Source organism: Bacidia gigantensis (genome assembly GCF_019456465.1).
Source record: "Bacidia gigantensis strain McMullin 20006 chromosome Unknown contig_180, whole genome shotgun sequence".
NCBI classification, from domain to species: domain Eukaryota; kingdom Fungi; phylum Ascomycota; class Lecanoromycetes; order Lecanorales; family Ramalinaceae; genus Bacidia; species Bacidia gigantensis.
This window is the reverse complement of record NW_025408596.1, coordinates 2079171-2634973: the sequence shown is the minus strand read 5'-3', so window position 1 is coordinate 2634973 and position 555803 is coordinate 2079171. Positions and strand designations below refer to the sequence as shown.

At 40.6% G+C, this 555803-nt stretch overlaps 161 protein-coding genes and 1 non-coding gene across 162 annotated transcripts in view; 84 read left to right on the top strand and 78 right to left on the bottom strand.

The window, feature by feature from the left end:
* Nucleotides 1-651, top strand: part of KY384_003727 (uncharacterized protein) — a gene marked incomplete at both ends in the record, with an annotated part of 2402 nt that extends 1751 nt beyond the window's left edge. The window contains one exon of the mRNA XM_044812240.1: nt 1-651. This exon is cut by the window's left edge and continues 477 nt beyond it. Within this exon, the coding sequence (XP_044671373.1) occupies nt 1-651 (651 nt within the window).
* Nucleotides 652-1309: 658 nt separating this feature from the next.
* Nucleotides 1310-1929, top strand: KY384_003726 (uncharacterized protein; the record flags this gene model as incomplete). Its single annotated transcript, XM_044812239.1, has 3 exons — nt 1310-1447; nt 1515-1685; nt 1753-1929. 3 exons carry the CDS (start codon nt 1310-1312, stop codon nt 1927-1929), a joined length of 486 nt encoding a protein of 161 aa, XP_044671372.1.
* Nucleotides 1930-3745: 1816 nt separating this feature from the next.
* MDR1 (GTPase-activating protein) lies at nt 3746-7777 on the top strand (the record flags this gene model as incomplete). The annotated part of the gene is made up of 1 exon (XM_044812238.1): nt 3746-7777. One exon carries the CDS (start codon nt 3746-3748, stop codon nt 7775-7777), a length of 4032 nt encoding a protein of 1343 aa, XP_044671371.1.
* Nucleotides 7778-9271: 1494 nt separating this feature from the next.
* On the top strand, nt 9272-10733 carry KY384_003724 (uncharacterized protein; the record flags this gene model as incomplete). The annotated part of the gene is made up of 3 exons (XM_044812237.1): nt 9272-9385; nt 9437-10360; nt 10410-10733. 3 exons carry the CDS (start codon nt 9272-9274, stop codon nt 10731-10733), a joined length of 1362 nt encoding a protein of 453 aa, XP_044671370.1.
* Nucleotides 10734-11006: 273 nt separating this feature from the next.
* On the top strand, nt 11007-11996 carry KY384_003723 (uncharacterized protein; the record flags this gene model as incomplete). Its single annotated transcript, XM_044812236.1, has 1 exon — nt 11007-11996. The coding sequence occupies one exon, from the start codon at nt 11007-11009 to the stop codon at nt 11994-11996; it is 990 nt and encodes a 329-aa protein (XP_044671369.1).
* Nucleotides 11997-13462: 1466 nt separating this feature from the next.
* KY384_003722 (uncharacterized protein) lies at nt 13463-14038 on the top strand (the record flags this gene model as incomplete). Its single annotated transcript, XM_044812235.1, has 2 exons — nt 13463-13832; nt 13941-14038. The coding sequence occupies 2 exons, from the start codon at nt 13463-13465 to the stop codon at nt 14036-14038; spliced, it is 468 nt and encodes a 155-aa protein (XP_044671368.1).
* Nucleotides 14039-14214: 176 nt separating this feature from the next.
* CBF5 (centromere/microtubule-binding protein cbf5) lies at nt 14215-15844 on the top strand (the record flags this gene model as incomplete). Its single annotated transcript, XM_044812234.1, has 4 exons — nt 14215-14489; nt 14542-15173; nt 15229-15455; nt 15503-15844. 4 exons carry the CDS (start codon nt 14215-14217, stop codon nt 15842-15844), a joined length of 1476 nt encoding a protein of 491 aa, XP_044671367.1.
* Nucleotides 15845-16151: 307 nt separating this feature from the next.
* KY384_003720 (uncharacterized protein) lies at nt 16152-17526 on the top strand (the record flags this gene model as incomplete). Its single annotated transcript, XM_044812233.1, has 4 exons — nt 16152-16205; nt 16268-16804; nt 16866-17048; nt 17098-17526. The coding sequence occupies 4 exons, from the start codon at nt 16152-16154 to the stop codon at nt 17524-17526; spliced, it is 1203 nt and encodes a 400-aa protein (XP_044671366.1).
* An 84-nt stretch (nt 17527-17610) lies between these two features.
* KY384_003719 (uncharacterized protein) lies at nt 17611-18435 on the bottom strand (the record flags this gene model as incomplete). The annotated part of the gene is made up of 1 exon (XM_044812232.1): nt 17611-18435. The coding sequence occupies one exon, from the start codon at nt 18433-18435 to the stop codon at nt 17611-17613; it is 825 nt and encodes a 274-aa protein (XP_044671365.1).
* Nucleotides 18436-18596: 161 nt separating this feature from the next.
* KY384_003718 (uncharacterized protein) lies at nt 18597-19487 on the top strand (the record flags this gene model as incomplete). Its single annotated transcript, XM_044812231.1, has 1 exon — nt 18597-19487. The coding sequence occupies one exon, from the start codon at nt 18597-18599 to the stop codon at nt 19485-19487; it is 891 nt and encodes a 296-aa protein (XP_044671364.1).
* A 178-nt stretch (nt 19488-19665) lies between these two features.
* On the bottom strand, nt 19666-21015 carry KY384_003717 (uncharacterized protein; the record flags this gene model as incomplete). Its single annotated transcript, XM_044812230.1, has 3 exons — nt 19666-19959; nt 20138-20885; nt 20936-21015. The coding sequence occupies 3 exons, from the start codon at nt 21013-21015 to the stop codon at nt 19666-19668; spliced, it is 1122 nt and encodes a 373-aa protein (XP_044671363.1).
* Nucleotides 21016-21385: 370 nt separating this feature from the next.
* On the bottom strand, nt 21386-22879 carry RBG2 (Ribosome-interacting GTPase 2; the record flags this gene model as incomplete). Its single annotated transcript, XM_044812229.1, has 7 exons — nt 21386-21758; nt 21805-21862; nt 21912-22057; nt 22108-22217; nt 22264-22585; nt 22758-22802; nt 22851-22879. The coding sequence occupies 7 exons, from the start codon at nt 22877-22879 to the stop codon at nt 21386-21388; spliced, it is 1083 nt and encodes a 360-aa protein (XP_044671362.1).
* Nucleotides 22880-23191: 312 nt separating this feature from the next.
* On the top strand, nt 23192-27880 carry KY384_003715 (uncharacterized protein; the record flags this gene model as incomplete). The annotated part of the gene is made up of 1 exon (XM_044812228.1): nt 23192-27880. The coding sequence occupies one exon, from the start codon at nt 23192-23194 to the stop codon at nt 27878-27880; it is 4689 nt and encodes a 1562-aa protein (XP_044671361.1).
* Nucleotides 27881-28022: 142 nt separating this feature from the next.
* KY384_003714 (uncharacterized protein) lies at nt 28023-29387 on the bottom strand (the record flags this gene model as incomplete). The annotated part of the gene is made up of 2 exons (XM_044812227.1): nt 28023-28748; nt 29070-29387. 2 exons carry the CDS (start codon nt 29385-29387, stop codon nt 28023-28025), a joined length of 1044 nt encoding a protein of 347 aa, XP_044671360.1.
* A 255-nt stretch (nt 29388-29642) lies between these two features.
* KY384_003713 (uncharacterized protein) lies at nt 29643-31761 on the top strand (the record flags this gene model as incomplete). Its single annotated transcript, XM_044812226.1, has 3 exons — nt 29643-29700; nt 29754-29884; nt 29905-31761. The coding sequence occupies 3 exons, from the start codon at nt 29643-29645 to the stop codon at nt 31759-31761; spliced, it is 2046 nt and encodes a 681-aa protein (XP_044671359.1).
* A 368-nt stretch (nt 31762-32129) lies between these two features.
* On the bottom strand, nt 32130-32902 carry KY384_003712 (uncharacterized protein; the record flags this gene model as incomplete). Its single annotated transcript, XM_044812225.1, has 2 exons — nt 32130-32762; nt 32849-32902. 2 exons carry the CDS (start codon nt 32900-32902, stop codon nt 32130-32132), a joined length of 687 nt encoding a protein of 228 aa, XP_044671358.1.
* Nucleotides 32903-33883: 981 nt separating this feature from the next.
* Nucleotides 33884-34655, bottom strand: KY384_003711 (uncharacterized protein; the record flags this gene model as incomplete). Its single annotated transcript, XM_044812224.1, has 2 exons — nt 33884-34452; nt 34622-34655. The coding sequence occupies 2 exons, from the start codon at nt 34653-34655 to the stop codon at nt 33884-33886; spliced, it is 603 nt and encodes a 200-aa protein (XP_044671357.1).
* A 2573-nt stretch (nt 34656-37228) lies between these two features.
* Nucleotides 37229-40371, top strand: KY384_003710 (uncharacterized protein; the record flags this gene model as incomplete). Its single annotated transcript, XM_044812223.1, has 3 exons — nt 37229-37685; nt 37753-39419; nt 39475-40371. The coding sequence occupies 3 exons, from the start codon at nt 37229-37231 to the stop codon at nt 40369-40371; spliced, it is 3021 nt and encodes a 1006-aa protein (XP_044671356.1).
* A 4113-nt stretch (nt 40372-44484) lies between these two features.
* Nucleotides 44485-46069, top strand: KY384_003709 (uncharacterized protein; the record flags this gene model as incomplete). The annotated part of the gene is made up of 2 exons (XM_044812222.1): nt 44485-45967; nt 46026-46069. 2 exons carry the CDS (start codon nt 44485-44487, stop codon nt 46067-46069), a joined length of 1527 nt encoding a protein of 508 aa, XP_044671355.1.
* Nucleotides 46070-47291: 1222 nt separating this feature from the next.
* KY384_003708 (uncharacterized protein) lies at nt 47292-47912 on the top strand (the record flags this gene model as incomplete). The annotated part of the gene is made up of 2 exons (XM_044812221.1): nt 47292-47548; nt 47600-47912. 2 exons carry the CDS (start codon nt 47292-47294, stop codon nt 47910-47912), a joined length of 570 nt encoding a protein of 189 aa, XP_044671354.1.
* Nucleotides 47913-48119: 207 nt separating this feature from the next.
* KY384_003707 (uncharacterized protein) lies at nt 48120-48485 on the bottom strand (the record flags this gene model as incomplete). Its single annotated transcript, XM_044812220.1, has 1 exon — nt 48120-48485. The coding sequence occupies one exon, from the start codon at nt 48483-48485 to the stop codon at nt 48120-48122; it is 366 nt and encodes a 121-aa protein (XP_044671353.1).
* A 454-nt stretch (nt 48486-48939) lies between these two features.
* Nucleotides 48940-51514, bottom strand: KY384_003706 (uncharacterized protein; the record flags this gene model as incomplete). The annotated part of the gene is made up of 3 exons (XM_044812219.1): nt 48940-49066; nt 49794-50295; nt 50350-51514. The coding sequence occupies 3 exons, from the start codon at nt 51512-51514 to the stop codon at nt 48940-48942; spliced, it is 1794 nt and encodes a 597-aa protein (XP_044671352.1).
* A 615-nt stretch (nt 51515-52129) lies between these two features.
* On the top strand, nt 52130-54850 carry KY384_003705 (uncharacterized protein; the record flags this gene model as incomplete). The annotated part of the gene is made up of 4 exons (XM_044812218.1): nt 52130-52214; nt 52269-52457; nt 52502-52811; nt 53155-54850. 4 exons carry the CDS (start codon nt 52130-52132, stop codon nt 54848-54850), a joined length of 2280 nt encoding a protein of 759 aa, XP_044671351.1.
* Nucleotides 54851-55131: 281 nt separating this feature from the next.
* KY384_003704 (uncharacterized protein) lies at nt 55132-55727 on the bottom strand (the record flags this gene model as incomplete). The annotated part of the gene is given in 2 exon segments (XM_044812217.1): nt 55132-55348; nt 55363-55727. The coding sequence occupies 2 exon segments, from the start codon at nt 55725-55727 to the stop codon at nt 55132-55134; spliced, it is 582 nt and encodes a 193-aa protein (XP_044671350.1).
* Nucleotides 55728-56374: 647 nt separating this feature from the next.
* Nucleotides 56375-57463, bottom strand: KY384_003703 (uncharacterized protein; the record flags this gene model as incomplete). Its single annotated transcript, XM_044812216.1, has 1 exon — nt 56375-57463. The coding sequence occupies one exon, from the start codon at nt 57461-57463 to the stop codon at nt 56375-56377; it is 1089 nt and encodes a 362-aa protein (XP_044671349.1).
* A 1991-nt stretch (nt 57464-59454) lies between these two features.
* KY384_003702 (uncharacterized protein) lies at nt 59455-60857 on the bottom strand (the record flags this gene model as incomplete). Its single annotated transcript, XM_044812215.1, has 3 exons — nt 59455-60177; nt 60292-60447; nt 60579-60857. The coding sequence occupies 3 exons, from the start codon at nt 60855-60857 to the stop codon at nt 59455-59457; spliced, it is 1158 nt and encodes a 385-aa protein (XP_044671348.1).
* Nucleotides 60858-62711: 1854 nt separating this feature from the next.
* On the bottom strand, nt 62712-66155 carry KY384_003701 (uncharacterized protein; the record flags this gene model as incomplete). Its single annotated transcript, XM_044812214.1, has 1 exon — nt 62712-66155. The coding sequence occupies one exon, from the start codon at nt 66153-66155 to the stop codon at nt 62712-62714; it is 3444 nt and encodes a 1147-aa protein (XP_044671347.1).
* A 258-nt stretch (nt 66156-66413) lies between these two features.
* Nucleotides 66414-67147, bottom strand: KY384_003700 (uncharacterized protein; the record flags this gene model as incomplete). Its single annotated transcript, XM_044812213.1, has 2 exons — nt 66414-66553; nt 66739-67147. The coding sequence occupies 2 exons, from the start codon at nt 67145-67147 to the stop codon at nt 66414-66416; spliced, it is 549 nt and encodes a 182-aa protein (XP_044671346.1).
* A 3500-nt stretch (nt 67148-70647) lies between these two features.
* On the bottom strand, nt 70648-73954 carry KY384_003699 (uncharacterized protein; the record flags this gene model as incomplete). Its single annotated transcript, XM_044812212.1, has 9 exons — nt 70648-70912; nt 71142-71321; nt 71368-71671; nt 71718-71800; nt 71854-73178; nt 73238-73408; nt 73466-73633; nt 73684-73826; nt 73885-73954. The coding sequence occupies 9 exons, from the start codon at nt 73952-73954 to the stop codon at nt 70648-70650; spliced, it is 2709 nt and encodes a 902-aa protein (XP_044671345.1).
* Nucleotides 73955-74403: 449 nt separating this feature from the next.
* KY384_003698 (uncharacterized protein) lies at nt 74404-78135 on the top strand (the record flags this gene model as incomplete). The annotated part of the gene is made up of 1 exon (XM_044812211.1): nt 74404-78135. One exon carries the CDS (start codon nt 74404-74406, stop codon nt 78133-78135), a length of 3732 nt encoding a protein of 1243 aa, XP_044671344.1.
* Nucleotides 78136-80138: 2003 nt separating this feature from the next.
* KY384_003697 (uncharacterized protein) lies at nt 80139-81617 on the bottom strand (the record flags this gene model as incomplete). Its single annotated transcript, XM_044812210.1, has 5 exons — nt 80139-80313; nt 80374-80498; nt 80555-80578; nt 80635-80729; nt 81269-81617. The coding sequence occupies 5 exons, from the start codon at nt 81615-81617 to the stop codon at nt 80139-80141; spliced, it is 768 nt and encodes a 255-aa protein (XP_044671343.1).
* Nucleotides 81618-81965: 348 nt separating this feature from the next.
* On the top strand, nt 81966-83896 carry KY384_003696 (uncharacterized protein; the record flags this gene model as incomplete). The annotated part of the gene is made up of 4 exons (XM_044812209.1): nt 81966-82079; nt 82132-82196; nt 82245-82375; nt 82428-83896. The coding sequence occupies 4 exons, from the start codon at nt 81966-81968 to the stop codon at nt 83894-83896; spliced, it is 1779 nt and encodes a 592-aa protein (XP_044671342.1).
* A 628-nt stretch (nt 83897-84524) lies between these two features.
* Nucleotides 84525-85693, top strand: KY384_003695 (uncharacterized protein; the record flags this gene model as incomplete). Its single annotated transcript, XM_044812208.1, has 3 exons — nt 84525-84787; nt 84842-85347; nt 85404-85693. 3 exons carry the CDS (start codon nt 84525-84527, stop codon nt 85691-85693), a joined length of 1059 nt encoding a protein of 352 aa, XP_044671341.1.
* A 545-nt stretch (nt 85694-86238) lies between these two features.
* On the bottom strand, nt 86239-89050 carry KY384_003694 (uncharacterized protein; the record flags this gene model as incomplete). The annotated part of the gene is made up of 7 exons (XM_044812207.1): nt 86239-87122; nt 87180-87361; nt 87417-88303; nt 88357-88624; nt 88676-88782; nt 88837-88931; nt 88981-89050. The coding sequence occupies 7 exons, from the start codon at nt 89048-89050 to the stop codon at nt 86239-86241; spliced, it is 2493 nt and encodes an 830-aa protein (XP_044671340.1).
* A 1382-nt stretch (nt 89051-90432) lies between these two features.
* Nucleotides 90433-91967, bottom strand: GSK1 (Glycogen synthase kinase 1; the record flags this gene model as incomplete). The annotated part of the gene is made up of 7 exons (XM_044812206.1): nt 90433-90566; nt 90618-90822; nt 90910-91103; nt 91158-91506; nt 91560-91643; nt 91694-91866; nt 91922-91967. The coding sequence occupies 7 exons, from the start codon at nt 91965-91967 to the stop codon at nt 90433-90435; spliced, it is 1185 nt and encodes a 394-aa protein (XP_044671339.1).
* Nucleotides 91968-95251: 3284 nt separating this feature from the next.
* On the bottom strand, nt 95252-96448 carry KY384_003692 (uncharacterized protein; the record flags this gene model as incomplete). The annotated part of the gene is made up of 3 exons (XM_044812205.1): nt 95252-95353; nt 95425-96075; nt 96131-96448. The coding sequence occupies 3 exons, from the start codon at nt 96446-96448 to the stop codon at nt 95252-95254; spliced, it is 1071 nt and encodes a 356-aa protein (XP_044671338.1).
* Nucleotides 96449-96982: 534 nt separating this feature from the next.
* KY384_003691 (uncharacterized protein) lies at nt 96983-97702 on the top strand (the record flags this gene model as incomplete). The annotated part of the gene is made up of 2 exons (XM_044812204.1): nt 96983-97329; nt 97387-97702. The coding sequence occupies 2 exons, from the start codon at nt 96983-96985 to the stop codon at nt 97700-97702; spliced, it is 663 nt and encodes a 220-aa protein (XP_044671337.1).
* A 347-nt stretch (nt 97703-98049) lies between these two features.
* On the bottom strand, nt 98050-99370 carry KY384_003690 (uncharacterized protein; the record flags this gene model as incomplete). The annotated part of the gene is made up of 4 exons (XM_044812203.1): nt 98050-98691; nt 98738-99113; nt 99159-99232; nt 99323-99370. 4 exons carry the CDS (start codon nt 99368-99370, stop codon nt 98050-98052), a joined length of 1140 nt encoding a protein of 379 aa, XP_044671336.1.
* A 2727-nt stretch (nt 99371-102097) lies between these two features.
* Nucleotides 102098-106891, top strand: KY384_003689 (uncharacterized protein; the record flags this gene model as incomplete). The annotated part of the gene is made up of 10 exons (XM_044812202.1): nt 102098-102221; nt 102381-102462; nt 102513-102967; nt 103045-103577; nt 103624-104085; nt 104139-104271; nt 104330-104405; nt 105166-106342; nt 106391-106602; nt 106663-106891. 10 exons carry the CDS (start codon nt 102098-102100, stop codon nt 106889-106891), a joined length of 3483 nt encoding a protein of 1160 aa, XP_044671335.1.
* A 261-nt stretch (nt 106892-107152) lies between these two features.
* KY384_003688 (uncharacterized protein) lies at nt 107153-107589 on the bottom strand (the record flags this gene model as incomplete). Its single annotated transcript, XM_044812201.1, has 2 exons — nt 107153-107489; nt 107537-107589. The coding sequence occupies 2 exons, from the start codon at nt 107587-107589 to the stop codon at nt 107153-107155; spliced, it is 390 nt and encodes a 129-aa protein (XP_044671334.1).
* A 395-nt stretch (nt 107590-107984) lies between these two features.
* On the top strand, nt 107985-110295 carry KY384_003687 (uncharacterized protein; the record flags this gene model as incomplete). The annotated part of the gene is made up of 2 exons (XM_044812200.1): nt 107985-108113; nt 108169-110295. 2 exons carry the CDS (start codon nt 107985-107987, stop codon nt 110293-110295), a joined length of 2256 nt encoding a protein of 751 aa, XP_044671333.1.
* A 1204-nt stretch (nt 110296-111499) lies between these two features.
* Nucleotides 111500-114248, top strand: KY384_003686 (uncharacterized protein; the record flags this gene model as incomplete). The annotated part of the gene is made up of 7 exons (XM_044812199.1): nt 111500-111529; nt 111584-111651; nt 111711-112342; nt 112790-113103; nt 113173-113253; nt 113311-113351; nt 113411-114248. 7 exons carry the CDS (start codon nt 111500-111502, stop codon nt 114246-114248), a joined length of 2004 nt encoding a protein of 667 aa, XP_044671332.1.
* A 1167-nt stretch (nt 114249-115415) lies between these two features.
* KY384_003685 (uncharacterized protein) lies at nt 115416-117908 on the bottom strand (the record flags this gene model as incomplete). Its single annotated transcript, XM_044812198.1, has 2 exons — nt 115416-117423; nt 117481-117908. 2 exons carry the CDS (start codon nt 117906-117908, stop codon nt 115416-115418), a joined length of 2436 nt encoding a protein of 811 aa, XP_044671331.1.
* Nucleotides 117909-118281: 373 nt separating this feature from the next.
* On the top strand, nt 118282-120255 carry KY384_003684 (uncharacterized protein; the record flags this gene model as incomplete). The annotated part of the gene is made up of 6 exons (XM_044812197.1): nt 118282-118348; nt 118407-118506; nt 118553-118761; nt 118985-119010; nt 119060-119723; nt 119774-120255. The coding sequence occupies 6 exons, from the start codon at nt 118282-118284 to the stop codon at nt 120253-120255; spliced, it is 1548 nt and encodes a 515-aa protein (XP_044671330.1).
* Nucleotides 120256-129208: 8953 nt separating this feature from the next.
* Nucleotides 129209-131167, bottom strand: KY384_003683 (uncharacterized protein; the record flags this gene model as incomplete). Its single annotated transcript, XM_044812196.1, has 1 exon — nt 129209-131167. The coding sequence occupies one exon, from the start codon at nt 131165-131167 to the stop codon at nt 129209-129211; it is 1959 nt and encodes a 652-aa protein (XP_044671329.1).
* An 881-nt stretch (nt 131168-132048) lies between these two features.
* KY384_003682 (uncharacterized protein) lies at nt 132049-133135 on the top strand (the record flags this gene model as incomplete). Its single annotated transcript, XM_044812195.1, has 2 exons — nt 132049-132097; nt 132147-133135. 2 exons carry the CDS (start codon nt 132049-132051, stop codon nt 133133-133135), a joined length of 1038 nt encoding a protein of 345 aa, XP_044671328.1.
* Nucleotides 133136-133263: 128 nt separating this feature from the next.
* Nucleotides 133264-134369, bottom strand: RFC4 (replication factor C subunit 4; the record flags this gene model as incomplete). Its single annotated transcript, XM_044812194.1, has 2 exons — nt 133264-134227; nt 134287-134369. The coding sequence occupies 2 exons, from the start codon at nt 134367-134369 to the stop codon at nt 133264-133266; spliced, it is 1047 nt and encodes a 348-aa protein (XP_044671327.1).
* A 946-nt stretch (nt 134370-135315) lies between these two features.
* On the top strand, nt 135316-136682 carry KY384_003680 (uncharacterized protein; the record flags this gene model as incomplete). Its single annotated transcript, XM_044812193.1, has 2 exons — nt 135316-136069; nt 136246-136682. The coding sequence occupies 2 exons, from the start codon at nt 135316-135318 to the stop codon at nt 136680-136682; spliced, it is 1191 nt and encodes a 396-aa protein (XP_044671326.1).
* Nucleotides 136683-137310: 628 nt separating this feature from the next.
* KY384_003679 (uncharacterized protein) lies at nt 137311-138519 on the top strand (the record flags this gene model as incomplete). The annotated part of the gene is made up of 4 exons (XM_044812192.1): nt 137311-137363; nt 137476-137693; nt 137755-137907; nt 137954-138519. 4 exons carry the CDS (start codon nt 137311-137313, stop codon nt 138517-138519), a joined length of 990 nt encoding a protein of 329 aa, XP_044671325.1.
* Nucleotides 138520-138621: 102 nt separating this feature from the next.
* On the bottom strand, nt 138622-139151 carry KY384_003678 (uncharacterized protein; the record flags this gene model as incomplete). The annotated part of the gene is made up of 2 exons (XM_044812191.1): nt 138622-138722; nt 138893-139151. The coding sequence occupies 2 exons, from the start codon at nt 139149-139151 to the stop codon at nt 138622-138624; spliced, it is 360 nt and encodes a 119-aa protein (XP_044671324.1).
* A 6421-nt stretch (nt 139152-145572) lies between these two features.
* RAI1 (decapping endonuclease targeting mRNA) lies at nt 145573-146447 on the top strand (the record flags this gene model as incomplete). The annotated part of the gene is made up of 4 exons (XM_044812190.1): nt 145573-145624; nt 145672-145842; nt 145898-146191; nt 146251-146447. 4 exons carry the CDS (start codon nt 145573-145575, stop codon nt 146445-146447), a joined length of 714 nt encoding a protein of 237 aa, XP_044671323.1.
* Nucleotides 146448-146517: 70 nt separating this feature from the next.
* Nucleotides 146518-147348, bottom strand: KY384_003676 (uncharacterized protein; the record flags this gene model as incomplete). The annotated part of the gene is made up of 1 exon (XM_044812189.1): nt 146518-147348. One exon carries the CDS (start codon nt 147346-147348, stop codon nt 146518-146520), a length of 831 nt encoding a protein of 276 aa, XP_044671322.1.
* A 29-nt stretch (nt 147349-147377) lies between these two features.
* KY384_003675 (uncharacterized protein) lies at nt 147378-147866 on the bottom strand (the record flags this gene model as incomplete). The annotated part of the gene is made up of 2 exons (XM_044812188.1): nt 147378-147752; nt 147798-147866. 2 exons carry the CDS (start codon nt 147864-147866, stop codon nt 147378-147380), a joined length of 444 nt encoding a protein of 147 aa, XP_044671321.1.
* Nucleotides 147867-148084: 218 nt separating this feature from the next.
* Nucleotides 148085-150174, top strand: KY384_003674 (uncharacterized protein; the record flags this gene model as incomplete). The annotated part of the gene is made up of 2 exons (XM_044812187.1): nt 148085-148200; nt 148251-150174. The coding sequence occupies 2 exons, from the start codon at nt 148085-148087 to the stop codon at nt 150172-150174; spliced, it is 2040 nt and encodes a 679-aa protein (XP_044671320.1).
* A 1466-nt stretch (nt 150175-151640) lies between these two features.
* On the top strand, nt 151641-152519 carry KY384_003673 (uncharacterized protein; the record flags this gene model as incomplete). Its single annotated transcript, XM_044812186.1, has 1 exon — nt 151641-152519. One exon carries the CDS (start codon nt 151641-151643, stop codon nt 152517-152519), a length of 879 nt encoding a protein of 292 aa, XP_044671319.1.
* Nucleotides 152520-153446: 927 nt separating this feature from the next.
* KY384_003672 lies at nt 153447-153522 on the bottom strand. The gene has a single exon. It is a non-coding gene; the product is annotated as a tRNA-Gly (tRNA).
* A 253-nt stretch (nt 153523-153775) lies between these two features.
* On the bottom strand, nt 153776-157669 carry KY384_003671 (uncharacterized protein; the record flags this gene model as incomplete). Its single annotated transcript, XM_044812185.1, has 1 exon — nt 153776-157669. One exon carries the CDS (start codon nt 157667-157669, stop codon nt 153776-153778), a length of 3894 nt encoding a protein of 1297 aa, XP_044671318.1.
* Nucleotides 157670-158126: 457 nt separating this feature from the next.
* KY384_003670 (uncharacterized protein) lies at nt 158127-163838 on the top strand (the record flags this gene model as incomplete). Its single annotated transcript, XM_044812184.1, has 1 exon — nt 158127-163838. The coding sequence occupies one exon, from the start codon at nt 158127-158129 to the stop codon at nt 163836-163838; it is 5712 nt and encodes a 1903-aa protein (XP_044671317.1).
* A 438-nt stretch (nt 163839-164276) lies between these two features.
* On the bottom strand, nt 164277-165298 carry KY384_003669 (uncharacterized protein; the record flags this gene model as incomplete). The annotated part of the gene is made up of 2 exons (XM_044812183.1): nt 164277-164291; nt 164660-165298. The coding sequence occupies 2 exons, from the start codon at nt 165296-165298 to the stop codon at nt 164277-164279; spliced, it is 654 nt and encodes a 217-aa protein (XP_044671316.1).
* A 342-nt stretch (nt 165299-165640) lies between these two features.
* On the top strand, nt 165641-166997 carry KY384_003668 (uncharacterized protein; the record flags this gene model as incomplete). The annotated part of the gene is made up of 8 exons (XM_044812182.1): nt 165641-165653; nt 165705-165736; nt 165788-165898; nt 165950-166037; nt 166087-166464; nt 166517-166601; nt 166657-166801; nt 166857-166997. 8 exons carry the CDS (start codon nt 165641-165643, stop codon nt 166995-166997), a joined length of 993 nt encoding a protein of 330 aa, XP_044671315.1.
* Nucleotides 166998-167336: 339 nt separating this feature from the next.
* On the bottom strand, nt 167337-167995 carry KY384_003667 (uncharacterized protein; the record flags this gene model as incomplete). The annotated part of the gene is made up of 4 exons (XM_044812181.1): nt 167337-167468; nt 167522-167611; nt 167669-167777; nt 167847-167995. The coding sequence occupies 4 exons, from the start codon at nt 167993-167995 to the stop codon at nt 167337-167339; spliced, it is 480 nt and encodes a 159-aa protein (XP_044671314.1).
* Nucleotides 167996-168593: 598 nt separating this feature from the next.
* KY384_003666 (uncharacterized protein) lies at nt 168594-170488 on the bottom strand (the record flags this gene model as incomplete). The annotated part of the gene is made up of 4 exons (XM_044812180.1): nt 168594-169798; nt 169867-169941; nt 169990-170205; nt 170341-170488. 4 exons carry the CDS (start codon nt 170486-170488, stop codon nt 168594-168596), a joined length of 1644 nt encoding a protein of 547 aa, XP_044671313.1.
* Nucleotides 170489-172540: 2052 nt separating this feature from the next.
* Nucleotides 172541-173387, top strand: LAS21 (major facilitator super transporter protein; the record flags this gene model as incomplete). Its single annotated transcript, XM_044812179.1, has 2 exons — nt 172541-172956; nt 173009-173387. 2 exons carry the CDS (start codon nt 172541-172543, stop codon nt 173385-173387), a joined length of 795 nt encoding a protein of 264 aa, XP_044671312.1.
* Nucleotides 173388-175222: 1835 nt separating this feature from the next.
* Nucleotides 175223-179024, bottom strand: KY384_003664 (uncharacterized protein; the record flags this gene model as incomplete). Its single annotated transcript, XM_044812178.1, has 9 exons — nt 175223-175512; nt 176383-176549; nt 176612-176660; nt 176715-177108; nt 177163-177198; nt 177249-177806; nt 177856-178293; nt 178342-178721; nt 178793-179024. The coding sequence occupies 9 exons, from the start codon at nt 179022-179024 to the stop codon at nt 175223-175225; spliced, it is 2544 nt and encodes an 847-aa protein (XP_044671311.1).
* Nucleotides 179025-180398: 1374 nt separating this feature from the next.
* On the top strand, nt 180399-182793 carry KY384_003663 (uncharacterized protein; the record flags this gene model as incomplete). Its single annotated transcript, XM_044812177.1, has 2 exons — nt 180399-180449; nt 180532-182793. The coding sequence occupies 2 exons, from the start codon at nt 180399-180401 to the stop codon at nt 182791-182793; spliced, it is 2313 nt and encodes a 770-aa protein (XP_044671310.1).
* Nucleotides 182794-183126: 333 nt separating this feature from the next.
* On the bottom strand, nt 183127-184389 carry KY384_003662 (uncharacterized protein; the record flags this gene model as incomplete). The annotated part of the gene is made up of 4 exons (XM_044812176.1): nt 183127-183258; nt 183334-184023; nt 184209-184222; nt 184311-184389. 4 exons carry the CDS (start codon nt 184387-184389, stop codon nt 183127-183129), a joined length of 915 nt encoding a protein of 304 aa, XP_044671309.1.
* A 1309-nt stretch (nt 184390-185698) lies between these two features.
* Nucleotides 185699-186611, top strand: KY384_003661 (uncharacterized protein; the record flags this gene model as incomplete). Its single annotated transcript, XM_044812175.1, has 3 exons — nt 185699-185808; nt 185859-186024; nt 186228-186611. 3 exons carry the CDS (start codon nt 185699-185701, stop codon nt 186609-186611), a joined length of 660 nt encoding a protein of 219 aa, XP_044671308.1.
* Nucleotides 186612-188466: 1855 nt separating this feature from the next.
* On the top strand, nt 188467-189112 carry KY384_003660 (uncharacterized protein; the record flags this gene model as incomplete). Its single annotated transcript, XM_044812174.1, has 2 exons — nt 188467-188484; nt 188507-189112. The coding sequence occupies 2 exons, from the start codon at nt 188467-188469 to the stop codon at nt 189110-189112; spliced, it is 624 nt and encodes a 207-aa protein (XP_044671307.1).
* A 1329-nt stretch (nt 189113-190441) lies between these two features.
* KY384_003659 (uncharacterized protein) lies at nt 190442-190891 on the top strand (the record flags this gene model as incomplete). Its single annotated transcript, XM_044812173.1, has 1 exon — nt 190442-190891. One exon carries the CDS (start codon nt 190442-190444, stop codon nt 190889-190891), a length of 450 nt encoding a protein of 149 aa, XP_044671306.1.
* Nucleotides 190892-317079: 126188 nt separating this feature from the next.
* On the bottom strand, nt 317080-318587 carry KY384_003658 (uncharacterized protein; the record flags this gene model as incomplete). Its single annotated transcript, XM_044812172.1, has 2 exons — nt 317080-317692; nt 317836-318587. The coding sequence occupies 2 exons, from the start codon at nt 318585-318587 to the stop codon at nt 317080-317082; spliced, it is 1365 nt and encodes a 454-aa protein (XP_044671305.1).
* Nucleotides 318588-319925: 1338 nt separating this feature from the next.
* On the top strand, nt 319926-320639 carry KY384_003657 (uncharacterized protein; the record flags this gene model as incomplete). The annotated part of the gene is made up of 1 exon (XM_044812171.1): nt 319926-320639. One exon carries the CDS (start codon nt 319926-319928, stop codon nt 320637-320639), a length of 714 nt encoding a protein of 237 aa, XP_044671304.1.
* An 882-nt stretch (nt 320640-321521) lies between these two features.
* URG1 (Uracil-regulated protein 1) lies at nt 321522-323261 on the bottom strand (the record flags this gene model as incomplete). The annotated part of the gene is made up of 5 exons (XM_044812170.1): nt 321522-321598; nt 321653-321774; nt 321832-321961; nt 322012-322386; nt 322586-323261. The coding sequence occupies 5 exons, from the start codon at nt 323259-323261 to the stop codon at nt 321522-321524; spliced, it is 1380 nt and encodes a 459-aa protein (XP_044671303.1).
* Nucleotides 323262-323729: 468 nt separating this feature from the next.
* RPS1 (ribosomal 40S subunit protein S1B) lies at nt 323730-324752 on the top strand (the record flags this gene model as incomplete). Its single annotated transcript, XM_044812169.1, has 5 exons — nt 323730-323743; nt 323824-323908; nt 323959-323984; nt 324035-324536; nt 324609-324752. 5 exons carry the CDS (start codon nt 323730-323732, stop codon nt 324750-324752), a joined length of 771 nt encoding a protein of 256 aa, XP_044671302.1.
* A 1592-nt stretch (nt 324753-326344) lies between these two features.
* KY384_003654 (uncharacterized protein) lies at nt 326345-326911 on the top strand (the record flags this gene model as incomplete). Its single annotated transcript, XM_044812168.1, has 4 exons — nt 326345-326347; nt 326407-326451; nt 326504-326642; nt 326691-326911. 4 exons carry the CDS (start codon nt 326345-326347, stop codon nt 326909-326911), a joined length of 408 nt encoding a protein of 135 aa, XP_044671301.1.
* A 256-nt stretch (nt 326912-327167) lies between these two features.
* Nucleotides 327168-327428, bottom strand: KY384_003653 (uncharacterized protein; the record flags this gene model as incomplete). Its single annotated transcript, XM_044812167.1, has 2 exons — nt 327168-327219; nt 327271-327428. The coding sequence occupies 2 exons, from the start codon at nt 327426-327428 to the stop codon at nt 327168-327170; spliced, it is 210 nt and encodes a 69-aa protein (XP_044671300.1).
* A 1208-nt stretch (nt 327429-328636) lies between these two features.
* KY384_003652 (uncharacterized protein) lies at nt 328637-331493 on the top strand (the record flags this gene model as incomplete). Its single annotated transcript, XM_044812166.1, has 2 exons — nt 328637-331177; nt 331224-331493. 2 exons carry the CDS (start codon nt 328637-328639, stop codon nt 331491-331493), a joined length of 2811 nt encoding a protein of 936 aa, XP_044671299.1.
* Nucleotides 331494-332129: 636 nt separating this feature from the next.
* On the top strand, nt 332130-332945 carry KY384_003651 (uncharacterized protein; the record flags this gene model as incomplete). The annotated part of the gene is made up of 3 exons (XM_044812165.1): nt 332130-332390; nt 332516-332644; nt 332706-332945. The coding sequence occupies 3 exons, from the start codon at nt 332130-332132 to the stop codon at nt 332943-332945; spliced, it is 630 nt and encodes a 209-aa protein (XP_044671298.1).
* A 479-nt stretch (nt 332946-333424) lies between these two features.
* On the top strand, nt 333425-335140 carry KY384_003650 (uncharacterized protein; the record flags this gene model as incomplete). The annotated part of the gene is made up of 6 exons (XM_044812164.1): nt 333425-333557; nt 333613-333683; nt 333743-333904; nt 334172-334386; nt 334437-334527; nt 334580-335140. The coding sequence occupies 6 exons, from the start codon at nt 333425-333427 to the stop codon at nt 335138-335140; spliced, it is 1233 nt and encodes a 410-aa protein (XP_044671297.1).
* Nucleotides 335141-335564: 424 nt separating this feature from the next.
* Nucleotides 335565-336540, top strand: KY384_003649 (uncharacterized protein; the record flags this gene model as incomplete). Its single annotated transcript, XM_044812163.1, has 2 exons — nt 335565-336119; nt 336172-336540. The coding sequence occupies 2 exons, from the start codon at nt 335565-335567 to the stop codon at nt 336538-336540; spliced, it is 924 nt and encodes a 307-aa protein (XP_044671296.1).
* A 1638-nt stretch (nt 336541-338178) lies between these two features.
* KY384_003648 (uncharacterized protein) lies at nt 338179-339201 on the bottom strand (the record flags this gene model as incomplete). The annotated part of the gene is made up of 1 exon (XM_044812162.1): nt 338179-339201. One exon carries the CDS (start codon nt 339199-339201, stop codon nt 338179-338181), a length of 1023 nt encoding a protein of 340 aa, XP_044671295.1.
* Nucleotides 339202-340161: 960 nt separating this feature from the next.
* KY384_003647 (uncharacterized protein) lies at nt 340162-340788 on the top strand (the record flags this gene model as incomplete). Its single annotated transcript, XM_044812161.1, has 2 exons — nt 340162-340347; nt 340405-340788. The coding sequence occupies 2 exons, from the start codon at nt 340162-340164 to the stop codon at nt 340786-340788; spliced, it is 570 nt and encodes a 189-aa protein (XP_044671294.1).
* Nucleotides 340789-340827: 39 nt separating this feature from the next.
* Nucleotides 340828-341612, bottom strand: KY384_003646 (uncharacterized protein; the record flags this gene model as incomplete). The annotated part of the gene is made up of 3 exons (XM_044812160.1): nt 340828-340955; nt 341166-341248; nt 341314-341612. 3 exons carry the CDS (start codon nt 341610-341612, stop codon nt 340828-340830), a joined length of 510 nt encoding a protein of 169 aa, XP_044671293.1.
* Nucleotides 341613-341946: 334 nt separating this feature from the next.
* On the bottom strand, nt 341947-343476 carry KY384_003645 (uncharacterized protein; the record flags this gene model as incomplete). The annotated part of the gene is made up of 1 exon (XM_044812159.1): nt 341947-343476. The coding sequence occupies one exon, from the start codon at nt 343474-343476 to the stop codon at nt 341947-341949; it is 1530 nt and encodes a 509-aa protein (XP_044671292.1).
* A 367-nt stretch (nt 343477-343843) lies between these two features.
* On the top strand, nt 343844-345212 carry KY384_003644 (uncharacterized protein; the record flags this gene model as incomplete). Its single annotated transcript, XM_044812158.1, has 2 exons — nt 343844-344668; nt 344979-345212. 2 exons carry the CDS (start codon nt 343844-343846, stop codon nt 345210-345212), a joined length of 1059 nt encoding a protein of 352 aa, XP_044671291.1.
* A 715-nt stretch (nt 345213-345927) lies between these two features.
* Nucleotides 345928-347319, top strand: KY384_003643 (uncharacterized protein; the record flags this gene model as incomplete). Its single annotated transcript, XM_044812157.1, has 3 exons — nt 345928-346264; nt 346322-346526; nt 346575-347319. 3 exons carry the CDS (start codon nt 345928-345930, stop codon nt 347317-347319), a joined length of 1287 nt encoding a protein of 428 aa, XP_044671290.1.
* A 2919-nt stretch (nt 347320-350238) lies between these two features.
* Nucleotides 350239-351423, bottom strand: KY384_003642 (uncharacterized protein; the record flags this gene model as incomplete). The annotated part of the gene is made up of 2 exons (XM_044812156.1): nt 350239-351166; nt 351221-351423. Coding segments are annotated over 2 exons (1131 nt in total), but the record flags the coding sequence as incomplete, so codon positions are not given.
* A 728-nt stretch (nt 351424-352151) lies between these two features.
* Nucleotides 352152-353645, top strand: SER33 (D-3-phosphoglycerate dehydrogenase 2; the record flags this gene model as incomplete). The annotated part of the gene is made up of 3 exons (XM_044812155.1): nt 352152-352254; nt 352303-352474; nt 352535-353645. 3 exons carry the CDS (start codon nt 352152-352154, stop codon nt 353643-353645), a joined length of 1386 nt encoding a protein of 461 aa, XP_044671288.1.
* Nucleotides 353646-354292: 647 nt separating this feature from the next.
* KY384_003640 (uncharacterized protein) lies at nt 354293-359354 on the top strand (the record flags this gene model as incomplete). Its single annotated transcript, XM_044812154.1, has 6 exons — nt 354293-354427; nt 354497-354629; nt 354679-354868; nt 354918-358770; nt 358823-358896; nt 358949-359354. The coding sequence occupies 6 exons, from the start codon at nt 354293-354295 to the stop codon at nt 359352-359354; spliced, it is 4791 nt and encodes a 1596-aa protein (XP_044671287.1).
* Nucleotides 359355-359847: 493 nt separating this feature from the next.
* Nucleotides 359848-360641, top strand: RPL23A (60S ribosomal protein L23A; the record flags this gene model as incomplete). The annotated part of the gene is made up of 4 exons (XM_044812153.1): nt 359848-359875; nt 360026-360084; nt 360161-360453; nt 360554-360641. The coding sequence occupies 4 exons, from the start codon at nt 359848-359850 to the stop codon at nt 360639-360641; spliced, it is 468 nt and encodes a 155-aa protein (XP_044671286.1).
* Nucleotides 360642-360957: 316 nt separating this feature from the next.
* Nucleotides 360958-361347, bottom strand: KY384_003638 (uncharacterized protein; the record flags this gene model as incomplete). The annotated part of the gene is made up of 2 exons (XM_044812152.1): nt 360958-361127; nt 361227-361347. The coding sequence occupies 2 exons, from the start codon at nt 361345-361347 to the stop codon at nt 360958-360960; spliced, it is 291 nt and encodes a 96-aa protein (XP_044671285.1).
* A 498-nt stretch (nt 361348-361845) lies between these two features.
* KY384_003637 (uncharacterized protein) lies at nt 361846-362353 on the bottom strand (the record flags this gene model as incomplete). The annotated part of the gene is made up of 2 exons (XM_044812151.1): nt 361846-361923; nt 361949-362353. 2 exons carry the CDS (start codon nt 362351-362353, stop codon nt 361846-361848), a joined length of 483 nt encoding a protein of 160 aa, XP_044671284.1.
* Nucleotides 362354-363945: 1592 nt separating this feature from the next.
* On the top strand, nt 363946-365397 carry KY384_003636 (uncharacterized protein; the record flags this gene model as incomplete). Its single annotated transcript, XM_044812150.1, has 1 exon — nt 363946-365397. The coding sequence occupies one exon, from the start codon at nt 363946-363948 to the stop codon at nt 365395-365397; it is 1452 nt and encodes a 483-aa protein (XP_044671283.1).
* Nucleotides 365398-365976: 579 nt separating this feature from the next.
* KY384_003635 (uncharacterized protein) lies at nt 365977-366591 on the bottom strand (the record flags this gene model as incomplete). The annotated part of the gene is made up of 1 exon (XM_044812149.1): nt 365977-366591. The coding sequence occupies one exon, from the start codon at nt 366589-366591 to the stop codon at nt 365977-365979; it is 615 nt and encodes a 204-aa protein (XP_044671282.1).
* Nucleotides 366592-367443: 852 nt separating this feature from the next.
* On the top strand, nt 367444-369872 carry KY384_003634 (uncharacterized protein; the record flags this gene model as incomplete). The annotated part of the gene is made up of 5 exons (XM_044812148.1): nt 367444-367548; nt 367599-367624; nt 367959-368589; nt 368724-369427; nt 369488-369872. 5 exons carry the CDS (start codon nt 367444-367446, stop codon nt 369870-369872), a joined length of 1851 nt encoding a protein of 616 aa, XP_044671281.1.
* A 1507-nt stretch (nt 369873-371379) lies between these two features.
* Nucleotides 371380-371650, bottom strand: KY384_003633 (uncharacterized protein; the record flags this gene model as incomplete). Its single annotated transcript, XM_044812147.1, has 2 exons — nt 371380-371466; nt 371516-371650. 2 exons carry the CDS (start codon nt 371648-371650, stop codon nt 371380-371382), a joined length of 222 nt encoding a protein of 73 aa, XP_044671280.1.
* A 503-nt stretch (nt 371651-372153) lies between these two features.
* KY384_003632 (uncharacterized protein) lies at nt 372154-373079 on the top strand (the record flags this gene model as incomplete). The annotated part of the gene is made up of 3 exons (XM_044812146.1): nt 372154-372191; nt 372248-372359; nt 372423-373079. The coding sequence occupies 3 exons, from the start codon at nt 372154-372156 to the stop codon at nt 373077-373079; spliced, it is 807 nt and encodes a 268-aa protein (XP_044671279.1).
* A 136-nt stretch (nt 373080-373215) lies between these two features.
* On the bottom strand, nt 373216-374110 carry KY384_003631 (uncharacterized protein; the record flags this gene model as incomplete). The annotated part of the gene is made up of 2 exons (XM_044812145.1): nt 373216-373304; nt 373357-374110. 2 exons carry the CDS (start codon nt 374108-374110, stop codon nt 373216-373218), a joined length of 843 nt encoding a protein of 280 aa, XP_044671278.1.
* A 398-nt stretch (nt 374111-374508) lies between these two features.
* On the bottom strand, nt 374509-376594 carry KY384_003630 (uncharacterized protein; the record flags this gene model as incomplete). Its single annotated transcript, XM_044812144.1, has 4 exons — nt 374509-374886; nt 374940-375605; nt 375665-376492; nt 376541-376594. The coding sequence occupies 4 exons, from the start codon at nt 376592-376594 to the stop codon at nt 374509-374511; spliced, it is 1926 nt and encodes a 641-aa protein (XP_044671277.1).
* A 324-nt stretch (nt 376595-376918) lies between these two features.
* Nucleotides 376919-377665, top strand: KY384_003629 (uncharacterized protein; the record flags this gene model as incomplete). Its single annotated transcript, XM_044812143.1, has 1 exon — nt 376919-377665. One exon carries the CDS (start codon nt 376919-376921, stop codon nt 377663-377665), a length of 747 nt encoding a protein of 248 aa, XP_044671276.1.
* A 151-nt stretch (nt 377666-377816) lies between these two features.
* Nucleotides 377817-378677, bottom strand: KY384_003628 (uncharacterized protein; the record flags this gene model as incomplete). Its single annotated transcript, XM_044812142.1, has 1 exon — nt 377817-378677. One exon carries the CDS (start codon nt 378675-378677, stop codon nt 377817-377819), a length of 861 nt encoding a protein of 286 aa, XP_044671275.1.
* Nucleotides 378678-379191: 514 nt separating this feature from the next.
* KY384_003627 (uncharacterized protein) lies at nt 379192-380157 on the top strand (the record flags this gene model as incomplete). The annotated part of the gene is made up of 1 exon (XM_044812141.1): nt 379192-380157. One exon carries the CDS (start codon nt 379192-379194, stop codon nt 380155-380157), a length of 966 nt encoding a protein of 321 aa, XP_044671274.1.
* Nucleotides 380158-380776: 619 nt separating this feature from the next.
* On the top strand, nt 380777-381952 carry KY384_003626 (uncharacterized protein; the record flags this gene model as incomplete). The annotated part of the gene is made up of 1 exon (XM_044812140.1): nt 380777-381952. The coding sequence occupies one exon, from the start codon at nt 380777-380779 to the stop codon at nt 381950-381952; it is 1176 nt and encodes a 391-aa protein (XP_044671273.1).
* Nucleotides 381953-382263: 311 nt separating this feature from the next.
* KY384_003625 (uncharacterized protein) lies at nt 382264-383048 on the bottom strand (the record flags this gene model as incomplete). Its single annotated transcript, XM_044812139.1, has 4 exons — nt 382264-382732; nt 382797-382906; nt 382954-382988; nt 383024-383048. The coding sequence occupies 4 exons, from the start codon at nt 383046-383048 to the stop codon at nt 382264-382266; spliced, it is 639 nt and encodes a 212-aa protein (XP_044671272.1).
* Nucleotides 383049-383383: 335 nt separating this feature from the next.
* KY384_003624 (uncharacterized protein) lies at nt 383384-384759 on the top strand (the record flags this gene model as incomplete). The annotated part of the gene is made up of 2 exons (XM_044812138.1): nt 383384-383524; nt 383572-384759. 2 exons carry the CDS (start codon nt 383384-383386, stop codon nt 384757-384759), a joined length of 1329 nt encoding a protein of 442 aa, XP_044671271.1.
* Nucleotides 384760-385317: 558 nt separating this feature from the next.
* KY384_003623 (uncharacterized protein) lies at nt 385318-387684 on the top strand (the record flags this gene model as incomplete). The annotated part of the gene is made up of 1 exon (XM_044812137.1): nt 385318-387684. The coding sequence occupies one exon, from the start codon at nt 385318-385320 to the stop codon at nt 387682-387684; it is 2367 nt and encodes a 788-aa protein (XP_044671270.1).
* A 1778-nt stretch (nt 387685-389462) lies between these two features.
* Nucleotides 389463-391001, bottom strand: KY384_003622 (uncharacterized protein; the record flags this gene model as incomplete). Its single annotated transcript, XM_044812136.1, has 2 exons — nt 389463-390800; nt 390882-391001. The coding sequence occupies 2 exons, from the start codon at nt 390999-391001 to the stop codon at nt 389463-389465; spliced, it is 1458 nt and encodes a 485-aa protein (XP_044671269.1).
* Nucleotides 391002-391619: 618 nt separating this feature from the next.
* Nucleotides 391620-394501, bottom strand: KY384_003621 (uncharacterized protein; the record flags this gene model as incomplete). Its single annotated transcript, XM_044812135.1, has 5 exons — nt 391620-391963; nt 392015-392570; nt 392620-392898; nt 392947-394286; nt 394339-394501. The coding sequence occupies 5 exons, from the start codon at nt 394499-394501 to the stop codon at nt 391620-391622; spliced, it is 2682 nt and encodes an 893-aa protein (XP_044671268.1).
* Nucleotides 394502-396792: 2291 nt separating this feature from the next.
* KY384_003620 (uncharacterized protein) lies at nt 396793-397332 on the top strand (the record flags this gene model as incomplete). The annotated part of the gene is made up of 1 exon (XM_044812134.1): nt 396793-397332. One exon carries the CDS (start codon nt 396793-396795, stop codon nt 397330-397332), a length of 540 nt encoding a protein of 179 aa, XP_044671267.1.
* Nucleotides 397333-397923: 591 nt separating this feature from the next.
* KY384_003619 (uncharacterized protein) lies at nt 397924-399121 on the top strand (the record flags this gene model as incomplete). Its single annotated transcript, XM_044812133.1, has 2 exons — nt 397924-397929; nt 398012-399121. 2 exons carry the CDS (start codon nt 397924-397926, stop codon nt 399119-399121), a joined length of 1116 nt encoding a protein of 371 aa, XP_044671266.1.
* Nucleotides 399122-399387: 266 nt separating this feature from the next.
* KY384_003618 (uncharacterized protein) lies at nt 399388-402168 on the bottom strand (the record flags this gene model as incomplete). Its single annotated transcript, XM_044812132.1, has 1 exon — nt 399388-402168. The coding sequence occupies one exon, from the start codon at nt 402166-402168 to the stop codon at nt 399388-399390; it is 2781 nt and encodes a 926-aa protein (XP_044671265.1).
* A 1029-nt stretch (nt 402169-403197) lies between these two features.
* Nucleotides 403198-403746, top strand: KY384_003617 (uncharacterized protein; the record flags this gene model as incomplete). The annotated part of the gene is made up of 1 exon (XM_044812131.1): nt 403198-403746. One exon carries the CDS (start codon nt 403198-403200, stop codon nt 403744-403746), a length of 549 nt encoding a protein of 182 aa, XP_044671264.1.
* A 5568-nt stretch (nt 403747-409314) lies between these two features.
* KY384_003616 (uncharacterized protein) lies at nt 409315-411332 on the bottom strand (the record flags this gene model as incomplete). Its single annotated transcript, XM_044812130.1, has 2 exons — nt 409315-410164; nt 410431-411332. The coding sequence occupies 2 exons, from the start codon at nt 411330-411332 to the stop codon at nt 409315-409317; spliced, it is 1752 nt and encodes a 583-aa protein (XP_044671263.1).
* Nucleotides 411333-411957: 625 nt separating this feature from the next.
* KY384_003615 (uncharacterized protein) lies at nt 411958-412874 on the top strand (the record flags this gene model as incomplete). The annotated part of the gene is made up of 2 exons (XM_044812129.1): nt 411958-411963; nt 412026-412874. The coding sequence occupies 2 exons, from the start codon at nt 411958-411960 to the stop codon at nt 412872-412874; spliced, it is 855 nt and encodes a 284-aa protein (XP_044671262.1).
* Nucleotides 412875-413420: 546 nt separating this feature from the next.
* KY384_003614 (uncharacterized protein) lies at nt 413421-416067 on the top strand (the record flags this gene model as incomplete). Its single annotated transcript, XM_044812128.1, has 4 exons — nt 413421-413576; nt 413629-415003; nt 415083-415664; nt 415712-416067. 4 exons carry the CDS (start codon nt 413421-413423, stop codon nt 416065-416067), a joined length of 2469 nt encoding a protein of 822 aa, XP_044671261.1.
* Nucleotides 416068-417187: 1120 nt separating this feature from the next.
* On the top strand, nt 417188-418354 carry KY384_003613 (uncharacterized protein; the record flags this gene model as incomplete). The annotated part of the gene is made up of 2 exons (XM_044812127.1): nt 417188-417586; nt 417737-418354. 2 exons carry the CDS (start codon nt 417188-417190, stop codon nt 418352-418354), a joined length of 1017 nt encoding a protein of 338 aa, XP_044671260.1.
* A 629-nt stretch (nt 418355-418983) lies between these two features.
* KY384_003612 (uncharacterized protein) lies at nt 418984-420743 on the bottom strand (the record flags this gene model as incomplete). Its single annotated transcript, XM_044812126.1, has 2 exons — nt 418984-420101; nt 420149-420743. The coding sequence occupies 2 exons, from the start codon at nt 420741-420743 to the stop codon at nt 418984-418986; spliced, it is 1713 nt and encodes a 570-aa protein (XP_044671259.1).
* Nucleotides 420744-421685: 942 nt separating this feature from the next.
* Nucleotides 421686-423214, top strand: KY384_003611 (uncharacterized protein; the record flags this gene model as incomplete). Its single annotated transcript, XM_044812125.1, has 3 exons — nt 421686-422705; nt 422766-423053; nt 423116-423214. The coding sequence occupies 3 exons, from the start codon at nt 421686-421688 to the stop codon at nt 423212-423214; spliced, it is 1407 nt and encodes a 468-aa protein (XP_044671258.1).
* A 130-nt stretch (nt 423215-423344) lies between these two features.
* On the bottom strand, nt 423345-424712 carry KY384_003610 (uncharacterized protein; the record flags this gene model as incomplete). Its single annotated transcript, XM_044812124.1, has 3 exons — nt 423345-423598; nt 423732-424437; nt 424524-424712. The coding sequence occupies 3 exons, from the start codon at nt 424710-424712 to the stop codon at nt 423345-423347; spliced, it is 1149 nt and encodes a 382-aa protein (XP_044671257.1).
* A 1581-nt stretch (nt 424713-426293) lies between these two features.
* KY384_003609 (uncharacterized protein) lies at nt 426294-426981 on the top strand (the record flags this gene model as incomplete). Its single annotated transcript, XM_044812123.1, has 3 exons — nt 426294-426546; nt 426596-426713; nt 426765-426981. 3 exons carry the CDS (start codon nt 426294-426296, stop codon nt 426979-426981), a joined length of 588 nt encoding a protein of 195 aa, XP_044671256.1.
* Nucleotides 426982-427597: 616 nt separating this feature from the next.
* On the top strand, nt 427598-430225 carry LYS4 (mitochondrial Homoaconitase; the record flags this gene model as incomplete). Its single annotated transcript, XM_044812122.1, has 3 exons — nt 427598-428202; nt 428399-429183; nt 429261-430225. 3 exons carry the CDS (start codon nt 427598-427600, stop codon nt 430223-430225), a joined length of 2355 nt encoding a protein of 784 aa, XP_044671255.1.
* A 3214-nt stretch (nt 430226-433439) lies between these two features.
* On the top strand, nt 433440-438369 carry KY384_003607 (uncharacterized protein; the record flags this gene model as incomplete). The annotated part of the gene is made up of 8 exons (XM_044812121.1): nt 433440-434326; nt 434395-434558; nt 434614-434711; nt 434762-435643; nt 435694-436018; nt 436067-436196; nt 436246-437058; nt 437709-438369. The coding sequence occupies 8 exons, from the start codon at nt 433440-433442 to the stop codon at nt 438367-438369; spliced, it is 3960 nt and encodes a 1319-aa protein (XP_044671254.1).
* Nucleotides 438370-438633: 264 nt separating this feature from the next.
* Nucleotides 438634-440044, bottom strand: KY384_003606 (uncharacterized protein; the record flags this gene model as incomplete). The annotated part of the gene is made up of 2 exons (XM_044812120.1): nt 438634-439129; nt 439749-440044. The coding sequence occupies 2 exons, from the start codon at nt 440042-440044 to the stop codon at nt 438634-438636; spliced, it is 792 nt and encodes a 263-aa protein (XP_044671253.1).
* A 295-nt stretch (nt 440045-440339) lies between these two features.
* Nucleotides 440340-441548, top strand: KY384_003605 (uncharacterized protein; the record flags this gene model as incomplete). The annotated part of the gene is made up of 2 exons (XM_044812119.1): nt 440340-440549; nt 441330-441548. The coding sequence occupies 2 exons, from the start codon at nt 440340-440342 to the stop codon at nt 441546-441548; spliced, it is 429 nt and encodes a 142-aa protein (XP_044671252.1).
* Nucleotides 441549-442201: 653 nt separating this feature from the next.
* On the bottom strand, nt 442202-442657 carry KY384_003604 (uncharacterized protein; the record flags this gene model as incomplete). The annotated part of the gene is made up of 2 exons (XM_044812118.1): nt 442202-442507; nt 442625-442657. The coding sequence occupies 2 exons, from the start codon at nt 442655-442657 to the stop codon at nt 442202-442204; spliced, it is 339 nt and encodes a 112-aa protein (XP_044671251.1).
* A 2206-nt stretch (nt 442658-444863) lies between these two features.
* KY384_003603 (uncharacterized protein) lies at nt 444864-446541 on the bottom strand (the record flags this gene model as incomplete). Its single annotated transcript, XM_044812117.1, has 3 exons — nt 444864-445139; nt 445324-446163; nt 446230-446541. The coding sequence occupies 3 exons, from the start codon at nt 446539-446541 to the stop codon at nt 444864-444866; spliced, it is 1428 nt and encodes a 475-aa protein (XP_044671250.1).
* An 825-nt stretch (nt 446542-447366) lies between these two features.
* KY384_003602 (uncharacterized protein) lies at nt 447367-448872 on the bottom strand (the record flags this gene model as incomplete). The annotated part of the gene is made up of 5 exons (XM_044812116.1): nt 447367-447974; nt 448052-448093; nt 448149-448489; nt 448538-448587; nt 448732-448872. 5 exons carry the CDS (start codon nt 448870-448872, stop codon nt 447367-447369), a joined length of 1182 nt encoding a protein of 393 aa, XP_044671249.1.
* Nucleotides 448873-450047: 1175 nt separating this feature from the next.
* Nucleotides 450048-451031, top strand: KY384_003601 (uncharacterized protein; the record flags this gene model as incomplete). Its single annotated transcript, XM_044812115.1, has 2 exons — nt 450048-450197; nt 450321-451031. The coding sequence occupies 2 exons, from the start codon at nt 450048-450050 to the stop codon at nt 451029-451031; spliced, it is 861 nt and encodes a 286-aa protein (XP_044671248.1).
* Nucleotides 451032-451066: 35 nt separating this feature from the next.
* On the bottom strand, nt 451067-452323 carry KY384_003600 (uncharacterized protein; the record flags this gene model as incomplete). The annotated part of the gene is made up of 1 exon (XM_044812114.1): nt 451067-452323. The coding sequence occupies one exon, from the start codon at nt 452321-452323 to the stop codon at nt 451067-451069; it is 1257 nt and encodes a 418-aa protein (XP_044671247.1).
* A 330-nt stretch (nt 452324-452653) lies between these two features.
* On the top strand, nt 452654-454495 carry KY384_003599 (uncharacterized protein; the record flags this gene model as incomplete). The annotated part of the gene is made up of 1 exon (XM_044812113.1): nt 452654-454495. The coding sequence occupies one exon, from the start codon at nt 452654-452656 to the stop codon at nt 454493-454495; it is 1842 nt and encodes a 613-aa protein (XP_044671246.1).
* Nucleotides 454496-454863: 368 nt separating this feature from the next.
* KY384_003598 (uncharacterized protein) lies at nt 454864-457058 on the bottom strand (the record flags this gene model as incomplete). Its single annotated transcript, XM_044812112.1, has 5 exons — nt 454864-455660; nt 456127-456384; nt 456446-456817; nt 456889-456971; nt 457021-457058. 5 exons carry the CDS (start codon nt 457056-457058, stop codon nt 454864-454866), a joined length of 1548 nt encoding a protein of 515 aa, XP_044671245.1.
* Nucleotides 457059-458232: 1174 nt separating this feature from the next.
* On the bottom strand, nt 458233-459249 carry KY384_003597 (uncharacterized protein; the record flags this gene model as incomplete). Its single annotated transcript, XM_044812111.1, has 3 exons — nt 458233-458804; nt 458858-459128; nt 459232-459249. The coding sequence occupies 3 exons, from the start codon at nt 459247-459249 to the stop codon at nt 458233-458235; spliced, it is 861 nt and encodes a 286-aa protein (XP_044671244.1).
* A 2488-nt stretch (nt 459250-461737) lies between these two features.
* On the top strand, nt 461738-462616 carry KY384_003596 (uncharacterized protein; the record flags this gene model as incomplete). Its single annotated transcript, XM_044812110.1, has 3 exons — nt 461738-461827; nt 461954-461969; nt 462174-462616. 3 exons carry the CDS (start codon nt 461738-461740, stop codon nt 462614-462616), a joined length of 549 nt encoding a protein of 182 aa, XP_044671243.1.
* An 81-nt stretch (nt 462617-462697) lies between these two features.
* On the top strand, nt 462698-463417 carry KY384_003595 (uncharacterized protein; the record flags this gene model as incomplete). Its single annotated transcript, XM_044812109.1, has 1 exon — nt 462698-463417. One exon carries the CDS (start codon nt 462698-462700, stop codon nt 463415-463417), a length of 720 nt encoding a protein of 239 aa, XP_044671242.1.
* A 672-nt stretch (nt 463418-464089) lies between these two features.
* KY384_003594 (uncharacterized protein) lies at nt 464090-465995 on the bottom strand (the record flags this gene model as incomplete). Its single annotated transcript, XM_044812108.1, has 2 exons — nt 464090-465880; nt 465948-465995. The coding sequence occupies 2 exons, from the start codon at nt 465993-465995 to the stop codon at nt 464090-464092; spliced, it is 1839 nt and encodes a 612-aa protein (XP_044671241.1).
* Nucleotides 465996-467592: 1597 nt separating this feature from the next.
* Nucleotides 467593-468819, top strand: KY384_003593 (uncharacterized protein; the record flags this gene model as incomplete). Its single annotated transcript, XM_044812107.1, has 1 exon — nt 467593-468819. The coding sequence occupies one exon, from the start codon at nt 467593-467595 to the stop codon at nt 468817-468819; it is 1227 nt and encodes a 408-aa protein (XP_044671240.1).
* Nucleotides 468820-471045: 2226 nt separating this feature from the next.
* Nucleotides 471046-473355, bottom strand: KY384_003592 (uncharacterized protein; the record flags this gene model as incomplete). Its single annotated transcript, XM_044812106.1, has 1 exon — nt 471046-473355. The coding sequence occupies one exon, from the start codon at nt 473353-473355 to the stop codon at nt 471046-471048; it is 2310 nt and encodes a 769-aa protein (XP_044671239.1).
* Nucleotides 473356-474220: 865 nt separating this feature from the next.
* Nucleotides 474221-475236, bottom strand: KY384_003591 (uncharacterized protein; the record flags this gene model as incomplete). Its single annotated transcript, XM_044812105.1, is given in 2 exon segments — nt 474221-474942; nt 474954-475236. The coding sequence occupies 2 exon segments, from the start codon at nt 475234-475236 to the stop codon at nt 474221-474223; spliced, it is 1005 nt and encodes a 334-aa protein (XP_044671238.1).
* A 1034-nt stretch (nt 475237-476270) lies between these two features.
* KY384_003590 (uncharacterized protein) lies at nt 476271-478127 on the top strand (the record flags this gene model as incomplete). The annotated part of the gene is made up of 1 exon (XM_044812104.1): nt 476271-478127. The coding sequence occupies one exon, from the start codon at nt 476271-476273 to the stop codon at nt 478125-478127; it is 1857 nt and encodes a 618-aa protein (XP_044671237.1).
* Nucleotides 478128-481411: 3284 nt separating this feature from the next.
* On the bottom strand, nt 481412-481924 carry KY384_003589 (uncharacterized protein; the record flags this gene model as incomplete). The annotated part of the gene is made up of 2 exons (XM_044812103.1): nt 481412-481808; nt 481881-481924. The coding sequence occupies 2 exons, from the start codon at nt 481922-481924 to the stop codon at nt 481412-481414; spliced, it is 441 nt and encodes a 146-aa protein (XP_044671236.1).
* Nucleotides 481925-482035: 111 nt separating this feature from the next.
* KY384_003588 (uncharacterized protein) lies at nt 482036-482462 on the top strand (the record flags this gene model as incomplete). The annotated part of the gene is made up of 2 exons (XM_044812102.1): nt 482036-482319; nt 482372-482462. 2 exons carry the CDS (start codon nt 482036-482038, stop codon nt 482460-482462), a joined length of 375 nt encoding a protein of 124 aa, XP_044671235.1.
* A 1205-nt stretch (nt 482463-483667) lies between these two features.
* Nucleotides 483668-485269, bottom strand: KY384_003587 (uncharacterized protein; the record flags this gene model as incomplete). The annotated part of the gene is made up of 1 exon (XM_044812101.1): nt 483668-485269. The coding sequence occupies one exon, from the start codon at nt 485267-485269 to the stop codon at nt 483668-483670; it is 1602 nt and encodes a 533-aa protein (XP_044671234.1).
* Nucleotides 485270-486015: 746 nt separating this feature from the next.
* On the top strand, nt 486016-487820 carry KY384_003586 (uncharacterized protein; the record flags this gene model as incomplete). Its single annotated transcript, XM_044812100.1, has 4 exons — nt 486016-486108; nt 486167-486317; nt 486369-486829; nt 486912-487820. The coding sequence occupies 4 exons, from the start codon at nt 486016-486018 to the stop codon at nt 487818-487820; spliced, it is 1614 nt and encodes a 537-aa protein (XP_044671233.1).
* Nucleotides 487821-488642: 822 nt separating this feature from the next.
* KY384_003585 (uncharacterized protein) lies at nt 488643-490768 on the top strand (the record flags this gene model as incomplete). Its single annotated transcript, XM_044812099.1, has 7 exons — nt 488643-488926; nt 488981-489114; nt 489176-489299; nt 489356-489562; nt 489618-489989; nt 490041-490408; nt 490455-490768. 7 exons carry the CDS (start codon nt 488643-488645, stop codon nt 490766-490768), a joined length of 1803 nt encoding a protein of 600 aa, XP_044671232.1.
* Nucleotides 490769-490782: 14 nt separating this feature from the next.
* On the bottom strand, nt 490783-491292 carry KY384_003584 (uncharacterized protein; the record flags this gene model as incomplete). The annotated part of the gene is made up of 1 exon (XM_044812098.1): nt 490783-491292. The coding sequence occupies one exon, from the start codon at nt 491290-491292 to the stop codon at nt 490783-490785; it is 510 nt and encodes a 169-aa protein (XP_044671231.1).
* Nucleotides 491293-492368: 1076 nt separating this feature from the next.
* On the top strand, nt 492369-500837 carry KY384_003583 (Type I Iterative PKS; the record flags this gene model as incomplete). Its single annotated transcript, XM_044812097.1, has 11 exons — nt 492369-492711; nt 492766-492927; nt 492987-493255; nt 493300-493645; nt 493691-493781; nt 493838-493994; nt 494075-494669; nt 494717-494876; nt 494925-499518; nt 499575-499898; nt 499953-500837. 11 exons carry the CDS (start codon nt 492369-492371, stop codon nt 500835-500837), a joined length of 7926 nt encoding a protein of 2641 aa, XP_044671230.1.
* Nucleotides 500838-501134: 297 nt separating this feature from the next.
* Nucleotides 501135-502662, bottom strand: KY384_003582 (uncharacterized protein; the record flags this gene model as incomplete). The annotated part of the gene is made up of 5 exons (XM_044812096.1): nt 501135-501493; nt 501562-502106; nt 502195-502370; nt 502438-502464; nt 502660-502662. 5 exons carry the CDS (start codon nt 502660-502662, stop codon nt 501135-501137), a joined length of 1110 nt encoding a protein of 369 aa, XP_044671229.1.
* Nucleotides 502663-503037: 375 nt separating this feature from the next.
* Nucleotides 503038-505853, bottom strand: KY384_003581 (uncharacterized protein; the record flags this gene model as incomplete). The annotated part of the gene is made up of 4 exons (XM_044812095.1): nt 503038-503060; nt 503296-504425; nt 504473-505535; nt 505616-505853. 4 exons carry the CDS (start codon nt 505851-505853, stop codon nt 503038-503040), a joined length of 2454 nt encoding a protein of 817 aa, XP_044671228.1.
* Nucleotides 505854-506242: 389 nt separating this feature from the next.
* Nucleotides 506243-509079, top strand: KY384_003580 (uncharacterized protein; the record flags this gene model as incomplete). Its single annotated transcript, XM_044812094.1, has 5 exons — nt 506243-506371; nt 506425-506757; nt 506811-506909; nt 506962-507411; nt 507469-509079. The coding sequence occupies 5 exons, from the start codon at nt 506243-506245 to the stop codon at nt 509077-509079; spliced, it is 2622 nt and encodes an 873-aa protein (XP_044671227.1).
* A 385-nt stretch (nt 509080-509464) lies between these two features.
* On the bottom strand, nt 509465-510563 carry KY384_003579 (uncharacterized protein; the record flags this gene model as incomplete). The annotated part of the gene is made up of 2 exons (XM_044812093.1): nt 509465-510437; nt 510502-510563. The coding sequence occupies 2 exons, from the start codon at nt 510561-510563 to the stop codon at nt 509465-509467; spliced, it is 1035 nt and encodes a 344-aa protein (XP_044671226.1).
* Nucleotides 510564-510839: 276 nt separating this feature from the next.
* On the top strand, nt 510840-511297 carry KY384_003578 (uncharacterized protein; the record flags this gene model as incomplete). Its single annotated transcript, XM_044812092.1, has 2 exons — nt 510840-511074; nt 511131-511297. 2 exons carry the CDS (start codon nt 510840-510842, stop codon nt 511295-511297), a joined length of 402 nt encoding a protein of 133 aa, XP_044671225.1.
* A 3498-nt stretch (nt 511298-514795) lies between these two features.
* KY384_003577 (uncharacterized protein) lies at nt 514796-515830 on the bottom strand (the record flags this gene model as incomplete). Its single annotated transcript, XM_044812091.1, has 1 exon — nt 514796-515830. One exon carries the CDS (start codon nt 515828-515830, stop codon nt 514796-514798), a length of 1035 nt encoding a protein of 344 aa, XP_044671224.1.
* Nucleotides 515831-516178: 348 nt separating this feature from the next.
* Nucleotides 516179-517819, bottom strand: KY384_003576 (uncharacterized protein; the record flags this gene model as incomplete). The annotated part of the gene is made up of 3 exons (XM_044812090.1): nt 516179-516494; nt 516827-517712; nt 517771-517819. 3 exons carry the CDS (start codon nt 517817-517819, stop codon nt 516179-516181), a joined length of 1251 nt encoding a protein of 416 aa, XP_044671223.1.
* Nucleotides 517820-519597: 1778 nt separating this feature from the next.
* KY384_003575 (uncharacterized protein) lies at nt 519598-524005 on the top strand (the record flags this gene model as incomplete). The annotated part of the gene is made up of 6 exons (XM_044812089.1): nt 519598-519669; nt 519721-520053; nt 520098-520278; nt 520331-520357; nt 520413-523250; nt 523299-524005. The coding sequence occupies 6 exons, from the start codon at nt 519598-519600 to the stop codon at nt 524003-524005; spliced, it is 4158 nt and encodes a 1385-aa protein (XP_044671222.1).
* A 411-nt stretch (nt 524006-524416) lies between these two features.
* On the bottom strand, nt 524417-526202 carry KY384_003574 (uncharacterized protein; the record flags this gene model as incomplete). The annotated part of the gene is made up of 3 exons (XM_044812088.1): nt 524417-525190; nt 525243-525866; nt 526152-526202. The coding sequence occupies 3 exons, from the start codon at nt 526200-526202 to the stop codon at nt 524417-524419; spliced, it is 1449 nt and encodes a 482-aa protein (XP_044671221.1).
* A 1228-nt stretch (nt 526203-527430) lies between these two features.
* On the bottom strand, nt 527431-528135 carry KY384_003573 (uncharacterized protein; the record flags this gene model as incomplete). Its single annotated transcript, XM_044812087.1, has 1 exon — nt 527431-528135. One exon carries the CDS (start codon nt 528133-528135, stop codon nt 527431-527433), a length of 705 nt encoding a protein of 234 aa, XP_044671220.1.
* Nucleotides 528136-530728: 2593 nt separating this feature from the next.
* KY384_003572 (uncharacterized protein) lies at nt 530729-531988 on the top strand (the record flags this gene model as incomplete). Its single annotated transcript, XM_044812086.1, has 1 exon — nt 530729-531988. The coding sequence occupies one exon, from the start codon at nt 530729-530731 to the stop codon at nt 531986-531988; it is 1260 nt and encodes a 419-aa protein (XP_044671219.1).
* Nucleotides 531989-532522: 534 nt separating this feature from the next.
* Nucleotides 532523-533943, top strand: KY384_003571 (uncharacterized protein; the record flags this gene model as incomplete). The annotated part of the gene is made up of 2 exons (XM_044812085.1): nt 532523-533278; nt 533350-533943. The coding sequence occupies 2 exons, from the start codon at nt 532523-532525 to the stop codon at nt 533941-533943; spliced, it is 1350 nt and encodes a 449-aa protein (XP_044671218.1).
* A 123-nt stretch (nt 533944-534066) lies between these two features.
* KY384_003570 (uncharacterized protein) lies at nt 534067-536391 on the bottom strand (the record flags this gene model as incomplete). Its single annotated transcript, XM_044812084.1, has 1 exon — nt 534067-536391. One exon carries the CDS (start codon nt 536389-536391, stop codon nt 534067-534069), a length of 2325 nt encoding a protein of 774 aa, XP_044671217.1.
* Nucleotides 536392-536999: 608 nt separating this feature from the next.
* Nucleotides 537000-540079, bottom strand: KY384_003569 (uncharacterized protein; the record flags this gene model as incomplete). Its single annotated transcript, XM_044812083.1, has 2 exons — nt 537000-539868; nt 539940-540079. The coding sequence occupies 2 exons, from the start codon at nt 540077-540079 to the stop codon at nt 537000-537002; spliced, it is 3009 nt and encodes a 1002-aa protein (XP_044671216.1).
* A 2804-nt stretch (nt 540080-542883) lies between these two features.
* KY384_003568 (uncharacterized protein) lies at nt 542884-544962 on the bottom strand (the record flags this gene model as incomplete). Its single annotated transcript, XM_044812082.1, has 1 exon — nt 542884-544962. The coding sequence occupies one exon, from the start codon at nt 544960-544962 to the stop codon at nt 542884-542886; it is 2079 nt and encodes a 692-aa protein (XP_044671215.1).
* Nucleotides 544963-545408: 446 nt separating this feature from the next.
* On the top strand, nt 545409-548114 carry KY384_003567 (uncharacterized protein; the record flags this gene model as incomplete). The annotated part of the gene is made up of 2 exons (XM_044812081.1): nt 545409-547355; nt 547779-548114. 2 exons carry the CDS (start codon nt 545409-545411, stop codon nt 548112-548114), a joined length of 2283 nt encoding a protein of 760 aa, XP_044671214.1.
* Nucleotides 548115-548767: 653 nt separating this feature from the next.
* KY384_003566 (uncharacterized protein) lies at nt 548768-554318 on the bottom strand (the record flags this gene model as incomplete). Its single annotated transcript, XM_044812080.1, has 2 exons — nt 548768-549580; nt 549633-554318. The coding sequence occupies 2 exons, from the start codon at nt 554316-554318 to the stop codon at nt 548768-548770; spliced, it is 5499 nt and encodes a 1832-aa protein (XP_044671213.1).
* Between the last annotated feature and the right edge of the window lie 1485 nt (nt 554319-555803).

Genomic DNA, 555803 nt, shown 5'->3' with positions numbered 1-555803 from the left:
ACTTGGTCAACACCAAAACGGCCAAGCGACCCAGGTTCGACGAATCTTAAGCGTGAGCTTGATGCAGAGCCAAGATCGCATCGTATCATCCACTCCGCCACTTTCCCCTTAAACCAACACCATGGCAAAGGCCACGCGCATGACCCCCTTGAAGATCATCTGTACCTGAATCTTGGACCTACGGCTTCTTCACGCCCACCCTCGCCACCAGCGGTCAGCGAGTCTCCACCAGCGGCGGATATCGACATCTACGAAACCGCTTATCGGAAGGAGGTTGAGCGCCTACGCGCGCAACAAGGTAGATCGGCAACGCTGTTCTTGACAAGGAGAGTGGAAAGGTTGGAGCATTCTCTGAAAGACCACGGTCTGATTTCAGGGGCCAGCCAATCTATTTCCAGGTCTCTGGGCGGCTTCACAAAGGTTATTGAAGCTGCTCAGTCAAAAGCCGCCGACGATGTTGCTGTTGCAGATGACGAAGAAAGCGAATTAGAGCAGGGCCTTCAGGATGTTGACCAAGTGACAAAAGGAGCTGCAGACAACGAGAGCGCACAGCCAGCCCCGGAAGGCAGAAAAGGGGGTGACTTTGGATCGCTATCAAAGTTGGTCAAACAAGTACGATCCAAAGGTGTTGGAACGAGTGGTCAGGATTAGCCTCAACGATGGTAGGCTGAATTGACATCGCATTGGGGTGGCAACCTGAGCTCAAGCACAAGCACAGGCCAATGGTATGATACAAGCATGGCATAGCAGCGTCGGAACAAAGTCATGAAGCGTGGCGTTATTGGAACAATTGGGCGCAAACTTTTCTAAGAAACAAAGTTCTTCAGCAAGCAAACAGAGGGGTGGGGCTTCCAGGAACCCTGCTATTATTATAGAAGACCCTATCTCGTTATCCATAGTTGACACTCAGTCCTACAGCTTACGTCTAAGCCGATGCGATGTGTACTACGGTAGAAGGTGCATCGTGTCCGATTTCACGTAGAACAAAGAGGCAGCAGGTGTGAAATAACAAGTGGAAGAATGTCGTGCCGGCTAGCGTCCAATGAAGACGGGAGGCTTTTGGTGGCGCTAGGACACTTCTGCCTTGTCCTAGTTGCCCTTGTTCACTTCCCACATCGATTGTAACACCTTGGATCTTTCCAATACTTAAGACCCCTCTCTTCTTCCGTCTACAACGCTTCTACCTCATCCACCATCCATCATCAATCATCCACCATCCACCAGAACTTTGAAAGTAGAACCATACAGTCCCTGCGAAACGCTCTCGACTTTCCCTTCAACACCCACCGTCTCGCTTTCAGCTTACATCATGTCTGCTGAACCTCAACAGATCAAGCTTCAGAGCTCTGATGGAATCGAACTTACCGTGGATCGTGTCGTTGCTGAACGCTCCGTTCTCATTAAAAACATGATGGAGGATATCGGCGATCAAGCCGTCGCCGAAGCCGTCCCCATTCCTAACGCAAGTACAACCTTGGCTCCGTGTCTTCCTAGCTTAGCTAACGCCTCTCAAGGTCAATGAAGCTGTGTTGAACAAGGTCATCGACTGGTGCAAGCATCACAAGGACGACCCCCCTGCCGCCAACGAGGATGAGAACGACTCGCGCAAGAAGTCAACGGACATCGATGAATGGGACCAAAAGTTCATGCAGGTTGATCAAGAGATGTTATTCGAGATCATTTTGGTATGTATTCTATCTTCTGTACGATTTTACCTTCCAAGTGTCATCGCTAACTAAAATGTGCCAAAAGGCCGCAAATTACCTCGATATCAAAGCACTACTCGACGTCGGCTGCAAGACGGTTGCCAACATGATCAAGGGCAAGTCACCTGAGGAGATCCGCAAGACATTCAACATCCAGAACGACTTCACGCCCGAGGAGGAGGACCAGATTCGCCGTGAGAATGAGTGGGCTGAGGATCGTTAAAGGGGCGGCATTGCTGTCCTCAACGAAGATCGTCATCCCCAGTCTTCTCACTTACAGTCCCTACATTCAGCTGCATGAGAATGGAGGCTATGATGCGGAGCTTTATGCATGGCGTTGGGCGAATTTGCGCGGAGAATGATGCAATTCAATCACAGACGGAGAACGAAGAACAACCTCAGGCGCATGCATGGAGATTGCAAATCAGAAGCTCAAGAAAGATCAAATGAATGCAAATCCATATTTTTCAATCCAAGGACTTTTCCGTGATTACGGAGCGGAATGGCAAGGTCATAGTGGGTTTTTCCATGCATTACTAACCTAACAACCCTGAAGCCATAGATTTGAACTTTTGACCCATTGCAAACTATAACGCGACTTTTCCATGAAATGATTCACAATAGGATTATAAATTGATTTTAAGCGGAGAGAGAGGGTAGAAAGATAGAAGGAAGAAAAGGCAGGACGGGGAGCAAGAGAAAGAGCAGGCCTTTTTGTTGATGATGAAATTCTGATGGCTATGATAATGCTTGTAGACGACCAGGTCTACCCCTTGGGTGAAGCCATCTGTTCTTCCCCTCGTCCATTTGCATGACGTCCCAAACATTCCAGATGCCCCATCAGAGTTCTTCGAGTTCGGCGTTCGACGTGGTCTCTACTCATCTTTCAATGCCCAAGCTCTATATTCCGATCCTAGTCTTCCTCCAGTGCCTTCGCTTCGCGTTGTACCTGCATAGAGAAAGGCCAAATTAGCCCGATTGCTTCAATCCTCATTTTCGTTCTCTGTGCCTAGACGATGACTCTCTCTCTCTCTCTCTCTCTAGAGCTCCCCGCAATGCTCAAACGCACCGTATAGTGTTGCCAGTCTTCAAGCGAATCCATTGTGGAATAGGACGGTTTTGCTTCTGTGCCTTGGCAAGCTTTTGCTTGGTCCGAAACGACTTGTGAGACTATCAAATTGCGTCAGTGATGGATCATCATAATCGTTTTCATTCCAGAAGTTTCTTACAGGCATTTTAATAACAAGTCGATCGTTCTCGCGTCCAAGGTGGCGGTGTGGTGTGGTGTGGGGAGGGGAGACCAAACTCGTCGTAATCGTGTAGCGAGCGATAGGGCTGAAAAAGGGCGCTAGTGGAAAAACGCTCCCTTGGCGTTCGGTTACGGCATTTACAATAAGGTACGCCTTAGTAGCTTGAGTAGGTAACATGCTGCGACAGGACCCTGGCAAGCAATTTGACTCAAAGAGTGCATACAAACCTCACCCCACGCGTACTTGCAAGACCGAACAAGACTCATTCTTAATTTTTCGCTGACAGTGTGCATAGAAATACGGGTACCCTGAGAACAGTCATGATTCGACTTCTCCAAGCTTGTTCAATATTTATCTCGAAAGCGATGGATTTGGCGAGCGGAGAGCTGGGTTCCGGGCACTATGCGCTCCCCGGGTTTAGCGCGAGTTTCTGCTCGAACGAATTAAACGAAGAACGACCCCTCGGGTAATTCGCATCCGCCATATGCGTGTACAGTAGGTGTCGTTCAGCATAATTCGTTCGCCTTGATGATTCAGTCATGTCCCACGCGTGCTTGCTCTCACACATGCGAGCTCTGTATCGACTCATCATCACCCAGCAACCACTCCTGCGTTCTGCTGACCATCCTCCGTGAATCACCTTTCCTTGTGCATCTTGTTTGGCATAATGCGCCTGCCTAAATCGTCTGCCCAACAGTAACAGGCTCCAAGTACCGTACCCTTGATGCCTAAATACCTGCCTTGCCTGCCCTTGTCAAAGATTCCCTACAGGAACTAAAGTCAATCACCATGGACAACAATGCAGCAGAACTGAACCGTGCTGGCAACACAATTGGCACCGAAATAGAGAAGAAGCTCTCTCGGCAAGAAAGCCGAAGTGCTCTTCACGATGGAAAGTACACCGAAAAGCCTCTCCAGGCTTCTTCGAGCGCTTCGGGCTCATCCTCCGAAGATGTCGTCGCCATGGAGAAGCTCGATTCGAAGATTGTCCACATCGGGGACGTCACGGAAGACGATCCGTATGCCCATCTCCCAGAACACGAGAGGCAGATCATCAAGAAGCAATTGGATATACCGGCAGTCAAGGTGACGTATAAAATGCTATACCGATACGCTACGTCTTGGGATTTGGTCATCGCCGGTCTCAGCGTCTTCATGGCTATTACGGCGGGAGCAGTGATGCCTTTAATGACCATCATCTTTGGCCAGCTCACCGGTATCTTTCAGGGCTTTTTTCAGGGGACTGTATCGGCGGATCGTTTTAATGACCGACTTGACCAATTCACGCTCTATTTTCTATATCTGGCTATAGGAGAGTTTTTGTCGGTCTACATCTGTACGGTAGGTTTCATCTATACTGGAGAACACATCACACAAAAGATTCGGGAGCAATATCTTGCAGCGATACTGCGCCAGAACATTGCCTTCTTCGACAAACTGGGTGCCGGCGAGATCACCACGCGAATAACAGCGGACACCAATTTAGTTCAAGACGGCATATCGGAAAAGGTGGCGCTTACCATTACCGGTATCTCGACCTTTGTGACAGCTTTTATCATCGCCTTCGTAAAATACTGGAAGCTCACACTCATTCTCACCTCCACGATCTTTTCCATCGTAGCCATAATGGCTGGTGGCTCGTCTTTCATCATTAGATACAACAAGCAGTCCTTGGAATCCTACGCTCTAGGCGGCTCGGTCGCAGAGGAGGTTATCTCCTCTATCCGAAATGCCACCGCATTCAGCACCCAAGAAAAGCTGGCCCGACAATACGACGAGCATCTGAAGAGAGCCGAGATTTGGGGGCTGAAGCTCAAAATTTCGCTGTCTCTGATGATTGGCGGCATGATGACCATAGTCTATCTTAATTACGGGCTCTCTTTCTGGCAAGGTTCGCGATTTTTAGTGGCAGGGGAAATGTCGCTGTCTGACGTGCTCACTATCATGCTTTGTATCATGATAGGTGCTTTCAGCCTCGGAAACGTTGCACCAAATGCTCAAGCCTTTACAACAAGCGTCGCAGCTGCTGCTAAAATATATAACACGATCGATAGAACGTCGCCATTAGATCCCACCGACCAGGTGGGCAAGAAGCTAGACCGCGTGCAGGGGACGATCGAATTGAAAAGCATCAAGCACATCTACCCCTCAAGGCCAGAGGTCGTTGTCATGGAAGACATCAATCTGAAGGTACCAGCTGGAAAGACTACAGCTCTAGTTGGTGCATCAGGCTCTGGAAAATCGACCGTGGTGGGCCTCGTCGAGCGCTTCTACGACCCAGTCGGCGGCAACGTTTACCTTGATGGCCACGATATCAGCACTTTAAATCTGCAATGGCTTCGATATCAAATCTCGCTGGTCAGTCAAGAGCCCGTACTTTTTGGGACGACGATATTTGGCAATATCGCTCACGGTCTTATCGGCACAGAACATGAACATGTGGGTGAAGCGAAACAAAGGGTACTTATCGAGGGCGCAGCAAGGATGGCAAATGCTCATGATTTCATCGCTAGTTTGCCGGAGGGTTATGAAACTAACGTAGGAGAGCGAGGATTTCTACTTTCAGGTGGTCAGAAGCAACGCATTGCGATCGCTCGAGCTATGGTCAGCGATCCAAAGATTCTGCTTCTTGACGAAGCGACTTCTGCTCTCGATACAAAGTCAGAGGGTGTAGTCCAGGCGGCGCTTGATGTCGCCGCCCAGGGTCGCACAACGATTGTCATAGCACATCGTCTTTCTACCATCAAGACAGCTGATAACATTGTCGTCATGTCTGGTGGCAGGATTGTTGAGCAAGGGACCCACAACGACCTTGTCGAACGTCAAGGCGCCTACTTCAATCTGGTGCAAGCTCAGCAAATCTCTGCCCAAAAGGAGGAAGAAGCTGCGCAAGAAAGCTCAGATCAGGAAAGCGTAGAGGAATCGCTTTCCAAGCTGCCGACGACTACCAAGAACCTGAGCTCTCCACAAATCTCTCGCCACCTCACAGAAAAATCCGTTTCGAGCATGATTTTGAAAGGCAAGGAGGCAGGCAAAGGAGACAATTATTCTCTTTGGACAGTGATTAAGTTCATTGCCGGGTTCAATAGGACTGAAGTATGGTTGATGACTACAGGTCTCTTTTGGTCCATCATTGCCGGAGGTGGGAATCCCACGCAGTCTGTCTTCTTCGCGAAGTCCATAGTAGCGCTTTCATTACCGCCAAGCAAGTTTGGGCAATTAAGGCACGATGCTAATTTCTGGTCATTAATGTACCTGATGTTGGCCATCACCCAATTTCTGGCTTATGGGATCTCCGGCGTGGTATTTGCTTACTGCTCAGAACGACTTGTTCATCGTGCCAGAGATCGAGCGTTCAGGGCCATGCTTCGACAAGATATTGCATGGTTTGACCGCGAAGAGAACTCGGCTGGAGCTCTGACCTCCTTCCTGTCTACGGAAACAACTCATTTGTCTGGTGTAAGTGGAGTGACCCTAGGCACCATCCTTCTCGTCAGTACCACGCTCATTGTCTCAATCATTATGGCGGTTGTCATTGGATGGAAGCTTGGTTTGGTGTGCTCTGCAACTATACCTCTTCTGTTGGTCTGTGGATACCTCAGATTCTACATGCTAAGCAAATTTGCGCAAAGGGCTAAGAAGGCTTACAAGAACTCTGCAGCCTATGCATGTGAGGCGACCGCTGCAATTCGCACTGTTGCATCTTTAACACGGGAGGGTGACGTGTGGGAGCACTACCACCAGGGTCTTGTTGAGCAAGGCAGGAAGAGCTTGACATCTATCTTGAGGTCATCCACACTTTATGCGTCATCCCAATCACTCATGTTTCTCTGCAACGCCTTAGCATTCTGGTACGGTGGGACGCTGATAGCGAGCAGAGAATACAGCGAGTTTCAATTCTTCTTGGTGTTCTCTGCGATCATTTTCGGCGCTCAATCAGCAGGAACGATTTTCTCCTTCGCACCAGACATGGGTAAAGCCAAACAAGCTGCACAAGAACTCAAAAAGCTATTCGATCGTGTGCCAGAGATTGACTCCTGGTCACCTGACGGTCAGCCGCTCAAGCACGTGGAGGGGACCATAGAGTTTCGGGACGTACATTTCAGATATCCCACCAGACCTGAACAGCCTGTATTGAAGGGTCTGAACTTGACAGTCAAACCCGGCCAATATGTAGCTCTTGTAGGAGCAAGCGGATGTGGAAAGAGTACAACTATCCAATTAATGGAACGGTTCTACGACCCGCTCTCTGGCGGCGTCTACATCGATGGACAAGAGATATCAAAGCTGAACCTAAACGAATATCGAGGCTTTCTCGCCCTCGTGAGTCAGGAGCCAACGCTATACCAGGGCTCCATTCGAGATAATATCTTGCTAGGAGCGGATAGAGAGGATATACCAGAGGAAGCAATCGTGCAGGCCTGTAAGGACGCCAACATCCACGATTTTATCACCTCTCTGCCTGAAGGGTTCTCCACCATTGTTGGCTCAAAGGGCAGCATGCTTTCTGGCGGGCAAAAACAACGGATAGCCATCGCACGCGCCCTATTACGGGATCCTAAGATCCTCCTCCTCGACGAGGCCACATCCGCATTGGACAGTGAGTCTGAAAAAGTAGTGCAAGCTGCCTTAGACGCTGCTGCGCAAGGGAGAACTACGATTGCGGTCGCGCATCGGTTGAGTACGATCCAGCAGGCAGATATGATTTATGTCATCGATGGGGGAAGGGTGGTGGAACATGGAACGCATAATGAGCTGTTGCGAGCTAGGGGAAAGTATTTTGAATTAGTAAATCTGCAGAGTTTAGAGAAGATGGTCTGAACCTTTTGGTTGAGGGTCACGGGCTTGGTTTTCATGCTTCTTTGTCTGTCTTGAGCGTATGCGTCTTGTGAAATTTCTGTAAGAAAAGGCATAGCGATGGTGTATGTCTCTTTCGATGGCTTCTACAAATACTCGACCATAGTGTAACGGACGTCTGAGCTCCTGAGTCTTATAATTGATGGAAATTTCGTTCTTCAGATCTTGCTTGTTTCGCTCTCAGAGGAAACTAGCAGACAAGGACTTTTGTTGAGTTGGCATTTCGAGATGCTGCACATATAATGACCGAACCTCAATCTCCGTTTCCCACGCCGAATTCTTCGTAAACATCTACCACTCTGACACCTCGCTGCTCGGCAATGATGCCCATTAGTCCCTGGCCTACGTCTCGAATCTCATTGTACTGGTGAAGTTGCTTAATGTGCCTGTCGACTAAGGCTCGAGGATCATTTGTTCTGCATCCCCATTGCAGATATCAATATTGCGGGAAAAACCAAGAAGAAGATGGCTGATTTGTTTGTGGTTGGGGAAGATAGGGGGTCTGCTCGAGTAAGAGCTTCAGGCAAGAAAAGAAGGTGTGAGAGAGACGCGATGAGGGTGGCTAAACCGGGAACGAGTAAGCCTACCTCAGCTTTGAAGTCACTTCAGCCTTTTGGGCTTCAGTTACGCGGATTCGTTGTTCGAGATGGGCAATTTTGTTCTTTAGCTGTGTCTGAGAAGAGATTTAGTCGGTCTTAGATTAATGACTTGTGTTAACAGGGTATTTCCTGACGTGGGAAGAAGTTTTGTGGGAAAATTACAATTTTGTGACTGAGAGAAGGACACATGAATGAAGAAGTGGTGGATACGAAAGAGGAAAGGAGAAGGAGAAGAAATATATGTGAAAGACGTACGATCTTCTTTGCTTCTGCTGGATCCAACTCGATTCCAAGTTTGGAGGTTGCAGGTGACGCATCCTGCGACGGGTATCCATTAATCCTGAGAGACTGTTCTGATATGTTAAGGGCGTTGTCAGGCTGAGAAGAGGTCATGTTGTCTGAAAAATAATTGCAGCAAAAGCGGAAACTTGTGGCTACTCGACAACGAAGGAAAAGGGAGTAGGCAATGGACGTGCAGCCACTTCTAAACGACTCTTTGACTCGACGTCAAATTGATCGTTAAGAATTGAAAACTACAAGCAAAGGTGACATTCGCTCACAGATCTTAGAATGTATATATTCAATAGATGAATGGAATTCAAGCCTCGTTCTTGGGAAAAGGGGCAAGTGCAAGCGGAGTGGCCGCGTCCGCTGACGGCATTCCGCCCACTCCCTTTCCCTCTTGCTTCTTTACAGGTAACTGGAATCTGCAACCCATCGTCAACTTGTGTGATTCTGTGACCACATGTTCTCGAAAGCCTCGGTCATGTCCGGATCCCATGTCTCTTTCAAGCAATCATTGTGAACATTTCCCAGCTGCGTCCGGCCGGCAGTGGTCAGCACCTTCCTGTAAATCGTTATGCTTCGACTTACCGTCCTCGCCATCCTCTCAACACTCGTTAAATTCGCATATACACATGAACATCATGAAGACGCAATACCAGAGGGCCAAGCTGTCTCGCCTGAACCTATCGTTCGCCTTCGCTGCCCTTTCGTGCCTCTTTCTTCTTGCTAACAGTCCCAGGACTCAATACTATGGGCTCACATCCTCATCCAGATCCTTGCCTTCGGCATCATCTTCCCCACCGGTATGGTCCTCGGTATCGTGCACTCGCACTGGCACGTCCCCCTCCAGACAATCGGCGCCGTCCTGGCGATCGTTGGATACTTTCTCGGTCACGCACATGGAGGCAGGCAATTCAAGCATAACATCCACGCATCTTTCGCTACCTGGCTGATGCTGCTCCTCATCGCGCAAATAGCCGTTGGGGTTTACCTGAGACTGCACTTGGAAAAGGGTGGGCACGCCAGAATCCGATGGGTTGTGGTGATTGTGCATGGGACGATGGGCAAGGCGATGCCCGTGGTCGCATGGGTACAGATGCTATTTGGTGGTATCACAGCGCTGGGTTTCTGCCGAGATGATCATCTAGGACAGTGTCTTGCGCATTTCATCATGGGCTCAGCTTTCATTGGGTACGGGATCATCCTGACGATACTGCTACTTGTGGGACAGCTGTGGCTTAAACGGACGGGGAGAAGTCAGGAATTCTTCGATTCGATAGTGATTGCTGCATGGGGCTGCGTCAACACCTTCACTGAGCACAGATGGGGCACCGCATGGGTCAAGAACGATATACAGCACACGAGCATGGGAATAGTCTGGTGGTGCGCAGGTCTACTGGGAGTCTGGCTCAGCAGGAAACGAGATGGACGACCAAAGAGGAACATCTTCCCCGCACTAGTCATATTTTTGACAGGATGGGGAATGGGGTCTCATCCGCAGGCATTAGAATTGAGCACACATGTTCATTCAATGTTTGGCTATACGCTTATGGCTGCGGGAGCCATGCGAATTATTGAAGTTGCGTTCGTACTGAGGGATAAGAATACTGTCGACGACAAGGACTTGGAAGAGGTCAACAGTTTTCAGTATCTTACGCCTTTCGTGAGTTAACTCCTAGGACTTTATTGACCAATTGCACTAACACACGAAGCTACTCTATGCGTCTGGCTTTCTCTTCATGGGTGCAACCGAGGAGCAGATGGCTATGCTCGCAACCGCTCACGTAACGCACGTCTCCTACATCCTACTACTCTACAGCATATCGTTCTTACTTTTCCTTTTCGTGGCCATGTTGCTAAACATGTACGCTTCGCATGTTTGGCCGATCGATCGCAATCCTGTCGTTCTACCTAAAGCAAATGGTCGGGCAAATGGTCATATCAGAGCGGATAGCCAGAGGCTTCGAGACGCCGAGGAGTTCGAGTTAGAAGGCCTCATGAGCGATGACGAGGTTGACACTAGCAGACCGCGATAATACGGGAGCGTGGGCAGGGATTCTAGGGTGGGTCATCCGGCATGTGTAGCATTTTGAACAAAACAATTGAAAATTCCAATCCAGACAGCCCCGTGCTGCTGCAAACTCTCACTTTCACTACCCGGCGATTTCCACGGTCTTCAGCCCTATTCCAGTCGTTGATGACTCAGCTTTCTTTGGCGCCAGTAGCTCTTTCGGTCTCTGGCAATTTTCGATACATATCCCGGTTTACTTGATAGACCCCAATCTGATTCAACTTTGCGGTGCATCAAGATGCCTAAAGCAGAAGTTGGAAGCACGAAGTATCTGAGCAATAAGCTCAAATCCAAAGGTCTACAGCGTTTGAGATGGTGGTGCGAACCGTGCCAAAAACAATGCCGTGATGCCAACGGCTTCAAATGCCATACACAATCAGAGGCACACGTACGACAGATGCAAGCCATTGGAAGCAACGCAAACCAAGTTATTTCCAGTTATTCGGCAGATTTCCAAAGAAATTTTCTTACGCAGCTGAGAACGGCTCATGGAACTAAGCAAGTCCTTATGAATAGATTCTACCAGGAGGTTATTGCAGAGAAAGAACATGTGCACATGAACAGTACAAGATGGTCTTCGTTGACAGAATTTGCGAAACACTTAGGACGGGAAGGCTTAGTACGGGTTGAGGAGAACGACAAAGGCTTACATATCACGTGGATCGACAATTCACCGGAAGCTTTGAGAAGAGCAGAGGCTATTAAAAAGAAGGAACGGCAAGATAAGGGCGATGAGGAACGAGAGCAGAGGTTGATACGAGAGCAAATAAGCAGAGCAAGGCTTGATGCAGAGGCTCGTGAGCGGGACGATGAACTACAAGAAGGAGAACTGAATCGGGCGCAAGGCGAGAAGATCACGCTCAACTTCGGCATAAAGCCTTTGCAGCAGAGGGATCTTGTGTTTCCTCTGACTGAACAAGAGGTTCTTGCAGCTGAAAGGGAGCATCACAATGCAACGCCAAAATCAGAATCCCCACCCACGGGAGTGCCCACTCCGCCACCAGAGAAAGTCAGCCTCAAGCTGAACGCAACGAGTAAGCCTAAAAACGTTTTTGCTGCAGTTTCCAAGAAGAAAGTCTTGAATAACGGGAAGGCTGCTGTGAAGGAAGCACCTAAACGACCTATGAGCGAAGCCGAGCGGATTATGAAGGAAGAGATAGAACAAAAACGAAAGCGAGAGTCACATGGTCGGCCTGGGTTGAACACTAAGCGGCCGAAGTTGTTTTGAAGATGTTGCCTGCGACGCGAATCAACACCACTTCAAACATAACCAAGCTGGAAATGAGTGGGCTCATGGCCCTTGAAGTTCTAATCTAACTAGACATCTCGTTTGTCGATAAACCCCATGAAAGAGGCTGACATGAGACTCACGTCCGTGATTTTCCTCCCGCCATGGATCTTTTGACCTGTGTGGTCCATTACAACTTCATGCCTCCGAAGCATCCTTGGTGCTGAACGGCTGTTCGTGATCATGACAAGTCTATGTGTCTAAGTAGAAGCGATGAGAAACGGATTTGGTCTAGATACCCCTTATAGTCTTGTCCATAGATTTGATGATGTTGTATTCTCATCAATCGATTCCTTACACGTTAACTCTGCTATCCCCAAGCCAATAGGCGGCTGCCAGATAGCATTGGCCTTTAAAGGGTAGATGCCGCAGATAAACAATACCTGCCAGTTCTCAGCCCTACGGCGAAAGCACAAATGCCACGATTCCTCAACTCCTTCCACATTGAAAACACCACTCGCTGCCAGAGCGGCTTCAATCAGTATCTCACTTCTATTTGACTTTCAAATGTCAGCAGTAGACGCTTTTTGGCAGGCCCCTCCTGTTTCCAGGTTCGTCATTTCAAAGCTTCGCAGACCCAGAGGACCCACGAAGTCAATTTTCTGACGAGGCTGATCCTCTAGAACTCTGACAGCGCTCACTCTCACCACCTCAGTGCTTGTGTATGGCGGTTTGCTCGCAGGATGGAGGGTGATTTTCCATCCCTCATTCATTTTGAAGTTCCCGAAGCCTGAAATATGGCGGTTCTTTACTCCGTTCTTTGTCACTGGACCAGATCTAAACATCTTGTTTGATACGCTCTTTTGTCAGTAGCTTCCCCTGCTGAAAAGGCAACCTCGGAGGACTAATGTCTGATCGTTATGCAGTGTGGCAATACTCAAAAGCCTTAGAACTTGACAATCCGAGATTTTCCCAACCTGGAGACTTTTTCGTTTATGTCCTGTTCCTAGGCATCTTCATCATAGTAGGTGGACAAACTTATCCTTGTTCTCTCATACATACTTGTGCTGTGTCTCTCTCTCACGGGTTTTCAAATGCAAAAAAAACCAACCTCGCCTTTCTGCCCGCTCAGCCTTTTCTAGCTGCAGCGGTTCCTGGTGAGCGAGGAAGATCGCCCTTGCATCTAGTGTAGTCTCGTCATTCGCATATCAATCCAAAAGGAGGCTACATGCGGTGTGAGCATGGTGGAAGTGTCAAATCAGAAGCCTACGTCTCCGCCAGCGAAGCGTCGGTATTTTGGCTGTCCTACATATCTTTGTATCGCAACTTGACGCTGCATTCTGTGCTTCCTTTTCAATACTTTCAGCACCCAATTGATTGTCCTTTCACGAAAGCTGACAAGGTAACAGGCTACGGCAGGAGGCTTGCTAGGTGGGAGCATTTTTACGCAAGGTCAATGCTCAAAAATGTGTTTGCCGAATCGTATGCTTACATTTGACCTAGCTCTAATTTTGGGCTTTGCCTATACATTCGCACAGGACAACAAATTCAAGAAAGTCTCCTTCTTCGTCATCAAATTTCAAGCAATCTGGCTACCATGGGCTATTCTTGGGCTTACACTCGTCCTCGGTGGACCTAATGCGGCAATGAGACAAGTCACTGGGCTTGTTGCCGCACATCTATATGACTTTCTAACCCGGATTTGGCCTGTGTATGGCGGTGGGAAGAACTATGTCGTGACTCCGACTTTTGTCAAACGGTGGTTTGGCGCTGACAAGCGCGGTTCAACAGTCAAGGCATATGGGACGGCGATCAGACCTCAGAGCCACACAGCAAGTCAGGGTTCTTCCTCTGGATTCAGCTTTGCAAATTCATGGGGCCAAAGAGGGACAGGCAGAAGATTGGGAGGCGACTAACGCCAAGCCACTGTGTGATATGCTGTAGAATTGTATGACGACAATATGTATAATGACTCGACTATGGACAGCGCACTTTTACAAAATGATATTGAAGTCCTCCTTGTCCTCCTTGTCCTGGACTAACCCAATCTATATTTGAGGCAAGCGTTAGCGCCGGCTAAACTTTCCTAAATGACTCGCACAAAATTTCCCAAGCTCTCTGCGATTTTCGAGCTTAATTACACGAGAAGCTTCAAAACATACCCATTGAAGAGAGTACGGCCCAATCTTTTGATTCGCCGCTTTAGCGGCAGTTGAAGATGGCTGCCGAAGGCGTAAAGAAGGAGGAGGACAAAGAATACAGCATCAAGCCCGAGAACATTGGCCCAGTTGCCGACACCAGCGATTGGCCACTGCTGCTCAAGAATTACGACAAGCTCCTTGTACGCACCGGACATTTCACACCTATCGCAGTTGGCTGCACGCCTTACAAACGCGACTTGAAGTCATACATCAGCTCCGGTGTCATCAACCTCGACAAACCTTCCAACCCTTCCAGCCATGAAGTTGTTGCGTGGATGAAGCGCATGCTACGGTGCGCGCGTGATCAGGTCTAATAGCTGTCATGCAAGCTGATCAGATTCTAGGGTTGAAAAGACAGGTCACAGTGGTACCCTAGATCCTAAAGTCACAGGCTGTCTCATTGTCTGTATTGATCGTGCAACTCGTCTGGTCAAATCACAGCAAGGCGCGGGGAAAGAGTATGTCTGTGTCGTACGAATGCACGACAAGTTGGCAGGCGGGGAAGCACAACTCTCAAGAGCTATACAGATGCTCACTGGGGCTCTGTTCCAACGACCGCCACTCATATCCGCCGTCAAAAGACAGTTGCGCATTCGAACCGTCTATGAGAGCAAGCTGTTAGAATTCGATAATGATAGACACTTGGCTGTCTTTTGGGTCAGTTGTGAGGCAGGGACGTACATTCGAACCTTGTGTGTGCATTTGGGATTGCTGCTAGGGGTAGGAGCGCATATGCAAGAATTGCGACGAGTCAGGAGCGGCGCGATGAATGAGCAAACCGATATGGTGACATTGCATGACGTACTGGATGCACAATGGACCCAGGATAACAATCGAGACGAGACATACTTACGGAAGGTCATCCACCCTCTCGAAACCCTGCTTGTCACATACAAGAGGCTCGTTGTGAAGGACAGTGCTGTCAATGCTGTTTGCTATGGAGCAAAATTGATGATACCCGGGTTGTTGAGATACGGTAGGCGAAGCTAAAATTCTATTAATTCATTTCAACCTAGCTTACGGTCAAATAGAGGACGGAATCGAGCTGCATGAGGAAGTAGTACTTATGACGACCAAAGGAGAGGCGATTGCCCTAGGGATAGCACAAATGTCAACCGTCGAATTGACTACCTGTGATCATGGAGTAGTTGCCAAGGTCAAAAGATGCATAATGGAGAGAGATCTTTATCCGAGGAGATGGGGCTTGGGGCCGACTGCTTTGGAGAAGAAGAAGCTAAAGTCCGATGGAAAGCTAGATGTAAGTTCCAGGCAGCGTGCAAATAGGTATTTGCTAACATAAGGTAGAAATTTGGCCGACCAAACGAGAGCACGCCCGCCAAGTGGAACGCAGAATATAAAGACTACGCACCGCCTGTCGAGGATGGATTCTCCAAACCCTCAAAGAAGGCTGAGGAACCTAAGGCACCTGATTCAAAGACCGATGATCAAGCTGTAGCTGGAGCAAATGCCGCATCACCCAACCAGAAAGCTGGTTCACAGCAAAACGAGAAGAAGGAGAAGAGGAAGCATCGTGAGGATGAGACACCAGAGCAGCGTGCTGATCGCAAACGCCGGAAGAAAGAGAAGAAGGAAAAGAAGGAGAAAAAAGGCGTAAAGGAAGAGCGTGCCGGTGATGAGAGTGATTAATCTTTAATCCTCCTGCATCAATGCGTTCGAGGAAGGGTGAATGGAACTTTACCATTGTATGATACATTGCATGGTGCTGCGGGATACATACCCAACAGTAGGCTGAATCAATAGAATTGATATGCACAACGGGTTTTCAGGAGCATCAGATCAATCATCTTCTAAATGCGTGAATCGTCGTTGCAAAGTGGGTTGCGGAGCTATTAATAGTTCGCTGGTGGGAGCTTTCAGACAGTTGCCATCTACAGCACAGATTCAATACACAGAACCATTAACATTTAGACACGATCACTTCCAGAGAGCCAGAATGGCTGCAGAACTTGCGAGTAGTCGGCTTGATCATGATAGCCATCTATTACTCGTAAGCCCACCAAATCTATCCCCCCACCTTCAATCACTTCTATACTGACCGGCCTATCTCAGGAACAACCCCTTCTCCGCCTCCCTCAAGAACTCCTCCGTAAGAATTTCAAGACGGCTCAGGGCCACCTTGAGCGCGAGAATAAACAAATCCTTCCTCTTCTCAAGTCAGCCGCCAACGCCTCCTTCCAGGGAGCTGACGATACCACCACCCTCAGTTCCCTTGATGGCATGATCACCCGGCTTAATACCCTCAAGCGCAAGATCGAAACGCTGCATGAAGAAGAGACGGGCCTGCATGTAGCTAGTAGACGACGCTTAGAGCATCTGAGCGATCTTTACAAGTTGGACAGTCTGTCGGATGTGAAATATGATGAATGGAGCCATGTCAGATTGAACCGCTTGCTAGTTGAGTATCTCGTGCGGCAAGGGTACTCTGATACAGCAAGAAGTCTGGCGAGGGAGAAGGGCATTGAAGACTTGGTGGATTTGGACGTCTTTGGGAGGTGTGAAAGGATTGCACATGAATTGAAGATGGGAAGCTTGGAGGAGGCTCTTGGATGGTGCGCGGAGCACAAGGTCATCATGAGGAGAAAGGATGTGAGTACCCCGCTCATGTTGGGTGGAGATACAATAGAAGGTACGTGGCTAATCATTGCAGAATAAATTGGAGTTTGAATTGCGGTTACAGCAGTACATCGAGCTTTGCCGGCAAAGAAAATTGGTTGAGGCACAACAGCACGGCAAAAAGCATTTTCCACCACATTTAGAGAGTCAGAGCCAGAAGATATATTTCGCTGCTGGTTTACTGGCGTTTCCCCCAGATCGACAGCATCAATATACAGTATGTTTTCTTTTCTGAAGCAGACTTTCGAGCTGACAATATATCACAGAGTTGGTATTCTCAAGCACGGTGGGACGAATTGGCTGCCCTTTTTACAGAAACTCACCATCACCTCTTCTCGCTTCCGTCACGACCACTTCTCCTGATCGCTCTCTCTGCCGGTCTCTCAGCGCTTAAGACCCCGTCTTGCCATTCAAAGCACACTAGCAGCGTAGCAAACGCCAGCTCTACGACAACTTCGCTCTGTCCAATCTGCTCGGCCGAGCTGAATGAGGTTGCGAGAAAGTTGCCCTATGCTCATCACACCAAGAGCTATGTCGAGGCTGATCCAGTCGTTTTGCCGAACGGAAGAGTATATGGTCGGGACCGATTGTCTGAGTATTGTAGGAAGATGGGCCTTCCCGAAGATGAGATCAAGGATCCAACCACATCCGAGTTGTTTCATGTGAATGAGTTGGTGAAGGTCTATATTACCTAAATTCATATTCTTTCAATCGATGTGTCACAGTGGTGCATCGTATAGCGTTAGCGAATGGCATAACAACATGATGCAACGAACGAGTCATTGGTCACTATCCGAATCACTTTCATCTCGTTTTCGTTTCGCAGACGGAGGTGCGCGATCTTGTCCCTCATGCGACTCAAAGACATACGTCCTCGCTGGTCTGTCTTCTCCCTTCCATCCGCCACTACCCTCAATATTCCCCAAAGTTCTCGCATGCTTATATCCAGGATAAGCTCCGGCTTGAAATCTAAAACTCCTCTGCACCTTTAACCCCACATGTCTTGCCAAATCCCTCACACTCCAAAGCTCATAGGGTTCGCCTTCAAAGATTGTCAAGATGATTTGACCATCATGTGCAAGCAGCGGTAGCGCAGCCCTAAAGAAGCCCACAACGAGCTCCTGGTTGGCTCTGACCTGCCGATTCACGTCCTTGGTCAACCCACCGACGTGCGGAAAGTTGAAAACAATGCGGTCCCAATTGCCTCTGCGTAGGATCTTGCTTCCGCTGCCAATATGCCCAGGGTGGCCAAGCTTCGTGGCGTCAATGTTGTATTCAACTTTGCAATTCTCAGCTTTTGCTATAGTGGTGATGGTGGCAGCCACTTGAGGGTACTTGGAAAGGCTGGATGATTGCGAGTCGAAACTCGTGGCGCACAGACACGTGCAGCTGTGATGATCGATGAGGGCGCGAGAAAAAGAGAAGTCGCCTTCGCCGATGAGGAGGATGCGATGATCAGGCGAGAAGGGGATGGTGGGGGGTTGTTTTAGCTCGCTGTTTTCGGGTTTCCTGCTTGGCGTCTTCTGAAATGGATCAGATTGCTTTGACTTGGTATGTGCCTTGGATGATTGCTTTTGGCGTTTTTGGCTTCTGTGTTTGCCCATGCTATAGATGGCGACGGCCTAATGTTCTAAACATTGTGGTCAAGGTCTCCGCAACAGCTCCGCATTTTAGCGCCTTATTTTTAACCGCTAGCGAATACAGTAGTGTGGACCGCAATGAACGACCATCGGTGATCAACCAAGTGACGAATTGAACATGATCCATGTCGGATGGCAACAAGAATCCATCTATTGAGGACCGGATCGAAAAGCTCCAGCAGGAGCTCGCTGATGCTCGAGCGCAGCTGAAATCGCAATCGTCGTCGTCAGATATCGTCAATGTTGAGAATGCCTTACTCAACAACGTAGGACCCTTCGATGTATCAAAATTTCCATCGCACCACCTGCTACACTTGACAGATACAGCACTTCCTCTCGGCTCTTTCGCATTCAGCAGTGGACTCGAGTCCTATCTTGGGCATCATCCACCCGCTCACAATGCCAAGCCCAATACACTCCCCCACTTCCTACATACGAGCCTGACCTCAGTAGCTTCCACCACCCTGCCGTATCTGATCGCCGCGTTCAGGCACCCTCAACGCTTGCAAGAGCTTGATGATTCACTCGACGCATGTATACTCTGCCCAGTCACCAAACGGGCCAGTGTGAGCCAAGGACGGGCACTGGTAACGATATGGGAGCGGTCGCTGAGGGCCGAAGCAGGGAATAGCGCGGCGAAACAGACGCTGCGAGATTTCAGTATAGCCTTAAAGGCGCCCACGGATGCTAAAAATAGGGAGGTCGAGTTGTATGCGCACTTTCCGCTCATCTATGCGGCTGTGTGTGCTGCGCAAGACTTGAGCTTGCATGAGACAGCATATACGTATCTGTTCAACCACGCTAAAGCGGTCATGAGTGCCGCGGTGAGGGCAAGCGTGCTGGGCCCGTATGCGGCGCAGAGCCTGCTTGCTTCGTTGTGGTTGAGAGGTGAGATTGAACAGGTAATGGCGAGAGAGTGGGGAAGAGAGGTGAAGGAGGCTGCACAAGCTGTTCCTGCGCTGGATGTCTGGGTCGGGAGGCATGAATTGCTTTATTCGCGGATCTTCAACTCGTGACATGGTTAGCTTTGAGGTGAAGCGTGCGATGGCTGCTTAGCTTAGAGTCTGGATCGTCATTGAATTGGTATCTAATATTCGTTGTGTTGCACGTCCTTGCCGGTTTCGTGGCTTCGCCGGCGCCCTACGCAATGCGATTTCGCTAGATGAATGCATGTTGATAGTACAAACCAATCGCTCATAATATTTCTTTCAACTGTGACTTCTGTGCTGCCGTGAGACTTGGGGGAAATTTGACCTTCACTTCCACGATCAAGTCTCCTCGTTCGCCTGGCTTCTTGCTTTTGGGCATACCCCGCTCAGGAAACGTTTCTCTAAAACCTGGTCCCGTTGGTCCACCGCCGGACACAGGTAGCTGCTTTCCATCGATGGTGGGGATTGTGCGTTTCCATCCCGTGAGAGCTTCCTTCAGCTCAAGTTCAATAGGAGCAATCAGATTGTCGCCTTCACGTCTGAACGTTGGATGATCTTTCTATAGAATCGTTAGCAGCTTGTTGTGAATGTGTTTACGAAGGCTTCAGGGCTGTGAAGTCGGAATATAGCCACGCAAAATCTGGCACCGGGCATCTAAGGTTATACCTGCCCCCATTTCGCCCCTACAAATTTGGCGTGGCCATGTTCCGACCAATCAACCCTCGGGCAATGCCTACCTCTGAGATGATGAAGTGTAGATCCTGTGTCCCTGCCTCGTCTTGATCCCCTACCCCTTTGAATTTGATCTTGGTGCCGGCTTTGTAGCCTGGCTTGATATCGACATCTAGAATCTTGTCCTCTACAGCCCTCCTCCCCGTTCTTGCATCGAAGTTCTTCCGTTTTATCTTCATCTTCTTATGCGTTCCCCTGTACAAATCCTCTAGGGACACTGGCAGCGTTTTCTCAACGGTGGTGACCTCAGGTGTAAGCGCCCGTCTCCTAGAACCTGCACCCCCATACGACTCCTTCCGTGACATTCTTGGTCCCCCACGACTGCCTCCACTAGAAGAAAATTGCGAAAAGATATCATCATCATCGCCCATGCCCGCACCGCCGCTTTTGAAGAAACTCGAGAAAATGTCGTCCGGATTGCTGAAACTGAAACCACCCGCGCCTGGCCCTCCGCCTGAGCTGAAGTGAAAGGATCGAGTTCCCCCTCCACCACCCGGCATGCCGCCGCCGAACATTTGCTCAAACCCTGCGGGTATGCCTCCTGGTCCAGCGCCTGTGCCGGGGCCTGCGCCTCCTCCACCCGGTGGTGCTTGCGCTCCACCCCCGAGAAGGAAGTCGAGGCCGTATTGATCGTACACTTTTCGTTTTTCGGGGTCTGACAAGAGCTCGTAAGCCTGTGAGACTTCTTTGAATTTCTCGCCAGCTTTCGGATCATCTGGATTCTTGTCTGGGTGGTGTTTTAAGGCCATTTTCCTGCCAAGTTCGTCAGATCATGCCAGGAAAGGCTGACGGGGTGAACGTACCGATATGCTTTCTTGATCTCATCTTGGGTCGCATCAGGCTTGACACCTAGTGAATCGTATAATTTAGTCTCGGACACCATGGTGGGCAGAATTAGAGGTAAAGATTAGACTGTGAGCAGCAGGAGGAACATAAGAATAAAATAGGTGATCAGTGGGTGCTGCGGGTGAGGAGGTACAGAATTGATTTTAATTGAGGTAGTATAGATACTCCACTGGGAGAACGCACTTGGCTTTCTCAACCAGAGTCCCGAAGAACTATTAGAATCATTGGAAGAGATTGAATTATTGCTTGTGAGCATTTCTCCTGCAGGCCCCCGAGCCTCGTTGGGTCGAGAGGCTCACCCGGCCGCGTTCTAGGTAGAAGGTTCTCGAAGGTTCTAAAGTCCTCGGGCTTGGTTCCCCTGAAGGGCCCCTTGGAGCAGCCCCTGACCTTGCCGGAATAGGGCTCGATTATTTCGCAACTATGGACACAACATCTTCGTCTGCCACAGGATGGCCGAGTCCAACCCGTTGAGGGACGTGTCTTGCACTTGCCCCCCATACTAAGGCATACTTGAATGTCTCCTTTAGTGTGCGATGAACTTGGTCGCAGACGTCGTCAATTGTAGACTTGTTGCGAACAATAAGCGCTTCGCTGAAGTCCGGCTCGTCGCCTTTCCTTTTGGTGTAGACTCGAATCAGTCGCAATTCTTCCCAGCATCGCTCGACAACATCTTGGATCCCCAGATCCAACTCGCAGCTCATGACGGCCGTGTTCGGCTCCCGAGCCAGCTTGTCCAAAAAGTCCATCGAGACGGAATCAATTTTGTTGTAGACGTAAAGGCTGAAAAGTCAATGGACGGTATCACTGATGCTAGCCAACAACATACCATTTGATGTATTTTCTGTAATCTTTCATGATGACGTCGATGAAGTCGTCGACCGTCGCTAGACTCTCTGAGCAGATTTTGATAACGTGCTAAGGCAATAAACCAACCGTTCTCATCCCTCACGAGCACCTCGCAATTGAGCATCTTGTAATCCCGCAAGATGTTGTAAAGCATTTTCTCATCGAGGTTCTTAGGAGGCGACTGAAACGTTATTTTCATACCTCCTGCCTTCTTTGCTTTGAGATAGATGTTGCTATTACTATATTCAGCAGCTGAAGTTTGAGACCACAAGTTCTCTCATACGGTGGTTCACGGTTCAAGCGAATCCCCACAGCCTCAAGTTCTTGCTCAAGTTGTGATCGCTGCTCTGCGCGTTTGGTCGCATCAAGAATCATCAAAATCAAATCGCTTGTCTGACAGGATCAGTACGAGTGATGCTGCCCAACGACTTATCAAAACCTTTGCTGCTGAGATTACCTGTCTACCACGTCCTTTACCTTCACTTGCACCTTCGATGATGCCAGGCAAATCCAAAACCTGTATCTCTGCGCCGCCATACTCAAGGACGCCAGGGATGGCCGTTAAAGTGGTGAAAGAATACGCAGCTACCTCACTCTTTGTCTTTGTGATTTTGGACAAAAAGGTGGACTTGCCCACAGAAGGAAATCCGACCAAGGCAATTCGAGCGTCTCCACTCTTGCTGACATCAAAACCACTGCCGGCCCCTGACCCAGCACCCGGTGCAGGCTCGAGTAGTTGGGCGCGAAGACGTGCAAGTTTCCTGGGATATATGAAGGGAGAATCTCAAGATAGAAGCAACGATGAAATACCCTTTGAGAAGACCCAGATGATATTCTTTCCAACATCAATGATTGAGGGAAGCATTGTATGCTGCATCACCTACCTGTAGCTTTATTCTCTGAGTATCGCTAATCAGTACATGCAGTACCTACGTGTACTCGTCCATACTTTGCGTTCTGCGCATCTCATCCTCGATTCTTTACTACTCAGCAAAATAGGATCAAATAAAGACATCATCATCTTACTCTTTGATTTTGTCCGTAATGTTCACCATTTTGATGATTCCAAGTCAGTGCTTCTCTAGCACAGCTATACTTTGCGTGGATGCAATGCCAGTGATTGAGAAAACCACCACACTGCAGAGAAGCGACTTTAGCGCGCTAAACGCAAACGCTCTCACTGCCACAACAGTCAACGGGCCATTTTTGATTTCCTTCAACATATTCTATGCATATGCCGAAATTGGGCTGGGTGAAGTCTCATGCGAATTATGGGGCATCCACACTGATGACCGAGGTCATCAAGTGAGATCGTCAGTGAGCCTAGGTGCGCCATGGTAAGTTGATGGAATCTATGTCGTGAAGGTATGGCCGGCTCCACCACAGATTATTCAGAAATTCAACGAGATGAGATTGAAGCCTTGCGCTCAATTTATCCAAATGATTTTGTCGAAGGTGAGACTAAAGTGGGAGCGTGGAAAAAATATTCGGATCCATCGTTTCGAATATCCTTGAGACCCAGTCTTAATGATCGTGAGAATTTTGCCATTACTCTTATTGTGTCATTGCCATCTACGTATCCTAAAACGCTCCCAAGACTAAGCTTAAAATATGAAGACAATGTCAATCAGCCAACTAGAAATGCTGCCGAGAAGGTCTTGAAAGATATACCAAAGACTCTAGTAGGCTCGGAAATGATGTATGACATTACGACGGGGTTGCAAGATATATTAGATAAATGTGCGCAGGTTGATACTGCGCAAATACCCACACTAGACGAGGAGAGAAACGCGAAACAAGAAAATGCAAAGATACGCCACGCAGAATTAGAAGCCGAAAGACAGTCGAAAGCTTTGGAGGTAGCTAATAAGGAAGCTGTAGATCAAGAGAGCCAGCTACTACATGAACTTGCGCAGCAACGGAAGGCCAAAGAAGAGCGACGGACTACCAGTCATCGAGATGTCTCAAAGGCTCTAATTGAGCTAGACGATGTCATAGATGGTCTAGCTTTCGAGAGACCGTCCGCCAAAGTGATAGATCCATCCGGTAAGACTTTGACCCTGACTGCGATCTTTCAAAAGACGCAATATCGACACCGTTTTACAAATCGGCTATTTCTAGTCAGGCCAAATCAAGCTCTCGAAAGCCCAGCTAGCGACCCATTTCTGTGTCTGAAAGAATGCAAATGCGCCGGAAATGATCCCTCCTTCAAACGAATGCTCCAAGAATTGGAGCTTCGACTTGAGGCTCAAATGCACCGTACATCGCATCCTAATGTAGTCACCACCTTGAATTTTCGCATACAACGCATTGAAAATGAGAACTCGAATCAATGGCTGATCAGTATCCTGACGGAATTCACGTCGAGGGGATCGTTGTACGATTTGCTTGACGTCGTAGAAGGTTTAGACCCGAAGAAAACCAAAGCCTGGTCGATCCAGCTGCTAGAAGGACTCCATCATTTTCATCAACAGGGTTCCGCGCATGGAGCCGCGCACACCTCCAATATCCTTTTGTGGAAAAGTGAGGCGCTGACAACAGTGGTCAAGTGGTCGGATGGTACTTACGCTCGCAGCTTGCGTCGACTAGCTAGTCACCCGCAGCTTGATATTCCCACAAGTTGGAGAGCGCCTGAAGATCTAGCCTCTGGATCTGACCATGAGGTAGCAGGAAGCACAGACGTGTGGTATTTCGGTCTATGTCTCATGCAAATGGCGTTTGGTTCGGACGTTCTCCGACAATACGAGACCCCAACAGTCGCTTTGAACGACTTGGAATTAACGCAGAGCCTGAAGTCTGTCCTACAAGGAATATTCCATCCAACCATCAAGAAAAGACCGTCCTGTTGGGACCTACTACATTTTGAGTTCTTCCGGAACGACGACCCGTTTCTAGTTGAGGAAGCGAGCACATACCTAGTGACGAGACCTCGAACACGACGCGAGTCAGAACCTCCAGCCGAAGCATCTGAATATGCCCGGAAATTTGTTGAAGAAGGGCGCCTAGGCCGTGGGGGGTTTGGTGAAGTCTTTCGCGCGAGGAATAGGATCGACGGCCAGCTATACGCTGTCAAGAAAATCAAAGCGAAATCTCGCGCAGCGCTCGATCCTGTTATAAGCGAGACAACAGTGCTGTCTCGTTTGAATAATCCTCATGTTGTCCGCTACTTTTCGTCCTGGATCGAAGAAGACGCGCTTATTAAGGCCCTGAATTCTTCCGATATCAACACTTCTCGTGAGACAGATACAGGATCACTCAGTAGCTTTGACTTCAGGTCCATCCTTCCGCCCAGTTCCCGTGGCCTTGATTTTATCAGTTCCAACCAAGTCCGTTTTGGTAATGCAGAAGAGTCTGATGGAGACTATGAGAGCGACGAAAGCGGCACTGAGTCCAGCGATAACCCTTCTGATCCAGCGCCCCGTGATGAACAGCATGCTGATCAGCTGTCAAACTTGAGCTCGACAGGGGACAGCAATCATGAGGTCGGAAGCAACAAAGAACAAGCGCATAGCGCCTGGACAATCTTGTACATTCAAATGGAGTACTGTAATCAAGAGACGCTGCGAAATCTCATCAACTCTGGCATTCAAACAGATAATGATGAGAGCTGGAGGCTGTTCCGGCAAATTGTGCAAGGACTAGCTCATATACATGCAGCATCCATTGTCCACCGTGATCTAAAGCCCGAAAACATTTTCGTTGATAGCCACGGAGATTTGCGTATCGGCGACTTTGGTTTGGCTCGTCCAGGTGAGCAGTACACTGCCGGATTGGCGAGGACTTCCAAAGCAATCACAAATTTCACCAAAGACATCGGAACAGCCTGGTACGTCGCCCCAGAAGTACGATCAAGCAGCGCCAGCAAGTACGATGAAAAGGCAGATTTGTACTCGTTGGGCATCATATTGCTCGAAATAAATGTAGCCTTTAACACTGGTATGGAGCGCGCTGAATCCCTGGAACCACTCGCGAAAGAAGATCATAAACTTCCACAGGCTCTTGCAGGGCCAGAGAAAATAACTCAAGCTCGTTTGCTGATGCGCCTCATTGCATTTGCGCCATCACAAAGGCCAAGTTGCGTGGAGTTGCTTAGTGAAATCCCTGTGCAAGGGGAAGATCAAACAAGTCAATTGCTTCGCCGTGAAGTCCGTGATCCCAACTCGAAATTGCGAACTGAATTGGTTGCCGGATTGTTTGCCGGAATTCCAAAAGCTGAAGTTCAAGTGCGAGAAACCCAGCTGGCATTAGATATGGGCCATAGAGTGAAATTGCTAGATGGGACATCTGCGATGTCGCAAAGCTTACCGGATCTAGAGCTCCAGATGAAAGTGAAAGATCGCTTAATGGCCATATTTCGTTGTCATGGTGCAGTCGAACGAACAGACAGTCCAGCGATGTTCCCCCAACACCCATACTATACGGCATCGGATGTTGTGCGCATTCTCGATCCTGCAGGGAAAATGCTACAACTGCCATATGATCTAGTCCTACCAAATACCATTCTGATTGCACGTTCTCCAAGGAAAGACTCAAAGACCTTTGCTTTTGGAGATGTGTACCGGCCAGACTTAAGGAAAGTCGATCCCAACATATATTCAGAAGCAGACTTCGACGTCATTGGATCAGATGCAACAAACTTGATTATGGACGAGGCGGAAACGATCAAAGTCGTTGATGAGATCGTCGACGAGTTTCCCAATCTGTCAAACAGTATCATGTGCTACCACATCAATCACTCAAGAATATTAGAGGAGATCCTCTCTTTTTGCGATATCCACTGTTCGAAATGGTTTCAAGTAAAGGAGACCTTAAGTAAATTGAACGTAGGCGACTGGACATGGCAGCGCATCAAATACGAATTGCGGACACCTCCTCTATCCATCGCCGCTACAAGCCTTGACGAGCTTGAAAGGTTCGACTTTCGCGACTCTGTTGAAAAAGCAATATCAAGCTTGCGTTCAATGCTCCCGAAGACCGCAGACCTTGAGGCCTCCCTCGTGCACATGCAAACACTTGTATCATATCTCTCTCGCATGAAAGTAAGGCGAAAGGTCTACCTTAGTCCTTTGAGCAGCTACAATGAGAAGTTTTATCGCAGCAACCTCCTGTTCCAATGCCTGTTCGATCGCAAACGAAGAGCTGTATTTGCGGCAGGCGGTCGCTACGATAGGCTCATTCGCGATCACCAAACACTATCCTCACGCGAATCATACGTGCACGGTGTCGGCTTCCAAATGACTTGGTCAGGCTTGTGCGCCGGCATGGCTTCCTATCTCAATACCCAGCAGAAGTCCAAAGCAAAGAGAAAGCCGCCAATTGACATTGCATCATGGATTACGCGACGGTGTGATGTCTTGATTGATTGTTATGATCCAGATCTTCTCGAAAATGTGGGCGTCCGGATCCTAAGCGAGCTCTGGGGCCATCAAATTAAGGCGGAGCTGGCGAGCGTGCAGGATGCTACTATCACTAACGCTGCATTCACGAAGGCGTCACCTCTGAAGGAAGATCCCAATTGGATTGTGCTCATCAAGTTCCCAGATGTTGTGAAGGTCAGGAACTCGTTTCGTCAGGAAGACACAGAAGTAAGAACAGTGGATTTGATCAATTATCTTCGAAGCGAGATTCGGGAGCGTGATCGTAATGAGTCACGGCATCCACCCAATTTGTATAGGAATGTCAGCCAGCAGGAAAGGCCCGCAAACGATCAAGAGCCCAACGTCAAGGTGCTCCTGTCACAAGCAAAGGGGAAGAAGACCAATAGAAAGATCATCGTGGAGGAAGCTCTAGCACAAGCACAAGAATGGCGCAAATCCCTGGTGGAGCATCCTATCATAGCCGTTGAGATTAAGGAGGAGATATTTCAAGGCATTCAGCAGGCCCGTCTCGATGACCCTGATGCGTGGAAAAAATTGATCCAGACCGCCCCTGCTGGTGACCGCCAATATCTGGGGCAAGTACAGACAATGCTCAGAGAACAGCAGAGTACGACTGCTGCTTTTTTGTACAATTTTCGAACGAAGGCGATCTTGTACTATCCAATAAGGAAGGATTAAAAATGTTGGACAGCTTGTTGGGTTCTATTACCATTCGGTAAAGACATCTCCTTTCGTAAGAAGTTGCAAGGCTATGTAAGGTAGCCGTGCTGTAGATAAATAGTCATGACGTTTGGCTAGCATCTTTAACTTCGAGACTTTATCAGTCACTATCATCATCGCTCCCGTAAGCAACGAGAGCTGGTTGACGGGTTTCTGGAAGAGGAATAGGACGAGCAGCTGCTACCTCTTGATTAGCATCGCGTTGTCGTAATGTGGCAATAGTTGAGCTCTTCAAGATGCCGTTCTCCTGCGCATTTACCGCTTGTTCCGGAGTTCCATTTTCGAGCATCTTCTTCCTTTCACCACCTTCGAGAAATGCCGTGCCTCGATCATCACTCTCCAAAGCTCTGTTCCTAGCATACCATACATCGTCAGGCGCTTCATACCCTTCCAAGCCGAATCCACCCTCCAGCTTTTTCCTCTTTCTGGCCTCCGGATCTCCTTCAATCTCCTTCACGAATTCCGCCGGGAGTGCTCGTCGCACAGCTTCGGCGGCCTGTTCCTCAATCGCTCTAGCCTCGCGTTTCTGCGCCTGAGGATTGGGATCGACAGTCGCCCATCGCACGTTCAGGATTTCCTCATGATCTAAGCTTTGATGTGCCATGGCCTCCTTCGCGAACTGCGAATTTGCTTCATTTGTATATGTCACAAATGCCACACCCCTTGCTGTAAGACATCGAACGCGATCGATCTGACCCCATTCCTGAAAGTTTCGTGCTACGATTTCTTCTATATCATCTGTAACATGGATCCGGCCAACGTAGAGCGTCCGATTCTGCCGCATAAAACTCCCAACGCCTCCCATATCGTCACGATAATCGCTGTGCTGTTTCTTTGCGTTAGTAGGATATATCTCTGTGGATGAAAGATAAACTTGTACATACCCGATCGCGCCCAAAGCAATCCATATTGGGTTGAAAAGTATCAAAAATCGTTGGCAGTCTATGAAGATATTCACAATCCTGGCCTCTCGGACATATTCCCCTAGCAAAGAACAAGCAGAAGTAACTCCCGACGACTTTGTCAGCACGTGTGTATCCGCTGTCGAGTTTCACATTGCAGCGGCCTGCTGCATGCGTTTTTGAAAGGTACTATTCACGTTCAATATCTGCTATTTGGAACATTGACTAGAAGTCTTGAAACTCACCTTGTCCTCACGATCTCCACCACTCCATTTGTTGAACCATATGTTGAATATAGTGCCAGTCTGCGGAGCTTCAGCAGCCAATGACTTCAGGGTAGCAGGATCGACTTGGGGTCTCGCGGGTCGCCGCTTCTTGCGTATTATCGTTTTGGTTTTCTTCATTCCATTATTAGGTTGAGATGCTTCTTTTGTGATTTCTGTCTCCTCATCATGATTTGCGACTTCTGTAGAGGTGGTTGAAGAAAGTATGCCTTCGGAGACGAAATCCGCGGATGGTAGCTCTGAGGGCAGATGTATAGGTAGGGAGTCAACTTCTGTCATGGTTGAGGTGTGTAAGTATTTCAACTTGGTGTAGAGGTCTTGCTGGCAGTGAGTGTTCTAAGCTTTCAAATCCGTGGGTAGGCTTGCTTGCAGATTGGCGGCGCTACTGGTATCTAGTGGCGGAGATAATGAGGCTTTGGATCTTGTCTCCGTCCCGAAGATCCCCCGAAATGTAAACACAAGGAGTGGCACCGTTCAAACAAGCTCAACTGGCCAAATCGCTACTCTACTATCTGGCTCCAGAAGTTCTCCAATATGCTTGACTGGTCTGCAGGCCCACTTCGCGCTGCCGATGCGCTTTCTGCTCCCCTCAGTGAGTCTGACCTGATGCGCCCGTTGAATGGGAATTAACAAGAATCCATACAGACGAGGGTGTGTCCTGCATTGATGAGCCCCCAGATACCCCGGCGCATGTGTTTGCGCTTCGTGCTTTTAAGACCGCCATCTTTGGGACCCCTCATCCTGAACAACAAGTGACCGTGGGAAAGCCCGAGATCGTCGCCAAGCGCAGTAACAGAAAAAAAACCCCGCAGCTCTCAAAGGGACAAACGCCTCCAAGCAAACGGGTGAAGTGCTGAACTTGACTGGTGAATCGAGGAGAGTGTCAGACGAACAAATCCCATCTCCGACGAAAGGAATTCTCTTGACACCCGGAATTGGGACCTCGCGCAGAAAGAATGTTTCATTCATGCATTTTCAAGAAGAAGTGGGCTCTTCCAATGTCGGAGATATTGAAGCCGAGGAGGTGGCCTCTAGCCAGGATAATTCACCAACCAGAAGGAGGCATAAGCGCGACATGCGACCACGGCCATCGAGTCTCACCAGGAAACTTGTTGGAATGTCGAAGCGAGAACCAATTGAGGCGGTAGAGATGGAGCAGAATCGCTTGCAGACCTTCGACTCGGCGGTCCAGTTAGAATTGGAAAACGATGTCGACCACGCAGTGCAAACGTCTCCTGACCATACACTTGACCTTTCGCAGCCGCGGTCACAGTCAGGCCAGCACTGGAAAACAGAGTACGATCAGTATCTGGGAAGATCGAGAAGTGAAATCAAGAGGGTCTTGCAGCACGGACAAAATGTCAAATCTTATGCAGTTCAAAAAGACGCTGAGGCAGCAATGCTTAGTGAGAGATTGCGGTTTGAGGAAGCGAAGGTTCGAGCTTTAGAGCGCAGGGTATCGAAATTGACAGACCAGTTGGATGTAGCCCAAACACAGGATCCCAAGGGCCAAGGTGAATACGCCAGACTGGTGAGCGAGCTAGCGCAGCAGACAGCTCTCGTTGCCAGGCACAAGAGGTCATTAGAGCGACATGAGGGATTGGCGTTTGAAGATTGCAGCTGCGATAGCAAGATTCCCGTTCCAAGAGCGCATGGCGAAAGCTTAGAAAAACAGCTGAGGAGCTTGCGCGAAGCAGCCCAAGAAGCTGGGCAGAGGGCTGAAAAAGCCGAAGCCGAAAACACGGCCCTAAAGCAATCCCTCGCCCGGGTCAAGGAAGAGATGATGGGCTACGAATCTAGACGGAAAACAAGAGAAGAGCGATTGAAAAACAAGGAAGGAAAGTTCAAAGCTGCGAAGGACCTTGCTGAAGATCAACTCTCCCATTTGAGGCAAGAGCATCAGAAGCTGTTAGAAAGTAGGAAAGAGCAGTACACTCCCTCAGCCGGACGAAGCTCAAGAATGGGGCAACGATCATCAAATGGCAACAAGTCTCAATTGCAAATTCAAGGGCAAAGGCACCAGATCTTGTCACCAAAGTTGCTCAAAGAAAATCAACGACCAGGAAAGTCAATCTCTCCTCGGAGGAGACGACAGCAAAACCCGGCTATTGATATCTGGACAATGAGCAGCCCCAGAGGAGACAACAAGCATGATAAGATAGCCAAGACACAGGAGATATCAGACCTACCACCTTCCAGCGTCAAACAGGATATACAGAAGGCGCTCAAAGAGATCAACCTCAACATCATCCCCCACCAGAGCTTTGGGATGTCGTCATATACAACTTCTGAGAAGCCGCTTGGAGTGAGTCCGGGTGCCATCGGCAAGAAGGAACCGCTTGGATACGAAGACGGTGTCCCCGTTTGGATGGAGACATCACCCACAATACCACAACACCTTGCCTCATCGCGTGCCAAGCTCCAACAGCAATCCGGAGGTTTTGACTCTGCTGAAACGCGAGAAACGTCGTATCCGACCATTGGCCGCTCGGCGTCCATGCTGTCCGGGTCCAGAATTGGACCTACAAGGATTGACTCGATAACTTCCACCAAGAGCAATAGAACGCCGATGACTGCTGAGGGTAAGGCTGCGGCGAGGGCGAGGTTGGCCGAGAAGAACGCTACGAAAAAGCAGCCTATCGAAGGAAATTGATCCTTTGTAAGAGAAGCGCAGGACTATAATTGATGTAGCGTTGAGTCGAGGTGTTTGTTGGATATACGACTTGGATGAGCGCCGCTGCTGAACACGGACACAAAATCAACTGGAAACCATCTCAGTATTTTGACTTCAAATTTGTCCACGCTTCACGTTGTGCCCTGGTAGTTAATTTAAGGGCATAACCTGCCCTGTTTCTCGTAAGCTGGGAAGCTGGTCCGCCATTCTAGAACGCCCATTGCCACAGGACAGTGAGATAGATCCGGCGCCTTCGCTATGCCCAGAGATGTACTGCATGCCATTTTGCCCCGCATGAAAACCTCCCGATGATGATCAAATCTTCCTCGAATGATACAGTTCGCTTTTCATTCGATGCCTCCATCCTCGTCATCCTCCATCTCCTCCTGTTCCTCTCCCTCCTCATCATCCTCTTCCATCTCGAATTCCTCGTCCGTATCACTTCCCCCAAATCCTCGATCGCTCTCGCCACTATCATTCCAGAAATCCGCATCATGTTCTGCCACCTCCTCTTTTGGTCTCTTCACTGTACTTTCATGTGTAGGCATCACAAATCCTTTCGGCACATCTTCTAGACTCTTCTCCACGTCCTCTTTTACTCGTTTCTTATAGCCCTCATAATCGCCCCTCAATAGGACCCCTGCGTCCACGTTTGCGGGACTCGAGCATTCTGCGTCGTCCAATAGCGAGACGATCGATAGTAGCACAGATTCCACCCGTTGGACCGGGGACCAGCGTTCCGCGGCTTTCTCGCCGGACTGCTCGTCATCGCCGGGCGGGTGCAGGATACTGATGCAGAGTTTGCCATCCGAATAGATGTTAGGGTGGTACAGTGGACGAGTGAACTGGAATGTTGGCGGGGAGTAAGGGTAATTCGAGGGAAAGGTCATAGTGGCTTTGAAGTAACCGCCGTAATAAAGGGATGCGGGGTTGATGACCATGAGGGCGATCGACCAGTCGGTTATGGAGTCATCTATTAGCTGTGGGGAGCAAAGATTATTTAATTGTCAAGTAAAAGGGAGAGACGGAAGAGGGGCAAAAGGAGGAGTTTTACTTCGACGTTCACCCACTTCTCTTGAGAGAGAGCCTTGAATTCGTTCAGGAGAATACGTTCTGCCATATTCTTCGTGATGCGTCAGTATTTCCGGATGAATCTTGCGAATGTTCAAGATTGGTTGAGCAAATGTTGCAACAAGAGGACAATTCGGCTGGAGTAACAAGGGTATCACAGTGTAGCTTTGTAATGTGGTGGTACTACTTGGAACGCAAGTGTCACCGGGGCCTAGCTTCACATGGTGAGGAAACGGCCATCGCATTACATCATTTGTCTGTCATCTTGACACACGGAGATATTCAGGGTGTCAGCAGGCGTAAGGCAACGCTCGCACTTCGGAGGACGATCTATCTTGACCGTTCCCTTCCCAACATCGCCTATCGATAAAGGGTTTCCCGCCCAAAACGGACAGGCGCTAGCATTTGGGTGAATTTGGATAGCAGATGTTCCACAGATAGTTGTCTCGGCAGAATCTTGTAGCCTATACTTTGCAGAACGTACTAATTGGAAAAGAACCAAAGTTTTTGGCAAATAATCATCAGAGTAAAAGTATTCCATGCGTCTGTCATATACTACCTAGACGACAACTACCCTAGAGTAAAGATTTTGATTTTAAGACATTCAATTTTGAAGGGAAAAAGAGCCCCTATGCCGTGTGTGTACAATGGTTCAAAAGAAGTCCCCATGAGGAGAGTGTCATGTCATAATGGTTGACAGGCTTAAATCGGCACTATCAGAGCGCATGTGTGAACTATTGAGGTGGCATTGTCATGCGTTGGTGGATGTCGTCGCCTCAGATCAGGAATTTATCCATGTAGTTCAGTGAAGTCAAAGTGATGACTGGTACAAGTAACACGTTGAGCCACCCATGGTCAAGTTCGTAAATGCGTAAAAGAATATTGCATCGTTGAGTTTTCTCTAAGAACATTTCATTAGTGTAAGACAATATCCGCCCTAGAATAATTTTCTCTCGCTTTATGCGTGGAAGATCATAAGCTAATCGTAAGTAAAGGATTTGCTGCTAAAGAATCATTTTCTGTCTGGTCTCTAGCTCATTGTTGCTTCTGGCGATTTCTGCGTCTCGTGGTCATAATTTGGCATCTCTCGTGGTTTTTGGCTTTGTTGCTCGCCCATGGTTGTCCCTTGTTGCAATGTCGCGCTGCTCTGAGCTGTCTCAAATTGTGTGGGAGCACTCAGAGGTGGTTCTTGGGCTGTACCGCTGTCTGAGCGTACGGCTTGCTCTTGCATGCCCCGCAGTAGGCTCTCTGAAGCTGCAAATTCAGAGGCTTGCGTTTCTGGAATGGTGCTTCGAGGAAGACGCTCGGGAGTGTCAATTTGCATCTGCTCTCCTAGGGCAGTACCTGCTGGTGGATGTGCACTGCCTTCTACGAGAGATTGAATGGGTGGTTCCATCGGCCCAGTTTCGACCTTCTGCTTCTTGACTTTTTTCCTTGGGCCCGAAGTCTCCCCAGCTTCTCCAGGTTGCTCCCCTTCGGTCGACGGTCTTGGAGTCTTTGGTTTCCTCTTTGTTGGCTGGTAGACTTCCCCCGTGATGCAGCTTCGGCCTCTCGTAGTTCCCTTTCGGCTTTGCTTGGTCGGCCCCGCTTCTTCCCTGCCTTATCCGGCGTTTCACCTGCTGGGTATTGTGTCGTCTGGAAGGCAGCAGGATTACTTGGCTCGTTGATTGGCGCAAATTGATAATGTTGAGGCTGTGAAAAGGTCACCCGTTAGTGAATTTGTCTCTACCTGCTGCGGCAGCCTTGCATAGTTGGCCTACATTGTGACCTGGAGGAATTGGTGCAAGGACACCTTGATTCATTCTCGTAAGCAGAGAGTACTGATTTCGGCATGCCGCAAGCGATCGGCCTACCACAAGCGTCAGTCAGCCAGGAAAGAGGAGAGCCCATCCGAGATATCGGGGCTCTATCACAAGTCCGTTGAGGAACATGACATAAGAAAGGATCGCAGTCGCACCGTTTGGCAAAGCAATGTGACTCCATTGTGGGGCGATGTTCCTCTCCAAGATAATTTGTACCAAATCTGCAGGTCTGATGGAAGAAGTCTTCAGGATCTCGGCCAAGAAGTAGCGCTAATGTAAGAAGAGTATGTAAGTAATTGTTTATCGAACCATGCACTCTGCACGGCTCAGCACTTGCATGCCGATGCAGCCTCACGATGGGCACAATCCTCACCAGCTCTTGGTCGTTGAAAGGCTGCTCCGGGGGTGGAGGCATCTCCTGATCTGGTTGGCCAGCCAGAACCGCAGCTTGAGTCACAGACGCGGCTGCTGGGGGTCACGCATCGAAAGTGCAGTGAAGCGAGTCGGGGGAGGGGGGTCAAATGTCGACAAAAGCAGCAAGTGGAAGATTAAAATCAAGTAAAAATCAAAGGAGCAGAAAAGAGAGACATGAATCATATGATCGCCATGGCGATGGTAAGAAAGGACGATATAAAGAACGACTGCACTTCTGAAATGGAGAAGTGAACTGGGGGAGGTTTGAAGATGATACTCGGAACGAACATTGGTGAGGGAAAGCTCCTTAGTACTTAGACCTATGCAAGTCGCGCGTCAAAAATCTCCCGTCGCTAGCTAATCTGTCGTGGGCCCCAGAGCGTGCATGAATAGCGAAGAACCAACTTTTCCTGCCCCAAGGAGCTGAGAGTAGAGCTTCTGTACCCTTCTTTTGCGGAAGGTGGTTGACGAAGAGCCGTGGTTCATGATAGAGAAAACTTGTCGAGCGATCAGGGATGTCGTCCAGCATCTGACTCCGATTTGTTCGATTTGCTCTCTCGCAGATGAAGCCTTTGCGACACCAGATTGGCCGAACTATCCCTGTCGTCAGATCCTCCTAGCGTCCCGTCCCTTTCGCCTCCTTAACAGGTCGAATCAGCTTTGCCCGCCCATCGCCGCCGGCCAGGAGCAGGGAGCCAGGCCAGGCCAGGCCATCTTTGCCTGGGATATGGCGAACATGCGGTTCGTGCCAGCGCCATGCTCATTTGTCTAGAGAATGGACAAGGTCACTCCAGCTGCTGCCCTGCCCTGCCCACACTGCCTCCAACCCGCAGCTGGTCGTACACCCGACGATCACGGTGGTGGTTGTAATGGAGGTAGGGACCTGGTTGGACTAAAGCACCAAGGCGTGTTTCATATTACCGTATGCATCATGGGATAAGTAAGCTGGGCACGGCATGCTGAAGTCCTCACTGCGTCTGTGGAGAGGCCTTTGATGAGGTTGAGCAGGAGGGAGCTGCTTCTGCAGATTTGTGGCCTTTATATCTTCTACAATTTCCTTTGCCGAATTGAATGGTGCCCAACGCTACCTAAAGACTACACCAACATTTGCCGCAAAAGGCCCGCCGTGTCTGCTGGGAACCTATGATTTGCCTCACCGCTGCTTTGGGGCAGACGACAGAGAGCTATCGAGTGTTGGAGCGATCCAAAATGGTAAAGATCGATGCCACTTGCAGCTCATTATACGAGCATTGTGAGGAGTAGTACAGGAGGGTTCTCTCTCTTCTCTCTCTCTGCATGGCTGATAAACCGTCGATCCGTGTCATTACCACATTCGGAAGTGGTTGGCGAGACTTACTCTCGATAAAAATGGTGCAATGGTACTCTTTTACACCATGTCATTGAGATAATACAGATGACGGAGACTGTATTTGCCCTACCTCTAAGCACCCGAAGACTATTTAAATCTTCAAAATTGTCGCACTGTTGTAGACAATCCATCCATAGCTTTATTTGTACATGAAGACTATTTGAATGAATGAGAAGTCTGTCAACTTAGGATGCTCTTGTGTTAGCTGTCTCTTCCCGAGAGGCGAAAGGTGTTCGGCGGTCCTTGCGGGTCCACATCCATACTTCACTTTCACATCGTTGCTACGCTTTGCCACTGCTGAGAACTTGATGCCACAAGGACTGAACGTAGGACGATGGGGAAAGAGCCGAGCAAAGGATGGGTTTCGCCGATGGACTGCGCTTAATGAGGTCGTCGTCTGTTTCTAGCTAGGGGTGAATTTGGCTCGATTATTTTTGTTCTTGCATTGCACTTCCAGTCATTGGTTCATCATCTGTTCTGTCATCAAGAAGATTTTCAAGGCTACATGAGAGTTGATCGCCTAGAGTCTCGACAGCTCAGGCGTTTCCCAGAGTCGGCCGTCCCGGCGTCAGAAACCGATTTTGCTAGAAATACCATCAGAGCTTAACAGTACCACCCACCTTACGTGCACTTTACACAATACGTTACAACTGACAATCTCGATTTTGTAATCTAGCCCTACTGATGTAGCAATGTGCTACAGCTTCCGCACTCCTTCTACATATCCGGTGCCGTGACCCAACCTCGTCTTTCATCAACCGAAAACCCCCATCGGTCCACATCACGCATGATGTCACATAACAAGCTCCTACGGCAAAGCGCTGTCATAGAATCAGAGCTTGTGGAGCTGAAACTCGAGAACGGCCTAAAGTCCAGAGAGAGGGACAGGTCGCGACCCAAGCCAAAAGCATCTTCACAATCCGCGAATACTGTAATGAAGTCTGCATCCCATTCACCAGTGAAAAAGGAAACCGGGTCACATTCATCCACGCCGACTGAAGAAAAACAGGAAGCTGTAGTAGGTGGCGATGTTACACTCAAGATGGAGCCAGGAGAGCCCCTCAAGTTGGCACGGACTGCATCGCAGAAAATAAAAAAAAGACCCCCGCATTTGTACAACGATGCAAAGGATAGGACTATGGAAGCACAAAAGCATTTTGATATGCTGCCGGAATGCACCTACTCAAACAAGTCTATTGGCTCTACGGAACATGGCTCTATGGACTGCGACTGCGAGGAGGAGTGGGGTAAGCTCTCCGATACTCAAGTGGCATTGTTTCAAGGACCGATGAGACTAATCACTCGTATCCGTAGATGGTGTTGCTAAGGTGAACGCAGCCTGTGGGGACAACTCTGACTGCATCAACCGTGCGACGAAGATGGAGTGTGTGGGGGATTGCGGGTGTGGGTCAGAGTGCCAGAACCAACGCTTTCAACAACGACAATTTGCCCCAGTCACTGTTTTCGAGACTGACAAGAAAGGCTACGGTCTACGGGCTGATGCTGACATGGATCCTGATGACTTTATATACGAGTACATTGGGGAGGTGATAGGAGAGACCCAATTCCGGAAACGCATGATCAATTATGACGAGGAGGGGATCAAGCACTTTTACTTTATGTCTCTCACACAGGGCGAGTTCGTTGATGCGACAAAGAAAGGTAACCTCGGACGTTTCTGCAACCATTCGTGCAATCCTAATTGCTTTGTGGATAAATGGGTGGTGGGGGAGAAGCTCCGTATGGGGATTTTCGCGGAACGGAAAATTAAAGCCGGGGAGGAACTCACATTTAATTACAACGTGGATCGCTATGGCGCCGATCCCCAACCATGTTACTGCGACGAGTCCAACTGCACTGGGTTCATCGGTGGTAAGACTCAAACAGAGCGCGCAACAAAATTGTCCCATACGACAATCGAGGCGCTTGGCATTGATGATGGAGACGGTTGGGACACGGCCGTGGCCAAGAAGCCTCGGAAAAAGAAAGCTGGAGAGGACGACGAAGAATATGTCAACAACGTTCAGCCCAAATCTCTGGATGAGCATGGTGTTACTAAGGTCATGGCTACCTTGATGCAGTGCAAGGAGAAATGGATCGCCGTCAAGCTTCTCAGCCGTGTACAAGGAGCCGAAGACGAGAAAGTTCGCGCGCGAGTCGTCAAAATGCACGGATACCAGATTCTAGGCTCTAATCTTGCATTGTGGAAAGAGGATGCAAATGTAGTTTTACAAATCTTCGATATACTGGACAACTTTCCTAGGATAACGCGCAACAAGATTGCCGACTCCAAGATTGAGGCGACGGTGGAGGGACTCAAAGGTAGCCAAAGCGAGAAAGTGGCCTCAAAAGCTGGCTACCTCCTCCGGGAATGGGCAACTTTGGAAGTCGCTTATCGTATTCCACGGAAGAAGCGAGAGATTGATACGGCTGCAACACCGGAAAAGCTAAATCGCTTCGCTCTACGGGGCAGCAGAGACGATCGCAAAGCTCGATCAAGATCTGGCTCTAAGGAAGGATCTAGATCAAGTTCCAAATCTATTGAGACTCCGAAGGGGCCATCAGCGCCCAGTGGTCCGAGGAATAATTTTCCCCAGCGACAGCCTGGCTTCCATGCAGCGCCTCGACCGCCATACCGCCCACGTCAATTCAACAGCGGCCTACCTGAAGGCTGGTTCGCACACCAGGATCCGGCTGGCAGAACGTATTATTTCAACCTACAAGGTACAACAACCTGGGAAAAGCCAAAAACGGCAGTTGCGGTCCCACCACCGCCAACCAAGCCAAAGTCTGCGAACCAGAAATTGGAGGACATAATCAGCGAGATTACTAATGCGAAGGGAAACACGCCAAAGGAAAAGGTGCCACAGTCAACTATAATGCAGCCTACAGCAAGCAACATTAAAGGCGACATTAGTTCCGGACGAGAAAAGTGGCGGGCTCTCCCTGAGGAGAAACAAATGAAGCTTTACGAAAACACGGTGAGTGACTTTCTTCATGTGAAAGTTTAGGTCTGCTTGCTAAAAGTCACCATAGATCTTTCCCCACGTCAAGTACGTTATGGATAAGTTCAAAGGTAAACTGCCCAAAGACGACCTTAAAAGATTCGCGAAAGAGATCTCGAAAAAGCTCGTTAGCTCGGACTTCAAGAATAAAAGAGTTGATGATCCAACGAAAATCAATTCGAAAAGGGAGAAGCAGGTCAGGAGTTACGTGAAGGAATATTTCGACAAAGCTGCCAAAAAGCACAAGGAGCGCGAGCATCGCCGAGCAGAGCGGAAAGTGAAACAGGCGATTGGGGTCAAGGAGACGACCTCAGCACCTACCGCCGAAATAATGACTGTAGAGACCCCCGGTGAAAATAGCGATGGTGACGAGGAGATGATGGTGTCTGATAAGGAGGACAATCCTAAGCAAAACCCGAAATCGACCACGCCGCTGACGCCTATGGATCCCGCTGCAATTGTGGAAAGTCTGAAAAGGAAAAGGAACGACCCATGCGAGGCAGACGGCGTGCTGGTGGATGATCCTGAGGCTACACCAAAGAAATTGTTGAAACCAGAGGCTCCTCCGCCCCCTCCGCCCCCGCCTCCAGAGGGGGAGGGATCCTTCCAGAGCCCGATCGGACCTCCTTTTGGGGTGACAAATGGATACCATGGGGCGTATGACTCGCCGATGTCTCTGGATCGTGAAGCGGCCTCGGAAGAGCCCCTTACAGGAGAGCAAACGGCGGACGATGCGCCCCCATCACCGACCTCGCCTGTGCTAGCGAGCGCCAGGGCGCGGCCCAACGGCGTCCAAGGGATTGGTGATGTTTTGTCTGACTCGGTCATTGAGAACGCAGCGAGCTCGATGATGGGTCGGTCACCTACGCACGAACCCTCTACAGACGACTTGGAGCACACTCACGAGCGACGAGCAATTGAGACTTAATGACAGCCAAGATCGAACGTGTAATGCGCGTATCGGAGCTCAATCTGTGACGACTTTGAGCTCCGTTGAGGGACCTGGGGGAGAAGCGAGGTCTGCTATTGGATTTCAGTCGATAGATTCTACAAGCGGCATTGCATTGGAGAAAAGCATGGGCTAAGCTTGATTGATACCCAGATTCTTCCATATATCTGTTAGTTGTAAATAATACGGGCGACCTTACCCTCTGACGGCATATTGACAATATTCTTAGGATCGCTCTCACTGAATGATTGATTGATTGATTGGTTCTTAGAATACCCAACCGGTCGTAAAGACCAGTTATGAAGCGTATCTAATTACTAATACATATCCTATCCAATCAGACATCTTTAATTATATCTATATACTATCTATCGTGGTAGAGGAGAGCCTCCTACCCTGGCTTTTTACTATAATAAGCTTTGTTAAATAGCTTTATTTTTATATAATCTTTAGTATTACTATCTAACCTATATCTACCTATATATTTAATTGTCTTTCTTGCTTAAGCTAGACTGCTCTTATTAGCAGTAGCCTATTAATACTCTTTTATAGTAAAGAGTTAAATTCTAGTATTTTATTTATTTTTAGCTATTAGTATTATAGCTTTTTTTTCTAAAAAGTAAGCTTTTCTATATATAATTTGCATAGAAAATACTCTAGCGGAAACAACTATTAAAAGCTAGTCTAGTATATTTTTATTTATTAGTATATCCTCTATATTAGCTAATAAAGTGGTTTATTATCTTTAAATACTTTATTGTCTACTAACTCTTTATTTAATAGTAATATATAAAAGCTCCTTTTCTTACTATTATAGATTATAATAATAGCGGATAGGGATATCCTAATTAGGCTTAGCTTAGCCCTACTTGGCTTGGCATAAGGCCCTACTTCTACTACAATCCTTAGATAGTTTAATAATCAATTTATTATTAACTAACTATATTGCATATATTGCTTATTAAGGCTTGTACTTAGTGCGTTTCCTTATAAATAGTAGCAATACTAAAAGATTAAGTATTGTTATTATCCTACTAAATATTAATGTCCGGAAACAGCCCTAGCATCTTAGTAGACTACTACTGAAAAATCGCCTTTTCCCCGACCCTTTTACTAGGCTAGTCGGTTTAAAAACAATAGAGAAAAACAGCTATCTTAGTATAGCTCCAAAACCAGTATAGGGAGCAATAATAATACGCTTATAGTAACTAGAAAACAACTAATTAGAAGCCTTTACAATAAATACCTAGCTTATAGCAATAATGAAAGCAATGATATTAGAATAGCTAGACGAATAGAAAGCAATAATATTAGAAAAGCTAAATAGATAGGAAGTAATAATGTTAGAAAGGCTAAATAAACAGCTTAGACTAATTAAAGACAAGCTATAAGAGTTGGATACATAGGCTTTAGAGCGTGGATTACGTGAGCTATTACTTGAATGTAATTCCTAGGGTCAAATAGGTTAAAAAGAGATAGAGAAAGCGGCTACAATTATTCCTCCAAGCTTATCGCTCTAAAATGCGTCTTCCTAAGACAAAATATACTAAAAAGAGATAGAGAAAATAGTTACATTATTATTATCCTTATTAGTAAACTGCTTCCGCTAATTAGATATTAGCTATTTTAACGGAAATAATTATAATAACGTATATAGCTTTATTAAACATATTAAAGTAGTAGTAAAAGTTAAAGGAACAAAAGTAATATTAGATTATATTATAATTTTATTCCTAGGTAAAGATCCTTTAATAAGTAGCTTAAATAAAGCTTATATTTAATAGTAATATAAGCTTACTAACGAATATAAACGCTAGGTTTTAAACGTAAACGACTTAAGTATTTTAGTTAAAAATTTATAAGAATATTTTAGGCAAACTAATAGTTAGCTTTTAAATAATTTACTAAAAAATCGCTATATAAAATAGGATACTACTAGCAACAAAGATGCTATTAAGTAGGCTAACTCTTTTATAGTTACTGCTAAGCGCTTTAAACTCTTAAATTATAATACTATTATAATAGCTTATAATCGTTTTAATAATAAGCTAAAAACTAGCCTCTAGCCTTTATATTCCTACGTAAACTATACTAATTTCCTAAAAAAGTTGGCTTATCTCTAGCCGATTTAGTACAACATTTACATATATAAGTAATAACGACGATCTAGGCCTAGTCCCCCTAGCAACCGACCTTTTTACTGTCTACTGTAGCAATAAAACCAGCTAATAAGAGCTCTTCCTGCTCCTCCTATTTATCTAAGTTTGTCTAATTAATCTTTAAATCATTTTCCCTAAAATTAAAATTTCTAACCTTAATATTAATAGTACTAATCGGCACTACTATTTCAATAAATATAGCTAGCTTACTATATAAATATAAAAGAAGGAATACTATTTGTAGCTATTTACTTTGTTGACAGATCTAAATAGGAGTAGGAATATAATTTAGTAATAGATACTTACGTCGGCGTAATTAGTCCTATAGCTTATAGTTTTAATTATACGCTACGCGATATAGGAAATATATATAATAATAAAGAATACATATCTATAAACGCCTAGTTTACTATAGAGAACAACTATTGCTATAATTATATAGGCTATATATATTATTATAATAATTAGGTTCTATAGTTTATATAGCTTTTAGTTTATTAATTGCTTTTCTACTAGTTCTAAACAATTTAAGCTATAATTTTTTAGCTATATAGTTATTCTACGATTTTGTATCTCTAATTTTTAAATTTGATTTCAAATAACCTCTAGTTTTTAATATTTTTTTCAACTAATTAGCTTCCGCTTATTATTGCTTTTTTTATACGTTAATATGCTCTTCCGATATAATCTTTAACCTAATTAGCTTAACTTTGCTGTCGCTGCAGCCCCTTATAAAATAGGCTTTTTCCCTAATATAATATAAGTAGTTTTTGCCTAAAACTCGACTAAATTAAATAGGAAGGATTCTCTATAAAAGCTAGAATATAAATAGATAAAGATAAAGCTATACTAATAATAAGGATATTATTTTTTATTATTTTTAGTAGTATACTATTACAGATTATAATAATAGTAGATAGGGATATCCTAATTAGGCTTAGCTTAGCCCTACCTAGCTTAGTATAAGGCTTTATTTCTACTATAATTTTTAAATAGTTTAATAATTAATTTATTATTAATTAATTATATTGTATATATTATTTATTAAGGCTTATACCTAGTGTGTTTCCTTACACTTATTTATAGCTTTACTTTTATATTAATAAGATTAAGTTATTTTATTTTACTAAAATATATTTATTATAGTTAAGTAATAGGCTTTATCCTTCCTTTATAAGGGCGGTTTTTATGTAGCTAAAAAGATATATAATAGTGTAATTGCTAATAAATAAAAATTAGCTATTAATATATTTAGAGCTTAAAGAAATATATTATTTATTTATTTACTTCCTAAACTATTTATCTTTATTTAAATAGAAATTATATAGTTAATAGCCTTAAAGCTACTAAAGGTTATAGTTATAAAAATTGTTGTTTAGCAAGTAGATAAAGCCTTTAAAGTTGTCGCTACTTACAAGGTTAATATAGTTAATATGCGTAGAAACCCCTATGTAGTGATCTTTTATTATGTAGATCAAACACTACAGTTACAAAGTGCAGTTTAACCTCTTGCCTAGGAGGTGGGTCTCACTGAATGATTCCTTTGGGTAATTTTGGTCCGTATATACGATCCCTCGGATGGTGAATAATCTCGACCCGCGGGCCTTATCGGCTAGTGCCTGCAGGGCGACGTCAGACCGTTGCCAAGCGAAAGGGCAATCGGCATGCCCCGCGCCCCGCAGTCTTATATGACATTTGTGCCACTCTCTTTTCCCTACACCAATCTGCCTCTCAGACGGTCGACACGAAAGACAGAGGACCGTAGATACCTTGAACATCTTCGTCACGACCGGAAAGCTCTGCTGCGCCTCTCTAAGCTTCAAGGTTGAAGCCGAGACTCACCTATTGTTGGAGCACTATTGTCCACCCTTTCATGAGCGCGACCACTCTACAGCCAATTTAATCCAGACAACAACCTCTGTCCAAGGCCGCTATGGCCTCTCTCCTTCGGGCCTCTTCTCGCCTTCATCCGTTCTCCCATTTCAATCCCATTCGCTACATCACATCAACCAGCAAGCAGGGCGCATCAGCAGCGGCTGCCAGCGTACAGGAGTCCAATGGCGAGCATGCCTTCTTCCCTGATGAGCCACAGCACCCAACTGTCCGCACAGCTATACCAGGACCGCAAAGCCAGAAAGCAATCGCAGAGCTGGACAAAGTCTTCGATACGCGAAGCTTGAATATGCTAGCCAATTATCGCAACAGTTTTGGGAACTACATTGCGGATCCGGATGGAAATGTGTTGTTGGACGTGTATGCACAGATAGCATCGATACCAGTGGGATACAGTAATCCGAATCTGCTTGTTGCTGCCCAATCGCCCGAGATGGCCAGCGCCATGATCAATCGACCTGCCTTGGGCAATTTTCCACAGCATGACTGGGCCAACATACTCGAGACAGGCATTTTACGAGTAGCACCAAAGGGTTTGGATCAAGTCTTCACTGCGATGGCAGGTTCGGACGCAAACGAAACCGCATACAAAGCAGCTTTCATGTGGAAGCGGCGGCAAGAGCGTGGAGGACCCGACGTCGATTTCTCAGCAGAGGAGATTTCTTCCTCGATGAACAATCAGAAACCCGGGTCGCCAGACATGTCTATTCTCTCTTTCCGCACCGCCTTCCATGGCCGGCTTTTCGCATCTCTCTCAACAACCCGCAGCAAACCGATCCACAAGCTCGACATCCCTGCCTTTGACTGGCCACAAGCCCCATTTCCCCACCTCAAATACCCCCTTGAGCAACACGCGCAAGAAAATGCAGAGGAAGAAGCTCGTTGCCTGGCAGAGACCGAAGATCTGATCCAAAACTACCACAATCCTGTCGCGGCTGTCATGGTCGAGCCCATCCAATCCGAGGGTGGTGACAACCATGCCTCCGCAGACTTCTTCAAGGGCCTACGTGCCATCACGAAGAAGCACAATGTTCTTTTGATCGTCGACGAGGTGCAGACAGGCGTCGGAGCAACCGGCAAGTTCTGGGCGCACGAGCATTGGAATATGGATGAGCCGCCGGACATGGTGACATTCTCCAAGAAAGCTCAGACCGCGGGGTACTATTATGGGAACCCGGAGTTGAGACCCAACAAGCCATACAGGCAGTTCAATACCTGGATGGGCGACCCAGCACGTGCGATCTTATTCCGAGCCATTATCCAGGAGATTGAGAGACTGGATCTCGTGGAGAATACGGCGCAGGTGGGTGAGTATTTGTACAACGGATTGGAGGGTTTGGCGAAGAGGTACCCAGATCAGGTGCAGAATCTAAGAGGAAAGGGGCAGGGGACATTCATTGCGTGGGATAGTCCGAGGAGAGAAGATTTCTTGAAGAGGGCGAAAACCTTGGGCGTGAATATTGGTGGCAGTGGGGGAAGAGCGATTAGGTTGAGACCTATGTTGATTTTCCAGAAACATCACGGTAAGTCGCTCGCACCTTTCCCACTTGCTTTCGGAAACTGACAATGCCGCTTGTGCAGCCGATATTTTGCTCGAAGCAACTGAGAAGCTGATCTCCACATGAGCTAATGAGACGAGTTCTTGTATGACGGTGGTGGACGGTACGAAGTCATAATAAGCTCTTGAACAATTGGATGCAAGTATAATTCTGCAATTTCATCTTTGCAATTACGTCCAGACTATTGTTTGTCTGTTCAGCGCGATGTGTCCTGACTAGCTAACCTCAGCTGTCGGCATATTTCGATTAGGCGTGATCTGCGCCGAGGGACATAACACGTTCAAATTGGCAAGAATTTGCGGAAACCATCTGTTTCAATCCGACGACGAGCACCAGGTTTCGACGCAAGCAAGCAGAACACCTCCGAACTCGAGCGGTAGCCGAAGCTGAGCATAAGTCAGGTCAGAAAATGACGAGGGAGTGTTGGTGAGCGCATAACAAAATCACTCAATTGACCAAGAGTTGCGCGAAAGCGACGACAGAGAGAAGGGCACCCAGCTTGCACAAAGCTACCTTTCTTAGTCCTTTTTGCTCTTGTTGCTCTTCTCGCGTGGTTTCACGAATCATTATCCGCTAAATCGCTCAAGCAGAGCATTGTGGTAGCCAGGAGGGATATCGTTCGAGCTTGGCGGCTGTAGCCAGTCGCCAGTTTTCAGAACCAACCAAAAATAATCCGAGACGCGGGAGCCGTTGGACATATCGCCCGACTGAGAGCCCAGCATGTTCAACTTTTCCATCCTCGTCTCACTGGGTTTGCCATGCTGTTTCAACTTGCAACGCCGTCGACAGTCGACTGCAGTTGCGCAAGTGGAAAAAGAAACATGCCAGCTGTGCCTTTCTATTTGCATTGCTATTTTCCGCCGCACATGCACTTCTTGAGAGCTGTCGTCCACACATGCCGTTCTTGTGGGTCTTGCTTTGCTCCATCAGCTCCGTCGCCGCTTCTCGTTCGCTTTCGCTAGGAAAATTTCTTCGGTGATATTTCCAGGTCTGAGCACGTGCTGGCCCAAGCAGCACAGATGGGGGATTTGAGGATTCGTAGGAAATATAGATCGCAAAAGCACGAACCTGAACGGCAGCTTTACATCTTCTTGCGCTCGGCCACACTGGTCTTCTCTGTCCTCACGCTGGTTTGCTTTGCGGTTTTGGTGACGTGGAATGCGAGGGAAACGCCGACTTATGAGGGATGGAGGTGGGGAAACTGGGACCTGCAGTGGTGTTTATTTGTTCCAGTGAGTGAGCCATCGTAACGCCGGGAGATGTTGTGGCTAGCACAGTGGCTGAACGAATGTCGCAGGGCAGTTTGTCGATTTTTTGGAGCGTGACCACTGTCGCCAAACTTCTCATAACGACAAGATTGATACATACCAAGGCAGACATCGGTATTGAGTTACTAATCGCAATCTTTGATGTGTTTGCAATTATATACCTTGCGTCAGTGAGTGGGCCAATGCAATGGTGGATCGATGGCCAGATCATTAGAAACTCTGTGACTTATGCTGGTGCTTGGGAAACGACGGGCGTTGTGGCATTGATACTGCACTTGTGAGTCACCAAGCTTGCGTCGATAGTTTAAGAGACTGATTGCTTTCCTAGCCTTTTACACCTCAGTCTCTTCGTGTGGGCATGGCGGCGCAAGTTCATCTCCTGCGAGATCACAAAAGACTCGTTGAGAGGACCAATTTCGTTCCGAAGGCACACAGTGAGTGGTAGTCTCAAAGACGTCCAGATTGAAACCCAGGAAATGGACTTTGGGAATTGGCTAGAAAAGTACGACAACTCGGCAAAGATCCCCACTGTGAGAGCGAAGGAAGCAGGATTTGAGCTACCACTGCACATGACTCAATCCATGCAGCATATCAATCGTTACGGCAACAGCTGGGAAGTTGCGTCCATCAATAAGTTTTGAATGACTTTGCTGGGTGAATTCCAGACAAGATGATGACAAGGAAGCCCTGTTTCTGAGTCTCGGCTTGCCGTTCAGTCTTCATTTGAGTTGTTGAAAGCAGCGCCTTCGTAGCTGTGCATTTATATCAATCTCGAAGTGCGAAAATGGTGGAAGGATCTCCCATTCTTCGCAAAATTACGAGCGAGCTTTCACCACGGCTCTTCTTCCTCACTCTTTCCAAGCAAGCTTTTCGAGTTCCTCAGCCACCTGCACCACTTCATTCGTGACTTCTTTCTTCTCCTGGCTCGTCATTTTTCTCAGCACATATGATGCGACATCGCCGCTCGCACGACTAGTCGGTCTTCCAATACCGACCCCGAGCCTCCAAAATTCTAGACCACCCAGACTACCCACACAGCTTTTAAGGCCATTGTGACCTCTCGCACTTCCCCCCTTTTTCACCCTAATCTTCCCCAAAGAGTTTTCCAGATCATCGTGCACGACCACCAGTCGCGCGAGCTTCTGCTCATCCACGTCCAGGTCACGGATAAATTGCCGCCATGCAGATGCTACAGCCGGACCCGAAACATTCATCAGAGTGGGTGACTGCCAAAGGAGAGCGTCTTTCCCTTGCGAGATGTAGCCGTTTCCGTGTAGGCGTGAGCGTGCAAAAGGGGGACATCCAAGGTGGGAGGCTAATGATGTGAGAAGAACGTGGCCGGCACTATGCAGCGTATTGGCATAGGAAGGACCTGGGTTGCCAAGGGAAGCTACAAGCAATGGACGCCAGGGCATTTGCGGGGAAGAAGTTGGTGAAGCAATCGGAGGTTCAGGATTCGGAATGAGGCTGCTAGCGTGCCTACGGACCTCGGCTTTTGGGTGGCCACAGGTGCCGGAGCCTTTGGTAGGCATATAATCTCCTACCTGGGATGTTTCTCACTGGAATGGAAAGATTATCTTGAATATGGACATGGATCGAATGATTGTAATGTAGGAAAGGTCGTTGTGGAGTAGATAGCAAGGCTGTGGTCGTGGGTTTTCGATTGAGTCATTGGGCTTGCCTTTCTGCTTTGTCATCGCATTTCCCTTTGTTATCCTTTGAAGGCATCAAATCCTCCCGGCCCATTGCTTCAAAAGTGATCCAACCGTCGCGGCGTAGGTTGAAGGTGAATGCCCTGGTTCTGTGGACACAGAGCGTCAATTGCCATGCCAGGAACCATTCCATATACTCTTCCATGCATCATTCAAGGTCCTTCCCTTGTTTCCGCATACTCCGTGGCAATTACCATATCCCAAAACAGCTAACAACTATTTGCATCTGGAATAGCCTGTAAAACCATTTGAGACTACGTCGATGTTCGTCAAGACGTAGAGCTTGCGGCTAGTAGTCAGCCATCTTTAACGTCGATTGACTCAAATGCTGTCTTCCTTCCCTTGCCTGGAAAGTTCCGAAGGCTTTTTGCTGCAGAAGGCTAGGCGGAAAGTGTTGTTAGCTTTCCTCAATCGAATCCCCAACGTCAAATATGTTGGGCTTGAGCATGGACCCGTTCCAAAAATCCAGTGAGGAAGGATGGTTGTAGACAGCAGGTCATTCTCGTCAAGCGTCTGAAGTATGTTTGCCTGACTTTGGCAACGAAAATTCAAGGTGTTCTGATGGCGCCGTACGTTAGTTGTCCTATCTCATGATCAGTAGTCCAAACCAAACTTTCGCGGTTCGAGGTACCGCTTGCCCTTCATGTCACAAGCATCCATGAAGCTACGAGGGCAGGTGCGGCTACAGCTAATACGACAGCGCTTCGAAGGGATGTTCCAGTATTATTGAGATCACGTCCTGGGAAGTTGCAGGCCCACTGGTCTGGCCCCAGGTTTCTTATTTTGCCGTATGTTTGGTTCAAGCCATACCGTTCCAGGGGACACGAGAAGCCCAACGCAGCCGGACAACTACGGACAAGATCATAGCAGAGATCCTGGCATGGCAAGAGCTCTTTGTATGTTCCTGGCTGGATCTTCTCGTCTATGAGCGGGTTGCGGCTACGGTTGATAGACAGTCGCTTCTCATCTCCCTGCTTGTACAAAGGACCGTCTAATCTGACACCGCGAGGTTGAAGATGTTCACCATCATTGGAGGAGTCTTCACAACGTGGAATTGTCACCGCACAAAGCCAATCTTTGTAGGCTCTTTTACAATCGTCGCAGGTCACGGCCAGCGAATATTGTGCAGATGCTGTGGTGTCACATGCTATCTGGGCCATGGATTTGACGAAATTTTCGTTGAGCGATCTAGCTTGGTCGTCATAGAATCTCGATAGACTCGCTAGATCTGAAATTGTATCTGGATTGTATGGCACCGCATATGCAACGTCAGAGCAAAACTCAAGACCAGTCAAGAGTGCGCAAGTATCAGCTGATTGGCATCCTGTTAGTTTGCTCACCTAGAAGCGTGGTTGACATGACTGACCACTTTTGGTTGTGAAGTTTCTCCAGCCCCACACAGTGCCGCCGCCGTTGATTTTGCCGCCGCCGATGGAGTCAGACTTTCCGCTTGTGCCTTCCAACGCTACGACTGCCAGATACGAAGTGCTAGCATTCAACGACTTGACGACGAATTGCTGCTTCAGGCCGCCGTCTTTGGTATTGATGATGCTCCGATCTACGTCTGTTGCCTCTGATACTAGGGCGTTGCTTTTCAAAGCGCACATCGACCTACTCAGACCCTGAAGCTGAGGGTCGTCCGGGGTTGACACAAAGATGCTGTACGGCGGCGGTCCGTCTTTCCAGAAACTGAACACTGCCGGATTCCCCGTCGCATTGCAGCTTGTAACATTGTTCGTATGAACGATCGCTCCGTGATTATCACCGTCTACGAATCTTGAAATTATCGCTTCGCTGGTTTTCGCATAGAGATCGTCAATTGAAGCTGTGATTTCGTAGTTGTAGTTCCCCGAAAAGCCGCTGCTGGAGGCCGGCGCGGCCACACCGATGTATACATCACCAGAGATTGATATTGGGTCATTAGGATTCGTGCTCCCATACCCGTCGCTTACAGAAACTTCATGATCATGGTTGTTTGCATCGGGTCTCTGATTCCCAGCAGAGGTCGAAATATAAAGCTGCAGCTGATCGGGGCCTGTACTCGCGGATGGCGAGGTAGGATTTGGCTGACCGCATGTGTTGATTGTGACGAACAATCCTTGTCTTTCTTGCCTCTTCTTGAGCTCTGGATGTTGGTCGACCCCTCCAGAGTTGCCTGATTGACATTGATCAAAGGTAGACGGCAACCTTGGGTTGGGAGGACCAGGTCGCCAAGCGGTCTTGGGGAACGTCCAGAATTGACTCTTGCCAGGATCAATGTTCAATCGTCCAGGTGCATTATTGGATAGACTCTGAATGTCGTCTGAAGCTCGTCCGATAATGCTTCGATCTGCTCCAAAGAAATCCGGCAGGTAACGTTCGATAAAAGAACTGTCCCCAGAGCTTGGGTCTTGCGTGTTGCTGAAGTCTTCTTTCGCTAACTCAAAGCCAACAACATGCAATGACAAGATCGTTAGAATAATGATAGTGTAGAGCTGGGCAAGGAAATAGCCATTCGGTGTGGGGGAGCCTGGTGCCCGAGACAGGCGCATGAGGAAACGATAGGGGCAACTCCGTTAGGAGTGATCATGCGGATTAGCTTCAAGGCACAAGTGCGTCAGACATCGAAAAGGCCAATATAATAAATCGTAAAAACTGTAGTCAAACGCTTAAGCCTGCCCTCGTGCATCAAGGTGAGAAAGTCGTGGCGAAAAGAGCGGGCCCTCGGGGCGTTTCCTCCGCCAGAACGCGCCGACACTCCATTTTCAAATATAGGCACTGGTGATCAGAGATGCGCAGTTTTCCCGCCGCAGGACTAGGAATTGGCGTAGTTGTCTGGGGGTTAATATTCGCTTAACTAATTTCTCTACTTTCGCATATATGCCATTCCTTTTTTCAATCTTCTGACTTCTCTTTTACTATTTCCAATAATACTTGAGGGTTGGCTACGCAGCAAAGTACTACTAACTCTGCCCTTTTCGAGACTCCCTCGGCTGGAAAGCACCCGAAAGCGTACAAGTTTTATTTTCACTATTGCGTACCATCCCCACTAGGGCCTGATATTTCGAGTTTGATATGAATTGGGAAGACCATTTGCGTTTTACTTTTGGCCTAATTTTATTTTCTCTCGTTGTAAAAGTCAATCTTTCATCAAACTTGTGTCAAGCATGACCGAGAGGTTAGTCATATTGTTGATTGGCAATGGAGGGAGAGAGGATGCTCTGGCCTGGAGACTGAGTCAATCAGCTCGTGGTATGGTATCAGATCACTTTCATCGCAACGTTTATCACTAAAATCCTCCCCAAGTCTCCCAAATATACGTAGCACCCGGCAACGGAGGTACTGCCCGAGGCCGTGACAAAGTCTCGAACATCTCAATCTCCTCTGATGATTTCCCCGCCCTTGTTCAATTCTCAAAAGATCAGGCAATCAACTTGGTGGTTCCAGGGTCTGAGGCTCCTCTGGTTGCCGGCGTGACCGATTATTTCAAGAATGGTAGAATTCCTCTGGGTGGTTGAGTGTCAACTAATATACGCCAGCAATACCCAACATACGTATCTTTGGTCCATCTAAAGCAGCTGCAGTCCTTGAAGGATCAAAGACCTTCTCAAAGAACTTCATGAAAAGATACAAGATTCCAACAGCACGTTATTCTAATTTTAGTGACTACGAGAAGGCTAGTAACCATATCGCAGATATCGACTATGATATTGTCATCAAAGCTACGGGGCTCGCAGCAGGAAAAGGTGTTATCATACCAGCCTTTAAGGAGGAAGCACAAGCAGCATTGAAGGGCATGATGCTGGATGAAAGATTCGGCGATGCAGGTAAAGAAGTAGTGATCGAGGAGTAAGTTACACGTTTGGAGTGATTTCGTCGTAGCAGAGACGCCAGGTCGAGCTTTTAGAAAGTCTCGATAATGCCTCGATTTCCTTACCCAAAAAAGCATTACTGACTCTAGACTCACCTTAGATTCCTGCGAGGCGACGAGCTCAGCTTTCTTTCTTTTTCAGACGGGTAAGATATCGATGCTGACGTCAAATGGGCATGTAATTGACAAATTTTTTAAAGTTATACAATCAAGTCGCTTCCAGCGGCCCAGGATCACAAGCCAGTCTTCGATGGAGACAAGGGACCTAAGTCAGTAATTGTGAAAATGTTGTTGAAACCCTTGACTGAACTTGAAATGCAGCACTGGAGGGATGGGAGCTTATTCCCCAGCGCCAATCGCTACCCCCGACTTAGTAGAAGAGATCCATCGTACAGCACTGCAACCTACCATTGATGCAATGCGGAAGAATGAGCACCAGCCATTTATCGGCCTTCTGTTCACAGGCTTCATGATCACCAAAGATGGACCAAGAGTTCTCGAGTACAATGTGCGCTTTGGGGACCCCGAAACGCAGACCCTTCTACCTCTCTTGGATCCAAATACTGACCTTGCCGAAATCATGGTTGCTTGCACTGATCGATGGCTGGATGGTGTTGATATTAAGATCAAAGACGGGTCCTCTGTAACCGTCGTTGCTGCGGCGGAGGGTTACCCCGGTTCTTATCAGAAAGGCGAAAAAATTACCATCAACCGTAAACTCAAGCTTAGAAATACTGATCACATCTTTCACGCTGGTACTTCTATGAACGATAGTACTCTAGAGACCGCTGGCGGCCGAGTCGTTGCTGCTACTTCCACGGCCGACTCGCTTGAGCAAGCTTTGAAACAGGCTTACAGCATTTTAGACTCGATTACGTGGCCAGGCAAGTACTTTCGTAAGGATATTGGTCATCGAGCACTTGCCACCAATTCGCCCTCGGAGTCTCAGGAAGGCTCTGCCATGACTTACGCCGGTGCTGGTGTCTCCATTTCCACTGGGAATGAGCTGGTCAAACGAATCAAGCCTTTGGTACAGTCAACAGCACGTCCAGGCACCTCGGCCGTGATAGGGGGTTTTGGTGGAACCTTTGATCTCTGTGAAGCCGGCTACGAGAAACCGCCGCGAACAGTCACATGTACCGATGGAGTAGGAACAAAGCTCATGATTGCGCAAGCGATCGGAAAGCACGATACTATTGGAATCGATCTGGTCGCCATGAATGCAAACGATGTGGTTGTCCAAGGCGCAGAACCCCTGAAATTCACAGATGTATACACCTGCGGACGGCTAGATGTTGATATTGCCGTCGACGTAATTAAAGGTGTTTGTGAAGGGTGCAAGCAGGCTAATTGTGCCTTGGTTGGAGGTGAGACGGCAGAAATGGCTGGTCTTTTACAGCCAGGGGCCTATGATATTAACGGTACCTGCGAAGGGGCTATACCGTGGGAAAGGAAAGAGTTGCCAAACAAGGCGGCCATGAAAGAAGGTGACATTCTGCTGGGTCTTGCAAGCAGTGGATGCCATTCTAATGGGTTCTCACTATATCGTAAAATAATTGAAAAAGTAGGGTTGCGATATACCGACGAAGCACCCTGGAATCTGCAGGAGGCAGTCGGCGAAAGTCTCTTGACACCAACTCGTATCTATGTCAAATCTCTGCTCAAGGCCGTCGACAAGGACCTGATCAAAGGCATGGCTCATATCACAGGTGGTGGACTCATCGAAAATGTTCCCCGCATGTTGCCATCAGAGCTTGCTGCACAACTGGATGCAAGGACCTGGGAATGCCCAGCTATACTACGGTGGCTGAAAAAGGCTGGGAATGTCAGCGATGAGGAGTTCTGCCGAGTTTTCAATACCGGTTTGGGTATGGTCTTGGTTGTGGACAGAGATGTAGCAGAGGAAGTCAGGCTGCTGCTTCGGCACTATGGGGAAAAAGTTTCCAACGTTGGCCTATTGAGCAAACGAGAAGGCCCTGGATGTGAGGTCGAAAATCAGCATGTATGGAATACCTAACGTTATGATGAGGCATCATACGCATCTGGAGAAATGAACCAAATTTGTCAGCATCTAAGTTGGAATCTCTGGCTCTTTGAAGAATGAACAGATTTAATAGGGCTACAAATAGCGAAATACTTGGAGGTCACGAAAAGGATTGAGCAAAAACAGCGGTGAAAGACCTAACCTTTACGAAATGTTGGCGACTTACTATTGAAGCGAAATTGACGACGATGCCCAGTGCATAGCCAGTCGCCGGCCATTGACCAGGTCGGCTCGTGCCCACCGTGACGAACATATCAAATTCGTTCCTCAGCAATTTTTCTCTCTCCCTCTTCATCTCCCTTCACCTCTCCTTCCCGTCCTGTTCCCTCCCAGTCCTCTTGCCGACCCTCCGCATCCTCATCACCAACCTCCCCACCTTCCCCTTCTTTTTTCTCCTCCGCCTCCTCTTCCCCCTCTCCATCAGCCAAAGCCTTATACTTCCTCCTTCTCTTCTTCGCCGCACTCCCCTTTCTTTTCCCCCTCACAGCCTCCCTAATGGCCTTCCGACTCCCCACCCCCTCTCCCGTTCCTCCAACTTCTCTTCCAACAACTTCCTCGCAATCTTCCGATTCTGCTCCCGCGACCTCGTAGCCTGAGATTTCACCACGATGCCAGTAGGGAGGTGCTTGAGTTGCACGGCGGATGAGGTCTTGTTGATTTTTTGCCCGCCCGGCCCGGAGCCTTTGAGGAAGGTCTCGGTGAAGTCGGCTTCTTTGACTGTGAGGCGAGGGGGAAGAGTCAGAGACTTTGAGGTCAGCAGACGGGGCGTGCTGAGGTGAAGGCAAGGGATTAAAGGGTGTGTGGTGAGAGCTGGTTTTGCGAGGCGGAGAGAGTGGACGGTAGACAGCATGTCTAAGAGCCTACTGGGCGCTACATGGCTAGCTGAGCTAGGTGAGGTGGACTAGCTGACACCCCTTGATGGCACACAGTTCGCTTTGCTTCTTCCATGCGTGACGCTGTTGCAATCGTCACAGAAAGGAGATGAAGAACGGGTTCAACTTTTGTCATGGCATGATCTTTGGCGCCGGGTAGCGGAGGGGGGGGATATTACGCCATCGATAGAAAACTTATGTATTTGACCCGATTTGTAACAAGAGACTTTTCGATCGAAATTTGGATGTAAGTCTTTGCTTCCCGTAAGAACTTCTCGAAAAAGCCCTAGGTGGAAAAGATGTTAGGCTTGTAGCTTTCTGTCAAGATGAAGGCTCTGGGGAAAGTTACGGTGATGTGTGTGGACAATATATAAAGCAAAACATCACAAACGCCTGATGGTGAGAAATTTCGATGTCTTGCGACCGCAATATAGATTCCTTTCTATGGTCATAACCTCTTTGCATACACTTAGTATTCAATAGAGAACAGACCCTCCCGGACAATATGAGCGTAATTGAGACACCTGCACTCCATCCTCTGGAAACCCACTCGTGCCAAAGGTGATCGTTGGCGGTCGGATGACAGCAAACGCGGCAACAGCTTGCAACTTCTGCCAAAATGATATCACCTTTCCAGTGGTGTGGGCTCCTGTAGACGTATGATGATCCCTTCGTCTTCGATGAAGAGACAGCCTCCAAACGCTGTTAGGCTTCGACTCAGTGATGGCTCCTTCTGTTTTTGTCTGCCACCATTTGCATGGATAGATATTTCAGTCTCCTCGAATAGGTACTTGACTCCTTCCAGATAATCCCATTGTCTTGCCGGAGAGTGCCATTTGCGTAGGCGTGTGTTCTCTTGTTTCTGATAGTCGCTATTCCCACCTTTGTCTTCTTCTCCTTTCTCCCATATGAAACTTCCTGGAAGGCACACTACATCCCAACCTTCTGCCATGATCTGTGCCGGCCCGTCGTCTACTGCTAGATAGCCGCCTTTTTCTACGACGATAGTCTTCTTAATAAAGTCAAGCCCCTGAACGCGAAGTAACCGGTCATGAGATTCTGACTCCAAATCATGATCTAGGTCGTAGCCTCCGAACTCGTCCTCGTCCCCATTGCGAAAGCCGTCTGGAATGATGAAGTTCATCTCGTCGACCGTTCGATCCTGCTCAAGTAGAGCACAGCCTCGCTGTATCGCCATCCTATCAAGATGACCTTCTTCTGGAATCTTCACCATATGCATTTTGGGCAAGTTCTTCGATCTGCCGTTCAAGTCCTTGTTGTCGGAATCTTTAACAGGCCATCGCATGTATATAGGTGCATGCACGTCCAGCTTGCGGATGCGTTGGCGGGCATGAGGTCCAATTGTAAGGAAAAAGCGAAGAAGGCCTTGCCATCCACTCCTTCCTGAGAATCTCCATCGGTTCTCCCCCCAGAACATTAGAGCTGCTTCTCTGTACATCTGGCTGCAGGTGCCTAAAAGTCCAACAGCCATCTCTTTTCGGACATGATTCAGGCCCTCTTGATGACGAACCTTGAGATTAAGTGGCGTAGGTTTAGAATCCTCTGCAGCGATGGGGATGGTCCATCTGTGAGGCCATAGATCGATTGGATCCTCACGAACTAAGGCGTAACGGTAGATTTTGTTTCGAAGCTCGGGAGGAAGTGAAAGAAAGGGTGACTGAAGCTGCTGCTTTGGTCGGCGAGGCCGTCCCATGTCTGTCGAATTTTAGTATCTGCTTCTAGTACTTTCAGTCAAATCATATCGTGGAGATTATGAAGCATGGGAACAGACCTGTTAGGGATTTAAGGTGTGCACGTGCTCCACCGACTCCCAATTATTGTAACATGATTGTGCACTTGAGTCGACGTTCATCAATCAAATCATATCTTTCAATGGTATTTTCAGGTTCAGTATTCGCGGAGAACATTCAAAGACTTGGTGTAGAAAGCAAGCATGTGGTGACCTTCCATTCAGGCGTTCACCGCTTCCCGAACGGTTGAGACAGGATAGCTCATTTCGTACGGATAGACCAGGAAGCAGCACAGGGAGAAGAGAGGAGAAGTGGGTAGAAAGTCGAGCCAACAATCAAGGTAGAGTCACATCGAATGGTCCAGAAAGGACGTTCAGCCTGGTGTGCTGGTGAGCTGGTGTCCTGATCTTTGTAAGAAAACTTCCTAGCGTTTCGCGGGTTTGGTGGGTGCTCCTTGGGTTTGGGTGGTCCCGTATCGGGCCCCTCGGGCGTCACTTTAGGCAGCGCTAGAGTAGAAAAGCTCGGGCCGCTTAGAGTAGACTGCCAAGACCTCAGTCATCCCTCCGCCCTTGGCTCGTGCTAAAAAAAAGGAATATTGGTGCAAAACAAGGCGTTGATCACCCTTTAAACATCTTATTTCCATAAATAATAGTACGATCAGTAATATAAGACTCGTTTATCTTATTGTGAGCTTTTAAAGAGTATGAGCTGCTTGTATGTGAAGTTATATCAGAAGGTCAAGTACGTCGATTTTGGTGGGGGACCGCCAAGGCAATATTCCTTTTTTTAGCACCCGAGGGCCGCCCAATAATCCACCATCAACCATCGACCATCGACTATCGACCAGCCACTTCCTATCTCCTCCACAAACGATCTAAACTCGACATTTTCGTAGCTTGGATATCCTCAGGCTGGTAATGCCCAGTACACCAAATCGCACCGCCTCTGAGATTTCCTCCGCAAACCGCGAAGCCCTCAAGGGCGGATCGTACGGAGCCGCAAAGTGGGGCCTGATTGGTCTTAGTCTGGGCTTTGCAGGCCATTTTCTCTCGCCCATCTATCGTGGCCTGACCCCCCAGTTCAAAGTCTACCTTCAATTATCCGCGATGACTTTGGGTGGGATGATCGGAGCGGAAAGGAGCGTTAGAAATTTCGAGTTTGCCCAATTGGCAGAGAGAAGGAGGAGGAAGAATGAGGAGGTTTGGCATCGCTATGACAGTTTGCTCGAAAGTGATCCACGGCAGAGTGTGGCGACGAAGGACAGGAAGGGGCAGGATTGACCAGCGTGCGACGTTAATGATTCGACCATTGTGTGATTATGAAGTAAACAGAAGACTAAGCAGGAGAGCTATTGCTGCGCTAAGGAGGACAGCTTGAGTACGCGGTAAGGAGCAAAAGAAATTTGGGCCTCGGGGTCTCAAAGCTGACTTGAACGGCCATGGAAGTAAGTGATCGACGCTTCTTGATCTTGCTCTTTCACAGCCTTTTGGTACCTTTCACCCCTGGCTCACGCAGTACTATTGCTCCGTGAAATTCACCATGGTGACAGCGCAAAGATTGAAGTCTGAGAGGGACATTGGTTATACTGTCGAGCGAAGAGCGATGAACAGGTTACGATGCTTGAGCTTAAGAACAGTCTCTCTTCATTCTGAGGAAAGTCTGGCAATTGTCGTTATAAGTAATTGTACATCGAAGTCCGTCCCATCACAGGACTGGAAGGTAAAGTACACGAGGCTCTTTGGAGTGAAAGCCCAAACCCAAGACAACGTCACGAAATTTGGTTTACTATAATGCAGGGTGTCATCCCTATGGCTGGCCCAAGTTCAGGAACGCCCTGTTTCCATTGCACAATATTGTTCACTCAGTCGTGACACCGTATTTTTTTCTTTTTTCTCATCTCCACGGTATTGATGGAGCTTCATGCAGCCGGCTATTTCGACGGCCGCCTCCCTCCCTACTTGATAACCACATCAAGCAAGAGTACATCTCCCTCACGCCGAAAGCCGGTCTTCCAACAGCTCGTACCGATCTTTCTTCCCCCCCTGAGCCTGAAGTAGGGTATCCGATGTACTGTGCGGCTGAGTAGCACATCAACACCGGAATAGGAGCCGCCTTTCCTCCTCTTTTCGCCCAGCAGCAGTACGCGGCCGTATATCCACCACATTGTCAAGCCTACGAAGCCTGCTATAAGAAATCCAGTAGCTGTCAGAAGCATCCAGTGTCTTCCCATCCAGAAAATCAGCCGCGCGTCCTTGCCATGCCATGAGCTACCTCCGTGCCACTTGAAGAAAGCCCACGGCTTCTGATTGTACTCATCCCCCATGAGAACCCTGACTCTTCCTGCTTCACTTCCATCCCATCTTCTGAGACCTTTGGCTACGTCTGCTCCACTACCAATGGCATTGCCTACTTGGGTGCCAAGCTCGGCCACATTCCTGCCCCTACCCTTCTTGTACTCCTGCCATATGACGGATAAGAAGAGTGGTCCGGTTGAATACATCACCGTAATGTAGGGGAACTTCCAATTTCGGTTGTACGGTATCAACGACTCGATGACAAGTGTGAAGAAGGGATGATGGGGTACGCTACCCATAGCGTCATTGGAGATGCCCGTCGGCTTGGTACGGCGGACCCAGGAAGGATACGAGAGAAGAGGGTCGAGACGACGATTACAGCCCTACCAGATAAGACGTCAGTCTCCTGCAGGATCAATGGATTGCGTAGCTGAAGCCAAAGACAAACACAAACCGAGGATGAACTACGGGGATCAGAATATTGGGGTACGACGTACATCATCAAGATCAATGTAGATCCCGCCGTAATGTGCAAGGACAAAGTATCTTATGGCATCTGCCCTCTGAATCGGCTGGTGGTAATCGTCAAAGGTGGAGAGGAACCAAGGATATTCAGTTGCGATCAATTCGCGGGACTTGGCATCGGTCCATAGCTAGAGGGCAGAAAGTCAGTGTCACCGTGAGAGGTACACCAAAAATGGGACTTGGCAGACATATGGCCGGCTCTACTTTGCAAAACCGCTTGCCTTGCGCTCATCCTAGTCCAAGGGGGTTACCGACGCACCTTGTATTCGTAGTCTTCGTGTAGATCCAAGCAACTTTTCTGTGCCTCGAGCCAATGGTCCGGAACACTTTCGTTCACATAAGTCTGATGTATTATTTTAGGTATCAGTTGCGGCCGTTTGTCTATCAGGGGCGAGTTCGGGGCGGGGATCTCTGCAGAGTGAATCGCATCGGCGGCGCCATCTTCGACAAGGAGCGTGAGGAGTGTGAAGACGGAATGAACCAAAAAGGTCACTAGTATAACGTTGATGGTGATGAATATTAATACAGCTCTCCGCATGCTGAGGATGGCAATTCGACGAAGTGGTTGTGTGTGAATGGGGCGCTGTGTAGCGGAAGGTTCTTTTGAGTGAAAGAGTAGAGGCGCGTCACTTTGGGGAATTGGATAGTGCCAACATGCGAGGCGACAGTGTGAGTATGGAGGAGGCCGAGGGATCAGGGCGGGAGAGAAGATGTCATTGAAGAGGTTATTGTTGTTCGCCGCAATAAGGAGGATTCTACCAGGGGGGTCCTTGGTAGTGCCTAGGGGAGGCCGAGCGTTGCTAGAATAGAGCCCTTGATCATGCGCATAGTATTAAAGTGGTCTAAGTTGGTAACATTCTGTAGAAAAAATGGGAACGTTGGGTCAAAGGAGTGTGGTATTAACAAAAGGGAAAAGCTAGTTAGTTAAAACAGGTGGAGATGTTCAGAGAGAGGAGAAGGCTTGGACGGTGGCGACCTCAGCGTTATAAGAGCGATTTTGCGCGTTCAGCTCAGCACGCATGCCCGTCATCCCGTCATCCCATGTACAGACAAGACAGCGTATTTTAGCGGCCCTAGCAGCAAGCAGGCGAATTCTGCGAGATTAATCGTTGCTTTCCAGCCTTCTCAGTGGGGGGTTATCCCGGCCAAAGAGACGACGAGAAGGCTTTACCTCGAACTAAAGCTGGCCAAGACTCCTAGCCCACTGAGCCCAGTAGTAGGAGGAGGAGGAGGCTATGGCTGCTAAACTTATCCTCCGTGCATCTTTCTATCTGCATTATTATTATTGCATCTTCATCGGGCTCCAAAGCCCGCGCCCCTGCATTTGCTGCCGAGGGTGCGTCTGTTTCCAAGATGCAACTGCTGCGGGCCCCAATCAGCTGCCATTCCGCGCCTTTCCAGAGCTGCCGCTAGAGCTGCTCAGCGCAACTGCCAAGCAATCGTGCTCGCGGCGGAGTTCTGGGCTCTGGCCAACCGATAGCAACCCGCTCCATGACGGACATTAATATTATTATTATCATGATTCCATCTTGACCATAGGCTCAATTGACTTTTCACTCGGAGTCTGAGCAAGCTGGGAGGATTCGTTTATGCTATAGCTCAAAGGGTCTCCATCTTGCGACGCCGCCAGTCAGCTGCCTGTCAGATCGTCTCATTAGAACAAGACTGGGGCTTGTCGCGAGCAACTGTTTTATCGCGAATCCTGATGCTGGGAGAGCTCGTCATGGTGCAGATCCTCGAGGTGTTAGGTGCATATGCTCCGGCACAACATACCCCGACCCTTTACACTCCCCTTACGAGGCCTTCACCTGAGTGACGCGTCGCTGACGGATGAGCCTCATCGTTGTTTTTGACCCTCCTTGATACCACGTCTTCAAAGTAGGGACAATGACACGAGTGCGAAGGAGTAGTCAGCAATGCAGAGTTACCGCACCAGTACATCATACCTGACTGCGCCGACTTTGGTCGAGTCACACTTGGTCGTCCGACCACGTCAGCTTGGTCTGGCAGCTCTGCGACCCTTCTCCGCTCTTACAGCCACTTGACCGTCCTGAAAGGGTCGACAAACTCATTCTGCCGATTGATGGTTATCTGTTGGAGCGCAACTATGCATTAGGATAGGAATCATCCTTGCTTTAACATGACTATTCTGCGCAAAGCCGACTACTTTACGGAACATCTGTCGTCTCCTGCAATCGATTTATCATCGCGAAGCTTGCTATTCTATCAGTACTTCTAAAATGGTGCTCTGCTGGTAGATACTTGATCACCCGTTTTTCGGAGCAGTGATGCCCTTGTCTCTCTATATTCAAACATCCTCGTAATCATCAATGACATGAGCCTTCGTCAAATAATCGGACATGAGGCCCTAACCGCCCTCTTCAACACTCTTTCATTGCTTCCGTAATTCAAGAGGGCTCTCTGCGTCTTCCGCATCGTCTTCAGATCCCTCGAACGGATCCCATTCTTTCCCATCCACCAATGGGGCCTCAAGTTGTCGATCGACTTCTGCCCTCGGCGTTTTCTCCATGCTGAAATCCCGTATGGCCGTCTCCAGACTGTCACTTGTGCCCGGCCTGTCAAAGTCAAGTGGCCCCGGTGACTTTAAGGGCAAGCCTTCCTTCAAGCTATAGTTCCTTGCCAAGTATTCCTGGAGACGCGCAATTTCCTTGTCCCATTGATCTGATAAGCTGCCCAACGCAGCTTGAAGATCAGCATGCGGTACTGAGCTGGAGGGAACTCGTTTATGGTCGGCCTTTTGCCCTGACAGTGTTTTACCCAATGTCCTCTTCACGGTCGCTTTTGTGGAGGACATGGCTCCTGACCCAGCTTTTGCGCTATCTTGCAAGCTTTCCGCTTCACGATCAACTTTTCTCAGTGCCCACGCTCGATCGATTTCCATGTCGGACAGATACATGAGCGTTTCGTTCCGTTCTAGACTATTGACGAGCACAGTGAAAGCCTGCAAAGTGATCTCGTTACTCTCGCAGTGAATCTCACTCAGGCTATGATTTTCCTCAAGGACAGAGGCAAGTGTACTGGCTCCTTGTAGGCCTAGTCTTTGATTCTCAATGCGAAGAACCTGGAGTGTGTTGTTGTGCTTTAAGCCAAGTAAGGCAGAGTTCAAGCCGATGCCCAAACTTGAAGCAACCAAATGCGTTTGCTCGCCACTGATGTCTAGGAAAGTCAGTGAATTGTTTGAGACAAAGAGGCGCCCCAGTGCTTCGCATGTGGCTATATTTGCGTCCGAAGGTAAAGTCACTTGAGAAATATCGAGGTAGCTTAAGCCGATGTTGACGGAGACAGCGTCTAGAAGTCGCTGGTAATTATGCTCATTTTGGTAGTCAATCATTCGTAATATTAGCTGTGAGGGACATTTACTATGATGGATAGCCTCGACCAACGCGTCGTGCCCATGTTCAAGCCGATTAGACGACAAATTCATACGCAAGTCTCGAGGAAAGCTTGACATCACCGAGGATTCAAGCAGTGTTGCAGCATCTTTCCCGGATAGTTGGCATTCGTCAAGGTCTATCGATCTCAAGGAGGCAGATTGTGAACTTTGCAGGTAAGCAGCGAGGGCGTCTACGCTCTCTTCATTCAGTGATGTTCTACTCAAACGAAGGTCTTCAAGTTTCCACTGAAGCAGGATTTCTAGAGACAGTATTGGTTCAGAATTCGACAATCTTGGAACATCTGACAGGTTGACTTTGCGTAGAAAAGTGAACGACCTAATTTCGGCACAAAGAATCTGAGGGTCAAGCCGCGCCGGGTTCCCTGAGAGATCGAGTGACTCCATAGTTGAAGATTGGTGGGAAAGTGCGTTCAATACCGTATTCATGCTACGATCGCCGAGAGCGCAGCACCCAACATCTATTGCGCGAAAATGGCATGAACGGTCGATCGCGGCCGAAAAAAAGTAATCCAGGTCTGTCTCGGAGAGTGTGGTACCGTTCAGAACAACCCAGTCGATATTGGTCGCATGGTTTGCGCACAGAGGGAACAGTGCTTCACATATACCGCACCCGAGGTCGTCCCTTAATCCCGCCACGGATGAAAGGTCGCCATTAAGGCAATAAGAGAAGTCTAGCCGGCGTAGAGAAGTACTGTTCAAAGCTAAGGCGCGCACTTCTTGTACTAGCAACGTCGTATTGCTCTCCTCTTCATGTTTCAGCTGTTCGCCAGAACGAGTCCTCCATGCAACATGTTCTGATCCAAACGGGTCTTTGAGTCTCTGCAGGTCATCAAGAGCAACGCCGGCAAATGACAACGTACCAAAAGATTCGTTGTACCGTAAAGCTCGTACAACAGCAATGAGCTCTAGTAAGGTGTATTTATTACCGTCTGCTCGTGGGGCGAGACAGAACGCTGGTCCATCTTCGCATTCAGTGTTGACCGTATAACGTACGAATGAGGCGTCCAAACCATATGCCGCACAATAAGCTGCTAAAGTACGGTTCAGAGCTTCATTTTCTTCATCGATTGGTGGGATCTCTAGAAAGTCTTCATCCATTACCTTTGGTACATTCCAAGTAAATGGCTGTTCGGGCCATTTGGGCCTAAAGAAATCTGTAGTCCTTCTAGTCGACAATGCAATATCATTTACGCACGAAGAAGCGAGGGAGAGCGAGAGGTTCTGACGCAGTGGAATGCGGAATTTAAGAAGAAAAGAGTCGTCATCTTGAGCGACCGTAAACTCTGTAAGCGCTGCCATACCGTGAGAGATTCCATTCAGATCGGAGAGCGAAGTGTTTGACAGGGTTCTTTGGCCCTTTGGTAGTGGAATAAGGTGCAGCTTGAAGACTCCGATGGCTAGTATACATACGCTTGACGTCAGTTTCGTAAGGTCATCAGAAGACGATCTTGTGGCTCCTGTTTTGCCAGCACGCTGGACCACCCGAAACATATGGAATTGATGCGGATCGTAGTCCATGTCTTGCTCTAAGACTCTGGCAGTGTACTCCACCAGCTGCTGTGAAAATTGTACAGGATCTTTGAGACGTGCATTCATTGCAGCACCCTGAATTGAGGATAGCCACAGATCATGATCTCTCGGATCATGAAGTTGAAGTACTACGCTTGAAGCTTGCATGGCCTCCTCGTCGAGGTACGAAACTTCAATGGAGAAGTAAGGTTTCCCATCGTCCAATCGGTAGATGGCTACTACTTGATTGAGAGGTACAGCTTGCAGTCCCTCTCCTTGAGCATGGAATTCATGGACCGATCCACTGCTAGAGAGCCGTGAATGTCGAACGCCGCTAGCACGGCCCATTGACGAAGGTATACAAGGGAAGATTTCGGCTGCCCGGCTCTGGCTTCTGAACTTGATCAAGTAGCTGTCCGTCAAGACGAGATACTGGCTTCTCTTGCGAAATACGCCACTGGCAGTTTGGACATCCCCATGTAGCAGCACTGGGCTAGCAGCCAGTCCTAAGAAAAACTCCGACTGAGAATGAATGGACGAAGGTTGGGAGGAAGTCCGTGACAACTCATTGTCATCCTCATCTTTGGGTGACAGCGCCCCTCCTCGAAAGGAACCAAATAGACTTGATGGGCGCCCTGATTTTTGTAAACTTCTCGGCCTCGCTTTTTGTACCAGTCTGTCAATACTGGACTTGTGCTTGATCTGTCGAGGCGCGGTAGAGCTGGGAGAAGGTACATCGTGGAGAGATGTTGGCGAAGATACGCCTGGAGAAGGTGGAGCGACCTTTGGGCTTATACGTTTCTTGAGCAATGAAACAGGCGATTGGCTTCCTGACGGCTCATTTATTGGCGTCAAAGGGCTCAAGGGCGGCTTTACGATACTGAGACTCTTCCTGCGACGCTTGTCCGACATGGCCCCACCCTTCAAGCTGCTATCTGTGATCACCTGCAGCAATCAGCAAGACCGGACAAGATACAATGCTGAAGGGTTGGTTCTATTGAGGAGCATGGTAGCGAGACAGCTGGCAGTGATCTCATCTTGCGTTGACGTAAAGGATACGTGGGGTGCTGATTTACTGAACAGGGCCTATTGGGCTGTTCTGCTCTCGAAATGCTTTGTGCCTGACAATTTAAGGTTTATGGAGGTGTGCGTCATTTATACACGTGATCATTACGCAAGGTGTTGTAGTCGATCTACGGCAATACGTGAATACGTGACAAATGACCGCGTAAATAAATACATGTCACGTAACAACAGTGCTGGCATTATATTTGTCACAGTCCTCTCCACGAGATCTACATCTGCGGGCTCTGGATTAAAAGCACTTTACAGTTGATCAGAGCAATGATGACACAGGCAGCAGAAACAGTGCTGAGCACCTCGCGAGCAGAACGACACGCTTTCGTTTGATCTAAGCATTCGAGCAGCAATTGTAACACCCCCCAGAGCCAACGCTCAACATGGAACTTCTAAGGGGGCAAAGCTTATAAAGCACCAAGCATCTCCAATACGTCCGACCCTGGTAGACCAGATCCTGGTCCTTTCGGTCTTCTTGCTTCCACGGCTGCCGGTGCTGTGCTAGCCACTGGTGCTCCTGTTGCTGACCCCCTCCGGGCGGCTGCTGCATCATCTCCAGCATAGTAAAACCAGGCCCTTCTGAAGACAGTCGTGACATGCTCGGGGAGATAGAGGGAGGCAGCAATGATTATCATCGAGAGGAAAAGAATGAGGAAGGAGTCTAGAGAATTGGTCAGCGAATGAAGCAACTGAGTCAACATAAGGAGAGTAGCTTGTATACTGAAAACAAATTTTTCGGTCGGCGTTAGCATGTACAAGGAGAAGGTGACTTCATATTGGTATTTCTTCCGTTGCAACCATTTGAAAAGGTCTGAAGCATATGCCATTGGTACGAAGCGCCTCGAAGGTGGCAGAGATCGTTGAGCTTTGGGCCGAAGGTGAATTTCAGAACGAGTTGCTTGCTATTAATGATCTTGAAATTACTTTCATCTGCAATGAACCAATTGCACATTGCTCTGCATTTCGTGCTTTTTGATCTTTCAAATAATTTCAATGGCCTGTCACTTCTGCTGGACTGATGTTGTTAATCAGCGGCTTAGCGAGGAAATGCCGGATCAGGGGCTTTTTAGGGTTAGGGGTAGGGCTCACACCTTATTGCTTACCTTATTGATGTTCACACTTCACATAATCACCATGAGATACAATCAGAGATGGTACCATTCAGCCACTTGGCGAGGCAGCCAGAACCCTTGACCCGGGCAAATGAGGTGACCATGATTCTTCCCTATACATTAAATTGGATCGGTCAGTAGGTCCCGCGAACGGATCTGTACAGGTCAGTACGACATTCTACTGTCGCCTGCGTACTTCGCAGGCTGAGCCTGTTACTGGACCGTCTGAACGTATATGGTAAGGAAATGGCTATACCTTGGATATGGTGGGAAGGCAAAGGCTAGCAGGAGATATGGATCTAGTAGGTCATCTAGGTCGCCAGTGGAAGATCCGACCACAATTTCGAGCAACACCTTTGGCCAGTCAAAGTATAGGTGCTCAGTGCGGCATCTCACACTTAACAAGATCAAAGCAAGTCCTTGTTGAAGATTCACTATCCTTGGAGGCATCGTCGACCTACCGTCCCCTTCCCCAAAAACGTTCTTTATTGGTGCGTTTTAATGACCAAAATGGCGCACCTTTTGTTGGACTTAAGCTGCATGAATTCGATGAACGTAGGTTGTGGGCATCTTCCTGCGTTTCACTTTGCTTTCCCACACGACAAGCGTGCACATCGCTCACATCTCCAAACCGCTGGTTGCTTAGTTCAAGGGTCTACCACTGTGTCGTTCGACCTAGAAGCTTGATTTCCTGGAGTGAATGCTAATCTACGCGGCCATCGACTAGAGCACCACTGCACCACTCGATTGTCTCGCGCGGCATGCGGCTATGGCTACCTTGCGCCAGCCTTTGCTCTCCATTTTGATGTCATTTCACTTGTCTTAGTGATAAGAGCGGGAGCAAGGTTGAAACGGATGGTGAGGGCTGTGCAAAGGCTTCTAATACTCGCAACAAGATGATCTTGGCATTATGCAGCAGCGTCGATTATCTATCGCTCCACTCGCCCATTGATAACAATCCAGCTATTCCTACTCACGTACAGATGTTGCTTGGCCTCTAGTCATATTATCATGTTGACGACTCTTACGACTGTTTTGGTTGTCCCTACTGATCCGGCTTTACCTCCTCCGCCAGGCATCCAACCAGACTTCCAAGATCCTTTCACGCTTAGCCCCTACCACATCATCTCGGCGTGGTTATCGTTTGGGATTGCCGGTAGTTTCATTGGCTTACGGCCATGATCCGTATTACTAAACAGGTCACATGGGAAGACTGTATGCATGAGAGAATCCTTGAGTGCATGTCTGTAGCTAAAATGCGAAAAGATACGTGCCTTCTTGGCTTCGTGTGTCTATACCAGATCATTTTTCTCAGTGGTCCCTGACACATGGACTAGGCTGGGTCAGCCACACTTAATGCCATTGAGTCCAAAGTCGTTGGTTCGGGTGAATCCCAGACCGCTTTTACTGGCTGTTGCAAACGCTCAACGCAATGAATACGATCTTCTGCATTATATACACCTACCTTCATTTCGATCTTTGCTTGCAATCCACGCCAAAACATATGGAGTCCTCGGGTTCCAGGAAAGTGCCTTAATGTATATGAACTTCATATTGCCTCTGCAGCTTTCAACGTGTGCTCAGATTTGGCAACGTTTTTCGTTCCGCTATGGCGGATATGGCATTTACCCATGCCTAGGGCTCGGAGATTGGACGTTTCTACAATCTTCTTTACCGGTGGTCTGTAAGTCCTGCCTTCACTTGCCCGTACTAATCCGCTATTTTTCAACAATTATACACTGCCTGTGAGTGGATCGCTAAGCTTCTCCTTGCGCAATCAATTCCAGTATTTGCTGCCTTGTGTCAGCAATTTTTCTCCTTTCGAGCCCCGATTATTCTTACGTAAAGCTTCGAAGTGCCATCGCCGTATACCCCGAGCTCTCTTTGGGTATCATCTGCAGCTGCCTCGTCGTCCTACCCCGCCTATACAGACACTTAGCCGCGATTCCGCCTTACGGAGAGGAGTTGCTCCCTAGCGATAGACATAGAATAAAGGCAATAATGATTGGTAGTGCCACGAAGCCGATGAAGACTGGTCGTAGAGTGGACGAATGGGATGTAGTGACTCATCGAGATATGGTCCACGGTAGGGATTATGGCTTTTGACGGACGGTAAAGGTGACAGCGATAGTTCTAGATCGACACCGACCGCATGGGAGAAGAGACGCAGAATTGACGCGATTGCATCTCGACGACATGCCTATACGCAAAGCAGCGCAGACTTGAAAATCCGAAAAAGGCCGTGATTGGGAATACAACGTGGGGTGGGTCTCACGGAAACCTGTCGGCGTATTTCAGTGAAATGCTGGGGGTCGCATTTGATGCGATGACTGTGAATAGCAAGTGTCAAATTTTGCTTGTTCGAATTGGCACAGGCAAGGCGTGTGACGACCTGATCGCTAAAGCTGTAAGAATTGGGTTTCAGCTTTTGGTCATGCATCTATGTCATCTTACTCTGCAGCTTTTTAAAAACGTGAACATTCAGGATATATGATCAATTGCAGGAGGGGCCTGTTAGCCGAAACCAGCAACTCTTCATGCGGTGACTTGCAGATGGTGGTTTTGATCCGCTCGAGGTCTTTCTCCAAGCAGGAAGCTTGCAAGCGTAACAAATTGCAGTCCAAATCCATCTTTATGAAGCCCCTCAACCATACAATCATCCAGAGCGGCTCATGAACTTGCCTACGGAAGCAGTCGAGAATGTCCCTACTTCAACGACGTGCCATTGGAAAGGTAGAGGACCTATGTACAAGGGGTTAAGAGCAGCAGATGCAGATCAGAATTGAATATATCATTTTCTACCCCTCTTCTCCTTGTTGTCCTTGTTTTCTACTCGCATGCGGCCGCATAGTTACCAGAACGGTCAGTGGTGGATCGAATGCTGTTAGTTGTGCGGACCCTTCCTTGCAGATTCACCACCACTCACTTCTATTGCACCACCTAAAAAGCTAAGACTGGTTGAGCCTGGAGTTTTCGGGTGCCATGCCTCATTTTTTAAGGACAAGCTAACTCGGCGCTTTGGACTGTTTTCATACTCGACCCTGCCGTGAGATCCTTGCATTCATAGTCGGCAACTCCAGATGAAATGCTCAATGCGTTTAAGAGACTTGACGGGGCATATTGACAAGTCACATATTGCGATCAGTCATTAGGTGCCATCTTTCCACCTTTCCCTGTCTTCAATGCCCCGAAGAATTTGACTTATAAAATTCTCCTCAATTCTGCAAGTAGACTGCAAATGCCGTGGCTACTTCCGCTGACAACCGTTCTCGTGCATTAGTTGAAATGGTACCGTTATGTCGCCTATCAGCAGCCTTTAGATATTCGCTGACCCACGCCTTTACATCACCTATCTCCGGCCATTGATCTCGGACAGGGCGTCTTATTGTTGTCAATTGAGTGAAGCCGACACCGAAGCTCATGTCTTCAGGATCCTGTTCAACGATAACATCATCTGATGTTGTAGGCACAGGGGGTTCTCTAGAAGCTTCAACAAGGCTTCACAGGTGTACGCCCAACCCTTTTTATATTTTCCCGCAAATGCAGAAGAATCGGTCAGAGTTTTTGTTAGTGATATGACAGCGGTCTTCCGATCAAGTGGTCGAAGGATTTTCTGTGTATCTGGTAGTATTATGTTAAGATACAGCGGCACGAAAACACTTGAACGTCGTTAGGAATACCCTCATTGACATGATAGTGGAAGACGTACTCAGCTTGGACTTGATCGGCTACACTGATGAAGAAGTCGGCACCAAGACCAGTGTCATCCTTGGCAGAGATGAAATGATAGAGCCGCACAAAACGGGTGGCAAAGGTATCAGTCCGAGAGCTCTGGAGCCTCGTGAGAAGAACTTGCAGTATGATGACATAGTATTGCTGCAGTGCAGATCTGCTGATCATTAGCGTGTGGGTCTCAGAGAAGGGTGAGTGCTCACTGTGGAATATAACTGATGATAGATTCTAACATATCAAAGCCGTATGTCTCATTGGTTTTTGTCGAGACTAGACGCTGAAAGATCCCTAGCAGTGTATCCAATTGGTTGTTTTGTACCATGACATTGGCACCTCGAGGAATGATGGCAGTCACCAGTCTTACCAAGGCTGGCACGTTGCCCTTTGACGACCACGGTGTGGGATTGAGGATTGGTGGGATGAGAGATTGATAGTATTCTGACAGGGAGCCCGAGGGATTGGCCTCAAGCAATGCAGCGAAAAGCTGAAAAACATATGGGACAAATTCTGTTCTGATAAGCAGATAATACCAAGTGAACGGGGTGAGACACACCTTGCACGTCATTTTGCAAGACTGTTGCGAACGGGCTATAAAGATCTGTTTCGAGTTTGTCGGGCAGTGTGGAAGCAGAATATCTAGGATAATCAGCTTGGGAACTGGCGCTCGTTATCTAGGAAAACTAGCTTACCGTATGAGCGCTCCAACCGCCTCAAAGAGGTAGTAGTTGAACTTTGGGTTGCTTGGGTTTTGACAGCTGACCTGAATAATTTTTATGAGGTGCAGAAGGATTGTCTCGACGCTTGGAAGCATGCCCTCTTTGATAACGATCAGGACTCTCATTATGCATCGCATCAGGAACTCATTTTCCTGCAATTTTGCTGGCTGCGAATCTCTCTCTATCAGTCCAAACAGATGCTCTAACAATTGAGGGGCAAGTCCCTCAACGTCGCTTCGGCCAATCACTGGCTGTTTTGAAACATTGCTCAACGCCATGGTGCGTTCAAGCGCAATGGCTGCATATGTGTATACAACGTATTCCGATGACCCAAGGTGTTTGACCAGGAGAGGGAACGCTTCTTGCCATTGGCCTGCGGTGATCTGGCCACGGAAGGTATAAAGGTACTTGATTGCATCAACTTTCAAAATCGAAGGAGTGCCCTGATCGGCTACCAACTCAGTCGCGATATTCCTTTGAAAGAAGTCCACAACATTGGCAAAGTCATGAATACTCGTGACTCCTTGGCTTGCAGTGATGGCCCCTTTGGCAGCGACTGCAGAGTACAAGTAGACAGCAGTGTCCTTCGACTTCCAATTGGAAGATCTGTCCTGATCATATTCAGACAGGTAATGATCTATGTATCGAAGAGCAACAACCCCAACTAAGGCCTCGAATTTCGCCATTAGCTGTCTCAGGAAGTTTATAGCGGATCTTCTTCGTGTATCACTGTCGGATCCTTCGAGATCCCTCCGAATGAACTCGATAGGTTCATCTTCAAATAACTCCACATCTGAATCCCGCAGGTTGAGGTTCGGTAGAATCACACCTTCGACGACTTGCCCAAGGGTGTTCTGGTTGTTGAAGGCTTGGGCATGTTCTGCACTGTGGGTAACGGCAGTCAAAAATTGTAGAGCTTTACTGACAAGGATATCCATTTTAACTTCAATGCCAACCGTGGTAAGCAGATTCCAAGAGCTTTCGATGAAAGGGGCTACGTGTTGGCCAAAAGCATCCTCATATTTCTGTACCCACATTTCCAACAACTCCAGTATGCTGGCCTTCACAAGCTGCAAAGGCCCAGCTTCAGTGTCATCATTCGTATCTAGAAGCTTATTCTCATACACCAAATACTTGTGCAGAAATGTTGTTACAGCCGCCAGATTATCTTCGAATATCGGAGGCAGATCCTGTACCGATAAATCGTAGAATACTTTGACAATGAGATTGAGAGTGGTAAAAAGCTCCCTCAATGTCTTCTGCTCATTCTGACTTTGCGAAATGAGGCGGTCTGTCGACTGAAAACCAAGGACTCACGTTAGCCTCCTCTTTGTAGGGACTCAGGGTCCGAACGTACTTCAATCAAGGATAAAAATGGAGTGCCAAATTTGCCAAGCACGTGATTGATCTCGATGAATAGAGGGTCAGAGCGATAAAGTGGCCTCCATCGCTTGAAAATAGAATGTGCGACTTGTAAAACACCGTTGTTCTGTTGTGAGTTATCAAGCGTGAGGCGCGAAGCCAGGTCCTGTGATGGATCAATATTGCCTCGAGTAGGTCGACATCAATATTCGCGGCCTCGTACATCAACTAGAGTATCCCATCTTTCCCAGAAATCACTATCCGCTATGACGCTGATAGCGTCACCAAGCTGGTTTTGAACATTTGGCGGTACGGATATCATAAGCCCAATAAGCTCGCTTTTGATGGCAATTACTTCATTCTGGGGAAGTTTGTGTTTCCCATTCTCATCCTAGAAAGCCTTAGTATGCTCTACGTCGATCTCGCGGAGTGTGAACCTACTACCCAACGCCTCTTGATCAGGTTTTTGAAATAGAGAGCGCTTGCAAGCCGAGCAGTATCACCGGATGTGCCTGTCGCGACGATTTGGAGGAGTGATAGGGCAAATTTGGGCTTTTTCTCTTCTTGTAGGAGCGCGATCTCAGCTGGATAAATCTTTAGCAGGTAGACAGAACAACCTAAAGACTGGGTAGATGAACAAACCTTGCTTGTTCTTAGTGGGATCTAAGCTAGCCTCCAGTGCCTTTGATAGTTGCTGAAGGTCCAGAGCCATATGAGCAAATGGTCCACTTCAAGGCCGGCAAAGATGTACAAGATAGCTTTTTTCGTCGTGATGCTGTAGAAAGTTAGAAAGCAAACAGCGGCGGGGTTCCGCTCCCGCTTTGGTCTCCCCAGCGGGCAGTGGGGGAGTTCCTTGATCTAATATATGGACGGCGTGTCGAGCCTCGGGCGAATGTGGTTATCTCGACAAAATAGGACGCCTAGATGGCGTGCTCTGACTCAACGTTTCACCTGTTTTGCGTGATTCGCGGCCTTCTTGTGTTGTACCGTGCTCCTCACTACATAGCGTGGTGACGTCCAGGCGTCTGCATTGATGAGAAATGCATCGCCGTCTCAGACGCTATTCTCTTTGAGCAGTATCCATGGGTAGCGCTAGATCAGAGAAGGACTCGCCTATGTTCCGACGAAAAGTCTTTCTCCGTTCGTACGTTTGGCGACCACATGGCACCAGACGATGCCAGAGCAAATGCTGCAGCAGCGTTATCCGGCTCTCATCATCATGAAGGCAACATCGACGCAACAGCAGAGCTATCTCAGCTCAACATGAATGTAGCCGGGCCGCAGAGTGACCGGTATACCGCCGCTAAGTGGAAAGTACGTTGTGAAACCGAGCTCAGCATGAGCGTTCCTTGGCTAGAGAGAATAAAGGCAGTACGGGTCATTGCAGACGAAGTGCGACCTTATTCCGAGGTGGAATCTTTGGCCCTTCTTGAGAATGTTCGTGATATGGCTGCTTCAAGTGCCGACCTCGAGGCCAGGCGTGTCGTCTTCTGGCTCTTCCAAGCGTTAGCCTCGATTCCCATTTCCCAACAGTTGCAAATACAGCTCTTCGATTTGATCACGATTCCTGTGGATGATACTCTGGCGTACGCTCAGATTTCTGCGCTTGGTCGACTGGCCGAACAAGAATCTCTGGCGGAAGACCTCCAGGCCAACATGGCCACTCATATTGTAGATCGCTTTAATAGCCTGTTCACACAAGGAGAAAAAGCTCGTCATATTCAGCATGTCAACCCGAATGCAATGTCTGAATCAGCAGACGGTGCAACGAGAAAACGTCCGGAGGAGGAAAAGGCGCTTCTGAAAGCTTTGACAATACTGAGTGGCATGATCAAGATTGGCGGTCAAGTACTAGACTTTCGTCGCGCGACGAGCCTCACTGCCATGATAAGTGACTTTTTGGGAAAGACAACAGGCAATGCGATAATGATAGGTCTTCTGCAGCTTTCTTCAGATTGCGTGGTCCATGTACAGATGCCGGCAAACAGTCTCCAACAATGCTTACACATACTGTGTGGTGTAGCTCGGGAGGAAAGGTACAAGTTTAGAGCAGAAGCTGATAAAACGCTCGCTGTGTTACTGAGATTCAGAAGACAAGAAGTTATACTCGCAGCCAACGATACCATTTTTCAACGACTGCTCCACTCGTTTCTCGATGTGATAAAGAGCGACCCCCCCAGATCAGGAGAAGAGACGGACCTTTGCCTGTCTTTTGCTGAGGGCGTGGTAGACATTTTCTTAGAGATATTCCAAGTCTCGGCTCGGCGAGCTGTCGCAGTCTATAATATTTGCGTTCAAATTGCGGCTGTTGCAAGATTACCAAATGTCAAGCTAGCCGTGATGAAGCTTCTCGTGAGGGTTCGCTGCGACTTAGATTATGGCGTGCGTGTAACCAGAGATACAGAGAGCGAGGACAATGCTGCAATCTTGCATCGAATCAAAATCGCAAATGTCCCTATTCACATGCCATCATTAAGTTCTGATCAAAAAGTAGCCTCAGACTCTACATCAACATCATCCACAGGCAGTCGATCTCGAAAATCAAACACTTATGGACAGTCCAGCTCTCGCTCTGCGGCAAGACCTCCCGGCAATCAGACTGGCTTCCTCAGAGCAGAAGAGAAACTTTGGGTGTATGAAGATGAATTTGCCTGTCCAACTGAGATACCAAGCCCGGTCCTTCTGCTGCAAAGTAATGCAAGTAATGAAGACGATACGAGTTATATTAATATCGGACGATGGTTGAAGATAGTGATTGATGAGATCAAAACATCCAGAGACTGGGAAATATACAGTTACATCTTAGTGCATTTACCATCCCAGCTTCGCAATTGTTCTTTATTTCAAGGTCAGGCAAAGCAAATCTCGGAGCTGCATGATCTACTCAACGAAATACTGAGCGACAACACTTTCCTCGAGCCCCCAGAAAGGACCGGAGTTCGCAGAGGAGATGTTGCACTTTGCCTGTATGACGCATTGATTACTTTACTGGGGTATCGGGATTTCATTGGACTCCGTCAGTGGAATCGTGCAGTTTCCACAATCAGAATAGGGATTGAGAAATGGGATCGAGTTGGGAAATTCGCTATGCAAGCCCTTACGATATGTTGCTATGAAATACCCAACATCATTGAGAATCATTTGACTATGATTGTTGAAATGATGCAGAAACGAATTACTCAGTCTGAGTTTGCCACAGACATACTCGAGTTTCTTGCGGCATTGGCACGACTGCCTGATGCATATGACAGATCTAACTTCAGCCTTCACCAGAAAATCTTTGGCATATGCATACGATACCTCCAGTATTCTCGTGAGCACCGAAAAGGCGGCTCCGCTAATAACACCGTCAACAAGACTCTAGGCAGCCGTACCAGCGGAAGTTCAGGCGAAGGTTTCAAGTATCACAAACAACCGCTGGTGCCGTTCGTGGAACGCAGGGTCTACGAATACGTCTTCACAATAGCCTATCAAACTATGATATTCTGGTTTCTGGCTCTAGATGTTCATGAACGCGCTCGACATGTCGCCTGGATCGCTCAAGAATTAGCGCTCAAAGTGGCGGGAGGGAAGGAGGAGATGGAGCAACAGAGTCTTGTCTTCCTTGATATGATGCATCGAACAACGTACTCTGATCTTGGAGAGACTTATTCTGCGCTTCAAACTGCTGATCCAAACCGGAATATCATTAGAGGAATGTGGTTATTGGGTTTAAGCGTTGTTGCCATTGAGGTCGTGTGCGACGAAGACACTGGCAAACCTAAAATTTCCCAATTCACCAAGCGTCAAGCCTCGGGAACAACTTATGCAGTCTACTATCATAACACAGAAGAGAGACCTGCACATCAAGTAGTGGAGACCAGTGGGGCGCTCTTTGATCAATACCCCAACCACCTAATGCTCCAAATGTTCTCCACCGTCTCGCCTATACCCACGCCCATGCAGCCAATACCACTACCTAGTGACGACGACATGACTAATCGGGTAATAAGACTATTCGATGCCACCGAGACCGTGGATGGCCATAAAGCTGCCGTCATATATGTAGATATCGGTCAGACCCAAGAAGGCGAAATTTTAGGCAACAGGCAGGGTAGCGAATCATTCGACGCATTCCTTTCAAAGCTTGGGTTCAGAGTTTCGCTCAAAAACGCAAAATTCAATACCCAAGGTCTAGATCGGCAGTATGGGAGCGACGGGACCCATACTTATGCGTGGCGAGATCGGGTTAGCGAGATAGTCTTTCACGTTCCCACCATAATGCCTGATGATCCCGATGACGAGGGGTATGCGAGGAAGAAGTCCCACGTGGGCAATGATCACGTAAAGATCATTTTCAACGATTCTGGCGTTTCATACAGGCCCGGCATTTTCCCCTCTGATTTCAACAGCGTGAGTATAGTAATAACTCCCGAGGCTCCGTCGAAGAAACGAGGTGTGTCTAGGATTAAGAAGCCGTCTATTTTGGACAAGTCCAACGACCGCGAATGTTCTGATACTGAAGAATACGGTTATTTCCACGTACAAACCCTCACATCCGAATCATATCCGCCGTTTTCACCAGCGACAAACACCAAGGTGGTCTCTGCCGGCGCCCTCCCGTCTCTCGTTCGTCAGTTGGCCATTACTGCTTCAGTTTTCTGCCAGGTCTGGCATCGCAATCTGGGCGAATACACGTCTTGTTGGCGTTTTCGATTGCAGCAGATTCTCAAACTCAGAGATAGATATGCGAATGCGAACGCTTCTGCGAATGTCGACTATCCTCAGGTGGCAGAAGCTGAACCCGCCACATATACTGAAGGGGGCACCTGGTCTGGCAACGTGGCTTTCGGCGGCATTGCGGAAGCGAACAAACTTGCATCTAGCTTGGATTTCACACGTTGGACAAAATAGATGTCTATCTTTTGGTCGCAGTTGTTCGACAAGGCTTGCAGCTTGGCCCGGAGGACACAAAAAAAGCAAGAGCATTGATTAAACCCACACCCTTTAGCGAGGCGTCTTAAAAGAGTTCCAGTATCTGCAATGTACCATGATCCATAAAAGTGATTTGAAAAGTTGGGCAAAAGTGTGTGCTAGACAGAGCTACTAGAAAGTGTTCACATCTGGGAATGTATGGACACTTCATGTCCCGTGATATACCTTCGATAGAATCAACGCAGCGATGCACTAATGCCTCCTCAGATCAAACCATTTGTGCCGTGAGCATAGCCTTAGAAAGGTAATCCCGTGCGTCAAGTCAGAGGAGGGACCTTTGTTTTTAGTATTTTCCTTTGTCAAATATTTTTCCAGCACGTGGGCAACGCGCTTTCATCTGGACCTACACGTTTGATGCAAACGGAACATAGTTTCAATTTATCATGAGCCCTGAGTTCCTAGCTGCGTGGTTCTCTCGTCTCTTTGACATCCTTCCATTTTGATTCCTTTCCAGCTTGATCCTAGCAGGAGCACGTTCCTTCACTACGTCAAAATGAATTTTCAAATCGCAGCCTTCTTGCTTGTCGCCTTCATAGCTGCTTCTGCACAGGCCTTGGGGAATGGAACGATATGTGATAAATATACACAGTCGCTTTTGGGAGAAAACAGCGGTGCCAATCAATACCGTACGTTTGGAAGTCCCGTACCTACGTGAAGATCATACATTCGATCATCCTCCTGGTCAGATCGTCAATGAATAACGACTCATTGACCGCTTGTTCTTCGATCTCTAGCAATGCTAATTCCAAAACCGAACGTCTAGAGTTAGTGAAGTCTGTTGTGAATACAGCGATTATTGGGAGCCACAATGAAACCCACGCAAAGACTGTCGGTATCACAGTCACTGGTATTCTATCTCCTGGAGAGTTCAATAAAACCAAGGTCGATCTCCTTCCGTATTTCACCGGCGGATTGAACTCGACCAATCGAGCCGGCAGGGCTGTCGCCATCAATTTCTTGGACGACGGAGGTGCAGCACCATTGATGCAAAACAAACCTGCGAAAGGCGAAGGGTCAGCGCAGTAGTACGTCGGGAAGGCCACCGGACTCCATTCCTTTTGCTTACAGTGACAGCAAACTCATCAGCAATCTCTACTCTTATTTTGGAGTCCTCCTAGGATGCTCAAATCTAGGCAAAGACGGGTTTCCAGCGTACCAGGGTGAAAGCAGCCAAACCAAGGTTCATCAGTGAGCTCATCCAATCGATGCTGAGCGACGCATTCCTCCCTGCTGACAGACGCTGACAGATTCATGGATCTCAACTCGGCGCAGATAGGCTACTTCGTTTCACAGGTCATGCTGTCGGCGAAGTCATACGGCGTCTCTTCGAAAGACATGGAAAGTGTGGTAGATAGACTTTCACAGGCCTTCGCATTCAAGTGTGCTGTGCCCACTGTCATTGATCAGACGCAGAGTCCGCAACTGCAGTCTATTTGCTTAGCGAATGAATGTCCAACAGCACCCAAGGGCAATTGTGAGCCCTATGGTGCAAATATTGGCCCACCGAAGAGGACAAACAGCACATCAATTGCTAACAGCACAGTCAAGGTCGGGGAACCAAAGGCAACAGAATCTCAGACTGGCAGGACGAAAGGCAAAAGCGTTGGAAGTGCACTGAGGACGGACCTTTGGTGGATGGCCTCGTTTGTGGCGCTCTCATGCTTTACCTCATTAATCTAAGCTGCTGGGAAATCGCGTTTGCAGAAAATAAAGAAAATAAAAGGATGACATTTAAGATATACAGCTTATTGATCGAGTTTGCTATGCTCCAGAGACTGCCTTAGAGGAGCTAGGGTTATATGAAATGGTTGCCGCCTCATCTTGAGCGAATGCAAGCATACCTAGATCGCTTCTTGTGCTGACGCACAAGCGCCCTCTGTCATGCCTTGGTAGGTGTAGAAAATACATCCCAGTAGCACTTCTCATGTGGTCTTTTCTTCCGACTTCTTTGCTTTTGGACCGCGCAGTTTGGGCTCGGGATTCTCCTTCTTTGGCCTTTGTGATTCTTTGATGGCACTTGCTCGGGCAACGACTTCTTGTCTCAAATCTGCTCTGTATCCTTGTTTCGCAGTATGATTGACTACCCCTTTATAGATCCTTAAACAAAGTTGTCAGTCTCTCACTGGGCCAGAAACACCTTCTTCTCTCGAGACTAACTTTGGTCCAGACGTATTCTCGGCCCACGTAATCTCATTCCTATTTGCGGCAGGACGATTGGGGTGTTTCGTTTTCTTAGTCACCAATTTGACACCTCCCTTCTCGGTAGGGTGGAGGCCGACAGCCTTGGCGAGTGACCAGTTAGTCTTCAGCATAGGCCGGCTGGTATTGGGGCGGTTACCTTGTTGTTCACAAATCCTGCGTACTACCACGGTCAATTAGCTCCATCAATGAAAACAGAAGTGCAGGCTCTATCTATACCTTTCGAGACTCCTTATTCATCAAATTAAGAGGGTCTCGTGAGAAGCGAGACCCACCGCCGGATTTGCGCTTGACCAGGTAGGAGTTGTTGTTTCCTGCTCCCATCAGCTTCTGACAATCATACACTATGAACATCGCTCACGGCATATCTCCCAAACGAGGTCTTGCGAGATATTTGAGGTGAGGTGGTGTTCTGCCATCTCCAGTAAATGTTGGCTGATGTCGTATGGTGGAATTGTTCTTGGTGCGGGCAGATGCCCTGAGAGGGCACTTGCGGGAGAACCCGCCCGCATCTTTGCCGAGCTTTTAAGCATTTGAACCCCGCACGGTGCTTCCGGAACTGCCTGACTACTCTACTCAGTACGTATTCTATCCGGCCTACTCAGGACGTTATGAAAAATGCTTGGAAAATGCTTTGAAAATGGCTGACAATTCAAATCATATGTTATCCAAGCGACATCCTTCTCATAATACTACGTTCAGCACCTATCCAAGGTAGCTTCGTTCGCTGGAATCAATATGCCAAGACCTTGCGTCTTGTATCCAACGTTGTAGACTGTTGATTTCTTCCATTATCATATCCGCAATCGGCGCATCTCCAGCAAATATCCAAGCCATGGCAGTCCTGCCATACCCAAAAACAAAGGACCCTGGGGAAAGCCTTCGCCGAATTCTGGATCAATGGCCAGAGCGCCCGGGTAGAGAATGCCACTGAGCGCAGTTGCGCCGTAGAGGCTTCCGAAGATTGCGGCCGTTCGTAAAGAAAATGCAGTAGCGGCGGTATAGGGCTGCCATGTGTAATAGATGGTCAAAAGACCAAGGCAGAGACCGGTCGACATTGTTTGCCCATTGTGAAATTTCGCGTGCGGGGGCCACTTGGGATTCTTCACGTGAGTCTTATTCCAATCTGCCACATAAGGCCCAATTGCGGTCGCGAGGCCGGTAAGGGTAAGGCAGATACGACCAGGGGTAATAGCAGGCATCATCAATTAGTCAACAGCCAATAGTGAAGCACAACAGCAATGGCGTGAAATGTGCCTCCTCAAGAGGTGTGCCAAAGAAATGACAAATGCGAGCGGACAGTGACGGAATATCGTATGGATACTAGAGTTGACCTAGTGACCGGGCAGATATACCTATAAGCGACCGGTCCCGAGGGTGCGCAGACTATATACTGATATCGCATATATTTAATACTAACTGGGGAAAGGGGGCTGAAATGGCGGGCCGGTGATGGCGTCGGCCCGTCAACCTCCAAATGGAACGTTCAGACTGGTGAGAGTCGCCGTTCTTTGCTTGGGACAAGTCACAGATGGTATGAAATAGGTGCAATGGATATCGTCGCAGCTGTGTCGGGTTATGTCTCCAAGATGGTCACCTCTGGCGATCATGCGTCAGGAGTTTCGTCGTCTAAGATGAAGATCCTTCTGCTTGACAGTGAGACAGTGCGAGTCTATACACTCAAGCTTGAGCGAGCTCTTACTAACGCGATCTCAGGTTCCAATTGTCTCGACCGCTATAACTCAGTCAGCCCTTCTCAATCATGAGGTCTATCTCGTCGAGTGAGAGGGTTCCTCTATTCAGCTCTGAAAGCACGCTAAGATCCAAAGCCGCCTCGACAATGCCTCTCGAGAGAAGATGCGACACCTACGTTGTATCTGTTTTGTAAGGCCCTCGCCAGACTCTGTTCAAGGCTTGATAGATGAGCTTCGAGAACCAAAATACGGCGAATATTCGATATGTGAGTACTGTGGGCGCAACCAATCCCCTAATTGTCTGATAAGGCTACGTAGATTTCAGCAATGTTATCAAAAAGTCCACGCTGGAGCGCATGGCTGAGGCTGATGGCAATGAAGTCGTCAAGACTGTACAAGAATATTTCGCGGACTATGTGACTGTGAACCCAGATCTGTTCTCTCTCGACCTTGGCTTTCCAAAGCAGCGCATTTGGAGCGGTAGCCCAGACACTTGGAATACTGACTCCTTGCAGCGGTGCAAGGAAGGCGTCATCGGCATTTTACTATCCTTGAAGAAAAAGCCGCTGATACGGTACGAGAGGAATAGCTTGCTGGCGAAGAAGCTAGCAACGGAGATCCGCTATACAATGACACAGGAGGAGCAACTATTTGACTTTAGGAAGACTGATACACCCCCAATACTGCTAGTACTTGACCGCCGAGACGACCCTATCACGCCTTTGTTGACTCAATGGACATATCAGGCGATGGTCCATGAGATGCTAGGCATCCACAACGGCAAAGTCGATCTCAAAGACGTTCCAGACATAAGGGCTGAGCTGAAAGAGGTCGTCTTATCCCAAGATCAAGATCCTTTTTTCAAGAAGAACATGTATCTGAATTTTGGAGACCTGGGAGGTAATATCAAGGAGTACGTCGAGCAGTACCAATCGAGGACGAAGAGCACAGCCAGCATCGAGTCTATCGCAGATATGAAACGCTTTGTGGAAGACTTCCCTGAATTTCGAAAGCTTTCGGGCAATGTTAGCAAGCATGTGACCTTAGTGGGTGAGCTGAGCCGACTCGTGGGTGCAGATGGACTGCTGGATGTAAGCGAACTCGAGCAGAGCTTGGCCTGCAACGACAATCATGGGACGGATCTCAAGAATGTTCAACGACTCATACAATCGACTCAGATACCCGCATCTAACAAGATCCGTCTTATTGCATTGTACGCTATCCGATATGAACGGCATCCCTCCAATGCCTTGCCAGTCCTCCTCGATTTGCTTGAGGCGGCTGCTGGTATTCCGTCCTGGCGGGTGGATATCGTACGTCAGCTTCTTGCCTACCATCAATCTCTCCAAGCTGCACCCGCTGCGGGCGGCTTTTCCGACTTGTTCGAGTCCTCATCGATATTCTCCGGCGCGAGAGATAGATTCAAAGGACTTAAAGGGGTGGAGAATGTCTACACGCAGCACTCTGCGCGACTGGAAGCAACGCTGCAGAATCTAATCAAAGCGAAATTGAAAGAGCAACAGTACCCATTTGTTGAGGGTGGCGGCTCGACACGGGATAAGCCACAGGACATCATCATCTTCATGATCGGGGGCGCAACCTACGAGGAGGCTAAGATGGTGACACAAGTAAACGCTAGTGTTCCTGGAATTCGAGTAGTCTTGGGAGGCACGACCATTCATAACAGTGCCACTTTCCTCGAAGAGATCGAGGATGCTGTTTCAACTTGGCCGGAGGGTCGACCTGCCACAGCGGCGGCAAGGCTGAGACGGGAGGCCGGGCGATAGTAGTGTTACGCCTTTGCTGACCTACGATGGCCAAATGGGTTTCGCATGACCCAACGCAAAGGGACTGACGTCCCGTAACACAGATTTCGAGATCAATTACCTGCGACCTGAATGAAGTGGACCCGATCTACCCAAGCAAACAACTTGGCCATGGAAGATATGTATCCGCAGAACTCAGACTTCCATTACCAGAGACAAGGGCTGTGAAGTCTGGACATTCTAGCTGCTTGCAAATATTGATTTGCGCAGGAAGTAGAAGATGCGCCTCGCGGATTGAGAACAGGGAAGGGAATATGAGCCTCACCGGGATAGGCAAGAGGCCTGAAGGCATAGAGGTTTGAAAGCAGCGAATTGAGGGCAAAGCCTTGTTAGAAGCGGTGTAAGAGCCGCCATTCCTCGTACATATGACGATTTTGAGCACATCGGTAGGAATTTCTTCAAGCTACGGGCTTGGCCTAATTCCGCCCCCCTGTCCCCTGTAATTCTCGTTATTTTTCGTAATATTTCCTTGACTGGTCAATGCGTACCAATCTAGTCCACATTGAGGAACAATGGGGGAAAGCACCAGGATGAGAATTTCTACTCTCTCGGCTCTCCTCTTCGTCCCTCGTTCTGCGACTCAATCATTATGGATATCGTTTTGGAGGTCTTTGATACGGTCTTCTTCGATAGATTCTGGGCCGCTGTCTATCCTGCGTCTTCGTTAGCAGCTTACAAGGAAAACCCTCAACATGCATCCACTCCAACCTTCTCGAGCATGCGCGAGATGCCTACTTCGATTCAGCCCGCCACCAAGTTCTTCCAGCTTGAACCGTCCCGATACGCCTACCTGAGCGAATGGCCGCGGGACAACATCTATCGGCAAGGAGCTTCTCTGTTTCTCATCACATGGTAATCCCCCGCCCAACCTGCCAATTTGAACGGTCACTTCTCACCCCCGCTCAGGATCTTCGGCCTCGTCCTGTACTTCATCTGCTCAACGCTGTCCTACTACCTCGTCTTCGATCATGACACCTTCACACATCCAAAATATCTCAAAAACCAGGTACGGAAGGAGATACGACAGACCATGCAGTCGATGCCGTTCATGTCTCTGTGCACTGCGCCGCTGTTCCTGCTTGAGGTCCGCGGATTTGGCAAGCTCTACGATGAACCCTCGGATGCTCCGTTCGCTCTCTACAACATCCTGCAATTCCCTCTCTTCATCTGCTTCACCGACTTTTTCATCTACTGTATACATCGATGCTTACATCACCCGCTGTTCTACAAGCGCTTGCATAAGAAGCATCACAAGTGGATCATGCCCACACCGTTCGCTAGCCATGCCTTCCACCCCTTAGATGGCTTCTCGCAAAGTATACCGTATCATGTCTTTCCCTTTCTCTTCCCTCTGCAGAAATTCGCCTATGTCGCTCTCTTTGTCTTCATCAACATTTGGACGGTCCTAATCCGTAAGATTCGCCTTCCCCATCAATTACAAGCTCAACACACTGACGCGATACTCTAGACGACGGTGAATACGTAGCAAATTCTTACGTCATAAACGGCGCGGCTTGTCACACCATGCATCATCTGTACTTCAACTACAACTACGGCCAATTCACGACCATTTGGGACAGGTTGGGTGGCAGCTATCGCCAGCCCAATGAGGAATTGTTCAGCAGAGAGAGCAAGATGAGCAAAGACGAATGGGAGCGTCAGACGCTAGAGATGGAGAAGTTACAGAAAGAGGTTGAAGGCGATGATGACCGAGATTACGGAGATGAAAGTCGAAGATTGCAGAAGAAGGTGCTGTGAGATGCACCGTGCTAGCAGATATCTGGGCGGCACTGCGGTCGTTGCGCGTGATTCGAAGACCTATTGTGGATGGCACAAGAGGATTAACTGGGGTCGCGCACACACCTATAAAGTCATTGCATGCTTGGATGACACTAATCTCTCGGCGCTGGACGCCACAGTATCAAGACTTGGTCTCGTTGAGGTGGAAGATCGATCACCAGTATGCATTAATGTTCACGGGAGCGTAATGTCTAAATGAGGATCGTATGGGCTTTCTAAAGATTCACATCTAGTCGAGGCTGGACTTTCATCATTGGCACACCTGCGCATGACGTGGAAGCGCATCTCTATATGCTATGTTCGAGAACCCTGTTAACGGACCTTGTAGAATTCAGAATGTAGCGATCGCGGTACTGTGCCATCATTTGCCCCATCGGGCCCAAATCCTGACTACCTATTTGACCAAAACCGCGATGGACCTTTTTGCCAGCCTCCGGCAGATGTAGAATACAGTCACGAAGAAAGGTTAACAGAGCACATCCCTCTTCTGAAGGACCAGGATATCACGTAATCTGGTCGAAATCCTCCACCCCATTCTGCTCTGGCAGTTGATCCTCCAAGTCATCACCATTCTGCTGCACGCCGTTAACAACACCATTCTCAACACCTTCCATCTGGCTCTGAGCTTGCTGTAGCAGCTCTATCACTGTGGCTTCCTCAACCGCTCTCTTTCTTCTTACAACCCTGAGCCACCTTTGGCCCCACTCTCTCATTAACTGCTCCTCCTCCATATCCTGATTGGCGCCCTCAGCCATAGCGTCGTTGCTACCTTCTGCAACGCCAACTAGAGCATCTTCAGTGAGCGCAAGTAGCTTGCTCATCTCCTCTCTTTCATTTGTTAAGGTCGTGTCCAGGATGGCACGCTGCTCGTCGGTGAGGTCAGGAGCGTTTCGTGCAATAAGGATCTGGCGGACGCGGCCGGTGACTTTTGCTAGTGTGGAAGCGATCATCTCGTAGACATGGGCCTTTGCTAGTATCTTGCCCTTGCCCAGCTGGTCGTGTAACGCCCATTGGACGACGCTTTGGGGGGTAAGGATTGTGTAGTTGAGTAGCTTATCTATGATGGAGACCCCAACACCAGGCTTGTCATGCCAATAATCCATGACACTGGTGATAATCTGCCGACGAGCGCTTTCCGATTGAGGGCCAATAGCGAGGAAGTGCTCCTTACAGCGCTCTATCTGGGAGAGGACATGCGAAAGAGACTTGCTGCCGAGGTAGCAGATCACAGTTGTGTACGCATCTGTTGAAGGCACAAGTGGGTCCTCAACCTTGAGCGAAGATGCCGTCTCTTGAATGCTGTCGAGTGCAGCTTGCACCTCATTGCCGGGTGCCTTCTTTTTGAGAAGCTGAAGCAGTTGGCGGCCTTGTTCAGCGTATGGCGTTTCTGAATGTTCTTCGTCAGTCATCGTCAATCTCATCACTCAAGCTTTCAATTGCTTACGATCATCTTGGTATTTAAAGGGAGGAGTGTCCTCTTCTTGAGCTTCGCTTATGAGAGGTCGATATGGCTCAGGCAAGGTACCACGAATGCGGGCAGCAAAACTCAAGCGGATCTCTTTTTCAAGAGCCCCTGTAATGAAAGCCTTCTTTGGATGCACAGCGGTAAGAGCCACATCATCCACCCTAATAGCGCATAAGTCTCATCCTGCCATCGGAAAGACCACGGAAAGGGGCTTACCATTCCGTCCATTTCCACGTGAAGCCGAAGTTACTGAGGTGATGAGAGAACCAGTCCATAAAGCGATACACTAATTCGAGGTCTAAGAAATCCACGTTTTGGTAGAGCCATCGTATAGCCCGTCCGAGACTCGGAGCAATAGCAGCGGGAGCAATTTTGCAAGCCTCGGTAAGAACAGAATGATAATACACAAGCTTGTGCTCTGATGATGGAAGCTGGAGCAGTTGCGAGAAAACAGCGTCAACCACCACATCTTCAGGTTTCCATGTCGTACTGCCTTGATCCAAGTTGCGTAACTTGTCGAACTGCGTGGCTCGTTTGACAAACGTATCGGGAGCGAAGTAGCAATCGACGTCAATCAGAAATTTAGCTGTGGCGTTGCGGTTGAAGTCCACGATATTTATGGTGTCTATGAGAGAATCACGGACGAGGGTTGAGGCTATATCGGAGACTGGCGCCACGGTCTCAATCTCCTGATCGGAATAGACAGAAAAGTAAATCTCAGGTAATCTAGGACGTGTGCCAGCCGTGACAGGCGATGGTATCATAATGTCAGGTAGCTTATGTTTTGCGACGGACTCGTCACCCGTGTTGAAGCCTTCCATTGGAACGTAGGGTCTGGGAATACAAGCCAGCTTCCATCCCTGGTCAGCCTCCGCTTGTAGTTGCTTTTGTAATAAAGCAATGAAGCTTAGTGGTTCTGAACTCTCTCCACTACTGGTCACCGCGATTGGGTTGACGAGCGTGTAAAGAACGTGAGGGGTGGACGCGATCACCTCAGTCTTGTCTAGAATTGCGAGTGCTTGATCTTTTGATGAGTTCGGGTTAATTGCCATAACACATGGCAGTGCTAAGAGAATGATTTTGACTAGCTCTAACCCGAGGCTCTAGATTCACCAAGATGAGTATATTATCGCAGAACGTCGAAAGCCATACTTACGTCTTCCGATGAGGCCGTCTGCAAATCCACGGCTCGCGCGAAGAGTTCCTCAAATACTGGAAATATACCATCTCCCTCGAGGATCCGCTGGAGGCATCCTAGGAATCTAAGCAGATGCTTGACTTCCCGCCAGGCACCTGCGTTGAGGTACTCCTGCAGTCTCGAAGTTGCTCTTTCAAGAATTTTCTGGGACAAGTCTGGCTTTTGTTGGTCTGTTGCAAGGGTAAGACCGGCAATAAAAGGGATTTTCAAAGGTTGCTCCAGAACACTAGGCTCTCTGTTAGGTCAATTTTTGCGGAGGCTCAGGAGGTACATGTACAGTTGAATGCTTAGATCAAGGTATACAGATTTAATTTGCTCATCTTCGTGATTTTCGACGATGATTTTGGCGATACTAGCAATCTCCTCATCATTTCTCTTGAGTGGCTAAGGCCTAGGTCAGGCGCGATCGATAGGAGGATCCAATTCTTGAGGCCTTACCGACTCAGCAATGCTTAAAAGCTGTTTTCGAATCTTTACGTGTAATGGCTCTTCGTATCTCCGACGCTGTGGCCTGCGATCATAGTCATCATCGCCTTGTCAATGTCAGCCGCAGGACAGTCATTCTTGCTCGCAAAGTCGAACCCCTAAATCGCCGCTTGCGATTATTGTAGCCCCCATGGTGTCCACTGGGCCGTCGCTCGTAGTCTGCCATAGCTGCAGATACCGCAAACAGATTCGTCTGATAAAAGGAATTAGGGGTTTTGGCCGAAGGCTGGCAGGTGTAGAGCTAATATGAGAGGTGATTGTACAAGAAGCCTCGCAGGCGCGCGCTTCAGAATTGCGGCGCTGTGATTGGCTTAGCGCATCAGCTGTGGACCACCATGAGTCTTTGCTCTGCCTTGAACCGCAATGACTCTGCAACAATGCAGCTGGTTTAAAATCGTGCTCTTGTAATCGTTGCTATAAAATACTCCCGTAAGTTGCTAGTTTGGTTGTATATCATCTGGTTGTTTGGTTGTTTGATTATACAAAACTTTTTCCACTCAAAAAGCAAGAACTTTTTTGTAATATCAAGGGTATGTAGGAATTCATTTTAGGATGCCAGGTAATACTTGAGTTGAGCCAATAATACCTTTCAAACACTATCCTTAAGGCAATAAATGAAAATAAGGAGATAACTCGAATTCTATACTCGGCAGACCCAGAGATTTTCCAGACCCTCCAGATTCTAAGGCCGAATTCAACCAACAAGAAGGCAGTTTGGACGACGAGTCTGACGATGATCTAGATTCAGCTGAAGACGTCCCGATAGCTAACGCCTGAAAGGCTTTCGATCGCGCATAGTATGACCTCCAGGAGCTAAGAGCATCGGGCTTTCAATTCTCCATCAGGAAAGGCGCAAGAAATATGGTCGTAAGAACGCCCACCGGCCAATGATGTGGTATACATCATTCTCAGGGTTGTAGTGCTGATCGAATATGAATCTGGGCTAAAATCTTAGTGGGGCCTACAACGTTCGCTATAAAGCCTTTGGCTCCTCATAACTTATTTGATCACAATTTTCAGTAATTTCGCTTCGTAATCATCAATCAATGGTATGTTTATAATGTTATTCTTAAAGCATTCTAGTTGCAAAAGTGGAAGAAAGGTAACAAATCTTCTGGTGTTTATTCAAACGTGGTCTCTGGAGGTTTTTCTCATTGCCACGTATCTCAGTCCGCCCATTCAGTAACCCTCCCCTGATAAGAAGAAGTTTTCTGCAACTCGTGTCGGCGGCATTTATTCTTGCTCAAAATCCATGAACTAACTTGTTGACTGATGACCTAGCCTTCATCCCTGATCCCATACTTTTAGCCGCTGCCGAATTCGTAAGTAAGAGAAATAAAGGCACTCGTTTCATACAGTAGTGTTTCCGAGTCATGCCGTACTTTTCTGTGCTTTCTGCTTGCAACACGCACAGGCGGAGAAGACCTAGACGGTTTCTTCGCTAAGCCAGGGCGGGATAGTGTTGGGAACGATGAAATGCGACCATCGCCCGATCTCGATAAGATCTCCATAACATCGTAATCCGTTTCCTCTCATCGTATGCCAAACTCAATCTAACTGAGCTCTCATTTCGTCTCGACTCATTGGCATGAAATTGTCAGTGTCCAGGCCACGGGACAAAAGCTCCTTGCGAGCATGTAATGGAACGAGTTTCGTGTTCTTTTCCGGAGCAATGGACAATTCTGGGCCACAATCAGCAAATTGAGCATCATCGACTTCAAGACGCGACGTACCTTGGCGAGAGAAGTCGAACAGGGGAGGCAATTCTCGAGGCGCGCCTCCAGGGTGACGAGAGTCAGGAAAGCGACAGCTTGGATCTCGAAGTTCGTCAAAGAATGGATGTACCATGGCGTCAATTGCAGAAAGGCGCTGGGCTGGGGTGTATTCCAGCAGTAGCGAGATTAAGTCGATGGCGTCTGTGCTGGCTTTACGAAAAACCTAAGAGGAAATAAGCGGGCTATCCTGAATTTGACTAAAGGGGGACATTTCGTGGACACAAGTATGAAAGACAATGACATGACTGACCTTGCCAAATGGATGCGGCTTGATTTGAGGAAACTTGTGCTCCATATAATTTGGATTCATTGTGCGTATTTGCTCCCTGGTTGGAGTTCCTAGGACTTTAATGATTTCAACCAGTTGGTCGATACCTGACTCGCCTGGAAACAGGGGTTGGCCAAGCATGAGCTCCGCCATGACGCAGCCGGTTGACCAGACGTCTAAATAGTATGGTTAGGATAGATTCGGTCGGTCATTCAAAAGAGAAGGCTTACCAATTTTAGTGGTATAATTTGTTGCTCCGAAGATCAACTCGGGCGCACGATAATATCGGGAGCAAATATACGACACGTTTGGTTCATTTTCGACGAGTATCTTTGCACTGCCGAAATCGCAGAGCTTGAGAACCCCAGTATTGGGGTCAAGGAGAAGGTTTTGTGGTTTGATGTCTCGGTGACAAATTCCCATGGAATGTATGTACGCAAGCGATCGGAATAGTTGATAGATGTAGATCTTGATTTCTAGTATCGGCATCGTCGTTTTCATTTTGTTAAAGAAGCGGGAAGCGCGGTAGACGGTCTCAGGGACAAATTCGAGGACGAGATTAAGATAGACTTCCTCCTTCTGATATCGTTAGCATCGCCAGCCGTAAGTGGGAAAGACACATGGCAGGGTACCCGATCTCCGTTGGAATAATAAAAAGCTTTGAGCTCCACAATGTTCGGATGGCGTACAATACGCATGATTTGAAGCTCCCGATTCTGTACCATGTCAATACCTGGCTATATCATAGATCTTGCATCCGACGAACCTTGAATCTCTTATCTTGGAGCACACGTTTAATCGCCGCATCTTCATTGCTTGGAGCGAGTTTGGTTTGGAAAACAACGCCAAAGGAGCCGTTTCCGACAATCTTGCACTGGGTGTACTGCATTTCCTTCGTCTCTCCCGTCAAGCCATCCTGGACTTTTTCTCTTATGACCTCTGGAATCCTCATCAGTCTCGGCCACAACCATTTCCCATGTCATAAGGAACTCACCACCCATGCGAAGATTGTTGAGACCCATCCCGCGATTCTGTGACATTGTTGTAGACTCGCCGTTATTGCACTATCTAGGAGAGGAGGGGTCCCGAGTCTGGAAGAAACGGCTGAAACCCAGTGAGCTTTGTTTGGGGATGCGTAGTGGGCGAAGGAAGCTCGCAAAGAATATCGGGTGGGGGTGGTGGTGGTGTTGGTAGGACGCGAGGCTGACGATGTGGAGGATGGTGAATGACAGTACCGGGCCGAAAGTGAATAGTGGTGGCTGTGCAATGCCGACGTCAATAGGCGGTCTCGAAAGATCAACTGCTCTGTGTGTTGATCCGGGAGTGTTAGGAGTGAAGGGGGCGCTGCGCTGAAGCGGCGGAGGGTATTTGGGAGACAGTACAGCTCTCGTGGGTAGAGGATCGACTTACACTGGCCTGTCCGACCAGAGTATGGCTCGAGGAATCGATGAGCGAGGTATGATAAATAGGGTCGTTGGAGAAAGTGACGAGAGGTTTGGATGCAATTTCGTCTGGAGCCTTTGCCCGTTGCAGATGGGTCAGGCGACTACGATTGACTTCGCGCCACCCTTCGGATCTGGCTCACTGTGGCTGCTCTGACCGAGTTGAGACGGGAGGCCACTGCGCAGGAAAGGGTGGTACAATTGTTGGCTGTTGTTGAAGAAGCAAACTGGTAAGGAGCGTGCAGACTGTAGGTTGATTTTTGACTATAGGATGATGCCAGAGTGCACTGGGTAGATTTCCCAGGCCGTTGGATCTCGGATCGCTAGGCGAATTTGACTACCTTAGGAACAAGAGGGGGGAGTGTGACCTGGACCAGCCACAAGCGGGGGAGGATCTGGGCAGTGGGGACAGGAAAATAGGATTATTTATTATTAAATGGGCGGGTGGATGGCCATAAGATGAGGCTGCCTGCCTGCCTGCCTGCTGCTGCTGCTTGCTTGTGCGCGTGCGTCTGGCCTGAGACAAGGAGCAAAACGCAATGCGCCGTGAAGAATAATGGGGATTGTGGATGGTTGGTTGGTCGCTGTCACTGGCGTTCAAAGCATACGCATGGTGGGTTCCTGATTGAGTCGGGGGTTTTATGATCACGTGCGTTCCAAGGGAAGAGTCTCAGGGTGTCGTGGTGCAGGTCATTCATCAATCATGAATAATTGACAATAATGACACCAAGGTCTGGGGATTCATCAGGATTAAAGTACCGCTGGCAGCTATGCTCGTTAGCACTTAGCAGCAGCCAGCTTACGGGCGGCATTTGGAGGGGGAGGGACGTGGGCTTGCGGGTCCGCTAGCAAGGTCTTTCGAGGTCATGGGACTGACTAGTCTCCACTGAAAGCATGCCCGCTCCTATTGGCTTGCTTGCTATTCCTGTGCAGAAGCAGTCACTTGTAGACATAATAATAAACAAACAGCCAGAGTAATTATGCTATGCCCTAGCCAGCGAATGCAGCACCGATACCACCTTCCAAACACCACGCTGCCTATCCTCCTCCGCATTACCCGTCTCAACCAGAGCAGCCTGTACTTCCCAGCCCCAGCTGGTACCTGGATGGTGTCCAATGGCAACGTGCGTCTCCCTAGCCCGATGAGAGCAATCGTCAGGGACCACCGCCACAACAGCAGATCACGAGAGTAGCTCTGCTTGCCCCTGAGCATGACGAATGAGTTCCATCTGAAGAGCTTTCCGCAGCAGCACGAAGAAGCGGTCGATTTGCCTCCGTCAAGCTGCAACTCTCCGGCCTGAGCTTAGGTCGTGTGTATGGGTGTGTGATCAGAACCCCTGTCCAACAAGTATTTAAGCTTACCAGTCAGAGCCTTGAAGACGCCTCCGAAGCATTGATACACCGGCCAATGGTAGAGGGAGCCCGCCCGGGTAAAGGCATCTCACTTTCAGGTACCACCATCATAATATTATTAACGAGTATCCTCGAGAGCAGTATTGTAATTTGGGTTGAAGATATGTCGTGCATTTGCCCCCCCCTTCCCGGCCGGCTATCTGTGGGCTGTGGCTCTTGCCGACCTCCACAGGTGGCTTGTGCGCCAGATCACTGTTTGAGACGTTGTTGTCACCGGCACTCAAGACTGACCTTGTGGTCGTGACTCCAGCAGACTTCATCGTGCAGGCCCTACTAGCCGCTTCCCCATACGTCAGTGTAGGAAGGATGGGGTGGACCATCAGCGATCTTGCATGGCCGACCAATTGGACGAGCCAAGCGGAGCGGGAATTGCACCCGTGGCACTGGCATGCATTAGGCATTATTCAGTCATGTATTGTCGCTGTCTAGTAGTAGCGAAAGCACCGGCAAAAGCTTGCAGCTGGGAAAGTCATAGTGCTTATCCAAGCATCTGGGCAGGAGGGTCCCAGGCTCCGAGCAATGCGGATGCAGCTAAGATTCATCGCTTCCCCCGCCCATCCCGGAAAACGATCTGGTGTACTTCTACTCTACTACTGCAACTGGGCCTGCAGCTTAGTTCCCGGGAAACGTCATGGAAGCAGCTGCGTTACTCTTGAGCCCTGTAACATGCGATGCTGCGCTGCCGCCGCATCATCTGATGTGTAAATCGGGCTAGCCATCCTCTTCATCCTCTACCCGGTTCCATTATTCAGCTGCAGCAGCACCAGTACCTGAAGCAAACGTGCTCTAGGAATTCCTGGTTCCTGAGTTAGGGCAAATTGTGGACTGCTGGAAGAGTCTGCGTGTTCCATTGGTGTTTACAACAGTAATCCATCCGCGTTCGCAGAATCAATAATGATGAAGAAGGGCCATCGGAACTTTCCCGTACGTTGGCGGACTGTCCAAGCTTCTTCCAGTCCCATTTTGCCTTGAACAACAGTCTGGACATGCGTGGCGCCTTGTAAGCCTCGAGATTTTTCTGAAGAAAACAAATCCTGAGGTAAGTTTCAACGAGAGCGGGATCTCTGAAGACCATTTGTAGTATTGAGTATGAGTGTGTATAGGAAGCATGTTTGAAAGACCAGACGTACCCCAACTCAGGGATGTGCTGTCATATGAAAATTATGTTTGATTCATTTGATAAGGTAGTGTCTCATGGAAAGTGCGCCCTTTTGTACATACGCAATCGCTTAAGCCGCTGATTTATCTACAAACCTGTCATGTGACCCGAAGTGGTGTATCGTGCCAGTTAGAAGACCATCGCAACCCGGGAAGTTTCTAAAGACTCCGGTCGTAAATGCTGGAGGTACATGCGAATCTCCAAGGAAAGTCGAGGGGAGTATTGATAGGCTAGGAGTCTACCGTGAGGATTCAAGGTTGCAGCGCACACTTGAACCAGAAGGCTGGTTCGAAGTTTGCATGCAGTCAAATTAGAACAGTACAGAGGGTTCCGATGCGCTCGGTCCTGCCTGGGTCTGAATAGCTTCAGAAGCCACCTCGAGAGAAACAGCCATTCCAATCTTTGCCGTTGACTGGACAAGTGTCAGTATTGCGGTCAAGAAAGACGACAAACGTCTTGAAATGGTCCTAGAAGAATTCCTACCTTGAAGTGATCTATTTCTCCAGCGAAAGATATCTGCACTGGGGGAAGTACTCTTCTCTCCAGTAGACAACTCAACTTCCCCGTACTATCAAGTTGAGCTTTGAAGGACGAGGTCCTAAAATCGTACTTGGCGCCGACAGTAGTGGTCCCGACTTTACTTGCTCCAGCACCCATCAGACCTCCACCTCCCAAGCCTGGTGCGAATTGAAGATTGAGTTCTGTGCCTGCCTCGACCTTGTCCGATAATCTTCGCCAGTAAGATGTACTCAACATCCCCTGGCCCGTTAATTGGGCGGTACCTATCCAATCCTGGCCTTTGTATCTTGCACAGTAAGTGAGTATTGTTTCTGGGCCTTGGTTCATTCCAAAACGCTGCCACACGGCTTCCGCACCCAAGGCAAGGCCAGGGGTGACAGATTGGAGATAGCCACCGACAAAAGCACCACTTAGACCACCGTCAAGGATAGATGGATTCATTGATTTGATAGACGCCGTGAAATCTTTCCCTGAATAATCTCCGTCCAATTGGACTACGCTTGCCTGGCCTGGGGTCATCGATGCCTGGCTCTTGGTCACAAAAGACTTCGTCCAGCTCTTATTGAGTACGGCCATTAGTTGGCCATCGTTGTCAAGATTGCCTTGCATTAGCATCTGTAAGCCGTTAGTCCACGCATTGTGCCATTTAGGGGATTTTTTCGAGGCGCACGCTAGGTGTTCCGTATATGGCAGAAAATCCATACGGAGGGTTCTGCTGCGACCCCAAAGCAAATGCATGTGAGAACTGAAATAGGGGTGATATGCTCAAAGGTTTGTTAAGCTCCCCTTTGAGGCCTGTGAACATGAACTTGGTGAGAAAAACGTCGGTGTCGACCTCTCGCTTTATTTTATCAAATGGTCCTGGATTCGAGAGACCCAAAGCTTCCCTTCGCTTTGAGAAAGCTGTATATGTGTTACGGAACAAATTGATCAAGCCGTTGTCGGAAAGAAAAGGGGGAAGCACGCCGTTGCCCTTTGTATCACCCATACTCTCAGGGAGACAGCGCACGGCCGTCAGCCAGGATAAAAACGAAGGTCAGAATGGCGCGTGCAGATACAGGTTCATGAGGTGGGCGGTTAGGGAGAAACGTTTGTGTTCATAAATAGCCAAAGCTCAGTAACCGGAATATTTGAATGAAGCGCGCAGGTTGTAAAGCTCGTCCTGAACCCTTAGAGGTGTAATTAACATTTTCCACATGCACTAGGCCATTTCAGGAGTGCGTTATCGATAACGACATCCATGTCTCGAACTTATACTCGAGGAAGTCGAGGTCTATATCGGCAGATCTTAAGTACTTGTATAGGGCTCGCTGTTGCCAACCAATTATATCAAGTGCCAATGTCTACAGTCGCTGAAGCTCCCTCAAAGCATCTGCCCTCAGTTGTTACCTCAGACCTCTCGTACTCTTTTCCAGGCGGCTTAGGGCTTCGCAACTTGACGTTCTCCTTGCCACCTCGTAGTCGGACGCTTCTTGTTGGCGGTACCCATCTTCCTTTCACGAATCAATCTTTTTGGACCCCTATGCTAACAAGTGGATACCATACAGCTAATGGATCGGGCAAGACCACGCTCCTCCGTCTGCTGTCGGGCAAACACATGGCACCGAATTCTACCGTATCCGTCGCGGGCCTTGATCCATTTAAAGAAGGTCTAGAAGGCGTATGCTACCTCGGCACCGAATTTGTAAATAATCCAATAGTTCGTACCGATATGGACGTACCAACTCTCTTGGCCTCAATTGGCGGCGACTTTTATAAAGATCGACGGGACGAGCTCATCGAAATCTTGGACATTGATGTTGGATGGCGAATGCATGCAGTCAGCGATGGTGAAAGACGCCGGGTGCAACTTGCAATGGGGTTAATCCGGTGATTTGCGATGACAACCCCTTGTGGTGGAAATCATGCTCATACGTTCTTGCCCAGACCATGGACCGTGTTGCTCTTGGATGAAGTAACCGTAGATCTCGACCTACTCAGTCGAAGTGACTTCTTGTCGTTCTTGAAACGAGAAACGGAACTGAGGCCGTGCACAATAGTGTATGCGACTCATATATTTGATCACCTGGCGGATTGGCCGACGCACTTAGTGCATTTACATTTAGGGAAAATCAAGGATTGGGGCGAGACGGAGATGTTCGATATCGGCGGCATGCGGAAAAGCGAAAACAGCCAGCTGGGAGAGCTCATCTTGAGCTGGCTAAGAGAAGATCAGCGGGAAAGAGGACCAAGGAATGCTTAGACAGACATTGACGTCACATCCGGCAAGATATGAGGATTGTAATGCAAACTTGGTGGCAACTTTTGCCCGACTAGCTGTAGCTCACATAACCTCCTGGTTCTTGAAACCTTGTCGAGTAGACCTTCGAATACAGAGCAGACGCGCAGTCTGCCAGAACAAGGGTTCTCGATTCGAAGATCATAAAGTCTAAATCCAACAATCACCTCTTTGATTCTGAGCTTTCTCGAGTTACCTGATCATCAACCAGTTCATTGTACGCATTTATAGTTAGGTGACACCATTAAATGACCAGCGAGTATTTTCTTCTGTCAATGTCCTCGGATTTTTTGTGATAGATTGCGACGCTATCATCGTATAGTCCCATAGGCAGAATGCTGTTGGTATCCCGGCGGCATGCCAGGAGCACCGCGACTTGCTTGAGCCAGTCCCGGTGGCGGAGCGAACCCAGGAGGAGGTGCACCACCAGCAGCTGGAAAAGCTGGCTGTGGTTGTGCATTGTTAAAGCCTGGTGGTAGGAAGCCTTGAGGTGGCCCACCGTAGCCAGCTTGGGAGGGGGGCGGTCTGGCTGGAAGCCCAGAAGGCGGCGCAGGTAACGGCTGGGATGGCGGCGGAGGACGTTGCTGCTGTGGAGGATGAATATTCTGAAAGCCGTTTGGTATCCCTGCTACAGAGAGGCTTCCCGGTCGGTTTAGATCGCTGTTGAGCACCGCCGTAGGTCCTGTTGGAGTGCTACCGGTAAAAAGTCCTGCTGGCAGAGGCTGTACAGTGGGCTGTACACCATGCTTCGTTGCTTGTGCAGCCAGCGTACGCTCGGCTTGATCGCCATGGCGCTCGCCTTTTCCATCTTTTTTGTATGCATACTGAACCGATATTTCCTTGTTCATTAGATATTGTCCATTCATGTTGGCGACAGCATCATCCGAGGCGTCAAAGCTGGCGTATGAAATGAAGCCATAGCCTTTAGATAGATTGGCATCGTCCCGAGCAACCTATCAGATTTAGCATCGTAGGCCGTGCATTAACCCAAGAGCGCACCTTTGGGGCTGTCACTAGAGTGCCAAATCGGCCGAAAGTATCGTAAAGCGTCTGTTCAGAGACCATCGGATCGAGATTGCCCACGAATAGCTCTGCGCCCACCTCTACTGTTTTTTGTTTGTCGGCGGATGCTTTGTTGACCCTGATGGGCTTGCCATAGAGCCTAACCTGGTTCATTATTCTTGCAGCATATTCTGCGTCCTCCTCGCTGATGAACTCAACGAAGCCATAGCCTTGATGAGTCTGTGTGACGCGGTCTTTGGGCAAATGTACATTGACAATACGACCGGCTTGCAGCATCAGCTCCCAAACTAAGCTATCTGTGACTCGCTCGTCGAGATTGCCAATGTATACAGTCGCTTCTTTGTCCTGTTCCCTGCCCAAGTTAGTATGATAAACAATCGGAGGCAGCATAGCATACCAGTGACGCGCGCCAGACATCTCGGATTTTCGTATCAACCACGTTGGTTCAGGGAATAACGAAGCAGGCGGAATCTCGAAAAAGACATGTAATTAAAACCGTAGCGCAAGACAAAAAATTACGACGATCGAAAAGTATGCAGTCTTCATCATATAGAATCTCACCTTACTAGGATCCTTTCTAAGTTCCAACAGAAGTTCAACGTGAGTCATGAGCATGTGGCAACTCTCGGAGGACAGCAAAGTATTCTATACCCCTGGCATTGCGCCCCAACAAAGACTGATCACATCTGCAGGAAAGAATATCAAGAACTCTGGAAGTGGCGAGAGTTGCGGTGCATTAGTATGTACTCTACAGCAAGCCCATCTTTCTGTGCCTTCCATTTAACAAGAAATAGTGGCTATCTGCCGTTGATCATGTATATCGGTGTGCCTCCATCGCGACGCTGAAAATCATCCTAGCTAACAGCGAAAAGGATATACCTGGAGTAGCCCGAAACCGTCATTGTTCCAGTGATTATGACCAAATTCATATAATTAAAGCAAACACTGACTCGAGCCAAAGACTCATATCTCCGTTTGAATGAGCCAAGCAAGGGATCGAAAGACGTGTTGAGTCCTGGCCATGAGCGTCAGGGTCAAGCATGTGGAGCCTGGCTTTGTCTCTTCTGCAGACTCAAATTCGTGGAATGGAGCGAAGTACGGGGCGCTGGTCGAATAGATAATCTCGCCATTCAATTGTAGCTTTTGCGTCATGTTCTGGTGTACATAGTTTTCACACGTGTATATAAAATCTCTTTCCCGCCTCAATACCTAGTTCTTCCTCACCTCGCCAAATGACATGAATGATGCATCACCACGGCTATCTCAATCCTTCGTTGAGTCGATTGCGGGCTTCGCGGCTGGGGTCTTCTCGACATTGGTAAATGGCGTGGAAAGCTGCAAGGACTTACTGATCAGAGCTAGGTTGCGCATCCTCTAGACATCGTTAAGACTCGACTGCAGGGTGCGTATGACCAATTCAGCCCCAGAGTCGTGGACACTTATAAGATGTCATAGTTGAAACAAGAACATCTGCACGGCTAGGAAGCTCCTTTCGGATCCTGCGCCAAATTGTTCGAGATGAACGAAGCATCACGGCATTCTACCGAGGCCTCACGCCGAACCTCATCGGTAACTCGGCCAGTTGGGCACTTTATTTTGTGTGCTACGATAGAATAAAGATGGGTATGGTTGCAAATCGCGGTACGGGAGACTTGTCCTACTACGACTATTTCCTGGCATCAGGCGCCGCGGGTACGTGTCAAATTGGGCGAGAAGAACTTGCTTATGAGCTTACAGCATCTGGCAGGAGCTCTCACAGCGCTATGTACAAATCCCGTCTGGGTTCTCAAAACGCGCATGCTATCGACGTCATCGTCACACCCCGGTGCATATCGATCAATGCTGGATGGCGCTCGACAAATTTACCGGGGTGAAGGTATCATGGGCTTCTATCGGGGCTTACTCCCTTCTATGTTTGGCGTTTCCCACGGCGCTTTGCAGTTCATGGCATACGAGCAACTCAAGAAACGCCGTGCAGAGTATCGTCAGCTTGAAACCTTTGACTATCTCCTGCTCAGCGGCCTTGCTAAGATCTTTGCGGGAAGTGCCACTTACCCATATCAGGTTGTTCGATCGAGGCTGCAGATGTACAACGCAGACAGTACGTACAAGGGCGCAAACGATGTGGTGCGTCAGGTCTGGGCACGAGAAGGCATGGCTGGACTTTACAAAGGATTGGGACCAAATCTGCTGAGAGTGATGCCTAGCACGTGGATCACATTTGTAGTGTATGAGAAAACAAGAGCCTATCTGCAACAGATTGCCGTATAGAAGTGTCGCTAAGGTCACTTTAGACTCGTCATTGCATGAGATCGATAGACTTAAAATATCATCCACGCTTATGGCTCGTACACGATGCGTCCAAGCCCAAAGTGCATGCACCATCACACTGGATGCTTGACCACGAAAGGGCTTGAGCACGGCGACAGATCAGACTTCTCGTGAAGGTTGAGGTCTATTTTCAAGAGAAACGACGACAGCAATTGTCCATTGGCGTTTCAGACCTTTCCATTCTAGCCTTCCTAACGCCCGATATAGAATTGGGCATATTGGTCCAAGCGGCGTGTGGGCCATCAACTTGGGAAGAATACGCGACCGCGCGCCGAAGGAAAATAGAAAGCGAGAGATAGAACCCCTTCCTTGGCCAGCTGTTCCGATTGTGGTGCTCTATCAAAGGGTTTGCATTCTGTGTTTGCAAGCACGCTTCTTGCGCTCATGTTGTTATCGGCTCAACATGATATCCAGAAGGGTCTCGCTAAGATAGTTAGATGTGTGCCAGTCCTCTCTAGGTCTAGCTGCGGATGTGGCCGCTCTAGGGGCCGAGCAGCCCACCTCAAGCTCGCCGTGTCAATCTCTCTTAAAGTAGCGTGGCTCCGTCGTCAACTCCAACAATCTTCTCCCTGCCACTTACCTCAGGTTCACGATCATTCGGCCTCATCAGTTCAACCCACCATTGATCTGTATTTTATTCACTTTCGGATTCACTGACTTCGACAGGCTGCTTTCAGTCCAGCTCACTTGCGGCTAGCCTTTGGAGCATCACGTCTGCGGCCTGGGGTCCTCTCAGCCTCGCATTGACTGATCATCCAAGTTGAACAACCACTTCTCGTCAGATAGCGATCGTCAGAGCAGACTCGTCCCCTACGCGCCTGTAACGTGCATCGATAATTCTCCGATCGCCTGAGCGTCACGTCTGCGGCTTTTGTTTGCGACAAGTATCCAACCCTACATTAGCTTTACCCTTTTCTCCGGGACGTGGAGTCATCCCGCGTATCTGCTTTCCCCTTAATATTGGGCAGGCCAGTCCATTTGGAAGAAGCATAACATCTAGCCAACATGTATAATGCGCATCGAGGGATGGCACAGCCTGCGCCTAATCAGCGCCTGGAGGAATGCTTAGTGGGCATTAGAGAAGAGTTCGCAAATGCAACAAGCAGTGCTGGTGAAAGTGATCAGAGGAGTGAGTTCCCGTTTCTCCCTTTCTCGGAGGCGGGAGTGGGCTCTTTGCTCGCTGCCTTGGAGCCTGAAGGCTTCTCGACCTGTTATGCACTTTGAGCCCCTGCCTGCACGTTGGATCACCAATTTAGATTGATCGACTGACTCACTTATGTCACTGTAGTGCAAGCCCAATTGCAAGAGATGGAAATGGTTAGACAAAGGGTCTTTGAACTCGAGCGCAATCAACAACTCATCAAGCAGAAGTTTGTTCTCCACACCGACCCTCTAGATCCCTGGCTTACGTTGGAATCAGATATGAGGAAGACATTGCGCGCTTACGTCACGAGCTCGAAGCGCGTGGTGGACCACCTTCGCACCTAGGAGTGAGTGGTCTACCCGGTCATGGCACCGCCCATGGAGGACCAGCACCTCCAAATATTGGTCACGGCCCAAGCAATCTGTTTGGTGGAATCATGTCAAATCAGAGCGGACAAGGCCAACCTGGTTTGGCGCCTTTGACCCAAGATCAGCAGCAACAACAGCAGCAGCAGCAGCAGCAACAACAACAACAGCAGCAGCAGCAGCAGCAACAACAGCAGCAGCAGCAGCAGCAGCAGCAGCAGCAGCAGCAGCAGCAACAGCAGCAACAACAACAGCAACAGCAGCAGCAAGGTCCCCCACCACACCAGATGCCCCAGCCACCACAGCCACTGCAGCAACAACAGGGGCCGTACCAGAGCAGCTATCCCCACCAACCGCTAGTCAATGGTAAGCAAAATCTCCTTTCCGCCCGCAAATTCTCTCGAAGCATGCTACGATCCAGGTGTTGATATGCATTTTGTCAGGCTATAATTCTCAGAATCAATTGGCATCTCCTGGGGCGGGCAAACCACCTCGCAATACAATCGGACCGCGCGGTCACGCAAGTACACCTCAACAGAACCAGCCTCTACCTTATGGAGGTCTGTCCCCTCCTCCTATGAGTCGTCCAAGTCCTCCTCCTGGCCCACAGTATCCTAGCGTGGGCAACGTACTCGCAGATCTGAATCCCGACGAGCTGAGACCCGATCAAAAGCGTGAGGGGCCGGACTGGTACGCAGTCTTCAACCCTGCTATCCGACGACAATTGGATATTGATTTGGTCTGTAATCTTGCCCACGAAAGTGTCGTTTGCTGCGTGAGGTTCAGTCATGATGGTACCAGAGTGGCGACCGGATGCAATCGATCTGCGCAGATCTTCGATGTAGCGACTGGGAACAAGCTGACTACTTTGCAAGACGACACTGTCGATAAAGATGGTGATCTTTACATTCGGAGTGTATGCTTCAGCCCTGATGGTGCATTTCTCGCGACCGGCGCAGAAGACAAACAAATTCGAGTTTGTGAAACCCGGGCCTCAATCTGACTCTAGCTAATTTTCTCAGGTCTGGGATATTCAAAGCCGCACTATCCGACACACATTCGCTGGTCATGAGCAAGACATTTATTCGCTGGATTTCGCACGCAATGGTCGCCTCATCGCTTCAGGCAGCGGTGATCACACTGTTCGGGTTTGGGACATTCAGCGTGGCGGCGAAGTGCTCACCCTCACTATTGAAGACGGCGTTACTACCGTGGCCATTTCTCCTAGTGGAGAGTATGTAGCCGCCGGCTCACTTGATAAAAGTGTGCGAGTGTGGGATATCAATACTGGCACTGTCATGGGTAGACTTGATGGACCCGACGGTCACACAGACAGCGTCTACAGCGTCGCATTCTCACCCGATGGTGAATGTTTGGTAAGTGGAAGCTTGGACAAGACGATTAAGATGTGGCAATTGGCACCTGACAACAGAGGCTTGGCTTCGCGAGGTGGTCGGTGCATCAGAACGTTCGAGGGGCACAAGGTATGCTTTTATACCCTAACCACTGAAACGCGACTTGGCTGACCATCTTTAAGGACTTCGTGCTCTCCGTGGCTTTGACTCCGGACAACGAATGGGTACTTAGCGGGTCCAAAGACCGAGGGGTACAGTTTTGGAACTCGAGAACCGGTGATACCCAATTAATGCTACAAGGCCACAAGAATTCTGGTTTGTTCTCCATGCATTTCAAGTTGAAATCGTCGAATCTAACAGTGCACACTATCAGTCATCTCCGTTGCTCCAAGCCCAATTGGTGAGCTGTTTGCCACTGGTAGTGGCGACATGCGTGCAAGGATTTGGAGGTATGTTTGTTGTGAGCTAGAAGCAGCGATTTCTGCTAAGACTACCGACACAGGTTCTCGCCATACCGAGGGTAATTTCTAACATGTATATACGCTGCACACGCGAGCTTCGACGCACAATCCGGAGAAAGGTCTCTACCTGTGCATATCAGAAGTAATGTTTGGGTTTGAAGTTGGTGTCTGGTGGGAAAGTGGTCGAGGCAGACCACTCGTCAAGAGGCTCATTGTATATTGCCAACCACAGATGTATTCGACATCATTATTCAAGACGCTAGAGATCTCATCCGCACAGCGCACAGGGATCTCTCCATTCCTGATTCAATAGAAATGTTTGCTACGAACGGTCACTATCCCAAGTAACAGTGACAGGCAGTCTATTTCATCTGGCTTATATAGCTTCCAGCGGTGCCGGGCAGAAGATGTGCCGAAACGGAGAAGCGGCGCACCCGGCGAAGGCTTATCTTATCGGCCATCCGATCTCTAGAGGATGTTGATGACCGACGGGAGGCAGCGGGGATTCAGGCATGGACTCCGATGGACAGCTTATATATCCTCTCAATGCATCTTATACCCTTTGAGATGGAGAACATCCTCCCCACTCGTTCTCGTTATCTTTTATCACTATGAATACTAGTTTGCATCGATAGCTACAAAGCATGGATACACTACTGTTAGCTTCCCTACCAGCAAACTTGGCCTTGCGCACCTATCCGCTCTCCGCTGTACTTCCATGATAAGTGCTAATAGATGCACCAAATAGCACCGCCGATGTCGCCGCAAACAACCCTCGCTATCGACGGAAGTCGAGCACTTTCGTTGATGCCATCCACGACATGCCCGAGACTGGAGAGTTAGCCCCGGCGCAGCTCTACAGCACAGAATCCGGACGTCTCTTCCATTCTGGGAGGATTGTGATAGTCACGGTAGGCCTGCCTGCAAGAGGGAAGACCCACCTCAGCGTTGCGCTCGCGAGATATCTCAGATGGCTTGGCGTGAAGACACAAGTCTTCCACCTTGGTGATTACAGAAGAGCTCATGTTGGGCCTGGCAAGGATGTTCCTGAAGACTATTTTCATGTCAATGCAAGTCCAACCTCGGTGCTCATGAGGCAAAAAATCCTGAAGAAGTGTCGGGACGACATCTATCATTTCTTGAACAATGAGAATGGTCAGGTCGCTATATACGATGCTGTCAACCCCCTAGCGGCTGGGAGACGGAGTCTAGCTAAGGAGTTCTCGAAACATGAGGCTCAGACGCTTTTCATTGAAAGTGCATGCGATGATGAGAGGATCATTGAGGAAAACGTGAGAAGCGTCAAGATATCTAGCCCTGATTATGTGGGGTGGGATGAGGATGAAGCGGTCAAGCATTACCTAGCCAGAATGAAAGCGAAAATACCTCATTTTGAGACTATGGATGAATCTGAATTGAATTACATCAAAATGATAAATGCAGGGGAACGAATCTCCGTGAACAATTGCAGCTTCGGGTATGTAAGCCATCGCATCGTATTTTACCTCCTCAACCTGCACATCAAGTCGAGGCACACATATTTTGCTCGCGCAGGCACGTCGAATGAGGAAGACTCTTACAAGGTCGACGCATGTTTGTCGCAACAAGGATTAGATTATGCGAAGAAGATGAGTGAGACATTGCTCGCTCATCGTGAGACGGAACGGCAAGCTTTGATCGACAACGGAGGCCCAGACATACCACTCAAACCACTTACTGTTTGGGCATCGACGAGGCGAAGAACCGTAGAAACGAGCCAATTTTTGTTTGAAAAAGGGTATCGAGTGCGACAAAGGAGTCAGCTTAGCCAACTGAACCCAGGTGTTTGCGAGAAAAAAAGTGAAAGACGAATCAGGATTGAGTACCCTGAGGAAGTAGCAAAGCACGGGCAAGATCCTTACCATCACCGTTATCCAAGGGCAGAGGTATGTATGACAAAAATCGTCTGTGCATGGACGAACTGATGAAGGCAGTCTTACCATGATCTTGCTGTTCGACTAGAACCAATCATTCTCGAACTCGAGCGAGAACAGAATGATCTCTTGATTATTGCACATGAAAGTGTTTTACGGGTTCTATACGGCTATCTTATGGCCTGCAATGCCACAGACATACCTTCGCTCTCTTTCCCCAGGGATGAGATCATCGAAATCATCCCGGCGTCCTACAACAACGAAGCCTCTCGGTAAAACCACCTTCAGCGAAAATCGCTTAGCGGACATTGCTGACTCCAAGGTCTTCTCAGTATCAAGGTGCCGGATCAACCACAAGAACTTATCCCACCGTCACCGGAGGATATCAGAATCCCCGTTCCTCCAAGCGGATCTATCACGCCCATGAAGCTTGACACGCCACCAAAATCGGGAGTCAATTCTCCACGTGTGAACATCGGTTCATCCTCAAACGGGAGTCTAACGCCGCTCGAGTCGGGAGTAGGCCAGCATTTGCTGGTGGAAAGGGTGAAGAGGAATTAGTACCTAGCTTGTACATGCACGAGAACCATCAAATATTCTTACGCGAGCGACGCCGCTTGAAATAATCCATAGACCAAGAAAGCCTTAGGTGCTCGGACAGATTGACTATGACATGGCCCATGGTGTTTTACTGTACTTGCTTGAAGTAAATGCCAAAGCCATCTAGTGCTGTAGCTACACGGCTTGTTGGTGGAAATGGGGTGAGCTGCTGGTTTGACAGTGCAGTGGATAAGGAAAGGACTTCTCCACAGGGGATGAAGATCAGCCTCCATGCAAGGTCGAAACAAAGAAAATATTATCGTTGTGTTGTATTTCATACTGTTCACCGCCATCAAGTTCCCAGTCGGCATCGTTGATGAGAACCAGAATTCCAGGCCTCCTACGACACACTGGGTTACCATCAAAAGGATTTACCTCGTTAAGATTGACGTACACAGTACCGTCCAACACAAACATCTCTTTTCGGGGATCTCTCATCAAGTTGTCGCACAGGTAGTGGACAAGGAAAGCGATGTTCACTGGTTTGCCGTTTTTCTGGACCTTCGGGACGGAAAGGGTATGTTTCCTAATATTTGAGAACAGTATTTCAAGGCCACCGCTGGTGAAATTGAGCGAGTCCGTTAATGAACTTGGCAAGAAACACACCTGAATTCTACAATGACCGGCAGATGGTCGATTCTCTCATGGTCGATTTCCATACTGAACTTCCGTTGGAGTTATGTGGTATGTAAGGCTTGATGATCAGGAGGGTGCTATCTGGTGTACCTTATCAAAAGTTCTCGACTCCTTTACTTGAGCTTTAGAAACCCAGTACAAGATATACTCGTCCGTGACTCCCCTACCCCGCCACACCCTTCAACTGGCCAATATGTAGGCTGACTAGAAGTGATTAGAAATGCGCATCTCCACAGCTGCGTATATCTAATCATTAATGCATATCATTTGGACTAGCCGGTTGGAGACTGTGGCTTAGATAATTGCCACATCCAAAAGTCACCACTTTTTCCACACATACGACCACAGTATGCTTCAAGCACGGCAAAACTTAATCCACGCTTAGCTTCGAAAATTTTCCACACGATTGATTGCTTTTATGTCTGAATTCAAGGCAGCCTACTTTGCCGCTGGTGGTAACAGGCATCCTTCAGCAGCTGATTGGGACTGTCGATCCGGACTACTAGCATTCGGAGCTGATCAAAACGTAGCAATTTGGAGCCCGTTAGTAAGTAAAGACCCTGGATAGTGTCATTATTCAACGAGACTTAGTATGCAGCCAGTCAAGAGACCATAAATCCGTAAAATGTCTTTTGGCTGGCCACAAAAACACCGTCAATGCTGTCAAATTCTTCCCCACGCTTCAGGGATGCTCTCCAATTATCGTCAGCGGCTCTACCGACAAGACAATCCGGATATGGAGGATGTCGGAAAGTGAAGGCCAAGTGATTCGAATCCTCGACGATCATGCTTCATCCGTTAATTGCATATCTGTAAATTCGCATCCGAATCTAGTCGTGTCTGGCTCAGCAGACTCGATAATCAAAATCTGGCATCTAGACTTAGAGGGCCCGGTTGTGGAAACAACTTTACTACAGACAATTGATCTTGCTCCACGATTTTTACCTCTTACTACAGCACTGCACTCTTTGAATCAAAATCGAGATCTTGTTCTGGCCGTCGCTGGCACAAGCAGCACCGCTCATGTCTACGTTAAGTTGAAAGGGGGAATCTTCGAGCATCAAGCCTCCTTGACTGGCCATGAAGGCTGGATAAGATCCCTCTCGATCAGTGAAGAGTTCCAATGTCCGCAAAGCGATTTAGTCCTCGCTTCTGCAAGTCAAGATAAGTATATCCGCCTCTGGCGTATTGCTAGAACGGTACCGACTGTTCCGTCTCATCAAGTCGATTTGGTTGATGCTTTCGAAGAATCGCTTTCTAACAAGAGGCACAAGCTGCAAAGCTCATCGGGACATCATATGCTTACGTTCGAAGCGTTGTTGCTCGGCCATGAAGATTGGATTTATACAGTTTCGTGGCACCTACAGCAAGGTAAATTGCAGCTTCTCTCTGCGTCTGCAGATAACTCTCTTGCTATTTGGCAGCCAGAAGCTTCCTCTGGCATCTGGATACCAGTGACAAGACTTGGAGAGATTAGTCTCCAGAAGGGCTCGACAACGGCAAGTGGCAGCACAGGAGGCTTCTGGGTTGGGCTCTGGTCTCCGGATGGAACGAGTGTGGTCAGTCTTGGAAGGACTGGTAGCTGGAGATTGTGGATGTATAATGAAAAGGAAGATCGCTGGTTGCAACATTCCGGTATTAGTGGCCACACAAAATCGATTACTGACATAGCTTGGTCCAAAGACGGAAACTATTTATTATCTACCAGCTCTGATCAAACAACTAGGTTGAACGCTGAGTCGATCAAAGACGGTCTGGCATCATGGCAGGAATTGGCACGGCCTCAGATCCACGGCTACGATCTCAACTGTATTGACTCTATCAGCTCGACTCAATTCATTTCTGGAGCGGACGAAAAGCTCCTTCGGGTCTTTGACGAGCCTCGGCAAACCGCGGAGCTATTGCGACGACTATGTGGCATACACAGCGCGGAAGAGCACAAACTTACAGACTCAGCAAGCATGCCTGTCCTTGGTTTATCCAACAAAGCCGGTACAGAGCCAGACGATGAGCGGAATACCATGAAAGGGACCGTGGGAAACGGAGGGATGATGGAGAATAAGCAGATAGATACTGCTGCCATGACCATGCCAACGGAAGATCAATTAGCGAGGCATACTCTATGGCCTGAGCGAGAAAAGCTTTACGGTCACGGCTACGAGATATCAGCAGTAGCAGCCTCTCATGACGGCACGCTCGTCGCAACAAGTTGCAAAGCTAGCTCGCTGTCTCACGCTGTCATAAGGCTGTACACTACCAAAGACTGGCGGGAGGTCAAGCCCGCGCTGAAGGCGCATTCGTTGACGGTCACGGCCCTTGCATTTGCGAATGATGACAAATATCTCCTTAGCACTGGTAGAGATAGACAATGGGCTGTCTTCGAGAGAGATAGCACAAATGCCTCCAACTACATAGTCAAGCATGCCAATCCAAAGGGCCACTCGAGGATGATTCTCGATGCTTGTTGGTCCGCAGAGACTATGGGAAGAGTGTTTGCGACCGCTGGGCGTGACAAGGCGGTTAAAATTTGGCTCATGGGCAATGGGCAGGTTGGTTTAGTATCGAACACGTTGTACCCCTCTGCAGTTAGCGCGCTTGACTTTGGGCCCGAGCTATTCAAGGGACGTCGTCTGTTGGCCGTGGGCACAGAATCTGGCGATCTCATTCTGCAAGAGGTCATTTTCGGATCATGGGAGACTTCGGCGATGGTAAGGATAAAGGAATCGTGAGTTCTGATGTTCCTCACTGGGAGTATGAGGCTAACGAGTCAAGTTTGCGGCCCTCGAAAGCTATTACCAGACTTAAGTGGCGGCCGAGGAGGGACGAAGGGGAGAATGCGCGTGTGGAACTTGCCATTGCCAGTGATGACAGCTCACTGAGGATCCTCCGTGCAGTTGAGGATGGGAGGAAGATCTAACATCAGCATTCCCTAAAATACTCTTCAGGCGTCGACAGTCAGAAAGGCCAACAAAAGAGCAGGACCCTTGGAAGTGATATCGATTATCGCCAAGATATCTCCGTGCTTAGTCATTGTACGCGTTTTCCCCCTTCCCCGAGCCGTAGTGGGAGCCAAGCTCAGACAAATGCCAAGACATTAGTTTCGGGCGATGAACGGAGATGAAACAGCCAACCCTAAAAAATACACAGCCCTATGGACTAGCGAATCCTTTCAGGACTGCGCAATCTCAGCCTTGCTCACTCTCACTCCCTCCCCCCCCCGACCAGCAACAGCCAACAGCATTATTGCGGATGTTACATGACACTGGTCTGAAGATCGCACGAAGGATTTCCCGTGATTACCATTTACCATAGCTGTCTGACTGAGCGGCTACCTCTGGGGCACGATGCCAATTGACAAATCACAAGGCCCCTCAGTCTGGCATAATTGGTCAATCCATCGTCTAGTTCCGTCTATCACACTTCAATCTGACTACTGCCTTCGCTTAGCTGCACATTTAATCCGATCATTCGTACCTGTCTTTGACGTGGCTGCCGGGCCCAACAAGTTCTGTGCACCCCTCATCCCGGTAGGTGCCTGCATTGCCTTTCAGCGTGACTCTGCTATCATGTCACTCATGTTGGGTCGCTCTCTCTGAATCTCACTGTGTAACCACAACGAGAACAAGTCTCAATGGATTGAAGAAGCTGCTGTGCTATCCTAAATTTGTCGGATTTTGCTGGTCATACCATGTTGCCGTCCGCTTGCATCGGGCATCGAGCTAGCTGTTAGACGGATTCCCTAACGGTATTTGGCCCCTTCATGCTGATCTAGCTGCATGTTAGCTGCTTTTAACCACCCGCACAAGCTTGCCTCAATCTATTCGCAGTTCTGTTCAAAAGCTCAGCCTCACAGGACTCCACTTCCCCAGGTGGCTACTTGCTTCTGTGAGGTGCCACTTCTCCTACCTCTTCAGGTCCACTAACCAGCTCGCAATGGGCTCACCAAACAGTGAAAAACTCCAGGTCAGTATCTACCATGAGCCACCGCCTGTGGCGACAATGTGCTGATTCCTCCAGCCTATCGCTGGGTATCGCGAGATCCATCATGATGCCAGCGGCAGGCTCGAAGACAATTTCGATGGACGGTAAGTCGAGAATATAGGCGGCGGACAGTTCAAGTATCTGCTGAAACCAAGCGCAACAGAATCATCAATCCTATCGCGCATTACAACGATGATGAGCTGTCTCGCGATGTTGAAGACTTTTACAGGCATGAGATCCTCCGTCAATCGCCCGAGCATCGTATCCAGGATCCTATAGACAGGAGTAGACTCGGTCTCTTTCAAAAAGCTGCGCGAATCGCCCGAAATCCTCAGAACACGAACAACATTACCGAACTCACGGAAGAAGACAAAGCCGCGTTGAGGCAGGAGAAAGAACACATCCTCAGACAACCCTGGAAACTCTGGCTTACACTTATTACATGTTCCTGTGGAGCTCTTGTTCAAGGATGGAGTCAGACTGGCATCAATGGCGCCAACACCGCCTGGGGAGACGACCTACAGCTTACGAAAGAAAAGACCGCCCGTGATTGGCTTTTTGGATTGGTGAACGCTGCTCCATATCTTGCGGCTGGCTTGATTGGATGTCTGTTCATTGACCCACTCAACGACGGCTTGAAGCTGGGTAGGAGGGGCACGATCTTTGTGGCCGCAATATTCTCTCTTTTTGCGGCCATTGGCTGTGCCGTATCGCAGATATGGTATCAGCTACTTGTTTCGAGACTATTGCTCGGTATTGGTATGGGTCTGAAAGCCAGCACAATTCCAATCTTTGGTAGGTCCAGGCTTTTCTTTCGACTTAATGCCTCGGGGCATTGTGCGTACACACTATGAAATCGCTGCTAAATTGAATTTTCATCACAGCGGCTGAGATAAGTCCCACAAGAATCAGAGGTAGTATCGTCATGTTTTGGCAGGTACGTTGATCGTCGTCAAATGGTAGCGCAGTGGCTAAATTAATCTCTCTGTCTTAGCTCTTTGACGCATTTGGCATCCTACTGTAATTATTGACCGCCAGCTATACGACACTGAGGCCCACTGACATCAATTCAGGGGCTACTGTGGGAATTTAATCGTTCTCAAGTCTAGCATTGCTTGGCGCCTCCAAGCAGGGTCGTCCTTCATTCCAGCGGTCCCTCTACTCTTTTTGATATACCTCTGTCCAGGTGAGCCTCTACCACTGCCGTAGTTTCCCAGACGTGATGTGTTAACTTTATCTCAGAGTCGCCGCGCTGGTACATCAAACATGGACAACTCCTTTCCGCCTTTCAATCCGCCCACGCACTGAGGGGAAATGAGCTATTGGCAGCTCGGGACATTTATCTGCTCTTTAAACAAATACAGGTCGAAGAAGACTACCTTATTCGATACCAGAACAGCGGCCTACGATATAACCTAGAGGGTAGCCAAGTTGTGGTCCGCAAGTCGAGTTATTTCCGCCGCGTCAGTGAACTCATCACCCTTGGCCGTATCCGGCGAGCAACTCTAGCTTCAGTTATCGTAATGCTGTCACAGCAACTCTGTGGGATCAACATTGTAGGACTGCCCGTTCATTCCTTCGCTTTCTTCTTTTCCCTCCGGAACAAATTCTGATGGTTAAACTAGATCAGTTTCTACAGCTCCAACTTCTTCCTAGCCGTGACGGTCAAGGACAAAAATGCTCCAGCCTTTGCAGAACTGAGGAAGGTAAGCAATATCGCCTCCAGCTCTTCCTGGATTTCTTGAGATATTAATTCTACTCAGGCCCTCCTCTTCTCCTTCGGGACAGGTCTCACCAATTTCATGTAATTACCCCTTAAATCAGCCGACAAGTCTTTTCATAGTAAGCTTACACTCTATCAAGCTTCACCTTTCCTGCGATCCGCACCATCGACAAGCTCGGTCGCCGTAAACTCCTTCTCTACACGTTTCCAAATATGGCCTGGCTCCTCCTCGCCATCGGCTTTTCCTACGAATCCAAAGGCGGACGTTCACTTCCTCTCGTAGGAACTTTCACCATCATTTTCGTCGCCGTCTACTCCCTTGGTGGAGGCCCCGTGCCATTCACGTACAGCGCTGAAGCCTTCCCGCTCAGTCATCGTGAAGTCGGTATGGGTGCCGCCGTCGCTACAAATCTATTCTTCGCCGGCTTATTAGGGCTCATGTACCCTCGCATGAACACGAAGCTCGGATCGGCGAAGACATTAGGAATATTCTGCGCACTGTGTATGATAGCCTTCTTTCTAGTATTTTTCTTCGTGCCCGAGACCTCGCAATGCTCGCTTGAGGATCTGGACTTTAGGTTTGGAGTCTTGACCAAGAAACACGTACGCCATCAGAAAGACACCATCCAATGGTATTCGAAGTCCAAAGTCAAGCGGGGCGAGAAACCGAGTTTGTACTTCATGGACCAGCCTATCCATGTCGTTGAATCTGGCAATTGGGACATGGGCGGAGGAAGTGGGTATGATCCTCGGGGTGTGGAAGGCTTACAGGATGATGTGAGTGGGCGGGGCAGCATGAGTTCCCAAAGGGTATACGAAGCTGGTGGGTACGCCAACGGGCCCCCAGATGATGTATCGCGCACGAGCTCGGTGCATGAAATAGTGTATGAGATTGGCGAGGGGCGGCCAGCAGATCAATCCGCAGATTGGTACATCCGGCCTGGCGAGATCGGGGAGTCGAAAGGCTTGAAGATCTGACGGCAAAACCCATTTAGTCAACGGCAGTAAGAATCGAGTAGTCTTCAGCCGGGTAATTATTAATGGTGAATGATATGAGAGGTCAAGATTCGAGCCCGATTTCCAAGTCTCATGGTACCTCACAACCTGACATATAAAACCTCATAATCGCTCCGTTCGAATATTCAAATAGTGAGACCAACGCGGCTTTGTTCTTTTGCAAGGGTATCTCATCGCCGCATAGCGTTGATATCATAATCATACTTCCTGTATACAAATTGTCAAGTCCTGATAACGCCAAAATCCCCAATGTCGCCTCTGCCATGCTGAAACTCATTGCCAAGGGATACAATTTCTAGCTTGGCACATGTCTCTCGAGATCTTCACCCTTGACTCCACAGCAAGGCCTCCAGCAGGCCATTGCTATTATTGTATCGACATAGATACTTCCGACCACTAAATGTTCATCAGATATTTGCAGAATGAATTCCTCGGCCACCACGGCGATGCAAGTCAAATAGACCGAGAAGAATCATCCACTTTCCGCGGCCACACTCGCGGCTCCCAGACAGTCTAAGAATGCAGCAAGCCATTAGACATGACAAAAGCAGTTTGAGGGACAGAAGTAGATGGGTTTAAATGGCCTCGCTCAACTCTAGCCAACCAGAAGTACGCGGATTCTTAAAGGATCTGGCCCTCATTTTATGCAGCAGACTTGACTGCTTTTGAACTAAAGTCTGCAAGCCTTTCGACCTAGCGCTTTCTAAGGAATCGGGCCAATTATTTTCTTAAAACTTTGGTTTCTGGCTCGGTCGTCTTCTCCTGGACCAAGGTTCGCCGCTATGTTGGGGAGGTAGATCGCCATTGCTGTGACTCAAGCCAGAACTTAGGAGAAAGCCAGCAGACAAAGTTCGCATTCATAGGACCCAACTCTCCTGAGCTCTTCCGGCCATTTGCTATGAGCTATAGGACCTTATCTATATATCTGGCTTTCATACAGCAGATATCCTTAGTAATATCGAGTGGCTATGACTCCCTGCCAGTGGTGACAGCTAGGCCTTCTTATATCTGGAGACGATGTAGTGTGACTTGACGACTTCATAGATAGAAATCGGGATGAAGTACGGCCAGGTCTGCTGTCTTAGCTGGCAAGGTAGATATGGAACCCTGCTTTGAATTATGCCTATATTATACTTTTGTGTCTAGATGATGTTTTGCCTTCCATTTAGCGGAGAAAAAGCCTAAACTTTTCTCCGTCGAGGAAGATGACACGGTGCCACTCCGCTCTATGGGACTTAGAGGCAGCGGCTTATCGCGATATGTGTGAGATGATGTCCGGCCTGGACTAGGAGGTGCTAGGGTGGTCCATGAACGTTGCGGGACCAGTGTCGTTGTCGACGGACGATGACTGTGCTGAGGTGAGGTAACTGTAGAAGCATTCGAAGATGCATGAGATAGGAGATGATACAGTCGAGAGTTCTTGCCCTTGGCCTTCGCCGCCTCGATGGCTGTGCGGCCTTCACGGTTACGAAGTGATAAGTCTGGTGGGGGTCTATGGTTGAGCAATTGTGTAATGAGATCGATGGCATCATTGTATACAGCTGTGTGCAGTGGCGTTCGCCAGTCGTTGTCCTGTACATTGACATTGGCCCTTCTATTGAGTAGCCACGTTACTAATTTCTTAGATTTGCGTTCGACTGCGCAATGAAGCGGCGTGGTGCCAAATCCATCTGCGAAGTGAATCAATTCCGCGTCGTAGTCGTACAATCGTTGAGCCAGGGAGGTGGAGTCTTTGTCCATTGCAACGTGGAGAGCTGTCCTTCCACGCACGTCAGGTATACGAGTGTCAGGTCTTGCATTGAGAAGAAATTTTACGGCCCCTTCATTCTTACACCTAACAGCCCACATGATTGGAGTCATTTGCAAGTCTTTGTCACCATCTGGAATGTTGATGGAAGCTCCGTCATCCACAAGCCGACGTAGCATTTCAATCCCACTTGGGTCGCTGGATTGAATAAGAGTAATGATCGGCGTCATTTTGGTTTTCATGTGAAGTCGGTCTTTATAATCTCGAGGGCCAATTCCGAACCCCTGATGGAGTAGCCAATGCATCTCAGGGGATAGCTCAAGCTGTCTTTCAACCGAACTGCCAGAGACGTTTCTTACAGGCTCTTGTTGACGCCGAGCTTCTGGTGATGGGCTAGAGACTAGATAGTCGCTGTAACTAGCTCTCAACGCGAAGGCCATCGACGCAGAATCGGTATCATTCTGCTTCTCATAGAAGTCAATCAGAAATGCGGCAGATTCTTGTATCAGTGCTGCGGGCGGACCAGGCAGATTCTCCCGTTGATCGAGCGCAATACCGGCATGTAGTTCAGCATACTTCCAGTCTTTCTTACCGTCATAAACGACAGCTAGCATTTGATGCAGCGCACTAGTTACCTCCATATTATCAGTTGCTATGTCTGCCAACAATCGCTTAAGTATATTCGCGGCCTCCTCATAGCTCCCAAGTGTGTCATCTTGCATGTAGAGCTGGGCTAGTTTCTTTACATATGGGACCTTCTCCTCAAATTTGACATTGTGACTTGCTTCTAGCTCCTCGAGTAGATTGATTGATTTGATTTGATTCTCGCGCGCGTCATCAAATGCTCCAGCTGCTGCCTGCCTAGTAACTTCTTTCTGAAAGAGATCTACCCTTTTACGTATGAAATTAGGATTGCGCGAAAAGCTGACAGATATATCTGCCTTGACTTCTTGAATTGGCGGCAAAGAACTACGAATGCTCTGAGGTGGAGTCCTCAAATCGCTTGCCCCGCCAGGAATTGCTTCTGTTGCCACTTCAGCTCTCCACTGGGCAATTGTGCCCGGCTGAGAGCCAGTATCAGACCCATAGGCAGTCTGAGCTTTAATCTTCATCTGTTCCTCAAATTGACGACCTGAGTCGAGCATGTGCCTGGCATACTTAGCGAGATACTGCTCGTGCCTGAGTCTAAAATCTTCAGGCCCTCTCGAGGTTTCAATCAACGTCCTGTCTTCGCTGTCATCATCGTCGCCGGAGATGTGCTTCTCGATCGTGGCTAATTTAAACTGCACGGCTCGTAGGATTGGTTCTAGCTTTTGGATTTCCTTCTCCGTCCGCGCCTGTGACTCTTCAATGTGGTCTTGCGTACCTGAGATGTGGAAAGTCTTCACGCTGCGACATCATCATATGAGCTTCATGCATAGCATTGCACCAGGTAATTGGACTTACATAGCTATCCTCTGGAGCTGTAGCGTAAGGATCTGGGCAACCATCTGCATGTGGGCGCGTGAAGCCACGAATGCGTCCTTCTTCACGACCAGCCGAAGTCGCTGCAACAGTGACACATGAGGGTCGTACTCATTGGGCTCGGGGAATTGGTGTTTGGCCCGAATCAGATAGTCGCTGCAATTTTCCAACAGCTTCTTAATCGGTAAAAGCTGCTCTTGGGCCTTCTCGGACTTCTCTTCATCGTCAAGTAGGATGCCTTCTATTTGGCTGAGAAGTTCCTTAAATTGGAACAGCTCTTGGCGAAAGTCGGTCAAAATTTGGGGTGCATCCTTCGCCTCGTGCACAAGGCGAAAGATGGTGAGGGCAAGCTGAGCAGCAGAGGAGCTCACGGCGACGATCGTACCGAGTATTGAAGCTGAATCGGCCATGTCGGTGGTACATCATGGGACAGCCAGATCGGGAGATGTTCGTGAAGCACGAGGTGCGCGATAAAGTGACACGGGAAGAGCTGATAATAACTAAATGGGCACTTGTAGGAATAATTATTATTAGGCAGGCTGGGGCTGGGCCAGACCAACTGGTGCAACAGCAGAGCTCCTGGCTCTGGCCCTGGGGATGCTCTATCAATCATCATACGCGCTGTAGATAGCATAGCCTTACGGCTGCCCTATAATAATCAAGGACATTTGTTTTAGCCTGAAAATGTCATGCTTTTTGGCTTTCTTACAATCCTAATGAGGCAATATCAATGTCAACTGACGTGAGCTCAATGTAATCCTCAACCTCCACCTCCTGCGAACCATGCTCCCCTCTATCAATCTACCTTTTATCAAGTTAGCTGCCTCCTTAGGGGCTTCCGTGGACGAGCGTGAGATTCCTACCCTTCGCTGCTTCCAAGCTCCATGGCCAGAACTTAATCACACCAGTCAAGCTTATTGCCTCCTTTCTGTTCTCTTACCCTCTCGCGGCGGTTCTCAAACGTTTGCCGGACAACAAGCCATGGCAGAAGAATGCCTTTAGCATCGCGTACGCACAATATAATACACGCTTGAACACCTTTGACACCAGCTAGCGTCTCCTTATTCTACCTCGTCGGCCTATTTGACTTGTGGGCAGGTCTAAGGACCGTGCTCATAAGCTCAGCCGGAGCATACCTGATTGCATCCAAAGTAGCAGGCCCATGGATGCCATGGCTTGGGTTCGTCTTCTTGATGGGCCATATGTCAGTGAGCCACATATATCGGCAATTTGTCAACGACCCTAGCCTTGTCGATATCACGGGTATGTTGGTATCAATTGCTGTCTCCGAAAGCCAAGTTTGACGATCCCAAAAGGAGTCCAGATGGTCCTCATCATGAAGGTTGAAAACACTATTGCTCGTCAATATGACAAAAGCTAAAATGCTTTGTAGCTTACCGCATTCTGTTGGAATGTGCATGACGGACGTCTACCCGAAAGAGATCTTGCCGAATTCCAAAAAGAGGGGCGCTACATCAGCTTCCAGGTTTATTGGATTTTGCGGGATATGTTGTGAGTCACGAAACCATATCATCCCGGCCTATTCGCTGAGACGCTCTAGCTCTTCTTCCCGTCCCTCTTTGCAGGACCTGCATTTGACTACGTTGATTACCGTCAGTGGATAGAAGCTACCATGTTCGATGTGCCACCAGGCACAGACCCAGCTCATTATCCCAAGACGCGGAAAAAGAGGAAGATCCCTCGCAGCGGTACACCAGCCGCGATCAAAGCAGTGATCGGACTGTTTTGGATATTAGCGTTCCTCCAATTCTCGAGTTGGTACAACGCTAGTCTTGTCTTGGGTGACTCCTACATGCAACATGGCTTTCTTCGAAGAGTATGGCTTCTAGAAGCTTTAGGCCTGACAACAAGGATGAAATATTACGGCGTCTGGGCTCTCACTGAAGGAGCATGCATACTCTCGGGTATGGGATATAAAGGCATCAATCCAAAGACTGGCAAGATCGATTGGAACAGATTGCAAAATGTGAATCCTTGGGGCATCGAGACTGCACAAAACTCGCGGGCTTATCTCGAAAACTGGAACATGAATACGAACAATTGGTTGCGGTACTACATGTATCTGCGAGTGACTCCGAAAGGGAAGAAACCGGGTTTTCGAGCCAGCTTAGCAACCTTTGTGACAAGCGCTTTTTGGCATGGCTTCTATCCTGGATATTATTTGTCCTTTGTTTTGGCCGCTTTCTTGCAGACAATCGCAAAAAGTTTGTATCGACCCCCTGACCCTCATGAAACCGCTCTAAATGACATCCAGACTTTCGCCGCCACGTGCGGCCATTTTTCTTGACGACAGACGGGCAACAGCCGACAAAGTACAAGGTGTATTACGACTTGATGTCGTATATTGCTACGCAAACTGCCTTTTGCTTCACGACTGCTCCGTTTGTGCTACTTACGCTTCCCGACTCCATACTAGTTTGGGCGCGTGTGTATTTCTACACTGTGATTGGGGTCATCCTGTCGACGGCGTTCTTTGCCTCGCCCGGGAAATTGTGGCTCATCAAGAGGCTCAAAGCAAGAAATCAGAGCGCCGTACCAAAAGCTCAGAAAGAAAAGATCCATCAACAGCAATTATTAGGGCTTCCCGAAGATCCCGGTGCAGATATCGGAGAAGTAGTCGCTGAGATAAAATCAGAAGTTGAAGCTAGACAACGACGAGGAAGCAAGATAGAAATGCCAACAGCCGAAGAGATGAGGAAGATTATCGGTGAAAAGACGGGTAAAAAACTTGATTGATCCAAAAAGCTTAGACTTTCCAGCCAGCTTGGACCCAGTCTACCAGTCTGAAGTGGATACGACGATAAAACATACGTCAAACTCAGAATATAGACCTTCATTTATTCATCAAACCCTCATTCGGAATCGCTTGAACGCATCAGAAATTACCCGAAACTATCTTACATGCAATTGCACCCAGGATTCCAAGCCTATAGTCTCCTCCTGCGTCCAGTTTGAACAGATCGGGCACCTGTAATTTTGGCCAAATTGTATACCAGGGTCGCGTCCTCACCTTTCTTCACAGTAGACATCACCAAGCTCCCACCGTCTCTTTAGCCGCTCACGAAAAGCTCACAAACTTGGGATCTCTCGGTCTGCCATCCTCGCCGATGCCCTCATCCCTAAACCTTCTCTGCATATACAGCCGTCTGGCCTCGTCAAAGCCGACCTTCATCCTCTTCATGATCTTCCCCACTTCTCTCTTGCCCACTTGATCTAGACCCTGTCTCTGATCAGTGCCTTCAACATTCTGTTGGAGGTTAAAGTCGGCAGAGGTGAAGCCATTCTCGATATCGTTCTGGAATGAAGAGGGGAGGCGTGTATAAATGTAGTCAGGAATTGGAAGGTATGGGAGCCAGTGAGTACGGGTGAGGTAGAGTGCTAGAGAGTGCGAACGGTTAGTCGCAGTGTGTAAGCCGCCGGGGAGGAAGGAGTGAACTGGGCTCTACGTACCTAGGAACAGGGCGAAGAAGGCGAAGGTAAGGTAGTAGAGAAGATATCCCATGGCTATACGTGCATGGTCTGTGGGCTGCGAAGTTGTCTCAAAGGAGCGAAATGTTTGGTAGATGGATGTGGGAGGCTTGTTGTCCAATGTTGAAACCGTGGCCACCTAAGGCTGGGTGAAGGATTTGGTGCTGGCTGGTCCAACTTGCTCAGCCTGATGAGCGGCTGAAATGGGATGAGGTTGGAATTATGTAAGCTTGCACAAGATATTTCACAAAAATGTGCAGAAGTCTCGGCATCAAATTGCCGTTTAGCCCCAACTGGACACCTCGATCGAACCTATTTTCAGATCTGACTGCTCAACAACTACAATAACAATTATTATCAGTATAGCTGCATCTTAACTAGCTTATTATAAGCATTTAAATAATACCTACTTTAGGGCCTAGCCTATTATAGTTGCTTTTCGCTAGCTTAATAAGCAGAAATTATTATAGGATAGCTAGCCGGCTATTATAAAAACAGTAACTATAATAATAATAATAGCTAATAACAATAAGCCTATAAAGTTCAACCTAGCTTAATAGATTATTAATATTATATAAAAGTATTTAGAAAATAGGGCTTTAAAGAACTTATATATATATTAAAAAACTATAAAAAAGATTATTACTTTTACTAGTTAAATAGCTAATACCTACAGCGTATTTAATATACTTAATAATATTGAATTTTTATTATAGTTTTTAATTATTAAAGCTTCCTTTTAATAAAAGGCATAATATATTAAAACTATTAAATATATTAATAAACTATAAGCTATAAAAATATAAGCTATAATTGCTACTACAGCTATTATACTGCCTATTCTTTTTTTATTTATATATATAACTATTATAGCTAAATCCCCTCTAATATAAGTATAGTAGCTATAGCTTCCTTTAAAAAGTGCTACTAAAAGTAGGAAATTATAATTAATATAAAAAACTTTATAAACTAATTAGTAAGTTCTGCCTATAAAAAACTTAATTATATATATAAATAAAAGTATATTAAGTGCCTAGAAAAGAAAACTAGCATTAATATCTATATAGAAGAATATTTATTAAAAAATAAGCTAAAATATATACTTAGCTTAGCTATAGTTTAGATATTAATATTAGTCGATTTTAAGCTAGTTAAGCTGCTTTTTAGCGGCGATATATGCTTAACAATATATACTACTAAGGATAGCGAAATTATAAAGAAGAATATAAAGTAGCTAAAAGCCCTTATACCTAAGGGTAAGGCTATAATTATAGTCCCTATATATAATATAATTATTAATAGAATCTATATTAAAAGCGTAGATATAGATAACCTTATAATTATAATTAAAAAGCTATAGCGCTAGAATATAGTTATTTTAAGAGGATAATAGATCTAAAGAATCTACTAGCTCTAGAAGCTTTAAAAGCTATAGATATATATACTTTTAATACTTAAATTTATATCCCCTATAGACTATAATGCAGTAATTAATACTTATAATATATTTTAAAATAACTAAAGCTGCAGGGTATATCGATATATTAGCTAATATATAATAAACTAATATTATAAATACTATAAATATAGATATAAAGCTACTTTATATAGGAACTTAATTAAATATAATATATATTTAAAAAATTATTTTTCAAAAGATTATTTTTATTTAAAAGATATTTCTAAGTTTAAATATATATAGTATAAAAAATTATATAAGTCTTAGTCTAGTAACTATAAATAACAAAAAAAAAGATAAAATATATTAAGTAGAAAGTTATTACTATAGAAAAGTTTTAACTAAAGCTTATATTAGCTAAATTAATTAGCCTAAGGCTTTTATCTACTTTTATATTTACTTTTAGTAAGTTAGCCTTAAAAAAGGCTATAAAAAAAAAACAACTATAGCTTTTAAGCTAAAAACTAATAATTAGCTAAATATAATAAAGAAAAATAGGGCAAAAGAACTATTAACTAAATAGAAACTAATTAATAGGCTTACTATTAACTTTGCTTATAAAGAACTTAAAACTAATAAGGAAAATAAAGTTAATAATAAAAAAAAGGCTTAAATCTATTTTTTAATAGCTTAGAGCTATAGCGATTAAGCTATACTCTAAAGAAGCTTTAGCTTTTTACTAAAAAGCAGATTTATAAAAACTTAGCTATATAAAAATAAATTATACCTAATACCTATTAATACTATAGTATAATATAAGGAAAAATAAAACTAAAGTTATAGCTAAAGTACTTAGGGATAAATAAGTACTAGCCTACTATATTATTTATATATTAAAGCCTTAAAGCAATCTATTTTAAATAACTACCTATTATTTATAGAAATAAAAATATTACTTTTTTTAGCTTATAAATAAAGTTCCTAATAAAATAGGCTGAAAGCTAGCTTAAATCTATATATATATAAGCAAGAATATCGACTTTAGCTCTATATAAATTATTAACTACTCTAGTATATTCTAAATACTAATTTTAAGATTTTTAAATAAAAAAAAAAGATTATATTATTATCTATAACGTTTATTTAGCTTTATTTAATATAGCTAAAAAAATAATAACTAATAGCAATACTTTAGTACTAGTTGAAAAGAAACTATCCCTCTATAGCAATTACTAATAGCTTATTATAAAAAACTTTAATATTTAATATTTAGACTAGTTTAAAAAACTAACTATAATTAAAAGATAAACCTAATACTTCTAGGAAATTATAATAATATATAATCTCTAGCTAATTATATTGCTTAGAATAGTAATAAGATTTTTAAATAATTTTAATTTAAAAAAATCTATAATTAACCTAGCTTAAGCTACTTAAAATATAGTATAATATATCTTTTATTATAAGTCTTTAGAATAGCTTATTTTTAGATCTAATTATAACTTAATTAGAATAGTACTTAGGTATAAAACTTTAATAATAGTAGTACCTAACTATTAGAACTTTAAAAAAATAAATATAGAAAAATTTTTAAACTATTTAACTAATGCTATTTAAAACTAAAAAACCCTTAGGATATAGGCTAACCTAGATAATACTATTAAATACTTAATTAAATCTATTACCTAAGTTTTAAAAGCTTTTACTTTAAAGATTAAATAGTTTATAAAAATAAAGTTAAGCTAGAATAAAAATTGTATAAAAGCTATTAATAACTAAAAGAAAGCTAAGTATAAATATATAATTATATATAATTTTAAAAACTAAGTAATAAAAAAAATAACTAATAGCTAAAAAAAAAAAATTATTTAAAAGGCCTAAGCTAATAATTATAAATAAAAAGTTTTTAAAGCTATTAATATAAATTAACTATTCGTTTTAAATAGATAGCTAAAGATACAAGGAGCCCCCTACTTTACTTTTCTTCTATAGATTAAAAGCTAAAATAAAACTTTATAGATAAATAATATAAAGAAAGCTAAAGCTTTCTAAGTTTCTTTCTTTTTAAAGCTATTACTAACAGATTTCTCTAATATATATTATAGCCTAGAATGCTTTTTATAGCTACTTTTTTTCTAGATATTATAGAATAAAAAGTTATTAAAGCTATTAAAAAGTCTAAAGCTAATAATATTCCTAAGCTAGATATAATTATTAATTAAATTTTAAAAACAGCTCTTTTAGTAATTAATAACCTTTTTACTAATATATTTAATACAAGTCTTAGGCTATAATACTAGCTAGTAATATTAAAGGAAGCTATAGTAATAGTAATTTATAAACCTATAAAGAAAAACTATTTAGATCTAAAATTTTATAGGCTAATCTCTTTACTAAAAATATTAAGTAAAATAATAGAATATATTTTAGCTAAAAGAATCTTAGCTATAGTAGAAATTAATTACCTATTCTTAATTATTTATTATAAAGGAAAAAAAGCTACCTCCTATAAATATATTATTTATTTATTTATAAAATAAGTTTATATAGCTTAAAAAAGCAAAAATAAATCAGTAGCAAGCCTAATACTCTTAGATATATTAGGGGTATTTAATAATATTAATTATAAATAACTTTTTTAAAATATCTATAAATTTAGATTTAACCCTAACTTAATAGGCTAGTTATAAAGCTTTTTAATAAGCTAATTTAGCTAAATTAAAATTATAGAGGGGCTTATATTTTCCTTTAATATAGAGATTAAAATTCTTTAAAAATTATTATTATTATTAATTTTTTAGCTATTCTATAATTATAAAATTCTTAAGGTAGCTAAAAGTAAAAGCCTATTAATAGGATATATAGATAATATATATATACTAGTTATTAGAAAAAATACTAAAAAAACCTATTAAAAGCTAGCTAATATTTATATTAAATTCAAAATATAGATAGATAAATATAACCTAATTTATTTTTTTTAGTAACTAAAATAAATAAAAGAAAAGGAATAAAAGAAGCTAGTAAAGCTAGAACTTTAAAAAAGAATATATACTTAGGAAATTTACCTTTTTAAAAGTATTTGCTATTTAAAAGTTTAGTTTAACTTAATATTAAATAAACGATTATACCTAGAAATTGCTTTAAAAAAAACTAAAGCTTATAAAGAGGCTCTAAAAAGTTTAACTTAAATAGCATAAAAAGTTGCTTTGCTAGGAATAATAAAGCTATTCTAAGCTACTGTCTTTTTAAAGCTATTTTATAGCTACTTAATATAAGTCCTACTCTAGCGTAGATAAAGCTATAAAAGCTACTATTAAAAGATTATTTAAAGATTTAGAGCTTTCTAAAAAGAAGCTATTATAGCAGCTATAAAAGCTTTTAAGTATATTACTAGTACTATACTAAATATAGAAATAAATACTAAACCTATAGATCTATAATTAATAAAAATAATTTATTATATAGTAAATAGAATTTACTACTTATTAATCTATTAAAAGATCTTTTAACTATATAAAAAAGCTAATATTAAAAGCTAAAAAAACTAAGACAGTCCCTTATATAAGATTAAAAATATTTTTAACAGCTAAACTAAAAACGAAAATATATTAATTAAAAGAAATATTCCTTTTATAATCTACCTTTAATAGGTTTTACTAATAGTAAATATAGCTAAAAATAATAATTTAAAGATTGCAACCTATAATAAGATTTTAGAAGAAGCAAAAAAAAAATTTAAAAAGTAAATTATTTACTACTTTAATAGTAGTAATATTAATGAAAGAATTAGGGCAGTAGCAGCCTTAATTAATCCAACATACTACTAAAAGCTTATTACCTATAATACTTATTTAGGCTTAAACTTTATTAATATTGTTCCTGCAGCTAAAATAATTAAAATTATTTAATTACTAATTCTTATGCTATTGAATACTCCTAAGCGATAAATAGTACTATTTATTAATAATTAAAAAGCTTTTTAAATATTCTAAAATCCTAAAAACAAATCTAGCTAATATTATATATAAAATATAATAAGACTTTTTAATTAGCTTAAAAGTATAAGAACTATAATTAAGCTTTATTAGATACTAAGCTATAAAAAGATCTATAAAAATAAGCTAGTTAATAACTTAGCTAAAAAAGCTACTAGCTAGATAGGCAATAATAAACTACTTAAAATTACTGCTTTTTATTACCTATTAATCTATAAGCTTAGATTAGCTGCAAATTAAAAGACAAAAGATATAGTTTTAAAAATATAGAAAAATAACTAAAAGCATTTACCGATAAACTGTAATCTTTATAAACTAGTAAAAAAACCTTTTAAAAAAAACATTTTTAAGTATATAAATAAGTTATAAATTATAATATCGATTATAATCAAAGCTAAAATAGGGGCTATTAAGCTTTATAGCTATTTATATTTAAAGAAATTAGCCGACTTAGCTATATATAACTATAAATAAAGCTAAAAAACAGTTAAATACTTAATACTTAATTATCTACTATATACTAATTTAAAAAAAAAATACTAGGGCTAAAATATTTTAGCTATAAACATTAATAACTAGCTAAAAAATATTTAAAAAGCTATAATAGTTATATAATTTTTATTTTAAACTAAAACTTTTAAGTATTTAGGAAAAGCAAAGCTATAGATAAAGGTTAATTTCTATTTTAAATAGAAGGTTATAAAGCTAAATAACTTTTTAGATTAATATAAATATAGTCGGCAGCAAAAAACAAATATTTATAACCTATAATACTATATATTATAAGAAAAAAAGGAATATAGGGGCTTATTTTATATTAGTTTATTAAAAAGGTAATAGTTGTTAAAACTATTAATAGTTTTAGTAATTTAAGATTGCAGCATTTTAATTAAATTTTTAATTTTTAATACTTATTCTTTAATTTAATTATTTTAATTGTCTAAGGAGTTAGTAAGTATCTTCTATTGATATAAAGTAGCTCGTCTGCGTAGATAGCACCCGGCATAGCCCATAAGGCTGAAACGGCGTAGGATTTTAAAAAAAAATAAAAAATAAAAAAAAAGCCGTTTAGCCCGCACTCAAGGCCGTTCGCAATGCTTATCGTTTCTTTCTTTGGACAAAGCAAGAGGCAAGCAACTTCAAGCGCTGACGTGCAACAATGATTCTCCGACATCTGTGGGACTCTGAATTACTCGTCTGACCTATGACCCGCCACTCGATATCGGAGGATACTGCCTCCAAATGAGCCTTACGTCCGCTGACAACAACATTTCATCCGCTTCGTCTGCTGCTCAGCATTCTTTCCTTGAAGACAGCTGTGCAAACAATACTATGGGTTGAAGAAGTCGTCACAACCATCTTCTCTAAGTCGTCATTCTTGCCCCATCTATATCTTTGCCTACTTTCAAATCTATTGAACCATTCGAGATGCCAGGACTCTCAGACACCTTCACCTACCAGAATTTTTCCTGGAACGGTGACGATCGATGGGCGAAGACCTCCAAGTTCACGCGACAAGCTCCCACCGTTGTCTCCATCCTCTGCTTCATCAGCATGATCCTGGTAGCACTGGGCTCGACCTGGCTCGTTCAAATGCACCATGTAACCTTGTTAGCCTTCCCCAATCTTCCGCATTGTGTGTGAGCTTACAGTTGAATGTTCAGTCCCAAGATCTTCCAAACCCTCTTCATTCCCGGCTTGTCGTTTTTCAATACTCTCCCAAGCCTACACGCCCACCTGCTCATCCGTCGCAACCCCCCATGTCAGCGTTCACCCTCGGCATCTGCTTCGTCATCATGATGTTGCTCTCCCCAATTCTCATGCTTGGTTCCTGCGTCAATTCGCCTTCCGCCTCAGCCTCCCTACGACAAGCAGAATGCTATGCAGGCACACCTGGGAAGGGCGGGGATTCCGGAGTTAGTCTGTCAATATGGGCTTTAATCATTCTGTTCAGTTTTCTAAGCGCAATCGGGTATGCCATCCATGCCGTGATGGCCTGGCAGGTGCGAAAAAACCTCAAGTGGAGGAAGACAGAGGGGATCACGGAAGCGCCAGATCCAGAGGAAGAAGAGAGGAGGAAGCAGAAAAGTCATGAGCTATGGGTCAAGATGACAAGTATGGAGGGGCTATAATTATGAGCTATGATTGCATGAAGATTTCTGCTTACATGCTGCGGCATGCGCTACTTGTGCTACATAGGTGCTGATCGAGGATGCATATACCGGAGGCTATAATTGCATAACGTGCGTTGTATTAAGTAGGCATTTACATCTACCCGCATCAAAGGCGGCGCATATAAAATCAAAGTCATGGCAGCTGTCAATGATCGTCAATTATTACTGCTTTTTACGAGACTCGAAGGTCGTTCGTGAAGTTGGGTCTGTGCCCTTCGTCCAACAAATTTCTGAAGGCCATGCCTGATAAAAACGCCACAGAATGGAGGCAGGGCTTGTTATGAAAAGTAATTGGATTAGCTGAAGATTATTTCAGTTCTCATAATACATATTTAATCTAGATAGCAATACATAACACGATCCTCGGACTTAAAAGCGTCGTCATATTTGTTCATGTGTTCCAAATAGCAACGTGAAACTGACAATTCCCATACGTGACATTATCGCTCGCTCGCTAAATCGTAATGAGCCTGGCTATGTGCCAAAGAATCGTTATAAAAGATGACGACAGTGTTGTAAATTCTGTCATCGAGCATTCTCTATGATCGTAAAAATATCGTCATCGTGGAAGCATATAGAATGAAAATTCGGAGCAGAATCCTAGGTGGCCGTTACAGCAGCTATGATGATCTACCATCAATCAGCGGAATTCAATGCGTGGCATATCTATGACTTACAACAATCAATATCACAACCACCCCAGTGACGCACATGATGCGATTGATTTTCCGCCACCACCTTGCATTCTCGTATCGCGCCCAATCCGTGGGGCCTAGTTGTTTTTCAAGGTCTTGGGAGATCTGTGTATCACGGACGGCGCTCTTGCCTTTGTCCGACATGAAGACAGGCTTTGGGGGCAAAGGTAGGAAAGCAGCCAGAAACCAGGCCAGGGGAAAGATAAATCCTACAGCGAACAGAATGATTTGGTTATTGCGTTTGTTCATAACGTTCCCTTCTGCCGCTTCGTCTATGCTTGGGGCTTTGAAGATGCTTCTTCGGCGGCCCAAGGACATTCGATCGTGCCATAGGTGAGGTGACCATCGCGGAGACATGCCTTGCGGCCTGCGTGTTCCGACCACGGGCATCTCGTCTGGCCTGGTTGGGTGCATATTAAGCCCGCTTATACGGCGATCGGGCCTATGATTGTTCCCTTGTGTTCTAGTCCTTGGGCGAAAGACACTGATAGAGATATTGTCTGTTGCCGTAGAATCCCTCTGACCGGACGAAGAACTTGATGACATTGGCCGTGCATAGTAAGATCTAGCCCATGCTGGGATACTATCTCGAAAAAAGCTCGCTCGGGAGCTTGGCCGCGTCACCACAGCAGACATTCGGTTTCCAGGCACAGCAGGTTCCATATTGGTAGAGTCTCTCGAACCAGGGATGGTGTATGGGATATCCAGCCTAGAGGGCGCTTCCTCCTCCACCACTCTAATTGTCGAACCCGAAAAATCTCTTGGGCGAACAGGTGGTGGGCTTACTGACCCAGAGGTAATGGCCTCATTGTCTGAGTCTGATTCCAGCCTAAGGGTATTGATAGGAGCACTTGGTGGTCGTTCGGCACTTGGCCGAGGACTGAGTAGCTTTGACGATGCTTTGCTGGCACGTGAGGAGTCAGAAAGCCAAATTCCCTGGCTGGTCCGCTCTGCTGAAACGGAGCTTCTTCCTTCGGAAGGAACCGTTGAGAGATGAGGGTTCCAGCACTGCTGGGCCCGTTCCGCCGCTCTTGGAGGTACCTGAGGTGGTCCATGTGATGACTCGGCCCACGACCCCGAAACAGAAGGGGGTTTAATTACCGGATACTGCAGTCTTGTCTGATTTGCTTGGCTAGGCGCGGTATGATTAACAGAAGCAGTCGACACCTTGCGCTCTTTTGCGAAACCCGTTGGAGAGTCTGGAGTATCTGGGGAGCCAGTAGATTTCAGAGAGCTTTGTTCCTCTGGTATTCTCGGACTTGACCTCTGAGACGAGGGTGTTGATAGGTTTGATCGAGAAGAGCTCGGACGACCAGTGTATGGGAATGCAGAATATGAAGCACGCTTTTTCCCATCTCTGGGTTTCCTTACTACGACAGTACCAGTAGTATTTGTCGAGGATAGCGAATTATCGGAATCTTTATTGGAAGGCTGACGATCTGACGATGCAGCAGATTTATGGAGGTCCGACAGTGCCTCATCCTCTGTTACCCTCCTGATCGTCGCTGCTGGGGGATTTAGGGCTAAAGCGCTTTCACTTCTTCCTGCATTAGGAGTGGCGTAAGCGGTCGACTCCCGTTTCGATGCTGTATCAACCGTAACATCTGAAAGGTGTGACTGAGTAAAGGAGCCTGTATCACTCCCGTGCCGGCTTCCTGCTAAGTTCCACTTGCTTATTTGGTCTCCCTCTTCTAGATTGGCGGCATCTGCCAAAAATGCTGGTGCGGAGAACTGCCCATTGGGCCTCAAGATCTGCGACGGCCTCGATGGATAAGGGCTTTCCTCAAAATACTTAGCCTGTGGCTCCACGAATGATCGTGGTCTGGGCGAGCCCCTCTCGTTTGCTTGCGAGTCGCTGCGTTCGTGAAGCGCTCTACGAGGAGAGCCCCTGGATTGACGAGGCGGTGAAGGCATTGTTGGGCAGGTCTGTCATTGCTTTGACTGAGGAAGGAAGAGGCTGCCCACGGGCCTTGGTTCTTCCATGTGCTTTGATTGGCAATTGGTAGGCCTAATGTGGATTAGAGTGTCCTATCGAGCAATCCTCGCACAAGATGTGTGGACTTCTTGAGGCTAAAAAAGGTAGAGAAAATTGTAAGAAAAAGGTGCAAATACAGGACAAAGGAGCGTCGTGACTGTTCCCAATGCTTATAAAAGAGTGACTGGAGATATCAAAAACAAGAAAGAAAGAGACTGTGTTTCAAGAAGAGAAGAAACGAAAAAACGAAGAAACGAAGAAACGAGATCAGGGGAATTACGGAATAGAGCTAAGCCGTGGGCTGTCTTGGACGCTAATGCAGGTACGACACCAATGGTGCCAATGGCCTTCCCAACTGCGACTCTTCGTTCAGATATTACGATTGCGAGTAAAATGAGAAGATGGGGAGAGAGCGAGGTTCTATATCAGATATCAGATGCGATGTTGCCCAGTCTGATGGACCATCACCTTCTCGTGCTGCAGGCCTTCCTTCGTCGTTTTCCCTCCAATTCCAGACCTAGCGCTGCGGGAGGGAAGGTATCGATTGGCCCTTGACAGGAATAGAGTCAAGAGAGTCTGACTTCGGGCCTGCAAGACTACGCGATCTGCCGTGGACGATGCAGAAATGGCTTGGATCAGTCTAGTGTGGAGTACTACCTTGGGTTTCACGTATGCTGGAAATCTGTAGATGCCAATCAAGCCAGGTATAACCCCTTGCTTCGGGATGGAAGCCTCCTTCGCAATCGATCGTTGTTCGCCTCCATCGCCGCCCTGAAGGCTGTAGAGAGGGAATCGGCAAATCGCGAACCGCACCTTCATGATGCCTCCGACATTGTACAACAGGCTGTCAAGCATTGTCAAGAAACAAGGTTCGTCGGCCGCGTACCCAATCCATCCCATCGCTCATCCTCCTCACAGAAGAGGTAGAAGCGCCCATGCTCTCGACCACGTTGGTCGTGGCCCTCTCCGTTGCCTATACCGCCCTTTTTGTCCTTCCGTTCTATCTCTCTCCAACCACACGGCCTTCGCCAACCCTATCTAGAGATGCGCCGAGCGTCATACGCGAGCGCATTCGATTCGTCACTGCATCAATCACGGTGTCGACATGTATTACAAGCTATATGCTATCGACGCGCAGTGATGACACTATCTCCACCATCGCTCACTCGTTGGGCCTCTATCCTATCAATCTTTTTAGCATACTCAAGACCCTCTTCTTGACCGCCCTTTTGTTCGCCGGTCCACTCTTCGAAAAGGGTGTTGCTGAAGGCGGCCATCGCGAATGGCTCAACGGACGACTCTTGCAAGAGACCCTGAGTAGCTGGATTGGGTGGCGGAATTATATCGCAGGACCATTTACAGAAGAGCTTCTATTTCGCTCTAACATTGTCTCCCTGCACACCCATGCGAGACCCCTTCTACCAGCCGCCACTCTCACATTCGCAACCCCTCTGTACTTCGGGATCGCCCATGTTCATCATTTCTATGAATACAAACTCACACATCCGTACACCCCTTGGCTACCCGCATTACTCAGATCCGTCATACAATTTGGATATACGACAGTATTCGGTTGGTACGCTACCTTTATATTTCTAAGGACCGGTAGCTTGTGGGCTGTTGTACTCATCCATGCTCAGTGCAATTGGATGGGTCTACCTAGAATATGGGGTCGCGTTGGCGGACTTGAGGTTCAAGGTGGCGTAGTGGGAGGGCCAACAAGAGGTAAAGAGGATAGTGGCACGAATCAAAATGCCGAGGAGGAGCGACTGGGATTTGTCTGGACGGTGATGTATTATAGCATTCTTGTTGTGGGTGCTTTTGCGTGGTGGCAATGCTTATGGATTCTGACCGAGAGCGACACCGCACTGGCTGACATCAAGCCGCCATTACCGCAAGCCCGATAACGAACCCGTTGCATCTCAGCTGTTGCCGTCTTGCTCTCTTCAGGGCAGCCGTCCATTTGTACTGGTACGAAACAGACGCTTGACGTCCTTGCCGGCAATTATTCGCAGACCTGCCAAGTCCTAGTATCTTAAGGCGGAACGAACAGTTCAGGCTTCATGTTGATCTTACAAAGTCTTGCCACGACACCACTCAGCTGAACCAATGTCTGCACGCCTTCTAGGATCCTCATGTGGCAGAACCCGATTTCTCTTATGAACTCCAGTCGGGCATGCTCGCTCAATCCTGGCATTGTTTTTGTGACACGGAACATGGTGGATATGATATCATGGCAGCTGTAGCCAAGAGTCCACAGCTCTTGTAGTCCTTCAACGGCTTGCTCGATCTTCGTCTCCCAGCAAGCTTTTAACATTGCCTGCACTTTGACCGGGTGGGGTGAGTCAACAACACGGAACACATTCTCCCCGCTAAGGAAGCCGAAACCTGCCCAGGTGCTTTGCAAATTGTTGATTGCCTGACGCATATCGCCTTCTGCTGAGAATACAAGCGCTGCGAGCCCATCATCTGCATATTCGACCTTCTCCGCCTCACAGATCTGCAAGAGCCGCTGCACTACTTGAGCGTCTGTCAACCTGCCGTATCTCAAGATCGCGCATCTGCTCTGTAGGGGCTCAATTATTTTATTAGAGGCATTGCAGGCAAAAGCGAAACGTGTGGTTGACGAGTAGATCTCCATTGTTCTTCGCAGGGCTTGCTGTGCACCCGAAGTCATACTGTCAGCTTCATCGAGGATGACGAGCTTGTGTCTGCCTTGAGGAAGGGTGACTTTCTTCTGAGCGAAGCCTTTGATGCGATTGCGGACGACGTCGATACCGCGCTCGTCGCTGGCATTCAGTTCGAGGACCGCTTCTTTGTAGGCGTCGCCCAATAGCTGGCGCGCAAGGCACAATATTGAGGTGGTTTTCCCGATTCCAGGCATGCCAGAGATGATGATATGGGGGAGGTTGCCATCCTTTGCGATTATTTTGAGTCGCTCAATTGTCTCGATGTTGCCGACTACGTCGTCGAGATAGACCGGTCTGTATTTCTCGACCCTGTTTCAAGGTTAAGACGCGTCGAAGGAAATAGAGTGGATGTGATGGGACCTCTATACCAGGGTAGATCGGGGGTAGCTGCATTGGCATGTGACTTAATGCCATTGGTAGCAGCTGCCTTGGAAGACTCGGCTTTAGCCATTGTTTCGCAGGTCTTTCCCGCCAGTGAGTGAAGATGTAGTGATCACCATCGATAGCAGGAAGCCGCACAAGACGCGCTAAATGTAATGAGCCTAGTCCTATTCCGTAGCTAGGGCTTAGCTCAATCCACCCACCTTATGTCTAGCTCTTCGCAAACCGTCGATCAGCCTGCACACGACAGAGGGTGGCGACAACAGCAACATAGCTCGCACAAGCTTCTTAGTGGGGTGCATACGTGGAGCTTGCTTGATGAGCTCACAGCTCGCCAGACTAGATCGCATTCTGTTCGCCAGGCCACCTTCCTTTTCCGTCCAGTGTGCTCAATATTCTGGGTCAAGACCGGTCATTTGTCCCGGCATAGCCACAGCCTACAAGGCACTAGGATCTGAAAGGTTTCGGGTCGGCTTGTAATCGTCCTTTCCATTCTCCACCTCTAAACGCATGAAGCACCCGCCTGGCACAAACACCCATGAAACATTTTGAGCACAGTTTGTCTACCAACCGAATGAGCTTCAACATTCAAAAACAAGAGTGGCGCATCAGCAGCGTCTGTACCCTGATTTGTGTCACCAAATTCCATCGAAAGCGCTGTATTTCAGACGCTTTTCCTGCATCCTATCTTCGGCAGTATCCTTGCCGAAGAGTACGTCAGCTCAATGGACACTGACATACAATCATCAGAGCTTGGCCCTCTCGCCACCCAGCACCGCTTTCTGCCTATGCCCTATTGTGGAGTGGGTCCTTCCTTACATTTCCCCCTCCCGTCCTCTCCTTCGGCCTCTAGAAAGTGTAAGGATTGATATTATCTGTTCGCCTCACTGCCGCGTCACCCTTCTTGACATGCTGAGTTGAACAAGAAGTCCCATTTCCTATGTCAATGTCCGTAATTCCCTTTCTCCTCAACCTCATCGCCTTCTGCACTACCTGTAATCTCATCATTACAAGACATGTCCCATTCCTTCAGGACCGCCCTGGTGGCGGCTTTAATGGTATTTGAATGCGCTGCTCTGAATTTCATCCCTTCTCGTGATGTGCCACCCGCCGTCTTTGGCTTGAAAATTGAAAGATCAGGACCAAGACACCTCAATGCTCTCCGACGAAGAGACTCTGTGACCGTTGGTCTGGACAATCAAGTGAGCGTAACGTCTGTCCGGCGCTTGAAGGAGGTGCTGACTACTACTTCCCTTCAGATCAACTCATACTCTGCCAATCTTAGCTTAGGGACTCAGGAGCTGCGCGTCAGGATAGACACCGGCAGCAGCGATTTGTGGGTGAACACAAAATCTTCTCGAGTGTGTTCGCTCGGATCAGACCCCTGCTCCGAGTCAGGCACATACAATGCAAACTCCTCCAGCTCTTACAAATTTCTTTCCGACGACTTCAACGTAACTTATGCCGACGGGTCCGCAGCTCTTGGAGACTACGCAACGGACACTCTGAGTATTGGTGATAAGAACTTAGACGAATTTCAGTTCGGCATTGGCTACCAGTCTAGCACAACATCAGGAATTCTTGGTTTAGGATACACCGCGAATGAAGCTCAGGTCAATCGCAACAACAAAAAGCCGTATCCGAACCTGCCACAGGCTTTAGTTGACGCCAAGCTCATAAATTCAAATGCCTACTCTTTATGGCTTGATGATCTCCAATCTAGCACTGGGTCGATCCTGTTCGGTGGTGTAGACACCGATAAGTATACGGGTAAGTCAACCACAATTTTCTCTTATTCATTCAGTTTGTTTCATAGTCTGAGCCCGTTGCCTCGAGTTCGGGTCCTGCCGTTGATATCATTTGAGACCTCTTGGACGGCCAGAGAGGACGACATCACAAAGTACAGTGAACATAAAGAAGCAAGACTGATTCTGGTGTCTCTTCAGGATCGTTGCAGACGTTGCCTATTCAAAAGGTACAAGGAGAATTTGCGGAGCTACTCCTTTCTATTAGCGGCCTGAGCATCTCCCAAAGTGGCAACAATCAGAGTACCACTTCCGATCTTCCAACTGCCGCAATATTAGATAGTGGGAGTACTATGACTTATCTACCGGACGACCTAACGAGCGAAATCTACAACGCGTTAAACGTCCAATTCAGTCAACGCCAAGGCAGCGGCTTTTGTAGCTGTGACCTTGCAAATGAAAACATTACAGTCGGTTTCACCTTCACGTCACCGACAATTTCGGTGCCTATCAGCGAATTGGTGATCAATCCCAACGAGGACATATCACAAGACCGTCTCGAGCTCGAAAAACGCCAGGGATTATCCAACCAGGACTCGCTTTGTATCTTTGGTATTGCACCCACAGGGGGGATATAGCTGTGCTTGGTGATACCTTTCTGCGGTCGGCTTATGTGGTCTATGACTTGGCGAACAACGAAATCTCGCTGGCGCAAACTAATTTCAATTCAACTCAAAACAATGTCAGGGAAATCGGTACAGGCTCTAGTAGTGTTCCTGACGCATCAGCTGTGCAAGATCCAATCGAGGCGACCGCGTCTCGTACAGGAGGTGCTAGAATTGGCAACCCAACAAGTACAAGCACCTCTGGGGCGGGGAGTGACTCAGAATCTGGAGCCAGTGGAAACTCTTCTTTGTTCTCACTACATTTAGCTGTCACTGGATTACTGGGAGGTGTCGCGCTTTTCTTCAGTATATAATTTATAGATATTACTAAGGACGAGTCCACGAGGCATGAAGCGTATTGCACAGGGGCGCGGCAGCTATCATTTTAAATTTCATTCGTGTATATAATTTGGCATCATAATTAAGAAGTCAACTTGTTCTAATATTTCTCTCAAACCGCCCTTAGAGCCTGACAGCACAAATCAGATGTTGTTGCCCGTGCTATAGTGGACAACACTCTTAGCGTCAAATCACCTACCTGTTGGCCTCATCTTCCTTCTCTAGTCATTATTCTTCGCCTCAATGACCATTATTCTATGCAATGACGTCTAAAACTAAGAAGATTCAAAAGACTATAGAGCGGCAGCAAGAGCGGTACGTATCTTGCTTCTCGCAAATTGAAAGCCTCAATCTCTTCTCTCACTTCCCCTTGAGACTTAAATCTAAGAAGCGTTGCTTAGCTCTTACTGACCCACCAAATTTCTAGAATAGCAGCCGGAGACTACTATGAAGCGCACCAGCAACTCAGAACCATCTCAGCTCGCTATGTGAAAAGTCAGGATTGGGATAGCGCTCTCGATGTTTTACACGGTGGAGCATTAGCACTTCTCAAGGCTGGGCAGGGTGGAAGTGGCGGCGATTTAACGAGAGCGCTCGTCGATGTGCTAGAAAAGAGTGAGAAGACCGCGGATAGCACGAACAAAGGTCGGGCTCAAACCTGTGGATGTACACCCGATTGTGAGCTGATGGAGTTGGGATCAAACAGAAAAGCTGTTGTCATTGCTACGGGCATTTCCGCCAAACGAGCCTACGAAAAAGCAATTCGTGACGGAGATGATACAATGGAGTGCAAAGGTTGGAGAGTATCCAGCAGGGGACCCAGAGCTACATCACGTTGCTGGTCTGTTGTATGCTGAAGGTATGTCTCATCTACCACAGTGACACGGTGATTGACAGTAATACAGAAGCGGAGCCATATGATGCGGAACGACATCTTGCCCTCGGCACTAGAGACTCCCCTGAAGTCCTCGCTCGCGTCGAATATGACTGGTACACACAAGACGACTCTCACACAGCCGCCCTTTACTGTGCGCGTTGCATCTTTCCCTATCTCCTGACTAGCAACCTTCGCTCTGCAAACAAAGCATACCTCATCTTTACATCCCGCCTCTCCTCCTCAAATAAAGCACTCATGGTGCAAGAAGTTTCAAGCACATCCTCCGACATGCGAGTCTACCCCTCCTTACCCCTCCTGAACTTTCTAGGCTTGCTACTCCTCGCAGTCCAGCGAGGAAGCGCCGATCTTTTCAAGCAACTAGCAAAACACTATACGTCATATGTGAAGGAAGTGGCAGGTTGGAATGACGCGCTTGCACAAATTGGCGAGATGTATTTTGGGATCAAGATCCCGAGGCAGGGCAATCCATTATTTGATATGATGGGGAGCATGATGGGTTTTGGAGGCAGTTCGAAACCACAGGCAAAGAAGCGGGAACCTGTACAGCTGCCCCCAACTGAAGGGTTGGATTGACATCTCGGCTTCACCGGAGGTCGTCTTGAAGGTGGTGTTTTGTTTAGGCTGTAGACGAGTCGGAAATATGTTCGGAGATGCATATGGTGTGTCAGCCTTGATTCATCCGTCTTGTGACGGCTGCTCTGCTTCGAATATCCAATTGTCATCATCTAGCGAGGCTACTTTGCGTTTGAGGGTAGCTTGCACTGCTGCAAGAAGTTCTATAGATATCAAGTGTCAGTTTTGCTGGCATAGATCCAAATATCAGCCAGTACCTACCGGTTGGATCTCCAGGCTGCAAGCTTCGATCTTTGTATAGCTCTAACATCTTCGCTTCGAGCTCTGTTCGTGCTCAGCTTGCGACCGTTCTAAGCAAGACATTTAAACTCACTGTCCCTCTCGTTGCCCAGCTCCTCTTCTTGGGCTTGTTCATCTTCTAGGGGAGGCAACTTAAGGACACGAAGGCGAAAATTGCCGTCGCTATCCTTTGCGACGATATCATCGGCATCGTCTCGCTTTGTGTTTAAAATTGTGGTCGACGATGTGGACGCAGTCGACGCGTTAGTTGGACGTCTGCTGAGATGATGATGAAAAAGCTTGCGACTGACGCCGGCTGAATTGGTACGTGAAGGAGGGGCTTTGGATGCCATGTTGCCATGACTGGTTGTCAAAGGCTCTGAAGTCTGTTTTGTTGCAACTATGCGATACGGAGCGGAATAACCATTGTCCGGGGCAACTCATGAATCTTCATATATTAAAGGAATAACTATTAACTAACAACAACCAGTTTATATATATATAGCTTAATATACCTTATAGATATATAGCTAATTAATTTTTAGTAGTTATTATTAAATTTTATATCTATATAATAGCAATTTATTTTAATAATAAATTAATAATAAAATATACTAGCTATTTATTACTAAGGCCTAGATTATATAATTATAATATTCTTTTTTAAAACTATTCCTTAAATAATAGGTAAAAAGTTTAATTTTAATTATAAATACTTAAAGTAGTTTTTATTTAATAGCTTAATATATATATCTATAAGCTAGTCCTTTATATTAATATACTCTACCTTTAAAAAGCCTTCCTATATATATTTATAAATATAATAATACTAGACAGTAATATACTTTATTTTTTAGTAGAATTTAAAGTTTTTAATAAAAGTAATATTCTTAGAATTATTATTTTTTAATAAAATAGGATATTTTTTATTTAAAATTAATTCTATTAAACTATTATAAAGCTTATATATTAAATTTATTTCTTTTATAAAGTATTATATATTTAGCTTTAATTATTAATATAGCTATTATATATTATTTTTAAATATACTATATATATAATATACTATAATAAGTTATTATATAGCTATAAGTTAATTATTTATCTATATAATTATTTATATATAAAGTATTTATATAATAAGTAGTAATAGAGTTTTATAATAAAAATATAATTACTAAATTAGGAACTTTTTTTAAATATTTAAAAACTTTTATTAATAAGTTTATATATTATACTATAAGATTATAATAGAACTAACTAAGCTTTAATATTACTAAAGTAATATTTAAATATATTATATTACTAGCGTATATTAGCTTTCCTATTAAATATTAATACTTATATTAATTATATTGCTTTTTATTTAACTAAGCTTATATAATACCTTTATAACTATTTATAAAAATATTTATAAATTAAGCGATAGTAAGACTATATTACTTAATTAGTCTTTTAATATAGGAAGTTTAATCTATTATAATATAATTATTATAATATATTATCTATAATTTTAAGACTTTTATTAATAGTTTAGAATCTATAATTTTAAAATAATATTCTAGAAACTTTTTAATTTTAATATAAATTAATTTCTATTTATAAATAATAATAATATTATTAATACAAAGTATAATTAAATATATTTATCTATTATCTATTGTCTTTTTAAAGATATAGCTATTTATAAATATAAGTAAAAATTTAAATTTACTTATAACTTTATAAAATTTAATTACTTAGATTTAAACTAATTACTTTAGTTTATATAAGCTTTTTTAAGCTTTAAAACTTTTCTTTTTAATCGCTTATTATTTAGTATACCTTCTAATAAAAGTATAAAAATCTTAGCATTAAAGTTATTATTTAAGTAAGCTATTATAATATTAATAAAGAATTTTTATAACTTATATTTTACTATTAAACTAATAAGTAAGTAAAGAGATTTAAATCTAAGTATTAGTATAAATATTTTATTATAATTAATCCCTTCTTTTTAAGTAAATCTATAAGCTACTAGTCTAGTTTTATATTTATTTATTATACTAAATAATAGGAATTTTTTTTTAAAATTTATTTATAATTTATAAGTTTTTAGCTAGCTAGTTTATTAATAATCTCCTAAATATTATTTAATATAAAAAAGTTAAGCTTATTCTAAATAGCTTTATTCTAGTAAAATAAGTTTATAGAGTTAATTACTTGCTTATAAATAATTAAGTCCTTTTCTATAAAAACTAAAAGTATTATATTAAATTACTATTTTCTAAATATATTATTAAAAATATAAAAATTATAGGTTCCCCTATTATATATAGAATAATAAAATTACTATTTACTATAATTACTACTAATATTAAAATTAATATTAATATTAATATTTATTTTTTTATTAATATTATTTTTAGTTTAACTTTCTAATATAAGAATAAATATTAATAGTAGAAAGTTAATTTAGTTTTACTTTATATACTTATATAAATTAGACTTAAATATACTTACAGAATTACTTTTTTTTCTAATAATCCTTTAATTTAAAAAGATTAAAAAAATTATAAAAAAATTATTTTTATTCTTTTTCTAAAGAAGAGACTATTTATATATAGCGTTATTATTAGCAATAATTTATATATATTTTAATATTATTAATTTATTTATAATAATAATAAAAATAATATTATTATTACTATTTTTAATATTTAAATTAACTTTACTTATTTATTAAAAAGTAAATAATATAATAAAAGCTAAAAAATATATTATAGATACTTTTTCTTTTATATAGTAATAATTTTTATTATTAATAAAGACTAATAGTTCTATAATACTTATTAGCACTTTACTAATCTCTACTAGTAAGTATATTATATACTTAGTATTAAAAACTTTTATTTTAATAAATATAATTATTTATTATTTATATAATAAATAAACTTTAGCTTAAATAATAAAAACTACTCTAAAATATATATTATCTTTAGCTAGGCTATTAAGCTTAAATTACCTTTTTTTTAATATACTATATTTATATAATATTCTAAATATATATTTAGACTTAATTAATAGTTTCTAACTTATTTAGCTATATATAAAATAAAGTTTTTCTATTAATAGAATATAATTTCTAAGGTAATTTATATAATTTATTATATAAAGCTAAAATCTATCTAGTAAACTAGTATATTATATTATATATTTTATTATTATTATAATTATTCTATTAAACTATTTAGCAATACTATTTTACTTAGATATATAGTCTATAATATATTTTATTTATATACTTTACTATTTAAAACTTTTAATAATAATAAAAATTCTTTTATATTATTAAAATATATAAATTATATAATAATTTTTTAGCTATTATATTTTTAGTAATTATAATAATTTACTATTTTTATAATAAGCTTTTATACATATTTCCTATTTATTATTAGAAATAGTTTTATATAGCTATATACTTTATTAATAATAAATATAAAATATAGTTTTACCTTAATCCTAGGAATTACTATTTATACTTTATATAGTTTTTAAATATTATAAAATAAATATACTTCTACTTTTATTTACTTTTTATATTTATATTTTCTTATATATTTTATATATTTATTATTTTTATATATATTATAGAAAAAGTCCTTAAGGATTTTAAGTTTTTATAGGCTATATATTATATTATATAACTTTTTTATATATATAATACTAGGATATTTAAGTTAGTTATATAGTTATTTAAACTTATTTTTTTTAACTACAATAGCGTTATTTTTAATCGATTTTATATTATTAACTACTTTTAGATTTTTAATATTTTCTATATTTTTAGAATTTCTTTTAAAACTAAAGTAGCTTATATTAATATATTAGCTAGTAAGTATAAATTATTTACTTTATACCCTACTATAATTAATATATTTTTCTATATAATCTCTACTACTTTTTACTAGAATTATATTAAAAATCTAAAATATTTTAAAGCTAAAATTAATAATAAGTTATATTTTAACTTAGGTATATATAAAATATTTTTAATAATATATTTTTTACTATTTACTATTATTTTAATTTTTTTTAACTAGGTAATATTAGTATTTATTTACCGTTAATTCAAATAGTGGCTAAGACTTTATTATATATAATAAAGTTAATTCTTAAGGTTATTATATATTTAAATACTCCTAAATTAATTATTTATTTTATAGATAAAATTAAACTAATAAATATAAATTTATTTTTAATTTCTATAGCTAAAATATAATTAATTTACTATAATTCTATATTAAGTTTTATATAACTTAATATTAATTTATAATCTTTTTTCTTATAATTAAAGTAATTAATATTTATATATTTTAGTAATAAAAGTATTTAATTATAACTTAAAGCTTACTCTTTAGCAACTTTAGTATTTTCTATAGAAGATTTATTATTATTAGTATTATTAGCTATAGCTATATATAACTTTTTTAGTATTAATTTTTTAAGTTTTTTTTATTACTTTTTTTATTTAGTTTTTTCTAGTTACTAGTTTAAATATTTTTTTATTTATTAGTAGGTTTATTATATTCCCGCTAAGTATTTAAAATATTATTTAAATTATTATTATAATTATAATTATATATTATATATAGTTTATTATATTACTAATATTTAATATTCTTTTTAAGCTTATAATTTAATTTTTTTTATTTAATATAAGTAATATTATATTTATAAGTTATAGTATTTACTTCTATAGCTTTAAATTATTAAATAATTATTTTTATATTAAGCTTATAGGAAATATAAAAGTAATAGATTACTATTTTATAATTCTTATTATATTTAAATATTTTAATAATAGTGATTTTAATTATAGTAGTACTTTATTTATTTTTTAAGCTAGTTTCTTTAATTTAGTTATTTAATTATCTAATTTTAAATACTCCTATATTTATAGATTCCTTAGGTTTAGCTTTTATTACTAGTATTTATTATATTAATAAGATAAATCTAGTTATTGCTAATAAATTATAGACTTTATATTATATATATTAGATTATTTTTAGTAAAGCGTTAATAAGGAGATATAATTTCTATAAAAACTTTATAGTATTTTTAGGAATAACTTTATAAAAGTATTATATTTTTTTTAATTAATATACTCGATATTAAATACTAGCTTTTATATATATTTAAGTATATAGTTTTATAATTATTTAAATATTAAAAAGTCTTTTATTTCTATTAATTACTTTAATTAATTAATAGCATTTAGTTTTATTATTTTATAAAGTACTTTATTTATTATATCTTTATTAAAAACTTTAAAATTAAGAGTATCTATAGATTACTTTTAAGCTTACTATTTAAAAACTAAATTAATAGCAGATAAAAGATCCTTTAATAAGTTTATATAAATAACTATACTAAAGCTTATCTACTTTCATTATTATATAGTATAGATATTATTATCTATAGCGATATTTTTATAGTTACTAGATATAGTTAGTAAAATAAAGAAAGTAAAGCTAGCTTATCTAAGCTTATAATTTATTATAACTATATAATATAAAGCGAAATAACTATTGTTTAAAATAACTTATAAATTTTTATATATTAAAAGAATAACTATTAACTAATAATAACTAATTTATATATATATAGCTTAATATACTTTATAGATATATAGCTAACTAATCTTTAGTAATTATTACTAAGCTTTATATCCGTATAATAGCGATTTGCTTTAGTGGCAAACTAGTGGCAAAGTACGCTAGCTGCTTATTGCCGAGGCCCAGATTGCACGATCGCAACATGTTTACCTAGGAATTTCACAAGCAAGCCATTCTCAATATTACGCGCTTATGACGATAAATACTGAAAGGCTGGAAAGGTGACTGCCATCACAAATACGTAATTGTTGAAAGGGCGGGCTCCCAGTCAACTCTTCTCACTTAATCTATAAGGAGCTCTCATCCATTTCCACTGACAACGTTTCGTCTTCGCAGGATTCCGATGCTTTGATGAAAAGAATGAAAGACGGAAGACAGGTTCCTAAGAAGTAGTTGATTACCATTGAGTATGAATCAATTTCAAATTCATCCTTTGAAAAGATTTGCTCCTGAAAGTGGTCTGAGTGCTGCAATTCGAAGGCCAAAGGTGTTGTATTTCATGTAGGGAAAATGGTAGATCTAATATTTTCCTCAGGAAATTGCATACTTCTCTTACGACGATGAGCACCATTTCCACCTTGACGACAGATCTCTCCGTCATTACTATACGCCTAGGATAGGGGCCAACCTATCTCAAGGCTTCGAAACTTTTCGGCAACTTGATGATAGTCAAGATGACCATCTCGATAGTTTACTTCACACTATTGCCGATCTCGAAGCGAAGACTGGCTCGCAATGTGCCGCAGATATCATCACTTGGAGAGGGATGATGACAAAGGTGAATCTCCATGCAAACTGAATAGCCGCAGCTGACGGAATATTGTAGATAATGGCAACGCCGTATGACAATCTGAGCGGGTAGATTGAACGTCATCCCCAATTCGGTTTCAGTCTTCTGATGATTGTCAGCTTTGAGATGAATGCGACTAGGTTTCAGGTAGGATAATCCGAAGCATATTCATCATTTTCAGATGATTGACCGTTTAACCATCCTCAAGGAAACAATGTAGAGTTCCCTTTACGAAGAACTGACTTGCCTTCGCATTGAACTTATCTTCTTAGATATATTGAAGAGAATCACGCACACAAACTCGAGTCTCGGATGGCACAACATATGCAACCAAGCCGACCAGGTGCCCCGTCCCAGGACCTGATGAGTTTTTGGGGTGAGTCATCGAAGACAGCAATGGACAAATTGTACTGAATTTTGAAGGCTACAAATTCGAAACTCTTTCACTCTTACCTGATCGGTGGGATCCAACGTCACGGGATTTCATCGAGAATCGCGAGAACTTAATCGTGAACAACTGTGCTCAATATTGCTCAATAGTCAAGACCGGCATCGGCAAGACGAAATTGATCCTTGGTGGTGAAGTTGACGCTCGTAAGTCTGCAGAGTCGTGCCTGAGAAACTCAACATGGCTACTAAAATACTGTAGTCTGGGATTGTAGACCTGTAACCCCAGAAGCACCAGTCAATTGGGTAGAGTTGAAGACCACAGCCGAAATCAAGATGCCCAAGGATAGAACCAAATTTCAACGCAAACTCCTCAAATTCTGGATACAGTCATTTCTTCTCGGTGTTCCAAAAATAATCGTTGGCTTTCGAAACGAGCTTGGCACATTGCAGCGTCTGCAAGAATTTCAGACCCAGGACATACCTGGAATGGTGAAGGAGACAGGCGGTTGGGATGGATTTGTTTGCATCAATTTTACGGCAGCATTCCTTGAATGTATGTACGAGCTTTTCACCCAAAAGATTGTCTGTCATCATAGACTTACTCTTCCTCAGGGTTGAAAGAAGTAGTTTCGAGCGATGGGATTTGGCGCATCCGGAGACAGGAACGGTCGCAGGTAATCGAGGTATTCAAGTTAGAAGAGTCTGGGAACGGGGACATCTTGTCACGGCATTTCGTTGACTGGAGGACGAAGGCGCAGGATATCAAATCCGCAAAGGCAAGTCTATTGGCTGCCACCAACACTGGTTAATCCGCACTGCGAAAAAATCTCAGCCATCGTGGAGGTGAAGTGGTTTTTGATTCCGGCAGGACACCCAGTTCTATGGATCACCGACTTTAAGGAATTGGCTATGATGGCTATTTCTTGGTTGCGTTGCTTTTCGATGGCCTCTACCCTTCAGATGTTGAGTCCATTCAGCCTCACACATCAAGGTTTTGTCGCAAGCTTCGCAGTACTGCGCCAACATCGCTGGCTTCTCCTCTACCACGAGAGATTCCCGCGCGAGTTGAGACAACGAATCTGGCATTGGTAGACGGCGACCATCAAGAAACTTTCGCAAGATGTCAATAGCTAGTGCCTCCACCGTTGATGACCAGGTTGAAGGATCGGAGGCGTCGAGCAAGAACAGAAATCCATCCTTTCGCACTTGTCTCAAGGCTGGGAGCATTCTCAGCCGCATCCATCGGGACTGCCGCTTAGCATACTGCCTCGTCGATAACTTTATACGCTCAACACACTGTACTTTATCGGTAGTTGAAGGTTTTGGATGTGAAAGGAAGGGTAGCAATTCCTTGTAACCAATAGCGATCCAGATACCACGTCCTTGATCAACTGTGAGTCCTTGGGTGCGACTTTCCTGTGAAAACTCATGCATGGACTTTACTTCCTCGACAAGTCCCCTTGATATCATCTCATCCACACGTCTATCGAGTCTAGGATGCAATTCTCTAGCAGACGCATGAGTCCAAAAAACCAGATGATCGTCCAATACAGATGATTCAAAATGCTCCGCTGGTGGAAAAGAATCATCCTGCGAAGTCGTTTTGAGCTGTTCCTGGTATACATGAGATGCCGGCTTCCCAGTCTGTAACCAAATTTCGAGGCTACGGCGGATCTTACGGCGGTCTTTTGGATGCCACCGATCAGCCATGGCAGGATCTACGCGACGAAGCTCATCGATCATCTTTTGCGTTGGAGCCTCCAATATAGGCCACCTAGCGGCCTGTTCCTGGGGGTGAGAAATCGCGACTGGCTGTCTTCAACAACTGCATTTGGAACCAAAAGAGACTGAACGTAATATTGCGTCCCACCAACAACAATTGGGAGCTTGCCTTTCAATCTGATGGCTTCGATTGCATCCTGCGCTTTCTTCAAGAACTGCTTTACCGTCCACGGCTCCTCTTCTAATCCAATGCTTCCCAGAAGATGATGTGGAATGCCTTCCTGCTCACTTTCTGATATCTTATTTGTCGTGATCGGTAGACCTTTGTAAATTTGTAGTGCATCGCCGTTGATGATTTCACCGTTGTAATGCCTGGCAAGCGAGACGGCAAGCTATCATGATCAGCCTAATTATAATAAGGACACGGGAGGACATACTTGAGACTTGCCAGACCCAGTGGGACCGACAATCACAACCAGCGGCCGCATCGGTCTCGATGCTGACATTGTCAGCCATTTGCCAAGCTGCCGTAGCATACAGTGTAACACCACCTTTGTGATACACCATGAGGCAGTGAATCGACCATAGCACCCTCGACCGTTGAACGGGACGGCCCTCGAGTGACAGCAACGGCTTTTCTTGGCGACCAATGGCTTGGCGACAAATCGAAGCCGAACCTGCGATGCTCTCTGAATCATGTTTGTCATCTTTGACCTGGCGCTCAATGTTGCAGAATCTTTCGAGGTTCTCAAGCTTCGTCTTATGGGGCCATGGCCCTTGCGTACGGTCATTTGCACATCAACAAAGTAGGCTATTCGCCACCGTTAACGAAACATTAAGGTGAGCTATTCCAGCTGGCCTTTTACACATCTTGAGAGCTAATTTACTAGGACCTATGATGTGGTGGTCATTGGAGGTGGTCATGCGGGGACCGAGGCATCAGCAGCATCTGCCCGTTCTGGAGCACGCACCGCAATAGTCACGCCTTCAGTTTCTGACCTTGGCGTATGCTCGTGTAACCCCTCGTTTGGTGGCATTGGCAAGGGGACGATGATACGAGAAATTGATGCATTGGATGGGATTTGTGGTCGTATCATTGACAAAGCCGGTGTGATGTTTCGTGTCCTGAATCGCAAGAAGGGTCCTGCGGTTTGGGGTCCTCGAGCTCAGATTGACAGGGACTTATACAAGAAAGAAATGAGAGCAGAGCTTCAGTCCACGCCGGGACTTGGGCTCATTGAAGGCAAGGTCGCTGACATTGTTTTGAAACCAGATGTCGAGGGGCATAGAATCAAGATCGCAGGGGTTAAGCTTGAGTCAGGAGAAGTACTGGATTGTGAGAAAGTCGTGATTACGACAGGCACATTCCTTGGCGGCGAGATACATATCGGCCTGGAAGTCTATCCTAGCGGGAGAATTGGTGAAGCAGCCACCTTTGGACTCAGCAAGTCCCTTAAAGATGCTGGCTTTCAACTTGGCAGGCTGAAGACCGGCACGCCTCCGCGCCTTGACAAGCATACCATTGACTTTTCGCAACTGGAGGTCCAACCGGGCGATCATCCTCCAATGCCCTTCTCATATCTCAACGAGACTGTGGCAGTGCAAGAACAGCTTCCCTGCTATGGAACTAACACGAACTCTGCTACCCACGAGATCATCCAAGCGAACCTAGACAAGACTATACATATTAGAGAGACCGTGAGGGGACCGCGATACTGTCCATCCATCGAATCCAAGATCCTACGTTTCGGACATAGAGAGAGCCATAAAGTGTGGCTGGAGCCGGAAGGCTTTGACAGCGATGTAATCTATCCGAACGGCATTTCCATGACAGTACCTGCAGAGGCCCAGGAGAAAATGTTACGTACGATTAAGGGACTGGAGAAAGTCAAGATGCTGCAGCCAGGATACGGAGTTGAATACGATTACGTGGATCCTCGCAATCTGCGTTCTACTTTGGAAACCAAACGCATAGCCGGCTTGTACCTGGCGGGCCAGATTAACGGGACCACTGGGTACGAGGAAGCTGCCGCGCAAGGCATTGTCGCAGGCATCAACGCAGGCCTTGCAGCACAAAGCAAAGATCCGCTAGTAATCGGCAGGGGTGATGGCTACATTGGGATTTTGATCGACGATCTTATTACTAAAGGAGTGACCGAGCCGTACCGCATGTTCACATCCCGCAGTGAATACCGTATGAGTTCCCGCGCGGACAATGCGGACCTGCGTCTGACAGCTAAGGGCAGAAGCGTGGGTGTGGTGGGTGAGAAACGGTGGGACAGCCATAAGATCTTGACATCGGAGATGCACAATTTAGAACAGCTCCTTCAAAACATGCGAATGAGCTCTTCTACGTGGGTTTCCAAGGGTTTCCAAATTCACGCTAATCCGACCACCAAAACTGCTTATGAGCTCCTACAGCATGTGGGCGTCTCTATGGATACCCTTGACATTTTGATACCTCAGATTGCTTCGTATTCACCCATGGTTCGGACTCGTGTGATGATCGGAAGCACATATGCTCCGTACGTGGAAAAACAGAGGATCTCAATCAACAACCTACAACGCGACGAACAACTAAAATTGCCGGAAGACCTCAATTATAATAACGTCTCTGGGCTCAGTATGGATGAGCTGCAAGCGCTCGAGATTGCACGACCTGAAAACATCGGGATGGCCGGGCGAGTTGAAGGTGTCACGCCAGCTGGCACTCTGAGGCTGTTGGCCTTTGTAAAAGGAGCAAAGGACCAAGAGCGACGTGGCGCAGTCTGGGAAGGAATTCAATCGCGCAAAGAGCGATATGCAAAGCTCTGACCTGAGCTCTGTCATCCAGCACCTCATTTCATCTTTCTTCAAAAGCTGACATAGCTTTTGTGCACCAAGGTCACCAATATGTCGCTCAGAATATACTGTGAGACACATAAAAGCCATGCGCTGCCGCCGTGATGGCCATTCAGACACGACCACGTGCCGATCGAGACGCCCAGACCATGCTCTAACAGCTGCGCAAGTAAGAGCCTCAGAGCTTCAGGTCGCCAAAACTGCGTGTCCAAGCGCAAGCCTCTCCTGCCTCAACTCGCGAGTAGGTCGAGGTATCACACAACGGTCCTCACGCCAGCAGTCCGAGGTATGGAGGCAATGACGTACGGCGTATCCTGTCCTGAAATCTGCACGGTCGCGTCCGTGTGATGGCGTTGCACCAAGATGCCCCTCGAAGCTTGCAGTCGCAGTCAAATAAGGGGGTTCAGAGCCACGACGTTGTACTGTCTCACATCCCCAGGTTCAGAAAGCGGACCTAAGGCACCCGAACGTTTGTGTGGGGAAAAGCTTTATCCAACGTCTATACTTTATATTCTCTCAGTCAGGGCCAATCTAACGCTGTCAATGTGTGCTCTAACCCTTTCTGGGCGGTGGTAGGAGCCCGTCCCGCGGCGTCGCCCCTTTCCCTAGGGACTCATGCACCCCGCAGTCGGCTATCGCATCCGACCCCAGATTACCCTAGAGCACCCTAGAGCCCCCTGGACCACCCTAGCCTAAGTTGCCCGCCCCAGTCTCTGTAGGGCCAAGCTCCCGCGGCAATGCTCAGCCGGCCCTCTAAGAAAAGTTTCTGGAGTTTCTGTTGGCAAAGCGCTTTCTCTCGCTCCTCCCAGAAGCTCCTTCTCTTATGTAACGCGGTAACACCATTACCCTTTCAAATTTGCATACTCACTCTGCGGCTGAGGATTGAAGTCTAAACTGTTTGCTAAGTCAAGCAACTCCAGCCTTGATTTGTCTCTGCCTGCGCTCGGCCTGAGCTTGACTTTGATGCTGGATCACGTTCGCCGTCCTCGGCCGCAGACTCGACGTCAATTGCAGTCAATTAGCCAATGCATCGGCCGTCGCGACAGAGCAATCTGCCCACCGTCGTCCAGGACTAGGAAGGGCGGAATGACCTGCAGCGAGCGGTCACGAGGATGATATTTCGATCATAATAAGCACTTGGTCCCTGGGTCCTGCTCAACTCAAATGCCTCTTCTTCCCGAGAGATGCTTTCCACTTTGGACCAGATGTCACTTTGCCGAGCACTGACTTTTGGCTCTTTTCATACAACCCTAAAGTCTCAGTTTCACTGCTCCCAAGCTGATATGCTGTTATTCCCCTAACCATCCTCGTCCATTCTCACACACGCAATTTCTACCCTCATCCGACCCACTTACCGACGCGCTCTATACAGTATTCACTATTGTTGGACCCATCACTAATCCAGTTCGGGCCCAACAGCGCTTTGACTCGAGCTCGTCATGGACAGAAGACCAGTCTATAGCATCTTTCCAGCGCCTCCTACTTCGCATGCAACCCAGCAGAGGAACCGCCCATCCACCGACAGCCGAGCGCGCCCTTCCCTAGAGCAGCCTCCCTACCCTCCACCTTCTACACCACTTCCTCCGATACCAAAGCAGCATCCTGCATCTGACCAGGCTTCAGCCTCGCCTCATCAGCCGCTACCACCAACGCCAGACTCCTTGAGGTCGACTCGCCCTCCGTCACGGCGGAAAGCTTCCCCCAGTCGCGAGTTTGCAGATTTCCAGAGGGAGCTCGCGCAGCCCTCGCGCAGTCAGGCCTCCTCAGTACGTGGCAGACCAAGCTCGCCCCGTCAACGATCCAATTCACGACAAAGCAACTTTGCCCCATCCACAGGTAGTCGGCCTAAGCCTCTTTTGGGGCCCCCAGAAGATCCAATGCAAACTTCCACCCTCTCTACATCGTCGACCTCGTCTCTTTCCCTCTCCAAGCCACCGATTCTGTCCCCTAGCACTACTGTTGCCCCAACTCCTCCGCCCGTATTACCGAATCGAACATCTCGACCTAATACCGTTTACTTCCACGGCAGCATCGGCGGCGCGGGCAACTACCGCAAAGTCATTCGTGAAAGTAATCGAGCTCCTCGAGCCTACGCTGAGAACGCTGAGCCAGTTCGGCGGTCGAGCCCGACCCGGTTCCTTTCCAGTATATTTGGAAGCCAAAAGGGCAGAGGCAACGGTGGGGGGGCGGTCAATGCTTACGACGAAAGAGCGAGTGGCAGCGAGGACAGCGTCCGAGAGGAGGTAGACCTGGGAGCTGCAGAGGCCTTACGGCGGAAGATGATGGGGGCCGGACGACGGAAAAGAGGGGGTTCGTGACGAGCCTTTATTGCCTTACAGCTTCCTTGAGCTCATGGACTGATGGATTGTTCTCTCTGCAGGTAATCTGGAGGAAGGTCTGTACATGTGGATGGACTGTTTGAAAAGTTTATACGAAAAGTTTCGCGTTTCTCAGCGGCATTGAGCACCCAAGCGGAGTTTGCTTTGGGAATCGACTGGGAGGCATTTGATTGTGTAGTGTATGAGACGAAGATACCATAGCTAATCAGATTGCACATGACTTATTCATACCCTCATGTTGTGCGGATAGATGGCCATACTGCTACACTTACTGTCTAAGACGCATCACCCATTGCTCATCTTCAGCCGACACTGGGCCTACAGGTTCGGTTGTCAGCCCACATGACTGCGCCGAACTGCCTCCACCTCAGCTCCATCACATTTCTTCCCTCTCACATCTCCCCAATGACATACTCACACCCTTCCTCCCCGATCCAAACCTCATGCACCCGTCCCTTCTCCACATCCACCCTCGCCCCAACACCGAACGTCTCTTTGCTTACATCTACCTCCTTGGGATATAGGACAGTCATTTCACCGCGCAGTATCAGGTGCGTTGTCAGCATCGAGTGAGAATGGGGGGCATAATGAGCATTTCTATTGAAAAGGATGTTGGAATCTCTTTAAATGGGAAAAGGTAGCATGCGAGTGTACATACGGTCCGTCAATCCATGTGAAGACACGAGAGAAACCAAAGGATCGGACGAGAGATGCTGACTCGAGGCGGGAAGGTAAGGCCATTCTCTTAGAAAACCAAAGAGAGATTAGGCAACGTCACTTAGTTGTTCGAATATAAGAGATGAAAACATAGAACTTCGAAAAAAAATTGGTGGAAGATCAAAGTAGAAGACCGTGGATGCGACTAGAAACGCGTGAGAATGAATTACGCCAATGTAATTTCTAAGACGCCACTTACCAACTGGGACTCGAACCCAGCCCTCGAGCATGGGAAGCTCGAATTCTACCCCTGAACTATTGTCGCGTGAAAAACCACGTTCTAGTATGTTATATATACTCTGTTCATTAAGCTCTCGATTCTTTAGGTTATGTCCGCAATCTCCCTCGCCAATGTCCTGGCAGTACGAGAATTGCAGGTCTAACAATAGCAAATTGATGGAGCACGTTCAGCATTGATATCAAAGTTATAAAATTACAATCAATCGTACTTCTATGATACTACTCTATCGGGTTCCCTGTCCCCAGCGCCAAGCTAAGTACCATAACCTAAAACAGATTCACATGCCTTGCACCTTCCGATAATTTGGTGGATGTAATGTCCGCCTCAACAGCTTGATGCTGTAGGGAGGTATCAGGCTCAAGGCGCTAATAGCAGCAACTCTCCACGCAAATTGCCAGCCCCACACAAATTCCAAGTCAAAATAATCGCCCAAGAATGGTATGCTTCCGACGTAAATCATTGCCGTGCCGAGGATGCTCACATACATGATCCAGTGCCATGTCACGACTTCAAATGCTACCATTACAAGCTCGTTGACCACAAGGACCGTAAAACTGACACTGACCATGCGGTCCGAGTCTCGGTCTACCAGGAGTTGGCTACAGCCCTGGATGATTCCGCCTTGATACACAGAGACGGCTACCCAAATGAAAAACGTTTTGTAGCTTAAAGACTTGCCCAGCGTGAGTTCTTTATAAAGTTCGGGGTAGAGATTTGCAAGACCTTCGTCAACATCCTTGTCGAGGACCAGACTGAATACAGGTGCCATCGTATAGACAGTTGCATAGCCTACAAGTAGCCAGTCCCGATAAAGGGCGTGAGGCTGCAGCTCAGTAGCTACGCTATAGAATGTTTGGCAGACAGAGATGATCAGTCCCCGATGGATGACGAATTGGGCGAGCTTCGCCGAGCGTTTGTACGAATTTCGGCCATGCCAGACTAAGAGCTTAGTCAAGTGATGGAAAGACGTGATGGAGAAATCGGCTGCTAACGAAGCTTGCCGTCCTTCTTTGCCGACGATACCCACACCAATATCGGCTGCTTGTATCATGGAGACATCGTTGCCTCCATCCCCGATACAGGCGACACGTTTCTTGGTGAATTGTCGGATCAAATAGGCGACATCTGCTTTCTGGGTTGGAGAACACCGGCAAGCTATCACGGCTGGTAATTGTACCGCGAGAGATATGAAGTCGTTTCGATGATTGATGAGGAAATAGGATAGGGAGTCGCCGTCAATCAACAATGCTGTTGAGTCTGGTTTGGAACGGATGATCGAAAGAGCGTCTTGCGCCGCTGAGCCGCCTGATGCGGAGGAGATCTGGGTCACTGTGTGAATGTACTGTGTTCGAGAGACAAGCTTAGCAGAGACCGCAACGCATTTAGCAGTCTCGACTTTGTCGCCTGTTAACATCCATATCTTGACTCCGGCATTTCGGAGGAGCTCAAGTGATGGCCTGACGTCTCTTTGCAATTTGTCTTCGACCCCTGTAACACCGAGAAGTTCCAGATCATGTTCAAGAAACTCCCTCACAGCCGTAGACATGCCCGCATCTCGATCATATAAAGACAATGATGCTTGCCTGTATTTTGTGGCAAAATCACGATACTGTTGCATGGACAACTTTTTCCTTCCTACTACCAAAGTTCTAAGACCTTCTCTCGCCATATTCGCCGTTTCTTCATCCAACCAGTCGTTTGCTGCAACAATAGCACCCATGACAGTGTCAGCACCCTTTTGGTAAAACCATATCTCTTCGAGGCCGTCCGCCATGGATACAGTAGACAAGTCTCCTTTGAGAAACTGCAGAATGATGCCCATTCGTTTACCAGCAGAGGTGAATGGGAAAACCTCCATTATCTTTACGCGCACCACAACTTTGGCAGTATCAACTGACTGCAGACTGATATAGTGCCTGTCTCGATGGACCAAGCGAAGTCCCACGCTCTCAGCCCACTGCACAATCGCGATCTCATCTGGAGACGAGGCCTGGTAAGTGGTAATTGTTTTGCCTTCAATCTCTTCCGATGTGGGAGTGACGTTGTGGCAGAGCGCAAGAGCGAGAACGAGATCACGAACTCGTGAGCTAATTTCCCGCCGGCTCCTAGTATTTGAAGCTCCAGCTAATGTAGATTCGGGAGCCGATGAAGGGGTCACCAGTGCCGAGCTTTGAAGCGCGTCAGATGTGGTACTGGTAGAGTACATCTGGCGTATATAGGAGCGAACTTCATCCATGGCTTCGTTTGCGTAGGATACTGTCCCAACGTGGATCTTTCTCAAATCCATTTCGTTTTGGGTGAGTGTCCCGGTTTTGTCACTAAGGAGATACTCAATCCGCCCAAGCTCCTCGGGAATAGTACTTGTCCTCACCACTGTGTCAGGAATGCCTTGGTCTCTCTCGATGAATCGAGCGTAAACTGTCTTTCCCATATCTAAGTTGACGCGCAAACTGATAGGCACGATGGTTGAAAAAAGGACCAAGAACTTCAGGACAGCGACGTACCACTGCTCACCAGGCCGACCTTCTGCACCTCGTACGGCCACCAGAGCGATCGAAAGTGTTAGCGTTAATGCACACAATATTTTCGTCAAGTTGTTGATTTCATGCTCAAGGAGCCCTGATTTAGAGCGTGAAGCAGACGTAGAAAGTGCTTGTCGAGTTTGAGCACCAGTGTATACAATTACAGCCAGGACTGTTGCGTTGGAAGCCAGAACTGTATTCGCCCAGGCGGTATTGTCAATCGTCAGTGGGGTTGACAACACCTCTTGTTGCAGTTGGACGTCTCCAACCATCCTTAACTTCGCGCGCGGCGTGTACTCGAGGGTGCCCACGAAGTCATGGACATTGCGATCTGGCTTACCTGCAATGATTCGGAGCCTCATGAATTCTTTAGGGTCTAGTTGCTGAGTGATTGGAGGTGCTAGACGAAGTTTCCAATCGGTCTCTCCGTCGAGCTGGTCGGTCCGAATGAATGCTTCCCCAACATCACCTGCTTGGCCAGGCTTGTGTGAATCGCTGTCGAGCTGTGCCTGCCGGGCCACTGCGTCCATAGAAGCGCCAAGAGAACCAACTTCATTGTCAACATCCTCAACCAAGAGGCTAGGAACACTCGACTCAACCTTCTTCATAGCGGCTGCAACAGGATTAGCAATCGTTGTGTCACTTGTATAGCTCTTTAGAATGACGAGATCCGCTGGCACTCTCTGGTCCTTTCCGAGCTCCACGACATCACCGACTTTGAGATCTCGAGACCGAACTAATTTTTTTTCAATAGTGATATTAGAGCGCTCGGTCTCCGTATCCCCCTCCAAATCTTCTTCCTCCTCTTCGATCGAGTCTAAGCGCGTGTACTGGGATACTTGCCTTGCTCCTAAAGCTCGACTTCGCATACGCAGCTTGCTGTTTTGTCTTCCTTTATCTGCATCTGTACATGCCTCGGGTCGTAGTTGAAGTATTGTATATTCTTCCTTGTTAGCCTCGGCGTCCCGCCTACGCCGTGCTATGTCATCCGATGCCTCCTTTCCCAACGTCACTGCCAGAACAAATACTAGGGGCGCTATGTATGTTGAGAGATATCCGATTCTCAAAGAGGGAATGATTTGTGAGAACGCTACTAATAGGAAGTACATGTTGAAGAAGAAAGAGAACTCATTGTACAGGGTGCGGGGAAGGAAGCTCCAGGGTGTATACTTTGCATTTGAGATTGCATTTGGAGGAAATCTTGGTGGTGGAATTTGACCTATGGTGATGTTGCGTGAGGTTTCCGTGCGCGCTGATGTCCCTTTCGACCGTACGAGCATGTCCTGGCTTCTGTTGCCGAGTCTATCACTTTCTCCAAGCAGAGGTACAGCATCCTGGGTAGCACTCGAACTTTCTCCGAAGCCTCTGTCATCAATATCGTCTTGACTAGCATCTCTCAAGGGCTGCTGCCACGGCCCCTCGCCCTGGTCTTCTTGTCTTGCAGTTCGAAACGACCCGGGACGGCCGACGTTGAGCTCTCGAAGGGGAATCTGACGACTTGAACTAGACTGCTCTCTGATTGCAGGATGCCCACTTGAGTCTTTATACCCTGGATCTAAGTCGTCCAGATCCAGCTCAGATCCGAATTCTGGACCGCCAACATGCAAGTCAGGCGCTCTCGGCCGATGATATTGATAAGCTCTGGACATAACTTCATTTACAATCTTGATGTGTCTTCATGAACGACGGGCACAAGTAAGTCAACAGAGATACCACGTACTCTTGAGAACACTGAGCGGTTAGCATCTTCAAATAAACTTATTGAAAAGACTGGTAGGTAGTTCTAGGACAACAGCACCCTCGGCAGGCTTCCAATTCAACGTGCGGAACTCTCCCGCTTCCGAAAAATGACATTTAAGCAAATCATTCTTCGGCAGTGGAAGAATAGTCCCTTTCTTATACTTGAACGACCCTAGAGACCCTACGATGGGAGGTATAACAGACTATTTCTGGTAAAAGTGGCCTCGTGAAATGAAACCATGATCAAAGACATGTTGATGCCAATCGCGCATTGCGAAGTACTGCTTACCCATCCCTGGTTGTCTTTGAACCGATTGTGCGAAGCTGACTTCTAAGGCTTTAGCAACGTAACGGTGAACTTGCATAATGGACATGAAAGCTTCTTGGAATCCTGCCCTGCGACCCGATTCTGAGCATATAGTCCAGGATCTCGCTCCAAACAACACATCTAGGATTGAACAGGAGAGGAACGCCACCTTGTCAGGGTTCAGTGAACCCTCTCGAAATCCCCCACAGGATCTATGCGGGGAAAAGGTATCAAAGCTCGGCGTCGAAGAAAGAGATCTGCCCAAGGCAGAGGCCTTGAGCTTGGAAAACTTGGCAGGGACTGTAGTGCAAAATGGGAACCGTTTTGGCGAAGTTTTCGAGGCCTCGGTAGGAAGCAGAAGGGCTTCCAAAACCAGTCGTGAAATGGATCGAGCCTTTGGGTCAGAATCGCGGGAGGCGAAAGTGCCGCTCACAAATGGATCTACTCGAACAGACTACTTTCCTGATATACCCCAAAGCTCACAGCTAGCAACTGTAATTCCAGATTCATTGCCGAGGTCTCAGGCTGAAAAGATTCTAGAGGAAGAAGAGCTTGTGAGCGCACTGCAGGAGCCTGCACCAGTCATGGCCACGACCAAAGAAAGCCTAGACGACCGGGAGCCTTCTTTCGGCGATGATGGTCGGACAATGGCGGGTGTTTCCTCCGTAGGGCTCGAGGACAAGCTATCCCCAGCCCACGTCTTGAGCCTAAAGAGCGAACAGATTCGGTTTGAGGAAGGGCTACCACTAGTCGCCCAAACGTATCAATACCATACGCCGTCAGTGAGTCAGTCGGATGATGTCGCCGGGGAACGTGACCCCGTGGAAGAGGATGATTCCTTCTTCGACAGATCAGACAATTCCCTTATTCCAAAATTGTCCACTCAAGTACCATCGCTCAACCGCAAGTCCACGGACCAAGTTTTGAGCTCAATGAATCTTGCATCCCATGACGCGGATCACGCTGCTGCTGAGCCCGAAGTCAGACTGATGCTCTCAACATCATCCATTGGCGAAGCCAATCCAGCCATGTTCGATGTTGTAGAGTCTCAGATACAATCCGAGCAACAGCGCGAGGATACAGAGTTAAAGCTCCAAGACGAGGATCTCTCGGAATTATGGAAAGCTGCGTTAGCTGATGAAGGTCTTCTCGATGAGAGCGATCAGACTGTTGATCCTTCATCGTTTTTCGTGGACGACGGGGAAGATTTCCTTGAAGATGACGTTATTGTGAATGACTACGCGAAACAGTCTCTACCATCCACGTCGTCCAGCTATCCACAGCTAATCCATCATCCTGCCAAATCGATACAAAAGCATACTAACCCGTATGCGCCTGCTGCTAGCTCTTCACAACACCGCCCGGCACTTTCATCTTATTACACCAATCAACCTGACGATTCATCTAGCTCTACGCATCCAAGCCGCCTTTTGAGCACCTTCCAGCAAGAAAGACAAATCTTGGCTACAAATCCTTCACCCGCTCGGCCCCAACTACCAGAACCTGCTCAAAGCTTTGTTGACAAGTCAAAGGGTGGCTACAAATCTCCTTACGACCTTCCAATGGATGTGACTCGATCGAGGAGGCGCGCACCTCTTCCAACAGTGCCTCAAAGTCCTGGCTTTCCGCCTCCGGACCGCCAGCCGCCACCACCAAGAAGCAGCAGTATGACATCTGGCACGATGCCGCTTCATAGTACATATCATCATGATCTCAATCCCTCCAGTGGACGGTCTCCGCCCGCAATAGAACAGTCAGCTGCTTCAGTCTTGGCTGCCAAACCAAGCTTGGGTAGTTTCTTCGAAGATCTGCCCGATACTAAAGCGCGACCTCCGAATACCATGGGGAGAGCTTCTATACCTACAGCTGTGTCGATGCCTACGTCTCAAACACAGGAAATCCGTCTAGCCCCATTTGCTGGTCAACAACAGCGAAGCAGCTACAATGCCTCTTCGCATGCGGCCAGCTATGAGCTTTTGCCACCAGAGAAGCTCAATCTTTTTAGTGACACATCTCCCCCGCATCAGCCAAAGCCTGCAATCCCTATTATGAATTCCAAGTATTCCCCAATCCCTAGCCATACTTCCAGTGTCCCTCCGCCCGCAACTCGCTACGCTTCTTCGCCTGCACCGGCCCCTCGTCCACCATCCACTCAAGCGTTACCCCATCAGCCGCGAATGTCAAGTCCTCTGACGCAAAGCGATCTGCTCGGGCTCGAAGGCGGACATCAACAGCGTCTTGCATCTGATTCAGCACCTTATCCCGCCTTACGCAGTCACACAAACCCAAAGCCTGCGGATCTAGCCCAATACCGTTCTCCCACCAGGCCAGAGCAGTCTCAAAATGAAGGTGGCAACGCTCAAAGCCAGGCGGGCACAGTCTCGCAGAGCCAGGTCCAGGCACGGGTGAATGATTCTTCTCCGTTTCCTTTACAGCCAGTTCCACCCAGTAGCTCTACTTCAGCATCGTCACATCCTATATATACTCCAGGGGCAGATCAGCCGTCTCCGAATTCTCCCCAAGAGGATCCTCATGATCAAGGCGACATAAGCAGAGGTCCGCCCAAGAGATCCCAAACACAGTCACCCGGGGCTCGTCGGCCAGTCGTGGCTTCTGCAGGATCAAGAGCTCCTTATCACAGGCCTGCGTCTGTAAGCAACTATGGCCTTCAATCGTCGTTTCAAGACATAAGCCGTAAGGTATTTTCACATGACCGCCCTGCCCAGGTTTCATCTTCGGCTATCAACTATATCATACCAACGGATGGCCGCGAACTAGACCAACTTGAAAGGTGGAAGGGCTGCCCAATCTTTTCTTTTGGATTCGGAGGGCGAATGGTAAAGATGTTTCCCCGGCAGATTCCTCGCTACGCAACGGGACAAAAACTTCCATTGATCAAATGTAGTCCTGGCGAGGTCATGATCGATCAAGGCACCACTTTTTCGCTTCCTGAATCCGTGAAAGCATTCCCAGGGCCCCTCAAGGCTAAAGCCAAGAAGAAAGAAGTTATCGACTGGTTGCATCGAAAGCTCCGTGACATGGAGACTAATGCTTTTCCCCCTAGGATCGGTGAAATGACCCTCCTAGATCCAACGAACAATCGTGAAGAGAGAATTCTACTATGGAAGATCATGGAAATTTTCGTGGAATACGATGGGTTGATCGAAGGTAACGCACTTGCTGAGAAGGCTGTGAGAACCCTTCTTTCGCCTGAGCTGAATGATGGCGACGCAACTTCTCTTCCTCAAAATAACTTTACTGCGCCGCCAACCGGGATCACAAGACAGAGCAACATCACTAATGTGCATAATTCTCCAGAGCCCGATGCATTAGAAGGGATACGGAAGCAACTACTTCGTGGCGAGCGAGAGCAGGCCGCGTGGCATGCGGTGGACCATAGAATGTGGGCTCATGCAATGTTGATTGCTTCCACTCTAGACAAGACCATCACTAAACAGATCACTCAAGAATTCGTTCGTCAGGAAGTAAAAACTTTTGGCGAGAATACAGAGTCGTTGTCTGTTTTATATCAAGTCTTCGCCGGTAATTGGGAGGAAAGTGTTGACGAGCTTGTCCCACCATCGGCTCGGGCAGGTTTGCAACTGGTCAGTAAAAAGGACAATGCAGGACCAACCAGAAACGCGTTGGATGGCCTAGACAGGTGGCGAGAAACCTTGACTTTGATCCTAGGCAATCGAACTGCTGATGACGGAAAGGCTCTCCTTTCGCTCGGGCAATTACTGGCAGGTTATGGTAGGACCGAAGCAGCTCATATTTGTTATATCTTTGCATCAACACCAGGATTATTTGGCGGTCCGGATGATCCCCAAGTAAATGTTCACCTCCTAGGGGTAGATCATCTACGCCGACCATTCGATTATGGTCGCGACTTTGATAGCATCTTGCTTACTGAAGTATATGACTTTGCTCGCACGGTATTGTCAGGGACATCTGTTTCTACCCTCTCCCCGCATTTGCAACCATACAAACTTTACCACGCAATGGTTTTAGCAGAGTATGGTTTGAAGCCGGAGGCTCAGCAATACTGCGAAGCTATATTCAATACTCTGAAGTCAACAACAAGGCCGTCGCCATACTATCATGCCCTGCTGGCTGGGTCCCTAGAAACCCTTCAAGATCGGCTACGACAAGCACCTCGAGATGCCTCTGGGTCTTGGATTTCTAAACCAAGCATGGACAAAGTTTCGGGCTCCATATGGGCGAAATTCAATTCATATGTAGCTGGAGACGAAGATGACGCCGCATCTTCGAAGTCCGGAAAAACTCACGATCCAGCGTCAGGCCCATTCGCGGGTGTCTCGGGTGAATCGCCATCTCCCAGTCGAGCAACGTCCTCATCTGATCTGTACAATTCATACCAGGCCGGCGTTGTATCTGCCCCAACTGCCCCAGCCGCTAACGCTCGCTACACACCCGGAAGTGTATATACGCCTAGATCCTCGCTTGAGCAATCGAGACTGCCCTTCCCTGACCCTCCGAAGCACCCGAATAATGAGACCTTTCACGCCACTCTTGCACCTCCACAATACTCCTCACGACCCACCTCTTCATCTAATTTGAGCCAGGATCCCTATACTTACTCTGCACAGCCGTCACCACTCACAGTTCAATCCCAGAGCTATCTCCCAACACCGCCACTTCCTTCTGACCACAATGTCTCTGAATCTCTTTCTCCAGCACCACAGTATCAGTACCAAAGCTATACCCCATCTCCTCCAAACCCAGACTCTCCACAAGAGCATGCCCAGACTCTCCCACAAGCGGCGGTATCTAAAATTGCTGATCCATATTCTGCACATCAACACTCCACGAACTCATCGTATGGGCGTTCGCAATTATCCCGGGAAGCGCCATCGCCTACTCGAGTGTCAAATCTTCCCCAGCAAGCACCTTCAACTTACCAGCCTACCATGGCATCCTACGAAGCCAATTCTTCTGCTTATCAACCGCAGAGTTCTTACGAGCCTCCATCCTATTTTCCTGATGTCCCTCCTACAGAAGTATCGCCCAGGAGAGAAATTTCAAGCGAAATAGGCGCGGATCTTGATGAGGACGACGATTTCGAAGCCCGAGCGAAGGTTTCACGCCAAAAAGAAAGGGACCGTAAAGATCGTGAGGCAGACGAAGCTTTCAGGAAAGCTGCTGAGGCCGATGCACAACGAAACAACGCTCCAAGGCTTAATAGTAAGAAGTCTGGCTGGTTCGGCGGCAGCTGGTTTGGCGGCAGCAAGGAGGAGTCTAATGACAGCGGCAATCTGAATGCGCCAATCAAAGTCAAGCTTGGAGAGGAAAGCTCTTTCTACTTTGACAAGGAACTCGGGAAGTGGGTAAACAAGAAGGGTGGAAACACCGAAACGATATCAGCAGCGACACCACCGCCGCCCAAAGGACCCCCTTCCAGATCTGTCAGTGCGGCAGGTGTACCACCTTTAAGATCTACGCCCATTCCACCTGTCCCACCTATTCCAAAGAATCTAGGCTCTGATATGTACTCCCCGAGGGCTGTAAGTGGGCCAGCTCCATCTTTGGCACCGGGCCCTAGCCCATTAGCACGGACAGTTTCGCCAGCGACACAAACAGACGATGAGACTGCTTCAGGGCCACCTTCAGCTCCTCCGTCAAGGCCTGCTACCAGTCAGGGAGGCGCAAATAATATTGACGATTTGCTTGGGCTGCCACAAGCGAGAAAAGGCGGAACTATGAAAAAAGGGAGGAAAGGTAGAGGTTATGTTGATGTCATGGCCAAGTGATGATGTGAAGCAATGTGAGCTTTTCGGTTCAATGGATGTATTAGATTGTACGGCTATTGATCGGCGAAACCAAGCATGAGCGTTTCAGGGAGATATTCTGGGCCAAGGAAGGGTCCCCTTCCTCGCATGGCGTCGGTGCGATGCATTATTGATGCATTAGAACTAATTTTCCTGTTTGTCAGACTAGCTACAGCTAATTATTTTTAATGTCGACGAGCTTATGCAAACGATGCATGGGGTATATCGCTGATCAATCGAGACTTTGAACCCAGAAAATCCGTAGACGAGTGTTCAATCTCCTGTCAAATCCACCCACTCAGGCTCTCGGCCACTCTGACGAACTCGTTTGCGAGATCGCTCGGCACTATTCCCTTGCTGTTCACGCTTGATGCGAGAACCTGTCGTAGACTCCGATTTCAGGGGATTCGTTTCTTCAATTCACGCAAGGCGAGCCTTTTACAGTATCAGCAAGCATCGCATCTCAGAGGCTCCATTCTACGAATGCAATCATAAGGGTGCAAAGAGAACCTACTCTTAGTTCTCTGAGCTCGTCTCTCAGCTGGGGTTCCGGCGTTGGAGAGCGTGGAATTACTCCCAGAACCTGCAAGTTGTCTGGTTTCAACATTCAGTGATGCTCTGCTACACGCCGAAAGCGGCAGAAGGTTTCGCCAGACTTACGACGCGATTGATAGTGAAAAGTGTAGGAAAGACAGGATCCAAGAGGTCTGACGTTGTAAATATGTTGCTTTTCTCTCTCACATACCTGCGTATGGGCGAGTCTGGCGGCAGTCAGCGAAGAGGTTGTGTGATGTCTGATATACCATGATATACTTGACGATATTAGACACAGCCTTGCCTTTCAACGCTTTCTCTGGCAGCTCCTCACAACGATTTTGGTGGCCGTCACGTGACTCTTGATATCTGCCTGTTGCCTGCCTATTGATTCGTTGGATAGTGATTCGAATGCTCCCTAAGCCCTTTATATCTTCTGGCTTGATCTGTTTGTCATTGCTCTCCTCTGAAACCGAATCAGGATGTGTTTCTGTATCCTCAAGACCGGTATGCCACTTACTTGTGAGCAGTGCCCCAAAGCTCAGATCCCCTTTGAGCCACTTTCCCGTGTTCAGATCTTTCATGTGGATCTGTGTGATTTCCCGATAGGCAGGCTGTCCAGACGCGCGACACCGATCAATGTAGGATCTCTCAAAGTCGAGACACCAGCCTAGATTGTCATCGTCGAAGTAAAAGCAGGTCCTCACGACATCATCATGCTTCAGCAGGTGGATGTTGAAGGTAGGGTGCAGGATGACTTTCAATCTGAACGTGGATTCCGTGACGGCCTCAATATATTTACTGTGCTCATGGCTGCCGAGCTCGTGGTCTGGCTCTGGATCATCGTATTGTGTCAGGACTGAAGCATCTGACAGTACTTGTACAGAGAAATCCCTCGAAGAGACCATGATCGCTCATGAAGCGTGTCATGGGTTTGTCAATTTTAGGGCTGCTACGCGCCAAAACACGACGGAAGAGTCTAGGCCCTCCAAGGCCCGAAGCCCCCGTGCTTCCCGGGCGGGTGCCGTAGGCCCCGCCGCACCACAAAAGAAATAATAATGTCCGTGGTGGCTGATGGTGGGGCACCACAACGTCAGCGAATGATACTCTACGACTAGGCGATTTGGCATTCCATTTCAATTGAACTATATTCCTTCTCCATAGTACCTATCGTCTCTCTTTCGTACATAGCTCCTCTGACTGTCAGTCGCTCAAGCTACCCAGCATAGCAAGCATTTCTACACCTCAGGATGGTCAAAGCAGGTTCGCTCGCCGGCAATTACGACGTGGATTCACCCTTCTAATGCATCATAGTCGTTCTCGGGGCCTCCGGAGGCATTGGCCAAGTAAGTTCCTCTCAAACATCATGGTGCAGCACCCTGAAATTAGAATGACAGCCATTGTCGTTGCTTCTCAAAGCAAGCCCTCTGATCGACGAGCTTTCGCTCTATGATGTCGTCAATACACCAGGTGTCACCGCCGACCTATCTCACATATCTTCCGTCGCAGTATGTCAATTGTTCCATGCCCAATATCTGGCATACATTAAGAAGTGATAGAAAATTACCGGCTACTTGCCCGCAGATGACGGATTGAAAAAGGCTTTGACCGGGGCTGATGTCGTAGTCATTCCCGCTGGCATTCCTCGTACGTATCTTCAACGGTAGCTCCGGAACTAGGCATTCACACATTCTAGGCAAACCTGGAATGACTCGCGATGACCTGTTCAAGATCAACGCCGGTATCGTCCGTGACCTGGTCAAGGGTATTGCAGAGTCCTGCCCAAAAGCCTTCATTTTGGTCATCTCCAACCCTGTCAATTCTACGGTCCCAATCGCAGCCGAGGTCTTGAAGCAAGCGAATGTCTACGACCCCAAACGACTTTTCGGTGTGACTACTCTCGACGTCGTCCGAGCCGAAACTTTCGTACAGGATATCACCGGGGAGAAAGAGCCTTCCAAGACTGTCATCCCTGTCATCGGAGGGCATTCTGGCGAGACGATTGTGCCCCTCTTCAGTCTGGCCAAGCCCGCGGTGAATGTCCCTGCTGACAAATATCCTGCTCTGATCAAGCGTAAGTTATGTACCATGAGTGCACCTCTAGTTTCTTGTCTGATCCACTCTAGGTGTGCAATTTGGTGGTGATGAGGTCGTTGAAGCAAAGGGAGGAGCGGGATCTGCAACTCTCTCAATGGCATACGCTGGGTTTCGGTACGCATCGGTCACCAGAAATACGGGAAGTTTGTATTGCTCACATGACATGTAGCTTTGCCGAGCAAGTCATCAAAGCAAGCAAGGGCGAGAAGGGTATTGTCGAGCCCACCTTCATCGATCTGAATGGTGTTTCTGGCGGAGATGCCATCGCTAAAGAGACTGGAGTGGACTTTTTCTCTGTACCAGTGGAGCTCGGGGTATGCTCGCATTCTGATATTTCTTTCTAAAAGTCTTTTGCTAATGCAAGATCAGCCATCCGGCGCCGAAAAAGCCAACAATATCCTGGGCAGCTTAAGTGAGGATGAGAAGAAGTTGCTAGAACCTGCAAAGACGGGCTTGAAAGGCAATATCGCAAAGGGCATCGATTTTGTGCACAACCCACCACCGAAGTGATTCACCCATTCATCGCCGTTTGTTCAATCATTTGCAAGCAGAGCTGCATTGCTACTCCAGAATTCACGCTCTGGATCTCAAAAAGCGTGGCAACTACCATACCTAGATCAGATTTCTAAATAGAGCCATTCACTGACTCCTCTGTTCTTACTTACAGGCTCTAATATCTTCTCCTCTACTTTCTACTCTCGGGATGGGTGTCGTCTCTAGCAGCAAAAAGGATTTCAAGCATGCACGTGAAGCTTGACAGTCTCTGCTCATATGATACCGTGGCATTGTAAGGTCCTTCGTATGCATGAGTAGAATCGCGGAAATCTGGGATGGGTGACCTTTTGCATTTTATGATCTCGCAGAGTTCGTTTTGATTTGAAAGGTAGCGGCTGGAAGTTCTGACGTCTCCGCTTGAACAGTGGCAACAATTCCCATACTTGCAAGACTCCCTCGCACTATGCCACATGGAAACCATAGATGCTACGAGGGTCAGAAGGGATCATACTCTGTACAGTAAAGCGATAGAAGATTACCGGCTGGGCTTTTGCGAGAGCTTCAGACGATGTGGCCATGCTCATACGCGCGAAGGGTTTGAAGCTGTTGTCTGTAAGAACGTAAACACCCTTGACAGCAATCAATAAGCCATTGCACTATTGGAAAATATAGAGCTTCGACCTCACTCGGTGGTTGGTTTTAAGATTGTCGATTTGCTTCCTGAAAACGAGTGTCCACATGTCTTTGCACAGAAACTTGATCACATCGAGCGGATCCGTGAAGCGTGGCCTATCCCTAGAGAATCTACGCATGTTTTGCGATTAACAATCAATGGCGGAGCAAGCCCCTAAGGAGTATGCGAACCTCTCAGCAAGACCTTGTCCAACTCTGTATCCTAGTGACTCAAGCCGCCGATATGCTGCCTCCTTTTGCTCATCTTCGTCGGTCTCTTTGTCGCCTTTCAAGTTTAGAGGACGCAGCTCGGCAGCTAGACGGTACGCAGTAGGTACCATCTCTAAGAGCAATAATTCAATGCATGATGCATTGACAAATGAAGCGTAAGGATCCGAGGAAACCGAAGAAGGGTTGGAACTTTCGGCAGACATGAGGTTGAATGTGAGATGAAGGCAGCGTCCAGATGGGTCATTGGGTTTCCCAGCATTTCGGTTGTTGGCCGTTCATTGCTATCTTAGACAAGCGAATTTGTTCCGGGTTTAGACGGATGATACTTGACATTAGGCCATCTTTGGATTTGGATGTGCAACTTTCAGGATCCACGCCGCTTGATAGGATGATAGGAAACGAAAAAATACAGTCCCTTCGGGCATAGCACTAACGAAAATACGGGCTCTAGAGGCCGCATCAGCAGCAATGATATCAACTAAGCATTTGTATCTAAGATCGTAGAGGTTAACCAAAGAGTCACCATCGCCTTTGTGGATCCCTTTTATCATTATAAGATATCTATTCCTATCGGACCCCAGCAGAGAACCTCCATGTCAGGGGTATCGTCGCGCCTCAACGTAATGAGGATAATCACAGTCTCCGGAACGCCATGCTATTCATTTGTAATGTCGTTATAAGATGCTGCAAAGGCCAGTAAATGCTATTTCAGTAGCTTGAGGGCTGGTCGTAAGGTCGTGGATAACCTGTGGGCGGGTATTGATTTCGTGGAGGGTAGAAGTTGGAGGAATATGACGGGTGCTTCGGTGGGTATGGTGAGGCTGCACCATCAGTGAACTGTATTTCGTCAGAAGTATTGCTGCTAGGCGCGCCGTTTGTTAAGGGTGCCGTCTGCCGCCGCTTTGGCGTCCTTACAGGCTCTCCATCTTCGGAGTCAGTACAAAGATCAATGACATCTGCTGCGTATGGTGCTGGGCGTTTGTTGCCACCAAAGGATTGTTTTCCTGTTGATGTTGAGGGCTCCCGCGACGATACTGGAGGCGTACTTAGCATGTTTGGTTGCTGACTATATTCGCTTTTGACTGTCTTTCCACATGGCGGTTCGTCAATCTCCACCAGGTCTTTATCGGACTCATAACTAGTTTGTCTCTTGCTTGAGCTTAATAGGGGTTTCTCCTCACCTTTGATGCTCCAATGTCCGCTTGGCTCAATGGTAACTTGGTCTACTGAGCGTGGCGTTGACTTCAGTATATCCTCCACATATTGGTCAACCTGTAAGTTGCTAAATTTAACGTTCTCGTGGCAGACAGGGCAACTCCATGTCGGTGCCTGCTCCTGTAGTTGCAGGAAAGAAGTCGCATCAAAACACTGATTGTGTTTACAAACCGTTGAGCGACATGGAACATCGATTCTCATATACGATAACGGGCACTTTAAAGAAAGGACTGATGATGTAGCGACAATGTCTTGGTCCTCCGCCCGGCTTTGCATTTCACGCAAGACTCTATCTTTTGAGATCAGCTTGCCTTGTTTGAGTTCCAACACGAGGCTTTCGACGGGAATTTGCTTGACTAGATTCACCACCAAGTTAAAGCGATTTTTCGTCAGCGCATAGGTGATAAGAAGTTCGTTGTTATAGCCCGCACGTTTCCTTAAAAGTCCGGTAATATCTGCGGGGCGTGTAGTACCAGGTTTGTTTTTCAGCCCCCTAAGATTCGCCTTGACATCATCTCCGTTGACTTTCAGCTCGACTTGTTGAGGGAATGCTACGTCCAATAGGGTGAAAGGTGATGGTCCAACGTCTGCCGCACAGTATACCATTACCCTTGTGTTATTGTCGTCGTTGAGCATCGTGACAACATCTTGAGTCAAGTTCAAGGGATCTCTAAAAGTGTCTCGCGTAGCTTCGCGAGCTACGTCTCGGTTAGACAAGTACGTGTAGAGGCATGGAAATCACTCAAGAATGAATATAATGGCTCACCTTCCAGCTTGTGCACCTTTGACAATACCGTTATGTGCCTTGTGAATGGACTCTCTTTGAAATTAAGCTGGGACCCTGGTTAGGATTAGCTCTGACCTTGCTCGTGTGACAGCGCTTGCATACTCTGTGCAGATGCGCCCAGCGGTTGAGCTGTTCCATACGATATCGGGGTGACACCAAAAGAGTTAGGGAGATGACGCTGCGGGGTTGCCATAGGGTTGTGAGGCATGGTTCTTGCAGAGCTGAGGGGTATTGACTGATCTAAAGTTGGATTAAAGACGAGGCTTTTGAGTCTATGGAAGGCCTCATAGTCGTTCTGTGAAAGATAGTATTGGAGCTCTGGACGATCAAGGTCAGATTCAGTGGGTAGAATGAAGATAGGGATAAGCGAGTCATGATGAAGCACCAGAAGGTGTCGTAGAGACTGAAGGATTTCCTCCTCAAGAAGGTGGGGGAATAAGGAGCATGACATACGCGAGATGATTCTAGATTGCAACGCAGCTTTTGCGCCTGAGACTGGTAGGCTTGCTCCTTTGCAGACTTGTTTGAGTTGCGCAGCAATGAGTCTTTTCACTTGAGCAGAAGCAGAGTCCATACTCATTGCAGAAGTAGGAGCTGCCATTTTATTGATGCTGAAAGGTCGTCACGCTGGGTTTTGAGGCGCAAGATCGAGGGTCCTATTAGAGCCTTCCATTTGGAAACGCCGAGATTCTACGGTTTGACCTTGATCAAGGGTTTTCCTGAGCAGCTCGAGGGACAAGCCCAGAGAATTGCTGACCTCACGAGAACCTGAAGGCCTTTGATACTGCCACAACAATCTACGCTGTGACCACATGCCTCTAGCGCCACTTGGATTCTTGGCCCTAGAAGTGTTTCACCCCAGCTTGCGCACTTTCTCAGACCGGATATTTCTGGCCGTAAGATATGAATGAACGGCCGCAGCTTCAATACTATCATCGTGATCATTAGAGTGTCAAATCTAATAGTGTGTCCGACTTGGGGGTGAAGACTCCTAAGGCTGTTCGTCGCTTCAGAGCACTTCAAAGCACTCAACAAGCAAACGGCAAACAACTTGTCCACAGGCTCAGACAAATTGCAAGGGATTTAATTGTCTCTCATACTTGAGGGAAGCCTGAGAGTTCTACATTCCTAGTGGTTCGGCATACTTCCTCACTGCCATGGCGAAGGGGCTTCGATCAAGTGCCAAAAAGGTGAATAAAGCCAAGTTGCGCCGTAGGATCTTCGAACCAGCTGAGCTGTCAAGAAAAAAGCGTCTGTCTGCAAGGCTCCATGAAGTTGCATCCCAACCGCAGAAGCAGGCCTTCAATGAAGCGCAAAGTGCAACTCGAGGTCAGTCCATCAGCACAACGTTATGATAACACCTTTTGTGAGCCCATTCATGACCCTTAGTAGAGAATGAATCCGAGGATCTAGTGGAGGAGAGAACAAATGATGCCGGCGGAACTGAAGGTATTGAAAACCCTGGTCTCCTATGCTGTGGAAACATGTTCTTAATATCACGTCATCTAGCAGTCATGGATATTGAGCGAAGGGATGAGGCTTCAGATTTGCAAACACGTGCAATTAGAGGCCGGAAGTGGCTAAAGAAAGGCCGAACGAAGAACAAAGCCGCCATGGTCTTTCCCGCCTTGATCAAGCGTCGAGAGGCTGAAAAGATTCGCGCAAGGCAGCGAAGACGTTAATGAGGAGGGAGCATTCAAGATTTTTGAAGGTATTAGTGATTGATTCAGAGTCCAACGATCGCCTTTGCCCGCCAACTTTGACTGCATTAGACACCTTCGAAAATCCATGTGCATCGTTCTCCATGTTTCTGTAAACCTGCACGCTTTCACACCATACACTTCTTCCTCGTACAAGTATGTTTCTGCCTTCAGGGCACTCTTCCAGCATTGAGTAAGCTGCTAGTGAGACCGAGCTATCCTTGAACAAATCAAATCTCTCTCTCCCAGATTCCTAATTGAAGCGGCTTTTGAGACACCTACGCTCCTATAGTTGTGTTTCCATATCTCCTCGCAGGACTTGTGAGGCTTTCCAAAATTTTGAGGCTCGAGGGGGCTTTCCAAGACTCGGGAGATCTCCAGTGCTTGAGGTGGGCAGCCTTGGGCAGCCTTGGCAGCCACTGGCTGAGGCCAGTAGTGGGTACCTACCTTATTTATCAATCTACTCGTACACGCTTAATTTCCTTCCACCATGATGCCATCGAAATCTCACCAGCTTCAGTAGAGAATGACCCTCAGGGCCCCCAATGGCCAATATCTCCAATTACTCGATATTGACATTCGCCAATTTAATATTGATCATAGCTCTCGCAGTCTTTGCCGCTGGATTCTTCCCATTTAAACCGTTCATTGCCGGTAGAGCTCACTTTAGACACGGCCCACATGGAACCGCCACTGTACCTGCGCCATTTGATAAGGTGGTTTTTATGGTCGTAGATGCCCTACGGAGGTACGGAGTCAGTGTGTCGAGAATTGAATCCTACACTAAAGTACATAGTGATTTCGTATATTCTCAAGAATCTAGCTTTACTTTTGTTCAGAGGTGAGCCACTAATCAAATCAGTCTGGCCCGCAGACTTACGTCTATTCACAGTCTCATACGAGATGGCTCCGCTATCCCTTTCACAGCCCACGCTACCTCCCCCACAATTACTATGCCTCGCCTCAAGGCAATCACGACTGGATCCATACCGTCCTTTTTGGATGTCATCCTCAATTTTGCAGAGTCGGACACTAGCTCCAGCCTAACAAATCAGGACACCTGGCTATCGCAATTGAGGAGCAAGCCTGGCGGAAACTTGGTCATGTATGGGGACGACACATGGCTGAAGCTGTTTCCGGAGACTTTCGGGCGCAGAGATGGCACGTCGAGTTTCTTTGTTTCGGTTCGTTTTGACTCCCATAGAAAGCACCTGCAAGGCCTAACCAATCGTTCTGCAAAGGACTTCTCTGAGGTTGATAACAACGTCACCCGGCATGTTTCTTGGGAGCTCGAACAACAGGATTGGAATGGTTTCATAATGCACTACTTAGGTCTTGATCACATAGGGCATAAATCTGGTCCTCGAAGGTAATAACGTGCTCTTAGGTGTTGTTGTCCACGGATTTTAACATCAAGGCAGCCCAAACATGAAGCCCAAGCAATCAGAAATGGATTCAGTCGTACGAGAGATATACGAAGCCATAGAAATAAAACCTCATCTTCGATCAACACTTCTTGTGCTATGCGGCGATCATGGCATGAATGAAGGAGGTAATCACGGGGGGTCTGGTGAAGGCGAGACTTCTCCAGCTTTAGTTTTCATGTCGCCTAAGCTCAAAGCTATTTCCAAGGGGTATCAAAGTCCAGTTGCTTCGTCCAACAACGGATTTCAGTACTACACAAAGATCGAGCAGTCAGACATCGCCCCTACATTGGCGGGTCTGCTTGGCTTTCCAGTGCCATTGAACAACCTAGGCGTCTTCGTACCTGAACTCCTCTCACTTTGGCGAGAAGGTTAATAGCACTCCATTCGAATCAACCATATTCCGTTGACAGGCAGCAGATGATCAGCAGCGCCTTGTGGTTCAGAATGCTATGCAAATTCTTAAAATTGCGAGCAGTACATACCCCTGGCCCAATCTTGACCAAAACCGAAGTGTCGCAGACTGTGATGGGTTAGTTCCGGATAGCATCGCCCTGGGCTGTATGTGGAAGGAAGTGGATTCCTTATTGACCACTATACCTCAGTCACACCGCGAGGTGATTAGCGTTTCTCAAAAGGTGAGCAAAATCGTAGATGAAGTCACAGGGTTGACGATCCACAGTTCAGTCGGCGTGCTCAGAAAGTCTTGAGTAGCGTCGCCAGTGATTACGATCTTCTGAAACTTGGCATTGGCATTAGTCTTACATGTATGTCCCTTGCCCTAAGCATAGGGATTCAGGTTCGGCTCAGCTCCTCAATAAGGATTGGAAATTCAATGATTCCAATGATGACCCTTATGTACGGCTCAATGATGTTCGCAAGCAGCTATGTTGAGGAGGAGCAGCACTTTTGGTATTGGGCTTCCTCGGCCTGGTTTGGCTTGTTATTTGCGAAACAGTAAGACCACGATGCCCACATTTGCCAAAATTGCTAATGTAAATTGCAGACGGCGACGCATCTGCTTGACTCGACTTTCTAGCGCTCTTTGGGGGTTAGCCTTACTTATCACGTCCAGGGTCCTCCGTAGATGGAATCAAAGCGGTCAGAAACACACAGGTGAACCAGATATCGCAAGATTCCTGCTTCCTAAACACAATATGGTGCTATGGGCTCTCACTATCGCCACCTACGTAGACCTTATGTCGAGAATTTCCCATAGCGCTGTACCGTGGGCTCCTCGTCGGGTTGCTTCTGCGCTCGCACTGCCACTTGGCGTTACCGCAATTGCGTTCAAGGTGGTGTTCACCAAGGCCGACGCCCCAGAGCTTTTGAATGGGCTTGAGTTCTTGATCCCCCCACAGCTAGGAAAACCATCCCTCGTCGCTCAAGCAAGGGCGGTTTTCGTAAGCTCTGGTTTCATGGCTCTTATGACAGTGACGCCAGTCTTGATCAATCTTCGCTCGCGGTCGATTTCTTCACGAGGTCCTCGGCTTTCACATCTACAATTCCATTCAAAGGCTAATTCTGCTTGCAGACATTGCACAATCATTCCACGATCTGCTAACTCTTTTCCTCGTTACACAAACTCGAACAGCAAACGTCCCTATATTCCTGCTGTTTCAGATTCAACGAACCGCACTCGAACAGGCTGATCTGTCACTCAGCGCAATTTCGATAACGACGATCCTTTTTCGGTATTCAACCTTCTTCATTCTTGGTGGATCTAACGCAATCTCCTCCATTGATCTCTCCAATGCATACAACGGCGTAAGTGGATACAACGTCGCCGCTGTTGGGATCTTGACATTTGTCAGCAACTGGGCCGGATCAATATGGTGGACGTCTGCAGCGTCTCTGCTGCTCACCAGGGACAAATCGCATCGTTTGGATTCGACGTGGCTTCAACATACAACGCTGTTGACGCTAACAAACTGCGGGGGTGTCCTTGCTGTTATGCTAGCCTGCACTTTATTGAGGACGCACCTTTTTATATGGACGGTATTTTCGCCAAAATATCTGTATAGTATTGCCTGGAGTGTGGGTCAGCATATATGTGTAAACCTCTGCTTTGGTAGTACAATGTACTGGGCTAGCTCACGAAACCCCGGGTTTGACGGACGAAATCAGTAGATTATGGATAGGTTGAAGTAAATATAGGAACTTGAGCGTTCTAATGTGTCTAATTTGGGGTTTCCTCATGCAAATTGAAAACTAATCGATGCGCGTGAAAAGCTCATCGATGGCGTTTCGTGGCTTTCTATCGTTTCGCCTCAGGCCCAATTTTCGATCATTCTTGCCAACACTATCCTGAGCCCCCAGTAGTATTTCATTCTTGTTAGCTGTTGTAAATATATCTGAAACCCTCATTTTATCTGTGAGAGAATGAGCCCACTCGCCATCTACACCATTGCCCGTGTATTCACGGCAGCCGGGTATCTTTATAACTTTGTCGATGCCCCAGGTGACATCCACAAACGAGCATTCTCTTCTCAATCCCTCAACTATCGATTGCGCCTGTGCAAGTGCCGCGAGAAGCGTCAATCCCAGGGAAGAGAATTGGGAATCGGACATCAATTGACTGAAAGCTCTGAGGAACCAATAAGCCTCTAGCTAATGAGCCACCACTTTTGAGGGTCTGGCAAACCTGTGACATTTTGGAAAGATATGGCATCCAATATAGATGACGTTACATCGAATGTCATGATCGTGTGCCTGCTGACAAGCAAGAAGCAATTTGGCAAAGTTTCGCTTCAATATGCGAACCCACCTAAACCAAGGACTTCTACGATGTTGGTTCCTGTTGTGGTGGTCCAGCAGATGTAATACTTGTATGATCTTTGCCTGCTTGTCCGTTATCGGGCTAAGTGATTCGGGCATGAGTGAATCGGAATGCGAAAGGAGATGACTGCAGCCGAATTGGTGTAGGTAGATGAGTACGCCCGAGACTGGCTTTTGAGGGAACCCCGTATCATACATTAATGCTTGGCACACGAAAGTTCATTTGAGGCTCAAGGTTCAAATCAAGTAGCTGCCTACGTCTTACGGAGATTATGATCCTTTGTCAATACTTCTATTAGCTCGCTGATACTTTCACCAAGACGTCACCATTGGACACTTGTGTTTATAAGCGAACTTAGCAATCTTAAGCCCACATAGCCTTCAACATAACGAAAGCCCTCACACGTACGCTACAACCACATACACCAACGCAACAATAGCTAATTAGGTGTCCCACGTAGTTTTGCATTTGCACATTGCACCCCAATTGATTATCCACTGCCACAGATTGAATCTCGACTACTCTTTCATCTCTTCTACTCCATTGCAATGCCTGTGAGCCCAAGTGCTGTCCCGTCAGTAGTATGGCATACCGTAGCTCGCAGCCTGGTAGCTTGGAGGAAATTGATCAGAGAACATGCCAAAAGGACGAGGGGAGCGAGATCGTTGCGCGATAGCCGGCATTTTGAGACCGTCCAATTCGTAATTGGAGTCTTCCAATTCTGCAAGACGTGTGCCACGATCGTATTGCGAGCGCCGACTACAAACACACAATCTCAGCGCTTCTGCTTGCCTGCTTTCTCAGAGGCGATGCAAGCTTACCGACGTTGTTCATCTCGGAAATTCTGTCCAGCACGAGGTGCGAAAAGACCTAAATACTATCTTAGCATACTTCACGCGAGATATTCAGCACAAGAGAACCTACCAATATGTTCAGCATTCTCAACGCTGCGCCGCATCTTTGAGGGATTGTCTGGACCTGGAAAGGTTTCTTCTGATCCCACCAGAGGACCGGTACCAGTGCGGTAGAGTTTCGGGCGAAACGATGGATGCTCCAGCATGACAGAGCTGTTCCGGAATTTCTGAATTAAGCAGTCGCGACCTTGAATGGTGGCGTAGGATACCTCGGCAACTTTATCGCTGTTAAAACGATTCCAGCGGTGGCCAGCTCTGGCGTTGACGAAATCCACGATCCAGATAGGATCTTCAAAATTTATGAAAGCATAACCAACATTGCAGTTATTCGCAAAGTCGATACGAAGGTACATGAAGTCGTATTTGCCAAGACTAGTTTCATCAACTATGTCTTTGAGCATAGCCTAGTATAATTTAAGCGTTTTCGCTTGCTTTGAGAAGTACAGGTGTGGACGAACCTGATCAATCTTATTGGGGATATTCCGTAACATGATCTGGGAGACTGATTAGTTACCTTGGCTTGACCTCAAGATGCGAACTCTACCGTAGTTCGAACGTCTAGTCCGGCTCGAATGCGGTCCATATCTACCACATTGTGATGCCCTGGGGCATAATCTGGTTGCTGCCGGCCGCTAGACCTTGTGAGTGCCTTTGGTTGCGACGGGTGAGCATTTCGATAATCCCCAGGAAGTGAGGGTGAGCCTCGCTCTTGGCCAATAGCGCCGGGACTATACTGAGACCAAAGAGGCGATGTCATGCCGTAACCAGCATAAGTGTTGCAAGAGGTTGTCCATGTGGGACTGTACATTGGCCCCGGACCACCGTAGCTCGGAGCAAGGCTGTTTAGTGGTGAAGGTATATGTTGGCCTCCGGCGACCTTGCGGCCCGTAAAGGAGTCCTCTGTTGAGTTTGATTGGTACAGAGATTGGCGCGGCGTGTGAAGTAGCGTACTCTCGCGATAGCTGTCTAAAGTCATCTTTGAAAGGGCTTGGTCTAGTCTAGAATCGTCTTGACCGATGATTATTGGACCAGGAGTCTTAGCCGGAGTCTGTAGCTTTGGACCGACTTCTGGCTCATAGCGGCCAATACTCACGGAGCATGTCTCCTCATTGTTAGCATCAGTCAATGGACATGGCTACGCACACGCTTACCTTGAGTTTGATACCATCGGAGTGTAACATAACGTCATTGGCAGAGTTGATGTTATAGTATTCGACACGGAAAACAAGTTTGCGTGTCTCTGGAAGTGTGACACTGAAAGCCATTATCTGTCCAAAATCCTCGAGTGCTTCTTTAAGATCGTATGCGATTTGGTCTTTGTCAGGCTGCTGTGAAGTCCCGATGTATCGGGCAGTAACGCTGATCTGTCCTTCGTGATTCGACGTCTGGGCTTTCCCCACACTTTCGGCGCGATACTTCCAGGAGAACGTGGCTGGACTGATGTGCTGGACTTTCCAGCCCAGTAAGTGGCTTTGGACAAAAGAAAAGGCCTTGTCAGCGTCGCGAATATCACAAAATTTGACGTAGATAATACCGCGAACGGTGACATCAGAGGTGACAATAGCTAATAATGACGGATACATGGTGGTCTAGTGTACACGTGAGTAATAAGTCGAATCACACGAGTGTTGTCTTACATTGAGATGTTTATTCAGCTGGTCAGATCCACTTTCAGGACCAAGCTGCATCATCAGTGCTCTCGACGTGCCGTCGTCTGAAGAAAAAGGCCCAAATGTTTTTGACGCGTGCTCTAGTCCCAGAGTTACGGAAAAGGATTTGTGGGGGGATGTCTTTAGTGTAGACCTCGCTGTGGAGCCCAGCAGTTCATCTTGTGGACCAGACTGGGACGTCTTGAACACGGGAGAGCCAACGTCGGCCCTGAGCTCTACAGTGGCTTGACCATTCTCTTTTAGAGAGGATGATGAACCAGTGCTATTGTAATGCTCAAGGCCAGATGGGCTGTGATGTGAACTGGCAGGCGTAAAAGAGGTTGCGGCTGGAGACAGCTTCGATACATCTGCGGAGCTTTTCGTAGTCGCCGATCCTAAGGAGCTGCTGGTCACGAAAGGATCGTGGTAAGTGAAAGACGATGCATTCTCCTGCGAAGAACCATTACGACGGCCGGCAGTGGAGATGGTGAGGTCGAAGGCCGGGGGATCTTCGCCCTGACTATGCCACGACTGCCGGCACTAGAGAGTTCGTGGGTTTCTTCGGGTGAGAAGGTTGACACTTTAGTTGCTGGAGTTGCATGTTGAGATTCAATTTCCTCAGAGGAGTTGGGGCTCGGAGCAGAGCTTGAGTGACGAGCCATGCCTGCCATCTGCTCGGATCTATGGTATGGTGATGACAATGATGCTGTAATTTTTTCTGTGATCGAAAGAACGAATGAATATGGCAAGGGAGAGATGGACCGATGTGCACCAATAAGAGCTTGCTATTACGATGAATGAGGGTTGATAGTGGCCAACAGCACTGCGTTCCAAGTGCAGCTCGTCCGTCAAAAGAGCGAGATATGAACGAGGTATTGAAAAAGAAGGAACGGAGGTTAGGAACATCACCTGAAAGGTGAAGAAAGGAAGGCCGGCGCAAGTATAAGATTAAACGACGACTGCGTGTGATGGTAGGAATATTCGACTGGGCTGGGGGGCTAAGATAGCCCTTTCCTAAAGCGACCAGGGCCACGCCGGACGTGTGGAAGATGGAAATTTGGAGGTTATTCCAAATACCCGGGTCAGGCAGCCCTATCAGATCGCACTGCATCTAAATCTATCACCAAGAACTGACCATTCACGGCGCGCTGGCGACGGCCCGGCACCAATCTGACCTCGGGGACAACACGACACAACATCATGGACACCATCATCTCCATCGACAATCCGTGTTGTACAGCTCGAACCCAGACTATTCTCTGCTATTGCCCGCTGTCTGGAGATGGTGAGGGTATCGGGCAGAAAGTGAAGGGTGGGGCCAATACTCACGGTGCCATGGACGGTGATTGCCGTCCCATCTCCAGCAGAGTGGCGACACCATCACGATTTGAAGATCCCCCGAGCGACATCTCATCGTTAGATCGCGTCTTGCAGGTTGCCACTCTGAATTCGTGCAGAGCCGAACGTTTCAACGTGGATGTGCTTATATGCAGCTTCTCACGTGGAGATCGAGCGGATATGCAAACATGCAAAGGGCGCACAGACCTGAACTCTATTCATATGCACAACGAGCGTTTTCCCGTGACTTCGCGCCACCATCACAGTGTGAGGGGACAGGGCAGGCTATACACAAGTTGCGAAGACCGTTAACTAGATCGAGCGGTGTTGAGTGTCGGTTGAAACCCTATTCTCTAGCTCCCGCCGCTATCTCTTGGCCGTCCGCTCTCGCTCTCAAGGTTGCGCCGCTGGGTGGGGACCTTAACTTACTAGCTCGGTTATCCTTACCCTTCATTACCGGTCCCTGCCTTGACCGATTAGTGCTAGATCGGGACAGGTCGATGAAGCTTCGATCTTGGTCTGCTCGACTTGCTCTGATACAAGGACGGAGCGCATTTCCCCTCGAACGCCACAGCACTGTAAGCAGACGAGCTTCTCGACAAGAACATCGTTTGCGATGCTGCAGCCACGTCCCTGAAGGGGACTCTTGGTTTAGCACTCACTAGCCTATACCTCTACACAGAGCCGTCGCCGTGCAAGCTACCAGGATGCCTGCAGCCGTGAGCGCTTGGCCCGAATTAGGCTATGCAGCACAGCAGGTGTGTTGCAGAATTTCAACCTCGTCTAACACAATCACGCCTTCCTTTGGAAAACTTGGCCCGTCACTGACATCTCAGCAAGGTAGTGCAAGCACCGTCCGACGGCGAGTATCTCAACCATTTGTTGCGTGCAATTCAAGATGCGAGAAAGGGAGGCCAGAGCCAGCAGCTCTTGTCGTCCCTTACCCGTTACTCCACGGATAGGGAAGCAGAGATTGAACGTATCTGTATCTCGAATCACCAAGGCTTCGTCACCTCTGTCAACCAGCTTTTGCATGTTAGGGATGGGACAGGCCACCTGGCCTCTGACATATTGTCTCTAAATCAGTCCATGCAGTCCAGCACAGAGAAGCTGGCGGAGCAAAAAAAGGCTTTAGTCGATTCGAGAGGAGTACGGCAAAATATTGATGAAGCGACAGAGGCACTACGCGACTGCCTGGAGGTTCTGCGCCTAGCCAATCAAGTCCATGACCTCCTAGGAAGGAAAAGCCATTACTCGGCCCTCAGAGCTTTAGACGAGTTGCAAAACGTGCATCTCAAAGAGATCAGTCAGTACAAGATTGCAGACATGATCCAAAGGTCCGTGCCAGCTACAAAGAAGCTCATCGCTGAGGCGGTCATGAGCGATCTCAATACATGGCTCTTCCGGATTCGAGAGACCGAAGCTTTCTTGGGCCAAGTCGCGTTCTACCATACTGAACAACGGAGGGCTAGGCAGAAAGACCGTGCAGAAAGGTCCCAGTACTTGGCTAATTTCAAGTTGAATACTGCCATTGAGCTTGTTTCTGATGAGACTGACGAATTTGACGTGCTCGACAACGAGGATGTACAGGTGGATTTCACACCTCTTTATGAGTGTCTTCACATCCACAACGCCCTAGGCCAGACAGAAAAGTTTCGTGCTGAGTACGCAATGACCCGACGTCAACAAAAGGATTTGCTGATGCCTGTCTCAATAACGCTCAAAGAGGACGATGAGGGTGTCTCGCTCAACGAATTGCTCGAGGGTATGGCCGGCTTTGCGGTCGTGGAGCGCGCGACGATGACGAAAGCTCCGGAAGCTCGATCTACGTCTGATGTAGATGAGCTGTGGGACTCGATGTGCCAGCAAGCAATCTCTCTTACCTCTAGCGCTTTACAAGAAGTCAACAACGCTGAGCTAATCCTGAAAATCAAAACAGTTTTTGCCTTATTTATCCAGACTATGGAATCTTGGAATTACTCCGTTGCCACTCTCGATGGCTTTCTGCTGCAACTATTTGAAAAATACGCCGAGCTTCTGAAACGAAGGTTTAGCGATGATTTCCAGGAGATAGTCTCGACTGATGACTACATGCCGATGCCGATTAACAAACTAGAGGAATACGACAAAGTTGTCAGTGTCAGCTGGTATACACCGGATAAGCCACGGGTAGAGATTCAATTTCCCTGCGTTTTGCCATTTTCCCAAATGTATCCTCTTTGCTGCATAGATATTAGGAATTTCCTTAATCAATTCTGGTTTTTCCCCGACGACCATTTTCTCCAGTCCAAAATGACAGACGAAACCTTGAGGGGCTCACTTGATGAATTGCTATCTAATAGCGTCTGCCGCCTACTTATCGAACGGCTCAACTCACAATATCTGGGTCAGATCGTACAAATACTTATCAACCTCGAACACTTCGAAGTTGCCTGTCAAGAGCTTGAGATCGCTCTGGCGGAAGGGAGGCGTGGTGCTTCCGCACAGGGTCAAGTGATTCTAGGCGCTACCGAAGAATTCAGAAGCAACAAGAAAACAGCAGAGAAGCGAATTTTTGAGCTTGTCAACTCAAAAATAGACGATCTGATAGGCACGGCCGAATATGATTGGATGGCTCTCATTGTTGAGAAAGAACCTAGCAGCTATATGCAGACACTGACTCGCTACCTCTCTAACATCATGAACTCGGTATTACTTGGCTTACCGGCTGAGATTAAGGAGTTGATATATTTTGATGCTTTGAGCCATGCAGCAACAATGATATTAAATCTGCCTTTATCTTCGGAGGTGAAAAGGATCAATCCAAATGGAGTCGCTGCTCTTGCTAAAGATGTTCAATATCTTACCGAATTTGTGGATACATTGGGCAATCCTGTGTTGAGTGAGAATCTAGACGAACTACAACAAACAATTTCCCTTATGCAAGCGGATAATTCAGATGACTTTTATGATATTTCTACGCGAAACAAGAAATATGGCAGGGTCGACGCACTCCACGGCCCTGTATTACTCGAGAAGCTGACGCACACCGTGCAGTCTGCGTCCAGTATCAGATCAGACAAATTTCAAGCTCTATCGTCTCGCTTTGGGATGAAGTCTTGAAAGCACCTAATTACCTTCAAGGAATTCCTTCACTAGAGCACGCTGTTCAAATGGCGGCGGGCATGATCGAAGTAATCTTTTAAATTTGGCCGATCTTTACATGCTTAATCCCCAATGGCCCACCTCGGACACTAATATCTAGAGTCCTCGGCAAAATGGGCAAATGGGACGTTGGGGGAGATTACATGGCTCAGAAATTATACGCCACTCGTGATTATCATCTTGTTTTCACTTGCTAGGCTTAATATAGACATGAATTGCTGTAAGCCCCAAACCCGCGAAGTGCAAAACAGTTCGAAGACTTCTGGTCGCCCTCTTCATGATATTGTATTTCTAGCCAACTTCGTAATCCCTCTCGCCCTCTGCATCTGCATCACCTTCAGCCCCACCGTCATGTCTCTGATATTGATGTGTCGGTCCCTCACCGGCAGATGGATCTTGTGGCCTTTGACCGACCCCGTACATCTATGTTGGCAGTCAGCAAAAGGAACGACTCTTGAACGATTCAAGTCGCTATGAGGGCTGACCCGGCGAACGTACCTGCTGCTGCTGCTGCTGCGCAGCCATCGGATTATAGCCATATACATTTTGCTCAAACATTTGTTGTTGCGGATATTGGTTGGGATCCTGGGGCATCTGAGGAGGATACATGGTAGGCGGTGCCCGATACCCTTGATCTGGCATCTGATTATTCTGCATTTGGTAATCGGAAGGATTCATGTGATGTTGTGGATCTTGCGGCGGTTGACCACTCTGTGGCGGCTGAGCGACATTATTTGGTGTGGGCATCTGGCCGGGCATGCCCGCTTGAGTTTGTTGTGGGGCCGACCCTGCATTTGCAGCACTTTGCCCACCTTGTGACCTTTTGCTACCATGGCTAGCTGCCTCTTCCCGAGGGACAATGTCGATCAGGAAATCAAACATGTCAGATTTGGCTAATGCAGAAGCAATATCGGATCTTTGAAGTGTTCGTCTTTTGTTCTCCTCTGCATGTATCCACGCTCGCATTGTGAGCTCCGTTATGAAGATGTCGCATCCCTTTGCGAAAAGGATAGGGGCTTCGGCAGATATCATTTTTACATCTGGGTCTGCCTTCATCACCTTCTTGATCCGAGCCAAGGGCAGTTGGTGTATTTTGTAATCATGGTTTTCATTTTCGAGTTGGTGGATTGTTTGTTGCCAGTAGGTTGTAAGGATATCACGGTATTGATCCGTAAGTCCCTGGCTAACCTATGGAATCGGTCAGACTACCCAAGTCGACAAGTGATAAAAGAGATGGAGCACATTAGCCCATGTGCCTGAGTACAATTCGGGTCCAATGTAACCTCGTCTTGCGGCAGCCTTGAGTGATCATTGTCAATTTCATGGATCATCTTCTCCCAAAAAGATAGGCCAACATTGGGCCAAACACGTACTTGAGCGCTTGCACCTAGAGTCAGATGCGATTAGCATTCCATTCATGAGAGTACGTGTGCCTTCAGGCACACGTAGAGCAATGATCACTGCGGAGGACGTACCGTAATGACCACCGACGCTTGTGTCGTACATGGCGGCACCTGGCTGCTGCTGGCCTGGCCGGTGCGGGTCCTGATCCATTTGTTTTTCGATGAGTGGGACCAAGCCTTTTGAGTAAATTATGGCCCGTTCTACAGTTTTGTACTACAGGGTGGTAGTTTTCGAGAACGTAGGTAGTGGTGGAGGCAGGTCTCAAGGCGCTTGATTGCGGGTCTTGCCTGCGTCGGGTGAAGCGCCTGCAATATCGATAGTAGAACTATATGACGCGCCGACAATGATGGATCTCGAAAAAAACACAGAGTATTTATCGAGTCTCGAATGAAGGATCTCCAGTAATTAAGTACAGTGTGCCGTCCTTGGTCTCCGACTTCTGAGATGATGCCACTATTTGGGCATCATCCTCACGGTCGACGACAGTATTCTTGCCGCAATTTTGCAATTATGCCCAACGGCCTGGGCATTCAACAGAGCGTTCAGAATGGGCCGGCTGAGGATTCGACACAGTGTACAGACTGCGCTCATCGGGGTCCAATAACCCACGTACTAAACGCTTTCAAATAATCAGAAACAGGGAGATAGCCCCTGGAGCCAGTGCCTAACCCACACTTGTGACCCTTGGCACCCGTCCACATCGTTGCCACAAGCTAATTCTTTGTGCATTGATGGGGGTTGCTTGATACACTCAGGGATGGAGGTGTCTCAAATTTCGATAGCGTTAAGGTTGGGAGCAACTGTTCCTCGGTGAAGAGGTTAGTCAAAGATTGACCCTTCCGGACCCTCAAGTCCCTCTATTATTATTCAAGATTTGAGATTGCCTTGCTTGAGCTTCCGGGAGTCGGGAAAACCCTAAATCCTTAATAATGGCAGAGACTATATATACACCCCTAAATGCTACCTTCACACCCCTAGAATGCTACATCTACACCTCTCCTTAGAATATCTTATATAGGGTATAGCTCTAAGGGGAAAGCCTTTTAAGCTAAGTTTTTAATATTATAATATGTTTATATATTAAAGTAACTTTTTATAAATAATTATTTTAAATAATATAATAGCTTATTAAAATTGCTAAGTATTTTTATATATTTTATATAATTCTTTATTTTTTCTTTTTAATTCTCTCCTATATTTATATATATATTAAAAAAATATATAAATAATATAGCCCTAGCTCCAAATATAAGCCCCCTTTGAAATACCCCCTAGAACACCCCCTAGACACCCTCCGGAGAGGGGTATAGATGTAGTATTTTAGGGGTGTGGAGGTAGCATTTAGGGGTGTATATGTAGTCTCTGCCTTAATTTAATAACACTACCAGTTGCCGGTACTCCCTGTACCGGAGGCGTACAGGTTGAACGTATATGCACTATCAGTCTGAAACGGTTGCTCATGGCCGAAGAGAACTACTGCAGCGAGGAGATTAAGATTCTTTTACAGCAAGCTGAGACTCGATTGAGCACATCAGAGCTGCGCCAACATGCTAGTCCACTTGTGCAAAGGTACGCACACATGCCTAATATTGGCCTGGTAATTTATTGAGGGTTTCTAGGGTCCCAAAGCTCACCCAACACATGCTCGCCGACCCATACATTCGATCAGACGAGGATTTAGCCCTTGCAGATTCAACACGTCTTCTTGAAGAGCATGAGAAACGAGCTGCCGGCCAGATTCGAAGAGTCGAAGATCCAGCGACTATCAGGGAGCGACTTGTAGAGGTACGTACTGCCACCCACCCTTGATTACTTGTAGCCTATGAGGACAAAATCTTCCCAAAATATCTTGATGCAGTATCAGGTGCCGTTATGGCGATGACCTGCCCCAATGACGGACTTTTCTTTACATAGTTACTCTGAGGCTTCATTTTATTGATTTTTCGTGATGGTCATGATTTGGCAAGCTATTGCTGATATCCATACAGAATGAAAGGGTCTCGACAGTTGAACAGTGGTTCAATCTACCACGAACAGAGCTTACGCCCACTTCCAAAAGAGATCTGCGCCTCATGAAGATGCGTGGGGTGCTTGATCCTAAACGTCATTACAAACAGGACAGTTCGAAGGATATAGCTCCTACTTTCTCTCAAATTGCTACCGTCATTCAGGGACCAACGGAATTCTTCAACGCTCGATTATCCCAGAAAGACCGGAAGTCTACCTTTGTGGAAGAGGTCTTGGCTGCAGAATCGGCTACGGGACGAGTCAGGAAAAAGTATGGTGATATCCAGGCTACGAAAACGAATGGTAAAAAGGCTTTCTACAAGAAGCTGAAGGAGCGAAGAGCTAGCAAAACACGCAGAGCCTAATTTCATAAGCGAACTTGATAATTGAATTTCACAGCCAGCACTCACGCCTGGTCATTCAAATCGAACAGCACTGAGTTTGTAAACATCGACCACAGGAGGAGCTAGCAACTGGGTCAGAATACAAAGCAGGATGATGGATTTAGACTTACTTGGATGTCTGCTGCCGCCTTGTGGCTCGCATCTAGGATTCTAGGGCCTCTTCATGATCAGCTCTGCCCTTTTCCATGATTTGATTCTGCCGATCTAGTGCTTGCAAAGGAGCGTCATCGCCGTAAGGCCCCGGTTGCAAGACCGCATTATTCGTGACGAGACTAAGCGCGAGTACTCGCATTCCGCAATGTCTCGCGACGACGATCTCTGGAACGGTTGACGTGCCTACTAGGTTGGTATTCCAGGCCCGCAACATTCGGCATTCGGCTCTCGTCTCGTAATTCAAGGATATTTATGAGCTTGCACGTCAGACTGGGTCCTCGATGGTATCACCTTTGGGCCTATCACAATGCATAGACACCTTCTCGCAGTCTTGGTGATTTTGGATCTTCAGACTCTCCCACTCGTTGCCAAGTCCTGTGAGCGAGTCAGCGAAGGTCCAATTCATAGGTATCTGACATGGCGCAAAATCTCGGCCCAACGTCGCTCGCGTTGGGTCCACGAAGTGGGTGATTACCCGCCAAGCCTACAATGTGGATGTGCTAAAAAGTATCAGATTAAACTTCATTACGACGGATAAGAGCGCACATCTTACAGCACAACCATGTCGCCGATTGCATGGTCAGGATTCAAACTACCTGCCGCATTAGTGACTGTTTCAAGGACCAATTCGGCGGTCGTAAAAGTCATAAAGTGTCCTACCACGCAGTACATTAACACCCAAGGATTTCAAGATACTGATTGGCATGCCGAGCTCGCTGATGGAGTTGCCTTCATAATAGCTATACGCAACGCCAATGATTAGCAAAGATGAGGCGATCTAATCCTTCGACAAAGCTGACTGCGCTCCACCCACCATCAAAGCAACTGGCCATGCCGGTGCCTTTGTCGTTGCAGGATGGTCGAGGAATCCGAAACGGAGTTTGTTATCGTGACCTTCAACCAGACTTTATTAGTTTTGATTGTATCTGTTGGTTGACATAGTATACCTGAACACCACGGCATTTTGGGAAGTAAGGCTTCGGCTGAAGTCGATTTCGTAACGCGGCGCGGGTAGGAGTACACTCGCTAGACGACCAAGATCAGAGCCACAGATGATTCCAAGCCTTGGCCGTCTTACTGATTGGCCAATGTTTTGCTCGATGAATTTCGTAGCCGTTGAAACGCAGAAAGAGACGGAAGTCCGTAGATCTGCGTCAGATGCGCTGGAGAGGGGAGGAGATTCATTCGGCATATCGGTATCGCAGATTGGAAGACAGTCCCGCAACGAAGGGCTTTTAGGGCGTGGTGAAAGCTCAATTGGGGGCTACTAGCGAACCGAAGGATAAGATACTAGTGCGTCGTAATATACTTTGGAATAGGTACCCTTAGCCGTACGCTCTCAATCAATCGAATCATCTATTGATGAAGTGGTCGCTACATCACCGCTCGCTCTTTCCAGCTAGAAACAAGCTCTGTCGTCCTCTCCATACCTCAGGGCTGCCTATAAAAAGCATAGGAAACGTTCCTGCAAATTTCCCAGCGTGGGCCCATTTCAAAGTCGGTATCCACACCGCAAAATCAGAACGTTTCGAGACAAGACAGAATGATCTAGCAGATGCGTGAGATACCCGTATTGAGCTTTCTTCCGAATACACGGCTAAACTTTGCAAATCAAGATCGGAATGTGCCCCAACTATTGAACCTTCCAATATTTCCTCGAGGTATGGGCCCTATACGTCCGGTGTGCGTTGCAGCCCTGATAGGTGTTCAGCTTTGCCACGAAGTCAGCAGGAAGCCCTGAGCTAGATTTCGTGCGCCGCCATGAGCTCAACGTCAAGCCGAAAACGCCTGTCGCTGCAAATCTCGAGCCAGACAGGTCAGCCCCAAATTCAGGTCAGCCCAGAAGATTTCGAAGCCTACAAGCAATCTACTTAAAGCCACTCAAACGACAAGCACCGCATGGTGTCAGAACGTGTGATCTACAGTTGCGATCATACAGCGTCCGCAATGTCGAGTTCTTTGCGGACTTTGCTCTACGAGTGGCGTATTATCTAGGGTTGCCTGCTTCAGGACCTGTTCCCTTACCGAGAATTGTTGAGCGGTGGACGGTACCGCGCAGCAATTTCATTTTCAAAAAGAGTCAGGAGAATTTCGAACGGATCACCTTGCGGCGACTAATCCAGATCAAAGACGGCCAACCCGAGGTTATGGAATTGTGGCTGGCGTACTTGAGGAAACACCAGTACTATGGGGTAGGGATGAAGGCTAATGTATGGCAATTCGATTCGTTGGGTATGTCTACTCTGACTGTGACCGCACATCCTAGCGACGATGCTGACCAGCTCAGGGATTGGTCAGGCTATGGGTGATGGGCAAGTCGAAGCAACTCTGGCTTTGGAGACATGAGCACCTGATGCCGGGTAGAGCGAATCTTTTGGGCCACCGGGAAGAGCTCTAGTGCGATTACAGGGAGTTTACTGCGAAGAAGCAAGTGTTCCAACGCAGTCAATAATTTGAAAACGCCAAACCTTGGGCGTTGTGCATTGGGAAATTTCTTAGGCTGAACCCAGAACTTAGGTCAATACGTAGCGTTTTTCTGCTTCAGGAGAATGTCAAGCTCTCCACATAACAAGCGGCAAATCTTCTCACAAGCGCTATTCGTCTTTACCAAAAAAACACGCAAATTTACATTACATAATACAAGGTCTCGTTTTTATTTATTTGGCAACTACCTCAGAATTTTTCTTCGAGTAATGCCCGCTAACAACTATGCCCCATGGCCCACGTAGCACACATCTATTTAGCGGATGGCACAAGGTAGGCTGGATAGGACAGCCTTTTTGGAGGTTGAGAAGGCTGTCCATACGAGGACTTCACGGACATACTTCAGCGAATGCCCCCAAACAAGTGGTGCTCTCCGGTATACAGCCCACAGGGGTTCCTCACCTAGGTAATTATCTAGGTGCCTTGCGACAATGGCGGGCGCTCCAGACTGAGTTGCCGCTTTCCACGCGGTTTCTCTTCTGTGTAGTAGATCTTCATGCAATCACTGTACGCCAAGATCCAACCGAGCTGCGGCGATGCAAGCGGGAGACAGTTGCTGCCCTGCTGGCCGTAGGAATAAATCCTGAGCGTTGCACCATATTCTACCAATCAGCCGTATGCCTCGAAGAGAATTGCAAAGTTTAGTCATTCTGAAGAAGCAACAGATTGCCGAACACGCAGAGCTGATGTGGATCCTAAGCTGTACAGCATCAGTCGGACAGCTTTCGCGGATGACACAGTGGAAGGTAATAGTCCTGGATTGATCGCAGATGCACAAGTTGACTATTTCTACGCAGAGCAAGCTGTCGTTGTCAAATGATCTCCCAATTTCCAGGGGCGATACCTTTGGAAGACACCTTGAACTGGGCCTTTTTTCCTATCCTGTTCTGCAGGCCGCCGACATATTACTTTACGGGTCATACTGCGTCATCACTCTACGGAGGCAGAGCTGATATATCGTAGAACTACCCACGTACCCGTCGGACAAGATCAAGTCCAACATCTAGAATTTACCAGAGATTGTGCGGATACTTTCAACGCTCGCTATGGAACTGTTTTTACTAAGCCTGTTACTTTGTTGTGTAAGGCCTAAAAGATTCGAGTCCTTAGTGACCCCTGGCTAAATGAGCAACACAGCTCCAGCAAAACGGATCATGTCTTTGAAGTCGCCGGATTTGAAAATGTCCAAGTCTCACATGGACGATTTATCAAAAATCTACATCAACGATACTTCGGAGCAAATTTCAAACAAGATCAGGCTGGCTCTTACAGACTCAATCCCGGGGATTTCATATGATCCCAAATTGCGACCCGGTGTATCGAATCTGCTAGAGCTTCTGTCCCATTTTGATACGCGATCAAGGGCTATTGGGGATTTGGTTCGTGATTGTGGTGATCTATCTATGCGGGAATTCAAATTACTTGTTGCCTCTTCGGTCGACAAGGGCCTTGTAACGATTCGAGACAGATTCACTGAACTCCTTGAACCTCGGAATCAGGAATCCCTTGAAGCCTTAGCGCACGACGGCGCCTTAAAGGCCCGAGAAATAGCTCGAGGAACAATTAGCCGCGTAAAAGACATCATAGGTCTCTCTATTATCTAGTTTATATTAGGTGTCTATCTCGTTTATAGCTTTCTAGGGCCCTATATAATAAAAATAATTAAAATAAAAAAGAAACTCTATCTTAAGTAATAATTACTTTTTAAATAATAAGTAATAAGTATTTTTATCTTTATATTTATATAAAGAATTATAATATTTATTTAGTTTTTATATTAATAAATTTATATTATTAATTATAAAGTTTTATATTAAATTAGTTTATATTTTAATAAGTTTATATTTCTATTAAAATTATATTATTATTAAATTTTAAGAAAATTAAAATTATTATAAAATAATTTATTTTTAAAAACTATTATAATATTATAATATTTTTAAAATTTATAAACTTTTATTATTATTATTCTATATATAGCTAGGGCTCTTATTTTAAGAATATTATTAATTTTTAAGAAATAAGATATTTCTATAGCTAAACCTTATTTAAATTAATTAAAACTTATAACCTAAATTATATATACTTAGAAAAGTACTTTTTAAAATTTTTATAATTTATTTATTATTTTTAGACTAAAATTTAATATATTTTAAAATTAAAATTTATTAAGAAAAAAATACTTTTTTTTTAAATCTTAGATAAAATAATAAAAAGTAAATTAAAAGTACTAAAAATTATATATAATAGTATTACTTAAATATATTTTAAGAAAAAAAAGTTTTAAAAAAATTAATATAAATTAAATATTTTAATAATTAATTTATTTTTTAAGTAAACTTTTAAAATTAATTATTAATTTATATAATTATTTTTAGTTATAAGTTATTAAATTATATATTAAAAGTATTTTTAATAAAATAATAGTTTTCTATAAAAATATTAATATTTTTATTATTTTTATAAATTTATAAAATTTAATTATTTTAAAGACTTTTAATTAATAAATATATATTATATATCTTATATATATTAGTTTATATATTATATTATAATAATATAAGTAGCTTAGCGCAAGGGAAACTAAGTTATATATTATTATTTATCTTTTAAAATAAAGATTAAAATTTTAAAATTTTAAACTTTTAAAATAATATTATTATACTTTTTTATATTTAAAGAATATATAATTTTAATTTTATTATAATTAGTATATTATTTATTAACTTATAAAGAATTTTAGATAAGGGATTAAGATTTTAAACTTAAGAGCCTTAGCTATATATAAGATAATATAGTTCTTAAGTATATAATTTAATTAATTTAAAAAATTTAAATAAGTTTAATAAAAGTAATTATAAAATTAATTAATTATTATTTTAAAAATTTATTTTTTTAGAAAATATAAAGTATTTATATTTATTATAATTTTATTATTATTTTTATATTATTTTTAATTAAATACTTACTTTATTTATATAATAGCTTTAAGCTTAACTTAATATAAATATTTACTTAGAGTAGGCACTAAGCCTAATTAGGCTTAGTATATATACTTATTTATACTTTTATTTAATTCTTAAATAAACTTTTATTTATAGTTAAAATTTTATTAATTGTTTAAATTATTATTTTAAAACTTTAATATAATTCTAATTATTTTTAATATAAAAGACTTAATATTTTTATTTATAATAATAATAATAAAAATTATTATATTATAGTTTACTATATATATAAAAGTATAAATTAGTAGTATAATCTAGATATTCCTTAAGTAGATATAAGAAGCTTAGATTTTCTATATATAGTAAAAGCTACTTTTTAAGATATAGTCTTATCTATATTATAGTGTAGTCCTATATTTATTAAGCTTATTTTTAAAGCTTACTTCTAATTATATTAAATTACTTAGAATAAAAAATACTAGTAGTATTTATATTACTATATTATATATATAAGTTCTATTTAATACTTTATTATTATAAATACTTAAAACTTAAAGTCTAGAATAATTAATTATAATTAAAGTTTTAGTATTAATAAAATTTTTTACTAGTCTAGATTAATTATAATTAAAGTTCTAATACTAATAAACTTATTTATAGGTTTAGAGTAATTAATTATAATTAAAGTTTTAATACTAATAAAAATTTTTACTAATTTAAATTAATTATAATTAAAGTTCTAATATTAATAAAATTATTTATAAGTCTAGAGTAATTAATTATAATTAAAGTTCTAATATTAATAAAATTTTCTACTAGTCTAAATTAATAATAATTAAAGTTCTAATATTAATATATTTATTTATATTAATATATACTAAATTAAGGACTTTAATTATTTTTAACTAGAATTAATAGTATTAGAATTAGTATCTTATTATATAGGTTTAAAAATAGGTCTAAATATAGTTTTAGTTATATTATAGTTAATATTAAATAAATTTTCTATTTATTAGAGAGGGCTAGTTAGTATATTAATTAATTAATTTTTTTTATAATTTAAAATAGTCTTATATATTACTATAATAGCTTTTTTATAATCTTTAAAATTAATTAAATATTATAGCTTTTATAAAGATATATTAGAGCTTAATTTTCTACTTAGAAGTAAACTAATTTATAATAATAATTATATAAATATTTATTAGTTATTTATACTACTAAAATAGTATTATAAGCTATTATTCTAGTAATTATTTTATTTAGAAGTATTTTAGATTTCAAGCTATTAAGCTTTAATAGGAGCAAGTTAAGAGCTTTATTTAGTATAAAACCTATAGCTACTTTATTTAGTATAATACTTTTAAATACTAAAGAAAGAGAATTATTTAATATCGCTTATAAGTATAGTAATATATATAGCTATATAGAAGGCTTACTTAATATAATAATATAGAAGTATAAAATAATCTTAGTTATTTAGTTTATCTACTTACTAATTCTATTTATTTATAGGTAATAAGCTATAGAATATAGTAGTTTAATATTAAAGTATTTAAAAAAAAATTAAAGTTTTAATAAAAACTTTTAATTCTAATTTAAGATTAATACTTTAAATATACTTTAATCTATATTATTTAGATAGTTTATTAATATTAGAGCCTACTATAATATAGTCTATATTTTCTTTTTTAAAATAAATATTATTTTTTTTAATATTTTATTTAATATTAATATTATTAAATTTAGCCTTTTTTTAGTAGTAAGTAAAGTAAAAATAAAGTTAATTACTAGAATATAATATAGTGTTGCTAAAGTAATAATTAGTTATAGTAAGCTATATAAGTAATAGTACTTAATCTAAAATAATAAATATTTTAAATAATATTATATATAAGCTTAGAAATAAGTTAATAAACTATTAATATAATATAATAATAAAATAATTAAAAATTTTTTCCTATAACTTAGATAAGTATTTTTACTATATATTATAGCGAAAATATTTAAAAGAATTAATAAGGGAATATAAAACTTTTAAATATTTATAATTTAATTAATATAAAATAATAAATTATTAAATAATATTTATATATACTATATTAGTATTATAAAATAAACTTATTAATTAACTAGTAGTATTAAAATATATACTAGTATAAGCGTAATTAAATTTTTATTTTTTAAAAGTAAAACTTCCTATAATAAATAAATTATTTATTTATTTAAAAAGGTAATTTTAGATAAAATAAAGACTTTTTTAAGTATTTATTACTTCAGCTATAATTATAAATAAGTTATAAAAAAAAATTTTAAGTATAGTAAAAAGTATAGATTTAAATCTATAGCTAGATAGTTTTTACTTTTAATAAAAAAAGTATTATAGAATTTTTATTTAGTGTATTATTATTATTAATCTACTTACTTATTTATTATTAAAATTTATTTATTTAATAGCTATTAAGAATCTATTAATAGAAGGCTAAAGATATTTATATTAAAATTATTATAAAAAAGATTTTAAATTTAATATATAAGGAATCTAGTTTTAAGAAATCTTTAGTTAGTATATTTATATTTAATTTTATTTATTTAAGTTTAGAAAAGGTATTTAAAATAATATATTCTTTACCTAGTTTATACTATACCTAAAATTAGTAATACTATAGATATTAAGATATATAAATAAGTTTTATATTTATTTTTATTATTAATATAATTATAATAATAAGTTTTTAGTTTATAATATTATATAAAGCTAAATAATCTATCTATGCAATAATAAAGTACTTTAAAGATTTAATTAAATATTTTATTTTTTTTATAATTTAAATAAACTTAGCTATTTCTAACTCTATAAGCTAATAGTTTTTTTCTATACTAATTAGTATATATAAGAAATAAAGTATTAAAAGAATTAAAGTCTTTATTAGCTACTTATTTAAAATATAGTTATTTTTAATATAAAATAGTATTACTTTAAAGCCCTAGTCTTTAAAAGTATTTAAATTAATTTATAAGTTCTAATCTAAGTTAAAATAGCTTAAAATTAATAAGTTTAATAATAATTTTTAAATAAAAGAAAACAATTCTTATTTTAATATTAAAGGTTTATTAAAATAGTATTTAAAAGAATAAGTTTTTTTTAATTTCCTTAGAAAAGGCTTTCTTTAAAAAGTAATATTTTAAGCTTTTTTAATAGATTAAATCACTAGGAATAGAATAGGATATAATATTATAAATAGCTTATAAGCCCTAGCTAATATCTTAACTTTAATAATATTATAAAATATTTAAGCTTAGAAATTACTTTTAGTTTTTTTTATACTATTATTATATTAAGTAAAAAAACTTTTTTTTAAGTAATAATATACTAAGATATTTAAAAAAGACTTTCTTTAGACTAATAAAGATCTTATATTTTAATAAGAGTAAAAAAAGCTTATAAAAATAGTTAATATATTTTTAAAGTAACCTATTACTATAAATAATATTATCTATATATACTTTAATAAAATATTTAATTTTTTATATAATATAATTAATTTAATATTAAATATATATAATTAAATTTATATAGTCTATAATTAAAATATAAAAAGTTTCCTAGCTATAGTAGGAAATAATAATAAATATAAAATAATAGTTAAAATAAATATATTATTAATAAAAAAAAGATATTATATTAAGGACTAATATATAAGTATAGCCCTATAAAAGTATAAAGATATTTAATTATAAAGGGACTAAATAAGTATTATAAATAAAAAGGTTATTTAAAGCTTATATATTAATAATAAAGTAGCTTTTATCTTTTAATTTATTAAATATATTTTTCTAAATAATAAAAATAAAATAACTAAAAAGTATTAATAATTTTATTTACTTTAGCTGTCCCTATTTATATAACTTGTTAAAAACTTAGTTAATAATAGCTTTATCCTTAATACCTAATAGGTAAATTTTTACTTTATTTAATATATAACTTTACTAGTCCTCCCTTAAAAGGAATTTTATTTACTTATTTTCTAGAAAATTAATAAAGCTATTATTTTCCTATAAATTTAGGAATTTATAAATAAAGTTAGTTAACAACCTTTATATATTATTATTATTATATATTATAATAATATTTAGTAAATAAATTTTATTTAGTTCTAACTTAATAAATAATATATTAAATAAAAGAATTAAAGATTTTATTTCTTTTAGAATATTATTAATAATATAAAATACTATTACTATATATATAAAAGCTATTACTACTTACTTAAACTAACTTTAGACTAGTAAGCCTATAAGTAGTTTTTTAAAAACTATATAGTTTATATTTAACTAGTAATAGTATTTAGTATTAAGTTCTTTAATTATACTAAAGTACTAATAATAAGGGACTTTAATAACTTAGTTAGTTTTATTTTACATTAAAATACTTTTAACGTAGTAATTAACTATATAAGAAAATAATATAAAATTTATTTATAATAATAGCTTAAAAAAAATCTTAATTTAATAGTAAATTATAAGAAGCTATATTAAAAAGTACTTTACTATAAGGTAGAATAAGTACTTTATTTTCTATATAAAGCTTACACTAGACTATTTATCTATATTTTTATAATTTATAATTTATAGAAACTTTATAAAAGCTAATAAATACTTTATTATTAATAATATTAGTTTTAATCTATTCAAAACTAATAATATTATTATTAATTAGAACTTTAGCTTATAAACTATTTATAAAATAGTATTTATATATAAATAATACTAAAACCTTATTTTAATCTTTATTTATACTTTGTAAATAGATTAGAATAGTAATATATTTATTTAAAAGACTTTTTCTATCTTCTATACTTTATATATAAATTAAAAAAAATATATAATAACTTTTAATACTTAGTAATAATTTTAGAAGCTATTTTTTATTTATAAAACTAACTTTATAACTTAAGTCTAAATATACCTATATATTTATATTTTTTAGTATTAGTTTAATTTTAACTTAAGTATAGTTTTAAAATTTAAAACTAAAACCTTAGCTTAAATTAGTTAATAAAGCTAAAAACTAAATAATATTAAGGTCCTTAATTATTTTTTAATTATTTTTAACTTTAAAATTATTAGTTAATATACTTATTTTAAAGTATATATTTTTTAAATATTAATAGAACTTAATATAAAATAAAAAACTTTTTTTATAATATTAATAAGTAGTTTCAATTTTAATAAAATTTATTAGTATATTTTTATTAAATAGGAATATATCTTCTATTATTTTATTAATATAAAGATTATTTTTTATAATATTATTTTAGCTTATAAAATAGTAATTATTATTTAATTACTCTTTTTACTTTTTAGATATTAGTAATTTATTTTTATAATTATCTTCTATTAAAGCTTAATATACTATTATCTTAAGATAAAAATTTATATTATTTTATTTTTAAAATCTTTAGTTTTAACTTTAATAGTTTTAACTTTAATAGTTTTAACTTTAATAGTTTTAACTTTAATAGTTTTAACTTTAATAGTTTTAACTTTAATAGTTTTAACTTTAATAGTTTTAACTTTAATAGTTTTAACTTTAATAGTTTTAACTTTAATAGTTTTAACTTTAATAGTTTTAACTTTAATAGTTTTAACTTTAATAGTTTTAACTTTAATTTAAGTGTTTTTAACTATTCTAGCCTAATATTAATAAAATAGATATATTTATATTTAATAGAATAGTAATCTAGAATAGTTGCCTTAAAGGAAGTAGTTAATTTTATTTAGAATAAAAAATTTAATTTTAATATTATAGTTAGTTATTACTAGAATTCTATATTTAATTATAAGTATTATTTTAATAAAAGTAATTATTATTTTAATAAAAAGAATTATAAAGTAGTATTTACTAAGCTTTAAAATATATTAATATTTAAGGTTTTATTAGCTATTAATAGTTTAAATAATTACTATAAAAAGCTAATTTATATTTACTATATAATAGCTACTATTATAGTTTTAAAATATATTACTTTATAAGGTAGTATATATTTTAAGTTATATATTTTTTTTTATTTTTAATATTTAAATAAAAATAAAAATAAAAATTATATTACTAAGTAAATTAATAAATTTTTTAAATTCTATAATAATACTTTAATAAGTAAAACTAAATTAATTTTTTATATTATTAATATTTATTAATTTTATATAATAAATCATAGCTTAAATATAAATAGAAAGCTTATATCTAGAATAAGTATCTTAGAAAGTATATTTTTTAGATATAAGTTATAATAGTATAATATTTATTAGCTTTTTAAAGTATAAAAAAAGTATATTATACTACTTTTAAATATTATTTTTATTAGCCCTTAAACTAATATACTATAAGTTAAAAAGTTTTATTATATATTATAAGAGAATATTCTTATATAAGCTAAAATTAATATTTAACCTAATAATTAGTGCGCTTTTAATTAAAATAAAGTCTTTAATCTTATTAATAAAGAAATAAATACTTTAATAATAAATATTTTTATTAATAGTAATAATATTATTTTTTCTATAATTTTTATTAAAATATAAATTAAAATAACTTAAGTTTACTATATTTTATTAAAAGTTAAAACTTATAGTTATTAAATATAATATAATTTTATTTATTATTTATTATAGTAAATTTAAATTCTAAATAGCTATAGTAACTATAATATTAATTATTTACTATAATTATTTTTAACTTATTAAACTAGTTATATTAAAAGGCTATAGTTTTAGTAAATTATTATAAATAATTTTTTCTATTAATATTATTATAAAAAGTTATTAATTAATATTAGTTAATATATTAATTAACTATAGATATAATCTAATAATAATAAATAGTATATTAAAAACTTAATTTAATATATTTTTAGTAATATAGTAGAATATTATTTTAATAAGTTAAATTTTAATAAACAATTAATTAGGTAATAACTAAAATAATATATAAACTTATTAAAGTTTTTAATCTACTTTTTTAATATACTTTTATTACCTATTTAATTCCTAAATTAAAGTAATTTATTACTTATAAAAGTATTTAGTTACCTAAAAAATAACTATATATAAAGAGATAATACTATTTATTTTTAATTAATAAATATAAATATAAGATTTAAATCTAATTCTATTAGTTAAATATTATATAATATTAAGTAGAAGATAACTTCTTATTAAATAAAACTATTTTTAAATAAAAAAGGATATTAATATTCTATTAAAATAAAATTTTTAAATTAAAATATAAAAATAATTACTACTTTATTAATTTTTAAAATATTTAGATTAGCTAGAATAAAAAGTATAAATAATTATTAAAATTTTAAACTAGAATAAAAGAGTATAATTAATTATTAGAATTTTTTAACTAGAATAAAAAAGTAGTTAAAACTTTTAATATATAAATAAGGACTTTAATTAGTCTTTTTTTTTAGATTATCTTTAGATAATTATTACTCTAAGTAATTATTACTTTAGGTGATTTAGAGAAACGTAAAATATTACTATTCTAGTAATATAATATACTAGTAATCTAATATTCTAGCAATTAAAGCTTTAGTATATAAATTCTTTTAAAGGTATAGTAAATAAGTGTATAATAGAAGTAATATAAGGAAATTTTAGTTAATAGTTAATAGCTATTTAATAAAAAGTATATTTAGCTAATTAATTAATATATTATTAGTATTAAGATTTAAAAAAGAATTTCCTAGTCTAATAATATTAGTAGTCTATAGTATTAAAAACTAAAATAGTTAGTATTAATTTAATATAATTTAGATATTTCTTAAATAGATATAAAAAGCTTAGATTTTCTATATATAGTAAAAGCTACTTTCTAAGATATAGTCCTACCTATATTGCGGCGTAGTTCTATATCTAATAAGCCTATTCCTAAAGCCTACTCCTAATTATATTAATTAGTAATCTAGTTTATTAAAAAGTAAAGAAATATTTTAAAAACCTATTACTAGAGATAGAGGAACTTATATTAAATAATAAGAATTTTTACTTTTTTATAATAAGAGTTAGTTCTTTTTTATTATATATATAAGTGTATATATATATATATTGTGATCTTACTATAATTAAGTAATAGGAGATAGTTAATAAATTAATATTTAACCTACTCTAAGAATTGCTTATAATATTGAAGCTAAGACGTTAGGCCGCTTATAGCCTAGCGGCTTGGCGGAGATTATCTTTATAATTGTAGCTAGTTATATTGTAATTAATTAAATTATTTACCTACTTTTAAAAAGTTATAAGCCTAGCTGTGCTAGCGCTATATTTATAATTATTAAGTAATTATATTTAATTATTACTAACTATATATATAGACTTACTATATTATAGATACTTAAGCGCCTTATAGTCGTTTTTTATTATATATATTATACTAGAAAATTAGTAGCTAAAAGCGCTAAAGCTTACTAAAATCTAGCAGCTAAGAGCTAGAAATCTTTCTATTATAAACTTAGTTCTAAGGGGACTATATTTTTAATATATTATAATTGTTTAAAGCTTTATTTTTTAAACTTATTTAGTAGTAGATACCTTAAATCTATTATAAACTAACTTTAGTTCAGCTTATTAAAAACTTTAAATAATATTAATTTAAGGTATAATATCTAAGTATACTTACTTTAAATTTTTATAATTAAGTTCTTAGCTAGTTTTTAAGCTAAGGCTTACAACCTTTAGCTAGCTTAATAGTTAACTAGTTTTAAAGATTTATATTAAACTAGCTTTTTAGTATTTAAACTAAAGAGATTAATATTTAAACTAATTATAGCTAATAAGTTAATTATAATATTTAAACCATTAATAAAATAGAAATATTTATCTATAAAGCTAGTTAGCTACTAGAAACTAGTAGTAGGCTAGCTATTAATATAAAAATAAATAAATCTCTAGTAGATAAATACTTTTAGAAAATTATATTATAAATTTTACTTTTTTTATAATTAAAAAATACTTTTTTTATTTATATTTATAAGCGATGTTCTACCTGCTTTACGTTATAAAAACACTAAAAGTATATTGCTTTTAAGCCTCTTTAAAGTAAGTTTATTTTAAAGTAAGAACAAGTATACTATTGCTAGTTAAAAGATATTTTTTAATATTTTTAAGCTTTTCTTTAATATAATTATACCTTAAAAAGTACTATTAAATGCGAGTATACTCTACTATTAAGTATACTTTTTACTTTAAAGTTTTAACTCCTAGATTATATTTCTATTTTTTTATTAATTAGTAATACTAATCTATTTAGTTTAAAAGCGCAAATACCGCTTAAATAAAGATTATTTTTAAGCTTTTTTTTAGGAACTTCTATATCTTTTAAAGTTTTTTTAAAGTTTTAATTATAGTAGACTTTAAATCCCTTAGTTTAACTTTAAAAAAAGTTGAAAAGCTTTTTTCAAATAGTAAGAACTATGTTCCCTAGGTTAAATTAGTTAAAAATAAGCTCCTTATACTAGAGCTTTAATAATATATTGATAGCCCTAAGACTATATAGCTTATTAATTAAAATCCGCTACTCCCTAATAATTTATTAGCTAAATAAAAGAAATAGAACTTTTATAATAATATAATCTATATTAAGCTTTAAGAAATTATCAACTTTTACCTAGCTAATTAAATCGAAGATAAGCCTATAATTAGAAAGGCCTAGCTTATAATTAAGTCTTTAACTATTTAAAAGAGGAGAGCCTTCCTAAAAGAAACCTTTACTAAGTAAAACAATTTAGTAATAAAAAAGTACAACTCTTTAAAAAAGTACTATAAATAGTTCTATAATCTCTATAGGGTTTTTTTTAAAAATTATAAAATATTAATCCTATTAAATAATAATTATTTTATCTATAAGCTTTATAATAGTTTTAAGCCTAAATATAAGTATTATTTTAATTTATTTAATAAAAACTATAATCCCTTTACCAAAGTAATGCTTATAAAAGTTAAGTATAACTTACTTTATATAATTACCTACTTTTTAGCCTATAAAGCTTTGGATTCAACCTCTATATAGACTTTTATATTTGCTATAAAAGTAAAAGCTTTTATGATTTAACTACTTAATCCTAGCAAACTAATTTAGGTTAGGCTTTAACTTAACTTGAAAAATAAGCAAATAGTAAATATCCTTAAACTTATAAAGTTCTATAAGAAAGTAGGGTATTTAAATCCCTACTTTTATAATATAGTAGCTTGTATTTAAAAAGTTAAATAACTTTTCTAAAGTAAAGGCTAAAACAATAGCTAAAAAGATAAAAAACTTTAGCTAAATAATAATAAAAAAAAAAAAAAAAATAACTACTAAAGTAGTTTAAAAAATACTATTAAACCCTTTACTAATATTATTTTTATTAATACTAATAAGAATTTATTAGCTTAAACATTTATAGCTAGTTTAGTCTCTAAAGTAAAGCTTATATAGTTCTTTAACTATAGCGCTTTTTACTATATTATTAATAATCTCTTAGTCTTTATTAAAATTAAATATTTTATTTAATTTATTTTCATTATAAGCTAAGCTAGTAGTAGATATATAACTGCTTATAAAACTATTTAATTCCTATTAATAGGTTAGAATAGTATATTCCTACTTATTATTAATAATATCCTCTATATATTAAATAACTTTTTTAATTTAATCTTTTCTTCGTAGCTCTAGTAGTTAAGCTATTTATTAGAATTTATACTTAAAAATATTAAAATTAGCTATAATAGTATTCTAGTATATTTTATAGATTATAATCTTTATTATTTTAAGTTAAATTAACTAATTAATTTATACTTAAAATCATTTTTTATTTAACTAAAAAATATTAATAAAAAGAGTATAGCTTTTTAGTACAAGCTTATAGGCTATATAAAAAAATAGAATATTATTTACTTACTAAGTATAATAGACAATATTAATTTAATTAAGCTTTTTATACCTTAAGATTGTTATTATATTATTTATATTAAAATATAGATAAAGAATTTATTTTATAAAAGTTATATTTTATTTAGCGAGTACTAAAATAAATTTATTTATATAAATATTTTTAAACTAATTACAAAAGTACTTTCTAAGCAAAAGTACCTTTATATATTTATTAAAGATATAATTAAAAATATAGAAATCTATATTATAAAAGATAAGTTTAAGCTAACTCTTTAGTAGACTTTTACTAGCTATAAGAAAAAAATTAAAGTTAATTTAAATATACTTATTAAATATTTATATAACAATTTTAATATTTATAATAATAATTTATTTAATAATTATTATATTAAATATAATATTATCTAAAAACTTACTATTCTAAATAACCCCTAAATAAATAGAATAGCTAAAAGAAATAATTAAACTATTATAATATATGCCTACACCTTGTTTAAAAGTAATAGGCTTTTTAAAACTATAATTATAAAAGCTATTTATACTATAGTCTATATCTAAAACTGTTGCCTAGTTAATAAACTAGATATAATACCCTATAAAGCTGCTAGAGGAGGTTAATTAAACTTTAGTTTACTTAGGAAACTCAATATTTATAATATATACTAAAATCGAAATTTAGCTAATAAGAACTAAATTAAGTTCAAAGCTAAAGCTACTTAAGGGAGGTTTATTAGCTTTAAAAGCAATAATTTCTATTATATACTAATACCTAATAGTCTTATTTAATACTACTATTATATAGAATAGCTTCCTAATAAAAAAAGACTAGCTAAAAATAAAGAAGAAAATTTTTTTTCTTTTATATCTCTACTATAAATAGGGAGACTTTCTATAATATTATTAATATTAAAATAGCGTTATTTAAAGGACTTTAACGCTAAATATATTGATTTTATCTACTATAATAATATTAATTAAAAAAATCTTTTCTTTCTACTTACTAGAAGTAATATATTACTAATTAGGTTTAATTATTTAACTTCAAATATAAATACCTTAAAATTAAAGCACTTAATTTTTAACTTATTTATACTTACAAAATTAAACTATATACCTATAGAATTAAATTATATTTAAACGTTTTTTTTTACTATTTTAGTAGGAAATATTTAACTTAATTATTATCTTTACCTATATAGGCTTTCTAAATTACTAGATCTGCTTACTAGTATTATATTTACTATAATTGCCTATAAAAAAGCTAAGCCTTTATATAAGCAATTTTTTACTTAAGCAATAGTATACTTTATAGTATTTAATCGCCTAGAATTAAAAGATTTTAAAATATATAATAAAGCTATAGCTAATACCTACTAAAAAATAGACTAGTAGTTTACTATAGAAAAGAAGCTTAATTCCTTTATAAAAAATAATATTTAAAACTTAATTAACCCTTTAAAAAAAGTTAATATACTAGATAGTTGCTAGGTTTATACTTTTAAAAAAAAGCTTACTAGTAAAGTTATTTAGTATAAAGCTTACTAGGTTATAAAAGGCTTTTAATAATATAAAAGTATTAATTTTTATAATATTTTCGTTATAGTTGTTAAACTAATAAGCTATAGAGCGCTTTTCGCTATCGCTATAGCTTATAATCTTAAACTTAAATAAATAAATATTAAAACTATTTTTTTATAGCGATATTATTAAAAATATCTATATTAAATAGCTTAAAAACTTTAAAGATAAGATAGAAAAGGTTTATAAACTCTATAAAGTTTTATATAGCTTAAAATAATTGCTATAGATTTAATATTAGTATTTATTTAACTTCTTTATAGAGTTGGGGTATTATTCGTTTATTAAAATCTATAGTATATTCTTATACCTAAAGCTAAATACTATTATTACTATATATATAAATAATCTTATTATTATTAGCTTAAATATAAAAACTATTTTATAGCTAAAAGCTTAACTAAATAAAAAGTTTAATATAAAAGACTTAAACCCCCTTAATTATTGCCTAAATATAAGTTTAGTCTATAATCACTTAAATTATATTATTTATCTAAGCTAAAAAAACTATTTTTATAATATCTTTAAGCAGTTTAATATACTTAACCTTAATATAAAAGAAAAAGGTATAAGTACTCTAATAGAGATTACTTAGCTTTAGCTAGCTATAAATAATTATATTACTATAGTAATATTTATATAAATATACTAGTTTATTATTAGCTCTTTTATATATTTAATATTAAATACTTACCTTAATATTATATATATAATTTCTGTTGTTAGCTATTATTTATAAAATTTAAATAAATTTTATTAAAAGGCTATAAAGTATATTCTCTAGTATTTACGTAGTACTATAACTTTTAAACTCGTTTTTAAAGGGCTATTAAACCCCTTATCTAGTTTCTTTAATATAGACTATAATAAAGATTTTTCTACTTATTATTTAATATTAAATTTTATATTTAATTTAAAGAGTACTGCTATTAGCTAGTCCTTTAAACAATAGCCTATAATAGTTTTATCTACCTACGAAGCTAAATATATTAGCTAGGTTAATATAATTAAAAAGGCTATTTAGCTAGAATATTTACTTAGCTAGCTAACTAAAATTATACCTAATTTTATTATCTTATTTAATATTAATCTAGAAGATATTACTTTTAATTATATACTCCTAATTAAATAAAAGCTTATTAAAAATATTTTCGCTTTTATAATAATTATATTTTATAATAATTAGGGTATTATCGCTTTTATAAAGGACTTTATAAGCTATAGCAAAACTAAGTATATATATATTAAATATATATTCCTTAGGGAATATATTAATAATAAATAAATCGAGCTAAAGTACTATCTAACTATAGATATAGTTACTAATAGCCTTATAAAGCTACTATTTTAAAATATATTTAAGACTTTCTATTGTAATTTAAGCTTAAAATAGTATCTTTAGCGCTTTATTACCTAACTTTATTAAGTAATAATAGGTTAATATTATATATTTCTAAATACTTTTTAAAGAGGTTTATTAATAGGACTTATTTTAATATTATAAAAACTATAGTTTTATAATTTAATACTTAATTATTTTAATATTAAAACTACTTTAAAAATAGCTTTATTATCGTTAGTAAGAAGCTTGCTTTGCTTTTATATTATAGCTATTATATAAAATATAGTCTTTTAATTTATTGCTTAAGTACTTAGATAGTTTGCTTTATAAAGTTTAGCTTTTTTATTACTTATAAAAAGTTTACTTTATTTATTACTTTATTATTAATAAGGAATACCTAAGTATAATCTTACTTAAAATTTTTAAATTAGATTAAGACTTAGCTTTATAGCCTTTTTACTATTATATTTTTTATAATATAACTTATCTAGATAATATTTATATATAGTTTTAGTAGGAGCTTTTAGCTTAAATAATTTTAAATATATTTAGCTTTAGTAGTTGCTAGACTTACTTTTACTTTTATTAATTTTGCTAATTCTTACCTACTTTAAGGGAAGCTAGGCTTGTAGGCTACTTATAATTACCTTATCTATAATAAAAGTTTATCCCCCTAACATTTAGCTGCCTAAATTATATATTTTAATTCTAAAACTAACCTATATCTTAAGATAAAATAAGCTTATTTTAAGTTAAATTATTTTACTTTTAAAAGCTATAAAAGCTATAAAAAGCTTAATTCTAAATTAAACCCTCTAAAGCTACCTATACCCTATATAAAGTACCTAAATATATTTTAATATAAAAAGTATATATATATACTAAGCTATAAAAAAAAATTTAAAAAATTATATTTTAATAAAAAATAATATTTGCTTTTATAAAGTGTAGGACCAATTCTATATATATAGGGGGATATAATAATAACTTAAATTATATTTCTAATTACTTTAAATATAAATAATATAATAAGTTATAATATATATAGCGATTAAATAAAAGTATTAAAGTTAAAACGCTAAGCTGCTTATAGCCTAGTAGCTTAGCGGAGATTATCTTTGTAATTGTAGCTAGTTATATTATAATTAACTAAGTTACTTACCTACTTTTAAAATATAATATCTAGTAGTAATATGCTTAGAATATATTAGTTATTTAAATAATTATATAAAAATAGGAATATTTATTAGTAGTTTTCTTCCTTCTATATAGGGTGTCTATTAGTAGTTATCTATTATATTTATAATATTATATTAGTATCTAATAGTAGTTTTACTAGGTAATTAATAATAATATTTAATAGCTAATATAAATACTAAATTTAATATTAATTAATTATTACCTTAGCTATTAATCTATAATAATATATAATTAATATTGCTATTCTAACTAAGTAATAGTTAGACGCTTAACTACTTAATAATAAATAATTAAGTTATTATATATAATTAAATAATTACTAAATATTAATTACTAATTATTATTAATCCTAGATATTAATTATACTAACTTTATATTTCTATAACTATATTATTATAATTATTTATATTACTTTATAAATAATAAGTATTAGTTTTTCTTAAATAAGCAGTAAATAATTGTATAGTAACGCAATTGTATAGCTAATAAGTAGTATACCTTCCTAATAGGAACTAGATTTTATAAGGTGGAAAAAAGCTTAAATTTCTAAGTGTAGCGAGAGCCACTTTCTAAGATGTAGTCCTATGCATATTAATATAATATCCTACCTATATTAAGCCGTACTCTAATCCTTATCCTTAACAATATACTTTAAATAAAAAATGCTAATACTTTTATCACTAAGGATATATATATAATTGTGTTTAAAATAGTTCTAATTAAAGTACTTTCTAAGACTAATCCTTCTTAAGACTAATCCTTTTTAAGACTAATCCTAAGACTAATTCTATATATACCTGCTTCTCTAAATATAGCTATATTAGTTATTATCCTCTCTTACTACTCTATTCTTCTATATTATTTTTAATCGTTTTTTAAAATTTTTAATTAAATCTAGAATATTAATAAGGTTTTTAATATTATATTAGATATTCTATTTATTTCTATATCTAGTTTACTTAACTAGGTACTAGATTTTATTTTAAATAAAATATTTTCTAAATAGCTATTTAATTTTATATTCTTTATTATTATTCTATATTTAAATAGGGAGAAGCGCTTATATATCTAAATAATTATATAAGTTATTTTCTTCTAGTATTAGTTCTAGCTATATAATAGATATAATTAAATAGATTACTATAGTTAATAGGAGCTTAAGTTAGTATATAAGTTTATTAACCTTTTATTTTACTTTAAAAGGACTAATATATTAGAAAGTTAATTAAGAATTTAAAAAGCTTAAAATAAAGTATTTATTATATAAATATAAGAAGACTTTCTAACTAAGGCTAATTAGTTTATACTTTTAATTATAATAGTACTTAGCTATAGTATTAGCTTAAGTGATTACCTCTATAGTTTAGTCTCGATTTATATATTATTATATTATAATATTAATATTTAGTATTTTAGAAAGAAGGTATAATAAATTATTTATTTTAAAGCCTAAGGTAATTTTATTTAAAGTAAGTTCTACTATAATAAAAGTAGCGTTATTAAGTACTAATTATATAAATAGTAGTATATTAATAAAAGAGTAATTTAGATTAGCTATAAAGTAGAAATATAATATAATCTTAACTATTTAGTTAGTATATTCTAATTAACTATTAGTTTAAAAGTAGTAAGCTAATATTATAAGTATTTTTATTCCTAGTATATTAAAAATTATTTTCTATAGTTTTAATATAAATTTTTAATTTTAATTACTAACTATTAATCTAAGTAATCCCTAGTTATAGGGAAAAAAAGCTTTAATAAGAATAATAGCTTAGTTTACAGTAGAGTATACATTTTAACTTAAAATAAGTAAAACCTTTTTAAAGAACTTATATATATAAGTTAAGAGTATATTAAATCCTTTTAAAAATAATAGAAATATTATAATAAAATTAAGAGTTATTATATAATATAGGATTAATAAAGTCTATATTAGCTTAAAAGAGCTATAAAGGTAATAGTATTTTATTTAATTTATTTAATAAGAATAGTAATATAAAATATAGCTTTTAAGCTAGCGACTAAGCTTTTATATATAAATAAAAGATCTTAAATAATTATAAATATAATAAAAACTGCTATAAGCTTATTAATTATATACTAGCTTAAAAACTTCTTTAACTATTGCTTATAGAATATATAAATATTCCTAATTATTTTTATTATTAATATAGTAGAGAAGGTTATTCTATAGGCGAAAATAGAGCTTTTTTAGTATAAGTTAATTATTTTTATTTTTATCTAGAATAAAGTCCTTATTACTTATAATATTAAATATTTTCTTCTAGTATTTATTTTTATTATATACTTTTTAAAATTATTTTTTAAAGTTATTTAATATTCCTATTAGTATAATATAGTAAATTAGCAATATTTTATTTAAAGTATTAAAAGTTTTTTCTAATAGATAGTTTATTCTTTAAAAGGAACTAAGTAAGTAGGATAAAATATTAAAAACAATATATAATTTTCTTATTTTATAATAAATATTAATATTAAATTATAATAAATATATTAATGCCCTAGTTAGTTATAAATTTAACTTATTACTAGAGCTAATTATTAATTTCATCTAGTATATAATACTTAGGGTAGTTATATAATTAATATAAATTATAATTTAAAGACAATAGTTAGAAATTCTAGTTTTATTAGAATTTATAGCTTTATCTCTTATATATATAAAATAATAAATTTTCTTAATTATTTATATAACACTAGTAGTCTTTAGTTTTATAGGCCAATAATAGGATTTAGCTAAAGTAAGATAATAGCTTAAAAATATAATAAATTTAATATTATATTTATTAAAAGTACTTTTATCCCTTTTAATATAGTATATAATTACTCTAAAGCTAAAGCATTTTAATATATTAATATTAATATATAATAGTTATTTAAAGCTAGTATAAGTAAGGAATATTAACCTACTAAAGGTAGCCTATAGTATATTAAAAGACTAAAACTTATCTTTAGACTTTTTACTAATAGATACTATATTATTAAAGGTCTTTTTAATATTTCTTTTTTTTAAAGTAAATTTAAGTATAAGTATTTTCTATTTCTATAATAGCTTAATAATTTATATATAGTAGGGTATAAAATTATAAAACTATTTAGTTAAATTTAAATATATTTTAATATCTTATAGCATTTTAGGAAAATATAAAGAGGAAATTACTTTTAGCTTATCTACTACTATAGTAAGGTTAAAGCTATTAACTTTTTAACTTAATAAAGTAATAGTTAAATATCTTAAGTAAGTTTTAAATAGTTTAATTACTATATTTATATAGATAAAAAGCTTAAAAATAGCGCTAAAGTACTATATATATTCTTTTAATATATAGTTAAAAATAATAATATTATTAATATAGGCTTTTATAAACTAATAATAAAAAACTATTAATTTAATGCTATATATATATTAGATTATTATAGTATCCTATAATAGTAATATTTTAGTATTTATTTCTATAATAACTTAAAACTATAAACTTATATTAATTTTTAAAATATATTATTTATTAGTAGAAAAATTTAATATAATCTATAATACTAATAAATTTTACTTTTTATACTATAAAAGTAATATCTAACTAAAGCAATAATAAATAAAAATTTAAAATTATAATCTTATTAAGCCTTTAAATATTAACTATAATATAGCTTTTTTTAATTAATTTTTTATTAAATAAATAGATTATTTACTAAACTATAAAAATAGAAAAGCTAAAAGGTATAAGCTTTTTTATTTAAAATATTTTACTAGTATAGTATAGCTTATTAAATTCTTTATCAATTACTTTATAATTTTAAATACTAATAAAGTAGACTTTTAATGCCTTAACCTTAGTATTTTCAACTATTAAAATTAATATTTATTATTTTTTTAGAATATTAGTAATACCTCCTAAATTATACTAAATACTTAAATAAGTACCTATAATCTACTATAATTATTAAATAATATTGTTAATTTTATAAATAGTAATTCTATTATCTATAACTAATTCTTAAGCTAGTATAGAAATATTAAAGTCCTTATTTCCTATAGAGATAGTATTAATACTGCTAAAGGCTATAAGGCTAGCGATAGCTAGCTTAGCTATCTTGCGGAACTATCTACTACTAGATAGTTTAATAGCTAAAGTACTTTCTTTTATTTTAGCTTAATAATATTTTTCTTTATTTAAATTATATAAATATCTAATGTTAAAGTTCTTTAGAATAATAATAAGATTATTAATAGTGTTTTTAACCTAAATAGAAGTTATATTAGTGTTAGTAATATAAGTATAAAACCTGTTTTTAACGCTTAGAAATAAAAAAAAGTTAGTTTTTAAATAGAAAAAATAGTTTTAATTATATAGAATTAGTTTTCTTTTTATTTTAATTAGTATTATTTTTTTTAACCTAGGCAATATTATATTTTTTCTGCGGAATAAAGTATTTAATTAATATATTATCTCTTAGATATAATTTGCAATAAAGCAATAATACTATAGCTTTTAATATAAAGCTATTAATATACTATATTAATAATTATTTCTTTAAAGCTAATAATATTTATATTAATTAAAAATTTAACTTTAAAATTATTAATTAAATATACTTTATAATAGAAATAACTAAGCTATTTAATACGATTTTTATTTTTTCTAAAAATAAAGATATTTAAAAGGATATACTTATTATATTTATATAAATAATTACTAATACTTTTAATTAAAATATTTAATTTTATTTAGTAGATTAGTTAATTAGTAGCTTTAGCTTTAAAATATTTTTAATTAATTAGTAATATTATATACCTGCTATCTATATAAAATTTATTAAGATCTTAAGTTATAAAAAGGGTAGCTTTAATTATAGTATAATATTATTAATAGAAAGTAAAATTATAAATTATCTATAAGTTAGTAGACGATTTAATAATTAGTATTTCCTTAAATATAATAAAATTTAATAAAAAGGATTCTAGAGTATAAATAAAGCTCTTAATATAAAATTTTAATTTATTATTAAATAGAAAAATACTTTTATAATATATATATTTAAATAGTTTAAGCTAGACATTAACTACCTCTTTAATAGTCTTAAAGAATACTAAAGGCAATCTAGTATTATCTTTATATAATAGATAATCTATTCCTCCCCCTAGTTTATTTAGTCTAATATAATAGTTTTTATACACTGACTTATCTAGTAGTTTATTCTTAGAATTCTTAAAGGATTATTATTTTTTAATGTTTTTGCTTTTATATCTATAATCCTTTTTAATATTATTTTAATAAGTAGCTTAAAGGCAATTTATTTAAAAAAAAGGTTATTTCTATATTTTTAATAGTTATTAATTTATTAAGGTTGATTATTAGAATTTAATATATTTTGCAGGTTAAATAGAGTATTTATTAGTATATATAGTTAAAGAGGACTAGGTAATTAAAGCTTATTTTATTAATTATTTTTAAATTTTTTTAAAAGCTATTAGTACTAATTAATTTAATATAATAAATAATATAGATAGTAAAAATAGTTATTTTACTAATATAAATATTTTAGTTAAAAAAGTTATTAAAATAGCTAATTAGCTTTAAAACTTTATTTATTACTACTTTAATAAAAATTATTTTAATAAAAATTAATATTATACTAACTTTAAAAATATATAGATCTATTATTTAAAGTATATTATTTTTATATTAAATTGCTACTATAACTATAATAGATATTTTATTATATATTTTTTTTAATTTAATTATATATAAAAATAATAATAAGTTTATCTATTCTATAGGTTCTAGAATATTCTTTTTTAGTTTTAGATTTAGGTTTTTTTAAGCTTAAATAACTTACTAAAAAGTACTTTTAAAGTTAGTGTCCTTAATATAATTAGTTATTTATTAAATATAACTAAATAGTTTTCTCTTATTATATATATTTAAAAATAAAAACTATTCCAATATAAGTAAGTTAAAAGCTTTAAAAATAAAATAGCTTAAAACGTTTTATAAGCTAGTTAATCTATTCTTTAATACTAAATTAATAAAAGGTAGAATATTCTAGTTCTAAAAGTTTTAATATATATTAGATTAAGGTGCTACTATATAAATAAGTATTAAAGTTAATTTTAATAATCTTTTTTCTTTTAATATAAATAAGGTTTTTAATTCACTTTATAAAGAAATAGATATTCTAGTAGTAAATATTTTTATTCTTATATATTATAAGTCCTAGGCTATAAGATATAAGGAATTTATTATTAAAAAACTTTATATTTTCTAGTTTCTAATAACTAAAACTAGTATTGTTAGCTATACTAGCTAGTCTTTAATTACTAGGTAGTTTAAGCGGTCTTAGAAGTCTAAGAGGACTTTGTTTTCTTATTTTAGCTAATATTATTTATAGCTCTGCCCGCTAAATATTTATGAATCCTTAAGCTATATTAGTTAAAGGATTTAACTAATTATTTAAATAGTTCTATAGTTTTATTAGTTCTTTATAAATTTTTTTATTAGTAATAGTTATTAATAATAAATATTTTTTAGTTAACAATAAACTTAATTCTAGTAAAAATAATTATAATATATTTAGTAGTATATTTCCTATAAATAGATAATCTATTATTTAGAATAATTAATAGAAAGCTTTAGTTTAGTTTTAAAAGTATTTTTTATTTTTATAAAAAATATTTTTATTAATTACCTATATAGATAGCTAAAGTTTATTCCTATTATTAAGGTTAAAAAAAACTAATCTTAATTAAAAGTAATTTTCTTAATATACTAGATTTATAATTAATATTAGTATAAGTAAGCGTAGTAAGTATAGTTTTCTATTAGTAACATATTAGATAATACTAAGAGTAGTTAAGTTAAAAGTATCTATATAGCAGTATCCTATATTTAAGAAATCCTTAATCTAAAACGCTAATTATATAGTCTTTTTACTAATAAAAGCTAGAATAGAAATAGCTAGTAAACTTTAAAATAAATTATAACCTAGGAGTAATAAAAAAGTTAAATTTAATAAAGTTAGAAATGCTAAAAAATAATAGTTCCTACTAATTAGTATAGAAGAAGCAAGGCATTACTAAGCGACTTTTATTGCTTTAATAATTCTATTGTGTTATAGTTCTAGTACTTTTAAAAAGTACTAATATAGCTTAGTTAAATACTATTATAAATGTAGGCTAGATAATAATAAAGAATAAATGCTATATTCTAGTCCTAAGTATAATAATATAGTAGATAAATATCTCTTTTTATTAAGGTTTTTAATTAATTAGTTTTATTTAGCTAAAAAAGCATTCTAAAGGTTTAAATAGTAGAAGCTAGAATTTAACAAAAGTAATTAATTAGTAAAGATCGATTCCATCGATATAAAAGCTAATTAATATATATTAATAAAGTATATATTAGGCGTTTTAAAGGTTTAGAAAGCTGTCTAGTGTACTAGAATATAGTAGGTATATACTATTATTTAATAGGAACTAGATTTTATAAGATGGAAAAAAGCTTAAATTTCTAAGTACAGCAAGAGCCGCTTTCTAAAACACAGTCCTATATATATTAATATAATATCCTACCTATATTAAGCTATACTCTAATCCTTATCCTTAATACTTCCTATTTTAGAATATAATATTATAAATATAATTCCTATTTTTAAAATTAATATAATCTTTACTAAGCTTTTATATTCAATTAGATATATTAATAAAATTAATTACGTAAAAGAAAATACTAAATAACTATAGCTATAATAGAAATAAGTAAAGTAGTATTTATATAATCTAGAAAAAAACTATTATAAAAATCTTTTACTAATCTATTAAATAATATTATAAAAATTAATAAACTAGCTATTATTAATTAAGGGGATAAAGAAAATATAGTTAAATATATTTTAAAAAAGATTAATATAATAAAAAAAAAAAATTACTAAATACTAGATATATAAAAAGTACTTATTAATAGGATATAGTATATATCCTTCTATTAATAAGATAAACTTAAAATAGGATATTACTAGTTATTTACTAGGTTAGAGATTATATTATTTAAATAAATATAAATATAATATATCTACTATATTAACTCTAGTTAAAGGCAAAATAAAAGAGCCTATAAAAAAAGATAAAAATAGATTTTCTTTAACTAGAGAATACTATTTATATTTTTGAAATAGAAATTACTTTTAATAAGTAGCTTAATTACTTTAAATTAAGCCTAGATATTTAAGTAAGTGATTTAGAAATAAATCTAAATATAATATTTTAAATAAAAATATTATTAGTTTATTAAATATAGAATAATTTCTTAGCTATAATTAGAATGTTTTTTAATTAGTTCTAGCTTAAATAATACTATTATATTAGCTACTACTAAAAATTAGGGCTCTATTAGCTTTTACTTAAAAAAGGAATATAAACTTTAACTTTCCTAAACTATAGAAACCTTTTCTTTATACTAAATAATAAAAATAATAAAATCTCTTAAATATAAAAAGAAATAAGATTAAGAACGCTAACCCTCTTATATCTAAATACTAAAATACTAAGCTAGAAAAAGTAGAAAAGCTATTTAAAGATATAGAACTTACTAGTAAGTAAAATATAAGTGTTCTACTCTTCTAAGATAAAGAATAATCTTATAGTCCTTACTATTAAAGCCCGTGGCTATAGAGCTTATATAATCGCCTATATAATTGCCTATATAATTGTAGTCCTCTTTAATATAAGCTTGTAAACGCTATACTATTATAGATATGCTATACTTATGTTTATCTAGAACTTTTTAATAATCGCCTAGTATTAGCTTTATTAAAGAGCAAATTTACAATATTAGCTAGGAGAAATAAGCGCAGAAATATACTAACTATATAATAATTATAGAATAATACTATAATATATTAAAATATATTTATATAAAAATGTTTATAACTTTATAAATATATTTTAAAAATTTTATTAAATAAAAATAATATTAAATATTAATAATTAATATACTAGATATACTTTATATAAGTATATAAATAACGCTTATATACTTTTACTTCCCTAGTAGAATAACTAAATATATAATAAATATAAGCTTTTAAATAAAAGAAATAGAAAATTACTAGAAAAATAGCTATAACTATAAATATAAGTCTATATATTATAGCTATTAAATATTATATTATAAGATCTAAATAATAAAAAAAATAAAAGTATAGTATTTTTTATATATTAATTTAAATATATTACTAAGATTAAAAGTAAAATAATAGTATTATATATTTTATTAATCTATTTATACTTATTAGATAGTATTAAGTGAAAACTAAATTCAAGCTTAGCATCCTAAAAAAATAAACTATTATAAAAATATAAACTAAACTAGTTTAATTCTTTTTAAATAGTTAAAAAGTTATATTTTAGTTTTAATAAAATAAATATATCTTTAAATAAATATCTCTTTATAGAAACTAATTACTTATTAAATATAAAGATTATAAATAAATATATAGTAGTTAGCAATTTATAATAAGAATTAAAAGAATAATTAGTATTAGTAATACTATTAAAGAAAAATCTTAATATAATTAAGAATTTTAATTAAAAAATAAAAAATAATAAAACTACTATAAAATAAGTATATAAAAATACTAAAAAAGCTTTAAAAGCTATAAATAATAATATAAATACTAATTAATTATATATTATAGCAAATTACCTATATATACCTTAAGTAAAACCCTAATACTAGTAAAGTATAGTTACTACTAAGGAAACTTAGGAGATAAAAAATAGTACTATTTAGAATAAGAAAAAGTAAATTTTTAAAAAAAACTAAGTTTAAAAGAAAATAATTTAAAAAGTATATTAAGTATTAGCTTGAAATATTCCGCTATTAAAATAATCCCCTTTTTACCTTTATTAATATTATAAAAGTAATTATTAAAATTAAAATTATTTAGCAAATAATAAAAAAAATTTTAAAGCTAATCTATAAAATAAAGATAAAAAAATACTAAGTAAGGATAATAATATTATTATTAATCCTTATAATCCTAATATATATTAAATTTTTTAAATTAAGATATTTAAAAAAAATCTAAAAAAATACTAATAAAATATATAACTAATATAGTACTTATAAAAATAAGTATTAGCAATAAAGAAAATATATTTATATTGCCTATTTATATGTTTAATACTATATTAATTAATTAGTTAAATATTAAATATAATAATATTAATAAAGTATTAAAACTAGGATTAAGTTTTTAAAAATTTATAAATATTTTTTATTAATATTATATAAATAATAATAAAATAATAAATTTTATCCTAAATACTAATTCTCTAGTATTACTTATATTTAAAGCTTATTATAATACCTTTTTCTTAATTGTAAATTCTTATATAATAATAAATAGCTATTGTTTTAAATATAAAAGAATAGTAAAAAGTAATATTATATTATTGCTTTATATTAGACTAACAATTATTATAGAAATATTAAATAAAATATTAATTTTAATTAAAAGTAAAATATATATTATCTTATTATTATTTTATAACTTATTATTAAATATAGATATTTTAAAGCTAAATAATATATATATTATTTAAGATATTAAATAAAATATAATATAAATTAAGGGCTTAGAAGTTTTTATTAAAATAATAGCTCTAGAATTGGGGGTAACTATTCCCTTAATAAAAATATCTACTTTTATAATTAAAAACGTTATAACGCTACCTATTAAGCTATATATATATATAAAACAGAAACGAAAAAAGGTTAGCCTTTATATATTAGCTAATATATTTTTTCTAGCTAGATATAGTATTAATATTCTAATAAAATATTGCTTTTTAGCTTAGATAAATATATATTACTTACTTCCTAAACTAAAACTAAATCTAGTATTAAAAACGTTTTATTCTATAGTTTAAAGTATAGTTATAGATAATCTAAATAGAATTCTAGTAGTAAATTTTAATTACTATAATATTAAAATTTTCAAAAAATAAAGTCTTAAAATAGTTTTACTTTTAAAAAGGTTAAACTATATAATAGTAAATATTAACTTTACTTATATATTTATAAAAAAGTTTAAAAATAAAGCTAAAAAACTTTATATTATTAATTATCTAGAAAAAATAATAGTAAAAAAGGCTAATATTTCCTAGTATTAAAGACTTAAATATATAGAAAAGATTTTAAAAGTACTATAGCTTTATAAAAAGCTATTTTAACTAGGTCTAAAGAAATTTAACAACAGTATTAAAATATGAATACTATTCTATAATAAAAATAATTTAAATAAATTAAAATAAAATACTTTTAATTTATCCTATTAAGATAAAAAAGTAATAAATTTAATTTTAAACCTTTTTATTAAATAGAAATATATTAAATATAACCTTTTTAAAATATTATTTCTAGCTTTTTCATTAGTATTTATAGTTTAGAAAAATAGAAAACTATATATATTATTAACTTATATAAAACTAATATAAAGCTTTACTTAAATACTTACTTTTTACTAAAGTAAAACACTATTTTAAGTGCTTTTAGTAAATTAATAGTATTTTTATTAATAGATTTTATAAAAAAAATTTTTTAATAATTAATTAAAAAGTTAAACTAATAAAAAACAATATTTATAATATTATATTATAGGCAGGAATAGCTTATAGTCTCAATAATAAGTTTAGTAAATATACTTAGATTTTTTTAATATTATATAAAAAATTTACTTAGTTTATATTTTTAGTAATTTATTCTAATATATATTAATAATATTATTATTTTTTTATTTTCTTTAAATAACTATATAAAATATTTAGATTAAGTGCTTAAGATTTTAAAATAAAGCGGAGTTATACTATTAGTTAATAAGTATTATTTTATATATTTTAGTATTATAGCTTTAAATTATTATATTTCTTAATTAGGCTTAAGTAGAAGCTATTTATAAAATATAACTTCTTTTAAATTTATATTAACTTACAATAAGTTTAAGCTTCTTTAAGTATTATTAGAAGTTTATTTACTATTATACTTTTATTACTTAGCTATTAATATAGCTAAAAATATAAGGCTTTAAGTATATAATAATTAAAAGTAATAAGTAATATTATTATACTATATAAATAACTATTTATAAAGTTTTAATCCCTAAGTTAAAAGGACTATTACTATAAAAATAATTATTAAATATAAAATTAGACTAAAAAATATTAAATACTACTTTAAAATACTTTTAAATATAGGAAATACTAAAAAATAAATTATATAATATTTTAACTTTAATGTTTCTAAATTTTAATTTGTTATTTATTTTTTATATAAATAGTAGTAAAAAAAAAGCTATAGTATTGCCTTTTACTAAATTAATTTAAATAAAATAGAATAGCTAATACTTTATTTATCTTATAATCTAATAAAAATAAAAATATAGTATTAAGTAATAGAATTAGAAGCTAGCGCTCTAGTATAAATATTATTAAAATTACTATAATACTTTAACTTAAGCAATTTTATTATAATAATAAACTATATAATATTAAAGTTAGTATTATAAAATAAAACTATAGGAAAGTAATTAGTATATTTAAATAAATAAGCTTTTTATTTATTATTATTTAAACTAAAAATAAATATTATATATTAAGTAGAAAAAGTATATAGTAATATAAATAGCTTATTATATATTCTGTTAATTAAACTATTAATAGTAATTAAAGATCTACTATTAAATATAGTTTTATAAGTTTTTCCTATAATAATAATATAATTAAATAATAACTTTTTTAAAACTATTATATAAAAGATTAAAATTAACTTTAAATTTATAAAAATCTATAAAAAGTTATTAAAAATTAAAAAATTATTAAAAAATAATAAGTAAGGAATATAGATACTATATTATTTTTATTAACTAAATTTAGAAATAAGTTTATTTTATTATATTAATATTAATACTAATTACCTATATATATTAATAAAGCTTATATATATTATTTTTAAATATAAGTATAACTTTTATACTTATAAAGGGATTAAATATATATATAAATAATTAAAATAATTTATATATTTTCTAAGAATATAGAAATAAATTAAAAGCTATATAGAAATATACTTTACTTACTAACTATTAAAAGTATTTTAAAAACTTTTTTATAATAAATTATACTTTTTAAATAAAACTATAGCTCTCTTTAAAGTTATTTTACTAGATTTTATTATTATATTTTTACTAACTTTTAATAAGTATAATTTTTTATTTTTTATTATAGAAAAAATAATAAAGTTTATATAATTAGTTCTTAGAAATAAGAAATAAATAGCTAAGAAATAGGTAGAGCAATATTAATATTATATATATTATATATAGGGATAGCTATTAAAAATAATTTTAAATTAAAATTTTAAATTTATATTTAATTTCTAGAAAACTTTATTTATAAAATATAAAGTAAAATTAAAAATAATTACCTCCTATTATTCTTTAGTAAATAGGTAAGCTAAATAAATAAACTAAATAATAGAAATAGTTTTAAAATATTTATTAATTAATAAATATAAAAATTACTAAAATAAAATATTATTTAAAATTAAATATATACTTAATATATTACTAAACGCCTTTACTAAAGTAATATTATTTAAAGTATTATATAATATTTTACTTAGAAACCTATTATTATTAATAGTAGATATAGGATTAAAATATAACTAGTTAGCTAAAGAGTTTTATAAGAAATAATAATAAATTTATTTAAATATAAGTAATATAATCCACTTAGCTTAAATATATATAGTAATTAATTTCAATTAAAAGTATTACCTACTTTAATTCTAAAGATTAGTTTATTTAAAACTAGTGAAAACTAGTATATTAGGATATTATTTACTAAAAATATTAAATATTTTAAGTAAAAAAGTTAGCTTTTTTAAGATTATTAAAAAAATAAAAAACTTAGTTTATTATTTAAAGCTACTGCTAGCTATAAGTAAAATATATCCTATAATATTAGTTATTTATTTAAAATAAATAAATATAAATCTTTATAAGTAGTTAATTCCTCTATTTTCTTTAATTATTATTAATAGGGCAAAGTATTATATTATAAAAAAAATTCTATAAAAAAAAAGATAAAAATAATTATAAAGCTATTATATAAAATAGAAAAATTATAAAGAAATAATATTTAAGCTAATATAGTAATTTTAATAAAATATTCCTTAAGTAGTAGAATAGTTTAAAAAATATAGATAAAGTATATAAATATAATATACTATTTTTTTTATTAAAATAAATTTTTTAAAATTTTTTTTAATAGATTTAATTCCGCTTATTTAATATTTTATTTTAATATTATTTATTAATTTAATATCTATAATAAATAACTATTTACTATTATTAACTATATTTAATATAAATAATAATACTTTATATAAGAAAAATAAAGTTAAATAAGCTATAAATCCTCTTTATTAAATTATAAAAAAGTAAATACTTTATAGAAAACTATTAAATATATAAGAAAACTATATATACTACTTAAGTAAAATTATTAATATAATAATATAATAATATAAAAAGCTAAGCTATAGTAATTATTTAATAAATATCAATTTAAATAAATTAATAAAATAGGAGTAATTAGCTTACTTACTGGACTTATAATACTTATTAATAATATAAATAAATAATTTAAAATATTATAACTTTAAGTTTCTAAATAAATATTTAGCTATTAATATTAATTATTAAAATAATTTAAAATTAAGCTTAAATAATACTAAGGAATTAGTTTAAACACTATATATATATAATATTTTATACTTTATTTTAAATATATTTTATTTATATAAAATAATTTAAAATATTTTTAATAAAACTAGTTAGCTATATATTCTATAAATAATTAATTTAGATAATAAAATAATATATAAAATAAAGTTTTTTTATAGAAGTAATTTATCTAATATAAATAAATTTATAGATTCTCTAAAGGTATATATTAATACTTTTAACTTTTATTTTATAGTTAAAGATAATAAATAATATTATAATATTCTTATTAATATAAAAATAAAATAATATAATATATATTATTAAGTCTATATAAGTAAATTTAATATAAAAAAGCATTATAATGGAAGTAGAAAATAAAATAGTTATAAAATATTATTTTAGTATTTCTAACTATTTCTAACTTTTTAATAAGTAATAATATAATTTAAACTTAAAAAAATTAATTAAACTTTATAAAAAGGAAAGAAACTATAATTTTAATTTATTTATAAATCTAGAATTTATATTAAAAGAAATAATAATTAATTTAGAAAAATTAATTAAATATAATTAATCTTAAATATATTATAATAAAAAAGAAGTTAGTAAAATAGATATTAAAAATAAAATAGCTTTAATTAATAATAACTAAGTTCTAAGATATAATAGTTATAGCTATTCTATAAAACTATATTATAATTTATATAAAAATAAATATAATATAGTAATTTATAACTTTAAAAGAAAATATAAGTTTTATTTTATAAATATTTAGCTAAAAAATATATTTTAAAATATATAATATTATAATATTAATTATAAAAATACTAGGATTTATACTTTACTAAAGGTAAAAAATATATAAATATAATAATAGTAGTAGTAAAAAAGAAATAAAAACTAAATATATTAAAATTTATATAATAATTACTTATTTTATTTTAATTAATTAATCTTTTTAATAAATTTATAATATACTTGGAAAATATTTTCTTAAATAACTAATAAATATAATAGATTAATTATTTTAAAAAAATAGAAAAACTTAAATAATAAGTAAAATATTAATTATACTTTATAAATAAAAATAATTTAATTAAAAATATAATTATTAGTATAAAATATATTATTTAAAAATTTAATAAAAAGATAAAAAAGTAGTATTTTCTATACTATAGAAAAAAATAATATAATAGTAATTTAATAAAATAGTTTAATATTAATAAAAATTTTCTTATATTAAATAATTATAGGGAAGATACTTAATACTTAAGGAATAAATTATTTATATAATATTATATATTATTAATATTATAAATACTATATAATATATATAATATAAATTATTTATATAAAAGGAAATTAGCCTTAAAAGTTACTTAAAAATTGAAAAAGTATTTATTATCTATTATTAATTTAATATTAATAACTAAGAAAAAGTAGAAAAAATTTATAAATTAAAAAAAGAAAAAACAACCTTTTTTTTAATTAAAATTAATAGTTAAAAAACTTAAAAAAAAACTAGTAAAAGTAAAGATATTTAGTTACTAAGTCCTAAATAACCTTAGTATAGAAAAAGAAATAAATTTTTATATTAAGAAAAAAATTATTTTATTAAAAATAGTAAAAGTATAAGCGATTATAAAGTTAATATAACTTTTATATAAAGTAAAAGAATTATGATAATTAATAGAAATAAATATAGTTAAAAAGCTTTATTAAAAGCTTAAAGTAATAAATACTAAGCTATTAATATTAAATAATAATTATAAGATAGTAAAAGCTATAATAAATACTATAATTATAAATATAATAAAGTTCTTAAATAAAGGAATATAAATAATATATAATAAATTGTTTAAAAAGCTTAAAACAGCTTAGGGGGACTTATATAAAGTAAATAAGGAGCTACTTAAATTTAATAAATTAAGTATTAACTCTAATAATTATATACTAGTTAATAAAGCTAATAATATAAAAAAGAATAAAAAGCTATTATTAATTACTTTATATTAATAAATAATACCCTTTAAATAAAAAATAATATTATATTATAAAGCTTATAGTAAGTATAATTTGTATAGACAAAGCTTTATATAGAATATAAATACCTATTAAAGGTAGTAGAATCCTTAAAAGAGCTAATAAATTAAACCTAGATAATAATAGAATATTGTATATTAATAGTCTCTAAGCTATTAATAGAATTCTATAATAATAATATAATATCTATTAATAGTCTATAAGTAATAAAAGCTAAAGCAAACAAGGTTTATAAGTATTTATTATAAATAAATAATTGATAAAATAAAATCTATAAGTAATAAAACTTCTATAGATATTAATTAATATCTATAAGTAAGTAATCTCTTATATAGTAATTATTAAAGCTTAATATCTATAAAAATAATATTTTAGCTTTAAATAATATAGATTAATATTTATAATTAATTACTTAATTATAAGCTATAGATAATTAGCCTATATTTATTCTTTATATTATTTATTAATAATTATAATTAAGTAGCTATAAGTAGCTACTATCTATAGGTAATTATAGATAATTACTTTCTTTTATTATAGGGAATCTATTATATATATAAGTATATATATATATATATATATATTGCAATCTTACTATAATTAAGTAATAGGAGATAGTTCATAAATTAATATTTAACCTACTCTAAGAATCGCTTATAATATTTTTTTATAGTTTTTTAAAAATATTTGTAAAATTAAATACTTATAAAAAACTTATTAAAATCTAGTAAAAACTTTTTTTAATTATATTTCTAATATTAATTTATATTATATATTTAAGTTTTAATAGTTTTAATTCCTCCTTATTTTATATAATTTAAAATAAGTTAGAATATAACTTTAAATATATAAAATTAAATAATAGCTATAGTATATATACTAACTATTAATATAATCCCTATATAAAAATATATATAAAATATAAATAATATATTATAATAATAATTATTATATTATTTAAAGCTAGTAGTTTATTTTAAAATATTATAATAAAAATATAAAATATTTATATATAAAGTAATAGTTTTTTAATAGATTTTTAAAAAAGTTTTAATAAAAAATTTTAACTTTTTTAAATAATTTAAATATTAATAATATTTAATAAAATATTAAAAATAAAATAAAATATTAAAAATAAAATTAAATAGCTTATATTATAGATTATAATAAGAGTAGGATAGGGATATCCTAATTAGGCTTAGCTTAGCCCTACCTAGCTTAGTATAAGGCCTTACTTCTATTATATTTCTTAGATAGCTTAATAATTAATCTATTATTAACTAACTATATTGTATATATTACTTATTAAGGCTTGTACCTAGTGCGTTTCCTTATAGCTTAATTAAGATATTATACAATATAAATAATAAGTTAAATTAGAATAAATATATAGATAAAATATATTAGCTTATAATTATATTAATAAAAATAGATTTTTATATTATAGTTAATTATTATTATTTATAAGTATAAAATAAGTAAATATAAAGATTTTAATTATAATACTTATAATATTTAAAAAATAAGCTTTTAATTAAAAGATTTTTCCTAGTCTTTAGTTTATTTAAATAAAATCTTCTTATTATTATAAACTTAAGTTAACTAACTACTTATTATATAAAAATAATTTTATAATAAAGTAATATAAATAATAAGTATATAAATATAATAATTAGTTTAAAATAGTTAAAATTAATTTTAATAATATTAGAAAAGTTTATTAAAATTATTTAACTTTTTAAAGTAAAGCTTTAATAGTATATATAAAGTATAAAAAAATATATAAAAATAATATAATATAAGAAGAATTTTATAACTATTTTTTAAACCTATATTTTATTAATTTTAATTAAATAGATAAAGCTTTAAATTAGTATTTAATTATTTCCTAAAAACTTAATTAATTTATATTAAATCATAACTTTTATAAAAAGAAATTAAAAACTTTTATAAAAAACTTTTTAATAAAGAAATTTAAAGCTTAAAAATAAAAAAACTTTTATATATATTTTATTATTAAATTTAAAAATAATTTCTAAAAAAATTTAAAAAAAATAGCTAGAAATAGTATTAAACTTAATAAATATTAATCTTTTTAATAAAAACTAGCTAAGTTCTTTTAATTTAAATTTATAAAAAGTAATTTAAAAATTTTAAAATAATTCTAGCCTATTAAACTTAAAGAAGTATAAATTTAATATTTTAATTTTTTTAAGATTTTAATAAATATTTAATAAAAAACCTATAAAAAAGGAATAATAAATTATAATATATATATTAAAATTATAAAAAACTTAAGTATTTATTAATAGAATATAAAAAACTTAAGAATATAATTAAAGTTAAGATTATATAAGCTATAGTTAAAAATAAAGCTAATAAAGTTTTAAAGAAATTAAAAAAAATAAAAAAATAAAGAAGTAATTTTATTATTAAAGTTTTATTCTTATATTAAAATTATTAAAAGGATTAAATTAATTATTAAAATAGTAATAAAAATAAAATATAAAAATAATAATATATACTAAAATTTTAAATTAAAGTTAAACTTTATTTTAAATATATTTATATTTAAACTTAATTTTATAAAAACTAAGAACTTTTAACTATTTTTAATAATAAGCTTTATATTATAACCTTGCAGAATAGGTGTAACTAGGTAACTACTATAGGATAGAGACTATAGCTATACTAAGTTATAAGAAAATTAACTAAAAGAAGAAAAGGATAGCTAAAGTACTTAAGTGTATTTAAGCGCTAAGAATATTAAGTAACTTTTAAATTAAATAAGCTTAAAGTAATTAAAGGTTAAGTATTATTAAGTAGATTAAATAAAATTATATTTATAAAATCCCTTATTTTACTTTTTAAATAGATTTCTTTATATTTAATATAAGTTTTATTTTTTATTATAAAATTTAAAATAGTTATAACTTATTTTTTAACTATTATTTATATTTTAGAAAAACTAACTTACTAATTTATAGTTAAATTAATTAATATTATTTATTAATTTAAATATTAAAGTTATAATATATTAAATACTTTTAAGATAAATATAATTAAATCTATTATAAATAAGTAATACTCCTAATAAAAGTATATAATATATTAACTAATTATTATTAAAAAAGATAAAACTAAACTTTTAAAACTTAACCTCTTTTATAAAAAAAGGAATAAACTTAATAATTAGTTATTTTAATTATATTTCTATTTTAAATTAATATTTAATATTAAAGGTAAAATTAAAATAACTTTTATAGTAATATATATAAGAGGCAAAGTATTATTATAAATTAATTTAAACTTTAGAAAGTATATAAATAGAACTACTAATATAAAAATCTATAAATAAATTAAAGATTATTTTAAATTTAAAAATTTAAAAAATAAATTTAAAAAATAAATTTAAAAAATAAATTTAAAAAATAAATTTAAAAAATAAATTTAAAAAATAAATTTAAAAAATAAATTTAAAAAATAAATTTAAAAAATAAATTTAAAAAATAAATTTAAAAAATAAATTTAACAAATAAATTTAAAAAATAAATTTAAAAAATATTTAAACCTATTAATAAAAAATAATATATTAAATTAGTAATATAATAACTATAATAAACTAAAGGAGTGACTAATTATATAACTATTTTCTAGTATTATATAATAATAATAGAATAGAATAATAAAGCTTAAATATTTAAGATAAGTTTATATATTATAATAAAAAAATTAAAAATACTAATAATTTTATAAAAATAATAATTAAAAATAATAATAAGCTATATTAATAATATATAAAATAAAATAAATAATAAAAATAATATATAGAATAAATTATTATAGAATAAATTATTATAGAATATAATAATAATATAATAAGATATTAAAGACACTATAACTATAAAGTAAAATAACTAAAAAATACTAATTTATAAAGTAACTTTATAAAGCTAAATATATTAATATTATAATATAATAATAAAGTAATTATAGAAAGCTTAACTAAAGGAAGTATTATAAATATAATAAAATAGGATATATTCTATATAATTATTAATTAAAGAATTAAATATAAAAATAATTAAATATTTTATAAAGACTTTTATTATTATATTTATTATTAATTAATAATAGGGAAACTAAAGGCTTAATAAATAATATAAACTTAAATATATTATTTTTTATAATAATAAATAATAATACTTAAAAATAAATATTAATTAAATATAAAAAATAAGAATAAATTAATATATTAAATAATATTTTATAAAATATAAAAAAAGTATTTAAACTATTTAATATAAATTTTAATAAAATAATAAAATAAAGATAATAAACATAATAAATATATAAATAATATAATTATAAATAAAAATATTTTAAAAATAAACTATAAAATCTTTTTAATAAACTAAGATAATATAAAAATATAAAATTAAGAAATAGTAATAAACAACTCTTTAAGAGGATATTGTACCTTTATATTAACTTCTAGTTTAAATATTAAGTACATAGTATTATATATATAATAGAAGATAGAATCCTTAAAATAATAATAAGTATAATAAATTATTTATTAAAAACCTTATAAAAGAACTATATAGACTAATTATATAATTAATTAATATATATTTTATTTAATTAATAAATATAAGAAAAAGTTTTTTCTAAAATATAAAGATAAGTAATATAAATTATATTACTAATTTTTAATAAAGGAATTAAAAAATAAAATATACTTACTATATATTCTATAATAATAAAACCTTATATAATAATATTATAAGAGTATATTATATAAAATATATTAAAGTAAAAAACTATAATAAAGAATATTATTTAAAGTAATAATTAATAATTTTAATAAGGTATAAAATATTAAAAGATATAACTTATATATTATAATAAATATATAACTTAATAATATATTAATAACTATACTTATAAATATAAAAATAAAAAGAAATTATATCTTAAAATAGAAGGTATAAAAAGTATAGATTAAAATATAAGTAATAAATAAACAATATATAATTATAATAGCTATAGAAAATATAATAAAAATTAATTAAATTATAAAAGAAATTATATAAATAATAATAACTATTTAATAATATAATAAAAGTATAATATTTAATATACTTAAAAAAGCTATTTATAATATTATATTAAAAATACCTTAGTTAAAAAAATAGAACCTAATTATTAATTAGCTATTTAAAAAATTAAGGTTTAAAGATAAACTTATTATTAAAGTTTAGAAACTTAAGTAGTTTATAATTATAACCTTAAATAAAAGAATTTAATAAAATATTATAAATACTTATATATCTTAAATTTTAAAAAATAAATAGTTAAGTAATATACTAACTTTAGTAAATATAAAAGAAAAATTAACTAATTATAAAGTTAGAAAAAAGAATATTAATAAAGCTTTTATATTATTAAAATATAAAAAATAAATATATTTTTTAAAAAAAATAAAAAGAAGAAGTATTATTATTATATTAACCTTAGGATTATTAGATTAAATTAATTAATAATAAGTAACTAATATTTAAACTTATATATTAACTATTAAAAATAGAACTTAAAACTTTAAATAAATATTTAAAAAAAAACTTTATAAAGAGATTTATAAAGCTATTATTTTTTTAACTAAATATTTAATTTATTTTATTTTATTAAAGAATAGTAAATTATAACTATATATAAATTATAGGAAACTTAATAAAATTATAATAAAAAATTAATATTTATTATTAAATATAAAAAAACTTAGAGATTAACTATTTAAGAGTAAAATAGTTTTTAAAACTTAATATATATAAAGTATATAACCTAATATAAATAGCTAAAAGCTATAAATAGAAAATAGCTTTTAAAATAAAATATAAATTATATAAATATATAGTTATACTTTTTAAGTTAATTAATATATTAATATTATATTAGAAACTAGTTAATAATATTTTAAAGAACTTATTAGACTAATATATTATTATATATTTAAATAATATAATAATATTCTTAAAGATAATATAATAATATATAGAAGATATTAAAAAAATATTTATATATTTAATAAAAATAAACCTTAAGCTTAAATTAGAAAAATATAAGTAATACTAGATTAGCTAAAACTAATAATAATTAAAGAATTATAATTATTCTTTAAAATAATTAACTTTAAAAAAAATTTTATATAAAAGTTTTTATAAATTATATTACTTTTAATAAAGCTAATAAGAAAAAATATAGAATATAATTAAACTAAAGAATAATAATAAGTATTTAATTAATTAAAAAAGAAATATATAAGAACTTTAATACTAAGAACTTTTTAATTAAGAAAAATAAACTAAATTAAAACTAATATATTAAATATAATAATAAAGATATATTTATAATAAAAAATAAATAATAAATAGTATCCTATAGTATACTATTTATATAAAATAATAAATATAAAATAAAACTATAATATCTATTATAAAGAACTAATAGTAATAGTTAATATATTTTAATAGTAAAAAATATATATAGAAGGAGTAGAAAATATTAAAATATTTATAGACTATAAAAACTTAGTATACTTTATAATAATAAATTAAATAAATAGAATTATTAATATAATATAAATTTCAAATTAATTATATACTAAGAAAAAATATTATTATTATTAATAAACTTAGTAGATAGCTAAATTTATACTAATAGAAATATAACTATTTAGTAGTAATATTTTTAGTATAAGTAAATATACTAATAAAAGACAGTTTTATTAGCTAAGTATAAAGGTTATATTAAAATAATAAAATAGCTTAGAAATAGATTAAATTAAGATAGAAAGAGCTACTAAAATATTAATAATAATATTATATATTAAAAGAACTCTTATAAAAGTTAGTATAAAGTATTATAATAATTTAAAATATAAATGTTTAAAGATAACTAGAGTATATAGCCTATATTATTTACTAGAGCTATATATTATTATTTTTAAAAATAATAATTAGAAAAGAATTTTATATAGTTTTAAAGTTAAAAATAAAAGAATATAACTATTATTATATTTAAAATAAAAATAACTATTTTAACCTAATTATTAAAAAAAAATATTAAAATAATATAATATAATACCTTATTAATATAAATTTTATTATATTATAAAAAAATAATTTAAAGAGTATCATTATAATATATTTTTTTTAAAAAATATTTTTTCTTTTTTTAAGCTTAATTATTTCTTTTACTTCTTATTTTACTTAATATTTTAAGAAATATTTACTTTTTTATTAAAAATTTTTACTTTTAATTTAGTATTTATATAAGTTAATTTTAATTTTTTTATTATAGCTATATAGCTATACTTATAATAATAATATTTAAACAAAATTCTTTTCTTATAATTTTTTGCTTTTTTTTTTACTTTTATAGATTTTTTCTAGAAATAGAAATTAGTATTATACTCTTTTAATTTAAAATAAAAAAGATACTATTAACTAAAGAAGTTAATAGCTTACGCTAGTTTTATTTAGAGCTAAATCTACTTAACTAGTTTTTTATTTATTTATAGATATATAAAGCTTATTACCTTTTTTTAAAAATATTTAATATTATATATTTCTTTTAAAAAAATACCCTAGAATTAAATATTTTTTTAATATATTAATAAGAGTATTTTAGCTTTTACTTTATACTATTTATATAAAGTAAATTAATCTATTTACTATAATTTTAAATTATATTTCCTCTTTAATAATAGCATCTATATTAATATAAATTCTTTAATAAGTATTAAATATTAAATTATTATTATTAATAATAATATTATTATTTTTATTTCTAAATACTTTAATGGGATAATAATAAAATACTAGGATAATATTAATCTTATATAAAAAAGTTTAAAGAATAATTAAAATAATATTTATAAAGTTATTTAAATATAGGATATATAAGTTTAACTTTTTTTAAGCTAATTTTACTTATAATAAAATAATTTTAATTTTTAAATTATTTTTATTAAATTTTATAAATATATTAAATAATAAAGTAGTATACTTAAAATTAGTTAAAGTCTTAAGTAATACTATAAATATAAAAAAACTGCTTTTTATAGCGGCGCTTACTATAGCTTATAATAGTAACTTCTTTAAAAAATATATTTTTTATTTGTTATTTTTACTACTTTAGCAAGCAAGTACCTAATAATAGTAATATAATATAAGTATTATTACTATATTATTTAAACTATAATATATAAACAATATGTCTATAATAAATATATTAATATTTAAAGCTATTAAAGAATATATAAATTAAAAAAAAGTAAGTTAACTTTTTTTATATTATTAAAATTTTTACTAAGCTAGAAGAGATCTAGTTACAAAATTTTTACTTAGCTATTATTTACTAATATAGTAATAGTTGCTTTAAAGTATTTTTTTTTATTTTAAAACATTTACTTAGTATTATTTAATTATTATAAGTATTTTGTTACTTTACTTATATAAGATTATATATAAATAAAGATATTATTTAATTACTTCTTCTATACTAAGAAAAGCTTTTTAAAAGTTTTAATTAAAGATTATAAAAATATTAATACCTATTTTATTATCTATATTAAATATAATTTTATAAAATAGAAATTTAATTAAAATTATTATATTTACTAAAGTAAATAAATTTAATATAAAATTAACTTAGATAAGTATAATAAAGCTTTAAAAAAAGTAGAAAACTAGAATTTAAATTAATATATAAAAATTAATTAAATATAAATTTAATTAAAAAGTTTTTTAATAATATAAAATAGAAATATAAATTTTAAAGTAAAAATTAAAAATAAAATAAAAGGTTTAATTTAGTATTAAAATAAAAATTATAAATAAAATTTTAAAAAAAAGTAAAATTTATAAATTATTTTTTATATAATAATAAACTTTATTTATATAATTAAGCTATAGCTATATTTTTACTAATTTTTTATAAGTAGAAATTTATAGTAGAAAGTAATTAATAAACTATACTTAAAAAAATATTAAATATAAAAATAAAAGGTTTTATAAAATTAAATAAAATAATTTCTTTAATAGTACTATATTTATTAATAAATAAAGTAATAATTTTATAGAATTAGTAAATATACTTTTCTTTATAAAAATATATTTATAGTAAGTAAAAATCTTAAATTTAGAAATAATAAAAGGAAGTAGCTAATAATATTACTTATAATAATATTAATATATATTAATATAATTGTATTATAGATTTAAATTTTTAGATTTTTAGATTAAAAAACATTTATATAATTTATTTCTCTATATTATAGAATAATAAAAATATTTTAAAGGTAATATATTATAAATAATAATTATATTTAAAACTATAACTTATAATAGTTTTAAATTTATAACTAATTATATTTAAAGCTTTTACTATTATAAAGTAGATTATCTTTTTTTTATAAATATATTAAAAGCTTTAAATACTATATTAAAAGTTAATAATTATAAATATTTATAATTGCTTTTATAGTTTAAATAAATTTTATAGGAAAATAATATAGTTAAAAAATAGTTTCTATTAAAATTATTTTTAAATATTAAAAGTAGCTTAACTACTTATATAAAATATTATTAATTAAAATATACTATATTTTATATAATAAAGTTTAATAGTAACTATTTTTATAATATAATTCTATTTTCTAATACCTTAGTTAGTAAATTAATTTAAAATTAATTAAGAAAATAGTATAAAATAATACTTATAGAGGACTAAATAAGTAATATAAGCTAATAATATAACTTAAATAATCCTAGGAAAAAATAGTATAAAACTAAGCTTAATAAATACTAGATAAGTAATATCTTCTAGTAGCAAAGTAACTTAAAAGTATTTAAAAGGAGTAGTATAAGACTAAGCTTAATAAGTACTAGATAAGTAATATATTCTAGCCTTTATTATAGCGGCTAGTAAAGCAACTTAAAAACATTTAAGAAAAATAATATAAAACTAAGCTTAATAAATACTAAATAAGTAATATATTCTAGCTTTTATTATAATAGCTAGTAAAGCGACTTAAAAATATTTATAATAAGTAGTATAAAACTAAGCTTAATAAGTATTAAATAAATAATATAATTAAGCTTAGAGTATTTCTATTATTTAAGTAACTTAAAACTATTTATAATTATAGTCTAAATAGCTTAGACTATATTACTACTCTATAAGTAGTTTCTAAAAATAAAATTTAAGAATTTAAGATACTTATTTATAGAGTATAAAAAGTAATAATTTCTATTATAGTAGTATATATAGCTAGTATAATATAATTAATTATTTATAATATATTATATATTATATAAGTTATAAATTTTTAATTTTAGTAAAATAAAGTTAATTAACTTAATTAAAAAGGTAATTAAGGTTTTTATACTATATTTATTCTTAATACTATATTTAGTCTATATTTATTATTAAATACTTTACTTAATAATATTATAGTAAATTTATTATTTAAAAAATATTATTTAAGTTTATTTTATTAACTATAAAAGCTAATATAAATATAGTGAAGCTACCCTTTTTTTATATATTATTTAAAAAAGATATATTATTTCCTAGTTTTACTTTAATTAAATATTATTCTTCTTAGACTATATTCTAATATTATTCTAATATTAATAAAATTTTAGGGATTTATATTGCTACTTTTTATAAATTATATTCTACCTTTTTTTAATATAAAATCTTCTTAATATTAAATAACAAAAGTATAATTAACTATAAAAAGGAATTATAATATTAAAGTATATTACTCTTAAATTTAAAACTTTTATTTAAATTTTTAAATTTTTTTTGTTTTTTTCTTAGCTAATATATAATATATAAAGCTTATCCTTAAAAATAGATTTGACTTTTTTAAAATTATAATTATTAGCTTTATTTATATCTTTATAAGAATACTTATTATTTATAACTTTTTTAGATTTTAAATAAAATAAAAATATAAAAACTTACTATTTTTAAATCTAGTAAAATATATAGTTTCCTTTAAACTAGAAGTATAAAATTAGTCTAAGTATAATAAATATAGGTAAATTAAATTTACATCTGCAAAAGGTTTTGGGCGCGAAAGCCGCGAAATACGCGGATTAGTAGTAGGTTTTTTCTTAGTGAAATATAAAGATTAATTACTTAATAACTAAGCTATTTTAAGTAGTTTTTAAAACTTTAAACTATATTAAGCTTATTTCTAATAAGGTTTAATAGATTTAAATTTTAAAACTTTAAATATAGCTATATTTAAAGCTTATTAAGTAATTTAAGAAATTTATTTTTTAAAAAACTTATTTTTTACTTAAGTTTCTTAAATAGTTAAGTATTTTAAGTATTTAAACTTAAAATATTTAAAGTTTTAAAGCTTTTATATAATAAACCTTAATATAAATAAGCTAAATATAGGCTTAAAGTTTAAAATTTTTAATTAAAAAGTTTATTTTTTTAAAAAATAGCTATTAGGAGTTAAATTATCTTATATATTTATTATATAGCTATATAAATAGGTTTTCGCATGTATTCGCGTGTATTCGCGTGTATTTAGCAAGTTTCGCGGGTTAAAACCTTTTGCAGATATACTGCTTCTCTTATAATTTTTTAAGTCGCTTTACTAGCTATAGTAGTAAAGGAGGTAGAAGTTAAATTATTGCTTATCTAGTACTTATTAAGCTTAGTCTTATACTGCTCTTACTATGATTTAAGTTGCTTTGCTAGCTATAGTAATAGGGGAAATAGAAGCTAGATTATTACTTATTTAATATTTATTAAGCTTAGTTTTATACTGTTTTTACTACGATTTAAATCGATTTACTAGCTAGAAAGACTAGAGCTAAATTATTATTTATCTAATACTTATTAAGCTTTATTTTCTATTATTTTATTAAGAACCTCTAAGTTATATTACTAGCTAGTATACTAAAAAGTGGAATTAGGTTATAAATATAGAATTTATTAATATTTATTATATATAATATAAAATATATAAATCAATAAATTTAATTAATTAGTAAAGCTATTTTTAATATTTAAATATAATATTTATTAATATTATTTTTTAACTATACTTTTTTACTTTAAAATATATTTAAATTAAAAAAGTAATTATAAATATTTATAGTTATTAACCTTTAATATAATATCTAAAGCTTTAATATATTTATATAAAAGTAATAATCTACTTTATACTAATAAGATTAATAGATAATATTAAAGTTTTAGAACTATAGTTATTAAAAATTATAGCTTATAATATAATATAGATATACTAATTATTTTTATATTTTTTAATAAAAAAATTTAAAAATTTAGTTCTATAATATACTTATATTAATATATATTATTATTATTATAAATAGTATTACTTTTTATCTTTTTTTATATTTTTTAATTTTAATATATTTATTTAATATAAGTTTATTTATATTAAAAAAGTTATATTTATTATATCTATAAGGTTATAACTTTTATTATTTATAAATATAATACTATTAATAATACTATCTTTTTTAAAAAGCTTTAATTTTTATAATTAAAATTTCTTTTAATTATTATTTATTAAGAGTAGACTCTTATAGTATAAGTTTTTAATATATTAGATTAATTATATAGTAAGCTATCTAAGAATATAATTGTAGAAGGAGAGCTATACTAAGCCGAGTAGAGCTAAGCTAGGCCTAATTAGGTAATTAAACTAATTTAAGCTCCTAGAGGCTATACTAATAGTTTACCTTTCTTTAAAAAATACTTATACCCTATAAGCTAATTTAACTATTTATTTCTTATTAATATAGTTTTTAGCGTTTTTAGACAATTGGGGGGCTATAGGAGCACTTAGGCAAGTAAACTATACTATTATTAAGATTAAAATTAAGACCTATAATCTATTACTATTCTAACTCCTAGCTATAACAATATATAAGTTAATATAGATAGCGTCTATAGCTTATAAATATAGGCGTAATATATATAAATGTATTTATATAGCTTATTATTTAATTAGAAGCTTATATAATAGTATTTATAAACTATTAATTAAGTAGCTTAAATAGGCTAAATAAGGTTAATAAAGATTATATTATTATTATTATCTTTGTTATTAAATCTATAGATATTTATATAGAACGCTAGGTTATTATTATCCTCCTCTTTAATTAGCTTATCTATTTTATAAGGCCTTAGATTATAAGGTCTCCTCTAATTCTCTTTTTCTTTATATTTTTTAGGCTACTATTTAGGCTAGGAAGGAAGGGGGAGGAAAGATCTTTTTAATTTTACTATTATTTTAAAGGATTTAATTAGCTTAATTTAAACTAGTATATATTAAATTACATAGGCTTAGCGGAAGTAATCTAAGCTATAAAATCTAAAAATATTATTATTATAGAGGGCTAGGTTAGGGTAATATATAGGCAAGCTTCTATATAGTTAAAAGCGAGTAAAATCGCTAATTTACTACTAAAGCCTATATACTTTATTAAAGCTATAACTTGTTTTATATATTTTTTAAGATCTTTATATAGTTTAATATTTAATACTATATATTTTAATAATTTTAGCTTCACTAGGGCAATAGAAAGTAATTCCTTAAATCTATTTTTAAGTTTATTATACTATAGGGTTCTACTTATTTATAGGCTAGCTTATAATATATCTATAATCTTATTAATAAACTAATACTTAGCTTTGCTTAGTAAATATTAATTAAAATTAAAAGCTAAATTATTAATCTCTTCTTTGACTTAAACTTATTTTATAAAGGAATAAATATTATAGTATATAGTTTTACTATCTAACTACTTAATAAGTTTATAATTATTATTTAAATTAAAGAAACTAATATTTTAAGGTTAAATTTTGCTAGCTAGGGGCTTTAATTAGCTAGATTTTAAGTAAAAGAAGGGATAATAATATAAAATAATAGCTCCTAGAACTACTTATTGCTTATAGTAATGTTCTCCAAGGGAGCTATAGTACTAGCTAAAGTAATAGCTTAATAGAAAAAATTACTAGTAGGCAAAGTACTTAGTGTTACAATAGTAATTACTTATTAACTTAAAATAAGTTAATTATGTAATTAAGCTAAAAAACATAAATATATATAATAAGATATATATTGTATAAGCTTAGTAATTAAAACTATTAATAAATGTATTTGGAATTAAATTGCCACTATAGCAAACTAGTAATAAAACTAATTTTAAATATAAATATAAGCCTTAAATCTAATATAAGATTATAAGCTTTTATTATAAATCCCTTAGATTTATAATGTAAGCTTATAGTAATATTAGTAATTATATTTATAATCTATAATTAGAAATATAAAGATTATAAATCCTTAGATAGTTTTTTATCTATAAATAAGGAGGTTCTCCCTCTTTAAAAATTAATTAATTTAATTTTACTTAATTGTCTTTTAATATAATCGTCTAAGATTTCAAATATATACTCTATACCAACAATCTCTCCTATAATATAAGTTCTAGACTATATATCTTAATTAGGCTAGCTTTAACATTTTTCTAAAACTTAATTTTATTAAAAAACCTTAATTCCTTTTGTTTAAACGTAATCTGTCCTCTAATACTTAGTAAAGATAATTCTAATATAGAAAGCTAGTGCTATAAAGCTAGTAGATTAGTTTTTTAAGTGTTGCTACTAAATTAAGAGTAGACTCTTACAGTATAGGTTTTTAATATATTAAATTAATTATATAATAAGTTATCTAAGAACATAATTATAGAAGGAGAGCTATACTAAGCCGGGTAGGGCTAAGCTAGGCCTAATTAGGTAATTAGACTAATCTAAGCTCCTAGAGGCTATATTAATATTTATTAATTATTTTCTTTTATATATTTCTACTTATATAAAGATTAGTAAAAGTATAGCTATAGTATAATAATATAAATAAGGTTTATTAATATATAAAGAATAATTTATAAATTTTTTTCTTTTTTAATACTTTATTTATAACTTTTATTTTAATATTAAATTAAGCTTTTTATTTTATTTCTAATTTTATTATTAAAAGAAATCTCCATAAATTTATATTTAATTAATATTTATTTTCTAATTCTAAATTTTATTTTTCTTTATTTTATTTTAAAGCTTTATTATATTTATTTAATTTAATATTTTATTAAATTTATTTACCTTAATAAATATAGTAGTTTTAATTAAATCTTTTTTTTTTAAAATTATATTTACTATAAATAATAGAATAGATATTAGCGTTTTTATAATATTTAATTAAAACCTTTTAAAGGCTTTTCTTATTATAGAAAAAGTAATAAAATAATATTTATACTTATATATAATTTTATATAAGTAGGGTAATAAGATACTTATTATTAGTAGTATATATAGTTAGGAATACCTAGTATGTATAGGATAGGCTTAATAGACATAGGATATATAAGTCTTTTAAAAGTTCCTACATTTAGATAATAATTAATTTTATATTTTACTTTAACTTAACCCTTATAGTTAGTAGTAATACTAGTATTGTGATTTAAAGCCTTTATTATTTTTATTAGTTATTTACTTATTTAATACTATTAAAGGCTTTATTACTAAACAAATAAGAGCCTATACTAGCCTTATTAGAATTTAAATCTATAGTATATACGCTTTTTCAAAAGTGCTTTTTAGCTATATAAACGATCTACTAAATAATACATAATATATTATATTCTAGGTTTTTTATTTAATTAATTATATAACAACTACGATATTACTATATTTATATATTAGTTTTCGCTAGTGTTCTTGCTATAAGCAATTAAAATAAGTTTATTTTAATAATATTATAGGAAAAAGTATTCTCAATAGTTATTTACCTTAATCGCTCTAATCATTCTTTTTTATTATCTTAATATTAATTCGATTGAATTACTTTTTTATAATACTATAACGTCTTAGCTCCTAAAACGTTTATCTCTATTAAAAAAGAATATATTATTGCTTTTGTTTTTCATTTTTTAGAATTTATTAGCATAGATTATTAATATACTTATAAGTTTAATTTTTAAGCAATTAATTTTGTTTTAAAAGTTATTAAAAATCGATTTAAACGATATTATTTATATACTTCTACTAAAAGTATTTTATTATTTAAACCTATATACTTATAAGAATAAGCTATTAATAAACTATTATTTAATCTTATAATTAGGACTTTATAACTTAATATTAAAAAACTATACTTTGTTTTAAAAGAAGAAAAGAGGCTTTTACCTCTATTTATATTACTTTAGTCGACATAGTTAACTGCAGTTATATAATTTACTATTACTATTGAAAATATTTTTAATGCTAGTATTAATTAAACTTTTATTTTAATTAATTAAATAGCTTATTTTAGTTTTAAAGCTAATATATTATCTATTAAAAACTTTACCTTATTATAATAAGGTTTTATATTTATAATATTAATTATATTATAGTAGATAGTCTTTTTAGCCAATTAATTCCATTAGCTATTAAACTTACTACATCCTTAGCAATAGCTAACTTTTTAGCCCTCTACTTTTATATAATAAGAATATTTTAAGGCTAAAGATATTAGCTATTTTAATTTTTTCAATAATATTCCTCCTATTAAAGCTTTTAAAAGCAAAACGACTTATTATAATATATTCTTATTTATATTTAAACTTTATATTAAAGCAATAAATAATAATACTACTTCAATAATATATAATTTTAATTAATACTTCTTTAGTAAAGTAGAATAATAATATATAAAAGAACTTGTTAGAGGACAGATTATATTCAAACGGAAGGAGTTAAGGTTTTTTAACAAAATTAAGTTTTAGAAAAATGTTGGAGCTAGCCTAATCGGGATATATAGTCTAGGACTTATATCGTAGGTAGGGGTAATGGTTTAAGGCGTATATTTGAAATCTTAGACAATTGTATTAAAAGACAATTGAGTAAAATTAGATTAATTAATTTTTAAGGAGGGAGAACCTCCTTATTTATAGATAAAAAACTATCTAAGGATTTGTAATCTTTATATTTCTAATTATAGATTATAAATATGATTACTGATATTACTATAAGCTTATGTTATAAATCTAAAGGATTTATAATAAAAGCTTATAATCTTATGTTAGATTTAAGGCTTATGCTTATATTTGAAATTAGTTTTGCTACTAGTTTGCTACGGTAGTAATTTAATTCCAAATACATTTATTAATAGTTTTAATTACTAAGCTTATATAATATATATCTTATTATATATATTTATGTTTTTTAGCTTAATTACATAATCAACTTGTTTTAAGTTAATAAGTAATTACTATTTTAATAATATATAATACTTAAAACTATAGACTAAACTATTCTAACTAATTATTATATCTATATATTATATACCCTAGGCTAAAAATACTTTTATTAGGACTAGTGTAGTCTACTACGTCCTCTTATAGCTATAGTTATTAAAGGATATAGAGTTATATTTGTCTATAAAGTCTTTTATTCTATTAATAAGATTATCCTAATAATATTAAATATTATATTTATATTTATATATCTTCTATTCTATAAGATAACTTAGCTTACTATAATATATTTTCTATTCTAAAAGCTTTTCAATCTCGTACTAGTTGTTACTTTTAAGTTCTTTAACTTTAATCGCTAGTACTTTTTTCTAATAGATATAGTTATAAGGGTTTTCCTACTAAATCGTAGCTAGTTCTAGCTAAGTAATTAAAATAATAAATTAAATCAATATTATAGAGGGGAGTTTTAGTTAATATACTATTTTTCTAACTTTATTAAAAACTTTAAAAAGTTTAACCTTCTACTATCCTAGCTTATAATTATAAAGACTTAGAATTATATATTTCTTATAAAAAATAAAATAAATATTATTACTAGGGCAGAAGTCAATATTTTTATACCTTTAATTATATTAAACCTTAATTATAATATTAGTAAAAGTAAGAATATTATTAACTTCCTCTCTTTTAATAAATCATAGCTATTTAAAGTCTTTTACTAGAAGACTATCTAGTAGATTTATAGTATTATAAACTTTAAAGCTATAAATAATTTTATTAAAAGTAAAATTAGTTATAGAATATATAAAGTTATTAAATAAAGCGCTAATAGAAAGTAAGACTTCAACTTAATTATTATAATTAAACTATAAGTAATAAAAATATAGGGCGATTTCAATTATTTAGTTTATATACTTTAATTAACTATTTATTTAAAAATAATAAGTAATAGAAGTAAAAAGCTTTACTTTAAGCTTTTAAAATATTGTCCTCTAGAATAATAATATAAATTGAAAATTACAGTCTAAAATAAATATACTAGGTATGCCCTAGTTTCTAGTAATAAGTTTTTATAAAATAATATTAGCCTATTATTTTACTAACTAAATTTTTTTTTTATAATTAGTATTATTTTCTTTAAAAATTTATATATTAGATATTAGAGTATTCTACTATATATATACATATTAGCTACCCGCCTTTTGGCTCGCCTGTTAGCTAGGCTAGGGGCTAGCCCTATTAGGCTAGTGCTATCTTGGCGCGTTACGCCTTAGGGTACGCATCTTCTAGATTAATAAATAATTATTATATATTATAAATAAATACTTATAATTTAGTAGTAATATAGCTATACGATTTTAAAGACTATTATTATATTTATATTTCGTTTTTTAAACAATATACTAGCTATTAAAGCTTTAATTAAAAAGAAAATTACTTCTTTACTATTAAACTAAAAAAGCTTTTTAGCTTCTATACTAAAATATTATATTATTATAATACTTATATATATTTTTATTATAGCTTCTATATATCTAAAAAGCAAGACTAGTATATATCTATGTTTCTTAAGCTTAGAAAACAATATCTTAGCTCTAGCTTATTTTATCGCAATCCCACTATAATTCGGAAAAATTTAATTATACTTTAGTACTTCCCTTTAAACTTCCGCTATAGCTTTTTTTTAAAGAAGGGGAACCTATTATAATATATATTATAATCTGTTACGATTTATTTTTTTCTACTTAGTTGTTTCTTCTTAAGATTTCAGATTTTAAGATTTTAAGACTTCTTAATTTCAGAGTAGCGTACCTACCTTTTTCAAAATTAAAATAAAATAACAGTTAAGTAGTAACAACAGTTACCCCGCGCAACTATAATATATAGTAAGAACGCCCTGCGCTATATATATATTTGATTTTTATTTTTATTTTTTACTTTCTAAAAAAGTTCTTTACTTTTAGAATCTGCCACTTTCTCTAACTTTACTTTTCCTAGCTATTAGCTTTTTATTATAATTTTCTTTTATAACTATAAATATATTAGGATTTTAACCTTTTTAATCTAGAAAAGAAGATTAAAATATTAGTATTTTTAAAAGTTAAATATATTATTCTTTTAGCTTTTAATCTTTAGGATTTTATATCTTTAGAATATTTTTTTAAGATAAAAGTTAATAATAATACTAAAGATTTAATCATATAAGTTATTAAGAAATAAAGCTTTAGACTACTTTGCTTTTATAAATCTTAAGTAGGAATTCTTTTTTTCTAGCCTTCTTGTATAGAAGCTTAAAGTATAAATAGATTTAATTTTAATTTTGCTATTAAGATATTTAAACTTAGTATTGAATTTTTACCCCAATTTTTACTTATATTATTACTAAATTCCGGGTAATAAGCTTCGATTCTAGCTAATAGGAATTTCGCCTCTAAAGTTAGCTAAATTTAAATTAGTTCTAAAGGAACTAATATCTAGAATATAGAAGAAAAAGCTTATACTTCTTTTTTATACTAGCTTTTAATTCCTAAGCAATAAGCTTTAGGAATAACTATAATATAAACTCCTTCTATAATTATACTTTTTATTATAGGAAATTAAAGACTTTTAAACTAAATAATTTTTATTAATAATTAATTCTAATAACTTTTAGTATTATTCTAACCTATACTTCTTAAGTATTTTACTCCTTTTCTAAGTTTCTAAAGATTTAGTTGATTTTATATTTATAATATTAATTTATTCAAGCTTATAAATAATATTTTTCTTATAGAGTTATTAGATAGGAAAACTATATATTATAATATTTTCTTTTTTACTTTAAAAATAAAAGTTAAAACTATAAGTAATAATATGGCGACAATTGCTTAAAACTTAGATTAATATTTTTAAAGAAAAGCTAAAAAATAGTATATTAAAGAATTATTAAATATAGCTTATACTAGTTTACAGATTTTTATAAAATTCTAATACTTTAAACTAAAGAAACAATTTCGTAATTTTCCTAATATTATATTTGCTTGCTTAGAATTAGTAAAATATATAATTACTAATATTTAAAATTATAAAAATCTAGAGGATTATATTTAATAAGTTATTTTTAATAGTAAAAATTCTAGAATAATAACTTTGGAATATACTTAAATTATAATAGTATATAATTATATAAATATATAGCTGCAGATCCTACTACCGTAGTAGCTAATATTTACCTTTATAATTTCTAACTTATTTTAATAGATTTAATTAGTAAAAGCTAACTAGTTTAATCTCTATTATAATTTATAGCGAAAACAATATAGTGTTACAAATATAAAGTATTATCGAAAGCTATAAGTCTCTATTTAAAAACGTAGGATGTTAGGCTAGAGTTCCTTAAGAATAACAAATAAAAATTCCTTTTATTAATAATTAATAAAAGATTTATAAGCTAAGTTAAGCTCGAATTTTTTAGCTTAGAAGAAATAATTAAAAAATTATTAATTCTACTTTTAATAAACTTTATAAGTAGAATTATTTAAAATAAATAAAAACTTATATTTTATTCTTACTTTTATACTTTATTATATAAAAAAATATACTAAATAGCTGTAAAAGCCAAGTAGTAATTAATATTAAAGCTCTAAATTAAATTACAGTTTTTAATACTTACTTTATACCTATATAATTAAATATTTTTATAATAGTTTCTAGATATAAATATATTTTAATAGTAAATTATATTAATTTTTTTTACTAGTTTTCTATTAAAAAAATTATTAATTTAAATTTATAGTCTTGTTTTATTATAAGCAAGAAACTTTTAGATACTTTTTTTTAAATATAGAAATTCGTTAGCTTATACTTAACGTATAATTAACTATATACTATATATTTATTATATATATATTAAAGCTTATATAAATAATATTATAATATTTTCTAATTTTTTAAAGGAATATAAAAATTATTTCTAAAACATTTTTAAAGAATTATTAAATTTTAATATTTTATTATTAGCTAAGAAGTTTTTCTTTAGATACTTATTTATATAACTACTAAGTTAATATACAAATGCTTTTAGCTTCGCCTCTAATAAAAATAAGTTGGCTATAATTATAAAAATCGCGTTTTTAAAAACTTTTTATTATTTAGATTACTATTTAAAACTAACTAGATATTTATATTAATATATTCTATTTTATACTAGTATTATAATACTTTGTTAAAATTGGAAAGCAAAACTATATCAAGTTTTATATAAAAAACGTATATAAAGTAATGCTAAGAAAAAAAAAGTAAAAAGAACTTAAATATTTAAACTAACGAAATCGGAGTTTAACTTATTTAAAATTCTATAAAAACTATTTATACGTTTAGAAATTCTTATATATTTTAATCTTTATAGAATTTTATTTATCGATGTTAACGTATTATTAGAAGCTAGTTTTAGCATTCTTATTTATTATATTAAAGACTTTAATCCTTGCGAGAAAGTAACTATTATTAAGTAAAAATCGCTAGAACCTATTATATTTTTTTCTAAACTATTAACTTAAGTTGAATTAAAATATTAGCTAACAGAATTGGAAATTATATATTTAATATAAATAGTTAAAAAGTTGTAACATTTAATCGAAATATTGCATTAACTTATTATTATTTTTATAGATTATTAGGTAATAATAAATATAGTAAAATAAAGTTTTTTAAATAAAATTTCCGTTATAAGATTAAATCTATATTATATTTAGTTATTAGAGTATTTTATACGTTTTTATTTTAATATTTAGTATAAAATAGGAAAGGCAAACATTATCCTTAATATACTATTAAGATTACTTATTATTAACGATATATATAGTTATTTAGAAATAAATTTAAGCAGATATTCAAGGTATATTCTATTATAGTTATTGAAATATCTTTAGAATTTAAAACTTAAATTAAAGCTAATTATTAAAATAATATAAAATATATTTGTATTCTAGACTTTTTAAAAACAAATAATACTAAAAATTAAAATATAGTACATCTTCTATTTAAACTTTTAGACAATTTTATCTATAATAATAATAGGATTAGAAAACTTTATTTTATTTTATTTTTAAATCTAGAACAAGAAATCTTTAAAGTAGTATATAATAATTAAAGGTATTTAAGTTTTAATTATATATATAAAAATATTATGAAAAAATTTTATTTCTTTAATATAGCTAAGTATTTAAAAAAATACTTATCTTATTATATTTTATATTTAAATAATAAAACGCTATGTTACGCTTTTTTTAGAGCTTTATAATTTATTTTTTTACTTTTTTGTTTTTTTAATACTTTAACTATTAATTTTATTTTTACTTTGCTTATATTAGTACTAGATAATTTTAATTATATAATATTAGTTATAAATAAATTTTTAAAAACAATTATAATAATAGCTAAAAAAATTTTATAGATAGGTAAGTAATAAGTTATTATATTTATTAAAAAGTTATATTTTATTTTATAAAGTATCCTACTTATAATTATTTTAAATTAGGATAGAAAATTTATTACAAGTTTTTAAAAAGTTATTATATTTTAGCTAAAAGTTAAATTTATATTTATTACCGCTTAGTACTTTTAAGCTAATAGTTAATTAAAACAATTTAATTAAATAATAAAAATTGTTCTTTAATATATAATTACTTCTTTAAAAATTATTAGATTATAGCTTTTTATTCTTAGCTAGCTTTCTATTTTAGTTTGTAATTTTACTTCTTAAATAACATAAATTATATTAACTTAAATTTTATTTAGTTATTATATTTATAAAATACTAGATTTAGTATAAGCTTTACCTCCTTTTTAAATAACTAAAATTAAAAATTTAAATTTAGTTATAATTCTAGCTTTTCTACTTTCTGCTAAAGAAAGATCTTATTATTATTATATATATATAGATATATAAGACGCTATTACTTTCGCTATAATAATAATAAAAAAGTAATATAATAATTATTATATTTAAAATTTTTTTAAAGTAAGCAACTAAGTATTATTATATTTACATTATAGTTATAAACTATTTAATTTAAAAAGTTAAAATATAAAAATTGAATAATAGTTCGCTAGCTTTTACAAAATAATTAAAAAAATTAATCTAGTTTCTTATTATTTATAGTTTTTATTTTCTTTAAATTAAGCTTATCTAGTAATCTTTATTATATATCTAGAGCTAGCTCTACTTTTAGTATTTAATCTATATTACTAGAATTTTATAATACTTATTTTAATAGTAAAAAGAAATCTTGCGTATTGGCTATTAACTATTTTATAAAAATAGGTATAATACCGCTATAGCGGCGGGTCCTTTATTTAATATTTTATATAATCTAAAAAATTAAAAAGCAGCTATAATTAATAGTTTTATTTAAAAAATATACTAAAATCGTTAAAACTATAATTTAACTTAGCTTATAATAAAAATAAAATTATTAAAATATAATAAGATTTAATATAGGATTTCTTTAAAAGTATTTTTTATTTCTACTCTAGCTTTTAAAAAACAGTTATCTACCCCTTTAAGATTATATTAAATTAAACTAAATTATTATAAGATTTTATTAAGATTTTTCAAAATATAGCTTTTTTTCTTTCTTAATTTTCGCTTAGGATTATACTTTTCCCTCCCCTTCCTATAGGAGTAATATAATTATAAGTTATATTATATTATAATTTAGGTATATTATATATAAAAATAGGATAGAAATCTTAGTATTATAATTTAAAAATAATTTAAAGTATAGGTTTAAGCTTTAGCTTAGGCTATACCTTTTTAGTAAGCAGAGTTTCTATATATATAATACTTAATATTGGCTTTCTTTTACTTCTAAGTAAAGTAAGCCCTTATAAATATAAGTATTTTCTTAAGAGTAGCAAATTGTTAGAATATTTTACTATATATATATATATTAGTTACTTGCTTTTTAGCTCGCCTATTAGCTAGGCTAGGGGCTAGCCCTATTAGGCTAGCGCTATCTTAGCGCGTCGCGCCTTAGGGCGCGCATCTTCTAGATTAATAAATAATTATTATATACTATAAATAGATACTTATATTAGAGTTAGTAATATATTAAGCTTTTTTTACTTATATTTAAATAAGTTAGTAATAAAATCTATAGTTATAGTAAAAAATAAGATCGCTAGCAATTCTATTAGCTATAGCCTACTATATAGTATATAATGTTTTGTCTAGTAAAGCTAATATTCTAGACAATAAAATAGATAGCTCTTTAAGCGTTTATATAACTAGTATATATAAAAAAATAATAAGACTTTATTATAAATATAGTAAAGACTACTATAGCTAAATAAATTATAAGTATAATGAAATACATTTTACTTTAATAAGTAAAGAATATAAAGTTACTCTTTATTTTTAATACTAGTCTTATAGATTAAGTTACTATATAGCTTATATTTAACTACAACCTTTTATACTTTTTTATTTTAATTAAAGTCCCTATTTATCTTAAGTAGTGTCCTAATTTTCTTTTAACCTTTATTATACTTATATATATTTTTAATCTATTTTTTAAATTTATTAAATGATTTTATTAAAGATATATAAAAGATATAAAGTCCTTTAATAGATACTTTGTTCTAGTCCTAATTAAAGTCCTTATTTATATTAGTATAAAGCGCTTCTAGCTTTCTAACACTATTACTTATAGATTTAAAAGTATTTTTATTTAGACTTTTTAGCTATAATAGTATATTAAAAATTATATTTATTTTTTTTAGCTTATAGTAAATATTAATATTAAAATTAAATAAATACTATAATACTTTTACTAGCTTAAGATTAAGTTTATTAGTACTTAAACTTATTTAATAGGCAATATTAATTATAATTACATAATTAATATAAATAACTATAGGTTTTTAGAGCGCTAATTCTACTATAAAATATATTTTTCTTAATACTTATATAATTCTAGCTATTTTAAGCTTAATTAGCTAATAACATTTTTTAGCTTTATTTAAGTATTTGCTAAGAAATATAATAAACTAAATTAAAATATATAAAAAAAACTTTTAAAGTCTAAAGGTATCTTTAATATAGTAAAAAATAATAGTAAAACCCTAAACTTTAAATAAGTTAATATTAATATAGAATTGTTTAAAAAAGCTGTATTAAATAAAAAAGGTTAATTCCTTAAAAGTATTTTTAAAAAGATAGAATAACTTTAATTCTTAAGGAATTAGAATTATAATTTATATTCTAATACTTTATTGTTTTCGCTAAGTACCCTTAGTTTTTAATTAATATATTAATATTATCTTTTTATTTTAAAATAGTTAAGCTTTTTAGGAATAACTATATATTAATGTTCTTAATTAGCCTATTAGGTTTAAATAATACTTTAAGTTTTTTAATATTTTTAGAAATTTTAGCTATTAAATAGTTTTAATTTTATTGGCGGCAGTAGCGAGACTAAAATAGTCAATATATTGGCTTAGTATAATAAGAGATAGATATTTTAAATGTGGTTTTCTAAAGCTAAGCGTAACTTTTAACTAGTATAAATAGGAAAAATATTTATTTAAAATTTTTAAGAATATAATAATATTATCTATATATACTTTAATAAAATTATATAGTTCCTTAAACAATTTATTTATCTATTTTTATATATAAGGTAAAGACTTTTTATAGCTTATTAAATATATATTAAAGTATTTCTATCTATAATATAAAATAATTATAAACTTATAATAATTTTTAAATTATATTAAAAATTAGTAGAACTATACTAGAGTATTAATAATATTTATATATAAGTAACTAGTAACAAGGTTAATAATATTTAATTATAATAAAAGTAAATATATATCTAATATTAAAATCTTATTTAAGCTATAAATATTTATAACAACTTTTCTTTTAAAACCTTAAGCTATATTACGTTAGACTATAAAGATAAGGTAGCTAAATTTTATTAGCTAATCTAACTATTTTTTTTAGGTATAAAGCTTATTATAAGTTTTATTTATAATCTTCTTATTTTAAAGACTTAGTAAATAAAAATATTAAAGCTTTAGGTTAGCGTTTAAAACTAGTATATATTCCTTTTCTAGAATATTAATTATTTAGCTTTAGTTAACTTAAATATTTAGAAATTCTAAAGCTACTTTAGATAATATTTCTAGAAAACTATAAACTTTAATATTATTAAATAAAATATTATTTAAGTTAGGATTAATTAAAGTTTTTATTTCTAATAATAATATATTATTTATTATAAAGTTAGAAGATTTTAATAGAAAGTTAGAAAGTACTTTTAGAAATAATACTATTAATACTAATACTTTAATAGCTAGCTTTAATTTCTAACTACTTAGCTTTTTTAATAGCTATAAATAAGTGGCAAGTAAGGCTGCAAACGCTTTAATTATATAATATCTATTTTAAATATATTCTATAACCGCTCTAAGCAATATCTGCCTAGAGATAGTTATGCTTTTAAATATAAAATTCTTTATCTATATAAATAAAAGAAATAAGTTAATTATATATATATAGATTCTATTGTTATAGCCTAAGTCTCTTTTATATAAAAGTTTAAATAAGAAGTTTTAATTATTAAGAAAATCTTTATATTAAACTAGAATTAAGGTAGTTAAATTTAAAAAAAAAATTTATTTTAACTTTAGCTTTAGTACTATGTTAAATAGCTAGTAACCTTAGTATAGTACTAATTAATATTATTATTTCTTAATATATACTAATAATAAGTATTCTATCTATAAAACTAATTCTTATTTTCTATAAAATAATAATATTATTATTAATTAAAATATTTATATTTAGCTTATTTGCTAAGTAGATTTCTATATTTATTTATATTTAAATAAATTTACTATTTAAAGTATTATTAATATAAAGTATAATATTATTTATTTATTTCTTTATTATATCCTATATAGAGGGTACTATACTAAGGAGGCTATCTAGAAGTGTGTATATAGTAGCGCTTCTAATTTATCTATCTTTAAAGTAAGGGTTTATTACTGTTAGTATACCCTAAAACATTATAAGTTAAACTTTCGCCTAAGCTTGCTATTATAACCTATTTAGCTTTGCGGCTTTATTTAATTATAATCTAATATATATATAATATCCTTTATTTATTAAAGAACCCTTAAAATATACCTACTAAAAGAAAAATAATATCTTTTAATAATTTATTTATTAGTAAGTAGATATCTTGCCCTACTAGGCGCTACGCTTAATATTATTATATTAAATAAATAATACTCTTTAATCGCGAAAGTAATTACTTATTTAGAATTCTATTTAAAGGAAATTATACTTTATATTAATAACCCTAGAACCTACTAATAATATTCTATTATTTAACTGCTTTTTCTCTTTATAGCAAATCTTTTTTTATTATATTTTTACTGCTTTTTTTAGTTATAAGTTTTAGCGCTAAACTAACGCTTATACTTAAAGATAAAAAAGAAATTATAATTAAAAAAAAGGCTACTATAAGGAGGAGACATAGTTTAAAAGTAATTATACTTTATATTAATTGCCTTAGAACCTTTTAATTATATTTATAGTAAATATTAAATAGTATTACTTTAAATTAAATTTAAAAAAAAAGAAAGTAAAATAGTAATAAGTAATAAATATTATAAAGAAATAAGTTAAAATTTTTTATATATTTAAAGCTACTAAGTTAATAATAATACTTTATTAACGCATTTCTATTAAAGCTAGTTACACTAAGTATATAACTTAATTATAAATTATTTATAATTAAGTTATTTAGTTAAAAGTTACCCTTAGTAAGTTCTATACCCTAAAATACTTAAAAAACTTTATATTTAATAATAAATTTTATAGCTCTTTATATTAAGGCTAGCTTAATAAGAATATCTTTTATATTAAGAAGCCTTAGGCCCTATACCCTTAGCTTTTCTTTATTATAGTTAGGGTATATCCTTAAAATATACGTATTCTTTTATTTAAATACTCTTATTATATTAGTAATAAGGTGTAGTTTCCTTTCTATACTTATATAAAAAGTTTTTAAAGGCTATTTTAATATATAGTTAAATAATTATTAAATTAATTACCTTAGGTCCTTTATAAAATAGGTACATTACTTTGTTAAGTTTTAGTTAAAAGGTCTTTAAGCCTAAACTTTTATTTATATACTCCTAAATATATATTTAAATTCTCTTAATACTTATATAAATTTGCTACTTAGCTGCTAATAGTAAGTAAATTTCTTAGCCGCACTTCTTAAAGATTAAGTTTTTAATAAGCTTATCTATTATTTTATTCTTATTATTACTTTTATAGGTTTTAACTTAATAAAACTTAATTAATATACCTACTGCTCGCAGATTATTAATCTTATATATAATATATTTAAAAATATATTGTCTTAACTACTAGCAAGGTTCTAAAATTACTTATAATATTATTTAATTATTTATAAAAATATTAACTATAAAGGGGGAAATATTAAAAGCGATTTAGTAGGCTATATTAATACTTTTAAGCTCTTTTATATAAACTATATAATTAAATATACTTTTTAAATAGTATTATTAAAATGCTTTAAACTAAAGTAAATAAGCTATAACTCTTATTTTATCTTAATATTTACTCTTATTTATGTCGAAGCTAAGACGCTAGGCTGCTTACGGCCTAGCGGCTTGGCAGAGATTGTCTTTGCGATTGTAGCTAGTTATATTATAATCAATAAAGTTATTTACCTACTTTTAAAAAGTTATAAGCCTAGCTGCGCTAGCGCTATATTTATAATTATTAAATAATCGTATTTAATTATTATTAACTATATATATAAACTTACTATATTATAGATACTTAAATACTTTATAGTTGCTTTTTATTATATATATTATGCTAGAAAATTAATAGCTAAAGGCGCTAAAGCCTACTAAAATCTAGTAGCTAAAAGCTAGAAATTTTTCTACTATAGATTTAGTTCTAAAGGGACTACACTTTTAATATACTATAATTATTTAAAGTTTTATCCTTTAAACTTATTTAAGAAAAGATACTTTAAATGTATTATAAACTAACTCTAGTTTAGCCTATTAAAAGCTTTAAATAATATTAATTTAAAGTATAATATTTAAGTATATTTATTCTAAATTTTTATAATTAAGCTCCTAGTCAGTTTCTAAGTTAGAGCTTATAACTTTTAGCTAGCTTAATAGCTAACTAGTCTTGAAGATTTATACTAGGCTAGCTCTTTAGTACTTAAATTAAAAAGATTGATATTTAAACTAACTATAGTTAATAAGTTAATTATAATATTTAAACTATTAATAAAATAAAAATATTTATTTATAAGGCTAGCTAGCTATTAGAAACTAGTAGTAAGCTAGCTATTAATATAAAAATAAATAAATCTCTAAGGGATAAATACCCCTAGAAAATTATATTATAAATTTTATTTTTTTTATAATTAAAAAATATTTTTTTTATTTATATTTATAAGCAATATTCTACCCGCTTTACTTTGCGAAAATACTAGAAGTATATTGCTTTTAAGCCTTTTTAAAGTAAGCTTACTCTAAAGTAAGAATAAGTATACTATTACTAGTTAAAAGATACTTTTTAATATTTTTAAGCTTTTTTTTAATATAATTATATTTTAAAAAGTATTATTAATTGTAAGTACACTTTACTATTAAATATATTTTCTACCCTAGAGTTTTAACTCCCGGATTATATTTCTATTTTTTTATTAATTAATAATACTAATCTATTTAGTTTAAAAGCATAGATACTATTTAAATAAAAATTATCTTTTAACTCTTTTTTAGAGTTTCTATATTTTTTAAAGTCTCTTTAAAGCTTTAATTATAGCAAACTTAAGAACTTTAGTTTAACCCTAGAGAAAGTTAAAAAAACTTTTTTAAATAGTGAGAACTATATTCCCTAGGCTAAATCAATTAAAAATAAGCTCTTTATACTAAAGCTTTAATAATATATTAATAGCCCTAAAACTATATAGCTTATTAATTAAGATTTACTACTCCTTAATAATTTATTAGCTAAATAAAAGAAATAGGACCTTTATAATAATATTATTTATACTAAGTTCTAAGAAATTATTAACTTTTACTTAGCTAATTAAATTAAAAATAAGCTTATAGCTAAAAAGGCCTAGTTTATAATTAAGTCTTTAACTATTTAAAAAGGGAGAGTTTTTTTAAAAGAAACTTTTATTAAATAGGACAATTTAATAATAGAGAAATATAGCTTTTTAAAAGAGTATTATAAGTAGTTTTATAATTTCTATAGGGTTCTTTTTAAAAATTATAAAATATTAATCCTATTAAATAATAATTATTTTATCTATAGGCTTTATAGTAGTTTTAAGCCTAAATATAGGTATTATTTTAACTTATTTAATAAGGATTATAATCTTTTTATTAAAGTAATACCTATAAAAGCTAGGTATAATTTACTTTATATAATTACCTACTTCCTAGCCACAAAGCCTTGGATTTAACTTATATATAAACTTTTATATTTGGTATAAAAGTAGAAGCTCTTATAGTTTAATTACTTAATTTTAGTAAACTAATCTAGGTTAGGCCCTAACTTAATTTAAAGAATAAGTAAGTAGTAGATATCCTTAAACTTATAAAGTTCTATAAGAAAATAGGGTACTTAAATCCTTACTTTTATAATATAGTAGCTTATACTTAAAAAGCTAAATAACTTTTCTAAAATAAAGGCTAAGGTAATAACTAGGGGGATAAGAAATTTTAGTTAAATAATAATAAAAAGGAAAATAGAAAGGATAACTATTAAAATAGTTTAAAGGATATTATTAAACCCTTTACTAGTATTGCTTTCGCTAATACTAGTAAAAATATATTAGCTTAAGCGTTTATAGCTAGCTCTATTTTTAGAATAAAGCTTATATAGCTTTTTAACTATAGTGCCTCTTACTATATTATTAGTAATTTCTTAGTTTTTATTAAAATTAAATACTTTATTTAGCTTATTTTAATTATAAGCTAAGCTAGTAGCAAATATATAATTGCCTATAGAACTATTTAATTTTTATTAATAGGTTAAAATAGTATATTCCTGCTTATTATTAATAATATTCCTTATATACTAAATAACCTTTTTAATTTAATTTCCTTTTTATAGCTTTAGCAATTAAACTATCTATTAAAGTTTATACTTAAAGGTATTAAAATTAGCTATAATAATATACTAATATATTTTATAGACTAAAATCTTTATTACTTTAAGTTAAACTATCTAAAGGTTAATTTATATATAAAAGCGTTTTTTACTTAATTAAAAGATACTAATAAAAAAAGTATAGCCCTTTAGTACAAGCTTATAAGCTATATAGGGGAGTAGAATATTGCCTGCCTACTAAGTATAGTAGATAGTATTAACTTAACTAAGCTTCTTGCGCTTTAAAACTACTATTATATTATTTATACTAAAATATAAATAAAGAATTTACTTTATAAAAGCTATATTTTACCTAGCTAATACTAAAATAAACTTATTTATATAGATATTTTTGAACTAATTATAAAAGTACCTCTTAAATAAAAGTACTTTTATATATTTATTAAAGATATAATTAAGAATATAAAGATTTATATTATAGGGGATAAGTCTAGGCTAATTTTTTAATAAACTTTTACTAGCTATAAGAAGAAAATTAAAGTTAATTTAAATATATTTATTAAATACTTATATAGTAATTTTAATACTTATAGTAGCAATTTATTTAATAATTATTATATTAAATATAGTATTATTTAAAAACCTACTATTCTAAATAATTTTTAAATAAATAGAATAGCTAAAAGAAATAGCTACACTATTATAATATATACCTATACTTTACTTAAAAGCAGTAAACTTCTTAGAATAATAATTATAAAAGCTATTAGCGCCACGGTCTATATTTAAAACTATTACCTAGTTAATAGACTAGATATAATACTTTATAAAACCGCTAAAGGAGGTTAACTAGATTTTAATTTATTTAGGAAACTTAGTATTTATAATATATACTAGAACTATAATATAGCTAATAAAAACTAAACTAAGTTTAAAGCTAAAGCTACTTAAAAGAGGCTTATTAGCTTTAAAAGTAATAATTTTTATTATATATTAATATTTAATAGTTTTATTTAGTACTATTATTATATAAAATAGCTTTTTAATAAGAAAAGACTAGTTAAAGATAAGGAGGAAATCTTCTTTTCTTCTATATCTTTATTGCGAATAGGGGGACTTTCTATAATATTATTAGCACTAAAGTAGCATTATTTAAAGGACTTTAATACTAAATATATTGATTTTATTTATTATAATAATATCAACTAAAAAAATCTTTCCTCTTTATTTATTAAAGATAATATAGTAATAGCTAGATTTAACTAATTAACTTTATATTATTTAACTTTAAATATAAGCACTTTAGGATTAAAGCACTTAACTCCTAACCTATTTATATCTATAGAATTAGACTACGTTTAAATATTTCCTCCTACTACTTTAGTAGGAAATATTTAACTTAATTATTACCCTTATTTATATAAGCTTTCTAAACTATTAAATCTACTTACTAGCGCTATATTCGCTGCAATTACTTATAAAAAAGCTAAACCCTTATATAAGTATTTCTTTACTTAAGTAATAATATACTTTATAATATTTAATTACTTAGAATTAAAAGATCTTAAAATATATAATAAAGCTATAGCTAATACTTATTAAAAGATAAACTAATAATTTACTATAAAAGAAAAGCTTAATTCCTTTATAAAAAGTAATACTTAGGACTTAATTAACCCTTTAAAAAGAATTAATATTTTAAGTAATTGCTAGGTTTATATCTTTAAAAAAAAGCTTACTAGTAAAGTTATTTAGTATAAAGCTTACTAAGTTATAAAAGGCTTTTAATAATATAAAAGCATTAATTTCTATAATACTTTTACTATAGTTATTAAATTAATAAACTATAAAGTGCTTTTTACTATTACTATGGCTTATAATTTTAAACTTAAATAAATAGATATTAAAACTGTTTTCTTCTATAGTGATATTATTAAAAATATCTATATTAAATAGCTTAAAAGCTTTAAAAATAGGATAAAAAGAGTCTATAAGCTTTATAAAGCCTTATATAGCTTAAAACAATTACTATAAATCTAGTATTAATATCTATTTAACTTCTTTATAGAGTTAGGGTACTATTTGCTTATTAAAAATTATAATATATTTTTATATTTAAAGCTAAATATTATTATTACTATATATATAAATAATTTCACTATTGTTAGCCTAAATATAAAAACTATTTTATAGCTAAAGGCTTAACTAAATAAAAAGTTTAATATAAAAAACTTAAGCTTTTTTAATTATTATTTAAGTATAAGTTTAATTTATAATTACTTAAATTATATTATTTACTTAAGCTAAGAAAACTATTTTTATAATATTTTTAAGTAGTTTAATATACTTAACTTTAATATAAAAAAAAGGTATAAGTACTTTAATAAAAACTACTTAGCTTTAGCTAGCTATAAACAATTATATAGCTACTATAATATTTATATAAATATACTAGTCTACTGTTAGCTCCTTTATATACCTAATACTAGGTACTTACTTTAATATTATATATATAATTTCTATTATTAGCTATTATTTATTAAATTTAAATAAATTTTATTAAAAAGCTATAAAATATATCCTCTAATATTTATATAGTATTATAACTTTTAAACTTGTTTTTAGGGGGCTATTAAACCTTTTATTTAGTTTTTTTAATATAAATTATACTAGAGATCTTTTTATTTACTATTTAATATTAAATTTTATATTTAATTTAAAAAGTATTACTATTAGCTAGTTTTTTAAATAATAGCCTATAGTAGCTTTATCTATTTATAAAGCTAAATATATTAGCTAAGTTAATATAATTAAAGAGGCTATTTAGCTAAAATACTTACTTTATTTAGTTAGTTAACTAAAATTATATTTAACTTTATTATTCTATTTAATATTAATCTAGAAGATATTGCTTTTAATTATATATTCCTAGTAGAGTAAAAATTTATTAAAAATATTTTTACTTTTATAATAATTATTTTTTATAATAATTAAAACGCTATCGCTTTTGTAAAAGACCTTATAAGCTATAGTAAAACTAAGTATATATATATTAAATATATATTTTTTAAAAAGTATATTAATAATAAATAGGTTAAGCTAAAATACTACCTAATTACAGATATAATTACTAATAACCTTATAAAGCTATTACCCTAGGATGCTTTTAAAACTTTCTATTGCAACTTAGGCTTAAAATAGTATCTTTAGTACCTTATTACCTAATTTTATTAAGTAGTAATAGGTTAGTATTATATATTTCTAAGTATTTTTTAGAGAAGTTTATTAATAGGACTTATTTTAGTATTATAAAAACTATAGTTTTACAATTTAATACCTAATTACTTTAATATTAAAACTGCTTTAAAGATAGCTCTATTATTATTAGTAAAAGGTTTGCTTTGCTCCTCTATTATAGCTATTATATAAAATATAGTTTTTTAATTTATTACCTAAGTACTTAAATAGTTTACTTTATAAAGTTTAGCTTTTTTATTACTTATAAAAGGTTTACTTTACTTATTACTTTATTATTAATAGGGAGTACTTAAGTATAATTTTACTTAAAATTTTTAAATTAAATTAAAATTTAGCTTTATAGCCCTTTTATTATTATACCTACTTTAATATAATTTACCTAGATAGCATTTATATATAGTTTTAATAAAAGCCTTTAGCTTAAATAGTTTTAAATATATCTAGCTTTAGTAATTGCTAAACTTACTTTTACTTTTACTATCTCTACTAACTCTTATCTATTTTAAAAAAAGCTAAGCTTATAGGCTATTTATAATTATTTTATCTATAGTAGGAGCTTATCCCCCTAATATCTAGCTGTTTAAATTATATATTTTAGCTTTAAAACTAGTTTATATTTTAAAATAAAATAAGCTTACCTTAAATTAAATTACTTTATTTTTAGGGGCTATAAAGGCTATAAAAGGCTTAGCTCTAAGCTAAATACTCTAAAGCTGCCTATACCCTATATAGGATACTTAAATATATTTTAATATAAAAAGTATATATATATACTAAGCTATAAAAAATTTTTTTAAAAACTATATTAAAAAAAAAAACATTTGCTCCTATAAAGTGCAAAACCAATTCTGCGTATATAAGGGGACATAGTAATAACTTAAATTATATTTTTAATTACTTTAAGTATAAATAATATAATAAGTTATAATATATATAGCAATTAAGTAGGAGTATTAAAGCTAAGACACTAGACTGCTTATAGCCTAGTAGCTTAGTAGAAATTATCTTTACAATTATTATAGCTAGTTATATTATAATTAATAAAGTTATTTACCTACTTTTGAAAATTTATATTAATATAAAGCTTATTCTTATTTACTATAACTATGTTATAGTATTTTTAAATATCCTTCTTTAAGGCTTTAATAGTAATACTTAGTAATATTTATTATAATAGAACTATATAAGGGATTTTTTTTAATTACTTTATTTATAATTTAGGTTATAAATTTATTAATTAACTCTAAAGGGCTTTTAAATTATTATATTTTATATAGGATTTCTACTACTTAATAGAATCTTATAGTAAAGTAATATATTAATATAATAAATAAGTTTTTATTTAAACTACTTAGTTATAAACCGATTTTTTAAATACTTATATCGCTAAAAGCAAATTATATTCTATATCTAGAGTTGCTTTTAATATATTCTTAAATCTATTAAATATAATATAAGCTATTTTTTTCTAAATTACCTTTAGGGTTTTCTAGATCTTTATCCTTTTTATTTTATACTTTTTTATATTAGGAGTAAACTAAGCTATATAGCTAAAAAGTAATATTAATAGTATTATACTCCTATAAAAAGTATAGAGTCCTTTATATAGTACACCTTATATAGAGCTTATATATATTACTAAGCTATTTAGTTTAAATATTATTTAAGCTTCAATACTTTATAAATAGTCTTTCTAATTAAGCTCTAAGTTAATAAGTAATCTTATAGAGCAAATAAAGTAAATAGTATAAGTTCCTAGTACTAGTAGTATTTATAGGTTATTAGTTCTAGGTATTTTTATTACTTAGGTTACTAAGGGCTAAAAATAAATAAAGTTATATTTTTTAATTTTAAATTCTAATATATAAATAGTTAACTATTATTATAAGTTATTATAAATAATTTTTAAATTTTTATAGTTAGTTTATACTATAGGGCTATATATTAATATACTAATATTATTAATTTATAAAAATAATATAAGGCTTAAAGCCTTATAAACATTAATTATATTAGTATTATAAAATAAGTATAAAATAGGGGAAATAAGTAATTTTTATAAGATATTAATAATAATAAAATATATTTTAAACTCCTCTTTAAAGAATATAATTTAGGTTATTTAGTTATTTAGGAAACTACTAATTTAGGCTATTAATTTAAAGTATATTCACCTTTTTTATAAGTTATATAATAGCCTAGGGTATAAGATATTATTAAAAACTCTTTTAATATTTAATATTAATAATAAAGTAACTTAGTCCTCCTTGGATTTCTAGGCGCTATAGATTTTTTCTAGTATTATATAGATTATTATTTTTAATAGATATAAGCTTCCTCCCGCTAGTATATTAATAGGGGAGAAGCTAGTAAGCCTCTATTATATAACTAATTCTTATAACTATAATTTTTTTAAGTCTTTTACTTAGTATATTTATTAAAGCAATTAGGCAATATAATTTAAATACTATATAGTCCTCCTTACTAAGCTTTCTTAATATTATAGTGTTTATATATTAGAATTACTTTAAACTATATCCTAGATTAAAATAAACCTTATAGATTTAAAGTATTTAAGTTTCTATATAAAGTAATATTAATTATTATATTTTAAATATTAATTTATCTTCGCTAGGAGCTTTATTAAAGTAGCTAGAATTAATTACTCTTTATACTTCCCCTTATATAATAATAAGAAATTCTATTAATAAAGGGTATTAATACCTTTTAATATTAGATAATTTAGCTTCTTTAAATATAAAGAAAAAAGTTTCCTTAAATATATTTATTTTACTAATTAGCTTAACTATTATTATATTTTATAATATTTAGATTTTAAAGGTAAATATAGTAAGGTGTACTTAGTTGCTCTTTACTTTTTTATTTAAACTTTATAATTAAATATCTATTTTATAGTCTATTACCTATTTATAGTAATTATCCCTTTTTTTAATTTTAAATAGTCTATTATTATAATTCTTTATTTAGTTTTTCTAAGCTTTATCTTTAGGTAGTCTTATTTTCTTTTATTTATATTATCTTTTTCTTATTTTTTTAATTACTTTTTTATATTTAAAGTTAAAGCTTAGTTTAGCTTTAAAGTAATATATTCTTTCTAGTATAGCCTTTTTAATAGCTTCTATTACTATAGTAATTAGCTTATTTAATTAGTATTCTAATTAGGGGATTATAGTAATTAAAGAGATATATTTTAAAGTAACTTTATATATTTTTTTTAAAAACTTTCCTTATTTATTATTTTCTAATTCCTTATTATTTTAAGTATAGTTTAGTTTAAACTTTATTTAATCTTAATAAGTATAGGCTAATATTTTATTTATTATAATTAAAGTAACTAATATTAAATTAATTATAATAACTTTAATATTAGCTTTTTATAGTTTAAATATTAATAGTCTCTTTAAAGTTAATATAACTAGAAAATAATTATCTATTATATCTAATAAGTTTACTACCTTTTTATATTAATACCTTCTAAAGCTAATCTATATAAAGTAATATAAGTTAAAGTTTTTTATTATTAAATATTTATTATTTAAATATTTAGCAATTATAGCTTATAGTATATCTAGTGAGAAGATTAAACTATATTCCTTTATAGATTATTTTAATTTATTCTTTGTCTTCTTCTAGGTTAAGGCTAACTTAAAAAATTATAAAAATAATATATTATAAACATTATATATATAAAGAAATTTTTATCCCTTCTACTATAGCTTAAAAGTTAATATTAATAAGTTCTTACTATATTTCATAGTATATTATTATTTTATTAGTAGCTTTAAGCTAATAAAGAAATATAATTTTATCGTTTTATTTATAATTTTAGAGAATATTAAATAGAATTCCCTTTAGTTTAAGTAATAAGTTTAATTTTTATAAAAGCTAATCTATAGTTTAGTAATTATAATTAAATTAATAAGACTTATATATATTATATTATAAAATTCTTAATTAGTCTTTTATTAAAGCAAATTAATAATTTAATTTTAATTATCTAAATATAATTTAATAAATTTTATTTAATAGCTAATAGTTTTAGCTAAAAGCTAATTAAGCTATAGCTATTTATTTTAAATAATAATTTATTTTTAAACTTTTTTTCTTAACTTTAGATTTGGCTTTAGCTTTAGCTTAAAGTTTATATTATATTTTAATTATTTAAAGCTCTATTATTAAAAACTTTAATATAATTAGCTATTGCTATATTATTAGTATAAATACTAGGGATATTTATTTTATTACTTTTATCTACTAAGAAAAAGAACTAATTAGCTTATACTAGTTATATTATTTAAAATTAAGTAAGTATTAATATTTATATTTTAAACTAGCTAAAAAAGTTCTTAATTTTATAACTATAAATCTTTATTAGCGTTTCTTTATAAGTATTTATAAATAGTTTTATTTATTTACTAAATTAGTTGCTTTAGCTACCTCTCCTAATAGTCTCTATTATATTTAGTTCTAATTCTTAATCTAAGTAGCCTACTCTACTAATATTTTAAAGCTCTACTTTACTTTTTATATATTCCTATTTATTTATTTTAATAGAAATAGTTTTAAGCTTTTTAGTTCTTCTTTTGTTTTTTATTAAAGTTTCTAACCTAATTATAATTTAGTTATATAGCTTTACCTTTTCTTAAGGCTATAGTAAAATAGTAACCTCTTTTATAGCTTTAGTTATAGTATTTTTATAAACTATTATTAGGGTTACTTTTTACTTTTAACTTTTTTATATAGTTATAGTAAAGCTATTAATCTTATTAGAACTTAGTTTATATTTTTATTAAGTTTATAATAGTGCCTCTGCTTAAATTAGGTTTAATGCCCTTAATTTCTTTAATATTAATACTATCTAACTTAGCGTCTTAATTGGGAATAAAGGGCTATCCCCTTTCTTTACTTTTATAATTTCCATAATAGCTTTAATCTTTTTATAGACTAAGGAATCTACTATATAGGGGCTTTAATAATTTATATAAGTCAAAGTAAATCTTAGCTTAGCGTACTCTTTATATTAATAAAAATTATAGTTTTTAATATAATACTTATATTATAAAGTTAGAACTTTATAATTTATAATAATATATCTAGGTTATTAGTAGCTAAAGTATTTAATAATTTTATTTTTTAATATATATTTTTTATATTTATAGTATATTACTTTTATTATAATTTTATTAATAATTATTTTATTTATATTTTCTTTTTTTAGGAAGCTAACTACTATTATTATTATCTTAGTTTTTAAGTTATTTACTTTTACTTTATATAATTAATAAATATTAGTAACTATTATTTTAAGTTTATTAATATAAGTAAAGCTTTTATTTAAATTTTTTTAGGACTAAAATATTATAGGGTAGTTAGTTAGTAGTTAAGATTTTATATATTATTACTTAATATATAAAAATAATAAGCTAAGTTTTACTCCTATAAAATTAAATCTACTTCTAAACTTTTTTAGCATTTTTTAAAATATTAGTATCTTTTTAATATTTTATTAAAATTTTAAAGTCTTTAAATTTAAGTTATTTAAATACTTAAAGTTATATTTATTATATCATAAAATATTTTATTAAAACTTATACTTTAATATTTAATAGTTATTTAGTATTTTTATTATTATAGTTTATAGCGCTTTCTTTATTAGGGAATTTAATAGTAATTTAGTATTCTATTATTTAGTAGTTAACTAAAGCTAGTTAAAATAAGTTAGAATTTTATAATATTATTATAATTATAATAGTTATTTAAAAAAGTAGATACCTATCTTCTTAGCATTAATAACTAGTTTTTTAAAGCTTAATATAAATATTATTAAATTAAAGCTTAAGTAGCTTTTATATTAGTAATATTAGTTAATTTATTAAGTATATTTTATTAGAGTAATATTGCTTTTAAGGTGCTAAATAATATTAATAACAGTATATAAAAGGCTTTTAAGCCTATTGTTTCTTAGTTAGCTTATTATCTTTTTATAAGTAAAGGTTAAAAGTTATAAAGTATTAATAATAATCCTTAATAAAATATTTTTATAGTATTTACCTTTTTTTTTATTTTTAATATACTTAAGTAAAATCTTTTAATATTTAATAATAAGTATTTAAAGCTTATATATAACATAAACCTTATATACCTCTAAAGCCTTTAGCTATTTCAACTATTTATTAGTACTTATAGTAATATAATATTAATAGTAATAAAAGGTTCTAGAAGAGTTAAAATATTATATAAAAGGTATTTATTAAGTTAATTATATATCTATTTATATTTATTTACATAATAATAATAATAGTAATAGTATTATATATATAAGCGCATATACGCGCATATTGCAATCTTATTATAATTGATTAATAGGTATATAAACAATTAATTAATATTTAACCTACTCTAAAAATCGCTTATAATAATATCTAGTAGCAATACGCCTAAAACATATTAGTTATTTAGATAATTATATAAAAATAAGAATATCTATTAGCGGTTTTCCTCCCTTTGTATAGGGCGTCTATTAATAGCTATCTATTATATTTACAATATTATATTAGTATTTATTAGTAGCTCTGCTAAGCAATTAAAGCTAATACTTAGCAGCTAATATAAGAAATACTAAATCTAATATCGATTAATTACTACCTTAGCTACTAATCTATAATTATATACAATTAATATTGCTATAACCCTAACTAATAGTTAAATGCTTAATAACCCGAGTTAGACGCCTAATTACTTAACAATAAACAATTAAGTTATTATATATAATTAAATAATTACTAGATATTAATTACTAACTATTATTAATTTTAAATATCAATTGCACTAACTTTACATTTTTATAACTATATTATCGCAATTATTTATATTGCTTTATAAATAACAAATATTAGTCCTTCCTAAACAAGTAGTAATATAATTATATAGTAATATAATTATATAGTAATATAATTATATAGTAATATAATTATATAGTAATATAATTATATAGTAATATAATTATATAACTAATAAGTAGTATACTTTTTTATTTCTAAATATAATATTATAAATATAATTCCTATTTTTAAAATTAATATAATTTTTACTAAGCTTCTATATTTAATTAAACATATTAATAAAATCAATTAAGTAAAAAAAAATACTAAATAACTATAACTATAATAGAGATAAGTAAAGCGGTATTTATATAACTTAAAAAAAAACTATTATAAAAACCCCCTACTAATCTACTAAACAATATTATAGAGATTAATAAACTAGCTATTACTAATCGAAAAAATAAAGAAAATATAGTTAAATATATTTTAAAAAAAATCGATATAATAAAAAAAAAGACTACTAAATATAGGATATACTAAAAAGGCTTATTAATAGGATATAGTATATATTCTTTTATTAATAAAATAAACCTAAAATAAAACGCTGCTAGTCAACTACTAGGTTAAAGATTATTTTACTTAAATAAATATAAATACAGTACATTTATTATATTAACTCTAGTTAGAGGTAAAATAGAAAAACTTATAAAAAAAAGCAGAAATAAACTTTCTCTAGCTAGAGAATAGTATTTATATTCTTAAGATAGAAATTATTTTTAGCGAATAGCTTAATTGCTTTAGATTAAGCTTAGATACTTAGGTAGGCAATTTAAAAGTAAATTTAGATATAATATTTTAAATAAAAATATTGCTAGCTTATTAAATATAGAATAATTTCTTAGCTATAAATTAGAATTTTTTTAATTAGTTCTAATTTAAATAATACTACTACGCTAGCTATTACTAGAAATTAAAGCTCTACTAGCCTCTATTTAATAAAGGAATATAAACTTTAACCCTCCTAAATTATAAAAGTCTTCTATTTATATTAAGCAACAAATATAATAAAACCTCTTAAAAAAATAAAATTAAGAACACTAACTTTCTTATATCTAAATATTAGAACACTAAGCTAGAAAAAATAGAAAAGCTATTTAAAAATATAGAACTTATTAGGGAGCGAAATATAGGTGTTCTGCTCTTCTAAGATAAAGAATAACCTTATAGTTTTTATTATTAAAGCCTATAGCTATAAAGCTTATATAATTACTTATATAATTATTTTTATAATCGCTTATATAATTGCAGTTTTCTTCAATATAAATTCATAAATACTATATTATTATAAATATACTACACTTATATCTATCTAGAATCTTTTAATAATCGCTTAGTATTAGCTTTACTATGGAGTAAATTTAATACTTTATAATATTAACTAAAAAAGATAAGTGTAGAAATACGCTAACTATATAATAATTATAAAATAATACTATATTATATTAAAATACATTTATATAAAAATATTTATAATATAGTAAATATATTTTAGGAATTCTATTAAATATTAGTAATTAAAATACTAAATATACTTTATATAAGTATATAAATAACGTTTATATATCTTTACCTCCCTAGCAAAACAATTAATTATATAATAAATATAAGCCTTTAAATAGGAGAAGTAAAAAACTGCTAAAAAAAAGCTATAACTATAAATATAAGTCTATATATTATAGCTATTAAATATTATACTATAAAATCTAAATAATAAAAAAAATAAAAATATAATATTTTTTATATATTAATTTAAGTATATTACTAAGATTAAAAATAAAATAATAATATTATATATTTTATTAATTTATTTATAAAAAAATATAATTATATAGTATAACTACTTATTAGACAATATTAAGTAAAAGCTAAATTTAAACTTAGTATCTTAAGAGGATAAACTACTATAAAAATATAAACTAAACTAGTTTAATTTTCTTTAAGTAGCTAAAAAGTTATATTTTAGTTTTAATAAATTAAATATCTTTTTAAATAAATATCTTTTTATTAAAATTAATTATTTACTAAATATAGGGATTATAGACAAATATATAGTAGTTAGCTATTTATAGTAAAGATTAAAAAAACAATTAATATTAGCAACGCTATTAAGAGAAGATTTTAATATAATTAAAAATTTTAATTAATAAGTAAAAAATAATAAAGCTATTATAAAATAAATATATAAAAATATAAAAAAAGCTTTAAAAGCTATTAATAATAATACAAATTCTAATTAATTATATATTATAGTAAATTGACTATATATACCTTAAATTAAACTTTAATACTAGTAAAGTATAGTTATTACTAAGGAAACTTAAAAAATAAAAAGTAGTACTATTTAGAACAAGAAAAAGGACGCTTTTAAGAAGAAGTAAATTTTTAAAAAAACTAAGTTTAAAAGAAAATAACTTAAAAAGTATATTAAATACTAGCTTAGGATATTCTACTATTAAAGTAATCTTTTTTTTATTCTTATTAATATTATAAAAATAATTATTAAAATTGAAATTATTTAGTAGATAATAAAAAAGTTTTTAAAGCTAATCTATAGAATAAAGATAAAGAAATATTAAATAAAAATAATAATATTATTATTAATCTTTATAACTTTAATATATATAAAATATTTTAAATTAAAGTATTTAAAGAAAATCTAAGGGAATATTAGCAGGATATATAGTTAATATAGTACCTGCAAAAACAAGCATTAGTAATAAAAAAGATATATTTATATTACTTATTAATATATTTAATACTATATTAATTTATTAATTAAATATTAAATATAATAATATTAATAAAATATTGGAGCTAGGATTAAGCTTTTAAAAATTTATAAATATTTTTTATTAATATTATATAAATAATAGTAAAGTAGTAAATTTTATTATAAATACTAGCTCTCTAGTATTATTTATATTTAAAACTTATTATAATACTTTTTTTTAACTTTAAATTCTTATATAATAGCGAATAGCTATTGCTTTAAATATAAGGGAATAGTAAAAGATAATATTATATTATTACTTTATACTAAACTAATAATTATTATAAAAGTATTAAATAATATATTAATTTTAGTTGAAAATAAAATATATATTATTTTATTATTATTTTATAGCTTATTATTAAGTATAAATATCTTAAAGCTAAATAGTATATATATTATTTAAAATATTAAATAAGATATAATATAAATTAAAAGCTTAGAAATCCCTATTAGAATAATAATTCTGGAATTAAAAGTAATTATTCCCTTAATAAAAATATTTACCTTTATAATTAAAAATATTATAACAACTCTACTTATTAAGCTATATATATATATAAAACTAAAGCGAAAAAAGGTTAGCTTTTATATATTAGCTAATATTCTTTTTCCGGCTAGATATAGCACTAATATCCTAGTAAAATATTTACTTTTAGCCTAGACAAATATATATTACTTATTTCCTAAATTAAAACTTAACTTAGTATTAAAAACGTTCTATTTTATAGTTTAAAATATAGTTATAGATAATTTAAGTAAAGTTCTAGTAGCGAATTTTAGTCGCTATAATATTAAAATTTTTAAAAAATAAAGACTTAAAATAATTATACTTTTAAAAAAGTTGAACTATATAATAATAAATATTAACTTTATTTATATATTTATAAAAAAATTTAAAAACCAGGCTAAAATACTTTATATTATTAATTATCTAGAGGAAATAATAATAGAAAAAGCTAATATTTCTTAGTATTAAGGACTTAAATATATAGAAAAAATCTTAAAAGTACTATAGCTTTATAAAAAGCTATTTTAACTAGGTCTAAAAAGTTTTAATAATAATATTAAAATACTAATACTATTCTGCAATAAAAATAATTTAAATAAGTTAAAATAAAATACTTTTAATTTATCTTATTAGGATAAAAAAATAATAAATTTAATTTTAAATTCTTTTATTAAATAGAAATATATTAAATATATCTTTTTTAAAATACTATTTTTAGTTTCTTTACTAATGTTCATAATTTAGAAAAATAGAAAACTATATATTATTATTGACTTATATAAAATTAATACTAAGTTTTATTTAAATACTTACCTTTTACTTAAATAAAATACTATTTTAAACGCTTTTAGTAAATCAATAGTATTTTTATTAGTAGATTTTATAAAAGAATTTTTTTAACAACTAACTAAGGAATCCAACTAGTAGAAAATAATATTTATAATATTATATTATAAATAAAAATAGTTTACTATTTTGATAATAAATTTAATAAATATACTAAGTTTCTTCTAATATTAAATAGAAAACTTACTTAGTCTATATTTTTAGCAATTTATTCTAGTATATATTAATAATATTATTATTTTTTTATTTTCTTTAAATAATTATATAAAGTATTTAAATTAGGTGCTTAGGATTTTAGAATAAAGCAGAGTTATACTATTAGTTTATAAGTATTATTTTATATATTTTAGTATTATAGCTTTAAGTTATTATGTTTTTCAACTAAGCTTAAGTATAATAGAAAAAAAAATAGAAGCTATTTATAAAATAGAATTCCTTTAAAATTTATACTAACTTAAAATAAGCTTAAGCTTCTTTAAATATTATTAGAAATTTATTTATTATTATACTTTTATCGCTTAGCTATTAATATTACTAAAAATATAAAGCTTTAAATATATAATAATTAAAAGTAGTAAGCAATACTACTATATTAAATAAATAATTATTTATAAAGTTTTTATCTTTAAAATAAAAAAACTATTACTATAAAAGTAATTACCTAATATAAAGTTAAACAAAATAATATTAAATACTACTTTAAAGTATTTTCAAGCATAGGAGACACTAAAGGACAAATTATATAATATTTTAACCTTAGCGTTTCTAAATTTCAACTTACTATTTATTTTCTATATAAATAATAGTAAAAAGAAAAACTATAATATTGCCTTTTATTAAATTAGTTTAAATAGAATAAAATAATTAGTTCTTTATTTATCCTATAATTTAATAAAAGCGGAAATATAGTATTAAGCAATAGAATTAAAAGCTAGCGCTTTAGTATAAGTATTATTAAAATTGCTATAATACTTTAACTTAAGCAATTTTATTATAATAATAGATTATATAATATTGAAATTAGTATTATAAAATAAAACTATAAAAAGGCAATTAGTATATTTAAATAAGTAAATATTTTATTTATTATCTTTTAAACTAAGAATAAATATTATATATTAAGTAGGAAAGGTATATAGTAATATAAATAGTTTATTATATATTCTATTAATTAAACTATTAATAATAATTAAAAATCCGCTATTAGATATAGTTTTATAAGTTTTCCTTATAGTAATAATATAATCTAATAATAACTTTTTTAAAATTATTATAAAGGAAACAAAAATTAATTTTAGATTTGCTAAAATTTATAAAAAGTTGCTAGAAATTAAGGAATTATTAAAAAACAATAAGTAGGGAATATAAATACTATATTAATATTAATACTACTTACCTATATATACTAGTAAAACTTATATATATTGTCCTTAAATATAGGTATAATTTTTATACTTATAAAGGGATTAATTATATATATAAATAATTAAAATAATTAATATACTTTTTAAGAATATAAAATTAAATTAAAAGCTATATAGAGGCTTACTTTACTTACTAACTATTGAAAACGTTTTGAAAACCTCTTTATAGCGAATTATATTTTTTAAATAAAGCTATAACTCCCTTTAAAGTCGTTTTACTAAATTTTGTTGTTGTACTTCTACTAACTTCTAAAAAATATAATACTTTACTTCCTATTATAAAAAAATTAATAAAATCTATATAATTAGTTCTTAGAAATAAGAAGTAGATAGCTAAATAATAAATAGGGCAATATTAGTATTATATATACTATATATAAAAATAGCTATTAAAGATAATTTTAAATTAAGACTTTAAGTTTATATTTAATTTCTAGAAAGCTTTATTTATAAAATATAAAATAAAATTAGGAATAATTGCTTTTTATTACCTTTTAGCGGATAAGTAAGCTAAATAAATAAACTAAATTATAGAAATAACTTTAAAATATTTACTAATTAATAAATATAAAAAATAATAAAATAAAATACTATTTAAAATCAAATATACCCTAAATATATTGCTAAATACTTTTATTAATATAATATTATTTAAAGTATTTTATAGCGTTTTGCCTAAGGATTTACTATTTTTAATAATAGATATAGAAATAAAATATAATTAGCTAACTAAAGACTTTTATAAAAAGTAATAATAAATTTACTTAAATATAAATAATATAATTTACTTAGCTTAGATATATATAGCAATTAATTTCAATTAAAAATATTGCTTACTTTAACTTTAAAAATTAGTTTATTTAAAACTAGTAAAAACTAATATATTAAAATATTATTTACTAAAAATATTAAGTATTTTAAGTAAAAAGGTTAGCTTTTTGAAAATTATTAAAAAAATAAAAAATTTAGCTTATTAGTTAAAGCTACTATAAGCTATAAATAAAATACATCTTATAATATTAATTATCTATTTAAAATAAATAAATATAAATCTTTATAAATAGTTAATCTTTTTACTTTTTTTAATTATTAATAATAAAACAAAGTATTATATTATAGAAAAGATTCTATAAAAAAAAAATTTAACTATAAAGCTATTATATAAAATAGAAAAATTATAAAAAAACAATATTTAAGCTAGTATAGCAATTTTAATAAAATGTTCCCTAAATAGTAAAATAGTTTAAAAAATATAAATAAAGTATATAAACGCGAAATACTATTTTTTTCACTAAAATAAATTTTTTTAAAATTTTCTTTTTTAGCGGATTTAATTCCGCTTATTTAATATTTTACTTTAATATTATTTATTAATTTAATATCTATAATAAATAACTATTTATTATTATTAACTATATCTAAAATAAATAGTAATACTTTATATAAAAAAAATAAAACTAAATAAGCTATAAATTTTCTTTATTAAATTATAGAAAAGCAAATATTTTATAAAAAACTATTAAATATATAAGAAAACTATATATACTACTTAGGTAAAATTATTAATATAATAATATAATAATATAAAAAGCTAAGCTATAATAATCATCTAGTAAATATTAATTTAAATAAATTAATAAAGTAAAAACAATTAGCTTACTTATTAGATTTATAGTATTTATTAATAATATAAGCAAATAACTTAAAGTACTATAACCTTAAGTTCTTAAATAAATATTTAACTACTAATAATAACTATTGAAATAATTTAAAATTAAGCTTAAATAATATTAAAAAATTAATTTAAATACTATATATATATATAATATTTTATATTTTATTTTAAATATATTTTATTTATATAAAATAGTTTAAAACGTTTTTAACGAAACTAGTTAGCTATATATCCTACGAATAATTAATTTAAATAATAAAATAATATATAAAATAAAGTTTTTTTATAGAAATAATTTATTTAATATAAATAAATCTATAAATTCTCTAAAAGTATATATTAGTACTTTTAACTTTTATTTTATAATTAAAGATAGTAAACAATATTATAGTATTTTTATAAATATAAAAATAAACTAATATAATATATACTATTAAATCTATATAGGCAAATTTAATAAAGAAAATATTTTAATAGAAATAGAAAATAAAATAGTTATAAAATATTTTTTTAATATTTTTAACTATTTCTAGCTCTTTAATAAATAATAGTATAACTTAGACTTAAAAAGAATAATTAAATTCTATAAAAAAAAAAACTATAATTTTAATTTATTTATAAATTTAAAATCTACGCTAGGAGAAATAATAACTAACTTAGAAAAATTAATTAAATATAATTAACCTTAAGTATATTATAATAAAAAAGAAGTTAGCGAAATAGGTATTAAAGGCAAAGTAGCTTTAATTAATAATAATTAAATTTTAAAATATAATAGTTATAACTATTTAATAAAACTATACTATAATTTATGTAAAAATAAGTATAATATAATAATTTATAATTTTAAAAAAAAATATAGGTTTTATCCTATAAATATTTAGCTAAAAAATATACTTTAAAATATATAATACTATAATATTAGTTATAAAGGATATTAAAATCTATACTTTACTAGGGGCAAAAAACGTATAAATACAGTAATAGTAATAGTAAAAAAGAAATAAAAACTAAATATATTAAAATTTATATAATAACTACTTATTTTATTCTAGCTAGTTAATTTTTTTAATAAATTTATAAAATACTTAGAAAATATTTTCCTAAATAATTAATAAATATAGCAAATTAATTATTTTAAAAAAATAGAAAAACTTAAATAATAGGTAAGATATTAATTACATTTTATAGGTAAAAACAATTTAATTAAAAATATAATTATTAGTATAAAATATGCCGCTTAAAAATTTAATAAAAAAATGAAAAAATAGTATTTTCTATACTATAGAAGGAAATAATATAATAATAATCTAATAAAATAGTTTAGTATTAGCGAGGATTTTTTTATACTAAATAACTATAAAGAAAATACTTAGTACTTAAAGGATAAATCGCTTATATAGTATTATGCGTTACTAATACCATAAATACTATATAGCGTATATAATATAAATTATTTATATAGGGGGAAATTAGCTTTAAAAGTTGCTTAAAAATTAAAGAAGTATTTATTATCTATTACTAATTTAATATTAATAACTAAAAAAAAGTAAAAAAAGTTTATAAATAAGGGAGGAAAAAACAACTTTCCTTCTTAATTAAAATTAAAAGTTAAAAGACTTAAGAAAAAACTAGTAGAAGCGAAAATATTTAGTTACTAAATCCTAAGTAACCTTATTATAGAAAAAAAAAATATTTCTATATTAAGAAAAAGCTTAGTTTATTTAAAAATAGCAAAAGTATAAGCGATTATAGAATTAATATAACTTTTATATAAAATAAAAGAATTGTAATAATTAATAAAAATAGATATAATTAAAAAGCTCCGCTAAAAGCTTAAAGTAATAAATACTAAGCTATAATAAATATTATAACTATAAATATAATAAAATTTATAGATAAGGAAATATAATTAATATATAATAAACTATTTAAAAAACTTAAAATAGCCTAGGAAGACTTATATAAAATAAATAAAAAACTACTTAAGTTTAGTAAGTTAAGTATTAACCCCAATAATTATATACTAGTTAGTAAAGCTAATAATATAAAAAAAAAACAAAAAACTACTATTAATTACTTTATATTAATAAATAATACCCTTTAAATAGAAAATAGTATTATACTATAAAGCCTATAGCAGGTATAATCTATATAAATAAAACTTTATATAAAATATAAATACTTATTAAAGGCAGTAGAATTTTTAAAAAAGCTAATAAATTAAACCTAAATAATAATAGAATTCTATAATAATAATATAATATTTATTAATAGTTTACAAGTAATAAAAACTAAAATAAGTAAAGTCTATAAACATTTAAATAAATAATTAATAAAATAATACTATAAGTAATAGAACTTTTATAAGCGTTAATTAATATTTATAAGTAAGTAATCTCTAGTATAGCAATTAATAAATATACTTAATATTTATAAAAATAATATTTTAGCTATAAATAATTAACCTATAAACAATTAGCTTATATTTATTCTTTATATTATTTATTAATAATTATAATTAAGTAGGTTATAAATATTAAGTAGCTATAAATAGCTATTATTTATAGGCAATTATAGATAATTACTTTCTTTTATTATAGGAAATTTATTATATATGTAAACGTATATATATATATATTGCGATCCTACTATAATTAATTAATAGGTATATAGACAATTAATTAATATTCAACCTACTCTAAGAATTACTTATAATAAATAGTGTATAAGTAAAGTAATTAAAAGATATAAAATATAATATTAAAGTATTCCTAAAATTTATATATATTATTACTAATTCTATAAATTAGAATTATTAATAATAAAAGCTTAATCTTAGCCTTTAATAGAAAATAGTAAAAAAAGTCTTTATTAATAATAGTAATATTATAGCTTAAATTAAAGTAGGTATTAAAAGTATTTTTACTAATAAATATATTTAACTTAATATATATATAGCTATAGAATAAATAGCTTAGTATAGAAGTAAATAGAAGTACTATTAATTAAAATATAACTTTTTTTTTTAGATATTCTAGTTTATAATATATTAATATAATTAATTTTTAAAGATACTAATTTTAATTAATTATTATTTTTAATTTAAAAGTTTTAACATTTTATTCTATATAGTAGCTAAATATCCTATCTATTATAGAAATACTAAAATAATATATTTCTTATCTTAAAATATTATAAGTAATATTAGTAATTACTGCCTATTAATAAAAAGTTTATAAAAAGTACTAACACTTTATAATTATTTATATTAATATTAGTATTTTTATTTATAATATTTTATCCTTTATTATAACAAAATTCTTTATTTTAAGTTATTTAAAGATTTATATTATACTAGTATAAGCTTTAACTTTTATTATATTTTATATTAAGATTATATTACTTTTAACTATTTTTATTATAATTACTATAATAAACCTTAAAACTAAAGTTTAACCTATTTTAACTAAAATAAGAACTTTAATATTTTTAATTCTAATTATACCCTATAATAGTATTAGTATTTTTATAAAAAAACTAAGAACCTAATAGATTTATAAGAGTATTAATAAGTAATAGATAATTTATTAGTATTAGAAGTAAATATTATTAAGGCAAGGTATTTAAAAGCTAATTTAATCCTTAACCTTAATAATAATTTCCTTATATTTAGTATAAAAAACTTTATTTATAAGGTTTCTTATACTAATTAAAGTAAGTATTGTTCTATAATCTAGGATAAAAGTTCTAATTTAAAAAAATATAAAAAGGCTATTAATAAAGCTAATTAAAAGCTAATAGCTATCCTATATAATATTAACTAAGCTAATAATTCCTTATATTCTTAATCCCTTAAAAGTATAGTTAATTAGTAAGCTAATTACTTTTAGTTATATAAAATACTTTACTTTATTAATTATATTTAAGCTTATTTATATTAATTAAATATACCTCTAAACTTATATTATTTTTAAGCTAATAAAGATTAATATAAAGCTTTATATTAATATTATTATAAATAATATTTAGTTAATTTTTAATATTATTAAATTTCGTATCCTTTACTATATAGAAAATATATTATATATATTTTTAAGGTTCTTAATTAGCTATAATATTGCGGAGTATATATTATTTTTTAAAAAGTCTATTTATAGTAATATTAATTAGTTTATAAAAATAGTTAATTAAAGTCTAATTTTATTTATTAATTCTTTTACTTAAGTAAATAAAATACTTAATATTATTATTTATCTCCGCTAACTACTATAATAATATTTCCCTTTTTAAATAAGTCTAAAGGTTAGTTTTAACTAGTTTTAATTTTTTATACTAATAATATTATTAGCGTGTTCTAGGAATAAGTAAATGTCTTAGAAATATATTTTTTTACTTATATACTTTATTAGAGCTGCTTTATTTTCAACAGTTTTATTATTATAATAGGGGTTGAAAAATCCTATATTTATAGTATTCTAATACTTATTATAATAATAATTATTTCCTCTTAGACCTAGTAGGCTAAAAGGCCCTAAAATGCCCTAAGGGGCTTAGAATACCCCTAGAGTAGTTTATAAAAAGTTATTAACTATTTAATATATTTAAGCCTAGGTAGTTTTATTTATCTTAAAAGTACTTTCTAGAATAGATAGTAAGTGTTTTAAATTAATTAGTTGAATATAAATTCTTTCTTTAGCTAAAATCTAACTATATATTAATAATTAATAAGAAATATTAAAAATAAACTTATTATAGTTAGAACTTATTAATATTGATAAAATAGTTAGTATAGGAAGTAATTAAGTTAAAAGATTGCAAAGATTCTATATTTATTATATAAAAGTTTAAAGCGTTTTTCGAAATTCTAATTTATTAATAGCCTAGTCTAAAAGCTATAATAGTTCTAGCTTAAGAAATTTAGAACAAACTCTTTAATTCTAAGCTACTAATAATAACAATAATATAGTTTACTACTCTCTTAGTGGCTATAGAGTGTTAGCGCTAATATATTCAAGGATAGCATTTATAATATTATTAAATTCTAATAGGCGACTACTATATTATTAGAAGTTTATTATTTAAAATATAAAACTAATAATATTCTAGTTTATATATAAATTTAAAAGCGTATTAGAAGCTAGCTTATAAAGAGTAGTAAAAGTACTTTTAAATAAATGACTTAGTTAATTACTAATAATAGAGAAAGATAAATAAAAGAAATAAAATCCTTAATTTAATAATAGAATTAATTGTTCTAAGATATTTATTACTAAATAATACTTTTAGTACTAAATAATAATATTCTAGCTTAAGAAGGAATATTCTCTTATTACATTAGTATAAAGCGATTAGCATCTATATTAATAATTAATGTAAAATATATTATATAATAGACGCTCTAATCTCTTACTTATTTAAGGGTGTTTTCTTTGCTAGTCTTTTAATTTATAAGGTAATTTAGTAGTAGCGCTTTCGGCTAGTAAGTACTTAGTTTAGCGTGCTAATACGCTAGCTATATTAGACTACTACCTAGTTTAAAGGGGAGGAAGAGTAATAGATAATACCCCTCCTACTTAGATAAACTAGGTATTACTACTATTAATATAATGTAGCAGCATAAAAAGGGACGTAATCTAGTGTTTTTTATCTAAAGTAATCTTATTAGTTAAAGGAAGACTAGATCTATAGATCTAGTTAAATCTAGCTAAGGGTAGAATATTCCGCTAGCTAAAATATCTAGAATACTATATTAAGTATACCCTAGTAGCCTTTAAGTATTATAGATATTTACTTTAATTTTAATACTTATTATAGCTTAAATATCTTTAATTAAACTAAGGTAAGTATTAATAATAAATAAAATATATTTCTTAATATATTATTAATAGTAATTTATAGTAAGGGCTTTTAGGGAGTAATTAGTACTTGCTATTAAAGTAGTTAGAAAAGCTATTATTAATAAAAAATATTAATATTATAGTTCTAATTATATAAATAGAAAGGCTATTATTAATATTAGTTATCCTATTAATATAATTATTTATATTAATTATAAAAAATATATAATATAGTTGCTATAGTTAGAAAAGAAATAATTACTAATATTTATTTTAATTTAAAAATATTAGTTTTTTAATATCTAAACATAGAACTTAATATTAGTATACTAGCTTAAATTAAATATTTATTTTTAAATTAACTTTATTAAAAAACTAACTTAATATTATTAATATTATTAATTTATTAATATTATAATAGAACTTAATAGCTAGGTTATTCTAAGTAATTAAAAACTAATTATATATAAATATTATTTTAACTAATTTTATAAAATAAAAGATATATTAAATATAAGTATAAAAAGAATAATAAGTTTAAATATTAACTATAGTATATTACTTAGTTTATAAATATAAAAAAGTAATAAAAGTTTTTTCCTTAAATTAGTATATTAAAGTATAGTACTAGATATTAAGAAACCTTTCTTTTAAAAAGTTTTTCTTAAACTTTATTAACTATAATAAATATTAGATAAAAAATCTACTATAGAAGTAAATAATTAATACTAGTTTAACCTTAGTTTCTCTATAAGTAGTAATAAGGTTTTTAATATAATTAATAAATATTATAATATTATAATTAAAAATATAATAGTTAATATTAATTAAAGATATATTTCCTATATCTTTAAGCTTAGGATTAAAATAATTAATATTATTAGGCTTTAAAATACTTTTTAATCCTATATTTAGAAAAGTACTAGGAAGGCTAATTCCTAGTCTTAGTCTTATAGAAAGTTAATTCCTTTAAGCTAATAGCCTTTATAAGGCTATTTATTACTATTAATTAAAACTAGTATTATTCTAATTATTAATATTATTATTATTTCTACTATAATTAAATATATTAGTTAGTTCTCTAAAGAACTATTTAATTATTAGCTCTATAGCTATAATAGTATTAATAGTATAAGATAGCTAATATAAATTAATTTTAGTTTTAATTATAAAGTCTAGAGTAAGTAATAGTAATATAAAAGTTAAAAGCCTTATTAAGATTAAAAAATAAGGGAGTATATTCTTAGTAAATAGTAGTTTATAAAGCTTTTTAATATAAGTTACTTAAACTAGAAAATATTTAACTACTTTTTAAATAGTAAATTTATTAAATATTTAATTAAATAAATAATAAGTTATTTAAAATAAAGTTTATTTACTAAAAGCTATCACTTCTACTAGTATAATTAATAAAAGAAACTTAAAGCAATTCTTAATTATAAGTATTAAAAAGTTTAATATTTAAATATTAATAATATTAATATAAAAGAAATTAATATTTTAGAAATTATAAAGCTAGAACACTAAAACTAGTAAGTTATATTTAATTAGAAACGCTAGTATAAAAAATATTTTTATAAAAACTAGTAATAAATAAATAGTTTATTATAAGCTTAGTTATTAATATAAAATATAAAGTATTAATAAAAAAATAAAGTTTATTATAAAAGTAGATTTTAATATCTTCTATTTTTATTACTATCTAAGTAAATAAAGTAATAGGAGCTAGTAAGTATAATAATAATAACTATATAATAGGAGATAATTAAGGAATAAAAACCTTATCTAATATATACTAATGTTGCGGATTTAAATAGCCCTAATTAGTCCGCGACAAACAGCTTTAATTAGTTGAAAAAGATTTGCAATAACCTAATTAGCTCCTAATTTTAGCTCTTAGCGGTATTCAACTACTAAATCTTAATAGTTTTATAATACTTTTAATACTACTTATATTAGCTTAAAACTTTTAATACTTTATAGTAAAGCCCTATTAAGCTTATATATAAATTTATATATAATTCCGACTATTTGTTACTGATTAGTAGGTAGAGTTATCTTTTAGTAGCCTGTAGTAGGCGCTAAGCAGCGTGGAATTAAAGCTGCTATTATTATTTTTATTTAAGCTCCTCCTCTTATTTTTCCTCTTACTCTTCCTACTCCTACTTTTACTTTTATATAAGTAAGCCTACTAATTATATATAGTTGCTAATAAGTCTAAATAGCTTTTTAGCTAATTAGAAAAAAGCTTAAATATATTAAAAACAGCCTTACAAATAGTTTATAGAAAAGCTTATAGATAGCTTATAAAATATACTTTTCTTAGCTAATTTTAAGCCTAATTTAGCCTAAGAAATAGGCTTACAAACAGCTTATAGTAATATATACTTATATAGCTCTTTCTCTATTGTTTTTAGGCTTAATTTAGCTAGAGAAACTGCTTTGCAACTAGCTTATAGTGCTATATACTTGTATAGCTCTTTCCTCACTATTTTTAAGCCTAATCTAGCTTAATCTAGCCTAAGAAATAGGCTTGTAAATAGCTTATAGTAATATATAATTGTATAGCTTTTTCCCTACTATTTTTAGGCCTAATCTAAGCTTAATTTAGCTAGAGAAATTGCTTTACAATTAGCTTATATTGTTAGCTATTTGCATAGCTCTTTCCCTACTGTTTTTAAGCCTAATTTAAGCCTAATTTAGCTAGAGAAACTGCTTTGCAAGCAGCTTACAGTACTATATACTTATATAGCTCCCTCCCCACCGTTTTTAGGCCTAATCTAAGCCTAATTTGGCTAGAGAAACTATTTTACAATTAGCTTATATTGCTAGCTATTTGTATAGCTTCCTCCCCACTATTTTTAAGCCTAATCTGGCCTAAAAAACAAGCTTGCAAATAGTTTACATTGCTAGCTAGCTATATAGCTCCTTCCCCACCGTTTTTAAGCTTGATTTAAGCTTAATTTAGCTGGGGAAACTGCTTTGCAAGCAGTTTATAATACTGTATACTTGCATAGCTCCTTCCCCACTGTTTTTAAGCCTAATTTGGCTTGAACAATAGGCTTACAAATAGCTTGCACTGCTACACAGCTGCATGCTCCCTTTCTCCGCTGTTTCACCACTGTTTTTGAGCGGTTTTACTTAGGAATATTTTTTAAGCCTCTTCCCCCTTCGCTACCTAGCTTTCAAGATATCTCTTTTAAAACTAAAGCTTTTATGCTATATATAGCGTAGCGATCTCCTAGTTATAGTATATTTATCTCTTTTATAATTAATTAATTAATAGTAAGAGTAGTTAATATACTAGAAGGCTAGTTACTACTAGTATAGCTAATTATATTTACTTATAGCTTTACTAATTTAAATTAATTAATAATAATAATAATAAAAAAACTTATAAAAATATATTAAATAGACTATTAAAGCTTTATATTAGTATATTACTACTAAGTTATTATACAAGTAAGTAAGAGATAAAAGTAAAAAATAGAATTAATAATATATATAAATTATATCTAAGAACTATAATCTATTATAAGTAATATATACTCTACTATATAGCACTAGTAGCTAACTATATAGCGCTAGTAACTATATTATAATACTAAGGAATAATAAATTCTTATTAATATTTATATTTTAATTACCTAGTTTATTAACTTACTTAAGCTTTTCTAGCTTTATTAATAAAAAAGTATCTCTTTTTTAAAGCTATTAAATTATATAACTAATAAGAATTAATATATTATTATAAACTATTCTATTTATTATAGTTTTTTATATAATAAAATATAGAAAGTAATATTTATAACTACTATTCTTAGTAATAAAACTAACTTTATAAAACTTTATTAAAAGTATATTACTTAACTATTAAATAGATACTAAACTATTATTACCTTCTAACTTTATTAAAGAAACTTTTTTTAATTCTCTTTAAAGTTTACTTTAAATTCTATATTTAACTTTTTTAAAAAATTTAACTTATTTTATAAAATTAATAATATTTTTAATAGATTTTAGCTTAATTTTTTATAATTAAGGTATTAAAATAATATATTTATTAAATTTATTTTTCTTAATTTATAAAAAATTTTAAAATTTAAAGTAATTAACTTTATAACCTAATAATATTATTATTTATTAAGTTCTTTAACTTTTATAAAACTTTTAAAATTATTATAATTAAAGTATACTTTTATTAAATAAAAAGTACTTTTAAAATAATAATACTATTATTTAAAATATTTAATAATTATAAATAGTTTTTAATTATATATTTTATAATTTTACTTAATATTAATTATTTTCTAAAACTAAAAAGCTATAGGTTTTTAATAATTTTTATTTTTTATTATAATATAATTATAGCTATTCTATAACTAGAAATATTAATTTTTATTTTAATTTTTTTATATATAGAAATACTATATAAGTAGTACTTTTATAAAAGTATTTTTTTTATTATTTATTTATTATAATAGCTTAAGCTTTTTATTATCTTTATTACTTTTTAATAAATCTATTAATAAGGCTAACTTTCTAGAATATACTTTAATAAAGTAGTAATAAAAGTTTATAAAGTTTAAAAATATTAAAATATTATAATAGCTTTTAGGGATAAACTACTCTATAATAGTTTTTATCTTTTTAAAATCTATTAATATCTTTTTAATAAAGATAATAAATTTTAAAAATTTTAAATAATGAATTATAAACTTATATTTATTTAAGTTTATAAATAAAAAGTATTTATAAAAATATTTTAATACTTTTTTAATATAAGTAGTTTTAATATTATTTTTAAAATTTAGAATATATTTATAGTAGTTATACTATTATAAAATAAAAAGACTAAAAGTAAAAATAAACTATATTAAAAGTAGTTCTTTATATTATTATTATATTATTTTAAGGAAAGTTTCTTAAAAATCTACTCTAAGTTAAGATTACTTTTATTATATAATAGTTTATTCCTATTAGGCAAGATTATATTATCCTTAGTAATTATATATTATTTTTAATAATATTTACTATTAATTATAATAATATATATCCTTGCGCTTATTTGTTTTTAAGTAGCTTTTTTAAGTTATTCTTTTTTATTAAAACTTCTATATACTAGATATACTATATCTTCTTTATTAAAACTATTTAAAATATTTATAGCTTAAATCCTATACTTAGTAGTTAGTTCTATACCTAGATTAAGCTAATTTTCTATAGCTATAATTTCCCTTATTATTAAAAGTAATATCTTAGAAGCGCTAGCCTAGTTTATATTTTTAAATAAATTTAGGCTATAGAATATACTAATTAGTAGGTTTAATAGTATTATCTCTTTTTTTATTTAGTATTTTATTATATTATTTAAATTCGCCTAAAGCTTAGGTTTATATAATATTAATTTTATTTAAAACTTAAAGTTTAGCTTAAGCTTTTTTATTACTATTAGCTTATTTATTTACTTACTTATATCTATTAGTCTCTTTAATATACTCTAGCTTTTATTATTTTTAATAGCTAAATAAAAAGCTAATATTCTTTATTAATATTTAAAATTTCTTATTATAAGCCTTTATTCTTTATCTATTTTATTATTTATATTATTTACTATTATTTTTTATTTTTATTTAATTTATTTCCTAACTAAAGTATCTTTTTTATTAATTTATTTTTACTTTTTATTAGGGATTATTACTCTTAATATTAAAAGTTATAAAATAAATATTATAATATTAAATTATAAGCCTAATTTCAATAGTATATCTTTTAATAATAAATTTTAAAAACTAAAGTATAGTATATTTTTAGCTAATAATATTAATATTTTTTACTTAAAACTATTAATATATATTTTAAAACTTTTACTTTTTCTATTTAAATAATATTTAACTTTAAGTTAATAAATTATTAAAAATTCTTTAAGCTAAGCGCTAGTAAAGCTAAGCTTATTTTAAATAAAATTTTTTATTTTTTTTTAATTTAAAAGCTAAATAATACTTTTTAAGTTTTATTATTTATTTTCTTATTATTATTTAAATTTTTTATTTTTTTTTAATTTAAAAGCTAAATAATACTTTTTAAGTTTTATTATTTATTTTCTTATTATTATTTAAATTTTTTATTTTTTTAAAATATTATAAAATTAATTTATTTTTATATTTAATTTTTTCTTAAGCTACTTATTTCTTATTTTTTATTATAAATAATCTTTTTAATTATAAAATATATTTAAATATTATTATTTTTTATTAGTTAATTATATTATAAAGTACTTTTATTTTATATTTAATTACTTAGTTATTAGTTATTAGTAATTTACTTATATAAAGTAGCTTTTATTAACTTATTTTATATTTTCTATAAAGATTTTTTTTTTAAAAAAACTTTATTTTAATTATAAGCTTTATTTTAGCTTTTAATTTAATATTTTTATATACTTTTAAACTCTTTATTAATTAAGATTAAAAGACTAAAAATACTATTATTCTATAATAGATTTTTTAACTACTATATTATTAACTAAATATATATATTTTTTAAGTTCTTATTTTAGTTTAAGTTAATTATTTCTCCCTTACTATTTAGAACTTTATAGTTAAGTTAAAAGCTAATAAAGTTTCTATATTATTATTAAACTTTTATTAAATTTTATATTATATTAAAATTTATATAAATAATATTAAATACCTTTACTAGGTATATAAACTAGTTTTTAACTATTATAATAAATATTATTAGTAGATATTTCTTTTATTCCTTTTTATTTATTTATAAGAATAAATAGACTATAATATAATTAGCTTTAAATAAATTTATTTAAAGAAACTAATCCTTAATTCTAGTAATAAATTCCAATTAATATAGGTTTAAAAATAATATCTTCTTCATTAAACTTTAATTAATCTTTTATAAAAGTAATAATAATTCTTTTTTAAAAGCCATAAAAGCTATATCTTTACTACTTTTATTTATTTTTATTATAAATAATAATATTTCTCTTTTAAAAGCTAAATTTACTATAGGTATATCCTTTATAAATAGATTTACTTTTATTATTATTTTTATAGTAATATTCTTAGATATAGATTTTTCTATCTTATTTTATTTACTATTTAATTTAGTTCTAATATCTACTAGTAACTTTACTTTCTTTCTCTTATCTACTTTTAGTTTATATATATTTATTTATAAAGTAGTATTATAAATATTATATACTAGGTTATTCTTACTATTTGAAATAATAAAAATATTTATTAATACCTTAGCTATATAATCTATATTATTTTTATAATCTTAAACCTTGTTTACTTTAGCTTTAATAAAATTATATAGACTATATTTCTTAAAGACTTTAGGTCTTTAGCTAAGGATATACTTAGTATTTTAATTTTTAATTTTTATTAAGAAAAGGATATTAAAGGTAAACTTTTTATATAAAGCTTTATATATTATATATATACTATTTATTATTATAAACTTTATTAGTTTGCCCCCTATTATTTAAGTAAAACTTTAATTATAAAAATAGTAATAAGCTTTTAGCCTTTTTTTTATTTAAAAATTATTAAATACTAATTAAAAAAATTTATTTTATTAATATTATTTATTTAAAAAACTATTATCTATTATAATAAAAGGTAAAAGCCTTTAAAAAACTATATATTTTTATTTCCTAGGTTAAAGCTAAAGATAGTATTATTCTAATATTATAAAACTTACTTTAATAAGTTTTTATTAAATATTAAATTATTTAAGTTTATTTCTATTTTATTACTTTTTAAGTAATACCTTATAAGTAAGTTATTTATATAATATAAATATTATTTAATAATACTTTAAACTATATTTAAATATTAATATAATTCTTTTTTTATATTTTAATTATTAGTTAAACCTTTATTAATAAGCTATTTTAAGTTTTTATTATTTAGGTTTATAAAGAATATAAAAGTAATATTAATATTCTTAACTATAGAAAATCTAGTTTAAAAAGTATTTACTATTTATAATATATTATTTATTACTATTAAAGGCTAATAAGTTATAAGATAAAGTAATATTTTAACTATAATATATAAAGTATTATAAAATAGAAATTTTATTAACTTTTATAAAAATTAAATAATATTATTATTAATAAATAAATTTTTTTTTTAAATAACTTATACTAACTTATTAAATATTAATAAATAGAAGCTAGATTAATAATATTAAAATAAATAAATATTTATTTATAATTTTAAATTTAATTATAAAAGCTAATTTTTAATAGCTAACCTAAGGTTAGTTTTAAATTTTAATTATAATTATTTATTAAATTTTTAAATATAATTATTAATAAAATTTCTTATATTCCCTAGGTTACTTTTATTATATTATATATTATATATAAAGCTAAACTTTTTCTATTTTATAAGGTACTATATATATTTTTTATTTTTACCTTTTTAGCTTTTAAATTTTATAACTTTTTAATTTAAAAAAACTTTAATTTTGTCCTCTTTATTATTATTCTTATATTATATTAAAGGTAGAAACTCTTTTTAAGTTTATTTAAATAAGTTTTTACTTAAGGGCACTAGCTCTAGTATTATTATTAAAATAACTAAGTATATTTCTTAAGTTAGAAATAGCTTTAATTTATAAGTATTTTTACTTATAATTTAAATAATTTTAAATAATTTTACTTACTAATTAATAAATTTTTTATTTTTAATTCCTTTAAAATTATATTTAAAATATAACTTAATAGAGGCTTTATTATTAATATTTATTTAAAGTAGTTTATAATTTTTATTATAGTAAAGCTTAATTTATATAGCTATAAATATAATTATATTTATTATTTTTCTATATATTCTAGATCTAGTATTTATAATATTAGTTTAAAGTATATTATTATTTTTAATTTATAACCCTTTATTAAGTTTTATATTATAAATAATTTTATTTAAAAGTTTTTTTATTATAGCGCTTAAAAGGTTATTAATTAAACTAATTATTAGTTTATAGTTTTAATCCTATTTAATATTAAAATTAATAGTTAAATAATAATATAAAGCTATTTTCAATATTTAATTTATTTATTTAAACTAGCTATTTATTTATAAATAATAGCTAATTAAAATAAATATTTTTATACCTAGGATTTTAAAAGTTAATTTCTAAAATATAATTATAAATTTAGGATTATAGTCAAATATTATAATAACTAGTATTCCTTAGTCTATAAAAAATAAAAGTAGTACTTTTATCTATTTTTTTATTATTTAAATATTTTTTCTAAGTATATTTTTTATTATTTTTATAAATTTATAGGTTATAAATAAAAGTTAATTAAAATTATTTAAGAAAATTATTAACTTTTATATAAAATTAAATATAATTATATAAAATATTTATAATTATGTTAATATAGGCTATAATTTACTATATAGTATATACCTTTTAGTCTAATTTAATTAATATTAAAAGTAATATATAATATATAGTTTTAGCTATTATAAGAAATATTTAATATAATAAGTTTTAATAATTTACTTATAATTATAAGTAAACTTATAATAATATTATTAATTATAAGCCTGATTAAACATTTTTTTTAAACCTTAAAGAATATAGAATCTTAATTTATTATTATTTAGGTCTTAGTAATAAATTAAATCCTTTTTTATTTAAAATTATAATAATTTTTTTTTAAGTTTTTTATTTTTTTCTAATTTAAAAGAATTATATATTTTACTTTAGGCTAAGTCTTTCTTATATACTTTAATTAATTTAGTTTTAAACTTTAGAGCTATTTCTATATAAATTATTATATAAATAAAAATATTATTTAGAATTCTACTTACTTTATTATTTTTAAATATTAAACTCTTATTTTATACTAAGTATAAAAGTAAATTTAAAATAATATTTAATTTATATTATCTAATATATTGCCTAGCTTTTATAAAGTAAAAATTAAATTTATTTATAAATAATAAAATTAAAATAATTATTTAATAAATTTCTAATATAGCTATATAATTTATATAAATAATAGGGAGCTTATTTTTATTTTATTTTATAATATAATTAATCTTTCTTAGTATCTATATTAGATAAGTGACTTTAAGTTCTATAGGCTAGTATTACTTTTCTATTTTATTAAAAAGCTTAAATAAAAATAATATAAATTAAAAATTAGCTTTAGTAAAATCTTTACTATTTAGGTTATTTTTTATATAATCTAATATTATTATAAATTTATATTATTTTAATATATTAATATTTATATATAATTTTTATATTATAAATATTTTTTTAAAGTTATAGCTTATTCTAATATTTTAAATAAAACTTATTTTCTCTTTATACTCTAGTATTTTATTTTTTTTAAATAAGCTTTTTTTTACCCCTTTTTATAAAGTATTTTTTAAGTTAATTTAATTTTATATTTAATAAGTAGTTTTACTATTTTAAAAAACTATATAATATTCTAATATAAGAAATTAATAAAACTATAATATAATTGAAGTAATTTTAAAATATTAAAAAAAGTTATATTTTTAATAACTTTAATATATTCTTTTATTATATATAAATTAAAACTATTAATTAATAGTTTTAGAAATATTATAAAAAAGTATTTAATAAAAGATTTCTTAAGATTAAGAAATATATATAGCTTAATAAATAAGAAAAATATTAATTTAAAATATTTTAAATATTTTAATAAAGTTTTTAAGAAAATAATAATATTATTAATATAATATTTTATAAAATCTTATTATAATTATAGCTAATTAAATTTTTTTTTAAATATATAAAATAAATTTTTTATAACTTATAAAAACTATATTAAAATACTTTAATCTTTTATAGAAAATTATTATTATTTTATATTATTTAGAAATTTTAAATTAAAATAAATAAAATATACTATTATTATTTACTATAATAATATATTAATAACTTTAAAGTAAATATATAATTTCTTCTTATTATAAAAGAAGATAATTATTAATAAAAATAATCTTATTAAGCTTTTAAATATTTATAATAATTTTACCTTTCTAAATTAGCTTCTTTTCTAGCTTTTTATAAATTATCTTCTATACTATAAAGACTAAGGAGCTAAAAAGTATAAGATATTTAATTTAAAATATTTTATTTTATTAATATATTTTATTATATTTTTTATTAATTAAAGCCTTAGACTTTATATTCTATAGATAAACTTTATAGCTTATTTTAACTAATAATACTTTTTAATCTTTAATAAAAGGTATTTTTATTTATTTATCTTCTAAAATATTAATAATATTATTTATATTTTTAAAAATATATAAAAACTTTTTGATTATTACTAATAACTATATAGTAATATTACCATTTTTATAAATAATAATACTATTATTTAATTTTATTCTAAGCTTAATATTTACTTTATTTTTTATAATATTATTTTTTAAAATATTATAATTATTTTTTTACTTTTTATATTATTTTAAACTTGTTCTTCTAAGGTTTCCTTATTAACTAAGTATACTTTCTAATCTTTATTCTTAATTATATATTAAACCCTTCTTTAGATAAAAATAATTATAAGTTTATTTATATTATTATATACTATAATAAAGTTTATTTCTAAATTTATAAAATAATAGAAAGCTTTTTATATTATAGGTTTAAAGAGAAAATCTTAATCTAAGAAAATAGCTTTCTTTATTAAAGCTATTAAAATATAACTTATAATATATAAAAAAATAATTTATTTTTATTTTAAATATAAGGTTATATATACTTTAATATTATTATAAGCTATAGAATATATATTTATTATTATTTCTTAATAAGTATTAAAAGTAATATATTATTCTAGTACTTTAATTATAGCTTATTTAGGACTTAGGAAATTTATTTCTAAAAGTATATTTATTTTAAAATTATCTATTAAATAAAAAATCTTTAAAAATTTAATATAAACTTTATTCCCTTCTAGTATTCTTTTAATAAAGAATAAAAATAAAATATAATTATTTATAAAATAGTAATTAAAATTAATATTTTTTAAAGTTACTAAATACTTATACTTTAAAACTTTTAAATTAAGTATATAAAGTTTAATAAAATAGTAATTTATTAAGTTTATTTTATAGTTTATTTTAATATAAATTTAGTTACTACTTTTATTAAAAGTAAAATAAATAATAGCTATAAAGTAGTATTAGGTTCTAAAAGTTAATTTATTATTATAAATTTAAGAGGCTATAGACCTTATAATTTTTAGAACTTAGTTAGAATTTATTTCTTTTTATCCCTTTTTTATAAGAATTATTTATAGCTAAGCTTTAATTTCCTTTAAATCTTAATTTTTTATTTTTATAGGGCTTAAACTAGATCTAAATTTCTTAATATATTTAATTTTATATTAATACTTTTTATCTTTAATATAGATATATAAAGTATTATTAGACTTAAACTTAAAATTATATTATTTATATCTTAGTTTATGTTTAAATTTATTTATAAAAATATAACCGTTAATTACTATATCTTTAAAATATATCCCTACTTTTAATCTTTAATTAAAGCTAAAAACTTTTTTATTTTTTTAATTATATTATTATATAAATTTTTTTTTAATATTTTTATAATTTACTATAGCTTAAAACTAATTTTTATTTATATTTACTTTAGTATTTATTTAATATAAGTCTAGCGCTATAAAATATATAGCTTCTTATATAGTATAATTAATTTAAAAACTATTAAAGTAAGTTTTTTAAGTTTAAAGCTATTAAGGTTAATAGTTTATATTTTTACTTTAATAATTTATATTTTAATAGTATTAAATTTTATAATTATATTAATAGTTCTACTAATATAAAAAGCTATTTTATTAATTACTTATATAGCTACTATAATTTTAATTAAGCTAAATATTCTTAGCTATAATTATAAACAATAATTTATTTATTAATAGCTCTTTTTTTATTAACTATAGCTATTATAAAGTAGGGTTTAATATTTACTATAATAGGGCTAGTATTAATAAAAATAGCTAAAATCTACTTTAAACTTAGAAGTTTAGATATAAGTAAGCTAATAGTATATTTAGATAAGAAAAATAAAAGTTATTATTATAAAAGATTAGGTAGTAGTTTATTATAATAGTAAGGCTTTATTAATATATTTTTATTTCTATAATAAAGTAGCCTTAAATTAAACTATCTATTAAAAGTAGTTATATTCTTTAGCGCCTATTACAAGTAAGATAATTAAGATAAACTTTATATAAAATATTTATTATATTATAGTTCTTTTTCTTTTTTTTTCTTATAATTATTCTTTTAATATTCTTTTTATTATAAGTTATATACTTTTTTATATTCTTACTAACATACTATTATAATATAATTAAGTAATTCTTTCTTATTATTAAATTCGCTAATAAAAACTTTAATATTTAAATTACTCTTTAATAAAGGAATTATTACTTAAAGCTTAACTATTTTATTAGTTTAAGTATAAGTATATTAAATAGATTTATTTATTATATTAGCTTATTCTACAAATTTAGAACCTAATTATATATATAATATAGCTTTTTTTTATTTTAATATATTTTCCAAAGTATAGTATTACTTTTATAATTTTATAAGTATTAATAAAATAGCTAGTTTAAATTTCTTTTATAGTTTTATAAAGAATTATATTAATTTTAAAAGTAGTTATATAAATTTTATATATTTGTTTTTAAATAAGATATTAAGTTAAAAATTAAGTACTAAGCTTTAAAAATATAAAGCTATATTTTCTTTAATTAAATCTTTACTTTTAATTTAAGCTTTATTTTTAATATAATATAATTAAGTATAAATATCTTAGTATATTAGTTTTTTATAAGTATAGATAATATTTTTATTACTATAAACTTCTTTATAATTAAGTTAAAGTAAGCTTATATTAACTACTTTAAATAGTCTTTTAAAAGCTTTAATTATAGGCGCTTTAGCTATAGAATTAAATTCTTTTTTATTATTACTTTCCTTATAAATATTTATATTAATTATATATTAATTTATAATATATTTAACCTAGTTTATTATTAAAATATTTTAGTAAACTTATATTATAGTATAGTTAATTACTTTTTTTAAAGTTTTATTAAATATAGTTAAAACCTCTAGTTATATATTTTAGCTTATAGGCTTTTAAGTATTAGTATTTTAGCTAAAGAATATTATTCTCTAAATATTTTATTAATTTTAATTAAATATTTTTAAATTAATATTTAATTATATATTACTAAATAATACTATTAGATTATTTAGTTATTTAAATAAAAAGTTATATAAAGATAACCTAATATTATTATTTAATATTTTAATAATATAGTTTTCTTTTATTTATATTAAATTTTATTTTTAAAAATAAATTTCTATAAATTAAAAAGATTTTGATTAGGTAATAGTATATTTTTATTATAAAGCTTTAGGCTATTTAAGCTATAAGTAATATATATTTTTATTAAATAACTTAGGTATCTTTAATATTAATCTTTTAAAATAATTTATTATAGACTTTTAACTAAGTTTTTTTAAAGTTATAAGCTAATTATTAAGTTTAAAGATATAAAAATAATTTTTAAATAACTAATTTTAAAAGAAAATTATTTATAAAAATAGTATAATTATCTTTTTATAATTAAAAACTACTTAAAGTAATAATAATCTTATAAAGTCTTTTAGAAATTAACTTTATAGAAAAGTAATAAGTTTTTAAGTCTACTTACTTAAGAGAGATACTTTCTTTAATATTAAAGTAGAAATAAACTTTATTTAATATATTAATAATTAAATAGCTTTAAGAATTTTTTTAAAAGTAGGTAGGCTAAGACTAATAATTCTATAATTATATAAAGATATAAAGTAACTTTTATTTAAAACTATTTATAACTATAATATTTTAAACTATTAAATTAATAAGAAAGTTTTATTGCCTTTTAAAGTAGTTCTAGTCTTTTAATATTTAGAGATAATTTTAGTTTTATTATTAAAAGATAATAGATATAATTCTTAAAATAAGTAAAATAGAGGTAATTATTATTAAAAAAAAGTAGATAATAAGTATAGTGCTCTTTCCTTATATCTATAGATATAAGCTATATAGTAACTTAGGCCTATTTAAGCTATATATATATAAAGTAACAATAAAGTATATTTACTTAAAAATATTAAAAGTCTTAATTTAAGAAATATAAACTATATTAAACCTAGTTATATATAGTTCCTAGTTCTTTTTAATAGAAAGTATTATTATTTATAATATAATATTAATATTTGCTAATTTATAGCTTATTTTTATACTTTAATTTCATATTAATCTTAAAAAGTAGGTAAAAGATATATAATTACTTTTAATAATTATAGCTAAAAATTATAATATTTATTATATAATTAATTTAGTAAAATATTAGTAAATACTCCTAGTATAGAAGAATTAATTTAATATTAATAAGCTTTAAAAGAAATAAATTTAAGTTTTTAAAGAGGCTAGTATACTAGTAAAAACTAAGTATTACTACTAAATATAGTAGTTATACTATTATAAAATAAAAAGACTAAAAGTAAAAATAGACTATATTAAAAGTAGTTCTTTATATTATTATTATATTATCTTAAGAAAAGTCTCTTAAAAATCTATCTTAGGTAAAGATTACCTTTATTATATAATAATATTAAAATATTATTAAAATATATTATATAAAAAATATTTATTAAACTAGTTAAAGCTTAATTAATATAAGTTTAAAAAATAGTTAAAATATTAGCTAAACTAAATAATATAATTATATATTTATTATTTTAAAAAAGAATTTTATATTACTTAGTTAATTAAAAGTTTTTATTATTAATAATAAAAGATATTAATTCTTAATAATAATTTTATTTAATTTATAATAATTTATATAAAAATATAACTTTTTATTTTTTTTTAAATATAAAAAGAATAAAAACTTTATTAAAAGAAACTAAATATTTAATTTATTTTTAATTAAAAGTATTATTAATATACTAATATAATTTAACTAGTTTATTATTTAATAAATTATAAATAAGCTTATATAAAAGATTTTATTTTTCTGAATTAATAATATAATTACTTATTTTAAATTTAAAAAGTTTTTTTTTAAAGAAAATATTTTTATATTTTTGAATCTATAATAATAAAGTAGTTAAATAAAGTCTTTTTTATTTTATTATCTTAACTAGTATTAAAATAAAAATATATAACTTTATTTTTAAACTTTTAATAAAAGCTTTAAGTTTTTAAATATAGCTTTTTTATATATTTATACTTTAATTAAAATATTATTTTAAATATTTTATATTAAAGATAATAGCTAATAAATATCTAACTAATAGTTTAATAAATAAGTTTTATTTAAACTTAGTTAAAATATAGAAATAATTCTTATAATATTTCTAATAATTTTATATATTAGTAGTAGCTTAAAAAATATTATATATAATATTATAATATATATATTTTTTATTAAAGTGTTATGACTCTAGTATTTAAACTAGTAAATAGTATTAGCTAATTTAACTATAGATTAGTAGGTTAGTTCTCCTAAAATATAAATAGTAATTAGAAAATAAATAAAAGTAGAATAGCGAAATAAAATTAAGTTATAACTATTTTAAATCTTATAATAAAGTATAAAACTTATATTAAATATAAGGAAATCTATCTAAAAAATAAAATAAAAGGTTTTATATATATAACTTTACTTAATTTATTTAATAGTACTTAACTTTTAATTATTTTAAACTTATTTAATCTAGAAGTTATTTAATACTTTTAATATTTAAGTATATTAAAAAATTTTAGCTATCCTTTCTTTTTTTTAATTAATTTTTTTTTATAACTTAGTATAATTATAGTTTCTATCCTATAATAATTACTTAATTATACTTATTATATAAGGTTATAATATTATTTCTTTTTTTAATATAACTATCCTTAGTTACTAATTTTCTTTATTATATAACTTTCTTAATTATATTATATAATTTTTTAATAATAATACTTAATACTATTATTATATTTTCAAGAAAAAGAAACATTATAATTATTATAATTATTATATTATTATATATTATTATAAAAACTATATCTCTTAAAGTTTCAAGTATATAAAAACTAATTAATCAATTTATTATATTAAATATAATAAATATAATTAAAAATATAATTTAACTCCTTTTAAGAAAAAGATAAATAAATAATATAATATTCTTAATAACTTAAATAAATAAGAGACTTAAGAGCTAGCTACTTATTCTAAGTTATTATAGATTTATAAAATAAGATAATATTATTTTAAAAAACTAGATTAACTAAGTAATCTTAATATAAAAAATATTTTAGAAATAGAAGAGGATAAGTATTATAAGAAAGAGTAAGAATAATAATTTAATAATATATATCTATTAACTTTAGCTTTTAGATTAAATTTAGTAATTAATAATCCCTTTTTCTTTAATAATCCTAACTTTTCTTTTCTTAATTAGTTTAATAAATAAATAGAAACTTTATTTACTTTTATTACTACTATTAGTAGAAGCGCTAAAGCTTCTTTATATAATTAAGTAGTAAGTATTCTTTTAATTCCTATATATTTTCTTCTTCTAAATAGTTCTTCTATTTAATAAAATATTAATTATATTATTTTTTTAATATTTCTTTATCTTTAAAAGTATTATTTTCTTTAGGTTTATATTTAAATAATATTAATATTAGTTTAATATCTTTTATTTTTTTAAGAAATAATATATAGAATATTAAGTATATTTTAGTATTATTTAGTAGTTTTAATTTATAGTTAATAAATCTTTTCTATTTCTATATTTTAAATAAGTTAATTTATAAATAATTTAATTTTTTATTTAATTATTTTATTTTAAGATTTTTTATATAAAGCTATACTTTATCTCCCTTTTTAGCTAAGATCTGTTTATTTTATATTTATTTTCTTATTTTTCTATTTTAATTTATACCTTTTCTAAAAAAATTATAATATTTTTATATACCTTTTTAAATTTTAATAGATATTTAATACCTTTTTAAATTTTAATAGATATTTAATACCTTTTTAAATTTTAATATATATTTAATAGCTTTTTATAATTTTAATAATTCTTTTAATATATTATTTATATTTAAGTTTCTTTTATAATTTATATAAAATAATATTATCTTTATAATATTTAATATTAAGTTATTAAGTATTAGCTTTACTATAAGTAAAAGCTTTATTTAATTATTCTAGTTCTAGTTAATATAATATTATAAATATATTTTTAGTATTTAATTTATTCTTTTTATTTAACTATCTATTTTTAGGTAACATACTATAAAAAGCTTTAGTTTTATTTTAATTTTTATTATAATTATTTTTTAAAATAAAAATATAAATAATTTATTTTTATTTAAGATTATTTTCTTAAAAAATCCTTTAATTCTAATTACTTTCTTTAATAATATATATATTAATTATATTACATTAGATATTTTATTAAATAATATTATATATCTTCTTAATTCCTAGGCCCTATAATAATAATAGCTTTATTATAAAATCTATTATAATATATTACTATAGAAATTTTAATAAGTATATCTTCTATAAATAATTATATTTCTTATAGTTTTTAGCTTTATTTCTTTTATATAAAAAGTATTTTTTAATATATTTATTAATAGCTATTTTTATATTTAATAAAGATTAATTTTATTTAAAAATTTATATATTCTAATTAATATAGTATAAGATTTATTTCCCCCTATAAGGTGTAATAAATCTATCCTTTAATCCAATCTAGATATATATACCTTTAACTACTAATAGCTAGAAAGACTTTTAAACCCTACTTAAGGCTAAAAGGTATTTTAGTATATAAGTTAAACTATACTTAAGGTATAGATTAAAAAGTAATTTTATTTATATATAATATTACTTAATAATATAACTATAGCTATTATAGTGGTCGGAATAATAATAATAGCTATAGTAGTTATTAATAGCTATTATTATTACTATTATTAATATTAATAAACTTTTATATATTACCTCTCTTTTTTTTATTTTAAGTTCTAAATAAACTAATTATTATATAGATTTAAATATATATATATTATCCCTTTTTTTATTAAATCTTTTTATTATATTATAACTTTTTATTTAATTATCTTATATATTTTCTTAATATTTTATTAAATATACTTTTCTTAATAAAGTTAATACTATTTAATTACTTAGATTTCCGTTTTTTACTATTTTATTTATATTTTTAAGTTTTTATTTTTTTCCCTTCTTTTAAGTAAAAAAGAAATATTATTTATATTTTTTTTTATAATTGCCTTTATAAATTTTAAATAGATATATAATTAGGCTATTAAGTTTATTACTATTATATTTTATAATAATTATAAAAATAAATATTATATAATTATATACTATTAGAAAAATATTAACTTTATAAATAATATATTTAAGATTAGAAGTATCTACTAGCTTTATAATTATATACTATATAAAGATCCTAGGTATTTTTAAGTATTTTATTAACTTTTTTTAATATTTAATTTTTAATAATATTTTTATAACTATATCTTATTACTATTTTACTACTTTTAATTATAAGTATTAATAAATTACTTAGTAGAGTAATATTAATATATACAATAATAATAATAAAAATATAGCTTTAAGAAATTACTTTTAAATTTTCTAATAACTACTCTATTTTAAGTATTAAGATTTTTATTTAAATAGTTATTTAAGATTTTAGTTTTAAAAAAATTAAAAAAAAAGGGAATAGATTATTAATACCTTGCAATACTTTTACTTCTTTATTATAGTTAATTATAATTACCTATTTAATATTATATTATATTAATATGTAAAATAAATACTAGTTTTTTTTAAGAAAAATTTTATATTATAATTATATAGCTTAAAGCTAATATAGTTATAGATATTATATTTACCTTAGCTTTATAAAAAAAGGATTCTAATATAATTAATAAAGTATCTAATTAAGTAAAATAACTTTTAAAGTTATAAGCTACTAATATATATATTAATTTATAAAGTATTATTTTAACTTATATTTTTAAAGCTAGATATTTAATAAAGCTTTATCTTTAATATAATAAGTCTTATATCTATATAAATATTTTTTTTATTAATATAGTATTAGCTAATAATTAGCTTTATAGCTTTATTTATATTTTTAACTACCTTGCTAGTATTTATTCTTTTTAATAACTTATCTAGTTAGTAAGTTCTATTAAACTTATTTTTTTTAATATTATTTACTATATTAATATTTACTTTTTTAAGTAGTTTATTTAGTTAACAAGTTTTATTAAATTTATCCTTTTTAATATTATAGTTAATTCTAGTACTAATATATAATATATCTAGCGCTAGGTTAGTATTATCGCTTTTAATAATTATTATATATATCTTTAGAAAATAATAGCTTTTTAGTACTAAAAAAAAGTTTAATATTTTTAAAAAGTACTCTATTTATTAATAAAAATAATAATTTTTTTAATTTTAATAATAATATTAATATCTTATAGAAAAAAAAAATTATTAATAGATATACTAATACTTAAGATATTTAAGTTAAGGTTTAGCTAATAAGGTAAAAAAAATAATTATTATATATAAAGGTAAGGTTACTAGTATAGTTTATATTAGTTTTATTAATTAATACTTATAGTTTATACTAGTTTTATTTTTTATACTTTAGCTTTTTATATAATATTTATTAATATAATTATAATATCTTCTTATAATATATAGTTTAATTCTTTTATTTATATTAATTAGTTATATAGTTATTAAAATTCTTTTTTATTAAAGACTACTTTTAAAAAATAGCTTATATACTAGCACTATATATATATTAGAACTACTTATATAATTATTATTTAGAACTTAGCTCCTTAAATATAAATTTATTCTTTAATATTAGCTTTACTTTACTTATTAAGTCTAGACTTATAGTTATAAAGTTATAGATAATAAGAGTAGTATTTTTAATTTATTTTAAATTAAATCTAATATTACTAATACTAAAAGTATTAAAGCAATCTTTTAATAGTAGATCTATTATAATAACTATATAATTAATATTTTATTTATATTATAAGCTTAACTTACTATAAGTACTATATTTATTAGAATTAAGTTCTATATTTTTATTTTTATTATAATTAGATATTTTTTTACTAAGACTATTTATTTTAGTACTTTTAAAGCTATAAATAAGAAAATATAAATATTAATACTATTAATTTTATCTTAATTATAAAGGTAAATAGTATTGCTATTTTTTAGGATCCTATACTAAGCTATATTTTAAAACTTATAAAATATAATTTTTAGTTTTTTAAATAATATAAAATATTTTATAGTAAGTATAACTATATTATTTTTAAAATATTTTATTTATCTTATATTATATTATTATTATTTTATCTTATAATTTAGATAAAAGATATAGTATTATAGCTATATTTAATAGAATTGGAACTTAAAATACTTATAGCTAGGCGAGTTTTTTTTAATAGGAGAAATAATATTACTTTTTATAAAAAATATTTTAATAGTTAAAAGTAATTGTTATTTTTTATAAGTATATTACTAATAAAATCAAATAATATTCTATAATATTTTAAAATATTCTTTTCTTTATTAATATTATAAACTAGCTTAAAGAGGATATAAAAAAGTAAAAAGTTATAGCAGCTATATAATACTTATAAGATAATAATAAGTAAATTAGAAATTATTATTTTTAAAAGAATAAAATTACTATATATATTACTTTATAGTACTTAATAGTAGTTAATAGTAGTAGTTATTTTAAATTAATATTTTTTAAAAACTATAAATATAATAAAGAACCTATATATATAGGCTATATATACCAGTATACTAAGGGCATATTTAGCTTTATTTAAAAAGGTATTTAATATAAACTATAATAAAATATTATTTCTTTATATAAGTTAGTAGCTAAATAAGTATAATTTATTTATATATTAATATATTGAAAAGCTTAAAAAATATAATATTAATAATAGTTTTTTAATTATATTTTTCTTTAACTTTGCTTGCAACGCTTCTAATAATTACCTTAATATTATTATTAACTTAAGCTTTATATATTTAGAAATATATAATAAAAACTTCGCTTTTAGCTACTTCCTAAAAGTAAATATTATAATAGAACTTTATAATTAGTTAATAAAAAACTACTTAGATCTAAAAGTTCTCTTTTTTCTATAGCTTTACCTATATAATATAAACTAATAGTAATAGCTTATAAATAATAGGATATAATAATAGAAATTATTAATAATAGTAATAAATATATAATTAAAGTTTAGTTTAATAATATTATAATTTCGAAATAACTATTACTAGCTATGATAAATATACCTTTAGATTAAAGCTTATTAAATTTTTTAAAATATAAATTAAATAATATTTAGCTAAAAGCTTTATACTTTTTATAAATAAATAATAGTAAGTAAACTAATTTACTATAGTATATATAAATTATAATTAATAATTAATAAAGATATTATAATATTAGTCTTAATATAAATTAAAATTAATAAAATATACTTTATTTAGGCTAAATTAAGAATTAATATTATAATAAATACTATTAGCCTTTTATAATTATTTATTATTATTATATTTTTTAAAAGCTAGGAGTTATATATAAAGTTTTTATACTAGATTAGTAAATATATAAGTATTCTAAGTAACTACTTTTAAGAGGCAGTATAGTATTATTATAAGTAGTAGTATTTTATTAAAGTATATTTCCTATATAAACCTAAAGTAAATAGGTTTAAAAAACTTATAAATATAGTAAAATAATATAAATTCTAGAACTAAGGTATTATTTATATATATTTACTACTTTAAGTTAAAAAATTAATTAATAAAATAATTAAAAAAGACTTTATATATACTAATATTCTTAATTCTATATATAAGCTAGAGCTCTATACCTTAGTATTTTAATTTTAAGTATATATTTACTAGAGAGATTTATATTATAAAAGACTATTATAATATAAAAGTATTTACTAGAAAAGCTTTTTAGCTATAATATTTAATTATATATTTAGAGATAAAAATCATAAATATTATATATATTATTATATAAAGGCTAAAAACACTTAGGTTATACTATATTCTCCGCGATTACTATTTATTTAATAAACATATTATTAAAATTAAGTTAAAAAGCTTTTTTTAGTATTAATTTCTAAATATTTTATAAAAGTACCTTATTAAGTAGTAGATAGGATTTATAAAGGTTATAATATTTTTTTTAGCTATTATATATTCTAGTATAGTTATAAGTACTTTTACTTTAATATTAATATTCTTAATAAATATATTATATAAGTTAAGCTATTGTAATTACTTAAGGAAAAGCATAATATTAATATAAATATAAATTTTTTCTATTAATATAATATTATATAGTACTTTAAACGTTTTTAAAACTTTGTCTTCAACTATTTAATATATTTTTAATACTTTACTAACTTCAACTTTAAATATTGAAATTAAAAGGCTATAATAAGAAATATAAATAGAAAAAGTATTATTAAATATTAAATAGTATATAATAGCTTTAATTTTTTAAAAATAATAATCTTAGTACTTTATATTTTACTTTATTATTACTAATTGTAACTTACTTAAGTTTATTTTAATTAGGTTACTATACTAATACTTTATTAATAAAAAAGTTTTTTTTTATATTAAACTTTTATAGGAATTCGCTTAGCGATTAGAAAATAAATTAAAAATAGTTAAAAAAAAGAGGATAGTTGCTTTTATTAAGAGTAATATTTATAGCTTACTTTAAAGAAGTATATAAAGCTAATAAATTAAAATATATAGTAATAATATATTTATATATATAATATTTATATAGCTTATTTAAAAACTATAGAGTAGTTAGCTAATAAAACCTAGATAAATATTATTAAAGTTATTTAAAAATAATTAAAAGCTATATAATAAGCTTTTAAGCTAAGTATTATAGTTATAGCAGTTTTATAGCTAGAAAGTAATTAGTATAACTATTTTTATATTATAATATAAATATTTAGTTTTTTATATATATAGGGGTAATTTAGAGTTTAATTTTTTATTACTAGTTTTAGAGCTACTAGTAAGTTTTTTATCTTAGGGCTACTTATTATATAGCTTATTATATATTAAATAGTATTTTTTAAAATAGTATTAACTAGAATTACTATAAATACTATTAATATAAAAATAATTTATTTTATTTTAAAAATAATTTATATTAGCGGCTTACAATTATTAAGTATAGTAATAAATATTTTTAATATAAAAGAAATAATAATATATTTTTATAAAGTTTAAGTATTAATTATAGATAAGATTTCTATAGTTAGTATAGAACTTTTTATAATAATTTCTATAATTTTTAACTATTTTTATAGTAATATATTATTATTTAATAAAATATATATAATAGCTTTTAATAATTTAATATAATTACCCCTATTTATAGTTTATAAATATTTAAAATAGTAGTATAAAAAGTATTTTATTTAATTTTTTTAATTATATTAAAATAATATAAAAAGGATAATAAATTTATATAACTTTATAAAGCTTTTTAAATAAGTTAATTTTAAGATAAATATTATAATATATTACTAGTATAATTATATTAATTTTATTAAAAAGTATTACTTTTTAATAAACTATTTTAATATTATTATATATAAAAGTAAAAAAATTAAATTAACTAATTTTAGAAAAGTATTATAATTTTAATAATATTAAATTTATAGTAATTAATAGGGAATAAAAGCAAATTCTCTATTAATATTAAAGGTATAAAGATTTTAAGTATAAGATAAACCTCTTTAATATTATAATATACGTCCTTAGGGCATATATTATATATTTTAATAATTGTTTTTTTATTAAGAGAATCTTAAATAGTTTATATAAGTTAACTATTAATATTAACTTTTAAAGTCTACTAGAAGTCGCTTTTCTAATAAAAAGAAGTATTAAGGTAAGTTTTTATTTAATATTTAAAGTTAAATTATTTAAATATATATTTATATTTAAATAATTACTAACTACTTTATAATTAATAAGATACTTTACTTAAAAACTTAACTTTTATTATAAAATATATTTGTTTTAATAGTCTATAAAACTCAAAAACTAATTTTAAATTATATTATAATTAATTTCAATTTATTTATATTTGCTCCTAGTTATATTTATATAGTAATTAGCTATACTTATTAATAAAAAAATATTAATATTATTATATTAAATATATAAGCTTTTTATGTAAATCTAGAGGCAATTATAAAATATTTATAGCTATAGGAATATATAAGGCTAATATTATAAGTTATTTTATAGTTTTAAAGTTATTAAAAATATATTTTATTAAATATTAAATTAGCTTTTATATTTAGGACTACTAACTCTAAGCCTATTATTATTTAAGTTAATACTTATAGAAATAGCTATTTTTACTTATATTTATATAAATTATATAAAATATTTATAAATTAATTATTTATAAAAAAGTTATTAGCCTTTTTTTTATATTTATTTTAATAATTATACTTATATTATAACTAGCTTAGCCTAAAAACAGTATAGTTTTAAAATATAATATTATTATAAACTAATATTTTTTAAAAAAGCTATTAAATAATTATAGGATAAGCTTATTTTATATATTAAATAGTATTATTTTTAAAGTTAAAAACATTTAATTATAAAACTAAAGTTAGTACTTTAATAGATTTATAAATATTATTTAGTTTTTATATTACTATTACTTTAGCTTTATAAAAAATAAACTATAGGTAATTTTCCCTATTTATATTATATTTTTTATAAAGAAAGCTTTAGTAGGATATCTTTAATGATTATAAATATAAGATTATTTTACTTTTATTTCTAGTATTTAAATACAAAACTATAACTTTATATTATAAGTAATATAAAATGTAATTAAGCTTTTAAATTTTAATCCTATAATAGCTTTTTAGATATTAAATAAAGTTATATATTATTTTTATTTTTATATTTTTACTAGTATATCTTTTAACTTTTTTTATAATCCTCTTTTTATTATATATACTTTTTATTAATTTCTTTAACTTAATAATTAATTTATTTAACTTATAATACTACTATTAATACTTAACTTAAAAAACTCTAATAGAAAATTTCTAACTAACTATAATTTTAGCTTTAAAACTAAATTTTAAATTTAAAGCTTTACTATTAAAAATCTTTTTTTATTTATAATATAAATATTTTTAACCTTTATATTAATCTTTTTTATAGCTTGTCGAGAATACTAATAATATTAAAAACTATATAGCTATATTATATAGATTTTAATATAGTTTAGTACCTTTATAGTATTAAATATAATCACTATAACTATTATTACTTATGTTTTTCCTAAGGAAATTTCTTAGTAATATAGTAAAAACTATTATATAATAAAATAGTTATACTTTTATATATAATTTTTATTTTTTATAGTTAAATTCTTAATTAATTATAATAATTATTTAGTTTTATTTTATACTTACTTTAATTTAATATATACTTAAAAGTAAGTATTTTTATATTCTTTCTACTTAATACTAATCCTATATAGATTAAGTATTTATAAATAAAAATTTAAATATAATATTTACTATATATATAGTTCTTAATTTAATATTTTTAATAAAAAAATATTATTTAATTTATATAAGCTAGGATAGAATTATAAATAACTAAATATAATTTAATATTACTATAAATAATATTATTTATTTTATATATATATATATTAAAAAGAAAGTTGTCTAGTATTTTATTAGCTAAAGCTATATTATTTTTAATAATATTATTATTAAAATTTTATTAAAAATTAAATTCTTTAAAGGAAATAGTTTTAAACTAATTAATAATTGACTTAAAATATATTAAAAGTTATTATAATATTAAAAGAAAGCTAATAAAGAAAAATTTAATATTTTTAATAGTTAATTTATAATTAATAATAAATAGTAGTAAGTATACTAAAGCTAAAAAGTAATATAGGTATAAGGAGTATTCCTATAATATTAATTATACTTAGAATAGTAATATTAATATTAGGTTAGCTATAAGTTTCTCCTTTAATATATTTCTTTATAACTTAATATATATAAAGATATATAGTAATTTTACTATTTATTATTACTTTTTAATTATATAAATTATTTAATTAAAGCAGTATTATAAAGCTAGTTTTATTCTAAATATAAAGTTTAAAGTATTTAAGTATATTTATAGGCTTAGGTACATTAGTATATTTAATTAATATAGCTATTAGATCTACTATTGCTTTAAAGACTTGTATTTCTAAATAATATTTTTTATTATTACTCTAAAGTATTATATATTTTTTATTAACTTTACTTTACTCTATATTCTATTATTTACTTACTAATATTAAAGTAAATTTATAATAATAATATTTATATTACTTTCTAATATATATATTATATTGAATATTACTAAATTAGTAATTAGACTAATATTATATTAGTTCTTATTTATTTCTTTTTTACTAGGCTTACTTATTTCTATTACTTATTTTACTTTAGTTTTAGTTATATAACTATAATTTTATAATACTATTAGTAAAAAAGCTAACCTTATTATATATAGTAATTAAGAACTCTATTCTTTTTATAAAGCTACTTTACTATATTTTTAAATTAAATATTTCTTTATTATTTTACTTAATTTTATTAGCTATCTTTTTAGTTCTTAATATTCTTAACTTTTATATTATTTAAACTAAAGCAAAGTTATAGCTATTAATATTTTAATTTAAAATTTAAAATTTCCTTATTTAACTTCCTTTAATAATATTTATTCCTATTATTATTATATACTAAAGGGTAGGATTTCCTTTATTATAATTTTAAGTATAAATTAAAACTTTTATTTAAACTTTTTAATATTTAAATTTTAAATTATCTTTATATAATACTTTTTAATTATAGCTTTATTACTTATTATATAATAAAGGATTTTAATCTAAAATACCTAGATAATAACTTTAATCCTTTTACTATTATAAATTAAAATTTCAATAATTAATAGATTATATCCTTTAAATATATACTTAATAATATATATAAATTAAATCTAATATTATAATTCTTGCTAAAAAAAGTTAAATATACTTTTAAAATATTATTAATAATAATAAGTCGAAATTAAGTATATAAAATAGTTATTAACTATAAACTATAATACTTTATATAAAATTTAAATATATAATATTTAATAGCGCTTTAATAAAGTCTTAACTAGGTTAATATTTAATTATTAAGCTTATATATTTACTTATTTTTTTTAGTATTTTACTTAAAATTATATAATATTTTTTATTAACTATTATAAAAATATTAAATAGTTAGCTTTAGTACTCCTAAATTAGTTAGCTATATTTTTTAATAGAAATATAAATAAAACTAATAAAATACTTAGAATTTATTTTTTAATATTTATAATATATATTTTTAGCTAATATTAAAGCTTTCTTTTTAAGCTAAATTTAATAAGAAAGTATTAAAGTCTTTAATATATCTACAAAAGGTTTTGACCCGCGAAACTTGCCAAATACACGCGAATACACGCGAATACATACGAAAACCTATTTATATAGCTATGTAATAAATATATAAGATATTTTAACTCCTAATAGCTATTTTTTAAAAAAATAAACTTTTTAATTAAAAAATTTAAACTTTAAGCCTATATTTAGCTTATTTATATTAAGGTTTATTATATATAAGCTTTAAAACTTTAAATACTTTAAGTTTAAATACTTAAAATACTTAACTATTTAAGAAACTTAAGTAAAAAATAAGTTTTTTAAAAAATAAATTTCTTAAATTACTTAATAAGCTTTAAATATAGCTATGTTTAAAGTTTTAAAATTTAAATCTATTAAACCTTATTATAAATAAGCTTAATATAGTTTAAAGTTTTAAAAACTACTTAAAATAGCTTAGTTATTAAGTAATTAATCTTTATATTTCACTAAGAAAAAACCTACTACTAATCCGCGTATTTCGCGGCTTTCAGGCAAAAACCTTTTGTAGATGTAGAAAATAGATATCTTAATAGTAATATTTTTAAGATTAAAGCTTTTATTAACTATTAAATTATACTTATTAGTATTATCTAGTATCTAGTTAAATAGAAAATATATAAATATAAAGATAATCTATAGTATAGATAAGAGTAGCTTTTAGAATCTAAAATTTTTATTAATGTTTATAACCTACACTACTTATTATTAAAAGCGAAAATAAAATATATTATTACTTAGGAGGAGTAATAATATATATTATATTCCTAGGACAATTTTATTAAAAGTAATCCTAGCCCTTAACAAAATAATAAAAACCTAATTAAAATTAAAAAGTTAGCTTAGGTCGCTAGTAGCTTTAGTTAATTTATACTTAAAAAATCTTAATAGTCTAATTAGTTATATATTTAAAGTTAGGAGGTTATAGTAAGCTAATTACTATAGGCTATTTTAGTTAAAAGTATTAATTAATATTAGTAAATAACAATTATAATATATAATATAATAGAATACCCCTATATTAGTAATATAAAAAGCGAGGACGCTCTTTTTTTTCTCTTTTAATAGGTATTATTAAGGGAGTATAGTGGAGCTAAGGCTTAGCAACCTTATATATAACTTTTATATAGATAAGAGGAGATTTTCCTCTCACCTATACAACTTACTATAGAATTAAGGAATATCTCCTCTACTAAGTGTATCTCCTCTCTTAGTTGTTGCTTTTCACTATATATACTAAGACTTTTATTTCCTATATCCTATATTTATATTAATATAAATAATAGAAAAATAAAAATAATATCCTTATTACTATATATATATAATACTATATAATTATATTATATTAAAAGTAAAGATTATTTATAATTATATATAATTACTTAAACTATAATAAGTATTTTATTTATAACTTATTATATATTAATAGCTTTCTATAGCTTATTATGCTTTTAAAAGGCAATTATAAGAGGAGCTAATAGTAGAAATAATATTAATTCTATTTAAATAAATAGTGTTTTTAATTTTATCTTAGCTTAATAAAAAGGAATTCTTTTAGTCTTAGCTTCTATAAAGGGATATTACTTATTATAAGTATTAATAAGGTCTTTAAACTTATATAATTTTTCTATATTATATTATAAATTATCTTTATATCTATAGGTTTTTTATTTAATAAAGTATCTTAAAAGCCTTTATAAGGATACCTACCTATTAACTATTAATTCTACTTTATAAATTAGGCTATTTAGATACTCTTTATCTTTTTATATAATAGGAGGCTAGTATATATTAAATATATAACTAAATAGATCCTCTATTATAAGAAAAGGCTCTAGCTAAGTAATAAATATAATTAAGTATATATATATATATTATATAGGAGTTTAAAGTAATAAGCTAGATTTTTAATCTTTTTAATAATAAGGAAAAGGCTAATATATTAAAGGCTAATCTTATAATTAAAAAGGCTTAGTATAATATAACCTTAATATAAAATAAAGTATATCTTATCTCCTTTCTTTATATTAATTTTTATATAATATTTATTATATTATAGTTTTAATATTATAATAGTAAAAGCTATAGCTTTTTTAGCCTTTTTATACTTAATTAAATATAGTTCTTAGAAATTCTTTATTAAAAGATCCTATAATATAATTAAGTTATTATAAACTTAAAAGCTATATAGAATTTTATTTAATATTAGATTTATAATAAGGTTTATAAAATTATTAATAATAATATTAATAAATAAAATAATTAATAACTAGTTCTTAGCTAATAGCTAGCTAATATAATAGTATAAAGTAATTTTAATACTTTTATTTATTTATTTAAACTACTTATTAATCTAAAGATTATAGGTAGTAGAAGTAAGTATAATAATATTAAGCTTTTTAAAAATAGCTTTCTAGAATTTTAATATAAATTTAAAATTATAGTCTAATATAAATAATTAGAGAATCTCTTAATCTTATTCTATAAAGAGTATTAATATTTTATTCGCTTATTCCCTAGCTCCTTATATAGTTTTATTAAATTTTTAAGTATTCTTTTTTAAAAACCTTATAAATAAGTATAGCTAGAATACTAAAGTTATTAATATTAAATAACTTAATAATAAAATCTTTATTAAAAACTTTATTCTCTTCTAATTAACTAGCTTCTAATTAATTAGCTTTTAGCTATAAAAGATTAAATATATATCTCTAGTAGCTATCCTCTTAATATATAACCTTAAAATAGTTTTTAAAATTATTTAATATTTCTATGAATATAATATAATAAATTAATAAAATATTACCTATAATAAATAGTATATTAAGGTTATATATCTTAAAAAAGAAGATATTTAAAATACTTAAATTATTACTAATAATATTACTTTTAATTCCTATTAAATAGGATAAAGTATTAAGAATAGTATTTAACTTCTTAACTTTATATTAAATATTAAGCTTATAATAGAAGAGGTATTATAATATTTTAACTAGTTATAAGTTAAGCTTATTAATACTAGAGATTAATAGAGTTATTTACTTAGAGATAAAGATAATAATAAAATAATTTATATAAATAATAATAATATACTTAGCTAATTTAATTATATATTTTATTTTTTTAAATAATTTATATAATACTAGCTACTTTAAGCTTAATAAGCTAATAGTTATATTTTATATTATTAAATAACTTGCTAAGAAATATAATAAGTTAAACTATAGAATAAGTAAGGCTATCTTATTTATTATTTTATTATTAAAGTAATAAAGTATTGCTATAAAGCTTTATATTTTTAAAAGTATTTAAATCTATATAAAACTTCTATATAATATTAAAATATATAAAGTATATAAGACTAGAAAATACTTTCCAGAAAAAATAATAAGAATTAAACTCCTTATTTATAAGATTCTTTAAAGTAATTATAATTAAATATCTCTTATAAGTATTTCTTTTTATATCTTTAATATTTTTAATTAAGTTAATTTTATATTTCTATAAAAGCTTTATAAGCTATATATATTAACAAATTATTTTATATAACTACTTAATAAAGCTTAAATAGATTTTAAAATCTTTAAAATTTTAAGGAAAATATAAGTTTTAAATAACTATAATCTTCTTTTTTATAATAATAAAGTTAAATTAATTAATATATTACCTTAGTAGTTTTATAAAAAAAATAGCTAATAAATAATCTAATAGTTAAAAATATTATATATTTTAATTAAAATAGACTAAATATTAATTATAAATAAAAAATATATTTAAGAAGCATTTTTAAGAAAATAATAATATTATTTATAAATATATAAGCAAAATTATAATATAGGCAAAATAGCTTATTAATTTATTTCTATATATAATAGAAAGAGCCTTTATAGCCTATTAATATTATATTTAATTATTCTTATCTATAATATAATATTATAATAAGCTTATTCTTATCTTTAACTTTTATTATAAACTAGTAGAAATATATTTATATATTAATAATATAAATATAAATATAGTTAGCTATTATTTTAATAATATTTATTTATAAAAGAAGTAAATATATATTATTAATAAAAACTTTATTAAAAGCTTTAATATTAACTATAATATATTTTTTTAATTCTCCTTTAAGAAGTATTTTCTAAATAATAAAATAAAAGTATAAATATAATATTAGTTAGTTAAACTATATTATCTTTTCTTATAAATATAGTTTATTTTAAAATATATTATTAATAATCTTTTAATTCTTTAGGCTAATAAAATAGACTTAAGCTAATTTTAAGTTTATATCTAATTTTAAAGGAATTAGTATCTATTTTAATTCTAGTAAATTTATAATATTTTTTAATTAGTTTAAATAATATAAAATTCTTTAATTATATTTATAAGTTAATTTAATATATATTACTATAAACTATAATACTACTAAGTAGTTAGCATTCTAAGCTAATATTAATTATTATAAAACTAGTAATAGAAAATAAAATACTAGGAGCTACTATTATAATAAATATAATAAGGCTTTTAATTAATTTATTTTTCTACTCTTTTTAGTAAATAGAGTTTATTATAATATATAATATATCTTTAAGTATAATAAGGTAATAAAAGTCTTAATTAAACTTTATAACTATTCTTAGTTTTATTTTCTTATTAATTATAATTAGTTCTAAGGAAGTATTTATTATTTATATAAATAATAATAATATATTAGTAAGATAAGAGAGAATACCTCTTTTAAAGCCTAGATTTAATTAATATTTTAATTTAAAAAATAAGTTTTATTTTAAAAGCCTTTTAGTAAAAAAGATTAAAATATTTATAAAAGAATAAGAAAATATTATAATAAGTTTATAGAAATAAATTATTTATTTAATAAAATTAGGTAATTACTTAATAATATTAAAATTAATATTAATATCTTAATATAAATTAATAATAAAAGATTACTTTATAGGATATATTATTATATTTTTAAATATAATAATATTTTAATTAATAAAAAGATTAGCTTTAAGATTATCTATAAAATAGATCTTTATAATTAATTTTATAATAGTAAAGGTATTATTAAAGAATATCTCTTTAAACAATAATAAAACAATAATAAATTTAAAACTTTAATATAATATATTATTAACTCTTTAAATAGGTATTAATAAGCTAAGTTTAGAAACTTTAATATTTAATATTACTTTTAAAAGTTTACCTTTATTTATAAAGGTTATAGTATAACTAATATTAAAATAACTAGAAAAAGTACTATTATTATTAATATTAATATTAATAGTAGTATAGTAATATTTAATAAAGCTATATTTTAATAAAGTTAAAGTTTATTTATTAATAAACTAAATAATAGTTTTAATATTTTTTTTTTTTTAATAAAGGGCAATAAATAAATTAATTATCTTATTTTAAATAATAATATATTTACTACCTTTAAGATATTATAATATAAAGTAACCTTCTTATTAGTAATAATAATAAAGAGCATTCTATTCTATAGATTATTTATAATATTTCTAGTAATTATAAGTTATAATTAGATTTATAAAATAATTATCTTAATTACCTTTATAAGTATTACTATGTTAACTATTAAAGTCTTTATTTTTATCTAGTTTTACTAAAAGCTCTTATAATCCTTAGTTCTTATTAAAGTTATTTAATAAATTAGGTTAAATGTTTTTTTATCTTTAATATAAACTTTATTATAATAAGCTTTAACTTATAAGTACTATAGAGATTAGGGATAATTATTATTATAATAATTACTATAGTTATTATAAAAATAATTTTAGCTAAACTATAAGTAATTAGGATTATTTTAGCTAAAGTACTTAGTATTATTAAAAGTACTTAGACTAGGCTAAAAACTTAATTTATTACCTTTTATTATAAAGAGGTATTAAGGAAGGGGAGTTATAATTTATTACTAAGTACTTAAAAGCGAATTTCCTATTTTTAACTAATATATGTTAAGAATAATATTCCTATAATATTAATTTTAATTTAAATAAGCTAAGTATATTCTACTACTAGCTAAGGATAAGGTATATAATATAATATTTATTAGAATTAAGGCTAGTTAACTTATAAGAAAGTATAATACTTTTTATATTTCTAATTAATTAATAGCCTATTATAATAGCTAGGTAACTTTTAATTTTAATAAGTAAACTTAAACTCTATTATCTCTATTAAAAGGCTAAGATTAAGGCTAAAGAAGCTATAATATTTACTATATAGTTTAATTAAACTTCTTAATAATATTAATATTAAAGTCTTTAATATAGTTATAACTTAAATTATAGAAATTATAAAGCTAGAAAGTAAATATAATTCTTTTTTAATTAAATTAAAATAGAAATAATATAAATATTAATAATACTAGCTTAAATAAAGATTAATATTAAGGACTTTATTTCTAAAAATAGGAATAAAGGTTATATTAATAAAGTAAGATTAACTAAGTAAGTTAATAAGGCACTAATAATAAATAACTATTTATAGAAAAAGTATTTAAATAATTAAGTAATTATCAACTAAGCTAGAAGTAAGATTAATATAAGTATAATAAATAAATAGCCTCTTACTAATAATTTATATTAATTTATATTATAAAAATAATAATAAATAAGAGTAATATAATAAGTAAATACTTATAATAAATTAATAATTAATAAAGGGAAGCTAGTAAGCTTACTACTCTAGTAGAGAACTAGTAAATTAATTAAAGGGGTTAATAGTCCTTAGTAAAGGTAGTTTTTTAATATAAACTAGGTATTACTACTATTAATATAAAAGTAAGTACTAGAGTGTAGTTATAGAAAAGACATTCCTTAATTATATAGTAATTAGTATAATAATTATAAGGAATTTCTCTTACCTTATATATAAAATTATATACTTATACTAAGACTCTTATTTCCTATTTCCTATATTTATATTAATATTAAAAGAATTAATAAAATTATAAAAAGCTATTAAATATATATTAGAACTTAAATAATTATATAAAGATATTATAAACTCTTTAGAAAAAGTATAAATTAAAATAGAAAAATAAGAAAATAAATATAGAATAAATAAATCTTAACTAAAAAAGGAAAATAAAGTATAGCTTTATATAAAAAATTTTAAAATAAAAAGACTAAATAAGAAGCTAAATTATTTATAAATTAACTTATTTAAAATATAAAGATAAAAAAGTCTTATTAATTATAAATTAAAATTACTAAATAATATTAAAATATATTTAATATTCTATACATTATTTTTTAAAAAAGTAAGAAATATTAAACTAACTTTAATATTATTTAAATATAAACTTAAAAATTTTTTTTTAAAGTTAAAGAAATACTAAAGAAATAATATAATTAATATTTTATTAAATAAAAAAACTATTTAAAAAAAGAAAATATATAGAAACTAAAAAAATATTTATTACTTAACTATATAGGGAAGCTTTAGCGCTTCTATTATTAATAATAATAGGAATAAATAAAGCTTCTACTTATTTATTAAATTAATTAAAAAAAATCTATAAATTTTTAAAAAAAAGAGATTATTAATTATTGAATTTAATTTAAAAGTTAAAGTTAATAAATATATATTATTAGATTACTATTCTTACTTTTCTTTATATTATTTATTTTCTTTTATCTTTAAAATATTTTTTATATTAAAATTACTTAATTACTTTACTTTTTTTAAAATAAAATAATTTTATTTTATAAATATATAATAACTTAGAATAAATAGCTAGCTCTTATTTATCTTAGTTATTAAAAATATTATATTATTTATTTATCTTTTTCTTAAGAAGAGTTAAATTATATTTTTAATTATATTTATTATATTTAATATAATACCTAAACTAATTATTTAATTTTTATATACTTAGAAATATAATTCTTATAGTAATATATAATAATATAACAACTATAATATTTCCTTTTCTTAGAAGTATAATAATAATATTAAATACTATTATTAAAGAATTATATAATAAAGGAAATTAGTAACTAAGGATAATTATATTAAGAAGAGAAATAATATTACAACTTTATATAATAAGTATAATAAGATAATTATTATAGGATAGAAACTATAACTATACTAGATTATAAAAAAATAACTAAGAAAAAGTAAAAATAGCTAGAATACTTAAATATACTTAAGTACTAAGAATATTAAATAAGTTAAATAAAATTATATATATAAAATTTTTTATTCCTTTTTTTAAATAAATTTCTTTATATTTAATATAAGTTTTATTCCTTATTATAAAGTTTAAGATAATTATAACTTAATTCTATTTTACTATCTTATTTTTACTTATCTTCTAGAAAAACTAATTTATATATTTAAGGTTAAATTAATTAATACTACTTACTAGTTTAAATACTAGGGTTATAATAAAAAGCTAAAATATTAAAATAAAAACTAATTAATTAATTATAAATATTAATACTAACTTATTTATTTAAAATATAATAATTTAAAATAATAATTAAATTATAAAAATATTAATTTTAAAAATAAGTAATATTAACTTTACTTTTTTTAAAATAAAGATTACTAGGGTATTCTTAATTAAAAGATATTTTTATTATTATAATAAAAGTACTTTTTCTTAATTTAATAATAAAGAGAATTAATTAAAAGTAAATAGTCTTTAGTAGTAAAGCTAATAATATAGTTAATTAATATTTTTAATTAATAATAAATTTTAATAAATAAAAACCTTTTAAATTTTTTTAACTAGAATATAAAAAACTAGTAAAGAATTATAAAACTAAGCTAGTTTAATAAACTAGATTATAAAAATTATATAATATCTTATAAAGAATATTTTAATACTAAGTAAATATTATTATTAATTATTAAACTAATAAAATAAAAGATTAAAATATAATTATATTAATTAAAAATAGAAATTACTTCTATATATAATAGCTTAAATATAAGATACTATCCTATATATATTAAGATAAAGTCCTACTCTTATTAAGTATTAATTCTAATAATATCTTAAGCTAATTAACTTAATAATAAGCTTTTTTAAAGACTTTTTCTAGAAAATCTTACCCCTTTACTAAGAATCTCTAAGGTAATTTATAGTTAATTATTAAAGATAATTTAAATAAAAATTATATTAAACTTTGTTTAAAAGTTTTCTTAAATAAGTTTTATATTTCTATATAGGTTTTTTAAAGTATTTTATATAAATAGTTTCTACTTTTAAATATTATTAATATTATTAATTTATAAATATTAATAGGTTTTCTTTATAATTAATTTAATAATAATATTTCTCTTAATACTTATTAAATATTTTAAGAAGGCTATAGATGTAATAATAGGCTTAAAATATTCTTTGTGTTAACCTCTTATAATTCACCGTTAGTTGGCTCTCGCGTGGCGAAGCCGGCATTTCGTAAGGCGATAAATCATAAGCTGGATCCTTTACGGTGGGCATCTCTAATGGTGGATGATGATCGGTCGACAGCTCCGGCTTTTCAAACATGGAGCCCTTCTCTCGCTCACCGGCTTGAGCCTTCGCTACTCCATGTATCTTGGAAACTCGCTCCAAAAGGCATCTTTTATTGCGTCGCCTTCTTACAAGGAAACCCAGGGCCGCCGTCATGAGGGCAAGACCTACCAAGCCGCCTATGACAGCCCCACCAATCGTCCCTTTCGGCGTACGATGTAAAGATGTCGTACCATGAGAAGGAGTTGCACTGGGGATGACAATTGGGCTGTCGTTGCACTTTTGGGGACCAAGAGCAACTAAATCCTGCGTCGCGTTTGGCTGTGCTTGCCAGAGCGTAAATTCTTGACGATCATTGTCGGCTAGGACGTAGGCGGAGCTAAGAAACGGCTTGCCGAAACGAGGTATGTCGTTTTGATTAACGCCTTGGAGGCTGAGGATTAAGACTTCGCGATTTGTCGAGTTCTTGACGTACTGCTGGCCGTAACTGTTAATGTCATATTCGGGAATGATGAATTGGTGATTTGGTATTCGAATTTTCTAGATTCGGATAGATAGTGATGGTCAGATCGCCGTCATAACTACCGAAAGTTTTAGAAGACGAATTGGGTAGCACAAGCGGATACTCACGCTCCTGTAGCCGTAATGAGCATGCTGTAGAAATTCAGTAATGAATAGGATCGATCGACATAAGTGGAACCAGACACGTTGAGGAAGCTGGACCATACATCCTCAGGTAAAGACATATATGTTGCAGCAGGCTCTATACAAGCCTTCAAAGCTGATCCCTGGGAGGTGCCCAGAATGCTTGGAGACGAACCATTCTTCAAGTTCATCTTGATATCCGTGATAGTCATTACTAGACCTTGCTGGCAGTTTGGTGCGGATTGCATCGAAGTAGTCACGTTGGGACCTGTGAATTTCGCCTTATCGTAGCCACCAAAAACTAAGCTACCTTCGGTTTGTTGGTCGGTCTCCGCACCGGCCCAGCCTAGGAACAAAGACCAAGTTTTTGATGTAATAGCGCTCGCATGCTCTAACGCATTCATAATGGTGGAATTGATTCCCACACCAAGGGGATGTAGGCCCTTGCCATTCGAGATTTCGCCATCCCCTCGGTCTATTCCAACTGGGAACGTGTTGAGATTCAAGATATCACTCAGTTTGAAGATGTCAGTACCCGAACTGTCGTGGGCACTTTTATCAGTATCGCTAAACCCGTAGAGACCGGGGGCCGTAAGGTTTTGGTAAGGCTCCCAAGTCGATGAGCTGCGTTCATCGAAGAGCCCACCGAAGCGGACCGAGCACAATTCTCTGGATGCATTACTATCGCAAGCAGCTGCAGTATCATAGAGGTAAGTATTATTATTACTAGCAAGCATTAGCTATGGTGTTGCAGCCAGACGCTTCCGGAGGTGACGACAAACGGAGAGACCTCGAAGGCAAGAGGTTGTGGAGGCGTTCCGACCGAGACGTCTACACCTCGCACCAGAGCACCATTACCCAAAGTGATGTTTCGAATAAGAATTCGTACTGGAATTCCGGCATTTGTGACACAAGCGGGTTGCTCCGGACTCCAAAAAGTGCCTATGCAATTTGCGAGCTCGAGGGAATACAGGAAAAGTACCAAAAATCGTCGCTCAGTGCTAAACGACAGCATTGTGGGACAGAATGATATTGAGGCCTTCCTTGTTCGAGGTAGAGAAAATCAAGGGAGGCGAACAAAAATCAGACAACACGCCAGGGAGTAGTTGAGCATATCGGGCAAATATAATCAGCAGGACTCATAATCGTCTCCCATGCGATGCCTGCTTGCTTGACTGGGGATAATGAAACATGTTGCCATAGCTGGAACACCACTTGCTTGATACGCAGCACCAAAAGCGAGCTCCTCCTCGAACTGCGCGGATACAGATCATTGCACAGCTCGACTTGATGAGACTGCAGCAGGGCAAGGCCTTGTTGGTCCTACCAATTGGAAAGCTTCCCAGCCATCTTTGGAACGCGATGGTGCAGCAGAAGTACATCAGGAACGATGCGTGTCAGGAAATGGAAGGGGACTGGCTGAGGCTGAGATACGAGTAACCGCGATTGGACGACGAGCTTAGTTAACAATGTTTACGCCATGTTTTATTATAAAACCGCTGTTTCGGCCGACGCCGCAAACGCTAAGGCAGGCTGTAGCCGCCTAGGGAGTCGGGACTTCCTCAATTACGGAGTAGACCCATCCTTGGCCTTCCCATTAGGCTATTACAACAAGGGGCCTCAAAATAGTGGCAATGTGCTGCCCTGCACCAACCTTCGCAGCGCGTCAGACAATTTTAGTGCTCAGCCATCATTATCGAAGAAGAAGACACAATCTGTGATATACATATTTATATGCCAAACGGTCCTGCTCTCCGTGGCTGTAACCGTGCTAATGTCTTCAGCAGCACAAGAGTGAGGGCTGTTGTCGTATCCTCCTGGACTACACCCCGTCGTGGCTCTTTGCCACGATGATTCGACTTGGCACCCACCATGCAGGACGGCATCCGGTTCGAACATTAGGGGCAGTCTCCGTCTGCGTCCTATATTTGTCTGTTGTCTTCCAAGTATTCCCACGCTCTCCAGCGCCTACTGTACCCCTACTGGAGGACCCCATACCTCATAAGATTTGGCAAATATTCTTCGGTTACTCCAGTATCGATGACCTGCGCAGTCTCGTCCAATCTTGGCCGACCATGAACCAAGACTACGACTATAAACTCGTGAGCAGCGAAGGCGCGGATCACTTTGTCCGCAAGTATTATTCAAATCGCCCGGATATTCTGACCCTATTTCTCAACCTTAAATTCCCCGTCCTTCGCTCGGATCTCCTGCGCTACCTCATCCTTGAATCGGAGGGAGGTGTGTACAGCGATCTTGACACTGCTGCTCTCAAGCCTTTCAACGAGTGGATTCCGTCACACATGAAAGAGAAGGTCCGTGCTGTCGTCGGCATCGAGTACGATCAAGGGGATGATGAGCCATATGTTGGCATGAACGAGCCGCTTCAGTTCTGCCAATGGACGATGGCTTCCAGCCCTGGCCATCCAATAATGAAAAAGGTCGTCTCTTCTGTCGTTAGATCGCTACAAGAATTGGCATTGAAGAATCAAACTACCATTGAGGCCTTGAGTCCCTCCGACGGCGAGGTCATCACAGTGACTGGTCCCAAGGTCTGGACAGATGCGGTCTTTCAGAGTTTATCTGAAGCAATGGCTTCAAGCATGAGCCACGTCAACATCACAGGTATGAGGGAGCCAACATTATTCGGTGATATCCTCATACTCCCGATCGACGGTTTTGGCTCTGGTCAACCACATTCTGGCTCGTGGAGAGGAGAAGGGAATGCTCCCACAGCTACGGTGAGGCATATGTGGAAGGGCTCCTGGAAACACGGATGGTCGAACTGATCGAGAGTGCTTGACCGACGCACTCAAAGGATAGTTCCGAAATCATTGGCGCACAGGAAGTGTTGCAGAAGGAGCAAGGAAGTACGTTGTCATAGCTGGGCCCCGCAACCGGGTGAAACGGTATTACGAGTCGGCAGCAGTCGAGAAAGCCCATCGGATTTGCTCCGCCGAACCTTGAACAAAAGGCATTCGGCCGCATCCGTTAGTGATGCTGGCTATCAGTCACCAGCCAAGACAACATCCTCTGCTATCATCAAGCTTGCTCTCAGGCCTCGAAAGTCGCCTCAAAATACCACAGTCGAGCATAACAGTCAAGGGAAGCATTGGCGTTGGCACCAGTAACAGCCTTGAGTTGGTCATTATTATCTCAGCAACCGCTTCGCCACTAGGGAAGGGGAGATGGACGGTCGTTAGCAGAGGACGATCGCTTAAATGGCCAAGAGTCATGTAGACACGAGAGAAGTCCAATATATTAAAAGGAGCGACTGTCGTCAAAAGACTTGAACTTATTACCTGATAGTATCAGCAGGGTATCATAGATGTATGTACACTTCACTTTGCAGCTTACTTCTATATTCAGTAAGATACTTATCTATTTGGCGTACTAGTATCTAGCCTTTAATTAACCATGGAATATTACTTCAAGGAAGAAGAGTTAAAGCGGCGCCCAGCCTTGGGCCTTCTTCCCACAGAGGACTACAAGGACTAGCTAGGAGAGCTTTGATGAGAAAAGAGACCCCATGCATCATTTGTATCCTTGTGTTCACTCGAATTGGAATGCAGGACGACGTCCTGATTGTGTCCCCAGGACGCCCTACACACTTTACAGGATTGATCGAAACATCCTCTCTTAAGCGTTAATAAATGGGTATACTGCGAACGTCAGTGGACAACATCGTCCCATGCTCTGCCGTGGACCTCGCCCAACTCTTGGTCTGTCATTATTTTCCCAGTCGTAACTAGTCAGAATTTAGTAAATGAAGCAGCCCGTACGCGGCGGTATAGAGACTTACAATAACCCGCGTGAATTTTTGCGTCGATTTCTACTTGGCTATCTTCTGGAATCAATTCGTCAGGTAAAGGAATCCTCTCGTTTATTGGGATTCCTTGTTCAACAATTGCGTCGTGTTTCATGCTGTACCGATTGTGTCAGTCAAACCTCTTAGACAGGGTTGACAAGATAACGTAATACTTTGACATGCTTAGCATTTTGTCGATTTTGCTGATACCCAGCCAGTGAAGTATATCAGGCATTAAGGATTGAAATCGCATATCCTTCACCCCAGCAACATCTTCTGTCCGTTTGAAATATTCGCTTGCACCTAGGTGCATCTAATGAGCCAAGCGCTCAAACGGCATTTCTGCGACTTACGATCCGTGCCCCTCTTCCGAGCATTGTAAACAAGGTATTTTGTGACTTCACCCAGAGCGCGGCCTTCCTTGCGAAAGTATATTACTACACCGCTGCCTCCACGCTGGGCCTCTTTCACAGCTTCTTCAACTCCAAAGATCAAGTAGGGCCGACACGTACATATGTCACTGCCAAATACGTCGCTACCATTGCATTCATCGTGGATTCGGAGGGCAAGTTTCGAATGATGGTTAGACATGTTTGACGGATCTCCGAAACAATAGACTGTTAAACCCCCAATCGGAGGTAGGAATACCTTGATGTCGCCTCGAGTGATCAGCTCAGGGAAACTGCCCCCGGTGTTCTCGAAGAGAGCCCGGCGAAGTATGCCTTCATCTAGACAAGGATAAGCTCGCGACTCAAGTCACATGTCGCTTCTTGAGCCATATAAGCCATCGAAAGATGGTCGAGAGATGAGCTCGCTTCTCTCTTTTACGCATAGCAGGATTCGGACTTCTTCCACCTGCGACAAGTTTTCACTTGGCATTTACTGAAACAGTCGAAAAGCATATCGATATAACGAAGGATGACTCACCAATCCCGAATCGTTCTGCGACTCCAGGTAGGTACCATACTGGCTCGACTGCGAACTTGGTGACAGCTAGCTCTCCTTTTTCACTGAGGCAGATCTTGCCATCTGGGACCAAACGCCCTGACTTCACGCTGTTCTCAAGCTCAGGCAATATCATATGCGCTTTGGTAATTGCAATGGTTGGTCTGATATCGACTCGCTCTTTCAGCGACAGATTTGAGTATAGTTTGGGTGCTAGGTGCCCCCAGGGATCCATCGAGACAATCTTCCTCGGATCTGACCATTGCTGGAAGGGACCTATATCAACCGCAGGCTCAGTGTTCGTAAAATCTGGCTTATGATTCACATCTAAACTTTTACTGGCCACTGCGAGCGCGTAGTAAATCGCATAGGATCCCCCATGGGCTCCGATAGCGTTGCGACGCCTGAATGTACTCTTACCCCTCGAGACAACTACGGGCCCGCGTTGGCGAGGATCAACATGACCCCAAGACATCTGCATAGGGTCCATGCCAGGCTGCCCAGGATATGTCGTGAGAATAATCTTCGAGCTGAAGGCATTGGAAGAATGCTTGTGGGGCGACATCTTCCTCTCATTCACTTCACCTTGACTGGATCCTGAGCTTCCAGGGCGCGAAGACTTATCGGGCGAAATTTCATTTTCTTGATTACCAGACATGAGCGCAACCGTTGAGTTGGTAATTGCTGCCAATCACTGCTCCGGTATAACCTCGAGGACTTTCTGTAAGCCTGTGGGAAATCTAAGTGAATCTCGAAAACCTATACAGAGAAAAGAGATAAACAGGCGCGGTAAATCACATAGGCTCGATTGCACAAATTGCGAGACTTCATCTTGGCCTATGCTGGCATACTCTTTGATGGAAGTAGTTTTGGGCTGTTGAATGGTTATACATACAACCAAAGCCGCATCTGGATCTTTGAAATCAGGAATGAATATGATGCTTCGACTCTGCAAATGGCTAATATTACCTGGTAGAAGGCTGGGCCGACGTCACGGTTAGACTAGGGCTGCAGGGGGCCGACAGCCCTAATTCCGGATCTAGCGTATTCTCGCTAAGCCGGCGCTAATATAGAAGGATTACCGCAGCCCACTACTCAAAATTCATGTAATCAGCAAATTGTGAACATGGCTGTTGGCAAGTACGAAACCCTTTCAAAGTCCACGAGACTCATCAGCTTATTGGATTCGCTGCATCATGTGAAGCTGACGGAAAATATAGGAACAAACGCCTATCCAAGGGTAAGAAGGGCTTGAAAAAACGAACCCAGGACCCTTTCACGCGAAAGGACTGGTATTCAGTGAAGGTAATGACAAATGATACCAATTGTAATCACCTTGCTGAGAGAAAGCATAGGCCCCGTCAACGTTTCAAGTCCGAGAGTATGTCACCTCCTTGGAAATTGTGATCGCTGCGCCGCTGACTGCAATAGTGTTGGGAAAACCTTGGTGAACAGGACAACAGGTCTGAAGAATGCGAACGATGCATTGAAAGGGAGGATTTTCGAAATATCACTGGCCGATCTACAAAAGGATGAGGACCATGCGTTCCGAAAGGTAAAACTAAGGGTGGACGAGGTCCAGGGCAAAAACTGCTTAACGAACTTTCACGGACTTGATTTTACTTCAGACAAGCTGCGGTCATTGGTGAGGAAGTGGCAAACCCTTATTGAAGCCAACGTAGTAGTCAAAACAACAGACGACTACCTCCTGCGCCTTTTCGCCATTGCCTTCACCAAGCGAAGACCCAACCAAGTGAAAAAGACAACATACGCGCGGTCTTCACAGATCAGAGCTATACGCAAAAAAATGATGGAAATAATACAGCGTGAAGCTTCCAGCTGCACGCTCTCACAGCTGACCACCAAGTTGATACCGGAAGTCATTGGTCGGGAGATCGAAAAGGCGACCCAGGGCATATACCCACTACAGAATGTTCGTAGCTCATCTTCATTTGATCCGGCAACTGGCTTGTTTGTTCCTCGTGTAGTCTGCTTACTTGAGTAGGTCCACATTCGCAAGGTAAAGCTTCTAAAATCACCGAAATTCGATCTTGGTGCTTTGTTGAATCTACACGGCGAATCGACGACAGATGAGCAGGGACAGAAAGTCGAGCGGGAATTCAAAGAGCAGGTTCTAGAAAATGTGTAGGAAGCTTTGGAATGGTGGGGCCTAGCCATAGTTGATTGCAGCATTCAAGCTTTCTGAGCTGCACTGGCTTGTGCGTTGGGCCGAAGAGTGTGCAAATAACTCGAGCATTTCTTACGTCTCTTAGCCGAACGACGAACATTAAATCATTACTCGTTATAGGGCAGAGATCCCGCGACGCCGGCTTTAGTTTGTAAAGCTCTTGTACCGCCTTTTCCTCAAAAGACCCTTGCGCAGAGAAACATTCAATGCCTCCTCACGCCTCCCCACAATCAACACTTGAAAGAAACTCACGAACAACTAATCAATCAGCAAGAATGCATACAAATCATCTTCTTGGACAATTCTTACCTCGTAAAAAAGCTTCCGGTTTCTCTGTTATGACCCAATGTCCGCTGTCGATATCTTGCACTCTAAAACTTGGAAAGAACCGTCCTATCAGAGGAAGAGCCTCGTCTGGAACATAGCTACTCTTCGATCCCCTGATAATCAAAGTTGGGCCGTCGAAATGCGCCTCCTCAGGACACTTGAAAGGAAAATCTCCCATCTGATCGAGAGCCAATCCTATTATCTTGATAGGTATTCTCAATCTCAGGTCGTCTTCTTCGGAGCGCACTAGATTTGTTAACAGGAACTGACGGATTGGGAGTGCCTGTCGAGTCGTTTAGCAGAGTTGGCAGATGTGAAGGGCAGGAGCAAACCTTGCCTCCTCATATTTTTGGAGTATTATGTCCGCTTCTACCTGATTTCTGGGCCGTTCCTGTTCAATTTCGCGTAGACCTTGAACATATTGGTGGAAATCGCTCTTCAGATTGGCGTCGATTGGGGCATTGTCAACAGGAACAACAGCACGGAGAAGACTTGGAGAGCGAAGAGCGACCGTCATGGCCACTTTGGCGCCCCTGTAGATGGTCAGCATCCTGTGTCGTGCTCGCGTCCTCTTTTCCAACCCACATAGAATGGCCAATCAATGCTGTGTTTGACAATCTGTGATCTTGCAAAAACTCTTCCACATCATCTGCCATGGTCGAATATGTGTGTAAAGCATCGTGAGGGGAGTTTCCGTGGTTACGTAAATCCTGTGACCGTCAAGTATAAGCTGCATATGGCTGGCTGCACGAAGTCACGAACGAGAGCATAGACACTGGCCCTCAGGTCACGAGCTAGCACCCTAAATGCCTCAGTGCGACTGACACCGCGGTAATTAGGGATAGCTTACTTACTGATGCTCCGATGATTTCGGGCGGAGCCAAAGAGACCGTGGAGAATGACGACGGGGGGTCTGGAGACCCCCCACCTGGGGGCTCATACAAGTGGTGCGCTAAAGTCAAAGGACGCTTGCTTTGTGTTGAACCGTTCGAGCGCCACGAGTAGAAGACCCCGCGAAACATTGAGTCACCAGCGAACGTGGAACCCGCGTTCTTGCGGCGTCTTTTTTCCTTATAGTGCCTTTAGTAACGATGAAGGCCACTCCTCGGCCACTAGTCCTCGATTAGTTAGCGCTAATCTGCCGCGCAACCTTAATATAACCGGCTGGGGCGCAAGAGTTTACCTATCCCTTCACCAGATCGCAAGCATAGAAATGACACATTGAGATGGTAGATTCCTAAAGCTCTTGGGGCCTTTTGTGCTAGTATGTGCTGACATTTCCTTCAAGGGGAAACGGAAGAAATCATCGAGGAAACCTCAAGGTCCTAAAAAGGTTCCTCCATCACAAGCCTTACATCGCGCAAAAGCTCATACTACCTCTACAGAAGGAACCCTTACCAACGAATTTCCCATGTCTCTTTTGCAACCACGAGAAATCCGTGTCAGTAAAAATCGACAAGAAAGGCGGTGTTGGTGAACTCTCTTGTAAGGTTTGCGGACAGCAATTTCAAACGGGAATCAATTGTTCGTAGCTTGCATTGAAGTCCCGGAGCTACCGCTAAACTGCACAAGATCTCTCACAAGCGGTTGATGTGTATTCAGATTGGATTGACGCTTGTGATGCTGTTGCAAAAGAAACGAACAACGCCCAAACTGTCGATGACGGTTTCAACTCATACTCCGATTTGGCCGCAGGCAATGAGCGACGGAATTCGGAGATGAATATTGATCGTCACCTGGTCTCTGCCGTAGACGGTAATGAATATGGTGGAGACTTCATTGACGATGACTAGACTCTTCCATTGCAGCCACAGCAAAGGCTCGGCAGGCGCTTCATTTCTGTTGGGCATTGAGACGCCGTGACGCTAATTGGCATGAAGCTTCGCCCAAGGGATAGTTGAAATATGTAGACTAGATGCAGAGAATAGGAGTGATCGTACGCTCTGAATGGTCATCAACCATGACAAAATTGGAAACATTTGCTCCCCCGGTCTGAGTACACGTGTGACTGCTTTGCTTCGATCATATCTTAAGGATCTAGCCTCACCATCAGAGCGTGTAAAAGCGGTCTCCAAAATCGCCTAATCCGGGCACTATGTATCTAAGGTTTCGTCAACGCAATCCTGCGAAAGAAAGATAGATGCGTACTCACTTCTTACCGTTCAAACCCTGGTCAACAAAAGATGTGACAACTCGCAATCTAGGAAAGTGCTGCGCGAAACGTGAGATACCTTCGGGGCTCGCAATAACATTCAAAAAGAATATCCGATCCTCTGGAACCCCTTTCGATTTCAAGACCTCCACTGCCATGATTGCTGATCCTCCTAGAATCCATCTTAAGACGATAGCATGATTTTACAGGTCGTTATCTTACCTGTTGCAAACATTGGGTCAAGCAAGAGAACCCATCGATTTGCGATATCCTCGGGTAACTTCTCATAAAATAATCTCGGCTTCGTAGTCTCTTCGTCCCTTTGAATCAATATCTTTCCAATACGCACAGACCGACAGCAGTCCCGGAGGCCTTGCTCCATGGCCTCCCCCGCTCGCATAACGGAGACTCCACAAATCTTTCCTTGAAATTTGACGCCAGCATACTGTTTTCCTACGGGGGTCGTGATTGTGTGTTCCACAACAGGTAAATGATTTAGTCCTTCTTCGACAAGCAGCCGAATGATGCGATTGGAATAAAACACGAAATCAGCCCTCTCAGTATTGCGGTCCCGAATGATGCTGACGATGGCTTGTTAGAAACCTCTCGCGGTCGGAAGTCAGAAATACATACGTAAGTAATGCAATCAATTGTGGAGTCTGCGGTAGAATATGGACATTATCGTACGTGATTTCTGTAGAGATGGTGGCAGTGGGCTTTTGTGCTTTGGGGCGGTACGAGGGGCCTAACGGTTGTGCTGGAGCGACGATCTCTATTGCTGAAGCCATACATGAAGTGGATGACGTTGATACGCATCGATGTCCTCTGATGAGCAGATAGTCGTTGGTGAAATGGTAGACGCGAGGTGGAACTTGCTGCTTTAGTTATCTGGCACCTTAACTGCGACGACGTGAATGTTTAGACAACCAATGGCCTGCAGAGACACTTGATACCATCTCGAAGTCAAGCCGAGAGCCTAGTGCAAAGGCAGGAAAGCCGTAGTAATGACTGTTTGACTTGGGGGTAAGAGTCGACATCAGTGACAGCCCTAGTGATTGGATGATAACATGAGGTGAGGCACGCCAAGCGCGGCCCGCCGACCGAGAGCGTCCTCAATGACGAGAGAGAGGAAGAGTGAATATCAATCTCCTTTACCAGCAGGTCTGGGAAAAGCCAGAAGCAGCGTTCGACCATACGTACTTTCTGGTCGTGACTGCAACCACTCATCCATCACGTTGCAAGAATGTATTCCCTTTGCCGATAATTGCGTCGTGCGACTTTCCGGATCGTTCTACCTTGAAGGCGTTATGTTCTTCCCATCAAGACTCAATTCTTGCTCGATGATCTAAGATCGGTAGCTCTGTACATGGCTGCTGTTACTCAGAGGCACAAGGCCGCAAAGTACGGCAAAGCGCATCGCAAGGCCTTGGTGGACGCCGCTTTCGGGGGTTTAGATGAACTTTCACAGACACCGTGGGATACTGCGTGCTACTCTAACATACAGCGCACCGACCAAGAAGCTACGCCCCAAAACAATGCAGCGATCCCCAATCATCCGTTGCGATCCTCGAACCACCACCACCACCATACTAGTCGTAGCTCCTCTACGTCCTCTCAATCTCGCGAAGACGAATTGTACGGATCTCCACCGTCAGATGACGAAGTTCAAAAGAAACAAAGTGTCGCAATTAGGAAACGGCGGAAGCTGTCGCCACCTGCTGAAGCAAAGCAGAACGCTCCTCTGCGCTTTGATGACGCTGGAAAGCAGAAAGCGAAGGCCAAACAGATGCTTCAGAAAGGAAAGGCTCACCTTTCAGCACCTGTTGCAAGCGCTGAAACTTCCCTGCCCAGCACTACAGGACAGAAGACTATCAGCGAGGGACAAAGACGTTCGAAGAATGTGCCGATCGCTAGGAAGCCTACACAGAAGAAGCTCAACTCTCTATCTGAAACTGTTCAAAAGAGATACAAAGTAGTCGCCGCCCCCAAAATTACTTCAAAGCAGGCGCGGTACAGTATCCGACCACGAGAAGGATCTTCTTCTACATCGAACGAACGGTTACGAGATTCTGCTGCACCACAGACTCCTCCTCCAGGTCTCGGAGATCCGCCCGTCACGCCACCAAGGTCAAGCCCCATCCCGCATGGGTATTCTACGACCCCACGCCAGCAAGATCTCTGGGATCGATTGCTTGCCTCAGAAAGCCAGTATGCCAGTCCCAGTCAGCTTAGTATGTCGGGTTTCGACATCTCGGATGGGGCAAAGGCCTCTGCGCAATCTTGCCCTAAATCTTCTGGCCCGCCAAGTTATAAACAGTGCACCTCTACAAGGCTGATCGATGCCTTGAAAAGCCCACAAAAGCGGTCAAGATCTCAAGATTCAGATTCCAGCACCGACTCACAATTCTCCGCCAAAAGCACGGCGAGCAACTTCCGGCCCCTGATTGCAGAAGAACAGATTCCAGGTGTTACCGATACTGTCAACTTCGAGCTAGCCGGTGGCGCAAACAACCATGTCAATGGAATGGGCGAACATGATTTGTACCTTGGCGAAACGTCGATTGCTCAACCAATCGTCCCGTCTCGTGGGCTGAAAGTTACCTACGCACAACAAAGGTCATATCTGACTGATCAGACAGAAAGTCAGAAAGTGAGTTTTGACTTCTCGCCCCAAATAGCAGTGCCGAGACCTCAGCAACCTCAAAAGTACGCCCCCACAGGGACCGCATCTAGATCCAATTCAATCGATGAATATGAGTTTGAGCTAGACGAGCCTCAAAATCCACAGGTCGGAGCTATGAGAAGCATTCATGAGCTACGGGAAGCTGGTGGTAGTGTACGATCGGTGGGTGAATTGGAGGCCCTCCTCGATGAACTTGATGGGAGTCAAGACCAGGTTACTGTTACGCGAAGGATACTCATCGCGTTCGCGACTAAATTTGAGGAGCCGTCGAATTCCCGCCTCTTCGTAGACAAAGGCTTTGAGCTGCGCCTATTTTCGAAGGCTGTCGATATCCGCGATACAATAGTGATGTCACTACATGCAATGTCGATGCTGCGACTTCTTTTGAATTGCAACTCTCCGACGCTTAGAGTTTTTCTGACTGACAAGAAGATAATGCCTTTCCTTATGCAACTTCTCACATCTGATCAGAACCTAGTTGTCCTAGCCAAACAACGAGAGACGAATCTGTCAAAGCTCGCACAGCAAGAATATGTTGCACTATGTAACAGACTACTGGCGCCTGTGCTATGGAGGAAAGGCCGTCCAACCCTCGTCTCCTGCCGATTGCTTTCTTTACAATGCCTCGAGCACCTCTACAGTCTGCAAATAGACCAAAACCCCTTCGCTCAGCCATTGACAGCAGAAAACGCCCAGCAGCTAATAGAGACCTCAATTCCCAAGCAATCCGATCTTTGGGCTTCTAATCAAACACAACGCGTTAGCGTCCATCTTTCAGTATCTATTCTCGAAACCTACATTATCGGAGGTGGTGCAGCGATTCAGGCCCTACAAACACCTGAGATTCTGGATCGTATCGTACAGGTTTTGCCTAGCATATCGGCATATCATAAGGACTCTGAAGCGCTCCAGGTCCAAACACTTCGCTTGTATCTCAACATGACAAATAACGTGCCTGGAATCTCAGAAGCTTTTGCGCACCCAGATGTTGTGACAACCATTTTCGATTTCGTAACATCATACTTTACACAAGCGGGTGAGGAGGACGCCGAGAACAAGTTAGCCAAGTTGGACAAAGGCATCCTCTCATTGGGGTGTCTAACAAACATCGCAGAAGTCTCAGAGGGAATGAGATGCCAATTCCTCCGGCGGACGGGAGAGCAACCTGCAATGTTAGATGCGCTCATGCAGCTCTTCCTGACCAACAATCGCAAAGCTTCCGAGGTGAGAGCGGTCCTGAGAGCACGAAGCCAAAAGCTGATTATCGCAGGTTTACTCGCAAGAAGAAAGCATTAGCAATGTTGCCTTTGGATACGTCTCAGTCCTGATCTGCTATCTCTGCCTGAGTGAGCCCGTGAGGGTTCAAGTGCCCTCATTGCTGCCCGAGAAATCCCTCCAAACTGTCTTTGAAGCAGTCGCAGAGTTCCTCGAATACCATCGCATGATCGATGACAAGACCGGAAATAATCAGAATACAGATGGCCGAATAGGCTTCGTAGAGCGTGTACAGGGGGTCTTGAACGATCTCGGGTCGCGATGAACATCAATGCCACATAGTGAATGTGGCACTGAGGCGGATGCTTGTGCTGTTGGGTGGATTATATGTTAGCGATACGTATGTATAAACTTCATGAGATTTGTGAATGTGTTGTTACGGCTCCGAAGGACGAGCGAGGATGGCAGTCGGGTGCCGACTACGAGATAGGTATTCGGACACGTGGTAGTTGCAGGATAAACCCTTGTAATTATTGTAGGGTCTGTGCTGCAGGTGCGGCAGTAGCAAGCCATGACATGCGCTCTTGAGCGATCTCAATTTATACTCGATTGAAACATGACTTGCGATATGAGATATCAATGCGTTTACTCGATCCTCTGCGCAGGCAAGGAGATAGAAAAGTCATGAGTGCCGCAGCGCCAGCAACAGATGCTTCATTGAAAAATCGATGGTGATCGGTGTCAGGCACTCGATATTTGCGTTGGGTGTCAAGGTGACATCTAGGACGAAAAAGCTGGGTATCGATGTCTATGACTACCTGGCGCGTCATTATCGGGCGGTGTGATCCTCTCTCAACACTGAGATTAAATACCCGCCATGTCTCGATGCTCTCCTTCGCACGGCTGTTGCTCAACTTAGGCTCAGCGAACGATCCCGAGGAAAAGCTCTTTTGCTGCAGCAATGCCAGCTCCAAAGCAGAGGAAGCTCGCTGTTGTTGGGAGCCGGGCGGTCGGTAAGTCGCAGGTGCTCGCCCCTGCTCTCTATCCTGGGCTGAAGTGGCTCCCTAACAGCGAATTTGCAGGCAAATCATCTCTCAGCGTACGCTTCTGCGCAGAACGGTTTGTGGATAGTTATTACCCAACGATCGAGAATACCTTCAGCAAGATCATCAAATACAAGGGACATGATTTCGCGACAGAAATCGTAGACACTGCAGGAACGGTAAGCGTCTGATCCCCCGTGGGTGCCACGGCCTTGCAAGTCCGTTCCTGAGCTTCCACGCCCACCAGAGGCGCGGCTTCTTGCAGCGATCGCCGATTGGACTAATGCGATCACGGTCAATTTAGGATGAGTACAGCATCCTCTCGTCCAAGCACTTCATTGGCATACATGGCTACATGCTCGTCTACTCGATCGCTTCTCGACAATCGTTCGAGCAAGTCAAGATACTACGGGACAAGATATTGGACCATTTGGTTCGTCTGGTCTTGAACCCTTTCGCCACAGGCCTAAAGTTCACTGACCAAGTACTTGCAGGGTACCGAGACCGCTCCAATGGCTATCGTGGCGAATAAATTGGATCTCAAGCCTGGACAACGGCAGGTGAGCCTAAAAGAAGGGCAGGAATTGGCGGCAGAGTTCAAGTGTAGCTTCACGGAGGCGAGTGCAAGATCAAACATCAATGTCAGCACTGCATTCGAACACGTGATCGGGGAGATCGAGAAATCCCAAAACCCCGAGCAGCCTGCTGGGGGATCTAAGTGTTCTGTGATGTAGACGGAGTCACGCCGAGTAGGAAGCGCAGGTATAGAGAGAGGATAGCGCATGTGGTCGTTCGAATATAGATCGGCATCGGTTTTACCATGCCATGATAGACAGATAGAAGGGCTCGGAGTTGGAGTTCGATTGTTATGGGCATGGGAAGAACAGCAATTTGCTGGTGATAGAATTTCGGTCAGTTCAGGTCTGAAGATATCAAGTCTCAGCTTTTCTCAACTTCAATTACAATATGCCAATCGCTATGAAAGGAACTATAGCTTCTGGCCTTGGTTTGAATAAAAGTTCAGTAGACCCTCCAAGAATGATCTGGGTTAGATCCGCAAACGCTGGTGGCCCCACCTGAACGCGGGAACGCGGGCCCTAGAAATAAGGGTAAATATGAGTGTGCCTAAATACTGACCTAGCAGCATGACGGAGGTCGTTCATACAACAACTTCGTTGTATGTAGGAAGAAATCGGATCTCGACTCTATCAACATGCTTGACGTCTTCGACTTTTTGGAAGATAAAGGTGGTGATACAAAGAAGCTGAAAGAAAGTCAGCGGCGGCGGTATGCGCCTGAAGTGGCCGTGGAGGAGATCCAGGCTTTGTATGAGGATGACAAAACAAGTACGTGCTTGATCAATTCTTGGTAGAATCCTGGTCTAAGCGATGTATTCTACAGCGAAATATGCAGCAGCACAGACGAAACAGAAAATTAACGCTCTACAGAGAGCCATTGGGGCTAAAATGAAAGTGAGTTGAACACGCTTAAAGCACAGCCTTGATTCATAGCTGACGAGTCTTTTCATCAGGCCCGAGAGAATGCAGACGGCTTGCTCCACCAAAAGAGTGAACTAGAGAAGGAACTGAAGGTCCACGAAAACCAAGTAGGACCAAAAGAAGCTGCACTCCAGAAAAAGCTGAACACGGTCGGGAACTACGTGCATGAAGATGTACCTATCGGCAAAAACGAGGTATAACTAAAGCTCCTGCTTTACACGTTAATGCTGATACGCCTGGCTCTAGGATAAAAACCAGAAGATACGAGCATGGACGCCGAAAGGAACACATCTGGAGGGGAGAGAGTGTCTATCGCACCATGAAGTTCTCACCAGGATAGACGGATATGATCCAGAACGGGGACAAAAGATTGTTGGACATCGGGGCTATTGCCTTACTGGCTATGGCGTCTTTCTCAACGACGCTCTGTCAAACTATGGAAAACAATTTTTACATAAGAGGGGTTACAAAGCCATCCAACCCCCTACTTTATGTTTCGGGATCAAATGGCGAAGACTGCGCAACTAGAACAATTCGACGAGGAACTCTACAAGGTCGTTGAGGACGAAAATAATAAGGACAGCGACAAATACCTCATTGCGACTTCAGAGCAGCCAATCTCAGCACTACATGCTGGTGAATGGATGCAAGCAAAAGACCTCGACCCACCTATCAAGTCAGTCCACTTCTGAATAACGATGATGAGCGTTGTGTTGACGCCAATAGGTATGCGGGATTCAGCACTTGCTTTAGGAAAGAGGCTGGCGCCCACGGAAAGGATGCCTGGGGTATCTTTAGGGTCCATCAATTCGAGAAGGTCTAGACAGCCTCACCAGTATGCAAAGACTCACAGCTAACCATTCACTTAGATCGAGCAATTTCTTTTTACGAAGCCTGAAGAATCATGGCAGGCATTCCACGACATGATGGCAATCTCCGAAGAATTCTATCAATCGTTGGGGCTCCCTTATCAGATCGTGGCAATAGTTTCTGGAGCACTTAACAATGCAGCGTCCATGAAGTACGATCTAGAAGCCTGGTTTCCTTTCCAGTCGGAGTTCAAGGAGCTTGTATCCTGTTCGAATTGCACAGATTATCAAGCACGCGCTCTTGACATCCGATACGGACCTAAGCAGATAACAGAAGCGCGAAAAAAGTACGTTCACGCACTCAACGCAACGTTATGTGCGACCGAGCGTGCACTATGTTGTATCCTAGAGAATTACCAAACTGAGGATGGCCTTCGAGTGCCAGAGGTGTTACGTAAGTGGATGCCCGATGAGATTGACTTCATTCCATTCACAAAAGAGCTTCCGAAAGATTCGACTTCTTTGAAGGCGAAGGGAAAAGCACTAGGTGCAAAACCAAATGTCCCCGTCTCCGTTGAGGGCACGGTGGATAAGCTGAAGAAGATGCAGGTAGACTCGTAGCAATAAGACGCTTGCAAAGACACGAAGGGCGATATGTAGATGGTGTCATCCTTCCACATCTCATTTGAGCACAGTCGTGTTAAGCATAATGAGCCAAAGCCTCGTCAACGTTTCATAACGGCCGTGAGATCTCCATATTTGCAAATCATACATAGTCTCTTGGCAATACCACAGGCCTTACCGACCGCAACTGTTGGCACAACGTATTATGCTCATAGAGAATAATACAGATGGGATGCATAGCAAAACGATGTCTTATGTTGCAAGCCATCGTGCTCTGTATTTGTCGGCCACACCTGCACCAGTCCTTGGGAATGCGCATCTACAACGGACTTGATTAGGATGCGAGAAGTGCCACCAGTACCTGCATTGCTTGAATTTACGCCATTGGCATTCATTTGTTCACATCGTATACGCACAAATAATGTCGAAAACGAAATTATTATACTGTCCGTTCTGCAATTTTGTGGAAAGCGATCCTAATTTCCTTCAACAACATGTGAATCTGATACATCCAGAGGACGATGATGCGCCGTATCTCGTCCATGACCCGCCGGCACCGAGGTGCCAGTCTTTGTCCAGGGCAACAACAGCATTGGAAGGCGCTTCCGACTGGGTTGCTTGTGACTGTGGAGAAGTCGTACTCTTGATCGAGTACAACGCGCATTTAGACTTACACGAAGAGGAGAATGCATATTTTGATGGTATATCTACCAGAGCAGAATTAGCTAATGACACGATGGCCGACTCTCATACAATGTCATCACCCAGAGGTGCCTCCTTTCGATCTTCTTTTCCGTTGTCAAAGCCTCTTCATAACCCTACCAACCAATATAGCTCATCTCAGTATCCAGAAATTGTGAAATATGGTGAACCCTCATTTCTTGGACGTCAGAAATCGTGCAATCCCCCCAAAGCGGGTCAATCGTCGATCATGGGACCTTTGAAAACGTCAACAGCGAATATAGCTCGGCTAGGTGTCAGTATATTTGTTGCTGTATTTGAAGCGACTCGTTAAGAACTTTGTGCAGGCCGCGGAACTTGGTCCATACTACAACGAAGTCCAAATGCCCCCCCGCCTCCGGCAATTGTTAGAGAAGGGAGCTAAAATGACCATCACCAACCAGATCACTCGTGATGGGCGGCTGCTTCGTATTGAGAATGTAGCAAACGAAATGCGGGGCATCGTACCAGTCCTGGCCAAACTGTGTGCTCAGGATGCACTTGTAACGAGAGCCTATCTTTGTCATCCAGATGTAACCAACATCTTCAAGATGTCAAAAGAGGGCGGTTTCTGTGGGTTTGTAGCATTTCCCCTAGGATTGATCCCCCTAGCTTATGGTGAAAAGCTATCGAAACATTCAAATGATGATGTCTTACATCCAGAAGACACAGTCTGAGGGATACGAACGACTTCGCGGGAGGTTGCCGTCGATCTTCGAGTTGCAAGATATGATTGAGCATGCATGGGACCAAGGCTTCAATCGGAGAGGTCGTGACGAGACGGGGGGCATCCGTGGTACAAGAAAGTATATCGGAACACCCGAGGCAAGTGTCAGTGAGCTGAAGATATATTAGCAACAATGACGAGTTTTGCAGGCACAGGCATTGTTTCTAAGCCTTGACATTCGGTTTGCTTCTGCATAGAGCCGAAGAAGCGAGATGCATGCACTTCTGACTACGATCTAGCTGCGACACGAAATCCTTCATGACCCATCATCTGCGGTCGAAGGACCCCGGTAAGCCAGCGTGGCTGCAGCTTGTAGAGGCAATCGAACGGTATTTCCTAAGTGACGATCCAAATCTCCTAGAGACAGTGTGTCGGACTTCTTTGCCACCGATATACTTTCAGCATCGAGGTATCATGAGTTGACTCTCCCCTCTGAGCCGTAAACTGATCTGAGACAGGACATTCAATGACGATTGTCGGGGTTGAGCGGCGCAAGGACGGACAAAGTAACGTCTTGGTCCTTGACCCAATGTACAGACCATCGATAGGCATAAAAAGCTTGACAGATGCCCACTTTCGTGTTGCTCAACCGGCTAAATTGCTTAAGGCGTATCGAAGGGACGATGTATATTTACACAGGTTTGATGTTTTCGAGATATTAACGTGAGTGCCCTTTCTTTTTCCATAGGTTGGCAGAAGCAGACTCTTACCATATCAGGTTGACCGCACGTGTTGCGCCCAAAACTGGCTGGCACGGCTCATAGTTGTTTTTTTTTTTAATTTGTTGATGGGCCTAGCCGTAGTATGAGAAGAAGTGACTTACGAGGTTATGGCTGGCAGCGTCTGTTGGGAATTTACTTCAAGGCGACGCTACTAGCTAGCAAAGCGGCTACAAGCGTGGCGCATGAAAGCAATGGAACATATTGATCTCAATCAGAGAAATTTCTCCGGGCTATTTTCACTCTATACTTCCCTGCGGGCTGACTGATTGGGGAATCAGATGTTGGTCTTGGTTCGTGCCAGGCTTTCGATCGATCAGGAGAAATATCCCAAAAGGTAAGGATACCTGCAACGCTCGATAAAACACTGCTTTTTACGATTTCTCGAGTTGTGCTGTGAGGTGGACCAATAGGACTATAGGCAAATGCAGAATTACCATCATCGCTCTTGGTAAGCGGACCTTCTCCAATAACATACATTCCAGCCTTCATCAGTGTATCGCTGGATTCAGGTCCCGCTGTCTTTTGAGAGTTCCTGTATGGTAAGGAGAAAGCTTCCACTACCTGTGCAATTTGTAACGACAAAAAGTAATCATCAGCGACATCGTCGAAAACTTTGTTCAAAGCTGGGCATGAGGTGGCGAGTCCCGGTCCATAAATATTGATTAAAGGCTGTGCTGAGATTGCTCCAACCCTAGGTCCAGGAATCATTTTAACGTGAGGTGTACACTCATGTCTAATCCAATCCAATAGATCCGAGGTGTTCAATATGTGGATGAGCATCCAACTTACTAAGGCGGTATATGTGACATTAAGGCTAACAAATGATTAGCGATCTAGAGGGTGGTCGTGCCAGCAATTTTCTCAACCTACTCCCATATGAATTCTAGATCAGCGGCAACACGCAGAGATTTTGGCACCCCTTGGTTACGCCAAAAGGCACTTCTCGCTTTCACAACGGGACTAACATCACTGAGATCTCGCCACTGACTCGGCAGTGGCTCACTGCTGGCTTCGGCATGGAGAGCATCATAGAAAGAGCTTATGACTTTTGTGAGCGTTCTCCGCGCAATATATGCCTTAGTCAGAGGCGGAATGGGAAGCCAAGGTGATACACGAATGAGCAGATATTTCCATCCGTGCTCAAAATCCGAAATGTCCTTCAACGCAGAAGGACATGTGTCTGAGAAATCACTCCCAACCAATGACGTTAGATGAATAGCTCCAGTGAAGCTCCTCAGTAATGCCAAAAGATCAATCTCAACAGCGGGACGTAACCTCATGCCATATGTCTGCTCCGTGAGGGTTGCATTCGCCAAGCGTTCCCACTCATACTGGTCAATGGCGCTTTCACTAAACGAGACCAGATCTGGCAGGTGGCTTTCTAAAGAGGCGTTGATGCGTAACGTGAGATCGGAGGCGAGTTCTTCATTTCCGTAGTAAGAAGGCGCCTGGTTAACTTTCATGAAAGATTCCCAAAGTTTCGCGTCAGCACCGTACACATTGGCTAGCATATGCCAATGGAGAGTGTTCTGATTGAGGGATGACGCTTGTCGCTCGAATACTTTTTTGCTAAGGTCTGGCTTGAGAATAATAGCACACCTTTGTCCAAGTACCTGGATAGTGACAAGGCTCTGGACGGCTGAAGTCATCTTAGCCCGACGGAAAAAGCCTTGCCAGTTATACCAGAGGTGGAAGAAATGACCGAAATAAGGGAGCCAGTAAGGGATAATGAAAGAGTCTTTGGATGGACTCGCTGACGCGCCCAGTGAGCCTTTTCTGTTCACGATAACGACGGAAGCACTGCAAGCTAGAACAAGTAGGGCAATTAGTAGCGAGACCTTCAATTGTGCGTAGGACTCGGTCATAGACCAGTCTTCCGCTTCAGACATCTGGCAAGTGCTTCTACAGGGCGTCGAGCTTGAGATCAATCAGAGAGCGAATGATAGAGCATCTATATACTCTTTAAACAAGGACAGCAAATGACTTCGGGACATTCATCTCATTCGTACGTCAGTGCAGCACGTAGATATGGTTTTCGAGCCTCATCCCTTTGATCTTCAGGGGCAGCCGGGGGTTCGGCGCGTCCCGCCTAGCAATCTGTTACACCTTACACACATATGCAAAATTACCTAGAAAAACGCGCGCCTTTTTCCGCGCGAGGGATAAAACCATCAAAAACTTTTTCACGTCTACCTCTATCAATATTAATCTGAACCTTATGATTAAAGACTTTTTTTGAAAGCGCTTGAAAAGAGCTTTTTAGTAAAATAAAAATTTTGAAATTTAGATAAATACTTAGAAAGTTATAAAATTAAGTATTTTTTTTACAATTCTTATATTATAAGCTTTAGCTTAGGAAAATTACTTTTTTTTAATATTATTCTATAAGTATATATTTAAATAGAATAATTTTTAATTTTTATAAAAAACTAAACTCTTATAATATTAGGAAGTATATAGATTACTATATTTTAAAGCTTACTAATTATATAGCTTATTAATTTATAGTTCTTAAGCCCTAAAAAGTAGAGAGCTTTATTAAAAGACAAAAAAGACTCCTTATATCTTTATAAATAATTGACCAAAACTTACAACTAAAATCTCATTTTAAAGCTCTTTTCACGCGCTTTTAAATAAGTCTTTAATTATAAGTTTTAGATTAATATTGATGGAGGGAGAAGTAAAAGGATTTTTGGCGGTTCTGTACCATGCGCGCCAAAATCGCAAGCGTTTCTTCTAGGTAACTTTGCATATAGGGGTAAGGTACCCTCGGTACCTTACTTGATGTTCCATTTCTATGGGCATCGAGAGATGTATTTTAAATTGCCAGTCATATTCTTTCTACCGCAATGTCGAGGACTCGCCCCAACATAATTATCACCGGCACCCCTGCCGTTGGCAAGACCAGCCATTGTGAGCTGCTAGCAGAGAACAGTGGCTTACAGCACCTCCCGGTCAACCAGATTGTGAAGGAGAAACGTTGTCACGAGGGTTGGAACGACGAATACAAGAGCTGGATAGTGGATGAGGACAAGGTTGTTCTATCTACCGTGCCATTGTGATTCAACATTGTAGTAACCTGTCACTAACAGCTTCTTGACACCCTCGAAGAAGACCACGCCGTTTCTGCCCAGGGCGGCTTCCTCATCGACTGGCACGCCTGCGATCTCTTCCCCGAGTCCTGGATCGATCTCGTCGTGGTGCTGCGCACTGACTCACAGAAGCTTTACGATAGATTGAAGGCTAGAGGTTATGGAGAGAAAAAGCTACAGGAGAACCTGGACAGTGAGATCATGGGGATTCTGAGCGAGGAAGCTATAGAGGGGTTTGAGGGGAAAATCGTAGTTGAATTGAAAAGTGACACAGAAGGGGACGTGACGGCGAACGTGGGGAGGGTGGAGGAGTGGATCAGGGATTGGAGCAAAGAGAGAGCGAAGGGAGATCGGCTAGAGAATGATCAAGAGAATATTGGGTGAGAGAAAGTAGTTGGTGGAAGAGTAATGGATTGAATGAGGCTATGTCTGCGTTTGCAACCAGGCTTTGAGTTTGGCGAGAGCCAGAGCCCGATGGGACAAGCCATTCTTCTTATCCTTGGCCATTTCGGCATATGTCTCGCCTTGATATTCGAAAATGGGGTCCCAACCTGCCGGGATCAGTTGAGGAGCCTTCAAAGCTATAACTTAAAGGGTGTGGTGACACACCGAAGTTGGTTGATCCACGGGCCGGAACAATCCTTCCCTTGTTGGTGGTCAGCGACCTGGGAAAGATCGAGTCAGGGACGGGCACCGAACATGGACTCTCCCTTGGAAAATAATGGGCTCACACTTTGGCCCCTCACAGTAGGCAAATGTACAGACAGCTTCGGCGCTTTTGTCTGGATATGCAAGAAGCATGTTGTTAAGACCTTCATGGCCGAGTGCTTGGAGGAACCATTTGCTGAAAGAGCCCGTGAGTCAAATGAAAGCTTGAGTTTTGCTGGAGTGGGCTTTCAAGTTTCATACATGTAGGGTCCCGGCAAGTCCTTGAGGGCTTTGAAACATAGACAAGTATCTTCCGTCAAAACGGGGCCTCCCACCTGTATTGGAATTAAATCAGTAGAATGCAATGCTTGCCGTGTTCTGCCTTCTACCTCGTCTGCGGCTCTACGGCATTTGTCCTTTGAAATATCCTCTATAGTACCTTGCGTCTCTACAAGAACTAGTGATTGGCTTTTCAGAGGTACCACGTCGCCAAGAATGGATTGCACTTCCGCCAATTTGTTTTTGTTGCCTGTGATGAAGTGCAGTTCCTTGATCACCATCGTGCAATTTCCTGAATAGTGTAAAATGGTAGAATCTCGTCCTGTAGCTAACCTCACTTGGCCTCGGTAGCGCTTCCGGAAAAGGGTCTGAGTAAAATGGGAACAATCGTGCGTAAGCATCAGGTTCGCAAGCCAACGGAATCAAATCCATTCAATGCTGATGTGATGTACACAAATCGCTTACTATACATATATGACCCTGTAAAACCCAAGATTGAATGAAGATCGCCACTCCAACGACCGCAAGGCATCATGTCCAACGCACGGAGATACTCCTTTTTCCAAATTTGCCGGACGTTCAGTATTTACTGGCAATCCCTGGATTATGAGCACTTCAGGTTTCAACTCTCCAAAACAATTCCAACAGTCCATCTACGCCGCCGTCAAGACCTTGATGGTAATACGACTGTCTCAAACCACCATCCACGACCTTCGACTGAATAAGTCTATGTTGAGCCTTTCCTTCATTTGGGGATAACTTCGGCCTTGTTGGCCCTAATGAATGGTCGAGGCCGGCGTTGTTGGATGCTTCATGAGTAGCAACATCGTCCATTGTGTGCTCCATGCGATCAAGTCTTATATCTTTGAGAAAGTCCTTACGATAGCGTGATATTGAGTAGCCGTTGGTAAGAATTATATCGTCGTTAAATCGCCACCTTTGCAGAAAGCACTCCTGACAAATATCTGCAATCTGGTGCGCGAGCGGCAAATCATAAATATCTTTCGACGTGGACGTAGGCTTCCAATTATGGAGAGAGGTGGGCAAGCGCCCACTCTCGAAGAAGCCGGAGAGGTCTCCAGTAAGATTGAGCGGATACAGACTGCGCTCATAAGCCAATTTTATCTCCGAGAGTTCGTTTATGCATTCCATTATCTTCCGTTGTTCGATACTGTTTTGCGTCACTTGAGTGCAATGTTCGTAACTGTTCGCCATCGTTTGCGCCAAAGGCATAGAGATGAAAACACCCGCACCAATATGACCTGCTAATCCGTAGTGCATGACATCCCTGAAGCCTTCAGGAAGACCGCCTATGTAATGTTTCTCTTCTGGGTTCCGCCGCGAGAGTATTGATACCAAAGCAGAGACGGAAGGAAAGAACGTGTCGTCATCAATCAAGCCCATCCATTGCGCGTTGTTGCGGTTTTCATACAAAGTCTTGACGAGTGAAAGGGAATCCACACGCGAGCTGCTGCTAAAGTCGGAGGCTTCAAGGATTCGCACGTTCATGCCAAGCTCTTGCATATGGGAATGTAGGTGCGCTACTTTGTCTGCTTCTGCGGAAGAGGTTCTATGTGTGCCATTGTGCTCTTCTTCAGTCAAGATAGCAAGCAATTGACCATCTAGTTTTGAGAGCCAGCGCCGGAGTTGTGGGATTGCTATCTCGAGGTTAGGCAGGGTAGTAAGAAGGCCGAAGAGGATGTTGGAAGCGTTGTTGCTGCGACTCGAAGTAGGTACCTCAAGAAGTAGAGGAGATTTACAATGTTTCAATGCGACAGCGGCGTTATCGATGATGTCTATGCTCTGTACACGAGGAAACAATTTTTGGTGGATCCTGGTGATGCTGTCTCTTTTCGCATTGGGAGTAGGCCTCACAAGAATGTCACGTCGAGCATAGGCGATGGGATACGTGATATCAAGCTCATTAAGCCAGTCAATATTTTCTGGGCAGTAGGTCCGCGAATGTCCTTTGAGACGTTGAATCCATTCTGACGATGTGTCTCTTGAGCCAGGAAAGATGTGGAAGATGAGGATGGCAGAAAATAATAACAATACCGCAGTGCCTATTGCCAGGCTCTTGCGACCGAGAAGCATCGTACGCAAAATGCGAAGCACGTGTAATCGTTGATATACATGGTCGCGCATGGAAAGACTGCATACATTGTTCTTTGCGCCTTATTCGAGAGTGTTGCGGCTCATGGTGATTGAGAATTAGGTTCAGGCGATACGAAGCTGGATCCTGTTCCTGTCGTAAGCTTTGATGGCTGCGTTAAGTCGTCAGGAATTTTTGACGATCCTGCATCCTTGTTTGTCGTGCGAGAAAACCTAAGTAAGCGTTCTTATTCACTTCAGATGTACAAAATGAGGCTGTCCTATCCGAACGGAAGAAGCGGAATTAATTGCCTCCTAAGTCCTAAGTCGTGCTAGTCCCCAGGCTAGGCAAGCTAGCGCGATGATAGCACCTCAGGGTTAGGGTTATAGAGACGAGGAAGTAGTTACGGCGGCTGTCAAGATGGTCAGGAAGAGGAAAGCGAGACTTCTTTCTTCGACTCGACCAAAAGCGATCGAGCAGTGCCCAAAGCTTTCTAGTCCTGGTAGACGCTTCGTGGTTAAGCAACATCATTTGCTTCGCAAACAGATGAGAAGAGCGGTGACCCATGGCGACATTCAAACAATTGATGAAATCAAAGCTCAGTCAGGCGCAGATGGAGCTTTACGTTCATACCAATCGGCGAGTATTCAGGGCCAGTCCGCTGAACGTGGGGGTGACTCGAGCAAGATACTTGTCGAGTGGTTCAAAGGGATGGAAGTCTCCACCAGCGCAAGTGCTGAAGCTCACGGAAGACTCAAATTGTTGGAAGTTGGAGCTCTCAGAACTGATAACGCGTGCGCACGAAGCAAGATATTCGACGTGGAAAGACTAGATCTACATTCTCAACATCGCTTGATCAAGAAACAAGACTTTATGAAAAGACCTATACCAACTCCAAATATGCTTCATGAAATGGGGTTTGATGTTGTCAGTCTTAGCCTAGTTCTCAATTTCACTGAAGATGCCAAAGAGAGGGGCACGATGCTGAAACGTGCCACCAGCTTTCTGAGAGAGCCGAATGACAATGCTAGCGAGTATGGTGCAACTCTTCCGTGCCTCTTTCTGGTACTTCCCGCTGCCTGTGTGACTAATTCTAGGTATCTGGATTCAGTCCAGCTGGAGAAGATAATGCAGGTTCTAGGTTACAGCAAAGTAAGGGAAAAGATCAGTGCCAAACTTGTCTATTATCTCTGGAAATACGAGAGCATTGATGTGCCGGCAACAGATATTCACAAGAAGCGGGAGGTAAGATCCGGAGGTTCGAGAAATAATTTTGCTATCCTTCTGCTGTAGTGGACGCATTCCTCTTTCGCCCCGAGTGGAAGGCATGATATGCTCTACATCTTCAACTTTGAGACGTCATTCTTTGATTTCATCCTTGCGAAAACTTCCAGGGATTTCCGGCATCCAATCCTCTCGCCTCCGTCAGAAGAATTCAACCTTGGGTGGAAAAACACCAGGATTATCTAAACATGATATAGCGAAAATGTCTGCACATGGTGAATGCAACGATCCTCGGGAAGGAGAACCTTGTTACTCCTTGCCCAACCTCTAGGATGCCGCTTCCGCATTGGGCACAGAATTCTCGGTGAAGCAACGTACCGCTACCATTGTCGGCCTAATGGATGGCGGGCTTCTTGCTCTCCTCGGTGTACTTGAAGGCCAAAATGGGAACTTTGGTTGTCAAGCCAAAAGCGCCCTCCAAAAATTTCCGAACTACCATCAGCTCGATACTACCGTTGACCTGATCTGGTACGCGGACTTCATTGTTGTTGCAATGGCAGAGTGATGTACGAGCATCTTGGCGATACAGCAATGGTATTACTTGAGCTCTACTCAGTAGCAGCCGCGGTGATGCACCATGTTTGCGATGATGCGAGCTTTGGCACGTTCGGAACGTCATCAGGGAGCTCTCTGAAGCCAAGGTTGCGTCATGACGCTTGTCGTTAGTGGGTCTGAGCGAGCGTCAGTCCTGGGCAGAGTACGATCCATTGCCTTTACTATTTCACCTTTCAAAGTCTACCCCCCGAAGTGGTTACGTTGCTGCCATGATATTGCCCTACTCAGTTGTTTGAAGTCTGGCGCTTTCCGTGATAGCTGTTCGGAAGTATGCTGCCGGCGGATAGCTTTCCCCAGACTCCCGCATTGGTGGCATGTGAGCATCCGAGGCCCAAGCCTGTCCGTCCCTAAGGTACCTTACCTTACTGACGTTTTAGCGGCATCTTCCCGGCGTTGATAGGCGCGATTGGTAGCTTGACCCTTACCAAGGCGCGGTAATTGCTCCCTTATCAGGTCGGCCAGGAACTCGCCGGTGCCTTTCCCACCCTTCTGATAGTGACCTTCCTATTTGGCCCTGGAAACGGATCCTGCATTCACGGAATTGCCTGTACCAACGCAGGATCTGCCCTTGACAGATCGGCCATGGCCGAATCATATAAGACCCTGTCTGCCTTGCTCAGGTACCCGTTAATCCATCTTTCTGGGCTCACCCATATCAGAGCAAAATGCATTGTGTCTGCATTGTCCAACAGCTGCTGGCGGTAGTAACTCTGCTCCCTATCGTCATTGCTAAGCCTGTTCGTGAGAATGTACGTCGGTGGGGTACGAAGATTGCTCCCAAGGTCTTCATCATCTCAATGGTACATACCCTTGCTCCCTCGGCCGTGGGAGCTACTGAGCTGATCTTGATCAAGTTTGATCCTGAGGCCGAGGTCTGGTACGGCATCGGCGAGTTCAATGTACTAGAGCAAAACATTACTGTACCTGGACTATCTCCATTGTATCAAGATGTACATTGTACTGGCAACCATGACGTCTGTCAAATCACGATCGGCGAGAGCGGTGTGTAGCTCCTTGGTCCAGGAAATGAAGGTCACTTTGCTAAACGTTATTCCCAAGAAATTAATGCTGCCACGAGCGTTACTGCTTTAACATTCTCGTCTCTTTTCGATCTCACTAAAACCTACTTCTTGGTTGCGGGCATCGCTGGTATCAACCCTAAGGAGGCCACACTTGGCTCAGTAACTTTTGCGAAGTATGCAGTTCAGGTTGCGCTGCAGTACGAATTTGATGCCCGATCCATACCAGATAATTTTACCACCGGGTAAGTGAAAGGGCATCATTTGTCCAAAGCCACCATTGATATTCTTAGTTACGTACCATTGGGGAGCGAAAACCCCACACAGTACCCACAAAGCATTTATGGCACCGAGGTTTTCGAGGTGAACGAGGACCTGCAGCAGCTGGCGGTCGGCTTTGCAAAGGCCGCTGCACTCAATGATTCTGACGACGCGAAAGCTTACCGAGCAAATTACGCACAGACCAATGCGTATGAAGCTGGCAGTCAGGTGCCCAGTGTGGTCGCCTGCGATGTTGCGACTTCAGACGTGTATTACAGCGGTACCTTGCTCAGCGAGGCTTTCGAGAACACCACCAAACACTTCACTAATGGCAGTGGGACATATTGCTCTACGGCGCAGGAAGATAACGCTACGCTTGAAGCTCTTCTCCGCGGAGACATCTTCAACGTGACGGATTACAGCCGCATTATCGTTATGCGGACGGCATCGGACTTCGATCGACCCTACGCTGGTGAACCTGACACGGTCAATCTCTTCTACGCGGAGCAAGGAGGTTTTGAGCCGGCGATTGCAAATATTTATCTGGCAGGTATCAAGGTCGTAGAAGGCATTCTCAACGGCTGGGGCAGTACATTTGAGAAGGGTATTCCCGCCAGTAATTACCTCGGGGATATCTTTGGCTCCTTAGGAGGATCGCCCGACTTCGGTCCCGGATCGATGTTTAACAACAATCCAGTCACGAAGAGGAGCGAGTGGAAACGCACTGTCAAGAAGAGCAAGCGTGGCAATGCCGTCGGACGTGATTCTACAAGCTAAGAGCATGGTGCATAGGTAAGGATCATGATCGGTGGTACTAACGCCCAAGGAACGACCTGCAAATCGGCGGCTATAAGTGGGGCGGGCGAGTCATGCTCGATCTGAATGTTCTTAAGCTTTCCTATAGAGTGCTGGAATGATCTACCCCACCCGCTGCCAGTCTCAGGTCCCAAACGGCTGAGGTGCTACTCTCTGTGGGGGTTGTGGTCTTAAGATGACCAATATGGCGTCTGCCTCTGTTGTATATTTTCATGCGCCTGACTGGGACTGTTTCTAAAATTTTCATTCGATGTTGAAGCGCTCACTTCAAGTATGCTGCTAACAGGCAGGCGCTCTTTTCCTTTTTGCAAGACTGACTTCATTTTAGAAACCAGCGCGCCATGGTCTAAATTAAGTCGTTGCTGTGTAAGCAAAGTCTTGCTTTCTTGCATTGTTCCCTTTTCGACGTACTAGCGGGGTCATATGACGAGAGAATCTTAGATTTTGCTTCACGTGCGCCACTGCAGATATTTGTTCATGGTAACATACGGCAGGTTCGTCGTTTCTGGCCTTTAGTCGCTCCCTTGATCCTTTGAAAATCATCCCTATTGCGCTTCAAATATGCTCAATCAGCTCCCTGTATGAAGTACTAGATGCCATGGAACGCTCTCCCCGACAAAACCTTCCGAACTTCGTGCAGATAGACTGTGGCAAGCAACATGTTCATCACGCGTGGTCCGCCTCATCACCCCATTCTCAGATCAGGCGGAATCTCAGCCCACCGATTCCGCTTTATCCACAGCCCTCCTAGAAACGTCCTACTGGTGCGGTCTTGGTGCCCGTGCTTCAAGTGATATGGTGAGATGGCAATAAGTGCTGAATCGGACAGCGGTTTAAAACGGACTCTGGAATCAAGCGGCTGTTGGACGAGGGGCTTGAAGAGAGTGAGGGTTGTGAATGCGAGGAAAAGGGGAAGAGGATGGTGAACATGCATTGTATGGTTCAACAGCGCGGTGACGAGCAGGCTTAGGACGTCTACAGCTTGAATGATTCTTGCTCTAGTGTCAGAAAGTTTGAGGTGGAGTATATATATATCAGCAGAGATGGCGTGAGGTCTTCTCCCCACGCTAATAATCCATCACGTGCTGAATTCGGTCGAGTCTCACGGCGTTCACGCAGGCGAGTCGTTCGGAGAGCGAGTCAGGCATCAAGCCCATCCTGGAGCATGCGGGTTGAAACCATTAGCACACACCCATTTAGAATGACCTAATGTGATGCAATGACCCACCTTAGTAGCAAACAGTTTGTGTAGTCATGTGGTGAGAAACATGTTAAGCTTGCATGGGTCTCTTGAACATGCGTGTGCAAAATTGGAGTGGGAAGATGAGAATGGAATACTGCCGATTAGTTCTCCATACGCCGCATATGTGAAGCATTGCCTGTTCCTTAAGCGCTACCATGAATGAACATTTAAGTGACACAAACAGGAACGGCTCACGATGCTTGGCATTGCTTGATCATCGAGCCAATCGAAATCCTTAATGAGATTGGAGGCTAGAAGAAAAGTCAAGAAAACACCGCGGCGCCTCCACAGTCAAATCGTCGATAGACCCTGGCCCTTGATTTGGGAGTTCGAGTACGAGTGGTAAAGAGAACAAAGAATGTATGAGGCAGATAAGGCAGAAAGAAAAACGCTCAGTGACACGGACTCGGGAGGCAGAGCTCGAAATATCTAAATTCTAAAGACAATGAAAATGCCGGGAGGGGGAGAAATAATTCTTTCTGTAAATCTGCAATGGCTTCAGAAATAAAACCTTCCTACATGAACATTAAATGCCTAACCATACGCAATCTCATACATTCAGTCCATCCATCCATTGCCGTACATGCTTTGGCAAGAATACCCAAACGGTCCCAATAGTCGCCAAGAATGAACAAACAAGGACAAGCATCCAATCAAATGCTTTTTCGGTCTTGCTTAGCTGTTCCCCGAAAAGCTTCAGATGGAATGCTGCCGGAAGAACAATGCAAATGCTGAACGCCATCGCTGAGCCCATGAGTCCCATTACAACGTCGAAAGATGGAACTAGAATTGCTAGTAAAACAATGAGTACAATGATTGAGAACCTGATGATAGCGCGGAAAAAATTGTGGACGTATTTTGACGTCAAAGGTAGCTCGGAGGTTGTTCGGTGAGTTGAAAGTGAAAAATAGTCCTCGAAGATGACCACAATAGGGCGGGCACTGTGGTGTAGACATCAACATAAGTTCTAGTGAGATCAGAGTGATCTCAGCTACTTACTTCAATGGCACTTTCGTGATGGGGATGATCGCGATAAAGACAACGATGCAGATAGAAATTGCGTGCGGGTAGTCACTGATCCGGAGAATGTTGGACGTCACCTCGTCTAGAATATGTCTTCCGAACATAAGGTAGCCGGCCACTGCTATAGCAACATCTATTAGATACGTGAATATGTACGTGACATTGACAGCCTTTGGGTATCTGGCAGGATGCCGCATGTCTCGGTAGATACTAGGGAATACACTGTGGCCGCCCTGCACAATAATTCTGGGGTCAGCCGTACTCTTCAAGGAGGGTAGTAGAAGGATGACAGCACGTCTCTAATGCTCAAGCCCCAAAGACATGCCTGACCAATCCCCTCATGAGCGCGACAGAGACAATGATTGGAAATGACGAACCCATGGAGACATCAGGATACCGAGACTTAGAGGCAGGTCAGACCAGCGTACGGGAAATAGAGTCATAGAAGATGTTGCGGGTTCTCGTAGCGAGCCAGGTGAGTGGGGCTTAGTAAAGCCATCGAAAAATATTAGAGTCACGATACCAAGGCAGCTTAAGATTCCCAGAACGCTAGTGAAGCTGAGGAATCGTAGGGGTACGAAGCTTAATGGCAACAGTATCAAACCGCAAACAACCTTCCACCCAACTATTTGCCATCCAGGTATGAGAGCATTGAGGCTGTCTGCGAAGAGTACCACCAAAGCCACACAAGCAGCTAACAACTCAACGGAAAAGAGCAAGCCCACGGCGATCCGGGCTTTTGATCCGAATGCCTTCCATGCTATGTCTGAAAAGGTAACCAGGGAATGATCCAGATCCAGGCATTTAGCCAGGAGGCGGGCGGTGTGTCTTGTTACAAGCGCAGCAAGCATGAGAAAGATCATTCCAATGAGCCAACCGGATTGCTTGAGACCAAGGGGTAGACTCAGAAGGCCGACGCCTATCAAGACGTTGACAGAATTGAAGACTGTTTGCGGTAGGGTAGACTGGCCCACCACAATCTGGATTCTTTTACCGTCTTTGTGTTCTAGGATTTTTATGAGAAGGGGTTCCTGCTCTTGCTCTAACATTTTACTTTCATCCTCAGGCTGATCGTAGTGATTTATTAGAGACCGACGAATCAAGGACTCATTTGAACGTGAAGGAAGAGACCCGTACACCCCTCCGTGGCTCGACGAGAAGGGGGATATCAGATGAGGTGTTCGCTCTAGAAAATTGTTACTCCTGAGGGAAGAATGGCTGACTGAGAGCGGCGTGTTCGTCTCGTCCCCTTGCTTGAGGGGTGCGGATGCCTCGTCAATGGCGGACTCGGAAACATTGCCTTGTTGTTGCTCTAGCTGCTGCCGTAGCAACGATCTCGACTCCGCGGGTGAAGGGAGTTTTCCTGATCTCTTGGACCCCAGTGACTCCTCCTCGTCTTCAGATACAACGAATGATGGTTTCCTCTGCGGTATCTCCGCAAACCCAGCCGCTCGTGACCAAGACCGCGCAAAATTTTCAAAGCTGTTGACTCCTCCCGCATGGGTCAAGGAGTTGAATCTCGTCGAAATGGAGGATCTTGAGCTGAGAACTTGTCAGTAGCCTGCAAGGTGTATGAAAGTCCAAAGCACAACGCACGTTTGACGCCGCAGCCCATCTGCAGACTGTGCACCACCGTGGCTCGGTCTCTCAGGGTTCAAGAAGTCATGCGGGCCTGCTCCCGTTGGGGTAGTATCAAATTGTACGTGACTTCCCATCGAGCCCGTTGATCCTTGTCGAGGGGACCGTCCATATTCATACTCCTCCCAGTTAGTTGGAATCCCTGGGCGTGGTTTCGCCATGGTAGCTTGCACTATCGGGCTTGGCTCCTGATGGACAGGACGGATCTTCCTGAAGCCATACCAAAGATTCCAGGTAGTAAACAGCAAACAGCCCGGGATCAAGAGAGCCAAACTGAATCTGGAGCGACAGAGAAAGAGAAAACCCGGTGATGCTCTACAGCCTCAAAGACTGAAGCGAGCGACGGCGCAAACACCAACGAGTCCGATCGGACAATTCTTGCTTTGATATGGGGAGAGTCATTGTCGAGCGAGATGTCAATGTCATTGATGGTGTGAAAGTTCCACGCATCTGAATGGTGTATAAGCTAGGAGAAAGCCCCCCTTCCCCTCTCCTACACTTTCTGCGGGTTGATAAGCTTCCAGCCAATCATGGCGGTAGACGGCTGAAGCTTTGGCTTGACACCCTTTCGTGTGCGCGCAAGCTAGAAAAGGCACAAAACTGCTGTGACTTCCTTCATGTAAAATCCAATTGTGGTCTACAGAGAGGGGAGTAGTCAAGATTGTCGATGAGTCTTGAGAATCCCCTCCCCGAGTTCCTCTTACCTAAGCGGCTTTTGGGCCTCACTAGCTCCAAACGTCATTTTGCCCGGCGTCAAAAGTTTGGTGGGGGTGATTGGGAGACGAGGGAGAGTCACCGAGAAAGCATTCATATATTACTCGCGCTCTCGTTCTGCGGTGTATGACTCACTCCGGTCCTCCCAACTACCAGGAGCACGAAGTAGCACATCATGGACTCAGCAGCCGACGATCACGGTCTTGACATCGATCCCCCCATCGTAGAGCTTGCAAGGCGTGTCTCTTCCAGCCTCGACCTGTCGTCTTCGCCTCAAAGTACATTTCAATCACATTCCTGGTCAAGAACTGGGGGCTTCTCAAGAGCTTCCACCATGGCTTCCATCAAGCAGCTCAAGCCTTTTAATACAGAAGATATCAAGATCTTGCTCCTTGAAAACGTGAATACGACCGGGGTGGATTTATTGAAGGAACAAGGCTACCAAGTTACGACGATGAAATCTTCGCTCGGTGAAGACGACCTAATCGAGAAGATACGGTGGGGTAACGCAACAGGCCTTCGTTCCTCCTATGCTCTCAACTGACCTGTGTTGTGTAGCGATGTTCACGTCATAGGCATTCGATCGAAGACGAGGCTCACACCGAGAGTCCTCCGTGAAGCAAAGAACTTGATCGTTGTTGGCTGTTTCTGTATTGGTACAAACCAGGTTGATTTAAAAGCAGCGGCTGAACACGGCATCGCGGTCTTCAACTCGCCTTTCAGCAACTCTCGAAGTGTTGCGGAGCTTGTAATTGGAGAGATCATCGCACTTGCAAGACAGCTTGGTGACCGCTCGAACGAGCTTCATAGAGGTCAATGGAACAAAGTCAGCGCTGGGTGCTGGGAGATACGAGGCAAGACATTGGGCATAATTGGATATGGTCACATTGGAAGTCAGCTTTCTGTACTTGCCGAAGCGATGGGCATGACGGTCATCTATTATGATGCCATCAATCTCATGTCGCTTGGGAAAGCCAAGCAGGTCTCGACGCTATCGGAACTTCTCAAAGAGGCGGACTTCGTAACGTGTCACGTTCCCGAACTTGAAGAAACCAAGAACATGATCGGTCAAGAGCAATTTAACGAAATGAAGAAGGGAAGCTATCTGATAAATGCCAGCCGGGGCCTTGTCGTTGATATACCCGCGCTGATTGACGCAATGCGAGCTGGCCAAATTGCTGGTGCTGCACTAGATGTCTATCCTTCCGAGCCAGGAGGGAATGGTGACTACTTTGTGAATGACCTGAATTCTTGGGCTGAAGACCTCAGAAGTCTGAAGAATCTCATACTCACGCCACACATTGGAGGAAGCACAGAAGAAGCCCAAAGCGCGATTGGTATCGAGGTAGCACAGGCCTTAATCAGGTACATCAACGAAGGCGCCACGCTAGGCGCCGTCAACCTGCCTGAGGTTGGCCTTCGTTCTCTTACAATTGATGAGCCCGATCACTGCCGAGTAATCTATATACATCGCAATGTGCCGGGTGTCCTTCGGACCGTGAACGAAATCTTGTCGGCACACAATGTCGACAAACAAATAACAGACAGCACCGGTGATGTTGCATACCTGATGGCAGATATCAGTAAAGTGAACAGCACTATTATTAAAGATCTTTATCAGAGATTGGAGAGTGTCAATTCCCGCATCAGGACGCGAGTCCTGTACTGAGAGCTTTGGTTTGCTTCAACGTTATTTGGACCTACCGGAGGTTACTGGTATCACTGACGCCTGAGTCTAGATGATGAGTGAGTGAGTGAATGCAAAGACGCCTTCAACCCTTCAAAAAAGTAATCATCTGGGATTTGACCATATTTACACTATTAAGACTATTCAACGAGTTTTATGATGGCGATGATGCATGGATGAGGCCTATGCACAGCGAGAGTGGGTCCTCAAGTCTCAAGAGTCATCGATATAAATATCATCCTCGTAATCTTTATATAGGAGTCTTCAAATTGTCTCTGTAAACTTGTCAAAAATTGCAAATCACTTGCATTTGATCTGAAAGTTTTTAGAAGTAGAGTGAATTACCCCCGGTCGGAACCACTCCCGCCATTTGGTGCCCCTTTGGCCTAGTGCCACTTTTTCCCAAACGGCCGCTACAAACCTCCTGGCTGCCCTGAGGACGATAACAATCGACTATCCATTTCGCATTCCTATGCTTTACACGAAAATGGCTCAATGTCCCTTATCACTGCAGCGTTGCCTCCACTGAACGCTTTCCCGCAACCTCCCACCCAAACCACCTCCACGTTGCTGTCGACTCGGTCGTCTTTTAGCAGGCTGGCGGAGGAACACAGTCCACACGTCGTCCCATGGCACATAGTTACGATGTGGGGACAAGGGCATGGCAGCCCGATCCTACAGAGGGTTGGGTGGCCTCTGAAGTGGAATCGAAGAAAGTTCAGGGGGACAAGGTGACCCTATTGTTCCAGCTCGCAAATGGCGAGGTGAGATTTTTGGATCATCCCCTGGCGCTCGTGATCTTCTTTGAGGCTGATGAACCTGCAATTCAATAGTCGAAAAGCATTCAAACTACCTTGGCCGCCCTACAGGAGGACAGCAATGCAAATCTTCCCCCTCTCATGAATCCCGCTATACTCGAAGCTAGCGACGATCTGACGAACCTATCACATCTTAATGAGCCAGCGGGCATGTTTCATTAATTGCTAGTGAGATTCGAAAGCTGACATCTAGACAGTGTTGCAAGCCATACGGCTTCGCTATTCACAGAAAGAAATTTATACATATAGCGGCATAGTCCTAATCGCTACGAATCCGTTCGCACGAGTCGACTCCCTCTACGTACCTGGAATGGTGCAAGTATATGCTGGGAAGCAAAGAACATCTCAAGCACCGCATCTATTCGCTATTGCCGAAGAGGCTTTCACGTATGGTTCCTTCCGCTTCTGCGGTCCCAGAACGCTGACACAAATTCAGAGATATGCTACGAGACAATAAAAATCAGACAATAGTTGTCTCTGGCGAGTCAGGAGCAGGAAAGACTGTTAGCGCGAAATACATAATGAGATACTTTGCAACAAGAGAATCTCCAGACCAACCCGGAAAGCGCGCGAAGGGAATAGCGGACACAATGAGCGAGACAGAAGAGCAAATATTAGCAACTAATCCGGTAATGGAAGCTTTCGGTAATGCAAAAACCACCAGAAACGACAACTCCTCTCGATTTGGGAAATATATTGAAATATTGTTCGACAACAAGACGGAGATTATTGGTGCTCGCATACGTACATATCTTCTTGAACGGTCAAGACTGGTCTTTCAACCCTTGAAGGAGAGAAACTATCATATCTTCCATCAACTAGTGGCTGGTGCCACAGACGCAGAAAGGCAACATTGGGGTTTGTTGCCGGTAGAACATTTTGACTACCTGAATCAGGGTGGCGCTCCCGTGATAGAGGGTTTCGATGATAAAACGGAATTTGATGCTACGAGGAAATCTCTGAGCACTATTGGTGTCACGGAAGATCGACAGGCGCAAATCTTTGCACTTCTGAGTGCTCTGCTTCATTTGGGCAATGTCAAGATTACCGCTACAAGAACGGACTCCGTCTTGTCCTCAAGCGAGTCATCACTGGTGAAAGCATGCCAGATGCTTGGCGTTGCTGCCGAAGACTTTTCCAAGTGGACCGTTAAGAAGCAACTGATTACACGAGGTGAGAGGATCATGTCGAATTTGACTCAACAACAAGCCCTAGTCGTTCGGGACTCTGTCGCCAAATTCATTTACTCCAGCCTGTTTGACTGGCTTGTTGATAGCATCAACTCAAGCTTAGCAACTGAAGAAGTATACAGCCGTGCAGAGACGTTCATTGGCGTGCTTGACATATACGGTTTTGAGCATTTCGCTAAGAATTCTTTCGAGCAATTTTGTATTAATTACGCAAACGAGAAACTCCAGCAAGAGTTCAATCAGCACGTCTTCAAACTCGAGCAAGAAGAGTATGTGAAGGAGGAGATCGACTGGACTTTTATAGATTTCTCCGATAACCAACCGTGTATTGACCTGATTGAAGCCAAGCTTGGAGTACTCTCCTTACTCGATGAGGAGTCACGTCTACCGATGGGATCCGACGACCAATTTGTGACCAAGCTTCATCATAACTTCGCTAACGATAAATCGAAGTTCTACAAAAAGCCTCGATTTGGCAAGTCCGCTTTCACAGTTTGCCATTATGCAATCGACGTGACATATGAATCCGATGGCTTCATCGAAAAGAACCGAGACACAGTTCCGGACGAGCAGATGGAAGTCTTAAGATCCACATCAAACTTCTTCCTCAAAGAGGTTCTTGACGTTGCGTCAGCTGTCCGGGAGAAGGATACTGCTTCAGTGGCCAATACCAAAGCGGCTTCCGCAGCACCTACGAAGCGCTCGGGAGTAGCAGCGAACAGAAAGCCAACGCTTGGAGGTATCTTTAAATCCTCCCTCATTGAACTAATGAGCACCATAAATTCTACGAATGTCCATTACATTCGCTGCATCAAACCCAACGAAGGCAAAGAATCTTGGAAGTTCGAAGGCCCTATGGTACTGAGTCAACTCAGAGCTTGCGGTGTTCTTGAGACAGTACGAATCAGCTGTGCGGGATATCCCACGCGATGGACTTACGAAGACTTTGCTTTGCGCTATTACATGCTCGTGCCTTCCCAGGGCTGGACATCGCAAGTCAAAGAGATGGCAAATGCTATCCTGAAAAAGGCTCTTGGCCAAGGCGCTCAGAGAGGATTAGACAAGTATCAATTAGGGCTAACTAAGATATTTTTCCGAGCGGGTATGTTGGCTTTTCTAGAAGGTTTGCGGACGAGCAGGTTGAACGAATGTGCCATAATGATTCAGAAAAATCTCAAATGCAAGTATCAGCGGAGGAAATACCTCGAAGCGCGAGGCTCAATACTTCTCCTCCAAGCTTTGGCACGAGGTTATCGAGCTCGACAAATTGCCGAGGAAGACCGCCAGACTAAGGCTGCAACCAGTGTACAAAGGTTGTGGCGTGGTTTCAAGGTTCGCAGAGATTACATATCAGTCATACGGAATGTTATTATGGTCGAAGCTGTCATGAAAGGGTTTTTGTGTCGCAGGAGTCTCATGGAAAGGAGAGTTGGCGACGCTGCTATAGTGATCCAGAGATCTTGGCGTCAACGAAGGCAACTACGCGACTGGAGACAATACCGCCGAAAGATCGTCATCATACAAAATCTATGGCGTGGCAAGCAGGCTCGTCATGGATACAAGAAGATGCGTGAAGAGGCTAGAGACTTGAAACAAATATCGTACAAGCTCGAGAACAAGGTTGTTGAACTCACGCAAGCATTGGGTTCAATGAAAAGAGAAAATAAATCTCTAGTCGAACGATGTGAAGGCTATGAAAACCAACTGAAGTCATTCCGATCACGCAACACGGCGCTCGAATCCCGTGCCCAGGAGCTGCAAGCTGAAGCAAATCAAGCTGGGAGGTCGGCCGCTCGTCTTGTAGCAATGGAAGAAGATATGAAGAAATTGCAACAGACTCTGGATGAGTCAACTGCGAACACTAAGCGGTTACAAGACGAGGGGAGAAGTCTCAAAGATTCCCTCAAGACTACCAACTTAGATCTTGACAAAGCTAGACAGGATGGGATAAATCATGAGAGCGAAAAAGTGTCTCTTCGGCAGCAGCTTGCTGATCTTCAAGATCAATTGGAATTCGCTAAGAGAGCAATGCCCCTTAATGGTGACATACCAAATGGACACGCGATTCAGCCTCAAGCGAGCGGCCTCATCAACTTGGTGAGCTCGAAGAAGCCAAAACGTCGGAGCGCTGGCCCAGAAAGAATTGATCCGGATCGCTTCAGCTCCACCTATAACCCTCGCCCCAGTTCTATGGCTATCACGGGCGTTAACACCCATCGGCAGAATAATTCAGGATCTACATTCAGCCCCGTGCTTGATCAGGTGGAGGACGAGCTCGAGAACATCCTCTCTGACGAGGATGCTTTGAACGAAGAAGTCACCATTGGCCTCATCAGGAACCTCAAGATTCCGGCACCAAGTTCCACACCCACTCCTACCGACAAAGAGGTTCTGTTCCCAGCTTATCTTATTAATCTAGTTACATCCGAGATGTGGAACAATGGGTTCGTGAAAGAGTCTGAGCGATTTTTAGCAAGTATCATGCAGTCAGTGCAACAGGAAGTAACGCAGCATGACGGTGATGATGCCATCAACCCAGGCGCTTTCTGGCTATCGAACGTGCATGAAATGCTGTCATTTGTGTTCCTTGCTGAAGATTGGTACGAGGCGCAAAAGACCGACAATTACGAGTATGACCGGTTACTCGAAATCGTCAAGCATGATCTGGAGAGCCTTGAATTCAACATCTATCATACCTGGATGAAAGTATTGAAGAAGAAACTTCAGAAGATGATCGTACCGGCGATCATAGAATCACAATCACTCCCAGGTTTTGTCACCAACGAGAGCAACAGGTTCCTGGGAAAGCTTCTCCAGAGTAGTAACACTCCTGCATACAGCATGGACAATCTGCTCAGTCTTCTTAACAACGTCTTTAAAGCCATGAAAGCTTATTACCTGGAAGACTCCATCATCACACAGTGCTTGACTGAGCTTCTAAAACTTGTTGGTGTCACTGCATTCAACGATCTACTAATGCGGCGTAATTTCTTGTCATGGAAACGCGGTCTTCAGATCAACTATAACATCACTCGAATCGAGGAATGGTGTAAAAGTCATGACATGCCAGAAGGTACCTTACAGCTTGAACATCTCATGGTAAGTAGACGACGCTATTGGTGTAAGACTTCGTTCGCTCACAATTCTCTAGCAAGCAACTAAGTTATTGCAACTGAAAAAGGCCACCTTAAACGACATCGAGATCATTCAGGACATTTGTTGGATGTAGGTTGAGGCTGCTTGTGATCATAATTCTTCTGCTAATCATAAATGATAGGCTCTCACCAAATCAGATACAAAAGCTATTGAATCAGTATTTAGTCGCTGACTACGAGCAACCCATCAATGGTGATATTATGAAAGCGGTTGCGTCTCGAGTCACGGAAAAAGGCGATGTACTTCTTCTCACTGCTGTTGACATGGAGGATAGTGGCCCATACGAGATTGCCGAACCAAGAGTAATTACTGCTTTGGAGACATATACTCCTTCCTGGCTTCAGACGCCGCGCTTGAAGCGATTGGCAGAAATCGTCTCGGCCCAAGCTGTTGCCCAGCAAGAGAAACTAGGTTTGGATCTGCCGGAACGAACGAATGGAGAGAATGGAGACGCATATCCAGAACCTAACAATCTTGATGATCCAACGCCTCCCTACCAATCTATCGATGGGCTGGAGCGTGGATGAGTTGCTGAAACGACGTTGTTGTATTCTTAAGGACACTGGCGGCATTGGATTTACGAGCGGATGAGCCACTGCTTCGCATATGTGCATTTTGGCCTTCTTGATTGCGAATGGAAATGGTTGGCAACATTGATTTTCCATACCATAATTACTTGAAAACAGAAGCGATGGCGATGGCGCCTGGGTCTACGAAGCTCTATGGGTTGTTTTGTAGCATCGGCGTCTGAAAATATGGCGGCGATGCTGCTAGGACAGCGATACCGCTTTGACGAAGCATGTACAAGACAGGGCATATAATTATGTAGATTTCTGACATGACTTGTTAACTTTCTTTATCGAGTCTTAACAGTCCCCCCAGGAAATATGGCTGTTCGACAATGGCCCCTGCAAAAAGCTTAGCCTAAGGGCATGAGTCTTGGCGCTCGTGGCCCACAAATATGCAATCAATTCGTGAGAACTTTTGGTGACGATCGACGAGCCTTCAAAAACCACAGCAATGGCGCCCAAAGCGGCTACGAAGAAGGGTGAGTCTTCATCTTTTTCGTTGACTTCATGTAGAGCCGCCTCAGCCTCGTGTTTTGAGGATTCCAAAGTTGTGACAATAGCAGCTCTAAGGATGGAGGCCGCACATACGCAGGTTTCCCATAACGTAGACTGATATTCTTTCATTATAGCGCCTATCGGAGGCAAACATAATAAAGCGGCCTCAGCATCCAAAGCCGCCCTTAAGGGCGTAAGCTCCTACCCTTTAAGCACCTCTCCATCTACCTCGCTCCTCCCCGTGACCAAACCCAGATTAATTTCTCCAGGTTCATGCAAACAAAGCACGCAAAATCCGATTTACAACCACCTTTCACCGTCCAAAGACCCTTCGTCATGCCCGCGATCCTAAATATCCTCGAAAATCCATCCCACACGAGCCGCGACTTGACCACCACAAAGTTCTCATTCACCCGCTAAATACGGAGAGCGCGATGAAAAAGATTGAGGAGAATAACACATTGGTATTCATTGTGGATGTCAAGGCAAATAAGCGGCAGATCAAGACGGCGCTGAAGAGTCTCTATGATATCGATGTTGTGAAGATTAATACGCTAGTGAGGTACGTCGTCGCTCCTTTTCTCGTGTGCATTGGATGGCAAGGGAAGGGAGAAAAGCAACTGGCAAGGAAGACTTAGGTGCTGACGAGGATTCGACTTCAGGCCGGACGGAACAAAGAAAGCATATGCGAGGTTGACGACCGACGTGGATGCGCTGGATGTTGCTGCTACGAAGCTGAATATCGTGTGAAGGATTGTAAGCGACATATTCCGAGAGACGCAGATCGTCAATTAGACACAAGTCTTGCGAGCGCTGGCTGTGTCTATCCTTTCAACTGAAATTGTCCATTGCTGCCATCCTCAGGCCGCTTTGGGGTTGAGCGTTCTGTCACCCTTCCACCACATCCTCCTGTCGCAGCTGGATACGCGGATTTCCTGCGCCTCCGCCGCAAATTCCACGCACATCTTATACCAGCTTCTGCATCTGTAATTTACAGACCTTAGCTTGTTCACGCCTACACAACGTATGTACAGCCTGCTTTTCTCTCCCTAATCAAGAAAGATCCTCACATCTTCCCCTGCAACCTCTGCAAATGCCCAATCACAGTTTCGTTTGCATCCATAAATCTTTGCACGCAATTCTCCGTACATGACGTTTCGGTCTTGTCTAACTGTCCGGTTTTGATGCTGCCTGTAATGCACTTTTTCCAGCAGAGATCTGTAAGGTTGTGGATGTCTGGCCGTTGTGAGCGTTAGCAAGGTGCTATGGTACTGAGAATGGTGGAAAGAGGTTAAGAGAGATGGGAGTAACTCGGGCAAACGATGGTGAGCGTACTTTCTTGCATCTTCGCTTTCTCGAACTCATGTGTAAGAGTTTGCGACAGCTCTTTCTTCTCGAAATCACTGAGCTGGGAGATGTCGACCTGGGGAGAGCCCTGACCAAATGATGAGTCCATTTTGTGCTGATACGTAATAGTGAACGGGGATTCTGCGTCAGAAAATGATGCGTGATGCCAAGCTTTTCCTGATGAAGCCATTCGGTATGAACGCAACCTGGTCGTGCTCGTACGTACAGCGGGCGAGATTTAGCATCCTAATTTACTATCATATGAAAGTGAATACTCTTCCTGCGTACATGTTGAAAGATTGTGAAAGATTGTGGATCCTTGGATTACGTGAATACTTCTTAAAAATTGTCCTTCTCTCAAGTACGCTTTGCATTGCGATCCCATTAGTCCGAAAAACGGCGTTCTTTCATGACTTATGTTATCAGATACCAATTGCTTTGCCCCGTCTGTAACATTCTTTTGTCATCCACTTCCCTGTGACTATCTCGGATATGACATCGTATTTTGGGAGACTTCGTGTGAACGCAAGGAACGACCCGAACGTACTATATTAGACTCGACTGCGGAGTTTGAGCGGTCTATCAATGGATCGTATTTTAATGCCGATCAATATTGAGAACCAAGCGCCATGGACCATGTGAAAAGATGCGCGAAGACAATGATGAAATCAATTTTGCCATGAGCCTATGTGCTTATACCATTCTGTTACATGGCCTAAAGCTTTTAGTGCGGTCTCAATTTCCGATTCAGTTCCATCAGCAGACACTTCAAATTCGAACTCTACAAGAAAAATGTAATGCCATGGTCTCTGACGACTCGGTCTACTATTGATACTGGTAAGATTCAGATTATGTTGTTTGAAAATATCGAGTGCCTTGGCCAGTGATCCAGGTGATTCATGGTTGATGCTGAAAGATAAAAGTGCTTTGCACCTGTCGTCTTTAACAAAACGGTCATTGGGAGGGTGCAATCTACTATTCTTAAGGATGAGAAAGCGAGTCGAGTTGTCTTTTTGATCTTGAATGTTCGTGGCGAAAAGGTCTAGGTCGTATACCTCAGATGCTAATTTGCTTGATATAGCGACTGCGGTATTCGAGTCGCTCTTGGCCACCATTGAGGCTGCTTCAGAAGTCGAAGCTACCTCATGATGATCTGCTTTTTTCAGATTTTCCGAGAGATAGGATTGACACTGACCGAAGGCTTGAGGGTGACTATACACATCAGTAATGTGGCGCAGATTCCGGGACGAGTCTCGCATAGGAACCAGTTCAGTCGATGAATGTGAGGGCCTTTGGCCAGCTGCTGGGCTGGGACTGGAATTGTGACCGAGGAGACAGTGATTGATATCCATATAGACCTCGCTCAAGACACCAATATCCTGGTATTCGAGGGTCCTGTCGACGAGACAATCGAGCGTTGTATCGACCGGACCGTTTGAGGAGTTCTCAAACGGGACCACACCACAGCTAGCCACTGACGTTTGGACTGCTTTGAAAACCCCTTCGGCCTGTTGTCAGCACGAAGGGCGTGACTCGATTTGGAGAACAAACCGGGTATAGTTCTTTTCGATTTCAAATCATATTGATCAGTCGCAAAACGCTTGAGAGCTGCCTAGTCAGCAGTCAATGGCAGTTTATATAATGGTCATATTCAAGCGATGCCCTTACTTGGTGTGTATGGGACGCTGGCGGGCCAAGAAAAGCTACGCATTGGGGTTTGGAGGGGGTTGACATGCTGCAATCGCAAGAACAATGCGTGCGAACGATCGTGGGCGTTCAATAGGGCTCAGTCTATTTTGAACTTGCAGGCAAATTCTGGAGATTGTGTGAATCGCTCGTATAGACTGTAGATCAAGCTCAAAGGGGAAAGTCAGAAAAGGGTCAATTATAGTTCCCACATCGGTGGCCTGTCACGACATTAGCCTGCTGTAGGTACTGCAGGGCAGCGCAGGGTACCTGAGGCGCATTGCTGAGGCGAGTCAATCATGATTGTAGGATTAGTCTGCATATGTGTATAGGGGGAGAAACAATAGGCGACCGGTTCAGCGAGCTACGAGAGCTACGAGACCCGAACGCGCCAGGGCACGGAAGCTTGTTCTCATTGATTTTTGGCTGGTCCCTTGATTAGCTGATTAATACACCAGATCGTTGCTGATTAGCCTGAATTAGTTGATGATTTCTCCCTGCTGGATTTTTGGCTTTACGCGGTGCGGACAAAAGCAGGGGCGATAAATTTAGACCCGCGAGAAGGGGCTTCCTTTCATCTTATTCCTGCTGCCATCATCGTCACCGTCGTCACAGTGCTCAGTGCTCACCGGACCCATCGCTTACAATCATCCACAATAACTCTTCACCAATTTATCACTTACTCGCCTTTACTTGATGCTGCATTCCCAAAGTCTGCCGCATGATCTTCAACGCGCCATTGTTTAGAGCAGCTGGATGCTCCCTTACCCCGTCTTCCGCGGCGCAAATACAATACAATCACGCTCAATATGCCTTTGTAAGACTTGTGACTTTCTATCCGAGGCGCGAACATCTGCTGACACACTTGGTTGGCAGTTTTGGAGGTGCGATCAAATCCTTCTGGCATGCGATGACCTCAAATGACCGCCATGCTTCTCATAACTCTCCTTATCGTACCGGACAGCACGTGCCTCTAAATCAAAGTCGACATGCTCCCCTGACCTCCGTCGCAACGAGTGCCATGGAATCACGCCCTGAACTCAATTCCCATTACAACGAAGACTCATCGGCGCAGTTTACGCCCGCACTACAAAACGGCAGCATCCCCGCGCCTGGAACTCCCGGTGCAGGCAACATTGCTCTGCCAGCGTCTCCATATTCTCCTGGAATGCGCTCCAATATGGCGCTACAAAGGAGGCAGTCGAATGAGCCAAATCCTTTTGACAATGTGAGTGCGGGGGAGATACAGATGCAGAGTTTTCAAGAAGGTCTTCCCCCACCGCCGCCCGCACAACATTCATGGAAAAAGATCAATCGCTGGGCGGAGGAGAACTACGAGGAGCTTCATGATCAATTATCAGAAGGAGCTACACAAAATGATGTCAACGAATTGGAACATGAGCTTGATATTTCGCTACCTGTGGAAGTAAGAGAGTCGCTACAGACACATGACGGTCAGGAAAGAGGAGGTCGGCCAACAGGCATCATTTTCGGCTGCATGTTGCTGGACTGCGAGGAGATTGTTCAGGAGTGGCAGAATTGGAAAGTAGTGAACGAAGCGTACCTCTCTCCTCCATCCAGTAGTCACGGAATGCCACTACCAAAAGCATTTGCGGGCCCGTCCTCGTCATCCTTCAATTCATTGTCCCAACAACAATCCGCGAATCCACTTTGGCGACAGCAGCTAGTCGAACGTCAGGATTCGCAACCGCCTAGAGCAGTACAGAAAGCTTATGCTCATCCCGGATGGATTCCGCTTGCGAGGGACTGGGGTGGGAACAATCTTGCTGTGGACCTCGCACCAGGCGCTGCTGGCACGTGGGGCCAAGTCATTATCTTCGGTCGCGATTACGATTGCAAGTATGTGGTCGCCCGGTCATGGTCTGCTTTCTTGGCTATGGTGGCAGACGACCTACAGAGTGGCAGATGGTTTGTCGAGGAAGAGACTCAGGAGCTTAAGCTTAGAGAATTCAAGACTACCAATGTGGAACCCGGATACCTCGACATTCTAAGGTGGAGGATGGACCAAAAATACGGTAGACGAAACAATCGACGAAGGGGTCCCGGACCCGGTTCGCCCAGACATTCAAATGCCAGTGGGTCTCCCTACGGTAGCCCTACAGATGAACGAGGTCGTTCGCCCCAACGGTTTCCCACTCGAGGGCCTCAAGGCTCGGTCACGAGTCCAACCCAGGTTGGAAAGCCAAGTCCATTAGGAATCGTCAGTGAAGAAAACAATCTGCCTAAGCTGGACACGGACGTCAGATCGAAGAAGGAATTCACGCGTCAAGATAGCAACCTGATGGAATTGAATACACCCACAATCGATGATGCCCAGAAACATAAGTCCTTTGTCGATAAAATCCCATCGGATACCTTGAGCAATGCTACAAATGGCTCAAAACGTCCGGCATCCAAAATCACTGGTCTTGGGGTTGACGGTGTTGATGACATGAAGAGCGTCGACATATGATGTAGGTCCAACTTAGTAACAGGGCGTCCACGGAAATAGTATCCATTGGCAAAGTGCTTGTCACCGGATTTGTCATCCACGAACATGCTCTACGATTGTCGAGCGTTTACGGCCGGCGTTCTTTGCGAGACTCAAGAGATTCATTGGGGCTTCTCAAACAGGAAGGTCGATTTTTGAATACATGTGACAAAGCGTGAGCTGGTCACTTTGTACTATTATTACGTACACATGGCTTTCAACGAAAGCATGCATTCTGACTGTAACGGTTATAGTGGCTCAAGCTCCAAAAGCTTGAGCGGGATTAGAAAGAATACCAATTGCAACATCTCTATCAAAGTCCCCATATTGTGCTTGCTGATTACACCCTCACTGACTCGACGGGCTAGTCAGTCGCCACATCTTGCGACTGTCTGTGATGGTAAATCATGTAGCCAGTGTTATCCCTTATGCTTAAGGGCGTGGTGGGTAGTGATTTGATGTCGTGTCTCACCGGGCAAGCTCGGAGCACGTTATCTATTTTCCCATTTGACTTTGGTCTTTGGGTGGAAGCGTCTCGAGCGACACCGCCTCCCGAGCAATTCAATCCCAGTCATCGTCATCTTCATCCCCACCCACATTTCTCCCTGACTGCTTTCTCTCTCCGTGTCCTCCGCTTCCCATACCTAGTCCTTCGACCTCCGTCTTTCTCTCCAATACCCCCACATCGACGAACTTCTCCTCCAGCACTTCAGTCCTGAAATCATCACCCCCACCGAGGCCTTCAAATCCCACGACCCTCTCCGCGCTCACACCACCTACAAATCCAATCACACACGGCAGCACTCTCACCCCCAGCCTGCCCACCAGAAACGGCGCGTCCTCAACCTCCACCCTCAAGAACCTTGCCTCTAGATGCTTCTCTGCCAGCTTTCCTAGATGCCCATCCATGATCCTGCACCTATTGAAATCATCCTTGTAGAAATGAACGATACATTTGTCGTATGTGGGAGAAGTGGTGATCTCGAGAAGGGACTTCTCGGTCGTGATGCGGCAATAGGTGCCGAAGCCCTCTGTGCGGAGGGATTTTTGGTGGGAGAGAGCGGAGGAGAGGGCCTGGATGCGCTTTTCGCGTAGGGCGGAGAGAGTAGGATCGTTCTCGGAGGTAGCTTCGAGAGAAGCGATGAGGGCGTCTTCGTCGTCTGAAGATGCTGACATGGTGATAGTAGGGTGGAAACAGACACAGTGGGGGAGGTGGTAGTTTGAATGCGGCCGAGGGGCACGTTGATGTCGCGGAAAGGAGTTTTGGGCATTGTGTTCGGAGGGCTGCCGTAAAAGCCTCCGCTCCCAAATACGGGTTGGCGTAAGACCTGACTTCAATCAAGACTGAAGGAATGCAATTTTCGGCAAAAGGCATCGAACGTATGGGCCCGTATAGCTGCTGCGATCTGCTTTGTTGACTTACATAAGGACCTGTGTTGACTTTAAACTTTCATAGCTCTGTTTTGTCTAATTTTTTGGTACTGATGTTTGACTTTCCTGGATTCCTGGTACACTTTCAATGAACAATGTCTCGTTGGGCGGCCGTAACTTCTTCTCTGATCCTTTCAACACCAAGTCAACTTATTTTCTATGTCCTTTCGATCATACATCTCAGTTCCTCTGATATAAACAAAGCTTCCCCTTTTTGTACCCTATGTCATACCAACTTACTTGACCGTATTACTAAAATTTGGATCCGACGCATGCCAAAATGTCAGTTGGTGGTGAATTGAGCTGAAGCGAAGTCTGAACTTCAGTAAGACTTTGAATTTTTGCCCTCTTTGTCATGCCTCACTTTCAACATCTTCCCATATGTTCCTCATACCTTGATACACGTTACCAGCCTCACCTACTGTCACGTATGATCATTGATTTGTTTTTCCTGTGACAAGACACTGGACGTCGCTTCATTGCTTTCTGAACATTGTCATTTGGTTTTATCAACAATCATTTCCGGTTTACAATCGCGACTATTCAGCTCCACTCCTGCCCCTAAGCAGATACTGGATTTGACAGTGGCTTTGTATCATGAACGCGAAAGCAAAACCAGGTGCTCTTACTGATCCTGAGCTTCTGGAAAAAATTGACAAGCTTTTCGAACTAAATGTTGGCGAATATGTCCATCTTCCTCAGGTATATGTCTCTCAAATCATGACAAAGGACCAAGTCTGACTGTGACTTAGCTCTTGGTTGTTGGGGACCAATCGAGGTAAGTGGAGTAGCTATCTTGATAGACTATCAACACTAAGCCTAGTAATAGTGGGAAGAGTTTCGTTCTTGAGGGGTTGACTAAAATTCCGTTCCCACGAGACAGTACATTGTGTACGAGATTTGCGACTCAAATCACATTCAGGAGAGCTTCGGAAGACAACATACTTATGTCGGCGATCCCAGGTCAAGACGCATCAGCCGATCATGCGGAAAAGATAAGATCTTGGAAGGTGGATGGACTACAATCACTTGACCGCGAAACTTTCCTTACAATATTACAGCAGGTAAGGAATCGGAGTGCAGTCGTTGATCGCTGCACAAAATTATGAAAGGCAGCCACTGAAGAGAACGCAGGCTGAAGAGATTATGGACCTGCATGAAAGCCTTGGAAGTGGCGCAAAGAGGAGCTTCTCAAACGACATTCTCAAGATTGAGGTATCAGGTCCAAAGGAAGAGCATTTCAGCGTGATAGATGTACCGGGAATATTTAAGCGAGCTACTTCTGGAGTCACAACAAAGGAGGACATTGCTATGGTGGATAAAATGGTGGACGGATACATGGAAAATCAACGCTCAATAATTCTCGCTGTGGTTCCAGCTAATGTCGACGCTGCAACACAAGACATCTTACAACGGGCTGAGGAATGTGATCTAGACGGGCGGCGGACCTTAGGCATCTTAACCAAGCCCGACCTGGTCGATCCAGGTGCAGAGCAGAATATCATGGACATCATCGAGGGGACGAAACAGCGTTTGAAGCTTGGGTGGTGTCTAGTCAAAAATCCCGGTCAAGCCGACTTAGCGAAAGACGACGAGAACTTCGATAGGCACGGCTCCGAGAAAGATTTTTTCAGTACTCGGGAACCATGGTCAAGACTTCCTCGGGATCGGGTTGGGGTGGCCGCATTGCGTACTCGTCTGATGCAGATATTGGGTGAAATGATACACCGGGAGTTCCCCCAGGTTTGTTCTTTAAACTGTCGCAGTATACGTATAAGTTGACGATGAAACAGGTGCGCACGGAGCTGACACGAAGGCTGGGTTCCTGTAAGACGCAGCTCTCTGATCTTGGTCCTCCACGTGTGACGTAAACAGAGCAGTACAAGTATCTGACTAGCCTCGCGTCTAAATATCAGCAAGTTTTGCAGCACGCACTGTCTGCGCATGATCCTGACGACAGTTTGGTCACCTTTTCCGATGAATTACGGCTCATCACGCACTTTGTTAATCGCAATATGGTATTTGCAGATGACATGGCAGCCTGTGGCCAGTCTCTCTTATTCAAAGATGACAAGCCTGAAGTCAGTAATGAGCATGGCAGCAAGATAAACGGACCACAGACTACGCCTGGTGTCATTCAGACACGCCGATGTAAGCGGAAGTTCGATGATCTTGATGACATTCTAAGCCCAGACCGACGTATATCGGAGCCAGATGGGACTAAGAGTATTGATGCATGGCTCGCCGAGGTTCACTACTGCACAAGAGGATTGGAGCTCGGCACTTTCGACTACAAACTTCTAGCCAAAGTATTCCGCCACCAATCCGCGAATTGGGAGAATATAGCATTCGGCTATATTAGCGATATCATTGCTACAGTCCACAGCTTCATCAATGACTTGTTGCAGAAACTTTGCCATGATGATGATAGAATTAGGAAGGGGATTCTAACCACATTAAAGGAGGAGCTTGTCAAGAGATATAAGGATGCTATTCATCACACGGAATCATTGCTGAAAAGTGAGCGAAAGGGTTCTCCAATCACCATGGATCCTTTCTTTTCGGAGCACCTCGATAAAAGGTGAATTGAGACCTGTTCGAAGAAGAGATCAAGCTGACAGCTGTAAAGTCGTCAAGATAGATATCGTGAGCAAATCGAGAAAAATGCTTTCTGGTCTAACAGTCACAACGGCAATGTCGTCAAGATTGACTCACTAGTTCAAATAGCAGCACCAAAAACGAGCAATACAGAGCACGCGATTGCCGACCTCCACGATATCTTGAAGTCATACTACATGGTAGCTCTAAAGCGTTTTGTAGACTCTGTTGTCAAGCAGGCTGCAGATCTTTACTTGATTACAGGAGAGGATACACCTTCCAAGCTATTCTCTTGCAGCTTCGTCGGCGAGCTATCTCCAGACGAAGTAGATGCGATTGCTGGTGAAGAGTCAGCAACGCAGCGGAAACGGTGCAAGTTGAAACGCGACATGGAGAACCTGCAGAAAGGATATGACGTCTTGAAGTGAGGCGATATATCTTGGCTTGAAGAGGTGAAAAAGCGTTGAAACTTGAGAGGCAAAACGTCCACTGATCGGACAAGGGTGGCTTTTGCATGAACATTTTTGATCGTCGTATCTATATTTGTGACTGTTTGCAACGGACTGAAAGGGGTTGGAGATAATATATAATGAGGAAAGTGGTGACGAGCAATTTTTGTGAATAAAGAGGTCCGGATTTTCGCATCAGGGTGTGCTTTACATAACGCCATAATATCACTTACGAGATCTAGCCAGAAGTATGCTACAATAACGCAATCCAACTAATGAACGACGTTGCAACAAAACTGCATATGAAATCCTTATTTTTTAGCGTGTCTCGCGGTTGGCGCGTCTGGGGCTGCACCCTTGGCAGCTTCTCTACCATGAACAGCTTGGCCAAAACTCATTATCTGTTCAGTCGTGACCTAAATGGCGGACGAGCTCCTCAAACAGGCGCAGGATCTCTTCGAAGGCCAAATTGTAGGCTCCTTCTCTTCAACATCAATGCGACCTCCCGTAAACCATCTGATGCTAATCTTCGCAGGACTTCGAAGGCCAGAAGAAAGTCGAGCTCCTATCTACCACCCTACTCATAGTCTCTGGCGTGCGTTTCATCCCTCCACCTTCTGAAGTCCCCCTTTAATGTCCGCTGCTCCCGAATCCTGGCAACTAATAGTAAGAGAACAGGTCATAGCGTTCGCATCTGGCCTCATTCTCCAAAACATCCATGTCACCCTCTGGGTTGGACTCGCAGGCACTGCCCTCACTTTCTTGGTCGTCGTACCACCGTATCCATTCTACAACAGCGCACCGCTGAATTGGTTGCCCGGTGGGGGCGTGGCGAGCAGCTTGTATGAATCGGGAGGAGGTGGAGGGGTGGAGGTTGATGGGCGGACAGTGAGGTAGCACGACAGCGGGATTGGGGGGATATACATTGGGATGAGTGGTCAGGTTTGAAGACGAAGGGAAGAAGTCGAGGAGTGAAATGACATATGGCATGATTTCCTCTATCTGTGCTATGCTTGATTCATGAAGATCGTTTTGATCATGACCTCTTCGAATCATCCTTCTGATGATATTCTCCCCTGTACCAGACCCTCGTGTCGTCCCATTTTGCTCATTGCGAGCAGATGACGCTGGCCTGTCGTCACATCTTCTAAGCAAATACATTTTCATCCGAAATCAGATCTCATCCGTATCACGACAACTTGCGTCTACCGGCCATATCGCTGAAATTCCCAATCACGGTTGTCGAGTGGACAGACTTGACGTGTCTTCAGCCAGCGCGAGATGCAGTGAAAATGAAAGGCGTGCTATACGAAGGCAAAGTGTTAGTGAAATCCAAGCCCAGTACAACGTTGAAGAAAGAGAATGGCACGTACATTGCAGATTCCCCAAGCGACCGTACACTCTTCACTTGCCGCGGATGCCTGATTTGCTTGACATTCTATGCCTTTGCTTCCGTCAGCGACTTCCAGTAACAGAGTATGAGTCATTACTCACATAGGTCCATGATGTGGTTTCGGCAAATAGCGCAGTTGTCCACCACGATATCCCATGCCCATAGAGCTACTGCATTCCACTGAAGACGTCAGATCATGTAATATGTGGATGGTTGGCATGATGCATACCTTTTTCACCTCAAATCTCTTCTTGCCTTCTGCGCTCATATCTGCCCCACCTGACTTTGCAACCTTGGTTCCTGCTGCTTTTGCCTTTGCCGGAGCTGAGGGGCCCGCTGCGTCTGTCATTTCGACGTCTGCCATTTTGTAAAACTCAAGATTTTAGGGAGCTTTATAGTGGAGTATAAGCCTGAAGAATGGTGGGAAAGGCACGATTAGTCGGGTTGTAACAAAGTCTTATGTGGTCTTGAGGTGTTTCTTAGTCCACTTCTGGGTTTGTTCCTCGTGACCTACGCCCCTTGTCTTCGTTCTGGGTGAGTTCGAACAATGCAGCTCCTCCCGATAGATGAGTGCTGTTTTGGCTTGTAAGTTTGAAGGATGAAGACTGGTGAGAGCTTCAATGTTCACGTCAAGGGAGCAATGACACCATCTTCAAGGCTGCCGAAGACGTACAAGATCTCGGGTAGAGTTCCGCGATAAGATTAGCAACCTCAGTTTCAGCGCCAGAGATCTGGCACCTCACCGTAGGGCTTCGCATTATGGATCTGCCTGTAAGAAGAAGAGCTTGATGTTTCTTTATTGCAAGCTCTTTAATTCCTCCGCTTTGAGCACCCTACATTCTCTCCCGATTGCTTTTATAAGCTAAGATGTTCAGAAATAACTATGACAACGATGCGGTGACATTGTAAGAGAACATCTCCGCCCCATGGTAATAGAAGCTCCTAATTGATCCTTTGACAGCTCCCCACAAGGCCGCATTTTCCAAGTTGAATATGCCTCGGAAGCTGTGAAGCAAGGCTCCGTCGTGGTCGGCATAGCTAGTAAAACTCACATCGTCCTCACCGCCCTAAAGGTCCGTAACGCTTCATAGGCTCAATGTTTAAGCTGGGAGAAACCTCACTAACGAGCTACACAGAGAAACGCAGAAGAACTTTCCTCCTACCAAAGAAAGATTATCCCATTAGATACACATTTCGGACTCGCCCTCGCCGGTCTCGCCTCTGATGCCCGCGTCCTCTCCAATTTCATGAAGCGCCAAGCTATGGCCTCGAAAATGACTTATGGCCGCCCCATTCCTCTCGAACGTATCGTCGAACAAATCGGTGACCGCGCTCAGACGTCTACGCAAGTGTATACGAAGCGACCGTATGGTGTCGGGCTATTGATTGCGGGTGTTGATGAGACAGGCCCGCATCTCTTCGAGTTCCAGCCGAGTGGGATGACGCAGGAGATGGTGGCTTGTGCAATAGGTGCGAGGAGTCAGATGGCGAGAACCTATTTGGAGCGGCATTTGGCGGAATTCGAGGGGGCGGGAAGGGAAGAATTGATTAAGCATGGACTCAGGGCGTTGAAGGAGAGTTTGAGTCAGGATAAGGAATTGACAGTGGACAATACCAGTGTCGGAGTTACGGGGCTAGTGACGAGCGAGGGGGGACAGAAGAAGCTGGAGGGATTCAAGCTGTACGATGGGTCAGAGGTTGGGCCACTGTTGGAGGCGGCGATGGAGGGCGAGGGCAACCCGACAGAACAACAGGAACAGGGGGGTGGGGAGACCATGGAGGTAGATACGTAGAAGAAAGGTGAATGGAATGGAGAATTGTTCAATTTGGTCCGTCCGTGATATAAATGCTAAATGTCTATGTGCACCACAGCTATGCATTCGTATTACCTGTCGCAGTGTTTGCCAGCACAAGATGCTAATCTGCTCCTCAGCGCCGGTGATGATGCTTTTCTCGAAAGACGTCCCGCAGAGTTTCCTTATCGAAGCCTCCGATCTGCTCCAGCAATGCGCGGAAATCTGCTTTAGTTCAACCAACAATGTCGTTTCCCACAGCAAGGGCAACTCCCACCATGCTTCCGTTCCCATTCATCCTCCAATTCGTCACTCGTCGTCATCTCGCCCTCGCCCGAGCCATCACCAGTCCTGATCTTCATCCCCGTCCTGACCGAGCTCCAATCCTCTAGTTCCTTAGCTTCATGATTGACGCGTTTAATCCGCGCTTCGATCTCGTCCATCCACTGGTCAAGTCGGAAATTAATGTCGCTGTCCGGATCGGGGTCTAACTCGGCAGCATAATTTCCGAGCTTGATCCAGAATTGCACCATCCGCTCACTGACCTCGTTGTGGTGAGTGTAAGCTTTCTCACCTCTCTCGTCACAAGCTTTCTTGACATCCTTGGCAGCGTTCACTTTGTCAAAGACAACGCCACACCGAGCGGTCGCTGCGCGGCCGACTTTGTTCATGGCGGCGAGTAAGCTTGTGGCGTGAAGTAATTGATATGCACATGTTGCATAGCTCAATAATTCTACGTCATCCATTTCCCGGCGTTTGTGGTGTGCCCGGATCTCGGGGTTCATCGATGTTAAACGGCGGGATAGTCGCTTGACGTATCGATCGTGGGCCTTGCACGTCTCTGAGCGAACTGACAATCGGTCGGAATGCTCATTCCGGCGTCGCATCAATGGCACGAGGGTGCTCTCCGAAGCAATGAACGCAGCTTTCGCTTTTTTGGCAGCTAAAATGCTTGCGTCGTGTGCACGAGACAGACTGGCGTATTCTCCAACGAGCGACTCGTAGCTTAGCTTTGATGACGTGGACGGCATTGTGGAGTTAGGTTGTGTGGTGTTAGATTAGAAGCGTTTATCGTACGACCAGAACAGAGGTCGCAGCCGGGATAATTAGAAGACAAAGGAGAAAGGCTGAAGCATGAAACGATTTGAATAGTGTTCAATCAGTTGAAGGATTGTTAATGAAGTTAATGTGTCAGGCGTAAGGAAGAGTGAAGGGGATGTGTGTGAGAAGGTTCAGTTACAACACCTGCACGGTGAATACCATCGGTAACAGAAATCGGAACGAGTAGATGCTGGCGGCCGCACTGATCTGTTGTTACTTGATGGGAGGTTAGATGCAAAGGACCGTGCAGGCATAGGTCGACGCGTTGCGGCGATGGGGTAATTCACGTCGACGAGAAAAATGTTCAATAAGGTAAGTCTCATCTCGGTCACTTCCGCTTCTTGGCGGAGCCGCTCCCTCTTTCTGCCCCCGTAGTCCCTGCAAGCTCTGACTTACCCAAATTCTTACCGTTCGCCTCCTTCTCATCAATTGTACTACCCTTTGCACTTGGGGGAGCTGTCAATGCTTTGTCCGCCAATTTGTCTTCGACCGTCTCGTCGTCGCCACCCTGGCCAAATTCATTGACTCGCCCGTAGTCAACCTTGTACGCATAGCTCTGGTACAGATAGAAGAAGAAAATCACATCGTCTCGCAACGTGGCAAGACGATGTAAGGTAGGCATCTTGATGGTGAATGCAAACAAGTCGTCGATGAATGTATTCAGAAATTTGTATGTCATCGCTCGAGCTGGCATGTGTGCGACGCTCTGAAACATGGTGTCAGCAAGGAGACTTGGTGTACTGGCATGGGAGTGCGTACCTTTAACCGATAGTTGATATACAAGCTCGGCACCATCATGAGAAAGCCGTAAGCGTACACGCTCCCGACCAGAGTCGTAATCACAAAGCTATACCAACTTCGGTGGGTGTCATAAATTACACTGTACACTGCATAGGCTCCCAAGAGTGGAACGGCAATCATGTAAAGGTATCTGAAGGCAATCTCGTCATACTCCTTTGTCTTCTCCTCTGTTTCTGACAATTTGTGCTTGTCTTCAAATGCCACCGTGTACGGAAGCCATGAATTGGGTGCCGAAGGTCTCACGCGAACATTGACAGTCTTTGTGATCTTCCAAGCCTCAATGAGAATGCTCATGCCTTGGCCAAGAAGAATCATCCAGGATGTCCCTTCACTATTGTCCATCAAATAAAGGAAAATAATGGTTTGCATAAAGACGTTGGCCAAGATGGTGCGCACTGAGATGCCGACATTATCCTTCTTCTTCCGCCAATGGGAGACGTCGCTTTTGAAGGCCAACATCTCGAAGACCATGTGAAGCACCGTAACTATTCCGGTGGTGGCTAGTAGGTAGATATTCGTATCCAAGAGAACCCTTTTGAATTCCTCGAATTCGCTTCCATCTCCTCCGGCTGGCATCAGTCCTTCGGACGCTTTTTTTGGTTTTCTTTCATTCCAAGATCCATGCTGGCATACAGTGACATCTTCCAGTTCTTCATTTGATTCAGGGTGATGTGCAATGGTACCTCTTTGACGGTGGAGTTAAGCTCAGTCATGTGATCCCTCAATTGCCAGAACGTATTGAAGAACAGGATAGGGTAATACCAGCCGTTTTGACCAGACGTATCTCTCGCACCCGAGCTCTCGAGATGAATCTGCTGTCGGACCGCAGGGTGCATACTGCTGTAGGACTGCGTGCCGGAATCGGGAATGATAGCGACCGTAAGGTTGGGGTGATAGAATGAACCTCGTCGTGGAGTATCCAACGCTTCCTCCACGCCGCTCGTACTGTTTTGAGAGCCAGCAAGCAGGTTCTTCGTTTTTCTCACCTTCTTTTTCGGCAAGATTTCGTTCAACGGTCGAGCAAAATAGTGAGCTTGAGAGGGATCATAGCCGCGAGACTCCGGATCCAAGTCTTTGCCGTTTAATGCCATATAGACATGCATCCACCAGGTTCCATTGTCCTGAACTTCACGCGGAACTTGCAGGGTGGTGTCGATCTGGCGGCTATCCTCAAAATCACCCAAAGAGATATTTTTCTCATTCAGAACTAGGTCTTTTCGGGAGGCTATACTCAGCGAGCCGACCACTACCGAGGACGAGATGTATATGGCGACATCTAAGCTGCTGTTTACCGGCCATATTGGTGCGATTACTTGAGGAGTCGGATTGTAATTTTCTGGAAACTCCGAGGGCCGGTCTTCCCAGGCTGGTACTGTGGACGGGACTGCAACTTTGACTGGTTGTGCACCTTGTTCCACTGTCTTATTTCCACCTTTTCCAAAGAATTGGGTGAATAAGAATTGTACGAAGAAAAAGATAGCGACAGATTGGAGACCGGTCTGAAGTTTCGCCTATATCAACGTCAGTGAAGGGTTGCCACAAGAGCATGTGAGTCACACTGAAAGGCCGTTATCTTGCTCGCCACCTCTTCCTTGTAGGTTCTGTTCTGGCATCTTGGGGCGATTGACTTCAATGCAAGGGCTGGAAAATCCGTCATGCGTTTTTCATATGCCGTCCTCTCCGAAATGCACGATGCCACTAGCCTTCGTTGACCCGACGTCATTTATACGCAAAAGTCAACCTACTTTGTGGTAAATACATCACAATACTTCCGACTTTCCTTGCTCTGAAATCGCGTCAACCTCGCTGCCGTATTATGTCCCAACGAAATTCACTGTGCGGCCATGACTTGACCATTGCTACGCCTTCTACATAGTCTGTTCGCCCTTCTTCCGCCGCAGCACACTTCTTCAAAGCCGCAAACACTTTACCCTACGATGTCTAGTGCTGAGGTTGATGATGGAGGATCTTTAGCACATATAACATCTATATCTCGCCCTCACAGCCCTTCGAAAGATTCCCCGCCTGTAGTCTGCGTCTTCTGTGGCTCTTCTCCTGGCACAAACCCTCAGCACATCGCAGCCGCAAAGTCCCTAGGTGAAGCTCTTCACGCACATGGGATCAATTTAGTCTATGGTGGTGGAACTACAGGCCTGATGGGTGAGGTAGCGCGGACTGTCGTCGCGCTTTCCGGTCCAGGAGCCGTTCACGGTGTCATTCCAGACGCACTTATTCAATTCGAGCAACAGGGCCGGCCGGAGCACAAGGATGTCCTTACAAAAGAAAGTGGGACCTCAGCACTTGACGAGAAGATCTACGGTAGAACGACAGTTGTGCCGGATATGCACACAAGAAAGCAATTAATGGCAAAGAAGGTCATTGAAGGGGGCCCGGGCAGCGGTTTTGTCGCTTTGAGTGGCGGGTTCGGAACAATGGAAGAACTGATGGAAGTCACGACATGGAATCTATTAAGAATACACGACAAGCCTGTTGTCATGTTGAACGTGGACGGGTACTACGACGGACTTATCACCTGGGTCAAGCGAGCGGTGACTGATGGTTTCGTCGCGCCGGGAAATGCAGGGATCCTTGTGGAAGCGCTGAGCGTCGATGAATGTTTGCAAGCATTGAGGGAATATAAGGTCTGTGAGGGACGATTAAAGCTGGATTGGACTCAAAAATGAAATGACAGATTGGGAAATGAAGGTTGCACGTGCCTCAATTGTATGAGGTGGAAAGGCGTCTCTGGTAAATGAAGCATTAGATTTGATCCCAGCAGCTAGACAGCTGATAGTTTCATCAGGACATATATATATATATATATCTACGCCACAGCTAGACGACACGAACACCAAACCGGAAGACCGGCTTCTTCGCATCATTCCAACACCATCCGTCGCATTGCTTGCAAATCAGAGGGCCAAGGCCGTCTTTTGCAACATTCATCGTCTTTTCGATCTTCAAGCTCCCATAATATTCACGACCCCATCTCTCTTCTTCTTGCAAAATGTGCTTAATTGCTGCCTCTGTGATGTTCGCCCTCCGCTTGACGACCTGTAATTCCTCATTGTAGTCTTTCAGGTTGACGTACACGTTGCGCCAACGTACAACTTCATCCCTCTTCATCTTCAAATCTTTGGAAGACTGACCTTTCTTAGCGGCCGCGGCCTCGAGTTGCTTGAGCTCGAGGTGTTCGCGATAGGCAGCCCCTACGGCTCCAGTTAATTGGGGTAGGGCACTGACCTTGCGTCCATTGAACGTATTCAGGACTTTGTTGTAAAGCTTTTTGCGCATGGGCATCTGTCCATGAACAGCGTGCTTCTGATCGACGAATTCCACTAGGTCATCGGTAAGTATCTCAGCAGTCTTCCGGAAGTTGTGCTCAGCCTTATGCATCGTCTTTTCGGCTACCTCGAGATCGCCTGCGACGGCGAGGCATTGTTCGGCAATGACAGTGTGGACCTTTTCGATCTCGTGAAGCGGCTCCCAGTAACTTTCCAAGGTCTGCTCGTGCTCACACAAGCAGCCGGATTCGATGTACTTCTTGTGGGCTTTGTGGAAGCTCGGAGCCCATAGCTTCAGCATCTTCGTATTGGTGGCCTGTACGCTCTTTATATAGGAGACGTGCAATGGCGAGACGTGACAGAATTCGAGACGGTTCTTTTGATTGGACGACGCCTGCTTGAAGAAGAACATGATTGATTAATTTTGGCGGAATGAGATGATGGGTGCAAATGGTTATTCAGGGGAAAAAGGCCAACATTCACTCTTAACATGATACAGGCAAACAATACCGAGGGATCTTAATCAAAATAGTCAACCAAAAACAATCAATGAACAAAGACGGAAGCCGAGTTCTTTATCACAAGTTTGGAACAAAGCCTGTATCGCTTTCTGATTCCTTGTCGATCTTCTGTGGCGTATAGGTATACTTGAGAGAAAGAGTCGGCAAGAACGCCAGAGTGTATGTAAATGAAGATTCCTTCAAGTGCTGCGCACGAACACTGGAAAGTATTTGTCTTCTTAATCAGTCGTTCTGGGGGTTTTGGTATCACGATTCAAGCAATGATTCACACACAATGCTTTTGTTCTCGGATAACGCAACAAACAATGCCTATATCTTCCATACAGGAGCTTAAGAACGGAGATCTGCTGAGTTACATGTTTCATCGAGAGTCGCGAGTGCTGTAATCCACTGAGCCTGCCAACAATGCCAGCTACAGAGACCATGGGTACGCGATCGAAGAGTAAGATCATCTCGGAGTCAGGATATGAGATAAAGCTTCCTGCAAGCATCTACACCTTGAACGGCACGAAACCTCGCGGGCTAGCTCACATTGAAGAGCTTCTTGATTCAGTGGGCCCAATCATCGAGGGTCTGAAACTAATTGAAAACAACGCAAAAATCATGGAATGTGAGTGCCTGCTTTCCAAGCTCGAGGAAGCAATCTCAACATACTCCGGCGAACTCAATGCGCTTTCCCAGTGGAATACGGACCGCCAGCGCGTGGACCGAGCAGCGGATGAGCATTGGCAACGTGTTGCTGCGCTGTTGAGCCCCCACCTAAAGCTGAAACGGGAGCTCAGATTACATATAAAGATTATTGAGAATGTGCTTGAGAAGCAGGGAGAGCACTTGGATGTCCTGAAACACCTTTCAGGAGATGTGGGCATTCTGAATAACCTCGGGGCAACACTCAGTTCTGTTCTAGGAAATTTCATCGGCGGCGGCGGCGACGACCAGGAATTTCAATGTTTTGCGTGCGGCAAAGGATGCGCTTCAGATGACGATGAGATGCTGACGGACAAGGATGATTCCTCTCCATCGACCTCGGGGAATAACGTTGCGAACAATGAAGGAGAGCAAGAGAAGCCAGGCACGCCAGCGACCGATGCTAACGCGTCAAGTAGTAAGATCGTTACGCTCAAGCTTCAACAGCGGTCGGTTTCCTCAGAGGGGGAAGCAGGATTACCTACTGACCAGACAGGCTGGATTCATTCAGAGACAGTTGACGAGATGCAGACAAAGCTCACCAATGGTAAACCCATTCCTCCCAAGCCTCGGCAACCATCACTTCGAAGGATCAAGGGATCTATGTCTCTAAATTTATCAATTCCTCGAAGTGCATCTGTTCTTCGTGCAACATCCATCTCTCGACAGGAATTGCCAGAGTAAGAGTGTGGCGACATCATTGCTGCTCAAGAGCTGACTCTTCATCAAGCAGCATTTCAGAAAATCGGGCTCTAGACCTGAGCGCTGTAAAGATTGCAGTCTGGTTCGAACTACGATTCAGCGGAGTGAGGTAGAGATTGAGCGCGGTTCTTGTGCCATTTGTCTCCCTATGCCTTATCTTAAATAGTTACTTACTTTTTTTGAATGAAATTGACGCATTTGTAGCCTCTTTTCATCCTGAAGGAATCTTTCGGGTGACTAGACTTCTTGTGATACGTGTTGCCGACAGCAGACATCTATGAAAGCATGCTTTACAACGCTTGTCAACAGATATCAGTCGAAATAGGAAACCTTTTCGAGGCTCGATGAGTTCGCAGAGAGACATTGAAAGAAGTGTTTTACTTAGAAGTTGGTGGTAGAGTGAGAACATCTGATAAATGCCGCCTCACATTGTCGCCTTTCGAAGTAGGTACGATCTGTGTTATGTTCATTCATTGAGATCGTATATTCCTTACTTGTGCATTGTTCGTGTGAATGCCTCTTATTGTCTCACATCATTCTTTCAAAGTGTACTTCTATATTCTTCTCAGAACGCGAGCGTCTCTCGTCCCCGACAAACATCATGGCAACAACCAATTTGGTCACGCTGAGGCAGCTCTGCGAGAATATCCTAACAGATCTGAACACCGCGAAGAAGACAGCAGATCCTGGCAAGCCTGTAAATACTGACAGGCATATGAATCTAAACGGCTTGGAGGGGTCAGCGCGAAGTGTGCCAGATACTCAAAGCCGTCACGATTTAGAGTGTTGGAAGTCCGGAGATGCTATTTGCGACACAATTTTCAATATAGCACAGACTATGATTTCGTCATCGAACGGCGTTATTGACGCAATGCACATATGTGGCGACGCCGAGCAAGAAGTCAGGGCTTGTCTGAAAAGGCACAAGCATAATCGCGTCAAAAGACTACACGAACTTCAAGATGCCATCCCGGTTCACAGGCGATACATTACATTCCTGGCGCAATCGCTGGATCCAGCAATAAATGGTGGTCTCCCTGAGCTTCAAGGCTGGGAAACACCGCCGACTACTGCAGAAGCCGACCGTGACCCGCTCCTCCATCTTCGTTTTCTCATGGGGAGGATGACTCTGCAGCTAATGGAAAAGGAAGCTGCCAGACTTTCCAAACCGCCAGCGCCAGGCAGGCGACCGCCCAAGCAACTGCGTCTGAAATATACGTCGTTTTATAAGGTTGATGCCATTTGGAAATACAAAATGGAGCTCCACCGCCGTCTTCACAGCGTCTGCATTGATTTAGTATCTAAAATTGAGAATTTCGGCGCTTCAACGGTCACAAACGACATTATGCAAGCCGTCGGAAACCTGAAGAGCTCCTTGAGCGTGTTGGAGAAGCCATTTATGGAGCTCAAAATCGAACTTCACGGCACCTTTGTCCTTCAAGCGAAAGCTAAGACGCCTCACAAAGCTGCAGGCCCCTTTGAGATCGACATTTTTGAAGGCGATATAGTTGAGATTGCCCGATGGTGTGCTCAGAATTCTGTTGAGTGGTGGAATATTCGAAAAGCGGACGGTCAAGAAGGGCTAGCGCCATCATCCTGCTTGAGGATGTTGTCTACTGACGAGGAAGTCACGGCTGAAGTGAGCCGCCTTTCGGGCCATCTTGATTCGCCGAAGGAGGAGGAGAAGAAGAAGAAGAAGAAGAAGCAGCGTCCGGCTTCCCTTGCGAACATGTCAAAGATATCTTTGCCCACGCAGGAGGACCGAGCGATGGGGTAGTAAAGCTCTCATGCGGTTACGCAACTTCTTGATTGCCCCAAACTCGGGCGGCTTCAATATCCACTGAGCATATTTTGACGTAGAAAACAACATAAGCAAGGCTTTGGATTAAATGGTAATTGATCTTCCTGGTGGGTAGGATGTTGGAATTGGAGTCTCAATATTCTGATTCTTGCAGAACCATCTGTGAGGCTGGAGGCTCATCAGCAATGTTTGAGGGAGGGATATGGCGCTTCAACGCACCTCAGCAAGTGACCCAGTCCATAAGGCAGCTCATAATCACTTAGAGCAACTTAAATTAAGACGCAACACTAGAAAAACCGCCACCATACTAAGACTATCATAAGTATTCCAAGAGCTCCAAATGGTCCGTACTGCTTTAGTAAGAGCTCCCAATTGATTCTGACCGCAGCGCGCTTGTACTTCTTACTATCTTCGCGTAATCTTTGGGACATGTCTCCCATTTTCTCCAGGCTATCTCCACGATACAATAGATCCTCGATATTCTTTGTCATGACCTTCGTAACGTCTTTAAGCTCGTCATTCAATTTATCGAGATTTGCTGAAGCGCGGCTGTCCTGGTATGTTTTCTTCGTCTTTTGTATGAAAGTGTCGAATTCGACGAAAGCGTACGGCCGGCATGATGGCGAGAGATATTGTTGAGACGAGTACGTCGTTGTGAATTCAGTAGCTAGATCCTGTAGGTACGTAAAGGCTAGCTTGCGAGGGTAGGATCTATCGCAGATCGTGATGAAGCAGATTTGGTCCTGTACGAGGTAGCTGTTCATGGCAATCGATCAGATGTTCGGTATGTCTTTGGAGCACATGCTTGGGAAGAGCTTACTGTATGGTAAATCTGTCGGCTTCAATGCTCGCTCGAGACTCCGAGTTGCGGTTTAATCGCCTCACTATCATCTTGACGTTTTGTTTCGTCTGTGAAAGTTCTGATTCTGTCTGCGGCCTCATTAGCATTTAGAATTATGACACTAATAGATACTGACCATCTCATCGTCCACAGATGCCGCAAGCATCAAACCTACATTCCAGTCAGAAGCAATCAAGAAAAGATACGAGATACTTGCCGTCGATACGGCATATTTGCGTTGACTTGACCATTGGCTCTGGTAAGAGTAATTGACGATTCTTATGGCTGTGACATGCGTTGTTGATTCGGGGATACGACACTTGCGAAGTAACGGATACCTAGTTACAAGCAGAAGTGAATACCGCAACAAAGGGAGCTGTCGTGTCAAATATGGCCTTAACGCGCGTTTGGCGCGAACGTCAGAAAAGGTGTTCAGTGTAGACAGCCGCATCACTTGACACACATGAACACCTTCAAAATGTGAGCAATCCCTTTTTGGATGTGCAACATCCAGCTCAAAAATTACTGAATGCCTCAACCGCTCTACAGAGCGGGCCCCCAACACCATGGCTGGCAAAAAGCGCGCTGGGAAGAAGTCACTCGGGGAACCGCCAGCTAAACGACCTGCAAGAGGTGCAAGGAAGAATGACGACCCCATCTGGAGCACCACCAACCCAAAGTCTTCTTTAGTCAATGAAGACCTCCACGTTCGTCCTCTATCCCTAAACTACATGCTCCTAACTAAGGAATCAAGGGCAAATTCGCTGATCCGAAGGCCTATGAAAATTGGACAAAAGGAGATTGGGAAGAAGCAAGGGCAAATTGCCTGCCTGAGGATGCACCCGTAGCTGAAGATGGATATTCTGTACCTATGCAATATTTCAAATATGATCTGAATTGGCGACGCTTTGTTAGGGAGTTCCAAGAGGATTTGGGGGCTGGACGTTATGATCCTCAATGGCTGAAGGAAGCTACGCAAGCAATGGAGGAACGATCTCAAGGAAGATTTGATAGGTGGAAGGCTAATGAATACGAAGAATTTTGGGGTCAGAAACAAAGGACGCCTTGGAGAGACTTGGCCGGCGAGTCAGCAAACATTAAATTGGAGGAGCTTGCCAAACACAACTTTGTGAGACAAGGTGACATCTTCAGCTATGCAAGAGTCTTTGGAAGAGGTAAAGACAGAATTTTGATCGAGAAGGATATAAGAATAGCGAAGATTGAAGGATCTCTCATGACTGTAGCGGTCCCACCGGGACAGCTAAAATATGCACGACATCTTCTAGCCCCCCACCGAACACCTACAAAGGTACTACAAAAACCTTCCCTCCCGACTGAGAAGCAGGTATCACTGGACGAAACGGACACAACAAATCACACGCCTTTGAAGGATTTGCCAAGTCACTCGATCCAAGCAAAACGGGAACATGAGCAGAGCACTCATTCCAATGCCCGTGAGCATAGTACTGGCAATGGAGAAGCCTATCCTTCGCCTGAGAAAGAGGCTTCTTATCCAGATGCCTTCCACGATGCCCCAGAACCAACATCACCGCCGCCATCGGCGACCGAACCTCAAATACAGCTTGATACTATGCGTCGAACAGAAATTGAAAAGGCTACAGCTGCAGGAAATGATTTGCAAGAACCGGCATCCCCTCCATCACCGTTCCAATCGCCGGTGGAAGACGCCATCCTTACGCCCATCTCCACTCTTGCTGAATTGGAGAAACGCATCATTGAAATTGACGGGCGCGTTGATAAGTCAACCAGGATTGTTAATTCTTGGAAAGCTATGCGTGGAAAGAGGAATAACCAGGATCTGGGCTCTCTTTTTGAGATGCGAGAGGAATTCTATGTGCGGCAGAGCCCGAAAATCGTCAAGACGCCCCAAACGACGAGGAGTGGAAGGGACAGCAAGAAGAAGGTGCGTTATGGCGAATGATGATTCAATGGACGAAGACGCATAATGTTCCTCCTTAAGCATGCATTCGCAAAGTGCATTTGGACGAAGCATTAGCGAGGGAGCGGGTGAGCATAATGAGTGACATGGTTGAAGAGATATGCACGATCTTGACACAATTGAATGATCACCTCCATGTGCCATTTGAATCATAATCCAAGCCCATATCTTGAGATGATCCTTGAAAATTAGAGCGCGAGCGTTCCTCTGAGAAATGCGCAGTTAAAATTGAAAATACGTAGTGCCTCCCCTGCGGTAGGATTTGCCGGAAAATCCAATTTAGGGTGAACCTTGAAGTCTTCCATGAGTACATCTGATATCTTATCAATCTTGCCATTTTCAAACCCCGAGTAACGGTGTCACATGAAAAGATTCATTATCCTTGCTTTTGCCACATCCACCTGCTGCAAAGATGTTTGACCCTACACCACATTGTAAATCAGAGTTTTATTGTTGGAGCAAATCTTCCTTGATCATGCCATCTCAACTTGTATTCCCTGTTTCCATACCATCCAGAACCACGAGGGGAAAGTGGGGATAATGGAGGCCCACTCCCACCGAGTCCTCTATATCGATGCTTATGACTCTTTTTCTAATAATATTGTTGCACTGCTTCAAACCAAGTTAAATGTAGATGTCACCGTCATCAAAATCGACACTGCGATAGACCATTTAGAAGAATTCCTGGCACCTTTTTCTGGCATTATTCTTGGACCTGGGCCCGGAACACCTCACAAACCCGAGGATATTGGACTGCACACCAGAATTTGGGGGCTAGATGCAAACAGGCTTGTGCCAATCCTGGGTATTTGTCTAGGATTTCAGAGCCTTGTTTTCGCTTTTGGAGGAGCAATCCACCGACTTCCACGACCGCGCCATGGCATAGTCCGAAAAGTGAGACATAGGGGCGAAGCTATCTTCGACAATCTGCCTCCCCAAGTTGACGTTGTGCAGTACCATTCTCTGCATGCAAGTCTTGATTCAGCAGAGGCAGAGAACGGCGAGTTAATTCCGTTGGCTTGGGACTTGAAGGCCGACAACACAGCGACTGAGGAATGGACTGACAATCTGAATCCGGATGCAATTCTTATGGCTGTGAAACACAAGCATCGACCTTACTACGGCGTCCAGTTCCACCCGGAGTCCATCTGTTCAAGTGATCAAGCTCAGCGGATCATTCTCAATTGGTGGCAACAGGCATACAGCTGGCGTAAAGATCTGACAACTCATTGTGCAAGGCCAACTTTGCCGACCACGGCAGGAGATGTGGAGAGCAGCGTCGATGACTACCCTAGTGGTTGTTCCGAGAGGTCTGGTATCAAAGTAAAAGAAGAGAGCCCGCTAGTTCACACAAAAGTCTTGCCATTGTCTAACATCACAATATCGAGAATAAGTTCTGTGCTTGGCCTTGTGGATGATGAAATTGTCGTCCTCGACTCGGAAAACCATCAGCGTCCGGATCTTGGCTGTTTCAGCATCATAGGTCTTGTGACCCCATATACTCCGCGTTTTGAGTACCAGGCTGGCTCTGATCATATTCGCCGGATCCAGGATGGCAAGGTTGAGCGCATTGACCTTGTGAGAAGCCATCGTCGTGACGTTCTTAGTTTCTTAAAATCATACGTTCAGGCTCTCTCTTTCACAAGCAAACACGAAGAGATCCCTTTCTGGGGAGGTCTAGTTGGCTACATCAGCTATGAGGCAGGTCTGGAAACCATTGGGGCTTATGGTGGAGCCGATCGCCAAGACCAAAACAGTTCGGATCTTAGCTTTGCATTCATCGAGCGTAGCATTGTCATCTCACATCTGACCGAGAAATTGTATATCCAGTCCCTACTTTCCGCCGACAACTGGGTGAATGACGTTGCTTATGTTCTTACTAATACTCCACCACCATCACCTGGTCCCGAAACATCACTCTATCTAGATGCTCATATCTCGATACCTGATGAAGCTGGCTATAAATCTGCCATTCGCGAATGTCAATCCTTCATTGGCCAGGGTGAATCATACGAGCTTTGCTTCACCGGTCGTACCACCGTCACTACAGCTCCACAAAGCAATCCTTGGGCATTGTATAGCCGTCTAAGGCAGCTCAATCCTGCACCTTTTGCAGCTTACATCCGGATCGGAGGCTTGACATTGCTTTCTAGTTCCCCAGAGCGCTTCTTGTCCTGGACAAGACCTCAAGCGCATTCTGAAAGCGGCGGGAATGAATCAGTATGTCAATTCAGGCCTATCAAAGGAACACTCAACCGTCAACCTGATCCAAATCAGCCTCCCCTAACGTTTGCGCAAGCTGAGCGCCTTCTAGCAACCCCTAAAGAGATTGCCGAGAATCTTATGATTGTCGACCTAATCCGCCACGATGTTCATGGCGTAGCCGGAGCGAATAACGTATTCGTGCCGAAGTTGATGGTCGTTGAGGAATACGAAACGCTCTTTCAACTCGTCAGTGTAATCGAAGGCACTCTTCGCGTTCCTCGAGGTGTTAGCCAATTCGATACGCACATCAGCCCCAAGGAACCGTCACCTGTCATTCAGAACAAAGGAAAGTCAGGAATCGATGTCCTTGCTGCCTCGCTTCCGCCCGGATCTATGACCGGGGCCCCCAAGCTACGGTCTTGTCAATTGCTCAAATTTCTGGAAGCCCGGCCTCGTGGGATCTATTCAGGCGTGGTAGGCTACCTGGACGTTGGGGGCGGAGGTGATTTCAGCGTTGTCATTAGGAGCGCTTTCCGGTGGGATGATCCTCACTCCGAGCGAGATACCTGGACCATCGGTGCGGGAGGCGCAATCACTACATTGAGTACTGAAGAAGGAGAATATGAGGAGATGATGGCAAAGCTAAAGAGCACCTTACGCCTATTCGAGCACGACAAGACGACCTACGGGACGGTTGCTTGAGAGTTTGCTTAGGCCCCCGCGCCGAAATGCCGATATCGATGAGTTAAATGGCGAAGCCTACTACACGCACCGTATCGTCAGAGATTGTTCTCGCTATTTGAGGACTTGGTAAGCTTTGACGAGAAGTTGCAAGCTTGAATGACACTAGTTGCATCGTTACGCCTAGAGGAGAGTGCTCTCATATCAAGTACTTGCTTTCAATAGCCTTCTCAACCTCAAACCGATATTTTAAAAACCAAAAACAATAGAGCCCACAGCATTAGTGCAATAATGTGTGACTTTCTCTTTGAAGCAGCATCAAAACCCATCTCTCAGGGTAGACAAGCGGTCGAGGAGAAAGCTAAATTGAAGTCACGTGTTTTCGTGACTCACCCGCGATGCCCCTTTTCCTTCCTTTCCCTACCCAATAAATGTCGCTGTGCACAATTTTTCCCACGGGAAAAAGATCTTACAAGGAGGTTAAGGAAAGGCCTGCTACGGTGAAAATTGAGCCTCAATCTTCAAGATGTAGTGAACTGTTCCTGCCGCCATCTCATTGGTGAACATAATGCTCGTGCCCACTCCTGAAGGCGGCTCAATTGGTCAACCCTATTCGAGAATAGGCTTCTGGTATGCTAGCAACTAGAAGAATTCAAAGATTCAGTTCAAAAGGAGAGTCGCTCATAGCTAAGAACGAATGCTTGCTCCGACGAGGACTCGAAACCGAGCTTCAGAATGACAACTGCAACATCCCAGCCGCCCTATTCGTTTGATCACGAAGACCATGCACACTCCCGAAGGCAGCCTAATTAGAGTGTACTGTTACGCTTTGGTCCTGGTATGCTAGACATTGCACCACCAGAGCTTCTTGATTGTTGGAAGAACGAAAAAAGTCAATATGTAGAATGTGGAGACCTTGTCATGTTGTTCGAGCAAGCAAGTTCGCGCTCGACAGAGATGGAATAGCTGGGGCACATAATTGTGAAAAGGCACCTTCAAAGCATTCGTGAGCACTTAAGAAGACCATGAATTGCAGACCTAGCTCCTGATCCAACAAAACTCGTTACAGGCTGCTATACAGAGAGTCGTGTAGTAGATAGGGATTTTGAACCTTTTAATGGTCATCGAAAGTGCAAACTAATGATTGTAATGCCAACATGTCGCCCACGCCCTCCCGATCGAAAATTTTAGAAAGACCTATTCTCCATGCTCTAATTATATCCCAGCCTGGCTTTTCCCATACTCCTCGGGGGAAGGAGAGTAGCAACTGTGCTCGGAAACTCCCTGCCCTCCATGGATTTATTGCTATTTCCGGGGACATGAGGCCGGAGGGAACTCAGTGTTGCAATTTAGCTATGAAATAGCTTCCTTGATCACTTTAAAACCAGGTCAAAATGGCTGATGCGATTTCATGGACAATTCTCCCAGGACGAGGACCGTATGTTTCGTGGTGAAAAGTTAGCTATAAATCACAGCATACATAAAGTACAGGCCAGTGAACAAAGACACTCAGCGTGCTTTTACCATGTTGCACATCACATCGAATGTTTGGTGACTGCGACCTAAAAGACGCGAGAAAGAGTATTTGCGTGGCAAACGCGAGTTTGGCTCGAGGGTCAAAGACTCTGCGTTGGTTAGGTATTTTGGAATCGAGATCGCTTCGGCATTGCTTTGTGAGTCATTATGACATCCTACCAGAGACTATTGTTGCATTTGTATGGTCTTCACAAACGTCGATCAAGTGAATGAGGCCAGAGTCCAGTGAAGACTAGTTCCGTGTAACGTCAAGACGAACAACCTCAGCCGTGTTCGTTTTCTTTTTGATTCTCCAGATGGTAGTCTTCAACATCCTCCATCTTGATATCCTCATCTCCATCCCCATCTGCATCCGCGTCCTCTTCTCCCTCACCGTCTTCCAGGGCCCTGTCTTTCATATCTTTACCCCTTTTCGTAGAATCTCTTCTTCCTTCTTTGGCCTCGCCATCTCCTTCTCCAAAATTTAGCCCTCTCCAATCTTCGATCTCTTCAGTCAAACCTCTCATGCGTTCTCTCACGGACTCAACCGCAAATGCACCTAGTAGGAGCCTAAGGGGAGGGTACCTACATTGTCCTAGCTGCCATACTAGTTCCGCAGCTTTAACAGCGCTTGTTGGCTGCTTCTCACCTAGCCACTGCAGAACTCTTTTTGCATGATGCGCAGGGCTAGTTGGAGACGCATAGGCCGAGGACGATGGGGGCTGAAGAATCGAAAAATGTCCAAACGGTGGAGGATCAGCACTAGATTTCTCTTTCGAACTCCTTTTCTTCGCACTGGGTACCAATTCTACCCCAGCATTGTCCGAAATTCCAATGCCATTGACGACCCCTCCAGTGTCATCTCGCCTGACATGTCCAGGCTCGACCAATGTAGCTCTGATGTCAAAATTTGACGTCTCATAAAGTAAGCTCTCCACCAGCCCCTCGACAGCATACTTCGTAGCACAATAAGGTCCTAGCCCCGGAACCCCCAGCGCCCCACTCGTAGAGCTGAAAATCAGATATCTTCCTCCATAATCATCATCTCCATCTCCATCAGCTCCCGCACCCTGTCTGTGATGTTCATTGAGCCCTGGAGACTGAGGGGCGTCCCTCTCTTTTTGTCCTCTTCCTCGGAAGTAAGGCAGACTCGATTGAACGATGTTCATAACCCCCCAGAAGTTCACCTCAAACTGATTCCTGATTTCCCATTCGTCTTGGTCTTCGCAAGCCCCAATGACACCATATCCTGCGCAATTGGCCACTATATCGTATCTACCCCAATGCTCTAGGCTCCTCTGGAAGATGACATCGACACTGGAGCGTACGCGCACATCGCAGAGCAGAAACAGGCAACTATTTCCACTGTCGATCTTGACTTTCTCTTGGGAATGATCTTCACTCTTGGTGATGTTGGGCGTTGGAGTGAACGGCTGAGTCAGGGTGGAGAAGGATGGTAGATTTGAGGAGATGGCAGCATAGCTTGGTTGGTACGGCCGAATTGCCTTATTTAGGGAGTCTAACGTATCTTCATTCGTTTTGCCCACTGCAGTCGCCAAGTCACCATGCGCGAGAACGGCTCTGACGATAGAGCGACCGATGTGGCCGCTTGCTCCAAAGACCTTGTCGGTAGGTATTAGCTTGAGACGTTGAAAAGCGTAGAAGGATATTCATTAATGACTTAGTCGAACTGGAGTACATACGACCCAGACGCGTTGTTGAGGGGGATTCTGCTCTGACGGGGGATCGCAGCTCAATGGGAGCGTGAGCTTCGAATCTTGGGAGGCGTGTGCAGTGATTGGAGATAAAGCTTTTAGAGGCATTTTAGAGCTGGCGTAGTTGGTGCTGGAACCCTGCTACAGGGCATTGGGCGCGCATCATTCTATAAGATAGGTGGGTGGGCGAGGATGGCAAGAGCGCTGTCGAGAACTCACGGCCCCTGGCGTCATTGTAGAGCATAAATGCGAGCTACGTTTCTCGAGTCGAGACTAACTGCCTTGTGCCATCGCGCAGATTGGAAATCCCCCACCCATTATATTATGTCTGACATAAACATCATCCATATGTACACAAGTCATCTATGTCTCTATGCATTGGTACCAGCACATGCCTCCTCCCATCCGTCCACGAAAAGCCGAAATGACTATGTGCAAACGGTATTCGGTGCTGGAGCCACTCTGAAGCCAATGACAGAATCCTATCCTTTTTGTTTCCGTATTTGCTTGGTCATTGAAGACTACAGGCTATTTTAAGCTGTCCTCAAATTTGTAACGCCGTTCGCTTATGAAAAGAAAACAGAGTCCGATGTGCGTGAAGTGATCGCGTTGTACGTTTCATGATCTGTGTTCGTATTTAGACATCAAATAAAGTAAAAAGCAATGGAAAAACCGAGACTGCCGCTCTCGGAGCTGAACAGGGTATCTGTGTATATGTGTAATCATTCATGTCGATGTAGGCGTAAAAGCGCCAGGAGATTCACCACTCGATTTCCGTGAGGTAAGACGAGTATCTACCGAATTTGGGTGGGTGCTTGGCTGTGAACTGCTCTGCGGTGATTGAGATTCCTCAGACACAAGGGGAGGAGTCGGGGCAGCTGATGTATTTAGAGATGACGGGAATAGGCCGGCAGTTTGATGGTGCGGAGCTTGTCTCATGTAGAGAAGCTTTTCAACTGAAGTGATCTGCTTGCCGGGATACATGATCTTCTTAAGCAGGGCAACTTGTAGCTTTACAGGCTCCGCAAAATCGCTCCATGCTTGGCTCTGGAGCTGGGTGAGCAGCTTTTCTACAACGTTGGTCAGCAAGTCTCAAGAAGATCCATGCGACCTTTACTCACGAACTACATAATTCCCGTACTGATCCCGGATCAGGGTCTGGACAGGACTTTCACCTCTTTCATTTGTGGCGGTGAGCTTTTGGACGATCCGTGATCTTTCTTCGGGGGAGCCAAATTGAATGCTAGTCTCAACCACATTACTTGCGAATTTGTGTTTGGAGAAGTTGACCAGGTTGTTGATGACAATGTCGATGACTCTTCCACGGTCCTCGGGTCGGCCATGCTCGATCACGTGTTGCGTGACATAGTTGCCATACTGGTCGCTGATCAAGGTAAGAGCGCATAAATGCAACTCTTTTAAAACAACAGCCTTGGTAGATTCATCGCAATGCTCCAGCATACGCTGTATGACGCGACAGCCATACGGATGTGTTGCATTCTCTCCCACTTTGCCTGAAAAGGCGTTGAGAATAAATTGAATGTGCTCAGCAGGCACTCGTTCGATGGCTTTTTGTATGACGTGGTTGCCATTCTGGTCCCTAACACAGGGCATAACTTCATGTTCCAATTCTTTCATGAGTGTTGCTTGTTGATCGACGAGAACGTGCTCGAGAGCCTAAGAATGTTTAGCAATAACTTTGTAGATAAGGAATAGACATGATCACCTTCTGTACAACGCGGCAGCCATACATTCCTGTTGAAAGATGGTAGACGCGACCTTTCATTTTGCTTGCAAGCGTCTTTTTCTGCGCTTGATTACCATGCTCAAAGAATTTTTGGATCACGTAGTTACCAAACACATCAGTCATGAGTTGAAAAGCATTGGGAATGATCTCTCGAAAGACTTGGTCCTTTTCGTCGCTATTGGCAGTCTCCAGCTTCTGCTGGATGAAACGAGAGCCATGCTGGTCGCCGCTAAACTCGACGATATTGTCGTAGATATCCTGTCATATTGTCAGCACTACTAATCAGGCCCGGTCTAAAACAAATACCTTGAGTTCATATCTTTTGTTCGTTTTACTATTATTCCTGAAGTCTTCTAAGAGCTGGCTGCGCTCCGGCTGCGAAGGATCGCGTTCTCTAGCGGGCCCACGAGGTACATTAGAACTCGTCAAGACATTCGGTGCTGGCTGCACCGGATAATACGTGTTTAGCTGATTCATATGGAATGACTGCTGAGCATTGACATCGTAGGGATATGCAGACGGATTTCGCATGGGATTGGGAAAGCTTTGCTGCTGTTGTAAATTGCGTAACCTTTGATTGAGAATGGCAGGTTGAGCGGCCGAATGTCCAGAGTGGCTATTGCGGCCCAAACTACTTTGCTGACTGAATGTAGGTGGTGTTCCGGTGGAGGGATAAAACGGGCTGTGATGGCTAAGATGAGGATCGCTCTCTCCTGGCGAATGGGAAAGTTGGCCATTGAGATTAGCACGGTAGGTGTTCTGTTGAGAGAAAGCAGACGTGCTCCCTGTTGGTGAAAGTTGGTCGCTGTTCACCATGTCGTAGCTTGGCATGGTGGCTCGAAGACTAGGGAAATGATCTGAAGTCGAATTCGGAGAATGTTGCGAAGACGCATATGACGGTCTCCTTTGGTTAGCTACGCTCATCTGATCAAATTGACTTGTCAACTTCTCAAGGCGACTAATATTCTGTTGTTCCGTCAGGCCATGTCCCAGAGATCCGCCGTTCAGGGGCGAAGGGTGATTTGCCAGAGCATTGAGGCGTTGAGCATTCACATTTGCGCCATATCTCGTGAATTGCAGACTCTGAGCATCGTGGCGACGTGACGTAACTTGTTCAATGTCGCCTCGAGAAGGAGGAAGGCTACCATTTCGGGAGCCGACACTGCTATTATACCCAGAGAGATTTGAGCTCCTAGGGGTACGATCAGGTATGGCATAGCTGGGCTCTGCCATACCGTAAGAATTTTTGTTGCCCGTAAAATGTAATTCGTCGTCACTGTCTTGCCGAGACCACTGCGCATGGCTGTTAGAGCGCACCATATCTGACATAACGAAATCTTGGCTCGTTGGATCGAGAAACTTCTGAGACGATCTATGGGAGAGAGTGGTGGTGGAGAGACTGTTGGGAAAGTATGGATCAGGACCACCATTTTCGGCAAATACAGGGTGAGCATGATGAGTGCTTTTCTGTCGCCTCTCCGGCGAAGCCCGTGAGTGGGAGGTTTGTACCGAAGCGAAGTCCGGAGACGTTCCATCCATCGATTTCCAGGGCGCATGGCGGCTGATGGGATTGTCTAATTCAGAGGACGGAAGTAAAGATCTTGAGCCAGTGATTGTGCCTCGACTTGAGGTTTCAAAAGGGTCAGCTAGTGGTCAAATGTCAGCAGAAGCCCGTGTTTGCGCATGGCGAGAGCAAACCTTGTGGTCGATTAGTATCTTGCGCGCCAACTTTCGTGCTGCCTCCAAAACTATTGTTACCCCAAATGTTCGAAGTCCAGGTATTCGAACCATTTCCGAGACCGCCTCCGAGCCCTTTGTTGCCGGCCCGACCCTGTTCGCTGTGCTGTGTTCCAGATGCCATGCCGAATCCGCCGACGTGCGTTCGAGTCTGATAGCGGACGTTAGCTTTCGTAGAATCTCGGGTAGATGAGCTGCAGTTCTTACGGCAGAAGTCATGCTTGGGATTCGAAATATAGGCAGTCAATGACTCAAGATATATATGAGACAATATTTCCAAGGTATTCAAGATGATGTGAGGGTGCGCGGAGGGTATATACGAAGGTAATGGTATGTAAGCTAGTATTAATGTATTACTGATTCCACCGTTAGCGAAGAGCTGTTCCTGCGCAGACAGGTAGGCGACGGCGGATACATACACAATAAGCTAGGTTGATGTGGACAGGCAGGTCTCCACATACGGGAGGATGGCCTTGTATATAACGAGGGCAGGCCAAGGCGTAATGAAGTATGTGACGCAAGGTTCTGGCAAGGCATCGACTCCTTGAGAAAGTGTGGGTTTCCTGGGGGAATTGTTCAATTAAGCAGGCAGCCGATCGATAATCAATCGGAGAGAAAGCGGCGAAGGTTCCCCGCATAAAGCGAGCAATAAGTACGGCGGCTTGTCCCCCACATCGAGAACACTGGAATGGCGTTGGCTGTTTTCTTTGTTGTCTTGTTTGTGCTGAGGTGCGGGGAGACGGTGCAAGGGGTCCGCTGCAATGGCGTCTGGAATGTTGCTGGGTGAAATCACATTGGCACTCGATAAGGGCCAAGTTCCTCTATTGAGTCCAATCAGGAGGCCGATCGAGCTGCATTCGCACGAGAGGAGGGAGAAGTAGCATCTGACGTTGAAGTGGGAGGAACAAAGAAAATGATAATTCGTAAAGTTCCTTACAGCGGGATGCGCAAATCGCAGATGGGCTTAGAATTAGGTGGAGAGACTAATAAGGGATGGCCCGGGATTTTCAGCGGAAGCCACTTTGATGGTTCGCCCTTAAGTCCCTAAGCAAATGACATGGTAAGGTACGAACGCCTCGGGGGCAAAACGGCTTTCGTTCAATATTCCGTAGTAAAAAGACTCTCGCAGGGAGAGCAATTGATAAAGCATGGTCGATAGCACAGCGACATCGGTTCGAATGGGCACGAATCAGACAAGGCCGGATACGGGGCGGTGCCGCTGGCAAAAGCTGATAGACATATGCACATCTATCGCAGACAGATGAGATGCATGGATGCAGAGATGCTCTGGACGATAGGGAGAGGCAGCTGCTGTAGCCTGTAGAAGCGACTGAGAGTTGACTGGTACGACCGTTGTTGCCAACTGGCTAGCTCAGCCTTAAATCGAGGGTCAAGGGACCCTGGAGGCGATCTTCAAAGGAGACACCGGAGGAGTCAGTAGTACATGGTCAGATAGTATTGTTGTGCCCCGCCAGCGCACCTGGACAAGCATGAATTAGATCACCCAAAATCCGGGGTTCGGATGCGATGCGATGCGTTCGGAAAATATCCAGATGCTGCCTCTTGTGGGGAAGATTTGGTACGGGAGAACGAGATAAAGGATTGCCACTGCGGATATTCCACCTTTTTCGCCTCTTTCCGCAATGGCCTCATGCGAGAACGACCGAATCAGCAAGTTCGTGCACGCTTCAGGTAATATTGAGTCGAAAGCTTAGAGTGCGCTTCAAAGAGATGCCGGTGCCATGGTTTGAAGCTTTGTCATGCGCATATCCTCTGCCAGCCGAGACATCTGTGTTGTCAATTGATAATTGACTCGAGCAGCATCGCAATTCGAATCTCGATATGTCCGAGAGAATTGGAGACTTGCCCCGTAAGAGTTTGGCTCCCCTGATCCTGCAAGTAATCTTTTGATCGAACATCAGCCCAAGAAACACCGATGATGATTGGCCGTCATTTGATTATCGTCGCCCGCCTCTTGGCAAGCCGATGTCGTTATTGGCGCTTAGGGGTTTAGGAGGAAATTGCTGGATGAATTGCTCTCTCTATGAATCTGTCGCCATCTCAACACCAACATCTTCAGTTGCTCCTTTTTCCTTCTCTCTCGTCTTCTTCAACTTAGGGGTAGCAGCTTCACTCCTTTAGCTGCGCCTTTACCTGTTCCTTCCTTCCTGGGTTCTATTTTCACCCCTTTGTTGACTCGCCCTTCACCTATTGTCTGTCAACCATTGACCGCCAGCAACACCCAATGATACCGCAAAATCTCTCCTCGACGTTGCTCTCCACCTAAGATCATCCTTTTCGCCAGCTGGAAAACCTGCCAGTAACTCGTTTTCGCCTCTACACTCTTTAGACTGGGCGTTCGCCCATTACATTCCTTACCAGCGCCACGGAGCCACGGCTTCTTGACCCACAAAAATGCCAGCTCTTCAGCACCTCCGCCCCCGCTCTGGAAGCTCAGACATGAAAGCCACCGTGACTCCCGCCATCATGAAACTCCTAATCGCCCTCGTCGTTCTCCTAGCCTTCAGTTTCCTTTGCGTCGGTATCCTATTGCTCCTCCGCTCTCGCCGTAACAGCCAGAAACCCCTACAAGGCGAGGAGAAATTGCCTCAACGATCAAGTTCAAGGATCTCCCACCGTCGTCACGGTGCCAACACTGCCCCGATCGATACCTATCGCAGCGAAAAGGAAATGTTAGTCGAGAAGGACGAGTCTGCCACTCCCGACAGTCCTGTGCCGGAGATTCGAATTACTTTTCCCGACGAGGTAGATGAGAAGGATGGACGGACCAGTTCTGGGAGGGTTGTTAAGGTGACAATGAGTGAGAAGGGAGGAGTAGGGCTGGAACCTTACCAGGAGGAACAGTTGCCACCCTATGAGCCGTCTGAAGGAAGATTGCAATCTGTGGATTTAGAGCGGATAGGAGGGTTGAAGGAGAAAGAGGCGAAGGCTTGACCCACAAACCGGACCGCTACTGTAATCGATCCCCATAATTTCGCCATTCTCCTGAAGGCAGGTGTCGCTTCTGCGCCATGGCCTGAGAGACATTCATCCATTCGTCGACAGGAGCTGATCGATCATATATGCAACAATATCCAATGACAAGACTCTCAACACATGACAGCTGATACAACCATATCGTGACCAAGAGAATGATATGGCCCCAATATAGACGCAAACATCCGGGTCTGTATCTTAGACTTAATGTATGTATTTAATTAGAGATATCATGACCTTTTCCGACAAGTCAAGTTGCATCTCAGACATCACTATTTCACGCAAACGCCGCTCATGCGGCAAAACCTCAACCCTGTACGAATACCCTCACACCTTTTCACGTCACCAAAATTATGAGGTTCAAAGCCTCCATCAGAAATGTTCATACCTTCACTCGTACGCAGCCCATGCCGCATTCTCATTTGTAGACCACTCAGACTGTTCTCAAGGGTTGACGGCATCCCTCTCTTCGTTGGGCAGGGATGTTTGGCTGCAGCTTAATGACAACCAATTGCGCTTCACGGTTGTTCCTGAGCAAGGAAGCCAAGTATGGGCGTAAGCTCTCCCACTCGCTGTCACAGCTACAACAGATTCTGACATGAGTCCAGCATTCTCGCGATTGTAACACCTACCACAGGACTTCTGTGCCGAAGTACTAAGACGAGCGCAGGACGCAATCTTCGAGACCTACACCGTCCAATCCGCCTCCACAGACAATGTCATCAATCTACGGGTGCCCCTCTCCCACCTCCACCGTGCGCTCCGCTCCGCACTGTCCGCAACCAGTGCCTCCATCCGCCTCACGAAGAAAGACAACATCCCCCTCCTAAGCCTGACCATCACGACCTCCAACTTCGCCACCGCACGCGCCCTGAACAATATTACCACTACCACCATCGACCCTCCCTCTCAATCGCTCGACCCTACTAACGACAACCAAAACAATGCCAACCCTGCTCCCAATCCACGACCAGACGCCCCTACCGACGACGACAGCCTCCAAACCAATGCCCCGACCTCCTTCGACAGAGAAACCACCATAACACAGGAAATCCCCATCATGGTCCTCCCGGCAGCAGAAGTATCCCACCTCCACGAGCCCGTGTGCCCACAACCCGACATCCACATCCTTCTCCCCCCACTTGCACAGATAAAATCCGTCTCAGAGCGCTTCACAAAACTCGCCCTCTCCTCCCACCAACTCACCACGCACTCGGCCTCTTCCTCCCGCCGGGGAGGAGCAACCCAAGGCCCCTCCACCGCCGACGCCCCATCCTCAGCATCCCGCCTAACGCTCTCAGCAAACGCAAACGGCGAGTTTAAGATCGCCGTCGAAACGCCCAGCCTGAAGATTGAGAGTAAATGGCAGAACCTCACGAACCCAGAGCTCGACCCGGCGCAGATTGAGGGAGGGGAAGACGGCGTAGCGGGGCACGCGAGCACGGTGATGAAAGAGAGGGCGGCCCGGGGGGAAGATTCGTGGGCGAGCGTGAGGGTGGAGGGGAGGGACTGGGGGCGCGTTCTGAGTATTGGACGGATGGGCGGGGGGAGTAGGGTCGTGGCGTGTTTTTGTGATGGGCATGCGCTGGTGCTTTATGTGTATTTGGAGGATCAGGAGGCCTTTGGGGGCGGGGGTGTTGGGGAGGCGGAAGGGGGGAGTGTTTTGACGGTGAGTAAGCGTTGGGTGAGGGAGATGGGGCTGTTGCTGACCATGAAGCAGTATTATATTGCTAGCTACAGCGCTTGATCGCCTGGGCTGTGCGGATGATGGACCTGGCTCGCAGTCTGAAGTTGGAAAGGGGGCACGTGCTCATACCGGAAGAACAATTCTTGAAAGAAATACAATATCAACATCAAATTTCATCTGGACTTCGCATGCAATTTTGCACCCTCTGAACTCACTACTTTCATCAAACGCCAAACCAATCCAAGCACCTCAAAACCCAGGGGTATCATTCGCAATCCTAGTATGCCATTGCACCTTCCTTCAACGCCTTCCCCAGTGCCTCCACCTCAACTGGGACCCGAAGCCGTCCTGCCCGCCTTCCTAAGAAAAACCTTGCTCGTAGACCCCGCCCTACCCAACCAACCCAACCCTTTCTTTTCCGCAATGGCAATCTCCTCGTTCGACTTCTCAGTTCGTCCCCAAACGGTGGCTTGCTCCAGCATATCATCGACCCAAGCCTGATGACTCGGTTCGATCGCAACGTCTTTGCCCTTGGGACCCGCAAGCCCTAGACCGTGCGGTGGACAAGGCGAAGGCGCGTCACCAGCGTCAGCCCATGAAGACCGTGACGAAGGGCGGCTCTTTGGCGTTCCTGGTGCTGGTGATGGGGTCATCGCATTCTGCTGACTCATCTGTCCATTGTAGTCTGAAATGGAGCGCTGTGTGCTTCCGTGGTGAAGGGCGTACTCTTTCAGGTATTCGCCGAGGTCGGCCCAGCCGCCGCCGACTCGGACCATGACTCGCTCGCCAGACTCACCCACGAGGCGTACATAGAGCTTGACCGGCGTGGATTCCTTTACACCTGGTTGTTGAAGATGGTATACTTTAATTCCAGAGTCGTCACATCCTTTGTCATGACCTGAGCTCGCAGGAGCGAGCGTGAGCGCAGGGGCAGATGTAGGCGTCTTTGGACGGGACTTAGGTGTGACGGAGCGCTTCAAAAGCCCTTTCTGATTTGGAGTATGTAGAGCCGTAGATGGTGGGGGCGTTTTTGCCCCACTGGACTTCAACCGGATGTCAGCTGGTATGCTGTGTAAAATTGTACTAATGCGAGCTTCGAGCTTGTCCTTGGGTCTTGGTGGGCTTAATTCCGTCGGAGTGGGCGGTCTGTTGACTTCAGGCTTTGCCAGTCGTGTTTTTTGAAGCTTCAAAGGCATTGAAGCAGTTGAGAAGTCTTCATATGTCTCAAAGCGGCTCCGTGGTCTTGCTGATGAAATCGAGTTGCCATTTTCGTCCCTTGGTAAGCCGGCATAGAGCTTTGTAGAATCTCTACTAATTCTCCTGTCCCGGACAGACTTTGTGTGTGCCAATGGGGTAGATGAGGCCACGCCGCTTGAAAAATATGAGTCATCATTGTCTTCGAATTTCATCCTACGAGGCGATAATGGAGTCGTCACTCTTATTGGGGAACCTGGATTGGCAGCGATGGACGCGTTCATAATTTCAGGGCTTGATGTACCAGAGGAAGCGCCAGAAATCAACGATCCTTGGGAAGACGGAGATTCCTCATGACCCGGATCTTGGAAGGCTGGATCTCGTGGGGTTGGCACCATCCCTATTGGGTCGAACCGTCCATTTGGAAAGGAGTCAATCCCACGACTCAATTCTGGCGCAGACACGACGCCTAGGAGTTCCTCTCCCTCGTCAAATTGAGACGCTGCACCCTGACCGTCCTGCAGAGACGGTGGAATATCTTTCGATGGCACCGGGTCTCCTACATCCTGAGTGGTATCATCATTTCTGGTCTGGCCGCCGATTGGTGTTTCCTTCAGCCCATCATTGTTGGAAAGCCCAGGTGTAGGAGGCACACTGTCGGCGCCATCGAAGAGGCGGCTTGTCGTGAGCTCCGACTTGGCCCGTGTGCTTGTCTCTAAGTCCGATTCCTGTGAGGACTCTGTCTCTCGCACCGGTGTGCGGGGTTTTTGCTCCGCGGTGTTGGCTTCCTGCTCTATCCCACCAATGCTCCGTTCCGGAGTATGCTCGTTCTGCTCGGGTGCGTCCGCTATTGGTTCGGGCGTGCTCGTTTCTAGGGTTGTCACGCTAGCCTTTGATTCTCTTAGGTTCCTCTCCGGTGCCTCCAAGACAGGGTTGTCATCAATTGGATTACTCTTCTGTTCAGTAGGAATCGGATGCTGGAACGAGGCCGCCAACTCATTGTTGAGCACCAATTCCTCAGCTTTCACAACCCATGAGCTGTAATCATTCTCGACTTTGTCCACGGCATCAATCCAGTCATCGGGAAGAGTATCCTGACTTCCCTCCAGAACGTCCAGCATACCGTCAATATTAGTCCCCAAGTGTGTCGTCTGATCTTGCAGGATGGCTTGAATTTCCATGAAAGCCCTTCGGTTGAAGTCTGGCTTTGCAATTGGCAAGTCTGCGTTATTTTGTCCAATTGCTAAGCAAGCTGAGACGATGGATTCTTGACAACCATGCAACTCATTCAGGAATGGGGGAGAGCGTCTCAGTACTATCAAGCGAAGAGACCAAGTGTTGAGGAGACTGTGTAGCTGGGCAAGTGGGGGTAAGCTCTGCACGATGGTTGCCGTGATGATGGCTGTGAAATCTTCAAGCTTTTCGTAGTCTCTCGTAGTGGCTTCGGGTCGAACATGAACTTGACGGACATGCTCCTTCAACTCTTCGACTTGCATTGTCTTCATGTCATCGCGGATGATTTCTACGCGGGATGTATAACCTTGTATGATTTTCTCGTCCCGTGGTCTCTCGAACCCATTGAGCTGAGGATCGTTCCCCTTCTTCCACGGCCATTCGAGAAGCTCATCTCGCCATTCACGAATCTTCTTGCCAGCAAGAGCGGCGCGAATGCCCCAGGCCCTTTCAGACTCTGTCACATTGGCTACGCTAGCTTCAACAAAAGATCGGCTTCTATCTCTGGCTTTGGAAACCGCACTCGTGGATATCAGGGCGTCTAGGGTGGAGGATGGAGACAGGTCGGAAAGTAATGGATCGACCTCATCGTTTGTGAATTGTTGGCGTCGCGAGTGGGCGCGGGTAATAGGGGGCGCGTTAGGGCGTTGTAGGTCGGTTTCACTGATACCCGGAGCCATGATGGAGGAATCAAGTTAGTACATGCATTGGAAGCAACTTTGGGTGGTCTGCATCGTATCATGAGTATATATCGACTTGAAAGGACCCTACGATCGTGCCAGGGGTGTTATACCGGGGAAACATAGGGCTTTGATTGGGTTCCGGTAAGACAAAGCGAAGAAGCGGCAAAGTGTGAGCAAAGAAGTGGTTAACACGACACTCTGAACGATGACGAGAACAATGAAGCTTCCATCCGGTTTTTGCGGAGCAATCAGTGGATGATGGGTCGATTGCCAATTTAGGCACTTGGTTGGCTGCGCTAATGCAAGGGGGACAGATCGTCCGCTGCGAGAGATAGAACTACCCCCAGATCTACCCAGGGCTTTTTTTTGGTAAAGAGCTATACCGGCCCTTCCAGAACGAGCCGATCAGTCGTGCATTGTTCACTTTGTTTGTATCTCTGAATGGCCAGTGTGACGAGTCCTCCTACTTTCTGACTCAGCCAGACATTGAAGGCTCTGACTGTAGAACTATTCTGTCGATGTTGACCCCTACTGCTATCGCGTATCCACACAACGGCCTCATACTTTAGCAAGATTGCACCCCGATAGGTAAGGCGTAAACCAGCACCGAGCTTTTCCAGCGTTGCGAACGCACATATAGGCGAGATCTAGGGATTCGTCTGCATAATCTGGCAGCTCTGGGACTCTATGCGAGAGGACATTCCCCGCATGTTCATTGTAAGTCATTTTGCAGAATATCGGAGGGGGAATCCACATTTCTCGCAGAGAAGATTGATGTATGCTGGTCGCAATGGGCATTCCGTCGTGGTCTGCTATGCTTGCAGGCATTGCCATCAGCACCGTCTTGACCGCAAGCTGGTGACAGAGATCAACAGATCGGCACGCTTGACCCACCATGAGCATGCATGAGATTGGTCATCCTATGCTTAGACCTCACTCTCGACTTTTCCCTTTGCAGAATTTCACCACTTCTCCTTCAAGTCCTCTTTCTTTCCTATTCGAAGAATTCCTCCGCACACTCTGAGTATGGCCCTACCGCCGTCAGACCCCGCTTCCCACCCCGACTTTCCCATTCACGGCTCCTGCGCCTGTTCACACATCCCTTACACTGTGCATGCTCCACCACTAAACGTTCAGTGCTGCCATTGTATTGAATGCCAACGCGAGACCGGTTCCGCTTTCGCCACCAATGCCCAAATTGAATCCGAGCTTTTGACTCATGATGGGCCGGAGCCTGAGATTATCAACACGCCTACCCCCTCCGGCGCCGGCCAACTCATCGCTCGCTGTCCGGTCTGCAAGGTTGCCCTTTGGTCAAACTATTTCCCCAGCGGGACCGGAATGCGTTTTCTCAGAGTAGGGACACTGGATGCTAGAGCACAGAAGATTGTGGGCGGACCAAGAGCGCATATCTTTCTGGAAGAAAAGTCTCCATGGATTGATGTGACGGGGTTTGGGGAAGGAGTAAAGCAGTATCAGGGATATTATGATGATAAGGCGGAATTCTGGGGGGAGGATGGGTTGAGGCGACTGAAGATCTTCGAGGAGAAAGAGAAAAAGAAGCGGGATGATTAGAAAGCGAGATAAGAGGTAACCGACGTGGATTCGTGAGACTAGTCGTTGGTGTTCTCCAGACTTGATCGAGCCGCTTGTGTATTTCTACTCTGTCCCTGAAAACAAAATGCAGCCATGGAGATTTCGAATGACTATAATCAATGTCAGTGTTGAAATTTCGGTAGCCAAAGCTTGGAATAAGTCGTGCTTCGAGTCATGATATCGGCAATACTAAACACTAAGATAATATTCTATCAATACCTTCAACAATGTTGATGGTACATTTATATAGAAGGAATTGGTCTCGTAGGGAGATATCTCGGCAAACCCGTTACCTGACGATTATATGGTGCTCGAGCCTTATTCATAACAGGGCTTTAGTGTCAGGAGATAATGGCTTGTAACACCCTGTGGTTGTAGGTCGTGACACGCTGATTTCGTCCACTCAACACGCTTGCTATCCAATTATTTTCTTTTACTAGATTCCTTCAAAGTGTTGAGACACGCTTACTCAATTCGCGCACAACAAGTTACATAACGGCCTACGATTATATTGTCACGTTGCATCATGGAGCGAGCACTAGAGAACGGAAGGGACCATGCTCATAGTGAGGTACAGTCAAGTCCACTGTTCAGGCTTCCCCCGGAGTTGCGACTCATCATTTACAAATTGCTCGCTGGTTCTATGCCACTGCCCAACCGAGGAGTCTCTGGGAGAACTTACTCCTGCAGTCCAGTGCACGTACTCCGCATATGCAAGGCGATTACTCAGGAGGCTATCCATATCATTTTCCACCTTCACGTCTTCACATTCAAATTATACTCGGTCCTGAATCTCAATAGCGGGCGTATTCCAAGGCTTCAGCCATACCACTTGCGCAATCTTCGCATACTGGAACTCTCGATCGTTGGATTGAAAATCGATACCATTTCGATGCACAAGTTGAGCGACCTCATTGAAGGGCTGTATCAACCAAAATCAGCACGAATAACACTGGAGCCCGGAAATACTATTATCTGGTTATACGGAGAGACCCTGAAGACCAATTTTTCCAGAATCTTGGGCCGCACGTTCATCAAATTTGAGGATCTAACGATTTCTTATCTGGACAAAGACCGATGGGGCCCCTCAATGCCAGGCAGATTGATGGAAGAGCTTGACTCGATACTGAGCAGCACTTATGGGCCATGTCATTGGCGGAAAGACGTTGATCGGACAGGCCGAAAAGTCAAGACATTGATAACGCTAGAGTATCATCCAGCCAAGGCTCAGGAGTGACTTGATGATGCTTAAGGCTTGGATAGCCTGGAGGGTTCTTGACGAGGAGAATGTCTGTGCTGAGAATGTTTCGGTAGGAAAGGGACAAATTTGAAAAGCGTGAAATAAAACAAGCGAAGACATTGCCTTCCTGCTACGGGCGTAACAATAAGTTCGATACTTCAACATGTGAAAAGGCTCAACAGCAAAAACTTGACCAAAAACAATTTCACCTTTCTTGGTCTGAAGAGATTAATGTCGCTCCGTGCACAAGGTTAGCCTGCACTGACATTTCCGAAGTCGCTTGAGCGTCCATTGACTTGCAAACATCGTCTAGACATCCCTTGAATGTGAAATATCATCTTGCATTCAATCAGACCCAGCTCATCATTGTGGTAGAGGTCCGTACGTGCTCCTACACCTTCAGTCAGCACTCCATGTCCATCCCATTGCCGTTTCTGACGAATAATGAGAAAGTAGTGGCTCACATAAAGGCCACAGCCCCCGCGACCATTCCAATCCAAACACCCCAAGTTGCCCCTTTTCCCACCATACCCCAAAATCTTCCCTTCTCCCACCTCCCCCTGGCCAACCTTCTCCAAACCATCCTCTTCCTAGCCCGCTGAATATCCGAGCTGTTCTTCACATGCGCCCAACACACCATACCCGTCGCCCAAATCATGACCTCGACAACGCAGAATGCACAGCTACACAAGACACCGATATAGGCCCAGTCGATATCCAGCAAGAGTGACAGGCCAATAGTGTAGAGGATATTGCCGAGACTTAGGATGAAGATCAGAGCGATCAGGAGGCGGAAGGAAAGCAGATTGTAATAATCCTGTTCGTGCGGTGGGGATGGGGGTGGAGGCGTGCGCCGTGGGGATGCATGCGGGGAGAAAGTCATCCTGCTTTGGAGGCGGGCGCTCGTGGGAGTCATGTTTGACGCTGTGGTTGGGGTTGTTGCCACTGCGGTAGACGCTGATGCTGATGCTGACGAGCGGCCGGTCACAGTGGTGATCCCCTCTTTGGCTTCGTCGGTATTGCCACCAGCTTCGAGGTCCCTGCGTGTACGGCACCGCCTGAGGTCGGATAGCGGAATGGTGTCGGCGACAGAACTACAGTTTCTGGTGGCGTCATTATAAAGGGTGACCTTTTTGAATTCTCTCCTATGTTCTGTTGATGGATAAGCCCGTTTCTGTGCGTTTTAATGTGGCCAAAAGAATTGGACGAACCGAAGAATGCTTCTCCAGTGTGTAGAATTGGCAGAAACAGGAGGATGACCTCGAAGACTTGAGCGAAGGTCCAATCATTGTCATCCTCATGATGTGGGATCTGTTCGTAAATTGCAGTCTGCCAGCGTATCTTCCACAAATTCTGCGTTCGACCAAGAAAGAGGTGGACACTACCCCAGAGAAGCGCGGTCAGAAGCCAGATTATCTGATTCGGTGTCAATGGTATCTGTGCAGCAAGAAGGCTAAACGGACAGCACATACTTCCCATAGCATAGACTCATAAGCGTCTAGAGACGCCCTTCCAGTCACGAGGCAGATTTCCAGCGCTACATATGGTACGAACCACAATTTGGAAGCGCCTGGGTCCGTGATATGGCAATGTATTACATCTAGCCTCCTCTTAAGGACACTGCCCGGTTTCTCTCGCATCCAGCGGCGCATGAAACTGGATGCCGAAGCAGAAAGCTTCAAAATCCGCGTCACGTAGCCGAAGAACAGGATCAAGACCGATATCAGCATTGTCAAGCCTGAATTATTTAGCAAAGAAAAGTTGCCTTGATGGCCTAGTCTGTGATAATGGCAAAGGGCAGGTACGCCGCCAATAAAGTGACCAGCATTGTCCACCATCCAGTATGTATCGCCTGTGGGTATAAGGGCAACACTAAGCATGACGGCCATGAGAACCATAAAAGTAGCACGCCACATCCGAATAGGTGGATGGTCCCGGAAATATTGCCTCAAAATCGTGACAGTGGTCAGATGGACATGACTGGAAAACCATGCCAAATAGACGGCGATCTGCCAGTAGTAGCTTTCAAGACCGTAGTATAGCTGGGGAAAGATGCTGCCCAGAAGGGCAAGACCCATCACCAGTTGCGTGTCGCTGTAGATGAACATAGCCTTCCGCAAGAATGGCTCCCATTTTCGGCTTCCCTTGCTTTTCTGCCTTCTCCACACAGTTTTGACGCACCAATGGTCGACCCTATTGCTGAAAGGAGGCTCTACGTAGTCGCAGAAGTAGTAGGTGATCACCAGGATAAAGGTGATGTAGGCTGCGGCCGAGAACCCGATACTGATCTGTGCTATGCTGTCAATCGAGACAGATCAATGGAGACGATGGACCCCCATTGCAAGACTAGCTGGACAAAACAGAACGATCATCTGTACTCACCCCAACGCCGGCAATATCAGAGTTGGCGCTTTCGGAGGGCAATTGATCCTGCCCCCCTTGATAGACCCAGCCCACCTCGGCAACATTGCTACAGTCAACAGAAGGATGTCCCATGATGGCTCTTCAATGACGAAGTTGCACGAAGTCTAACGCGTCGTTGCTTTGAGCTGGGGTTCTTGTAGAGTTCCAGCAACTGGGTTCATGGCTTGTGACAGTCCGGGTACGACCAATGATAGGGGGATGAAAGAGCAACATCTCCACCTTTCTCCACAATGTATTCACGTCAACAAATTTACGGTCGGATGATGCTGCATTGATCTTTCCCTTGGGAAATACTCGGACATCATGTGACTGCGCAAAGGCTTCAGAATTTTTCAGAACGAGATGCGCTGAGATCAGAAGAAATGCGAAACGATACGAAAGAATGGCAGCTGCAAGTAGCTTGTATAGCCGGAACATATCGGTCCTTTGTACGTCTAGCAAGCATGGGTCCTTTGCGGGCGAAGGAAACGGATAGTCTTCACATATCCAGTAGTTTTCAACAGCATGCGACAGAAATTGGAAAGACATCAGTGGTGTTGAGCTCCATTGATCATTGAACAGAAAACCCATGAGACTTAGCGATGCACTTGATCAGACTAGGTTGACATTGAAAGGTTGCCACAAGTCGAGGCTGAAATAGCAAAATGGTCATGGGCACGAACGATCTTTATTACCCCCGCCTTCTATAAATTGGTACCAACGTCCCCGCAATTTCGGCACCGACGAGGCCTGAAACAGGCGCGTCTCTGGGCAGGCTTAGAATACAGGGAGATCATCATTCAAAGTCCCTATCGACCTTCCATCCTCCCTCTTTCCACTACATTCGTCAATACACAGACAATGGATGACAGCATAACTCCCCTCGCCTCCCTCTCCCTAACCCATGTCTACTATGCACGTACCCGTTTCCCCCACTTCAACAACCTCGACACCACTAACCTCACTTCCAGAATCCAGACGACTACCTTTCCCTCATCTGCGCCTGGCTCGCCCTCGTCCCCCAAGCTCTCTGCATAATATACGTGACCCTAATCTGGGCCTCGCGCGAAATCGAGATCCTCCTCATGTTCGCCGGACAAATGGGCTGTGAAGCGTTGAATTTCGGGTTGAAGAGGCTTATAAAGGAGGAACGACCGAGACGTATGTCTTCCTCCCCCTCAATCGCCCCGCCCTTTCTACCGCGCTCGCTCTCCAGAAAATGGGAACATATGTCTGTGAGGGAATCAGCAAAGCTGACGTGAATCGCGCAACAGAAATGAACGGCAAAGGCTACGGCATGCCCTCCTCCCACGCGCAATTCGTCTCCTTCTTCTCCCTCACCCTCACCCTCTTCCTTCTGCTGCGGCATCAGCCTACGCCACCGAGTCAGTACAGCACGCACCACCCTCTCCCCTTCTATCAGCGCGTGCTACTTGCGCTTGCGACGGTGGTGATAGCGGCCGAGGTGGCTGCTAGTCGTGTTTATTTGAGCTATCATACGCCTACGCAGGTCGGTGTGGGCATTACGGCTGGGATGGTCAGTGCTGCCGGGTGGTATTTGTTTACGTGGTGGTTGAGACGGGAGAGATGGATCGAGTGGGGATTGGAGACGAGGTTAGCGAAGATGGGGAGATGGAGGGATTTGGTAGTTGAGGAAGACTTGGTAGAGGGAGGTTGGAGGAGATGGACGGAGAAGAGGCAAATGGCTGGGATGAATGGGGCTGTTATTGGGGAGGGAAAAAAGGATCGGTGACAATTAGCGACATTGCGTCAATGATTGCTTTTTGAGCTTTGATACTATCGATACCCCACCACATGTTCAGCGTCAATTCGTCAATTACTATTTTTGTTTTGTACACCATCGAGTCGGCCGTTCGTTCATTAATTAGTGTGTCGAATGCAGCTCAGCATACAAGAACCTCCTCGTCCTTGATGGGCCGCGAAATTTCATAAGCCAGAATTGTATGGTCAGTATAATACATAAGGAGCCGGAATTTGCGCTCTATCTCGTTGTGGTCTTTGGATGAAGCTTCTGTGGACGGAGAGTACGGCCTCTGAAAGTGTCCTTGCACAGGACTGACGGCAATGCCGAGCAAGGGAGCGACATGGGGTCTTTTGCCCTGCCTTTCTTCTGAATCAAAGGGTAGGATTGCCTCAACCTTGAAGCCATAGTCTTGTCTTTCAGGCCAGAAAGTCATGGTATACAGACCGACACGTCCTACCTGATTGCCAATGGCAACAAGTCCAAGTTCTGGAATTTGGGAAACCATGTTCAGACGCTCCATTGGCCTATTAGCGACAAATTCACTTGGAATCGCTTGCATGAGTGACTTCTCACACAATAGCCGACCATTACTAGGCTTTGCGCCTCGGTCCATAAAGCGGCCGTCAGTCAGAAAAACATCTGATTCCGTAGTGCATAAGAAGTTGCAAGGCGAATGCTTAGAAATTTCTGACGGAGGTGCTATTGGAATGTACTCCGCCTGTCTGGAGATAACTCTGTCAGAATCTGAAAGTGCCGCGATTTCGCCGACCACATGGCTTGCACTGACTTCGGCGGGCTCGAGGTCGATTCCAATAGCCTCACTCAAGTCGTCCTGGTCGACTTCCTGGCTCTCCTGCTCCCCATCCTCTTCTTCCTCGCCCGAATCTTCACCGTAATCGTCGAGATTCACCATACTAGATGATTCTGCTTGTGACTGTAGGACAGCACCAAGAACATCTTCTATGTCCGTGTTGGGATTTATTTGCTGGCTTAGTGCGGGTTTAGGATAGTATGGATGCCACTGCGAGTTGTCTGGCACGTTTGAAATGCATTTTGAATTATTAAGACCCCATTCATCTGCTGTCATTTTTATTACTGGCTTACATCCATAAGTTTCAACGTCTGAGTGGGAGACGCGAGCAGTCTGGGGATCCAAACAGGCAACTCCCCAGCCTTGACTTTCTGCTCAAGGTCAGATTAATGTGTCAGCTGTGAGTAGAATGATTGACACCTACGATGCCTGAGTTGCAAGTACCTTTTACTATCCCATACATCCCATGCATAGGTCTTCCGGTTGATGTCCGTGCTCGCTAAAACCACTTTTCCCGACGGATCCGTTGGATTATTGTAAAAGGCGATCGCGGGGATGTTGGTACTGTGCCCACGCAGACTCCATGCGTAGTTATTCTCGGTACGGCGGAAGCGGCAGTCTCCATTCTCTGGCACTTTCCACTCAGTAGACAAGGGACCTTTGCAGGGAGAGATGCCACAACAAAGGAATGCTGCCCTTCCGTGTCCGTAATCGTGAGAACTCGCGACTCCTCTCAGCGTCTCTTTCATTTTGCAAGGAACCAAGAATTGATCAGGTCGAGAAGTCAATGCAAATGCGAAGATCACTATCTCGTGAGAATTTGAACTAATAGCAATCAATCGTGAGGTCCTGTGGACATCGATACCCCAGACACTGGCGCCAACATTCTCATGAAAGAAGGCGAAAAGGACCAATTCCATCGGTGAGGGATGGCTAGATGGTTGGCAAAGAACTTTGAGAATGTCACGGATACGGTAGGCAATGACATCGCCACCATCACAAGCCAGGATGAGAATCTCTTCTTCACCAAGAGCCCGAACCATAAGATGATTGACACCTTGAGGCTTGCCAGGGTTGATATAGCCTCTCAGTCTCGGGCGTGATTTGGGCAGCTCGAAGTAGCCAACAGCCTCGCCAAGACCACCAACGATCTGATCCGGATATCGCGGCTGATAAACGTAAATACGATCGAGGTATGCAACCAAATACAGATTGTGATGTTGTGAGAGAGCGGTCACATTGTTTCTCCACGTGCCAAGAGGCACTTTCTGCGCTTCATCCTCGTCCGGAAATCTGGTCGCTCCAGGCTGATGAGAACATAAAATTACCTTCAAGTTTTGAGGCATCTTGTCATGCCCCCGGCGTGGACAATGGATTTGACTTGCTCATCACGAATGGTCAAAAGATACTGGGCATATTTAAGCACATGAATCAGTTAAGTGAATCAGATACGAAAGCTGACCGATCTAAGGAGTCCCCCAAAGTAAATGTGACAGAATTGTTATGCGGGAAGCTACAACCGCCCGGCTTATCGATAGCAAAAGCCAACCTCACATGACGTCAGACCTTGGAATAGAGTATCAAAGTTGCCTTTGAAATTGGCCATTGCAACTTCGTTGCGCAGCACGATCCTGTAGAAATCCTTCATTCAACTTCCACGGCCATAAGCATGTCTGAAGCTTCAAAGGAGCGTGATATCGTAATCATCGGTTGCATGCCTTCTAATGCTATTCCTACGCGATAGCTGACTTGAGCACATCTCAGGTGGCGGGATTATTGGGTGTACAAGCGCGTACTTTCTTACGAGACACCCCGCTTACAACCCTTCGATCCATCGCGTGACCATTGTTGAAGCGTCGCAGATTGCAGGAGGTGCATCGGGAAAGGCAGGCGGGCTTCTTGGGCTATGGGCTTACCCTTCTAGTATTGTTCCACTAAGCTTCAGATTACACGCTCAGCTCTCTGCGGAGCATGGAGGTGAGACTCGATGGGGATACCGTAGAATCCACTGTGGCTCTTTGGAAGCCCGAGGGAGACAGTACGAACCCGTAAATACTAGAGACAAAGCCGGAGATCGCGAAGCAGTCTCTTTGCAAAAACGAGCCAAACCAGGGCTCCAGAACCCGGTCGCGGCCGGATTACCAGAAGATCTGAACTGGGTTGCTGCTGAAGCCTCTCCGAGCTACGGCGAGATGGGTACACCAGATGACACAGCCCAGGTCCACCCCTATGAGTTTACCACCTCGATGGCTCAGCTCGCCGAAGAGAAAGGAGCAAGAATCTTGTTTGGCTCCGTTACAGGGATTGACAGATCAAACGGAAAGGTTCAATCGGTGACTTACGACGATAAGAAAACGCCGCAATCGCACACAATACCGGCGACAGATGTCGTTATAGCAGCTGGGCCATGGTCACAGAATCTGTACCCACCTGCACCTATCGAGGCGTTAAGGGCTCATAGTGTCACTATACAACCTTCCAATCCGATATCAGGATACGCTTTGTTCACAAGCATCAATCTTCCACCCAATTTTGGGCAGACTGACACTCACGTCAAAGCACGACGACCCCACAAAAAGGTGGTGGCGCCAGAGATATATGCAAGACCCAAGAATGAAGCGTACGCGTGTGGCGAAGGTGATACCTTGATACCTTTACCTAAAACGACTGCCGATGTAGAGACAGACCAAGCACGCTGCCAAGATATCATCGACTACGTTTCGTCGATATCAGACGAATTGCGAGACGGTGAAGTGACTGCAAGGCAAGCTTGCTACCTACCGTTGGGTGGACCTTTGATAGGCGAGACCGGCGTCAAGGGCCTTTTATTTGCCGCCGGGCATACGTGCTGGGGTACAGTTGATTCTAGACAGCTGAGAAACCTGTAAGATTACTTACATGCCGACAGGTATTCAAAACGGTCCCGGAACTGGCAAGCTGATATCAGAGATGATTTTCGATGGAAGAGCAAAGAGTGCAAATATTAAAGGTCTTGATCCTCGGTCGGCCATGTAATTGATGAATTTTGTAAAAGCGCAGCACCCACTGGTCAGCTGATTTCCAGGATGCTTGTGAGTGGAATGGTAACGATCGCGAGTAGCAAGGGGTTGCTATCTTTGGGTAGCCCTTGAAATGTCAGAAAACAGTAATGATGGAGGTTGAATTAAAGGGGGTATGCAAGCCCTACCGAGCCGCGCTAGTGTTCTCTCGGACACGTGCGTCATTGTGCATTCTGCTGTGGCGGAGACCCCACTAGGCAGCTCTCAAGGCTCACAACAAGCAGCAGTCCTGCACACTGTAATCTTCCTAAAATTCGACCTATTGCTAATTACCCTTGAGGCTCCATGCAAGGCTTGCTCGCGATTTCCCTTGCAATTCGGTCTGGTACGGGCTTTTCTCGAGAACACAGCGCATGACCGGTACAACGTTTAGTAATGGCCGCCTCAGCCGCCCAGTTTACCCCACCGGAGTCTCCTGCCTCGCCGTCCGCGTCATTCTATGACTTAAGTGACGATGAAGAGGGTGAATACAACACAATCATGCACAGTAGTTCTGGAAAGGGAGTCAAGCTCCTATTCTCGAAGAGCAAGGTATCAAAGACCTGTCTAATGGCAAATACCCCAATGTTGAAACTCTATTCAGGTCTACGTGCATCCTACACCAACTTCGAAAGACAATATTGCTGGCTTTGTAGCTCTCATTCAGCAGAAAACACCAGAGTTTGAGACCCTCACTCGTACCACCTCTTCCGCATCCTCGCAAAGTGCAAAGGCATCCTCCTATCTCCTCGCGTGGTTGCCAGAATCTTCTCTTGGAAGCGCGCATGACTCTTACATCAAAGTAGAACTCTCAGATGGTGACTCTCCGCCGAAACAGACACATCTCGTTCCTCAACCGCCAACCTCCGCATCACACATCAACCCTATCGGCTCGTACGCTTTTGCAGTTCCAGTCAGTGAGATATATTCTCTTCTGATCAGGCCACCAAATTTAGGATGGTGGTTTGGCAGCCTGGTGATCAATACTCGGGCAGGCGACAGTTATCCTGCCTTATTCTTCCATGACGATGAGTGTCAGTCCACAATATTGCAGAGGAAGAAAAAGGCGAGAGATAGCTTTGATCCATTCAGTGATGATGGAGGCACTTTCTGGGGTGGTGATGAAGTGTTGAGATGGATCAAGAGATATGTTCCTGTCGAGCGGTCTGGTGCAGACCCCTCCGTCTATCTGATTGATCCGAGTGCTGAAGACAAGTTGGCCTTCGGAAGCAAGACTTTCACTCCGCTAGGCAGTCCTACGCTTTCTGGTCAGAACAAAGCCGCCGCATCAAATTCGAATAAGGACGCTGGAATGGATCCTGTCACGAAAGCGCTAAAGCAAGCAAGGTGGAGTTTTCTTGAAAAGATGAGCCAAGTCACAAACTTCACGAAAAGAACAGCATTCGACCTAGCCGACAGTCCCAAGGTTCCCCCTCAAGTACGCCGTCTCATGAAAAATCCAGAAGTACAGACGCTTCAAGATGAATTTGATAGCGCGCGAGTCTATCTCGCGCGTTGGGCAATGGGTATTGCAGAACAAAGCGATAGAGAGAGGAAGCAGCGCATTTTCACGGCCCAGGACATACTTGAAAAAGAGGACACCGATGTCGGAGAATTTGAGCTGCTTGACAGGGAAGTGTCCAGCATGTCGCTTTCGGAAAAACGAAAGCCTGTGGACCTGGAGGAATGGCGTAAATTCTTCGACCCGCGGACTGGTCGATTAAATGTTACAGTGGATGAGGTCAAGGAAAGGATCTTCCTTGGTGGACTGGAACCATCTGATGGAGTCCGAAAAGAAGCCTGGCTATTCCTCTTGGGTGTCTATGGATGGGACAGCTCAGCAGACGAGAGAAAAGCAGTAATTAACAGCAAGTATGACGAGTTCGTCCGTCTCAAGGGAGCTTGGTGGGAACGATTAGTGGACGGCACAGGTAGCGCTGAAACAAATGAATGGTGGAGGGAACAGAAAGGCAGAATAGGTAAGTTTGTTGTTCTCGCACTGGTTTCTGAAAAGCATTTTAGTCTGACTTGACCCATTTCTTGGGATCCGGCATGTAGAAAAAGATGTTCACCGCACAGACCGACATATACCTTTGTTCGAAGGTGAAGACATCCCGCACCCAGACCCTGATTCTCCTTTTGCAGAGACTGGCACGAATGTCCACCTGGAGCAGATGAAGGATATGCTTCTGACGTACAACGAGTACAACCCGGATTTGGGCTACGTTCAAGGCATGAGTGACTTACTGGCGCCTATCTACGCTGTGGAACAGGACGATGCTGTTGCCTTTTGGGGCTTCGTTGGTTTCATGGAGAGAATGGAAAGGAACTTTCTCCGAGATCAATCTGGTATGAGAACTCAACTGCTGACCCTGGACCATCTCCTCCAATTGATGGATCCCGCTCTCTACCTTCATCTTCAGTCAGCGGACTCGACGAACTTTTTTTTCTTCTTCCGCATGCTCTTGGTGTGGTACAAACGCGAGTTCGAATGGGCTGATGTACTTCGCTTGTGGGAGTCTTTATGGACCGACTATCTTAGCAGCAATTTCCACATATTCATTGCACTTGCTATTTTAGAAAAGCATAGATCCGTCATCATGGCTCACCTTAAGCATTTTGATGAGGTGCTGAAATACGGTAGGGGCATTTGCTGTCTTCGTTGAAAAACAACTGACATTTTCCAGTCAATGAGCTCTCTAATACGATTGAGCTTCAATCAACTCTACTATGTGCGGAAGCACTCTTCCGCCGCTTTCAACGCACGGTTGAGGCCATCGACAAGAAGCACAACTTTCCAGCACCACCCGTACGACAGCGAAAACCCGCTGCTACCACTTCTCGATCCCAAAATGCAAGTTCCTCATCAGCAGTGGATTCTCGCCCGTCTTCATCTCCGAAAACCATTGCACGTAAGTCTTCGACAGAAGAGATGCCAAAGGAACGCGTCATCAGTCCTGAGTTACGGCTTCTGCTTAGTCGGAAGGTTGAAAAGCTTGATAAGAAAGATGTCGCCGATCACGGAGGTGGTGTCGGTGCATGAGAGGTTGTTCAAGTATGCAAACGAATGATCTTTAGTGATATGCATAGTATTGGGTTGGCTTGGCTTGTCCTACCTCTACCTCGCTGCTTTCTCATCTGCTTGATTGGGTCCACGAAGAATTACTTCTCGCTGCAACCTCGTGTGATAACCTCACATGGTACAAACAAAAGACGCGACTCTCGCCACTCTAGTCTCGACCTCGTCACACCCTTGACAGCTTCCATGTGCAGTGCCTGAGATATCCCCCTGCTTCAATGCTCCGGCCCCTTACATGAGCTTTCCCACGGAACGGTCTTCTGCGAATTCCAAGACGAAAAGACGCGCCCAACGTATACACGACAATACGGTGACGGAACCTGGACAGTTTTAAGAAAGATGCTCATTCGCAAGGTACAACCACTGCGGGTAGTCCGGAAGTCCAATGACCCACTTCTTGACATCCTCAGGTTCATTGCGGATCAATGGTCGTCGGAGACCGTCTACTTCTCTGTCTCCTATCGTGACTGAGGTCACTCGGTACATGAACGGACAAATGGACACCATCTACCGACCGTAGCCTTCGGCACACCATGGCAATCGCTGGCTATGCAAACAGGTCTCATGAAAAGTGCTGTCCCGCACTCTCTATGGTCGGCTGTGATTACAACTGATTTAGAGGGTCTTACAGAGAGCATGGCATTGCACGACTAAGGCTATAAAAGGTGTACTGTGTCCGTAACAAATGCGAATTTGATATTACCTCAACACAGATATTCTTAACGTATGGTATAAAAGACAAGTTCTTCAAATCCTTGAGGGGCATGGCCCTCGACCCTCGACTTATTCAAAATTTACTAAGAAAGCAAAGAGTCTTTTACATCTGTTGCCAACATCGCCTGGCTTAGGCACTATCAAGACCCAGGGATTTCTGCCCAGTGAAAAGGCCACTAGGCAGCTTCAGGCCTTCGAAGTTGTCACTGTAAATGGTAAGGACCAGGAAAATGAAAATCGACAGCAACAAATTTCCTTCTGAAAGCTAGCAAGTCTCTATATTTCTAAGCAGACCAAACAGCTGCCCTCGTACTGCAAGTCGTCCCGCAAGTCACGTCTGAAGAATAATGTCTCAACGTGGGCCACCACGATGACTTCTCAAAATGCTGGGCTGTCGCGTTCGATCGCTGAAAACAAGACTCTTAACCTCGACAGTCTACTCATGTCTATGCCACGGCGCGTCCTCCGGCAAATAGCTTCTTACCTTGCCTCATCGGGCTACCTGGAAATATTCAGACTCAACAAACGTCTGTCATTGCAGCTCGAGAATATCCTATTTCAATGCGGGACCTACCAGATTCATAGTGGACCCGCAAATTACGTGAATCATGCTCCAGCATTGACAGCCGAGCAGCTGCGCAGGGTCAAGTATTTCAGCTTCGATGTTTTCCATGTAGCACCTCAGAGGCTTCTGCAACGACCTGGCGACGAAGTCCCCGACCCACAACACACAACTGGTGGCCTTCTTTATACTGGCGAGTTCAGCAATGTCACCATTTACGGACTACCTGGATGCAATTACCACCTGTCACCCATTTTACTGAATAGTATTTCCCGTTTCATGAGATTCAGGAAGTTGGTTTTCAGTATTCGCTGTGTTGACCCAAATGAGCCTCCAAAGGATTCCACTTTCAATTAGTACAACCACAGTCAAAACGCACCATACAATGATCTTTATGATGCTGCCAAAGCCTTGCAATTCATTCTCGGACCTTTTTACATCACGAATGATGGGGCAGTATTCTACCCATACAACTACGGTCTCACAGAAACAGTGGCTATTCATGAACATCGAGACCGATATCAGAATCCACAAAAACTATTCCACTTCATCCCGCCTCGCCTGCAGCCACATCCCAACAGGCGTGTCCTGCTCGCTCGTGGCCCCGCACAAATCGATAGATCGACTCCGAGAACAGGACAGCAGATAGCTGCAACTGCGTCCTCAACAGCAGCTCCAGCCCCTCAGCGCACAAGTGCAACCCCGCCAATGGCACGCCTCCAGCTTTCACCACCAGTCCTCCACTCGCACAACACCAGGGCCTCCATCAAAGCACGAGCAACGGCGGCCAAGCAGCCAAACCGACTTCAACCGCTACCTGCTCCTACTTCTTCACGACGCGATCGTGAAAGAGCCAGCGACTCGCGCCGTCGTAAACGAGACGAGTCGGAGTCTGATAATGACCTGGGTGTGATCAAAGATGGCAGGAATAACGGCAAGAAAGCAGCTGGTAAAGAGAGGAACAGCAAGAAATGATTTGCGATAGGTCGTACTGATCATTTTCGCAGCTGCTTTCTAAGAAGAGCAGAGCTGTAGATGATGGAGATGAAGGCTTTAAGAGAGATTGAAACTTTTGATTGGAAATGCAGAATTGGATTACTGACTATGGTGGTACTTCTTGCGGATGACCATGGTGATTGATTGCTTTGTACAAGTACGGTTTGGGTTGGGTGTAACCTGCAGATTTCTCAGAGCTTTGAGATAGAGGATTGATATTCGGGATGAAGAGTTGAAAGGTGCTTCACTAGAGGCATTTGTCAGACTTTCGGAATTATGCTGTAAGATAGTGATAGTGAGCGTGCCTATCAATTCGTATTCAAACGAAACGTTCAAATGCAAATCCTGTAAATGTAATCTCTTGAATCCGTCTGCGCAAAAGGTGAATGCCGACCGCCTCGGAATAGGTTGGGAATGTTGTGGACCTCTAGGAAGTCTTATGTCCGATGTTCTACATACTTTTCTATCGAATATTCTGTTGGATTGTAATAATACATTATCTAGCACCCTATCCAAATCTCAAGCCAGCAATATAGCTTATCATCTATCAATATTTGTTTGTGGTCGACGCCTCGGCGTATAATCCAAAGTCTTGGTGAGGTTTCTTGTCAGTCCTCAAGCTCCTCTGCCTCATCGCCACTCATTTCATCACTATCCCATTCATCCTCCATATCCGCCCTGGCCATGGCAAGAAACCTGCCAAGTACAGCACGATCACGTTCTCGAAATCTGTGATCCGCTCCGAGACCTCTAGGCCTTGCTGGCCGGCCATCGTCAGCAAGCAGTCGTGGGGGTCTAGCGGCGTCGTCCAGAGGAAAGAATGCCCGTCCATCATTCGGGTCCATGTCAGCATCAAGTCGATCGGCCTCATCGTCTTCATCGTCGCTCCATTCGTCTTCACCCATTACCGCATGCCTATCCCCCTGATTTGCGCCTCCTGCGAAACCCTGCCCAATCTCGCCATCATCTCCTTCCTCCAGTTCCCAAAGTCTCATGTAGCACCCACTCTTTCGACTATTGAAATGCGTATACGGATTTTCTTTCTCAATCCAACTTCCACAGAGATAACAGAAATGTGTCTCGCATCTACCGCATATCATATGATTGCATCCATGCGTCTTCTGCGCCCTCGCATCGCAAGTAGGGCACGCTTGTGTGTGCAAAAGCATGTAGTCTTCACTCGCTTTTTCTTCGGCCGTAATTTCGAATTGGTTGCGTGGGAAGCAGATGACGTATTCGCCGTGCCAGGAGGCTTTGCAGACGAGGCAGAAGGCGAAGTCGCAGTCTGTGCAGATGGCGAGGCGCTCGGCAGGCGCAGGAAGAGGGGGTGGAGTGGAAGCTGGGTCGTCTTTTCGACGGCGCATGTTTTCGAGCGCCTTAGGTGAGAGGGAGTTGGTAGAGGGACCTTGGCACCATGTGCGTGGGCAGTATATGGTGTTCGGGTTGGATTCGAGAACACGTTTGCGTTTGAGGGTGATGTAGCGCTGGATATTGTCCTGGGAGATGCCGAGTTGCAGGAGTTCAGATGGTTCGAGAGTTCGGTCAGCCGGTGCTTTGGGGGGTTCGGAAGGAGGCTCGGGATGTTCAGGACACTTGGGTGCTATACACCGGACACTACTGACGTCGCCTTCGCTGATACAGGAGTTGAAAAAGTCTTGAAGGCACCCGAGACAAAAAACGTGGGAGCAAAGAGTTAGGCGATGGCAGACGGTGCCTTTCTTAGGTTCTGTGTTCAAGTTAGAAGTGTTTCTCCACCAAGTAACTTTACCATACCTAAGCATACACTGCATTCGAATGTCTCCTTTTCGAATTTTGCTCGCTTTGCTTTTAGGTCATAGTCTAGAAGTACTACTTGCAAGTCAGGCGATACTTCTAGAGTTTCACCAACGCCAAAGGCGGCTTCTGCAGCTTCTCGTACGTGATCAATGTAGGTATACAGGACCTGATCCCGACCGACGTCTTCCCAAAGCGTGCAGCAAGCTTTTTCCAAGAGATGAGTTCTGTTTTCGGCAAGCCAAGCGTCCTGCGAGACAATGTGCGCAACGGGAGGCTGTTTAGACGGGTAGTCTGGTGGCAGGGAGAGCTCAATACTCAGGGGCGGAAGGTAGGACAACAGGTGTATGCCTCGTGAGTGGCTATCCTTGTCGATAATTCCACCCTCTTCAGATACAGAGATGCCGTTTGCAAGGTTTGGAGGCTGAATTCGGAGTGGCTTGAGTGGTTCGACCTGAATCTGTAGACTTGCTTTCCTATCATGCATGCGAAGACCCGAAGAAGGATAAATCGTCAACTCAGGGTAGATAGCAGCAAGAGACGAGAGCTCGATTGTCCTCTCGTCATCATCTTCTTGTGTGTCACCGTCCGCCATGGTAGCAGAGACGACTTAAGGCCTGCATGGAGAAGGCCTTGAAGATACTAGCGGGAGCGTGAATAGTGGTGTGTTGGCTTGGTCGGATGACAAATCCGGATGTGTAGTCGAGAGTATCGGACTTTGCTGTTTGAGGTAGAGGTAAAGTGAAGTTTACATGGTGGCACTCAACCCATTCGGGGTATCGATTAGCTTTAGGGCAGTAAGATCGTTTTGCAGGAATACTCCAGATGCCACGACACACACTCACCCCTTCTCTACTAAAATACATAGAACCTCGGTGCTCAAGCTTCGTACCCAGCGAACGCTTGATCTTCATAATCGGCAGTCGATACTACCTAATCATCTTCGCTGTCGAAACACCTCCGTCGACCGGGATATAAGTCAAGTACAGTTCCCATCTACCGCGGTTCATTGTGGGAGCGTTCACGTTCTTTGAGACGATGATTTGCGAAGAAGGACGTCTCATGCCCTAGAAGAAAGCTACGGAAAGAAGCATGCGATCATATTCGTTCATCAAAAGAAGCTGTTGTTGCTAAGTCCCGGTCTGAGTCGAATTTCGCTATTGTTGTCGATCGCCCTCGATTGGTGTCAATCAAAAGGTGGGACAAGTAAATGATCGAGGTGCATCTCCTGCTTTTCAGCCTTTCTGGTGTCCCTTGTGGCTATAGCTTTCACGTATCTTCTAATTCAAAGAGAGGGACCGCAGATCACCTCGCGATCCGTGCCTGTCGATCGTTGCCTATGTCGTCCACTTTCGCGAGCGAAGGTGGCTTTTGTGGCTGTATTCGTCACCCTTTTCCAGCATAGCCGTTGCACTTGAATATATATTGGCCTGAGCGTTGCCGTTTATCATCAGTCTTTTTGTTCACCTCCCTCTTGAGAATACGTTGCGTACCAAATTCAGATACAACCCAGATTTCCACTCTTTGCTCGTCCGCAATGGCTCTTAGTAGAGGATTATCTAAAGCCATTGGCTTAGGAACCGAGGCATACGCTCATCATAAGGAGACGAAAGAAGCGGAAAAGAGTGCGAAGCTCTCATCCACTGGAAACATTGCTGGGCAGTTGTCCAACACGCAGCAACATGATGCTCTGGCGCCGCCAGCTACTGCGAACCCCAATACCAGCAATGGTCCGGATATTTCAGATGACGAGGACTCCCATGATGAGGATGAGATCGACTGGATTCGTGACGAGACACAAGACCAGCTAGGCAACGAACCACACGGAACCGAAAATGCAAATGATCAGTCTGTTGATGCTCTGGTCGCGGAATTCGCGCAGAGACACCCACCGCCACCATACACACTTCAGTCCGCTACTTTGGCAAACCCAGTCATTATCCCCCAAACGAGGCCCGGGACGAAGTTCAGAGGCTTCGTACGCGCATATGCTCCAGCGCTGCAAGGTTGTGGGATCGATGAGTCTACGTTCATGGACTTTCACGAGAACATGCACAAAGCTGTCAACAAACAAGGCTGGTTCCATGTATCCAACATTGCCGTCGGGCTGTCCGTGCTTTCGTACACGGTCGCTGTTGCGCCAAGCGTAGTCGTTCATGCGACTGCTGTTGTGGTACATACAAGTATTGAGGCTGCGCGACGCATGTGGATGGCCAAACAAACAAACTCCTACCTTGACCAGATGAACGAGAAGCTTTTCAAACCGCGCGGTCTTTACGCCATGATCATGGCTTACAAGCCTACGTCGTCAGAGGCCAGCCAGCTTGTCGATGTCAACACCCATGTTGCGAGCTCGGTAGCACAACGCGACGGGCACCACAAAAGCAGTTTCAAGACTTCAAGTGGTAAGACGCATGGAGAAGCCCAGATGCCGGATGCTGCACCGCTCGTCTTCCCCAAATTGGAGAAGGCGGGTGACGAGGAAAAGAAGAATGCCTTCAAGCGGTCTGCAGATTTTATGAGCAGCTACGGCGATAAGCGGGCACAGGCAGAATTTGTACGAACCAATTTCCGCCTCTCTTTCGTCCTACATTGCTTCCACTAATTTCATCAATAGCATGCCAAAAATCCCGATTCTCAACTCAATGTGCAGCCTAAACCGGAGTTCTCTTCGATCTTCGCAGACCCCAATCACCCTGTCAATAAGGGTTTGTTGCCGTTGCTTCGCGGCGGCTCGGCAAATCCCTTGGCCAGAAGGGGCCAAAGGAGAGGGCTGAAGTCAGCGAGGGCCGGGCTCATGGGCCACGGTGATAGAAATTGGGGTGACAAGAGCGAAATGGCAGGGAAGACAGGGATTGAGGGGCCTACGGGCATGCTAGGCAGCGTGAAGAGAAAAATGCATGAGGTAAGCCTTGAAAACGTCTTAGTCAATTTTGTGGGAGGCTTCAGCTGACATTCAGTGGTTAGGACGTCTTGTATCTCATGGTTGTTCCTATGCCTTCAGAGGAAGAATTGAAGGCTGCTGCACAACTAATGGAAGAGGCAAAGAAGGCTGGCTACAAATGATTTTGAAAGCAATTCTGCTGCATTCATAGATTCAATTTCTATAGCAGAATCATTACGTACCTGAGCTATTCATGGACATGTCCCAACAAGAGCCATGTCTGTTTGTCTTCTAGCGCTCACAAAGTCCCATTTACTCTAGCACGACTTCAATCACACTCTCGGCATCGGAAGTTTCCGTCCAGATTCTGTCAATCCTCAATCCTGCCTCCTCTATCAATTTCCTCCAATGACTCTCAGTACGTTCGCAAGCCGCTAGGGTAGCCATCATGATCATGTCCACCTGGGTTGCCACAATCTCAGCGCCCTGATCAGGCACGACCATCTCGTTGAGCAAGATTTTGGAATAGCCGGGTTTCATCGCCTTTGCCACTTGGCTAAGAATTTCTATGCATTTGTCGTCAGGCCAGTCATGGAGAATGTTGCGTAGATAGTAGCATCGAGCCCCTTGCACGACGTACCTGTCAGCATGCAGGAAATAATGCGCACAGCAATTGCACTTCTGGGGAAGAATAATTACCTTTCACGGTCTGCTCGGTGAAGAAATCATGTGCCATCGCGATTAGGCCTGGAACGGGCAGTGCCTGGGCGATGGTGTCAGGGAGGTCCTGAAGAATGACCTTTCCTGGAAGCTGTGGATAGTGGGACTTTATGGCTTGGATCTCATGTCCTCGAGCACCGCCCATGTCAACAAACAGAACAGCTTCATCATCGACGCTGCTCGTGATTCCACGAGCGATTTGTTGCTCAAAAGGGAAAAAATCCAGCCAGTTCGCACGACCATCACGTTGGGCAGTCATCCACGAATTGAAGTATCCGAGTTTTTCGGGATGTTTGGGAAACCATTCAAACAAGGCTTCGGTCGTGGGGAAGGCATCTTGGAACGGGCATTTTCTTGGATCGCTGGGATTTCGATAATTTGTTCTTGCGAGAAACGCAGGTGTGGCCATGACTGCGGGGCCAACAGTGTCGTAGGTGTGTTTGATACCGGCCTCCAGGCCGGGGACGGTCAGATTGCGCGTGATATTCGTTGCAAAGTAGAGATCTTTGCCCGCTTCGCCGATCGCATACATGGACACCAGGTAGCGGAGTATTCGCTGAAGGAGACCATGATCTGCACCTACTCTCTTGGCGAGCTCAATGCTGCTGAGGGAAACAGGGCTGTCGGCGAGAATGCGAAAGAGGTTCAATTGGTTGCCGATACGGACGACAGTAGTACGCACGGGCTATCGATTCACAATCTATCGTCAGCGAAGCCCAGGATGAAGCAGGGACTTGGTGGCTACGCAGCAGAGACCAGACAAAGGCGTACATAGTAAGCAATGCGTTGTGTTGTATCACCTGGGGTTTCGAGGCCAATGCTCAGTCTCTCAGCTGCATTCTTCAGTTGCAGACGGTCATAGGAGCCCTTTGAATCGTATTCAGACAAAAGCTCTCTGATTGTACCGAGAACCGCCTCTGCTTCTGACTTGTCGTTTGAAGTTTTTGGCAGTGAACCCATCGGGAGACAGAGCGGAGAAAAGATAGAGAACCTGAAAAGTAGCGAGACCCGCAATATCTTTTGTATTATCTGACATATTTAAAGTGGGAAAGGCGCAAAAGGTGGCCATTCAGGTGGCTGTGGGGGAAAGGAGTTATGTTTTCGACTTTTCGGAAACTTGCTGTTCATCCTCCAAGCCAAAGCTCGAAGGAAGCGCCCTAGTTCCTAGCCGCAGCTCAAGTTTGACGTATGCAAGGATACTGCACAAGAGTTTGTAGCCTTACTGACCTATATAGGGTACGATACCGACCGTGATAGTTCCATAGTACGTTGCTCCAAGTCTCTGACATGCATTGTCGTGAATATCTCAAGCTTGGTCTTCGAATGACCACTCATCACACTGTGTCCAAAAACGTGGTACCGTACGACAGCACATTCGTCCACCGCAGCCCAAGTTAGCCTTAATCATCTATGCCGGATGCTCTTGTCGCTCGAGGACCGCGAACATCTTTCAACGGTATCTCAGTTCGTTGACGATTTGCTCTCTCCATAGTGGCCCAGATTATGGTATCTTAGCCGAGCTCGGGGCTTGGTGAGTAGTGTCCAAAAGCCAATTCCAAGCTCCGTGTCAAAGTAGAACTAACATCTTCTATCAGGAATTGTATTTGGACATGAGACCGTGCGCCACTGCATAGTTGAGATAGATCGACTTTGCCGCAGTCCGGCACCTCTTTAGCTTCGGTCACAAATCAACTAGTTTAGCAAGAGCCGATTCCTTCGTTCGTCTCCAACCCCCGTTATGAGTCTTGATTTGGCGTCATCTGGTATGTAGGCGCCTCAGCTGCGCGAGCTTGGATCCACGTTTCAAACATGATCAATGCTGTGCCATGAGCTTGCCTCAACGCCCAAGATATGCAGACATCAGATCCTTCGATGCAACACTGCTTGCAGTAGAGCTAGTCAGGATGTTGGCATGCTTGCACAAGTACACAGACATGAGATCATGGCATCTCAGCCTGAGCAATTGATATAGGCTGTGCATTTAGCGCTGGAACGGAGTAACGAACCGTTTCTCACTTCTTTGTCTACATGATGCTGTGTCTTCTTAGGCAGCTTGCTGAAAGTGCTCAACAACAAGATCGCATCCTGCTTCAGTGATCACTCAGCTGAGACACTGTCCTGTGTTGTTGCTTTGGCCCCTTTCGACATTCAGAACATTCGTCGAATCCACATGGCGAGCCAATTGAGAGTCCCAGCAAACGGTGACCATGATCGTGCTGGTGAACTCAACGCAGTGGCCTGGACATGGTGTGCTGTTGCATGCGTTTTCGTTACTCTGCGGATGTATAGTCGTGTGCACATAATGCATAGCTTATGGTGGGACGACTGGCTCATTCTCGTTACTCTCGTACGTGCTTGTCCTTCAGTCGCTTCCTCACTCACTGATAGACCACGTATCAGGTCCTAGCTATGATCTCCACAGGTCTTTGGACATGGCTGGGTGCACTTGGGGGTTGCCGTCACCTGTACTATCTACAGCAGGATCCAGCACAAGCGATTAAGGCACTTAGGATCAGCTGGATTGCTCAACCGTTCATAATCATGGCGCTCGGGACCGGCAAGGCATCAGTCGCCTTCTTGATCCTCCGAATCATGGGCAAGAGCTTCTGGCGACGCGCGTTTCTGATTTATGGCGCCATGATCGCAAGCTTCGTCTTCTGTTCACTTGCTATTATCCTAACCTTCGCTCAATGCCGGCCAGTCGAAGCTTTGTGGAATCCAAGTTTAGTTGAGATGGGCAAGGCTAGATGCTGGCCTCCAGCTAGACAGGCAGATTTTTCGGTTTTCGCGGGATGTAAGTATCGCATTGCTTCATCCCATATCTGGTCTGATAGTATGAATAGCATGGCTCGCCTTCATGGACCTCGCAATGGCAATAATACCAATCACGATTATATGGAAGCTACAAATTAGTCTGCAGCGAAAAGTTGCCATCTGCTGTCTCATGGGCTGTGGTGTCTTGTAAGTATTCTCTTTGTCATCAATAAGAAATGCTGCTGAAATGAACGGTAGTGCGTGCATTAGCGGCGCAATCAAGACATCAAAATTACTCCAGCTGACTGCGCGCTCTGACCTTACTTGTACGCATCTCTCCTCAATAAGGGCGTTTGAAATTTCTATGCTAACAATCGAATCAGATATCACCGTATCTCTGTGGATCTGGAATGCGTGGGTCATTCCTGATAAAGAAAATTTCTCATTCATACCGCTTACTTTGGATCAGGAATGAATGCTACAGTGTGATAATTGCAGCGTGCATCCCAACATTCCCACCAATATACCGTGTTGCGTCTCTACGTGTTAAAGAGAGTATTTACGGCCAAAAGACATCTTCAGAAGACTCCAGCCGAGATAGATATAGCCCATTCAAGCGGAAAGTGCTTACGGATAGCGATTCAACGACTGTAATCGGACGACCAGTACCGCATGAGGTGTGGCTGGAATTGGGGCCTGACCAGCGATTCTCAGCTAAGGATAACAATATCAGACGGACTGTGGATGTGGATGTATCATCTTATGCGCAGGATGGGAAGGGTCGACTGGTCTCAGGCAGAGTTTCACCCGAAGATACTGTTTAACTTCGGATACACTATTCAAACATCATTTGTTGCAAGCAAAGGTATTCTGTACGACGATGCTGTGTCAATTGCAACCCCGTCGAGCAAACAATTCCTTCTCGCAGAAGACTGACGATCGAATTAGAAATTGGCAAATTTGATTGGTGTCATACACGAACGATAATTAGTTAGATAAAGGACAAATTTTCTGAATCAACATTCGAGCGACAGATCGATCTTTGAAATCATAAAAACGTCTAGTGAGCAGTAGCGCATACAGCTGAGAACATGTTTCAATGCATGAGGGTTGTCAGACAGCTAGTATCAAGGCAGCAAGATTGTTTGGCATCATGTCCTCAGCTGGGTCTGGGCATACCGAAATGTCGGCCTCGAACAAGCTGCCAACAAGTCCGCCCCTACACGAGGACTCCACATCGACAAGCCGAAGTCTTTCCCTCCCAGATTCAAGACCCCTCTGCTGCAGCCGTCCTGTCATCCCTCCAGACAAAATCTCATGTCCCTCAAACATTGACCGAAAAAATCATTCAACGCTATGCTGTTGGACTGCCAGAAGAAGGCAAGGCTGTCAAAGCAGGCGATTATGTCAGTATCCAACCTCATCATTGCATGACGCACGACAACAGCTGGCCTGTCGCCACCAAGTTTATGTCGATCGGGGCGTCAAAACTGCATAATCCTCGTCAAATTGTCATGACATTGGACCATGACGTGCAGAACAAGAGCGAAACAAATCTCAAGAAATATCGGCTCATTGAGGAGTTTGCAAAGAAGCAAGGCGCAGACTTCTATCCCGCGGGAAGGGGAATAGGCCACCAGATCATGGTAGAAGAGGGTTACGCCTGGCCAGGCACTCTGGTCGTCGCGTCCGACAGGTACTATCCATAGAAACGCACTTAAAAAGGGAAATAATCTAAGACTAGAGAAGCCACAGCAATATGTATGGTGGGTTATCATGCCTAGGAACTCCTGTGGTGAGGACAGACGCAGCGTCTATCTGGGCTACGGGCCGGACGTGGTATGAAAATCTGGAGTGCAGACCGTAAGCCAAACTCTGACTCCGGTTACTAGGTGGCAAATTCCGCCCATAGCGAAGATTACATTTACAGGTGCCCTGCCACAAGGCGTAACAGCGAAGGACGTCATCATCGCCTTATGCGGGACGTTCAATAAAGACGAGGTGCTCAATCATGCCATTGAATTTGTAGGTGAAGAGGAGACTATGCGCAGTCTATCCGTTGACGCGCGCCTTACCATCGCGAATATGACGACTGAGCATGGAGCGTTATCAGGACTGTTTCAAATGGATACCACACTGGAGAAGTGGTTGAGATCTAAAGCTACCGAGGCCTCACTGTATGACAGTGCAAGCCTGAGTGATGCTCTAACTCCCAAACGATTCACCCATTCACGCCTAGACGAGCTTTTCAGGAGCCCCATATCGGCGGATAAAGGAGCTAAGTATGCCAAGTACCTGCATCTCAATCTCTCGACATTAGCTCCTTATATTTCTGGGCCAAATTCCGTCAAAATTGCTACGCCTTTGGAGGAGCTCGAAGCAGAGAAAATCAAGATAGATAAGGCGTACCTTGTCTCTTGTACTAACTCACGAGCTTCAGACCTTGCAGCAGCGGCGAGAGTTTTCAAAGATGCCGTCAAAGCTAATGGTGGCAAAGGTGTGGCCATACCAGATCATGTAAAGTTTTTTATCGCTGCTGCATCGATGCCCGAGCAGCTTGCCGCAGAGGAAGCCGGAGACTGGCAAGCGATGCTTGATGCTGGAGCCACAGCTTTACCAGCTGGCTGCGGTCCGTGCATCGGTCTTGGAGCTGGTCTTCTTGAACCCGGTGAAGTTGGTATTTCAGCTTCTAACCGGAATTTTAAAGGCTGGTTCCTTCTTGAATCTGGTGACATTGCATCTAATTGTTTCTAGGTCGAATGGGTTCAACAGACGCAAAGGCATACCTTGGCAGTCCTGAAGTGGTTGCTGCTAGTGCTCTGCAAGGCAAACTCATGGGACCAGGTTGGTATCGGAAACCCGAGAATTGGGCTGGCGTTGTTATGGGCGAAGGGGATGGGATTCGTGAAGCAGATAGAATGATCACCGCTGAAGAGAGCCTGGAGAAGATCATTGGGCAGCTGGATAATGCAATCGAGGAGGCCGAGACTAATTTCGGCGGTGCGGATAGTATCTCAGCAGGCTCCGAGGAGGCGTTTACTGAGATTCTTCCTGGTTTCCCAGAAACAGTAGAGGGCGAGATCGTCTTCTGTGATGCAGACAACATCAATACAGATGCTATTTATCCTGGCAAGTACACTTATCAAGACGATATTACGCCCAAGAAGATGGCAGAGGTTTGCATGGAGAATTACGATCCTACCTTTGGGGCTATTACAAAAGCTGGTGACATTTTAGTTTCTGGCTTCAATTTTGGCACAGGTTCTTCTCGTGAACAGGCCGCTTCCTCCTTGGTCGCTAAACAAATTCCTTTGGTGGTGGCTGGGAGTTTTGGTAATATTTTTTCGAGAAATAGCATCAACAATGCTTTGATGGGTATAGAGACGCCACGACTCATCCATAGGTTGAGAAAAGTCTTCTCTGGTAATGTGGCGTCTATTACCCAGCAAAAGATGCAGGAGCCGTTGCAAAACAAGGATTCCCTCGACTCCCCACCGCCTGCACCTCAGGCAACGCCAAAGCAGGAGAACACACTTACGAGGCGGACAGGTTGGAAGCTTACCTGGGATGTGAGGAGGAGCAAGATCACCGTTCAGGAGGGGCAGAGTGGTGATAGATGGACCGAGAAAATTGGGGAGTTGCCACCGAATGTACAAGAGATCATTGCAAGAGGTGGTCTGGAAAAATGGGTACGGAACGAAATCAAAAGCAGCGGGTGAGAGTTTGAACGATTGAGGAGTGGAATTGAGACATTACGTAGGTCTACACGATCGGGTCTGCCTACAGAAGGGACAAAGACAAGATGCTATAATATTATATCAGGAATACTCGGCTTGGTGATTGCGATCAGTTTCCTATTGAGGTTTACACACCAACCGCTATCTAAGAAGAGAAATGGGGAATAATACGCAACCCTTAGCGCAGGCTGTCGATACGAAGCGCGATTACCTTGTTACGACGAAATTTGGATGAACGTAGGCGAGTGTAACTTATTCTGGCCGGTGTTCTACGAAAACGCCGAATTGCAAAGCTTACGAGCGCAATTGTAGATGCTATGAATGGACAGCAATGGTGCAGCAACCGAAATCAGCAACCACTGGAGGAACGGGTTTCCTGCATGCCTGCCTTGCGATGGGTCCCAATCTAGCAGGACACTCTTGTCCTCTAACGAAAGGGGAACGTTGTTCATTTCGGCACGCTCGAGACTTAACTCTGATAAACGACTATGCGCGGACTTCGTTGAAGGTTATGCCATCCTTAAACAGGAAATTCGGACTCCATGCCAAGCAATCGGGATTGAAAGCTAGACCTCCTGTCTGAATGTGGTCAAGCCTACTGCAGTATCGTCGTCGTGGCATGGTGACGGTGGCAGGATTACCGCTTTGAGCCACGCGCGAAAACGTTTTGATATACGGCTTTTCAAGGACCGCGCGGGCAAGTATGGAAATTGTCTCAAAGATCGCTTTTGTTGCCTCCTTCTCTGCTACAATGTTAGTATATCTGTACATAGCCTGAGAAGGAGGTGGGCTCGTTGTTGACGATAAAAGGTCTGGTCAATAATTTCCGTCAATATATAACAGTCGTATCCACGCCATACGTGTATGATGAGTAAGAAATAGATGACTATGGCAGAAAGGGAATGCCAAGCTGGAATAGCCAGGCTAGGACTCGCTTGGTCAGAAACTATCTAGAAATTGCTGACAAAACAACAGTTTCATGCGTACGAAACAATTGAGAATCAGATATACAGGGATATCAAAACTTCTAAGCACTTCTAATTTGAAGATCTATGTATTTTCTTTGTCATAACGATCGAGCTGAACATTCAAGCTTACCTCTCGGTCTATTAGCTGGAACAAGCTGTAACTCACACTTTATGACTTTTCAGAACACATCTTTGGCTTTCGACACCTGGGTTCAGCTCCAAACGTTGAAGAGTTGTCTGCCTATCGCTTTGATCGGCCGAATTATATATTGAAAGCAACATTCTTCTCGAACGCGACTTCGTTTGTCGGTCAATTTGATTCTGATCTTGGATAGCTCCAGGTTTGGCCGAGTCGACCATCCCCAAGAGCGCATGAAAATTGCTTTTTTAACAAGGGAAGTTGCACTGTAAAGCTCGACCTGCTGGATCCTTCCCATGAAATTAGCCGCACGCACTAATGATCCAGACAAACAAACACCAGCTCGTGCTTGACATCGTACAAATGTTCCCACTTTGTAGGACCTGCAATCCTTCTCATAATACCAGTTGTTGCCGTACTCGAAATTTAAACCTTCAATGCCGCCGCTCGATATCCAATCGGCCCAGGCTTTCAATTCGGTATCATATGCTGTCCGATAGTCGCCATAGAAACCCGGACTTGCTGGTCCAAGCTTGCCAGATGAAAGTATGGAGGCACAGTCGCCGTTGACTATGTCTGTGTCGTCGTTTTCATCGAAAGTCGCACCACTTGTGCCCGCTGTTGGAAAGGCGAGAAGACTGGCGCTGGCCAGGAACGCACACATGTGTTCTCCAGGTGGTTTGCAACCTTCAACGGCAAAGACGGATTGGGAGAAGATGGTGGCGCTTGCAAGAATGATGGCGATGGACGGAAGCATAATGAAGGAAGCTTTGATAATCTGTAGGTGGGAGGTGATTTAGGGAAAGACTGGTGGTAAAGCCAAAGCAGTTTTCGCACGCCTGAACTACAATCTTATCGCAAAGCAAAGCTCTAGACTGATCTGGCCCGGAATTCGTCATAAGGGTATATGATGGGGTGCTGCTTCAGGAAAAAGAGGAGGGTGAAATATTCACAACTTATATGCTGCCAGTTTTGAACTGTAGCCGGATCGGCGATGTGGCTGTACCATGTGAATGGCCGGGGATCACGGGCGTTCAGCTTGGTCGCGAAGGCTTGCGAGAATGATGACTGTGTTCGTTAATGACATATTTTGATATGACATTGATTGATCGATAAATGTAAGGCTCATCCTTGAAACCATGGATACTATTCTTTCAGCCTCGTGGATGTTTCACGAAGCGAAATCGGCTGAGGCTAATGTGTCCGCAATACATTATGGTGGAAGTAAATCAGGATGACGATCTCTGTAGCCAACACGAAAGTTATACGATAGTAGTGAAGCCTTGCAGTGCGTCTGCATCGCGATAACTTCTCAACACTGGAGCAGAGCCTTTCAGTTATGTCTAGTGATCATTCGACAAGTCACACTCCTAGACCTCGACCGAGACGAGGTTGAGCCAGATTCAAGCTATACATTTAAGCTTTTGTCCTTCTGTTTCGTTTAGATGTAGATTCCTGGGTGCCTCGAGCGGGATTTCACATGCCATAGTGGCACGCTACTGAAGGCTTGTGGTCTGTACTCAAGACCCATAGGCCAGTTTCATTTTGAGACAGTCTCCCGTGCCGTACTTTACCTTGACGACGTCAGAGCCTGGTAGAGTATAGACAGCTCGGACGCGACAGTCAATTGTCTCAAAGCTAATGAATTGAACATCTTGTGGGCTGGATCTTGAGTGCTAGCTATGCACAACAGAGCAGTGATGGATTAGTCGATGGATCAATTAAGTATCTATGTGGTCAGGCTTAGGTCAATGACTATTCTCATCGCCAACAAGAGCATTGACAAGTCATCAATACTCCAATTACCAGTGTATAACCAAGCGGAAAGACCAGAACTAAATGTCATGGACAAGCAAATAGGGGCCTTCAGGGGCTCGGAGCTAAGCGGATATAACAACGATAAGATAGCTAGCTATGTGGACTTGACATCTGACACCAACTTCTAAACACAGAGATCGCATGCGAGAGCCGTAGCAATTAATGAGGCGGAGGCGGAGGCTCTGAAACGTTATTAAGAGGACTCTGCTCATCTTTGCGCCCGCTTGAAACATGTGTTGAATTCGAGAGCAAGCCCCACACGTGCTCAAACATGGACTTTTCAGCGCCAGCATCTGAGGATTTGGCAGAGCCAGATGCCATTATTGTGAGAGCAGATGAGGTCGACGAAGCAGGCGCAGACATATCGACCATCTCTCCAACCGAGACCTCCTCAGAATCCGACTTCAATGCTCGCATCGAGAATCGACGAGCTCAAGATGCCCAGCCAACTGGCAGCCCCAAGATCCTTGCCAATGCGGTACCCTCCCCCACGCGACCTCTTCCGCGACCCATCTTGAGGAGAGAAGGAAGTGTCCCTTTGCCACCGAAGCAGCCGCCACCACCGGCACCCAATAGGCAAGACCCAGATGAGAAGCCTGCAGATTCTCTGAGTCTACAACAACTGAAAAAGCTCATGGGAGATCTCCCAAAATTGGAGCCAGCTGCTTATGCATACGAATATGAAGAGACTCGAGGCCTAGAGGAGGAGGTGCAAGAATGGTTCATCTATACAGAAGAAGAGAGATTGATTTTGCTAAAGGAGAAGGAAGTGTTTGAAGATCGATGGCACGAGTGGGTTGCGGACGATTTCGAAATCGAGCAAGCAAATCCAAGCTGGATAGATGTGGGAGATTCGGAGAGAATGCAATTTGTGAAGATTGTTGTGGAAGATTTGGAGTCTGACGACGTTGCTTCACGAGTCAAAAGCCTAGGGTGTCTCTCCTACATCGCGTTGGGAGCATGGGACGAAACGAAGCGAGTCCAACTTGTCAATCCACCTCGACGGGTGTCGCAAAACAACGAAGATTCTGCTACGGTGCCGAGACCAACTTCTGAGATTCAGATGGATTGGATCTTTCAGGGAACAGCAATGCTCTCACAGCAGGACATTATTCAGCGTCTGATAAGCTCTTTGGAGGCGCTCTGGCATAGTGAATTGTCAGTCAGTCGTGACCTTGTTTCTCAAAGTGGCTCCTCCTTGGGGGGGCTTGCTGATAGTAGGGCAGAGAAGCTGGCCCACGGCCTGAAATGTCAGAAGCAGCTTATGCTGAAATGAGAATGATGAGACAACTCGAATGTAACCATGTTCTAACAACTCTTTACCTTATCATTGAGACCGGTCGGTGTACGGAGGAGCTGAGCGCCCAAGCTAAGAGGAGAGACGCATTTGGTATGTGTCCCATATATCTGAGATCTGGCGTTTATGTTTGACTCTACAATCCCAGCGAACGTGAAACCCGGCATGCTGTTTCTTCTGACCAGGATGATTGCAACTACGCGTTGGGAGGACTCAGTTGAGGCGTCTTGTATATCACGTCATAAGGTTTGCCGCATAGTGCTCATTGATGAGGGCAGAACTGCTAATTCAGCCAGTTACTCTTACTTTTATGGAAATCTTTCTTATTTCTACTTGGCCAAAATAAAGATGTGAAAGATTGTAAGCGTGTCCTTCGCGAAGAATCTCATGAGCTTCAAGATGTCCACGACGAGAAATTCATAACAGCCTCTCCTCTCGACTACCACTTATTTCGCCAGGAGATCACCTCAAAATATCCTGCATACAGCCCGCCGCCGCCTCTAGTACCTATTGAGCCAGACAATAATACTATCTTACCACCCCTGCCGAATCATCCAAGTCGACAAGCTAGCCAAGACAATCTAAACGCCTACTCCGGTAATACTACGAGCGGCTCCATCTTCAACCAGCCAGTCCATATCGCTACCCCGGCGCCATCTCCCCCACCTTCTCCAGCAGGGCCCGGCGGTAAAGGTGGCAAGAAACAAAACTACCAGACCAACCAAAATTTTCCTTTCCTTTACCCGCCTCTTGACGAGACGAGTAATACGTTAGGGGGCAAAGGTTCTGTGGAAACACAAGACAAATTAGTGGGTAGGAGATGGCACGGCTCCGATGTCCCGGCCTCGATCTTGGAAGCAGGCCAGCTATTTGCCAGCAGAATGAGAATGTCACGGTCATTGCGGCAGCTATGGGATGCCAGGGAGAGGTATATCAAGGAAGAACGTGGGTGGGGAAATCCTGATGCCCCACAAGTCTCGAATCACAAAATAGAAAAGTTCGACCATGAACCTTTCTTTGATTCTACTGATGAGCATCATGAAGAAGGTGACTTACAAGAGGATCATCATTCGCCAATGAGAAACTCCGCTACTGTCAATGACGAATCCAATATTAATGCAGATGAGGTTCGAAATGATGGTGTACGCAAACGTCTGAATGCTGTTAATGATTACTACGTACGTATTTTGTACTCTAGGCAATATTTGCGGCTAACAAGAGGTGCTAGACGAGTGCATTACCAGATCTTCAATCCTTGGTCCTCGTGCTTGTCATGAAAGAGCTGTTGAATTCTGTTTCAGATCTTCACGCTGGGACCGGGTTGCCCAGCCACAACAATAGTGCGGAAGACGCAGGTGATAATTCGGATAAGCGAAAGACCAATCCCAACTCTTCTGCGAACCTCAATGCTCTGATTAATGAGCACGGGTTGGAGAGAGAAGAAGATGTTGATCCTACTGTTGAGACGCTAAACGACGTGCGCATGAGAGAGATTTCGACGAAAGCTGTCTCGGGGATATTGTTGATCCTGTTGAAATGGTTCAAAATCTCTCGTGAGTGCTTTGAATTATCCTGTGAAGGACTAAGCTAAAGTCATTGAGACGTTCTAAAATTCGAATACCTCACTCAGCTTCTTCTAGACGCAAGCTACCTTCCTTTGGTGCTCAAATATTTTGGCTTCCAGGATGTTGACAAGGCAGTGGAACAGAAGAATGACCGTGAAGACTTGGAGTAAGGGAATCCTCCAATCGATTCACTATACAAAACCCTGACATTCTAGTTTCTTCGCTTTTTGCCACCACCATTCGAAACACCCACCTGCTTCACCTCCTCAGCCAGCCCTCTCGCCATCTGACTCCGATTCTGACGATGCTGCACCGCCGCCAATAAGAAAACACCGTCGATCTCCAACGTCGCAATCCCCCTCAGCAAGTCCACCTCCATCAATCAATAGCCGGCGACCTGAAGTTGACGAACTAGGCTTCCCCACTGCAGGTTCTACCATTCCCCAGACGCCACTTACGAACTATGCTCCCCGCTTCTTTTTGACAAACATCAATTTGCTACGTATCCTGCAGAAAATAACAAAACGCAAGGCCCATCGTGCTCTCCTTCTAGTCCAATGCAAATCCAGCACCATCCTTCGAAAATCGTTAAAGATCCCGCAACCTGATCTACGCCTCTATACTTTGAAGCTCTTCAAGAGCCAGGTCCCGTACTGTGGCCGCAAATGGCGGCAGACCAACATGCGCGTCATCACCGCTATCTATCTGCACTGCCGGCCCGAGTTAAGGGATGAGTGGCTTTGCGGTGGAGATGTCGACGGCGTCGTGGAGGAGGCAGTACCGGTTGAGCAAGCTGGCCGAAGTCTTGTTCATTGGTGGCACCTCAGAGCATTTAGGGAAATGATGGAAGGGAAAAGTGCCGGCAAGGATGCAGACGAAGGGCAGGAATATGATTTTTTTGCTAGGGAGCTAGAGAAGATGGGGTGGGATTTTGAGGCCGTGGAGGAGGAGCAAGGGGTTGAGGGGCCCGGAGATGTGAATGGACCTGGTGGTGGTGAGGTCGATGGAGGCCTCATGAGGGCGGAAGGGTGGTCTTGAAGGGCTACTGGCACCCCAATAGATTAACAACAACTGCCTCTCGTGCCCAGACAGAATCCTAAGATGCCAGATTAGCCGATTGGGCCGGCTAAAGTTTCCGAATATCTTGGACGTCAGCTATGATCAATCTGCAACTCGATCCTTGATCCTGTTTGTAAACATATCAGACGGAAATGAATGCCCCGTATTCCACACTCTACACTGCGTCAAGCAGCTGCGCTTCATCCTCACCTCCCTGCTCTGCTTCGACCTTGTCGAAATCTTGATTCCGCGAAAAATGAACTGCGCTGGCTGCGTGAACATGCCTTGAGCGTGAGCAAAAGGGGCAATGGACATGATGAGTCGGCATGGGTGTCACATTATCGGCTTATGTGCGAAGAGAGAGCTAGAGGCAAACCTCTGCAATACATCGTTGGAAATCAGCCATTTGGGGATTTGGAGATACTCTGTCAACCCGGTGTCCTAATACCGAGGTGGATCTTCCCAAGGCGATGCACTTCCAATCCTGTCGTACATGGGTGCTGATTCCATTGTCACTTCCTTCAAGGCCTGAGACAGAATCGATCACAAGCCATCTAGCCAGCGTTCTTTCCTGGCCCGACCACCAGAGACCCAAATTGCGCTTGCTCGATCTTTGTAGTGGTACTGGCTGCATTTCCCTCCTGCTACATGCTATCCTCGCTTCGCGCGGGGTAAGCTCGCAGGTCATTGGTGTTGATGCCGCTCCGCTGGCCGTGAAATTGGCTAGGAGAAATTTGCAACATAATCATGGGAACGGACTCCTGACACAGGATGCGCATGACGACATAGCTTTCTTGAACGCTGACATCTTTGAGGATGACTTCATGACAAAGACAGAGGAATATTATGATGTCCTGGTCTCAAATCCGCCCTACATTTCTCTTCAAGCCTTCGCGACGACGACCTCACGGTCTGTCCGCAACTTTGAGCCGAGAGCTGCTCTGGTGCCATCAAGACAGTCCAGCACAACAGCACATCAAGATGGAGGCGATATATTCTACCCAAGATTATTGTCTATTGCTCATGAGATTCAAGCAAAAATATTGTTGGTAGAAGTTGCCGACCTGGAGCAGGCAAAGCGGGTTGCTGGCTTGGTCGTTGAAAATCCCCGATGGCATGGCTGCGAAATTTGGAGAGATTGGCCTGCCCAATCGTCTCATGCAAACGTTCACGAGGTGGTGATAAGAGGCAGAACGCTTAATCTTCGAGGGGACGGGAACGGACGAGCCGTCTTCGCCTGGACTCAGGATGGTCAGGATTTATTGAAGACCAGGAGATAAACCTTTACAGTGCTTCACCATCACTCATCGACACGGCGCTCTTGCTATGTCGCTATACTGCTGGCAATTTTGTGCTTCGATTGCTAGAGTTGACCTTAGGGGAGCCGAGCAACCTCAATTCTGAACATGCGTAAGGTTTTTCATAACTGCTTTATGTCTCTCTTGAGATTTATGATTATGGTGGGCAAGATCAGTGAATCCAATGCGGTGGTTTTCACAACTTTTTCGCCCAAGTCGATGCCATTAACTGTTCACCCCTCCTTCCTAATCCACCTCACCACCAAGACTAAACCCTTCCAGCGTCTCATTAGCTACACTTCCCCCGTCTTTCTCGCCGTCGGCCAACTCGATCTGCCAAACTAAAGTATAATCCTCACCCCATTGGGTCCCTCCAACTTCTACCTTGCCTCCACCAGCGCCAGGCCCTGTACACTTCTTCGCTAACCTCCCCCCAACCCAGCTGACATACTCGGGGTTTGCAGGCGGATTCATCCCATCCTCACTCCTATAATCGAGCGTGAATTTGCAATCATATTCCACAATAATCCATGGACATGAGATCTCTGTTGCCATTTTGAAGTGTCGACGGTGGGTTAGGGTATAGCCGTCTAGGGCGGTAAAACGGTACTTAAATCTCTCCGCGGCGTCGCGACAGGTACGATAATCTAGAGAAGATCCGCGGACTGGGTCAGTGCAATGGTAGTCGCCTGGTGGGGGGTAAGGGAGTGTAAGGTTTGTAGTGGGCAGGGACGTGGTAAAGCTGGGATCTGGGGGGAGAGCATTGACAACGCAGCATATTATCACTAGGACTGTGGATGTGATTTGGAGATACGGTGAAAGATGCATCTTGCTGACGTGGATGCAAGGCCTTCAGTCATTCTCCGTGGTCATATCTCCTTTGCTTGGACTGCTTATCTTTAGCGACATATGCGCAACATTGGGCCATGGCGAACATTGTGTGGGCGTAGGCTTAGGATGTTTTGAACTCAAAGTTTCAAGCATCTGTGCGTTCTCGCGATGGCAATCAGTACGTGATGCTATGTTACGCGTTGTCGGGATCCAGGCGGGTTCTTTTTGTTTACATGAAATGCGAGACATTCTGGCCTCATGGCTCCAGAGGTGAAAGGCAACGGTAGACGAGCGAATTGAAGAAGAGACGGAATCAGGCATGTGAGCAAGTATGGAAGTTGTTGATTGAATTGACAATTATCTGTAGAAGAACATGGGGTTTGAAAGCTGCCTCGCTCACCTGGACATTGTCGTTCGACGGGCGCCTAATTCTCATCCTTCAAAGCGAGTATCCCTCGGTCTTGTCATTCAGACAATGGAGTTGGCCAGCATCTAAGATCGTCAGAAAGGGGAAGGTTAGGGGCACTCACCCGTCAGCCCAAACTCTCTCGAGCCTCCGATGAAGCCTCAAAAGGTCCTCTTTCACTCCCTCAAAATGCCTCAAGTCTTCTTCCCACATTTTGATAACGGCATCAATTCTTTTGGCTGTTATCGGTTTGTCTTCCCCACGTGCCTTTGCTTCCTCAAAGTGTCTGGCGTCGGCGATCCACTTCTTCAATTCCGCTATCGTCTCGACGGCGTCTTGAGTTATCTCATCTTCGTGTTTCCGAAAACAATCCGGGCAATTGGATGGGTAGTCAATATGGACCGTGTGGAGAAGGTCCATGTTGTCGTTGCAGATTTGTGATTCGGGATCAGAACATGATTCTACGACGTCCATCTTGCGCCAATGCAGACACGCTTTGTGAACGTGGGCGATGATGAGACACATGGTGAGATAGACGAGCGGAGTATCTGTTGTCTGCACTTACACGCCATCATACCAGAAGTTCTGCTCAGCTTATAAGATGCAACAGCGGATAAGGACTTGTGCAACAATGGATAATGATCAAAGCCATCACTAGCAATGCGGTATTGTTCGAAAGGGAGAAGCTTCCTTGTAGACAAAGGGCTACGTGCGCATGGACGCCATTGACGGGGATGCCTCATCTCAGCCAATCTATCAGCAGCAATGGCTAGTCTACGTCCGATTACATATCGCGATACTATTCGAGAGCCCATCCATGACCGCATCAAAAACCTTGTGCCTAAGCCGAGGCGATGATAAAATGAAACGTAAATGGACCGCTGGTGATGTCCAAAAGAATGGGGAGGACTGGCTGGAAAACCAAGTGATAAAAACCCTTGAGTAACGATGGAGGAGCGATCTCTTCAGATTGACTTCAGCATTGTGGAGCATGTACATCCCTTCGGAAAAAGGACTGGCTGGCACCGCTGACCCTTATGTTGTGGCCACGGATGGCCAACAGCCACCCGGACTAGTCTCACACTCAACATCAGATGCATTCTTCCACCATATCTCTGTCATCTCCCGCCGAGTTTGCTTTGTGGCTTACATCTACCAGCGCGCGGTAGCAAAAGGCCCACTGCGTACTCATGGCGGATCATGACGAACATATAATTGCAGCTACTCCTCCGAGCACCCCCTTCACCTTAGAGCTCACGCGTCGCCTTACGAAAGTGAAGATGTCGCAGAAGAATGAATGGCATCATAAGCTCTCCGACTGCAAGCCTACAGGCCTCTGTAAGCTGAATACGAACCACCAAAGGTGGGATGTATAAGCTGATCATGTTCTTTACCAGGCTTAGAAGCATACTTCTGCCCGTGTTTCGTCTTTGCTAAGACACAGGCACTTCGAGAAAACCCTCAGGACTCAGATCCTAAGAGCGAGCATGATGATGTCAGTGTTCTGGTTGCGAAGCTCTTGGATATACCGATAGACTGACGCAAGCGCTGCAGTGCTTGCTATGGTGCCTTGTCAGCCACTTCACAGGTGCTGCAAGCGTCCTACAAGGCATCAACCGCACCGAGATCCGAAAGCAATATAACATCAGGGGCGACAAGAAAACAGACTGGGTCACGTCTTGGTGCTATTCTTCATGTGGATTAGTGCAAGAAAGAAAAGAAGTGGAATTCCAAAAACAACAAAGGAGCAGGCTTGAATGGGGAATATCAGGCGCCGGCACCTATGCAATACCCTGACAACCCGATAGATGACATTCCAAAACCTATCCTTCCAAAACCTATCCTCCCAGAATCTGACATGACAAAATCTGAAAATTCGAAACCTGAGCCTTCACAGGAACAGAAAGATCCTGAGAAATTATAAGCTTTGAGATGGCAGACAAAAGTTTAAAAATATTTTCTTCTTCGAATAATACCCACTTGGATAGATAGACACCATTGATTTCGTTCATCTAATGCAGAGCTTCATTAGGAACACATCAGAGCTTTCTTCGAGCCTACAGAGAAACATAGATAAAAAGTCCCTACTCGCAGGCTATCGTCATTCCTATCTCATCATGTCGTAGTTTTCATTATTGACAGCCTTTTCAACTCAAGTCACGGACTCTTCTGGTCAGGACAAAGCGAACGCTTGAACAATTCACGTCACGCTTCCTTTCAGATTTCAAGTTCATTGTTTGGTTAGATGAGCATACATCTTCGGCTTTACCATTCTTTACTTTTCCATAGGCTTTTCCATCGTGAGTTTGTCCACTTTGAGAATGTCGAAAGGGCCTGACTAAGTCATAGGGATTGAAGAGAAAGCAAGTCTTCAAGTCTAGTTATAGGATCTTAATCGCTCCTGTTTACCAACATTTCAAAGCCGCAACAGTGTCCTAAACCGCTATAACCAAAGGACTTGATGCTGCATGCAGAGATACATCACAAGGGTTCATAGGCTTCGTTACCGTTGAAGAACAGAAGCCGAGTCCTGTCTGGTCCCTTTCTATTCCCCGTTGTCGCAAGCAGACCACAAAATCATCCATCCGCCCAGACACCCTGCTGGTCTCGAAACGCTTTGATACTAGCCAATTTGTCCTTCTTGAGCTTGGCAACGTCTCGTTTCAGGTCCTCAGGCGTGTCAGAAGTCTCCATTGTCCCTTCTTTCATCGCACCTTCCAAATTCTCTATCGTTGTTTCCAAAATATGGATGGTCTGGTCGTATTTCTCGGAGGTTCGATTCTCGATCGCTCGGAAGCAGCGTACACACCAGGAGGGTGCATCTATGTATACATAGTCGGTCATTCGAAATTCAAGGCATACGCTTGTGCCGGGGTGGCTGCACTGTGTTTATCGGTCAGCATTGTCTGTTCGACTTTGGAGATTTGGGAACAAAGGGGTCCTTCTTGAACAGATGGATTTTTCAGAAGGATCTAAACAGTCGGAAAAAACTTCACTTACCATCCTTTTTTTCTCTATCACACACTTACGCATGTGGTTGCAGCTAGTATGTACGTGGTGAACGTGGTGGCACATCTTCGAGATCGTAAGAGTGTTTTTGGGAGGGAGTTGGAGATTGTGGATTGTAAATTGGTCAGAGGAAGAAGCTGAGAGTCTTCTATTGATATACCCATGTTAAACAATGGCGCTCGACATGACCTTGTGTGATAAGCAAACATTTCGTCAACGTGATCCTCCGACATACCGCTCACTTCACGTCAGTAACGAAGGCATTGCGACTGAAGCGTGACATCATCTGTTGTGGATGGAGGCATGTGAAAAGATTGATGAGTTTGACACAAGTATGAACTTTTGATGGAGAGAACATCTCATTTCAGAGGTTGCGGGACGCAGGGGTGAGGATGTCGTAAGATAATTTTCCCAACACTCAGATTTATTATTTCTACTGTCATCTTGTGCACCCAAGCATGTCATATTTAGGCCAGACCTCAAGTGATATAAGTCAGAGGAGGATGGAGAAGCAAGCAAAATGCCTTGTCAAATCCGTTGATGAGCTTCGGTATGTATGAGCGACGTTTATGGTTTGTGAGATAGTAATTTCTAGTGTGTGGGTATGTCGTTGAACGATGTAAGAATATTGAAGTTAAATGTTTATGAATGAATTTCCACCTTTCTCCAGACCTGTTGGGTAGAGAAGACTTTTTGTGGGGAATTATAAAGTTTTTCCAAGCAGAGGTCGTCCGATAGCCTGTATGTCTTGATTCATCATCCTTCTACCAATTTCAAGGGTTTTGATCTCTGCCAACATCTCGAAATATCGAAGACAGTGTCGAAGATGAAGAATTTAGTTGTTCAGATGTGTTTCTTCAAGTAGACAATGCCTTCCGAACAACATCCTTTTTGCATCAAAAATCGACGGTTTTTCTCCTTCATATGGAGCATTATCTGGAATGCCTGTTCTGTAAGATCAATAGAGAGCCTACGGAGCCGCTATTGTATAGTCGAGTCATACCAGTAGATTGCTGACAGTCGCACTGGTAGTTATCACCGACATAATAAGTTTAATCTCATCGGAGACGGCGCCATCGCAAAGGCAGAGAGAAACGCTTTGATTGAGTTCGAAGTGTCTGTAAAATGGTCCAAATGATGACAGTGTGTCCGAAAGAGGACGGATTGGGCTGTATGGGTATTGTACCCATAGACTGAAATCGGTTTTGCCATAGAAGATTGGTAGTGCTTCGTCGTAGATGGTCCTACAAATTCTCAAAAATTGTGCAGGAATCCATCTGTAGTGCCACTTGATCGATACATGAGCTCAAACAAGCTCGTGAAGAGCGAGTGAACTTACAGGGACTGTGGCACCAACCAGAGGGAATGTTTCACCAGTACGAATCATATATGATCAGCCGAATGTCGACTGGAAAATTTAGTAATCCACGGCTCTTGCTCTGATCGGCAACAGTAGCTCTTGTCTCAGACGGAGTTAGACCCATGATGAATTCAATAAGGTGCGTCTTGTAGACACGGTTCGTCTGTGGACAAGACAGGAAGGTCGATCGTGTCATAGACACAAGAAGGAATGGTGACCCTAGGTACCTGATTTGGAAAATTAGTTACCAACCCAACGTAGAGCGATTGGTAGGTGTCTTTTGGGGCATTAGTCGGTGATAAGAGTCGTCGGAGACTGTGACCGCGGACGCCTAGCGAGCATTCATAAAGCGAAAGAATATACGCGAGCAGCCATGTGCCTTGCAATCCTTGATAAGGCACGAATAACGATATGCAAACAGACCTTCGTCTTCACGGGGGGCTATAAATATCTTCATTTTGAAAACGCGGTATCAAAAAAGTCACGTTAATCATAAAGAGAGGGTAAAGACTGATTACACAAACCCGATCAAAGATTCCATTAAACAATGTCACTCCACAGTTGATCTCATGGGTTATCTCTCACATAATTTCATCGCCTTGTGAAAACATTAGAGCCGATACTTTGCGTCAATACGTGCTTACATTCTTCCGTCAACATTCGATCATTCTTATCTCTCTGTCCTAGGTCCTTACACAGTTTTCAGGCAACGGTGATCCTCTCCTTCATAACTGAAGATTCTGTGATATTTGATGAAACAACGAAAAGTCTGATAATGATGTCGTCCCAAACATCGATGACATTGATGACCAACCATCCATAGACAAAGCTGTACTGCCGAAGGTTCTGACAAGGGGAGGTAGCATTCGTTCATAGTTCGTTGCGCCTGCATCTTGCACAGGCGAGCATTTGACATCCGTCACACTCAAAAATGTATTCAGCGAGCCAATTCTCACAAATCTCACATTCATTTCCTCGGTCGATACGGGTCCAACCTTCGTCGTGAGTGCAATCAACATCATCCGCCTCGGACTCCTCGGCATCGGATTCCTCCTCCGCAAGCACCGCTGCAGCATTTTCAAGAGCTTGCACTGTATCACGGTCGATGAGCAGATTTGCCTCGCTCCATTGTGGGCATTCGCAAGTCTTCCAGACTGCTCCACAAGCATAGCTGTTTCGGTCAGCAGAGTATTAGCTTGAAGGCTGCTCAAGAATAGAGCATTACCAGAATTCTGCTTTGCAGATACATCTGTCATTCAAGTCAGCATTGATTTTAATTGACGTCAAAGATCTCATACCTCATGTGATTACAGCCGTGGTGGAGAGAAACCATTGCTCGACAATTAGGACAACGCTGCCATTTTTGATCTTTGGCCATATCGAGTACTTCCTGAATTGCGGCGTCATCAGGACAATTGCCCAAATGATCATCCTTCTTGCAGACCACGCATGTGAACAAGTTACAGGTGGGACACTTCGCTGTGTTACATGTAATTGATGCTGGTGGGATGAATGTGCCGCATTCTGTTTGAGAGCAATATGTCTTGTCCATGGTCTCATATTCAATACTTTTCGACTCGTACGTGCGCAAGATTTCGTCTGTCAGGTAAGCTCTGACAGTGTCGAGGGGGATTGGCTGTTGGCAACATTGAGGGGGGTACAGCGACTCATCGGTAGTCGAAAGCTGGAAAAGGGTTGACAGACAGATATAGCAGTAGTGATCTCCGCATGGGGTTTCGTGAGCCCCGCTGGCGGGCACATTCGTATTGCAGGCGACGCAGGAACGTTTATGAGATCGCATGACGTATATCTGTGGAGTGTCCAAGGCGGGAGACACTGCTTCGACAACCTTATCGCTTTCGATGTCTCCAAAAATCTTGTCAAAGGTTGTATCGTCGTATTCTTCAATTGGTTCATCTTCGGCGATGCTCTTACCACTGTCGACATCTTTTACTACATCATCGCATTCCGAAGCCGTCTCGTCTCCTCTAAGATCATCACTATTGTCGTCATTCACAGGGGAGTCGTCATATTCAGAAGTCGTTTCGTCTTTCGCAATGTTTTCCTTATTGTCGACGTCGGTGACTGCATCATCGAAGTCTTGCTCGACGTTCTCGTCACCTTTGCCCGAAACGTAAACTTCTGCTAATTTAGGTGGTTTGAGCGCATCCTACTCAATATCAATGTCAGCTCTGTCTGTAAAGTTAGGCCATGGAGGCTCTCCAGCTACACGAACCGCTAAAGCTCGGTCGAAGGTAGCACGACGTTCCTCCGCGGTGTGTCGATAAAGTACAATAGCATCGAAGACGACGGCCTGGGTGAGACTTTGACACATGCGTTGATCCGAAAGCTTTGTGCGGCTCTCACGAAGCTCTCTCTGGTAGGTTAGCAATGCAAATTCAGCATCATACTCAACATCCTCGATCCCTTTCCCTTTGTTTTCCGACGCGAGGTATTCGATGTCCTCTTCTTGGATCTGTAGAATCAAGGCTGCGGTCGCTCCGTCCATACCGTCTAGCCCATGCTTCAAGCGGGACATGGGGTCCATTCTTCTCGCTCCCCCACCGTGGCAGTCGCTACTGCTTAAATAATCTATGCAATCTAAGATAATGCTAAAGTAGAGTGCAGTCGTTCCTTGTGAAACATTAGTGGATTGACTTTAGGTGGGGTCAAGAATGTCAGGTTTGACTCATCAGCGGGTTGTGAAGATTTATGGAGTGAAGTGTTGTGAAGTGTTGTAAAGTGAATGAGCAGAATTTGACCCCAAATTTGATCAAAGCTCCATCCTGATAATCGTGACCCATAAAGTACCACATTGCAAGTAGCAAAGAGAGCGCGACCATGGCTCACAGCAGTATACTGATAACAAGTGACGGAAGGATTATACTGCTAGCTAGCATGCCACTTGACCGAATCACAAGCCTCACATAACATTCAATTTGTCACTAACGGCTCATGGAAGTCCAGAAAAGAGGTGTAAACTAATGGTCGAAGACTGGCAGGGGCTTCAGCAATCTGTAGATAATTCCTTGAGGTATTCTAGTAGCTCCTGCTGAGGAATACCCAGCCTCAACGACATTTTTTTTAAAGAACGAAAAGCTTTGCTCGAGGCCGAGAAAGAAATTTCGATTTTTAAAAAAAATTCTCGAAGGACAGTTCAGGAATCTTTCCCTTGGTAGGATGAGAAGTGAAAGTCGAAACCTCAGACCGGAGAACTTTCTTCGCCATTTCTTCAGAATATAATCCCGATGAATTTATATGTAAGGGATGTCTAGAATTGTTCGACATTTTCAGAAGAGCAAAATTCATGATTGCGTGCATCTGCCAGAGATATAGAAATGAAAACTCATCAGACCTATAACATGACCCTTCTTCAAATTCCTGCCACTTTGAAGCTTCTCATATGCCTTCTGGCCTTGGACGTTTGTGTTGATCCATCATTATTGGTGTTTGCTGTAGACGCAGAAGAGGTCATGTTCTCACTTCCACCACCCGTAGCCACGCCCATAGCCGCAAGACTCTTTGGTTCACTTCTTTTGACATCCATGCTCTCGCCACTGCCCGCAGTCATATTAGGATACAGGAGTATATCGCCTGGCATCTCAGCGCCACCAGCAACCGGAATTGGATCTAGGAGCGATGGGTCATCCTTCTTGGCGGCAATGTTTGGTGGTGCACCGGTAGTGATCGACGGAGCCTTTGAGGCTGGGACGAACTCGGTCCAATACGGCTGAAAGGTGCGTTTTCCATTGTCTGTGGATGGATCATCACCGTCATAATTGGTGTATAAGTAGTTGCCTGCATAAGGTGGCCACGGATCAGTAGTGTCTTTGGCCCCAGGGGACGCCGACACGCCAACGAGGTACTGTGAACAGTTCTTAGGATTGTTGGTCACACAGTCAGTGATTGCCCCCGAGTCTGCGTCGCTCTCAGACGAGATGACGATGTCGAAAGACGAAGAATAGTCGGGGATCATGTAGTCTTTGAGATACCAATCCGTCAGTCAAGACATTCGCATGCGAACATAGGCAGATAACTTGTTATGGACGTGTACAGACCTGTTTGAGGTTTCTCTGCAGTAGCCCAAAAGTAGGCGAAGACTGTAGATATCATCAGTATACAGACTCGTCGAGGTTGAAATCTCGTGGAGCTCACTGAAGTTGTACGTTCCCTCCGGAAGGTACTCGCCAGTAGGATCTACAAGCTTGAGCGGTAGCCATGCATTTCCCGGATCTTGTGCACCCGAGGTCGGCTGTTCCCAAATGTGAGCGTATTTATTGGCAGGTGCTGAGAAGACAACACGATCAAACGTAAGCTGGTTGGCTGTAGTAAGCTGCGTGCCCGAAGGACCAGCTAGGAAGACCTTGTAATGGCCTGAGGGACGTTGGTCGTATTCATGCACGTGCTGGTTGGTCTGGACCTGCACCAGAACGCTGCTCTGGGGCTTAACCTTGGCTGGTGGATGGCTTTCTTCGTAGACAGGGTTCTCTTGTACCCTACCAAACAATGAGAGAAGTGTCAGTGTTCGCTAGACTCAATCATACCAGTTGCAGACTCGATGGTTGGTCACGGCTGCATGATCATGAAGAGGCCACTATTAAGCACACGAGTGAGTAAATATTCAATGGCTGGAGATTGTGGTATGTAGATTGTTATTTTTCTTCCGCTCCCGAAGCTGCACTCCTGAAAACAAAATACTGGCACTGCTGAGTGTCTTGAAGCCAAAAACATGACTTACGATTCCTTGCCAGGGCCAGGCCTGCTCATTATACTGATCCCACTCCTCGGTTCCATTGGCTGGATAACCACGAGGAAAGCCTTTGCATTCACCAGTCATATCGATCTCCCAGCGATTCCTGGTACCGAGGAGATCATCCATTCGTGGATATGAATTCTTCACGACCATCAGTAAGCCATTCATCTAAAGATGAAAGCACCTACGCTGCATCGAACATAGTTGTGGGCGAGCACAGGAGCCGAGGCCAATACGAACACACTCAGAAAGCACAGAGAATACAGCATGGCGACAGAGTCTTCTATTCGAAAGGAATGACGGAATCAATATGTAAAGAAAGCGACAATTGGTGCAAAGAATCAAAGAATGTGTTCCAGCACAGCTGGAAAGAATCTAGAAAAGCGAATGAATGGCCACGCCGAATCGATAATCGCTTACTGGACAGGCATATATCTACTTCTGTTTATACTTTAATCGTCCCATGATAGTTGAGTCTCAAATAGAAACGTCAACTAAGCTTGTCTGATCACCTTGCTGTTCCTGCCAAGCAGCCAGATGCGAGATTAAGTCCAACATGAACGCTCTCTCCACTGGCCAGGAGTCATTTGAACCCTGGACATCAACATGTAAAGCGGGGGATCTGAAATATGGGCAAGATTGAGGGCCTTTATCGATAGGGTGAAACAATGCGGTGGGCATTGCAATAGGTGCGCCTTCTCAATGCGGACCGGCCTGCCGTCTGCCAAGCTCATGGTGTCTCGACTACCCAAGGACCGAGCTGCCCTCGTGCCGCTCAAGGCACACAATGATCTGGGCATTTGGTATCTTTGATTCATCGTGAGACATCGGAAAGTTTCGCCTGGGCGGCTGCAAAGTGGGCGACATCAAACGGAGTTTAATGATGATGGCCTCTTGGACGGCCATTTCCAGATCGCATCCTTATTGTCAGCCCATTTCTGTATTTGGAGTAGATGAACGGAGAAAGAAGAATTTGAATCTAAATATTGAATCCCTGCTTACGTAAGATTCACGTCGAATCCCGAGCGCCGAGAAATATAAAGCGCCTTCTTGAGTATTTGCTGCTCTTCTATCGTCATGGTAGCCCTACCTGCAAGAGGATGAACCCATTCTCTTCACGATGCTTGCCCTTCAGACGCCAAAATTGGTCACGACTTCAATCCAACGTCACATCCAGCGTTCATCGGCCAATAGCTAGCCGCCATGAGCCATCTCCCTTCCCGACCGTACCAAAGTGTCCGGACCCTGTATGTCCCTGTGCAGAAACGCCTGAAGGCTTGAAAATTACGAGAGATGGACCAATGGCTATACCTACGTATTCGCGTCATGTTGTATTACAGACAGGACGAAGCGATTGGGCCTCTAAGATAGAGGATGAGGAGGCTACGTTCATTGGACACAACAGCTCGAGCAAGAAGCCCGCCAATCTTGCAAAGGTCCTGAAAAGCCTTGTGGGACCTGGTGGCAAATATCATGTTGTCAGCTTTGCCCCTTCTGGTTGAGGTCGTCCTCAAAAGCCCATATTTTTCGGCCCAGCTGAACGATTGCTAACGAGCACTGGTCCAAAACTTCAGCCAGGTAAAAATATCCTGATCACGAATAGCAATTCCCCTGAGCCAGATAGGAAGAGAAATGGCGTATACGTATTCCCACATTGCGTCTTTGTGCCGTACTTGAACAATATCCAGGACGCTCATGAGTTGTTCGTCAGGCAGTTCCTGCTAGATCCTAAAGATATACCCGCTGGGAAGGTCAAGCTCTACAACGAGCCCACCAAAGTGACGGTTAAGCAGAGTCTTTTCTACAAAACCATTTCGTCAAGGCCAACACTCTTTATCTGCAGCCATAACACACGCGACTCACGATGTGGCATTCTCGGCCCGCTGCTTCTCGAGGAATTTGATACTTATATCGAGAATAGACTGAAGACTCTGGGACGTATGAATCAGGGACCAGAGCCTCCAACTCGTCTGTCGATGATCAGGATGCATGCGAAGCCTCTTATTAGAACAGCTTTGATCAGTCACATAGGAGGCCATGCCTGGGCAGGCAACGTGATCATCTACTTTCCTAAGACATACAGAAGATCTGTGGAGGACAAAGGGTACCATCCTTTGGCTGGGAAGGGAATCTGGTATGGCAGAGTAGAGCCTAAGCATGTTGAAGGCATCATGGAGCAAACAGTTGAAGGAGGCTATGTCATAGAGGAGCTCCTTCGAGGAGTACATCATGAACCCCATTTGGTTGTGAATAACGGTTTACCTCCTGTGGCTAGCGAACAATAAACACATCTATGCCGATAGAACGTTTCAATTGAATACTACAATTTACTCACGTCCCAGCCATCTGCGTTGATTTTGAAGAGAAGGCCTCCGAGCGGCCCAGACACTTGTCTTCCCCCAGACCACTGCTTGGGTCCTGCGAAATATTCGACAAAGCCGTCAGGACCCGATAGAAGAATCAGTCTCTTCTTCGTGTTGCCTCCGTCTAGTCCATCATACAGGCTTTCTGGTGTCTTTTTAAGAAGAGACCTCAGAAGCGGCTCCGTAACATAAGAGCCTTCTTCGTCTACGAAGTAGTCCACGCGGACTCTCCCGTCCGATTTCTTAACGAAATCTTCGACTTGCTCAACCAGCTGCGTCTGGACTACAGTCCGCGGCGCCTTATCTCCTAGGTCGACCTGCTTCTGCTTCACACCCGCATCATTAGTGACCGCTCCTCTGATTCTCGCCCACAGATTTCGCCGGAATTGTTGAACATCCTCTGGTTCCAATCCAGTTTTCGAGTCTTCCCTCCTTCGGTTTGCCCAAAGGATCCTCATCCTTGGCAGTTCATCCTTCGCCATGTCCCTCGCCTTGAAGAGGCAATGCGCGACCTGCAGCGCCGGCGCAATCCCTGTTCCACCCGCTAAGAAAATGATCTCCTCAATATCATCTGGCACAACGTATTCCAAATATGGGCCACGCATGTGCACAATGGTACCAGGATTAATTTGATGCAAAAACCTACTGACCTCCCCATTGGGCTCCTCGCGGACGAACAGTCGCATTAGCTCCATTGGACTTCCATCTGAGGGCGGTAACGGAGTGTAGTTTCGTTTGATCTGCAGTTCCGGTTGAATGATTTCAACGCTCCAGCAGCCGGTTCGCCAGGCTGCATTGATGAATTCGCCATTTTGGCCAGCTGGGTAGGAGATTAAATTTAAGACCGCGCTGGTCGGCGAGACTTTGTCTCGCGTTTCCAGAAGAAAAGGGCTGAAGTTCTTGGGGTTAAGTATCCGGCTTCTCGCTGGGTTGGTTTGCCAGATGTAGAGACGGTAGCCTCCAAAACCAAGGAGTACATAAAAGGCCAGTTTTCCGGGGCTTAGCCAGCGGCGGATACCATTGCGAGCAATTTGCTGCTCACCCGCATCGACATCATCACCTTGATGAGATAGATTCGATGATTGAAATGGATTCGTATCAGCCTTCTGGTCGATTGTTCGGTATGCTGGGTGTCTGCGAGCGTATGTTCGCGCATACGCGGGTTGATTACGTAAAACGGTACAACGAGAGCATACACGCAACGTGCTCTGCATCGATTGAAGGGAAGGGGATGATTGAGTCGAATGCTACATCAAGATCTAATATGCAAAGAAATCTACGACGTCAAATCAAACCCTTAGCCTCCTATATTTCAGCCTCCCTAGGCCGAAAACGGTAATCTTTGGCGGTGACACTAGTGAAACCTTATGTGTGGGGAAAAAGGACAATATCGAGTCCCTGAACGCCCATCATGCTGCACAATGACTTGCTTACAATCTTCACAATAATGGCAAGAACTTGACCTTGACCGTTGAGATCCTTGTGGACGCAACCACTATGCCACACCGAATAGCTCAATAACCATCCGCTTCTCCCTTTCAAAGATGGCACGCCCTCACTACACCACCCTCGCCCCTCCACGCGACTCCCTCGAGCTCGGCTCCCTCGCCTCCTCCTCTCCTACCCATGCCGATGGAAATTCCTCCCGCTCGTCCTCTCCATCCGGCATCTCCTCATCTCGCAAGCTATCCCTTTCGAACGACGACCCTCTCCACCCAGTCCACTCCAATGGCACCGCCCGCCCCTCTCCCCATTCGCGTTCCTACTCCGTCTCCTCCGCCTTCGACTTCGCTTCGAACCTCTTCCCTCTCTCCTCGACCGCCGCAGGCTACTCTGTCCTCGGCTCACAGCACGCAGGTGGGCCGACGGACTTAGGGGGTGCGGGGGCGAGCTTAGAGAAGCATAAGAGTTTGACGTATCTCAATGGGCTGAGTCTGGTCGTAGGGCTGATCATTGGGAGTGGGATCTTTTCCTCACCGGCGCAGGTCAATATAAATGCGGGCTCATATGGAGCGAGTCTGGTGGTGTGGGCAATCGCTGGCGTTCTGGCTTGGACCGGGGCCGCGAGCTTTGCGGAATTGGGGGGCGCCATACCCCTTAATGGGGGAATGCAGATCTATCTATCAAAGATCTATGGAGAGCTCACTGGCTTTCTGTTTACGTGGTGCGCAGTCTTTGTCCTAAGGCCAGGCTCTTCTGCTATCATTGCCATTATATTTGGAGAATACATAGTGCGAGCAGTGGTGGGAGCAGATGCAGATGACGTGAGTGCGTGGGTCAACAAGGGAGTGGCCTTTCTGGGCCTCGTGATGGTGACATTGATGAATTGCGTCTCTACGAAACTCGGAACAAGGGTTGGGGACTTTCTCATGTTCTTCAAATTCATCGCGCTACTAGCTATCACGGCAACGGGCATTGTGGTAGCCGTCACAGGCTTCACCTTCCACGGTAAACCCAACGATGACTGGAAGACTGTCGGCTGGTTCGAGGGCACCTCGACAGACCCTAGCTCCTGGGCCGTCGCCCTCTACGCCGGCCTCTGGGCCTTCGACGGCTGGGATAACTCCAATTACGTCGTTGGTGAATTCCTGCATCCCCACCGCGACCTACCTCGCGTCATTCACACCGCCATGCCGCTCGTCCTCACCTTCTACCTCGCCGCTAGCGTCGCCTATATCTTCGTCCTTCCCCAGGCTGTCATCATATCCAGCAACACCATCGCCGTGAAATTCGGCTCTGTGGTCTTCGGTCCCATCGGCTCTCTAGTCCTCGCCTTGACAGTCGGCGGCTCCTGCTTCGGCTCTCTCAACGCCACTACATTCACCTCTGGCCGTCTCGTCTATGCTGCTGGCAAAGAGGGCTTTCTCCCTGCCATCCTTGGCCACATCGGCATGCCCGGCGCCGGCCAAAACGACCCCATAAATCGCTTCCAGCGCCGCTCCTGGCTCTCGAAGACCCTAACCCGCTTGATTGGTGACGACGAAGGTAGTCTCGGGTTCACGCCCATAAACGCCCTGCTCGCCAACGCCATCCTAACGACCTTCTACATCATCATCGGCGAATTCGGCACCCTGATCACCTTCTCCGGCGTCGCGGCATACGCATTCTACTTCATCACCGTGTTGGGTCTCATAATATTAAGGGTCAGAGAACCGTACCTGGAACGTCCGTATAAGTGCTGGATCACCACGCCGATCATCTTCTGCTGTGTCAGTATCTTTTTGTTGAGTAGAGCGGTGTTTGCGAAGCCGAGACAGGTGGTCATTGTGGTTGCGTTTGTGGCCGCGGGGGTGCCAGTGTACTTTTGGAGGGTGAAGCCGAAGGGGAAAAGGAGAGGAGATGAGGGGCATGGGTGGAAGTTTTGGAGACGGTGGAGGAGGGGATGATGCATTGAGAGAGTTTTGGGTTTGAAGCAGTATCATAGCGTACATAGATTGTTATAATCATGTTGATAAAAAATGAGGACCAACGAATTCTGGCTACCGCGTATCGGCCCATTCTTCGATGCTCTACCTCAGGAGATTTCTGCCATTTCCTCTGTCTCAGAATCTTAGTTTTCATCTGTCTGCAATTATGAGGTTGTAGATCTTAATCATCCTAGCATGACTCTACCTAGGCATTTAGCGTGCAACATTTATCCCTGATTTCCTGTCTGACTCGTCTTCTAACTCTTCCAATGACCAAAGCACCATTTGTATCAAGAAGTTCCTTTGAGCCCTGGCTCTTTTGATGAGCAGAAGGACTATTTCGCTATTCAACGCGTCCTGAATTGCGAAAGAATGTCTTCTTCATACAAGGGCTTGCATCTGAAAGTTTTGTAGAGCAGATCTCTTTTACCGCTGTTATTGGCATCCTCCGGGTCCACCTCATTGGATTCTGTCGCGTCTTTTAGTGGAACGTCGTTCTCTGCCATGCTGCGTTCGAGGGCTCTGAGAAATGGCCATTGGACTTTGTTATACGCATGAAAGTAAACATGAGGCACATTCTTGAGGGCACGGAGAGAGTTCAGCGAATCTGTTGTTGGTCGTTGCAAAGGCCAGACCTTCCATTTTCGCTGGTTTTTCATAGTAGCGACACCTTCCTGATCGAACTCGAGTGCTAATGATTCCACCAGGAGATATTCCAACTGATGATTTGCCGAGAGTGCAAGTTGTACAGCGGATATCATGCTGTTCAAGCAATGATATTCTTTCACCAACTCATATTTGTCCAAAGGATTTGGTGATCCACGAGATGGAATAACGTGGAGCTTTCTGATCCGCCTAAAATCTATAGTGCGTGAGGCTCTCATACGGTCCTTGAAACTACGGTCGCTAATAGGTTGCTGAGCCTTGACCCAGCCAGACCAATATAACTCAAAGATGCTTTCGTAATAGAAGACGTACAGAGCCTCCTTCCGGATTTGACGGTTGACTTCCAGGATGCCTTGAAATTTCTTAGAGACCCTGAAGGCAGAGTCTGTTTGCTTGACATGCCAGCGCTCGATCTTCCCGTTAGAAGGCGAGACGAGCAAGTTGCGATAGATCTTGTGACGTAGTTCGATTGGTAGATCTAGGAAGGGGAAATGTCCTCCATTCAACGGACGCAAAGAAAAGTCCCCTGTACGACTGATCGTTGACATTACGCTCGAATTATTCTGGCGCTCTCAAGCTTGTGAGATGTATGATCAGCGATGTCCAATTTTGAGAAGAGTCAAATAGGACACTTACGATACTGGCAAAGGTTCCACTTGCGTTACATATTGATTTGAGAAATCTCGCAGGATTGCAGCAGTTCAGAGGTATGATCGAAGGTGCCAATTGTTTGCGCAGCTGATGAGAGGACTTGGATCCACAACTCAGCAACTGTCATTCTGAACAGTGTTGCCAAGAAGTGGCAAACCCTCAACACGTCCATTTGTGAATGCACTTCATTCACCGAAGCGTATTCGACGCCAAGCAAGGCACGCCCAACTCAACCAATTCAATTCTCATTTTCCAAAGGCGTCGTACTGTACGCTCTACAATACCTTTACTACCTCCTGCGCTCATCATACCGCTCCCTAGAATCATGTCTTCTTCGCCGATGTTCAGGCGAATAGCTGCGAAATCGCCCCCGGTCTTCAGGATGTATGTGCCTCCTCTGTGCTTCGTAGCTTCTTGATCGATCCCTATGGTCTCTTCTAGATCTACCGTCCCTCGACCTATTCCTGCGGCTGTATCTCTCATCCTCATCTTCACGCCTGCTGTGACGGCGTTCTCGACTCTTGTCCCGACTTCTACTTCTTCGATGCCGTCTCTCTACATCTCTGTGCCTGGGTTTGCTTCGTCTCCTCTTCTCAGTCCTCCTTTCTTGACCGTTTGACGGGGCCTGTGTAGCGTTGCTCTGCTCGAATCCTACGCCTTCCAGCATCTCCGTGTCCCCTCCACCTTTTCCTTTGCGTAGACCCTCGAAAGCGCCGAAGCCTATCCCCTTTGCACTCTCTGGCTCGTCTCCCTCAGCAGTCTCCCGGATGGCCTTCTCCACTTCCTTCTTTCCAAGCGGTGTCTCATTTGGGTTGCCCCTCGGTATGGGCTCGTAGCCCAGTGCTGCGCTCAGAGCATCTTGCTCTGCCTCCTTGATCCGGCGGATCTCCTCTTTACGTGCTTCAGCGGCGGTCTGTGCGGCGGGAGATTGGTCGCTTTTGGCATACCAGTTCAGATCTCGACCTTTCTGCCAGCGGCCAACGGCTGGTGTGCTTCATTAGCTACGAAATGCTGGAAGGAGTGATGTAAAGGGAGGGGACGGGGCGGGAGCTTACGAGCCATGAGACTATGCCCCAGGTAATTCTCTCGCTGGGCATCATCTTTGACATCTTCCCACTTGAAATCTGCGCGACCACCACTTTAAGCTTAGTTAGTAGAGAACTTGGTGTAAGTGAGATGTATCATACCGACTGCCTTCTTTTCGGACACCCGCAACAAGATCCATCGCTGTTATTTGAGGGTAGAACAGGAAGGCTAAAATGAGTTGCGTATTTCCATGAATTAAGGCCGCGCCACTAGTGTAGTTATTACTCTCGAAAGTCTTGCGAATTCTTGGCATTTACAATTGCGCCCCCCACCAGCAAGATAAAACTTTGGATCTTGATTCCTCTGCTAATATTGATCTGATTTTAATAATTATTGATTTATTACAAAGGGAACAACTTAAACTCTTAGATATATAAGTTTTAGCTATTTTTCTTAGACAGAAAAAAAGTTATAAAAAGTATTGATTTTTGGAGTTCAAAAAGCTTTGAACTTAAGAATCTTCTCAAAAACTAAGATTTTTTGACTTAGTCAATATTACTTCAAAATTGATAATTAGTAATTTTTTGAAAAGGTCTTTGAAAGCGCATTCTAAAGAATCAAAAATCATCAATTTTGAAGAGATATTGAATACGTTATTAAGACTTGAAGTTGGGGTTGGTCTGGGAATCTGGCGGGGGGCGCAATTGTAAATGCCAAGAATTCGCAAGACTTTCGAGAGTAATAAAGCGCCAAGCCCCCTGGAAATGCGGTCAGTTTTTCCCCAAAGAGGATTTCTTTGTCTCTCCTATCGAGGCTTGGATTCGCTCTCAATAGGCCAGGATGGGCTTGATCTTTATCACTGCTAGTGAGACGGTAACCCATGGATGATCATTAGTCATGGAAGATTGGCATCAAATAAGCTGGGAAAAGAAAACGTCAGGTCAAATGAAATCTGTTGTGCCTCCCCTGAGTCATTACGGCGTGATTTTGCGTCGCTGCTATCCGCCATCTGATCGTGCATGACTCTTGTTCTCGAAGTTTCTCCTTGAGATGGACAGAACCTCGTAAGGTCGCACAAATCTGTTTTGGATGATATAAATTTTCTCGAAGCTTGCGTTATTTCGGGTTCTGCCTGCAGTTCTCATCAAAAGACGCCGACGGCATGAATTGCAGTAATTTGAAATGATATATCTTGAGCTGACATCCTGAAGGCTATCTGGAGAAACTGCATTTGGCCATTTAAAATGCCTTCTCACGCCATATCATTCAGGGTATGTGCCATGGAAGAGCGGCTCTTGACTCAACAGAAGTTTTTTACTTATTGATATTATGGTTCATGACAGGAATATTGAGTGTATAATCCTGGGCGATGACTAAACAGCTAGGCCGACCGCGTCCTCTCGTGGTATTTCACCTCCTCTAACATCAGTCCTTCTCCCGTCACCAATCGCTTGAATCAAATCTACCTCGCTCCCGAAAGTGACACCAAAGGTGCTAGTCTTCTGAATCGTCGTCGCGCTCTTCACCGCTGTGTAGTCCTCCATATCCATAGCATACGGATCCGGGCTGGGGTAAGAACGCTTTCTCTCTGACGGCCAAGACGTACTGTTCTTGGTGGTCTGGCGATTGGTGCCATGCCTTCTGAAGCACGTTCGATCTCTTATCAACCTTCCCAAGGGTAAGAGCGTTGGCAAACAGGCAAGCACGATGCTGACTCCTTCTTCCGATATGGCAAGATAGGTGTGTATGGTTTCGACGTAGGTGAAGTCACCGCTATCGTTGCGCACTGTCGATACCACCACACGTGCTATGGAGCAGACTCCTGCTACCATTCCGCATGACATTAGGAGCCAGATGACCGCTTTCTTCCGGGCGTTGATAGAGCTATTCAGAAGAAACGTAATGGGAAAAAAGGCAAGTGCAAAGTCGATGAAGGCGTTGATAGCTGGTCGATGACATTAGTCTTAGAGGATATTCTCAATTAGGAGGACGACATACCTCCTTGGGCGACTCCAATCTTCAGACTTATGTTGCCATGGCACTTCCCAGGAATGCTGTGTCTCCAGTCTTTGGCGATCGGTGAACACTGGCCAGTGCAATAACCTGCCCCTATGAAACCAATGATGGTAGCAAGTGCCATCATTGAGTACAGGAAGGCCGTCTTTCGGACTGTCCTTGTCTGACCGAGTATACGAAGGAACAAGGCGGCGACCGAGATTTTGCTAAAGATGAGACTTATGTAGAAGGTGACTGTTGCAACCAGATTCCACTTGATTGAAGTAGCGAGGTTGGACTCGGAAATGAACGTGACTGAATGGAGTTTTTCAGCTGAACGTTGATACAGCCAAAAATGGACGCCAGGAATCACTTACTGTGGCGCCCCCAGCCATGCTCAATGGCGATACACCAGGAAGTTGTCGAAACGATAGCCAAGGCCTATGATTCTTGTCAACTCAAAAATAGGATTGAAATGAACCGCTAAGCCTAACGTACAATGGCCAGTACAATTGAAGCATCATCCCAGCCCGGACTCTTTAGGATGCACAATCTCACAGAAAGACGCAGTCCCACTGTGATGGTGGCAATTGCCGTGAAAGCAATCAGGGTTCCTAACAGAGGTGGGCCCTTGTTGTCCTGCGGGCTTCCCGAAATATGGAGACCCGCGACGCTCGGGTTGCTCATTGCGCAGACTGAAGGTAAGCCCAGGAGCTGCTTGTTTCGCCGCGACAAGATCTGAACCAAGGTGGAGCTTTTCGAAGTGGAAGCGCATAAGAGTGGCGACGGCTGTGAAATAAGGTCTAGAAACATAAGCAGAGCAGAACGAATCTTCGACGGCAAGGCTGAGTGCCCGTTGAGTCAGTCCACCTCCGCCAACACATCATTGCTGCAAGAGATATGGTGCTTATTCCGCATGAGTGACCTGCATGAAAGAGGCGGTGATGTGGCTCGGGACGCTTGACAAAGCCAACCATAAATATCCATGCCACAAGGTACGTATCTCAGAGAGCCGTAGAGCGTGAAGCTGCTGTGCTTCCTCTGGTCGATAAAGGGTATGATCGGCGCTCATGCAGCAGGACTTTCGCCCAAAAGGAGGGACAGCTACTAATCAGCCTTCAGCGTGCAGCGTGCAACTCCAAGCGATTGTGATTAGTATCTACCCCTCACGAATTATTTTTATGCCTTGCGCCCACTGCAGCGCGGGATGGCCGTCAGAAGATACCAAGATGGGCGCACCCACCCACCCACGATACTACTGTGTTTCATCGACAGAGGGTCCATCTGGCTTTGTTTCCAGATCCAGTCTTTCAATCGTCTTCGCATCGGTCACTTTGTCTGTGTGGCTAGAATCTCCGACGCCGCGATTGCTGACAGAATATGCACCGCGAGATCCTACCGGTGACCTCATACTGCATGCCAAGACTGGCTCTACCTGCCATACGATCCCTCTGTGGATTATTCATGAGTCAAGGGCTTGAATAGAATCCGAGATTGTCCAAGGAGACACAATACCAAGATTTCATACTGTAGGCTGGATCAGTATCAACAGGCCGGAAGCAGGACGAGCTGCTTGACACTGTGCTGGAGTGGTACGAGGCGTCAGGTCCTAACCAGCAGGACCCGAGACTTGCATCCAGAAAATCAAATGCAGGACCTTCGCAGTTGAAAAGTCAGGATCTTATTGCGAATTCAAGTTGCATTGAGTACCGAATTGATCTGCTCGGCACTTCTATGCTATCATGGTAGTGGTCCAGCCTCGCTATATTTTCGTGCATCCAATGACAGCCGAAGCCGATAGCAAGGGTGCGAATTGCTGAAGATTCAAATTGTCAAATACTCGTCGTATCATCCATTGGTCAAGTGCAGCAGCTCTTTACCTGCGAGGAGCTTCTGGCATCATGCAGCAGGCAGATGAACACCGCTATGCTCTGGCACCTTCTGCGGAGCCTTAGCCGGCAATTGGTCGCGCAGTGATGATACACGTCCTTGCGAGTCTTCAGCAGCCGATGCCTCGGCCAGCTTATGGCTACTTTGTGTGCGAATAAACCTTACATACTTCCAGTCGTCGCAAGAGACTTGAAAGCCGAGAGACGATGAATCAGCCAAGCACAAGATGATGTCAAAATGCTCGTCCAATATGCGAAGTGGAAGACGTGTTACAAGGCTCTCTTGAAGTGTTTTCATGACATACAAAAATTGACAATCGATGGTGATGAGAGAGTTTCTGAGAGTGGCGATAAATTGGCGATGGCCCAAATATTGATTTTCGGCTCTGCCGGAGGGCAGTATGCCTCAACCATCTATGCGAATTAGTGATAGACGTTCGTGATGAATTGGTGTTTGCCGAAAGCTTCATATTGGACGACGTCATGGCTCTCCCAGCTATCCAATCCGTCGCGATTCGTGGGATGGAACCCACTTTCCAGAGAAAACGTGGGACAAGACTCAGATCTGCCGTGAGCCAGGTGAAATGCGAAGAGTACCATGTGTACGTGGAAAGCCTGACGACCATAACGCAGCAAGTTCCCTTTGTGACTAGGTTGAGCCTGAGATATATTCACCATCGTATGAGACCAATGGAACTAGCAAGAATCAGCCAAACACTTCAAAATCATCTGGGAAAACGGCTCACGCACTCAAGGATTACGTTTGACAGATCTTGGACACGCCTCTCACATTTATGGATGGGCCTGATGCATGGGTACAGGAAGCTTGAGTATCTGCAAATCGGTGGCTCTAGTATTCATCGCTCCATCTCGAGGCCGTATGAATCGACATGGCTATCTCCAGTACATATGCTTCCCAAATTGCTTCGACAGCTCTGCATCACTGGCTCCATTCCACTAGAGGAAGCCCTTGCTGAAAATGCACAGTAACCAAATGGCGAAACGACCGTCGCTATCGAAGATTGTGTCTTCCAACAACAAACTTGTTACCGATGAGGATCATGTTATCTGCGCGAAAGCAGGCGTTCCTGTGGAATTTGCTGATAAAGACTTTATCTGTTATGAAGATCTAGCCTTGGATTGTTAACTAAAGAAGAGGTATTACAGGACTGATAGAAGGGTACACCATGCTTAGCCTAAATGGGCCTAGCGCATAACATTCTCACGTAAGCGCAATCAAGATGCAAATTGCGTCCAGGATCTGTTCTGGGGGTGACCCTGCGGTGTGTGTATGGAGGTAAAATTTAGGCAACCCACACAAACAAAACCGACGAATACCTGCATCAGCTGCTCGGCGTCATCTTAACGACACCTCTCAAGTCCGATTATATTCGTATCGATTGATGAGGTGCTTGACATGACTACTACAGACGAGTTCAATGGGATATCCCCATTATTCTCCCTCCTGCAATTAGACATCTACTTCCCCATTGCCTCCCGGATCTGCGACTTCCTACCCATCGTAGACATCATACAGCTGACCAGGACCTGCAAAGCCCTTTCTTCGCTTTATCGCGATCTGATACCCCACAAATGGAATATAGATCGCTTTTTGAGCCGGCATCTCAAGGACCCAAAAGCCTTCCGATCGATGCTTGGTCAGTGCGATGCGTTGCTCTCCGGCGAATCTATATTGGATTTCTATCTGAGTCGTCCATGGACTGACGCAAATTTGTGCATATATGTCGAGCGCGGAGATAACACTCGAAAAATGATGAAATACTTACGTACGATGGAGGAAGGCTCGCTGACATGTCTGTCGAGCATTGACCGGCAGAATGGGTTGACGGTTCGCGGGCTGTATGCGGATTGACAGTTGGATCTAATGGATATATAGGAGATCAAATACACACGAAACTCTAGTGGTGTTATGGACATCTTCTCGCTATGCGTTATGTCGACGCAGGATTTACCAATCAGAAGATTGCTGAAACAGGAGACAAATACTGCCGCCTTGAACATTGTCAGTTGGAACAAAGCATACTCGATTTATCCATCGCAGACCTTCAAAGATGGCGAGGCATACTTTTTTGGCGTCCAAAGCGTGCATCCTGAACTGTCTGTTTGGGCAGGAGTGTACGAGAAGCGAGGCTTGAACTTTTGCCATCGCAAAGTTCTCATGGAGCACGCAACGAACGACGCAATGAAGTCTTCAAGACGTGTGGCTGATAGACAGTCTTGGATCATATCACTTTCTACAGCAGAGATCAAAACTTCCTCGACACCTGATTATGGGTTAGAGTATGCTCATTTCACAGTACATCGTTCATATGAAGGTGAAGGCCTTGCCATGCTTGGGAGTAAAGAATTCCTTTTCAGCGAATATTATGTCGATTCATGTACAAAAAGGGCATCCTCCTTGAAATATAGACACACTTGTGGACACAGCTGGGGCAAGTTCCTACAGCGAATAATGAGTTACAGTTCCATCGATGAAATAAACAAGCTATCCAGCGATGTCCGACCTAGCAATCTTACTGAGCTAATGCAACGGCCGGAAGAGATGCATGAGCACCTCGACACGAAGCAGTTCTCAACATGGACGTATTATGACGATGAGATTCCTGCACTTTTCCATGAGTGGCAAGAGAATCCTATCGAGATTCTGAGATAGGCTGCCAACCCTGCATACCAAGTATTCCAGACATCCGAGTTTGCTTTCGATTTCCACCGGCGTTGGAGCACATAATCGGTGTCATTTGAATAGTCTAGTCTCCTCATCTTAGCTGCAGCAGTACATGTAAGTGGGTTTGTCTTCTTTGGCCTCGACTCAGAGCAAGATCTCTTTTTGGTAGCCTCTAGGCGGATCAGAGGCATTTCACATGTAGAGGTCTTCTAAAGAGACTATATGATCGTTCCCGTATCCTTGCATCCGGAAACTGCAAATGAGCAAAGCAGACGAAATTTTGGTGTCTACAGCAATTGCTATGAGGACAATGTATTTCCCTAGAAATACTTCTAGAGGATACCTCTTAAAATACCGAGAAAGGCTTCAGCTCTGCCTCATCTGGCATCGTCGCTTGGGCTATGTTGCTATCACCATCTACTGTAAGCTTAGGATGGATCTTTGACATTGAATGAGATACTTTCGCTGTTTAAGAACTTATATTCTTGAGAAAACCCTCAACAGAGCTTATCGTATGTGATTCAATGTGTCAAAGCAAAGAACACATACCGAACGTGGCGTTCGAGCACAATCGACGTCTTTTCCACTATGTAAATTTTCTGCACTCTACTTTTTTTTAATCATACAGCTAGAAACCTCTCTCCCCATTTTCAATCGATATCAGGAGTAAAAGGGGAGCGTCAAGAGCTTCCTTTTCTTATGTCCACCAATCTGCTGGCCCATATCACAAGTGACAGCGATAGCCTCTCCTAAAGACAGATCCGCGACCGCAAACTGCGGTGCCACAACAACCATAGCATCAATGAGACTTCCGAGAAACTCGCAGTCGAATTTGGAGTCTTTCGCAACCTCGAACATCCAACCGGCGTCCAGATACATCGTTGCTGATCCTATGTCCTTCGAGACTCTCGCGAACTCACCATAATATTGCACCCCGGCAAAGGAAGACGCGCTGCACCAATGTCTTGTCTCGGGGAGTGCCTCTGGAGTGAAAGCTCTGGGGAGATTTGATGGGGCCAAGGAGTTGTACGCTGTTGCCAGTGCATTCAAGCCACGCCTGAGTTTTCCAGGCCTCGATACGACTTTGTCGTCGTCATAGCAATTGGAGCCGGTAGCAGATTGCATGGCTGTCAAGGCAGCCGCATCGATCATCGCTTTTCGGATCGTTGTGTCGTTGTACGAGGAAGCGGATACCTTGACTTCGAGTCTGCCGTTTTTATTCTCCTCGTTGCTCTTCTCGTCTCTGTATTCGATGTTTTCGACGAAGACGCTATCAGTCTTGCAGGCCGTGACACTGGGTAGGGTTGGCGAGGGGCAGAGCTTCTCAAGCGCGGATGATATGGAGGTCGAGAGGGCACTATCCGTCAAAGTGCCAACATGGGCGGGCGAGGTGCCTACTTGGACAGACGCTTGCGCCACTTGCTTCACACAGTTGGGTATAGGAGTGCAATCATCCTCGTTGTAGGCATACCTGGTGCATACTTGGCACCTTTTCTTATCCGTTGTGGCAGGACCCAAGGGATTTTTCGCAGTCGTCGGACCCCCCGTAGGCAGCGTACTCCAGGCGCAGCTACTCTCGGGGGCCACGTTTTCTTTCAAGGTTGTTAGAGGGTATCCGTCCTTCCCATCGCACTCACAGCTTCCGTCAGGCTTCTCTGGAGGCATTGGGCCCATATATGTGCAAGATGGTGTTGGAGAAGGCTTTGCCCCCAAAGTCAAATGCGGTATCATTCCGAATAGGCCTCCTATTCCTCCTCCTCCTCCTCCTCCTCCTCCTCCATCATCAGGAGTTTGGCAAGAATCTGCATCCCTTTTTCGGTTCGGATTGCCGTGAGCGTCATAATTCTGGGAAAAGACCGCAGTGTTGTCGTGAATGAAAACATCGAGAGTTGCGCCAGCACCATTGGGTCTTGGTGTCCAACGAACTACGGCCTTACCTTTGGGTTGTCCCGGAAAGTCTGAAGTCATGGTACCTGGCTTCGTGTAGGGTCTATAAATAACATCACAGGCGGGGATTCCAAGACCTCCGTCTTCCTCTTTCTTTGAGAGATGGGTGGTGAGCAATTTCGTTCCAGCTCCAAACCTATACGCCTCGGGAGCAATTATCCACGCATGCCTATGTTCACTTTCATCAACCCAAGCTTGGAGTTCCTCAATTCGGTCTATGATGTGTTGTTGTGTTTTCTGGGCTGATCCCAAGGTCTCGTCATTCATCTCGATCCTCCCTTTAGCCTCCAGATAGTGTCCCATTAGTACGTTTTTGCCATCAACTATGATTACGACTGTACAGCCATAATACTGTTTCGTCGAGATCAATTTCGGCACCGTGGGATCCAATGTATAGGGCTCTTGCCCATCAACCGGAACAAGTTGGGTCTGAGGAATACTAGACCAAAGCGCTGCGAGATCAACATTCACGCGCTTCACAAGCTCGTTGGTGGTCGGAGTGGGCTCAGGTAGATTGTGTCTTCACATCTAGAATCAGCCAATCATGCTCGAGCCCATTTTGAGGAATTACCTGATAGTTGGACCGGCGGCAACTTCCAGTATGAGCGAGATAAAGCATAGTAGGAAGGTCCAATAACCGGTCCTGTGTCCGAGCTTGGTCATTTTTTGTTGACTAAGGTACGCTTCGAGGAGTCAAGGCTTCGGTGGCTTCGCCAGTGTTGAAGTAAGGAAAGGGTTCTCAAGAGCACTGAGTGGCCAGGATGTGTACAAATGATGAAATTGCTCTGTCTTGCAGTGAGTGCATGAGAGCAATGACAAACCTGAGATTTTATACTTGCGTACAGATACTGAACTTCACGACTCTTCATCCAACCACTATACACAGCCTGCTGACCTAGACGGTGAAACGGGCAAGCCGTACGTTGTGAACCTCTATGCTCATCAGACTTGTTTCATCTTCTCCAATCCTTTCATGGCTGTGATGAGTTGGCAAGAACTACGAGAGCTGTGACTAGGCATGACATTGGAGAGAGGAAGGCATATTGAACAACAAAATCCATCTCCAGTAAGCAACCAACTTCTGGATCTCAAAGATGGTTTCATTTGCCGCTGAACGAGAAAGAAACGATTACCGCAACGATCTTTCTAAGGAACATATGGCCTCAAGAAAGCAAGGTGGGCTAACTGCTCAGCCACCCAGGTAGCTGTAAGCGTGTTCTCCGCAACTCACGTAGGTCCAGACTCGGTGGTGACTACCGTCAAGGCACAACACGAGAAGCATGTCATTAAAGAGCATGGGACAATCTTCCGCATTGTCCTGAGGCACTATGATATGTAAATCATGAAACAGACCCTGTCGTGTCGGCTGAGCATACGGCAGAGACAAAGAGTTCCAATCATCTCTATTTTCATGACCCGACAGCACTACCGTCTCTGATGCTGCTCGACTGCACAAGGGCCGGAACGTAACTCGCTGGCTCCAAGTGTCGGGCACTGTAGTCTCAAAGCGAAGGATGTAGGCATACACTACATCAACTCAACTCACAACGAAAGGGCGAGAATTAGAAGTAAGCAATGTTGGTATGGCTCGATGTTCTGGTGCTTGCGAGCGACGTCGACAGGGTTGAGCCTCTGACTTCCACGTGGGACTTCAAGCTTTGCCAAGGAGCCAAGCCCGTCTTTGCCGTCCCGTTCATCTAGCGGCTCGCTTAGCTCTTCTTCCTCTGACTTTTAACTGGGTAGAAAGGGGATTAAGTAAGCACTACCGTCTGGCTTGTCCCTTTGTGGCGGCTGACAGTTGACAGCTGACATCTAAATGAAGAACTCGGCTCTTGTGCCGTGAAGGAATCTACCTACGCCATGAAGAAACATACTACTGTCTGCAAGAGCGGGAGAACTGGAGACTAAGCTCCCTCACGATCATGTCGGAAATTGGCCAGGGTCTATGATATTGTTTCAGTGACTCTGAGCCTCCACCAACGGGTTTTGAGTGTATCCCATGCTAATACCATTCATCACTTTTTGGATGGGCTACCTCTATCGATCGTTGTATTCACTTCTTCTGATTCTAAGTATTGTCGACCGTCATTGGTGTCGGGGCATCGTGGGCAACGCCTCAGTTCGATTTGAAAAGACGGATTGTTTACTTTTGTAGACGGTCTCATTCGCGTTTCTGACTAGCTATCTCATTGCACTGAAAGAACGCATAACTAGGAATGATTCTTATATCGCAGCTTCCGACTGAGATTCTCGAGTCGATAGCTTCTCTGTTGAACCCTGCAAACTTATGCAACCTACGATCAGCAAACAAGGCCGTTTGCAAGAAAGTCAGTGCATCATTTGGCAAGGCCTGCTTCGCGACTTTATCTACAGACTTGTCCAGCCAAAGTCTGGAAAAGTTGGACCGAGTTGCTGCAACCGACCATCTAAGACTCCACGTGCAGACTTTGTTTCTCAGCTACGGCCACCAGAGTGAATTTGGAAATGGATTGAAATGGTCTCGGCATCAAGAAGGATACCTGGAAAAGGTTCAGCCGAGTAGTCAGCCCCTGGAAGATCTTCTCATCAACAAGCTGCCAAACTGTCATTCGGTATACATAAACAGCTTCCAGGACTCCGGAGATCTCACAGGAGAGCTCTCTGTCACAGACGTTGTCTGTATAATCCTCAGCATCATAGCTCGAAGCGGCCTCAGAATAAAATCTTTCACTATCGATCTGTGTGGCCAGCACCCTTGGAACACGTCTCGAGGCTCTGGCCATCTGTACGCGGGTCGATTACCACCGTACCTTGATTGGCAAACCTCTACCTTTGCAGAAGCTTGGGCCTGCCTCGAGGAGCTTCACTTTCATCAGGACCTTGATCCGCAGATTACGTCTTTCACGAGAGAGCTCATTCAGCTGGCGTCTGGGCTCAAGGTATTGTCTTTAACAGGCTCTTATGACGATCATTCAACTATTCATCCGATTCTCCGTCTCAAACGGCCAAATTTGCAAAAGCTGTATCTTCGTAGCGCCTACATACCTCAGCGACTTTTACTCAGCTTTCTGGAAACCAGTAAAAGTACGCTTCGATTACTTTCTCTGGCAATGGTTTACATGGAAGAAAATGGGGTGTGGCCAGCAGTGTTCCGTACCTTGCGCAATGATTTCCCCAGCCTCACGGCGATTTCACTCTTCTACATAAAAGAGCGATACACAGAAGGGGAGGAAGACTTCCACACGACCGTGATGGTGTTTCCCACGTTCTTTCAACGTCTTCTCTCTTCCAGTATACCTGTCCAACCATTTGACTTTACTGTCAAGAAAGCAGGTCTTGTCGGGTTTGACTACACAGGTCCGCACATGGCAAGAGTCCTACAACTTCTCGAAGAGTGCGTAGAGCCTCTGCATGAGAAATCGCAAGCGGTACGAGAGGCCCATGGCCGGTATCCGCTCCCTTGATCAGTGCCTTTTCATATCTCACTTTTCTTAGTCTGAGATATGAAATCTACGATAGAGGGTATTCGATTAGGAAGCACATAGCTTTGCAAAGCAAGCGGGTGCAAATGGGGTGGTAGAATGTGCCCCCGCGAAAGTGGACAGCCCGGCTCATGATGCCTCTGGTAATATGCAGTATAGGCGGGGATGTCGCTGTTCGGCGGCCCCAACAACTTTCGACGTGTATTCAGGTGGTCGAAACCGTAGAGTCGTGAAACGTGTTCTTTTCTTGGGTACTATGTAACCCTTCTTTCGCCTAGGCAAAAAACAAAACATGAATATTCGAAGAGGACACGGCCTTATGAACGTCTGACACATCCCAGTCAGCCGAGACGTCTCTCGAGGTTCTTCCAATTGCTTGGAGAGCTACTGACTTCTCCTAAATTAACGTGCAGCCGAGGCATCAACTAATGCCTCCTATATGTTTCTATACCCGTGTAGATAGGCCAATTGCTTAAAGCACTCTTCTCGGCAGTGTGGCCAATAGTTTAGGGGACCGTCAGCAGTTTAAGCAAACCAACTGTTAGCGATTTAGTTTGAAGCTCGAAACTAGATGGTTCAACCAAACGTTTGAGTATGAAGAATATCTTAGTTTCCTTTGCAAAGAGCAAAAGCTTTATAAAGTATATAAAGTTGCCCATTTTCAAGTGCATTAAGGGTATTTAAGGATCTCTTAATTCTTAGCAGCCTAATAACTGACTTCATTCAGTCGTTAGCAATCCATTTTGACCCTCAAACCATCTATTTAACTATTTATTTAGTCATCAATAGGGCAATTTGAGCATAAAACTGTACCGTTTAAACAGTTGGCCACACTGCTCCTCGGTGCGCCTACAGAGCTTGAGTTCAGATTGAGCCTGTTTTGATCTGTGCAATAGTCAGCCTCATCCCAGTACAGAGGAGCGGAATGCACATACCTCGGTTGTAGACGTTTTCTGCTTCTGTCATAGCGGCGGTTGCAATCAGTATGCTAATCACAACAATGCATATCAATATCTACATCCATAGGCCCCTTGAGAACCCGCAGGCCATTGCGACTTATGGAAGAATCCCAATTGCTCCCAGCACCATGATTGTATCTGGACCCAAGGGGCGTTGCGTGGCCTTCATGACTTGGGCTTAGATTGGCGATATGAGGGCCGGCAGGATGCTGGCGGTCAGGATGACTTGCGCGTCGTTGAAGATGTATAAAGCGACATGTTTATTGGCGTCAGCAAGCCTGTTGAACAAGTTGGCTAAATGATTGTGGTTCGGCGTGACAGGGTAATGAGAGTGATCTACCGTATCATCCTCCAAGGTCCCTGATTCGACACTAGAGGCGGAATTGTTGGGGGGAGTATTATGATAAGCCGGTAGAGCCTCCATATCAAAGTCTTGCCAGCCCATCTTGACTATCATGAAGACGTGATGTTGACGGGAAGGTGCGTTCGGCTATGAATTGTGGACCGGGTGAAATACGGAAATAAATTTAATCCGTCACCTGACCTCTCGGATATTATACGCCATGGCGTATTTGCGCTGGAGTGGCTCTTTGCCTTGTGACGAGAGCTCAAGGAAATGACTGAAACCAACATACAGAGAGCCTTGTAGGATTGCATTCTGGTTGCCTTCTGCGGAAGATTTGGGTGATGGCCCTCACAGACTAGGTGGCCGATGTGTTGTTGGTTTTTCTTTTTGCATCTGGAGTGTAAGATATGTAGACATTGTATATATCCCAGTGAAGGGTCAATTCTAAATCTTTTCTTATCATGTCGCGCCACAGTATAGTATCGTGCCCTCGTTTCAAAGAGTCGTAAGAAGTCAGGCGGATTGTTCATTGCCGACATTTGTGTCAAAGAACGGTGATTGCGCTGGGAGCGTCCCAGGCGTTATCTCAATCCATCGAAATTGGGAATAGAATCATCAGTTTTACGAGACGCCAGAGTTGGCTCTCTTGATCATCGTCAGATTTCACGTTAGGAAGGTTTCTGAAGCAAGGGCAACATTCCATCAGCTGTTGCGTACTTTCTCACCAGATCGTCAACAAGATGAATGTGGGAACGCCTTTTTGGGAAATGGAGCGTAGCACGCCTAGTCGTCCATTTCATGTAACTCTCGAGATTGGAGCTGGTACTGGGTGAATAAAGACATGAAAACATGAAGCCAACAACAGTTTACTGGGCGAGGTTATCATTTTGACAGCGGTGCCTTTCATCGTAACTCGAGGGTTTCAGCTGGTATCCGTCTTGCATTCTGGTAAGCGATAGCTTCATTATCCATCATCCCGTGGACGTAGCACTCTCCTACGAGCACGTAATAATGATCACTGATATGAACGTCGTCATTTCCGTTGATGTTATTGTTGACATTGTTGTTGTCCTTTACAGCATTTCTCACGTCGCGCTTCTGCAATCCAATCTTGGATAGACCCATCTTCGCCATATACTGCTTATGGTAATGCGCTGCTGAGGTCTTGTCAACATGGGACAATCCACGATCAGATTGTAGCTGCCGTAGTGCCTTCTTTGTCACTTCTCGCTGCTTCCGACGATCTTGGCGCACTTCTCGAAGGCGAGAAACTGCCCTTTCAGCTTCCATTTTCCTGTATTGCACTTCCTCTCGCCTTTCCTTTGCTATCTGGTCTTGCGATTTTTCTATTTTCCGCAGGACTACTGGTATAGTGCATCCGTAGAGGATGCATATCAGGTCTCCTGACCTCGCATCCTTGTGGACTAGGCCCAGTTTTGAGGGAAACCTTGGGTTGGAAGTGTCTCCCTTGGTATGCATGAGTCTTCGGTTCCATATCACCTCTTGAACTCTCCGCAGGAATTGGGCTACAATCGAGCACCGCCCATTATAAATTATATCCGCCGTGTCAAGTGCCCCAGCATGCATACCTTTCTTTAGAGCCTCTTTAAACGCTGTGGTATAGAAGCCAGGAGGATTTCTGCCCTCAGGTCCTCTATTGGCTACTATAGTCCGCCACAACTCTTCCGGTGGATCGTGGCTTTCTTCATTCTCATATTCAACAGCTTCAAGCCAAGTCTCAGGTAGGTTTCCGCCACGAGCAATTTCCTCGACCCGGTCAATTTCATCCAGCTTGAACCCTTCAACATACATACTGTAATGTTGAGAGCGTTTTGCAAAGCGTAGCTTGTTTAAGTCCAGTTCTTTCGTCTCGGCAGCAGTGTAATTTCTTTGTCCGGCTGTTGGTAAGCCGACCAATGGGTCGCCGTTAATTCGTCCAATCTTCTCTCCTGTCGGAGTCTCGTGAACCTTGAAAGCAGCGTCTTTTACACTGCGAATCCAGGATGGAAGCTGTTCAGTATTTTGGGATTTCTGCCGTCCTTTGCCTTTAGACTTCGGTGGAGGGGCCCAAGGTCTGCAGATGATGTCTAACGCCCGTGATGGCTCAGACTGCCGAATAGAGAAGTCAACAAAATTTTTGCAAGTGTCAACATAGGGTTGGTCATAGTTCACACGAAACTCTTTGGCTCGCAGATTGCGCCCTAGTGCGGCTGATAGTCCTGGGATGGCGAGAGGGTTGTCATCTTTGATACTTCTTCCTGTGGCAGAGACAGGCTGAGTATGCCTCGCGATTGCCAGGAGGGCATATATTGCGTCAGGGGGTTCTGACGTGGCAAAAATAGATAGTCTGGAAACTAGATACTCAAGACTCAATAGATCTTCTTTTTGGCCATCGGCACGTCGGCGGAAGAGTGTATTAGTCGTCTCAATCAACAGTGTTGCACTCAGGACTGCGACATTCGCAAAGAAATCCGGGATAAAGCCAACGAATGCTTCTCGCCTCATGATTTCGGATAGCCGGTGCGTCGCTGTTTCTACCTCTACGAAGGATGATACGGCGTCGGAGAATTTCCTCCAGGATAATTGCTTTTGGCCGCAATAGATGGTGCCTTTCTTTGCCAGTGCGATCTCTTGGACAATCCATCGACGCGAAAACCAAGGCTTCATGATGAATCTCAGAAGTGCCGCCCAGTTTTTGGTTTCTTCGCGCGCCTCGCATAATGTATCGAGTTTCCAGATGTTTTGCATTATACGCTCGATGAAGGCAATAGCGTCATCGCTGTCTTTATCGGCTTCTCCGAGCCACACGCAGACTTGCGTCGCGTCGCCGTAAATGGAAGGCATCATCGGGATCTGGTGATTCTTTTCGTTGGGGTCGTCCTGATTCACACATATTGCGTCTGACCAAAGGTAACGGACTTCACCTTCAAGACGCAGCGCTTTCAAAGCCAGGAACAGATTATGAGAGATGTTGAGGACATTAGCCTTGCCTTTAACGTTGACTCTGATCGAGTCTGGTTTCTCTTTCGAGTCCCATGTCCAAGAGACGGCCTCATATTCAATGGTCTTCTTTTTATCTGGATCGACTTCAATCAGGTCGCAGATGATCGCAGATTGTTTGTCACCATGCTGAAGTGCAAGTAATCGAACCGACTTGTCATTCTCTAATGGCTGATAGTCGAATTTGGGTAGGATATTCCCGAGACCGACCATGGTTGCGGAGAAACGTGGTTAGTGAATTCTCCGAGGCCAACTGTGCGTTAGAACGCGAAAGGCGGACCAGAGAGGGATATTTCAATCGTCGAAGCTCCCATCGTGGGATGATATATATTTAAGTTGAGGGTATGGGGCGTGATATTCTGGTCTTCTCTCAGCCTTTCAGGAGCCGCAATATGGGCTTGCATTAGATCGTCACTAAAATTAAAATCGCCCCCATTTCCTGACCGAGATATCTGAATGAGGTCTAGACATCGAGAACACCGCCGATCCCTCAGCCTTTCGCACACCCTTCCTGCTTAGCCGGAGGCAGCATTGCCAAATCAGATCGCTAGCCTAGGGGTACGAACTGTCATCCCTGTAGCGCCTCGTCGCCTACGCGTAATACAATAAGATAAGACCACCATGTGATGCCGGTCTTGGAGCGCCAACGAATGTACAAAGTACTTGTGCTACGGGGAACTCATCGCAGTCCGCCATATGAGTCATTGATAGCCTGCTGACGTGCGCAGGGATCCGAGATTGATGTCAAGCGTACCGTATGCTTTGTATAGAGGCATAGGGAGAATCAAGTCGTGTCTCCCCCACTGTCATGTCACGCGCGACCCGTCACTATCTTAGGGTTGCTGCCGTAAGGTACCAAATGCTTGTTCTCCAGGTCTGGGCAGGGGCAGATAGTTCTAACCTTAGAGGAGCACTGGGCGGGCTGACTATAGGTTCCACTGCGCGAGAACATTCTTGGAGCTCTGTCATTATTGGCACGAAGTATGCCGCTTGTGTTGCGGAGCGACATGGAATACTTTTCGTAATGCACCATCTTCAAGCTACAGAACATATACCTATTGTCACCTCCTCATGCCCATTATCCAACATGGATAGCCAGCAGTTGCCCGCCCACCTTTTCGTACCCATTGACCGGAATCGCGATTCCACCTGCCGTCGTCACATACACAATCCCCTTTTGCCCCTTTCCTCTGCCAAAAGCCGCCCCTGTCGGCTGCGCGATTTCTGTACTATGAAAGTCTCCTGCCACCGTCCTCTGCCCTCCCGTTTCCGTATCCACCTCAGCTACTGTGTTACCACCCGTCGTCGTCAGAAATGCTCGTTTACCATCCGAACTCAGCGCAAAATCATCGTAAGCGATCCCTTTTCCTGTCAGACCTGTTGCAATGACGGTTGCCGGACCTAACGCAGCGCCCGTTGTAAGATCAATTGGGACACGGTTGAACGTGTTGAGGCCGCTGTTTGTGAAGTACAGGGTGTTGCCATGAAGTTTGAGTCCATTGATGCCGATAGGGTTACCGTTCGCAGGGAGTAACAGTGGATCATTGATTGCGACTGTGGAAGCCCCGGTGACGGTGTTGATGGCGAGAATGGTGCCATTATTGGATTCGGCGAGAAGTAGAGTCTGATTATTCAGGCTCAAGAGGCCATTTGGCAGACCGGTGTCGTCTGGAAGATGACTGGTGAGGCTCACATGTACGGGCCCATTAGGATGATGAGGATGACGAGGAAGGTCAACGCGGTAGATATTACCACTTCCTAATACGCCACTCACAGTGGCACTAGTGAAGTTGGTCGCAGCTACATAGTACGTGTGCGAGGAAGCTTCTGCAATTCCCAAAAGGGCAGTGTTGGAGGGAAGCTGGCAATCAGCTTGGGAGCTGGGTTCTTTGGATCGGGCTGGATGAGGAGGAGGTCCGGACTGGTAAGTACCGTTGCGAGGATGGAGCCATCAGCTCGCACCGCAAGGTTTTCGAGCCAAGTGCCGTTTGGCGCCTCGTATACCAGCTCAGTTGGATATTTGTCGGCCGAAACCACTGTGTGAATGAAGCTAAAGGAAAGCAGGATCAAAGGGACAAAGCTTGCGAACTGCATATTTTCGTTTGGACCCTTTGTCAGAGTGATCAAGCTATGGCAGGTTGCAAGAACTTTGGAGGTGACGGAGGGGACCCAGGGGGCTTTTATAACTGCTACCGAGTTCTAGCTCAACGTGGGAGGTCATTTTCAAAAGGAATGCCGGTCCGATGCCTGATAGATACCGCGTAAGCTGCTGATCCAAGGTTGAGTGCAAGGCGTGAATGAACGAGGTAGTCCGCGATGGTAGCGTAATATTGGATTAGTTGATCGCTCCTGGTTGGGCTGTGCGAAGTGTACGAGAAGACGTGATTGCAGACTCGTTAGTAATAACAGAGTCCGGTCTAGAGGTTTCCAGCCGCTTAGCAATCACACGCAAGATACGCATCACATTGGAACCTGAAGGACCCAGCGATGTCAGACACCTGCAGCGCTAGCGCAGATCTTCTCCCAACCTGTCATGTTCCGTTCTAACAGAAGGAAATATGGAGCCTTGCGACTACTGGCTGACAAATGCAGCGATCAAAGGGTCGATTGTGGAATGAAAGCGTGATTGCACGACAGAAGTCAGCATGCAACCTTGGGGGGAAAATAGACAGCTTCGGAAAGAGGCTTTTGAATATAAACCAGAGATCTTCTGGCAAGAATTGTTTTTAAGCAGAAAAGTCATCGAATGGCAGACGTTTGCGGGCAGAATATGCCGTTGGATTGAAGTCCACCAGTGAGATTGGATGCCAGGCCGAGGGGAGAGCACAACGATGGAATAGAGATAGCAATTCCAAGGTAGATGTAGACCATTCGTCGGTCCTGTTCCAATCATCCATTCTGGGAGTGAGCAGCGAGCTTGAAACCCAGCCGCTTGTCCACTTTGTCAAGATAGTATCTAAGAATTATCATAGATCTGCCCGCAAAATTAAGTGATGATTAAACAAAGTCCTTTATTGATATGAAATGTGGATCATTTACGCTAAAAGCAGCTCTTGGTCTACCGTAATTATTCCAGTTCCCTGACGGATGCACACTGAGTAACCTTCCATACGCAAAAAGTGCTTGTGATGCACGCGCGTTCTTGGCAATTCCTGGGATGTAGACGATATGTGTACGCTGGCATCGCCGGCACCAATGTTTATCCATCTAGATGCAGCACAATCTATAGAGGCAATCAAATCATCGACTTTATCGGCAACACAAGACGAGGCTCACCCATCGCTAAATTCGATGACTGTACGCATGTTCGACGAGGCTACCATACGCTCTCTAGTTCCGGTTCTACCATATATGCCCTCTCTACAGCACCCGGACGAGCTGCTATAGCCATCATTCGCGTCTCTGGGCCAGCCTGTCTCAGCGTCTACCATGCTTTGTGCCCAAACAAACCTCTTCCGAGACCTCGATACGCGGCCTTGAGAACCTTATGCAGCCCGTTCCATTCTACGTCTAAAGGCGAAGTGCTTGATGCGGGCGCCTTGGTTCTCTACTTCCCTGCGCCGGAAACGGTAACGGGGGAGGACCTGCTAGAATTCCATGTTCACGGTGGCACAGCTACCGTCAAGGCTATCCTCGAAGCTATACCCAAGACTAGGAGTGTCTCACAAGACGTGAAGCAAGACATTCGCTATGCTGACCCTGGCGAGTTCACGAAGCGCGCGTTCTACAATGATAGGCTTGACCTTACTCAAGTGGAGGCTTTGGGCGATACTTTATCTGCGGAGACCGAGCAGCAGAGGAGACTTGCTGTAAGAGGAAGTAAAAGTATACTTGCAGGGCGGTATGATGCCTGGAGGCAGAAATTACTTTATGCTCGAGGAGAGCTTGAGGCGTTGATCGATTTCTCGGAGGATCAACATTTCGAGGAGTCATCAGCTACATTATACGCGTCGGTGGCTAAGCAAGTCAGAGATTTGCAAGAAGAGCTACATGTCAGCATCGAAAACGCATGCCGAGGCGAGCTTCTTAGGAATGGGATCAATATTGCACTGGTCGGCGCACCAAACGCGGGCAAGAGTTCTCTGCTTAATCGCATTGTAGGTAGGGAGGCAGCCATCGTCAGCGACCAGGCTGGAACAACAAGAGATATAGTAGACGTAAATCTTGATATTGGTGGATATCTATGTCGCTTTGGGGATCTTGCCGGACTCAGAGAGAAAAGCCCTGGAGATACTGGAGGACTGAACAGCATCGAGGAAGAAGGGATTCGAAGAGCTAGAGATCGGGCGCTGAAAGCTGATGTGGTTATCGTCTTCCTATCTGTAGCCGCCGATAGATCTCCCACAAGCAGTGATGCAAGGTTGCCTGATGTCTCCCTCGGAGCGGGAGTCGAGGCTACACTCAACCGACTAGACCCAGCATCTCAAAGGGTTATCTGCGTGCTTAACAAAGCTGATTTGTTCCGCAACATGGCCGATATCAACCAGATGTGCTTGAGATTCTCGGAACATCCTGCTTTGCACCAATGGCTTGAGGCTTCAGGAGTGCCCATCCTTGCCATCTCCTGTAAAGATTCTGATACTGGTTCAGTTCAAGACTCTAAACCTTTCGGTGTTGCAAGCCTTCTGGATCATCTCACCAGAATGTTTGGATCTTTGACCGAAGCAGTTGCTCCATCGCCGTTGGCAGGGATTCCAAATACTTCGGCATGGAGTGAAGCACTGGGCGCAACCGAGCGCCAACGTGTGCTCCTACAGCAATGTCTTTTGGACCTGGATGATTTCCTAGCCGTGGTAAACAGCTGTACGGAACCTGGAAATGGTGACGTTGGTAGTAAGGATGATGATATTGACATCGTCTTAGCAGCCGAGCACCTACGCTCCGCCGCCTCCTGCCTTGCAAAGATTACTGGTAGGGGTGAAATGTCCGGAGACGTTGAGGAGGTATTGGGGGTCGTTTTTGAAAAATTCTGTGTTGGCAAGTAGCCTATCACCCACACGCCTCGCTCCGTTTGCTTCATTGCATACGCTTCGAAAATCCAACCCTCATCACATGCAGTCCTTTTCGTCATCACACACACACTGCATTCATCTCCGTCCCTGCCAGCCTCCCAGTCCCTCAGTAGCAGAGCTCCCAGGCCCTCCCCCTCCTCCACTATACCCTCCTTGCCCTCGCTGACTGCCCATCCTCGCCTTCAATCGATCGCGTCCGCTATTCGAACTGCTCGGCCTATCCTCTTCCCGGTATCCACCCGATCCTCCTCCTCCTCCACCACCACCTAACCCATACCGATTTCCCCCACCACCACCGCCACCACCACCAACCGCACCGGCATTCTGATAACTCCCTGCCCTCTGGCTAGGCAAAGGCCTCGCACTATACCCTCCACCCCCTCCCCCTGCATCCCCCAACCCCCCTTCACCACCACCCTGATTCCCCATCCCCACCCTCCTTGTATTGCTAGCCGCCGCCCTCCTCAAACTCGTCTCCTCCTTCGCCGGCGGTGTGGGGGCAGAATCCCAAATATCGCCCAGACCCCCTCCGCCCGCTCTCCCACCCCCACTGCTGGTGCCATAAGGATTCGAATTGGATTGGGAAGCCTGAGAGTCGTTCGTCCGTGATCGCAGAGAGTTCAGTGGACGGGAGGCTACAAAGGGGGTTGGTGCGTTTGCGGATGGAGGGGGTTTGTAGGGATCTGGGGGCAGCCAGGCGGGGAGCGGTCGGTGGGATTCGGTGTAGTAGGCGCGGAGGACGCGGGAGACGTGGGTGGCGTCTGGGTGGTCGATATTCTTAGGGTTTGGTCAGGGTGAGGGACGGCAGTTGGGGGAGGGGAACGTACAGTATCGTCTTCTGAACTGTTGGTGAGGATGTTTCGACGAATGGAGTTGTAGCGGGATGTGGTTGTGCTGAGGAGGGAGTTTAGGGTGGAGAGGTAGGATGTCATATTGGATGTATCTCACTCCCTTTCAGTGAACAGCGCAAGGTGGATGGAAATGCTAGGGTTTCTCTGAAAGGAAATGGTGTACCCCTCGACGGTCCATTTGAGTTTCGAGCTCAACGCTCAAAGATTCCACCGTAGTGATCTCGTTCAGGATCTGCCATCCAACATTTGACAAATTGAGGTCAATGTCACGCGTTTATGGCGAGACCATCGGTGGAATTCCGGTGTCAATGCTCACAAGACACCCTCAAGTAGTGAATGGAGAGGCAATCTAAGGGAAATGGGCTTTTGTTGTGGTCAGTACGCACCTTTTGATTGTCCATTTGCCATTGCAGTGCTACATTCGTGAGGTAAGATCAAAATAATGACTTTCAAAGCGTCTCACAAGTGATACGGAAGTCATAATTTATTCCTGTCATTTTACAGCAGCTGTTCTCAAGCAATTTTCGGAGTCGTCCGTTGTATTACTCCATTATACTACCACTGCGTTGGGCCTTGCAGGCCAGAGGGTTGTTGATGGTGTCAAAACCAGAGCGCTCTGCGATGTAAGAACCGGGGATACAGCTGGTATGGGACTTTCAGATGTACCCGATTGTCCCAGGCCCAGCGGCCGCTGCTTGCTACGAGTGTGGTCTGAGATGGTTTTCATCTGATGCACTCATGTCACCCTCTTCGCATACATCTCTGGCCCACTTAACTGTTGTACGAGCTCAAAGGAGTAAGCTTGGCTGTTAATAGTGTAATCCGGTTGCAAGATGTCGATTGGTGAGGAGAATTTTATCAAGAATGATGATCTGATCTGCAATGTCCATCTTTCGTACTTGATGGAATCATGTACAGTCTCCAAACTCTAGATGCCGGCTTCCTCTCCACAATCTAATATCTCAAACTTCATTGTCGCGAACTGCCTCCAACTTTCGGCTCATCACTTCTTCTCCTGAGACATCTCATTCATGACTCTCCTCACCTCTAGTGTCCCCTCTATTGTTGTCCGCCTCTATCGTGCCTTCTCTGCCAACCCACTCATCCATAGCCTGTAAACGATCACTGACACTGACAGCCGTCTGAACCATGCGATTATTAATTGATCTAAATTTCAACAAAACCAGGAGTTCCAAAGCCGATCGCTTGTGGTGAAATCTTATGATACTCACATATCTACCCGTCGCTTCCACAAATTGGCAGGCCCAGACATGTTGAGCCCGCTCTTCACCGCAGCAACAAAGGGCTGCTGCCTAGATGCCGCATCTGCAAAACACGTGTCTCGAGATGCAGGACTCCGATTCACTCGAAATGGCATACCTTGTCCCTGGTTAATGCGCGACCAGTGGTCCTGGGCCCAAAGATATCTCTATGCCTAGACTCGCTCGGGTCGTGGGGCTCTCCCAATATGTCCCGGAACAGTCAACCATACAGATATGGAGGCAAGTGAAGAATTTGTAGGGAGAACTTCCATCGTCGATTGTGGACAAATCTGGTGCTTCAAATACCCTGTAGGTAGATAAACATGAAGGAACAATAACAGTCAGAATATGGCACCTATTGAACATGTTTCAGACCAAATTTCAAACAAAGAATCGTTCGTCACGATCTAAAATTCAGTGCCTTACGACGACGACTAGCAGCTGACCTCTGAGCTATAAGACCCAGTGGCAGATCTGTTGTCATCGTCCATCATGAACATTATCACTCTACAAATGACAAAGTGCAATACAACTCCCAGACCGGTTTATACTCGCACTGCTCAAGGTATTTGATTTGCCCCCTCAAGATATATCGTCACCCAAAATTTCCGAAATCCTTTGGAAATTTTGACGCAATCCGACTTCACAGCATCGCCTGTTGCCCATGATTCTGTCCGTTCCCTGATTGCATTGGCATGCTGCCCCACGTAAGTACGTTTCAACGGTAGGTAAACGTCTTTCAATACATGAGAAGCCGTCGTAAGGGGCTCCGTACGTGGCATGACGATTGTAAAGACTATCAACATTGAACTCTGTTGAGTCGAATTATACGCAACAGGGCTATTGGGAGTCAGGCGTATCTACAGAAAAGGAGGTCCTGCCATGAGGGTCAGAGACGATGGCGTGATATAAGCTGGTACTTAGGTTGGCTCTGTGTCTCAGACGCAAGGATGGTCGGACGAAAGCATTATCGCTTGATTGCGACAAAGGAGATCAGACACCCAAGGAGAATTGAGAGATCTTGTCAGATATATGTATGTACAGACTGCACCTTGGAGAACCTTCCACTCAGACGATACAATAATGAACACAACCAAGTAACATCGTTTCCTAGATTTCACCTACCGCCTCTAGTAAAAGCTCATCAAACCATATCCGCACTACTAGTATCAGAATCACTCTCCAACCCCATCATCTTCGCATTCTTCGGCACACTCTTCGCCGTAATCGTCGTCTTAGTATTGATCTCCGGATGCGGAGGATGGAACGCCTTCTCATCAGCCACCGTGCCCTTCGCACTCCTATTCGACGAGAGCACCCGACTAGCTCTATCAAGCAAGCTGGTGGCCAGAGCACTGATCTTCGTATCTTTGAGGGCCCATTTGAGTAGTGGACGGAGCGAGGGGAGGGTGGCGGCGATCATGTAGACGCCCGGCTCGATGAGCGTCCAGGACATGGTTTCTACGGCGTCCCAGGTCACGTCTTCGAACATGTTGATTTTGAAGAAGTAGATTAGGCGGACTATTCCTGTTACGGTGCCACTTTACGGATTGGATGCGTTAGTGATAGTCCTAATTTGGGTCGGTGGGAAGCGTGGGGAGTGGCTGGCTTACATGCAACCTGTCAAAAATGTGATACTCAGGCCAATCTTCTGCATTGTCTTGGCGTGAAGATGCCAGATTCCGTAGAGAGGCAGCACGATGATGAAGATGTCTGCTAGCAAGCCTGGGACGCTGATATAGCGATACGCGGCTGGGATGTCTCCGCAATGGCCGCCCTTAATGCTTTTATCCCAGAAATAGGAGAAGGGGTGGCAGATGGAGAGGCCGACGATCTGACCGGCAACACAAGTGAGGATCACGAAAGCTCCGACCGCGTAGATCCATTGGCGATAAGTCTTCGTGGAGAAGACTCGGAGATAGAAGCAGAGGATCGACAGCTTGGGGAACAGGATGGAGAAGTTGTAGATGAATTCTTCGGCTTTGTCAAGCTTGATCCATCGGACGACGACGTTTGGCTGAAGCGCAAACATGTGCCGGCCTGCTCCAGCGTGTGCGACCATGACTGCAAGGACTTATCAATCTTCGGAAGCTCGTTGCTGTAGGCGCGACTTACCTGAGCCGACTACGATATGGCCCATGCAGAAAATGTACGCTGGTATCATGTGGTATACATCCCAGCCTTTTACGGTGTGATTCATGACACGAGAGGTGAAGAATAGGAGGATGAAGAAAGTCTCAAGGAAGCCAAACGCGATTAAGACATTGATCAATTCTCGACTCCTGTCTTCTGCCAGATACTGTGGTGGGAATTGCTTTGTTGGATCCATATTTTCTCGTTTGCAATGTGTGAGAAAGCACGTTTGCTTGCTTGCTGGAGCTTGCCAAAGGCTAATTGACGTGCAGAGGTACAGTTCCTGCCTCAGCGCAGTGACTCGCGTACGAAAGCACGACTGAAGAATTCTCTGGATCAACAAACAAAGATCGACGAGGAGCAGGTCAGGTCAGATCGCTGGCCTGGTCTCAGCTTGCGTTGTGCTCAGGACATGACGTTGTGACAAATGCAGCGCCATGATACTGCTGAGCCTAGCAGCTGTGTACAAACGCATACCTCATCTCGCATCAAGAGCGTGCATACGCCGTGTCGGTACAGAGTCCAATCCTGCACCCACTACGCCTTACTCTTGCCTAGAGGAGGACATTGGATCCGATCAGTGTCCTTTGGTTGGCGCTCGGTGGCAGTGAGACCTAGTGGTGGGTCTTTTCGTCGTCAGCACACGAGGAGGATGGACGCACGAGGTGCATTAGCTCGTCGAAGGATCTAGTAAGCGACGTTCGTTGCCGGATGTAGCGGCTAATTGGGAAAGAGTACCAAACGCTGATCTGCAGTGAGCATTTAAGTCTAAAATCATAGTGTTCGTGCTAGAGGCCACAGCCTACTCTGTGCCTCACCGCTCGAAACTGACTTTGGAAGGATGACACTGGCAAGGACCTTGTTTCAGACATCCTGGCTTCGAAGTGCCGATTCGTCTCGTCGTTCGCTTGGCTGGTATCTCTTAGCTAAAACCTGGGTCAGTCTCTCCGAGTGGACTATATTTCACGCTAAGCATTATGAACTCCGAAAATGTACACCGGTAAGAGTGAGTCCTCTGATCGATCTTATCTGCATGATCGAAGTCATGGTCTGTGAAAGCGACTGGTACTGATCCACTTGTGCTAAGCATTGTGACAACCTTCTTTCATGCAAAGTGTATAGATTGTGATAGCATCTCGTAGCCTTAATGCCACCCACACGTGCTATTCCAAATGGCTTTGGGACGACATGAAAGGTGGCTTGACTGACTCGTAATCATATGAGCTATGATGGTCGTTATCTTTCACCAGACTACGCTTAAGCTATCTCAAAGTTTCGACGCTTGGGAAGCCTTCTTCTTGAAGACCTCAGGCTTTGCGAAAGGGTCATGCTGCCAGATCAATCGGTCGATGGACCCAGAAGTCATCCCAGCAAATTGGATCTTGTGATATCCAGCAAATGGGAGTGGCCACATGCACTGCTTGACTTCCACGTCACGGTTCGCGGGCCAGTAAAAGGTGTCACCATCATATGGCAGCAGCTCATACTTGGTAAGAGGAAGATCTTGAACATTCATGATGAGACTTTGGCTCTGTCTTCGGATGACGAGCTTGAAATTGCCGGCGACATTGAAATAGTGCCCTTCGTAGGTGTCCAGCGGAAAAGTAGGAAGCTTTGTAGTCTTATGTTTCTGGAGCTGTTTGTTGAGCGCGCCATACGAGAGGATACTAGCAGAACGACCAAGCTTGCTGAGCTCTAGTAAGTTCGATGGCGGCTTTTGCCCCAGAAGCCTCGACAGGACAAGCTGGCCCACAAAGTCTGTTGGGTCCATCAATGGTAGGGCGTTGGTGAGGACAACGATAGCACTTTGAGAAGATGGTACTAAGAAAGCAGATGCCACAAATCCAGGGACATTGCCTGTGTGGTGGTACACCTGCAGGCCCGGCGATGTTGATTGAGCAACAGGCATTTTCTTCGGCCCTATTAGGATGTTGTTCATACTGGAATAGCCTATGTTGTTTGGCAACTTTGTCCGATACAACCCAAGACAGTAGGCTTTATTCTCTATGTCAGAGCCACCTATCGCGATATGAGGTGTGAAAATAGCTCTCGCCTGTTTCAAAGGGTTGAGTTTTGTGGATTCACAATCTCCCTGCGAGTACGCGGCCAACAATGCCCGGTAGAACGACAGGAGATTTCTGATACTGCTTCTGGCTGCAACTGTCCCAGCTAAGCCCGTCTCATCCGACAAGTTTGTGAGAGCTATGCGATGAGGTGTTGCATTATCGAGTAGCGCATACGGAAGCGCCACGTTGTCACCCTCCTCGGGATTGAAGGTAGTTCTATCCATACCTAAAGGATCCAATATCCTGTCTTTGACACACCGCCCAAAGGACTTACCCGTAACCTTTTCAACGATTTCGGTGACCAGGGCATAGTTCCATTGTGAATATACGAAAGAGTCACGCAGAGGCTTCATCGTTCCCATTTGACATATGGTCGGAATGATCTCGCTCCTTGGTAGCAAAAACTCGCCTTCTTTTTGCCCCCATAATGCATTCGACAATGCAAGACCTGTTCTGTTAGACAATAGGTCTTTCAAGGTACCATGACGGCCCAGTTCGTCATCTCGTTGGCCAAATTCTGGCACGTAGTGCCTTACTGGTAAGTCCCAATCTAGAGTGCCGCTATCGACCAGAGATGCAACAGTGCTCGCAGTAATGGCTTTTGTAAGTGATGCGACATGGTATACAGTGTCATCATTTGGAGCTTCGTCAGTGTCGATGTCTCGACGCCCGAAGTGTGCTGTGTGTACTATTCCACCTTGATGTAAGACTCCCAAGGACAGGCCGGGAGAGCCGCTAGTCTCGAGAATGGCCTCGATCTGAGGACTCAGCTCTGCAAGTCTCTCCCACAATGCTGCTGACATGACTCTGGAGCCACTGATGTCCAAAGGACCGAGTCTTCAGATTGCGTGGTCACTCATTATTTGAATTTACGGGTTTGTTCCACAATAGGGATGATGTCTCCGAGCTTGTGCTGCAAGGCGTAGGTATCCAGCAACAAGCGTATCCAATATCAGCTCCAACGCATTTGAGTGCTTTCTTCATACATGTGAGGCACAGCTTCTCAGCAAGGGGGCAGGAAGATCAACGATCAGTCCGATATTCCAAGTCCTTCCTCGCTATCACGACACCGCTAGTCTCTAGATGATTAGTCTCCACTTGCTGCCCCGCTGTCCAAGATTTGAGCCGAAGTCTGACTGGCGACAGATCCCTGCGTGATTAGTTGCGGAAGGATGACAGCCGCAATGACGCCGTCTCTAAGAGTCTAAGGTATTGAAACAGCGTCGGACGCTGTGCCTTGTACTCCGCCACACATTCTTTGCCATTCGAACGTCTGTGCAGCTCGAGGTGCAAGCGACCGTAAGCTTGCCCTACCGGAGACGGGGTAGCTCACTCCATTGGCTTCACCATGATCATGAGGCTCCATTCTGGCTTTCTGGTGCTTGAGAGGTTTGATACTTGCCATTCATCGCGTCCATATCCTGCATGGCTCTCCTCATGCGTTTCCATCTTGCATCATTTGGGCAGCCCGCTGCGTAATTGACGTTCTTCCTATCTTTTTTCTCCTGGCCCCGTTACTGCCAAGCCCTCTGCAGAGATCATCTTCAGCATGCATCTAAAGGTGAAGCCAGCAGAGTCACAGATTCTGAATGCAACCTCCACCGATTGGTTGGTGGTATTTGTGACGATCAATGTGTTATACGTATGATTCTTCGAAGAAGACAGTCAATATCATGAGTTCAAGCTAATCGTCGCTCTAGGTATCATTGCGTACCATCTATCACCTTTACTTCAACCCTTTAGCCAAATATCCTGGGCCCTTCTTAGCAAAGATATCTTCCCTGCCATCATTTTATCATGCCTGCAAAGGGGATCGCCATATCTGGCTCTGGCAATGCTTCCAGATTTATGGTACGCGTGCTCCTCATTTTTGATGCAGAAGATCCACTGATACGGCAAAAGGGAGCAAGATACGCACCACTCCAAATACTGTCCTATTCAACAGTCCGAAGGCTTATCAAGACATCTACAACATCAAAGCCAACGTGAAGAAGAACAAGACCTATGACGCATGGAGGAGGAACGAGGAAGATATCAATACATTGAATGTCACAAATGTTGCCGTACATGCCTACAAGAGACGATTGCTAAATACCGTCTTCACCGATAGCTCGGTCCGTTCTGCGGCGAGTTTCATCATTCGACACCTTGACCGGTGGAATGAGTTGTCGCTCAACCAAGAGACGCCAGGAGACTGGTCCAAGTCTATCGATATGGCGAAGTGGATGGATTGCATGGTCTTTGATGTCATGACGGATCTTTGCTTTGGGAAGTCGGCAAACATCAAAGAGCCCGGGCACAATCCATACAAAACCATACCAGAAGCCGTTATTTCATACATGCAATTCATGCATCCGGTAAGGGTACATCGATCTCGAAAGGAACAAAAGCTGACGGATGAAGATCTCCAAATCTCCCTTACTTGATGCATTATTGTGGCTGAAGCCCAGGGGCCTCAACTATTTACTTGACAAGATCACACCACCCGATATTAAGCGCTATTACGAATTCCTCGAATCCAGTGTGTCGGAACGCATTGAACTCGAAAGAAGCTTAGAGCAAGCAGGGCAGAAGCAGGGCAAAGAATTGCGGAAAGACATGCTGTATTACCTATACCGAGCCACAGATCCTGAAACCGGTCGTCCAGCCTATCCAAAGAACGAGCTTCTGGCCGAAACCAGCCTCCTCATCATCGCAGGCTCTGACACCACCTCCGTCAGCCTTTGTGGCTTCTTCTTCTACATCACACACTATCCGCGTGTCTACAAAAAACTTGTCGAGCACATTCGCAGCACCTTCTCAAGCGTCGATGAAATAAGCGAAGGCTCCAAACTTACGTCCTGCCACTACCTCCGCGCATGTATCGACGAAGCCATGCGTTTGACCCCAGCCGGGCCCAGCGAGCTTTCTCGTACAATCCTTCATGGTGGCCTTCAAGTCGACGGCGAGTATTTCCCCGAAGGCGCCAACGTTGGCACAGCCGGCTGGTCCAACGGCCACAACGATGACAACTACGGCGGCGACTCGGAAGTCTTCCGGCCAGAACGCTGGATCGTGGACCCAGAAAATGGCAACACGGCTGAACAAGTCGCGCACATCAAGTCTTGCTTTCATCCCTTTTCCTCCGGCCCAGGAAATTGCGCTGGTCAGAACCTAGCCAAGCTTGAGATGATGCTCGTGACCGCTCGGACGCTGTATCGAATGGACATCAGAATTGCGCCGGGATCTACGCTTGGAGAGGGCAGACCAGAACTTGGATGGGGCAGGAGAAACAGGAATTCTTTCCAATTGGAGGATGCGTATGTGGCTATCCGTCATGGACCTATGCTGCAGTTTCGGCAGAGAGAAGAGTGAAGCTGGCAGGCCCACTGCACAAGAACCTAAGATTTTGAAACGCCGGTGGAGCTAGAGCTTCGAGCTTTGAGCTCGACTTGGAGATGATCCTTCCTTCGCGTCCGCGAGTCTGCGTAGAATGCCCTGCCCTGTACGATTAGCTTCTGATAGACCTAGCGTCAAAGCAATTGCCAATAAACGACACCCTCGCATGATAAGATCTCGATCTCATCCATCCCCTTAGCTTGCAAATCCTGATACAAAACGAACTTACCTTAGCCCTGCCCACCTTTCGTGTCCGGAGCTAGATGATTGCGCTACTCATGCACGAAAGACCGGGCAGTCTTGCCGTATTTAGTGGCTGTGTGCATGCAGGGGGCACGGACCAGATTACTCGGTACCAGAGACGTGGGCTGCAATCGGTGCATGGCGCTTGCATGTGCGTTAGTCTCTCCGACGTTCAGGTAGGGGAGGGAGTGCGATACGTTGGCTATGAGTGCCGAGTAGAGGAAGCTGAGGTTCTTCTCTTAGTGACGGGGGAAAGGGGAGGGGGGAGCAGCTGAGAGGATTACGGCTGTGCCATGATGCATGGATGGCGCTAATGGGGTTTGCCTCGTGGAGTTTGATGTCAGATGGAGATGCGGGTTGTGTCATTGTAGCTTGCGAGTTTTCTGTTTTGCGGCTGAGGTTGATGGATGGGTGGTTTGATGTGCTGAAACACCACGAGTTTGCTGACCTTCCTTCATCGTCACGCAAATCTCTTGTAAGGCTGGCTATATGAAATTCTCGAATCAGGAAAAGTGGTAATGAGAGTGATGTGAAGTGCTGAGATTGGAGGGAAAGATGGAAACGCAACGGCAGAAGATGGAGACGCAAAACGGCAAAGTGAGAGGCTGGCCTTTGGCGAACGAGTATGCGGATATCTTCAATATGGAGACGCAGAAATTGGAGCTGAGGGATCCGCGTGTGGTCGAGAGGAATTGGGGAGGTTCGGAGAGTACGATGTATGAGAATAGAGGGAAAGACTGGCCGTTGGTCAGCCGTGATGAGGAGAGCGGCCAGAGTGAAAAGGGGCAGGAGGCGTCGAAATACATTGTTGGCTGGCGATTGCATCTGATAAGTTTCGCGTGAGTATTTCGCAAATGATACATTCTGGAAGGAACAGAGGCTGATGGGCGAAGACTGCTGTTGTCGCTTTTCATGTCGCAAATGGAATCGTCCATTGTGAGTACATCCGTGATAGCGATCACGAATGATCTTGGCGGCTATGAGAAAAGCTCCTGGGTGTTTTCTGCGTATCTCCTGACGTATAGTGGTAAGTCGATCGTCCGAGAAGATTGATATCTCGCGGGTTCTGAGCTGATGGATGTGGGCAGGTCTGCTCATCATATGCGCGAAGCTCAGCGACATCTTTGGCCGGAAGCCAGTCTTGGTGATCTCAATCGTGGTCTTTGTAGCATTCTCTGGTGCATGTGGTGGAAGTCAGACGTTCATTGAACTGTGAGTTGGTCCCCAGTAATTGTAGAAAAGATGATCAAACGATTGATGCCGGGCAGCATCATGTTTCGCTGGGTTCAAGGCTTGGGAGGAAGCGGTATCTACTCGATAGCAACGCTTCTGTTCTTCGAGTTGGTCCCTCCAGCAAAATGGCCAGATTATACGGCCCTCGTCAGTGCGGTCATCGCGCTCTCTCTGATCTGTGGACCTTTGTTTGGAGGAGCCATCAGTGCACATGGCGAATGGAGATGGGTTTTTTATATAAAGTGAGTCTTGAACCTTGCCTAGTGTGGAAAGATAGCTGATGAGTTGTATCGACAGTCTCCCGATTGGAGTCTTTGCTCTGGGCCTTGTACTGATAAGCATGCCCAAGCGACTGCAGACAGAGCCGGCCGCGTTGCGTGCGAAGCTGCCCTGGTGGCATGGCTTTCAGCTTAGTACTCTGGCAAGAGTAGACGTCCTCGGAGCTCTTCTCTTGCTTGGAGCTTGTCTGTTGCTCTCTACTGCTCTACAGCAAGCTACCGCTGGGGTATCCTTCACGGCTGCGAAAGTCTTGCCATTACTGGTACTGGCTGGGCCCGTCTGGATCGCATTCGTTGTTTGGCAATGGTTTGCTACAACTAAACGGACTTCTCCGGAACCAGTATTACCCTGGCGCCTATTCACAAACCGGGTCTTCGTGGGACTGATATTGTAAGAATTATTTGAGAAATACTTTGTTGTATCGTCGCTGAAATATATCAGAAACACTTATTTCGCGGGAACTATTCTGACAGTCTGTATCGTTCAGCTTCCACAACGGTTTACGACCGTCAATGGCCAGTCTGCATTCCAAGCCGGAGTCAGGCTGCTTCCATTTGGAGCGTTCATTCCAGCAGGCTCAGTCCTTGCAGCTATTCTAATAGGAAGGGCACGGATCTCACCATTGTACATCCTCCTGGCTGGAGGATTCTTGGAGGTCATAGGTACAGCACTCTTGTCACAATCTTCGGCTGAATACCATATCTCTGCCGCTCAGTACGGGTATCAGATCCTTGCAGGCACTGGAGTGGGGTTCTTCAACGCGACCCTGGTCCTGCTGGTACCGTATGTGGTAGACAAGAGAGACTTAGGTGAGTACTGATCAGACTGTTCAGGGTGTGAAACTAATATTCGAAGCTGTCGGAACCGCTGCGATAGCTCAATTCCGACTACTCGGAGGTGCCGTGGGTCTTGCAATTGTCACAACAGTAATGAATCGTTCGATCGCGCCACGATTGTCTGAATTCCTAGCACCTAAGCAGGTAGATATCCTGCTTGAATCTACGAGCGTCCTCGGCATGTTCTCAGAATCCATTCAGTCCGAAATAAGATCGGTATTTAGCTATGGTCACAACCTACAGATGAAAGCTCTGATAGGGTTTGCGGCCGCGCAAGTGCCTGCGACCCTTCTGATGTGGGGCAAAGAAGCATTGAGTGTACCAAAGATATAGAAAATCAAGATACTTCACAATGTAGCCCTTGTCACTGCTCGCCTGATCGCTTTCACTGCTCCACCAATAGCACCTTGTGTTCCCGTACTTGGGACTTCGTGCCCACCTTCATGCACAGATATGGATCTCAGATCATGATCTGCCATTTGATAGATGGCTTTGCTCTCAGGGTTACGACTATCTTGTTGACCCCAGATATGGGCTGTAGGAATACTGATGACCTGCCCATCTTTGGCTGGATCCATTGTCCTGACCTCGCCACGTTCGTACCATGTCACCGGATCATAGACAGAGAGACATGATATCAAGATGGCGACTTTGAATGGAGGAGCCCGATTCGGATCCTGGAGCAATTTGTGCACGATATACATGGCAGCTAAACCAGCCCCTTGGGAGAAAGCGAGGACGCCGTCGAAAGGCCCTTCTGCGTCAACGTATTGGCCCAGTAGCTCTACTGCCCGGATGTAGCTTGGCACCGAGGTTGAGTCGAAATAGGCGTAGTAGGTGTCGTCCGATGAAGCCATTGACGCTAGTTCTAGTGCTGAGGGATCAGCATCATTGAGTTGCCTTTTAAGGTAAAGACTTCAGCCGGACAACTAAGACTGCATCGCCTGGAAACGAAACGAAAAACAAGCTCCAATACTAGAGTACTAAGGTGGCACGGACTCCGAGAAGAATCTTACCGGGGGCCATCTCCTGACTTAATGTTCCTTCGACGAATTCATAGCTGTGGTTGTCTCCAAGCTCGTACCGTAGCGCCGCTGGGATACGTCAGCACTGCAGGATTCCGCGTGTTTGCTCGAGGGAGGAAGCTGCAGGCGTGCGGCGGGTCGGAGTACCTGTCTGAGCCTCGAAGACCTATGGATGGTCAACGATCGATTATCTATTGTATTTCGACCACTTGGTACCTTGCTATTGGTGCCTGAACCGTGCAGGCAGAGGAATCTCATGGTCACCAGCGCTGCAGGAGTTGACGAGCTAGATTCTGTTCGAGTGGATGAGACCGTTGAAACTGACCGAGAAAGCCTGTGGTAGCTAGGAATTTGCCGGCAGTGAATTCGCTCTAGGATCGATATTGAGTTCCTGTGCAGCTCTTTATACGGATATACCCTCCACCATGCTCCGCCCTTGCGCTAACGCGTCTCCGTGGTGTGGAACATCTGGGCGATCGTTCCAAATTCTCCGTTCAGCGCTATAGACCTGAGGCGAGACGCCTCATGTACTTAGCTCTATCGGAGCTGATGCCACGGTAGTCTCAGCTCTGCTGCCATTGGTAAGTGACAGCCCTACTGTGCCTTGGTCACCTTGTCGCTATGTGTATCCGCTCCATTCGGTGGCTACTTGTGCCATAGTGGCTTTGCACTCGTCATGATCTATCTTTGTATGCTGGACAGGGTAGCCTATTCACTCTGATCACGCTTAGTACCTGGCGTCACGTGGGCTGTATTGTTTGCACAGACTCTGCGTTACGTTCCAGATTCGCCATAGTTTTTATTCCATACCCAAGCTACACAAGTCTATGCGTTTGGTCAATTCATTAGACAATCTTCTTCCGGTGCTCATACTCATGTCGAAACCCTGGTGGTGACGCGCGCTGATGATGGAGTTCCTGAATGTCGTTGCTGGTGAAGTTGACCAGACCTCTACAGCGACTAGCGAAATTGGAGCATCATCAAGCGGGAGCGCAAGAGAGTCCGTCACCAGCTTAGAATCAGAGGGAGACTTATACCTTGTCGACGACCCCAGTACACACCCTGTTATTGGCAATGGAGCGGAGATCGGAGGCACATTGGAGCCCATTGCGGTAGTTGGTCTCGCCTTGAAATTCCCAGATGATGCTACAACCCCGGAGGCTTTCTGGCAGATGCTGCTGGACAAGAAGTGCGCGTCGAAAGACTACCCGGTGGATAGAATGAACGTCGATTCATTTTATCACCCTGATAGTAAGAAACTGGATACTGTACGTCGTCTGCTCCACATTCTATGACTTCCTTCAGAGATTGATTCCCGCAAGATTTCGACCCGAGGCGCTCATTTTATGACCGAAGATGTTCGAGCATTCGATGCTCCGTTTTTCTCTATTACCCCACAGGAAGCGGGCACAATGGATCCCCAGCATCGTGGTCTACTCGAAGCTACCTACCACGCCTTGGAAAATGGTAAGCTTAACTTCTTTTTTCATCCCGTAAATTCTTTCCTGTTTTTGATACCTGGCCAGCTGGAATCGCCATGGATGCTATCGCTGGCTCGGATACATCTGTGCACGTCGGTTGTTTCACTGCCGATTACACCACCATGAACTGGAGAGATGCGCAGCAGATTCCAAAATACAGCGCGACGGGAACCGCATCTTCAATTCTGTCTAACAGACTAAGCTGGTTCTACGACCTTCACGGCGCAAGCATGACAATTGATACTGCATGTTCCAGTGGTATGGTAGCTGTAGATTTGGCATGTAATGGCATCTGGTCCGGACAATCAAAAATGGTAAGGACTATTGGCGTCACAACATTATGTTCTAATAAGAGTAGGCAATCGCTGCCGGCGCCAACGTGATATTTACCCCGGAGCTTAACATCGCACTATCGAATATGAGCTTTCTCTCACCCGATGCCAAATGCTACAGCTTTGACCATCGTGCCAACGGGTATGCTCGAGGAGAGGGTTATGGTGTCCTAGTGCTCAAGCCTGTTTCTCAAGCCATACAGGATGGTGACACTATCCGAGCGTTGATCAGATCTACTGGCCTCAACCAAGACGGCCATACACATGGCGGTATCACGCAACCAAGCAAAGACTTACAAGCAAGCTTAATCAGAGAAACCTACCAGAAGGCGGGCCTTGATATGGAACGGACGAGGTTCTTCGAAGCCCATGGTAAGTAGCAAAAGCCAAGATCCGCAGACCGTTAATGTATGACAGGTACTGGGACTGCAATCGGCGATCCACTTGAGGCACGAGCAATCGGAGAGTGCTTCAGAAATTACCGCAAACCTTCCGAACCCCTATATGTGTACGCCTCCTCTAAACACCTATGGAGTTAGAAAACTTTGCTTATCCCAGTTTTAGGGGAGCTGTGAAGTCAAATATCGGACATCTTGAAGGTACCAGTGGCTTTGCCGGTATTATCAAAGCGATCCTAGCAGTCGAGCGAGGGTGTATACCGCCGAATACGAACTTTGAACGATTGAACCCCGAAATCGATGCAGAATTGTTCAATCTAGAGGTAGGTCGTAATCAAAGCTACTATTGAATAGGCGTTGATTGTTCAAGTTCCCCACTGAATGTCTACCGTGGCCATGTCAGGGCGCGAGACGAGCATCGGTCAACTCATTTGGTTTCGGAGGCACTAATGGGCACATCATCATAGACGACGCATTTCATTACATCCAATCAAGGAGAACTTTGGGGCAGTATCAGCTAGCTGCACCATCAACGAGAAGATTCGATCGTCTCTTGGCGGATCATTGTGATATAGAATCAGGAGCGCGAGAAAAGACAAAGCTTCAGCCAAGACTCTTGGTGTGGTCCGCTGCAGACAAAGCAGGCATCCAGCGCTTGTCCGACACGTACGGCGGGTATCTTAGGAAGCATGCCCAGGTAACGAATGCCACTTTCGTCGACAGGCTGGCTTACACATTGAACATGCGACGGACCTCACATGCCTGGAAAGCTTTCGCCGTGGTAGACTCGTTCGACTGCATGTCTCGTATAGAAGAAGCCATTTCCAGCCCCGTCCGCGCGAGCGTTGATGATCCTCGCCTGACGTTTGTCTTTACCGGGCAAGGAGCTCAATGGTATGGTATGGGGCGGGAATTGCTGACATACACGGTTTTCAAGGAGAGCTTACTCCAATCTCAAGTGTATCTGCGAGACTTAGGGTGTCAGTGGCTACTATTAGGTATGTCAAGATTCCTACATAGAGCTAAAACTAATGGTCCATCGAAGACGAACTTTCAAAAGACGAGCCAACAACTCGCGTCAATGAACCTGAATTCAGTCAGCCGCTTTGTTCTGCAATACAGGTTGCGCTTGTTGATTTGTATGCGTCATTCAATGTCAAGCCTAACGTAGTTGTTGGACACTCATCCGGAGAAATTGCAGCTGCGTAAGTTCTGGAGTCACTTTGGTTTGCAGATATACTGACCCGATGCAGTTACTGTGCAGGCCTATTATGTCAAAAATCGGCCATCAAAGTTGCTTACCACCGGGGCGTCTTGTCCTCTAGGCTAAGCAAAAGTGGCCAAAATTGCTCAATGATGTCGGTTGTGTTGTCACAGATTGAAGCGGAAACACAATTGATAGAATTGGAACAGCAGGACCCGACCTTCAAAGCTGCCGGAATTACCGTCAGCTGTGTCAACAGTCCATCGAACGTCACTGTTTCTGGTGATAAAGACCAGCTAAGGCTTCTTGCGGCACACTTGGAGGGTCAAAATGTGATCGCGAGACAACTCAAAATAGATGTGGCTTATCATTCCCCTCAGATGCAGCAAATCGCTTCAGAGTATCTGGCCGCCCTGGAAGGACTTGAGGGACGTGACTCACCGTCACGGATAACCATGGTATCATCGGTGACGGGAAAATTGATCGACGCTGAGATCGCCTGCCAGAGTGATTACTGGGTACGAAACATGGTCTCTCCAGTAAGCTTTGCAGAAGCTATGAGGATCACTTGCGTCCGCTCGCAGCAAGAAAATATTGTCAAGAAACTTGACAGAAGTCATGAAAGGGAAATTATTACGAATTTTATTCTGGAGTTGGGAGCTCATTCAGCGCTCAAAGGACCAATTCGTGACGTAGTAAAGTCTGTCGATCGGAGCAACGATGTAACATACGACTCTGCCCTCGTGAGGAACCGTTCTGCGACCATCACATTCCTACAGTCTATTGGCCGTTTGCACTGCCAGAACTTCGCAGTAGACCTTGCCAGATTGAGCAAGCCATATGAATCTTCCGCGAAGGCTTCGCTCGTACTTCCTGATCTGCCTCAGTATCCATTTGATCATTCTACGATATACTGGGAGGAAGCCCAAAGTGACAAGAACATGTTATTTAGAGAATATCCAAGTCACGATCTTCTCGGTGCTCAGGTCATCGATTGGAATCCGATGGAAGCTAAGTGGACTTTCTTCATCAAGGCTAGCGATCTACCATGGACTGTCGACCACAAAATCAATGGATCGATCTTGTATCCGGCCGCAGGTATGCTTGCAGCCGTCATCGAAGCTACCAAATTGCTCGTCAAAGACAAAAGTCCAGTGGGATATGAGATAAAGAATGCCGAATTCATCGCGCCGCTACTTCTGACGACCTCTCCCAATGGGACCGAGACTCAGATCAGCCTCACTTCTCCTACATCATCTAACACAAGAGACAGTACTAAGTACTATTTTCGAATTTTTGGGCGAAAATCAAATGACGCGTGGGAAGAAGTCTGCAACGGATCAGTTCAAGCAGACTATGGTAGAGTTGTCTCTGATGTGGACGAAGGCAAAGAGGCAGATGAGTCGTCCTCTCAATTCGAAAAGCTTCACTTAGAAGCTGCAGAGACGTGCACTCGCCCTGTGGACGAAACGAAGATATATCAGCAGCTAAAGGAGGACTCTGGCATAGATTACGGGCCAGCCTTTCAGGTCCTCGACAGCATGCGACATGACGACCAAAGTGCGGCTATTGCCAGTATTGAGGCTTTGCGAGGAGATCCTAAACACTCGTCTACCTCTTATGTGATACATCCAACGACTCTAGATGGCTTGTTCCAGCTCGTATTTGTTGCTTTGACCAGAGGAGGTACAGCATCACTGCAAACAATGGTCCCCAAGCGAGTTGACAGGGTTTGGGTCTCTGCGTTCGATGAGATGGACCCATCTCCTATTCCTCTGCAGGTCCACGCTGACGCCCGTTTAATGACTAGGCGGACTGCGAGGTCTCATATTTCGGCCCTAGAAGTCAGTAATCAGAAGCTGGGCGTTGACATCAACGGTCTAGAGCTTACTGCTGTTGCTGAAAAAATAGACTCACTAACGGAAAACCAAGACGCCAAAAAGATTTGCTATCATATGTCTTGGAAGCCAGATCTGGGATCTATGAACAACAAGCACATCCTCGACTACTGCAGAAACCTCTTGCAAGACGATCTAGACCCAAGCCAGTGGTTTCAAGACCTCGAGCTTCTACTTCTCTCATATGGGGCACAGGTTTCGATGAAAGGCAGTGTCTTAGAGCAAAATCAGTCCGAACACCTAAAAAAGTATGCATTCTGGCTTCAGAAGCAACTGAATCGATTCCTTTCGTCGGCGCCTGTAGAAAGCCGTGAGCAACTAGGAGGTATCCTGCTGGATAGGGCACATCACCAGGCACTAGTCAAGCGGGTCAGTGTCAACAAAAGAGGCCAACTCCACGTGATGATAGGGGAGCGACTTCAAGACATGTTGATAGGCGACGTCGATCCGCTACATCTCCTTGTGGGGGAGCATGACCACCTCACAGACTTCTACACTGAGATGATCACAAGCTCTCAGGCGTTTGATCGACTGGGGAGATACTTAGAGTGTCTCGTTCACAAGAATCCAGACCTAGAATTTCTCGAGGTCGGAGCTGGGACTGGTGCAACCACTGGAATATTACTAAAGACCCTAGGAGGTATGGCGACTCCATTTTTCCGACGTTATAACTTTACCGATATCAGCCCTGCATTCACCGAGAAGGCACGAGATGCGTTCAGCGAGCAAAAGCGAATGACATTTTGTGCACTAGATGTGGAGCAGCCTCTTGGTGATCAAGGCTTTTCTGAAGGTCAGTACGACGTAGTCGTTGGGTCACTAGTATTGCACGCCACGAAAGATCTTGGAAATACTCTTCAGAATGTTCGAAAACTTTTGAAACCTGGCGGCAAGCTGATTTTCATGGAGTTGACCATGCCCGAAAGCATCAGAACGGGCTTCATCTTTGGCCTTCTTTCGGGCTGGTGGCTAGGCTGTGAGCCATATAGACAGGAGAGTCCTTGTATTTCACTGGATCGGTGGAGCCAGTTATTACAATCGAATGGCTTCTCTGGGAACGACCTGGTGTTCAATGATTATCAGTCGGAAGATTGTCAAATGTGGAGCGTAATTGTCTCCACTGCCATTACGGAAGCTGCCACAGAGTTGCCCTCATTGCCTGCACCGAAATACATTTTGGACAAGGGAATCCAAGAGCAACGAGACTTGGCGGAGATACTAATAGAAACCTCAAGCGTTCCGGATCATTCTTCATCTATGCTCAGCTTAGAGGAAGCAGCCTCAGCTTCCGACCTGGACAAACAGCATTATGTAATGCTTCTCGATTTGTCCAGTGATGTTCTTTTCGACATGATGCCGACAGTTTTTACTGATGTGCAAAGGATCCTCACTTCCTCACAAAGCTTGCTATGGGTAACAAGAGGAGGCTCAAAGGCGCCGCCAAATCCCAACCACGGAATCTTTAAAGGCTTGAGCAGAACGTCTCGTAACGAGAATCCAAAGACGGCTATTGTCTCAGTCGACCTGGAATTTTCCAATGAGCAGTCAGCTACCCAGCGTGATGCAGCCTTGATCCACGACGTTTTCCAAAAAACTATTTGTGGACTAGCTCAGAGGCTTTTCGAACCAGAATATAGAGTACGTGACGGTCACTTGCAGATCAATAGACTGGTAGAAGCACCTGAGTCAAATGAACACATATTCCAGAGAACCACGCAACCAGTCCAATACCGCAAATTGGAAGGATCTCCGCCCCTCAAGCTCAATGTCAAGACACCTGGTCTCCTGGACTCTCTGGAGTTTACCACGGACACGTCTTTCGAAGAGCCACTTGCTCCGGACGAGATAGAAATCGATGTGCAAACAATCGGTGTGAATTTCAAAGAATGCTTGATTGTTCTCGGGCGAGTGCAAACGGACAAGTTAGGCAGCGAATGTGCTGGAATCGTTACTGCCGTGGGCTCGCAGTGTAAAAGTGTGCAAGAGGGTGATCGCGTGGCTCTATGTGACCTCAATTGCTACAAGACGCGAATACGAGTAAAAGAGATACAAGCCGTCAAGATTCCTGACACGATGTCATTCGTGGAAGCTGCGAGCATTCCCACTGCCTTTACGACCGCTTATTACAGTCTTGTCGAAGTAGCGCGCCTAGAAGAAGGGGAGTCAGTGCTTATTCATGCTGGTGCTGGCGGGACTGGTCAGGCAGCTATACAGGTTGCTAAGCATGTCGGTGCGGATATATTTGCAACTGTGGGGTCCCTGAAGAAGAAGAGCTTGTTGATGGATACGTACGACATTAAGGAGGATCATATCTTCTATAGCCGCGATACATCGTTTGCTGATGGTATTAAACGAGTGACTGGGGGTCGAGGGGTCGATGTGGTACTAAATTCCTTGTCTGACGAGGGCCTGAGAGAATCTTGGGAATGTGTGGCTGACTTCGGTCGCTTCATCGAGATTGGCCGCAAAGACATTGATGCTCGTGGCTCGCTGCCGATGCATCCATTCATCAAGAATCTGTCGTTCATTGGTGTCGATTTAGCTGGTATTGCCGAGCAACGACCAGCAGTCGGTCACAGAATTTTACAGAAGGCGATGGATCTTTTCGAGGCTGGGGTGTTTCGTACTCCATATCCGCTTCAAACATACGGGCTTGATGGCATTGAGAAGGCTTTCCGCTTCCTGCAAAGCGGGAAGGGCTCCGGAAAGGTCGTGCTGGAAATCAGACAGGACGCAGAGCTTCCAGTAAGGCAATCCACTGATACATTACCCCAGTCTAGTCTGCTCACGTAATGTGATAGATCGTGGCTCCTCCTACATCTGGCTACAGCTTCGAGCGTGATGCAACCTACCTTATTGCTGGTGGCCTAGGTGGGATTGGTCGAAGCATTGCACGCTGGCTGGTACAGCGAGGGGCACGACATCTGATCCTACTGTCTCGATCAGGTCCTCAGAACAACGAGCCCGCTTTAGCTCTACTGAAAGACCTGCGAGAATTAGACGTCAACATCGAGTGTCCAACGTGCGATATCAGTGACCTTCATGCCCTCCAAACCGTTATCCAGCAATATTCTCGCACAATGCCACCCATCAAGGGCTGTTTCCAAGCCTCCATGGTCCTCCGAGTGAGCCCTCCACCCCCTTCCCCTTCCCCCCAAACCCTCCACTAACTCTCACAGGACGCAACCTTCGCCCGCATGACCCACACCGAATGGACGCAAAGCACATCCCCCAAAATCCACGGCTCCTGGAACCTCCATCTTGCCCTCCCCACGGGCCTCGACTTCTTCATCCTCCTTTCCTCCGTCTGCGGTGTCTTCGGAAACGGCGGCCAATCCAACTACGCCGCGGGCAACACATTCCAAGACGCCCTAGCCGCCCACCGCGTCTCGTTGGGCGAGAAAGCCATCTCCCTCGACCTAGGCATCATCCTGGACCAAGGCTTTGTGGCGGAGAACACGCAGGTCATGGAGCATCTGCTGCGGCTGAGCTTGCTGATGCCGATATCCCAAGCTGAGCTGTTCGCATTGCTGGATTATTACTGCAACCCAGGCAGGGAGGTGGTGGACCCCGTGCAGAGTCAGGTCATCACAGGCTTGGAGTTACCAGCTGATCAGCGCGCGAAGGGGAAGGACGTCCTCGTCGCGATGCAGCAGCCGCTTTTCAGCCATATGGGCGCTATGGACGCTACCCTCGCCCCCTCCACCACCACAACCTCCTCTTCCTCCAGCTCCACGGCCCTCGACCTCCGCAAGCAATTCCAATCCGCAACCTCGCCCGCTGAAGCCGCAGACGTGGTTTCAGAAGCCCTGAAAGCGAAATTGAGCAGGATCCTGGGCGTGGATTATGATAGTATTACGTTGGATAGTAGGATTGAGAGTTTTGGGGTCGATAGCCTTGTTGCGGTCGAATTGAGGAATTGGTTGGCCAAGGAGGTGGATGCTGATGTGGCGGTCTTTGAGATCCTCGGGGCTGCGACGGTGAGGGGCGTGGGTGTCTGCGTGGCGGGTAAGAGTGGGTTGAGGGGTGGGAAGGGGGACGGGGGAGGGGAGGGGAAGGAGTGAGTGTCTAAGGAGTGAGTGTCTAGAGAGGGTAGGGTAGGAGAGGGGTGTATGTCTTGATTATTTGTGGGCGTTTATGAGAAGGGCAATGGGATGGATTCTTCTGCTCAATTCAGATCTGTCGGAATGGAAATTGTGTATTCTGAGCTGGGCATAAATTTTCTTTCATTCGTATGTCTGTCTGGTATTAGAAATACATACTCGATATCTCAAACCACTGTTTTCCTTCCCGCTTGCCTTGTCGCCAATCCTAAGAAAATCGTACGGTTCATTGTGTTTCCCACCTTCATACCATGAGTCTCACGCCTTCTTCGCCGCCTCAGCCCTCTGTCCGTAAGCCTTAGTAGCGTAATCTCCGTCCTTGACAATCAAATCCTCAGGCCTATAGTCGAATCTCCCCGAGAAATAACTGTCCAAGATATTCTTCGTGCCTACGGCATACCTCTTTTGGGCGTCGAGGCTAGTTCCGGACATGTGAGGCACCATGGCATTGCCACCACCAAACGTGTTCTTTGCGTAGCGGAGCGGGTGGTCTTTTGGTGCCGGTTGCGGGAACCAGACGTCGCCGCCATAGCCGCGGAGTTGACCAGAAGCCAAGGCATCGGCGACATCTTCTTTCACGACGATGGCACCGCGGGCGGTGTTGACGAGCCATGCGCCTATGTGTCAAGTCAGTACACGCTTCATTTTCTACGAATGGCATATTAGACGGAGAAGGAGAACCCACCCTTCTTCATCTTCCCAAGCAATTCCTTGTTGAACAGCCCTCTCGTCTTCTCATGCAATGGGCAATTGATTGTCACAACATCACACTGGCCCAGCATCTCCTCCAGACTCTCGACTCGCCTACACCCAATCTCTTTCTCCTTGGCCGCATCCAATGGCTGGTAATCGAAATACAACAGCTCTTTGCAATCGAACGGCTTTAGTCTCCTTAACACACGTTCCCCAATTCTCCCCACTGCCACTGTGCCCACAACTTTACCTTCGAGATCATACTCGTCTTTCGCGGCGCCAGCGACGTCCCACTCACCGGCTTGAATCTGCTCGTGGGCGGGCACGAAATTGCGCACCAGATTAAGGATGGTCATGATGACGTGCTCAGCGACAGAGACGACGTTGGAGCCCGTGACTTCGGCGACGGTGACCCCGCCATTTGTCTCGTTAGCGGCGTTCAGGTCGACGTGGTCGGAGCCGATACCGGCTGTGATGGCGAGTTTGAGCTTTTTGGCTTTTGCGAGGCGCTCAGCGGTTAGGTAGCCGGGATGGAAACTGTGGTTGGGCAAGACGTGCTTGTTAGTAGACGGTTGTTAAAAGCTTTGGGAATTTCGAGGTGACGCGAGAGGGAGGCAATGCTCACGGGGTGGTAATGATGACCTCTGCATCTACCAATTCTTGATCGAATTTCGAGTTTTCGCCTTCTTTGTCAGATGTAGTCACGAGAGTATGGCCCTGGTCCTCGAGCCATTTGCGAATTCCAAGCTCATTTTCGGTGGTTCCCAAAAGGCCTGGTTGCTCGTTTGCGTGGTGGCCACCCTACGTCATGGCTTTCATCAGCTTGTTTCTTGACGATAAGAAGGTTGTTGGGGTTCAATTGACGTACATCGTAGAGAACGAGGAGGACTTTGGACTAGTATGAGGTCAGTAAGTGATCTGAGGACGCAATGCGGACGGTGCATAGGTAAAAAACAACCTGCAGCGAGGAGGCCGCACTGAAAGCGCGGACCCCGCCAAAGGCCCCGGTAGCTGCGCGTGGTAGGGCTGTTCGCGAGGCTATGAGAGAGGACGCGGGGCGCGATAAGCGAGTGAGTGGGCGTGTAAATACCATTATGAACAAAGTTGAGTATACAATAGAGACTTAATGGACGTTGTGAAGCTGTTTTGAGAGCAAGACAATCCGCTTGTTGTTTTCTCAAGCAGTTGGTGCGGCGAACGTTACCCGGAGCTGCCGAGCCCCCAGGGTGCGGGGAGGGGGGAGGGTATGACGAAAGCGGATAAGGAGTCCGGGGAAATGGAGGGATAGTGGCGAGGGCCTGAGTTGGGTCTTTCAACAGTCAAATGAGAATGATGGTGACTGTGATCAGTGGGTGAGGGTGGTCTCGATGGAATGAGACGGTGTATATCATGGGGGAAGGACCAGAGGAGGAATGCTTCTCATTTTATATATCCAAGGCGGGGGACCCAGTGCTCCTCATTCACTGTGTTACCCCTCATTCACCTCGACGACTGATACTCCTTGTCTGTGGCCCTTGCCTCCATCTGGTAGTCACTGACATGGCTGGTGATGGCGCGTGACAGGTGCTGCTCCGTACTCAAATGCCATTCAGGGGCAAGCAGTCCTGTGCTGCCCCTGCCAAGCATTCAGGCCCAGGGCTGTCTGTGTGATTGCCATATCTATTCCAAATATAATACATATCGGTGTCTAATACATACACCTAAAGTTCTCCATGCTCTATCTTACCTGCCTTCGATAAAGGGGGCATATTCATAATCTTCACCACCAAGCTGGTCCATCCGGTGAAGTGCTGCGTTCGCTGACCCTCTCCGCTTTCTGGGTTATACTGCTCCCAAGCAAAGCCTGTTCTTTCCCACTCCTTGAACACAGTGTCCACTAGGTTCTTTCTCAGCTTAGTGTAGATTGTTGACGCTTGCGCTTTGTGAGGATTCTTTGCCGCAGACGCCGTTGCAACATCGTACAAGGCCTTGACAACAAGGTAATTCATATTCATCCAGACCGGCGACCGCCAGTAATTTTCATCCGTCCCGTACAGCTCGTCTTTCTTGCTCAGGCTACGGATGCCGTGATCACTCCACAGCTCCTCCGGGTCAGATATCAAGTCAAGTGTGGCTTTGAGCCGGGCGCTGTCAGGCGGTAACAGACCGGTGAGGAAAGGAAAGATGGACACGTAGCCTTTGTGGCAAACATGCACGCTTTCTTCATAGTCGTCGATCGTGGCATCGCAATAAGTTTGTGCTTGGTCGTCCCAGTGCAGGTCATCAATGTTGCGGATTATAGCACTTTCGTACCCTTCATATTCCTGGGCATCATCTGTCTCACCAATAGTCTCCGCAACACGTCGCATCGAGCGGCTCATCATCCCCATCCAACTGATCAAATCAGTATGCAGCTCCCCGGGATGTGGTGGCTGAGGACGTGGATAGTCGTCCAACCCAGATGTAAGTACATGCCGCTCGCTACGCCCTCGCCATCGATAGCCTTCTTTTGTAGAGTATGCCTCGCGATCATAAGACTTGATGTCGCCCCGCTGTGTCTTGCGAAACCAGAAATAATGCCGCTTTAGGAGCGGATACAGATCCTTGAGGTAATCGATGGCGGTGTCTTTGTTTCTCAAGTGAACATTACGTATCGAATCGTATTGATGTTGATGGGGTAATACAGTCGGTTGAGAATTGATCTTGTCGATAAGGGTCTCCAGGATCAGAAACAAGGTCGGTGGGTTCGCGTAGTGAGGATACTGCACAGTAAATTCTTGGGGCACTTTCGTCCTAGCTTCCGCCCCAAGAATCTGCTCGCGGCCAATCCAACCGTCGTCGTCCATCAGATTGAACCAGCTGCGGACAATCTCAAGCCTTGATGAACAGTGAGTATACATAGCAAGATACACAGGCAGACTTACGTCACATGCATGTCCCATTCTGCGATTGGGATCAGATGAAAACCCTCGTCCCACAGAAAACCTCTTGGGAAAAAAGGTCTTGAAGGTATGCTAGAGAACAATTCTAACGGACCTTCCAACCTCACGCCAGCCTGCCTAGCCCTTGCAGCAGCTGTCTCTTCCCAGAATCCTTCGTTGTCTTCATCATACTCTGGTGCGTATGATCTGTCAACAACGGAGTCACCATGGAAGTAACCAATACCGCCCAGAAGATTTGAAAACATTGACTTGGCAAAGCCATCGTATCTCTGGTCCCTGAAGGGGGACTTTGGAGCTAGTACCTCCGAGAAACGGTCCGAGAAAGAAGCCGTAGCATTGCCTATTGCAGTCTCAAGATCCTCAGAGGTCAAAGGTGTACCAGCAGATGCCGAAGAGTACATGATGTCAAACTCGAACTCGCCGTGGAAAACCTTCTGGATGACGTGAAAATTGCCTTCCTCGATTTTATTTGGCACTGTGTACACTGTCCAAGGTGGTGGCGCATGATCTTGGCCGTATTCTGCAATCAATGAATCAATTTCGCCCTTCATCAGACTGAACATGATCTGTTTCGACTGCCATAAATGCTCTTCGGGAACCTGCGTGCTTGCAACATAGGTTCTATCCAAAGGCTTCTTCTCAGAGCTAGGATGTGCATTCGGAGGGGTTTCGTTCGTATCTGGTCCAGTTGTGATTCGAACAGTGAAGTCTCCAAGCTCATTGCTGTTTCCCTCCAAGACAACGTCGCCTTCGATACCTAGATCGTCCGGCTCATTCTGTACGCCTAAGCTTCCGAAGCCTTCCATACCTGCATGAAACATGACTGTCGTGATAAGGCGAGCTGGGGCGTCATCTCGAGGTGTGCCTTTGACCCTAACACCCCAGCTACCGCCATTGTCACCTCCTGGGATTTTAACAAACTCGGTGGTGATGTCTATGTGGTTACCCGCGTCACGAATAGTTTGACGGCCTCCCAGTCTGACATCGTATTCATCCCAGCCGTAGCCTGCCATCCCTTCATTTTGCTCGCATGTGTGGCGGAAGCCTAGGAGTGGTGTATCATTAGCCTCTAGATCTCGCCATCGCAATAGCCCCAGAGCATTTGGGTGTCATAAGGGCGCCTACTCTGTTGCACGTCCTGAAAATTGTCAACCTTTGCCCAGAGTAGCCCGGTAGTCAAGCTTTTCGGTATACGCGGTCGAACGCCAAAGTAGAGGTTTGGTCGATAAGGGCCCCATAGCAGAGTTTCGTTCGAGAGATTGGCATTCTCAGCGAGGATTTCTTGCACGTCTTCTGCGATACTGGGCCGTATGACGAGGAGCGCGACGAATGGCGCTATTAAGCGCCAGGACCATTGAAGCATTTGTAGAGGAGGTTTCGGCCCATTCGCTGGGCATCCTCATCCCAATCTGTATGATCTGGCAACAAGATTATTTTACCCATGTGACGGATTTGACTCTCGTATACCCGACTGCCGGGCATCAAAGAAGGAAAAACAGCCACAGCAGCTTCTACGGTCGACCAACTCACTCTAGACGCAAGTACAATTAGGGTTTGTTGACGTATCGATCCAGCTGGCAGCCCGTTCACGAAGATTTGCTTCCCCTCGTTCCATACTGCCTATCCTCACGTCCAATCTTTTGGAAAAGGTCTGTTACTGAAGCAGAACTCTTCATTGTAACGGCAAGATGATTTGCCACGATCTAACTTCTTTCCATCATTTACCATTAGTTGCTTCCAATTACCTTCGCGATGCCTGTAAGATGGTGGAAGCTGTCAGCATCATGTCTGCTTGCGAGCCAGACTTGGGGCTTCTCATCCAAACAGATAGTGATTGATGTAGACCATGGAATTCAGGCGGCTTTTGAATCCCCAGAGCATGTTCGTGGCATACTTACATGAGCGATTACTTTCGCTAATATACCTGATCCCAGCAAAGCATTGGCAACTCGGTTCATTTGACATATTCCAATAGAACCATTTCAGGCTCGAGCTTTGACTATGTTGTTAACAATCACTCTCTTTCATTCGGCAATATCATCCTACTTGCAGGCGATTTCTTTTTTCACTGGCACGCTACTTATTGTGCGGAATCCATCAGTGATAGTTGGGACTTCAACCAAACGAGAAGCATCGAAGTAGCCAAGGATAATGCAAATCTACTAAGGCTTGACTCATCAGACCTTATCAGTTGCATTTTGCCTTTAGTAGAGGAGCAAGGAAACGTCACCGCGACTGCCATGCAGCACGGTCAAGATCCCGCTCAAGTAAGTTGCCAGAGGCTGGAAATACGAGTCAGTCTCACCAACCGCCAAATTAGATATACCAAGACCAAGCATATCATTATAACAAGAATTTCGCCCATTGCACCTGGGGCTATATTGGAATTGCTCTATGCAACCGTGATCATTTCGGCACGGTAAGGAAAGCGTATTCGTGCTTTTCCAGAAGGAAATTCTAAAACATTTTAGGATGCTGGCAAGGCATACAGTGCCGTCCATTCAGCTGCTCTCGAGAGGGCCCGTGATGCTGTCTCCGACTCTGATCTGAAGGAGGCCTACTTTCTTGAGGCTTTTGGACAGCACTTTTTAACTGACCTCTTTTCTGCTGGTCATATACGAACACCGCGTCGAGCCTTGCACAGTACCGGTCCGCTTTGTAGTACCTGTCTCTACGATCTTTGGCCTGCAGATCAAAGTGGGAAGAATCAGCATGATGAAGATTCTACTAACGGCTTATGGGTCACTAATGACATTGGCCAATCCTGGGCTGCGTATGGTGATATGCATCTCATGGACGGCCGTTCTGCCAAGAACCTTCAACATGTAATTGAAGCCTGCCAGTTGGGGATAGAGGAGATATGGTGGGCCTTTCGAACACATGAATTCCCTGCCCCTCTTGACTTTGTTGCGCTAAAAAAGGTACGACTCATCGCATTACCTATTATTAGCGTACAAGATGACTAAAATCAGTGTCAGGCACCTGTGCCAGAGTCTACGATTGGTGTAGGTAACTTTGTTCCATTATTCGAACGGTCTTCCAAAGACAGTGATTTTGTTCTTTTCAGAGAGGATGTGACCCAGCGTGCAATGAGTCATGATAGGCAGATGATCGCTATGAATCAAAGCAACTACGACTGGGATATTGTGACCAAATTATATGCAAGATCTGGCCCTTCCCTTAATATGTACGTTTTCACAAGAGCTTTCAATTCTGCAACAAACTTTATTCATTTCGGGGTAATTGGAAACCACTCAGACAAGCTCCTGGCTAGCGCTTACGGGAACGTTGAAGCTGGCAGTCATGGTGTGTACTGGAGTATGCAATCTCAGTCATCAAGTACTGTTGCAATTGGAACCAGCTGGACCTCTTGGAAAGATGCTAGCCTCGTCAGCAACGGTACCGTTTCTCTAGTTGCTCGTTCATTGACTGAATCAAATATCTCCGTTGCTCAACATCTCGGGTTGCACTTTTCACAAGGTAGAGATGGAAGGATGACGACAGAAGTGTGGTGGAACCAAGCAGTCGAAGATGGTAATGACGAGTATGAAACAGGCCAAGTACTCTATGGCATATTCGACGCAAACTCAAAAGCTGTATCAATGGTAAAGTACTTTGAGCACAACACCAGGTTATCAAAGGTCGAAATCTGGGCTGTACCCATGGAGAAGGGATCAATACCTACCATTTTGAACATGCAACTCGATACACCACAACTTAAGTATGTGCTCTATTACTCCGTACCTAAAGAAAATGAGTTAACGAAATCCAGCTTCCTCTTACTCCATAAGACAGCTATCACTGATGAGCATTCCACGCTGGTTGGCTACGGCTGCAACCTTACTACTGGATATTGGTACTTTGCAAACTGGAGAAAAGACTTCACTGAGAAGGTTGTCTCGCAGATCTTTGAACCCAATGCTTTCAAGGCCCAAGCACTTCTGTCTGATCCAGCTTCTGGGTGTCTCATTCGATTACGTTTTGGGAAATGGTATCCTGTCGCAACTGCATTGCGCATCGACAGAATCTGTGCCGTGCGTGACGACAGCACGGATAAAGTGTCTCTATCGAATCCGCCCCAGAGTCAAGTCTTCAACATATCTTGGCCTGCATATCTAGAAAAGGACTACCTGCTGTGGTTCCTTTGTGACGTTGACGGTGATGGCCATAAGGATCTTGTCACGTACACCTCTTTAGAAAATAACATCGTTCTCCATGTGGTAGTCTTCCCAGGGCGAACCGATGGAACCTTTGCTTCTCCGATTGTCAGTCCCATCACCATAGACCCGGAGGTCGGAAGATTGATGTCCGCGGAATTCATGACACCAATGAAGACCATCCAAGCAGATTTTACATATCCTGTGGATGGGAGTATTACAAGCGCAGGCATCATTTCGTTCTTCGACAATTATGGAATAGTAGGGGCAAGAATGATCGCTCCCAAGACAGCGAAAGGGACGTTCGAGTATGAGTTCAAGGGGCAGAACCCTTCAATCGCTGGGCAGCGATCGACCACATTAGGCAAAAGACCTGGAAATTGGATGGGCTTGGATAGAAGGGAGGAAGCGATTGGGCTATTAGCCTTCTAAGATAGAGTCAGACCTTATAAATCGTTATTATGAAGCACGCTCTATCTTCAATTTTGGCTCCGTGGCACAAAGTGCAACATTTTTGTACGCTTGGTCGTGCGTCTGATTCTTAGACACTCTTGTTACTCATGTCCGAGACGTATGAATGGTGGCTGTCAAGCGTTCTGCACTCAGCAAGTCGGTGGACTCAGATAGAGAGTGCCTTGTCACTTGCCCTCTAGTATCAACCATTCGAGATTCACCGATTGATTCTTCGCGTAGCACGGATATCAAATTCACCAGAACAGGCGCATGGGACAAGTACTACAGATCATCCATTACCACATGGGAATGGTAAACTTTTCCATGTCTCAGCTCCAGTCAGCAATCCACGCTACAATCCATATCACCTTGCGAGAACTCCGTCGCGCAATGGTGGCTCCATCTCCTGCTCATACTCAATTTCTAACTTTGGACCCTTTGCCTTTCGAGCCGTCGGTTTGACCGGAGCACGTTTCCGCTTGGACCCAGAAGCCGTTTTCTGTATATCATCACCCTCTCCTTCTTCACTGCCACTGTTTTCATCGCTGTCCTCATCTTCATCGTCGTCGTCATCCGTACCGCTCTCCGCATCCTCCCCACTATCCCCGCCCAGCCATTCTTCCAAGTCACCAAGATCTTCTTCATCTTCACCTTCTTCATCATCACTCACATACTCCACAGCTCCTACGCCATCCTCTTCCAATTCATACTCCTTCTCCATCTCCTCTTCTTCTTCTTCTTCCTCCTCTTCAATCCCTTTATCAAAATCTCTGTCTCTCTTGCCTTCGCCCTGCCTCTCAAGACCCTTCAACACTTTCTTCCATACCCCTTCCTCGACATTCAAGGGCCGATCCCCGTATGCGCCGCTTCGTAGCCTCTCAATCAATTCCCTCTCAATTGCCCTTTCGACCTTCGCAGCAGCCTCGGCCTTTCTCTCTCGTGTAGCCTCTCTCCTTCTTATCTTCGGCGCGAGCTTTGGCACAATCTTCTCTCCCAGTCTTTCCTCCTCTCGTGCAATCTTTCTTGTCGAAATTGCAACTTGTGTCAACCTCGTAAGCCTCTGCTTGCATTTGTGGATCATGTATTTCGGCCAATATATCAATCGCTCATCTATTTGCTCGAGCGCTTTTGCATAGTTGTTCGACAGTTTGATACGCTCCCACATTTTGCTAGGCATGTGTGCACGTTCAATGACTTTGATGCAGAGGTAGAGAACGCCGGTTTCAGGATTGGATCTAATGGTGGCATAGCGTGAATTGGCGAGCGGACAGGACTGGCGGTTACATAATCCGCTGTTGTTGTATTCATTCCGGCAGAAGTTTTGGGCTTTCGTCGTCCTGTGGATGTGAGCACAGACTTCGGCATAGAGAATTTTCCGAGTGGTAGATAGCCGCTACTTACTTCAGTTTAAAGGAGCAGAATTGCTGATTGATGATTTGCCAGACAATCTCGTCTGATGCCATGATTAGCGTGCTGCGCGAACAGTATAGGTCAACCTGTAAACTTGAAGAATATGAAAGTACTTTTGAGTTTAATGCCACCACATGAGGCTAGCGCAGCCCTAACGATATGCCTTCCATCTCCCGAATCTGTCAACCGACATCACCTCCCCCTTGTTACATCATAGGGATCTTCACGATGAGGGAACTTTGCATCTGTGACTCGATGTCCTCATTTCCCATAACCTCCTCCGTAATACTGATAAGTCAAGAAAGCAAAACGCTCAATTTCAGGACACAATGTCGATAGATCATGTCATCCTTGGCTGCTCTGCAAATAAGCTAGAGGCAGAGATCGCCTTTCTTAATGCAGCCCTTTCACCGCTTGGAATCAAAGAGCAATTCCGTGTTGTTCCACAAGTTGTAGCCTTTGGTAACGATGAAGATAAACGATTTTTCTGGGTGAGTGGATTGGACCGAAATCAGCAGCCAATTGAAGGCGACAAGCCGACACATATTGCGTTCAAAGCGCATGGTGGGTCCTCCAGATACATGGTGACCTGCGCTGGGTACAATGTTGATGTGACGTAGACAAAGATCAAATCGATGCCTTTCACAAGGCGGCGATGGAGACTGGTGGCAAGGACAATGGAGCTCCCGGCCCTAGAAAGCACTACCATGCCGGATACTATGGTGCATTTGCCATCAGTCCTGCTGGAAATAACATTGAGGCTGTGATCCATAATTTTGTCCAGTAGTCGTTCGATACGTATATCAATCTGATATATTTCATTGGCCGCCAACGAGGTCGACCACCATTGAGGCTTGATAGGGACATGTTTCTAGAGTATACGCGAGTTGTATGGAACCTTCATGCTTACTTTCCTCTTGAGAAAGGCAACCCAAATGACATAAAAACGCCACTGGCGGCTCAGAAACGTCTTACTCAAAATCATGCAGCCAAGCAATCATCTCATCAAACTTACAAACGGTTCTGGGGCGCCCACACAAGCTAAAATGCTGAGAATTAGTTCTTGACTGCATGAAGGTCTAGAACAGACGATCAGCTACTAATAATTCTTGAGTAATTTGATGTCCATAATCAACAGTTCAGCTTCGCTTTGCGGATATCACTCATGTCACTCATTCTCAAATCACCTCTTCGTGTGGCCTCGAAATAGGATCAGGCAAGTATTGTCAGTGACCCTTAATTTCTCAGCAACAATGCATTGGGTCTTAGCCAGCGCTATCGCCAGAATCCATCTGAACTTCTGAGTGCCTTGTCTGATAGGATGCATTAGTTCAACGTCAACAGTCCAAAACTCCTGGGCTCGTGCGCCTCCGGCGATGCTAAGCTTTCTTGTTGCTCATTCAAGAACGAGATGTATCATTTTCATGCCCAGCTTGATATATAAAAGCCCTCTCGCGTCTGCTTCTGAATATGTTTCCTTAAATATTTATTCAAGGCTCCATAAAAGAGCTCGTACTAGCCTATGAAATTCTGTGCCATACTCACTGCTCGTTCACAATGAGACAAGCGAGCCTGCTCTTGGGCTTGGTGTGCACCTCCATAGCCTACACACCCTTTCCCAGCTCCTCAGGCGAACTTGAGATACGCAACAAGCTTTCATTATAAGCTCTCGCAACTGACAGCAAGTAATTCAATCTCTACGATCAAATATCTACCCAGGACTTCTTCGCCGATTACCAGGGATAGACTTACACCGGTCTTAAAGCCTTCCAAACTTTCGAGACGGGGTCAATCGGCACCAGCATTCCGCAGCATGCTGTGAGCTCCACTGTCATCGACTACATTGATTGCAAGACACCGACTTTAACGACCTACGTGGTTGTCACTTATTTGGGTCAAGGCCGTCTGAGAGGGCAGGTCCTGTCATTCTACGCAAAGTACATGGAAAAATGGATTGATGAATATGGACAGTGGAAGATTGCTCGGAGACTCTTATGGCTTTTTGTAGGTCTTCTTACTGTTTCTGAGACCAAATCTATAAGACTAAGAACCATGCAGTCACCGGGTTTTCGTGGTAACCTCGCTATTCTGTCGTAAATTTATGTTATCAAGTGTCAAATCAAGCGATTCGTATTACTTCCCAGTTGACAATATGTTGAACGCAGACGAACTCAATTTTCTAGGCAAGTGTTTGTGGGAGTATTACCAACAGAAATCAAAAAGAACACCTGGTCCAACGGGACTGAAGTCTGCCATCATCGAAATCTCGCAAAGGTCGTTTGCATGTGTGGGCAACTCAGTCAATAGTCTGGAAACCCCACAGGAGTCTGTCTACGAATCTTCTTCTTCTCGCCTTTCTAAAACCTTTTAGCAACATTCATTCCACTCTCTACGAGACCATAACCAGTCCGGTGTTTACGTCTGAGATTTCTCATCTCCCATAAGCTGGCGGTACGCGCTTCTTCCAGGCCCCGGAAAGGCAAAACCTGGTTCCTAATCATCAGGCGATTGGATCCATGGCCAGACTTCAGTATCATGTCTCGGGTAAGGCACGCCGGACCACTGTCATGAAAAGCGCTATCTAGGAAGATCTTGACGCAAGGTCTTGGATTTTGGCGATCATCGTCCTTTGTTTCATCGTCTGAAGGCCACCACGCCATTCTGACCAAGCAAGTACAATTTGGCCATCCTGAGTGGAGCCATCGGCATCCACAAGATGTTGCCTCTCTCCACTTATCTGACAAACTGATATCTAATTGGTTCGAAACAATCTCGCATGGGATGCTTGTTCACATATTGGCACCTGCGGCTCTCGGGTTCGCGTACAACTCGCATTGCATGAGGACTCCCAACAAGCAATCCCACGCGGCGGCATATCGACTGCTCTGCGCCAGCACGTGGTTCCAAAAGACGGTAAGGCAACAAGCGAGGTACCAGGTCTATAGGTCTATTCATGGAACATCATCCGTCGACTCTCAAGAAACGAAACACTGATAGCGCATCCGTACCTGAACTTTGTACGCGCAACAAAGCTGGCGATTGGCACAAAGCGCAACGCTTAAAAAAGGAATCCCACGGTTTCACAATTCATTGCTGTGGACCCAGTAATTCCTGTCCTGCTTTATCGATCTGGATTTTCATAAGATATAATTTTCCGTTTCCGACGGTAAAGGCCTCTCTTTGCTAACAATGTAATCAGTCGCAACACAATCGAGATACCTCGAGGATTGAGGCTTGCGTGGCTTGCATCTGAATATGCCCGTACAGGCGATGACAGGTAAGAACAGTCGAATACGAGCCATGTAAGACACCAGCACAATGCAATTCAGGCCAAGGACGATTGATAAAAGGGAAAAAATGCATTCCCAAAATGCACGCGTCTTATAAGAAGAGCAAAGACAAATCCACTTCTCATTTCCTAATAACTCCCATCTCCACCTCACCTACCTTCAACCAATACTCCTCCCTACCAACAAAATGCTATCCCCACTCTACTCCCTCCCCCTCCTCCTCCTCTCCCTTCCCCCACCAACCCTCTCCGCAACCCTCCACCCCCCACCCCCCAACCCTGGCCCCGGGACCCTCTACACCGTCACCCCCGCCCTCGCCATAACCTACACCCCCCTCGCGACTAACGAAGACTGGCCCAGCATAGTCCACTGGCCCACGATGCTCCAATCCTTCATCGACAGCGAAAGTCAGGACCCAACGCCCGTCACAAAGAACTTCATCTCCTTCTCCGAGCCGGGTGTTGGGTACGACCCTGGCGCATATATCGCGCTCGTCAGCCTGGATGACCCGAAGCAGGCGTTTACCGGGGAGGTGTTGCTTGCGGTGTTGGAGAAGCTGAAGAGTGTTGAGAGGCCGGTGAGGGCGAATTTGACGATTGCCACGGCGGGTGCGAAGGGGGTGGAAGGGTCGGTGGTTGGGGTTGGGTGTATTAGTGGGGAGAGTGTGCCTTGTGAGTTAGATGTTGGGGTTGCGTCGGCGAGGTAATCGGACTGTTCAGGAGGCTATAACGCTGAGGACAGGTCTTTCATATAGAAGCGCGGGCGATCTCCGTATAGTGAATACAATATGCCTGCTTATACAATATGCCTGCTTATACAATATGCCTGCTTATACAATATGCCTGCTTATACAATATGCCTGCTTATACAATATGCCTGTTTGAGTGGTTGATACTCCCCCATCACTATGGACTCAATGAGGGAGGCCCCTGATTGTATTATCATTCCACAATCTGTCATTGCATATGTGATTTGACTCTTTGCACGCTCTTCATCTATTTCTTCGCCTTCCCCTTTCTTGTCAACTTTTTGATGGCGAATAGAGCCTCTCTTAATGTCATGAACACAAGCATGAAAACGAGTACAGCAAAGAAGACGAAGGCGGTGATGATAGAGTAAATACCAAACCAGCGACACACCCACGCGAACGTCATCCAATTGTGACTGTCGCCATCACCTTTGATCGTCTCAACAGTCAACACAACTTGCATAGCGCTAAGGACTACGGTGAAAAACGCAAATATGAATAGTAGCGGCCCGAAAAATCGAGAGAAGTATGTGCCGTATCCGTAATGTATCAGAACTTTTTGGAAGTAGAAGCGCCTCAGCAAAGGCTTTGCCCAGAAGTTCAATCGACCTAGTCGTAAGTCGCCGTAATAATATCGCGGCGACACCTCATCATCGGTAATATCGGCAAAGTGACTGAAGAATCGTAGGCATTGAGTATAAGTCACTGTCCTTGGAATCAGGTGATGTTCTTTGGCGATTCGGAAGTCCGAGGGATGCTTGACAAGGTAGAAGTATGTTCTCAACAGACCTGTTGCCGCATGTCTTAGATTACGACACCCAGGTTCATCATAAAGAGGATCATTGCCGAGAGGTAGCAGGAAACGGTGCCAAAAAGCCCATGAGAGTATGCACGGTGTAATGGGCTTCACGAAGAAGCGATCGTAGATCCACGTACAGTGCAGTTCGGGATTCTCAGTGACGGTTATTGTGCGTCCCTTGACAATTTGCTGGTGCAGGGAGGAAATGTGGCTACTTCTTGGAGTTGCGACAAGCCAGAGATAGGGTGCCATGCGGTCCAGATCCGGTGTCAGAAGTTCAGAGTTCAGGACATACGTGACTGAGTCAACGCTTTGCAAACAAGCTTGCTGGGATGAACATCCTGGGAGCAAATTGAAGTCCTCTTCTTGTTCATCTTCACGAAGAAATAATTGCTGCCTGTCTTCGCCTTTGTCCTTTACTGTTGTCTCTACAACAAGACTCTTCTCTAATTCAGCTTCTTGGGGGAAAGGATGTCGAAACATGATTACATGAAGTGGCTGGAGATCTACTCTAGAAGGGTTTGACCTGTTGTTAACCCTTTCCCAGGGACGAAAAGCTCAGCGGCAGAGGTAACGTTCCCCCTGCATCGATTGGCGCTACAGCTTCGACAACACCATCTCGTTCGAAACGAAACCTGGCGCCGCAAAGGATTACAAACGAAAATTGCAGCCTTACGCGCTTTGCACAAATGTGGGACCCCATGATGGTTGGTCTACTATTTGTGTGGCTCACTCTGATTGAGTGTAGTCTGATTTTACTTATATACTGAGGGCGATGATATGTATACTATGGAAAAAGACAAGTAGGCAACATAGAGCCTGTCTGGAGTCCTAACGACCAAGAAAACTCTGCAGCAGTCCCTTCTTACCTTTGGACGCTGTGTCTATCATATAATGCTTTGGATCAAGTGCCTCACAATTGGCACTTTTAGCTTCGCCTTCCAGAATCATTTCACTAATAACGAGACCAGTACCAGCTGAGTTATGGATCCCCCACTCGTCATGTCCAGTGGCAAGCCAGACACCTTCAACACCTGCCGGTCCAACGATGGGACCCACCTCTTCGTCTTCATCATGGGGGCGTATTTGAGGTTTGTAGCAGGCTTGTCGTGTGATCACTTCCCCGTCGCGAATTTCTCCTGAGATGCTAAGTCGAAAATTAGTCATGGAGGGTTGGGGAAATTCCCCCCCGAAACAACATCATGTGCTTCACAAGCTCCAAACATAAAACACTACGCAACGGACTTTCACAATGGCAAGCTGCACGACCACCATTGTATTTATTTTGCATCGAGTCTCCTTTGCAACATACTCGTCGACTTCTTTTGCAACCACATTCTCCTATTGCGAGCCGTGGTGAAAGTCGTGGTGAGGTTTGCATGACGCAAGTTGGGGGTAATACTTTACCAGAGAATATGGCAATAATAACTACCGGCAATGCAAAGCTGGTGGAAACCACGCTGGAACTGAATAACGTACCTTTGAATGGCCTTCCACACATCCTCCGTCTTCTGCTGATCAACTTCTACATGGCCGGTGTCGTCAGGGAGTGCAACTCCGTAGTCGTCAGGACCACAAGCATATACGGTATCGAAATCGTACAAGCCGTCTCCTGGCCGAGGATATATTTCAGGTGAAAGTATCTTTGATAATGAACCATCTTCCGGCGGTTTTATTTCAGGGAAAAGGACGTAGGGTGATAAGTCTCTTGAAGGCCGAACAACCACACTGTGGCCCCGAGGTGCTCCCAGCTGAATAGAAGGGAACAACCTTGGCGTCCACGGGCCGGCAGCGATTAAGACATCAGTAGCAGCAAGAGTGTGGCTACCAGCCTTCTCTTTGTCGGTGTATGTAACGGAATCAACGCCCTTCTGATCCTCCTTGTAATTCAGCTTATTCACAGAGCCCAGCAGTATCTTAGCTCCTTTTTCTTCGGCCAACCTGGCAAGAGTCGTCGTAAACATGAAAGGATTGACTTGCCCAGAGTTGTTCAGGTTGCCGACCTCATCGTAAGACTTGACTGTTCCAGGGAGCAGCCAGTCCAGTGCCGAGGGTATTGAGGTTCCATTGCTTTCCGTCTGGCTACCAGGAGTCTGTGCCTGTAACTTTACCTCTGCACAATGAACGTTTCGGTGACCCCAGATTTTATCTCCGCCATGTTGTTGAGCCAGCTGCGCATGCGTTCTAAAGCTCAGGGGTGCCAGACATTTTGGCGTTGCCCATTCAGCAAGTAACCCCCCAGCCTTCCCGGACGAGCCTCCGGCGATGCTACTAGCTTCCAACAGCGTGACCTTATGTATATCAGGATTGTAGAGGATGTGATGCGTAAGAAAGTATGCTGCTGAACATCCAATAGCGCCTCCACCTGTATATAGATCGATAAGTCTTTCATATCTCGAGGCAAATCTTCTGTCTTGGCTCACCAACGATCACGATGTCCCGAGGCTCTTGAGCTAGCTTTCGTAAGGTCATTGTGCGTGGCCAAAGAATAATGATAATATAAACGACCACGGCCAGAGGTAAAAGCTGTGTGCTAATTGCCCACCTCATACGAATCATGTATGAACGCAGGCCATTATGTGGCAAAAACCACGAGACTTGGACAAGGCTATGGCTGCCTAAGCACGAACATGGGTTGTTAGAGCTAAGCACGCCCTAATGCAGCTCATGCCAAATCTCGAAGTACGCGCCTCTGGGAGGACGATGATCTCTATTTCCGCGGCACGAAAACAGAAAGATGAGAGAATACTCTTGAGCTATCCATGGAGTGCGAATTGCCTTGCTGATCAACCAAATGATACTCCCAACGAACACGGCTGTCATCACAAATTTCAAGTATGAAAACGCTCACGGGAGTGACGGGACTCGCGATCAGTGACCCAGAGCGTCCCCGGAAATGAAACCCGCCGCCCCCGGCGGCAAGATTAGCGGGATTGCCCCTAAAGTTCATACGTTACGTACCCTTGATGTCTACCCTTCTTATAGATCTCCCCACAAATCACAGCATACTCTTCGGAAGTGGCCTTGACAACAGCCGTGTCAAATGCACAATAAAGCGCGAAGACGACTTCGGGGTGTATATACGTCTGTATGGCCCTCGGTCGGGTTTGTAGAGGTACAGCACAGCAGGATCAAGGCCGAGAAGCGGCTAGATCCTGGACGAGATACGAGATGATCACAGCGATGATCCAAATAATGAGCGGCTCGAGAACGAACGATCGCCCTTCACCAGGCTGGCGAATCTGTGCTCTATCGGAAATGAGAGGTGTCGACGTTCTCCTCCAGATTACGACGTCCAGCGCTATTGGTTGTAATAGCACAATTATTGTCGTTTCGAACACCACACCATCTGTAGTCATTTCGGGTCCACTGCCCCCTATGTTGCTCCATACCACCTTGAGATTTTACAGCACTCTTCGCTATTCAGATCGCCACCTCCATAGCCCTTGAAGCTTTGTTTGAGGATTCCATATGTTGTATTGTCAATTATCAGCTGCGGAAGCTGATTCTACTAAGATCCTGCATGTATCCCTGGCTTTTAGATGCAGATTTGCTCCTCGATTTCCAAGCTTTGAGATCAGCGCATTTGGTGCCCCGAGCTAAGCATGAGGCTCAAGACAAGGCTACACTCGTTGCTCTTACTTCGGACGCGTCTGCAATTTGGGAACTCTTCCTCTGACACATATGCTGGTAGCTTTGCAGCTATGTCCAGACTGTTGCCCATCATAGTACTTCATGATGAAAGTCAGTGAATTATCAGTTAACTAAGATGGCTCGTCCAAGTTCTGCCTGGACGGATATGGTTACAGAACAAGTTCGTCTTACTGGCTCCATGTGACCAACTCAATCTAATCCTTACAGCCGAGATATACCTACGGCCTTCGAGTTCTCTATGATGCTGGCCATAAAGAAAGCAACGATGCCCTAGTCGAGTCAGTCAAGGTGTCTCAACCCTCTGCGAGCGCAAGGCTGACATGCCGAAATTTTGGTCGCGGTTCACGGGATTGGTGTACACCCAAAGAGTGCATGGTCGAAAGCGGGCGTAGACTGGCTACGTGATGAACACATGTTACCGGATATCCTTCCTCAAATCAGAATTATCCAATTTGGCTATGAGTCGGAATGGTTCGGTCGTGATGCGATCCAACAAAGGCTTCCTCTCGTCGCAGATCAGTTGCTACGTGGACTGATGGGCCTCCGAAAAGTGGGTACCCTGGATGAAATTAAATGCCTGCAGTCGAACACTGACTATGAAGAAGTCCTGTCCACAGAGACCACTCGTCTTTATGGGTCATTGTTTTGGAGGCCTTGTGATTGAGAAGGTATGTATTGGGATCCGGAAACTCTGCCGATCTCGGCTGACGAACCATCAGGCCTTGATATCTGCAAAGCTTCATGACACCGATTTTCCTGGAGTTGTGCAGTCCACCGCCGGAGTCATATTTTTGGGCACGCCCCATCGCGGGTCGAAATCCCAGTCCAAAGCTGCTGTGATTGCAGCAATAGCCTCTGCCATGGGTTGCGGTGAAGATACCAGCCTTTTAAAAGCAGTGGAGAAGGATTCAGAAATGCTCCATGATCTTCTCTACGATTTCACACGGACTGTGAACACGGCTTCCATACCCCTTTTCTGCTTTTTTGAGCAGCATAAATCTGATATCTCCAAAATAGTGAAGCCCAGAGGTTCCTTTCTCCCGGCTTATAAGGTACGCCGTCCGACATTTCCAACATCCTTCTAATGTAGAACCAGGAATTGGTGGTTGATGAAAATTCCGGCTGCATAGATGGCTTTCCAAAGTTGGGTCTTGCTTGCGATCATTTTCAGATGTGCAAGTTTTCTGATCCAGAAAATCCAAACTTTCGTCTCATTTGTCAAGAAATCCGTTCGTTTGTAGATACTGCACCTGAAAGGGTTCGCAGTAGACTCAATCGTAAGTGCCATAATTTGACCTGGAGCCCTTGCAAATGCTTACAGAGCGTTAGCATCGGATATTGCACGACAGATGTCAGGTGAGTATTCAAAACATTCTAAGATGCTTCTTAACGCTTACAATGACTATCCTAGCCATTGAAGAAGAGCGTGACCTTGCATGCCTCCGTGCGCTTTTTATCACAGATCCTCTGGATGACATGGAGAAGATTCAGAACAAGCAGGATAAACTTTTAGAAGGGACTGGTGCTTGGGTGCTGAGCGACTCTACTTTCACCAGCTGGCTGAACTCAGATATTGGGCGTCTGCTCTGGCTCCATGGCGACCCAGGCAAAGGGAAAACTATGCTTGCCATCTCACTGGTGAAGGATCTCACTGAAAAAGTAAGACTTCAAGGATCTGCAACAACGTCAGCATTGGCATACTTCTTCTGCGACAATAAGGACTCAAGAAGGAAGACTTGCACATCTGTTCTACGTGGTTTGATCTATCAATTGATTTGTCAACGACCGGAGCTTTGTGTGCACCTTCGTGAACAATATGAAAAGCAAAAAGAGCATTTATTCTCTTCACCTAACGCTGCACAATCACTTTGGCGCATATTTCGTGACATTGTTAGCTCGGAAAGTCTTCAACAAATATACATCGTTATTGATGCCCTTGATGAATGCGAGATAGAATCCATAGATACTCTATTAACCCTAATTGATCCGGCATCCGAGCCTGAGCTTACAGATCTTGCTGATCATGCGCTTCCTCCATCAGGGCCTGGAGGCTCAACCAAAGTCAAATGGCTGGTGATAAGTCGCAATGATATCGCAATCAAGCAGACCCTGGCGGAAAGTTTAGGTATTAGCCTGGAAGATAATGAGACTTATGTGACCAAAGCCGTCAGGCAGTTCATCGTACTCAAGACAAATCATTTACAACATCGGAAGAATTACAACAGGGAGCTGAGGCACATAGTCGAAAGTCAGCTTCTTGAAAAAGCAGAGGGTACATTTCTGTGGGTAGCGTTAGCTTGTCGTGAGCTCGCAAAACCTCGAGTACTATCTGTCAACACGATGAAGGTACTTTCTCAACTCCCTTCAGGTCTGACTCCGATGTATGAGCGCATCATGGAACAAATCCTCGTCCCTGAAGACGAGGAGCTTGTCGAGATCGCAAAGTCTATTTTCCGCGCAATGGTAGTCGCTTTTAGGCCATTAAGTCTTGGTGAGTTGGGCTTGGTAGCAGATCTTCCAACAGAGCATCGACACAATATTCCTGTCATAAGTGAATATGTCAGCCAATGCGGCTCCATGGTGACGGTGAGGGATCACGTCGTCTACTTCGTTCACCTTTCGGCAAAGACCTTTATTCAGACCATGAGCAGCACCCAGATAGTATCAAGCGACATCAGTACAGACCACGAGTTCTTGGCATTGAAATGCTTTGCTTATATATGTAAGGAACTATCGAAAGACCACCACAGACTCTCGCATCTCCACGACATCGAAAGTGGTGAAACAGAAATTGAATATCCTATTCACTTTTGGCTCGATCATACAAGATCATCTTCTTTAGGGATCACTCGAAGCTTTGATCTGTGCGATCCGTTCTTTGATGGAGACTCAGTCCAAAGGCAATTGTGGTTCGAAATTTACTGGACTAAGGTCCATGCGAAGTGGGAGTCATGCCCTTCCTCATTCTCTGCGCTTCATTTAGCGGCGTACGCTACGCTTCCTTGGCTTGTCCAGGCTCTCCTTCAGGAGAAGGGTTCCACCGTCGTTCATGCTTTAGATTCATTAGGCAACACCCCGCTGCTATGGGCCGCCAAGAATGGATGTCGAAGCAGTGTTCAGATGTTACTTGAAGCTGGCTCAGATCGAAGTCACAAGAACCACGAAGGTATGAATGCCTTACAATGGGCTGCTGGCAATGGTCATGTTGAGGTACTTCAAGCTCTGTTCGACGGAAAGGAAAGCCTAGAGATTACAGACAAGAACGGCTGGACACCCTTGCATCGGGCTGCCTACAATGGTCATGTCCAAGTCGTCCGCCAGCTACTGGACTTTGAAGCCAACATAGAAAAGCTTGATGGATCTACATGGACAGCTCTAACGAGGAGCTCGAGCAGTGGACAAACGGAAGTCGTGAAACTATTACTTGACAAAGGCGCGTCAATTCATACATTAGACAGGGAGGGTATGACGCCTATGCTACATGCTGCGTGGGGTGGTCATACCCAAGTTGTTCGCATGCACTTGGAAAAAGGATGTGATGTAAATCATAATGATTTTAACGACTGGACCGCCTTACACAACGTTTCAAGCAACGGCCATGTCGATGCAGCCAAATTCCTGCTCAAGAAGGGAGCCAATGTACAAGCCAGAAATACTGATGGAAGTACGCCATTACATTTTGCGTCATGGTCTGGTCAACATGAAGTGGCTACGACGCTAATCGATGCTGGTGCACATGTTGATGCTGAAGATGATGAAGGGGAGACCCCTTTACAACAAGCAGCCTGGAGAGGTCACCGACTGACATCTAAGGCCATCATCGACGCAGGGGCTGACGTTGACAAAAAGAACGCCGTAGGACACACTGCTCTTCATCAGGCAGCAAGCAGTGGAGAAGAATTCATTGTCTCAATGTTGCTTGAAAGTGGAGCAGATCCAACACAAGTCGATAAATACGGGCAGAGTGCTCGTGCGCTCGCAGAAACCAATGAGCATGACAACACCGCCAACCTCATCAAAATTAGGGAGCGAGAATTGGTCATTTCTTCTGTCAGAACAGACACGCCTGTCGATAGACACCCGCTGGACGAGGCCGTTGCTGAAGCTTTGGGTATTCAAGCAATATCTTCTATCGCTGAGCCACACCAAGCCGCGGGTTTCTTTTTGCCGGAAAAGATCACTGCTTTGGTTGACGGAAAACGCAAATTGTTCTACATGAAGTCTGGCTCCAACAAAGAGATGTTCGAAAGTGAGATATAGTTTCCCCACAGTAAGCAAACACTGACCTGCTGGCTAGGTGAACATCTGTCACTTATGCTTCTACACAAAGCTGTACCTACTTTATCGCCAAAACCCCTCGCTTGGGGAAAATTCAAAGATTCGAACACTTGGTACCTAGTGACAGAATGGGTGGATCTCGAAGCCAATGAGGAAGACACAGGTATGGAATTTGGTCTGACCTTGGCCCAAAAGGTTGCAAAGCTGCACACAACCATCGCACCCGTACCTGAAGGGCACAAGACCCCCATGTTTGGTTTCCCCATTACAACATACTGTGGGTCAACCCCTGTCAACAACACTTATTGCGGCTCGTGGGCCAAATTCTACTCTGAATATCGCTTGCGTGCTCTTGCTCAGATCATAGAGGAGAATCATGGCACGGACAAGGAATTCACAGATGCTCTCAACATCCTCATTGATAATGTTGTACCTAAGCTATTGGGTAATGGCCACCTAGGCGGGAAGCAAGGAATCTCGCCTGTACTAATCCACGGCGATTTGTGGGAAGGTAACAAAGCCAAAGCCAAATTCGACGACAGGAATGGCCTTGAGCCCGTAACCTTCGATCCAGCTTGCAGTTACTCTCATTCAGAATTCGAATTGGGACTCATGCGAATGTTCGGGGGGTTCTCGGCTGGTTTCTTCAATGAATACCACCATTTGATTCCGAAGACGGAGCCGAAGAAGGAGTACGAAGATCGCATGCAATTGTATGAGCTGTGAGTAATTCCTGATCCTTTCGGCATTGAGGCTACGAATCTCCCGCTCACATCGAACTGCTAGATGGCATTATATGAACCACTACGCCATATATAGTGGCGGGTATCGAGAGGACGTCATGGATGCTGTGAAGAAGCTCTGCCGAAAATTTGCCAACGACGGATCGAAGTCATAAGACCACAATTCACCTAGACCGCTAGTTCTTTCATAGAGGTAGCTAAATTGAGCAGTAGACTAATGAACAGTTAGATATATTGATCGATCGTCTTATGTATTGAAAAGTTCAAAGACATTGGGGCAATGGTCGAGATGCCCATTTGTCGACAGATATGTGACATCTGACGTTTTCACCACCAAGATCAACTCGATTTAGGTTGATTCTAGATGATAGTCATCTCGTTATTTTCCCGTGACTCATCTCGCTGGCATGTCTTGTGAACGAAGCCTTTCTCCTGCAATGAACTCCATGTGTGCAGGTAATTCACTTGTCGCAACACTTCTGTGCGCCATCTCGATAGGCTTGTTGGACGTATCCATCTCTAACCTCATGTTCTCAACGGCGTTTAGCTCAGGCATGTGATGTTCAGGACTCGGTAGGGCAACTGTCACATCGGCACTGCGACGACGAAGTCGCACAAGGCAAAGGCTCAGGAAGACGATCAACGCTAGACCTAGAACACCGCCGACAGTGCCTCCAGCTATCGCACCTTTGTCAGTCCCCGAAGAGCTTGCCTCTGGTTGAGGAGCAGACTTGATGGTGGAGTTCGCATGATCTAAGTCAGTGGTGTGCATGAACCAACCCTTGACAACGTCATTGGACCAGATGGGCTCTCGCCCATTTCTTTGGTAATAATCTTTGACCGCATGTGGGGTAACATACCGCGCTGCATTTGCATCGTAGCCGTCCTTCCACTCCATAGCTGTCAAGTCGAAGACACCGATACCCTTTTCCCACGGATCTTGAATCCCTGTCTGTGAATTGATATCACTGCTTGCGTTCAAAACTGTCCCTCCTATGACAGCCATTTGCCTATTGCCGATCGCATTGCAACTGTGAGCCCATCGGCCCGTGGAAGGCGTGCCATTCTGTTTCTGCCAATTGAAGGATGGTAGAGAAAGCACGAAGACAGATCCTTGCGCCACAGTACTAACGATGTCTTCACCTACACGACCGCCGTACCAAAAGATCTTTTAATATTTCTTTAGCGTTCGAATCCATCGAGTCCGCGACGTGTCTTACCTCATAGGTACCATCATCGCCTGGGACACCGACAACACATGGATTCTTCGCAGCTTGAGGCTTTGTGCCAGTAGTCCTTTGGATCGACCATTGCTGCGAGATTGGATCAAAGACCGGGACACTTTCAGTACCAGCCAAAGCACCGTTGTCTACGGTGCCTCCAAAGATCAACAGAAGGCCGTGCATTCCAAACATAGGGACGAATTGGGCCGCGCCATCTAAAGCAACTCCACTAGCGCTATAGCCTACCGAAGAGATGTTGTACCAAGCTTGGGAAGACATATTATACATGACCAGTCCAGGCCTAAGTTGGATGTACCCAGCTGGATGTTGTGATAGATCTGAAGTGGTTGAAGCAGCCTCACAGCCACCCAGGGCAAAGCCCAAATCCAGTCCAGAAGCATACAGGCCGGTTGAAAGACGGACTAAAGTTGAAAAATTTGACGGAGGAACACTCTTGGACCAGATTCCAGCATTGCCGGAAGGTGCGAATGTCCATAGCAGATTTGATGGCGGGCTTGGGTGAGCTCCACCAGGCCCGTGGAAGCTGAGGGAGCCGTCATAGGCATAGAAGCAATGCCTCTGCTCATCGACCCATAATGCATGAAGGACCAGTGCTGGTCCCTGAGAAGGGATTGCATTTAACAGTACAGTACTATTATTCCACGAGGAAGATATGTCGATAGCGTAGGTGGTATTACCTGGACGCCTTAGCTAGACGTTTCACGACGAGATGTGTGGGACTCACTTGCTGCTGTACTCAAATTACCGCTACTATATGGCTCAGTCCCATTGATATCTCGTCTCGTCACCTCTCCACCATCTATATAAAGACGCTGGTCAAGGACGGCAGCTGGCAATTGGATGTTTAGATTCGTTCTTGAAGCTCGATCCGAACATTTTGCTTACAAGCTTGACCGTGCCAATGATGAAAGTTCGGAATGCTTGACTCAGTACCATCCGAAAAAAACGCTGTCTGGCAACGTGCTCTGAGTGGGACGAGTATGATTATGATGAGAGAGCCTTGAAACACCGTCCCCAAGAATGAGGCCCCCATGGTAGTCATACACTAAGAATGTCGTTACGGCTGATGAAAGCTGTATTGCCTATTCTCTTTAATGCTGCAAGGGGAAAGGTGACGAGGAGACGTGTCATTGTCGTTGCCTGATCATCTTCTATTAACAAAAGCAGGCTGGTCTGTGGGGGACAGTGTTTTTAATTCTGCGGTACGGAAGCACTGCCACACTCAAAGATCGATTAGAAAGCCAGTGATCGGACATGAATCTTCCTTGCTCTTTACCTATGGTCGTGTACGTCTTGCGTCTTCCCATCTCCCGCTTGGGCAGATGCATCACGACCACGTACGCTGATTGGCACCGGCCCATTTATCTACAGGATTGACATGTCACGATGTCAGTATTCATGCCTGTATAATTCAATTAACAACAGCTACTAAGGTTATCGGCCCTACTCTAAACACTCTTACGAACTCGGGACAAGGCTGAAAGCGCCCCTTTTCTGTGTTGTTGCGAGCAATAATCTTGCGAAGGCTTGGCAAAAACCATTGCGTGCCAGAAAATGTTCTAAAACCCCTTCAGAAGAACAGAAATTGGCATGAAAAGAGAAGTATACATAGCAGCTTGAGTTGTGACTAATTTTTACATTATTGAGAGCTTTGAATACCGATCAATTCAAGATTGGAGATTTGTTCATGATGCTCTTAGGGTCAGGTTCTAGTAGTAAGGTAGGCGGAGCACAATTGTTCTTGCCAAGCCTTCGCAAGATGACTGCTCTCAACAAAGGCAAGATCAGCACCAGTTTTAGTCCTTGTGTCCACGAGCCTGCATGTGATAATAATAGTAGTGAACATTGCTTGTCTCTTAGCCAGACACAGGCCTGCCTTCTAATCCAGCAGGTATCTCAAACTCAGCGGATACAGCTTTTGTGGTCAGGTGAAATCCAGAGTGCTGATTGTGAGGCAGTTGATAGGGATTTCCCTTGTGACCCAGCCTTAAAAGCCTTGCGGAGGCTCAAAGCTACGAGTTGTCACAAATCTTCTACTGCACGCTCAAGGGGACTTATTAGAATGAGGACACCGAAATCTACATTGATGAGCAAGTGGTTTCTGCAAACTGAGCTTATCGACCATACTTCCTTCAGTCATTCCGTGTCACCCGCTCTGCCCACTTCACTCAACGCGTTTCCTTGCGATCAAGAACAAATGCTTCTCCTCATCACACTTCGCCTCCTTTGGCGGGCTAAATAAATCCCTCTGTGTCTCCACAATTTCAAAACCCGCTCCCTCCAACAGTCTCTCCCACCCTTTTTTGGTAAAAAGTGTCAAGTACACCCTACTGCCCATGAACGTAAACGGAATACCACTAGCACACTCTCCATCCTCGTCATACATCTCCTCCCTTGTGCCCTCAACGTCCTCTGCGCCCATCGTCGCGATCAGTAAATACCCACCCGGCCTCAACCACCGAGCCCAATTCGCTACCATGGTCGTCAATTGAGCCCGCGTTAGCTCAAACAGCGATAGACTTGCTGTCGCGCCGCCAAAGCTTCCAGGAGGGGGTGAGTAAGAGAGCATATTGCACTGTTCGAATGTTGCAGTGGGGACTTGCTTGCGGCTCAACTCAATCATCGCCTCTGAAAGGTCGATACCGTGAACAGACCGATTGGCTGAAGCGATCATGTGGGCGACAGGCTTGCCTGTGCCAGATCCGCAATCGAGCACGCGGGCATCGGGTGAAAGGTAGCTGATGAAGCGCTCGACGACACGGAGGAGGCCGGCGTCATGACCGAAGACGTCTTCATAGTCTTTGCCGAGAGCGTTGAAAAGACTTTCGCTGCTGACGAATGGCTCACCTGGGAGGTAGGCTTGAGGCATCGACGCGGCTCACAGAGGGTTGTGTAAGAAGGATTGCACTTAGATGTTGGGCACCGTAAGACGTGCGGGGCTTCTGCATTAGCTTGGGAATGGGCGAAATTCTTATTTCCTCTCGTGCAGCGAATGCGTTGAAGGCTTTTCGAAATATGGGCCGTTTAAAGCAGTGCATCTCCTCAAGTTACGGGCCGTAGATGAAGTGGATAGTGCGACGGCTACACTGCTAGGGATTGCAAATGGTCCTCAAAAGCTATAACATGACCACCATCTCGCGTCACTGCTGGCTGTGGGTTAAGCAGCGATCTTAAGCCGCCCAAATCTAGGCTGTCGGTAGTGCCTCTTTGGTTACCACCATCTAGAGGATGCGGGAGTCTTGGCACTTCATGCTCTTCTGCACTCCCTACGCGAAGAGATTCTCCAAAAGAATCCTTGCTAGGTAGTTTCCTCCTCTTGTGAGAGTCTGTTCTCTGGCGTTGGTACGAGCTCGCATGATACGACTGGATTTTGAAGATCAATCTGTCGGGCATCAAAAACATGACGACGGGTTTGCAAGCAAACAAGCAGGCACAGAGTATTGTAACATTTGCCTCCGCAGTCGTCCAATTGATCAACCCGACGGTGTCCCCTGAGACGCCTTCAGCAATAGCAGGGAATGCTGCTCAAGTAGACTCACATGTGGGGTCCTCTAGGGAGAAGAACGCATGGCTATACCGTATACAGCTCACTATACAAGTCCTGAAACATGTCAATGGCTATGTAGTTTCATCGAAATAGAGACAGTAGATTACCAGGCTCCAACGAGAAAGAGTCCCGTCAAGGCAGCTTTATGACGGGTTGAGGTATGCAATTTCCAGACCATTGGTAGAGGTAGGACCAAAATGGCGAAATCGGTGATGATCCACGGTAGAGGGTCAAGAATGTCCAGAACGTATCGATTGCCACAGTGGCCGGGGACTTTTGGGTCCCAATTCGATTTGACAGGAAGGCAGATGAGCGCTCCAGCCACTGAAACAGAGATGAACCAGCCAATCACAACGAACATTAAGATCTTTGCAGTCAATCTGAAAGCTTTGGTGATGAAAACGCGATGCAGGAGGATGAGAACCGACATCTTCGCAGATCCCAAGACAACCGGTTGCGTTATTGAGGCGACATAGAACACCTGTAGACTTTATGAGGAGCGTCGTGATACACGGTGGTTGAGGTCAAACCTTTTCGTAATCCGAGACTTTCTTTGGTGGCAAAGACGCGTGGTGACGTCCTAATCCGGCATATTTGGCAGCTAAGGGGCTTCAGTCGACCGACTTTAGACAGACCCAAGGTTCATGAAGGCATACACCAGACGTGTGCAATTGTCTGTGAGAGACACAATGCCTATTGACGAATCAGCTAGCATCACTCTCTGAGCTTTGAATGACTGACAAAAGCCCAAATGAGTAGATAGTCATCGATCTGGAGAGTTTTGCGGACCATGACTTTGGATGTCAGGCGTGCAGCGAGACCGATAGCAGCGACGCCGAGACACAATCCAGCAACCCAAAAGACTTCAACTTCTCGGGTCTCATTTTGAGCTGACATGGCTCGAAGAACGACGAAACGCCCAAGAAAACCCAGCGTGAGAAATTGGGCTGGCTTTAATAGCCCAGGACGCTGGAGATTTGAAGTGGTTTGAGCCTCCTCTCGCGGGATGCTACATTTTCGGTGGCATTAGGAGTGATATTTTTTTCACCTGCTTCTCGCACAATCACACAATATTCTCCGAGCAGCTGCAAGCTACCACACAAATCGTATCACTGCTATTGGAGAATTCCTGGGTGACAGGGAAGCGAATCCTTCGGGGTTATAAGCAAAGCTCCAGAGGATTCTGACTGCATTAGTGCGAAAAGTCCCCCAGCGGTCGAGCTCGATGCAAGGGTGATCGAGAACGCCACGGTATTGATGCACTACGACCAAGAGTGCATTACCATGTGCTTGCTGGAAATGACCTATATTATGTTAAGGTGACAACTCGTTTCGGTCTTGATGATCGACATATTCCAAGAGAAAGAAAGACAGCGTAGGAACGGTCCGGGGCAAGTCCACGGAAGATCGCGAACTAAAGAACGTCATATGTATAGTGTCAGAACTAAGCAGCTATTTGTAAGTATTCCTGTTGATCCTATTCGCCTTTGGTCAGCCTCTTCTATGTGCCTCCCAATCCTTCACTCCACCATCAACACACCGAGACGTGGGGCAACTTACCTCCGAGATCTGGATGACGCACTCACGCACATAACGGATGGGTGGCTGCATGACCTGAACTTCACTGCCGGTGCTTCTTCCAATCCATTGCACGAGGGTCTTCTTGCAGTACAGAGTACATTCTCCGCCGCCAGCCTGCATTTTATCCCGATTGATTGCTCGTCACATTATCGATCGACACCAAGACAATTAAATGGCTTGCGCAATGGGGTTCGGAGCAAGCACTACTTACGGGTTCTTAGTAATAGCCTTGTGTGCATTACTTTCTCTCGCATTGCCTTCACCAATCGAAGAGCCAAGCCGATCAGTAGATCGTTCAACACACCTCAGACGGGATGATACAAGTTCTCTGACAATGAATGTCACCGACGCACACAATTTCGAGCAGTCGTACAGGGCTCACTCGTCTGTTTTGGATGACCCTTTCTATACTGTCCCCCCCGAATCCGCGTATGCTGCAGCGGGATCGTTGCTAAAGGTGGAAGTGTCGACAAACACTTCACTTTATACCTTACCACCGAACCTCTCTCTATCCCGCTTCATGTACCAGTCCAAGAAATCCAATGGAAGTCTGGTACCGGTATCGGGCTATATTCTGTGGCCTTATGCGGCAAAGTCGAATAACAATAAAGGGTATCCGATGGTTGCATGGGCCCACGGCACCAGTGGTAGCGCAGCCGAGTGTGCACCCTCCAACATACAATTCCTCTGGCACCAGTTTCAAGCCCCGTACCAGCTAGCTTTGAACGGCTACGTTGTCGTCGCCACAGACTATGCAGGCTTGGGAGTCTCCCGAGATGCTGCAGGGCAGCCAATCGTACACGAGTATCTCAACAGGGCTATACAAGCTACCGATCTTTATTATTCCATACCGGCAGCACAGCAGGCTTTTCCAGAACTTTCCCGGGAATTCATAGCTGCTGGCCAGTCTCAGGGAGGTGGTACTGTGTGGTCGTTCGCTCAGAAAGTCGTCTCAGAGCCACTGCCCGGTCATTTGGGCACTGTAGCCTTGTCCCCCGGCACAAGTCTGTTTGATTTGCCCACTGATCAGCCAATCATCAAAATAGTTCTGCTGTATTTGGTGCCTAATCTTAGGGCAAACTATCCAGACTTCAATCCTACAGACATCTTCACACCAGTAGGAATGCAGAGTCTCCAGACCTTGACCGAGCTGCAAGGCTGTTCTAACCTTGTCAGTCAACTCATTGAATCGGACATTCTCAAGCAAGGATGGCAAAACAACCTATCTATTCAGGAATTCAACAAAGTATCAACCACTGGAACACAGGCAATTGGAGGTCCAATGCTCGTTCTCCAAGGGGAAGCAGATCCAGTCGTCAATGCGCCGAAGGTGGAGGCCGCAATCAATGACACGATAACGAAATTCCCTGATTCTCAAATCGAGTTCCATCTAATGCCAAACGTGACTCATGCCCCTATCATGTACGCTGGATTACCTATCTACCTTCAGTGGATCTCGTCAAGATTTGCTGGAGAGCCTGTGAAGGCCGGCTTTCAAAACTTCACCGCAACCCTTGCCAGACCCACCGCAATCTATGAAGCAGATGCAAATTGGTTTATCCAGAAGCAATCAGAGTCTTATCAGGTGGCATAGAGTCTTGAGTAAGACTTCATAGCAATAGACATCTGGGGTGAAAGGGTGTTCCGTACTTCAAGGAATAATTGGGAGGACACGTAAGGCCACATCTAATTAGATGTGAATGTAATCATCAAAAGGACATGCCATGCACCGGTCGAAATTGTCAACAGCTGAGTCTGAATAGATCTAGGGGTCTTACAAGGGCACAATTTGCCGCTTACAGGGAGGAAGGATGGCAGGTGCTAGATGACATGTCTCTGTAGTTCATGGCAGCCCAGGGTCGGCTTTGATATTCTCAATCAGACGCATCACGGCAAGTAGAACAATGAACAGCGATTGTTTATGAAAGCACGTCGTCAGAGTAAGATTGTCGGCCTGGCGAGGATGATTCGATATTCAACGCAGCGTTGAGCTTTGAGCTGCTCCCCGAAGTCACGGAATTGAGTTTTAAATACGGCGCTAGATTAGCGCTCTGGTTCAGTCCTAAATGAATGCCGAGGATTCTTGAACGCTTCATGCCTCATCTCGCATTTTCGTTGCAGAGGGAAGATGTCTGCACCGGTCCTCCCGTTTCTATATCCTCACTTGTTTAAGCCTCTTTTACGTCGAAGACCCAGGCATCCTCTCAAGTCTTTACCTCGATGTCAAGACATCCCACAAAAAGCAGCCTTCAGCATTTCACATAAACACCGGCAAGAAACTTACGCCCAAAGATATGGCACGGCACAAGAACCGCAAATTCCGCCTCCTACTTCATCAGAACCTCCTAAACTTCCGGGAGATGACTCACTAGCAAGTGCCATCGAAAAGGAAGTAAAGCCGCCAGAATTGCAAGAGAAAAAGACAGAGGCGCAAGACAGTAAAGCTGTCGCGAAGCAAACGGTCGAAGGACCCTCCAAGCAAGACAAGGAAGATAAAAAAGAAGAGACAACTCCAATGGAAGATCGTGGCAAAGCAATAGAAGCTACAATGCAAGACCCCGGCGAGCGTGCCAAAGAATTGGTACCAGATCCTCCTCCCGAGCCAAACTCTCCCAAACAGGACGCTGCATCTCACGGATTGGCAACGGTCATGGCAATGCCGGCACCAACGGTTGAGAAAACAGTTGAAGAACACAAAACGCCGCACCTCGCCACGCCACCCTACGTACACAACTTCGACACCTACACGCTGGTCAAAGACCTCGAGCGCGGCGGCTTTCAATCCCGACAGAGCGAAACGACCATGAAGGGCGTGCGGGCGCTTCTCGGCGTGAATCTCGACGTTGCAAAAGACGGACTGGTCAGCAAGTCAGACGTGGAAAATGTAAGTCCTCCCAGCTTTCCCCCTCTTTTCACCTACCAATCTTCATCTCGCTCACACGCCTCTTCAAATAGGAAACCTACCTTTTCCGCGCCGCGTGCTCCGAACTCCGCACCGAGATCCTCAACCTCCGCAAATCCTCAACCCAAAAAGCCCACTCGAACCTCACCCACCTCCAACACACCTACGACATCCTCTCGCAGCGCACAACCAACGAGCTCGCCGCCCTGCGCGATGAGCTGAAAGGCATGCTAAACGATCGCCGCATGGACAACCAGTCCTCGAAGCAATCCCTAGATTCCAGCATCACGGAGCTGAATTACATGATCTCCACGGCGATTAGCAGCGATGCGAAGAGCGAGATTGAAGGGCTAAGATGGGTGCTTACGAGACGGGCGGCAATGACGTTGGGGGGAATGGTGGTCATGATTTTAGGGGGCTTGCAGTATGGGAGGTACAAGACCAGGGAGAGGCAGGCGGAGGAGAAGAGGAGGGAGAGTGCGAGGGGGGAGGGAAAGGAGATAGGGACGCAGACACAAGAGGCAGAGGTGGCTGTGGGAGCAAGTCGTCGAGATGGTGATGGTGATAGCGGTGGCAGCAGTAGTAGGGCAGAGGCAAGTGCACTTGAAGGGAAAGAAGGCGACGTTGGATTTGTGTCGCTGGGTTGAGCACACCCGGAGAGGGAGGCTTCAGATTTCGTCTGATACTTAGTTTGGCGGAGTTTTGGGATTATACCCCCTATTGCGCAATCGTCATCACATATCTATATTCAGCTATCAATCATCGTCGTTTTATGCCAACAGCCCAAAGAGCAAGCTCGTCCGCTTCCAGTACTCAGCTGCGCTCTTCCTGAGGCGATCAACTTCTCTCGTAGACAAGTCGATTTCTTGCCCACCGATTCGTTTTGGCAGATCGGTCAGCCGATATATTCCGGAACCTGCAGGCTCTTTTCGATCCACAACGACGGCTTCACCCAAATAGAACAAGTCGAAGAGAATTTGCACGCTGATATCCTTTGCTATGGATGCGTCCTGGGTCGCGTTATCGTTTATGGAGACACCATTCGCTTGGAGACTGGCTTCCGCATTCATCGAGCTATCGCCGCCTGTCAAATCGTCGTTGCGCACATTTGCGGTGTCATTTGCGTCAGCGGACTCTCCGTTCTCAACCGTAACATGTTCCTTCGTGTCGCCGTTGACAGCTCCATTGACCTGTCCCTCGCCCTTTTGAGACATGTCTTCCACCACTCCCGCAAGCTTGCTGTTCATAGCGTCTTTAACCCTCCTCACCGCAACTGGAGTCCATATATCCGCGCCTAAACTCGCCATTGCTTGCGTCACTTCCATTAGCAAGCGATATGCCCATGGCGAAGGCAGAAGAGGTAGCTCGGGGTCACCTTCCCAGAGAGCTCTTGCATGGAAACGCTTGCTTAGACTCAACTTCATTATTTGCTTAGATCCTTTCGCTAGAGGAGCTTCTGCAGCTGCATGTCCTATGATTCCGAGGAGATCATGCAGAACACCTTCTGCGAAGTTTGGATTCTGATAACTGATCGGCAGATGTTGGCGGATTTCGCGGCATGAGCGGAGAAGAAAGACAGCAGGCCGGCTATCTTCTACACGTTGCTGTTTCAATTGCGATGCGCATGACTTCAAGGTTCTTTCCAGGTTAGCAAAAACTTTCCGGAGATCATTGAAGAGGCTCTCGTCTAAAGATCTGGGATCGTCTTCGCTGAGGAGTATTTGATTATTGTCGAGCAGGTCATCTTCGTCGTCCATATCGTCAAGTTCATCTTCCCACTTGATCTTCTTCGCTTCTAGTATGATTTTTTCTATACTCTCGATAGCCTTAAACCATTCGTCATACTTTGAGCAAACACCAGCAATCGCATCATTCTTGCCGGCAAAGATGTTGATGAGTTTCTGGCGGAAGGCCTTCGCCCCATTGCTGGTCTCCATAGACGTCATTTCGGTAGACCAGAGAGACGGCAAGGAGTCAGTGACACCTGGCTCCCAAAGCTCCAAATTCTCGTCCACTTCCTGGGCTACTGTCTGAAGCTCCATAGCCCTTTCCTGCACTAGCACGGCAGCTCTCTCGTTGAAAACATCGCGTAGACCATCCAGTATGACAGCCGTATCGACACCAAGAGCGTACCTCCGCTGCCCTAACCAAAGCTCAAGTACCTCTCTCCGTAAAACCATCAGCTGCTCTAGTTCTTCCACGGTTTGCGCGCGAGCTCTCAAACTTGTAAGGAAGCCCTCGATTGCTGGCTTGGCCCAAGTTCTTAACAATTTTTCCGCCTGAGGCTTCACGAGCTCGTCGTATCTGGTGTATGGTGTAAAGTTTCTGACATCATTCCCAAGCCAGCGCTCATGCACGTCCAAGTTCAGCTCTATCAGATCCCGAACCTCAGGACTATTCATGATTTGCAAAGTCCTGTCTTCTTGTAGTGCTCTGGCGAGCTGCGAAGGAACTATGGACTGAGTGTCGCGCAGGGTCTTCACATAGAGCTGTAGCGCTTCCAGCATTCCCTTTTGACCTATTGCACCCTCGCCCATTCGCCCACGCATAGCCTCAGAGCGTATGTGATGGAAATGCTTGACAATATCTGATGGACCCGAGCTTGTCGCCAGGGAAAATGCACACATAGCCTCAGTCAACGCCGGTATGTCTGCATCTACAGACTTGAAGTGTCCATCAATCCTTCTCAGCAATTTTCTGCGTAAGATGGCTAATCGCTCGCGCAGCTTTTCGAGATATGGCAGAGGACTGGGGCGTTTCGAAAGCTTCGTGTGAAGCAGGCGAGAGAGAACCAAGACCTTTGCTACCAGTAATAAGGAGCCGCCTGTCCTAAACAGTGATGATATGACATCCGGACACGCTTTGAGGACAGCGAGCTGGGACGTGAAGGCTAATTTAATAGCGTCTGAGGGCATCAGGTCAACAGTTGTAAATATATGCCAGCTAACATTGACTGAGGCGAAAGGCATACCTTTTGCACCAATTGCTGCTGTCCAGGTCTGTAGATTCGTGACCTTCCGATCTATAAGCCGATTATTGCATTTGCGTCCCAGTCCGCCCATCAATGATTCAACCTGGTGCATTTTCTCGTCCATGGATATTATGGAATCAGCGGTGGTGAGGAGGTCGCGGTAGCTTGCTCTGCATCATTGACAGATGTTAGCAGACTTTCTCAAATAAATCGGATTGCACGTTATAGCCGAGAAGGCATGAGAGCAGGGCATCACGACTTGCCCTACCAGCGTCCGTAATTTCTCTCTGTTCGAGTCGACGTCTCGCCGCAGTTGCTTCTCCATGCCCCGCACCGTGGGGATGGGATATTGGAACGCATCTTCCCATGACGAGAAGCCTTTAGGATCAGGACCTTCTGGCGCCATGGGAGATCACCTAGAGTAGGCCAAGGTGGTGAGGAAGGAAGCAGGTAGGGTAGAAGCTAGTAATCTTGAAATTACCCATTTGGGACAAATGCAGTTTGAGGTGACCTAGGAGCAGGCAAAGTCTAGATCACAGCAAAACAATTTCCTTATCCATGGGGAAGCCTTTGACTTTTACAACTATGTAAATTCTTTGGCTCTTTTCTATATCCTATACGTCCAAAGTACCCTATGCTATAGACTCCGTCCATTAGTATACACCGCGCAAATGCCTCTGCAATTCGATGGGTATCACTCGCGCCGTTCCATAATCCAATCCGTACGCTCATTCATGTCCACCCAAAGATTTCGCTAATGCTATGCATGTTGAACCAAAAAGCCGGCCATGCAACCAAAATCACAATCAGGTCCAAAACCAAGAGTAGTCCGGCAGCGGTCATAAAGCGGGGACTGAAGATTCTATACAGCATCAAGTGCCTCCTTAGATGTCCAGCCCACATCGTTGTTGCTAGATTAATAGTAGCATGGTAGAGCAAGAATGTTCCCAATGCATTCGAGACATCGCCCAATAATCCGTTTCGGCGGGCGGGCCGCTTCCACACTGCAATCAGAGGCACAGCCGCCGCGGTGAGTATCTGGGCGCCGTAGGTATTGGCCACGACTAGGAGTGGGGAGAAAGGATATTGAATGACCGATAGAGGAATGAAAGCGGACTCCCACTGGATGCTGGAGAGGGTTGCTTGATGGCCTGTTTTGAAGAAGTGAAAGCTGCCTAATGCCGCTAGCACCACAGGTCCTATTGCGCTTTTCGATAAATCGTTCACGTGTATGATCTCCATCAGCGAAAGAATCTGGATTGTCAGGATTGTAAGGGAGCCAATGCCCATAGGCTTTTGAAGGAGGCTTAGCCCGATGAGCAGAGTGATCACAAGGAGAAAGTAGCGAGTTCCGTGAGCGTTCAAGGAGCCGTAAATTTGGACCTTCTTGGGCTCTGCAATACTGTCATCGTACTTTTGCTCAACCTGGATGCTGATGCATGGTTTCGCATATATCCAGGCAGATGCGCCTCCGACAAGGGAGACGCCAAGTACAAGTCTAGCCAGAACAATCTTGATGGTCTTCAGAGTCGCTGTGTCTAGTGTGAGCCAATTATTGTCGTCAGCAGCATCCAACAGCCAGAATATAGCGACCGCAAGTAGACCAATCCTCAACACGAAACCAATCCAGATTGTAGCAATGCCTTCGTAAGAGCTTGTTCGTTTATAATATGCCTTGACTACGGAAGGTAGTAGTGTTGCTGTTACAAGTGGAATCAACAGCTGCCACGGCGCTGAAGTGGAAGAAGTCGTGGACGCATAGTAGGTGGATCTGCAGTATGGCATCTGTTCTTCGCGGCAAAGACGCGAGAAGGAAGCCAATAACGTCAGCACCCCAAAAATGAGGGACTGCATGATTCCGTAAATACGCTCAGAAGTATTCGCTCTTCTAGCTGAACTCAATAGCGTCATGGCGGCAAAAGCGACCAGAAAGAAAAAGAGAATCTCGTCTTCCCAAATCGTGTAGGAATTCGAAGCAAAACCAATCGACTGACTAATCGTCATGACAACGGCCATCCACCCCCAGACGGTTGTGGGGGAAGGAACCTCCCAATCGTAGGGTAGACGCATAAAGGCGACGACAAAGCCTAGAATGCTTCCCACTGCTAGTCCTCCTAACGAAGCATCTAGCAGCTTGGTCCGCCAGATCAAAGCCTCACCTAATAGTGCAGCCACAAGAGTCGCGGCCCCAGTCTTTGCCATCGAAGGCAAATACTCTGAAGCTGACGGCGCACCTCGCATCGACTGACACCTAGCAAAATATGCCAGGATAAGGAGCGTGCCGGCCAAGATGAAGACACCTACAATCATATTTGGTATGTCGAACCGGGCCCAGAGACTCCGGCATATCTGTAGATTTTGTTGTTGGTACAAAGCAAAAGCTTCATATGCTTCTCCAAATTGTTTTGTATTTCTGCCTTGAAGAGCAGATTGAAATATCTCAAATCCCTTGATCCACGAGTCTTTAGGCAAGGAGAAGACAGCGTCACTCAATCCTCTTGCCTGCGAATATGCTCGCTGATACCGATTGATCTGCGCAGCAGCCAATGCATTCACTGTTGCTAAGTTCTCCCAGTTCGGTCTCCCGGCGCCCACGAACGCTTCAGCAATAGGGGCTCCCAGATTGTTGAAGGGAATTGGCATGCCAAGCAAAAGGCCCAATGTCGGAACCAAATCGATTTGACCTACAGGCCGGTCTTTGGCATTTGGAGGTGGAGTAAGAAAGCCGTTATGGCCTCTTCCAAAAACAGCCTTCTTTGAATACATCCATAGAGCAGCCTCGACTTCATCATCAGACTCCCCTCCGTGGTCACCTTTCACATCCATTCCGTGGTCGCCCATGACGACTAGCAACGTGTCTTCGTCCAGTGTGTCAACCATTCTGCGCACCACACTGTCCATCTCCTCCAATTTCGCTTTTGTGGCGGGGTGATCGGGACCATATCGATGCCCCGCATGATCGACGCCTAAGTAATGCCCAAATATCACGTCCCAGTTGCTCTTCTTTGTGCCCTCCAGAAGTGGAAACAAATGCTCCGTAACACCATTATCGACGGTAAACAGGTCCCATACATTGAAGCTATCGTAAGCCCGCGTCAGATTCGTGTCGAAATATCCTGGAAATAAGCTATGCCATGTATCGTCCCCGAGATGCACAATTCTTCTCCCAGCATCTTTGAGTTGCGCGACTAGATTATCCTCTTCAATTGCAGTTCCCGCGAAATTCGATCCAGCATCTATAAATGTAGGTAGTGTTCCAGTGGTCAAGCCTTTCAAGCGCTGCAAGGTAGTGGTGGGCGGATCGGCAATGAAGGGAAGTAGGAAAGCTTTCGCGGGATACTGGGTTGCGGTCTCGTGAAGGACATGCAGTGCATTGTGAAAGTGGTGCGTCGAGCCTGGTCGTGGGACAGTAAAGTCATACCGTAAAGCATCTATAATTATTACGACTGCTTTTGTAAATGTTTGCGGGTGCCAGCATCCCGGCTCAGCATGAGAGGGTAGAGAAAGTGGAGGAGAGGAGCAGTCGGACTTTTCATTCAAGACAAGTCGCGTGAGCAGAAATCCTTTGGTGAAGAGGAAAATGCCGAGACCGTGGAGGAGGCTGTTGAGCGTTCGTCAGTATTGTGAGTAAGAGTCAAAGATCAGGGTCCATGTGAGAGCTCAATGGCGTACGTGATATAAAAGAAGAAAGTAGCGAGAACCACTATTGTAGCCTTGAATTGAACGCCTTTCTCCTTGTTGACTTGGGCCAGCCTCTCTCGAGGAATTTCTTTGGCCTTCACCTCCTTGAACTTGTCGGTGATGTCCTCCATTGTTGATTCTTACACTGTGAAGGCATCTCTGAATAGAACAGGCTCTCGGGACGAGCTGCATAGCAAGCTTGCCAGGGCAGACTGCATGCTGTCCGTATTAAAATTGTGGTGTTGACGAAATGGCTCTTGGCGTCGCGAAAAACATGATTGTACCTGTGCTCTGCCGTACATCGCGCAAATATAAAAATATTTTTCAAACAAATTGATCCATCACCAATTCCACTTCTATTTTCAAATGAGAAAAAAAGCTATAGATCGTTAATGAATCGACCAATCAATCAGTAATTTGAATCACCTATCAACTAGCTATCACCCTCTTACTTGCCGACAGGTCTGTTTCTGCGGCTTCAATGCTACTTCGTGGAGTATATGCCGAAAAGGCTGTCATCGTCTAAACATGCCCGCATTATTCTTGTTGTAAACAATACGACCGCTTCAGATGCTCAAGAGTTGTATTGTTCTGTCTGATCTTTGAAGGGATATCCAGTCCAACATTGTGGCTTTGCACTAAGGTGTCAAAGCCCAAACGTCACCTTCGAGTGACCTAGGTGTGACGCTACAGAACATGGAAGAATACCGCTACGCGAAGCTCGGATCTTGATCACCGATGCAAAGTAGAGATCTCGCTGTCGCTTGCAACGACGTTACAACAGGTATAGATCTAGTGCATATTCTCTCAGAGAGATGAAGCCTAATGACAAGGCCAACCTGGACAGCGATGTTGTGCTGTGTGCAGAGTATGGTGCGTGTGATACGGTCGGTAAGTCTTTGGAGGCTGAAATTCGAGGATTGGAGGCCGCTCTAGCTGCGTCGGTCGAATATTATCGGGCGGCTTTGGGAGTTGTACGACAGAGCCGCAATCAGATACGGAGTACGAGGCTCAACGATCGATAGCTTGCGCTGGACGTGTAGCTTGATGATGAAGGGACGATGGACCAGATCGGCCCCTATATCGAACTCCATGGGGTCAGTGTTAGGGATGTTTCATCGCCACGCCGTCGAGCGTAATGTGAGCGCCGCCCCATGCTTGTGTGTTTCAGCCTTGCAGTAAGACGGCCTAGAGGCTGGAGCTGCCGCTTCATCGCTAGCCTTGCAACAACACGATACGTTTCTCTATGACTGTTATTCCTGTTTATCACATTTACAAGAGCGGCTTGTGTGAAAGCATGCTGATACTCCTGTAGATCAGGCACTGCGACGATTGATCCCCTCATGCCTATGACGAAGGGCCAATGGCACTGGCAAATACGCTAAACCATGGCCTTCGTCTGGAAAGTATATTAGATACCCTATCTTCCCTTTGTTTCCACGACCTCACGCTTCAGCGGTCTTTCGTTCATCCTTCTTTCCGTCTCGCTTTCATCAAGTCAAGATTCACACCAAGATTTTCACTGCACCGCCATCTATCATGCAGCTCACCCGTGCACTCTTCATTGCTACCATCCTGCTATTCGTCTATGTTGCCGCAGACTTCCACATCCTAGATACAGAGTCGAACCCCAAGGAGGGTGGAAATAGAGACCTCTATACCGGCAGCATTCTCATAGCGAGTAACAAGTACTACTGTGGAAACTATTTCGGCGGGCGCGGAAACGGATTCATCAATGCCCCAGTCGAGAGCACCAAGTGCGCGGCCAGCTCACCACCCACGACAATGACGTTCATGCAAGGCGTATGCGGCTCAGGAAAACTAGATTTCTATTTTGACGAGCAGACTTACACATATGACTACTTTGTCAGTGAGGGGAATGGGCAGTCTCAGGGTACTTGCTACAGGAATGATGGTGCGAAGGCGCAAACATGCATAACCGTGGGGTTTTCGGTCGTTTCGTAAGTTGAATCTCCATGGTAGAGCTTAAGCTCATGAAGTGGGGTTGCCGAAGATTGAGCTAACTATCTCTGCAATAGCCACGAGCAATGGGTGTGTTATGGGAGCTTGTGCGGCTGATTTCATGTACAATATATTGCAACATGATGGAAGGGTTCGTTCCGAGTCATTACAGCTTTTCTACATAGACCTTGTTATTGAGAGGGTCAATCTGCCTCGTCGAATATGGACAAGTAGCATTCTACAAAGGTCGGCTGGTCAGCCCAATTTATCTTACTGTATGCAATATATATTTGCAGCAGGGAGCGCTCGTAACGATTAAACTTTGAATTTTGACTTGAATCAAGTACATACTTGCTAATCTGGCAGGGGCAATATGGCATCAGCGCCTGTCTCGACAAACAAGTTTCAACGCCACATCTTTCGACAACATGCCATGGAGTTTTTTTAGACAGTGACGATCCTTGGTTGTGTTGGCCAAATACGCCCTCCTTCTGCCAGAGTTAGCACCATTTCATGAGCTACAGATGATGCCACCTGTAGAGCCACCAACTTTGGTACTGTTCGTGACCCATCTGAGAGCAAAGTGTGATACTCATATCAGAAAGAGTCGAGGCACCCCTTACTATTCACGGGAAGGATGATCAAGCACTCTACACGATATCAGCAGAAATTTGTAAGCATCTTGAATATCTATGATATCAATAGATGCACACTCAATCTTTCTTAGTACAGATTTCCATGGCATCATGAATGGCGACCAGATTGCAGTACAGAACCCATAAATCAAGAATTCCAAGTACGTTAAAAAGATCCCCGGTCTGTGTGTACCTCTGATCTGCGAAATTGACTACCAAATTCGTTCATAAAAATGAGCTTCGATTAGATGCGAGTTTTAGAATCATGAGGACGTCTGGAAGCAGACTTTTGGTAGAGAAGATTGCCAACAGTTTCTTTGCTAGTGAAGTTATCCTGCTTACGGAAGGCCATGTTCTGGGTCAACAAGTCTTAGCCATGGTTCATCTTCTTCAAGACGCCGCAGGAGAATTCCTCGCTTGTCTGGAGCGGCCCCAGCACAATAGAGCAGTGTGCTCTGACCATCCTTGATTAACGCGATGTCTCCGTAAAGGTTAATGGTCCACCCAATTGCCGCGACGAATCCTTTTGCTGGCCCCCTGCTTCCGAGGGTTCGCTTGTTCTCATTGCGAAAATATTGCTTACAGGAGGAGAACGCCCACGCTGGGATCCCTGGGATGAAGAGGACATCACAGACGCTGGGTATCCCGTCACTACTCATGAAAGCGACCTTGACAAGTAGCGGTGTCATCTCGCACGCCGCTATTCGTGTGTGAGGATGCAGCTTTATGCTTGTTCTCAGAGCCGCAGTAGTGATGACTGGACTCCATTTAAGGTCTCCTGATCTGGGATCTTCGATTGCGTAAGTGAACGACAGCTGGCAATCTTTGCCAAGGAAGAACACAAGCAGATAATTCGTCGATGCCATGGCCACGATCGCACTTTCTTTCAGCGCTCTGCTAATCTGCTGTCCAGCAGAGCCCTGCCACTGGATAAAGCACAGAGATGCTTCAGTCGACTCGCCGAGAATGACTTGCATAAAGAATAGATAGATCTTATTCTTGAAGAGTACAACATTCAGATTTGTGAATGGATGTAAGTCTCCAAGTGTGTCTGACTTTGCCCACTGGGCATCTACATCTGAGGACTTTTTTTGGACTCGTTTGTACGCCTGGATCTTGTTTCTGTTTGACAAGTAGAACAGCAGCGTTTCTGTCGGCGAGGTTCTGATAACATTGAAGCTACGCATGCGTCGAAGATCTCCTTTCGGAACCACAATTGATGGCGTAGACCACAGACTAATGGTCTGCAATGGATCGTGAGTGATCTCGCGCTTGACGCTCATGAAGATGCTTCCATCCTGCGCAATTGAATACAACTCCTGGTCCACGACGACAAGCGGAGCTTCGGGCTCGATTTTCTGCATAGGAATGACTTGCACTCCAGCCTCAGCGGTCTTGACACCTGACTTCTCGAAACTACTATACACAATCTGGCTAGGGCCAAGGGAGGCAAAACGAGGATCCGCCTGCGGATACCGAGGGTCACGTACGAGGCTGACATTGAAGTCGAATTGGGAGACCGTCCCTGGGATACCCTCCCCCACACTGGCTATTAATGAGTCCGTGTAGCCGCTAGTTTTACCTGTTAATGTGCATTGACGTCCAACAGGGAGAAAAAGAGACTTTCGAAGCACGATCGGGTACCTTTCGCTCATAAAGCGCTGATAGTTCGACGAAGAGCTACTTTGTTTTGGCTCAATAGGATTGGGATAGGCCTTGTCTCCTTTCACATTGGGCAAATCTCCGTCTCGAGTTTCGATAAGCCAAATGTACAGATCCGGAAGCTCTGAAAGAACATCGTTGAGATTTCCAGCTCGAATGTACAATCCAGCTCTCAGAGGCAGCCGGCCACTCGGTTGAGTGGCTTGGAGTTCAGCGAACAATGCCTTGTAATATGGCATCAGGATCTTTGTCGGACCATATTCGTTGTCGATATAGACAACCATTCCTGTGTTGTCCCCAGGTAGGCTTGACACGATCGCTGCGATATGTTTGGCTGCGGCGATACCACGTTGAACTTTAGTTGCTTCCCAGTCCTTCGGAATTTTGACATACTCTTGTGTAGTGTCGGAGAATCCTTGATATAATGGCCAGAGCCCCCACCCTTGCTGCTCAAATTGTGCCCAGTTCTGCGTCCACTTGTGATCCGTCCGGCTTGCTGATGTCACAAGTTTCGGGTCTGCATCCTTAGAATTCAGATAGATGCCGGTAAGGTAAAAATCGGAATTTCCCAAAAGCGAGCGATACCAGTCTCGAGCCCAAGCCAGTCGGACGTTCTGATCTGACCAGTTGTTCTTCAAAGGTCTTGCTTTTGGATGGCGATTGTACTCCGGATCAGGATCGAGTTGGAGGCGGTCAATCCCCGAGAACGGCGACATAAACCAGTCCTTTCGGGCATTTTGGACTGCCTGGGGCATGTTTTCCTGTCAAGAGAAAGTTGTCACCATTCTAAGGAAGTCTGTCTTGAGCGATTTCGCCTTTGCTGGTGGCGTTGGTCTACGAAGTTTCGCTTATCCTTATTATTGATACTCAACAACGCCATCGTCGCAGGCTTCGTATCCAGGAGATCGAGGTCTGAATGCCAAAACTTTTAAGATTGGGTCGATTGTATCAGAGGGGGCTGATTTCTTATTCAAGACACCTTGGCGCCACCGCGTCGGCCACTAGAGGATCATACGATTCTTAGGGGGCAGGCTAGTTCTAAGCTGAACAATGTGGCTTTGGCCAGACCACCAGTCCCAGACGAGAGACTTCTTATATTGCTTAAATCCTCCCTTTCAGCTGCAATCAGGCCATAAGTCACATACACTCCACTTAAAAAGGTGGACTTGATCCATCCGTCTCTAGCACACATCTTCGCACCATGGAGTTGAAAAATTCAACACGAAGTTTGCCCAAAGTCACACATGTACCTCTGACAGTGAACAAGGCAGTGAATATTCCCGGTCGTGCTTTACACAAAGCTACTTTCCTGAGATCGCTAGCACTCCAGCCTGGCGAAGTTGACCGTGCTCTCAACCATGGTGAAGCTCACCATGACCACACCGGAGGGCATCATTCTGATGAAGCCAAGGCTGCTGTGTCCTTTGAGGATAAAGCAGTAGAGCACCCAATGCGTCAAGAAGACATCAAATCGCTTCTTCGCTCGTTCGAAGGGAAGAAACTCCCCTTGGAATATCCGTCTCCAACTACTCTCGCGGACATCTCATCTTCTCAACTACTCGAATTTGGGAAGCGACTCTTGAGCGTACGCCAAGCAGCCCTGGAAAAGGCCAGAAGATCAACTCATGAACGTGTTGGAAAGGATCAAGTATCGCAACTCTTGGGTCATCATTACAACTTGGTGCAGTCGGCTCAGGTAGCTTCTGCCGCCTTCTCTTCCCATATCACGGTATCGCCGGTGGGTATGCTCAATCTTGAACGTCTAGAAATGGCTCCTGCGGGCATTGAGAAAGGTGAACTTCTTGCGACAATACCTTTGGCTCCCCGAGAGAAGACGATTGTGGTACAGCAGGAGTGGTCCTCCATCAGCCAAGAATTTACCTCAATTGTCACGGACTCGCTCGAGAACTTTAGTGAGACGGGCGTCACAGAAAACACCGAGCTTGCACAAGCTACAACTTCACAAAATTCGCACTCTAATCAATTTAATGTCACGTCAAGTGCATCCGGAGGTTGTGGATTTGTAACCGGCTCTGTGTCCGCTGGTTTTAGTGGTCAAGATTCAAACTCGACGTCTGCAACTGATAGCACGAAACATGCAATGAGTGTGACAAAGAAAGCATCTTCCCGCGTAACGCAGAGTCGTAAGGTCACAATCTCGACCAACACTGTCAGTGGCAGCTCGACATCGACAACTCGGACCTTGGAAAATCCAAGCGATACTTCAGCGATGACTATCAACTATTTCAGCATGATGCGAAAGTGGCACGTCGGTCTCTATCGTTATGGATTGCGGCTTACGTATGATCTTACGGTGCCAGAGCCCGGTGCCGCAATGCGAGAGCTCTACGCAGAGATGGACAAGATCCAGGAAAGTTTGATCGAGAAATTCAAGTTCCCACTTACCATGAATGATATCGATGAGAGCAACTACACTCAGAAAGCAGCTGACTATAACGTGACCCTGCCTCCTCCACCACCACCTGCTTCGCCCATTCCAATGCGAGTTGCTGGGGCCATCCCAAATCTCATCAAAGACAATGATTCAAGCTGGATCGAAAACGTGGTTGAGATCACCATCAAAGACGGCTATGAAGTTAGCAACATCAAGCTCGATCTGATTCTCTCCAATTATCATGTAACCACCCGCGTATTCTCCATCGTTGGTGTCGACCCAAGTATCAACACCAACGTCGTCGGCGATTCTCAGGACCGCCGCATCAACATTGACTTGGGAAGTTTCCTCGTCGGCCAACAAGGCACCATCCAGATCGTCTATTTCGCCCAATACTACGGCAACGGCATGTACGCCTTCAACGTCTCACAAGTGCCCACAGCCGCAACCCGCGACGTCTGGCGCGCCAGTGTCCTCACCAGCATCTACAACTCCGCCCTCGCGGACTTCACCGCCAACCAAACCCTCCGCCAATCCCAGCTCCAAGGGCTCCAAGACCAGCTCAGCGCCGTAGACACCCTAACCCTCCGCCGCGAAGAAAACGACGAAATCATGAAATGCGTCCTCCGCTGGCTTCTAGGCCCAGACTTCCAATTCGTCCCCGACGACGTCGCCCAAGCGTTCGAAAACCCACCCCCGGCGCCACCAGTCCCGACAGTGCCGGCGACAACGCCCACGGCATCCACTTCACCGGTAACAAATACGACCCCGGGCCCATCTGGTCCGTAATGCTGCAACACGGCCGGCTCACCACATTCCTCAACGAAGCCATCGAGTGGGAAAACGTCGTCTTCTTCCTCTACTCCTACTTCTGGGACGATCCGCTCGCGTGGCCTTTCATCCGGACCCTGACACATCCGGACGCCACGCGGCAGGCTTTTCTGCGGGCTGGCAGCGCTCGCGTGGTGCTCACGATACGGAAGGGGTTTGAAAAGGCATTCACGTGGTTTGCGGAACATGGGAGCTTGGATGATATGCCTGCGGAAGTTGGAGGGGAGTGGGAGGGGGAAAGTACCCGTATTTAAAGATCGCGGAGGATATTGCGAATTATGATAGTACGAATTATAAGGGATTCCGCCTGCTAATCCCACGGGAAGTGTTAATATAGGCGGTCAGCATGCTGGGACTGTGGGAGTCGGGAGGATAGATCCCGGGAGTGATGTTAAGGTGCTCGTTAAGGATACGTCCGGGTTCGTGGTGGGAGATGTTGTGTTGATTGATAGTGCGGACTCGGGTGTGCAGGAACGGCAGAAGATTACGATGATAGAGCAGGATCAGAGTGTTATTGTGGTGGAAAAGCTGGTCAATCGGCATGGAGCTAAGGCGAAAGAGGAATTGTATCCTATCATTCAGGTGGGCGAGGAGGGCGTGTTGATTGCGGAGTGGTTCGAGTACACGCCGTCGCATGGGACCGCGATTGAAGTCGACAGTGCGTTTGAGACCATGTCGTGATTGTTTAGATATAAAAAGTGTAAATATATGGGTAGGGAGAAATGAGAGGCTTGGGGTTGTACATATGTACAATATCTCTCCATGTAAGAAAACTCCATCGTGACAATCAGACAAACTATAGTCGGAGAACGCACAATTCATTATCTACCCTCAACGTTCGAAAAGTGGAAGCAACAACCCAGTTATCAATGGAAGCATGATGGCTTTCTTTCCACCATTGAGGCAAGAGGGTTCGGTTTCGCAACAATCTACCCCGAGATCGCTTACAGCTGAGATTTTGCTTGATGCACAATAAAGTGTGAAATAGATTATTACCAGTATAGTTCATGCTAATCCGCCATCGGGATGAGCATTCATGTGATGCACAATGCCCAATGTCCCGCCTGACTCGCTCAACCGCAAGACCTGACGGTATCGCTAACCGTCGAACTCATAGCCAACTCCAACACCAAAAACCCACAGTCGCTTCGGGGTATTAGAATCGAGTAAGGAAATACACAAGCCTGACCATCTACATCACCAGCCGCGGCGGTGGTAGAGATGACAGTAATAGAATACCCTATACAACCAGCCCGAATTCAAAGCCCTTGCTTCTCAAGCTCCCCGATATTAAAAATCTTAATGGACCGCCCACAACCGTCGCCCGTCTCTCATCAGTCGTCCAAGACAATCGGTCTTCCCGCCCGGCCCTCTACGTCCATCTTGGCCGGCGGCTCTGGGCTCGGAGGACTGATGACCGTCTTAGGCAGACCGCCCTCCTCGTCATGATCTTCGATGATGGTGCTATCGCCTTCTTCCTCGTCCTCCTTAATCGTGTCACCGCCACCAACATTGCCGCCGGCAGCGGACGACGGACGTATTTCTTCCTCAGCAGTAGCACCACTGGTACTCGAGCTCTCCCTTTGCCTCCGCCTCCTCCGATTCATGCGTTCCTCGTTAGCGCTTTCTCTCTTCCTTCTCACCCTCAGACTGCCACTGCCATCGCGACTGCCTGGTCGTCCGTTGGCGTCGACGTCATCAGGGGTCTTATTATCACGGAGCCCTTGCAGCATGTTGGCTGCTCGTTCAGCGATATCCTCGCCTTCAGAGATGGGATCCATACGTTCCCCATCTGCGTCGGGCGAGAGGGAAGGTGCCTCGCCGTTGGTGCCGTCATCTCTTGGCTTCGTAAGGTCGTGCAAATCAGGAATGGCCTGCCCGCTCGCTTTGCGGACTTCGTGCTTATCCTTCAATCTAGCCCTGCGCCTGCGATCTCGTTGGTCTTTGGCTTGTGGGGCCGCGGCGCGGAGTTTCTCCAGCAGTGAGTCCATGGCACCAGTGGAGGACGGAGACAGAGGGCTGTCTGTCGGGGACGCGATGCTGGCTGCAGCTGGGTTGACAGCTTTTTGGTGGGCGCGTTTGCGAGCCATAGACGCCTCGTTGCGGCGGCGGGTTTCTTCAATTGCCATGTTCTTGTCTTTGGATCGCTGAAATGGGATTAGCGGAGGGAACCAAAGAATGACATGAAGAATAGCTTACCTTCCATTCAAGAACAAAGTTGGCAAGCTTGGAGAAGAAATCCCTTCGCGCATTCTCATCTGTACTGTCTTCGCCGTAGAAAGTCATGATGTCGTCGTAAGTCCTGCTCATTTCCTCGAGGTATAATTGCATTTGTTCGGCTTTCCTTCTTGCATCCTTCATCGAGCGCTGGACGACTTGGCTGACTCGGTCTTGTGGATGGAATTTCTTGGGATCGCTTAGATTGCCCGAGTCAAGTGACGACTGTACGTTCTTGATATTGTCAATATACTTCTTGGCATCAACGCGCAGCTGTTCAATGTTGAGCTTTTGCGCCGTGACGACGCCGCCAATGTCCTCGATGAAGCCTTCCCATTCCGGATACTGATTGCGGACAATTCGCTCAACAAGATCTGCAAAGGTAGACTCATTCTTCTCGTCCTTGACCATGGCAAGCCGACCAAGTGAGCTCAGCTTAAACCCAGTGGCTTGTTTGTTAGAGTCGTTCATGTAGTTACCAATATCAAGAATAAGGCCAAGAATGTTCATGAGGGCCACAGAATCACGCAAAGATTCAGACACCTTGACAACCTCCCTCAATTGCTTTGAAATCACATCATATTCTGGCTCAAAAGTTCGAGTAAGCTGGAGACCTCGCATTCTCGACTTCCAATAGTGGCTGAGCTCAAACGCTGTAGCGAGGTATATTTGATCTTCTCTTGTCAGCTCGGCTGGATCTTGCTCTCGAGGTGTCTTGAGAGCGTCTGGGCCCGTCCAATCTTTGCTGTAAGAAGCCATAAGCTTAGCGGTGTTTTCAGGCACACTGCACATGTCATCTTTCTGGAGGAAATCCATGACCACATTATTATCAAGGATCTCTCGATCGCAATGGATGATCATGCGAATCACGTCGTCCGCATCGTTGGTTGAGAATTTTGCAAGCGAGATCAAGAATTTCTGCCGCAAGTCGCTTCCAATGATTTGTTTTTTGTCGGATTTCTTACCAGCAGTCGTGCCTATCTTTTTGATCTCTTTGGCCATGAACAACTTTTCGACTTCGTCCAAGACTCCCTTACGAGAGAGCTCTTGGTACTTCTCTTCCTTTTCTTGATGAGTTGGCGCATGTGAAGCCCAAACCGTGACTTGTGGAGTATCTACCTTGTCCCAATGGAGAGCCTTCAGCTTCTTCTTCGGCCTTAGCGTTGGAAGATGCAAGGTGGGAGCGTCTGGATATTGTAGTTGACCGTGGTAGCCACCCTTCTTCGGACTGGGGAGTGGTGGTGCACCAGGCGTGGGTGGCGGGCCCAAAGATGTACGATTGGATCCAGGAATAGAGCTAGGCGTGCCTGGCATGGTACCCGGCATAGGGGGCGGAGGAGGTGGCGGTGGAGCATTATTGGAGAAGCCCGGCATAGCAGGAGAAGAACTCATTGGAGGCGTAGGTGGCGGCGGAGGCGGTGGTGGAGGTGGAGGTGGAGGACCACCTTCGAAGCCGGTGATCTTTGGAGCCGACGGAGCATTGATAGAAACAGGTAGCGGCGGAGGAGGCATGTCCTTTCTATCGGCTTGATCTTTCGGTGAAGGCTCATCGATGGGTGTCTTTGGGGAATCCGACTCAAGACTCGGGTGCGAGGTGCCCGTCGTGATACCGTCGCCATCTTCGTCTTCGCTTGCGTCGACTCGTTTGACCTTGGCTGCTATCTCACCTAAGAGACCAGTTGCTTGTCGAGCGCTCATTTGAGGCCGCTTCATTTGGACAATTCTGGGCTTCTCATATATGACCGCATCATCACCCTCGCCATCGACTTTGTAGCTGCTATCAGTACTATTGCTCTCACGAGCAGCCAATGCTTCTGCAGCTGCGCGTCTGGGACCCTTCAAGATCTTGCTTCGAGTTGTTCTGCTGATTGGACCGCCGCTGAACTCTCGAGTAATTCGGGCGGCATAGTTCTCGCGCTCACCTGGCTCACCACCGTCCATTTGCTCACGCAATTCCCGTAGCCTTTCATTGGGGCTAGATTGCTGCCAGACCTTTCCTTCGAGCTTGCATTGGGTCTTTGCCCTTTCTAGCTGTGTTTCGAGACGAGCCATGAGCGCATCTCGATCGAGTATGCCTTGCATCTTCTTTGGATCCATTGAAGCCATAGCTTCGGGCACACCTTTCTTGGCGACGGAGGCGGCGAAATCTTGAGCGTCCCGTAACATTAGATAGAGCTCTCTGGTTTCCAGTTCGTTCCGTTGCAGCTCTTGAGCACGTATTCTTTGCAGGTCTGCTAATTCAGACTTCAGTGCATCATTCTGTCGCCCCTGGAGCTCAATGATCTGCGCTTGCTCTTCAAGTTGCTTTTGCAATTTGGCCACCAAGCCGTCAGCGCCCATGTCAATCCGAGCTTTCATCTCATCTCGTTCAGCAATGGCTGAGTCTGCCACTTGTCTTGCCTCAGTCGTTTCATCGATTGCCAGCCGTGCTTCCGAGTCTGTATGTAATCTATCCAGTAGATTCTGGACGGAGAAATTCAGACTCTGTTTGAGGTCCATGTCCGGCAGCCTACGGTCCATTGCAACGTAGCTGAGCATGGCGTCTACGAGTTGGAACATCCTAAGTCGATCCTCGCCGTCATTGTCTCTGATGAGGAGCATATGCTGCATAGCAGACAGGAAATAGTCTTGTGCTCTGCTTCCTTGCACTTTGTTCATGATCGCATTGACGACTTCTGTCGGATCTTGTAGATCTTTGACATCTGCTTCAAAGCTATCCTTCATACTGCTGGCGTCCCGTTGCATCAGATCCTCGTAGTCTATGGCCTCATTCTCCCGGTAACGCTCGATCTGCTTATCAATGACTTCGTACTGAAAATCCTCCATCTTGTGCAATATGCGCTTGATACCACACGAGGTAAATTGAGCTCTGATATGGCACCGCATCTGCAGATCATGTTCTGGTGCATCGATCATCATATTGATCAAGAAAAGCGTGGCCACAGCATATTCCATGAGCATGTTCTCCATGCCGATTCCACCGCTTCGTACTTCTTCACTAGCACCAACCATGCTGCCCATCTTGCCCCGCCCATCGATACTTACTTCGACTATTCGCATCCAGGCGTCAAAGCGGCCGTTCTCTCCCTGCTGATTCTTGACGTGGTCCATCGCCTGTAGTACCTTGAGATGTCCATCTCCATCTGCCCAATGGCACAGAAAAGTCAAGACCTCGCTGACAAGCTTCCTCGTCGTCAAACGTGGCGACGTGAGAGAGGTGGCCAAGGAAACAACAACCTGCTGATGGGCAAGAGCATCGTCAGCGCCGTATTTGTTATTCATGAGAGCCTTCAAGCACTTGATGATATCGTATTCTCTGTCCAGATCTTTTTCGCTCGTCGAACCTTGCACGGGTGCTGGTCCTTGACCTTGTTTCCGATTGATCTTTCCCAGTACATTTGACAAGGCGAGCTGACCCTGAGCTTCAACAAAAGCCTTCACCCAGCTGATTGGTTGCGTTCTCAGACTGACACTGAGACTCCCCAGTTGCTTCGCGGTGATAGTATCGTTCATGACCCGCTTAACGTACCATTCTGGACTGCCTTCTTCGTCTGCTCTCGAGATCATACTTGGCCCTCCATCGACGCTCATGATGGTATTCCTTGCAGCCTGCCGTCTTTTTTGCTCTCCTTGCCACTCCATCATTTTGTCTTGGTGCACTAACTGCCACTTCTTGCTCGCTGGGTAGGCCAGCATTTGTCTCTTTGCTTGCTCAGGCATTGCTTGAAAATTTCTCTTATTCATCATATCAACGAACTGCTGCTCAATGACTCGATCGTCGTTCGGTCGAGGAAAGTGAAAGCCGTCAGGGTTGAACGGAGTTGAGGAAGAGTAGCTCGGCTGTTGAGCGGTGTGAGAGCCATGAAAGTGCGAATGTTTCCCAGACGTCCCTGGCCGCTGATCCTGCACAGCGGTCCGTGATGAGTTGTCCGAGGAAAAGATGCTCGAGCGAGTGGCAGACGAAACAGAAGACATGACGCTCATCTGGTCAAAAGAATTGCGATGATTCGATGCCGAATCACCAGTTGATGTAGAATTGAACGTGGCGTGTGGATCCTGGATAGGAGCTGCCGCATCCCCAATTGCAAAATTGGGTGCAGGCCGCCTGCTACTATCACGCACTGGTAGTGTTGTAGATTGAGGTTTTAAAGAGGCTGCACTTGAGGAGTAGTGAGGTGGCGGTCGCGGCCCAGAAAGATGTGAGGCCGACCCATTTGTCGGCATAGGAGCACTTTGAGGGTCCCAGGCAGGATATTGATGAAAATCAGCGCCTCCTCTGTTCAGCTGATGAGGTAGCGGCTCTTTTCTTTTCGGCGTCGTACTCTCATTTTTAGGAAGGTAATCTACCGCGATCGGACTTTTGGGGTCTGCGGGGACGCTGTCGTAAGGAATGGAAGTAATTACACCAGCAGTCATGGAGAACCCCAAATTATCCGGCGGCTCTTGACCCATGTCTATCTGTATTGGCGGTCTTTGGGAGTGGCGTGAGGAGCGCGAGTTATTGGCGCTGTTGTTAGAGCCGCCGCTTGCAACTTGTAGTATTTCTCCGCCATCTTGCTCTAAATGCTCTTGATGGTTGGGCTTGTCTTTGAGCTTCCTTCCAAAGAATGACCTGCCGCCAGAGGATTGTCTTGACTTGCTGTCATGTGAGGATGTGGTCGATGGCATCTCTCTGATGTTACCCCCTCTCTACTCACCCCGGCCTCCTGCGCTGCGGTGAGTGCTCCAGTCTGCTGGGTCTGCCTATGTCCTGGTTCTCTCCTCGAGTTATCATATGTTTTTCCGTAGTAGTCTATCTATCATCATCAATCATAAGAGAGGGGTCACAGTCAGCGGCTCGCGCTGTCACTGTTGCATGTGGCGCGCCCCTGAAGCTCCTTTGGAAGCGTAGATTAGCCCACCACGGGGCCACAGAAGTGAATAGTAAGGAGTGAATACTTGTACGGCGGCGCACGATGATAACAGGTGGAGGTGATGTTTCAATGCGGCGAAGGGATTTGTCTATTTTGCAATCACCAATCCAACCGGAGGGGACAACAGCGGCCGAGGAACCCAAGGCTAAGGGGTCGCACGCATACCGGACTATGCCGCAAAGGGTCTGACTGCCCAGATAGTGCCAAGACCCCGACTGGACTTGTCGATGCTATTTCCACCTTCCACCAGTAAGACGGCCGAAATAGCATCTTCATGTCAAAGAGCTGCTTGATCTACCCTTCCTAACCTTAATGATGTTCGTCAGCCTCATGGGAGCCATCGAATAAACGTTGCGAACTCAGCAATTCGCCGGGAAATGTAGCCACATCCTCAAAACCTTCCACCTTTCAACGGTCACATTCACTTCCATCATACCCTACAGTCCAACTTGTTTCTACGTTCCCTCCACATCTAAGCCAAATCCCTAGCAAAATCAGAACCACAGCATGCCATCCGCACAGACCTCAGCTCTCCTCAAAGTACGCCTTTTACCCCTCTCCATCCTACCTCCCCATTCCTCCCCATCACTAACGCCCCCTGCGCCCCCAGACCCTTCTCATACCCCCCTAACAGCTTTATTCATCTATCTCCTCCTGACCCACCTGCTCCTCCCCTACTACCGCAAATACCGCGAGCGATCCAGCTACCACCTCCTCCCCTCATCCCTCAACTCCACGCTCACCCCCGCTGCCAACTCCGCCACAAGCCTCATCACGCGCCTGGTGCAGAGTCTCTCGGGCGCCATACTCCGCACGGTGGGAAACGTGAACGAGGGACAGTTCGGGGCCGGGGTATGGAGAAGGGATAGCGCTGATGGTGGTGGATTTGGGATTGGAGAAGGGGTAGGGGGGCGGGACTGGGGGTTTGGGGTGGGCGACGAGGAGTTGGTGGAAGGGATTGTGGGGCTAGAGGGGCAAAGAGATGTGGACGGGGAAGGAGGGAGGAGGTTAAGCAGGGAGTTGGAGAGCGGGTTTATTAGTGATAGTAGTGAGGAAGACGGGCGGTGAAGCTATGACTCGATGATGATATATGCTAGCGAAACGAAAGAGGTTCATGGGAGGGTCTACGGAAGAAGAGGAGGAGAAGGTGATGCGGTGACCGCGCAGTTCATCCGGTGCGTGTGTAACAGACATGAAAGAGGAGGAAGGCATCGAGTTCTCCGAGATTGGACATGGGGAT